Source organism: Silurus meridionalis, chromosome 25 (genome assembly GCF_014805685.1).
Source record: "Silurus meridionalis isolate SWU-2019-XX chromosome 25, ASM1480568v1, whole genome shotgun sequence".
In the NCBI taxonomy this organism is placed as follows: Eukaryota; Metazoa; Chordata; class Actinopteri; order Siluriformes; family Siluridae; genus Silurus; species Silurus meridionalis.
This window is the reverse complement of record NC_060908.1, coordinates 7,691,853-8,162,500: the sequence shown is the minus strand read 5'-3', so window position 1 is coordinate 8,162,500 and position 470,648 is coordinate 7,691,853. Positions and strand designations below refer to the sequence as shown.

General features: G+C 38.1%; 17 protein-coding genes and 2 long non-coding RNA genes across 41 annotated transcripts in view; 11 read left to right on the top strand and 8 right to left on the bottom strand.

Annotated features, from left to right (window-relative positions):
* Positions 1 to 48,448, bottom strand: part of phldb1a (pleckstrin homology-like domain, family B, member 1a) — a 49,784-nt gene extending 1,336 nt beyond the window's left edge. Inside the window, exons 1-23 of one of the 9 annotated variants that reach the window (XM_046839058.1) lie at positions 48,197 to 48,448; positions 33,933 to 34,034; positions 32,143 to 32,266; positions 30,533 to 30,703; positions 23,994 to 24,119; positions 21,414 to 22,645; positions 16,436 to 16,669; positions 16,023 to 16,160; positions 15,086 to 15,223; positions 14,430 to 14,558; positions 12,871 to 13,026; positions 12,610 to 12,720; positions 11,868 to 11,957; positions 11,255 to 11,374; positions 9,095 to 9,220; positions 8,622 to 8,780; positions 8,259 to 8,396; positions 7,636 to 7,713; positions 6,794 to 6,860; positions 5,900 to 6,176; positions 3,747 to 3,837; positions 3,259 to 3,405; positions 1,004 to 1,223 (exon numbers count right to left, since the gene is read on the bottom strand). In XM_046839058.1, the coding sequence (XP_046695014.1) occupies positions 1,004 to 1,223; positions 3,259 to 3,405; positions 3,747 to 3,837; positions 5,900 to 6,176; positions 6,794 to 6,860; positions 7,636 to 7,713; positions 8,259 to 8,396; positions 8,622 to 8,780; positions 9,095 to 9,220; positions 11,255 to 11,374; positions 11,868 to 11,957; positions 12,610 to 12,720; positions 12,871 to 13,026; positions 14,430 to 14,558; positions 15,086 to 15,223; positions 16,023 to 16,160; positions 16,436 to 16,669; positions 21,414 to 22,645; positions 23,994 to 24,119; positions 30,533 to 30,703; positions 32,143 to 32,266; positions 33,933 to 34,034; positions 48,197 to 48,274 (4,252 nt within the window). In that variant the 5' untranslated portion in view covers positions 48,275 to 48,448. Of the gene's footprint in view, positions 1 to 1,003; positions 1,224 to 3,258; positions 3,406 to 3,746; positions 3,838 to 5,899; positions 6,177 to 6,793; positions 6,861 to 7,635; positions 7,714 to 8,258; positions 8,397 to 8,621; positions 8,781 to 9,094; positions 9,221 to 11,254; positions 11,375 to 11,867; positions 11,958 to 12,609; positions 12,721 to 12,870; positions 13,027 to 14,429; positions 14,559 to 15,085; positions 15,224 to 16,022; positions 16,161 to 16,435; positions 16,670 to 21,413; positions 22,646 to 23,993; positions 24,120 to 28,669; positions 29,265 to 30,532; positions 30,704 to 32,142; positions 32,267 to 33,932; positions 34,035 to 37,569; positions 37,698 to 43,858; positions 44,033 to 48,196 lie in introns of those variants that run through there. The other 8 variants (XM_046839059.1, XM_046839061.1, XM_046839060.1 and 5 more) reach the window with 8 other exon arrangements.
* Positions 48,449 to 50,017: 1,569 nt separating this feature from the next.
* Positions 50,018 to 63,592, bottom strand: arcn1a (archain 1a). Its single transcript, XM_046839709.1, has 10 exons — positions 63,421 to 63,592; positions 61,788 to 62,051; positions 61,337 to 61,516; positions 60,761 to 60,957; positions 58,838 to 59,002; positions 54,633 to 54,798; positions 54,186 to 54,333; positions 53,966 to 54,074; positions 53,646 to 53,850; positions 50,018 to 51,652 (listed from the first exon to the last, which is right to left on the bottom strand). The coding sequence occupies exons 1-10, from the start codon at positions 63,421 to 63,423 to the stop codon at positions 51,563 to 51,565; spliced, it is 1,527 nt and encodes a 508-aa protein (XP_046695665.1). The 5' UTR covers positions 63,424 to 63,592; the 3' UTR covers positions 50,018 to 51,562.
* Positions 63,593 to 67,459: 3,867 nt separating this feature from the next.
* hmbsa (hydroxymethylbilane synthase a) lies at positions 67,460 to 80,964 on the top strand. Of its 2 annotated transcripts, none has more exons than XM_046839300.1 (14): positions 67,460 to 67,676; positions 70,008 to 70,061; positions 70,607 to 70,679; positions 71,196 to 71,245; positions 71,339 to 71,394; positions 73,663 to 73,740; positions 73,834 to 73,911; positions 74,036 to 74,111; positions 74,272 to 74,385; positions 76,157 to 76,195; positions 76,565 to 76,684; positions 77,417 to 77,470; positions 77,669 to 77,755; positions 79,627 to 80,964. In XM_046839300.1, exons 1-14 carry the CDS (start codon positions 67,650 to 67,652, stop codon positions 79,795 to 79,797), a joined length of 1,077 nt encoding a protein of 358 aa, XP_046695256.1. In that variant the 5' UTR covers positions 67,460 to 67,649; the 3' UTR covers positions 79,798 to 80,964. The 2 variants fall into 2 exon arrangements, with proteins under 2 accessions (XP_046695256.1, XP_046695257.1); XM_046839301.1 differs by lacking the exon at positions 67,460 to 67,676 and adding an exon at positions 69,799 to 69,935.
* Positions 80,965 to 81,151: 187 nt separating this feature from the next.
* On the bottom strand, positions 81,152 to 82,225 carry LOC124379160 (histone H2AX). The gene has a single exon (XM_046839302.1). It carries the CDS (start codon positions 81,871 to 81,873, stop codon positions 81,313 to 81,315), a length of 561 nt encoding a protein of 186 aa, XP_046695258.1. The 5' UTR covers positions 81,874 to 82,225; the 3' UTR covers positions 81,152 to 81,312.
* Positions 82,226 to 82,576: 351 nt separating this feature from the next.
* On the bottom strand, positions 82,577 to 126,249 carry c2cd2l (c2cd2 like). Its single transcript, XM_046839388.1, has 16 exons — positions 126,091 to 126,249; positions 125,505 to 125,862; positions 122,337 to 122,753; positions 98,152 to 98,247; positions 95,645 to 95,764; positions 92,126 to 92,239; positions 91,059 to 91,172; positions 90,697 to 90,799; positions 90,407 to 90,539; positions 89,214 to 89,278; positions 88,920 to 89,041; positions 88,583 to 88,754; positions 88,199 to 88,306; positions 87,916 to 88,046; positions 86,645 to 86,882; positions 82,577 to 84,792 (listed from the first exon to the last, which is right to left on the bottom strand). Exons 3-16 carry the CDS (start codon positions 122,685 to 122,687, stop codon positions 84,539 to 84,541), a joined length of 2,121 nt encoding a protein of 706 aa, XP_046695344.1. The 5' UTR covers positions 122,688 to 122,753; positions 125,505 to 125,862; positions 126,091 to 126,249; the 3' UTR covers positions 82,577 to 84,538.
* A 3,688-nt stretch (positions 126,250 to 129,937) lies between these two features.
* On the top strand, positions 129,938 to 139,346 carry dpagt1 (dolichyl-phosphate (UDP-N-acetylglucosamine) N-acetylglucosaminephosphotransferase 1 (GlcNAc-1-P transferase)). Its single transcript, XM_046839932.1, has 9 exons — positions 129,938 to 130,529; positions 131,463 to 131,583; positions 133,288 to 133,501; positions 133,674 to 133,820; positions 134,622 to 134,706; positions 134,843 to 135,031; positions 137,909 to 137,996; positions 138,260 to 138,415; positions 138,546 to 139,346. The coding sequence occupies exons 1-9, from the start codon at positions 130,375 to 130,377 to the stop codon at positions 138,609 to 138,611; spliced, it is 1,221 nt and encodes a 406-aa protein (XP_046695888.1). The 5' UTR covers positions 129,938 to 130,374; the 3' UTR covers positions 138,612 to 139,346.
* A 2,758-nt stretch (positions 139,347 to 142,104) lies between these two features.
* LOC124379434 (histone H4 transcription factor) lies at positions 142,105 to 169,986 on the top strand. 5 transcript variants are annotated; one of them, XR_006924426.1, is made up of 12 exons: positions 145,757 to 145,782; positions 147,493 to 147,699; positions 150,492 to 150,721; positions 151,224 to 151,323; positions 153,222 to 153,374; positions 157,245 to 157,322; positions 157,863 to 157,983; positions 159,410 to 159,548; positions 159,869 to 159,993; positions 160,100 to 160,542; positions 167,898 to 168,065; positions 168,208 to 169,985. XR_006924426.1 is itself a non-coding variant. In XM_046839797.1 (10 exons), the coding sequence occupies exons 2-10, from the start codon at positions 147,531 to 147,533 to the stop codon at positions 160,467 to 160,469; spliced, it is 1,485 nt and encodes a 494-aa protein (XP_046695753.1). In that variant the 5' UTR covers positions 142,105 to 142,182; positions 147,493 to 147,530; the 3' UTR covers positions 160,470 to 161,713. The 5 variants fall into 5 exon arrangements, 2 of the variants coding, with proteins under 2 accessions (XP_046695753.1, XP_046695752.1); XR_006924424.1 differs by having other exon boundaries at positions 167,898 to 169,986; XR_006924425.1 differs by lacking the exons at positions 167,898 to 168,065; positions 168,208 to 169,985 and adding an exon at positions 161,301 to 161,713.
* Positions 169,987 to 171,430: 1,444 nt separating this feature from the next.
* Positions 171,431 to 199,313, top strand: abcg4a (ATP-binding cassette, sub-family G (WHITE), member 4a). Of its 2 annotated transcripts, XM_046839794.1 has the most exons (17): positions 171,431 to 173,013; positions 173,146 to 173,156; positions 173,396 to 173,489; positions 178,677 to 178,902; positions 186,932 to 187,049; positions 187,682 to 187,814; positions 187,927 to 187,977; positions 188,144 to 188,289; positions 190,240 to 190,363; positions 190,685 to 190,799; positions 191,679 to 191,824; positions 191,918 to 192,016; positions 192,116 to 192,284; positions 192,431 to 192,531; positions 196,447 to 196,605; positions 196,707 to 196,825; positions 197,492 to 199,313. In XM_046839794.1, exons 3-17 carry the CDS (start codon positions 173,421 to 173,423, stop codon positions 197,715 to 197,717), a joined length of 2,001 nt encoding a protein of 666 aa, XP_046695750.1. In that variant the 5' UTR covers positions 171,431 to 173,013; positions 173,146 to 173,156; positions 173,396 to 173,420; the 3' UTR covers positions 197,718 to 199,313. The 2 variants fall into 2 exon arrangements, with proteins under 2 accessions (XP_046695750.1, XP_046695751.1); XM_046839795.1 differs by lacking the exon at positions 173,146 to 173,156 and having other exon boundaries at positions 171,431 to 173,014.
* An 8,859-nt stretch (positions 199,314 to 208,172) lies between these two features.
* On the top strand, positions 208,173 to 222,204 carry pdzd3b (PDZ domain containing 3b). Its single transcript, XM_046838539.1, is given in 12 exon segments — positions 208,173 to 208,233; positions 209,820 to 209,873; positions 210,161 to 210,222; positions 210,422 to 210,633; positions 213,582 to 213,783; positions 217,317 to 217,453; positions 218,117 to 218,321; positions 218,642 to 218,773; positions 218,776 to 218,837; positions 220,561 to 220,791; positions 221,232 to 221,459; positions 221,552 to 222,204. Coding segments are annotated over 11 exon segments (1,554 nt in total). The 5' UTR covers positions 208,173 to 208,233; positions 209,820 to 209,844; the 3' UTR covers positions 221,606 to 222,204.
* Positions 222,205 to 224,173: 1,969 nt separating this feature from the next.
* atp5l (ATP synthase, H+ transporting, mitochondrial F0 complex, subunit g) lies at positions 224,174 to 227,139 on the top strand. The gene is made up of 3 exons (XM_046838574.1): positions 224,174 to 224,331; positions 224,595 to 224,755; positions 226,854 to 227,139. The coding sequence occupies exons 1-3, from the start codon at positions 224,280 to 224,282 to the stop codon at positions 226,950 to 226,952; spliced, it is 312 nt and encodes a 103-aa protein (XP_046694530.1). The 5' UTR covers positions 224,174 to 224,279; the 3' UTR covers positions 226,953 to 227,139.
* A 10,834-nt stretch (positions 227,140 to 237,973) lies between these two features.
* LOC124379065 (ATP-binding cassette sub-family G member 4-like) lies at positions 237,974 to 266,094 on the top strand. Of its 6 annotated transcripts, none has more exons than XR_006924363.1 (16): positions 238,423 to 238,587; positions 238,720 to 238,803; positions 241,659 to 241,866; positions 246,464 to 246,581; positions 247,036 to 247,168; positions 247,278 to 247,328; positions 247,490 to 247,635; positions 248,113 to 248,236; positions 248,557 to 248,671; positions 250,842 to 250,987; positions 251,081 to 251,179; positions 251,271 to 251,439; positions 251,588 to 251,688; positions 263,109 to 263,152; positions 263,300 to 263,348; positions 263,839 to 266,094. XR_006924363.1 is itself a non-coding variant. In XM_046839113.1 (16 exons), exons 1-16 carry the CDS (start codon positions 238,432 to 238,434, stop codon positions 261,686 to 261,688), a joined length of 2,154 nt encoding a protein of 717 aa, XP_046695069.1. In that variant the 5' UTR covers positions 238,427 to 238,431; the 3' UTR covers positions 261,689 to 261,841. The 6 variants fall into 6 exon arrangements, 5 of the variants coding, with proteins under 5 accessions (XP_046695072.1, XP_046695073.1, XP_046695069.1 ...); XM_046839113.1 differs by lacking the exons at positions 263,109 to 263,152; positions 263,300 to 263,348; positions 263,839 to 266,094 and adding exons at positions 260,475 to 260,633; positions 260,743 to 260,861; positions 261,463 to 261,841 and having other exon boundaries at positions 238,427 to 238,587; XM_046839116.1 differs by lacking the exons at positions 238,423 to 238,587; positions 238,720 to 238,803; positions 263,109 to 263,152; positions 263,300 to 263,348; positions 263,839 to 266,094 and adding exons at positions 237,974 to 238,252; positions 260,475 to 260,633; positions 260,743 to 260,861; positions 261,463 to 261,841.
* Positions 260,501 to 272,926, bottom strand: LOC124379067. The gene is made up of 3 exons (XR_006924364.1): positions 272,831 to 272,926; positions 261,404 to 261,652; positions 260,501 to 260,627 (listed from the first exon to the last, which is right to left on the bottom strand). It is a non-coding gene; the product is annotated as an uncharacterized LOC124379067 (long non-coding RNA).
* A 9,001-nt stretch (positions 272,927 to 281,927) lies between these two features.
* Positions 281,928 to 287,469, top strand: LOC124379068. The gene is made up of 3 exons (XR_006924365.1): positions 281,928 to 282,040; positions 282,464 to 282,506; positions 287,020 to 287,469. It is a non-coding gene; the product is annotated as an uncharacterized LOC124379068 (long non-coding RNA).
* A 442-nt stretch (positions 287,470 to 287,911) lies between these two features.
* On the bottom strand, positions 287,912 to 292,789 carry ift22 (intraflagellar transport 22 homolog (Chlamydomonas)). The gene is made up of 5 exons (XM_046839118.1): positions 292,478 to 292,789; positions 292,299 to 292,381; positions 292,119 to 292,208; positions 288,224 to 288,426; positions 287,912 to 288,123 (listed from the first exon to the last, which is right to left on the bottom strand). The coding sequence occupies exons 1-5, from the start codon at positions 292,529 to 292,531 to the stop codon at positions 287,975 to 287,977; spliced, it is 579 nt and encodes a 192-aa protein (XP_046695074.1). The 5' UTR covers positions 292,532 to 292,789; the 3' UTR covers positions 287,912 to 287,974.
* Positions 292,790 to 294,902: 2,113 nt separating this feature from the next.
* On the bottom strand, positions 294,903 to 300,597 carry ftr82 (finTRIM family, member 82). The gene is made up of 7 exons (XM_046839767.1): positions 299,674 to 300,597; positions 297,794 to 297,889; positions 297,159 to 297,392; positions 296,648 to 296,807; positions 296,171 to 296,230; positions 295,997 to 296,065; positions 294,903 to 295,807 (listed from the first exon to the last, which is right to left on the bottom strand). The coding sequence occupies exons 1-7, from the start codon at positions 300,277 to 300,279 to the stop codon at positions 295,287 to 295,289; spliced, it is 1,746 nt and encodes a 581-aa protein (XP_046695723.1). The 5' UTR covers positions 300,280 to 300,597; the 3' UTR covers positions 294,903 to 295,286.
* Positions 300,598 to 308,057: 7,460 nt separating this feature from the next.
* ftr83 (finTRIM family, member 83) lies at positions 308,058 to 313,492 on the top strand. Of its 3 annotated transcripts, none has more exons than XM_046839905.1 (8): positions 308,058 to 308,716; positions 309,226 to 309,321; positions 309,724 to 309,957; positions 310,122 to 310,281; positions 310,545 to 310,601; positions 311,130 to 311,219; positions 312,183 to 312,255; positions 312,632 to 312,773. In XM_046839905.1, exons 1-7 carry the CDS (start codon positions 308,147 to 308,149, stop codon positions 312,242 to 312,244), a joined length of 1,269 nt encoding a protein of 422 aa, XP_046695861.1. In that variant the 5' UTR covers positions 308,058 to 308,146; the 3' UTR covers positions 312,245 to 312,255; positions 312,632 to 312,773. The 3 variants fall into 3 exon arrangements, with proteins under 3 accessions (XP_046695861.1, XP_046695862.1, XP_046695859.1); XM_046839906.1 differs by having other exon boundaries at positions 312,183 to 312,280; XM_046839903.1 differs by lacking the exon at positions 312,183 to 312,255 and having other exon boundaries at positions 308,059 to 308,716; positions 312,632 to 313,492.
* Positions 313,493 to 316,355: 2,863 nt separating this feature from the next.
* LOC124379105 (ruvB-like 2) lies at positions 316,356 to 331,995 on the top strand. The gene is made up of 14 exons (XM_046839210.1): positions 316,356 to 316,430; positions 316,987 to 317,042; positions 317,699 to 317,840; positions 322,433 to 322,562; positions 322,653 to 322,719; positions 324,685 to 324,791; positions 325,090 to 325,183; positions 326,553 to 326,676; positions 327,102 to 327,196; positions 327,740 to 327,858; positions 327,941 to 328,060; positions 330,298 to 330,427; positions 330,604 to 330,718; positions 331,269 to 331,995. Exons 3-14 carry the CDS (start codon positions 317,711 to 317,713, stop codon positions 331,292 to 331,294), a joined length of 1,257 nt encoding a protein of 418 aa, XP_046695166.1. The 5' UTR covers positions 316,356 to 316,430; positions 316,987 to 317,042; positions 317,699 to 317,710; the 3' UTR covers positions 331,295 to 331,995.
* A 1,942-nt stretch (positions 331,996 to 333,937) lies between these two features.
* LOC124379104 (ruvB-like 2) lies at positions 333,938 to 347,779 on the top strand. Of its 2 annotated transcripts, none has more exons than XM_046839208.1 (15): positions 333,938 to 334,061; positions 334,701 to 334,755; positions 334,871 to 334,926; positions 335,636 to 335,777; positions 339,206 to 339,335; positions 339,424 to 339,490; positions 340,987 to 341,093; positions 341,416 to 341,509; positions 342,294 to 342,417; positions 342,842 to 342,936; positions 343,449 to 343,567; positions 343,650 to 343,769; positions 346,545 to 346,674; positions 346,826 to 346,940; positions 347,528 to 347,779. In XM_046839208.1, exons 1-15 carry the CDS (start codon positions 334,050 to 334,052, stop codon positions 347,551 to 347,553), a joined length of 1,392 nt encoding a protein of 463 aa, XP_046695164.1. In that variant the 5' UTR covers positions 333,938 to 334,049; the 3' UTR covers positions 347,554 to 347,779. The 2 variants fall into 2 exon arrangements, with proteins under 2 accessions (XP_046695164.1, XP_046695165.1); XM_046839209.1 differs by lacking the exon at positions 333,938 to 334,061 and adding an exon at positions 334,165 to 334,185.
* An 18,318-nt stretch (positions 347,780 to 366,097) lies between these two features.
* Positions 366,098 to 431,786, bottom strand: spns2 (spinster homolog 2 (Drosophila)). The gene is made up of 13 exons (XM_046838801.1): positions 431,308 to 431,786; positions 414,176 to 414,241; positions 394,774 to 394,910; positions 390,145 to 390,296; positions 385,901 to 385,967; positions 382,577 to 382,719; positions 382,360 to 382,488; positions 381,827 to 382,016; positions 379,206 to 379,271; positions 378,495 to 378,593; positions 374,676 to 374,839; positions 371,706 to 371,742; positions 366,098 to 369,088 (listed from the first exon to the last, which is right to left on the bottom strand). Exons 1-13 carry the CDS (start codon positions 431,552 to 431,554, stop codon positions 369,077 to 369,079), a joined length of 1,509 nt encoding a protein of 502 aa, XP_046694757.1. The 5' UTR covers positions 431,555 to 431,786; the 3' UTR covers positions 366,098 to 369,076.
* Positions 431,787 to 470,648: the final 38,862 nt, after the last annotated feature.

The following is a 470,648-nucleotide window of genomic DNA, read 5'->3' as shown; positions in this document are numbered from 1 at the left end:
TAAGCTGATATTTCAGTCAATTTACAGCACCCAAATTTCTAACTTGAACATAATTCTAATTTTAACGAGAACGTGTTTTCTATATAACATTTCAAAAATTACATTTACACCTCAAATAAATCAAATTAAATAAAGGCAATTCTTCCATGAAAGACAGCAGGCGTTTGGGATTTGGAGACCACAGAGTTTATCACAGGTATTGTTTTGCATTCATGGTGCAATTGTTTTATTCATTGCTGACATAAATCTGTCAAACTCAGCATCACCTAAAGGTCTAAACCCAGCATGTACAGTGGAAAGTCACAAAAAGCCACATACAGTAAAAAAAAAACTTTTCAGGAGCCTTAAGGCAACACAATAAACTGTAGTTCTAAATAATGGTGATTTAACTTAAGGTGATGCCTTTCAATTTTTTTCATAAAAGAAATAAACAAAAAATTATTTTTTTAAAAACAAACAAACAAATAAATAAATATGAAATAAAGTGTTGCAGTCTTCCTTACACTGGTGTTTATTCATAACAGTTAGTAATATGCAAAACATTTGCATATTATTATTGAATCATTTATTTTTCTAAATTTTGTACCCTTAGATTTAACCAAACATACTTAGTAAATTGGGCTAATTTGTTTTGGGCATTTTTCTGTTTTTGAGGAGTTGCATGTCTCATGTTGTTAGTCATGAACAAGCCGGGGGTAAATCCCCCTCAACAGCCCCCCCACCACCCCATCGCTCTCAAACACAGGGCTGGAGAAAGTGTTGCAGATTATTTCATCATCATCATCATCACTACTACTAACATGGGGAGTAAGAGGGTGAAAAGGCTACACACGTGAGCGACGTGTGTGTGTGTGTGTGTGAGTGTATGAAAAACATTAAAAGTGAGAAAGACATACCAGTGCTATGAGAAGACTGGCCAAAAATGAAGTGCACTTTTGTCCATAGTGTAAGAAACCCTTTATGCTGGCAACATGGAGGACAGAACCCTATTACTAAAACATACCGACATAATAGGCGAAGGTCCTTTTCAGGCGGTCAAACACGAACCAGCGCTTCTTCCATGATTTTATTTTGCCACCCATCTTCACCAGGTGGCCTTTGCACATTTTCTCAGAGACGATGACGTAGGCACAGGTGTCTATGCAGTGGCCTGCCGACTCCACATGGGAGCGCAGGTCAAACTCCTCCTTTCTGATTGGCAGGTAGCGAGTCATTGGTCGAGCCTAATCAGAGAAGAATTTAGATACAAATATAGAGTAAATATATGAGAAATTTTATGTTATTATTGCAAATTTGTGGTACACTGTATTTAATTTGTATTGAAGAACCATAACATATATAGTACAAGGTTTTCTGTTACATTCACAGTATTATTGGAGGTATGCTGAAGTCTACTATTTAATACATTAAATTTTTTTTGTTATACCATTTAGAGATAATTAAAAAGCTAATTTAGATAAGATAATATAAGATATACCTTTATTTGTCCCAAGTAATTTGAACATGTGATTTGAACTTGTGATATGCAGAATAAAATATAAAAAAAAGAACCAACACACACATTTATTATACATGAAATTTATACATAATTTATACTTTATTCTGTACGTAATTTTGTACGCTGTGTACAATCGTGAAATAAGCTTAAGGATTAGTTAGATTTTTTGCTGCATTTGGCTAAACTCGCTTTTCTCCAAACAGTGTCTTTCTTTCTGCTCTTTCTAGCCTGTAAACCTGCATCATCTAGCGTATGTGTATGTGAATAAGTGTGTGTGAGATGCACGTGATACGAAACAAAAGCTGCAAGACACAAATTATATATTATATATATAATTATATAATATAATTATAATAAGAAATATATATATAATTATATATATATATATATATATATATATATATATATATATATATATATATATATATATTATTATCATATAATATATATAATCAATTATATATTATATATTTATTTTAACGGCACTAATTTTAATAATGCATGATTAATGCAGCGAAAAGTGGCAAAATTAATACCCACAACACGCATTTATTCATGATGTCCTTTCTTTACTCAGATATAAAAAAAAAATCCTAAACCCCACTAAAAAAAATTTTTTTTTAATCACTAAATTTGTTTTACTGATGCACCGAGTCTCAAATGAAGCACCAAAAAACCGCCATGGTTTGTGTGGTAACATAGCAAAAGTTATAGTGTCGTGATGATTTATGAAATTTAAAACACCGTAATTAATTTAAAATATTTTACAAGAATGTTTTCATGCTCTATGTTGAGTTTGGTTTTACTAATAATAAACATACATTTGCATAAAGAATCCATCTTTATCCATGTCCATGTTGATTAGAGTATTAAAAACTTGAAAACTAGTCATTCAAGCTACATTTTGAACAGATACAAATGTGCAATGAAGTTGCAATTAATCACAAGAATCATGACAATCATGTGATTATTCGTATTAAACATGTATATATTTATATATATTAATTCTAAATCTATGATTGTCAGTTAACATGTAAATTAAAAGACTATATAACATTTAGCTCTTTACATTGTAAAAAGTTATTTTAGACATGTTTTAGCATGTTTTAAAACATCTTAAATGTGTTCATAACTTAACTGAATAGTGTTTCTAAAGTATTCAAACTTTGTTTGAATGACAGTAAATGACAAAACTTTACAAATGTACCATAAGCCATTTGGTTCATTTGTAATGTATACACAGCCTAATGTGTTGTCATTTTATCTTCAATTCATAGCTTTAGACATGTTCCTTGACTTTATCCTTCTGCTTTTTTAATCATTTAATCCAGTTTTCTTCTCACTATCTCTCTGTCCTCACATGTGCCTAAAGAATTCCCACTGCAATCTGACTCTTACCTTCATGCTTCCTCCTTGTACTCACAGAATTACCCCATAATGACTTTTTTCACCCATGTTTGGTTTGAACGCTCACCTCAGAGCCAGAGGCACTCCATTTCAACTGAGAACAGTATTTTCTGTTAAGCCCCATGGCTCTTCAAAATCTCTAAATCGGCATTTGCCTGATGTGGCCACTGCAGTGACGGCTCTGCGATCAATGTAAAAAACCAGCCTCTTTAAGCACTTTCTTAACCTCAAGATACTAAAAGTACATGTTATGTCTGAAAGGATTCATTGGCAGACTGCAGTCTAAGAGTTCCATTGATCTGCAAGCAGCTGGTATTCTCTAATGTTTGCCTTCTTCATAGACCTGTACTGACCTGAGAGCTTTGCTTTTCTCTCATCTTGACCTCCTCCTCTACTAATCTCTGCCGATGTGCAGTCTCTTCCTGCAGCCTCCTCTCCACCTCCTCTCGTCTCTTCCTCTCCTCCTCCAGCATCTGCCTTCGTGCCTGCACCTCCCTCTCCTGAGAGAGAGAGACAGACACCAACAGGGAGTCAGAGAAACAGAAAGAAAAGGGCTTGAACTAATAGTGAAAAGATGAAACAGACTGAAGGAAAAAATACATTTGCAAAGGCCCACAGTGAGAGCTTACAAGGGACGTATGAAAAAATAATTTCACAGGAGAATGTCAATATGTGTGTTACTCTAGGTGAACTTGTTAAGAGCCCGTCTTTCATGTCAATGTCTCTTTGTAGGTGCGAAAAGTATCTGCACTGCTGCAGAAGCAAAGGGAGTTGACACTCCATTTTGAAATTCATAAGAGAGATTACATTTCACAGAAAATTAAAGTTTAATAGGACTCACACGACTCTCCACTAGTCTGGCTTTTTCCTGTTGAGCCTCCTTCAGCATCTTCTCTATTTCCTCCAGCCTCAGCCCAGCCAGGCCGCTACCACTGAGACACAAACACATCCATTCATTCTGTTACTAAGAGAGCAACTGGAGGTTGCCGTATTGGACATAAGTGCCGCCCGCACACCATACAGTTTATTTTTTCTAGCTCAGAGTCTTCAGGAAAAGATCCTCGACAGTCAGAAGTGCTCGTTTGAATCAATTTCTTCTTGCTGCAACTCATTCTTCCAGGAACAGACCGCTGACCCACGTACAAGCCCTTAGGTAAGCGTTTTCCATTTTAAGAGAAAAAAATTCTGACTGTAGGTTGAGACCCAGGAGCTCTAATTCTGACATATTAAAACATCAAAGGGCATAAAAACATAGACCAGAAATCGAGTAAAATCCTTCCCAAGGTCCATCTCTTCTAGAATTGAAAAATAGGACACAATCATGTGAATATCCTTTCTCGGCTAACAAAATACCCAAACCCCCACCCCTTTCTAAGGGGAATACATAATATGGCAGGCTCCCCTTGTTCTGCCTCGGGACACGACCCAACTATGAACAGGTGAGCAATTTCTTGCCTCTTGTATGGTTGGTGGTTGTCATGGCAACAGGCTGGGTAACTTTATACAAGGAGAGGAATGCAAAGAAAAACACTTTTAAGGGGAAATTGGGCAGGATGACCCGTTGTCAGGGGAACAGAGGCAGACAAGGGTTCCCATGGAGACTGTCTCTCAGGGGCATTGACAAGGACAGTCATTTAGGGCCATGAACTGACCTGACCTGCATCAGGTCATCAGGTCCCATCAACTTTAATTGATGTTTAGTTCTTATCGGTTGTAATTAAGTGCAACACTGGTTGTTATTATTAAACATTGTTAGAAAAGAGTCAAGAAAAAAATCTTCAGTGAAACTAAAATAGGATATAATTAAAAATATATATTATTTATATAAGAAAAACAGAACATTTGTATTTATTATGTGAATGCGTTTTATAAAAAAAAGTTTATCTTCAAACATTATAAAAATAAACTACCAGTGGAAGACACAGCAATGTATCAATATCTAAGCCTTTTGTAGTACTTTTATATATGTAAGCATATATACCATATATGCAGTAGGAGTGTAACTGTACATGTATTGGTAGCGGATTTTTCGGTACAGAGCTTTCGCAATCTTTTTTACGTGCAGAACTTTAAAATCTGAGTTCCCTCAGGAACGTATTAAGTGGCGGACCGCACATTTGTTTAGTCTCTGCTATGCACTTTGACTGCATTTTTTAATTATTAAACTTGAAAACATAAACAAGTAAGCCAGGGGTTTAAAAAAAGAATCTAGAGTGAGGCTACTCATTCTGTCCCGAAAAAAAGATCTAATTAATTAATTAATTTAATTAATAATTTAAGTAATTTAAGTAAATAAATAAATATATAAATAAATAAAGACTTATAAGCATTCTAATTTATACTAAGTTAAAAAATACATTCATAATTTAGGAATAGGTATAAAATTCTATCTAACAATTTAGACATCCTGTAAGCATTGTTCAACAGCGAGGAAGTGGAAGCTTTATCACACCAACCGAGCACAACTCGCATAAACAATGCTGCCCCTTAAAACTTAGCATTAAAACATGACAGGGATTCATTTAGGAAGTCAAAGTGAGGCCAACAGTCATTAAGATTTAGTGTACAGTAGCTGAGAGTGATGCAAACATTTAAACATGATATGTGTGGTGCAAAGCTAAAGTAGACAAAGCTGTTTCTATAACAGAGGTTCAACAAAGTACTGTTGTGAAAGGCTTGGACACTTATGCAAGCAGCATTTTTCAATTAATATAGATTTTTAAGGATCTGACAAATAATGATTATACAAACGTACTTTACAAGCATATCTGTTTGCTAAAAAACTAATTTGGTGACTTTTAAATGTTTGTTGTACCTCAACCACCCACATTTTTTTTTTTCGACTGATGGTACTTTTCGTATTTTTAGAAATATAGCTTGTGAATGTTAAAATGTAAAAGTATTTTCCTATAAATTCATATCCCTAGCCTCCCCTACACAGTTCAGGTGGTTTGGCCTGAGCCAATGTTTTAATTTTACATTTCCCAATGTTACCTTTCTGGTGAACAGGTGGAGTTGTTTCCAGTGGATACACTGGTCTCCACGCTGTCAGAGCTCTCCAGACTGAGCGTGTCGTATGCTGGGCCACCTGAAGGGGGTGCTTGATGGTGCAGAATGGAATGGTGCACCTCTTGGACCGGGGTAGCAGGGAATGGGCCATTTAACTGGGATTGAGAGCCCTGTGGCACCCCCCAGTGGCATTGTTGGTCCAGTTCGTGCCTTGGTTTCAGTTCAGTGGTGAGAAATCTGGAGTCATCACATGTTTGGAACCCTAGGCAGAGGCATAAAGAGACAATTCTGAAAAATGGCAAGAGAATGACAATAGGCAACCTGGGCGATTGACTTTTTATTCAGCGTTTTTATAAAATCTTTTTAATAACAATGCTATACAACACAGCCCCTAGAGATGAGTCATCCAACTAAAAATTGTAAAGGACCAGTTATATACAATTTCTTGCTTACATAAGTCAAGATAATCAATTAACAAGACAAAACAGTTAACTTTTATTACTTAACCATTATGGTCCTTAAGTATCCGATGTCTATAAAATACTGTATGTTAGTCATGTCTTTTCTCTAAACAAGCCATATTTTCAGTTTACAAATGAAGCCATTGAGAGTAAAATCTGCAGGTTGTTGTTTTATACTCTAGAGTATGGAGCATTTCTGCACATGGTTAAAATGCAAAAGCTGTTGCCCCAAACCAGAAGAGAAAACCTTTTAAGCATCAGAGGTTTTGGCCAAATTCAATCATTTTTAACTCTCAAAAACCCCTCCTCTACAAACTTCACATTTCAGAAGAACAAGTGGATTTGTTAGAAAACTGCTCCAGTATTTATAGTTAATGATATAGATGAGAATGTTCATGCCACAGGAATGCTAGTTTACCTTTGTCTTCAAGAGCAAGTTTCTTGAAATCTGTTTCCAGATGAGGGGTTGAGAGGTCAGGGAGGCTCTGAAAGTATGACAATAATGTGGTTACATAACAGTTATGAAACTATGTAATTCTAAATCCAAAGCAAAATGGAGCTTATCATCAGAGCAATCTTCTGATTATACACATTTGAATACATAAACAAAAAACATCAGATAAGAGGATAAAGTACAGCATAAAACTAAAATATTTTAGCTTTGTATATATATATATATATATATATATATATATATATAAAATATTTTAGCTTTGTATAATATATGCTTAATGAATTGTTGGTCATCTTTCACTTTTTCCTTTTTTTTTTTTAATTGCAATAAACCTTTTTCTCAAAAATCTTTTACACATAAGACAAAAATACTTTTTACAAATCAATTATAATAAAACATACATCGATACAAGAGATTAAATTACAATCCACATATTATTATTTTAATTTCTGCAGAAAAGATGAGATTTTGCTTGTTCAGAAAGTACAATGGTTTCTACATAAGTGGAACTTCCAACTCAAAACTATTAAAAAAAACATGTAATATATATAAGAATCAATGCCCCTTTTTATATAGCTCCCTAAGTGTAACTATAAAACCTTTACAGTTTGATGGTAAATGCTTTACTATCAATAAGTGCTTGAAGAAACCCATAAATCATGCTTAAAATGATGTCCTGAAATTCTGAGCTTTAACTTCATAGTCATCATAAAAAATCCAGACTGCTGTAGTTCCCTATCTGTGCTACTGTCCAATGATTTACATACCTTCACATTACTGAAGGTATGTCTTTGCGTGTGTGTTACCTTGGTTGGAGTGTTTCTGCCTGTAACTCCAGGTTGTGTAGATGTACTATTTGCTTTATCCTGTGTACACCTGTACATCTGAGAACACAGAGAAAAGAATGCCACTGTGCAACCTAATAAAGAATGAATAATTCAACCGATTACTTAATTGGACTGAACAATATTGCTGCAGACACCTACATGAAGTGAGAAGAGTAAACCAAATGAGGTCAACCCAAATGAAATTTTTTGTCATGTAATTTTCACAGCTGAAATAGGAGCACACATTCAGCAGGTACTGAATTAAAGTTAAATAAATAGCATGGAAGGGTCGTTGAAGTAACATTTTATAGTAGCATTGATGCTTCTTCTTTACACTTTTATGTTCATTAAACATTTCGTTGATACCTTGCTCCAATTGGCAATTAAAAACGTTTAAATCAATTAAAAAATCATTTGGTTTGACAAGTATTTTGCATGTACACACAGTCAATCAGACATCTACAGCCATGTACCAGCACACAGACACAGCATAAACAACACTGACTAAAGTTAGTGGATAACCTGGGTACAACGACACAGCGTGTAAGTACAGGAACACACAAGGAAGACACGTGGACTTTAGGCAGGACAACGGAGTTTACCTGCATGGGTCTGCGTGTAGAGAAAGACTTAGCTGGAAGAGGGGGAGGACAAGCATGGCTAGTATCCCCAATTGCCATTATGTCCTGGTACCAGCGCTCTAAATCCAGCCTGGAAACCAAAGGCCTGTTCCTCTCAGCCTAGGTATTACAAGCAGTGCAAGAATGAGAAAAAAAGGTGCAGCGATAATAGAAGAAGAGGCAGGGAGTGATGAAAGAAGAATGACAGAATATATGCAGCCATATCTCTAATAATTTCCATGCATACCATAGTATAAGATAAAAACAGACAGCATCTTTTTCTTATAACATGTATATATAATACCAAATAGAACCAGTGATTAAAAAAACATGAGGAACACACACCTCAGTAGAAAGAGACTGGGCAGCGTCACATTGTGACATGTGGCTAGAGAGGACAGGGTCAGCTACTATAGCTTGGAATGATTGGACAGGAGCCGTTGTGGAGGGATCAACCATGTGCATCCCGAAGAGCTGGTTTAACTGACTAACTGTCACATACTCCTTTACCCAATCAAAGCATCGTGTACACACAGACAGACAGAAAAGAAAATGTGGTGAAGGCGTTAAAAAGCAAAAAAACACAGACATGTACTATGCTTAGAAATATGAAATGAGTTTGCTGAATGATGCACATTTTATCAGAAAAGATGAGCAAGGACTAGAGGAAACCATAATGAAAAGAGACATAGCAATAAATGGAGTCATACACATAAAAAAAGCAACAAAAAAATAGACATAATGATGGAAGAAACAAGAGCACAGACAGAATGGATAGAGAATTGCACAAAAAGAGTATGTGTGCTGTACATTCATACCTCACAAGGGGTATCTGGTGTAACAGCAAGAGAAAGGCAGGAAGTGGTAGGGGCAAAAGAAGTGGCTTGAGTTGGGACACAACCACTACCATACATCTTAAATACATCTGAAAGTCTGAGGTACTCCTGAATACACACAAATCAATATTCCTGAATACACACAAATGAAAAACTCATATTTAAACCTGTACATACAGTTAAAGAACAGTCAAAGAACAGTCCAGAGACCCAACACAACACAGGATACTCACTCCCACACACATGCACATACTGAATACAGTCTCTCCAAAAGTAGGTGAATTGTTATTTTTTTATTTTTGCTATACATTGAACACAATTGGGTTTTAGTTCAGAATGTGAAATTAAATTTACTGTTATTTACAATTAGATATGCTAAACAACATGGCACCAAAATTGTAACTAATGTATAGAAGCTCTTTTAAATAAATGACATATTTTTAGGCTCCATATCCATTGCTTTGCGATTTTTTCCTATGCTTGTACTGTAGCTTTTAATGAGTTTTTATGTTTTGGATCATTAGCAGATCCTTTCTTTATTCACCACAGGCAGAGGTAAATCTTTGTCCCGAAACTTTTAAGGCTCATCTCTGTATTTCTTTGCAAATTCCAGTCCGGTCTTCAAATTACTACTGCTAATGAGTGGTTTGCCATCTTAAGGTATGGCTTCTATATACCATTCTCAAAGTCTTCAAAACGGTGGATTGTAATACCATTGATGATGTCAATGACTGCTGAGTTTGGGTTTTTCTTTACAGTCCTCACAATCTTTCTGTCATCACAATGTTATTATTTATTTATTTTTTTCTTTTAAAAGCTTTTTGGTCCTTATGTTGGTTGATCATTTTTAGCAACAAATGCAGTATATATTGGTAAGACTTAGGCCTCGAACCTAGAGGACACATTTAGAGCTATTACTTGTGTAAACCATACAGGGCAGGGCAGACCTGGACAACAACAAACACATCAGTTATTTGTTCCAATATTTTTGATCCTTTGAAACATAGGTGAGTTCAAACAATAGGTGACAATTTGTTTTGTATATTTAGATCTTAAAATCATCTGATATGTATCATTTGATCTCAAATCTACATTGTTTTAGAGTGTAGCAAAAAACAAAAGGATTGGCCTTGCCATTCCAAAACATTTGGATAAAAATGTAGGTCATATGCACAGTACATTTTGATACGTGTACTCCTACTCATTCATGCTGTTAAAATAAAACAAAAACCCGACTGTAGTACTATATTATTCTTGGCTTATAGTATTAAAGCTTGATGTGGTATTTTGTTGTTGTAGAGTGTTTTTGTGTACATTCTGAGATGCTCTGGTTGTTTCTGATCATCATAGTTATAAAAAGAGTGGTTATTTGAGTTAGCACAGTTTCTAAAATACTCAAACCAGCCTATCTAGCACCAACAACTACACCACAATCAAATTCACTCAGATCACATTTTTCCCCTAATATAATGTTCAATATGAACATGGAGTGAAACTCTACAGTTTGATTACATATGCCTTGTGCTGTTGCCACATGATTGGGTATTTGGATAATTGCATGAATAAAGGTATTCAGGTACAAGGAGCTATTAAATATGCTAAGAAGTGTACATTATATATAATATATAATCACCTCCCCCTATAAAAACACTGCCACAAACGTGTTAGGAGGAACGCAATTAAGAAATGATGAACCACCCCCTCACTGCTATTTCTACCATGCAGAAATGAAAACCAGATTCACTGCACACACTGGAGTCACTTCACACGGACGTGCACATAAATGGTAGTCAACTAAACTACCCTTGCATTGCACAGTAAATATGGCAGTAACATGCAATGATAATGTGTTAATGATACTCAGAACACTTTAAGTATTTTGTTAAAAAGTAACTATAAACACATCAGCATTATGTGTAAAGGAAGTTCACAACATGATTGCATGATTACTATACAAGTAAAGCACCATGCTGTTACTATTTACCAAGTTTTAACATTTCTGGTATTGCATTATAGTTTTTATAGTATCGTTTTTTAAGTTTTGCAGGATAGTCTTTTTTAGTAATCAGCATTCCCCTATTAGAAAATGACTCATGAAACATGTCTGGATGGCCATCAAGTACCAGCATGCCACCTGTTTACCTCCTGAGGCCTGATAGGACAGCAATGAGAGGTGGCGCTTTGAATGTATGGAGAAGGCAGAGGGGGATGCTGGATAAGGACTTCACAGGAAAGGTCAGATTCGCTGATATGTAGAACATCCTGTTTTAAATATCATTTGTCAGAATCAACTACAGGGGTAATTTTGAAACAAATAAAATCAACATTAAACGTCTCAGAGCTACTGGGCCTTAAAACTCATCTCTCTTGCTGTTTTTACATATTTAATAGACAAACAGCAAGGCGTTGCAACGGAGCTTATTGCCTGAGGCAAAAGCCTAGATTAAATTTTTACATCACTGCCTGAGACAGTGAAGCAGATCCTATAGACATTAGTACCATCTTATAGTATGCCAAGGATATGGGTGGATATTTCAACACCCAAAGCAAGGTTCTGAGCTACCAAACAAACATCAACCCATGAATATTAATGATGCTCAAGAAGAAAGCAAGTCTTTCTAGATAGTCTACAAAGGAGGGCCTGTCAGATGAATATCATTGAAGACTGACAGAGGCCTGATATTATCAGACAACACTAAAGAGTTTGGGTTGTAAAAGGCATAGAATACTGCTAGTGCTGGTCATGTGTTCTCACCTCCTGCATGGTGTTAGAGGAATTGGGGAAAGTCTTCCCTCCAGTCAAACTTTGGTATCTCCTTTCAAGGGTAGCCAGTCTCTCCTTCTCCTAAGTGATTTATAAAGATGAGGTCATTAAAACAAGAAGCATAATATTTACAGTTAAGTGGAATGTGACTGAATAAATGTAGCATTTGCATAGTAATAAGAAAAATATTATAGTGCCACAGACATCAAACTAGTTTTATGTTGCATAAAAAACAGAATGTAAAAAAAGGTAAACATCAAGAAGGTGCAAAATAAATATAAATATTTTATATTTGATTTTATTTATTAATTTTGAATAATGTATTCTTGTCGCTGCTATTTACCTTAATATTTCCTACATTTCCTAGTCAGCCTGAGATCCAGTGTAATAATAAGCCTCTAACACACAGTGAGACTGATTCTCAATCCTTGCCTTCCTGTTCCCTCTATTTACTCATTAAATGAGGTATAACCTACTGTAATTTTGTAGAAACTACATAATACATGCACAATATTGTGGTTGGTTAAATATTGTTTGGAAGAGTTTATACAAAAGTCTTGCATAATGTATTTGTGTTGTTTTAACATCATGTTACTAAGCCATTGAGTAAGACTGCAATGGAAAAAAAACTACTTGTATGGTTCAGAGTAGAGTTTCTGTTAATTGTGTGGTTAAATGAGCACTCAATTAGTCTAATGATCCTGCCCAATCAATATCAGTATATTGGATTAACCTTTTGCAACATTTGCAGGGCCACGGTTCGGTCTTTCGCCATCCTCTCACAATCCTGGACTGCCTGCACACCAAGCTGATTGGCATGTATCTCAAGGACAGCCATTTTCTCCTGGGGAAACGTGAGAAATAGGTGTTAGACATGAACTGACACACATTTGTAATAATCACAGTTATCACAATCTGAGTGCTGATCTGTTTTATCCCCCACCAACACATGCTGTAGCAGCCATTAAAAAATTTCTTATATCAATGAACAGACCTTCCTCTTGGCCACGCTGCGTTGATACTCTGCCTTCTCCTGGAGCAGCTGCCGGCTGACTGTCTCCTTCTCCTCCTCTAAACTGCTCTCGCACTCCAGCTGGCGAAACTCAAGGTCCTCAAAGCGTTTTGCGCAAGACTCCAGAGCCTCGGCCTTCTGAAGACAGAATGGAGACGGAGCGGAGACGTGGACACAAAGACAGACCAACAGGTGGACAAGAAAAATAGACAGATGAACACAAATGCCTTAGTGACTCTATTGTGACTGGATCGGTTTTTAAGCACTTCAGAAAATGCCCACCTGTTTCTCAGCATTTCAGAAAACATCCATAAAATAGTGAATACAAATATTTGGGATTAAAGAAGAATTTCTTGTGATTCTTTGAATTGTGTGCAATATCAGTCAATTAGTGGGATATTTTTGTTAAAACATGCAAAGCAAGCAAGCAGCTGATTTTGTTAGCACATGAAAAACAGTGCAAAAATAAAACAACATGCAAAAACCAAGAGAAACAATCATACAAGAGTAATACATTACAAAGTTCAAATACTTTCTAATACAAAAGTGAATTCTTTACAAAAAAAAATAAAATAAAATAACACAACCAGAGAAAGTGTAAAAGAGAAACCAGCCATCATACTCAGGTGCTGCTGACATAATACACAATGATATGAAGATAGTAAAAATACAGACTATATTTTTAAGATTTTTACCTCTAAATATCATTTGAATAATATTTAGCAAAACAATTAAATACACCTTTATAGATAATTGCCCTGATCTCCATAGTTACGTTCACATGAACACTAATAATTCAATTCTTTTCTGACTTCTGGATAAGAATTTTCAAATAGCCAGGATTAATCTTGTAAATTAAAGCTAAATTAGATTTCAAGAAATCTCCACATGTATACAAAAACAAGCAGAAAAATAGCTTGTGTCCCTCTTTGGGTAAAGTACTCGGAAAATAGTGAATCAATATGCAAATAAATATTTTCCAGTAAAGTGATTTTACCTTTCAACTGTGTTTCTAACCAATCGACAATAAATACTCTGTATAATGGATTACAAATATATTGTATATGTGAAGAAAATGAAACGAAGTAAAGTTTATCAATACCACAATACCACTGCTCGGTCGATAAAATAATTTTCTTACAAGCTACTTGATTCAAAAAGCGCCTTCCAGCTCCCTACTGGAAAACTTAATTAAACTGCTAGCTTTTGCAACTTGTAGTGATGCTTACTAAAAGAAATCTGATTATCAACTGACTCTAGACCCAGAGTTTTATTATTATCACATTACCGAAGTGCAGATAAACGTGTAGTGGAAATCTGATTTTCTGTAGTTATCAGATTATTTGTACATGCAAATGCACTAACTGTAAACAAACCTTTCGCAGTGTCTTCTTAAATAGTTTTCTTTTGTAGTTTTTAAACCCCCTACTCATTTACTATTGCCTTTGTGCTTCTTTCCTGTTCTTTCCTTTCTTTCTGAACATTTGTTCTTGTTTTTTGTGTTGGTGATGCTCCATAGGGCAGTAGGAGAGGAAACTGACCCTGGCAAGCTGTTCTTGTAACTGCTCCCTCAGAGACTCAGGGCATTTGTGAAGCTGGCTCTTCAGCTCACTGTAACCATCCCTCAACCTGGCCAGGACATCACGTTCAGCTGAGACATTAGCCCTCCCCTATGAAACAATAAACATATGCACACATACATACACACGAATACACACAAGCATGTACAAACACAGAGCAGACCAAAGGCACAGGACAGGAAGAAACAAAATTAACTCTGCTCAGAGCAGCAGGACTGAGGTTTTTCTACCTCTCTTTTTTCACAAGTTATGTTCTTGTAATGTTTCATTTAAAAAAAAACTTGGATCCTGCAGTGGACCCTTACAATCGGTTCTATTTCCATTAAGAACCTACAAGAAATGACGTTCTTTTTTTCCGTTATTAGTTTTGAACCATTCAAACACCAGTCATATCAGACAACAGAGCTACAGACGACGCCAAATGCAGAATGTATAGAGTTTGATTGTTAAAGGTTAGAAAGAAGTTAGTAAAGAGCTCTCACAGCGTTCAAGGGAAAAATGCAAGAAACAAAAAAGCAAATTTGTTCCTCCGTGCTGAAAGCAAAATGCTTCTTGTGCAAAAAAAATGCATTAATTATTTCAAGAAAAGCATTCATTTTGTTTATATATGTGTTTACCTTTTCTTTCTCTCTCTGGGTAGTTTTCTCCACGTCACTCATTTTGAGCTGAATCTGATTGATAATCTCTAATTCTGCCTCCACTTGATCTAACTCAGCTCTCCTCTCCCCCTGCAGCAATGCCCGCTCCATCTCAGCCTGCAGGTAAAAATGCAGCAAACAGTATTATTAAATCTCAGCATGTTTAATGGTTATATGAATTTCTGATTGATCTACAGTCATTCAACAAAGGTAGTGTTCACTGTAATCACACTAACTACTAATCATTATGTGCTTAATTTTTATGTCAGAATTCAGCACTGTTAATGATTAAGTTACATTAAGGGCATATCTAATTAGCTCAGAGATATAATATGCATCTGTGAAACACTAATAAAACTCTAATGTTTTCTAGTAACACGATATCAACATTAACATGACATAGACTTCAGGGTGTGACATAAGTAAGAGTGAAGCAAACATACAAAAATGAATAAAAATGTAGGAAATTAAGACAAAAGTCATGTTAATATTAGTCAGAATTTTTTTTTAATGATGTGCTTGAGCAATGCACAGTTTCAGAATTTTAATGATTGCCCCCAGCAATGCTTCTTTGCTTGCACAGCATAAAAAAAAATAAAAAAAACAGACTGTGTAATTATGACTTTCTGTTTGTGCAAACACAAAAGCATTTTGCTATGCAGGATATGTATATAACCAGCTAAGGATATGATGTTTATTCATTCTGTTAAAATATTTGTTTGACCAGTCAGAGCCATTCAGAACAGCAAGCTCCACCCAGTAGTTCCTGGCCCATAGAAATGGACCTTCTCTTGAGCAGAGAGTTTCCTAGAAATATGCTTCAAGTACATGAGTTCTTGAAAAGGTTCATGAGCATTCATGCCTAATTTTGTGCTGTTTATCATAGCTTTAGCGGGAGCTGTAATTGAAGTCTGACCTCTTGTCTGGAATCCTGTAGCTGCTGCTCCAGTTCAGTGACCCGAGCTTTAAGCTCCTCTACTCGAGCTAGAATCCTGACCCGCTCCTCCACTAGATAACCCAGCTCCTGCTGCCCCATACCGACAGTGTCCTCATGCTGAGGAGTAGTGTGAGATAGATAAAAAAAAAAAAAAAAAAAGATAGAGAATATAAAGATAGAAAGAAAGTTTTAGAGGTACTATGCAAAAAGATCTGCTTGTATAACTGAGTCACTGTTCCTTTTTTTTTTTTTTTTTGTTTGCATAGTACCTCAAAAACTTTCTTTCCATCAGGTTTAAAAGTGAGAAACTATTTAAAGTATATGAGTCTATGAGTTCCTACTAAACTTTTATGCATGTGTCCATGTGTATAGGGGAAATATAAGAATCTTACCTCCTGGTGCTGACTCTCAGTGCTGCTACACTCCTCTTTCATGTTCTCGTCATCGCACTCTCCCAGTTGAGGAGCATGTGAGCGCTGAACTGCCACGCCTACCAGGTCGGGGCCAGGTCTCTGGACCTCTGTCCCAGGGAACTGACCTGCCCTCCCCGTCTCCATGTTTACCACAGGGTCCCCTTTATTATACTCAGCACACAGGCTCATAATGGTCTCTAGCCTTTGTCTTTCCTTTATACACACACACACACACACACACACACACACACACACACACACACACACACACACACACACACACACAGTTCAGGATCAGGGTGGTCTCCTGAATAAACAAACAAACAGAAACCTACGAGAGACAAAAGTCACAATACAGTCTAAAGGCATCTCCAGTGACATGCACATGCAGTTAAGGCTTTAAAGTGCTGTTATGTCTTTGTACAACCTGGTCTCTTTTAAAGAGGTCCCACTGACTGAAATCTGTGATACTAGCAATGCCAGAGCCTTAACGGAACATGGTCACTGCAATTATATGAGTAATATATAGCAAACAAGTAAAAACAGCATGACAGGATAATGTCAAATCAACACAAACAGATAAATAATCACCTCTTGACTTTCGTTTCAGCTAAGAGAACCCTGAGGCTCCAGTGGCAGCTGTATGAAATCATGCTCGCTCTCTCTCTCTCTCTCTCTCTCTCTCACACACACACACACACACACTCACACACACACATTCAGACACACTCACTCACAGGCACATACTTGAAACCCCACCACCCCCACCACCCTATTTTGCTAACTCTCAATGACCCCCCAACCTGTGGACTAATGTGACCTCTCACCCCTACTACAGTAGTCAGCTGTTGCTGCCACTCTACATATGTCACCAACTGTGTGTGTGTGTGTGCGTGTGTGCGTGTGTGTGTGCGTGCGTGCGTGCGTGCAGGCATGTGTGTTGCTCTCTCTCTCTCTCTCTCTCTCTCTCTCTCTCTACCTCTTTCTTTCTCTACTTTCACAATCTCAGTTCATCTTCTCCCTTTGTCTGAGTCCTGGCTCGCTGATCTGCAATGCTCTAAGAACTGGACCTTATTATACTTCACACAAGCAGCTGACAATACCCAAAGCTGCCTTGCTAGCTGACACTAGCTCTGCGCTTCTGCATGACTAAAATAACATGGCAGGCAGCGTGCTTTACAAGAGCTGTACCACAAAGAACAGGAGACCACTTCAGTTCATGTAGTTTCTTTTATAAAAAATGCATGAAGCAGCCATTCATTCAGTCACAGCCTATAATTAACAAAGTCTACTTCTACCCTTTCAGAAGTAATGTTTATATGTGAGTATAAAGATTGTAGGTGTCACTAAACAGCCAGTCCTGAAATAGACAAATATAGTAACAGGAATTGAAAAAGGTACGGTATGGCGCTCAAGCCTTTTTCAAGTCCTTTACTTGTGTATTTGATTCTTTTCTCATGTTTGCACCTGGTACAAAAAAAAGGGCAAATCAAACAAACATGTACACAAAAGCATACACAAAACCAGCATTTTGGTCTACTAATTACAGACCATCTTAAATAATAAGCTAAGATAAGAATAAATGATAATATAAATAAATGGACAAATTATATCATTTTTTCCCCAAATAATTATAAAACCATATGCTATGAGGAAATTCAGCATTTCTCTAATCTATTTTACTGTGGCTGTGAATGAATATTTCAGTGTCGTTTCCCAGTTTCGATCTAAACATGCGCCTGCAAGACTCCTACAAAAACGCGTTTTTTTCACTAGCACCTATTAACAGACGATGTGTCTGTCAAAATTAGTTGTGCCGATTGGGAGTTTGCTCCGAAATCAATATCTTAAAACGAGTGCCTGGATTCTCACACATGCTCTCTTGCTGAGAAGACAGAAAGGCAGCGCCCGTAAACGCCGACTGCAGTGTAGCTAAGCAACAACATTTTCCTTAACAAAGAGAGTGTCAGCTCAGCTGGCACGCTTGGTAAAGATGCTTCTGCCCAAACAAACACAAAAGGGCTCCACATACATGGTGTGCGTGCACAGCCCACTTTATTACGAGAGCTCTCCTTTAGCTCACAATAAGCACTCAGTCTCGGGGTTCTCAAGAGGAGGACCTAACAGATATGAAGGTCAAAATGACAGATTTTAAAATTGCTGGTGTGTCAAAGCTCATTTTCAATCTACTCAAATACTGGGTGTTTAGTGTGAGAAAGGATTATGTCTAGACAGGAAGGTGGTGATAATATTAGTGTGAGTGATTCGACAACAGGAGTAACATAGCTCCACTGGTGGCTGAATGCTTCTAATGAGGAAAGCAGTAAACAGTCTTTCAATTACTCTCTTCGTCTGTCTCTTTAATACAGGACACACACACACACACACACACACACACACACACACGCACGTAGATGCTGTAATGAAGGAGAGACTGGCACTAAAGAGACAGGATTATTATACAACCTGAATATAACTTATTAAAGACCAACATCTTTGTCTGTCACATTTTACAGAAAGTGACCTTTTACATGATAATCACTGGCCTTGAATCAGCAGTGATTCAGTTCACATTAATTAAGGCAAAAAATCTTAATGAACTGACTCTTTAACGGTACATTACTGAATGTTATTAAAAGAATAAAATGATTTCGCTGGACTTGACCTGCAAGTCAAACCATTCTTCTGAAAACAAGTAAACAATGAAGCAACTCTTAAAAATGTGCTCAGGCACTGTAAACATGGTGACATGCTGCCCTCTAGTGATATCTTCTATGTCCTGCATTCGGCTGTATTCTTCTCAGTTTCCACGGTGACACAGCCAGGAAGAAGAAGAAGTGACCTCCAATACCAAACATCTTAGAACTCCTTGAGATGAAAGTGAGAGAGTATGCCTCACTGAACTTTGATGTTTTTCTGTGTGTGTGTGTGTGTGTGTGTGTGTGTGTGTGTGTGTGTGTGTGTGTGTGTGTGTCAGTATATGTGCACGTTTCTATATCTTAGTGGGGACTAAAACTAATAATGTATGTATACAGATATAATTTTAGTGTTAAACTACAGCTTTTTTATACCCCTAGTTACTGAGGGTAAGCATGCTTAGATGCAATGGAACATCGCCAGAAGGATAGTAGGACACGTGTGTGTGTGTGTGTGTGTGTGTGTGTGTGTGTGTGTGTGTGTGTGTGTGTGTGTGTGGTACTTTCATGATAACAGAGGCAGGATGTAGCAGATTGTGGTATGACAGCATAGAGTACGCATGGCAAAGAGCCAAGTGGGCCACGGCCCAGAATCCTTACTGATGCTTACTCCTTTTAAACATACATGCACACAAAACAAAAAGCACATCCACCCACCTACACACACACACACACACACACACACACACACACACACACAGAATGAATGCTTGTGTAAAAATTCCCAGGGCGCATCAGTATCTCTTACAATGTTATGCCTCTACTTAAATAAAAAAAAATTTATGATCTACTGCCATATATAATCCAAAAACATTGCACATTTTCTGTTATATACAGATAAGAGAAATGTGTGTGTGTGTGTGTGTGTGTGTGTGTGTGTGTGTGTGCATATATTGCCTTTACTGTACTGTTTTTTTTTTTATTATCGTTGTCTGATGTGTCTTTTTCTGTATGAGCTGCTTGGTAAACCTGAATTCCCATACGGACATTAAAAAACTGAATCACGTTATTTGTTATTGGGATCCGGGCACAGTGGAAAGGTAACCAGATGAGCTGCTCTGGCACATTCAAATCTGTTTTAATAAGTGTTTTGAGACCTTTTTGGGTAATTTCACACCTCTGGTTCCTTTTTATGTTCACTGAGTCACTCTCTTTCTCTTATATTCAGTTACCGCTTGTGTGAGATCATAAGCAACGTCTGCGTTTATAGAAATTAAAAAAAGTGTTTGGTGGCAAAATCAAATATTGCACCTACTATATAGAGCACAGGAAAATTTTTAAACCTTAGGGGATTTACATGCAGCTAAGTCAAGAACTATGACTAGCAAAAATCTTGGTTAACAAGGAAACAGCCTTCATCACAACTCGCCAGACAGTGGCTAATAAACCTGATGTATTTCAACCAAAAGCACATTGACATACACTTCATTAAGACTACATGAAAAATTTAACCTAGAACTCTAGTTTCTCTCCCGTAATATTATAAACTGGTTATAACAAAAAACTGATCAGGTTTCTTCAAGCCTGATGCTTGTTCATGGCAAATGACTCGCTGCTTGTATTAATTTCACTGTTGTCTGTATGGACTTGTCTACTAAAATAGCTTTTCTAAAGGGAATAAGAAGAATGTGTCTCTGCAATGACAGCTGCTCGGCAGCTCATAATTAGGACTCTGTGAGCGTGAGTGCGTGTGCATTGTGGACTTGAGAATCTGGGTGGCTTTGGAAAGAAATAGAACAGCAGCCTGTGTACCAGGAATAGCAATTATGAATTAAACAAAGCACATTAATATGAAAAAAAAAAAGTCTAGGGATAATATGGGGTAAGCATTGCTGGGTTGGACTGGCTTTGGAATTAAAGAGACATCAGGGTAAAAAGTGTTCAGAAAATTATAGGGTTACTCTATGGTAACTGTGTTTTAGCAATTAGATCATGTGGAAGCATGTGTGCGTGTGTAAGCAGTTTAATGCTTCAAGGCCATGTTGGGTAAATATAGCATTCATATAGCCACACCCTCTGCCCACAGCAGTTTATAAGACACTCCAGAATTTACATTGATGTTTAAGTCTTATCTGTGCTTCACCTATGAACCCCCCATCATCGCCCACCATCAGCCACACTAACCCTAGATCTCCTTTAATGCACACACTGTTGTCATATGGCATCATGACGCCAGACATGCTGGCCGAATAAAATTTTTATTGAAAATTTTCAATCAAATAATGAATCACAATCATGCAAATATACAAAAACACACCCACCAGTCGTTCCATTTCTTGCTCTTTTATCCTCTCATCCCGTTGCCAGCGATGGTATTCCAGCAGTTCGTCCTCATTGTCATTGATTTCTGAAATGCTGTTCTTACGTTCCCGTGCCCTGGGTTGGATAATCCATGGTTCTCCTGGGTTCTTCCTCTGACTACGTGGGCTGGTGAGGGGAGAAACACCAACATATGTACTTAATCCTGGAATTTGTTTAACTTCAACACTCCCCTTTTGCCTCCCACTGCTACTATTGTGGTCCTTTAGGACAGCAGACACAGGAGAAGGGCTCCTTGCCCGTATTCCCCTTGCTCCAGCAGCATCATCTCCCATTGTGACTCGTCTGTGCTGTCGAGGGCTCTCTGGTACACCCTTTCCTGTCTGGCCTCGAGCTGTGAGGGATGCCCCCGTTAGGGCTCCAGGTAGGACCGGGACTCCCTGCAGCACACGACGTGGAGTAGAGGGGCTGGGAGGGGGGCGTTCTCTGACTGGAGGACCTAGTGAACGTGAGTTTGGCTGAATGGATTGAATTCCATCAGCTGAAGACATCTCCTGGAAAGTTGAGCCTGCACTTGATCTAGGGCTTGAGGAGGCAGAGGAACTGGAAGTCAGGATACAGTTGTCCCTGGCTGCATCTCCAGAGAAACCCAGGACTGAAAATGGGACTTCTGAAACTCCTCTGACCTGAACGTCCTGGTACTGGCCACGGAAACTGGCTACAGGAGCTTCAGTCAAGCCTTTCCTAGGAAATCGAGGACTTTCCTGTATCTTTCGCCCACCATTGCTAGTGCCAATCCGAGCTGCTGATTGGCGTGGCTGGGGAACTGGGGGCTGGACTGTATTATTGTAGTAAGTTGAATGTGAAGGCACAGAAGAGTTAGCAGTGTCCATATGAGTGCAAGAACTGCTGGAGATTGAGGGGGATGAAATAGGAGAAAAAGGAGGAGTAGTGTTTTCATAACTAGATCCCACAGACATTGCGCCAGGACTGGCTGGAGAGGACAGAAGATAACGGCCACCTCCATTAAACATTGGGGAAAGAGGTGACTGTGGGATGGGATGCTCAGAGTGTTTTCCAAGCATTGTTGTGGAGGACTGAGAGTCATTCAGAGTTAAAGAGTCCATGATGTTCTGAAGGTCCTTCTCTATAGAGCAGGCAAGTGGACCATGGTCTGGACGAGCCCTCTCATGTCGTACAGGCTTATGGTGTCCATTAAGCAGACCATGAGTCTCTGTAGGAAAAAGTAAGTAATAATGTTAAAATCACACACACACACACACACACACACACACACACACACACACACATTTATATATATATATATATATATATATATATATATATATATATATATATATATATATATATATATATATTTACATTTAGACAAATGATTGAAAAAAAAAAACAGCTGGTATTTGCTAGTGTCTGTGACAGAGGAACAGTCCCAATTATTTAAACGTAAATTTTGTATAAGAAATAGTAACAAATTATTTACTCTGGTTTCTTCACTCGCTGTTTGCACACCTGCGAATTTACTTACTACATATGTACCCTATGCCTAGTCAAGAAAAGGCTAGGCAAACACACACTAAATCACTTTACCCCTTCCTCCTTGTCCCTGTATTTAACAACACACATATGCACATGCACCCACACACACACGTCAGTACATACAATTACCCCACCTCGTATCTCCAAGGCCACACACATACTTACAAGGAACTGGGTGTGTCATGCCATGCTGCCTCCCTCAGTACAAAGGTCAGGGTGGACAAAGAAGAATAGTCCCTGAATTACAGCATGACTCATTCTACTCACACAGTGCCACTCTCCACCACACACTTCTTCCCACAACCATCAATTCTCACATACTGCTTCAGCTATGGCCTTCAGTCCTCATGCTATGAGCTTTTTTATTACTTATTTATTATAACTTAGTTTTGGAACAAACCATTTTGTTACCACATGCTGGGCATTCTACTGCTTTTTTCTCTTGTCAGACACAGCCACCAAACAACGCAACATTTTAAAAGGAAACAGCACCTAGTACCATACCTTCAATAGCCTTATCTTTGTCATGATGTCACATTTACTGAGCATGGAACTTCTTTACAATACGGTAAAGCCAAAACCAAAGGGTATTTTAAACATCATACATCCACATCCACACAAAATTCTCCTTAAAGCTTTCAGTGTCTTATGCATTCCAGCAGAGTCACTTGTCTCCTTAGAGACTTACTTCCTGTACACAAAGTTAATAAAGTACACAAAGTTAATAAAGCACTAATTAAACCAGGGCAGTGTTCAGTAAGCTGAGAAATACTACTACTGAGAAAAAGTACTTTTCCACAACAATACTACCAATTAGTAATAATCACTCGGTTGCTTTCAACATTTATATCTGTAAAAATCTAAATAGAGCTTTTAAGCAAAATCGTTGTGTGCATGTTAAATTTTTTTTACCAAGCCTGTGCTTATATCATAATACTGTCAGTGTATATGATATTAAATCAACTTTGAACACAATCATAAATCAACCTGTTTTGCAGTCAATAAATGTAATTCAGAAGCTCTACCTGAATGTCCTCTGTAGGTGTTGCTGAGCCCAGCATTTCCTTCTGGCATCATACTTTTCATCCTGAAAGCCTCCTCTGGGTGGTTGAAGCGAAAAAAGACAGACTGGCCAAAACAAAGCATGCACCCTGTGACACACATTCAGGAAATATCAGAGGAATTAGCATATTTAAGCAAACCTTGAAAAATAAGGCTGCTTGACTAGAATTAAAAATCCAATTATCCTATTAGCTTTTAATAGATTTAACCCCAAAGTGCCTGTAGCCAAAACAAGAAACATGCCTTTGGAAACACTGTCAACATTGCCTATAGAATTTCTGGCAGATCCTCAAACCTCAGGTAGTCATTTACGGCAATCTCAACTAGTAACGGGAGTGGGACTAATCCTGATTAGGCAATTATCATTTTAGTATAAACGTGCCTGTGGAATTTTCTAACAGAATTAAACCACAGTAGGACCAAGTTGTTAATGTTGCAGACGCATACACTCTCAAGTTAAAGAATGTGGCCTTTCTTTGTTCCATGTGTGTCATATCTGATCGTTCATACACACCCACTTCTCATCCTGATGCCCTGTGAAGCATCCTGCAAATATTGTTTTTTTTTTTTTAAATGGTGTAACTCACATAAATATCAGTCTGTATATTCATTTGGAACATCATTTATTCATTCTGAATAACAAATTTAAATACAGTTACATCTCAAAAAATATACAAATATTCTTTGTATTAATTGTAATCTCTATGAAGCTAAACATGAATGGCTTTAAATATTTAATATTTGGGGAATTTTTATTAGTTACTGTCACTTTTATATTGCTCTATCCTTTTTTTCTTATTCATTCCTTGTTTATAAGCTGTTGCTTGTATTTACATGTGTAAATCCTCAAAAGTAATGTTAGATTCTTTTTATTTTTTAAGATTTATATTTACATGCCCACATCCATACTTGCATAATCCATATTTGCATACTTGCATAATCCATATTTGCATTTTGCATATCCATTACTTTAAGTGTAAAAAAATAGCTGGGTGGAATTGTTAGCAAGCAGAGGCTAGATAAAGGGTAATAAAAACATTCTCCGTCAGGGGTGCGGCAAAACATGGTAAACATGGTGTTGTTATGACTGTGTTTGAATGTGCAAGGAATGGTCTACAATAAAAGCTCATTGAATAAATAATAAAATAAAGTCCATATAATCTCACAATTTTACCAATGTTCTCTCTAGAATAGGAAAAACATGGATGTCTTTTGTTTAATTCTTGTTTACAAAAATACAACAAATATCGACCAAGCATTGCAAGGAACAGCAGTTTCAGGTATCCTATACTTACACAATAAGTATACATAAATGTACAACTATGCAAAAAGCCTTACAAATACGCAAACACACATACACACAACACACCATTTAAGCACCTGCTATGCAGTGATTAAGGAAATACGTGAATGGTGTTTGACACACCAGCCATAAATGAAAGCTCAGGCCTCTATTTCATAATGAACAATGAAAGTACAGAAAGCATGAGACTAACATAGAATGTAAATTACAGCATGGTCTTAAAGCACCAGATATGAGCTGTCACATATGCACTAGCTAAGGCAATTTTTTTTATTTAGCCCTGATGCTTGAAAACAATAACTCAGCTGCCCCTGAGCATGGTATTGATTATGCATTCACAACAATGTAATTCATATTCAAAGCATGTTCTGTCTCTGCCTCTCAACAAATTAATATTGATGCAATCTTTCTTTTGATTAAAAAGATTTATTTATATGTTTAGATTGGATCATATTTATTCCTAAAAAAAAACAAAAAAAAAAAAAAAATCAATTGCAACACCTGAACTAATATCATATATGAGCAGAAGTTCAGTCACAAACTTCGTATAGTCTTATACTGGTCATCTATCCAAGAAAAAAGCAAGCTAGCAAACAAAATAAAAACCGTTTCACAGCTCACTCCTCTTCTTAGCAGATGGCCAAAAGTGACACAAACACATAACCCTGTGAGACAAATCAGTGTCTAAGATTTATACAAAATGGTGCAAAAAAACAAAAAACATTCACTGAATGGAAGTTTTGTGGCTGGAAACACCCTGTTGATGAGAGAGATCATTCAGGATATTTGTATCTCTCTTTACAAGCGAAATAAACAAAATCTCACAATGCACATGTAACCTTTTAATTCTTGAAGTGGATGGGCAACAGGTCACAGCAAAAGAGCACTACATGCTAATGGGAGTGTCAGAATTTGGTAACAACATGAATCAACGCATCCAAAGCATCATCGTCATCATCTAACTCATCATCATCTAACGCATCAACAACGAATCTAACATCTAAAGGAGCAATACCAATTTTCTAACATAATGTTCAAATAACCTGGAAAATATGCAGAACATGATAGAAAAAAGGATTAAGTCATAGGCTGAGTATGAATGTATAATATGCCCTACACCTCCCAGGCAATAATATAGTATGGCCAAATGGCCAAGTGGGCTCAAGCTGTTGAGGGTGCACCCAGCTTCAAGTTCCTTAGAGTACACATCTATGAGAATCTCACCTGGTCCCTGAACTATTCTATCCTGATCAGAAAGGTACAACTGTGCCTGTTTTTCCTAAGGAGACTTAAAAAGTCCTGTCTGTGCTACAGAATACTGGAGAACTTTTACCTCTGTACCATTGAGAGCATTCTCACTAACTGCATCTCAGTGGGGAACAGCAGCTGCACTGTTTCGGACCGTAATGCCCTTTAGAGGGTGGTGAAAACTGCCCAATGAATCATTGGCGCTCAGCTACCCACTGTGGAGGACATTCACAAAAAACGCTGTCTACAAAGGGCGAGGGACATAATCAAAGATACCTCTCACCCCAAACAAGGACTATTTACCATTCTCCCATCGGGCAGATGCTACAGGTGCCTCAGAGACAGACAAGGTGACAGGTGCCCTCACAAACAGACTGAAGTATAGCTTTTTTCCTTTGGTTGTTACTGCACTGAACAGCGAATCATCATTCAATGTCAAAATACACTACTGCATTGTCACTTTCTGGGTTTTTGTTTTGTTTTCGTTTTTTTGCACTGCTTATCCACCATTCATTTTTGCACCATCCATAACTTGTTTATCAGTACACTACTGTATATTCCACCCATATTTATTCTGTATATACTGTATCATACAACATTCATACTTGTACATAACTATATCATGTCATTTGAGCATGTCATCTCCTGAAATCTATGCACTACTACTATATATACATATATTTATACCTACTGCACCTTTTCAGCATTATTCACCCTCACCACTGTACATTTGGACCCCATACCCTTATTTATCACACTGCTATTTATTTATTTTAAATAGGTCACTTATGCATTAGATGCTAAATGCCTTTCATTGGCTCTGTACATGTACCTTGCACAATGACAATAAAGCTGAATCTAATCTAATCTAATCAGCGTTAAATTAAAACCAATGACAGGTGAACTCAAAAACATTGATTATATCATTACAGCGGCACCTGTTAATAAAGTGGGATATGTTGAGCAGAATGTGAACACTCAGTTTTTTGAGAAAAAGGAAATATAGTCAAGCATAAAGTTTTGAGCGCCTTTAACATGGACCAAATTGTGACGCTAGAAGACAGCATCGGAGCATCTTGAAACAGCAGGTTTTGTAGGGTGTTCCTGGTGTGAATTAGTCAGGAGCTAGTATCAAGGAAGGACAATCTGTGAATGAGTTACAGGGTCACAGGTGCCCAAAACTCACTGATGTGTTTGGGGAGCGAAGTATAGACATAGAAGAACCACTGCAGTGCAAACTTATAAAAAAAAAAAGTTGACGCTGGCTATCACAGAAAGGTGTCAGAACCTCACAGCTGCCCAAAACTCACTGATGTGTTTGGGGAGCGAAGTATAGACATAGAAGAACCACTGCAGTGCAAACTTATAAAAAAAAAGTTGACGCTGGCTATCACAGAAAGGTGTCAGAACCTCACAGCTTGCTTCATATCGACCTGCATAGTTGCAAAACGGGTAGAAAATAAACAGCATGACTCCACAAGTCCTCAGGTCTGTTCTGGCAGTAGAAAGAGGACCTATTTCAGTTGTTCGGATTAATGGCTGATCATTTGTATATCATACGCTTTTGAGACACAGACTATTAAGCAATGACTCATTCTACATGATAATTAGCCGTGCATATACCTAATTAGTTAACTTTTTTTTAGGTTAAAATGTAGTTTAATGCTTTTTAGCCTAAAAAGGTGAACTGGGTCACCTATTTCTCTTGTTTTTGCATAAGCAGAACAGTTCTTTACCTGCCAAATGTGGAACACACACAAAAGATGTATTCATCAATTATAAAAATAAATCCATCCTCTCTGTAGGCAATTTAGGTTACATAGTAAATTAGTAAAGATTGATAATGATTTTTTTTTTAATGCCACAAAATGTCAAAGATTAGTTCTCTAACACTGAAAAGAAGGTTAAAAATTAAATAAGAACCAACAGAGAACTACCCACAGTAGAAGCAACAGCTTTCCAAGCAAAGTAATGAACTTGGAACGGCTGTTTTAGCTTTTCTCTGATTTGTTTGCAAAAACAAAGTCAACAAAAAGCAACAAAAAATCGTTACACACAAATATTCACATTTAGAAATGATTTACTCACATTTACACACGGATGTCAAGCGTTATAAAGCGCAGAAGAGTCTGCCGTATCTGGGACAACATATCCGGAAAATACTGATTATGTCTGAGGACGCGGTGAAGCTGATCACATCCCTGGACGCGTTGCTCTCCAGCGCCTTTGTTATGATAATATCCGTCCACTTATTGACTTTTTTCTTTTCCACACAAAAGATGCCAGATGTCCACGGTCCACCTGTCTAACTGCTAAAGCCTCAAACCGAACCCAAGCAGAGAACATAAACAGTCCATATGCTCACCAAGTAACACACACATGCATGCGCCTGCTTAACTTCTAAGCTATTTTAATAAAAATAAAAAAATAAAGTAAAAAAATTAGTACCGAATTCACGGAATAGAGAAGAGTTAAAGGAAAAAAAGCTGGGGTTAAAAATACTAGGCCATACGGCCGAGGACCACAAACGACAGGGTGTTGAACAGCTGTCCTAGTGCCGGCTGTTCTGTCTCCCTTTCTGTCTCTCTCCCATAAGCGATATTATTGTCATGCAGAGTGCAAAAGGAGGGGAGGAGGCGGCCACCGAGCTGCTGAATGGCAATAACACTGTCCATTTGTCCCTAAATCGTGTATGTAATTAATTGAACTGACATGCGCAGACACTCTTTAGTTAGTTTCATTAAAGCTAGACTTTAAATAATAAGTCTATCGTCAAATGTTTTATAATAAACTGTTTTTTTTGTTTTTTTTTTTGCTTTCTTGTGTAAAGTCATGTTTGGACAAGGGGTGGCACAGGGTGGAAGATGAAATAATCTTCAAATTTTGACCTCAAAATACATCTTTATCATAAAATATTTGTATGCAATTCACGTAGACTTAATGCTGATATAAATCAACATTTTGCACCCATTCTGATTTAAACTTAAACTTAGGGTTCTGTCCATGTGGAATATGGTTTCCTCTGGGTTCCCTGGTTTCATTCCACTGGCCCAAAACATGCAAGTGGGTGGATTAGCCCTACTAAATTGCCTCCAGTGTGTTTTTATGGTGTTTGATAGACTTGCATTCTGTCTATTGTCTTGATCTTGAAATGTGGCCACCTTAAGTAAATAATTGTTGGAACCTGTACAACTGTAATAATGTTAATTAATGATACATTTGTTATGCAAGGACTTTTGAAGATCGAAATACCACAAAAATAAAACTAGTAACCTGGGTCAACTGGAATCTGTTGTAAACAAAGCATGACGTTTAACAAAAAAAAAAAAAAAAAAATATATATATATATATATATATATATATATATATATATATATATATATATATATATATATATATATATATACTCAAATATATATACTGTATATATATACTCAGCAGGCTTAAATGGCCATATAGAATATTAGGCAAGGTAGTATAAGTCAGTTTCAAATGAAGTTCAAGCACCATGCCACTATTCAATCTCTGTTGTATATAAAGCCAAAACTAATATTGAGGCTGGAAATGGCATTGTTCATTTTATATTATCATCTTAGGGTCCATTCATTTCTGAGCTGACATTTGAGACAGGATGGTTTGCTTAGCATTATATTCATCTGACTGGCTCTAGTGATTTACCTCCGGGTTTAAAATCCATGTCCAATAAAAGACCCATACAATTTGTATGCCAACTTTCCTGATGGAATAAAGCCATTATGGTTAAAGTCATATATCTACATTTACAATTTCTTTGTAGAAAAATTGCAAAACTGCCTCTTTCATTCTACACAAAGGTTCAGGATGTGAAGGGATTATGAGATTTGACCATGTGTAGCTAAATGCAAAATGAATAGGACACATTAGAAAGACATTTCTCTTTTTTTTTTTCGAAACCATTTAACATATGTGTACCTTGAGACAGTCGTACAGGTGTTTTAACTTCTTGGCCATCCACACAGCACAGGTTGCCACAGGGAAAGAGGGTAATGGCTCCTGCCTTGTTTTCAATATAACAGTGCAGAGCAGCCACTCCTGGACCCTGGATATTGATGTCAGTGTTTCCATGGCCGAGAACTGTTTTACCTGCATTCAGAAAACAGGTGTAGCTTTGTCACTTCTTATCCAACCAAACATTTCATCTTAAAATTTGCATTATTCTTTTTTTTATCTTGTATATGGCAGATTGCTGTAGCAATTCTCAAAGGGTGATTAGGAGTTTAGCTTTTCAACATTTCATCCGGGACAACCTTTTATCTAGCTAACATTTCATGTACTTTGTTCTCATTAAGTAATTCTAAATATCTTTTTTTTAGTCCATTGCCTATATTTTTTCAGATATGCAGTCAAAATTACTTAAGCAGATTTTGTACATTTAAGTTTAAATGAATCTATGTATATCCTTGTATTTTAAATTTCTATCAGTCAGTCAGAGTGCTTATGTTGTATATGGTGGGTATAATTGTATTGTGTATTTTCCAGATGGCTTGAATTAATGCAGTCATGCATTTTATACACATTCGCTTGACATGTGAGATTCAGAAAGTAGGTCATTCCAGCCATGAGGAGGGGTTATAATTGGGGGAAAAATGTATATTTAAAGCATAATATTTGGCTATTTGATGGTGCAATGTTTTCTGTTCAGCTGCTGTGATGGATTTTTTAAGTCACAATGAATTGTTTTTGTTAATGTCTATTCATTCAAGGGACATTTGTTGAATGTCAGCATGCTATTTCTGTTTTAAGGCAGTTGCACACTGGCACATCACAATGAACAAATGTCCAGAATTGTTTCTCAGCAACATAAACAGCAATAATGACCAGTAAATGTCTACCCGTAAATTGCTGGCCACACAATAATATTAAAATAATATAAAATCTTTATGTGTGACAAAAAGAAGCAGTGAGGAGTCAGGTCATATAATTTTCCCTGTTGTTCTAAAGCGGGTGTATTAAATCAAAAAAGTACTGACAATATGTAGACATGTCTGAACAGCTAAAGATAACCTGCTCCTAACCTCAACATAATGGTTCATTTCTGTTATTCATAAAATAATTCTTTTTAAGGATTCAATCATACAGTATAGGGAAAAAATAGAAGCCAGTTCAGCGGAGTGCTACAGTTGCTCTTATTCCAATGTCAGGAGAAGGAAAAGTCCTCTATTTGTCATTCTTTGAGTGATGATATACTACATAGCTGAGCTAAGAATACTGCAAAGAATATGCCATGCTGCTCTCTAGACATTCTACAGTTAACTGTCCACACATCCTAGCGTGTAAGTGAACCCACACACGAGCCCTTGCTCTCAAGTAACTTCCATTTCATCTCAGACTTGGCTGCTTGCCATGTGGAACCATTAGCAATGATGGGACTGCAGGTGCGTGAGGGAAGCTGCTGAATTCAGCACAAATGGTCAGTAACAATCTTACCCTCCCTAATAGAATGAACATTTCTATTTGTATAATCTAGTTACATTCTCCCTCAAGGGTACAGACTTACTTAAATAAAAAAAAAGGTATCTGACCTTCAGGTATAGGTAATAGTGTGATGGCTGTGCTCAGACGTCCACTTCCCAAACTGACCAGATGAGGACGCTCTGCTTGGACTTTGAGGGTTTTGCCTGTCTCTATCAGGTCCAGTGGGGTACCCTTGACAAAAAACAAACAAACAAACATATCTTTATATCAAGCTAAGAATTTAAAATGATATCAGCTGCAGTTTCCAACTGTTACACATTCTACCCACCACACTATGCTTATATGAAATGTCCACTGCCAATAATGTTCTCCCTCTTTTGGATGTTTTGCTCATAGTGCTCAAAATACAATTATACTAACTCAATTAGAGGTCTTTTTAAGGCAAGTCTAGGCTAAAAGGCTAATGGCTAACCTGGTTTATCTCTATCAGGTATGACCATGAACAGTACAGTATGCTGGAAGGCTAAAAGGATTGAACATTGAAAAATAAGGATATATAAATATATAAAAAATAAAGATGACAGAGATGTCAATCAGAGCCAATGTTTTTTTTAGGGCAATATGGGTACAAAACACACACACACACACACACACACACACACACACACACACACACACATATATATTTCTTGTTTTTGTAGGAGACAGACAGACAGACAGACAGACAGACAGACAGACAGACAGACAGACAGACAGATAGATAGATAGATAGATAGATAGATAGATAGATAGATAGATAGATAGATAGATAGATAGATAGATAGATAGATGATGTGGTAATGTATATAGTATAGTGTTTTGTCTAAACATTGCTGATGGACCAGCAAACTTGAGGTTGAATTAAAGTGAAGTGCAAACATTATCAAAGTGAACACTGTAAGCACAGTACCAGCAGAAGTGTGAATGGCATTAAAGTGACATTGCATGTGGTTGTAAATAGTGGATGTTGCTATATTATGCCTCAATGAGTCTAATATAGAACAAATCATTTGGTTGAAGGTGATAAATGCTGGTATGAAATCGATAAAAACTTTTGGAACATTTGGAAATAGTTTTTTTGTAGTAATTTACAGTTTAAATATAATTTTCTTTTTTACTTTCTCTAAAACGGCAGCTTAGAGAGGACCACCGCTGGAAATGTCTCTGTAGCCTCAGTGGTTGTTTATGCTGGAATAATCTGTTTTGCTATATGAAAGAACTTTTTCTGTTCATCTAAATGTATATTTCTCTTCACATTAAACTGCACCCAGTGAGTCAATTAAACAGACAGATCCAAGCCCTTTAAATGTTCTCTTCGTATTTGAACACATCTGAGCTAGAAGAGCAAAAGGACACCTGAGATGCCATTTTTACCTGCTCTTGCTAGCCAGGTCCTGTTTTTAACCTTTTAAAAAAAGAAACAGCAGTTAATCATGAGCACCCTGCAAGCTCAAGAGTAGACTGTTGAAAGGCCACAGTGGTTTGTTTTAGTTTCCATATCTTTCCCTGTCATCTGCTAACACTGGGGCTACATATAATAATGCTTAATGGCCTCTATTGTAAAGTGACATTTCTTTCATTAAGCACATTTTGGCTAACCTTAAAAATGTATTTAAGGGCTTCAATTGATCTTGATGGTTGTGTGTGATAGAGGGTTTTTTGTTGGTTTAATTACTAAACTCTTTTGGGTCATGTTTGCTTTGGAAATATCCAATAAGTGCACTAAAGGTGAACAGAAAAGTATATTTATAAAAAGCGGGTAAAGACTGAGCCAAGGTTAAAAATCATATATTTTATGTAGTTTATCCCCTTCTCATATGTTTACCCCCTTCCAATATGCTCTCAATTGCTTTCTCACCTGTAGCACCTGATGGGTCTGGCGGCCATGATCAGGAGCGTTCCTCTTCAGGCTGTCCATTTTTTCTGGGTTACTGATCACTTCATCACACTCACTAAGATCCTGTTTATAATTTGGATGAAGAGAATAAAGATTGAATGTTTATTTTATAACACATGGATTGTTCAAAAAATCAACTGCTTCTCTTGGATGACAAATTTTTGTCCATTTGCATGTAGCTAGACTCTACACTATACATTAAAGGCAACGTGGGCATAATTACAATCCCTTTAAGTAACTGGTCATTTTTATTTGTTTTAATAAAATACTTAGCACACAGGTGGCTGCTTGTTTCAGACTCATATTAACACGTAACACAAAAACTAGAGAAAACAATGTTTAGCATGAGTATGTAATTCAGATGTTATGCACAGTCTGACTTAGATTGACTCCTCTTTGATACACATACTTGGAACAGATGCTGCTGATTATCTTTAGTGCGGACATGTGCACGTTTGAGTATAAATAGTCACGTATAGCCCTCAGGGCTTCGGTACATAGTTCAGCAGACATGTCACAACAGATTAGACATTTTAGGAAATAGCACAATAATAATTGCCACTTAGTCAAGCAAATGTCAAGAATCAGCAAATAGGGAAATTTAATTGGGGCAGTATATAGATGAAATCATGAGCATTTAAAAGGACAGCATTATTTTAGGCAACCTTCAAAGGGCTACATAATACCCTCAGAAGACTTTTAGAACAACTGACATGAGCCCACACAGACATTTATAAATTCCGAAAGGTGTTAACTTTTTGAGCAGTTAACATAATATCTCTAAAGTGGCCTATACGAACCAACCACTGGGATAAGGCCCGGTACCAGGCTAGGGATTTTTTTTTAACTGGGCCACACAAAATAATGAAAACTTTTCCAATTTTTTCCATTTTATTGACTTTAATGGTGTACAGAGTGTTTTCTTTTGAAAAACTTTCACCTATGCCAATTCCCTTCCTCACAGTTTTTATGCATTAATAAATTAAGCTCCCTTTGATTCTGCATTATGGTATAGTGATGACATTTTTATTATATATGTAATAACTAAAATAATAATTAAACTGTATAAAAGTAACCTTTCTTCCGGCTTCTCCCATTAGGGGTCGCCACAGCGGATCATCTGCATGTTTGATTTGGCACATGTTTTTACTCTGGATGCCCTTCCTAACGCAACCATCCCCATTTATCCGGGCTTGGGACCGACACTAAGAGTGGCTGGAGTTGGATCCCTGACTGGGATCGAACCCGGGCCGCAGCGTTGAGAGCGCCGCATCCTAACCACTAGACCAACAGGGGACCAATAATTAAACCGTATAATATGTTTAATATAATATACATGTTTAGAGCATAGTACACAACACCCCCATCCCCATCAGCTGTGGAAAAAATGTTTTGCATGAAACTGGTCCATGGTGCAAAAAAGGTTTGGGGATCACTGGCTTACGCTATATGGTATAACATTTGTGGACACCTGACCATTGCACCGCTTCTCCTAAAGACGGATTAGGCAACCTGCTGTATAGCATTGTTTTAAGTTATAGTCTAGTGTCAGTGTAATAATCATGTTTTAGTCGTTTTCAAAAAGGGCAAGTATTACATGTTTTTGTCTGAGAAACATGATTGTTATGTGATGGCTTCAACTTTTAACTTTATATGTGGCTTTATTGTCAAACATGGCTCCTTATTGGTTGGAATGAAAACCTGTAACTACACTAGCAATTTATGCATCATATTGGACTGCCAATGGGTGTCCAATATGATGCAAAAATTGCCAGTGTAGTTACAGGTTTTCATTCCAACCAAAAATTCTAAGTCTGACTTACTTTAGAACCTCATAACGTAAGTCAGACTTGGAATTTTCATTACACCTCATGTTTACAAAAAAACTGTAGCAAACTTGTGACAAGTTTGTCAAAATGTGACAAACTTGTTCAGAACTTCTTTAAGAAGTCTTCGTGATTGTTAGCTGATATCTATTTGGATTAAGTCTTTATAAAGCACTCCTCAGTCATGAAATATCTAGTATTATTTTGTACACTTTTCTTGTAGGCTGCAATATAATTTAGTTTTCATAATTTCCTGTATACACACTGGCATACACCAGTTATTTAGACCCACCATTTTTCAGACACATTCTCAGTTCTTCCATAAATGGTAAACATTTCCTTATAGAAAAACTTCACAATGTCAAAGACTATACATGTTTTTGGATCCATTCATTATTATTATTTGCAAGAAGACTGCGTGATTCAAGTCACTATGATGTACATTAGAACAAGCACTTAAACATTAAACTGCGATTTGCTTTACAAATTATTCAACAACATCTGACCAGTAAACCAGATTCGGGACTTGTCATCCTTGCCATGTCAATCAAATAGCCAAAATATTTCTTTCTTTTCTGAAGAAGAAGAAATAGCAGGCTTTCTAGAGCAAATTCAGGAGGGAACAGCACAAATCAGTCTGTTTGGATATATGTGCATGGTAGCTAGTATATTTTAAATTTTGGCAAATAACCCAAGAGAACTTTTTCTCAGGAAAGTGACACTTGCTGGCATGCCCAGTCAAAGCAGGCAGCGGAATGTGAAGCTTCGCTTCTGTGGACAGGTAAAGACAAGCTTGCAGCAGAATTTGAATATTAATCAGGGTAAAATATTTAAGAATATTTAAGAGAACATGAAAAATGTATACATTTTCCTTTAGGTGCATGCTTTTCCAAATCTTCTATTAGATCCTATTTTTCATCAGAATGTACATAGACTCATTTTATGTATCTCACATTGATGTTCTGTCACCCATACTGGCCCAGTTAAACAAAATATCTCTTCTGACAGCAGAATTTATACACAGGATATAAAGAAACAACTGAAAATTGCTGCAAAAACACATATTCCATAGAGCCACTTCAGAAAGATAACTAAGTGGGAACCTACCATGTGATTTGGCATGATTGTTTATTTCAGTGTTTGTCTCGCATACAAACAAACACACACACAGTCTCAAATCACTTCTCCAAATGGCTTGTGTGGGCAAACGAACTACCATGTCTCTGAAACGTGTCATTAAGTCGGCAGTTATGCCACCGTGTCCCGGCCATAAGAGCAGAAAATAGCCTCAGCCTAACCATGCTGTGCACTCCACAGGGCTCCTTTTACATGGGTTATAATCATACACACACACACACACACACACACACACACACACACACACACACACACACACACACATACACTGAACACATGCAGACGAGTAGTGCTAGAGAGGAAACCACAGTGGGGGAAATACAGCAAATGCAGCTCTACACTCGGAACGTGGCAAAACATTCCCACACCAGACTGGAAAACACAAGTGGATTTAATATGAACTAGAAGCAAAACTCATTTGTGGCTAAAGTACAACTGAGGACATCTTCAGAAATAACGAGTGGTTATAAACAGATGGATGAAACACCTAACATCCTAATCAAAAGTTTTTTCAATGTACAACTCAAACAGCCGAAGTGTAACTAATTAAACTTTAGAATTTTTAGAGTGCCAACTTAAAATTACCATGAAAAAACTTCCACCTAGAAGTGCATTATGACAGGAAATCTACTCACCATCTCTTCTCACTTAAGAGTTATTTAAAAACAGATCCATAAGCTTGTCTAAATTTATGTTCTGTTTACTTCTTTCCTCCTTCCTGTGTCTTCAGCTGACTGGGTACAGTCCATAGCTCTGACTAAACATTCTGTGCTGTGGCGGACAGAATTACAAATTACAACTACTGTCCCCACCACAGCTGGAGGAGAGAGAGAGAGAGAGAGAGAGAGAGAGAGAGAGAGAGAGAGAGAGAGAGAGAGAGAGAGAGAGAGAGAGGCAAGAAAAGAAAAGAAAAGAAAAGAAAAGAAAAGAAAAGAAAAGAAAAGGCACAATGTCTCACTGAGTTATAAATAATAATACCCATAACTGTTCAATATTTAAAATTGAATCAAGATGTTGTGATATATGCTGAAATGAGTAGTTGATCTTATCACAGAATTGATGTATAGATGTATATGTGTAGAGGAATTTGGAAACTATATCCATGTTGTTATCCAGATATCCGTCAAGCATCATTTCAATTCCATAGGCAAATTGCATTTAGAAATGTATGAAACATCTTCTGACATCACTTAGCAAATGCTTCCCCACTATAAAAAAATAACATGTAAAAGTTGTATTTTTATAATAGTTCCTATTTGTAATTACATTCAAATATAGCAAAAAGGGGAGAAAAAGGACTTCCCAAAATGATGCTCTCATTGTTTCCTAAATAAATGTGTTCATAGAATTATTGGCGGGTAGCTAAAGCAGGATGAATCACCACTGCTAAGGGATTTGAATAAATAAGACTCTATCCATGTTGTTATGATGGTTAGAAAAGGCCTTGATATTCCAGACAAGTTCCTCTCCCTGATTTCCTGTTCCTTCATGCCAAAAGGGTCTTTTCCATACTGGTCTTAAACAGCTGCAGAAGGTTTTTGGCTACCCTCATAAAATGATTCACTTTAGCACTAGAGGCCGTTTGTAAATCAGTGACTCATTAAGTAAATACATTTAAAAAGTCTCCCTGGACAATCCCAAACACATCATGGTCACCATGGAACTTTAAAAACAGAGTATGGATGACTGAAGTGGGTGACAAAAATGTCTATCAAATGTACATGGTCTATGATAAAAGTCACAAATGGAAATAAATAGATGAACAACAGAGAAAATATCTTTTGATATTGTGTTTTTTCCATGACTATTGCCAGAAAACCGAGAGATGGTATCTGAGGAAGTTGTCCAAAAAAGTCTAAACCAGCATAATCCAAGCAACAAACAGCTGGATCTGAAGATGGTTCTTCCGGTGCTGCTTCTAGAGCTGAGGGGTTTCCTGTATGATGACCCCCTGAACCAAGCAACTCTCTTGAGGAGGACATGGTCCAGCATCCTTCCTTTTCTCAGAAAGAGCGATAAGAAGTATTATAACCATCTACAATCAAGGAGTGGATTTTAAACTGGAAATTTCAGTGAAGTTTATGGATCAGCAGATTTTTAGAATTTATAATTTTTGGTCCACACTCTGAAATGTCAGGACCAAGTATACATTTCACACATTAGTGACTGTGGGTAAGTGGTCCTGTGTAGTACAGCTACACTGTATGGTTTGTTTTTAATGCTGTAATGATGGAGATCACTGGCAAGTAAGAAATATTAATTGCGCTTAGTCCTAATATAACATATATTATATATATATATATATATATATATATATATATATATATATATATATATATAACATATATATAACATTTATATATAATATATAAAACAAACATATACACACACAGAATATTAACATAACATTTATGCAGTAATTATACTTCAGCTAAAATTCATATCACAATCAGAATGTTTGTGTTTTGACCTAAACCATGGCAAGGTTGTTCAAGGCAGTTGGTCTAGTCTGAGTTTTTCAGAATCGCCTGGAATTTGCAGAATGATGCAAAAAACAAAAAACATTCTGTGAGTAAAGGGTCTAAGACCGAAACACTTTCATGATGAGAGGAATCAGAGAGGAATGGCTAAACTGGTCTGAGCTGACAGGAAGTATATTCTAACTTGCATAAGCACTTTTTACAACAGTGGTGAGCAGGAAAGCATCTCAAAACATACGGCTGAGCTACAGCAGGAAAAAAACACATCACATCCCACTTTATTCAGCCAAGAACAAGAATGTGGGGCTATCAGGGACACAGATTCACACAAATTGTGTGAATCTTTTTTTCTTCAGATGTACAGATAATTTTTATTAAGTGGACAATAAGTGTGAATGAATCAGCTAATGTGCTGTGACAGGTGTACACCCAGCATGGATGTCTGTTCAATCATTTGAAATTAACCCATGCTTGTGTCTATTTGACAAACAATATATGATTCAAGAAATCAGGTCCAGAGGAACAATCGATGCAGCAGGCATTTTAAACAGAGATCGCCAAATGAAATAAGACTATAAACTTCTCATAGTCATGACTCAAGTTTTCAGTGTTTTGAGACCATGGAACATTTTCCCTAAAATGATAAAAGTGCTCCGTAATAAATCTGCCTTACATGACAGATGTGTATCTGCATACGTGGCTAAAACTCACAAAGCATTCATACAGAGTTTGTGGCAGTGATTGTGTGTGAGAGAGACAGCAATGAGTAAAATGTGAGACAGCAAGGAGTAAAAAACAAAATGTTCCAGCTTTCGTGCCAAGCAAGAACTCTGAATCATGTTTTTAGTCTCTTTCCTTTTACACAAACAAATGATGGCATCCGCCACATCTATCTCTAGCTTTTAATCACACACACACACACACACACACACACACACACACACACACACACACACACACACACACACACACACACACACACACACACACACACACAAACACACACATCCAGTCAGCAATGAGTGATTTTTTTTAAATGCCACCTTGCAAAAAAGCAACAAAAAAAAAAGCACTCAACAGGTGTAGCAACACGATGTAGTGTATTTTATCTGCAAGAGCTGGAGCAAGTGGTTTCATAAAGACAGATTAATAGTAAGTACATTTTAACTGAATGAGGAAAGTGGTAGCTCAGTGGATTAGCTGTTGGACTTCTGATCAGAAGGTCATGGGCTTAAATCCCAGCACCACCAAGCTGCCACTGCTGGGCCCTTAAACAAGGCCCTTAACCCTCAATTGCATGTATAACTGAGCAACTGTTGCTTTATGGGTGTCTGCCAAATGCCATGAATGTAAATAGTAATGAGTCGTCAGTAATTATTTGAAAAGTAATGTTGTCATCATAGTTACACAATATTATTTAGTTAAACAGCATACCTTTAAAAAGCATAAGCAAATGAATTCATACATAAAATATGTTGTGTGTACACACTTTCAGTACTTCAATTTAAGGTTCATACCAAAGATGAATCTAAATGGGTAAATCTCTATGACTTAGCATGACATAGCATGGTTGCTGGACATGCTAGTTTGAGTATTTAAGAAACTACTAATTTTCTGGCATCTTTACACACAACAGTGTGAAACCCAAAATAGTGCAAAAACAATTCTGTGTGCAGAACGGATTGAGTGGTCATAACTCTTTAGAGGCAGAAAAGCATTTGAGAACACACAACTGAGGAAGAGGCTAGAGGACGATTACTAGAACATAAAATAATTCCTCTGGTTCCACCAGGTTCTACATTTACTGTAGGATTATTTGCATTGTGTTACTGCACATTAATTGGATTATTGTGCAAATGTGCAGGAGTACAGGTACTCCTTATAAAGTGGTCAATTAATGCATCTTTAAGTTCAGTTTACACTGATGGTGCCTGTTTAGTAGCACAAAATATGACTTAAATAACATTTTGGTTTATACTACTGTTAAGTAGATGTATGTGTCTGTCCAACATGCAAAGCATGCAGGCCAGATTTGTGGATTGTTTTGGTTAGTTTTAACAATAAATCTGAGATATATTCTACTGCAATAAATCTAAATTTATTATACAGCTATAAATCTGGATTTATTGCACCATGACAGTTTTTGGGTAGCTTCTTCAATATCAATTTGTCCTTGTCTTCAACACCAAGGGTTTTTCTTCTTAGCAGTAAAGTTGTGTAAAAATACAACTGTATTTACTAAAGCTGTTTTTAAAACAGTATTAAATATTATACTGATTAATTGTATTAGCTATTAGTCAGAAGTAATGAAATAATTATAGTTGTTTTATTCTGGAACAAATATGCAACCCTGAAGCCAACTGCATTCCATCATATACTGTTTCTCATTTTCAGTTCCCAGAATGCTAAATTACAAATTGGTGCAAGGATCAATGAGTGGAGCCAGAAAACGGAAAAAAAACAAGAAAACAGCATATGGTCTGGCCAAACAACAGAACTTGACAATAAAAGCAAGTTTTACCATGTGAAATTGATGGGAGCACAAACAGGGCCTAAATGACCTTATTGTTTGCATTTTTGAAATGGCCTTCATTTCTGAGTCCTAAAGCAATGATGAACCTCAACATTTTCTATGGAAATTTGTGTTAACACCTACAAAAATGGATGAATGCAGGTGTTCAAATAAATAGAGTGTAAGCACCACCTGTTGTTGAAACTAGAGTGAATGGAGCAGAATAAAGGTTTTAAGAGAGCAGGAAATCATTCCAGAGCCACTGTAATGCTCCTGGCTTTCTCTTACCTGCCCTTGCATGGTATCAAATTCCTGTTTTTTCTGTCATATTTTTCTCTATTCCCACTCACTTAACACACATATACACACAGACAAATCTATGCTTGTCATGATTTGTGCAAATCAGAAAATAGCTCCATTTATTGTCCCTCACATTCTTCATTCTTTCATTCCAGCTCAGCGAAACAATTCATTAAAGTAACACAAAGCTGCCTCACATTAGCAGCCAATTTATGTGGCCTGATGTCTTTGTCTCATATGAAAGCTTCTATTCAGACAGGCCTGCTGTGCTTGGCGGGCTCATGCAGATGCACACACACACACACACACACACACACACACAGTAGCAGAAGCAGTATCCGTATCACGTGCACTACCTTTGCAGCTTAGTGTGCATAAACACAAAGCATCTTTGTGCCATTTGGAACACTCTATTTTGGCTATAATGTGTGTAGTTTCCATCAAAACACACATTTTCAGATGTACGAGTGCAGTCTGTGAAAGCGTGCAGAACGTTCCCTTTTTTTTTTTCCAAGAATAGCATTCTTTCTTTGATTTGTAAAATGAATGGATAGACAAAATAAACATTAAAGGAATAGTCCATTATTTATCTACCACATCTGCAGCATGTGTGTGAGAGGCGTGTGTAGTGACACGTTTACACTGTGCTCTCTACTAAACAGAAATCTTGTAAGCGTATAATAGAAGTTGAACAACATTTGAACTACAAATATAACACACATATTTAATTCTACAGTCATCAGCATCTAATAGGAAAGAAGTGGGAAAATCTGTGATGACAAAATCTGTTGCAATGTTAACTTCTTTGAGATTTGTGATAAGAAGTGTATCGTGAAATGCACACAATGTTGACATTGCATATCCACAAAACTTTCTTCTGAAAGTAGTTGATCAATAATACCCATAATATACAGACTTACAGTTGTGTTTATACTTTCTATCTCAGGAAAGTATTATTGTAAAGCCTTTACGTTTAAATGATTGTTAATAGAGTTAAAAAATCTGCCCTGTACTCTAGCGTACTCTTTCAAAATACCACATACTGCTGGTGAAAGTGTGCAGTATGCACTCAGGTACAGCAAATGTGTGCCACCGGGTTACACACCCAGTGCTGTCTCCACTGGGACAATAGGATCTTTATTCATGCTGAGGTCATGGTTATGATCCTCAGAATATATTGGGACTGCAGAAGTTTCTTTCTGACTCCTGCTATTCCATTACTCACAGCTTCTCAGTGGATGAGCATGTAACACATATGTAACAACCAGAATGGTCAAAACATTAACCACCTGAATAAATAACAGAGTCAACGTTCATATAGACCTTCTAGCTATATGCCATTGCTGCAATAAATTTAATCATATAATAAGTGACATCCAATCACAGAGAAATGTTTTCTGCTTACTCCATATTTCTTTTTCCTGTTTCTGTCTAGCTCTTCCTCTTTTACTATTTTTGACACTGACATTCGGGAGAAACTTGCCCAAACTGCAATTTTATTCTGACAGATTTAAGTAGTGTCTGCTTCATAAATACACAGAGCACACATACAGATGTTTTATCATGGAAAAATAGATATCTACCCATTCTCTCTGGACTATGGAATCTGTCAGTCAAATATACTTTACTTACATGAAATGTCTTGGAAGACAGCACAGAAAACAAGCTGTATTCAGTTAATCCACAATTTAATCCAAGGGACTATAATTCCAAAAATCTGTCTTGTCTATATCTTGACTTGAAAACAGTAACTGATATTAACACAGATCACTTGTGACTAGTGATGGGAACAAATATGCTCCCTTCCTCTCCTCTCTCTCTCTGACACACAGCCCCTCTTTTTTTCTTTCTGCCCACCCCTTTTTCTCATTCAGTCTCTTGAATCAAACCTCAGCCTCTGTCTCCCTCTTCCTCTCTCTGTTTTTCATTTTATGGACACAAGGAAGCCTTTCATTTTTGTGGCTGAAAGGTCAGGACCTGTGCACTTCACTGAAAGCGACTCAAAAGGATAGACAGAAAGTCAGAAGGACTGATACAAAGCAGGTACGCTGAATACAATGATAGCAGCAATTCAATCAAGAAGGAGCCCTTCATACAGAGAAAGCCTGTAAGTGTCTATGTATAAGAAAGTGTTGTAGAATACAGGTTTGTATTCATTACTCATAACAGCTCATTTACTGGAACGTCTATGGCAGGTGCACCTTATAATCTAAGCTGGATAATAAACAGATTTAAAATAACATGTTTAACAATAAAATTGAAAGCTTTATATATAAAGTTGCTTATTTGACATTTACGGAAGAAGTCTTCAGTGTCAATGCTTTTTATTTAGAATGGAGGACTTTGTGTCTTAGTAATTTCTAGGGGGAAAATAGGGGTGAAGGAACAACTGTTCATAGCTGAGATCGCATATAATACAGTCAGAGAAACTAGGGAATGAATGTTCTATAACATTAGCTATGAATGGATTTTAAAAAAATATGACATATCCCTAATGCATTAAAGCTGAAATTGTTAAATAAATAATGTTATTATAAGCAATGATTGTAAAACAGTCAACAAGTGGCAAGTAACTTGTCACCTGTGATGATGGCAAGTGGCAAAAGTAACACAGCACTCCATTGTTGACTATTTTCCTGTAACAGAACATGCTGTTATGTTTTATTCCTTATTAAGCGTTTGTCACCTGCCGGGAGAAGACCGTAAACAACCAACAAGTCCATTCCTCTGCTAGGCCAAACAGCTTAGCGTCTATCTAATTGCTAAAAAACTAGCTAATATCTGACAAATAATTGTGTCTGGATTTCAATATCTGAATCGTGATTTAAATGATCATATCATTTACCAGCAGGCCAATCTAAAAATATAATAAAATATATAATGTTTCAACCCTTTGCTAACAACAGCTAGCTAACTAAGCCTAACAGGTTCTGTGACTAAATATTCTCAGGTATCACAACTTTCTGTGACATTGGACATAATTCCAGATCCAGTATGTTATATTATTTTAAGGAGTACTGAGGGAAATGAATAACACCTAATACTGAAAGCAAAATCTGGAGAAAGATTTTGATAAAGAATTGGAAATTAGCATTATTAATTTATATGTCATTAATCAAATAATTGAATGAATGAATGAATGAATGAATGAATGAATGAATGAATGAAGACATAAGATAAGACATAAATAAGAGAACTGCAGACAGAAATAATAATGAAAATGATGAAACTATGAACTTGTGGGGTTTTGGACATACACACTGTTGGTGTTATGTATCCAAGCTGCCTGTGTTGTCATTGTGGTTTAGATGCCCTGACACACACTCTTTTACACACACACACACACACACACACACACACACACACACACACACACACTTAATTCAGCCATTCTGCCCACTCATGTCTGGAGTATACATTGCTTGGGTTAAACTATGTGGTAAAACAGGGTGGAGGAATTTTCGATGACAAACAAGTCTGGATTGTGAATTTATAAAACTGTTTTTTAAAGTTTTTACATAAAATGATTTCTATATTTAGCTCCTTAACTTTGTTTACACACTGTTGACTAATGTTGTTATGTATGTGAAAACCTTGCATCCTAGAGGGCACTTACTTAAAGGGTATTTTTTATGTAAGGGAACATGTTTCCTCTTCTGAAAAAAACCCTAAAAGGCAATTCTTTAACCCTTTTCCTCACTGTAAGGGCACTTTATCAACTTTTTTTTGCTGTAAAGACCCACTTGACTGCAAATCATCACATTTTTCCTATTGGATGGTTAAGCACTTTGTTTTCTCATGGCATGCTGAGAAAACAGGGAGTGTGCCATTTTATTTCTTTCACTGGAAGGTACCATTGAGGGCACTTTATCATGATTTCTCAGACATAGGGGCCCCCTATAAGGAGCTACATCATCATTTACAGGCATTGCATCATGTTTTTTCTATTTTCCTGGCACCCTAGTGGGCACTTTCACAGCTTTCTTTGACCATGGAGTTCACCAGTGGTCTTTATACAGTGCTGAATGTCAGTTGAAAATACCAGTGGGGCCATTCAGTGTGTCAGATTAATGAAAAGTGCTACAAAAAACCTTAAATTTTTAATTGTCAGACAATGACTATAACATACAAGGGGGTCCATTTACAAGACTACATGAAGAGCAGGCATGTAGCAAGTCGAAGGTCTGGTTAAGTTCGAGATAAATACCACATTTCTTTTTTTTTTTCACTGAGAAAAATTGGTGATGCAATTGTTTATTTTCAGGGCTTGTGGGTTCATAATAACGATAATGCTGTTTCTGCCTATCATGATATTTTTAATAAAAATAAATAGTGTATTGCCATTTTAGTCTTCCTAGCATTCTCTTCATTCTCTATCCCAAATGTGACTTTGGATTAGATCTCACTAACACTTTATTTAGGTGCACTCGAGGGCTTAGATCCTAACAGGAGGCAGGCCTTTCATCTGTTCAAAGCCTTGCTTTCTCTTCATTCTCTGTTAACGCTCAAAACTAATAGCTAAAGGCGCTAATTAAAAGTTGAAAGTGCGCCGGATCACGGTGGGCGGAAGTAAGAGACGAAAGGTTAAAATAAATTTGGTGGGAGGAAAGCTACTTTCTTCACTTTATTAAAGCGAACTGGATTGAAATTAGTCTATCAGGAAAACTAACAGGTCCAATTATTTGGAAGAATACTCCCCTGTGTGGTCACTTAGCAGTACTGCAGTTAAATGAACAGAGCGCTTTATACTTCTCAGGGTCTCTGATGAAACTTATCTCATCTCTTTGCAAGTGAAGGTATGTGTCAGTTATACACATATCTATGAGACTAAAATGCATAAAAATACATTGTTCAGGTTACAATTTACACGGAACCATCAAACTGTAAAAAAAATTAGTCTTAAATTATCAAATATATATATATATATATATATATATATATATATATATATATATATATATAATATATATATGCCTAGTATTGTAAAGTTCCCTCTTGTGCCACAAGAACAACAAGGTGTGCTTTGGTCTCTGCCACCAAGAGAGTTTATGTTCTGTTAGTTCCAAGGTTGGGCCTAAATAGATCAGATTTGTTTGACAGTACCTCCTACACTCCTTTTTATGTTCTTTAAACCATTCCTGAAAAGTTTTCCAGTGTGGTCGGGCACAATATCTTGCTGAAAGAGACCACTGTTATGAAGGGGTGCATTTGATCTGCAACAATCATTATATAGGCAGTGGGTGTCAAATTAACATTCACATGAATGAAGTTCCAAGGTTTTCAAGCAGAACATTTCCCAAAGCATAGTCTTTACTGAAATACCTTTCTTCCCATTAAGGATCCTGGTGTCATTTCTTCCCCAGGTAAGCAACACCCTCAACACACACACCCTCAACAGTCCATTATGAAAGACCATGGACTAGGTCACCATCTTGCATTGCTCTATTGTCCAGTTCTGTTGTACCCATGTGCCCATTGTAGGTACTTTTGGTGATGACCAGGCGTCAGCATTAACTTTTTCAGCAATCTGTTCTGCAGTAGTTTCCTTGGACTAAAATTAGTAGGTACTAAACACCACATAAAGAAACCCAGTTGTCCAGCATTCAGATCCTTATTCCTGTCCAGATTTAGTTTATTTAGTTTAGATTTACAAAGCTTTGAAAATGACTTGGTGCCTAAAATATCCTACCCATTGACAGGTGCCATTTAAAGGAGATAATTAATATTATTCACATAACATCTCAGGGCTTAAAAGCGATGGCTGATATTTTTAAAACTGCATCTCCCCTGCCTATGCTTCATCCAACAACCATGACTACAGAAACTGTTAAATATATTATGGTGTAAAAATTGTAGTTCTTATTAAACCCAATCAATAAACAGTATATGAATATATTACTGCTACCACAACTAATAACAATATAAAATAACATTCTATTTAGCACAAAATCAAGAGAAAGTTTTACTTACCTGAAAGCGAACCCTTTTAGGAGTCACAGTGGGACTCTTGTGTAAACTGTAACCATTGCAAATCGCAGGCACACTCATGTTGGATGGGAATTAATAAATAAATACAAATAACATCAGCTCTACAGTAAAAAAAAAAAAAGCTCCACAGAACGTCCTCAGAAGGACCCACTCTAACCCTGACGAAAGTTCAAAATCTTCATTACATCTTATATATTTTACTGTAAAGTTAGAAAGTCCAAAAGCACACAAAGTATGTGCTCCAGTGAGTACGTCTGTCAGTTTCTCCACTTGCTCTTTTGCCAGTGTGGAGGAAATGTGACGTGGAACGAACAGTGATTCATTTAAAACTGGGAGGAAAAAATGAAAAGACAGACCCACCTCCTCCTTCCTCCCCTCCCCGACTCCAAATAAGGGAACTCAGGATGGACTTTAAAAAGCTCATTTATAAAGTGTAGGCTTAAACCTTTATAAAATTTAGATTTAGAGAACAAGGAAATTGTTGCACAAGCTGGAAGTCCCTTTTTTTTGGTGATGCTGTTATATAAATAACCAAAATGATTTCAAGAGCTTGGGGAGATTATGACGCCTCTGAGGCCTCAAGTGATTTCAATTCCCTGTGGCTTTTGCTTTTGTTGCTTTCTTTGTCTCACTTACTCACATCCACACACACACACACACACACACACACACACACACACACACACACACACACACACTTCTCACTAGCTCATCAACATGCTCCACTTTATCACACGCCATCTCCTTACTGGCTAGACATAATATGCTGGAAAAATGCTTGAACTGATAAAAATCTGTTCCCTTGCTCTCCAAATGTGTAAAAAATAAATCATTTAAATGATTTTGGTGCCAAATGGAACAAAGCCACAACAAAATAACTGCTGGATTCAATTAAAGGGAATTTTGTGTGAATGTGAAATGAGCAGTCCTCATGTAGGAAACACACAAACAGGCACACACACACACAAACAGGCGCACACACACACACACACACACACACACACACGCGTTACAATGACGTATAGTAAAACGCTGTTAAATTCTCAATCGTGATTGGTTAAGAGGTGTTCATTACTTTTCTAATACAGCAGCCCAGACAGAAGTTGAAAGTTTATATCGTATGTAATCACAAAAATAACAGGCTATTTAACATCTATGATTGTTAAAAAGGTGTGGATTTCTGTAAGGAGTTTCCAGTGTCGCAGTTTTAGAAAAATTTATTTTTTAAGTCTTTAGGACAGACTTTTTTTTTCTATTGTTTTTTTTTTTTTTTTATAGGATGGTTCGTTTGTTTGTAGCCCCAAAAGCTGTATTTAAACTTAAAAAAGAGAGGGAGGGGGTGAAGTTGTTGAGGAAACTATGCTGTTTATGATGCAAATGTGATGACAGGAACTTTTTTTACAACATTCCACATCATTAAATGTACCTGTAAACACTCATTATGAAATTGAATAGGTATTGTTGGTAATTTGCTGTGGTTCTAGAGGAAGAATAAGTTTTGAGGTCACCATGTTGGTGATTTTTTTTCCTACAACAGCACAGTCTTGTTTCTTTCCTTACATATACATGGACAATAAAGCTCAAGTGATCAGTCTGTTTTCAGGATGCCTTTCGAAACAGTACAGAATTATTCTGAACTCAATTGTTGCACTTGTTGAGGCTCATCAATAAAATAACAAGAAACATCTTTTAGACTCTCACTATTGGAAATATCTTGCCCGTGATTATCACCAGTATTAAAACAAAAACACTGGCTATAAATATTAAAAGTAGACAATATAATAAAGAGGCTTTTCAATCAGGTCCTTTTTATACACTTTAATAATTTCTTTAATAAGTTTACACTGGAATGTTACTCATTACCCTATTCATTATTTTACAGTTACAAAAAAAATTCAAATAGATTTTTTTCCACTTCCCACCTGCAACATGATTAACAAAACAGACAAAACAACAAAACAAACTTGAACAGCTTTCATTTTTCTCCCATTGGAGTAATCGAGAGAGTCAAGGCATGAATACAGAGAGCTTCAAGTGTCATGACTGATGCAAAACCCTAGTGCATAATGGGGAAAAAGTTTAGCCAGGACTGAAATACATTTGTAAAGACGTACGTGGAGTTCAAATTTGGCTTCTTCAACAAATAATGTGATCAGGTGACAGAACTCCATAACTGGTCAGAGGTCATTTTAACACATGGCCAAAGTAGTTCTCACAAACTTCTAACGGTAGAAAAAAAAAAAAAATTAAAGTCTAACACGCTGTTGAGGTGAAAACTGACTCAACAAGGACAATTTAAGGTAGTTTGTCGGTCCTTTAAGGACATTTAATGCAAACAATTCTAACAGTACATAACAGTGGACTGAAACTGTCACCAAGACTACAGGCCCTCTTTTTTCTATAGTATAAACAAACATGGCCTCTGATGGCTTCCAAACTCCACAACTAATGTCTAACACTAGTGCAGAAAATGATGCAAATAAATCATGGCATTACTGCCTCACTCATAATGACCATAAAAGCAGGTTTACTAAAGTATTACAGAACTGACCCTGAAAACAGATTTCAGTGCCATCCAACATGCCACTGGCTTACAGATTGCAGGACAAAATAAAAAATAAAATAAGCAAAAGGCGATAATGCAGATGAACCAGATACAAGTTTAGACTTGTGCAGCAGGACACTTCATAGCAGATGAGAAAGATCAAAAAATCCAGCACAAAGAAATATACATGGGGGAAGGGGCATAAGAAAATATCACATACATAGACACATAAATGAGGTCCATCTTAGAGTACACGGTCCTGCCAATGCAGGAAAGGAGTAGATAGGACAATGGTGGCTCAATGCGCTGACGACAGGAAAAAGACAACAGTGAAGAGATTTCAGACAGAGCAGAATCCTCAGGACAAAAAATGGAAGCAAGTAGAAAACATGACACTGGCTAATTTCTCTTAATGCTAAATGAGATAAACCTTCAATAAAACTCGATAATCTGTACAATCGAGAAACAACTTGGTGGATTTGTATAAATTATTCAGCTTTTAGCTCCATGTGGTTTTAAACTGATTGGTTTGGCTGCGTCATTCTTGGTCGTGATCTCAAACCAAATCGCTTCATAGAACTATTTACTTTTGTACAAAGATACAAATAAAGCAAACACTGCCAGCCACTGGGAAAAGTTTCTCTGCGTTTTGGAAAGGGCAAGGTTCAAGTCCTGTAAAGGCAAAAAGATGATTTGTTTTCATGCTATATCTTTCTCTCCCTAACTTGTACTGTGTTTATATTACTGTCAGTCCACGGGTGTGAAATTCTTCGAAGCTGGTCTCAGAGTTTTTGTTGAGTTCTCTAGAGAATTTCATACTTGTCGACCACGAAAGACGTTTCTGTGGAGAACCGCACCGGACTGTTCCCGTCCACCTGATACACTTTAGCGGCCTGTGAGAGGAGCAAGGGGAAAAACAGGTAATATGTCAGTAATTATCTGGAGGATGAAGGACAGAAAAGCAGTGCCTTAATACAGAACTCACATGCTCAATAGATGAAAAACATAGCATAGTAAGAAATCTGTGCATCTTTCAACCAGCAACCATTTTAGTAGATCTTCTCAAAGGACAATACAATAGAAATGAAACTTGGATCTATTTTAGAGTAGTCAAAATGCAGCTTGCCATTATAGTGAAGAAGAAAAAAAAAAAAAAAAAAGGCTGGCAACAAAAGTGAGTACACCCTAAATTAACATGTGAAAACTGTGTCCTAAGTAAAAATATTTTGTGTGAGCACCATTGATATTTAGCACTGCTTTAATCCTGGGCATGGAATTCACCAGAGCTGCACAGGTTGTTGCTGGGATCCTCTTCCACTCCATTATAACATCACGGCGCAGCTGGATGTTAGACACCTGGCGCTTCTCCACCTTCCACTTGAGGATACTTCAAAAGGTGCTCAATAGGGTTATGGAGATGTACTTGGCCACTCCATCAACTTCACTATTCGCTTCCTCAGCAAGGCAGTTCTTGCCGGTGTTTTTGAGGCCGTTTTCATGTTGGAAAACTGACGTTTGGCCCAGTTTCTGAAGGAAGGGCATCACGTTCTGCTTCAGAATGTCACAGTACATGTTGGAATACAGATTTCCCTCAATGAACTGCAGCTCCCCAATACACTCACTTTTGTGAGATACTGTCTTTATTTTTTTGCTCTTTACATCTGACTGATTAAAGTTGTACAGGACTTTATGAAATAAAGGTGAGATCATGTTTACTTAGGAAAGAAAGGTGGGTAAGAATTAGACATCCGTTTACATCTACTTACCTTTCATTTTATACACAAATGTTAAAATGGTTTCTTTCTTGTTTTCTGAGTGAATTTCTTTATCCCTTTACTGTATATATGTTGGTAATGGCAAGAAATTCTACCTTACTCTTTCTTTGATTAAAATAAGCACATCATAATTGAGATTATTAAATCATTACTTACACATGGGCACACTGACAAAGACCTCCAGATTTGATTAATTAAACCTCACCATGTCATAGGAAGCAATAAAATGAAAGAATAGTAAAGCTCATTTTAATCTAAATCATTACACTAGAATGCAAAATGTTTTCGCTCTGCTTAATGGTGCAGCCAGATGTAAAAAAGTGGGAAGTAGCAGTGGATCAACGTGCAATTATTCTTTATTATGTAAAAGAAAAAAAGGAAATTAATTAAGCTCCAGTCTACATCTAGACACTTTTCTATAACTACTGTTCACATACTTTTAGTAGTATGTAATAATTAATTGTAGTTAGGGATAGATTTCTTTCAACTCATGCATGCATTCCTTTCACTTGTATCCTGATGCCTCTCCGGGGAACACAATGGCTGAAATACCCCCTGGAACCACGTACACATGTATTTGTGTACTCATTCACACAGGTGCAATTTAGGGAGCTGAGCAGCAGAAACATCACCTACTGTGCCATTCACTTCTCAAATCATTAATTTCGAAATCAATCTACTTGTCAGAACACTTTGCCTAATATAAGCTGACAGAAACACATTTCCCAATACTTTGTCCAAAATAATCAGTTAATTTTATATAAAAAAAAGAACATTAAAGCAGTATTATTTGCAAGTATATATTTTACAGCAGGCAACTATTATATTGAAATGTTTGGTCTCAACTGAGCATCTATGCATTGCATAAATTTCTCAATGGCATTCTACTGTACCCCATGTAGTGTGTGTGTGTAACCTAGAGGGGTTTAAACCCAAAAGGGTGCATTAGGAGAAGTTAGTTAATAGGAAGCTTCTAAAAATGTCAAATTTAAATACTTGAACAACACAGGTACGTTATATATATGTTTAAATACGTAATCCTTGTGATATTAAATTTGCGCCTCCTGAAGTCAATTAATTTACTGTAAACCATGTTTTCATTATTTTGTACCTGAATGTCACAGTAGTTCCCTTTAGAGATGAAAGATACATTAACAGGAAAGAAGTCATTTGGCTGGCCGGCTATGCTGAACTCCAAGCTGCCGGTCTTGTTCTTTATGTCCACCACAGGCAGACACCACTCCAGAACATTCCTTCTGCTGTCATGCCGATACTCTCCGTCCAAGTCACCAATCACCGGTGCTCCCACGCCCGATCTGTAGCATTTGCAAACACAGATAAATTATGGAAGGTGGCAGGACACAGTCAATAATCCATTAGTTTATCAGAAAGAGAATGCTTGACAGATGTAATTTTATTAGACAGCCTTACGGAATCGGGATTGAAATGACAACATCATTAAGCTCCAGCGATTCTTCCTGCAGTTCATACTCAATGTTAACATCACAGTTAGATCCACTTTCTGATGGCCAGCAGTTTACTGATGGAGAAGAAAAATTTACTTACAATCTACTTACTCTTATTCTACAGTCAAACACAATAAATATAGAACAGAACTGTTGTTTTAATGAAACAGTAAGAGAGCACTGACTTGTTAGTGGGATAAGGGTCTCATCTGTGGTCTGAAGTCTCCACTTCAGCACTCCCACGTCGTTGTTTAGAGGGAACGACTTCTCTGGGTTCTTCAGACCAATTACTGACTCTGCGGTAAACAGTTTCTTATCCACATTCGGGTGTGTCTATTGAAGTGGAATCATGTTTTACTTCACTGGCAAAGCAGGCACATTATATATACACACACACACACAGCACCCACACTGCACCCACTTATATTTAATGACTGTTCACTTTGTAGATTTCAGGTATGCAGTTATATCTAAATACGTTCAACATTTGTATTAATACGTCCATTCATGCAACTTCAATGACTTTACTAATGAATGGTGGATGTCAATAGGATTCTCAGTATATGCTGTGAATGTGAGAAATATCTTCATGGTAAGAACATTTAATAAATACAGATGTTTCAGAGGCCTACCTGTAACTGTATCCCTCTCTTATCATTGTTATTGATAAGCAATCTGATACGCCCGCTCTTCTCGTCAGAGACCCGGAGAGTGATCATGCCCAGTATCTCCATGTTTTGTAGCCCTCCGTCACGACCACACGTCAGCGAAATCTTTTCCTCTATCCGAAGATGCACACTGCAACCAGCAGAGGGCACAACACTCAGACTCTTACTTCATAGCCAATTTAAAAAAAAAAAAACAGCTCCAAAAAGATTAGGGAACACAATCCTCATAGTACAATACAAAGTCAAATAAAATTCAGGCATATAAATCTGTCTAATTAGGAAACCATAAGTAATTGTGAATCAGTTTCCTCTTCTTTTTTGCAAATGGAAGTGCACTGTACAGGCAACAGCAAGACAACACCCAAAAAAGGAATGATTTTACAGTGGTGGCCTTAGACAATCCTCCCGCCTTATCCTTGCTGATGGATTTGTGTTGGTTGTCACTCAACTTGCACAGGTAGTCATGGTAGTCATGAGGAATAAAAGGGCAACAAACCAACACCAGAACTGATATCTGCTCTTTATGAGAGGAAGAGCAGGAAAAGCCTTAGAAAATAACCTACAGCAGGCTTCTACTGGTGGGCATGTTTCTGACCAGGTTTTTGTACGCTGTAAAGGCGGCGAAAGACGAGACACCAACTGTCAAAAATGAAGGATGAAGCGTGATGGTCTGGGACTCTTTGGCGACCTCAGCACCCTCAAATAATACTACAACTACAGTATATTAAAGCACCATGCAGTATCCTTTGGTACAAACCCAATTCAAAAAGTTGGGACACTGTACAAATTGTGAATAAAAAAAGGAATGCAATAATTTACAAATCTCAATCTCATATCAAATGTTGAAAGTGAGACATTATGAAATGTCATGCCAAATATTGGCTTATTGAGAGCTACACATTCCAAAAAAGTTGGGACAGGTAGCCAGAGAAGTTAAATGTACATATAAGGAACAGCTGGAGGACCAATTTGTAACTTATGTCAATTGGCAACATGATTGGCTATAAAAAGAGCCTCTCAGAGTGGCAGTGTCTTTTAGAAGTCAAGATCGGCAGATGATCACCAATTCCCCCAATGCTGCGTTGAAAAAAAGTGGCGCAATAAAAGAAAGGAGTTTCTCAGAGAAAAATTGCAAAGAGTTTGAAGTTATCATCATCTACAGTGCATAATATCATCCAAAGATTCAGAGAATCTGGAACAATCTCTGTGCGTAAGGATCAAGGCCGGAAAACCATACTGGATGCCAGTGATCTTCAAGCCCTTAGACGGCACTGCATCACATACAGGAATGCTACTGTAATGAAAATCACAACATGGGCTCAGGAATACTTCCAGAAAACATTGTCGGTGAACACAATCCACCGTGCCATTCACCGTTGCTGGCTAAAACTCTATAGGTCAAAAAAGAAGCCATATCTAAACATGATCCAGAAGCGCAGGTGTTTTCTCTGGGCCAAGGCTCATTTAAAATGGACTGTGGCAAAGTGGAAAAACTGTTCTGTGGTCAGACGAATCAAAATTTTAAGTTCTTTTTGGAAAACTGGGATGCCGGACTAAAGAGGATAAGGACTACCCAAGTTATCATCAGCGCTCAGTTCAGAAGTCTGCATCTCTGATGGTATGGGGTTGCATGAGTGCGTGTGGCATGGGCAGCTTACAGATCTGGAAATGCACCATCAATGCTGAAAGGTATATCCAAGTTCTAGAACAACAAATGCTCCCATCCAGACGTCGTCTCTTTCAGGGAAGACCTTGCATTTTCCAACATGACAATGCCAGACCACATACTGCATCAATTACAACATCATGGCTGGGTAGAAGAAGGATCCGTGTACTGAAATGGTCAGCCTGCAGTTCCAGATCTTTCACCCATAGAAAACACTTGGTGAATCATGTGACAAAGAAGACCTAAGACAGTTGAGCAACTAGAAGCCTGTATTAGACAAGAATGGGACAACATTCCTATTCCTAAACTTGAGCAACTTGTCTCCTCAGTCCCAAGGAGTGCCACACAGTGGTAAACATGGCCTTGTCCCAACTTTTTTGTGATGTGTTGATGCCATAAAATTTAAAATCAACTTATTTTCCCCTTAAAATGGTACATTTTCTCAGTTTAAACATTTGCTATGTCATCTATGTTGTATTCTGAATAAAATATTAACATTTGAAACGTCCACATCATTGCATTCTGTTTTAATTCACAATTTGTACAGTGTCCCAACTTTTTTGGAATCGGGTTTGTATATACTAGGGTGGTCAGGAGTTTAAAATTTTAAAGCAAGATAACAAAAAACAAACCTCCTGTGTCAGAAGAAAACAAAATGGAAGGGCTACAAATAACAGAATTTCCAGAATGAAATCTCTAGACTTAAACCCCAATCAAGTTGGTTTTTGATTATCTGAACAGAAGGGTGAACGCAAACAACAGATTTGTTGGAACTTTAACTGCAACAGTGTTTGGAAGAACCTAAAAAAATCTATTCCAAATTATTTGATTTTTGTTGTAGAAATAATGCTAATACAAAAAGTGCCTACTTGGATAAGTAAACGTATTGATTAAGTTTACTTTATTAATAAACATGACTCCATGGTTTCTATTTGTTTTGTCAAATTGTGGCATAAAACATCAGAATTGGCAGGTCTGCCACTGGCATTCCATTCTCTTCACAGATGAGAGCAAGTTCACACTAAACAAACGTGGCATAAAGAAAATGTCTGCAGATGCCGTGGGGTACATTATGCTGCCTGCAAACATCTTCCAGAATAACCAGTTTTGCAGTGGCCTTTAGAGGAATATCTAAGGAGGGTTGCACAGCCCTCTGTGTGCTAACCAACAGTACCCTTTACTGCTGTTAGCTAATGGTATAAAATACTCAGGGCCATTTTCTGCCCTTATGCTGGCACAGTGGGCCCTGGGTTCCTCCTGGTACATGACAATGCCCAGCCTCATGACCAGTGTGTGTAGGCAGTTTCTGGATGATAAAAGTAATTGTTTACGAGTGCTTTACAATTTTTTCAAGAATATGCGAGCACCCCTCTATGTTTACTAGACAGCTTTTTCTGCTTTTCACCACAGAAAGTAAGAATATTAAAATTTGTTCTGGGAAAAAAATCAATTGTTAGAAACCACAATTTATTTATAACAACAACAAAAGATCCCATTTATAAATGTTATTATAATATTATATTATAAATGCATATCTTTAAAAGTTATTGAGATAACCATATCAATATACTAAAGGCTGACCAATATGGGTTTTTCTCAGGCCGATGCCAATATTTAGAAATCAGAACAGACAATTTTTTTTTTTTTGCCCGTTTTCTTTATTTTTCCCCATTTATTTCATAAAATCTAATTCTTAATTAATAAGACGTGATACAAAAAAAAATGCTTAAATTATACATTTATTGAACAACACAAATCTCTTCAATCAGTGCACTGGTTACCAGGTTGTTGTACCCGTGCCTACCTTTAGCCTGAACCACAGCTGGTTAAAGGCTCACAAACAATACAGTTCTCAATGTTACTCTCATTTTCTCTCTGAAGGTTATCCTCATTCTCTCTCCAAAAGTAGCATCATATATAACCAATAAAATATATAAGGGGGTGGACGTTAAGAGTCGGCGAAAAAAAAATCTGATTGGCTAATTAGCTTAGTGAATGAGCACACTAAAAATCACTAGAACACGCTTGTTGTCATTCTTGTAAATGTCTTTGCAACTTAACAAACATGATTCTAAAAAGCTGCCAAGTCCATTAGTAATGATCGCGACAGGTGGAAACGTTGCTTGCTTTACATATTTACAGTCCTAGCTTTTCCCCTTTCACTGTTTGGATGCCGAATATAGACTACTGCCCCTGCTGTTAAGGGAGAGTTATGTTATATGTTATGTTATCTTATGCAAGTGCAGCGCCTAATATTCATAATAATGATCAATGGGGTGACCTCTAGAATATACCTTATTATCTTGAGAAGAACAGGTTTATCTCGTTTTTAAAAACTATATTCACTTGCAGCAGCCCTACAAACCAGCAGCTAATTACCATTTCTTTCAGGTATAATTACTTTTCAGACAATTCCTACTTGTTTAAAAAAATGCAAGTCACTTTAAGCAAACGGTCTTGTTATGTTAAAGAATGCAGAGCTAAAGCTGCAGCAAGAGCTTACCTTTCTGTGTTAGCAGGTGCAGGCAGAGATTTAGAGGCCTCAGAGGGTTTTTTTCCAGTACCAGCCAGGATAATGTTCTCACCCTCTGACTTCAGCTTATCCACAAAGTCATCCACCTCTTTGCCCCTGGCCCCTAGTTTGAGGGCTTTGCTGGGACCGCTAGGCCTGAGGAAGAATACAGGTAGTGAAAGATTTAGTTGCACAGTAAGGCTTCAATTGTCATGAAACATGAAGTCTAGACATTTCTACCACTGTGGGGAAAAAGGCATAAAAGAAACTGCAAGATCACCTGAAGCTCTACATAAAAATGTGTTGCATCAGAATGGCAGGTCAAGTCTGCTGCTTACCAATCTTCACATTAAAAGGCTCTGAGATGTGTGTCCTATAATGTATTAATGTAGTCTGAACAGAGAATGAGTTCTTGTCCAATTTGTCCAGTTTATGTGACCAAGTCACCATCGGTTGTGTCTTTCATTCAAAAGGTAATGAAGAGAAGTGCTTATCCTTTTGTTTATGCGTCTCATAAAACAGCTTTTTAATCAAAACATATTTACTATGCGTCCATCTTGCAGTTTGTATGCTACAAGGTCACCGTTTCCTATACATTTTTAATGTAATTTCACAGATTCAATAACATCAAACTGTCACTTTCTATATGTGATGAACTCTAATCATAGTCATAATCAGATACAGCATTGTTTGTGCAGCCAGTAGAATCCAATGAAGAGTGTGGTAATGATATTTATAACACCAACATGAGCAACCAGACTGAAAACAAACAATCAGGTTTGAGTACACTGTAGAACAGTTGGTATAACTTCAATTGGCCACCTTCATATATTAAAAAAAAAAATGCTAATGAAAGAAACATGAGCAAGAGGTTGAATGGACTGTTGCAACTACATAACTTTACAATAGAAAACAGCTCAAGTTGGAGTGAAGGTGACTGACCTCAACCCATTTTGAACACCTTTGAGGTGAATTGGAATGCTGACTGCACCCTAAGCCTCTTCATCCATGCCTGACTTTACTAAAACCCTCCATAATCTAATGGAACATCTTCCCAGGAGTGTGGAAGTTATTATAACAGCAAATGACAACTAATAGTGGAACGGGAAGTTCAAAAATCTTAAAACATCAAGTATGCACTGTACATTGCAGGATGCTAAAGTGGACAAACACTTTATGGACAAAAGTATCAAACTGTCACTTTATATGGAAATTAAATGCATTAAATGTGTTTAGTAATTTTTAATTAAATGGGGTTAATTTAATGCATTTAAATGATGAATTTTGATGAATTGGATGCCAACTAGACCCCAGGCCTCCTCACTATATATCAGTACCTTTACTAATGTCCCTGTAGCTGAATGGAGCACCACAAGCAAACTCCAAAACATGTTCCCAGAAGAGTGCCAGCATATTATAACAGCAAATGGGAACAAAATGTGGAATGGGAAGTTCAACAATTCCATACAAATCTTTTGTTTCAGAACCTTTTAATTTAGATAAATTGCCACCAATATGCTTCTTACTCTTAAAAATTGTTTTTTCTCTGCCTTATTTAAGCAATAGACCACAATTTAATGGATTATTTGACTGCTTATATATATTTTATTTAATTTAATGAATTATTTGACTACTTCTTTTTAAACATTGCACAGTTTTACATTCACACTATTTTGAATTTCTATTCAAAATATAATTATTGGCCCACTTGTAGGTATGTAGGAACATGTGCAACTATTAAGTGATGGTTTGCTCCTCTATATTTTCACAAAATTAAATTAAAGCTTTCTGCGTATAAAAAAAATTACAAAATCATAAAAACATCAATAGATATGAATGTTCTTCTGTCTGCATTTCTTTTGCTGAGACTTATTGCTTTGTCAGAAAAGTCCTAGCTGTACAAAATTGTGTTACCTGGTGGGTGCTGGAGTGGGTTTGGGTTTCTCTGGTTCAACCAGTGTGTCTGTGATAAGTGTTGTACTACTGCTGCTGCTGCTGCTGCCAAAGCCACCAAAACCTGGAGACTTTTTCCCACGCTCAGCGTCCCGCCGTGCCTGCTGCAACTCCTTTGCTTTTCGCCTCATTTCAGCCTTAGCCTCCCGCTCCTGGGTCTGAAAACATCCAAAGGAAATAATAAATTAAAATGATCTGAAATGTGTAGCACTATTTAAAATGGTAAATAAATTAAAGTCAAAAAAATATTCACTCCCTGTTTTTTTTTTTTTTTTTTTAACTTTTATAAATCTATATCAAAAGAAATCCAGGATGGAAAGAAGAAAGCTTCTTTAATATGCAGCACAATTCACGCTTCAAGAAGTGCTAATTAAGCAGATGGCGCAGGGCACATTATCCAGCGATGGCACCAATTTGCTTTCTTGGATATGACTGATAGCTCATTTATAGCTTAGCAATGCAGAATCAGCAGATTACTTACTGCCACATATAACACATTGCTGCTATTCCTCCCTCTCCATTATCTCCGTCTCTCACCTCTCGAACAGCACGGAACACCTTCTCCTCGTGCGAGTCCATTTCAGTGAAGGTCCTGATCTGTGCCAGGTTGACGTTCTCTCTGTAACCAAGGGCGACAATCTCGTCAAAGGCAAAGATGAGGTCGAAGCAGTGCTCCGAGATCTCGCTTTCCTCCAGCACGCGACAGTACTCTGGAATCTGCACAGCCATGACACTCGGTTTCAGTGAACATAAATTAATGTTTAACTTTGTAAAAAAAAATTAGATGGCTCAAATGTCTAGACCCAAAACCATCAGACAATTTCAATAATACTTTGTATCATTTGTAATAATACTGTAGGTCTGGATGAGTTCTTCGCTTCAAGCATGCATTTTTCTGGCATCCAAATTAGCCCTTTACCCCGACCCATTTTCCTGACATTAGGCTTGGGCATTTTGTGGCAATTATGCCATTCAGAGAGCAACATACCACTCGTGAGAAAAGCCGGAGGGTCTCCAGGTCCTCTAGGATGTTGCTGTTCTTGGTGGTGACCAGCACCATATAGAGCTTCTCCAGAGGCTGGTAGACATAGCGTACGCTCTCCGTCTCCACAAATGTGTGCTGCTTGCCCGTGTTCATCAGCTTGGGAAAGGCAGCCAGCAGGCCCTCCACGCGTGTCCGTGTCATCTCAACAAACTGCCTTGAGACCAGAGCTTTTCCAGCCTTGGTGCACACTGCTGCAGCCAACAGCACCTGCAAATGCAAATCAGGACTATCATTGCAACTGACCTGATAATGTACGTAAGCAATCTTTTGTTTGTGGAACAACCCAATCTCAGCTGCAAATTGGGTTTTGGTATATTGAGAAATTTTAGCTAAGCGAATATTATTAATAAGCAAATAATTATTTACTTATTCTGGTTTTTGTTATTTATTTATTTAAACAAATCACAGTAATTCTTCAGCCAGTAAATTGACTGTGTGGCCCTTACAAGCGAACACATACATCATACATCCTTTGAAATGGATTAATGAACTAGACATCCTGTGTACAGACTTTAACAGCTGATTCGCAAACAATTCGCAGAAATTGAAGCTCTATTTAGATCAAACCCTCTGCCAAATTTATCACAGTTGACTCAACAGCCCAAAGTAAAAAACACACATCCACACCTTCCTCAAACAGACTTGAAGACTGCTGTTTTAAAGCGCAGTTAAAGGTATGTGTTTGTTTGTGTGTTTCAAACGTACAGATTAATTCCAGGACTTCCAGTTCTGCTAATCACAGAGAAATAAAACGTCCTTGTGGTTTATCAGTGCATATGTGGATTTTGTTGCACTGAATCAAACACGTTGGTATGACTGATAAAATAAAAAAAAAGCACAGGCTTTACGTACACAGTTAATTCATTCATGTAGAGTCCTGTGATACAGCAAATGTCAATCAATAAATCAGTAGTTTTATAAAATATTACCCAGGATCATGATCATATAGATCTGCTTTAATTACGAGGATTGAGATTTTGACTTTAATGTGGAGGTTACCTGAGTTACCTCTGGTATAACTGTTCGATTATTGACGTCTTGTGACACAATATATGTGTTTGCATATTGACTATCCCATTAATATGACGTCAATATGTCCCATCATTATGACGTTTAACCTGACGTCTGCTTTAACAGCACAGAATTATTCATGTTTCTCATTTCTTCATGTGCCAGCACATATTAGAATGACAAAGGAATGACCAAAATGATAAATGCTAGTAAGGGGAGATAAAATTCAATAATTCATCAAATCACGACTCTTCGACTAGCAAAAAAACACCCTTATGCTAGCAGGTTACAAGCTGTGGCCTTATGTCAGGACCTGATGCTAACTCATATCAGGTTTAGTCTACATTAACGTCCCCAATGAAAATTGGTAACAGAAAGAACTCGCAAATGATTACGTTTCGCCATTTTAATGTCATTTCTCTTGCTGACATCTTGCTGGCCATTCAGTTGCTCGGTTAGCCAGCTAGCTTCACCCATTATCGATAGCGCGTATTGCTGAATCCCCAAAACACGTCTCATTTATATACATGGTGCATAATTAGTCAGCAAAATACGCCTAACTCACCATGTTTAGCGTCTTTAATCGTCTACGCCGTTACGCTTTCGCCAAGTCCGTCCTGTCCAGTTTTAAATAATGAGCGTCGTACCGGAATGAAGCAGGTTTTCAGCTGTGCAGCAGTTGCAGCCCGTCTGCGGCTCAATATGGCAGAACCGCCGCTAAGCCACGTCTCCAACCGGAAGTTGCCGATCAGACTTTGGCTACATCCCAAATAATGACAAATTAAACCTGTAGTGCACTACGCAGTGCGTTATTTAACAACACGTGTAGTGAGCTGGGACATAAACCAATGTGAGATTTGGGATTTGACCAATGTTGAATATGTGGAAGATTCAGCATCAGCAACGAGTCGGTCGCTTAGTTATAAAGGAGCAGTCACACACCCGAGCAGGAGGTTGGGCCCGGGAGAGTTATAGAAATACATAATTATAACTTAATGAACATACAATTTACCTCCAGGAATGACCCGATGTCTTGACCAGAGCAACTGCATCTTTTTTCAAATTATTGTATAAGACTTACCTTATATATATATATATATTACAGGTTGTAGGATTTGTCATTCCAACCATATACAGTACAGTACATAGTGAAACGAAACAACGTTTTTCCAGGACCAATATGCTACATAACGCAACACAAATGATCACAAAACAACACAAACCTAACTATAACACTAGGTAAAGTGCATGTGCAAAAAAAACGTACAGACCAGTACAGAGGATTTGTGTAGTGCAAATGAATAGTCACTATAACAATAAATACTCTACATTTAAATTAAATTGTTTTTGGCAGCAGTTTGTTCAAAACAGCAATTTTGTTCAAACACTTACTGAGTTCTTTTAGTAATTAATTTATGTGTGTGTGTGTGTGTGTGTCAGCCAGTCAGTCCAGTCCCTTTTATATGAGTAGTCGAAAGGCTTGCAGAAACTGTTACAGTCTGGATGTGAGGGTCCAAATGCTTTGATACCTTTTCCCAGACTGCAGAAGAGTGAAGAATGGAGTGTGTGTGAGAGGCAGAGGTGGACTACGTACACAAAGCATGTACTTGAGTAAATGTAGAGATACACTATTACAAAAGTATTTGCCTTTGAATATACTTTAATATCCAAGTACTATGATTCATTATGGCTACAAGTTTCTTCCATCATTTATGGTTTTACTTGATGTTGAACTGACACTGAACTGTATGTTCTTGATAAGCAGATACCACAAATTTCCTCTCTGCTTTTATGTACTATCACTGCATGAGAAAAAATATATTCTCAGAGCAGCCCACAAATTTGGCTACATTTCTGAGAGCTTCCTTTTATGTATAAATATCACCTTAAATTCAATTATTGCACAATTATATGCACATGCACAATTTATTAAAATCCCAGAACTAAGAACAAAGAAACTCCTTGGTTAATTGTAGTCATAAGATACATACAAGATCTATATACTTATGTCTTTTAAATTAGCCTTTTAAGCTAGCACTGGAGATTCCCCTCACTAAAGAACCTATTCAGTACAATCACACAAGACCTTAATGAGTGCGCCTGAATTAAAGGTACCCAACTAACTAAGTGCTGTTTAACTACAATCCAACTAGACTAATTAGGTTGTAAATGTTTTGTTGCTTCACACATTATGATAAACTACATACTTCCTTGAGTAATTAGATTACACAAATTCATCGAGCCAAATAAATTTGCTTTGTTTAATCCATTTAACTAAACACAGAGCACTGTGTTTCCCACGCACCATTATTACTGATACACTGCCCGCTAATCTCTGGACTCAAAAAATAAAAAGTGTTTAGGTAAATCATGAAAAAAAGAGACTATAACAGAATAATGTTGGGGCACCCCCCAAATTTAAACAGCACACTTAAAATAATAGGGAAACACTCAAATGTGTTGTGTGAACAGCGTCAGGTTGAAGAAACCATACCTTAGGTATTTCTTGAATGTAGGAAGTACGAACAAGAAAGAAGAAAAATTATTGAAGAAATAATAAAATAGGTAAACCAATAAGTCAATTATAAGGAAATAATATAATGGGCAAGAAATAAATAGTATGATAGTATGAAATAAATAGTAAAGCCTTCTAAGACTTTATTAAAGAGTCAGGTCTGATCAACAGAATATAAAACTCGCCGCCGGAGCAGAAGGTGGCGGTAATGCACCCATTAAGCTAGTGCCCGTCGCCGTTACAAAACAAAAAGAAGAAGAAGAGGTAAAAGTAAACTCTGGACAGGTAACACAGAAGATGCCGTAGAATAAAAAATGGAGGCAGGAAGAGAAAACTGCGAGGGGCGAAGATTCGGGCGAAAGAAAACGCCAAAGTTTGTGATCAAACATGTCAAACTAAAACAGAAAGAAAACCGCTGTGGAGAGACTTTTTAAACGCATTTTATTTGTATTTTGATGCAATATGGCTATTAAATCCACCAAATGGTTTTGGTTTTCACCGATACTCTTGTATGCAATTTCAGCAATAAAAATCCTTTTTTTTTTTTTTTTATAAAGAAAAACAAAAAAAACTTGTCCGTTTTAAGAGACCTGTCTTATTTTCTCTCTCATTTAGTTTTGCTCTTTAATAAAGAAAACGTGCTTATCCGATTACTCAATGAAATAATTGTTAGAATACTCGATTACTAAAATAATAGATAGCAGCATATTAATGTTATACCAGCTACAAGCCTAGCAGGCAACATAGCGTAATCTATGTTATATATAGTTATTAGCCTGTTTCATTAAATGATTTATGGATGTGGTAAAGGAAGTCACGCAGGTGGTTGATTTGAAAGAGGCAGATGTAGAGGACAGGGTAGTATGGAGAGGGATGATCTACTGTGGCGACCCCTAATGGGAGCACCTAAAGGAAGACGAAGAAGAAGCCTTTTTTATTAAATGCATTAACCTATTCTGTCCTCATAACGAGACGAGCTGCATACTCACCTTTATCTTTTGCACGTTTCCGTCCTAATTCTTACATTTTTTTTAATTGGTCTCCTGAGGGTTTAGACTTTTTTTCTCATCCATCATTTAAATATGGATTCAGCTCTCCTTACTGACGTGACGTGACGTGACTCCAGGTCTTATCAGTTCTCCCACGTCACTTATCCCCCGCCTCCCCTTTTCTGAGTGTATGAGTAAGGGATTTTCTTTGGACGGTGTTTGCACTCTCCGAGTCCCGACCAGGTTTACTGACCGTGCATATGAGCGGTAAAAATAATATTTGTTTATTTTATTTTATTTTATTTACGTGCCGCCCCCCAGCAAGAATCCCATGTCGCCTAAATCCGCCACCGCCAAGCGGCAATCAAAACAAGTTTTAAACGGAGCGCGCGCTCTACCCTGATTGGTGGCTCGCTTGACCAGTTCAGTTTTTATCCTGATCATTTGCTGTCCAGTACACTGCTCTTCTTACACTGAAAACTATCATACAGTGAGCATGGGGCAGTGTGATATCTGTCCCAATTGTCATTTATTAAACGGATGTTATAGCTCAGTTTAGGTGTTCTACAACCCCCCCCCACTTATAAATAAAAATGACCGATTGATTTCGTGAAATTAAGATATTTAACTTAGAAATGTAGTAAAGTAAAAGTAAAAGTCCCCCTAAACGGCAATACAGTACTTGAGTACAGTAACGAATTACATTTACTTCTTTACTGTCCGCCACTGGTGAGAGGTGTGTGATCAACCACAATGCTGGTGGTACTGAGATTAAATAATAAATCACATGGAATCTACCTACAGTACCAACAAATGTGCTTTTTGTTTTACAGACTAAAAAATTTGTTATTTCACTTCTTATTGTCTAAGTTCTTATTTATTATTTCATATATATTTGCTGTTCAGCTATAGATATACATACGTACATACATACTACTACATAAATAACATGAATTATTTAATATTATAATTTTGTTTTATACTTCTAAAAACTAAATGTGATTTATAACATTTTATTTATGATCGAAATTAACAGTATGACCCAGTAAATGCGCAGACTCTTGCGCAGACAAAGCACCGCTGACATGACGCTCATGAACGCCCCCACCTCTAAACCGTATTGAGTCGGAAGTGAGTTACAGGGAGGTCACGAGGATATACTCTCGGTAGCTGGTGAAAAAAGTCCGCTAACTATGCAGAAAAACACACTTTTCTCACTTTTATGACTGGAACATTTTTGCATGAAAAAGCAACTTTTATTGTCTTTGGACTTTCTGTTTGGCTAGGAAGATGTCTCAAGACGTGAATACTACTGAAGTAAGTTTTGTCGCTTGTATCATTGAGCGCCAGGTAACTACAGACAGTTTTCATTGGCTGTTCCAAATGTCGATCTGAACTTGGGCGGCGCGCTATTGGTTAGTTTTCGCAGGAGGCCGTCATTTATTAGAGTGTGAGGGCGGGACTAAAGAATCTAAAATGCGGTCACATAAAACAACTTTAATTATTTGTAATTATTATAAGACATTTGAATAATTATTGTATTTTCTGAACATGTAATGTGTATAATAATGTGTTCGAATCAGTTTAACTGTGAATTTAGTCCTGATAGCTTACACATGCTGTCTTTTAACCTTGGCATGTGGATGGACTGAATGAATGGACTGTACTGGGAGTCCAGGGTTCAGAGCAGAGATGCCCAAAGTTGGTCCGTGCTGACTTTTGATTTGGCTCATCGTGCCATGTAATGCGAAGAAGGGGGAAAAGGGGAACATGGCATTTACATAAAAATGTTTAAAAATAAGAATCAGCTTCATGTCTCATGTAAGAGGTCACTGAATAGCTGCATTAGGCAGTTAATTCTGTTATACAATAAATTGAACTGGTTCTCATTGCACTATAAGTTTCACTGAAATATAACTTTGAATATGAAACTGCATTACTTAAGGGGATTAGAGTCATGTTTTTTATTTATGCATGTATTTTTAAATTTCATGAAAGCAATCAACCATTGCAACTTTTTAATTTTAATAGATGCAGTGCACTATTTATTTACAGCCCACAGCTTTCAATCAAGTTAGATTTTTGGGTGCCTCTGGTTCTTGGACATGGCTGTATATCATTATTTCTGCATGAATTGGATTTAGATGCCCCGAGAAATCTGTTGGACCATGTTTCTTACAAATGAACGATGATATGTTTTATGAAAAAGTAATAACAGTGATATAACTTTTGCTGCTGTATCTCTGACTAATGACCTCAGTTGTCATAAATGAGAAAATAGTTGTGATACCTCTGGTGAAGGGAGAACTTAATGTGGTTGAATTGTTCAATCTTTAACCATGTATTAAATAGCAATCTGTAAATGTCAAGCCTTTGAAGACAGTAAATATGAGACATGACACTGGCGTAATATTAAGTTAATGATCCATTCTCCAGTGGCGGTTGCTCCATAGGGACAGTCAGACCTGTTTTGATCTTCATAAGGTTATTATTTACAGTTCCTACTAACTGGGGTTTAGTAGGAGCTCCGTGTGTGTGTGTGTGTGCGTGTGTGTTTGGGGGTGGGGTGGTGGGGGGTTGTAAAACACCTAAACTGAGCTATAACATCAATTTAATAAATGACAATTGGGACAGACATCACACTGCCCCATGCAAACTGTATGATAGTTTTCAGTGTAAGAAGAGCAGCGTACTGGACAGTAAATGATCAGGATAAAAACTTTCCATGTTCAGATCAGTGTGAGGTAAAAATCCTACCACCACTAATCTTCCACTGCAGGGCCCTTGAGCAAGGCCCTTACCCCTCAACTGTTTATTTGTACATATGCAATATCTACCAAATGCTGTGAATCTTTTTTTTTACTTCTATATCTTTTATATCAAATATCAAAAATCCAAATTAATGAACAAATTTACGTAGTGTTTTAGTGCAGACAGTGTGTCTATGACGAAGAAAATTTATTCTATTTACTATATTGTACTGTATTGTATTGTTACTATATTTAGTATATAGACTGATAAATGTTCCAAAGGTTTTTTTGTTTGTTTTTTGCTCAGGTCAGTTTCCAGGAGTGACATCCACTTTTCAGACAAATCATTTATCCAGATTACTTTATGACGTTGAGTGTAATTGATTTCAAATATGACCATATTACCGATAGCCATTATTTTCTGCTTTTGTTGTCCACTTGTATAGGCGGTAGAGTGCAATTTGGTTTTCAGCCATCTGCTAAGATGTCAGTTAAGATGACTTAAGAGCAATGAACAAAAGCAGTGTTGTGGAAGAAGGAGATATGTGTAAGTGTGTGAATATCTGACACCACACACACTGACACACCAGCTAACAATGAGTTAGTTAGTTGTTTAGTTTATCAGCATTGCACAGAAGACGTAGGGCAGTGGGAGGGCAGATGAAGGCCTTATAGGAAGGGACAGCTTTCCTTCCCAAACCACCACCCCAGAGTTCATTCATTAGCTGCGTCTGGAGACAAGTGCACGTCATCTTGAGTTGTCTGAATATTTGAACTAGCTGTAGACTTAAACGATAAGATGGATGAGTCATTAAGGTGTAAAAGCGTGAGTTGAATCTTAAAACTTTGCATTTTCTAGTGTCTGTATGAGATTTTTATATTGACTGCTGTTTTTCAGGAAGAAAATGGAAAAACCACTCGGATTATTCGCATTGGAACCAGGAAAAGCCAGGTCAGAACATGATGCCTTACTTGGGGCTTTATATTTTTTGACTTCATGACCTCCTCTTTGTAATACTATTAAGTTCATTCTAGTTCAACTATGCTGATAACTAGGCGTAATCTGTTTGAGGAATTGCAGAGTTAATACCCCAGTGCCCTATTTTCATTCGTCCTTCTCAAATGCTTGAGTTGGATCCATATTAAATGGGAAAGAAACATTTAAGGATTTCTGCCCATTTGTGCTCTTGCAGGGCTTCACACAGCCTTAAATAATTTACTTGCCATTAAAGAGTAGTGAATGAGTTCGTTTTGGACGGATGAGTGAGAGTGGGTGTGTCAAACATGCCAGTGTGCTGGGATCAGATAAGTCCAAGTCTCCATGTGTCTCCAGAAAGATTACAGATAATGACCCCATCCCCTTTAGCCTAAACAGCATTTCATTTTAGTGTTTAAATATCAATAAAATCTTCATCATGAAAATACTTGTATGCGTGATGTGCTAATGTTTATTGTATGCGTGATGCGCTGTGTCACTTGTGTGCTTTTTTTTTTCAGCTGGCTCGGATCCAGACAGACAGTGTGGCTGAGACGCTGAAACAGCTCTACCCAGGCTTGCAGCTAGAGATAGGTATAGAGCTTTTTTTTCACTGTCTTTCTTGATTTTTTGGATAAACCATCTTTTTTGTTTTCTACATGTGTTGCTTCCTTTCTTTTCTTTTTTTCTTTTTTTTTTTTTGCTTTCTTGGCAATCTTTTTTCTCACTTTTTTCTTGGTTTCTGGTCTTCCTTAATGTTCCTTTCTTGCGTTCTTTCTTTCTTGCTTGCTTTCTTCCTTGTTTGCTTGCTTTCTGTTCCTTGAATTACATCATTCCGTTTCATTATATCATGTCCCACTTGTCCCTTCTTTTCTTTTGGCCTCTTTCTGGGTCTTCTCATTTTCTTCTCTGTCTCTTTTGTCATCTCTTGTCCTCCCAGAATGCTCTACACACAGTTGAGCGATTGTGTTGTTGTGAGACTGTGTAATCCACACCACTGCTTTCCTTTTTTCTGTTACACTTGAGTTCAGTGCTGATGTCAGAATGTGCCACAGTAGTGTTTTTTTTTTTTTTTAATTATTCTTCCTGTGCGTGTTTTGTGTTTTACAGTTGCCATGTCGACAGTCGGAGACAAAATCCTTGACACTGCCTTATCAAAGGTAAAGTTAACACGCCGTTCTAACAAGAGTGATGTTGAGCAGAATGTCTTCTGATGTTATTTGTGTTTAAATATACCCTTCTTATTGTTACAGATTGGAGAGAAGAGTCTGTTCACCAAAGAGCTGGAGAATGCCCTTGAGAGAAATGAGTGAGCACTGTTCTGTTGTTTGATTTGGCTATAAATGATTCGACTGTCTGCTTAAAATGTTCAGCTCGGATATAATCCTCAAGTGTGCAGCGCCATCTAATGGCGAACTAGTGGACGCACTGCTTAGAGCAGTACATTTAGAAGATAGATGGATTAAGAGGGCTTCAGTGCACTACAGAGTGAAATATGGCGACTTTTAAGACTACTTTTTCATTCTAAGAGCATTTCCTAATCCACTAAGAGCAAATCATGCTGTTTAAATGGCTGCTGCTGGCGGTCCACAATGCATTAGAGGTGATATATTAATACAACGTTTGAAAATAGTATATATTTTTTTTATTTCAGGGGCGTTGCAGTGATGTGTGTAGTGTCCTGTGTAGTGTGAGGAATGTCCTCAGTCACTTCAGCTTTTAAGAAAATAATGCAATACCATAAGATGAGTTTTTAATTACTCTCTGGTATGAACAAACATAGTTGTATGAAATACACTATATGGACATAAGTATTGGGACACCAGACTTTTTCAACCACATGTGTTTTTCCCCAAACTTTTACCACAAATTTGGAGGTGCATAATTGTATAGGATGCTTCCGGATGCGCTGGCATTTCATTTACCCTTCACCTAAACTAGGAGATTTAAACCTGTTCCAACATGACAGTGTCCCTGTGCACAAAGCTAACTCCATGAAGATATGGTTGACATGGATTAGAGTAGAAGATCTTGAGTGGTCTGCTATAGAGCTCTGATGTCAACCATAATGAACACCTCTGGGATGAATTGGAACACTGACTGTACCCCAGGCCTCCTCACCCTACATCAGAACCTGACTTTACTAATACCCTTGTGGCTGAATGAGCACAAAGCTCTACAAACACACTCCAAAATCCAGTGGAACATCTTCCCAGAAGAGTGGAAGTATTTCCATATAGATACAGGGACAAAATGTTAAATGGGATGTCCAAAAAGCACATACGAATCTTATGGTTATGTGTCCACAAACTTTTGTCTATATAGTGTATCTCAGCTGTCATGTATTTGTTGAGACTCCTCAAAAAAAAACAAAAAAAAAACAACAACAACTAAAAAGCCACTGATCAACCTGAGCCAATTTTTAAAGCAGCTTATATTCTATTTCAATACTAAATGACATACTATTGTATGCTCTTATTGATCTACAATGTTATAAAAAACATTTTCTTTACTCTAAATAATCTTACAATAGCTAGGGTATTGGCATATGCAACTAACAATTCTTTTTAAACAAAAATAAGCTTATTATCTAGATAGATTTATTCATTTCAAGCTTGAAATGGGTTTGAAGCAAAAAAAGATAACTGTCCTTATTTTATGTATGTATTATAGAAAGATGTAAACTCATAAGACTGTTTTCAGCTTGACATTTATATATGAGGAAATTATAATGAAAGAATTGGAGATTCATTTTTGTAGAAATAGGCTGAGTGGTGTTTATTATGCAAAATTGTCATAATAAGAAATATTCTATAACCTTTCCTATATTGAAGAGCTGAAATTTCTGAAGGATATAAAAAATGAATTTGGCTTGCATGACAGTTTAACCAAACTAAATAGTGAGTATTTACATAAAAGACAAAAAGATGAGCAAAAGATTTACAGAAATGTGCAAAGATTTGTTATAAAAGAATACCTCGAAAATAAATTATTTAATGAAAGCAGACCATCTATAACATGGGAATTGAATGGTGTGTCTGAATTACACTGTAAGAGAACAATGAGAAAATCATTTCAGTGACGGGTTCTAAGGCCACTCGGTCACTGTACATATTTAGATGTGGGCGTGCCCATCGATGCAACAAAGTCGGGAAAAGTAAATTTTAATGCACATATGGAGCATCTTGGTTCAGTGACAACCAGCTAGAGTGAAGTAGTGTGCTACTACGATAACTAGTAATAGAATGCACCTGGTGATTTTGTAGTAAAGTTATTGCCATGTTTTAATGTAGACTAGTATACAGTAATCTGCAAAATTCTTCAGAATACATTTTTTTATGAAAACTTTTTGGTTGAGTTTTCAGAAACACTAAAGCCAAAAGGTAAAGCACGTCATATTAAACACTTTCTCCACCATTTTTTCTGTATTACATAGACAAACTGAGTTTGCAATTTAGCAAAAGGGAATGTTTAATTGTGCACACAGGATTGATTTTACTGAAGAAAAAAAAAAAGGTTTAATGTACACTACCTCTTCATGTTTAATTTTTTTTTTCTTCCCCAACTCCAACACCAGGGTGGACCTCGTTGTGCACTCTCTAAAAGACCTTCCTACCTCACTGCCTCCTGGTTTCACGATCGGCGCTGTTCTCCAGTGCGTTTTCTAATCCTTCACACTTGACACATGAATCCATCTTTCTTTAAACGCATTCTGTTTGTTTGCATTCACAAATTTTTTGTTGTTTAGACGTGAAAATCCTCACGACGCTGTAGTACTGCATCCAAAGAATGCTGGACTCACTCTGGACGCGCTGCCAGAAAACAGGTAATTACATCATTTCCTCATAGTCTGCCCCCAATATTTTTATTATACTCATAGGCTAATGTCAAGTCTGCTGCAGTGGATAGATCAATCCCTTACCCAGTCTGACCTTGGTATCCTCTTTCAGTGTGATTGGCACAAGTTCACTCCGCCGAGCTGCACAGCTGAAGAAAAGGTTCCCCCAGTTGGAATTTGAAAACATTGTATCCTTTGCCTGCCTCTGTATGTGTGTGTGTGTGTGTGTGTGTGTGTGTGTGTGTGTGTGTGTGTGTGTGTATGTATGTTTAAGTACTTTGTGTATTTTAGAATGCATTATGTGTTCATACAAATTTCTCACATTGATCCTTTACTCAGCTGAATTAGAGAGGCAATCTGAACACTCGTCTGAAGAAGCTGGATGAGAAGGATGACTATGCTGCTATTATTCTGGCTGCAGCTGGTCTCAAGCGCATGGGTTGGGAGAGCCGGATCAGTCAGGTGAATAACATACCAAAAATCACCATTACTAATGTTAGCACTAAATAATAATTCACAATACATACAGTCTTTGCAAAAAACCACAGAGTATATTTGCATGATATATTTAAATACCACCATGTCCTCATCTCCGAAACAAGAAAGAAAAAAAACATGCAGGGTCAATTCACACATCAAGATGATAATTATCATGTCTAAGGAAAAGCATCAGGTAAATACATCTAGAATAGCAGTATACACAAACCTGGATCAATGACAAAGCACCTTTTCACTTGACATACACTTGCCAGATCTTGCACTTTGCAACTTTTTCTTTTGTTCCCTAAACATGATATGAAAGGGAACATGATTCACATTGTGTTTGTGCAGGTGCATGGTTACTGTATGTATTTTTTCTGATGCTTTCTCATAAATAGCTGCACATTTCAGTGGGAAGGTATGACGCCACTGGGAGTCTGACCCACCAGACCACAATAACATACTACCTAGCGGCAAAATCTGCAACTACAGGGTTTCCTCTTGTATATATAATTGAGTATTGATATGCTCTTGCGCACATTCGACATCATTGTGTGCATTTATGTAAATTAAATAAAAGAATGCTAAAAAATCCAGAGTTGAGCAGGATGGATGAGAGATCCTGTTGAAACTGAAGCTATTCCTGGGTCTCGTGGTATTGGTTCTTATTAAATTGAACAATTTCCGAGAAGTGAGGCTTTTGAAATGTCTTGGGTGAATTGGGACAGCAGTGGTTTTGTTCATTTCCTGATGCTGGAGATGCACAGGTTCTGGAAATGTGATTAGATGATGTGCTTTAGTCTGGCCTTAGGCCATATAGTGAGTGAGCGAAACCAGGCTGTTATGGAGGAGGTGAGAATCGACACAATATGGATCACTAAACCAAGATTAACTGATTGAATTTCATACCTTGTTGCCGTTAGATTCAATATGAACCTGCTGCTGAATTCGCCAGATAGTGAATTTCTAGATATTACAGTTGACTCATTTAGAGCTGCATCTTTTTAAAAATTCAATTTTGTGAAGTGTCCACAGTGCAAGTTCCTGTGACCACATTTCATATAACCATTTTAAATGCAACATTTTAGAAGAGTAATCCAACACTACTATTAAAGCTGCTGCTATAAGGTTTTAAGGTGTGCATTTATTTTTCTATTAATGCACAGCTCAAGTAGTCCCATGCAGGTAAGTACTCGCAGTACATTTGCCATGTTAACTGAAATAGCAAAAAGATTTTTTTGATAAAAGGTGAAAAAAAAAGGAAAGATTGCTTACTCACAAATAGACAAATTTATTTTTTCCAATGAATTATTATTTCAGAGAATACAATGAATGAAGAAATATTGATTCATGTTCATAGGCTTTTCTGTCTCATTACTGTGACCTCACATACTCTTTTGCACCCTCTCTCTCATATCAATGGCTCACTCTCCTGTTACTAGTTCTTAAATGATCTTTTAGAATTAGCACTAGAGACTTGAGATGGGATGTGTAAAAAAAATAATAAAATTTGCACAAAAGATTCTGTTTTAAGGACAAAATTCTGACAGATGCCTTGAAATTAAACATCTGAACAATGTCCAAACTGTGGGATGAACCTTTGGTTCACACCTGAGGTGTACAATTCAATGGCCCATTGTCAGTTTTTTCTTATTTACTCAACCAAGAATTCTTTTGCAATGTTGTTATATATAAAAAAATATATAGTTTGTTTGAAAAAATTTATGAAAAGTAAAATCCTGGTTTCTTTTAGGTTCTGGGTCCTGAAGACTGCATGTATGCTGTAGGCCAGGTGAGTGACCAAACATGGCTGTCCTTGCAAAAGTGTCATTTTCAGATTATCAGATAGGTTATTATTTTTATTTTTTGTACTTTAAAGATCTGGTTATGTTAGTATTGTTTCTGTAAAAAAAAAAAAAAAAAAAAAACATTCATGATTTGTAAGGCAAAGTCGTTGTTATGCAAGGAAACACCTGTGTAACCATCTTCCCCAACGGTCGCTGAAAGAGCTCAAAACACTACTGCATGTCAGTTGAAGCGTTCAAATGATTGAAAAGCACAAAATATACACTGATAATAGAAAATTTTGGAAAATTCAAAAATCCATTAGCATTTTGTTGGCATCTGTTGGTTGTTTTCATATATTCCGCTGTCTTTCTAGGGAGCGTTGGCTGTGGAAGTGAGAGCAAGAGACAAAGACATCCTCAAGATGGTGTCCATCCTCCACCACCCTGACACTGTTCTGCGCTGCATCTGTGAGAGGGCGTTCCTCAAGCAGCTGGTTGGTTTTTCTAACTTACACGTACAACGCACAAGTGAATATGGTGTAATGTATTGGAAACACATACAGTGCTATTGAATACAGAGGCGACTATTTAATACAGGTTAAAGGAATGTATCTTTTTTTTTTTTTTAGAGCTTTATTTAACTGATCTGTGTCTCCTGTTGTAAGAGTGGAAAGTTGTCCCTGTGCAGAAAAAAAATCCTGAGAACTCAAATACTATATTCATACTAATATTCATAGACAAGGGCCCATTTGTTTGTCGCTATGTATGAGTTCATTATACAAAAGAACTCCTCACTCTACATCAGTACCTGCCTTTACTAACACTCTTTTAGCTGAATGAGCACAAAATCTCCACAAGCACACTCCAAAATCTAGTGAAACATCTTCCCAGTTACTATATGAAAGTTATTATAACAGCAAATGGGGACTAAATGTTGAAAGAAATATTCAAAAAGCTCAAACAGCTAATGTGTCCACAAACCTCATGTCTGTCCATGTAGTTTTTAATTTATTGTATTATAAGTTTGTTGATTGGAAATGAATGGTCTTAGACTTCCAATATGAGAACTTGGATTTTTCCATTCTTTTCTCAGTACACAGGGCAGGAGTGTTTCAGTGGTACTCATCTATATGCTACCTACGTGTATTAGGAATAAAGCTTAAAAGCTTTAATTGCCTTTTCATTTGGTTTGATTGTGACTCGCTATCACTCTGCCCTGCATTTAGGAGGGAGGCTGCAGTGTACCTGTCGCTGTATACACCGAAGTAAAGAACTCCGTGGTAAATAATACACACACACACTAAGAAACTGATAATAAAGACAAACAGACAGAGATGGTGTTGGAGCTTGAATAACTTTTCTGGTGCCAGACAATAACAGAACCAGCATGTCGTGTTTCAGTGTGTTGACCTCGTTGTGTTTTTCAGCTCGTGCATGTGCACACGCCTGGGGTAAAGCGACATGTTTTCTCTTTGTAGCTCTATTTGACAGGTGCAGTTTACAGTCTGGATGGTGCTGACTGCTTGAAGGACACCATGCAAACCATCATTGAACACGATAACACGGTAAGTGCACATGCACTCAAGCACATTCGGTTTTCTTTGTCAACAGCAATAAAATAATAAATACAAAGCACTTAATATAAATGTATGCATTAATAATATAAACACTTAAAAATATATATGGCTGAACAATCAAAAGGATTATTCAATGCAGAGACACTCAATCTGCATAGAAACTTATATAATATAACAAATGTGAAGTTACTAGAAAATCAAGAGGTGGGCGGGTTTATATGCATCAAAAGATGTGTGGTTGAATAATAGTACAGTGGAGTAATTTTGTTGTTTTGGATTAATGTCCTACTGATGTGAAGTCCAAAAATAGGTTTATAAATATCTATATGACTACAATTAAAAAAATTTTTTTTATAATTGGATGGATCAGGATATTTTATGGTTGGCAGTTTGTACTTATGGGGGAAAAAAATAATTGTATTTTTTTTGACAATGTCATAATTTTTTTATGTACAGTATTTAACTGAAATGGTCAAAGTTGTTTAAAAGATTAAGTAAATTACTTTACATATTAATCGAGTTAAAATCTGCCATAGCCATATTTTTTTACAATGCCAAAATAACAAAACTCATAATACACTCTCCCGGAATCTAAATGATAAAAAAAATGAGTAAAATGATACTAGGCCAACAATTTCTTTTCAGTTCATCTTTATATAAATGTATTAAAGCTAAACAAATGATGTAAGAAGTGTTATAAAAAAAAAAAATACATCTAGAAGATTGTTCTCCCCATGGATGCAGTGGTTTCTTCCAGGTGTATTGGTTTATAACTCCAGATGGATTGGCTGTGATATATTGCCCCTAGGTATGAAGCAGTGTGTGTGAACTTAATCTATATGGACAAAAGTTTTTTGACACTTGACCATAAGATTTGTATGTGCTTTTTGAACATCCCATTTCATATTTAGTTCCCATTTGTCGTTATGATAACCTCAACTCTTTTGGTAAGATGTTTAACTAGATTTTGGGGGTGCTTGTGGAGATTTGCTCTCATTCAGCCGTAATGGAGTTAGTGATACAGGTACTGATGTAAGGTGAGAAGGCCTCTTCCAATTCATTCCAGATGTGTTCATTATGGTTGAGGTCAGAGGTCTATAGCTGGCCCCTCAGAATAGAATAGCCTTTATTTGTCACATATACATTACAGCACAGTGAAATTCGTTCTTCGCATACCCCAGCTTGCTCAGAAGCTGGTGTCAGAGCGCAGGGTCTGCCATGATACGGCACCCCTGGAGCACAGAGGGTTAAGGGCCTTGCTCAAGGGCCCAATAGTGGCAGCTTAGCGATCCCTGTGTAACCCATATCTGCATGGGGCTTGAATCCCTGACCTTTCGATCAGTAACCGAGCGCCTTAACCACTGAGCTACCACTTCCCAAGATGTTCCACTCCAACCCATGTAACCCATATCTGCATAGTGCCCTTGTTTTTGTCACCTATTGTCATGCAGGAAAATGACGTTTGGGTTAAAGTGAAAGGAAAATTGTATGCTACTGCATCCAAAGACATCCTATACAATTGTGTGTCTCCAGGTTTGTGGTAGCAGTTTGTGAAAGAACCACATGTAGGTGGAAATTCAGGTGTCCCAATACTTTTGTCTATATAGTGTATGTGTGTATGGTGCTTTGAGATGGATTGAGATGACATTCAGGGTGGTTCTATGCCTTCTGTTCAGTGTCCATGGGGTGGAATAAAGACCTTGATGCACTGATGGATGATTAATTAGCTGGATGATTGAACAATTTGTTCATGGAAACATTACATTTTAAAGTTTTTTTTTTTATCTTGTTCTGCAAACAGGTTAAAGCTTTACATATTTTTGAAGCCGTATCGTTTTTGTTTGCTCGTTTGTTTTCAGGTGCACGACAGCGCAGAAGAGCACGCTCATGTCGGAGTCACGGCCAACAGCATTTCGCTGACTGCTCTGGACGCTGCCGAGAACCTGGGTGTTGATCTTGCCAACCTGCTGCTCAGTAAAGGAGCCAAGGACATCCTTACTACGGCCAGACAGCTCAACGATGTCCGATAACGGCTTCACTCGGGCCGCCAGCCAATCCTGATCTACGGGACACAGTTAACACTGCCAACATAAAAAATGCACACACACATATTCAAACTAAAGGTCATAGGTGTAAACAGTGCTCTTTAAATGATTGTATGGCTCAATTCTGAATACATTGATGTTTAGATATATATATTTTAGATCAAAACCATGTTACATACTGAATTCTTCATTATTATGACAAAGTAAATAACTCGGGCTCAGGGAAAAAAGGTTCTACAGGGTTTTTACATCTAACCTTTTTATCTGGAGTATAGCTGGTGCTCAAAAGAGACCTGGCACAGATTATAGGTCCAGTAGACATCAATAGGCTTGAAGGAACAATCCTTTAACCCGTGAACACATTTTTTCTATGCTAGCCAAAACCTCGTGTTCATTTTTTTTGTTTTGTTTTTGTCACACCATAACACAGCATGTGTACCATGTATACATACAGATACAGATTCTAAAATGTATACTGAGGTTTAAGATTGATGCCAGTTATAGGTTATAAAGGTACAGCTGTGCATTATATATGAATCTATTACAGCATGTCACAGAAGGTTGGTTGTGTTTGAGTTCATTTAATAAGAAAAATATATTGATCGAATTTAACACACTCCAAAACACAGGCCATGCTGATAAATTTCACAAAATGAAATCAATCCATATTTGAGATTTTTATCTTTGCCTTGTTATTTTATTAAAAGTCACCTGTGGCATTAGTATTTTTTCCATTTCTACCTCAGCAAAGCTGCTCTACTCTCAACATCAGCTCAGCCTGTGTTTTTGCAGACTCAACCACCACCCCCACCACGTGGTTGTGTTCATTTCAGCATGGAAATTATATCAACATGCACTGCTAATATAAAAAAACTTTAGACAGAACATTTTTAGACATTAAATGTGTCTTGGTTATTAAAACCAATGCAGAAATGCTTCAATCCAGAGCTGTGATGTGTGTTCAGGAAGTAAAGTAAACATGGCTGGATTGCTCTCAGTAAAAAAGGTAAAGACTCGCTATTCAATACTGAATCACTCATGGGTTGGGTCTGAGGCCAGTAAAAAAGGTTTTATACACACACACACCCCTATGACCAGATATGTGCCTTGAATCTAATGAAGAAAAAAATGAATAAAACGACTTAAATTCGAGATGTTTCCCTCAATTTATTTTCCTGCTAAAATCTGACATCATGATACTAAGCATGTTCAGATGCTAGCTCGGAATGAATGAGTACTACAACAGTGTTGATATTTATAATGTGCAGGCTTTTATTAAAAAAATTTTAAGTGACTCAATTTACCAACCCCCCAAAAAAGAAAATTACCAAGCGTTAAATACAGGCGTTAACGTGTTCACGTTTATTCCGAATAGTAGAAAAACATTAACAGACGCACACAAACAATATAGACAATGGAAATTGCTCTCTTTATGCAACTTGGGCGGCCCTTAAAAGGGCCTTTGGGTTTTTTTGGATGTTAATCAGTCAAAGTCATTGTTCAATATTCTTGGGACTGAGAAGAGCTTTTCTTTCCCGCCTTGCCAGAACTCGGTGCGGCCTGGCCGGTCTTCTTGGGCAGCAACACGGCCTGGATGTTGGGTAACACGCCGCCCTGAGCAATGGTCACTCCGCCGAGCAGTTTGTTTAACTCTTCGTCGTTGCGGACGGCGAGCTGAAGGTGCCTGGGAATGATGCGGGTCTTTTTGTTGTCGCGGGCTGCGTTCCCCGCCAACTCCAGGATCTCAGCGGTCAGATACTCGAGCACGGCGGCCAAGTAGACTGGAGCACCAGCACCGACCCGCTCCGCGTAGTTGCCTTTCCGCAGCAGACGATGCACACGGCCCACAGGGAACTGCAGACCAGCACGGGAGCTGCGAGTCTTGGCCTTAGCGCGGGCTTTTCCTCCTGTTTTGCCTCTTCCAGACATATTCGTAAGACGTCTTCTTCTACTTCTTACAGCCAAAGAAAAAAACAATCGGTATGAGGCTTCGGGGTTCAATGCTGCAGTATTTAAGGACAGGCAGAACGCGGGCGCTTCTACCCGCCCCCTCTTTTTCATTGGTCACACCGCATGGACGAAGGATTCCATTTGCTGTCGTGGTGAATGCGGCACAGGATGTGAACGCTAATTGGTTCAAAGCTGCCGTGCATAAACAGGGGAAACGGCAACACCAATCACAACCCTGCTGATTCATCCTGCAAGCTGATTAGGCGGTTGTGTCTGTCTGTGTTGCTATTGGTTCTTAATCCTGTCAATCATGTTTTGGCGGAAAATTCAAACAAATTACACGCGCTCCCTCTGAATTTTAAGTGAGGGACTTTTTGGCGGAAAGTGAAATCAAAAGAAAGAACAGGAAAAAAAAGATAAAGAAATAATTAAAGAAATCAGCTTTATATATTAAGAGACGCATAAGCATTAAATGTGTTAAATACGTAATTAGTGAGGGATTGAAATGTTTTATTATGCAAATGCATGAAAAAATAAAAATAAACCCAAATTGCAGCCAACAAATGTATCTTTATTGGTTTCTTGCAAAATCCTTAACAATCCATTGTCCTTATCTAGTTTTGAAACTTATCACTCACATCTTCAGCATTAAAATTACACAGTCTTTCATTGTGGTATCACCCCAAACCCCCCCTTTTTTTTTTTTTTTTTTTTTTTTTTGCCTTTACTTCATTTATTCTCCTAAGGAGTAAAACACACTTTTGCATTTTTAAGATATGCACAGCCAGGTTTAAGAAAAAGAACCCCAAAAGAATGCATTTTCAAAAAATAATTTATTTCAAATACATTAAGTATTGAAGATGCCACATGGTTATATAAAGCTCCAGCTATCTGAGGGGACCTTTATCTCTTCATTGAGGAAAGAAAAAACATCTGGGTCTTTAAGGTTAGTGTTAGTATGAGGATTTCTGTTTTACTTCACATCTTTAGCAGAGAAGAACCCAAAGTAAGAAAACACACATCCTGTATGCACTGCATGATTCCTTTAAAACAGAAATGACCAAACTTTTATCCCACAGGCAAAAACTGACCCCTTTGTTTTGGCCTGCATTGCCATATATACGAGAAGAGAGGGCAAAGAGGAAGAACATTCTATTTGGAAAAACTTGTGAGAAATAAGGACCAGCTTTATGTCTCTTGCTAGATCACTGAATTGCTTTATTAGATTTTAAACGTTATTATACAATGTATTAGACTGTTTTTTATTATTCTAGAAGTTTCACTGAACTAGAAATCTGGAAATTAAGCTGCAGATTACAATGTGTAGTAATTAACCTGTTAAGCAGATTACCTATTTATTTAATATTATAAAACCATGAATGTGAGTAACCATAGCAGCTTTAATTTTAATATAATGCTTAGTACAATGCAACATTTAATTTTGCCCATGGCCCTCAATCAAGTTAGATTTTTGGCCCTTCATAGGTAAAAGTTTTGGGCACCTCTAGTTTCAAACATTACTAATGAAAAAGCTCGTACGAGCATGGCCATGCAATAGAATGTGTGCATCTGAAGTCGAAGAGCATCGAAAAAGAGCAAAAACAGGACAAGATCTACTTCAGTCTACTAAGTGGGACAAATGATATGTATAATCGAATCTCTTTTTTAGATGATCTGAGTCTGACATCTGAAGTGTAAAGCTTATTTAAATGATAACTGGGAAATGTCCGAAACATTACTGAAACATTACTTATACATTAAAGCATTCTCATTTAAACAACACTATTTGCACACGAGTAGGCCTGGATCTCTACGCTATCCATGCTGGGAAGGGGGGATATTGCCAGTAAAGATGAGATATGTAAATTAAAGTTTCTGGGTGCTGAAAAGTCAACAAAAAAAAAGATTTGCGCAAACCGTTAATATTGTCCCCTGAGGTTTTTTTTCTTTCATATGCATGAACCCTGAAATATTTGTACTGAAAATGTAAGTAAATATAATTTAAAATGAAACATAGATCACGTTACTTAGTTTATCTCCATCACCCGTGTCCTAGCTTACAAGTAAAATTCCCTTCCAACATAACCTTAAGATATATTTTTTTTGATCACAAATAAATATTATAAAATAAGACTGTGCCACAATGAAAAGAAAAATAAGTACCACTATTGGAAAAAAACAGAGCTTAATATCTAAATTGCCATTAACTACAGCAAAAACAACTGGTCACACAGTACAAGTTGCACCATATGTAATATAAGAGAAACTTCCAGTTTGGTAAGGAGAAATAATTTAGTGTTATGACCTTACAAAACACAAAATGATAAAACGCTCACCGGCGCTGTAAACAATCTGATAAAGTCCCAAAGTGCAGCCGATGGAAATTAAATAATTAAAAAAAACCACATAGCAACATAAGATGGGAAGCTTTGATGAGGATTGATTCACATCGCCCCCTTGTGCTGAACAAATGGAACAGCATTTCACTCTCCTTCTGTGGTCCTTCCTAATTATCCATAGAAGCAGCCATTTAAAGTATTTTATTAAATAAACAGTTTAGACAATGAAAAGTCTTTAAGAAGTTCACAACCCCTTTGTCTTTCCCATATCTGAGATTTCAGCCTGAGCCATCTGTCAAAATTTGCATCTAACAAAGACACAGTCTCACAAAAGAAAACGAACACCACAGATCACCGACTTATTTTCGTCTACACGACTCCTTCAAACGTCTTTTGACTGGCGCCTGCACCATGTCTTTCCTCTTTCCCTGTGTGATTCAGTTGTCGAGCGCACTGGCGCCTCCGTTTGTTGAACTGCTTTTGCCCTTGCTTTTAGATGAGCGGAAGGAGAAGCGTTTGATCAGGCGGCGGGAGAAGCTTCCGGATTTCTTGCGCCCACTGGAGGAGCAGGAAGCCGTGGACGGGTCGTTGTCCAGGTTGGTGACGTCCTCGTGGGACTGGCTGAAGCTCGAGTTCTTCTCCCGATGTCTCCTGCGGAACAAGAGCTTTGTGCCACTCCGAAGGAAGCCCACTGCCACACAGACAAAATCAGAAAAAAATCAAAAGGTATGGTTAATTTTATTATATATATTATATTTATGCTGTATATATGTAAAAATTCAGATTCTATTTGATAGATAATCATACTCAGTACAACATGCAGTAAAACCTTTAACCACTGCTCCATAATAAAAATAGAATAAAAAAAAAAATGAAAGAAAAAGGAAAATAGAAAAGAGAAATAAGCTATACTACATAATAAAAAAGCCTAGAAACAAATCGTAATCACAAATAAAAAGATACAAATTAAATACATTAAATATGTTCTACTTAAACCTAAGGGGGTGTTTAATAAATCTGAAACATTAAAAAAATGAACAAAATATATTTTGCACAGTTAAATAATGTTCATAAAAAAATAATGTCAAATATCACGCATAGTGGAATTAGATTTTACAGTTAACTAAATCCATGGATAACCTTTATTCTTTATTCTTTTTATTATATTCCACATTGTACATTAATACTCAAGGCATCCAAACTATGAAAGAACACATATGGAATTATGTAGTAAACAAACATTTTTTTTTTTCTTTTGTGTTATAAACAAAGTTATAAACAAAAATATATTTTAGATTGTCCAAAGTAGCTACATTTAGTGTTGATGACAGCACGGCAAATTAATGCCATTCTCTCATCAGATTCACAATGCAGTCACCTGGAAGTCCTCGGTTGTCGTGTGCAGAGTAGAACGTGAGTATAGAGTCAATTACCCTATTAGTGCTACTACAACTACTGTACAAATCCATATTATAGCCAGAAACACTCAGTTAATTAAACTTTACCTTGAAGAAATAAAGATTAGTCAATCTGAAAAATCTCAAGAACTTGAAATGTATTCCCAAATACAGTCTCCAAAACCATGAACCATTTGATGAAACAGGCTTTTCTTAGGACCGTCCCAGAAAAGGATCAATTTAACACAATTACCAGACTCAGAAATCACCAATTTACATAAATGCTTCTTGGAGTTCGAGTGGAAGACATATTTCAACATCCACTGTTTGGAGAAGATTTGTGTAAGTCAGGCCTTCATGGTTAAATTGCGTCAAAGAAACCAAGAAATCGGAAGAACAACAAGAAGAGACTTGCTTGGGCCAAGAAACACAATTAGAACGAAGCCAGTTAGATTAATGGAAACTTGTCCTTTGGTCCAATTAGTCCAAATTTGAGATTTTTGATACTATCTGGTGTCTTTGTTAGATGTACAGAAGGTGAATGGACGGTTCCTGAATTTGTGTTTTCTACTGTGAGGTGGAGGTGGAGGAGGAGGTCTCTCTCTCTCTCTCTCTCTCTCTCTCTCTCTCTCTCTCTCTCTCTCTCTCTCTCTATATATATATATATATATATATATATATATATATATATATATATATATATATATATATATATATATATATATATATATATCTTATATGTAACACGTTCTTCTGTGACTTTTACTTTATCCTCATTTGCCTTTCCCTTCTATATATACTTTGTAATGTAAATCTTTTAAATTAAATTAAAATACATATACATTACAGAGGACAACTCTGCACTGTCACGGCCCTGTGGGGGATAAGGGGTTGGGTAAGAGGTCGATTGCCTGTCAAAATTACTGATTAATTAATATTTAATTGATGAATTAGCCATATTTTATTTACACATCAGTAAGTTGGTTGCCAATTATAGCAAAAGTAGCACATTTTTGTTGTTATGTTATTTTCTTTCTTTTGGCACAGCCCTGGTCAGGCCCAACCATTAAAATCCTGCATCTAGTGAGAAGTTACAAATGATGTGCTCATAAAAAAAAAAAAACATATGTTCCTGTCAGAGCTTACCTTTATGATCTTTGAGGCTGCGTGTCTCGAGTGCTCCAGTCGATCCTGTCTCTGACTCCACGTCGTCCACAGACGGCCGCTCAGATGCATCAGACGGTGTGGTCTCATCGACGTCCTGGTGTGCAGCAGCTCCGTGATGGTTGTGGTTCCCTGCAGGAGAATTTTCCCCCTGCAGGGCAGCGTCCATGGCTGCGGCATAACCCACTGAAAGTGCAGAGTCGTCCTCTGTAATGGGAACCTGGAGAGTGGAAGAAAAATCAATGTGACAAACTTTTTTGTTTACCCCAGTTGTAGTGATTGAGCAAGGGCTTATTTAGTGTCTGATTACTGTGTCTTTAGTTTTACACTGAAGCTAAGAGACTACATTAGCGAACATGCAGTGGAAGTCTATTTCATCAAATCACTTTATGAACCATAATCTTAAATTTAAATATGATGTATTTATAAGTATTTCCAAATTGCATTTAATGTAAAAAGTAATCTGAAAAAATAAAAAAGTAGAAGCTGATTCTGCCAACAAAATGTAATTGCATTACCTCATAGCTCGAACACGAAACTACAGAAGCAAACATTATGGCTAATCAGCTAAGTGGAAAATTATGTACATTTTATGTGGCCATCACTGTACTGCTTATGCTATACAGAATTTATGTTTTGTCATTTCTTAAAATGGCACACATGAGTAAAGATACGATTTATTCATATTAGCATTCTTATCAGGCATTATGCTCATCTCTATATTTAGTTCTTATTGTACATGACTTACAAGATCATCGGTACCCTCTGTAATTTTAAGCATAATGCAGAATGTCAGAAAACCTTAAAATATTTACTCCCCCAATCTAAAGTAATCAATCCAAAAAACCTAGCTGAGCAGCTGGGATATCTCACAGTCATGTACTGATTAAACATTTACCTTCCCATGATTCAGCTTTAAATGCATTACACTGTATTACCGGAGCCAAGATACAGTACATTAGCTCACAAATATTCCAAAGTGCCATTGATTTTTATTGTTTAAACTGGAAAGTAACTAGATCTCTACCTCAATACGAGTTATGATTGAATAAAAATGGCTTTGCCACATGGTTATGTATCTTTTAGGATTGGTAACATAAGACAATGATACATACTGGCCTATGCAATGTCCTACGTGAAAAAATATTAGATCAGAATAATGAACGAGGTGGGGATGGGCCGTCCAAAGCAGAATTATGGCAGCACAAGCTAGGACGTTTTTTTTTTTTAATCACCCTATGATGTCATCTGACCTTTGACACTCCAGAGATGATAAGCGTGCTGCGTTTAGTGGGCGTTTTCTTTGCCGCCTTACTGGCTGACTCGGTCAGCTGCCTGATCGCTGTCTCTGCTACAGGATCCAGTCCATTTGAGATGGGACTTCCTGTAGGGATACAGACGGACAGTGTGCACACACAAACGAATGGACAATTCGAACTGAACCAATATCAGACAATTACTGTTACTTCACAAATTACCACTAGACTCTTTAATGCTCTGAAAGCCTTAATAAGAAAAACCTAATGGATAACTGACTGTTAGCCGTGGGGCTGATGCTGGCTCGGGTCTGGAAGCTCTCTGTCAGCACTGTCGGCCTTTTCTCCGTAACCTCCACCTTAGATGGAGATTTGGAGGGGGAATCTCCTATTTGCACACCCAGGCAGACAAAAGGAAACCAAAGAAAATACACAAGTACAAATAAATAACAATGGAGTGTTTATTACATACCACAGAAAACCTTATTAAACTTCAGATTCAAGAACAAAGTTATTGCAGAGCAGCATTACAAGTACATTTTCAATATTTAATAAGTTCATTTTTATATTTACCAACTCATATTTTACTTGCCTACAAGACATTTTACATTTTCTTGATTTAAATATTAGTTTGCAAACTCATTAAAGGTTCTGATGAAGCTACCTAGTCTGCGGTCCAGTTTCGGCCGTGACTGGATGGTGGTGACGGTGGTGACAATAGTGCCGTCAGGCATGATCGTACGGTCCACATCCACTTTTTTGGACGGCGTGAGCGAGGAGCGGAGCGGGGTGGCGTTATGACATCCACGTACGTCATTTAACTCCACATACATGACCTATGTGGAAGGACACACAAAATCAGGGCCTAGGATATGTAAAATTGTAGTTTTGAATGAGAGACAAAAGGTATACGGTTATAATAAGACTATTTTTTTTAATAAATCAAAGTATATCAAATATCAGTATTACACTATAAATGATCATTTCAGCACACTTCTTACCTCCAATGTGACTGTAGCTGTCGGTGTCAGACCGTGACCCGGTGTTATGGAAAGCCTTTGCTGTCCACTGGGACTCCTCTTAGGAATATCCAGGGATAAGCAAGCATGGCCTGGCAAGGATCCTATCAAGTGAAACATTAAAAAAAAACACACACATTTGAAGATAGAAAGGGTTGCCATCTTGACTCCAAAGAAAAAAGTGTAATAAATAAATTAATAAATAATAAATGACAAGTTTGAAATACACCTATATGTAGAACAATGTTCAGATTGGTTTATATGGCAACGACTTACGTTCTCCTTTGCTATTGCGTTCCACTAGTCTAACTTTGAGTTCTTTGGTTTCTGGTTGCAAATCCCTACAAAAAAAAGTAAAGTTAAAAGATCTTGGGGTCATGTTTTAACCCAACTGAATTGAAATTGGTTCAAAGTGTAAATAAAACAGTACATAAATCTAAAATAAATCACCCAGTGTCCAATCACAGTGATTTGGTAATACTAAAGAGCAATTAATAGTACAGCAGTACAGCATGTGCTGAAACTGCAGAATTATAATCATTCACAGCAGGAGAGTGTGAACATCCTGTTAATAGTGCTGAATTAAATACTGAGCTAATGGCTCATTCACACATCCACTGTGCCATGGGAGGAGGGTGGATTCGATGTCGAGCTCACACTCAGAATAAGAATAAAAGAAAGAACGGGTAAGGCCCATTTATTTCAATGAAGTGGTTTCCTTTTAAAGTATGTATATTTCTAATGATTAAATCAATTCTTCAGTATCTGAATACAAAACTGTCTTTTTCATTTGTGGCGGCTCCGTTACACCAAATCTTTGATCCTTTAATGTCTGGCTTTAAAACAGTTTAACGCATACAATACATTTCCAAAAGTATTGGGTCACCTGACCTTTTCTGCTATATTTGGTTCTTTTCCAAACTGTTACCACAAAGCTTTTGTACAGAACGTCTTCAGATGCCCTATAATAAAATGTAGCACTTTGAACAGGAAACCCAAACCTGTGCACAAAGCCAGCTCCATGAAGATATGATTTGCATGGGTTGGAGTGGAAGATCTTGAGTAGTCTGCTATAGAGCTTTGACCTCATCCCTATTGAACACCTTTGGGATGAAGTGGAAGGCTGACTGCAACCCAGGCCTCCTCATCCTACACTAGTACCTGCCTTTACTAAACCTTGTGGATGAATGAGCACAAATCTCCACAAGCACACAGCAAAATCTAGTGGAACATCTTCCTAAAAAAGTGGAGGTTATTCTAACAGCAAACAGGAAATTGATAAGGAATGGGATGTTTAAAAAGCTCGTACATCTTCTAGTCAGGTGTCCACAAACTTTTGTCAATGTAGTGTATCTTTCTAAAGTAAAGTAATAAACTTCAGGATAACTGCATCAGTAGCTCAACTTGATGTCAACTCATATTCATCAGATGTTCTTTCTAAGTAATATTGCTCACACAAAAACACTCACAGTGTAAGGTCCTCCCCCCAGTCTAGTGTGGCTTTGGGGCTGGAGGAAGGTGTGAGGAAACGGGTTCTCTTCTCCAGCACTGGGATGTCCAGACTCAGGACGCAGCACAGCTCCCCAACATGATCATGCGAATCTGAGGGCACACATCATCATTACCCTCTTAAACACCCACAGAGCTGTTTTCAAAAAGGGAAGATGTGTGGATTTATTTGCAGTAAATGTGTGGGTTGATTTGTTTTGAAGAGAAAACCAATGTGTCCATGAGAATATTGGCAGGAAGGAGGTGATACCTTTTTTGATCCTGGTGACTTTGAGTTGGCGAACCAGAAGGCGTTTCATAGCACTGCTCTGCTGCGGAGAGTTTTGACTACCTTCCTGTTTTTCTCTGGGAAACTGTGAAAGAGGACAGAGGTTACTGTTTAGTAAATAACAGAGGATAATGAATTACCGTAAATTATTTTAATCGCTTGTCTTTTCAATGAAATAAACAGCCACATCTTTAGATATCATATTTGGAAATAATACAAGCCTGTTCAAACACATTAATCTGAGACACACAAGAAAAGTAAACCACAAACATGATGTAAATTTTGTGTGTGTGTGTGTGTGTGTGTGTGTGTGTGTGTGTGTGTGTGTGCACGCGCACTCTTACAGCAGGACTGGAGACACACGCTCTCAGGTTGAGGATCATTGCAGGCTGTGTGGCGTACAGTGTATCCTCCACCAGCTTCACTATCATATCCACATCCACTTCTGCCTCTGAATCCTTCACACAGATTCAGACCACATTCATCAGTAATAATACACAAATCACACATATCGTCCCCAGAGCAACTACAAGATGGCACTTTTAATTGAACAACAGACATAATGGGTTTCAGATTGTACACTGTGGTTTGCGCGAAGTTTCAACCAGCATTAATACCCATGACTGTATAGAGCAGCATATCCCTACTGCATCTGTGTAGAGAATTTTGTGCAGTTTGTTCTGTTTTCCAGATGAAAGCAACCCAAAACTCAAATCCAAAAGTCCAAATATGCTACTTACAAATTATATAAACAGTATTTATCACCACAGTCACTAATAAAATATGTAGTCAGAATACAGATTTTAGCAAAATGGTATTTAAAAATACACGGCTTCCATAAACTTTTTCAATGCATTTCCCAAATTTGATTTCATTAGCATGTGTATTTTAGAAATAATAATAAAAAAAAATAGCTATGAAAATCAGACACGCATAACGAAAAGGGCAGTTTTCTTGACTTTCTACCAATAAAGCGTCTTCATCATTTCCTCGAACCTGGCAACACTATAATGTGCCCTGACTATAATTTGTATATAAAGTGTATTATTATTTTGTCAGAGAATTAAAAAGATGATTCTTTTGTTTGTAACAGCCTTACCATTTTACAAAGCTGACTATGCATAGCATTCTGTGCTCATAATATCGAGTTCAAAGCTGAACCCTTCAAAAATCCTACAGATTTCAATTTCTGAGGTGGTTTTCAATCATTTTGTTTTTCCACTGCCTAATGGTGTTTTTTTAAGAAGCTGGGGAATATGAGCTGCTCTGTCAGCTAGCTAGAATTTCTAAACTAGGGGAATAAAAGTCATTAGAGGATAATGTTAATTCCTTAAGCAAGCTAAACCGATACTAAAGACTGTGTGTAAATAAATCACAAGCTGTTGTGCGGTTCAGGTAAACCTTCCCTCACCTCTCGCTGGACTCTCTGCCGTGGTGTCACGGTTAAGGATAGCAGAGGCTGCTGGGAAAACATCCAGGACACCAGGAGTCCTTCTTGCTCCACCTCCTCCAAGCAGACCTGCAACTAAACAGACCCCCCAACACACCAGGTTTTACAGTAGTAATTGGAATTAATTATTTGGTGACACATCCCAGTTCTGTGTTAAACTTGTAGAAGACTGATGAACTAGACCAAACAATTTTCTAAATACAATATCCAAAACCTACTTGTGCAATTATATAGGCCATGGAACAACTTTATGTAGCCAATGTCTTCATGCTTTTCTGTCACTGTCTTCGCTTAGAAAGCATATTGTGCTTTTACCCTCAGGCACATAATCCTTGGCTAATATTTTGGCTTCAAGCTGCGCTGCTCTGTCATCTCATGTTGTGATGCTATTTTAATCTGTTTAGCAACTTTCTTTTCACCTGACAAAGTGTTTAAATGCGAGGTGACTGTGTGTTTTACTAACACGACAGTTTACAACAGTCTTTCTGCTGCACTGTGCTGACTTTTGTTCAGTTAAGTCACTGCTACCACACTACTTCATACCGCTGAGTTTGAAAATATTGTCAGTGTTGTCCACTCTTTTTTTTGTAGGGGAAATCAATGAATGCATTCTCAACTATTAGCTGAAAAAGTGGCCTTCTAATGTCACATACAAAAACAGTTTCTAACTTCTTTAGTCACGAAATCACAAAAAAAACCTAGGGCTTAGAATACAAAAAAGCATCAAGGCAAATGATTAATTTAATCCATTTAACTACACACGGCGCATTGTGTTTCCCCACGGGCCGTTATTACTGATGCACCACCTGCTAAACTCTGGAGCGCTTTGGGCAGGTAAACACAGAAGACGCTGCAGAATGTAAAATGGAGGAACAGGGAGAAAACAGCGAGGGCAGAGGAAAAGATTCAGGTCAAAGAAAACGGCAGAAAGTTTCCAAAGTTTGGGATCATTGCAAACTAAAACATAAAGAAAACACTGTACAGTGCGATTTGTATTTTGATGTAACATGGTGAATAAATGGGTTTAGGTTTTACAGGTATTCTTGTATGCAATTTCAGCAATAAAAATGTTTTTCCAAATGACTCGTTCATTTTAAGAGACCCGTCTTATTATCTCTTGTATATTTAGTATTGCTCTTTAATAACGAAAAAGTACTCGATCACTAAAATAATTGATAGCTGCGGCCCTAAACAAAACTATTTAGGTATTTACAATATACTATAAATCCAGCAAAGAACATGAAGTGAGTAATTGAAAACATTAGGAACACATTACTTGTACAGGAATTAGCAGAAGACAAACACTGGGGATTAGTGATTGGTTGTCATGATCATTGGGATCATAGTTATTAGTGATTGGAAATCGAGGACCATGGTCATCAGTGATTGGTCATTGTGATAACTGATTGGTTGTTGGGACGATCACCAGTGACTGTTAACAACAACAACAATAATAATAATAAGATTAACCACAATGCCAAAGGCCAGACCACATCTGTGAACCAAGTAGAGCATGTTTTGTTAGGACAACACATTGGGAAATTAAAAATAGAGTTTTCTCTTTCTCTGGTTGTTTAGAGGTAAAATGAACAGATTACTGTAAGTAATTGTCTGCTGGACAGTTGTGAATGAAGAACAAGGAGTATGGACAACTAACCTGCTGCCCAATTTTGGTACATTGATTGCAACAAAAAAGCATAAACTACCAAACTACTGATTGTGTGGCCGTGTTCCTCATGAACAGACCACAAAACTAAACCTAATATAAGCTGAAAGGTGTGGCTGACGTTAGTAAAACCTGATTAACAAACAAAAGGAACAATGTTGGACACTGAGCTTTGTCCTTGACTTTATTTCTGAAATGCATTACGTGTATTATGACTACTTTACAAAATATGTTTCCCATCAAATATAATTACAAATACAGCCCTGGTTAATAGGTGTTCTTATTTCACTCATAATTGTCCTGCCCTTATGATTGTAAAGAACACCTCCCAGAGAAACAATATCATCGCCTGCTCCACCATGAACCACTGCCCCAACAGTCACATTAAGGCTTCATTAAATTATTGAGATGGCAAAAGGAGAACAGTGTAAACCGACACTGTAGGCACACCTCCAACAAGCAACAAGCTCCAACAACAGCTCTCCTAAGGCGTCGCATGAAACAACAGATAGATTAGATATTTATAGCATATCTTATTTTAGCTGACTAAAATAAGACTCTTGACTCTTTTTAGGCGATCTAAACGGCAAGTGAATTATATGCAAAAACCCAGGGCGATTTCCATTGGTAGTGCCACATGTCAGGTGGGGAATACAGCAAACCATACCTTAATAGTTTAATGACAGTATTAATGTCCTTGATGCAAACAAATGGCTGGATATGTATTACATCATGATAGGTACTCTAAATGCGAATCAAGTCAGCAACTTGACACTGTAACAAGCACATTATTTGAGGTCAAACTAAGCATTTAATTATTAAATTCAATTATAAATTGTGGTACAGCAGTTTTTATCAAATCTCACAACGTCCTGATTCATCTGTTAATTTAATTCATTTCAATTTAATCCATTTTTATTTGTATTGCTTGTTTAACAATGGACATTGCCTCAAAGCAGCTTTACACAGACAAAGCGGTCATAAAATAATGTATACGTTTGTCCCTCATTAACGAGCCAGTGGTGACTGTGCCACGGAAAAACTCCTTGAGATGGCATGAGGAAGAAACCTAGAGAGAAACCAGACTCAAAAGGGAACCCATTCTCATCACACCGAATGCCCATTCATTACAGTTCATCGTTGTGGAGGTGTGCAGCATACGTGATTAAATGCAACCAGTGGTCCTGATTAATTAATCTAATATTAATATGGCATATAATTTATTTATAATATATAATAAAACATCATTTAGATTACTGTATGTGTGGATCTTTTTGCACACTCTCCTATAGGTTTCTTCTGGTTTCCCTGGTTTTCTCTCACCTCCCCTAAATCCATTTAGATGGACTGGATGTAATTATTTACCCAAGATCTGAATGTGTGTTTATGAAGCTCTGCAACTAACTGGCCATTTTGAAGCCAATGTTCCCTGGATAAAGACTGGATTTACTTTAACCCTAAAGATAAACAGAATGACCGTTTAAATTGTGTGTTTAACTATAATGGTATGTTTTGTACCAAATATTTGTATGAATATATACACATAAAACAGGATTCTCCACAGAGAAGCTTCTGGAGATGACTGTAGATTGGTACTGTATTTCCAAAAAAACCTGCTTCAACTGATCAGTTAATTATCCGTGGCCCTGAATCGGGTGTTTCAGAAGCAAGAAAGTTGTACAGAGCAGTGGGTATCAGAGCTGGAAAAGAGAGTCCCTGAGCAAAATCCAGTGTAAAACTCTTATGATAAGGACACAGTAACACACATCCAGGCAGACTTCAGAAAGCAATTCCACATTATTTGTAGTTTTTACCTGGGCCTGTATGGGCTTCATGGAAACCTGGTATGTATCCATGGAGACGGCTGCAGGTGACTGCTGAGTGACGGTAACAGGGAATGTTACTGTGTCAACCGAACATTTGCACTGCAGAACCTTGAAGGGGGAAAAGACAGAATTTAAATCTACACTGAATAATCACATTATAGTCATTGCATACTACAATACAGTATACACCCTCTACACCACCCTATAAAAGTTTATCATCATTTTATAATGTTAAAAGCAGGACCTAAATAATCAAATTATATAGGATGAATCTACAAAACACAAAATACAGAGGAAACCTTGAACAAAAAAAAAAAAGAATTGGCTCCAGTTGTCTGCAGGATCTGATATGATTAGTTTATATGAAAAAATACATAATAAACTATATAGACTCCACACAAAAAAAAAAAACATAAACAACAGGATCTTGCCATGTCTGGACGAAGTCCTGGAAATGTTTGGTTATTAAAAAATATCCCAAAGTGGCATACACTAATACCAGCTGGTAAGGAAGAGTTTACTCAGAGAACCTACCATGAAGCCAAAGGGCTACTACCACCATGATGCTACCACCACCATGCTTCAATGTCAGAAGGGTGTTCTCAGGTTGATGAGCAGTATTGGGGTTCCGCCCAACATAATGCCTAATACCAAGTGCAATGTTGATTTATCAGCAAAACAGGTAACCTTTCTGTACATTTACGCTAATTTTTATTAAGTGTTGTGGGCTATGGTTTTCCTGAGAATGGCTTCTCCCATCTGAGTTATGGATCCCTTTCTTCTGTTAGAGTCAGAGTTCTGCCATGTTCTTTCCATTTTCAAAGGATGTAAAGGTTCTCTATAGGTTGTTTTTCTTTGAATTAAACCCCATTTAATACATTTCCAGACCTTGTTTCTGCATTTGTTTTGATTGCACTTTAGTCTTTTTAATGCTTTTTGCTTAATTATGTTTACTCTGGGCCCTAAACAAACAATTTATTCTGAGACCAAGTGACACTTTAATTACACAGATGTAGACCCCATTCAACTAATTACGTGCCTTTTAATGCCTCATGGCAGCAACAGACCTAATTTAGGAGTTTTAAAGTATTGATATGAACACATATAATCACAGCATTGACATTTTATTAATTTGTGATTAAATAAGCAAACTATCACCCCCAACCCACCTAAATATTATGGGCTATTTTGTGAAAATCTTTAACCTATGCAAGCTACTGTAACAACACCTGGAGTTACAGACTCTCAGATTCTACACATACTGTCTGATGCAACTTCAAACTCAGGTGCTGCAATTAGATGCTGAGAACTGCCATGAATCAAGTAATCTAGAAATAACACGAACTGTAAACTGAATGTTCAAAATATACATAAAATATACTTATCACGAAATCTATAACACAGGACGATACAGGGTGAACACAGGCATACACAAAAGTGGATTTATTCATTAAAAGTAAATCTATTCATTATAATAAAAATATATAAGCTACGTTCACATGCCAGCAGTAAGATATCGACAGAAGATTAGATATTTAGTGTTTTGTAATAAAACAACAGAAATCTTTATGCAGATATTTTGATACAGAATAACACTGTTAGTTTTTTACCTCAGCCCCATAACAAAGGGATGAAATGGGTGGTGTTTTATTCAATTCTGTAACAATTTTAATTTGCGTTAAAGCACAAGCTGTACTATATATAAGTCTTCTGCAATATAAAACACAGGGTATATCAATGTAATTAGTCTAATATATTTCCCTTTCTATAGTAAGAAGGTTCCATTCTCTTTATTTTGTATGGCAATCATAAATATTGTATATTTAAAGACTGTATGATCTATGATATGGGAGAATGTTTAAAAAAAAATTTTCTTTTTATTGAACAATTTTGGTCTTTGACGTCAGAGCTTTGTAACCATCAGTATGATGTTTTGCCTTTGGATAGCGGGTTTTGAAATTTCTTTGCAAAATTACTGGTTTTAATGTCTTATTAACTACAAGAGAAAGAAAGATTGTGGGAACTTGTTTTTTCCCCTTTTTTTACTAAAGTGAGAACAGGAAGTAATCTGCCTTGCGAATGCTTTACGATATTAAATATAACAGATAAAATACATGGTGTTTATTGAGAAATTGTAATTGTTGGCAAACAGTTTTCAGATCAGAGCAATATAATGCTTTCAATACGTGTTGTAAAATAATCCACCTATTTGCTTCACACCACCTCAGCATAGATTATTCTTCTATGACAGCAACACTGGTTGTGTTCTATTCCTTATTTAACCTAATAAGAAAAACAATAATCATTTCCATGACATTCTAATAGCATTTGCTCTATAAAGCGCTATCCCACTAAAACAGCTTAAGAACCCTTGATGCTCGGTTGGCTTTGCTGTTTACCGCTGCAGTCATCACTTGTACTGAATAACCGTAGACACGTGAACACAGCATTATGCGGCATCATGAGAGCCATAAAAAGAGGAATTGCTGCCTCACCATGCTGTGTGCTGACTGGTCTGTGCAGGTCACATGATCGATGGATGCAGATACCGGGTGCTGAAGACCATCATCGAAGGTGATTTGAATTGAGCTCTATGATGATGAAACAGAGACAGACAGAAAAAACATGTCACAGTGTGTTCATGAGCAGGACACACAATTTGAATTCATGTACAACATAACTAAGCCTTTTAATGACTCAATACATAATAAATAACAGAGATTCAACACTACGTAACTGCCTCTCTCCACAGACACACAATAGTGCTTTGGGCCAAAAATTCTAATCAGCAAATCCCAAACTCAGGACATCACTTCATCCCAGCAATAAAGGAAAGGAAAGGAAAGAGCTCATACTGTTTACACCGAGCTGTTTTATCCAAGGTTCAACTAAAAGCAGGAACTCCTAAAACTGACCTCTGTTTTTGAGGCAAAACCAAAGAAAATGCCACCTCAACACCAGGAAAAATTGTCTCCTCAATCTGTGAAGTTCTGCTGCATATCCATATATTTGCATTTAACATGCAGGTACATTACTGGTTGCTAATAACAGATAAATATGGAGGCCATGTTTTCCCTCCACCACTGTGTAACTCAAATTTCTAAAGTTAAAACCCAACAAAATTCCAAGTAACAACTTTCCACTTATAAATTAAGCCGACCGCAGCTTTGCTGTACAACACGGGGTCTTCAACATTCTACAGGTCAAGGAACTGTTAAAAACATAGAGATAGAGACATGGGGCGGTAACCCCTGATACAATATGTGTCAAACATAGCCATTGATGTTAATAGAAGCCAATCACAATATACTAGTTATATTATGTTAAGATAATTAGAAATACGTTGTTGTCGTTCATGCATCATTGTCTGTATATTTTTATATATTTTCAAATCTTTCAAACAGCTTCAAACAAACATATTTTGCAAGTAAATTCACAATTGAACATAAAAAGTTGTCACAGTTGTCTTTTATGTTAAAAGAATTGCAGTTTCATGCATTTTCCTTTTATTGTCAGGTGGACAATTATCAATTTTCATGATCATCAGCTTAAAGTTGAATAGAACTTCAATGTAATAATTATTAACCCACCTTAATAATTCTTTTGAATTAAATAATTTATCTTTGATGTTCTATCCATTCCCTTTTTTTTGTTTTGTTTTGTTTTTTACAAAAATGATCTGTGATTCAACATTAATTATCAGACCCATTGCAGTACCGCCGTGGACCCCCAAACCCCTAACACCCCCCACACACCCCCGCTTTAAGATCTATGATGTCATGCCTGCTGCTGTCCATCATCTCTTTATCTGAATTATACTTTTGCATGTATTTCTTTATTAAGGCACTTTTTTGATGAAGATAGTAAATTGATATTCCTGCACTATTCAAATTTCTGAAACTGGACATATGACCGAACAAGATTTTAATTCGGTCTGATCATACTTTAAAAATGTTTAAATCTAGCCTGGATTATACTGAATTAATTTCCCAGCATGAAATCATGTATCTCAAGCCAAAAACAAAAATGAAACAAAACAAAACAGATAGATACAAAACTGCAAAACAATGAATCAGCTGCCAATAAATAAAGGAGTTTGAGCTGCACCAGTTCCAGCACAGGTCACTTGTAACAGGTCCCGGTTTATTACAGGCAACAAAAACTGAGCTAATTTTACGCATCAGATGCAATCTGGTGCTCGAAAATGCCTTACATGGAATTATTACAATCGGCTGAACTGGAAGAGGAAAAGCTTCTCTGAGTGAGAGTAGCTGATGCAGAGCAAATTCATAAAGCTGAGCGCACAGTCTGTCAGCCTCTTTACAATTATTATTTGCTGGCTGGCAATCAAACTCATATGGTAATTAACATTTAATCATTGATAGGAAGGAAGAATTTTTTATGATCTCCGCCTGTTCTTTTCTCTCATTAGTTGCCTCCGATGTGTGCCTCCTCTCTCCCTCCCCCTCCCCCCCTTACCCCCAAGCTATCACGGCCAAACTGAAAACGAGGTGCACTGATTCCTTCGACATATTAATGAATGAATCAGATGATGTTTTGTTAACATAATGAAATATCCCAGGAGGCTCAGAAGTATAGCCAAAGTATTCGATTATATGTGTGGAAAATGCTGCTACAATATAATGCAGCAAAGACAAGCCAAGTGAGGAAAGAGCTGATTCAGTAGATGATGTCTCAAGCTAAACCTTGACCCTTGATCGAAAGAAATGCTGATCTCGGTTCAGCTCGCAAAATAGTTTTACCTGGGTGCAGCCAAAAGTTCCTGAGCAGAGCAGAGCAGAAATTTGAGTTTGTGATTGCTATTAGAAATGTTAGAAACAAGGAACTGAATAACACATATTAATTGTAATATATTATAATTTATTATAATGTATTAATAATACATATCGTATATAATCTGAGGGAAAGTGGTAGCTCAGTGGTTAAGGCTCTGGGTTACAGTTCTGGAGTTCAAGCCCCAGTATCGCCATGAACTTCCCATTCCCATAGTCTTGTATGGCAAGAATAATATATTATTCAGCAAGGCTGCATAAGCAATGATATGGTAATATCATTGAAATAATTTTTTTTATTAAACATTTCTGAAAGAAGTCTTCAGCGTCAGAGCTTTGTAATGGTTAGTATGATTTTTTTTTTTTTTGTCTTTGCATAGTGGCTTTCAGAATTTCTTTGCAAGAGCACAAGCTGGTTTTATTGTCTTATTAACTACAACAGAAAGGAAAAAAAAGGCTGCCACTTTTGGGCCCTTGAGCAAGGCCCTTAATCCTCTGTGCTCCAGGGGCGATGTAATATGGCCGACCACAGCTTCCTAACATTGCTAGGATTATGCAAAGATTAATTTCACTCTGCTGTAATGTACATGTGAACAGTAAAAAGTCTCTTTCACGTTCTCTATTGACACGCAGAATTTTGATGGTTTCAAATTAGACAGCTTTCAATGTGAACAAAACCACAATAATTTACCTCCAGAAATTGATATAATCATTCTATTACTTCAAGTCACCTTTTTTTTTTATTTTTGACAGGTTTAGAAGCTTCAGTATTTCAGGAATGCATGTGTTCATAGATTAAAAATAATAATAAAAGCCATTATTTCATTTGTGTTCTGTGCATCCTGGATATTAAGTCAATTCAGGAAGTTAACGAAACTTGAGAGGTTTTTTAAAAACAAAGGAGTTTGTTCTTTCTGGTTTCTCAGTAACAAGCTCTGATCAAGTTTGTCTTATTAACAATAAGGAAGAAAATACAGGCTGGTCAGAGGGCAACTGTTTGTGTGTAAAAGTATTTCAATTTCAGAACCGATTTCTGGATCAGCCGATGTTCCCGAAATCCTGAAAAGTGCAAAGTCTGAATTTTTTAAAGTGTAAATTGGTGAAATATATAAATATGGTTGACAGGTTCATAAGATTCTGTAGTTCATGAATGCCTGTGTTTAAAGATCCAAAAATTCATGGATCTAAAAAATAGATCATGAATATCGAAAGAGCCTTCGCTTTCACAGAATCTCATTTGGAATACATTTATTCAGCTGATTAACAAGGCTGATTTGTTTTGACCTTCTGGCCACACATTTGTCGCCAGGATGCGGCACATACTTCAGGTTATGCAATGGCTGTATGCAATGGCTGCATACACACACACACACACACACACGCACACACAAGCACGCACACATCTTGTTGAATAAAATCCCCACATAGCAGCTTCGACACGTTTTGGATACTAATGATTATGCACTATACTACGCTATCATCATTAGTTCATTGAGCCAGTCTCACTGTTTTATATCTTCCTCAGAGAAATGTCTCTGGTGACAGTGTGTGTGTGTGTGTGTGTGTGTGTGTGTGTGTGTGTGTGTGTGTGTGTGCACGTGTGTGTGTGTGTGTGTGTGTCCAACGTTGGTGTATTTTTGTGAGATAGTGTGAGTCATGCCATCACCCAGAGGACATGTTGAGTGCAGTAAACAGATGACTGCAGAATACAGGGCATTTGCAAATGCTTGTGCAGATGCGTCCCAAATAAAGCTACTGCATACCACCTTCCACTCTTCTACACTCACTCGAAAGACTTCTCTGACATCTCCTAAATGCTTTGCGCTGATTCAGCCGTACTGTGTTGACAGGAAAACAGTATTAGGGCTGATCTCTGAATAGAAATGTGTGATGCAGAACAAAAAAGAGTAAATCGCTTTAAAATGTACAAAATATTGGATGGTAACAGTGTTTACATCGCAATACGGATAAATTGTTGACGCAGACGGTATGTGGTCATTTTTAAAAACTGCTCTGGTGTTTTCTCAAGCTGTAACCCTAATACATCTCTAAAAGCTTATCGTTTCTATAGTAACCGATCATTCTCATTCACAGGTGTTTGTATGAACACCTCCACCACATCACCTAAAACTAATAATGAACAAACAAGTTTAAAGTGATATTTGATACAAAAAAAAGGTTCAAAAAAGAGGAAAAAACTTCGGGTGGAGTTTTCTGGTATGCAGGAAGTACCGAGTGTTTGAACAAGTCAGGAAGCTTCTGAAACTTCAGAGTCTTTAAAACAAAGGAGTTTGTGCTTTCTGGTTTCTTAGTAATACACCACGATTTTTTTTTGTCTTTTTAACTATAGAAAACACAGGCTGGTCAGTGTGCAACTGTTGATTTGTAAATGTTCTGATCTCTGGTCCACCTAATTATCCTAAAATCTTGAAAAGAACAAAGTCTCACCATAGAACCACAGTTGCTGCATTTTTACTGTGTTGTTAATGAACAGACATGCAAGCAAAATGTTGTAATAGTGGTTGGTGTGGCTGCAGGTTTTGTAACCTTTTGCTCACTGGGACTCTTACATGGCACTCAATGAAGAATAATGACAAAAGTAAATACTACTTCGTGTGCTTCATGTGTAGTTGTGCTTTCCTGATGCAAAAACAGAGTGAAATGACTGAGTATTGTGGTAAAAAATGCTTTTCAAGAATTTTTAAGAGTTCTAATTATACCACAGTTACTTGGTTGGACTGATTTGCTTTCCTGGTGGTCTAGTGGTCAGGATGCGGCGCTCTCACCGCTGCGGCCCGGGTTCGATCACCAGTCAGGGAACCAACCCCAGCCATTATGGTTGCACAAGCCTTAGTGCTGGTCCCAAGCCCGGATAAATGGGGAGGGTTGCGTTAGGAAGGCATCCAGCGTAAAAACATGTGCCAAATCAAACATGTGGATGGTCCGCTGTGGCGACCCCTAACGGGAGAAGCCGAAGAAAGTTTTACTTCGTAATAGCATTAATATGCTAGAAGCAGTAACACAATCAGCAATACACAGCCAACAATAAACTTTTCATGAATTTAACTTTGGACTGAAACTATGTCGAAAAGATTTTGGCTTGTCAGATGAAGATGAAACAAGATGAAACAAGCTCAGCCTGCCCAGCTACCTGGCAGGCTAATCAGTGAGCTTTATTTCTTCAAGATCCATTTCCATTAGCAGAATAAATCACTTTTGTGGTGTGCTGGAAATAGTCATTAAATACAGGTCAATTGTAGCCATAAACTGATGCAAATAGTTATAAATAATAATTAGATATGCTGTGGATTTCAAACAAAGAGCAACTGGTATTAAGGTATTTTAAATGTCCCTTCAAGAACACATTCCCCATACCATTACATCACCTCCACCAGCATGCTCACACAAGACAAACTGGGTCCATAGATTATGAAGTTGATGCCAAATTCTGACCTGAGAAATTGAAAGGCCAGGCTTTATCTGTCTTGTTTCAAAGATCTAGTGCCCAATGTAGTCTCTGTTCTTGGCTGAAAGGCTTGAAATCCCATGTGAGTTTCTTCTAGCTCATTCACCTCATGTTAAACTTCCTGTCAGCTCAAACATATCTGGCCATTGTTCTCTGACCACTAAGGAACTGTTGCTGAACGGATGTTTTTTCTCCACACCGGCATGTGTAAACTTTAGCGAAAGCCCAGTCTGTCTTGGACCAACAAACATCCCATGGTCACCCCCCCAAATTCCTATTGATTGACTTTAGCACTAACTGAAGCTCTGCTGGATTGAGTGTATTGCAGTGCTGCTGGCTGGATAATGGCATAAACGAACAGGTTTACGTAATAAAGCGTGGAGCATTTTTTAATTATATGGGTTTCTTTTAGCTGACGCAGCTCGAGCCACACACCACAGTGGCTACTGGCTCGTGTACGAGCAGGGCAAACGCCTAGTATTCCCTGGGTGCTGTAATTAAATCCGGTGTTTCTCTCGCACCTACGCTCTTCTGGGTCAGAATCCAACTGTACGTCGCTTGTATTCCTCAGTCGACCAGCCTAGGGCTGTTTTTATATGTGTCACTTGCGCATGCGAGAGTGTGTGTGAGAGGGAATGAGAGGATGGCATATTGTCATGCCTCTGGTGTAGAGAATGTCTCTTGGTGTTGGCAACCTAGATACACGCCTAGAAAAGGACTGAGCTCAAGGTTAAAGCTTTTTCTCGTCTCTGCCTTTCTGGTTCTCCTTCTGCTTCAAGATAGTGGTTGGAAAAAAAAGAGCTTGTAATTAATGTACAACAAAGCTGCTAGTCTTCACACTGTGTGTCTGCATGAATTTGTCTCGGTGTTTATTTTGAGTTGACGTTGTGTTCTTTATCTGTAGTTGATAGGAGGTAGGTGTTAAAAATAGCCAGAGAAGTCTTTTTTTTTTTTTGGAGGTTGGCAAATATCCGGATGGAGGCTTGCTTGGGGGACACAGGAGTGGGTGGAAGACTTGGTGACTCAAATATCAACTGTCACCATCAGAGACACCGAAATAGTGTCATCCCAGATGTGCCTAAATACCCAATATCCACTTTCACATACACACAACCTTCACTACAAGCTAAAAGGTCAAGATCTAAGCCTTTTTTCTCTATAAAGCTATGCTTTTAAAAAATATATATATTCAATGAATAAATAAATAGCATAGATGATATTCCTTATGTAACTGCAGTACTTATTTATGCCAGATATGCCTAATAAGAAAATCTGAGGAAGGGTTTGGCAGCTGCTATGCAAACCTTTGATGTAAATTTTGAAGCTTTGACTTTATGCAAAAAAATAAGTAATGTGACGATGACTGGCAGTAGTGGAGTTGTGGTGTGATGTAAGGAACATGCCATGATTTATAAGTGGTGCAGTATAGGAACGAAAATCGGTCTTCCTGCAAAGCAAGAACACCGTAAAAACCCTTAAGCTTTCAAAATTTTATACAGACTGAACATCTAAGCTGCACCACGATGATAAACAAACCTCAAGTATCACAGACTGTGACTGTAACTTTCTATTAGTTTTGGTTTTGATGAACAAAGATTATACGCCCATGCTTAGTCACCTTCACACCCGAGCGCCAGTCATTACTGAAATTCCAGTCCTTTAATTTTCCAGCTCTAGACACTGACTGGTTCCGCACCCATTCAACATTTCTGAACAAACATGTCTTACAATCCAATGCAGATCTAAAAAAAGGAGATTACATCATAGATGGTGTATGCAAATTAGTGTTGAGATGTCAATGTTTACTAAATCCAAACTCTGGTCAGTGTCCAAGATATAGCAGGGACATCAGGTCAGTCAATCAACTGCAAAAAGCCAATAACATGTACTTAACATGCCTGTATCATGTAGCAACATACATTAACAATCAGTGATCTGTTGCTTTGCAAAATCTTTCAGCTTCTTCCACCAAAAGGTTATGACCCAGTACTCAGTACCGGGTCACGAGACTTTTCAGGGGAAAATATCTGTAGTTATGACACTAATATTTATATTGCGTTTTGCTGTACATATGTACAATCTGATATATATAGGGCTGTTTTTATATTGAATGTGTGTGTGTGTGTGTGTGTGTGTGTGTGTGTGTGTGTGTGTGTGTGTGTGTGTGTGTGAGTGAGTGAGTGAGTGAGTGAGTGAGAGAGTGAGAGAGAGAGAGAGAGAGACACCAGAGCCAGAGAGCAGTTCAGCGATTCAATCCTTGGTTCTCTTGTAAACAAAAATGAACAAACCAAAATAGGCACAAGAACATTTTCAAAATGAAACAGTTATGTGGTGTAGAAAAGGTTGGAGGTCCCCGTTTATCCTATCCTTGAGTGATAAGGAACCGCCAGACGACCACATTTAATGTTCAACCGGCGGGTTGGGGAATTAGACTTCCTCGCCTTCATTCACTTTATTCAATGCAGGAGTTTGTAACATCTGGTTGAGGCATTTGAACACAGCCTTGAATATCCCTTACAGCCTACAAACAAAATCTCCCATGAACAAACATTTGTAGTAACCTAAAACACAAATCTGATATTCAGTAGAAAATCACTGATAAATTAATACATTTATGAAGCTATGACCTTCCGAGCCAGAGTCCAATGCCTTAACCACTAAACTACAACTTTCCCTGACATGCTACACCCTCATGATATCACATGTTTATTGCGATCTCTTATGCACATACATCATCTGTGGTTATAAAAGTCATTTCAGAGGAGTTTGCGACCCTTCAGTTTCATCTCCACTTTATCATCTAAATTACAAGTTCATGCAGATATTTACTTGTGAGAAAAATGGATACTTTACAGTATAAATTTGAATTGTGTTGTGGCTCCTTTTTTCAGCTCCTTATTAAGGAAATGTAAATGTCAGCATTGTTAAACTTTCTTTATACATAACGCGTTGCGTTTTGTGGCAACATTATTATGCCTCTGCAAAACGATTGCTGGTAAGAATGAATTTAGTAGTTATGTATAAACAAAGTTTAACAATGCTGATATTTACATTCCCTTAATTAGTAATTAGTTATAACTGTTATATTATATTATATATATATATATATATATATATATATATATATATATATATATATATATATATATATATATATATATTTGGGCCAAGTACAGTGGAACCTCAGGTTACGAATTTAATTCGTTCCGGTACTTTATTCGTAACCTGAAAAGTTCGTATCCCGATACAAATTTCCCCATAATAATAAACGGAAACTTCGGTAATTCGTTCTGGACAACCAAAAATATTACTTAAATAAAAATAAAGCCAATATTCACTAATATTATTAACTTTTAACATGTTATATTCATTATGGGTATTGTACTTCGGAAAAGACTGTAACCCTGCTAATCTATCTTCATAAAAACAAGTAAAGTGGTTATGCATCGGCTAATGTTGTCCATCTCATCATTCCACGAGCATCAACTAACGAGTTGTTACGCTGCTGCCGGGAAAAGTTCAAGCGGATAAGTAACACGATGCTCTCGCTAGGGACACAGGACGCTAACTGATGTGACGAGCTGCGTGGATAGAGCAAAAACAACCAACTTGCCTGCGATTTTTTGGTGAGCGACATTCGTATCCCGATATATTGTTCGTAACCAGGGGCAAAAATTTTGATGAACTGCGATTCGTAACCTGAATTATACGTATGCCGGGGCGTTCGTAACCCGAGGTTCCACTGTATATATACTATATACACAGAAATATTGAGACACCTGACCTTTCCACACAGATGTAGCTCTTTCCCAATATGTCCACTTTTGCCCATATACTGTATTTGTGTAGAATATATGTTTTATATCAATGTTTGTATAATAATTTGTGTCTACACACTCCTCAGCACTCAGAAGGATGTCCGTCTGCTGACACAGTAACACAACCATCTGCATCTGCCATTCCTTCTGCCAAATGTTTAGATTACTGAGGCCACAAGCGTGTGTGAATAAGAGAGTGAAAGCCTCTGTATAACCATGTGCTTCCTACCAGAAAAACCAAAGTCAGTTGCAACTCTGTCACGTGGCCCACAATGCACCTCGGTCATCTCGTAAAGTGCATTTACACAGACCGATACTATAAACTAAAGTGTCTGGATTTCATCCAAAGCATGTGACTCTAGGACATTTTGCCAGTGCTCGTGTAATCATTTGTGGTGCATCAGTAATTACAATCAAAATTACTTTTTTTCCCCACCAGTTTGTTTAGAGTTTACAATTCAAAATTCGTACTGTAAAATGCTCCAGGGATTTGTGTGATTGTAACTGTAACCAATAGTCTTGTAGTGGCACTTTAAGATCACATTTACAAATAAAACCTTAATGTCTCTAGCTATAAAAAAATACCTGAGGAACACTTTACATGAAGCTGTTCTACATAAGGAAAAATAAAACATAATAAGGAAAACCACTACAAAGAATATCATTCTCATCACCTTGTTGTTTATTGTCCTATAACAGCACAGTGTCACATTTGATTCTTTATTAAGTATGCTGAAAATGCTTAGAAAATGCATTAAATAAGAAAATGACCCATGTTTTATTCGTTTATAGTTACGTTTTTAGGCAGCCGATTAAAAAAAGAAAACAGTATGGAAAATACATTTTTTAATGAGATGTAATGCTGTGATTGAGATTGAGCTGCGGTGACACACGTTTATTCCTGTTATCGGTTACAGAATAACAGCTAGAACAAATCCCTTCCTTCATTAGTCTCTTTTTTCTGTTTATTTCCACAAGAATTTCACAAAGTCTGATAGAAATAAATGCATAATATTCGGACGAATGTGCAAGTCCACGGATTTTTTGGCTTATTTGGGTTATCTAACATCATTATACCTCACATTATCAAGTCCCCCTCATTGATTATTAAATATTTTATTCTACTTTACTTTTCTCTATTCTACTCTACTCTACTCTTCTCAATTCTACTCTTCTCTATTCTACTCTACTCTGCTCTACTATACTTCACTCTAATCTAATCTTTTCTTCTCGATTCTACTCTTTTTATTCTACTCTACTTTACTATTCTCAATTCTACTCTACTCCTCTCTACTGTATTTCACTATTTTTCTCTTCTCAATTCTACTCTTCTCTACTCAACTTTATTCTTCTCTACTGTACTCTTCATTACTCTACTCTTCTGTCATTTTATTCTACTCTACTCTATTTTATTCTGCCCTACTCTTCTCAATTCTACTCTACTTTATTTTATTATACTCTATTCTGTTTTACTCTATTCAACTTTACTCTACTTTTCTCTTCTCTACTTGGCTTTAATCTTTTTTTAATGTACTTTTTTCTCGGTTATTTTATTCTACTCTACTTTACTTTACTCTGTCCTACTCTTCTCAATTCTACTCTTATCTATTCTGTTTTACTCTATTCAGCTTTACTGTATTATACAGCACTCTTCTTAATTCTACTTTTCTCTCTTCTACTCTACTCTAATACTCTTCTCTTCTAACCAAAAAAATATTCTTTGTTAAAATAATAAACTGTGAAACTGAAAGGAACAGGCATGTTAGAGGAATAATCGGGGGTGAAGTGGAAGTGCACTTGCTGTGTAAGGCAGTGCTGCCTGTGGGGTGTATCCAAATCCACCAACTACCCACCATAGGCAAATTCCACTTTCTGTCTATCTCACACACACACACACACACACACACACACACACACACACACACACACACACACACACACACACACACACACACACACACACACGGTCGTCTGTGACCTCTTCACCTCTTCTGGCTGTCACTCCTCCATTCAGATCGTGTGTACACAGCTTTTCTGAGATCTGAGGGCATCACGAGAGTTCGCGGTCGATTGAAGAACGGACTACTTTCTCTTTTTGTCCATTCGATCATTTCTAACAAACAGTCAACTGTCAGGAATCATTCTTCATTTCCTAGATCAGACCTAATAACTGCATCTTGCAAATGGGAACGCTTCAGTGTGCTAACGATTGCGTTGTTTGTCTAGCTAATATCCCTAACCGGCTGAACAGGTCTCTTCATTCATCCCTTTTGCGCAAATGAAAAAAAATCGGAATGTCAGGACGTGAAAAGGACGTGTTGTTTAGTATCTCATACATTTGGTTTTGTAACATTGGTCACCATGGCTGGGGACAGAATCAGGGGTGTCGGTTTTCTTCTAGCTATGCCGACAGGGTTCTGAGCTTGACCTAGCATAAGCTAAAACTTTCCCTCATTACCCGAGCTTAGATACACGCAAACACGCAGAAATACACACATAGTGCAGTCCCTGTAGCAGGATTTTTCCAGTTAGGTGGATTTAATTACAAATGTATTAGGGGTTTCCACTGAGACAGTAAGCACTGGGTGGATTAGCTTAGAGTAGCTATTCATCTCAGTAAGTGCTTAGAGACTGGTGTTTTTTTGCACCACATAAAGTGAGAAACAAATCGTGAACCACTGCCTTGGCAGCAAACAGACTGTTAAACAAAACAAATTGTTTGAGTAATATTTGTTACAGAATATGTTATTCAGCCAGTTCACTAATCACAACAAGGTACAATATCGAGGCCCTGTTTTATTAAAACATTACATACAAATAAATCAGATTTATCATATAAAACATTTTTCGATCCTGTGCATATTTACACTCCGTTTCCTTATTGATCAACTCAGTGTATCGTTTTAACTACCTGAAAAATGCATGATGTGCATTAATCGATATTGTCAATATTTATAGTGTAAGTAACAACAATAAAATGAATTCCATAATGTTGATATTGTGAAAGCTTGTATTAAAACATATGCAGTGGGTTAGGTTTTAACATGTCATTTCTAAACGTGACTCAGTATAAGCAGACAGCTTGTGTGATTATCATTTCATATTTAAATACTGTTTATTTTATTCATGTTATGTTCCCTGGTGGTTTAGTGATTAGGATGCGGCGCTCTCACAGCTACGGCCCGGGTTCGATCCCCGGTCAGGGAACCAACCCCAGACATTACGGTTGCACAAGCCAGTGCACTCTTAGTGCCGGTCCCAAGCCAGGATAAATGGGGAGGGTTGCGTTAGGAAGGGCATCCAGCGTAAAAACGTGCCAAATTGAACATGCGGATCATGAATACGGATGATCCGCTGTGGCGACTCCTAATGGGAGAAGCCGAAAGAAAGTTTTTAAGTTTAATTATTTTATTCATGTTGGTTTTATAAACTTTTTGTTTCTATTGGATAAGAATTCGGAATTCAGAAATCAATCATTTTTAACCTAAAGCGATGGACAAACCAAACGTAAGCACTTCCATGTTCATCCTTTATCAACCAGCTGGTCGAGCAACAGTGATAAAATTTTTGCTTCCGTAAAACAACCAGTGTTACACATTTACCAAGGTCTGAATGGGCGGCCATGTTGGTTTGACGTTATTTGCTGTACTCGGAGAGCATACCAAGTTCCAGAGTACGAAACGTCGGGACTGCTGTCTTTACGCGTTAAGAGTTGCAAAGAGTTATTTTAAACAAAAGTATATATATTCCCCAAACTGTTGCCACAAAGCAACAAAGGATAAGAGACCGAAACCTGCTCCAGCATGACATGCCCATGTGCACAAAGCCAGCTCCTTTGAGATATGGTTTTATGGGTTGGAGTGGAAGATCTTGAGTGGCCTGCTATAAAGCTCTGAGCTCGACTATAGTAAACGCCCTTGTGGCTGAATAAGCACAAATCTCCACAAACACTACAAATTCTGATGGAACACCTTCCCGGAGGAGTAGAGGCTATTATAACAGCAAATGGTGGAATGGGAATGTTCAAAAAAGCTCAGATGAATCGTACGTTCTGAACTATTAAAAGTTCAACAATGAAGAAAAAACATGAAACGATTTTGCGCAGCTAACCTTTTTAAAACCCCATAAGCCTCTACACACATATTTGGCATAACGCTTTCTGAATTCATTTTAAGAATCGGCATAAACAGTATAAATGTCAGGACATCCTGTTCAGCATAACCTTCTCTCACTCTACAATCTTGCCTGTAATAATAGATATGAAATGCATGAACCAGCCTTGTTTCCGCTCCATGCAATTCTTCTCTGTGATTTAGTGCACCTGTTACACAGCCATTGCGGCTAACAGGGAGTTTCAATAACAGATGCCTACGAAAAGCCTATAAACATTAACTTACAACATATTACTGCATACAGCCGTATGTCATATGTTTCAACCAGTTATGAACGTTTACATGTCTGTTCATTTTAGAGAAAATGAATAACATACGTATTTGATTTATTATTATCAACCTATGGTGTTCGCGCATGCACGTCAGACACAGATGGCAGAGATTCGCTTTTAATAAATTAGAGTATTCTTAAAAGTAAAGAAATTCTTCTACAATGGACCACAATAACATTTCTCTACTTGCTCAATTTCTATACCCAGCTGCTAAAGGCAAACCTCTGTCTAGTGTCTTTTATATGAGGATACAGATTGTAGGTCAATGCTTCCAAAATGCAAAGCTCTCCTTCGAACCTCATTTTACAAGTGAATGGAAATGAGAAATCTCTAAGGACCTGTCCAATTTATGGTATGAGCAACCATCATGGAAACTGACAGCATATTCAGCGATACAGAGGATGTGAAAAAGTTGTTTAACTTCCTTTAAAAATAAAAAGCAGGAAAGTCCTAGCAAACATTAAGAGTAAACTTTAATATGTTAACCTAATTTTTTAAACCATCTTTTGCAAATCTACATCCAACCCTGAAGGTATAATTCAGAATAGCTGCAATTAGCAAGATTGTTTATCCTCTGAATGGACAATTTTGCAGGGTTTTTGTATGAGATACAAGAATAGAAACAGTCTCTTTGGCCAAAGGTATGTGAATACCTGATCATCAAAGCTTTATGCCACCCTTTTCTTCCTAACCTGGTGCAACAATTATTAAAGCACCTAAATTGTATGGTGCATGGATGCTCTTGTGGCTGAATGCTCAATGCCCCACTATAATAGTTTAAAAATATGTTTTAAATGCAAACTTTTTTGCACCACAAACCAGTTACACACAAGACTATTTTTCCACAGACCGGGGTCAGGTGGGGGTTGTGGGGATTGGGGTCACGTACATAACTAAACACAATAATGCATATCAAATTATTGTATACATATTATATTTCATTATTACATATACAAACAACATACCATAATGCAGAATCAGTGGGAGGTTCATTTATCGATGCATAAATAAAATATAAAAAGAAGAAACAAGTTTGGGAAATTGGCATAGGCAAACCATTTTCAAAAACAAAATGCAGACTGCTAAAGTCAATAAAATGTAAATAAAACAAATTTAAAAATGTTTTTATTTTGTCTGTGCAGCCCAATACCAAATGATGGTACCAATGTTTGGGGACACCTAATGTAAATCCTTTCCAGAAGATTGGAGGCTGTTCTAGCAGGGAAAAGGAGAACAAACTACAGAAGGGTATGCTCTATAAGCATATGATTGTGATGGTGAAGTTTCCTAATACTGTTGACCATAAAGTATATTTGAAATTGAGTAGCATTACAAAGCACAGCATGCTCGTGTTTAAGGACAAAAAGTACCTCTCAAATGACAACAAAACAGTTGCTAATGTATGTTCCTGCTGTAGCCATTTAATGTGTGTTCGGTTTTAAAGGTCAAGACTCAGGAGGGTGATTTATGACTTTTCGGGTAACGCTGTACTCTGTGGAACAGCCAGTCTGTCCTGAAGCTGTTTCCACGTATTCATGACCAGAAATTTTCACCAGGAAAATTCAATTGCTGTTTGATTTGAGTACAAACAGATGAACGAGAACGAGAAAGACAGAAGCGTGAATGTAAAAAAATGGAGGAAACGGGGAGTAAACAGCGAGGGGCGAGGAGAAGATTCAGGCCAAAAAAAAAAAACGGCAGGAAGTTTCCAAAGTTTGGGATCATTGCAAACAAAGAAAATACACTACAGTGCGGTTACCGTTTTTAAAGTAATTTGAAAAAGATTTTTCTATTTTTATTTATATACAGTGCCTTTAAAACGTCCCTCCGCAGTGGCCGTGTAGAGCGATGATGTAGATGGTGATAAATACACAGATTTAGTGTGTGGAAAATTTCAAGCAGCGTTTCTGGAGACCACATCACGATACTGTGGGAGATTTAATAAACAAATACATGGGTATTAGTAATAAATGAATAGTTTCCCATAACTTACTCTATTCGGCTACTGCAGAGAGACTTTTTGAGCGCACAGTATTTGTATTTTGATGTAATATGGCAATTAAAACTTTCTTTCGGCTTCTCCCATTAGGGGTCGCCACAGCGGACCATCCGCATGTTTGATTTGGCACATGTTTTTACGCTGGATGCCCTTCCTAACGCAATCCTCCCAATTTATCCGGGTTTGGGACCGGCACTAAGGCTTGTCCAACCCTAACGCCTGGGGTTGTTTCCCTGACCGGGGATCAAACCCGGGCCACAACGGTGAGAGCGCCACATCCTAACCACTAGACCACCAGGGAACTGATGTAATATGGCAATTAAATGCACTAAATGGGTGTAGTTTTCACTGATATTCTTGTATGCAATTTGTAAGCAATACAAATGTAAAAAAAAAATTTTTTTTAAATTACTTGTTCATTTTAAGAGATCTGTTTTACTTTCTCTCTTGCATATTTAGTACTGCTTTTTAATAAGTACTTCTTATCCGATTACTCAAATAATCAATGGAATAATCGGTAGAATACTTGATTACTAAAATAATCGATAGCAGCAGCGCTAGACTCTACCCTTCAGCTGACATTAACAGCCTTTTGCTGCAATGCTCAGAAGTATATAATGTTGTTCCATGTGCAATGGCACATAAAATATACACAAAATGAACGAAAATAGACACCTGACATTTCCAGCCATATGTGCTTCTTTCCCAAACTGTTACCACAAGGCTGGAGGCACACAATTGTAAATTTTTCCTTCACATGAACTATAAGACTCAGAACAATGTTCCTGTGCACAAAGCCAGCTCCATGTAGATATGATTTACGTGGCTTGGAGTAAAAGATCTCCTGACCTCAACCTTATTGAACACCTTTGGGATGAAATGGGATTCCGACTGCACCCCAGGCCGCCTCACCCAACATCAGTCCCTGATCTTGCTGAACCCCCTGTGGTTGAATGAGTGCAAATCTAATGAAAGATCTTCCAAGAAGAAAGGAGGTTAACATAACAGCAAACATTGAGCTCAGTCATGAATACTGAAACATTAACACAGGACAAGAGTTAACATGTGAAATTCTTTATAAACTGCTCAGACATGTGATAAGACTCTTCTCTCTCAAACGTAAGAGAAATCACGAAAAAGCCTGACTCCACAACAGCTCTGTGCATTACGGTCTGTACAATCTTTCACAACGGTTGACGGCAAGAAAACCCTACGTGCTGTTTCGGCACTTGGCTCCCATCCACGCCGCAAATTAAACACAATCTTGTAAATGGGACTTTTTTTTTTTTTTTTTTTTTGCAGGATCCCACCCTTTCACTGGAAATCCCACTGACTGTGGACAAACAAGCTAAGAGGACACGAGGATTGCGTAACCGGCTCCTCGCCACATACCTCCCTTTGGCAGCCCGATTAAATAACTAGGTTGGTGCACAGGCACAACTGTCTGCCTCAGCACTGGAATGCTGCGCAGAGTGACATTTCGAGTAATGATCTCTTCATCCCACATTTCGTGACGGCGTCACTGCTGAGGAGAGCCGACCGCATTCAAATGAACTGAAGCGATCTGATGAACGCGAAAAGCTACGCGTGTAAACCCGCAACATACCAACATTCCCCCCATGTAGCTCGAAGGCATTGCCTGTTTATCAGTCCGCAAGATCAAACGAAGTATTGTCAGACTGATTATAATCACAACACCAGACATGAGAAAGCCTTTTCCTGACCCACCCAATACCAATTAATGCGTGTAAAATATTAAACAGGGGTTTGGGCACTACAAAGTGTAAGCTTTCTACCCTGTGGAGAAAAAACAGTGGGGCTCGTTTTTTTTTATTTTTCCTCTGTCCCCCTTCCCCTGTAAACCTTTTCTGCATGTAGTTTTAACCCACTGTTTACCAAAACCGAATAAATTCCAAGCAACATTCCAATGCAAACGTCAAGTGTATGCAGTATCTCACAAAAGTGAGTACACCCCTCAAATTTCAGCAACCAGTTTAGTAGATCTTCTCAAGGGACAATACTGTAGAAATGAAACTTGGATATATTTTAGAGTTTGCAGCTTGTATAGCAGTACAAATTTACTGTCCTCTGAAAATAACTCAACGTACAGCCAATAATGTCAAAATACATGGCAACAAATGTAAGTACACCTTAAGTGAACATGTCAAAACTGTGTCCAAAGTGTCCATATTTTGTGTGAGCACCAAACATTGTTATCTATCCTTAATCCTTTTGGGCATGGAATTGACCAGAGCTGCACAGGTTGTTGCTGGGATCCTCTTCACTCCTCTATAATGACAATAGGATTTAGGTCTCAAGACATACTTGGCAAATCCATCACCTTCACCTTCATCTTCATCCTGTCATCTTGGTGGTGTGTATGGGAAGTTTCTAAATAAAGGGCATCATGTTTTGCTTCAGAATGTCACAGTACATGTTGGAATTCATGTTTCCCTTAATAAACCGCAGCTCCCCAATACCAGCAGCACTCATGCAGCCCCAGACCATGATGCTACCACCACCAGGCTTGACCGTAGGCAAGACCAGGGCATCGCCACACATGCTGGACACCATCTAAGCCAAACAAGTTTATCTTAGTCTTATCAGACCACAGGTCATGGTTACAATAATTCATGCTCTTGGACAGGTTGTCTTCAGCAAACTGTTTACAGGCTTTTTTGTGAGTCAGCTTCAGAAGAGGCTTCCTTCTGAACCGACTCAGAGCTTTTGACGGTAGCAGCGGCCTCTTTGGATCGAAAATGGTGCTTTTTGCGTCTTTAACCCGACTTTACCAAGTACATGGACACCAGAGACAGCTGTGTTCTGGAGACACGTTGTCTCATTTCACTGTGTTCTGTGTCAGCTATATATGGTTGAAATGACAATAACTAGCGTGCAGCATATGGTCTGAGCACTGACAAGCGGACCTTCCACTTCTGCAACTTCTAAGGCAATACTGGCAGCACTCATGCGTCTTTTGAAGTCAGCTTCTGCACCTGACGCACAGATGAGAAATCAACTTCTGTGATCAACCCTTGCGAGGCCTGTTCCGAGTGTAAACCGTATTGGAAAACCTCTGTATGACCCTGGCCACTGTACTGTAACTCAGTTTCAGGGTGTTACTGATCTTCTTATAGCCTGGGCCATCTTTGTGGAGAGAGCAACAGTTCTATTTCCCAAATCCTCAGAGAGTCTTTACAATGAGGTGCCATGTTGAACATCCAGTAGTCAGTTTAAAAAATTTCAAAAAGGGTTTAAAGCACCAAATACTCTATCTAATACAAGATAAATCTGTATAGTTCTGTCAAGCAGGCAAAAACATGAACGTGATGAATAGGACACTTTGGGTTTACTCACTTTTTTTGACAGCAATTTTGACAATAATGTCTCTATGTTGAGTTATTTTTTAGAGGGCAGTAAATCTGTACTGCTATACAAACTGCACTTTTGACTACTCTAAAATATATCCAAGTTTCATTTCTATAGTATTGTTCATTAAAATTGTTAAGACACTATTGACTTTTCGGGGAACCACTGTATGTGCGAAGTGCTAGTGCTAATTTAATAGCAAACTTATCTTTGACACAATTTAAATAAAACGTCCAAATTTTGACGTTTGCCTATCAGAACACTACTATCGCTCACGTTTAAATTAGCTACAATCGAGCTAGCTTTCTAGGAGTTAAGATCTAAAACTTTTCCCTATGTAGAATCTCCCATTTAAACAATTCTGCATCAATGTAAAAAAAAAAAAAAAAAAAAAAAAAAGGCATTATTATTGTATATAATAAAATAATGAGCGGCATAGTGGTTTAGATGCAACCTTACATGTGCCAATTCTAAGTTTCCTTCAAATTCTCTCCTAGTAAAAAACTGCTAGTAAGTGCATTGGTTACACTTCATTGCACCTAGGTGTCAAAGAGAGTGTGTATGCAAGTATGCATGGTCCTTGGAAATGAATTAGCGATATATTCCCAACTCGCAGCCATTGTTCCCGGGTCCACTGCAACCCTGAACAGAATAAAGTGCTGACTGAAGTGTAATGATGAATACTTGTTATTTCAGTGCAGTTGGTTTTGCCTTTGATGGAGTGTTCACAAAATTCGAGGAATTTCCAAAACCGAAATTAAGTGGAATATATAGGAATTAAAGAGAATTAATGGGAATAAACTGGGAATGTACAAAAATGCAGGTTAGCCTATAACGGTGAACTTAAATATCTTTTTCAGTTGAAATTCTCACATGCTTACCGCACACTTATTGCAGATCTACTGAGGCCACACTTCCTACATGCAATGTGCATTCCTCAATAACATATCACAGATCATTTCTTAAATCCTGCACACAAAATAATGTCAAAAAAATGTCATAAGTATTACTTACTTGAGACTGCTACTATTACATCAATTTTTTTTAAAGCTTGCTTGTGCTGTGTGTAAGCTATTGTGCAACAAAATTATACTGACAATTAAATCAGTGTAGTTTATATAAACTTCCCCAAATTGCTATTTAATTCCAATAAATTCCCAAAATGTCCTGTAAATTCCCCAACTCTAGTTATAAGCATTACCAAATGCACATCGGCTGTGCTGTGCACGCTCCTGCTAACTTGCAGGTATTTGGCGTTTAGCAATACAAGCACACACGCAAGGATGAACATATGACTATAGTTTAAAATCAAACAGAAATTTCTGCGGCGTTTAGCAGACGCCCGTATCCAGAGTCTTTAGCAATGAATAAATCTACACTGGTACGCTAGATTACAAACTTAAGATAAATCAGACTACAACTCTAGATTTTTAAAGCAAACTTGGGAAAGTTTGACGATTTAGCGGTTAGAAGTTTGACAGTTAGACGGTCTGACTCATTCAAACATTTGCACACAACTAATCTCATACAAGAACTAATGTCATCGAGACATTTATAGGGTACAATATACAGTATTAGCATAGTAACATGGCTGGATTGTAATATAATCAACCAGCAGAATACCAGGAATAGTATAACTAACACAGATGAAGCACAATGAGACGCCGACAAGGCAGAGAAGGTCCAGGGGTGAGAGAAGAGAACATCACTCATTCTGTCATTATGTGCCCACAGAGAAGTCTATAGCACTGAGCTTTGATACCTGTGCAGATCAAAGCCAGATAGAGTTAAATATAGGGAAGGGGACCTTTGTACACACCAACTACCTCATACACTATTGACCAGTCAATGGGACGAGTGGTCCTTTTGCACTGGACTGGGATCAGTAAGAAATGCATTCTGTGCAAGGTTATGAACTGCAAAAAGAAAAGCACGTGTCCGATCTGGAGCTGTGAAGAGATGTCTTCTGTATGATCTGGAGCTGCAGGGGAAAACTTGGATAAAGGAGTCACAATTCACAGTCTGCCTACTGTGGCTGTGATGTTAAAATGAAATACACATGGTGTGAACATCTGTGAGGCACCAGCAGTGTGACTGCATTGTGAAACTAATTCAGCCAAATGAGTGAAACATGAGTGTGACCATGAAACCTGTTCAAATGTCAGTGTGGGCACACAATGTATATATGTGCATATGTGTGTCGTTTGTACATATGTGCATATGTGTGCATAAACTCGTGGAGATACACCTCAAGCTTTAGTTTATGCATAAAAATGGGTTTAAAAAAAAAAAGTATCTCAATGGCTTTGACATTGCTGGTGCCAGACAGGCTGATTTTAGTATTTCAGAAAGTGCTGATCCCCAGGAATTTTTCACAAACAGCAATCTTTGGAGTTAACGCAGGATGGTGTGAAAACCAAAAGAAAAAAAACTGTGCCGATGACAGAAATACAGCTCAAATAAGCACTCTTTACAACTGTGGTGAGCAGAAAAACATCTCAGAATGCACATCATGTCAAACCTTGAGGTGAATTGGCTGTAAAGGAAAGATAAGTTATGTCAGACTTTAGAGTGCTCAAGCTCCTAGGGATTAAATTTTTTCCCCCATGATCGGATTTCATGACAAACATTGCTGGACACTTCTATAAGGTGTACACCTATGCTAAGATAACAATACTGCTCCAAACCGCTTGCTTTCGATCACTGTTTATAATTTCAGCAACACGAGAGAGTGTTTCCTACAGTGAAGGTTCAAAAACTTGGGAAAAAAGTTTTCCCACATAATTTGATAGAAAGCTTTACCTCATGCAGATTCAAGCAGGATATATATCTTCCAATGCCCATTTCCTTTGGTGATTTCATGTTAAAATATGAAGTAATCTTACCAGAAAAATTGGAATTATGAATCTTTATTAACTGAAATGTTCTTTAAAAAAAATCTAGTATGACCAAAAACACCAATAGCAGAATACTGCTAAGAAAAAGAATAAAGTCTAATGGAAACCATCATTTAAGGAGAAATCAGAATCAACCAGCAGAACTTATTAACTGGGTGGGGATGTGGGGAGGGGGTAATGAAGTATCCTAACTAAAGCAGATCAGAAGGTATAGTTTTTATAATATTTGCTTTTCCTAGAATTCTGTTTTAATCCTAATCAGTGGAACAGCTATAAAGATGCACTGGTATGGACAAAAGTATTGGGTCACCTGACTATTCCAGACAGATGTGGTTATTCCCCAAACTGTTACCACAAAGTTACACAATTGTACAGGACGCCTTGAGTATAACAGCATGAAATCTTCCCTTCATTTGAACTAGACACAAACCTGTTCCAGCATGACAATTCCCCTGCGCACAAAGCCAGCACCATGAAGATAGGCTTTAGTAGTGAAAGAAATTGAGTGTCCTGCTATAGAGTTCTGACCTCAACCGTACTGAACACCTTTGGGATGAACTGGAACGCTGACTACACCCCAGGCCTCCTCACCCTACATCGGTACATGGCCTTACTAACACCATTGTGGCTGAATAACCACAAATCTAGACAACCACACTTCAAAAACTAGTGGAACATCTTCCCAGAAGAGTGGAAGTTATTATAAGGGCAAATGGGGACTGGAGGTGGAATCGGATGTTCAAAAAGCACATGGACATGTGTCCACAGGCATTTGTCCATATAGTGAATTCTATTCCAATGTTATTAATATAATGAAATTGGATGATGGTAAATTGTGTCTGAACTGATTTTGAAAGCAAATTTGCTTCATCTCTGTTCCAACGACTGTCTGGCGAAAAGAATTCGCACTTACCAACGTAACTGAACAGATCACATCGGTGCAAATATCCGCCATGCTTCTTAATCTCTTTTAGACGTCAGCACAACTTGCATTGAATGCAACAGGCAAGTGTTGGCGTTGACCGCCTGCACGTCGGTTTTGTTTCTACGTAGTGTTAAAATGTCGAGTAGTAATGTTCTACAGGATATTTGAATATTATTTCTTCAGCGTTTGAATGAAACAAGGCCGAGCGAAACAAGGCCAGGAGCTGTAATTGTTTGACACATGCACCATAGAGAGGAAGTGTAACTGCGAAATCAATACAAAGATCCTCTGATAAATCACCTTTATCCTATAATAAAACTTTTCTGTCCTGATAGAAAAGTGGTTCATCTCTGCCAGATGACTGTGCCCACAACCAGATTACGAGGGGATTAGTGAACGGCTGGATGAGAATGAAAATAGTCTAAATTGTATGCTACATTAACAAAAGTCAGGCTTGGGTATGATTTTAAACAGATATGCTAGTTAGCGCTTAATACTACCTAAACCAATAAATTCAGAGACTTTGGGGCTTGCCATCCATCCAGTACACCTTTTTAGACTTGGCGATGTGCAGAGAAGCGGTTCTGGTGGCTTGTGGTAGCCCGACACTTTATATAACATGTTGTCATGTTAAGTGTCCTATATTAGTTACCCATATGTGTATATTATACTTGGTAAATAAGATCAGCCTCATGAGACATGATGCAATGCAGACTCTATAACGGGGTTGGGGAGGGGCTGCGAGAGAGGATTACACATAAACCTGCCGTTCATTCCTGACAGTCACACTCCCACACACCGGAACAAGCAACTCCACCTCACACACTGTGCACCTACACACTCACTGAAAGGCTCGAGGGTCTATAAATACATGCTCCTGTGTGAAAATATCTGCAAGAGGACACATCAAAACACACCGGCATTGGACAGCACACATCACGAGGAACCTCAATAGAGGATCTAACTCACCCCTTGCCGGCAGGCTTGCTCATTCAGCGCTCTCACCCACGCACGCTGCCAGTGCTCTCTGAACGACCTGAACGTGAAAAGTGACGACAGGAGGCCCTTAACTCCGGCCTCAGAGTCACCTCGGCCCAGTCGGTACCTGAGCAGCAAACCCCACACTCCTCCGGTCAAAGTGTGGTGGGTGAGGCGTAGGGGCAGCTGCCATGGCGTCTCTCTGCTCCGCATAGCTTTGAGGCCTTTTCTGGACCTCAGCAGAACTTGTGAGAACTGAACGAGCCATGTGAGCACAACCAGGAGGGAGACGCAGAAAAGCGCCACCAGGATCGGCCAGCTTACGTTCTTCAAGTCCATCATCTCCCCTGATCACTTCGGTCCCATTTTCGACATGGGCTGGAAAATCTGATTCATCAACGTGGGAGCCTGTGGAGAAGAGAGAGGGGGTGATTGAGTGTGTAAAATAACGCATGCAAAACCAAAAAAGGTAACATGCAAATAATACAACATGCAGGTAATGAAGCACTTATTAAGGACACTATAAGGAATAAGTTAATACACTGTATTAGACAATTACAATAGGAATACAACTTTCTGATTAATTAATTAATGACTGCCACATTGTACTTTTTATCCAATTAAGGTAACCTGAAGCAGCACCAGAGTGCAGAGCACTTACAGAGTGAAGACTTCTCATGTTGGAAATCATACTACCTATTACAAAGCACTGACACTCGTTACACCTTGCATGAACGTTATGTAAACATTGCCTCGCAGAAATCTTCAACGTGTCGTTCTATTTCCTCGTGTCACGTTGCTTTACGACTTAATGCGATAAAATAACGTAATGGCACCTGAAAAAACTAAATCTTAATCAAAAATTTATCGTATCGATTTTATTTGTATGTCCACAGCTTCGTCAGATGAGTGAACGGAAAATGTTTTGTCAAATTAAAAATCCAAAAAGGAGTCGATAGTGCTTAGGACAGATGAAAAGAGAGAGGAAAAAAGCCACAAACACAAATAGGATCAAGTCTGGGGGTGACCCCGATTAGTTGAAGATTTGAGGCTTCGGCAGGAGGCGCCTGATTCTACCAATCTCACAGTCGAATCTTCGCAGAGGTGTTAAGGGCTGGTTATATGGAGGGTCAATGTCTGATCTCACATAGAACTACTGGTTTTCTCCCAATTAGTTAATATACAGCCCATTATGATCATTAAAAGAAATATTTTTTAACTTGCGTGAATAAATCCAACCAATTCTGTGGCAGATTTAAGTTTCCCTTTTCCATAATCTGTGACCAACACAGGAGCATATTGGGGGCAGGGATTTAAAGATCTAACATTGTCTGGAATATTCTGTAAATATTCTGGAATATTCTGTAAACAATACTCTGATTGTCGGTGCGTCAATGTTGCGCTGTGCAAAGGGTTCGACTGGCAGTCAGCAGTAGGAAGATTTGACAAATCTGATCTGAACTACTGAACGATCCACAAACATCTGAATCTGATAAACCTATGTTGTGTTTGCTGGGAATTCAAGACCGTACCTCAGCAGTTGTACTTGTCTGCCTTAATGATTCACTTGACCTTATAGGTATCATTTATAATGAGATAAATGAAGAAGATTTGATTAGTAGTCAGACTGCAATAATTAGTCGGCTTGGATTTCAAGCGTTGCAGTAAGAATGAATCTCTCCAGCATGTTTCAGTTTCGCTTTAAAACTGAACGCTGAGGAATGTCCATGTGATTTAGTATATAGTTTTAAAGACACAGTAAAAACTCAGAAGAGTAATAAATTGTTCCAGCTGTTCTCTTCCATAAGCCGTATTTAAGCCGATTAATTCACATGAATAATCAGATATTAAAATTCATTGTACTTCGTACTAAACTAAAAAGGATTTACATTGGAAAACCGGCTTGTCAATTCAAGTCAATCCAATCTGGCATGTTCCATAACTGTGGGATTTTTACAATACCAACACCTGAGTTTGAGGAGATTTTGTGCTGGGGGGGGTTTTCTATCCAGACATTAAACTCAATATGGAAACAGTGATGGAAGAATGTAGTTTACTATGGGGCAAGACAAAACCCTAGCATGTTTGCCACAGTTCTTGTTGAGAAGTATGCAATGCTCATTGTATATCCTGAACTTTGACATACACTTGCCAAAACTTTATACTTTACACCTGACATGGTCGTTTTTTCCCTAAACCTGTACCACAATTTTGGACTCACAAAACATCACAAAATGCATTTGTATATTCCTGATGTATGATTTCCCTTCATTAGGAAGTCTAACACACCAAATCTTGTCCCAGCATGCAGCAGCCTCTGTCCACAAAAACGATGTCCATTAAAAACATAAGATTGGCCTGCACAAAACCCTGGAGGAACTGGAGGAACAACAGAACCTCACTAATGCTCTTGTAAAGAAATGATCACTAATCCCTAAAGTCACACTACAAAAAATTGAAGAAAGCCTTCCCTGAAGAGTTTTGGTTATCATACCAGCCTGGAAAGCTTTAATGATGTGAAGCTCAGCTTTTCACCAGCATTTACCTACACAGTGTGTTATAACAAGTCACATCAGCTTGTGTACACATTTAAGGGTAGTTTATTTCTGACACTGTATTGTGTGTTCTGATGGTCTTGAGTGCATCACACATTGAGCGACTTCTTTAATAAGTTAAAATTCTGTAAAATAAAACGAATGAACCTGAATTCTGATCTCTTTGTGGAAGAAGAGCATGCAGACAAGTTACATTCTTACATTATTACTATTTGGTACAATCTGATCTCTTCTTCTGTGGAATCGTTTAGAGACGCCTGACTGTAGTAGTGTGTGTGTGTGTGTGTGTGTGTGTGTGTGTCACGTTATCTTAAATGGCACTACCATGATCATTGGCATTGCAACACTGCCAACTGCGCTGTGTCTCGTGCAGCATGGCAACGCAGCCTGGCATCACAACACCTATGCCTTATAGATACACACACACACACACACAGACACACACACACAGACACACACACACTATACTGAAAAAAACAAGAAATATATATGCAATTCCTGCACCGGTCCCTTTACCGAGCACTGTGTATGGGTTAGCCGTGGATAGCTTATTCAGCTTTTAAGGGCAAACACAATGACTGGCAAAAGAAATAACGACCATTACCGTGTTTCTTTTTCTTTCTTTTCCGTCTTCTTTCTTCCGGCGCTCAAACTGGACGCTTTGCTGTGAGACTAAACCGAGGCGATGATGATCGTCACTGACAGCTAGCTTCCTGCGGCTAGCCGCTTATCTTGACGCTGGTGAAGGCGAAGACGAGCGCAGATGATGAGGAGGAAAGTGCCGCGGAAAGCTGCTGAAGGCTCGCTGTGGTGCGCTGTGGTGCGTTGCTCTGCGCTCTGCTCCGCTTTGCTAAAGCTCCGCCCACATGAGCTCAACCATTCACAGCTCGTCCGTTGACTACACAGTGGTAAAAGCGGCAAGGCGTCCGCCATATTAGAAAGGGCGGAAGTCTTCTTAAAATCTAAATAAAAATACCTTACTGTTAGTATTAAGACGGGCCTCACACTAGTTCTTCTAAAACATATTCCTATGGAGTCTGTGCAATGTCTATAGGATCTTTATGATGCAAGTACTTAAGGTATACAGAATGTCTGTGTCTGGGCTCACACATCTCTGGTTACCATGTCTTATTATCTAATCAGAAAAGGTTTTAGCAAAGGTTTTGTTAAGTGTCTATATACACACACACGTCTTATTTTTCTTCTTCTTCTTTCAGCTGCTCCCGTTAGGGGTCGACACAGTGGATAATTCGTCTCCATACCCCTCTGTCCTCTACACCTGCTTCTTTCAAATCAATTAGCGTGTCTTCCCTCACCACATCCATAAACCTCCTCCTTGGCCTACCTCTACCGATATACCCCATGTCCCTCCTCTGCACATGTCCAAACCATCTCACTTTGTCTCCAAAACACCCTACATGTGCGATCCCTCTAATTAACTAATTTCTAATCCTGTCCATCCTCGTCACTCCCAATGAAAATCTCAGCACCTCCAGCTCCACCTCCACCTCCAGCTCCACCTCCAGCTCCAGCTCCACCTCCAGCTCCAGCTCCACCTCCAGCTCCACCTCCAGCTCCGCCCTCCTGTCTTTTTGTCAATGCCACTTGGTTCCCCCTGTAATTACTGTACCAGCACACTCCTTCTCCATTCCTTAGGCATTTTCCTCACCTTCCAGAATCTTGTTAAACAGTCTTAATCAAAACTCCACTACCATCTCTCCTAAACATCTCCATGCTTCTACCGGTATGTCATCTGGTCCTACCGATTTTGTACTATTAATCGCTGCTCTCACTTCGTCTTTACTAATCCTATCCACGTCTCTTTGTCTTCCTTTCTATTTCCAGATGTCACACCAAGTACCTTTCTAGCTGTCTCCCTTATCACTTCTGCAGTGGTTTCCCAATCATCCAGCACCTCTTTCATCAAAACCGAGCTTCTGTCTGACCTCTTCCATGACTTCCACACTAGTCTTCCTCCTTCAGTTTCCACAATATTATTCTTCCAGTCCTCACTGTCCTCCTCTTGTTCTTCTTTAACTCCAAAGCCATCCTACAGACCACCATTCGATGCTGTCTAGCTACACTGTCCCCTGCCAACACCTTACAGTCTCCAATCTCTTTCAGGTTGCATCTGCTACATAGAACGTAGTCCAGCTGTGTGCACCTTCCTCCACTTTTGTCACCTCTATGCTCCTTCTTCTTAAAATAAGTATTTACCAATGCCTTTTCCATTCTTTTAGTAAAATCTACCACCATCTGCCCTTCCACATTCCTCTACTTTGGGCCATACCTACCCATCACCTCCTCATCACCTCTATTCCCTTTACCAATCTGACCATTAAACATAATGATAGAACAGTTTAAAACCTCCATTGTTCCTGGCCTTACTCCCTTTCCACTTGGTCTCCTGAACAAACAACATGTCTACATTTCTCCTCTCCATCATATCAGCTACCTTTACCAGTCATAGTACCAACATTTAAATACTAACCCAAACTTCCACTTTCCTACACTTCTCCTTTTCTTGCTGTCTCTGTAGATGTCTTCCGCCTCTTCTTCTCCTCTTTTGGTCAACAGTACCTCAATTTTTACCAATACCCTGTTGGCTAACAGTACCTTTGTCAGTCATTGGTAACCCGGTCCTCAACCAATTTGGTATGAAATTCAGCTTTGTGATCCGCATGTTTGATTTGGCAGATGTTTTAGGCTGAATGCCCCTACTAATGCAACAAATGGCTTGTGCAACCCTAATAGCTGATATGTGTGTATATATTCTTGTCTGTTTCCTGAATTTAACCGAAAAAGGTTGTATGCTCCACTCTGTGTACTATGATTCTTTAATGATCAGAAAAGAAACCACATTGTAAATCGCATTAGAGACCTCTCCTAAACATCTCGAATAATAAGTTTTTTGTTTGGGCATGACAAACACTTCCATTTTACCAAAACAAACAGCTTGGATTGGACCACAAATTGGACCACATTGTAGGCTTTTTTCCAATACTTTAAATGTGTATTATGTAAGTCTTTTGGAGGCCCCAGTTAAATAGACTAAGCCATGCCCCTAATTTCTGCGTACGAATTAATCAGCCCACAAATTAATCAGCCCGCCCACAAAATATACTTGTAAATGTTTGAAAGTAATAATGGTGTTTTAAATTACGTAAATCATCAGGACACCAAACGGAAATTTAGCTATTTTTCCACACGGACGGATTTAATTGCCGGATGTGTGCATCACAGCAGATTTTGTTGCTTGATTTAAAACTTGGCAAATCAGTAAAACAAATGTTTAGTGATTAAAAAAAATTAGGTTGGAGTTTTTAAATTTTTCATATCTGAGTAAAGAAAGGATGTCGTGATTAAATGTGTATTGCGTCATTTTACTTTTGCCTCTATTGCATTTATTTATTTATATTAATAAAAATGCTCACTGCATTAATCACGCGTTAATAAAATTTGTGCTATTCAAATGAATTTGCGTTAATGCGTTATTAACAGCCCTAATAAAAATATAAAAACTATGAAATCTAGGAAAAAAAAAAAAAAAAAGTATTAGATAAATATAACATTGGCTGTACTATTAGTGCAGGGTATGTAAAAGTGAGGCAGTGCAAATTAGCATGTTTTCTAAATAAGTCCAAAGGTGCAGGGATGCAATATGGAAGTCTTTGTTGTTTGTGTTAATGTATCGCATATGAAATAAACATGTGGATTCAAAGGTATTTAAAAACTAGTTGTATACTAGAATATGTATGTACATATGTACGTATGTATGTATGTATGTATGTATGTATGTATCTATCTATCTATCTATCTATCTATCTATCTATCTATCTATCTATCTATCTGTCTGTCTGTCTGTCTGTCTGTCTGTCTGTCTATCTATCTATCTATCTATCTATCTATCTATCTATCTATCTATCTATCTATCTATCTATCTATCAAGACAGGAGGTGGAGCTGGAGATAACAGAGCTGAAGATGTTGAGGTTTTCGTTGGGAGTGATGAGGATGGACAGGATTAGAAGTGAGTTTATTAAAGGGACAGCACATGTAGGACGTTTTGGAGACAAGGTGAGGGAGACAAGATTGGGACATGGGGTATATCAGTAGGAGAATGTTGAGGATGGAGCCACCAGGAAGGAGGAAAAGAGGAAGGCCAAGGAGGCGGTTTAGGGATGTGGTGAGGGAAGACATGCAGGTGGTTGGGGTGAAAGAGGCAGATGTAGAGGACAGGGGGTATGGAGACGAATGATCCGCTGTGGCGACCCCTAATGGGAGCAGCCGAAAGAAGAAGAAGATTTATTTATTAATCATAATTATTTAATTATTCATGAAGAATTATTAATTATTAATTTATTTTTATATATATATATATATATATATATATATATATATATATATATATATATATATATAGTTTTAATGGTTGTTTTGACATAATAATATAATGATTAAAAGCAAATAAATAAAATATATATATATATATATATATATATATATATATATATATATATATATATATATATATATAAATAAAAATATAAATTACTTTTAATCATTATCTTATTATGTCAGAACAACGACTAAATCTCATTATCACAATCTTCATAAGAGCTGAAATAGTCTGATCAGTTAAAATATTTATGAACCTTCTCGAACACTTAAGTTAATTGAAGGCACCTTTGGCCGCCTAGACTTTGACTTCCGGTTGTGAGATATATTCATATATATGATATATGTAAGATATATATTTTTATATATGTTTACCAATTCCCTTTATAAATTATAATATGTTATGAAAATATATTTTATATATGTTTACCAATTCCCTTTATACATTATAATATCTAGGCACTTTGAATATATTTCTAGTCGCATTTAATAAGGGGGTCTAAAATAAATTGCGCTGTTTTGTCTAGTTAGTGCACTATTTAGGAAGTAAAATGTATTAGTACATGCCCTACGTAGGTTGCATGTAGGGCGTTAGGGCATTGGGATTGAGACATCGCTTTTGGGCAGCGTTCATGTTGACGGAAGTAGACGTGGACGTTTCGGATTGTGCCGCGGTTCCGGCTGGAAACATTGATCCTTGTGTCAGGTTTCTCCGTTTCTCTGGGTTGAAATAGTTTTAAATGGCCACAGTTATAAAGCAAATGGCCATTTAAATAAATAAAAGAATGCTTGAGCTGGAATAGCAGGGCTACAGTTGTGCTAGCTAGATAAATTAGCTGAAACTGTCATTCATTCCGCGCGCGTGTGAATGTGGTGTGCCGGGTATTGAGAAGTTGTGAAACAACATGGAGAAAGAGTCCAGGGAACACATACGATCTAAAGTAATAAGATAGCGGACAGAATGAGTATTGTGAGTGTGGATCTGTGCGGTGGCAGACAGATCTAATTATATAGCAGTAACAGTGGACAAGGTCCAGACGTTCCCATCTGTCCGTCCTGTAAACAGGAGTCTCCGAAATGTCTCCAGTCCCTACGCTTCCTCTCATCATCAACTGCTGCATGTCTTTTCTGGGCTGCTTGGCAACCCTCAAGCTCATCCCAACCTTCAAGGAGCATTTCATATCTGCCAGACTGTGTGGCAAGGACCTTAACAAAACCACAAAGAATGAAGTGTGAGTCAAGATTTGTTTTCATTAAGTGGCTTGTTTTTATCTTGAGCAGGATCATGATGGGTAAAGATTGTGGTGGAAAACTCTGTAAAACAAGCCTCAAAATGGATTAAAGCAAGAGGAAAGGGTCTGCAGAAAGAGGCCACCTATGTTCTCTCAGAACACGAGTAGACAGAAGAAGCCTCAAGCTTTGGTTACAGCTCTGTTTTCTAATCTTCGTGCTTTGTAGAAAAAATACTGCTTGGCTTATTCAAGCATTCTCCATCATCCGACAGCGTAAGATGCGTCACCTTACTTGCACATACATACTGTCTCATAACTCGGTCAAAAGGCGTGCGAGGGCATCCAGAAACACACTGGTTACATAGTTACATAACACATAGTTCAACAGAAACAGTGCCAGTCCTAGGAACACCAGGAATGAGGTGGAAACATCCTGGATAGAAACACCAGGCCACCACAGGGGACCTTATACACCTCTACACATTTGTTTACATGTTAGTCACAAGTCCACCTCTAGTCATGTTTCTGAAGATCAGAGGAAACCAGAGAATCAGAAGGAAACCCACATTGGAGATACATGAATTTGAGAAACACCAGGATTGAACTGGAAACTCTAGAGCTTTGAAATATCAACTCTATGTGCATCCTTTGCCAATGTCATTTTTTTTAGTTTGAGCATTGGGGATCTAAATCTACATTTTAATACAAGTAAAGTTATTTGTTGCACCTGGATCAAAATTGTGTATGAATGTGTTCTCAAAAAAAAAAAAAAAAAAAAACTATATAATTAAGCATCCAGTAAAATTCATTCAACAATCAATCAAATTCTATATGTGCAAATGGATGTCACAAAGGAGTATCACTGATTTTTCCTTGATAAATGTAGTGCATACATGTAAACCCTGTTTACAATATAGTTTTCTATGCTTTCAGGCCCGAATCTCAAGGTGTGATCAGTGGCACGGTTTTCCTCATCATCCTCTTCCTCTTCATTCCTGTGCCTTTCCTTGGCTGCTTTGTGGGAGAGCAGTGTCAGGGTTTTCCTCATAATGAGGTGAGAGATGGAAAAAAAAACAAGACGGAGACAAATCTGTAGGTTTTAATAATAATAATAATTGAAAAAAAGTTACTTTCTGAATTCTAAGCTTCAAGGACATGCGTTTGATTAAAATTTATTTTAATGAAATCCCTTTCTAGGTTTCGTGCAGTTTGTATGTTAGGTTAGGGTCACTACAAGGTGGAATCAAAAAAAAGTTTTGGGACTTGTTTTCTAACATGCCAACAGATGGCAGCACAAAGCTGCATTTACAATCAAAGGGTGCACTGACCTTCATAAGTCAGTGTGCCAAAGGACTTGTGTACATCTGGAGCTGTGCAACTGCTGCTATTCTGAACATGTGCGATACCACGTCTGCTATTCTGACCACGTGCCCCCCTCCGTCACCGAGCTCTTACACGTGAGTTTCTCACTGGAAACAACGTGATCTCACTTCCAATTCGACATCCACCCTACATGCCAGATTTGGTTCCTGTGCACTTCGCCCTCTTCCCAAAGATGAAGATCCAGCTGATCGCAGAAGGTGCTTGACATGATTTGAAAAGAAGAATTAAAGGACATAATCCAGACATGTCAGAAACACTGGGAGACTATTTTGAAGGCGACAGTGTGTAAACGTAAATAAATAAAGTACTTTCTCGTAAAAAAAAAAAAAAAAAAAAAATTTGAGACCTTGTATATTTTTTTTATTAGATTTTTTAAAAATATTTTACATCATTATTGTTAACTCGTTATTAACACACAGATAATATCATGTCACTCGGATATAACAGATAATAAAGCCTTTAGCAAAAGAAACTTGAATTTGAAGACTTTCAATCTGAGAGCAATTACAAACTTTTACATTTCCTTTTTTTATCGCATTTCTGTATTAAACGTCGCAAGTTCAAATCCTAACCACACCAAGCTGCCACTCCGGGGCCCCTGAACAAGGCATATAACCCTGCTGTTGCTCAGTTGTATAAATAAGATAAATGTAAATTTCTCTGGATAAGGAAATTAACCAAATTATGTGAGTTGTCTCAATGCAGAATTGCTATTACCGGTATTACTATCGATCACTTTGCAATAACAGCATCTCTAAAACTTTTTAGTGCTCATCCAGCTATCCAGTACTAATTATATTTAATGTATTGAATAATGATGCACACAGGCTTTTTATCCGGTTTTATCAGTGGCTACATTTAGTTTAGTAGAATATCCACAAAACAAGTTCCTGTTATAAAGATTGTTATAGCTGCAATGATCAATCACCAGCCTTTCTTTTTTTTTTCCTCTCCTGAAGTAAATACGATAAAGTTAACAAGTGTTTTTAAGTCTAAGTAGCTTTTTAGGTTACAGAGAAATTGAAAAAAAAAGCCTTTCACGCTGCTCATATTTCAATGTGGACCTTTGAGACTCCAACTGTTATAATCTAAATCTTTTCTTTGCAGAAAACTTTATCATGCTTTAATATCCATGTTTTATGTAGAGCATCCACTTTACAAACTCTCCTGAAAGAGTTACAATAGAAATTATAGCATTTTGAAGCCAGAGTGTTAATATGAACCTGTGATTTGCCCTGCAGCCAGAACTAGTTTCCAAGCTGCTGGTATTTTAAGAGCAAACTATATTGTCTATCCATTTTATTCCCCCCCTGATGGTATCAAAAGCATCACTGGTACTAACTACAGTTTGTATTTTTTTTTTTTTTCTTAATAGTTTGTCGAGCTGATAGGTGCACTGTTAGCCATCTGCTGCATGATCTTTCTGGGCTTTGCTGACGATGTGCTCAACCTGCGATGGAGACATAAGCTTCTGTTGCCCACTATGGCCTCGCTGCCTCTCCTAATGGTTTACTTCACCAACTTTGGCAACACTGTCATCGTGGTTCCCAAACCGTTCCGAGTCCTGCTGGGGATGCATCTCGACCTGGGTTAGCTGACACTTCTATATCTTCTATAAACTCGGCAACAACCAGAACTACTGCAATGAGTCTTGATTGTTTATACTGTAGAATATAAAGTGCAGCAAGATTTGTTGCATGCTTTTTTTTTAACCAGTATATTTCTTAGTGGAAATTGTAAGGATTTGCATTCTTCTTCTAGGTATCCTGTATTATGTATATATGGGAATGCTGGCTGTGTTCTGCACAAATGCCATCAACATCCTGGCTGGGATCAATGGCATCGAGTCTGGGCAGGCCCTTTTAATCTCTGGCTCCATCATCATCTTCAATGTAGTGGAGCTCAATGGTGAGTCCTATTGTGTTGCTGTTACATGATTGGCTGATTGGTTAACTACATAAATTAGCCCATAAATAACAAATAAATTGAAAATGTACATGTAATTCTATTTTGGTTTGTAACTTGAGTGAAGACTTTATGGGATAATAATCAATATAAGAGTAAATCAAACATCCTTAAAAATGAATAGACATACACTTTCGAAGATAGCTAGAGTAAGAGTATAAGAGCGCTTACATTGTAACCCATCTCTACATGTGCAATCTCTACTTCTGAAAACAACTAGTTTTAATCTGCATATTGTTCCATCGTAAAACTTCAGCAGGATGAGTTCTGCTTGTCATTTGTGGCTTATATGTATTTAACCCTAGACTATATGGACAAAAGTTAGTGGACACCAGACCTTAAGATTCTTTTTGAAAATCCTATTCCACATTTAGTCCCCATTTAGTTGCTTTTATAATAACCTCCACTCTTCTGGGAAGATGTTCCACTAGATTTTGGAGTGTGTTTGTGGAGATTTGTGCATATTCAGCCACAAGGGTGATCGGGTACTAATGTAGGGTAGACAAATAGGGTGAAGCATAGATTATAGATTATATGTGGATGATATCTTCAATGAGCTGGCTTTGTGCACTGGTGCATTGTAATGCAAGCTAAATATACAATCTAAATATAAACTTTGTGCTTTCAACTTTGTGATGACAGTTTTGGGGAAACACTACATGGCTGGAAAAGTCGGGTGTCCAAATACCTTTGTCCATATAGGGTGTTTTACACAAATTAACTAACATTCATTTTATATCACAGGAGACTACAGAGAAGACCATGTTTTCTCTCTGTACTTCATGATCCCATTCTTTTTCACCACACTGGCACTTTTCTATCACAACTGGTTAGTTTCTCGTTTCTCATTTATTAAAATAGATTGTAATAGTATGAGCAAGCGTTTTATTTTGGTACCGAACTGTTACAGGAAGTTTATTGTTCACCCCTACATTTGACCTTGTTGGGCTTTTGTTTCCCACTAGGTATCCGTCGTCCGTGTTTGTAGGAGACACGTTCTGTTATTTTGCCGGGATGACATTCGCTGTGGTTGGGATCCTCGGTCATTTCAGCAAAACCATGCTGCTTTTCTTCATCCCTCAAGTCGTAAACTTTATATACTCTTTGCCGCAGCTCTTCCATGTAGTTCCGTGTCCTAGACATCGCCTTCCCAGGTACTGCAGTGCTTTTTATCCATTTTTACTGCAAACCTTAATTTTTCAAGAATAGACAAAAAATTTGGGAAATACATTTAGATTTCTATTCACCTCAAATGTACTCTTTTATTAAAGATACGGTTCTTGTCTTTAGTTTTGGATTGGATGATTCAAGGTTTTTTTTTTTTCAAGGATTTTGTTTCATAAATACATGCTGAAATGATTTACTTTTGGGCTGTAATTCAATTGGCGAGCTAATTTTCTTAGTTCTGAATGAATAATTGTGTAAATTATGTAAAATAAGCAGGGCGCCAATTATTATCTAATACTTTGTTTAATAAGTATGATATAAAGAGTTGTGTATGTATGTTTATATATATATATATATATATATATATATATATATATATATATATATATATATATATATATATATATATATATACACAGTACAGACCAAAAGTTTGGACACACCTTCTCATTCAAAGAGTTTTCTTTATTTTCATGACTATGAAAATTGTAGAGTCACACTGAAGGCATCAAAACTATGAATTAACACATATGGAATTATATACATAACAAAAAAGTGTGAAACAACTGAAAATATGTCATATTGTAGGTTCTTCAAAGTAGCCACCTTTTGCTTTGATTACTGCTTTGCACACTCTTGGCATTCTCTTGATGAGCTTCAAGAGGTAGTCACCTGAAATGGTTTTCACTTCACAGGTGTGCCCTGTCAGGTTTAATAAGTGTGATTTCTTGCCTTATGAATGGGGTTGGGACCATCAGTTGTGTTGTGCAGAAGTCAGGTGGATACACAGCTGATAGTCCTACTGAATAGACTGTTAGAATTTGTATTATGGCAAGAAAAAGCAGCTAAGTACAGAAAAGCAGTGGCCATCATTACTTTAAGAAATGAAGGTCAGTCAGTCCGAAAAATTGGGAAAACTTTGAAAGTGTCCCCAAGTGCAGTCACAAAAACCATCAAGCGCTACATAGAAACTGGCTCACATGCGGACCGCCCCAGGAAAGGAAGACCAAGAGTCACCTCTGCTGCGGAGGATAAGTTCATCCGCGTCACCAGCCTCAGAAATCGCAGGTTAACAGCAGCTCAGATTAGAGACCAGGTCAATGGCACACAGAGTTCTAGCAGCAGACACATCTCTACAACAACTGTTAAGAGGAGACTGTGTGAATCAGGCCATCATGGTAGAATATCTGCTAGGAAACCACTGCTAAAGAAAGGCAACAAGCAGAAGAGACTTGTTTGGGCTAAAGAACACAAGGAATGGACATTAGACCAGTGGAAATCTGTGCTTTGGTCTGATGAGTCTTTGGTTCCAACCACCGTGTCTTTGTGCGACGCAGAAAAGGTGAACGGATGGACTCTACATGCCTGGTTCCCACCGTGAAGCATGGAGGAGGAGGTGTGATGGTGTGGGGGTGCTTTGCTGGTGACACTGTTGGGGATTTATTCAAAATTGAAGGCATACTGAACCAGCATGGCTACCACAGCATCTTGCAGCAGCATGCTATTCCATCCGGTTTGCGTTTAGTTGGACCATAATTTATTTTTCAACAGGACAGTGACCCCAAACACACCTCCAGGCTGTGTAAGGGCTATTTGACCAAGAAGGAGAGTGATGGGATGCTGCGCCAGATGACCTCCACAGTCTCCGGACCTGAACCCAATCGAGATGTTTAGGGGTGAGCTGGACCGCAGAGTGAAGGCAAAAGGGCCAACAAGTGCTAAGCATCTCTGGGAACTCCTTCAAGACTGTTGGAAGACCATTTCAGGTGACTACCTCTTGAAGCTCATCAAGAGAATGCCAAGAGTGTGCAAAGCAGTAATCAAAGCAAAAGGTGGCTACTTTGAAGAACCTAGAATATGAAATTTTTCAGTTGTTTCACACTTTTTTGTTATGTATATAATTCCACATGTGTTAATTCATAGTTTTGATGCCTTTAGTGTGAATCTACAATTTTCATTTTTCATCCTTTGTCAGGAAAATAAAGAAAACTCTTTGAATGAGAGGGTGTGTCCAAACTTTTGGTCTGTACTGTGTGTGTATATATATATACACACAAGTTGTGCTGAGGAAGAATAGCATCCAAGATTGCTGCATCCGTCACTCTTTTTACATATTCATCTGAATAGTGTATATTAAGTTGGTACTGTATATACACTATATGAAACACCTATTTTTTATAAGTGGCTTTTTCAAACTGTTACCACAAAGTTCCAGGGACACAATTGTACAAAATGTCTTTGGATATGCTTCCATTAAATTTTTCTTATCACTTAAACTAGAATATCGAAACCTGTTCCAGCATGGCAGTGCCCCTGTGCACAATGATATGGTTTACTACATGTGTTGAAGTGGAAAATCTTGAGCGACCTGCTATAGAGCTCTGACCTCAGCCCTATTGAACACTTTTGGGATGAATTGGAACACTGACTGTAACACCCTACAACAGTACCTGACCTTACTAACACCCCAATGGATGAGAGAGCACAAACCTCTAAAAGCACATCCTGAAATCTACATCTTCCCAGAAGAATTAATGTTATTATGATGACAATTTGGTACTAAATGTGGAATGTGATGTTCAAAACGCTCATATGAATCGTGTGGTCAGGTGTCCACAAAATCTTATCCATATTATGTAGACGTTTAGAGATTTACATTGTGTGTAAGTCTAAGTATCATTACTAAGAACTAGATGACTTTGTGGCATGTGTTTATAGGACAGATTCTGAATAAAATTCATTCATTGTATACACTTTTTGTTAGTCTTTTACTTTAATTGCAGCAGGCAGGACAGTCTTGCTTTTTTTATTATTATCATTTGAACCGATCAGTAATGTGAGTGCATGTTGTGAATGTTGTGCAGATTGCAGCCAGAGAGTGGAAAACTGGGGATGAGCTACTCAAAGTTTAAGCAGAAGGATCTTGGCAAATTAGGACAGCTCATAATGAAGGTATAGTACTGTACACAATTATCTGTAAATGAATCCCACACAATTTGTTTCTTCCTCTTCTTTCGGCTGCTCCCATTAAGGGTCGCCACAGCGGATCATCCGTCTCCATGCCCCTCTGTCCTCTACATCTGCCTGTTTCAAACCAACTACCTGCATGTCCTCTCTCACCACATCCATAAACCTCCTTCTTGGCCTTCCTTAATTTGTTAACTCATGAATAAAAGCGTTTAAAATGAGAATGCAGTTCTTTTCTTGTCCTGCAGGTGGCAGAAGCATTATGGCTCTTGGATGTGCGCAGGGGTCAGGAGGGAGATGATGAGTTCATCGAGTGTAATAACATGACTCTGATAAACCTAGTGCTGAAGATTGTTGGGCCCACACATGAGAGAAACCTCACAGCCCTAATGCTTTTAATACAGGTGAGGATGCAAGTAGTAACAGTTGCAACTCTGACATCAGTCAATTTCACTCTCCATTGTTTGTGGTACTGTGTTTTGATACAGGTTAATTGTTGTCTTACGAGGTAACCATATTATTCTGTTTTTACAGGTTTTTGGGAGCGTGATTGCTTTTGGAATTCGGTATCATTTGGTTCGGCTCTTCTACGATGTCTAGCAGCAAGTCGAGAGAATACATAGGAGCATGAAGGATTTTTTTTTAAATGGCAAACATGACAGTTTAAATGTCTGCTTTTATTTACCATTAACAAAGGGGCTAGTTTACAATACCATACTATACCATACAACTACTGCGTTAACTGCAGGTTCACTGATCCATTTCAGATTGATGGTTTCGGACAGATTTATTTGGATCCTGTATATTATATAGAGTGGAATAAATTATTTCTGAATGCTTTAGTAAACAAAAAGCCTGGTTTTCAGGTAAAGGACACTGTAAGAATGTACTCAGTAGAAACATTATTAATCAGAGTAAAGAAAAAGAGTGATGAGTGGAAGGCACTGAAACATAAGTACTCAATTTTTACATTTATATCTCTGCGATTTACTTTACAACAATATACCAATTCATTCAGTTCACCTGAAATACCAGTTACTTCCTGAGACAGAGTCATTATATTATGGTGGTGTTTTTTTTCTTTTTCTTTGTGCTCCTGTGTAGTAAATGCAATGCAGAGGAGCAGAAAGCTAGGTAGGGTTTGTGTGGAATGTAGTAAAACTGAGCTATTGTATGCATAATGATATGCATATCTGTATTTTTCTTTCTCTGAAATAACACTGAACCTTCGATGGACTTGCGTAGGTTTGATACAGGGTGATATATGTCAGAAATGATTTATATAATCGCCGAACAGGGGGTTTGATTTACAATTAAAGATTTTTAAAACAAAAACCTTGTCTGCGCATTTCATTTTTGCAAATTTCTTCTAGACAGAATTTGTTTTAGAATTTTAAAATGCTATTCTGTTTTTTACATGGTGCCATTTTGTGAAATACACATACAATTTCACTTCATATGTATTTTCTGCTATAGCTACATGCCTATTTCTACATGTTAATTCACATTCATTAAAACATGGCATGCATCTGTAATACACAATACTTGAATTTATTTTCCCTTTTTTATTGTCTTTATTTATCAAAATAAGGTGTGCTATAATGCCTCCTAGTTTTAGGCTGGTGATATTTTAAATGTTTGCAACCAGCGTTGATTTATTCATTGATAAAGGTTGTCTGCTTAATGTTGTAATTGTACACAATGTAACTGTAATTACTGACTGCATTCAATGTTATTTTCTGCCCATTTTACATGTTAAATCTTATTAATAATCCATATCATGTTCACAAATCTGTTTGGTAATTTATATTATAACAGCAAACCTGACAGTAGGTCCAGCTGCAAGGTGGGTCATGGGTGAATGTTAATCTGCTCGTTCTAATATTTTATGAACTGCAGTACTTGGGTTGGGTGGGCATCCATAGTTTTAGTCCCCCCTTTTATACAACAGTTAGTTCCAGTTCACTGAATTTGATCGGACAAACAGCATTTCAACTGTTCTATTCTGTTGGTGCATTTCATTTTGCTATACACAATTATCACAACAGTTCCCTACATTGAACTTATTACTACACTAATACAGAATGAATTGCAGTACACACAACTTTATCCTGCTGTTGATACCCTAGTAAATATTTCTCACTAGCAGCAAAATTTTACAAAATATTTCACCAATTTCTTGTTTATTGAACTGTTGTATAAAAATCAACATCTCTTGCATTCATACTGTTGTACTGGATATCAGCATGCCTGTGATATTTATTTTTTCAATTCTTTTCAAAATGTATTTTTGTTGCCAAATTATTTGAAGACTAAAAGGGATTCTGCTGTTTATTCATTCCTCATGATTTTGTATGGCATGTATGATGTCCAGCTTTCAACCAGGAAAATGCAACCAGAAACAACAAGACACTTTCATTGTCTTGCTTTCAGAACATCAACAGTTATGGCTGATTAAAGTCAGCTTTTGTTTACAGCATACACAGTGAATTGTTAAAAAAAATACTATCATTTTACTATTGTGTTTACAACATTTCAATCCTGCAGGTTCAGTGATTCACTTTAGATTGAAGGTCTTGGGCAGATTTATTTAGATTTAAGGTCTTGGTTCCTTGATGTTATATACAGTGTAAAAATACTGTCTGAATGCTTTAGTGAAGAAAAAGCCTGGCTGTCAGGGAAAGGACACTGCATGAATGTATTCAGTAGAAACATTGTTAATAAGAGTAATGATAGGGAGTGGTGAGTAGGGCTGAAATGATTGCTAGAAAACTCCAGGAATTCGAATACTTCTGTGTTTTCATGTTCAAACAGGGTTCAAAGTTTACTTACAGGTGCACACTTTCTACCATCAAGTTTTTTTTTTTTTTGTATAAATCACAACCTTTGAATGAAAAGTGGCATACGCACAAAACAAAGCTGAAAACTTGCGTACGCCACTTTCCATTCAAAAGTTGTGATTTATAAAAAAAACAAAGGAGACCCTCGAACAGGTAAACACAGAAGACACTAAGTTGGTTTTAGTTGTCAGAGATTGCAATTTCAGTAATAAAAATATTTCTAAAAGGAAAACAAATTACTTGTTAATTTTAAAAGACCTCTAATTTTCTCTTGTATATTTAGTATTGCTCTCTAATGAAGAAAAAGTACTTTTTTATCCGATTACTTGCTCTATCGTCGGAGTAATCATTAGAATAGTACATTATTACAGAAATAATCGATAGATGCAGCCCAGCAAAGGTACTTGTTTTTTAGATTTATATTGAATGCTATTTTTTTTAGGTTTAACAGGAAGCAGATACAATTTAATTGGGGTTTTTTTTCATTTCGAATAAAATGTTGCATTTAGAGAGGAAGTGGAAGTAAGCCTAAATGCTAGTTACCTTTTCTAACTGAGCCATTATATATATATATATATATATATATATATATATATATATATATATATATATATATATATATATATATATATATATGTGTGTGTGTGTGTGTGTGTGTGTGTGTGTGTGTGTGTGTGTGTGTGAGAGAGAGAGAGAGAGAGAGAGAGAGAGAGAGAGAGAGAGAGTTTTGTACTCCTGTGTAGTAAATAAAATTCAGAGCAGCAAAAAGGTAAATATGGTTTTGGTTGTGCATTTATGTAGGCATATGAGTTATCATCATTTGCTATTTATGTCTGTATCTCTTTTACAATTCTCTTATTTAACACGTTTATACAATACTCCATTTAATTTAATGTGCTTATGGATACAGTGGTTAAAAAAAGTAAATACACACTTGAAAGGTGTCATGTCAAAACTTTTATATAAGTGTGCACACCCTTGAGTAGGTAACTGATACCTCATTTCAACAGTTTTGTTTGTTTTCTACATAAAAAATATTTTTTTTGTTAAATGTTTTATATACACGTAAAGACGTGAAGAAAGAATTTCACTTTGTTGTAAAGTGCATGTGACAAAAAAACTTCTTTTAATTTGGTTCAAACGAAGAGGAACTTTACAGAAGCGGAACGCTTTAACGCGACACGTTTTTGTAGGGGAACAATATGTTAAGTGGACTGGAGCAGGCTAATCTGATTGGCTTGGATGTTAAGGGGGCGGGGACGTGGGGGATTCGTTTGTTTGTTGTGAGATGGAAAATGGAAAATCGGAAATGTTGAAGGCAGTGAAATCAGGTGAGCTGTTTCTGTTCAGCTTGACAGTGTTCGAGTAAAAACAAAAATGCCACAGAGAAAAGTGTCTTATTTTATTTATAATCATAGCGAAAAAGAAAAAAATCCCTTGAATACCGGTAGAGCTACTTGATCATGTTTGTGCTAACGAGCCTGCTAGCCGGCTAAACAAAAAACAAACAAACACTGTTGTATAATTTTAATGAAAAAAGCGCGCAAACTTTTAGTATTCATAGACTATTGAGTTACATATACAGCTGACGTTTCAAGCGTTTTGATCTAAATTATTTTGTTTAGTAAATCATCTCTGTATGTGTGTTTTACTTTCCCTGTATTATACATTGACTTACATTATAGATAAACGATGCAGCACAGGGGTGTCTAAACATTGTCGCGCGAAGGGCCAAAACTTAATTTGGCCAAAAATAATGTTCTCGCCATCATGATCTGTGACGGTTGTTTTGTTTAATATCAACGGCAAATATTGCATACTTTCAAAGCAGTGGATCATTATTCCTCTTAGCATAAGTCGCTGCATGTCACATCTATAAAATCTCCATTAACTTAAAAACAACATATTGTTCTGCAATGGGCAGTTCTCAGATTCCCACCTGACTAACTTGTGTAAACATTGGGTAAGAATAGTTTTTTTTATAATATTTATGTACAGGTAGTTGTCGACAGTGTACAGTACTGTGAAATGATGCCGGAAGCTGGTAAAAAAAAATAACGTACGCCGCGGCTAGCGATTGTGGTCGTAATGGTCGTAAGTTGCATAGGTTGTAAGTCGACGACTACCTGTATATATAATAATTGTACCTCTTTCTCATTGTTATATTCTTCTACATTCTCATTTCATTTCTCTGATTTGCATGCTGTAACATTTACATTTCCCTTTGCGAATAATAGTTAAATCTATTAATAGACTAATCTATCTACTGGTTAATTTATTTTAGTAATTCTATACAAAAGGTGAAACTTGTATATTATATAGATTCATCACACACAGACTGATGTATTTCAAGTGTTTATTTGTTTTTATTTTGATGATTTTGGCTTACAGCTAATAAAAACGTTCAATATTAGAGACTCTTGGTGTCACACTCTAATCAGCTCATTAAATCCAAACACTTGCAAAGGTTTCCTGAGTCTTTAAATCATGCCTCAGTCTGGTTCAGGCTACACAATCATGGGAGAAGACTGCTGACTTGACACTTGTCCAAAAGAGGATCATTGACACCCTGCACATGGAGGGTAAGACACAAAAGGTCATCGCTAAAGAAGCTGCTGTTCACAGAGTGCTGGATCCAAGCACATTAATTGAAAGTTGAATGGAAGGAAACAATGTGGTAGAAAAAGGTGAAACGCAGCCCATTCAAGAATTTGGGGAGATTTACAAAGAGTGGACTGCAGCTGGAGTCAGTGCTTCAAGAGCCACCATGCACAGACGTGTACATGGACTACAACTCACGCATTCCTTGTGTCAAGCCACTGCTGAACCAGAGACAATGTCAGAGGTGTCTTACCTGGGCAAAGGACAAAAAGACCTCATCTTTTCAGATGAAGAAGTCATCTTTTCAGATGAAAGGAAAGAAAATGTAGCATTTCATTTGGAATTTAAGGTTCCAGAGTCAAGAAGAGGAGAGGAGAGGCACAGAATCCAAATTGGTCAACGTCCAGTGTAAAGTTTGCACAGTCAGTGGCGGTTTGGGGAGTCATGTCATCTGCTGGTGTTGGTCCACTGTGTTTTATCAAGTCCAAGGTCAGCACAGCTGTCTACCAGGATGTTTTAGGGCAATTCATGTTTCCCTCTGCTAACCAGCCTTATGGAGATGCTGATTTAATTTTCCAGCAGGATTTGGCACCTGCGCACACTGCCAAAATCACCAAACGTTGGTTAAATGACCATAGTGTTGGTGTGCTTAACTGGCCGGCAAACTCACCAGACCTGAATAAGAAACAAGAGACCAAGAAATGCAGATGAGCTGAAGGCCACTGTCAAAGAAACCTGGGCTTCCACACCACCTCAGCAGTGCCACAGACTGATCACCTCCATGCCACGCCAAATTCAGTCAGTAATACAGCAAATTGGCAAGTATTGAGTACATGTACTGTAAATGTATATCATTTTTGGAAGGCCAACAATTCACAAAAAATGATGTATTTTTTTGAGTGAATTGGTAAGTTTTTGTTAATTGTGAGCCAAAATTATAAAAATTTTAAGAAATAAACACTTGAAATATATCAGTCTGTGTGTGATGAATCTATATAATATACGAGTTTCACTTTTTGTAATAAATTACTAAAATAAATTAACTTTTTAATGATATTTAAATTGATTGAGATTGAGCACATCCATACATTCATATGAGTTCGTATCAGAATATGTAGAGACTAGCGCGCCACAGATCTGGTCGCTTTCGCCGAATGCCCTCCCTTAGATGCCTTAAACATATGTGTTAAACTCAAGGCCCGCGGGCCACATCTGGCCCGATGTATAATTATATCTGGCCCACAAGATCATTTTATACAGATCTATTGTTATTGTTATTTAATGGCCCGGCGATATGAAGTGCTGATAACACACAAACTACAGATCCCATAATGCAGCTCTTCAGCTGCCTTGTCGAATGCTAGGCGACCTGGGAACATTCCCGCATCAATTAAGTCAAGATTCTATTGATGTATACAACCCTATTGTAAAGTTATTGCGAAGCCCCTCACAATGGTGAAAAGTTGATTCTGAAAACAGAGCCTTTCAAAACCGATGGGATTCTGAGTAGATGTTTACTGACACTGCCGGTAAACCCATGTGGAGTTAATGTGGTTGTAATTAAGGAATTAAATCTAAGACGCACCACGAGACAAAACATCAGGAGAAGCTGAAAAAACCTGAATGCAGAGCAGAAGATACAGAAAGTAGAAGAGTTAAAGAAGAATCTGACATTTCAGCAGACGTTTTTCACCAGAGCAAAATCACAAAGTGAAGCTGGTGTGAAAGCAGAAGAGATCAGAGTCAAATCAGCCGGTTATTTACCGGGGGAAAGTTTCTGAAGAGCTGCATGATGAAGGTGTGCGATGTCTTGTGTTCGACAGGAGATATTTTTATGGGCGCTTTGCGTTTTGGCCCCCTGTGCAATTGAGTTTGACACCCCTGCCTCAAAACCTGGCAGTAGAGATCGCTATTGAATAATATTTAATGATCTTTAAGTGTCTCATGACTCGATGTGTACACATTGAGCTCCTCACAGCTATAGACACTGATTCCTTCCTCTTGGTTTTTGGGAGATTTATACTACGCAGAGGCACCCCCTCAGAATTGCAGCCAGAAACTTTAATGACACCTGTTACCCATCTCATTAATCTACCAGAGCTAGCTGATGAGGATGACCTCAAGATCAAACCAATATGCCATGCATATTTGGGGGTGGCAGTGTAGGAAAGTATTCCCATTCAGTTGTATTTCCACGATTCACCACTAGAGGCAGACATACAGTTTAACACTCATGATAAGTTACCTCTGACATCACAGTGCACCGTTCTCCATGCCAGAACACTGACCAGCAGTCGTCATTCGGCATCACGCAACCTACTGAACAGCAGGTAGCAACTGACAGAAAAAATTACACACAATCAATTTTAAACCGAGTAAAGTTTAAGTGTTCTGAATCCTGTACTCTGTTTTTACTGACACGCTGGGGCCAGTACAATCTTTTGATCAGAGTACACCAGATAATGAAATCCCTTACAATTGGTTCTTTGAGCTAGATAGGAAACCTTCCTAACATTTGGTCCTGCTTCACATAATGCAATCCTAGACTGTTCATATCAAACACCAAAAATATTCTCTCTAGTTTTTGTGGACATTTTTATTTAGATGTCTATGACATGTCAGGCATTAGACGTCGACCGATATTTTTCTCAGGCTGATGCTGATATTTAGAAATCAGGGCAGCCAAGTGCCGAAATATGATGCAGATGTTTGACGAATTTCTTTTTAATTGTTTTAATTAATAAGACGTGATACAGAAAATTGCTTAAGTTAAACATTTATTGAACAACACAAACCTCTACAATCAGTCCACTTGTTACCAGGTTTTTGTACCCGTGCCACAGCTGGTTACAGGCTCACTAACAAAACAATTAACCAATAAAATATATACGCAAGATTAAGAACGAATTATAAGAATTTAAAGCCCGGGACACTCAAAGCTGACGGTCGGCAGTCGGTGAATGTCGGTGGGGTTTTGTAAATATAAATTGCTTTATATATTTACAGTTCTAGCTTTTCCGGTTTCACTGTTTGTATGCTAAATACAGACTATTGCTGGTAAGAGAGAGTTATGGTCTCTCGCGCAAATGCAAAATGTACACTTGCGGTTTGGTGAGTCAGATGCACCTGCCTAGTAATCTGCATAATTTGCAGCACAGTGGGTTGATTAAAAAAATCTGCCAGATTATTCGGCCGGCCTCTAACAGGCATTTTCTCACTTTGCATTATTTTGGTTAAAACAGGAGTAAGAGAGAGTACATGTGTGTGAATGAGAGGGAGGGCACTGGACTGGTGCGGTTGCAGGGAGATGAGGTGGAGAAGGTGGAGGAGTTCAGGTACCTGGGGTCAACAGTGCAAAGTAATGGATAGTGTGTTAGAGAAGTGAAGAAAAGTGTGCAGGCAGGGTGGAGTGGGTGGAGAAGAGTGACAGGAGTGATTAGTTATAGAAGAGTATCTGCAAGAGTGTAAGGGAAAGTGTATAGGAATGTGGTGAGACCTGTGGTGTATGGTGGAGACAGGAGGTGGAGCTGGAGGTAGCAGACCTGAAGATGTTGAGATTTTTGTTGGGAGCGATGAGGTTGAAAAGGATTAGAAATTATTTTATTAAAGGGACAGCACATGTAACAAATTTTGGAGACAAAGTGAGGGGGGAGTGATTGAGATGCTTTGGCAGAGGAGGGACATGGGGTATATCGGTAGAAGAATGCTTAGGATGGAGCAACCAGGAAGGATTAAATGAGAAAAAGAAAAGGAGGAGTTTTGTAGATGTGGTGAGGGAAAACATGCAGGTAGTTGATTTGATAGAGGCAGATGTACCCTGGCAGGAGCAGCTGTAAAAAGACGAAGGACAAAACATGTTTGCTATTTTGTATGACATGTACATACACACTATGTTTGGCCAGTTTGATCAAGTAGGCCAAATCATTAGCATGTAATGATGTGGTAGCTGTAATATTTCAGGAAAGCTTGCTGAGTTGTCAATAGCATTTTGAGATCTTGATTGCATACTTAATTCACATTGAATACTTTGTGTGCTTTAGAGACTTGGAAGAGTTAACGTCTGACTTGTCACTGAGTAATGGCTCCACCAGGCAAGCGTGCCCCTCGCAGAGAGGAGTTTGTGCTCGAGCTCACTTGTGAATGGAGCTCTTGCCAGGAGACCTTTGGTGGGATGGAGGAGTTCTGTCAGCACGTGGAAGTGCATTACCAAGACCTCACTGCAGAGAGCGAAGACCCAGATATACCAGGTATGTGCTACATACAGTGGCAGTCAAAAGTTTGTAAACACCTTTTGTGGGTTTTCAGAGACACGTGCATGTACCTTGTTTATATGTAACTAGGTAATTTAACAGTATGAAGATTGATCAAACAAATATGTACAGGTTTTCAACTTAACATTCAGTTCAAATATCTTGCTGTGTCAATATCAATTACCACAGTCCAGATGGAATTGCATGGCATTGAAGTATGGAATTTTAGCAAAGATGGTTGGGTAATTTTGTTTACCAACCTTCTCCAACCTTCCCTGCTCTAAAACAACCGCAATCAAATGAGCTTCCACATTGAGACAGTCTGGTAACTTCTCTTCTTTCCTCAGCTTTTTTTTAGGTCTTCTGTTAAAGCCAAAAATGTCAAATTTGAGCTCATCTGTCCACAGAACTTTCTTTCAGTCATTCAATGCCCAATTCGTGTAGGTTTGTGCCCGTTGCCTACTGTAATATGTTGCATATGATGAAAAGATTAAATCATGTGTCTCAAAACAATAAAAGACTGTGTTTCTAAACTTTCGATAAGATCTGTATATATTACCGTAATTTCCAGATTATTAAGCGCACCCAAATATAAGCCGCACTTGCTGAATTTGACAAAGATTTTTATTTTGAACATAAATATGCCGCAGGTGTCTACACTGAAACTAATGAACTTTACACAGGCTTTAACGAAAGACAGTGACTGTTACACGGCTTGTATCTAAACAGTAGCCTACCAAGAAAGTCATTGTTCACTGTCTTCCTCCTTCCTTTCACAACTATTTCTCTCGAGAGTTTATCTTTTGGCATCGTCGTGCGTTTAAAAATCCCCATCGATGAAGTTTTTCTCCCGATGCCGTGCAGCTCAGAACACAGGTGAAGTGCGTTTTTTCATGCCCGGTTGTTTTCAGCGTGACGAATGATTTGCATTTCCTGTAGACAGTGCGAGTGAGAGGCAGGTCAAACGTCAGAGGAACCTCATCCATATTTATGTCAAAGTGGGAGCGCATCTGATTTGATATAAAGAATTTCATTGGTTCACCTGAACTCGTTCGGCAATTTCATTGGTCTAATGTTATGGGGCTCAGTTTTTTGTCTTGAAGTTTGTGAAACCGGGAAAAACCCAGGAAAAATCCATAAATTAGCCGCTTCGTTGTTTAAGCCGCGGCGTTCAAAGCGTGGGAAAAAAGTAGCGGCTTATAGTCCGGGAAATACGGTATATTAAGAACCGTGTGTTCTTTTAAACTGCATTTACTTGAATAAGTCATATTAAGTCTTAATTTCGTATTTGTTAGAAATGCATGTGGAAAAACCTTTTGAAAAGTTAATTTATTCTTGTCTTGTTTTTTTTTTCTTTTTTCTTTCATATTATAAATCTTGCTTTGAGCCCCAGAGCAAATTTCCATTTTTAATGCACGACAGGCTGCGTTCACGAGAACGTACTGATTGTGCCCACAACTCATGTTAGAGAAGCATTTAGGGATACAGGTGATCCTTGATGGCTTTCAAAATTTGCAAGATTACAATAAAATCCAGTTTGCATTACTGAAATGCAAACACATTACAGTGGTTACGAACGCCCCGGCATACGTATAATTCAGGTTACGAATCGCAGTTCATCAAAATTTTTGCCCCTGGTTACGAACAAAATATCGGGATACGAACGTCGCTCACCAAAAAATCGCAGGCAAGTTGGTTGTTTTTGCTCTATCCACGCAGCTCGTCACATCAGTTAGCGTCCTGTGTCCCTAGCGAGAGCATCGTGTTACTTATCCGCTTGAACTTTTCCCGGCAGCAGCGTAACAACTCGTTAGTTGATGCTCGTGGAATGATGAGATGGACAACATTAGCCGATGCATAACCACTTTACTTGTTTTTATGAAGATAGATTAGCAGGGTTACAGTCTTTTCCAAGTACAATACCCATAATGAATTTCACTCTGGACTTCAATACCAACTGATAGTAGCCTTAAAGAAACAGCTCTCATTTTCCTCTAATGCAACAATTGTCTCAGCGTTCGTGTTAATAACACTGTCTTTAATATTCTATAATATAATATATAATAATATATAATAATATAATATAATAAGATTCTCCTTCCAAACAATAACTCTCCTCCTCCCCTTCTCTGACGTCGTCTCCTGCAGCGAGTCTTCTCAAAGGAAAGTACCGGTAAAGATCTTTTCCTCTTTTGTATGTTTTTATGTGGTATGATTTTAATATAACATGTTAAAAGTAAATAATATTAGTGAATATTGGCTTTATTTTTATTTAAGTAATATTTTGGTTGTCCAGAGCAATTACGAAGTTTCTGTTCATTATTATGGGGAAATTTGTATCGGGATACGAACTTTTCAGGTTACGAATAAAGTACCGGAACGAATTAAATTCGTAACCCGAGGTTCCACTGTATTTTACTTGCTGTTTAATGTAGGTTGGCAGTCTGACAACCATGACCTCAAACTACTGGCGAGACCTGTTAGGGCAGCAGCACAGTGCTAGTAAATTTTTCAAATATTTATGTTGTTTGCTTTTAGATTTAGAGCACAGCGCATTATCACAGCAGCATCCTTGCTCACTCATTCCATCATGTTACACACTGCATTGTCACATTAGTTTCTCTTCCACAAGTTTCTTTCTTTCTTTCATTTTTTTACTATCTATCAGCATCCAAAATATATCATACAGTGGCGTTTAGGTTTCAGTGACAATGTCAAGGCTTACTTGTGTTTAGCTCACATGAGACAAAGTGATTGAAATGTTTTTTTTTTTTTCTTTTTTTTTTCAGAAGAGGTGCACAGCTGCCTGTGGCAGGACTGCGGCTTCTGCTCGGTGGAGTGTGATGGAGAGTTATTAAGACACATGCTCTTTCACTGCTACCACACTAAGCTAAAGCAATGGGGTTTAGCTATGCTTAAGGCTCACCCCAAAACCGGTGACTGTTCAGTGGGTCTTCAGAACCGCAACATTGTGCCTGAGGTCCAGGAGAGTTTCCTCTGCCTGTGGGAGCATTGTGAGGTCAGCGAGATCTATTGTTGAAAAAATAACGTATTATTTGTCGCACTTGTGATTAGCACAGGCAAGAATTGAAACACATTTTAAACTACACACTTTCAAAGCAAACGAGAAAGGATATTTATTTTTATGAAAGAATGAGGTGTTCTCGAAATAAATAATATTTATTATTAAATATATTCACCTTTTAAATGTTATTCATTCCAAATCAGTTATATATCCTTTAGCTTTTGCATATGAAAATTTACAAATTTTAACAACTTCATTTATAAAGTTGGTCGACAACACATGCTTTTGGGTAAACAGTTATTGATTACCATAAGGGCTGCCTTTTGACTTTTGGTATACATTTTTTTAAAAGTAAAATTGCAAATTGTTGCATGTGATAGTCAAATATACGTCACATGTGCAAAGAACAGGGATTAAGGGTGAAAGAATTGCTTTAATGCCAGTACATACCATTCTTCAATGGGTTAATTGCATGCTGTCTTTTTGATTTTCAAAGATGACCATGGATAACCCGGAGTGGTTCTACAGGCACGTTGAGATGCATGCACATTGCCTAGAAGCCAATAAAGAGAACGTACTGTTTTGTGGCTGGAAAGGTAAACTGTTAAATTATTTACATGTTGTCATAAAATCTGAGAGTCATATAAACATGGTTCAAAGTAAAAAAAAAATAAAATAAAAAAAAGTTAAAAATTACACACAGAGGTTTCACTGCTGTCACACCAGAGCAGTAATCCGAGGTTACGCAGGGACAGATGCACTATACCTAGAGATTTGAAGAGGGATGAAGACCAGACAATTCCTTTTATCTTCTCAAATGCTCCTTTTTTGTTTTGTTTTTTTTGGAGTCTGTGCCCACTGCAAATGTGAGATTCCTGTTCTTGGCTGACAGGAGTAAAACCTGGTGTGGTCTTTTACTGTTGTCTGGCTCAATGTTTAAAAAAAAAAGTGTGTTTTGTGGGTTTTTTTTCTGTTCACCATGTTTATATAAAGTAGTTTTTTGAGTTACCATGTTTGAGTTAATTTCTGTCACATCATCAAAGAGATATTTCCGCCCGCAGGATTGCCAATCAGTGAACGATGTGTTTTGTTTTCCTATCTATTCAGAATAGAATAACTGTCTAGAAATGGTTTAGTGTAAAAACCTCTGGATATCTCTGGAAATCCCTGAAACTCAAACTTATATATTGGAAAGTGACATTGAAATTATGTTGGGAAATATTTGGGAAAAAACCTGAAATATCAAACTGGAATCAGTATTTAATCCCTGTGCTGGGGAAGCTTTCAGTTTACAGTGATGAAAGACATTTCTCCATCAAGGAGACTATTATCTTACCATTTGCATAGACCTGTGAATTTATAAAAGTTGGCCACATTTCTAAATTAAAAGAAAAACATTGTTGAAGGGTTTTTAGTTAAAAGCCGCACCTCAAGACTCAGCAAGAACAAGAAGGAGACTTGTGGAAAAAAAAGACACCGGTAGACCAACTATCACTTTGACGTAGCTACAGAGTTTGTAGACTGGGAGGGGAGTAATGGTGCACCAGGCAATCATTTCAAGAGCACTACAAAACATTTGTAAGGTTAGAAAAAATAGCTTAAAATGTACCCTCTGTACAAACGGGAGCAAATCTGGCAAGTAGAATAAGTCTGGACTGTTGCATCACCTGACTTTTTTATATGTGGTTCACCCCCAAACTGTTACTTTGAAGCACAATTATGCCTTTAGATGCAGTAGCACTTCATTGTTCCTTATTTGAACTAGCAGGAACAGGATTGACCTGTTCTATGAAGATATAGTTTACATGAGTTGAATTGGAAGGTCTTGAGTGGACTGCTATAGAACTTTGACCTAAACCCTAATGAAAACCTTTGAGATGAATTGAAACACTGACTGCACCTCAGGCCTCTTCAGTCTACATCAAAAGCTGACTTTACTAACACTCTTGTGGCTGAACATATGAATTCTATGGGCAGGTGTCCACAAATGTTTGTGTTCGTTTAGTGTACGTATCCCAGACTTATTGCAGAAAAGGTGGCTCAACCAAGTATTAACGTTTGGGGTTGAATACTTCTTCAAGTTATTTAATTTTTTTATTTTTTATAAAAAATTATTCCCAACATAAATTCAGCATCACCTATTTATTTTTAAAAAGATTTTATGAAATATCAACCAAAATGAAATTTCATTGTGCCCTGTGTAATATTGTAAGAGAACTGTTCAGGGGCTGAATGCTTTTGCTATGTACTGTAGATATTTTAGTTGTCACCTTTTTGTTTCAGGACTTTTGCAAGTTATTATAAAAAAAAAAACATAAATAATGCATTTTATAACATATGCTTTACAAGTAAGCAAGTAGTAACAAATATTACTACTTTTCTGATGACTCAGTAATGATATGTAAAGGTTTTAACAATAGTAGGCGATCAGTTAATTAATACGTATATTTGTGCTGTTGTGACAGTTGTTTGTTTGTTTGTTTGTTTTTTTTAGATTGTGAAGCTTCATTTAAGGGCCGGTTTAAACTACGGGAGCACATGCGCAGTCACACTCAAGAGAAGCTGGTGGCGTGTCCTACCTGCGGGGGAATGTTTGCCAACAACACCAAATTCTTCGACCATATCCGAAGACAGACTTCTATAGAGGGTAAGCGATGCAACGGGATGTAATATGTGTAAGGTAGCAACATAAACGGTCCCAGCATTCAATTTACATGGATTTAATTGTATCAGAAATTCATTTATGCATATTTGTTTAACAATGAATTCATTGCCAATGTGCTCACAGACAAATAACCCAGCCATTAGGGAGGCACAAGCCAGTGCATTCTTAGTGCCGGTCCCAAGCCCGGGTAAATGGGGAGGGTTGCGTTAGGAAGGGCATCCAGCGTAAAACACGTGCCAAATCAAATATGCGGATCACAAATGAGAATTTCATACCGGATCGGTCGAGGCCCGGGTTAACAACGACCGCCACAGGTATCGTTAATGACAGGGTACCGGTGGAAATTGGGCTACTGTTGGCCGAAGGAGGAGAAGGAGAGGAGGAAGACGTCTACAGAGACGGCAGGGAAAGGAGCAGTGTAGGAGAGTGGAGGTTCGGGTTGGTACTTTAAATGTTGGTACTATGACGGGTAAAGGGAGAGAGATAGCTGATATGATGGAGAGGAGAAAGGTAGATATGTTGTGTGTTCAGGAGACCAAGTGGAAAGGGAGTAAGGCCAGGAACATTGGAGGTGGGTTTAAACTGTTTTATCATGGTGTGGATGGAAAGAGAAATGGTGTAGGGGTGATTCTGAAGGAAGAGTACAGTAAGAGTGTAGTGGAGGTGAAGAGAGTTTCTGATAGGGTGATGATCGTGAAGGTGGAAGTTGAAGGGATGATGATAAATGTCATCAGTGCCTATGCTCCACAAGTTGGCTGTGAGATGGAGGAGAAGGAAAGATTCTGGAGTGAATTAGATGAAGTGGTAGATGGTGTACCTAGGAAAGAACGGTTGGTGATTGGGGCGGACTTTAATGGGCATGTGGGTGAAGGGAACAGAGGTGATGAGGAGGTGATGGGTAGGTATGGTTTTAAGGAGAGGAATGTGGAAGGGCAGATGGTGGTAGATTTTGCTAAAAGGATGGAAATGGCAGTGGTGAACACTTATTTTAAAAGAAGGAGGATCATAGGGTGACGATAAGAGTGGAGGAAGGTGCACACAGGTGGACTATGTGCTATGCAGGAGATGCAACCTGAAGGAGATTGGCGACTGTAAGGTGTTGGCAGGGGACAGTGTAGCTAGACAGCATGGGATGGTGGTCTGTAGGATGGTTTTGGAGGCGAGGATGAAGAGGAGGAGAGTGAGGACTGAAAGAAGAATAAGATGGTGGAAACTGAAGGAGGAAGAGTGTAGTGTGAGGTTCAGGGAAGAGGTCAGAGAGAGGCTCAGTGGTGTTAAGGAGGTGTTGGATGATTGGGCAACTACTGCAGGAGTGATGAGGGAGGCAGCTAGAAAAGTACTTGGTGTGACATCTGGAAATAGAAAGGAAGACAAGGAGACGTGGTGGTGGAATGAGGAAGTGCAGGAGAGCATAAGGAGAAAGAGGTTGGCAAAACAGAAGTGGGATAGACAGAGTGATGAGAAAAGTAGGCAGGAGTACAAGGAGATGCGGCAGCAGGTTAAGAGGATGTGGCGAAAGCCAAGGAAAAGGCATATGAGGAGCTGTATGAGAGGTTGGACACTAAGGAAGGAGAAAAGGATTTGCACCGATTGGCCAGGCAGAGGGACCGAGCTGGAAAGGATGTACTGCAAGTTAGAGCAGTAAAGGATGGAGAGGAAATGTGTTGACTAGTGAGGAGAGTGTGTTGAGAAGGTGGAGGGAGTATTTTGAGCAGCTGATGAATGAGGAAAATCAGAGAGAGAGAAGGTTGGATGATGTGGAGATGGTGAAGCAGGATGTAGATAAGATTAGTAAGGAGGAAGTGAGAGCAGCGATTAAGAGGATGAAGAGTGGAAAGTCGGTTGGACCAGATGACATACCGGTGGAAGCGTGGAGATGTTTAGGAGAGATGGCAGTGGGGTTTTGACCAGATTGTTTAACAGGATTTTGGAAGGTGAGAAGATGCCTGAGGAATGGAGAAAGAGTGTGCTGGTACCGATCTTTAAGCATAAAGGAGATGTGCAGACCTGCAGTAACTACAGGGGTATTAAGTTGATCAGTCACACCATGAAGTTATGGGAAAGAGTAGTGGAAGCCAGGCTGAGAGAAGAGGTGACCATCTGTGAGCAACAGTATGGTTTCATGCCGAGGAAGAGCACCACAGATGCCATATTTGCTTTGAGAATGTTGATGGAGAAGTATAGAGAAGGACAGAAGGAATTGCATTGTGTATTTGTGGATTTAGAGAAGGCGACGACAGGGTGCCAAGAGAGGAGTTGTGGTACTGTATGAGGAAGTCAGGTGTGTCGGAGAAGTATGTAAGGGTGGTGCAGGACATGTATGAGGACAGTGTGACGGCAGTGAAGTGTGCAGCAGGTACGACAGACTGGTTTAGAGTGAAGGTTGGACTGCATCAAGGATCGGCCCTGAGCCCTTTCCTGTTTGCAGTGGTGATGGACAGGTTGACGGACGAGGTCAGACAGGAGTCTCCCTGGACTATGATGTTTGCGGATGATATTGTGATTTGTTGTGAGAGTAGGGAGCAGGTTGAGAAGAGCCTGGAGAGGTGGAGATATGCACTGGAGAGAAGGGGAATGAAACTCAGTAGGAGTAAGACAGAGTACATGTGTGTGAATGAGAGGGAGGGCAGTGGAGTGGTGCGGTTGCAGGAGAAGAGCTTCAGAAGGTGGAGGAATTCAGGTACCTGGGTTCAACAGTGCAAAGTAATGGAGAGTGTGTTAGAGAAGTGAAGAAAAGAGTGCAGGCAGGGTGGAGTGGGTGGAGAAGAGTGACAGGAGTGATTTGTGATAGTAGGGTATCTGCAAAATTGAAAGGGAAAGTTTATAGGACTGTGGTGAGACCTGCGATGTTGTATGGTTTAGAGACAGTGGCATTGAGTAAAAGACAGGAGGTGGAGCTGGAGGTAGCAGAGCTAAAGATGTTGAGGTTTTCGTTGGGAGTGACGAGGATGGATAAGATTAGAAATGAGTTTATTAGAGGGACAGCGCATGTAGGATGTTTTGGTGACAAGGTGAGGGAGGCGAGATTGAGATGGTTTGGACATGTGCAGAGGAGGGACATAAATTATATTGGTAGAAGAATGCTGAGGATGGAGCCACCAGGTAGGAGGAAAAGAGGAAGGCCAAAAAGGAGGTTCATGGATGTGGTGAGGGAAGACATAAAGGTAGTTGGTGTAAAAGAGGCAGATGTAGAGGACAGGGTGGTATGGAGACGGATGATCCGCTGTGGCGACCCCTAATGGGAGCAGCCGAAAGAAGAAGAAGAAGAAGTGCTCACAGACAAATAATTTGTTTGGTGATGGTAGAATATTAAAAAGTAGAAAGAAAGTTTTATACACAGTCAGGATAGCATGTACATTTTACAGATCGTATATACAGTATGGGGAAGTGGGAAGTGGAACATTGTTTTGTGAAAAGTTTAGAAACACCTATTCTTTTATTATTTTTGAGCCACATGCAGGATTTATATGGACCAAAAAAAGTCAAGAGCACATTGAGTGGAAGTGATTGAGTGAAAGAAAGTTCTGTGGATAGATGAGTCCACATTTGACATTTTGGCTCTAACAATAGAACTTATATAAGATGTAGAACAGAAGATGTTAGCAGACTTTTTGACAGCCACAGTCAAAACATTAATAGTTTGGCATTGTTTCGGAGAAGGGATGCTCTGGGATGAACGGGGATCACCAAGTCAGAAAGAAATACCCAACTAAGCAAGAAAACATTGGGCAGGTTTATGGGGCCTGGCAAAGTATTTAAGCTGAATGTATGTAGAAACATGGAATTGATATGGAAATGTTTTCCCCCTCTGTATCTCTCATCTTTATTCTTGGTACACTGGTCTCTGTGTAGGACAACGGTTTCAGTGCTCTCATTGCTCAAAGCGTTTTGCAACTGAAAGGCTGCTGAGAGACCACATGAGGAATCATGGTATGTTCTGTCTACTGTTCATAGAATTAGAAATTTTAAATTAGAGACTGAAATGAATTTAAAATGTTCATTATTGATCCTGGAATTATTGGCACCCATGGTAATGGGTTGAAATTGTGTTTGTGGTTAATTAGCTTAAATTTACATTGACACAAATCAAGCACATCAAGTAATAAAACAAAAAAACTATATATATTTTTTCCCCTCTCAACAAAACGTTGAAAAAACATTATTGGCATCCCTGCATTTAGCAATGTGAAAGCATTTTTCAACCATATATTCATACTTCATATTCACACAAGGAACACTTGTTTTTCTTTTTAGAACAAACTAAATATTTTCTTTAATTGTTGAGTTAAATGTGATTGTGTTTATTTTAGAAATGCAAGAATCTTTTTGCTCATTTTGGGAAGGGTGCCAATAATTCAATAAATGTTCATTTTATTTTTTTATCTTTATTAGAATCATCTTAATCTTTATTAAATAAGTTTTCCCCCAAGATTTACAAGACCTAACTCCTGAAACTTTTTTTCTAAACAGTAAACCATTATAAGTGTCCGCTGTGTGACATGACATGCCCCTCACCATCTTCTCTGAGGAACCATATCAAATTTCGCCACAGCAACGAGAAACCCTACAGCTGTGACTATTGCGTGTACAGGTAACAAATTGGTTGTGTCTGGTCTATAAACATAGGACATCGTGCTTTCAATAACATGGTGGGTTAGGGCTCTGCTGGGTTAAAAAAATCTAATAATAGTTGATAGATTCATTGTGGTTCCATTTCATTCCTTGTATATAAAAAACTGAGCATGGCATTGAAAATCTCAGAGGCTGATACTTAACCATGTCAAATCATAGACTCTGCAGTTTGTTCTGAATGTCTGGCAAGGTATAATTTACTGTCTGCATATAGCGCTATAGGGCAAAAAGTCTGTGGAGACATTACACCTATATAAACCTTAATTATTTTATAAAGGATTTGAGATTTTTTGACCATTTAGCCAAAAGACCATTTGTGAGATCAGAAACTGATATCTGATATGTGGATTCCTTGCTCTAATTCGACATTCTAGTATATGGTTTTAAACCAGATGTGCGCATTGGGTTCGCACTAAAGTTTTTGGTAGAAACCACAGTGTTCTAAAGAAATAAAGCATTATGTTTGCATAGAAAACCTTTTTGTATTCTCTGATGATAACAAGGGAACTATTAGGGATTGCCAGGCCCTAAGTATTGTCATCACAAAAGCAAAATTAATCTACCAGATTTACAGATTAGTGAAGCATGATTTATCAGTCTGGAGATCACCACTCCAGTTGATGCTTGGCATAGATCATAGTGACCTATTTCTTGTAGCTCCTGATAGACCGTTCTTGTTCAGTTTGGAACTCTACAGAATTTACATTTAAGGCATTCAGCAGACACCCTTATCCAGAGATGTACAAAAGTGCTTTGAAGTCTCTATCAGTGAATAAATCAATACTGCTTCACTAGGTTCCCATCAGCCTACAAGGATAAATTATAGCACACTTTTTTTTAGCACACTTTTTTTAGCTCTAGTTTTTTAGGAAGAGGTAGGTTTTCACTCATTGTTTGAAGATGTTCGGACATCTAGGAAAAGTTAATTCCACCACCTCAGCGCCAGAACAAAAAAAGTCTTGATGTATACCTACCTCTTACCCTGAGAGATAGTGGGACCAGTCGAGCAGTGCTAGAAGAAGAGTGATGCAACACAGGAAAGTTGTTTTATTTATTTATTTTATTTTTTGTATGTGCTATGAACTTCAGCACTCAGCAGCCTCACTTTGTTTTTCTGTGTGGCCTGTCACTTTGTGACTGATAATAGCACTTACAATTGATCGGGGCAGGCCTAGTAGGGCAAACATGCCATGAGCTGACCTGTGGTATCCTATGAAGTCACTGAGCTCTTTGGTATGACCAATTCTACTCCCGGTGGCAATATATGTAAAACATGTGCATGGCATGTGCCTCTGGTAGCAACGAGTGTGTCTGAAACACCTACATTACTGTGGTCATATCATGCTCATTTGTGTGCTTCTTGTGTGTGTGTTTTTTTTTTTTAGCTGTAAGAACCTGATAGATTTGCGAAAGCATCTGGAAACGCATAGCAGTGAACCGGCCTATCACTGTGACTTTGCTGACTGTGACTATTCAACCCGCTCCCTGCACTCCATCAAAAACCATTACAAACGTGTACACGAGGTGAGCCAAGCAGAAAACTACTAGAACATAGAAATTGAGATATTTAGATAAATGTAGACACTAGGCCTTTTGAGAACAACACTATGGAACTATCTAGATGTAGAGACAGAAGGGATTTAGCTGTTTACTGTTAATCTGTTAGTCATCAGTTTTACAGTTTTATCAAGCTATGCTTGATAAACTTAATAACATGTAGCAGTAAAAGACATGTTTAACCTCTTTTGGTTTGTTTAATCATTTGGTAGATATATCTAATAATGACTGGTTTGTCTATGTGCATGTAAACACACTTGGGAAATCTGTTGTGTTGCGATGTTTAGGGAGATTATACTCCCCGCTATAAGTGCCACGTATGTGAGCAGTGTTTCACCAGAGGGAATAATCTCACCGCACACCTACGTAAGAAACACCAGTTCAAATGGCCTTCAGGGCATCCCAGGTTCAGGTATAAATACTGCTATTCCATTACTTTTTTTAATTTAAAATTCTTTCAGTATATCAAGACGAATCTCTGTGTGTATGTCTGCGCTCTCTATTTGTCTGTATTCTAGATATAAAGAGCATGAGGACGGATTTATGAGGCTACAGTTGATCCGCTACGAGAGTGTAGAGTTGACTGAGCAGCTGATGCGAGAGCGACAGGGAGGAGGAGACAGCAGCGAATCTGCTCCACAGACACCAGGCTTACATTCTGAGGAAGAGTCCGAGAAAACTGCGCTCCCTGTGAATGCAGAAGAGAACACCAGTGTGAACACAAGTGAAGATAGAGAAGGAGACTGGAGAGCACAAGAAGATCACGAGAATGTGCTTCTGGACCTCACAAGTGGTGCTTCTTCCTCAGAGGTGGATTCGAACATGGGGGAGTCTGTGATGCGACGGTTACAAGACACCGCTCAGAAGCTAGGCATGGAGGTGGTCTAATCCCCTTGGTCCTAAATGAAGTGAAATTAGATAATTAATCATTTAAAAAGAAGGACTCAGTCAGGAGTATCAGGTACATTGCTTACCGCTTATGCACTAATAGAACAAAATGACTAAAGTAAATTTCTTTGAGTGTGTATTGCGTGAGAGTTGAGTGTGTGTGAGTGAGGGAGAGATTCATCACTGAGCAAGCTTACATTTTGCCTTTGTTTTTAGCTCAAACCAGAGCCGGATTCTGGACCATGTTCAGCAAACTACACTGCAGGTTTTGGTTTGATAATCAGTGTGTAGTTTGTAAAGTCTTTCTTGACCTGTTTTAGTCAGGGTTTTTTTTTTCTTCTTCAACAGATCACCCCTTTAATTAAAAATATACTACTGATAAATTCCAACAGTGCTCCTCCAGCAAACAGTGCAGTACAGAAATAAGTAATTGCTAATTTGAATCTAGAGCTTTCTCTGCTTCCGGTTATCTGATATGTGCTATGTGTACCTTTTTGGTGCTACCCATACTGTGGCATCAAGTTCAATCAGACATATTGGCAGACATGTTTAGTTATGGGATTGCTCGCATGGCTTTGTAAATAATAACATTTCTGCTCGTTTACATTCAATTCATTCATTTTGATAGAGAAAAAATATATGTAAATGGATTTGGGCTTTAAAATAATGTTACACACAAAAAAAAGCACTAATTTCTTCTTAGACGGGAATTTTCTAATTTATGCCAATACTAATTTAGATTGTTGGGTTATTTTTTTTATATATATAGCTAAAAAGAAACAAAATGGTAGCTGCAAAAAATCATCAGGAAGTTTTCCCAATTTATTTCAGAACCAGAGCATTAGAATAGATGACATCCCACCCAGGTCGCTGAAGTGTACTGCAGTGGTAAATAAATAAAATAAAATCAATAATGTGTAGCAGGACAAAAAAATCAATAAATCTGCTTTCCTGTTTTTCGCATTTGCATATCAAAACAAAATAAGAACACATGATACTGATTTGTTTGTGTTTTGCTGTGTGGAAAAGAATAATGTATGTGGAATCAAAACCCTATATTGTTTATTTATTATTGTAAAGGTTTCACACTTATTTTATGCTATAGTCATTTTCAAACATTCATATTGTTGAATAATTGGCTGCTAATATTTGTTTCCCGTAAATATGATTTTTGTTATTGTATGTTTCATATTGAGATGTTATGTAAAACTTGCATTTGACATTTAATTTCATATAAAAAAGAATAAGAACTTCCCCTTTGGTTTGTTTATATAACCATGGCCTCGCCCAATCTAAATGTTCACAACTATATTCTGAATGTCAAGTTATCTTCTTTTAACCCATGGCATTCTCATATGGGTCGATTCAGTAATATTTTATACAGTAGAGCGCTTATGGAAACGCTACATGCTTCACTTTACAGCAGATTTTGAGAATCGTCTACATTTGTAGCTTTTCATTTGAAACAAATACCTTTAATAGCTTCTAGAGGATACTGGTTCAATGTGATTTGTAATAAATCACAATGATTAGTCAATCAAGTGTGTTTTCTGGCTGCTAATGCATTAGCGATTAAATAATGCACTACTTTAAACAGAATTTAGAGCAAATAGACAGCACGTGTCAAGAAAACCTGTAATGATAAGATGCTTTTTAATAGGATGAAATGTAAAGTGTACACACATGCATGTTTTTTGTGTTTTTTTTTTTTTTTTTTTTTTTTAGGAAAGTTGGAAGCAAGGTTCATAGCATCTTGGGAAACATTTTTGAGACGGCTAAATCTTACATTCTTCATTGACACACTATTAAAAAATGGAGCTGCCAAAATTTTAATAAAATGTTTACTTATAGATTTTTTTAATTACCATTTTATCCAGTATATTTGACAAAGTACTATTTTGTTAAGACAATCTTTATTACAAACAAATCAACGTGGCCCACTAACATCCAACCAATCAGGCCAAAACTATATCTCTATTTTTCTGTCTAAACGCTGTTAGATGTCGGTTCAGAAAATATACACTACACTTGTTTGCGACTGGACTAAATCTGTTTAGGAATTAGCGGTTTAAATTAGGGCTGAAGCTATCGATTATTTTAGTAATTGAGTATTCCACTGATTCCATAGATTAATCGAGTAATCGGATAAGATGTACCTTCATTAAGAAGCAATATTAAATATACAAGAGAAAAATAAGAGGGTAAAAAGTAATTTGTGTCTATTTTTAGAACAAATTATATTTTTATTGCTTACAAATTGCATGCAAGAATATCTGTGAAAACTACACCCATTAAGTAAATTTTCAATTGCCATTAGACATCAAAATGCAAATATATAAATACATAAATCACAACTATAAATATCTCTTAAAATGACTTTAAAAAGGGTAAATGCACTGTACTGTGTTTTCTTTGTTTTAGTTTAAAATGATCCCAAACTTTGGAAACATCCTGTTGTGTTTTTTGCCCTGAATCTTTTCTTCGCTTCAAGTTTGCCAAATTTTTTTCTCACAATTCCAAATTTATTTCTCGAAATTCTGACTCATAAAACAATTTTTAATTGTGAGAAATAGTCAGAATTGCGAGAAATAAAGCAAAACTTTTTTTTTCTTCTTTCATTTAAGTGGTGGAAACTGGCTTCCATCGTATTTACCTGTCCAGAGCGCTCGAGTTTAGCCGGTGGTGCGTCATTCACAATGGTACGTGGGGAAACACAGTGTAGTTAAATGGACTAAAAAAAAATCTAATAATTTGCATCGATGAATTTTTGTATTTGAATTGCTCGAGTTACTCGAGGAATCGTTTCAGTCTAGCATCAGTTTATTTCACTGATTATATATTTAATGAACATATTAAGGCACAGAAGACTGTTCAGATTCTTTTCTCTTGCTAAGATGTAAGATTTGACCTTTCCATGTATTTGAGAAGGCTCATTTATTTCTGAAATCAATGTGCAGGAAACATAGCAGTTGAGATTTAAAATATTTTCGGAGAAAAAAGTGCTAAGAAAATAAAGAAAGAAATAAGGTTTGGAAAACACTTGGAAATCTTTGTAAGATCGTGTGGCAGATAATCCGTCCTCTCCTGAAAGACACACTGCTGACTAATACTCATCAGTAGAGGTTGTGTAGCTTGATATTACAGGAATCTTTTTATATTTAGTTGATTATACAGAATACAATGCAGTTATTATATACTATTTTCTAACTTGAGTAGTTTTTCCTGTGCCGTTTGATAAAAAAGCTCACAGAGCTTAGTGTTGCTTAATTGGCTATAGTCATGCTTTAGTTCTTACTCTGCAGGTTCCAGAGTGGGTAGAATCCATTAGCTCACAGCACCCTAAGCTCCTTTCTGATCAATATATTACCACATTTGGGAACAGATTGACAGGAATGAAGGATTAGCTATCTGGATGGCAGAGAGTGGTGGAAAGGAAACGTTGATTAAATTTGGATAAAAAGGGATAGTCTTGCAAAGTCTTGTTGCAAAGGCAACTCATTCAAGGTTTTTTTTTTTTCTTTTTTTATTTGTCAATGATATCATATGTGCAGACATTCAGAGGAATCGAAATACTGTTTCTCTTCTCTCTCAACAAGTGTTTACATCAGGGGTCTCCAACTGAAATTGGCTGGGGGCCATTGCTGTGATTGACATCTCATTGGTGGGCCACTGTAACATTTAAGCAAAACAAGAAAGAGCAATATTTCTGGAAAAATTTAAACAGCTGTGTGTGTATATGTGTATGTGTATGTATATATATACATACTGCAGTTGACATTTTTCCAGAAATATTTTACACCAGGAAGACGAGAGAAAAAATAACGCCACTCCCCCACGTGGGCTCGTTTTTTTTCACTCGTCTTCCTGGTACTTCTTTTACTGTTCTCTGTGTTTGGTCGAGTAATGGTGCTTAGGATTATATTCCTTTAGAATTGAGACTTTTTCTTTGCATATCAGACAGGTAGCATTTCCATTAAACTTCACAAAAATATACTGCAACTCCAATATTTTTGGTTTGGAAAGAGACATTTTTTGTTTTCTATCGCAGCCAAACAACAATAAAAAAAAAATGGCCCCAAACCAGCTCTCCTCTTATCAAATCTGCCGCATGCGGGGGGCTTTTTTCACAGTTTTTTAATTTTGTTTTTTTAAATTTGATTTTTTTTAAGTAGAATCGTGTTTTTGTTTTAATATAATATGAAGGGGTAATTTAGGAATTAAGCAAATAAAAATTTTTTAAAAATGTTTTTTATATTTTTGTGAGCCGGATTATATTTGTATTTTTTACATCAGGGAGGAAGGGGGGCCTGCGAGCGGGTAGTTTGAGACCACTGGTTTACATTGTCAGTGCAGTATAGAAAGTTTGTATAAGTTGTATTCATTGTATAAGTTGTATTATAAGTATTGTATTCACACTGTTTTAATCAGGAGACCTGGAGCTTTTTTTTTACTTTTATTGTTTCTGGGGTCAGTGTTTGGGATGTCCACTTTAATTCCAGCTGTGGAAGTGAATGTGGAATAACATCAACAGGGATGACATCAATAGAAGAAACCAAGGAAGTGGTAAGATGCTTTATGTTAGGGTGGTGTTTGTATTCAAACAAACTGGCATCTCATTTAGCACCCAACATTTTTAAGGATCTTTTAACATTTTCTTTGATGGCAGTGTAAATGTCTGAGTGTTTTTAATGTACAGTATATAAATATGGACCAGGATTGCAGAAGGATGAGCTGACACAAATATACTGGTCCAGGACAGCACTTTTTGCTCTGGAAGATGTAAGAAACAGCACAGGGAGATCAAGAAGGACAGCTGTGGAGATTCAAGTTGCTGCTGGCTGGGCTACAAGTCTGTCTGCAGGGGTATATACTATATGTATATAGTGTGTGTGTGTGTGTGTGTGTGTGTGTGTGTGTGTGTGTGTGTGTGTGTGTGTGTGTGTGTGTGTGTGTGTGTGTGTGTGTGTGTGTGTGTGTGTGTGTGTGTGTGTGTGTGTGTGTGTGTGTGTGTGTGTGTGTATTATATATATGCTGTTTATATCATTTTATCAATGAATATGACGGAAAGTAAATGAACAGAAGACAAATCCAAATCAGTATTTTGTTTGACCAGCCTTTGTCTGCAAAACAGCCTCAGTTCTTTTAAGTCACTTGCACACAGTTTTTAAAGAAACTCAGCAGTTCGATTGTTCCAAATATCTTGGAGTACTACACACATCTATATAGGCTTCCTCAAATCCTTTGGTCTCTTCATGTAGACTTGATGACGTTGAGATCAGGATTCTGGGAGCCAAACCTTCACTCCCAGGACTCCTTGTTCTTCTCTACACTGAAGATAGGTCTTAATGGCATCTCCATTCTCCAAATGGATTTGCAGAAATGCAGCTCAAACCTTGCTAGAAACTGCCACCATGCTTCATGCTGCTTGCAGACACTCATTATTGTACTCATAATTCATCTGAGAACTTGTTGCTTGCTACAGCCAAATATTTCAAATTTTGACTCATCAGTCCAGAGCAATTGCTGCCATTTTTCTGCACCCCAATTCCTAGGTTTTCATGCATAGTCGAGTCACTTAGACTTGTTTCCATGTCAGAGGTATGGCTTTTTGGCCACAGATCTTCCATAATGAAAAGATCTGGCCAGACATTTCCAGAGAGTACATGGGTGTATCTTGGTCCCAATGGTTAGCACCAGTTTTTGTTAATGGCACTGCTTTATATCTTCCAATGTCAAAGGGCACGATGTGTTTTTCATTTGCTGCATTAGGTTTCTTTGGCTGACCACTACAGTACATCCCTTTTCTTTGTAATTCTTCAAAATAACTTGGACAGCACATCTTGAAACCCCAGTCTGCTTTGAAATCTTTGCCAGGTGCCAAATCCTGCTGGAAAATTAAATCAGCATCTTTAAAAACCTGGTCAGTAGAAGGAAGCTTGAAGCGCTCTAAAATGTCTTGGTAAATGGGTCCAGTGACTTTTTAGTTTTTAAAAAACCCCCACAGTGGTCCAACACCAGCAGATGACACTGCACCAAGTGTTTGGATACAGCACTCTGTGAACAGCCAGCTTCTTTGGCAATGAATGTTTGTGGATTACCCTTCTTGTGAAGGAGGTCAATGATTGTCTTCTGGACAACTGTCAGATCAGCCATCTTCCCCATGATTGTATAGCCTAGTGAACCAACCTGAATGAAGCCATTTTGAAGCTTTGCATGTGTTTTGAGTTGATTAGCTTTTTTGAGATAGTGAATTGGTGTTTTTTTGTTAAATGAGTCAAAATCATCCCAATTTAAATAATCAAAGACTTAAACTACTTCAGTCTGTGTGCATTTAATTGATTAAATACATAAGTTTCACAATTTGAGTTAAATTACTGAAATAGATCAACTTTTTCACAACTAATTTATTGAGATGCACCTGTATATAATATTACATCAATTGAAGTCATTATCATGATTTCACCTTTAAAAACTGCATATGTACATTTCCCAGGTTCTATCGTTTCTAGTTCACTGCAGCAAATTAAAAGATGTCCAAATGATATCTAACATAACATTTTTTAGGGAAGCTGTACTTTATATTTTTGACAGTACAATAAATCTGGTCAAGATTTACAAGATATTTGTTTTAGGATTTATTTTATTTATATATACTTTTTTTTTTTTTTTTTTTTTAAACTTAAAATGTACAGTCCATGCTGAGATGTGAAACTGTTTGTGAAGTTGTTCCACCACTTTTCATTAAAAAACAATCCAATCCACAGCACATGCATATTTATAACAAAGGTTTCAGGGTTCGTTGGTGGGAAGATAAAGCATGTTAATGTTTTTTTATTGCGAATGCAATTTGCCTCACATGCAGCAGAGGCACCAAAATGGCAAATTACATCTTTAATTAGTGCAATCAGATGTGGTGGATTAGTGCTGGCAGTGTGATACATTTCCAGATGCTGATGATGCAGATGCAGGTGATTTGCTCTGTGCTATAGTTTGAGATACTGCTTTTGTGCCAGACATCCACTGTATACACTCCAGATACCTTTTTTTTAGGTCAAATATACCAACATTTTCTTATTTTTGTAAACAGGGGATGTAGCTAACCTTAACCTGAGATACCCTAAATAGCACATATCCAGCCTCAAACACATTGAGTCAGCTCCACCATTTCATAGACATCACTCAGTTAGGAGAAGCTGCAACAGCTTTAACTCCACCCCAATGGGCTTTTGGTTTTGGCCCAAGAGAACCAAAAAACTCCAGAACCAATGCTTGTATGCTTGCTCGGCTGCATGAATAATATTAACATTAAAACATGCACGCTATACCCATGAGTCCCAGAGTCAGTAATTTTTAATGGAATTAATACATTTTTTCATATGTCTTGTCTTTCCTTGTTTCTGTCTTGTGTCCTCTTGTGGTGCATGCTAGTGAACTGTGGTTTGCCAGATGTTCATTTTAACAGGGTGGTGTATGGGAATGACTGGTGGGTGGGCTCGATGGTGCGTCATGTGTGCAGACCGGGATTTATGCTGGTTGGAGAACCAATGCGGACTTGTCAATCAAATGGAAAATGGACTGCTAAGCCATCATGCCTCAGTGAGTATGTCTCTCACCAGACATTCACAATTCACATACAGAACAATCCTGCATTATCCTCTCAATCCATAGAGACAATTCCTCTATTTTTTTTCCTATGATAATTATTTTCATAATAAGCCTGTGTGTGTATATGTGACAGGTGTGTGTCATAGGGAACGGTAGAAATCGGTACGAGAGATATTGATGAAGCTGGCACCTCCTCCTGCCCATCAAAAGACACAATGTCCATCAAGCATGATTGTACTTTCATGGACGAGTGCAGAATCAAATAGTCAGGCTGGAAACACTGGTTTACACACTGCACCCACTGCAAGTGTGAATACTTCTTTCTTTGTGGTCAGACTCTTACTAATTTATAGATCGATTGATAGATTGATTAGATCACCAATAATAATTTATCGAATAAAGTTGTCTTTCAGTGCAGTTATTTCTTGATTTTGTTTTTCAGCTTCAGCAGGATAGACTTTCTTTTGTCCCTTCACTTTAATTTTGACTTCATCCTGTCACTGAAAAATGCAATACATCGACACAGTAGGGAAAAAGGCACTCGTTCAAAAGATTAGAATATTAGATTCAATCTGTAAAGGAGGTTCTTTCCAATGTGCAATGAATACACAACAAACATGTCCCTGAAAGAACGGGATTTATTCACCAAAAGGGCTTCATGAATGCAAACTATATTTGCATTTACAGTACAGGTAAACACGGAGACATTTAAAGATTCTATGACATTAAACACTTACATAAAACAGAAGAAAATTCTCATAAAAAGTGGTATGCAAATCCAGCACTAAACTGCTTTAAAAACTTATTTACTGTTTTTTAGTCTTTGGGCCACATAGTCCACCTGAATGGCACCAAACTGCATGTTGAGACTAAAAGCGATAGCTGCTACTATGTTTTTTTAAGGATATGCAATAATATTTTGTCAGTTTTATATCTACTTATGATGCCTATAATGCATATTAAAAATATAGTCCTTCCTTCGGCTGTCACTCTTCTGAATTCTGCCTCCATCCTCAAAAAATGCTGTACTTGCACAAAGACTATTTTTGCTATTACACTTAATACTTTACACAAACTTACTTTAACTGTAAAAACTTTTATTAAACATAAACTTTTCTCCATTGGCATTTCTCATTAGAGGCTAACTGCAATTCATTGTCTCTGTACATGTAGACTGCACAGGGCCATTAAAGCTAAATCTTTTTCATCTCATTAATTCGTTTCAGACTCAGCAGTTCAGTGCAGTTTGTGTATATACATTTTTTATACAATTTTAATGGCCTATTTTTGCTTTAATGCCTGTTTTTTTTTCTTCCTCTAATTCTCAATCTTACTGGCTTGGCTATGCTATCATGTTGAAATCTCAGTCATGGTACTTACAAAACAATTCTGTTCTATTTCCACCTTTCAATAATGTAAACTGTGTTCAGAGTTGAATCCTGTACAACACTTTATTATTATTTATTTATTTATGATCCTGGCATTTGCACCACCACCCATCCCCACACCAATTATGTCACAAACATGAAAATATTAAATTTCTCCTGATTTTCAAAAGCTTTTAATGCATTCAAAATAATAATAATAATAAAGTCTACTTCCTGTCTACTAAATGTCTACTTTCAAACATACGTACAATATAACAACATACATAGTGTACATATAAAAAAAACTCTTAAAGCCACAGCAAGGATTCCTTATACTGTTGGTTTATTTGCAAAAAATAAAAGTAAATAAAAATGATTCAATCATATCTCTAGCCCAATCTCAACTGCTAATAAACAATGCACATTTAAAATTGAATCAGAGCCTTAGTAAAGTCTGTAAGCACTTAGTAATTTTCCCCAGGGTCTATTTTCATTAGTCCTAACTCTCTAGTCCTTTATGTTGCAGTGGTAGGAGTGCTCACTACTCACCTACACTCTCTAACCACATCTATCTATCTATCTATCTATCTATCTATCTATCTATCTATCTATCTATCTATCTATCTATCTATCTATCTATCTATCTATCTATCTATCTATCTATCTATATATATATATATATATATATATATATATATATATATATATATCTTGGGGTAAACCTTTTTTTTAACCAAACATGTCTTCAGCTCCTTTTTATTAGCCTAATTAATACGTTTCTTTTCCTAATGGTTTTCTTTTTAGCTTTAATATAGTGAGTTTTCCCTTTGTATAAATGGAGTCCAGATTCCTGAATCACTGGTTGATGTAGCTGCACTACCCTTTTTTTCATGTCATCATTTTTTTCATATCATGAAAAGGTTTACTCTTCCACTACTTAAAGAGGTCATACTGAATATTAGGAACAACAGAATGTGATCACTTATCAATGTTTTTAAACTACATTTTATGTGGCAGACTTACACCACTGTATGTGGTTTAATATGTGGTATGTTTTTTTTCTATAATTTTGCTAATTTATATTAAATTGTTTTTTTTTTTTTTTAGATATTAAATATCTGTATGTTAAATAATGTTAATTTCACTCTGTTCACTCTGTTTTGTTTAGAGAAAGATCAAAATAAAGATGAAAAAAATGTGTGATTAAATAAGACAAAACAGTAAATTTACATTACATCCAATTTTATCAAATATATTTTGCATTTGCTTGTATTTAATTAAAAAAGCTATGAAATATAATGTTTTGCAGATGTTCCTTCCTCATTTTATGCAGCAGATTTCCATAAATTAACTTGCATGCCAACATGGATGAGATATTTAACATGCTCAGAATTATAATACTAATTTTTTCCTAACATGGGATGGTGCAAGTGTTCATGTTTTAAAAACCTTTAATATGCATATTACATCTGAAAACTTAGATCTATTAAACAATTTAAAGACAAAAAAAAATGCTTGGGCCATGGCTAGTTTTTACATAAAACTTGATGCACCATTCTAGGTAAAATATATAATGTACAACAGTTGTTCCAACTGAGTATTGTCAAGTCAAGTCAAGTTTATTTCTATAGCGCTTTTCACAACAGACATTGTCTCAATGCAGCTTTACACAAATCAACAGTGATGGTGAATGGTGTGAATTTGTCCCTGATGAGCAAGCCGTGGCGACTGTGGCAAGGAAAAACTCCCTTAGATGTTATTAGGAAGAAACCTTGAGAGGAACCAGACTCAAAAGGGGAACCCATCCTCATCTGGGTGACATCAAGAGTTTGATCATAAATCTTTCAACAATACAGAACACTGGACAGTGAGAACTAACATGCGCACTGGAGTATAAGATTATAAGTGATGTTCTTTCTGCAGTCTTAAACAGTCTATATATATTGTTCAATATTCTTGTCAATTAACTCCTTAAAAAATATAACTGTGGTCTTTATTATATCTATGCAGTCTTGATGAGGCCTAGATGGTTACTCACAACATTTACAATATAACGGTATACAAAAATACTTTTTTTTTTAGTATTAACAGTGTTCACCTTCTGATCAAATTCAGATGAAAATGTAAAACTGCCTTAACGTGGTTTTGGGATAAATAGTCTTTTAGAGTTTTTACAAAAGTACAGATATGCATGGGGGGGGAAATCCGTTATGTGTGTTCCGGTTTCTGTGCAAAGGTTGATGCGGGGCGTCGTTTGAACGCTAGTAACCTCAGTCGATTCACCGAAAATAACCCGAGCACTGCAGCATCAGCACCAGCGCATGCGCATCTGCGCTCTTTAAAGGCACAGCGCCTGTATATTTACGTCAATGAGCATAAGATGCTGAACTTTGTGAGTGTACAATTTTTATTTACAACCTACCGGACTAATTTTACATTTTGTGTTTGTTTGTTTGTTTTTACTTTCTATACTGGTTTACATTATTTCGACATTGCATTAGACATTTTGACCAATTGTGTTAGTATTGTAGAGAAATTACAATATGTGGCAAATGACTTTGCAACAAGGTACACATTCCACTAGAAATGCACTTTTGTCCCACACTTTTACTACGTGGTGCCATCCAGATTCATATATTCTTATATTTAATGTACAATTATACAAATAAAAACCACGCATGTAAGCATGTATCTGTGCCCTGGAGCACATGTCCATCACATGTCAAGGACATACGTGATCATTTCATAGGGCGCAGTCACCTGGGTAAATACCTAGCTGAAACTTGATGGCATGTCAGACGAGCAGAGGCACATGATGGAGCATCCTGGACAGCCGCGGGGAAACTCGAGATCCCCACCTGTCCCGTGACCGCATGTGGCACAGCGCCAACCCGCCCTGCGAGCTTTCTGCAGAGATGACTTCTCCTCCAAACCCCCACCCCACCCACACGCATGCTTCCATCCCTTTCTATACCACCTCGCCGCCAGGCCTGAGCGCAAACAGTTTTTAAACCGGGCCTGCACATCTGGATTTTTTTCCCCCCACATCTGCACTCATTCAACACGAGGGGATCGTTTTTCATCCTGCTCTGATCTGTGGCGTATTCTGGTGTCAGGTTTGAGGAGAGAGGAGCCGATCGGCCACTGATCTCCCGCAGCAATTGGACTGCTGCGGTACCGATCCGGTGTGGATGCTGATGCGGGAAACGGAAGTGAACGCGCCTGTCCTTAGGCAGACTTGTTTACTGAAGTGAAGATTGAAATGACTGATTGCCTTCCCGTCAGCTGACCGGAATGTAACTTCTTCTCTGATTATTGACTGTTCTGTCGATGCATCCTTTTCAACCTTCATGATTGTCATGCATGTTTTGGTCTCGGGCGATTCGAGATGCCGGATGGATCTGATTCCTACAGGAAAGTAGCCGGACGTGTTGCGGACTCTTTGTGCTCTGTGCGGAATCCTCTGTGATCTATTCGGGCATGTCAGGATCACACGGATATCTGTGTAAATAAATAAGAGCATTAGCCTGCTGCAGACGTACCACTTCATCTTTTTTCACCAAAAAAAAAAAAGTAAGTTTCTCCATCAGCACCACTCTGTAGTCCAGTGTCATTGTGCATGCTTTTAGATTTCTGTATGTAGATACTCCGCAGTCATTCATACATCACTGATCTGAATTTTTTACACGCTGCGGGACTCACAGCTGAAGCAGAGGTAACTCTCCATAAGGATTTGCTCATGTTATCACAATCACCTAATTGTGTATCTGTTTCTAATTCATTTTCTAGTGAGAGCCACTCCGCATTAGTCACCTGTTTCGGAAATTTCAGCTTGCACACTGCATAACACCACATCCCTTTCTATTTCCAGAGGAGTGATTTAATGATATCTCTTTACAAAAAAAGCCATGTTCTCTCATTAAAACCTGTCTGCTCCTCCCTGTGTACCTGCAGTGAGCACAACCATGGCAGGGTGGTAATGGAAGGCCAGTCAATCGCTAAAGACCCCTGCTCCAACACCCCACCCCGACCCCTCACCTCCTCTTCAGTGAGTAGGATTTTCCGAAACATACACCTTGCCGTTTGTCTGGAAGTAGAATTTAGTGCACCACTTATTGTCAGTAGATGAAGGTATGGTTGATGGGTGGGTTTACTGTTTGTGCATCATGTATACATTTTCCTGGATGATTGGTAGCCTGCTGTTGGCTTATTTTGGCTACGCTCACAGTCCAAGGTTTTTTTTTTTTTTTTGACAACAGGTTGTGTGAAATGCCACTTAACCTGTAGACATGAGAAAAATCTGTTTCACCCAACCTACCTACCCACTGCTCTATAATTAACACTGGTGTCAGAGCTTTTTCCCCCACCAGGGCTGGTATGATGAATTGATATGAGGAGCAAGGATTGAATGCTAACAAAGAGCCTGTGTGAAGTTTATTGCTGATCTGGATTATACATATTAATTTTATATTTCTAATCTTTAGAAGAAATTGTGTCTTGATTGACTGACTGTCTGACTGAACATGGTATTCTGGATAACTGCTGCTTTAATTGGATGATGTGCAGAACCACTCCATAGAGAAGGAAAGAGAGTGAGAGAAAAAGAGATCAGGTGCTCTTTAGGGCAACATCAGGATCTGGTGTAGATAGTGTTGAAGCCAAGCCTAAGTGCATTGCTATTGATGCGTAACACTATAACACATTTGATGCCATGGCCTCTTTGGTGCGGTCAATAGTGTTTTTCCTTCTACATCCATTTTGCTCTTCTTTTCCTTTCACCATGAGATGGAATGTGTGGTCAAACCCTATAAGCCGGCATCATCCTTATTATTATTATGATTAGTCTGGGAACTAGGATTAAAAGAGGTATTCAAAGTGACTTGTAGCCCATTTTCTGATCCTTTTTTTCGGCTTCATTGTCATGGCTTTTGTTTTCACATCATGCTGGTGCCCCTTTCTGATCTCTGTTCCTGTAGCACCCTGGTGTGTGTAGAGCATGTGTTCATTGTTAATCATTAGGTTCTTATGAATCATCACTATGTTTTGGGAGTGTAGTCAGAGCCATACTTTCACAAAACACTTCCAGAATTATGATCACTGCATTCGTTACCGCATGCACGCATGGGTGTGTTTATTTTCATTTGTCCTATGAAACTACAGATTATCATTGTAAGCAGTGGAAGGAAGAATAAATTGAAAGAGAAAGAGAAAAAGAACTCAAATATAAATATGTAGTGAAAATCTATTTGAGTAAATGCTTGATTGACATTTTTGGAATGTTTATATTTTGCTAATCAGCTATGATTTGTCAGCTATGCTGAAGTGAACACCATCTCAAATATCATCATTATTGAAAGATGAGTAATGCTAACTGAATAGCTAAATTACTCAAATGCTGTTGGGTTTGTTAGCTTGCTTGTGTTCCTTTCAACATGATTCTAGCCACACAGGTTGCTACCTAGTGGACAGCACTTACACATAATCTGAGCTTTACACATACTGACTATTGATTGATTTGGCGCATACGTAAAATCTAGTCTTTTAACAGAAAGCTGCTTTTTATAATTGGGCGACTTTAGTTAGCCAATTTTTAATTAGCTTACAGTTTTTCAGGGTAAAAGCATTATTATTATTATTATTATTATTATTATTATTATTATTATTTTATTTTTTTACCTTGTAATGATGAACATAAATCTTATGAAGTTGAATATTGCATTTTGTAAGCGAACAGTAGTAAGTTTTAAAAACTGTTACAGTGAACTATGTAATAAAAAATAAAAACAGAATGCAATGATTTCCAAGTCTTAAAAACCCAAATCTTAATAGAACATAGAAAACATGTTCTAAAACAAATATTTAAACTAAGCGAATGGTAAATCTTAAGGTAAAAATAAAGTAAATTTAATTTGATAACTGCAACATTAGTTGAAAAATCTTCCTCCAAATGTTTATTTTAAGTAATACCTACTTTTCCAGCCTTTTGATGCCCAATCCTTCTTTTTTGAGACGTGTTACAGCCATCCAATTAAAATTTGAATTGAAATACGAAAACCTTGTTTGTTTGGAAAATGGAACATTATGATCATATGATCTTTTCTCTATAATTTGTTTGCGATTAGGAACTAGATAAAGGCTGGGAACTAAAAACTAATAAGCTTGGCAAAAAAGGAACAATAAATTCATGCATATAGCCAGCAAAACTATTTGGATTCTTAGGCAAAATCGTTTAGCTACTTTAAAATATATATATTTTTAAAATATATATAACTTTAAAATATATTGTCTAATATCATATAATAACAAATTTAGATAAGTAATAACATTTAGACATAAAATAAAATTACATTACATTCATTTTTTTAATTTTAATATAATAATATCTTACCTCATTTTAACCTAATTTTATAATATTTTTAATTGAGTAAGATTTTGGCACCATGCACGTTGAAATTAGGTATTTATTAAAACCCTGTAATTTTGGGGGAAAAATGGTAATATCTCACTCCTGCACCTGAATGTGTGCAAACGTATGCATGAGAAGACTGCCTAATGTAAATTTTGAATATTTCAATCATAAATGTATCATAAATTACTGCACTCATACAAACTGTAGATTAAAACTGTTGCTGTAGTATGTTAAGAGAATTATCCAGATCAACATATAGAAGAGCTTTGTAGTGTCTATTAAAAACACATCTCCTTTATACTAGTTTAGTACGTCATGGTCTGAGCTTTAAAAAATATCTGATATGATTGCAATTAATTAAAGAATATAAAAAAAGTAAAATACAGAAAGTGATCCAACACAAACCCACAAATGAAGATAAATAATACTTTACATTTAATTACACCGAAGGAAATGTTGGCTTATGTGCAAAGGACAGGCCGTACTGTCTGAGCATAGCTGAGAGCTGTAAACAAATGCCTCAGCTAATGGAAGATGTAGTACATGCCACTCTTATGAGGGAGGACATTTTTCCACTTCTGCCTTTTCTTTCATTATTAATTAGCATATTATGTTTCCAGGGCTCTTTACGCTTGAACTTTTATGGGTGTCGGGGATAAAAAATGGGCTGTGTTAAGAAAAATGTTCCATTTCATTTGGTTTATTTAAAGTTCTGCACTTTACCATAAGATTAATAAAGGAGGCCAATTATTTGTACTGTTTACTTTTTACTTTGAATCTGTTTACGTATAAAACCTTGTTTATTTAATTACACCATCGCATTTGGTTTTGCTGGGTGTTTAGTGGGTTCTGCTTAGAGTCTTCTTCTTCTTTTTTTGGCTTCTCCCATTAGGGGTCGCCACAGTGGATCATCCGTCTCCATACCCCCCTGTCCTGTACATCTGCCTCTTTCAACCCAACTACCTGCATGCCTTCCCTCACCACATCCATAAACCTCCTCTTTGGTCTTCCTCTTTTCCTTCTTCCTGGTAGCTCCATCGTCAGCATTTTCCTACCGATATACCCCATGTCCCTCCTCTCCACATGTCCAAACCATCTCAATTTCGCCTCTCTCACCTTGTGATGTCCCTCTAATAAACTCATTTCTAATCCTGTCCATCCTCGTCACTCCCAACAAAAACCTCAACATCTTCAGCTCTGCTAACTTCAGCTCCACCTCCTGCCTTTTACTCAATGCCACTGTCTCTAAACCATACAACATCGCAGGTCTCACCACAGTCTGCTTAGATTACTAGTCAAACATGCACATTTTTTTTAAAGACTGAGACTATAACAGAGCTTGATTACATGAAACCAAAACCAGGTAGCGACAGAATCACAGGGACCAGCACACTCTTTATGTCATATTGAGAGTACTCAAGCAACTCTTTTACCAGCCTTCTCTATGATCAGATTACTTACGTCTAACCCTGCACCAATTCTGTATCCCAAACGTCAGTAATTTAAATGTCAACAACCATTGTAATGGTAACAATTAGAATATTTAATTGTGTAATATAATAAGTTGTTTTGATTGGTATAAGGAAGTTCTGAACTACCTAAAATCCAAGAACAATAAGGATAGTCTTTCTCTGGTTAAAGAACTTCATTCAGAAGGATTGCACTAGTAATTGAGTTGCATTTAGGATCAATTTAAACACATCAGAGTCAGGCTTCATCACAGATAATGAAAATCCCAGCTCTCGTTAGACTCCTCTTTATGCTTTTTTTGGTCTTTAAATCTTCATAACATCACAGCTGTGGAACTGAAAATACAGAACAACTTGTTATGCTTAAAAGCACTGCAATGTTTTTACTTCAGTATTTAGTGTCCTCATATAATCACTAAGTCATCTGGTTCAGATATTATCCTTTGTACAGTCTGTTTATTTATAATAATTAAACATTTACCCAGAGGGGGTTTGGCATTTCATATGATCTTTGTTCCATAATTTACAATGAGACTAGGAACTAGATGCACAAAAAACTGGGAACTAAATAACAATAAACATGGCAAAACATGAAAATACAATATATGGCCAAAAGTTTGTGAACACCTGACCATAAGATCGGTATGTGCTTTTTGTGCTATTCCACATATAGTCCCCATTTGCTGTTTTAATAACTCCACTACTGGAACAGGTTTGTGTCTCCTAGTTCAAATAAAAATCCAAATTTGTGGTAAAATTTTCGGAAGAATTACACCTAGCTGAAAAAGTCAGATATCCCGGTTCTGGAGTGGGGAATTCTTTAAAATCTGGGAACACGGGTAGCCCTAATTAACTGCTGATAATAAAATGAGAACCTTGTAAAGCACATAGAAAAAATAGATAAAGTGGTGTGCAGAAATTTTCACTCCACTTATATGTAATATAATTCCAAATTAAAAAAAAGAGTAAAAATGTGCAATCTAATTGCATAAGATTTCACCCTTGAAAAATGTGTTCTGATACAGGACGTTGTGCTCCAAAGTCACATTTGATTATTAATTATTTTTGCAAACTATATTGATGCCCCATGCGTTATTATTATGGGCTGTTTCCTTATGATTAATGACATTCAGTTCAGGTCCACTACATAATCTGTAAAAGGTCATGGGGTGAATACTTATTAAAAACTATTATTTGTGTATATATAAACAGTGCTTGGGGACTAAGGAGACCAGACTAAACCAAACAAACAAAATTCTGGAAAACAAATCAGGAAGTTAGAAACTGTATAAATACAGGAGTCCTGTGTGGCAATGTAATGCAGTCAGCACATTCTCACAGTGTCCCTGTTTTACAGATTGCTGCTATGGCTGAAAAGCCAGAGCAAGGGACGGTCTCCATCCAAATGAAAGAGACAGGAGGAGCACCTCCGGATGCAGCCATGTTGACCCACTTGAAGAAAGTGGAGAACCACATCACAGAGGCACAGAGGTTCTCACACCTACCACGGCGCTCGGCTGTAGACCTGGAGTTCACCGAGCTTTCCTACACTATTCATGAGGGCCCATGCTGGAGGAGGAGAGGTACTTAGTTTATAGTTTAGAACGCATAGATTTTACCAAGTTTACATCTAAAATCCTGGTCAAGGATTGCTAACTTAGCCAGATCATATCATTTTTTATTTGCCAGTTGATGTGGTCTTCTTTTGTTGGCAACATTGTGTGATTAGATGGTTAGCATTTGGAAGCAGTTGAATTTTAAGATTCAGTAAAATTGTGTGACTTGCCTACAACATTAATATGATAAATATTGTTTATTAAAAAGAAAACCCTCTCCTTTAAAAAGTATGATGGTCCATTGAATTTCATTAATTATTGAGATATACTTCTCATAGCTCAGTGCCTTTACTTTTATTACTGGAGTACATAAAAAAGCAACTATTTTCAAATTTTATTTAAAAAAACACTTTTACTATTTAAAAAAACAAAGAATTTTCACAGCATACTGGTGAAAATCAATCCTATAAGATTTTGACATTTTGTTTATGTGCTTAAATGCTTGATCAATCCTGAAGTAAATAATTCTTGTACCAAATAATTTGATATTGTGTAGATTGGTTAGATTGCCATTCATTTTCCACAGATAACATCCAAGGGTTAAACTGTGCTAATTTTAACAATTTCATGAATAAAGTAAATAATAGTTAGCTAAATTCTTAAAAAATATCCAATTTATGGCATGTTTAAAGGTGTGCATTTTCCCCTTTGTATGCTGGTAATTTTTTTTTTAAGCAGAAAGAAAGATTAAATTAAAAAATGCTGATGTTTCCACTTTGTTTTGCACTTTGGTTTAGGATTCATTCCCTATCAATGATTCATAAGTGCATTTTTTTCACAAAAATACTATACCTCTGATTTAACTGGCAATAAATGACTTGTCAGCTTACACTGCCAGGTTTACATGGCCTGTGGGATTCTGTGCCAGATAACAAGTAGGTGAAAACGGCTAAACAGCATTTCTTCATAGTGACACATAGCAGAGGCATTGTTTTTTCCACACTTAATGTTGGGATCGATACTGATGATTTACTGTGTATCTCCCTGCTTTATTATTCTTCTACCTTTTTTCTTATGCTTTCATTCTTCAGCTTAAAAACATATAAGGGACTGCTTTCAGACACATACACCCACGCTTGCGAGTTTTTATGTTTTCACACAATCTACACCCCGTGCTCGCCGACCTAAAGGTTCGAGTAATGCTGTACTCAGCAAAGTTCAGACAATAATTCACTTCTGTTCACCAACACACTGCTGAGCTGTTTGCTCTGCTTAACTAACCCTCTGGATTAAAACTGGTCCATTAGCCATTCACTTGTTTACACACATACACACTATTAAAACACTAAAACACTGGCTGCTTATGCAGTGCCACTCTTTCATTTTTTTTCTTACAGGGACACATCAGTAAAATGACCTTGTCAGTGCTCTAATTCACATATACAGAGAAACTGACACCAGTAAAATACTCATGTAACATGCTTGTCTTTGGGCCTTTAGCAGGATGCAGAGGCTGGCGTCACACATAATGCTGACACACACTTCAGCTCTCTTGGGAACAACGGGTGAAATCATATCCATGTAGCTGTGCACTTACATAAACACATAAAGAACAGGACAGAGCATTATTTTTTTTTTTTAATATGTAAAGCTAGGCATAAAAGGATGTTTCTATTTATCTATTTCTTTTATATATTGAAGAAATTTTATTTTCAAAAGTATGTTCTATAGTAATGTTTAAGGTTTATAATAAGCAAAACTGTAGAAACAAAGTTTGGGTAAAAAATATGTAGCTTAGAAAACATTCCATTTCACAATATTACAACTATTATATTAGATTAGATTAAATGTAGCTTAAATTGTGAAATATTAAATATTAAACCAATATGGCTACCATTCTATACTTCAACACCATGCAATACCATCTGGACTGCTGCTAACTGTAATCACCATACAACAGTACAATGACTCAAAGCATAAGTCCAATCACTGTACGTGTTATTTAGAAAGTAAACAGTCAGCTGGAGTGTTATCTATGAACCGCAACACAAGGTCGGAAAGAAAGAAATATCCAAGTAGTCTATTCAACTAGTATTTCAGCCAAATGTTTGAAGAAACAAACTGTCTGGACATCAAGAGTGTGTCAAGTGGCTCAGAATAATTCAGGACCATTAATATTCAGTTAATTAATATTTAACTTTATACCTGGAAGTTAAAGTGCTCTTTCTAATATGTTATCATTTTTGTAACAACTCATCTATTTCGCATTAGTGTTCTAGTGTTTTTTTAGTTAAAAAATAGATGACAAATTTATAGTTGTTGATTTGGTGCTTTTTGTGAGGAGATATATATTTACTTTATGTTTATATAAGGAGTATCAGATGTCCATGACAGGCAATAAGTGTTCTGGAGCAGAAATATGTTTATAGGTGATAAGTAACCAGTAACTCAATTTTTTAAAAACATTTAACTACAAAATCGTAAGTACATTTCATTCTTTAAATCAATACAAAATCACTGTGGGAACTGAGAAGCATCTTAAAAGAAATAATTTTTCTATTTTCCATGGTACCCGATGACTACTGATTACAGCCACAGTTCTCCTTTTCCAGTCACGCATTATATTGTTCCATTTATTCCACTTAAAATTTGTTTTGGTTTATTTGTTCTGTATTTTTGGTTTATTAACAGCTTTAGATGACTCCATCTGGCTGAGTCACAGAGGCTTAGAGTCCAAAATGCTGATAAAATATGAAGACGTGGATGTTGATGTATAGTGCTATTAGACACCCATTAGAAAGCATCCTTGCTCCATTATGTAGTCCTGTCAGGCAACCTAACACACACACACACACACACACACACACACACACACACACACACACACACACACACATTCACTCACATTTCTGCCAGTTATGCACAAGAGCCTCCTTCTTGTTTCATATGATGTTTCTGAGAATAGAATGCATGTCTGTATGTGTTACACTTGAAGATCAATTTAATTTTAAAGGATCTGCATTTTACTTGACTTTCTGAGCTATTTGGAATTGTAGTGTGTAACATTATAGAAAGATCACAGTGTAAGATATATGAGACAGAGTTGAGTAGGTGTATGGCTGCTCTTGTTCCTCCCTTGAACATCCAATTGTAAATGTTAAGCTGCGGTACATTCTTTGTTGTTGGTTTTTTCCACTTTATCTCCCTCCCCGATTGATCTTCCCTCTGCCCCTGCAATCTCATGTATTTTGTTTGCTGCCTCCTTCCTCCTATCTCTCAATCACCGTATGATGATTTTTCTCTTGCTATCCTGCACCATTTCTCTTAATAGTGTCATCATAAGTCTTGTGAAAAATCATAAATATTTCAGCAGAATTTTAAATTTTTTATCATTTCATTATTTTGCCAAAATATATGACCAAAAAAAAAACCAGGTTTGCCTTTCATGATAATCATCATAAATAAAATGAACATTCCACCACCACTATTGCATACAATCAGAAAAATAAATGAAATTGTGTGAACATTGCATTATTCCATGTATTAACACAATTTGCACTAAAACAGAAAATCAGTACGGGACAGTTCGAATGCCACTGCCTTCTTTTTAAACAGCCAATGGGATTTTGTTTATAGCTTGATCTAAGCCATACTTGACAGTTAGTACCATGGATGAGTGTAGGACATTGTAGATTCTAGAGAGCATTTGACAAAATAAATCTGAGGAGAAGCTGAAGTAAAGAATGATGTAATAAAAATTCCATCTGGAATTGGTAGAGATACTGGAGAATGCATATGTTTTCTTGTCTTGTCTTACAACACACTAAAAATGGGGAGAGTTTAGATTTATTGTAACAGAGTGACTCAACCAGAGTAAATCAGGCACAAACAGGAAGAGGCACATTTGACACTGATCTAACAAACAAGCACATGCAATCATGCAGTTGTCAATGCATTCAGCAGCTGCTAGCACTCAAGTATTCAACTCAGTTCCCTGACATCAGTTCACCCCATTTAAAAATTTAATCATATTGTTACACTTAATAGCTGTATCTAATTATTCACTTATTTAATGATCTATTATTAAAAAAGAAATTATATCTTCTTGCAAGAAGATTAAATCTCTGCTAAAGAATGAATTTTTTTTTTTAGCTTTTACAGCTGGTTTTGAATCAAAGGCTTTTTTTTTCAAACTTGTGGTTGAAGGATGAACCAGTAATTTAGATTTCGGTGTTAATTATAAATATGCTCAGATTAAGCATTAAAGATCCTACAGCAATCTTTAGCATGTGCATTTTTCCCATCAAGGTCTCCAGCCATTTGAAACTGATGAAGTGAGTCGCATTCTTTTTTTTTTTTATCATCGCATAGGTGTATTTCCTTGATTTCCGACGGGATATTACGGATCCTTGATGAGTAGTACAAAGCTGAAAGCATGACAGTGTAATACGAGCTATTGTTCCGGACTAGGACGTCTGTTTTCCAGACGGCACATTTGCTTCCTCCTATTCCTGCTGATATGCGGAACTGAAAATTCTGGCCTGACTTCTAATTAAAAAAATAGAAAGTAAAATGAAAGACGAAAAAAACATATTTGAAAGGATGCCATTGTTAATGATATCAGCGGGGTGTCTGACTGACAGTACACAGTGACATCAGCACAATCCAGAGCCTAAATTAGGCCGTAATTTACATTTATCAGCTGCATCAAAATACATGGCACTTGAATGCATTTGTCGGGTGATCAGTATGCCACACACACATCAGAAGGCTGATTCATCGGCATGCCGTGCACAGCATTGATACTTATAAGGCTATGCGACGGATATGTGCCCAGACTCCCATTCACTCACCATCTCACCCCCCACCCACCTGTCTGCCTCTGTATTACAGAGAGATTGTAAAGATTAGAGATGAGTACACACGTCTAATTAAGGCACATGGTCATACTGGTAGTGTGCGCTGCACATATGTACTATTTATACTGCCAGTGCAGTTTAAACTATTATCTCTTACAGACAAATCAAGAATTATTGGCATGCTTTAAGAAACATTACACACATTACTTCCATATTTTTCTTCCCACACATTTGGAGATATCTTTCCTCTAATTAAATCATAAGATATTATTTTTTTAAGTATTTCTTTTTTTTTTTTTTTTTATAGAAGGAAAGAAGCTTTAACGTGTAACATATACACTACAGCACAGTGAATTTTTTTCTTCCTATATCTCGCCATATTTGAAACCTGGGGTCAGAGCAAATGGTCAGCCATGTTCAATAACCAAGAGCTTTTAATGATATTTTGCAGTATAACAAGAACATGTGAACCCCTGCTTATTCATGCATGTATCAACCAATGTATCAGCAATGTATTGCATATAATAATGCATAAAATATTTCACAAGATCTGCAGTTAATTGTTAATATCAGAATGTAACATGCACATATTTTTAAACATATTTTTTGTGCCACACAGGCTAGTTTATGTTTTTTGGTATTGCTGAACTTCTGGGATTTACCCAGAATGGTGCACAAAACAAAAAATATCCAGTGTGCTTTGCATGGCCTTGGTTTTGTTGCTCTAATCTGGTAGGAGCACAACTTGATGCGATCTTGTGCTGTTGTAGGCCCTGTGTTTTACTGCTTAACATGAAAGTTCGGCCATTTTCTTTTGACAATTCATGGTTGTTGGCACAAACAACTGTGCCACCGTTTAAACCACTGAGAGTAAGCGCACTTATTAAAGTAGACTGTAAAAGGCAAATTTATGGCCACTCCCAAAAGATATTTCTGGACACGGAGGTTGTTGAGGGAGGCAAATAAGAAAAAATGTGAACCTGACTCTGCAACCCCAAGCTATTTGGTTTCTCAATGGAGATCCTTGCTGAGACCCACCACAAAACTTCAGCAGCTATTATAAAATACTAAAAATAGACTAAAAGTAAAAAAAATAAAACAATGGTGGACAGCAACACGTTGTTGAAAACTGGGAGGTGTATAGTGGTACTGCTAGTGATTACAACTGTGAAATATGTTGCTGTATCATTGATTTTCTGAGGCTGTTTGCCAGGGGACCTTGTAAGGATTGATGCCATCAGGAATTCAAGCAATATTATATTTCAGCCCAAAGCTAAGTTGCTTCTGCATGATGGGGTTTTCCTTAAGAGAATAAGCTTAAACAAATATTAAAAATAAAACAAAAACTAGACAAAATGAATGGTTTATAAAGACAATGTCTGTATTTGAATTTGAACCCTATTGGGGGCAATGTGGTTTGTTTTCAGGCATCCTCAGCTCATAGGGTTTGCACAATAAAAGCATTTCTCAAATACAGCAACTTGTAAATAATGTCTACATTATGTTTTAGTGTGCACACACTTACTGTATATTAAATGCTGTTGGATGTGGTTCAGATAATTTATACTTTACCAATGGAGGAAAGAGAGTTTCAGGGAAGAAATATGCTGTACTGCAGGCTATGCATTAGTTTGTACACCCACACGTCAGCATGTCACATTTCATGGTTCCTTGTGTGTAATGTGTTACAATGGGTGAAGCATTGACAAATGATTAATGAGTCATAAACCATCTGTTAGAAAAATCATTATGGACAAGCAAGTTAAGTTTTATAAAAAAAAAAAAAAAAAAAGTTCACACTGTGCAAGAAATTACACTGTAAATGACCTTTGTAATATTTGCACATAATACTTCATAAATCAAGACTAAAATGAGATTATTCATGAGGATGCAGTGGGGATAAGAGCAAGGCTTTATATGCAGATGGGTGGGTGCCTGGTTTAAAGCAGATAACAACAATCATTCTGGTTGAAGAATTACCATATTAAATTTTTATTCCTTAGAAATTCCTTAACATATTTTGTGATACATCTTCAGTTGCTTTGATAATTATTGACAATGGTAGATATTCTGATAGATATTTATGGCAAAATGCAGGAGGGAATGCATATAACTATCCAATAACATTTTGACTGATGGCTCAACTTCTGTCAAACTCCAGTTATTCCAAAAAAGCATTGGCTTTTATACCATAACTCTGTTGCATTCTCAAAGAAGTTTCAGCTAAAGCAGAAGTCACAGTTTTATATGAGTTATAAACAAGTACATAATCATTTCTATAGAAAAAAAATAATTTTACAGAGACTTTTATAGCCAGCAAAGAAGTGTGTAACTATTAAAGTTTTCTGCAAAGAGACATTCATTTGAACATTTTCCAGTGTTTAAAAAGTTGTGTCAGCACTTTTACTTCAGTGTCAGCACTTTTACTTCTAGGATTTAAGACCTTTTTCAGAGTAAACTTGGGGGTGTTTTGTGCAAAGCACAGATGGTTGTTAAGTTGAATATTATTCACGATTGCCCTTTTAAATGGTGTTTGCATTTTTACATGTTTACATTTAATAAACCCATTTATAAAACATGTGTATTGTTTACATGAATATACACTATGTATTGGCCCCCTAAGAACAGGACAGGCAAGCAAGCGACTCATAATCCTGGGTAACAATAGGTAGAAGAGGTGCAGTGTTTCTTTACTGCATTCACTATATTCAAATTTATTTGTTTGTTCATTTGTTTACTTTTTTATTTATCCATTTATTGCTCGGGTAAAATAAAGAAGGCATTCTAACTTAGAGTACCTGGATTCATTACTGAACACTGAGCTAGTTAAACCAAACTGATGTGTACACAAAAAATGGGTTTTGTAGTTTCTTGGCAACACAACAAGCTGCATTTTTATTTTAATCTTATTAAGTTCAAGTGAAAGACAAAATTTTATTATGGTTCAATGTTCAGTCTGCCTAAAGATGTGGAAAATCTTTCTAGCTAAGTGTAATTTTCAGATTGTGAAGGGTTATCACAGGAAACACTGCCACATTTACTGCCAGAAATGTATAATGTAAATCAATAAGAACATTATTTATTCATGTATAGGATAATTGTTAATTTTTACAAGGAATTAGAAATTATTCACTCTAAGATGGTAAGGACTGGGTGAGTATAATGACCTAAACTGATATGTGTCTGATTTTTTTCAGGTTGCAAGGCTCTTCTAAAGTGTTTGTCAGGGAAGTTTTGCAACCGAGAGCTTATTGGAATTATGGGGCCTTCTGGGGCTGGCAAGTCCACCCTCATGAATATTCTTGCTGGATACAGGTGAGTGAGAGTGAAAGAAAGAAATATGAATTCTTCTGCCAGATCTAGTTGTCCGTCTTTTTTTTTTTATTTGTTTAAATCATCCATTTAAATGAAAAAGGTAATACATTTTGTAATACATTTATTCAGTGCTATATTTCCTATGGGTAGGAAGACTTACCTCTTCCTGAAATACGTAAATTAGCACTTTCCAAGTTTGTAGAATTCAAGGGTTATATTAATATTAAGTTTGTAATCTTGCGTACCAGTGTAGATTTATTCATTACTAGAGACTCAAAGCACTTTTGTACGTCGCTCTGGATAAGTTCGTCTGCTAAATGCAGCAAATGTAAATGTATATTTCCCAGTGGTCCCTGCACCTGTTTACTTTACCCCAGTTGCCCCCATAGCTGCTTAATACTATTATCAGTTTAATACAGCTGGTCTTTCCATATGTCAACTGTTTACTTTTATTTTTTCTTCTTTATTTTCCTATATTTGCTCACTACACTTTTCCCCCCAATTTACTTACAGTTTATACAATTAAATTATTTTATCAATTTGCGTGTGTAATGAAAGTTGTATTGTATTTATTGCGCTCTCTCTCTCTCTCTCTCTCTCTCTCTCTCTCTCTCTCTCTCTCAATTGTTTAGAGAGACTGGCATGGAGGGTCAAATCCTGGTAAACGGGAGGCCACGTGACCTTCGCACCTTCAGAAAGATGTCCTGTTACATTATGCAGGATGACATGCTTTTGCCACACCTCACCACACGGGAGGCCATGATGGTAAAACGGCTCATTGGGGGGAAAAAACATTTTATAACTTATCTCACACTTTTCTTCACACTTTTCTTCTCTGATGCACTATTCACCTTTTACTCTCAATTACGTCTTGCAGGTTTCAGCCAACCTTAAGCTAAATGAGAACATGGAAGTAAAGAAAGAATTGGTGAGTAAAACAGCCATGGTTTATGCTTGCACCATCTAATCTGATGTCTGTGGAGTACAACCACCACACTAGAACAAAGAAATATATTTAGTTATATGTCTATGTTTGTGTTGGAAACCTCACAGATTTGAATTTACAAAAACATTTGATTTGACCTTTGTGACAGGTGAATGAGATCCTCACTGCTCTAGGCCTGCAGGAGAGTGCACACACTCGTACACACTCTTTATCTGGAGGTCAACGAAAACGGCTGGCTATTGCACAGGAGCTGGTCAACAACCCCCCTGTCATGTTCTTTGATGAACCAACTAGGTGCATTTAACATTTTTATGTGTGATGTCCATATACAGGGAGTGCAGAATTATTAGGCAAATTAGTATTTTGACCACATCATCCTCGTTATGCATGTTGTCTTACTCCAAGCTGTATAGGCTGGAAAGCCTACTACCAATTAAGCATATTAGGTGATGTGCATCTCTGTAATGAGAAGGGGTGTGGTCTAATGACATCAACACCCTATATCAGGTGTGCATAATTATTAGGCAACTTCCTTTCCTTTGGCAAAATGGGTCAAAAGAAGGACTTGACAGGCTCAGAAAAGTCAAAAATAGTGAGATATATTGCAGAGGGATGCAGCAGTCTTAAAATAGCCAAGCTTCTGAAGCGTGATCATCGAACAATCAAGCGTTTCATTCAAAATAGTCAACAGGGTCGCAAGAAGCGTGTGGAAAACCAAGGCGCAAAATAACTGCCCGTGAACTGAGAAAAGTCAAGCGTGCAGCCGCCAAGATGCCACTTGCCACCAGTTTGGCCATATTTCAGAGCTGCAACATCACTGAGTGCCCAAAAGCACAAGGTGTGCAATACTCAGAGACATGGCCAAGGTAAGAAAGGCAGAAAGTCGACCACCACTGAACAAGACACACAAGCTGAAACGTCAAGGCTGGGCCAAGAAATATCTCAAGACTGATTTTTCTAAGGTTTTATGGACTGATGAAATGAGAGTGAGTCTTGATGGGCCAGATGGATGGGCCCGTGGCTGGATTGGTAAAGGGCAGAGAGCTCCAGTCCGACTCAGACGCCAGCAAGGTGGAGGTGGAGTACTGGTTTGGGCTGGTATCATCAAAGATGAGCTTGTGGGGCCTTTTCGGGTTGAGGATGGAGTCAAGCTGAACTCCCAGTCCTACTGCCAGTTTCTGGAAGACACCTTCTTCAAGCAGTGGTACAGGAAGAAGTCTGCATCCTTCAAGAAAACATGATTTTCATGCAGGACAATGCTCCATCACACACGCCCAAGTACTCCACAGCGTGGCTGGCAAGAAAGGGTATAAAAGAAGAAAATCTAATGATATGGCCTCCTTGTTCACCTGATCTGAACCCCATTGAGAACCTGTGGTCCATCATCAAATGTGCGATTTACAAGGAGGGAAAACAGTACACCTCTCTGAACAGTGTCTGGGAGGCTGTGGTTGCTGCTGCACGCAATGTTGATGGTGAACAGATCAAAACACTGACAGAATCCATGGATGGCAGGCTTTTGAGTGTCCTTGCAAAGAAAGGTGGCTATATTGGTCACTGATTTGTTTTTGTTTGGTTTTGAATGTCAGAAATGTATATTTGTGAATGTTGAGATGTTATATTGGTTTCACTGGTAAAATAAATAATTGAAATGGGTATGAATTTGTTTTTGTTGTTGCCTAATAATTATGCACAGTAATAGTCACCTGCACACACAGATATCCCCCTAAAATAGCTAAAACTAAAAACTACTTCCAAAAATATTCAGCTTTGATATTAATGAGTTTTTTGTGTTCATTGAGAACATGGTTGTTGTTCAAATTAAATCCTCAAATAAAATTAATCCTCAAAAATACAACTTGCCTAATAATTCTGCACTCCCTGTATAGTCACTGATCAATTTATTATTAATACCTATCTAATCAGCCTGTTATGCAGCATTCATAAATTCATACATACATGTATACAGATCAAAAGTTTATGTTGACATCAAAATGAGGAAAAAATGTAATCTCATTGACTTTGATCCTGGCATTGTTGTTTGTGGCATTCCTAACAAAGTGGCTAGTATGTGTACATAACAATGACTGAATTTTAGGCAAATATGTTGTTTTGTAACCAACTATGTATTTTAAAAGGCATTGTTAAATGCTTGCACCTCAGCAATGTAAGTATTTACACTACTGTATTTGCATCTATTTGTGTGTGTGTGTGTGTGTGTGTGTTTATATATATGTGTGTTAGTGGTCTAGACAGTGCATCCTGTTACCAGGTGGTTTCTCTAATGAGGTCACTTGCTCTGGGTGGAAGAACCATCATCTGTACTATTCACCAGCCCAGTGCTAAACTTTTTGAGATGTTCGACAAGGTACTAGACACTATTAAAATAAAAAACTCACAAAATGTACACTTAATAATTATAATTATAAAGAATGATTTATGTTTGTAGCAGTTAGACTGAAAATAAAAGCTCTAGATAGTAAGCATAAGTCTGGGCTGTGGTATTTTTCATACAGATTGATTAGCAATTCTAATTATAACATTAGTGATTAATTAATTATGCAGGGATGTACCCCAGAATGCTACATCAATATTTGTCAATACTACAATTAAAAATAAACTAGGGATAGTGATAGTTTTTATGTAGTGTCTAATCTGCATCCTGCTTTTGTTGTGCTCTGTGTTGCAGCTGTACATTCTGAGTCAGGGCCAGTGCATATACAAGGGCACAGTCCCATATCTCATCCCCTATCTGAAGAACCTGGGTCTTCATTGCCCTACTTACCACAATCCTGCAGACTTCAGTATGTACAATGTGTGTGTGTGTGTGTGTGTGTGTGTGTGTGTGTGTGTGTATGTGCATGTTTGGGGGTATGTTAGTTAAAAAGTGTGTTAAGTCAGATTGATGTATAATCTTTTACTTAGAAATAAGTTATATTTGTGCATTTTAAATGCTTTGTAACAATGTGATATACAATAGTAGTAAGTTACTTTCATAGAGTAGCAAACTCCTTACACATCACTGAAAATGTTCAGCCAGAGACTCTACTTTCTGGAGAAGCTCACTAAGTTTATATTCTTAGCAACTCCCTCCTGTTCTACCAAAGAGATCATACTGATTGGTCTTTTTAGGGTATAGCTGTAGATTTGTCAACAACTGTATGTCTCTCTAGACATCGGATAGAATGGCAGAACACATCATATGCAACCCTCTACCAGCCATAGAGGACATTATCTAGACACAGTAACCGATGAAAGATTGCAGTCATTCAGAATACAAATAGACTCCATGTCTAGCAAATGTACTCTTTGTGTAGGATTATTTACAGACAGCCTGTCTGCTAACCAATAGCAGATAACTCTTTTGTTGTTGCATTTAAACAAAGTGTTACATTTTATTTTGTGTATGTAATTCTTTCTTTCTCGCTATACCTATGTACATAAATTGTACATATGATATACTGCATTTTTAAGATTTACAACACAGGCAATGGGTTGATTAAATCTGGAAGTGGGATGATTGAGTCCACAAACCTTTTGCCATTTAGTGTATATGTGCAGTATTATCATAAATTACATGTTCTGTTTTTTCTACTCTCTAAATAGTTTGTAGACACAGTAGAAATCCTTTAAGGCTCTTAATCTTTCCTACAAACTCTGTGCTTTCATGTGTTCTTCTACAGTAATCGAAGTGGCATCAGGAGAGTATGGTGATTTAAATCCTGTGCTCTTCGAGGCAGTGCAGGGTGGCATGTGTTCAGAGGGTGAAAAAAAGAACTCTAGTGACAAGAGTGATCCCACAACCTCCTGTCCATCACAGTGTAACAACGTGAGTGGCACATGCACTCACTGGTGAACAAACATTGTCATCTCTGTCCATTGTGCCTCTCTTCCTCACACATGTTCTCTTCTGTTTGGACAGGAGTCAGGACAAATTGAAAAACATACCTTTGCCACCAGTACACTCACACAGTTCTGCATTCTTTTTAAACGAACCTTTATAACTATATGCAGAGACATGGTAAGATTTTTTAAATCTTTACAACATGTTAAATAGTTTAATACAATATTTTAATATTTTTCATTTTTATGGTTTGGGAATTTTTTATTGTGTGTCCAGGTGTTGACCCACCTGAGGGTGATGTCACATTTGTGTATCGGAGTTCTGATCGGTCTGCTGTACCTGAACATTGGCAATGATGCCAGCAAAGTGTTCAACAACACTGGATTCCTCTTTTTCTCCATGCTCTTCCTCATGTTTGCTGCATTAATGCCCACTGTCCTTACATGTAAGTACTGGGTTGTGCTTCTTTTTCTGTCTGTTCTTTTTTTTTGATGAAGGGTAATTATTAATATCAATGGGTTATAGTGGCTATATAAGTTATAACGTGCATTTGTTTTTGTTCAATTGGCTAATTTTGTGCTACTGTTGCAGTTCCTCTGGAGATGTCAGTCTTTATGAGGGAGCATCTGAACTACTGGTACAGTTTAAAGGCTTACTACCTAGCAAAGACCATGGCTGACATTCCATTCCAGGTATGGCATTAATCTTTTTAAAATTTATATTATATACTCTATCTAACTATATTCTCTTTATATCAATATACACTCACCGGCCACTTTATTAGATACACCTTACTAGTACCGGGTTGGACCCCCTTTTGCCTTCAGAACTGCCTTAATACTTCTTGGCATAGATTCAACAAGGTACTGGAAATATTCCTCAGAGATTTTGGTCCATATTGACATGATAGCATCACGCAGTTGCTGCAGATTTGTCGGCTGCACATCCATGATGCGAATCTCCTGTTCCACCACATCCCAAAGGTGCTCTTTTGGATTGAGATCTGGTGACTGTGGAGCCCATTTGAGTACAGTGAACTAATTGTCATGTTCAAGAAACCAGTCTGAGATGATTCGCGCTATATGACATGGCACGTTATCCTGCTGGAAGTAGCCACCAGAAGATGGGTACACTGTGGTCATAAAGGGATGGACATGGTCAGCAACAATACTCGGGTAGGCTGTGGCATTGACAAGATGCTCAATTGGTACTAATGGGCCCAAAAATGTGCCAAGAAAATATCCCCCAAACCTTACACCACCACCACCAGCCTGAACCGTTGATACAAGGCAGGATGGATCCATGCTTTCATGTCGTTGACGCCAAATTCTGACCCTACCATCCGAATGTCGCAGCAGAAATCGAGACTCATCAGACAAGGCAACGTTTTTCCAATCTTCTATTGTCCAACTTTGGTGAGCCTGTGCGAATTGTAGCCTCAGTTTCCTGTTCTTAGCTGTCAGGAGTGGCACCCGGTGTGGTCTTCTGCTGCTGTAGCCCATCCGCCTCAAGGTTCGACGTGTTGTGCGTTCAGAGATGCTCTTCTGCATACCTCAGTTGTAACGAGTGGTAATTTGAGTTACTGTTGCCTTTCTATCAGCTCGAACCAGTCTGGCCACTCTCCTTTGACCTCTGGCATCAACAAGGCATTTGCGCCCACAGAACTGCCGTTAACTGGATATTTTCTTTTTTGGACCATTCTCTGTAAACTCTAGAGATGGTTGTGCGTGAAAATCCCAGTAGAGCAGCAGTTTCTAAAATACTCAGACCAGCCTGTCTGGCACCAACAACCATGCCACATTCAAAGTCACTTAAATCACCTTTTCTTCCCCATTCTGACGCTCGGTTTGAACTGCAGCAGATCATCTTGACCATGTCTACATGCCTTAATGCATTGAGTTGCTACCATCTGATTGGCTGATTAGAAATTTGCGTTAACAAACAGTTGGACAGGTGTACCTAATAAAGTGGCGATGAGTGTATATAAGACAGGATGCACACTCTCAGATAAAATATATAATATACCAAATTATATAAGATTTTTTCACGACCTGACTGGAGTTCAGTAACAAGGGTGCTCAGATATGATTACCACACTCACCTTAATAGGTGGGGTTATGTTGATTTAATAGTACAGTCGAACCCACTTATCTCGACCTCGGTTAACTCGCCAACGTTTTTGAAGTGGAACCACCAAATTCTTGCTTTGTCTTAGCATTTTTTAATCGGTTATGTCGATTCTTTTATGTCGACAAACCCTAATATCTTGAGCACAAGGGGGGCAAATTTGCCACTTAACGTCGGTTATCTCGATCAGCATGACCAATCGCCTGCTTTTGCCACGTCACCATTTCACTACCGTATTTTCGCGTATATAAGACGCGTCTTACAGAAAGTTTTACATACCCCTCACCCAGGGTGCGTCTTATATACGCGAAAATACGGTAGTGAGACGGCACTGTGCAGCCGCAGAAGAACTCGCGGAAGTGGCAGAAAAAACAAGCCTTACAGATGCTATGTTGGAAGTGTAGGACACTGGATAGCTTTTTGTAAAAACGAACTACAAATCCCAGCACCATCAAGCTGCCACTGCTGCGCCCTTGAGCAAGACCCTTAACTCTCACCATGCTCGATGGTAAGTTGCCCTGGAAAAGGGGGTATTAATAAAATGGAATGTACGTTTACATAAATGTAAATGTAGATAAATAACTAATTTGATAAGTGAATTCATGCAGCTCAAGTAGTACTACAAATCTTGTTATGACACATTCTATGACTTAATTTTAATCAAATTAAGTTAACGGTTGACAGTTAAATTCTAATGTATGGAATGTACTCGACAATGTACTCGACTTGACTTTAGAGTCCTACAAGTCATTTGCCTGGTTTTAAACATATAACCTTGGATTCAGCAATAAGCTTGTTGTTAAACCTTTAGATTACCAGCCGATACAAATGGGCTGTTTTAATGTTGCCAGTTCGAAACCAGAATCCAGTATGGGTTCATCCAGAGAGGCCTTAAGGGACTCTTAGACAAGGTGTGAGCCTACATCTGTAGGAAGGCATGCAAAGCCAATTGTGCTAGGTTTATAGAGTTTATGATCATTTCCTGAGCTGTTAATGACATAGCAATCAGTCTGTACACCATCCTATGATGGCCTGGCCAGAGGTGTCATACCTCCCTATTCATGTTTGATGTCAGTGTGTGACAGGGCATCAACTGCTGCCCTGTTTCAGGGATGTCGAGTAGAGTTTGATTGATGCTTCATTTGAGGACATGAGAATGCATAGAGTAGGCCATGAGGTCAGTTGTAGGATATTTAGTCTTGTATTAGATGGCTGTTCAGTTCCAATGTTTAGACATCTGACAGTGAATGGACTTGCTGGCTGTCTAAGCTTTCTGAATTTCCATGATCTATTGAACCACCTCTGGGAGCAAATGCCACTCTCTTATATGTATGTGCTGTACAGCATGGCTTCTGTATTCTTGAGCTGACCTGGTAGGTCAGGCTAATTGATGCCAAATCCATTTTCATACCTCTGTGTAAGATATAGTGTGTTTTTTTCACCTTGTACCTTGTGTGATTTATGTTCCTGTCATTATATTGATGGGATGGATCAGGATGTAACAGTTACTTGGAGCATTGGCTAGTTCTGGTTCCCATTTTTTTGTATTAATAGATAGACATAACTTAGCTCGTAGATTTAAATACATAATAGATTCTAAAAACTGGACAAGGACCACTGTCCTTTAGAAAAAAAATGTATCTGGAATGGGACATAATGTTCTGACCATGGGGTTTACCAAGGCCACTGCTTTTCTTGCACCAGAGTGGCTACTTGATTAAATTAGTTTGCATGTTTTCAGCCACCTCTATTCTTCATAGATGTTCATTTTGGTGCTGTATAGTGGTAGACGGTGTCTTTTGGTGGCCAAACCACTGGTGAGTCAAGGGCCCAAAATCACCTAATAGGAGACTGAAAGTTAAATTTGAAGACTTTTGGCTGTTCTGATTTCATATTCTGAAAACTATTCTTTTGTCTTAATCCTACTTATTGACTCAGGTTTGTAATTTAGACTTCACAGGGTTAAATGAATGTGTTTGACAGTGCTGACTGTGTTACCATTCCTGGCACTGCAGGCATGTACCTCAAAGCTTGGGTCTGGTGCTATAGAATATTTACAATTTTCTTCATCGTGCTCTGTTTATTCCTTACTCTGAAATTGTCCCTGGCAGCCTATTCAATGCAATAAGTTGTTCATCTGCCTCTGAGTTTCTGGCCACTTGTCCCTGGTGGAGGGTAAAATGCAAGCACGATTTACCATGATTATGTCTATGCATTAGATCAGGCATAGTTTTTTATTTTTCAGTTTCAAATACAGATTGCACATTATCTAACAGGCATCTCTTAATAAATTTCTAGTCTGTTTCAACAGCATCTTCAATGATAGAAGTATAAAGGCTGGTCACTGTTTTTATTGCAATTGCACCTTACAGGCAACAGGGGGCTTGTAACTCATTTCTCACTGTCAAAATAGCCACACTAAAAGATCTCTCTATTGTTGAATTATCTTTTCTCTCTCTCCACCTGCCCCACACACATAGGTCTTATGTCCCATAATGTACTGTAGTATAGTGTACTGGATGACAGATCAGCCTCCAGAAGCGGGCAGATATATCCTTTTCATGGCTCTGTCCACCTCCACTGCCCTGGTGGCTCAGTCTCTGGGGCTCCTAATTGGAGCTGCTTCCACTTCCCTGCAGGTGGGTCAATACATCACAGATACACATACATAAATACTGATACACATGAATAAGCTTGAACATTCGATAATGTTTTCTGAGATCACTATTTCTCATTGCAGGTAGCTACATTTGTAGGACCGGTGACAGCCATTCCAGTCTTGCTTTTCTCTGGATTCTTTGTTAACTTTGACACCATCCCAAAATACCTACAGTGGAGCTCCTATCTTTCTTATGTCAGGTCAGTGGCAGCTTTCATAATTATAATGAATCAGTTCTGGCACAGGACTAACCTGTACAACCCACTCATCACCATTTAGGTTTTTTAGAGCTGGTGACTTGAGTAACATTGAATCCATATATCTGGAGACAATAATTTTTAAAATATATATATTCTACAAAATAAGTTGCGACTAATATGGGACTATTAGGGTGACACTTTTTTAATATAAATGAATGTAAATATCAAATATAAATCTATAATATAAATGTTTGAATCATATGTTTTTGTTCTTCTTTGTCTCACAGTGTGTCTTATTGGAACACGGTGCAAGCTTACCAACACTTTATACTTCTGCTTATTTAATCATGTCAACTTTAATTATTTCATCATATGTCATGGAATGATGTGAGCAAAGTAGTGAACCCTGTCATTAATTATATTATAAAAGCTAAAAGTCATTCCCTTGCCAAGCTCCCTTTTTTCCTCGTTTGAACTTAATATTACAAAAATGCATCGATTAAAGAGAAACTCTCATCCTGAAGTCTTTTCAGTATAAAGAGCTTGGAACTCCTTAAAAAATTAATTTAGAAAAATGTCCTTACAGAAAATTTATCAAAAACCTTTGACTAATCTGAATTAAGACTTCCAGTCAAGCTACAATCTAATATATTTTTACTTTTACAGGTATGGCTTCGAGGGTGTGATCCTCTCCATTTATGGCTTGAACCGAACAGACTTGGAGTGCCCAGGCATTGTCTGCAAGTTCCAGAAACCCGAAGAGGTGTTGCAGCTGCTGGACGTAGAAGACGCAAAGCTCTATGTGGACTTCATAGTCTTAGGGGTTTTCTTCCTCGTTCTTCGGTTCGCCACTTACCTAGTGCTGCGATACAAAGTCAAGTCTGAACGTTAGGGCATGACATCAGCTTTTACGCTTGTTTTAGTTTGTACAAACCCACATATGGCATTATGTTTCAGATAACAATTATATTGTGGAGATAAAACTGTGCAATGTTCACCAAATTCTTTATTCAATACAAATGGATTTTATTATTTTTTTGCATAATGATGGATTTTTTTTTTTTTATATTGCCTCAGTTTCTTTCAATTAGATAATAATTGAACAGTGCAGGGTCAATATTGCCAACAGATGACTGTGTTTTGTTTTTTTATGCATTTTTATTTAATTATTTTTTCCCCAGTCCTATTTCATGCAGAGTTCTTGTATTAAATACAGTACAACATGATGACCAAACACTTATGTTTAAGAAGGAGCATGAAGGTTGGTGAATGAGGTTGGCGCCACAGAGCAGCATTTGTCTCAGCCGACAATCTTTTACTTGCCCTATACATTATGGCCTCTCCGAATATGAACAGGCTTAAAGATGAACAAGGCAGTATATGAGCAAGTGCCTGTCAAACAACCACAACAAAAAAAAAGAAGGCTCAACCCTCAGTTTGCAAATTGTACTTTTGGAGTAACTGATTTCATATTACAATCACAAACAGCATTGTTCTGCAGTATGACTGTATTTTCCTTCGTCTGAAACGATTTAATCAGCATACTGATCAGCACGTCCTTGTCATTTCCTTTATGTTCTTCCTTGGAGATACAAAGCAGCACAACATCTACCTGACCCTACTAATGTACATCTAATAAAACAAGGGAGAATGGATCTACATTCTTTAGCTCTATCGTCAGTAGATCTAAGGAAGTACAGCAAGTGCTCCTAATGTGTGCTACCTGAGAATGGGGTTCCCAGATGAACACAAAAACATTTTTGTTCATCATGTGAACCAATGACATTTCTGATCTGAGCTTTTCATTCAATTTCCAAAAAGTAAAGGATAGAGATATGGTCCTATGCTTTTTCATTTTTTGATGAATTATTGATGGATTATTGGACACCGAGTATGAAAAATGTGCCTCGCTGCCTACACTGGACATGAGGCTAAAGAAATGATTGTGAATGGAAAAACTGGAATACAATGTAAAGAACTTTTCCTGAATTAATGAAAAAAAGAAAGCCACAATTTTCTTGGAAGAAATGGAACCGGAAACAATGCATTCCTAACCTTTCCTTTACTATATGAGTAAATGAAAATTCCTAAATCTACTACGAAACTATTTGCTCGACTTTCATAACTGGAGGACATACTGACTACTCAGTATCATTTCTGCCATCAGCTCTACTGTCAGCTGACCAGACTATGTTTTATCAAAATGCTGGATGGACAGTCTGTGCCACATTATGGCTTATTGTATACTGCTTGATGGACTTCAAATGCCTATTTATGAGCACCTCCCTGTACACTTAAGTGTAACTGCTTACCTTATTCAGCCTCTTCAATACTGCAATGCAATGCCAAACGTCTTACTTGACGATGGACACGATGTGGCGCTTATTCATGCTATGTGTTATGTCTGCTAATATACGTAATTATAATAACCCGAGTGTGTGTGTGTGTGTGTGTGTGTGTATATATATATATATATATATATATATATATATATATATATATATATATATATACACACACACATGCATACAAACAGTGGTGTGAAAAAGTGTTTGCCCCCTTCCTGATTTCTTGCATGTTTTCACACTTTAAGGTATCAGATCATCAAACTAATTTAGATATTAGTAAAAGATAACACAACTGAACACAACATGCAGTTTTTAAATTAAGGTTTTTATTATTGAGGGACAACAAAATCTAAAACTACATGGCCCTGTGTGAAAAAGTGTTTGCCCCTAAACCTAATAGGTGGTTGGGACACCCTTAGCAGCAACAAGCGCTGTGGAGGAATTCTGGTTTATTTATCTATGCAGAATTGTTGTAATTCAGCCACATTGGAGGGTTTTTGAGCATGAACCGTCTTTTTAAGGTTATGCCACAGCATCTCAATAGGATTCAGGTGAGGACTTTGACTAGGCCACTCCAAAGTCTTCATTTTGTTTTTCTTCAGCTGTTTAGATGTAGACCTGTATTTTCCCAAAGGTTTTGGGGATTATCAGGATGTTTTCTGGTTTAGCAGCGGTTTTTGTCTTGGAACTCTGCCATGCAGACCATTTTTGCCCAGTCTCTTTCTTATGGTGAAGTCATGAACACTGACCTTAACTGAGGCAAGTGAGATCTGCAGTTCTTTGGATGTTGTTGTGGGGTCTTTTGTGACCTCTTGGATGAGTCGTCGCTGTGCTCTTCGGGTAATTTTGGTCGGCCGGCCACTCCTGGGAAGGTTCTCCACTGTTCCATGTTTTTGCCATTTGTGAATAATGGCTCTCACTGTGGTTTGCTGGAGTCCCAAAGCTTTAGAAATGGCTTTATAACCTTTTCCAGACTGATAGATCTCAATTAATTTCTTTTTCATTTGTTTCTGAATTTTTTTGCTGTCTAGGTTTTGAGGATCTTTTGTGTGAACAGGTGTGGCAGTAATTAGGCCTGGGTGTGACTAGAGAAATTTAACTCAGGTGTGATAAACCACAGTTTTAACAGGGGGCAAACACTTTTTCCACACAGGATCATGTAGTTTTGGATTTTGTTTTCCCTCAATAATAAAAACCTTCATTTGAAAACTGCATGTTGTGTTCACTTGTATTATCGTTTACTAATATTTTAATTAGTTTGATGATCTGAAACATTTAAGTGTGACAAACATGCAAAAAATTAGGAAATCAGGAAGGGGGCAAACACTTTTTCACACCACTGTATATACACTAATGTAGGTGTGCAGTGCTGATCTTTTTATTTCAGATTCATTTGTATTTTATTTTATTTTTCTATGACGTGCAGTGCTAGAGATGGATGTGAAAATGTAACGTGCATGGTGACTTCAGAATCAAATACATATAGGAATTCATGTTACTCATGAATTATTTCCACACCTATATATGTCATGCTTTTTTTACTAACTAAACCTTTTTTGTTTTTTTATATATTTGTTTTTAGGCATATTCTATATAATACTAATACTACTACTACTAATAATAAGGGTAATAATAATAATAATAATAATAATAATAATAATAATAATACATTTTATTTAAAGGCACCTTTCAAAACACTCAAAGATACCATCCAATTGAGTGATAATCATAAAAACAAGGCAAACAACAGCTGTTTAACTGATAAAAATTAATCAGAAAAAGGTAATCGGAACAGATGAGTTTTAAGGTATGATTTAAAAGTGGTCAGTCACTTTCTCATGTAGACTGTGGAAGAGAATTATAAGAGTAGCAGCCCAGATAAATGCCCTAGACCCCATAGCGACTAAAAGAACCGAAGGTACAATAAGTTAAACAGATGAAGAAGATCTGAGAGTACGCTTTGGGATGTGAGTATAAAGCAAGTCAGAGAGATATGAAGAAGCAAGATTATGAAAAGTATTGAAAGTGAGAAGCAGAATCTTTTACTCTATTCGATATTTGACAGTTCAGAACCAATTGAAGTTTTTTGAAGAAGGTTGTGAGGTAACCCAAACAGAAGAGAGTTACAGTAATCAATGCATGAGGTAACTAGAGCATGTACAAGAATAGCTGTGGAATTGGATGTGGGAAAACAAATGAAGACGACTGATGTTCCGTAGATGGAAGTGTGCAGACTGAGTAATATTGTTCACATGCTTTTCAATAGACAATGCTCTAGCAAGTACAACACCCAGACTCTTAACATGGATCCTTTCATTTCAATGACAAAATTTGATACACCAGTGTGTAGAAAAGTTTAAAAATCAGGGATGGGACATCATCATCATTACTACTAGCACTAAGTTCTGTTGAACTATCACCTATTACTTACTGTAACGTGATGATTGCGCTTGTCCTTGTACAATCTCTACATGCTGCTGCCTCAAACTGGGATCTGAGGACAAGTGTGCAATAAAATTGTGAAGGGAACTTGGATAATGTACACTGATGAATTCAAGGTTGTAGTACACAGGTTTAGGTTTGCCATTTTTTTGTCATATAGTGTTGACTGAGTATAGACAGGTCTGACTAAAAATGATGATTTAGAAATGGGATCATTCCTTAAAAAGATGTAATAGCAACCTGGTGTCTGTAACATCAGTACTCAGCTTGTTATTATAAGCTTGTCCTTTTGCTTTAGTCTTAATGGGGAGGGCTGGAAAGTCAGATAATGTCTCCCCAATCGAAATGTAGTAAGAGATTAAAGAATATGGTGTTTAATGTCTCTGTATAATAGAGAGTTGGGTCAAACCTGATTCTAATAGCAATAGTATTGTTCTGTGCCTAGTGTGTGTTCTATCCTCTTCTCTGATATATCATGGAAGTTCAGGTGATTGTCTGCCATTTCTACATGTTAACATTGTATTTCAATTTCCGCAATGTCACAGACAAACACACACATGTCTAATAACAGGTTCATAAAAAGAGATGCCTATATGGCAAATCCTATTTTCTCCTGTGTCAATCATATCATATATGTTTGAAAAGATACATTGTTCATAATGACACATTCAATCCTGTTCTTTGCTGCAGCAACACCACATCATAGTAATATCTTTTTTTTTTCTTTTTTTTCTCAGATGCAATGTGCATGCCATGGCAACAGTATACAATGTCTTAAAAAAGTATCTTCAGTCAGAAAAAGAGATTCTGCTGACCACTGCAATATCGAAATTAAAATAAAAAAAGAAAAGAAAAAAGTAATTGTATTTAGATTTTTGTAGGCGAGAGCCATTCTGGTTTGGCATGGCTTGCACAGCTGATTGTGGAAAAAAAAAACAGCATGCAAAGAAAAAAGGATTTCTCACGTTTTCACACTTATGTTTGTTTGATTTTGTTTATGTTTGTCTCATCAGAAATGCAAGTTATATATACTGGACTCAAATTATTACAATAAATGCATTTATATATTATCTACACCTGTTTGCTGTGGATCATTGTACTGTTGCATGACATTTCCAAAAATAAGCCATTAAGTAAATATTAATAATATCTCTATTTATTCTTTCGATCTATCATCTCTGGCAGGGTCAAATATGCCAAAAAAGAAATAAACTTATTTGAAGTTGATACAAATGCTTAGCTAAACATGTAGCCATAAACGAAGGTTTGTTTGGCCCTAAGCAAAAAAAAAAAAAAACCTTTAAAATACACATCACAGTACCAACCATCAACTACCACTTATGATACGAGGAGAAGTTGCAAGTTAGCAAGTTCATTTAGACCGCATTATCCATTACATCCTCAATACATGTAAAGGATATGCTGACTTTGCTATACTGTATACTGTATGTGAGCATTTAGATCTAAAGGTGACCCAGGCCAATCTATAAACTGAAGCGCAAAAGAGGTTTGATTTTACAACTGGAAATGCAACAAGAAACACAAGCTGAAATTTTTGGAAAAGCCCTCATTCCCCCCTGCACCACATCAGTGAAAATCTCTGGGTTCCACTGAGTACAGCTCGAGAATATCTCGGAACATATCTCGGCTGGCTGAGAAAATGGTGGTCATCAAAGCAAAATGTGTTTACTTTAATGAATAAAAAATATTACACATAAAATAATACTAATTTGTCTCCTACATAGTCATGTCTTCAGAATTAATGTACAATGTTCAAATCAAATTTTATTTGTCACATACACATACATACAGGGTACGACATGCAGTAAAATGCTTTTACCACGATGGTCCGGCATGAGGGAATAGAATGGGGAGAAAAATAAAACAAAAAAAATGAAGGCAGATAAACTATAAAAACTATATAAAATATAAGGACATATAAAGAATATATAAAGATGTATATGAGAGAAAAAGATGTATATACAAAAATATGCTTATGCTTAAAAATATGCAATGATGAAAATAATGAAATTTAAAAAACTTAACTGAAGGAGAAGGTGTATGCTTTTATATGGTACCGCATATACAGGTGCATCTCAATAAATTAGAATGTTGTGGAAAAGCTCATTTATATGAGTAATTTAAACTTAATTGTGAAACTCATGTATTAAATACATTAAATGCACACAAACTGAAGTAAATTAAGTCTTTGGTTCTCATAAAAATAGAATATAGTAACATGCCATTCAGCTAATCAACTTAAAACACTTGCTAAGTTTCCTAAGCCTTCAAAATGGTCTCTCAGGTTGGTTCACTAGGCTATACAATCATGGGAATAACTGCTGATCTGACAGTTGTCCAGAAGACAATTAGTGACCTCCTTCACAAGGAGGGTTATCCACAAACATTCATTACCAAAGAAACCGTCTGTTCACAGAGCGCTGTATCCAAACATGTTAACAGAAAGTTGAGTGGAAGGAAAAAGTGTGGAAGAAAAAGATGCACAACCAACAGAGAGAATCGCAGCACTCACCAGGAATGGACTGAGGCTGGGGTCAAGGCATCAAGAGCCACCACACACAGACGTGTCAAGAAATTTGTCTACAGTTATCGTATTCCTCTTGTTAAGCCACTCCTGAACCACAGACAACATCAGAGGCGTCTTACCTGGGCTAAAGAGATGAACTGGACTGTTGCCCAGTGGTCCAAAGTCCTTTTTTCAGATGAGAGTATTTGTATTTCATTGGTAACCAAGGTCCTAGATTCTGGAGAAAGGGTGGAGAAGCTCATAGCCCAAGTTGCTTGAAGTCCAGTGTTAAGTTTCCACAGTCTGTGATGATATGGGGTGCAATGTCAAGCACCAAAGGTTGGTTAAATGATCATGGTGTTGGTGTGCTTGACTGGCAAGCAAACTCATCCGACCTGAACCCCGTAGAGAATCTGAAATCAGAAGATGAGAAACAACAGACGAAAAAATGCAGATGAGCTGAAGCTCACTGTCAAAGAAACCTGAGCTTCCATACCACCTCAGCAGTGCCACAGACTGATCACCTCCATGCCATGCTAAATTAAGGCAGTAAGTAAAGCAAAAGAAGCATAAGTTAACTCACGATTAATCACAAATTAATCACACATTTTTATAAATTCAAATTCAAATGTTATTCATTACATACACATACATACAGAGTACGACATGCAGTGAAATGCTTGATACGACTGTCCAGCATTCAAGTACAAAAGGATATAAAAATAAATAAATAAATAAATAAATAAATAAATAAATAAAGTAGAAATTAAGATAAGATAAGATAAGATAAACCTTTATTCGTCCCACAGGGGGGAAATTTCTTTGTTGCAGCAGCATGAAAAAAAAAAAAAAAAAAAAAAAATGCAAATATATTAAATAATAGACGAATAAGACATACTATAATATTACAAGTATATACACAACACAACACAACACAATATATAAATACAGATGAGGGAAAGTACGTATTGCAGGTTGTATTGCACACAGGGGGTATTGCACGTATTGCAGGTAATATTGCACGTATTTCAGGTGATATTGCACACAGTAGTATTATTAAATAGTAAAACAGTAAAAACAGTAACTATTACACCATAGAACAGTAATAGCAGTGTGTATTTTAGTTAATGGTTCACTGGGAGCAGCTTTTATTGTACAGTCTAATAGCAGCAGGGAGAAAAAACCTTCTGTATCGCTCCTTTAGACACTTAGGATGTAACAGTCTGTCACTGAAGGAGCTGCTCAACGAGGTAACAGTTTCATACAGGGGGTGGGAGGCATTCTGCAGTAATGATGATAGTTTTGCTACCATCCTCCTTTCTCCCACCTCCTGTACAGTGTCCAGGGGAATCCCCAGGACTGAGCCGGCCTTCCTGATCAGCTTGTCTAGTCTCTTCCTGTCTGCAGTAGAGATGCTGCTACCCCAGCAGACCACACCATAGAATATGGCTGATGCCACAACAGAGTCAAAAAAGGTCTTCAGTAGCTCTCCCTGCACTCCAAAAGACCTTAGTCTCCTCAGCAGAAAGAGTCTGCTCTGCCCTTTCTTGAACACCCAGGTATTTGTAAGAGTCCACTCTCACAATGTCCTTTCCCTAAATGTTTACCAATGGAAGTGATGAAGTGTTTGTGCCTACGGAAATCCACCACCAGTTCTTATGTTCTAAATGTAAGTTTTAATACTCTAATAAACATGGGCATGGACAAATATGAATGATTTATGCAAATGTATGTTTATTATTAGTGAAACCATACTCAACATAGAGCATGAAGACAAAATATTTTTGTAAATGCCTTAAAGTAACATTTACATTGGGGAAAGTTCGCAATGCAAATAGGAAATAATGTAAACTGAGATAATCCATTCCACACACACAAAAATATTTTTTATAATACTATAATATATAATAGTAATAGTGCGTTTGCACGAATGCTGCCTGTATGAGGGATACACGCTGAATGAGGACGGATATGCAGGAAGCTGAACTGAGCTCCCATTCTTTTCATTGGCGAGAGAAAAAAAAACATTGTCTAAGTTGAGTGCGAGCCGTTCGTGTGTTTGCATGATGCTCGATGCTCTTGAAGTTATTGCTCGTAATGCAAGTAAAGTTTTATTATAAATTTGTGCTCGTCATACAAAGCATTCGTAAAGCACGTTACTCACAATCCAAGGTTCCACTGTACGTAAATCATCAGGACACCAAACCGAACTTTTGCTATGTTTCCACAAGGACGGTATTAATTGCCGGATGTGTGCATCATGGTGGATTCTGCCGCTTGATTTGAGACTTGGATTCATTTGAGATTAGCAATAGTATTGTTATATTGTCCTGTGCCTAGTGCATGTTTTATCTTCTTTTCTGATATATGACATGGTGATTATCTGACATTTCTACATGTCAACATTGTATTTCAAGTTCAGCGGTTTTAATTGCTGGATGTGTGCATCATTTGGTGATAATGATCACTAAAAAAAAATAGGTCTATATATATATATATATATATATATATATATATATATATATATATATATATATATATATATAGCCATGAGAAGTGAGATTTATTTTTTCTTTCATGTTATTTTTAACAAGACAGACAAACTATTAATCATGGTCTTTGCTGTTTAACGTAAAATAACTATGAGCAAATTTAACGATCAAAACTGAGCAGGCTTATTTTGTTTTGTTTAAATTTCGCAAATGTAATATTGTCCACAAGAGGGAGCTATTGCAGCCTCAATGGGCAGCACAGTAAGCCTAATGTTTTATGAAATATCAAAATCTAAAAAAAATTGAATTTTTTTCGAAGAAACCTTTATTAATGTTACTAGTAGTTAAAGTGTGCACGTGCTTTTGAGTCTATTGTCAATGCTAGCTACTGCTTTCAGAACAGTTCTTTACTCTAAACTACTCAACATTCAAATTTCTATTGCTATGTTTTTGGTGTAACTTTCTGTAATCAGTGATCCTGTGGAGTCCTGAAAATTACTGAATGTAGCATTCAATCTCTACATACAAGCAATGCTGTTTTAAAGGGTATAATCTGCACTATGTTCAATTGTAAGAAGGAATTGTACATTCTGTCTTCTCTCTGATAAAACACACTGTAATAAACGGATCAAGGACACTTTAGAGTCGTACCAACATGCACAAAAAAAAAACAAGCCATGCAAAACATCAATGCATGTTTGCTATTTCCACTTGCTTAAAGCTTTTACTTTAGCATCTACAAACTACAAGAAATGGTTTATTCTGAAATTAATCACTCTAGCAGATGTTTGTCTTTTAAGTTTTTAGATAATTAATCCGTAATTTTTCTACAACCAAAGCCAATTGACTTAATTCACAATAAAGCTTAAGATTAGCACTCTGAACCTGCCTTGTGCAAACCAATAGGCTTCAGAAGTGTAAATGTTTAATGTTACAATATTTGCTAAGAAGAAGAAAAAAGGAGAAGAGGAGAAGTAGGAGGAGATGGAAGGAATGAATAGGAAGAAAAAGTTAAAGAAGAAGAAGAAGAAGAAGAAGAAGAAGAGGAGGAGGAGGAGGAAGAAGAAGAAGAAGAAGAAGAAGAAGAAGAAGAAGAAGAAGAAGAAGAAGAAGAAGAAGAAGAAGAATAGTACTGCAGGTCAATGTTGTAAAGCTTTGAAGGTCTGGTTTGTTGTGATTTATGGTTACACCCTGTTCCAGTGAGAGGAATGCACAATAAACTACACCAGCTTTATCTGTGTGTGTGTGTGTGTGTGTGTGTGTGTGTGTGTGTGTGTGTGTGTGTGTGTGTGTGTGTGTGTGTGTATGTTTGTGTGTATGTAAGGATTTATTAATAATATACACACAGGGATACAAAGAGAATAAGGGAAAGGGAGAGAGAGAGAGAGAGAGAGAGAGAGAGAGAGAGAGAGAGAGAGAGAGAGAGAGAGAGAGAGAGAGAGAGAGAGAGAGAGAGAGAGAGAGGTTAACCATTAAATAAACCCCTGTTCTGTGTGTAGCCTGGAATAGGAGGTGCTTTTGTTGAGATCAGATAGAGAAAACACATTACACACATACTCACACACATTCCAGCCATTATGAGACTAACTTAATCCACAGGTAAATTAATACCTTTTACAGCTGTTTTGTTTTGTGTAATGAGGTATCTTCTCTTTCTTAAGCACATATTAGCATTATTAGTATTACCTGAACTTGTTCCTTGTTTAATTCTGCAACATAGTCTCAGCATGATGTTCCTAGGTTGTTAATATGACAGTATGTTAGAGATTAGATTTATGTAATCCTGGCAAATTGATGGTTTGGAACTTTGGATTCTTTGATAAGTTCACGTTCAGGGTCATCTACAATCACTTCATATTACAACACGATTTCCTTCTGAAGCTTCATTGGTAGGGAATTTCCATTGCTACTGTTAAGGTTTATGTAATAATGATACTATAAATACAGGTTGTATTCATATAAACCATTTCTCTTTAGGACCTACATGTTTCATCCGTGTGAGAGTAGAGCACACCACAAACGTTTGATTGATTTATAGATTAAATACTACATATAATATTATTTCCTTTAAATGTCAGTCAAAGAATTTACGCACTAACATTGTGTAACACGGTATATTTGTTTTGGACCCTTTGTTTTGGACACATGGAAGGATGTGTTACATTTAAGATTCAGTGCATCTTTTTTAGGGTGTAAATAGAACTACACATAGCACTTTTCTATTTCTCTGTCTTAGTGTTACTAATATAATTGTGTTGCATTAAAAATTGTATCACTCCTGTCATTAAAATGGACTTAAACACCACTTGAATGAGGAAAGTGGTACCTTAGTGGTTAGGCATTGGACCCAAAGCTCATAAATTAAAATCCCAGCCACACCAAAGCTGCCACTCCTGGGCCTCTGGGTAAGACCCTTAACCCCAAAGCTGCTCAGTTGTAAGAATGAGATAAAGTTAATAGAAATAGAGATAAGTTGCTCTGGATAAGGGTGTATTCCAAATGCCATAAATGTAAATGTACTTGAATCACACCAAGAATTTACTTATTTTTATGCAAATGTGCCCATTTTATTCAAAAGCCTATTTGAAAGGTGTAATCCCGTTGTTCGAGATGTCATAACACATAGGTAAAAGCCCTTTGATGATTTTTGGACTCAGTCATTGGAGCCTTCAAGTTACAACAGAAAATCGGAAAATCTAGAGAGAAACTGTTATGCCTATAACAAAAATGGTCAAAATTAAGGATTTTAGATTTTCAGATACTAGTGCAACCTTTGCTCAATGAACAGGAAAATAAGTCCAGGTGAACAGAGATTTGATACAGGCTCTCGAAGATTTCCAATTTATTTGGCTTGAGTCAGTCGGAATTTCACACTTAATTCTTAGAAAACAGGACTCATTGGACATCATTGAGAGATAGAATGATATCAGTAAGCTTATTGAAATGGAACAACAAGATCACTGATTATTTATGACTAGTGAATGTAGCTCAGCCCATGAGGAAGTTCACACAGAATTATACAGAGTACACCAATGTTTGTTTAGACTGCCTGATTTAGGATCAGCAGACACAGTGAAATGTATTACTATTAACAGTACATGTCTATTGCCAGAGCGATGCCTATTGTTTAAAGAGTATAGTAGAGTAACTCTACATGTTCCTTGTAATTTCTTCCCTATTTTTAGTCACCAGTCTTTCTGTTTTACTCTAATGCTAGGAAATGCCATGGAATTGACTGAGTAAGTTGCAAACAACCTATTCTTTTTTTAACAAATTCTTTCTGTTGAAATCTGTACACTCTTCTACTTTGAACCCTCTAGCACAGGCACTGGGATAGACATACTGACATATCTCACTGTATGATGTGCAGCCTTTGTGTGTGAGCATGTGCGTGGGTGATTGTGATGATAGCTGACTGCTTTATGGTTTTATGGAGCCGCTTTTTTAGGGTTTTTTTTTTCCTTAGTACAAGGATCATGAGCACTTATCATTTGCACAATCTTTTCAATGAATGTGTGCTAAGCAGATTTGTCTTCAATCCGAAGGAGGGAGTAGACAATCCAGCCATGGTCGTTTCTGAAGATCCTGGTATGTAAAGTTTTGTTCACTTTCCACTTTAGACCTATTTTATGCTTTGACATGTATTGTATTGCGAATTAAATATGTAAACTTTTCTCAAAAATTCTAGTTTAAATACTGATTTAATTTAACGTTAGACAGAATACAAAAGGACAGCAGGTTATACTATATTTAATGTATGATACTTAAAAGTTATCTCGACCTGTAGTGAAGTTTAGTGGCCCCGTGCCCCGGGTGTGCATGCTGAAAAAAGAAGAGGGAGAGAATTTCGGCTTCCACCTGCGCTTGGAGAAAGGACGACAAGGCCATATAATCAGGCAGGTGGAAGTATTAGGGGTGGCCGAGAAGAGTGGACTGAGAGACGGGGATCGCCTTCTGGAAGTCAATGAACAATTTGTGGATGACATTGACCATATGGAGGTTAGAGCACTGTAATACTGTGTTGGTAAAGATATTTTAAATATTGATAATTTGTCCCTCCACAACCAATTGAATGTAGCGTTTTCATACTATTTTAGTAGCATGTACCTTTATTCTTTTTTCAAATTGGGATTTTTTTTACAATTGTTTAAGTCTACAGTCTTCATTGTGTCATTTAGACATGCTTTCGTCCATGACCCATAGAATCTACATGATTATAGAGAGCTAGTTTCATTAAGAGGTTCTCCTTGTAAATGTTTCTAGTGGGGAAACTCCATTGTATGACCAATATTTATTTATTCTGAAAATTATCTCCTAAATGTAGCTACCCTTTACTATGTATGAGGTAAATTTACCGCCAAATACAACTGCTACACTTAAGAGATTTCTACATTTCATTTTTTTTTTTCTGGACATCAGTCCAGTACCAATCAGAATTAACTATCTGTTTATATGATGCCCTTTTACCCCAACAACAAAAAACTTTTTATATACAATATTTTATTGTACTATATGAGGTAATGTGTAGTTAGATTTCACTTTTCTGTCACAGTGGTGAAAAGAATGAGAATTGTGCACTATACGAGGGAGTAGGTTTAGGTTTAGGGTTACTGATTAGAAGGTTGGGGGTTCAAGCCCTAGTGTCGCCAAGCTGCCACTCTTGGGCCCTTGAGCATGGCCCTTAACCCTCTGTGCTATAGGCGCACAGTATTATGGCTGACCCTGCGCTCTGACCCCAGCTTCCATGCAAGCTGAGATTTGTAAAAAAAGAATTTCACTGTGCTATAATGTATATGTGACAAATAAAGGTTATTTTATTCTACAACTAAAAGACTCATGACACCTAGTGCATTAAAATAATTGGCAAGCTGTCCTTTTGTTTAATGAAGCATTATAATAACAATAATGCTTAAGCACAAGACTTGACAATGTTTCTGACAATGTTTTTTTCCTTTGGATAATACAATCTTACAGTGTTGTAAATGTTAGAATGTCTGACATGCCCACATACAGTCTATGGACAAAAGTTTTGGGACACCTGACTTTTCCAGCCATATGTGGTTTTGTCCCAGACGTTTAGCACAAAGTTTGAACGACACAATATAGAATGTCTTACCCCTTTAGGATGAATTGCAATGCCGACTTCACCCCACGCCTCCTCGCCCTACATAAGTGCTTAGTTTAATAAAAAGCTATTGTAGCTGAGCACAAACCTACACAACCACACTCCAAAATCTAGTGGAACATCTTTCCAGAAGAGTGGAGGTTATTCTAACAGTAAATAGGGACTAAATGTGGAATGGGATGTTCAAAAAAACACATATGGTCTTATGGTCAAGTCTCTACAAACTTATGTCCATATATTTCGGTGTAGTTTTTGTAGATCTTAAAAATAATTGAAATATTGATAATTTGTCCCTCCACAACCAATTGAATGTAGCGTTTTCATACTATTTTAGTAGCATGTACCTTTATTCTTTTTTCAAATTGGGATTTTTTTTACAATTGTTTAAGTCTACAGTCTTCATTGTGTCATTTAGACATGCTTTCGTCCATGACCCATAGAATCTACATGATTATAGAGAGCTAGTTTCATTAAGAGGTTCTCCTTGTAAATGTTTCTAGTGGGGAAACTCCATTGTATGACCAATATTTATTTATTCTGAAAATTATCTCCTAAATGTAGCTACCCTTTACTATGTATGAGGTAAATTTACCGCCAAATACAACTGCTACACTTAAGAGATTTCTACATTTCATTTTTTTTTTTCTGGACATCAGTCCAGTACCAATCAGAATTAACTATCTGTTTATATGATGCCCTTTTACCCCAACAACAAAAAACTTTTTATATACAATATTTTATTGTACTATATGAGGTAATGTGTAGTTAGATTTCACTTTTCTGTCACAGTGGTGAAAAGAATGAGAATTGTGCACTATACGAGGGAGTAGGTTTAGGTTTAGGGTTACTGATTAGAAGGTTGGGGGTTCAAGCCCTAGTGTCGCCAAGCTGCCACTCTTGGGCCCTTGAGCATGGCCCTTAACCCTCTGTGCTATAGGCGCACAGTATTATGGCTGACCCTGCGCTCTGACCCCAGCTTCCATGCAAGCTGAGATTTGTAAAAAAAGAATTTCACTGTGCTATAATGTATATGTGACAAATAAAGGTTATTTTATTCTACAACTAAAAGACTCATGACACCTAGTGCATTAAAATAATTGGCAAGCTGTCCTTTTGTTTAATGAAGCATTATAATAACAATAATGCTTAAGCACAAGACTTGACAATGTTTCTGACAATGTTTTTTTCCTTTGGATAATACAATCTTACAGTGTTGTAAATGTTAGAATGTCTGACATGCCCACATACAGTCTATGGACAAAAGTTTTGGGACACCTGACTTTTCCAGCCATATGTGGTTTTGTCCCAGACGTTTAGCACAAAGTTTGAACGACACAATATAGAATGTCTTACCCCTTTAGGATGAATTGCAATGCCGACTTCACCCCACGCCTCCTCGCCCTACATAAGTGCTTAGTTTAATAAAAAGCTATTGTAGCTGAGCACAAACCTACACAACCACACTCCAAAATCTAGTGGAACATCTTTCCAGAAGAGTGGAGGTTATTCTAACAGTAAATAGGGACTAAATGTGGAATGGGATGTTCAAAAAAACACATATGGTCTTATGGTCAAGTCTCTACAAACTTATGTCCATATATTTCGGGTGTAGTTTTTTGTAGATCTTAAAAATAATTGAACTATAGTCAGTGGTATATTATGCATTTAAAAAGCTTATGAAATGACTTTTCATGCTAGAGTTGTTTTTTTTTTTTTTTATCAGGGGCTGCAAGGTCTTTTCAGTCTTAATGTCAATAGCACTTTCATTTCTGCTATATAATTTCTCTCTGTTCTCTCTTTTATTTATTATAATATTTTGCAGGTTGCTCGCATGATCCAGACGAGTGGGCCTCAGCTGTGCTTTCTGTTGCTGAGCAGTGATGAATATGAGCAGGCTGTGGCTCAGGGCTGGAACCTGAAAGAACTGAGCAAAGCTCAGCGTGGTAAGGAGTGGAATCCTCCGCGTCTTTGCTACATCAAGAGAAGTGCAAGTGGCCTGGGCTTTAGCATTCATCCTGTGGAAGGTGAGTGATCTTAAGGAGCCATATTGACAGAAAATATAAGCTATACAGTTTCTTTATGTTTACACTGAGTGTATTGCATTGTATGCAGAGCATCAGTTTTTGGTTTTATGTCAGTGGAGGCTTTTATTATTTTAGCTGAGGCCAAATTCAGAAAAACTTTTACAAAAAAAAAGATGAACTTCATATTTCATTAGAGGTCATTGATATTCTAAACATATGGCTGTGTTACTTATAGTTTGAATAGTTGCATTAAACACATAACTCTTCTGTGTTATAAATAGGATTGTTTCTATGTTTTTAGTGTGCTATAAGCTTTAATGAACAATATATATTTGGAAATAACCGTGCATTAGATAATTATTTATTTATTTTTAACTATTATGAAATTTTAAATCAGGGGACCCATTGCAATCTAAGAGTTAATTTACTTTTGGCCCATTGCCCTCAGTCAAGTTAGATTTTTGGCTCATCTTTTTTCCCCTCACTGCATACCACTGATTTTGGTTTGTCTGACCAGTCAACGTATCAAATTAAATTTTATTAGTCACATACATAACCACACACAGTATGACATACAATGAAAAGATCAGTCATCACCATATAATTTCAAACTAGTTTCATGGTTTTTTTTTGCTGGTCCTCTACTTTGTTACCTGATGTCTTACCTGTGTGTGTGTGTGTGTGTGTGTGTGTGTGTGTGTGTGTGTGTGTGTGTGTGTGTGCGTGTGCTTCGTTGTGCTTTGCGTTTAAATAAAGCTTCCACACAGTAATTTTTACAGATACTGATAATAAAAAAATATATATATATTTTGTTTGGGAATTGGTCAGAAAGAGGAACCAGACTCTAGACATATTTAAGAAGGTAGCAGATGTAGGTAAGACATGTGACAAAGGCAAGCATCTTGACATGCATCAAGAGTGAGTCATAGACAGATGTGGAGGAGAGAATCCCCCATTTTTTTAATAGACTTTATTTGTCACATATACATTACAGTACAGTGAAATTCATTCTTTCCATAACCTAGCTTACTCGGAAGCTGGGGTCAGAACGCAGGGTCGGTCATTATTCGGCCCCCTAGAGCACAGAGGGTTAAGGCCCTTGCTCAAGGGCCCAAAAAAGGCAGCTTGGTGATACCAGGGCTTAAACCCCCGACCTTCCGATCAGCAACCCAGCGTCTAAACCACTGAGCTACCACTCCCCCATTAATTATTATAAGATGGATTCACACACAACTTGGTGTATGTAATTTTTTTTTAACCCACTGGAATTTGAATAGAGTGGAGTGAATTAAATCCACAATGATTCTGTCTCTAATCTTCTTCTTTTGGCTGCTCCAATTAGGGATTGCCACAGCAGATTATCTGTTTCTATACTACTCTTTCGTCTACATCTGGCCTTTTTCCTACCAACCACCTGCATGTCTTACTTCACCACAACCTCCTCTTTGACCTTTCCCTTTTCCTCCTTTCTGGTGGCTCCACCTCTACAGGCTCTTATCAACCTGCTCCCTACTCTCACCAGAAATCACAATATCATCCGCAAACATCAGAGTCCACAGAGTCCTGTCCATCACCACTGCAAACAGAAAAGGCCTTAGAGCCGATCCTTGATACAATCCAACCTCCACCTTGAACCAGTCTGTAATTCCTACTGCACACTTCACTGCTGTCACACTGTCCACATACATGTCCTGCACCACCCTCACATACTTTTCTGATAAAAACCTGACTTCTTCATACAATAACACAACTCCTCTCTCAGAACCCTGTTGTACGCTTTCTCAAAATACACAAACACACAATGCAACTCCTGATACTTCTCCATCAACATTCTCGAAGCAAATAATGCGTCTGCAATGCTCTTTCTCGGCATGAAATTATACTGTTGCTCACAGATGGTCACCTCTTCTCTCTTCCACTACTTTTTCCCCGGTAGGTACTGCAGGTCTGCACATCTAACTTATTCTTAAAAATTGCTACCAGCACACTCCTTCTCCATCCCTCATGCATCCTCTCACCTTCCAAAATCTTGTTAAACAATCTGGTCAAAAACTCCACTGCCATCTCTCCTAAACATGTCCATGCTTCTACTGGTATGTCATTTGGTCCAACCGACTTTCCTCTCTTCATCCTCTTAATCGCTGCTCTCACTTCCTCCTTACTAATCCTATCCACTTCCTTCTATACCATCTCCACATCATCCAACCTTCTCTCTCTCTCTCTCTCTTTCTCTCTCTCTTTCTCAATTTTCTCATTCATCAGCTGCTCAAAATACTCCCTCCATCTTCTCAACACACTCTCCTCACTAGTCAACACATTTCCATCTTCATCCAACTTGCAGCACATCCTTTCCCGCTCGGTCACTCTGCCTGGCCAATCGGTACAAATCCTTTTCTCCTTCCTTAGTGTCCAACTTCTCATACAGATCCTCATATGTCTTTTCTTTGGCTTTTGCTACATCCCTCGTCACCTGCTGCTGCATCTCCTTGTACTCCTGCCTACTTTTCTCATCACTCTGCCGATCTCAATTCTGTTTCACCAAATGCTTTCCTGCACTTCCTAATTTCACCACCACGTCTCATTGTCTTCCTTTTTATTTCCAGATGTCACACCAGGTACCCTTCTAGATGTCTCCCTTATCAATTCTGCAGTAGTTCCCCAATCATCCAGCACCTCCTCACCACCACCGAGCCCCTGTCTGACCTCTTCCCTAAATCTCACACTACAGTCTTCCTCCTTCAGTTTCCACCATCTTATTCTTTTTTCAGTCCTCACTCTCCAGCCATCCTACAGACCACCATCGGATACTGTCTAGCTACACTGTCCCCTGCCAACACTTTACAGTCTCCAATCTCCTTCAGGTTGCAACTACTACATAGAACATAGTCCACCTGTGTGCACCTTGTTCCACTCTTATACGTCACCCTATGCTCCTCCTTCTTCTTAAAATAAAAAAAAAATCTCTCTATCATATCAGCTATTTCTCTCCCTTTACCAGTCATAGTACCAACAATTAAAGTACCAACTCCAACCTCCACTCTCCTACACTTCTCCTTTTCCTGCTGTCACTGTAAACAACATCCTTCTTTCCTTCTCCTCCTTCGGCCAACAGTAGCCCAATTTCCACCGGTACCCTGTTGGCTAACAATACCTGTGGTGGTCGTTGCTAACCGGGGCTTCGACTGATCCGGTATGAAATTATGATTCGTGATCCGCATATTTGATTTGGCACATGTTTTACGCTGGATGCCCTTCTTAACTAAACCCTCCCCATTTATCCAGGCTTGGGACCAGCACTAAGAGTGCGCTGGCTTGTGCAACCCTGGGTGGGTTAATGATTTTAATTGTTCTTAAATACCATATGACTTAAATGAAGTAAATGTTAGGACAAAATGTGTGGATTTGTGAAAACTCAAGATTAAATATCTTGAGCCAAGGTGTGTGAACTTTTTTCCTCAGTTGTACATATAGAGCATGACAATGCTCAAACTGTAGGTGTAATATGTGTGGTGTGCAATGTGTGCTCTCTTTAGGTGAAAAAGGGAAGTTCTATATAAATCCAATAGCAGGAGGCCCTGCTGAGAAAGCAGGACTGAGAAAAGGAGACCGCCTGGTTTGGATCAACGGTGCCATGGCTTGTGAACTCACGCATTCTGCTATGAACAAGATGGTGGGCATATCTTTGAGCTTATTTGATAAAATAACTGCAATTTGTTACTTGTGAGAGCTTAACATTGGGGTGTTAGAGCAATTGACATTGAAATTTACTTCAAAGTACAATGCATAAATGTACTAAAACTTATTTGACTAATAATTTATTTACAACTTAATTACACTTACAACTAATCTCAGCAAATCTCATCTTAAGAAATTTTAAGTCCATCTTAAGTGGATTTGCCCAACTTGAGTTGTTATTTAGAGTACAAAAGACAGCGTTGTTGGAAAGTGGTAGGTTAATAGTTAAGATCGGACTTCTGTTTGGACTTTGGAGCAAAAGGTCATGAGCTCAAGTCCCAGTACCACCACTAAACCAAACTCTAACCCACCACCACAAGTTGCTGCTCCTTTGTCCTTGAGCAAAGCCTTTAACCTTCACCAGATCAGGTGTATAAATAAGATAATTGTAAGTTGGTTTGATTAAGGTTGCCTGACAAATGCAAATGTTGTTTTAGCAATTCTTCCTGGGGGACTAATTATTGGGTAATTCATATATCATCGTACTTAAATCTTTGACTTTTGGACAAAGCTATCAAAGATTTAGTTGTCCAAACATTAACACAGAACTACAGTCTATAATGGCTGATTTTGATGGCTTAATATCTTTTCTCTTTAGGTAAAGAAATGCAACAATCACATAACTGTGTTGGTGATAGACAGCATGAGTGAAAAGAGCTACATCCACAGGAAGATGGCCATTCTACCAGCCATGGCTGATGCCCACAGCATGCCATACAAACCCAAAAGAGTACACCTGATACAGGGTCCAGATGGATATGGCTTTCTGCTAAGGCATGAAAAAATTTCAACAGGACGCAAAGGTACCAGTTAATCACTGTAGCATGTATGCGCTATAGTTATTGTGGTAATTGTTACAGCATGCTTTATTTGCCATAGCTCTGTAGTGCAAGAGTGCTGGCATTAAGGCAAACTTATCATAAAACCATTTTTACTGGGCATAATATACATTGTAGTATTTAACATTAATTTCTGAATAATTGGTTTAATTGACAAGTCAATTTGAAGTGGTCAGTAAAAACTTTGAAATCGCCAGGTTAAACACAGGGATAGTGCACATCATTAGTGTCCAGTTATGGTTGGTCATAATATTTCATTCGGTACACTGCTTGTGTGCATCTAGTTCATATAGTGCGGGACGTTGATGCAGGCAGTCCTACAGAATTTGCAGACATTAAGGATGGGGAGATCTTGTTGGAGGTGAATGGGGAGTCTGTTGATCATCTGTCTCATGAGGAAGTTGTCAGCAAAGTCAGGAGAGTGGGCAGCAAGTCAGCTTCACTACTATGACCTTAGAAGGCCAAGATTTCTACACTAAGGTGGGTGAGTTTAAAAGATCAAGTATATTTATATACTCAAGTATACACTACATATACAGTATCTCAAAAAAATTAGCACACTCACATTTTAGCACCCATTTTAGTAGATCTTCTCAAGGGACAATACTATAAAAATGAAACTTAGATATAGTTAATGTAGTCAATGTGCAGCTTGTATAGCAGTACAGATTTACTTGCCTCTGAAAATAACTGAACAGCCATTATTGTCAAAATAGCTGGCAACAAAAGTGAGTACACCATAAGTGATAACAACTATACGTCATGTAACTATGCAAAACCATGTCCTATTCATCATGTATATGTTTTTGTCTGCTCGTTAGGATCATACAAATTTGTTTGATCATACAAATCTTTTATTAGAGCAGTTAAAATGAGTGTTTTGAGTACAATTTTCTCATACTGACCACTGGATGTTCAACATAGCACCTCATGGCAAAGACTCTCTCAAGGTTTTGAGAATTAGAATTGTTGCTCTCCACAAAGATAACCCAGGCTATAGGAGGCACATTGCAACAAATCGGTTTGCTTGGCTGTCGTCCCAGAAAGAAGCCTCTTCTGAAGCTGGCTCACAAGAAAGCAAGCAAACCAGCATGTATGGCGACGCCCTGGTGTGGGGTACCAAGAATATTGTGTCAGAATATGATGCGCTCTTTTTGAAAGCTGAAGGTGAAGGTGATCAAGTGGACAAGTATGTCTCCAAATCTGAACCCTATTGAGCACCAGAAGCACCATGGGTCTAACATACAGCAGCTCTGTGATGAGTGGAAGAGAATTCCAGCAACAACTTTTGCAGCTCTGGTGAATTTAATGCCCAGGAGGATTAAGGCAGTGCTGGATAACAATGGTGCTCACACAAAATATTGACACTTTGGACACAATTTTGTGTCAGCTATTTTTACAATAATGGTTGTATGTTGAGTTATTTTCAGAGGACAGTCGATCCCCGGTCAGGGAACCAACCCCAGCCATTACGGTTGCACAAGCCAGTGCACTCTTAGTGCCGGCTCCTAAGCCTGGATAAATGGGGAGGGTTGCGTTAGGAAGGGCATCCAGCGTAAAAACGTGCCAAATCAAACATGCGGATCATGAATACGGATGATCCGCTGTGGCGACCCCTAATGGGAGAAGCCGAAATAAAGTAAATCTATACTGCTATACAAGCTACACACTGACTACTCAAAAGTATATCCAAGTTTCATTTGTATTGTATTGTCCCTTATAAAGTTTTACTAAAATGGTTGCTGAAATGTGAGGGGTGTACTCACTTTCGTGCGATACGGTATAATAATATTATTATATCATTTAATTACATATTTTTTTTAAGTCTTTCATACAGAAATTCTTTCTTACGCTGTTGTAAAGTACAAGATAAAAAGACCTCCGTTCACAAAATTCACAACTAATTGAAAAAATTAATCTAAATTAAAGATGAAACTTGAAGACTAATACAAATAGAACATGATGCCCTTTACTTAATATTAAATTTAAATTTAAGTTTATACCGTGCATGGTCACTAAATCAAAAGTATAGTTATTATTCAACTATAGACACAGTAAACATTGTCTCTTTATATTTGTCATAGCTCATAGATCATGCAATTGATTGAGTGAAAAAAGTCCATGAATGTGCTGTCAAATGTTTGTACACTCTGGATATTAAGGTTTGACTTCATCTATTTCTGTCTTCTTTAATTTTTCTCAGCTGGGTCTGTCTCCCTTGCTGTTCTGTGAAGATCATTATTCTGGAAAGGAGCAGCAGGAGAAGTCAACTTCACAGGAACAGAGTCCAGCAATTTTAGTGTCCTCAGTTGACGCCCAGGAAGAGCAGGATGTCGAGCCCAAACCAAGACTGTGTGTGCTACAGAGAAGTCCTGTGGGATTTGGCTTCCATTTGGGTTGGGTCCAACAGAAACCTGGCACATTTATCAACCGGGTATAGAGCACTCTTCTGTCCCTTTATTAGGTGCTTTTCTTTGGCCAGACATAGAAAAAATAATTAATCAGCAGATTTTGGTACATAGATTGTAGGATAATCACAGGAAACAGATGATTAATAGATAATAGATTAATATTATATTTATTATATTAATTATAAATGTTTTATATACTTTATTTATACCCTCCTCAATGATCTAAAACATAAGGCAAGCATTCTAGCTGCAAGGTTTATATAACAATATGCAGTAGTATGCAATATGCAAGTAAATTTCGCTCTCTATTTATATAGTATTGGATAAAACACACGATTGGTCTGTGTTCAATGAAAAGAAACAACATTGTAGTTCTAATGTATCACAGCACTCTTTGTTATTATTATTTTTTAGAACAGTATCCCAATTGTGTTTTGCTTCTGTTTTATTTTATTCCATGCAGGTGGCCCCTGGAGGTCCAGGAGAAAGTGCTGGCCTCCTGCAAGGTGATGTTCTAGTGGAGGTGAATGGACAGAATGTAGAGGAGGAGTGTCTGGAAGATGTGATTTTACTTATGAAGAAGGGAGGTGACTCTCTCTCCTTGCTAGTGATGGACAGAACAGGTTATGAGTGGATGAAAAAAACTGCAATGCCGATCACAGCTAAAAAAGTAACAAAGGCCTCTCAGGAAGTAAGATTAAAATATATATATTTTTTACATTTTATCAAACACAAAAAAAGCCATACTCAGATATTATAAAGGAATCAACTTTATTTTTGCAGGTACATAACCATGAGAGCTCATCTCCCACACAGCAGTCAAATCCTGACGAGTAATGCAAGTTCCTTCCTGAGGAATTGTAAAATGTATTTGGATCTACAGAACAACAATGATGGGAAACATATAACATTACTGGATTGGAATTTAAGAAGACTGTTGATAAATAAATCATGGCTCTTTTTGTTAGAGCAGTGCTTATTACCTGTTCTTTTGCTGTTGCTATTTAAATAATGCATGTACAATGCAACAATTATTAAAGGAAACCACATAGTAACTCTCAAAACTGTCAAAATACACAAGACATATCCAACTAATGCATTCTGTCATACCACCAACCTTATTTTCAGTTTACTCAGCTTTCATTCATTTCAGCAAAAATAATTCCTGCAGTTTTATACACAAAGTATTACATTTTATTACTTATTTTCTGTGTTGTATAAAAAATAGAAGCAGTGAATTAAAATCCATCATGCCACCATAATTTGCTATTAAGTCTATGCAGGGATCTCCTCTGTACGGTTGTCCAACGTATCCAAAATAAATCAGTGGGTCGGCTATGCTAAGGTGTAAATGTGTGACTGCATAGCACTTTGGGATGGACTGCTTTCTCATCAAAATCCTGAGATAAAATCCAGATTAAAAAATCTTCAGTGCACATCTGCCATGTTTTTTTGAGTCATTTTTGTAAAAGTCATTTTTTGCTATTTTAATACAGTTGCAAATATATGATTGAAATCATTGCAACTACAGCATTTGCTTTTGTAACTTTATTGTTTTGTTTGTTATTTCGTAATTATTCCCAATCAAAAAATTGCATAATGATAAAAGTCTAGATTTTGAGATAGAGACATCGCCTACAACCTGTACACACCTTCCTACTTTCACCATGCACATAACAATATTATATACTGTAAGAAGGTTTATAAAGTGAAGCTAATTCAGTCTTATTTCATTTGCAAAAATTAGTAAATGCATTCAAGAGTAAAGCTGATTACCTGCATACCCCAAAAATATTATTATTGTTATTATTATTATTATTATTATTATTATTATTATACCTTAAAGAATAATAAATCTTAATATCTAGGATTAGAATAATAAACCTTAAAATCTAGGATCGTACATAAACCCCAGAGTACATTCATGGAATTTTACATTTAAGGCACTAGGTAGATGCCCTTATCCAACATGGCTTACAATGATCTTTTTTTTTACATAACTGAGCAGCTAAAGGGTTTAATGGTCTTGCACAAGGGATCCAGGAGTAGAGGGGGTCTGGTAGGGCCTGGGACTTGAAGTCACTTCTGATCAGAAATCCAGTGCCCTACACATTAACCCCCACCACTCTGAATAAATTTTGTATAATCATTAATTAAATTGCATGATTTACAAATTTCTGATCAGAACAGCATGATGCACATCTATTTACATCAAAAGCCTCTGAAAATCCTCAATAGGAAGTATATGTTCATGTCAATTAGTGTTTGTTTGAAGGTTTAAGTTTGCAAAAAAAATCACTTTTTATAAGTCTTGCAAACAAATACATTAATCCTGCTGTGCTGATGGTGACTTCTCTTCTCTTCTCTTCTCTTCTCTTCTCTTCTCTTCTCTTCTCTTCTCTTCTCTTCTCTTCTCTTCTCTTCTCTTCTCTTCTCTTCTCTTCTCTTCTCTTCTCTTCTCTTCTCTTCTCTTCTCTTCTCTTGGCAGGTTTTTGACCACAGAGTTTGTGTTTTTATCCCTGGCGTTTTCTGTAATTTTGTCACATTTATGGAGAATTAAATCTGGAGTAAGTATTTTTCCTAATAACAAAGTGAAATATTTTTTAATAATGCATAAATATTACACTGTTAATAATACATTTTTAGATCTGTGTGATGCATGCATTTTTGTAAAGGAGAACAGCAATCTCAGAATAATTCTAATACATTTGTGCATTTACATCTGGGTTGATCTGCTGCTAATCATGAAACAATTGACAACTCTTTATGTAACCATCATAAATTTGATTATAGCAGGATATAATTTCTTTGAGACTCAGGACTATCTCTTTTTTTAATCTCCTCCTTCTGATTGTAACAGAACAATGAGACGACTATTTCAGAACAAGATTGTTGAAAGAAAGAAAGAAAGAAAGAAAGAAAGAAAGAAAAAAAGAAAGAAAGAAAGAAAGAAAGAAATATAAATTATCCATACTTAAATAAATAAATAAAATAAAGTGTGCCTTTGAATATATTGTTGTATTCACTAATCATTGTAATTGGATATCTAATTAACACATCCAAGCTTTAAAAAAATATATTTTTTTATAAATCTATCGCTTGACTAAGCCATTTTATTTTATTTTATTTTATTTTATTTTATTTTATTTTATTTTATTCATTTTTTTAACCCGGAAGTGTGGAAGGTACCGCTTCTCTACAGTACTGTTAGTAAACCAATAATATGCCGTCGCCTCTTTCTTCAGCGCTTATATATACAGTATATATAAAAAAAATGTAAATCCACAATTTATTCTTTTGTTTAAATCAGCTTAAATTTGTATTGTTTTATTTAATGCAAAAAAATGTTAAAAAAGATATTTCTAACAGTTATAATTATTTTGTAGGCACTTTGAGGATTTAGATCAGGCACCTCTGTAGTCATCCCTGCAGAGGTCCTTTCCTGTAGGTGACATTCATTTGAAGGGGCTATTCGTTAGCAGCGAGCAGCAGATTATTAGAGTGAGAAGCCATGGCGCAGGCAGTACAGAAGCTGGTTGCAAAAGTTCCCTCTTTGGTCGGCGGTAAGTTGTTTTGTGAGATAAATAAATATGAAGAACAGTTGTTTGGTTAAGTGAGGAGAGAGTGCTGGCCTTGTAGAGAAGCAATGGCCGCGACGGGAGTGATGTCACGCAGCTAACTTTGCTAGCACATTTCTGCAACCCGGTTACACGGATTTTTACAGTCATTGACAATTGCGTTTATTTGCTTATATATTTAGCTAGTATATTGTTATAGTATACTAGTTGGAGATCATGACTGATTGTTTCTTTTGTCGGTTTTGTAGCCGCTGTGAGCTACTCGAAGCCCCGGCTATCGACCTTCTGGTACTATGCCCGTGTGGAGCTGGTGCCTCCTTCTCCAGCTGAAGTCTCGAAGGCAGTAGCAGGAGTGTCCGATCTCGTCAAGGCCTTCCAGGCTGGCCGTCTGGGTCAAACCACAGTTCGGGTGAGAACACACAACCTAGGAACTTGCTTCTGCTTTGTTTAGTTTAGCTGTAGTTTCACACCTAGGTCTTTTTTATTTGTGTCCTACCTGAATCAATCCTCCGTTTAATGCCATCATTATGAGCACTACATCACAGTAGGCACTCGGTTTTACAGGACATCTTATGTGCACTATAATAACATTTTGCATTCACTTGAACTTGGAGACCCAACCCTGTTCCAGCATGGCAATGCCCCTGTGCACCTTGAAGATCTGGTTTACATGCTTTGGAGAGGATCTTGAGATCTTCTATAAAGCTTTGGAACCCTGACTGCACCCCAGGCCTCCTCACTTACATAAGTACCTGCCTTTTGTAATACCCTTGTGGCTGATGAACACAAATATCCATAAGCACACTCCAAAATCTAGTGGAACATCTTCGCAGAACAGTGGAGGGAATTATAAGAGAAAATTGGAACTAATTGTGAAATGCAATGCTCAAAAATCACATGCTATTTTATAACCAGGTGACCCAATACTTTTGGCAATATAGTATATTTACAGATATTTGTCCGTTGCCTGACGTCAGTGACCCGACTCAATGAATCCCGCAGTAAGGGGGTCTGGTGGGCCTGGGATTTAAACTCTTTAATCTTCTTTTGTTAAAGGACTTTGTTTGGACCAGCAGCAGCACTGCTTCCCAGCATTGCACAGCTGTACTGTAGGACTTAGTTATGTTTTTGCAAAGTGCACTTCTTTCTGAGCTGACATAGTGATAGCTTTTGTATTTATTGCCATTATTATTATTATTATTATTATTATTATTATTATTATTTTAAGTAACACCATTGGTTCAGGTTGTACTTGTTTCTGGTTCAAACCTGAATACAGAACCAGTGTTTAAAAAAAAAAAAAACACAAATCAAGTTTTTTTTTTTTTGAGGCATTGTTTTGTACACTGAATTGCAGACATAGGACCGTTTGTGTGTTAAGCAATAAAATAAAAATCAAGGTGTTCAATGGTTTTTGACATAAAAAACATTTCCTGGTATTATGTTCAGGACACACATATGGAGGTCAAGCAGTCAAAATTATTCAAGTTAAAAAGCAACTTTGTCAAACCAATTTAAAATGTATTCTTGATCAAAAATGTCTTTTGTTATCTGGCCTTTTTAATACTTTATTTTGTTGAATGCATTTTATTTATTTTCTCTTGTCAAATTTTCCAGTGTGTAGGAGTATTTGTACAAATGTGTACTCAAGGATGTACCAGTGTTATTAGTACATTTAAAGTGTAGTCCAGTGAAAATCAGATGTACACAACTTTTGTTTTTTTTTATAACATTTGTGATTGTAATAGTTTATTTATTTATTTTTACAATAGACTGTTAGCTACCGTGTTTCCATGAAAATAAGCCCTAGTTAAGATCCTTAGCCGGCATTTATGGTGGTACGATTGTTCTGTTGCAACACACAATGTTGATGTATTGAATTATAAAATGTTAAAATGTATATTAATAAAATAACGTTTTCATTAATATACTATAATAATTATAGTAATATAATATTAATATAATACCAGTAATATAAATTATAATTACCATAAGTATTTGTTAATACCCAAGCAGGTGCCTTTGTACAAGAGATACAGTACAGTTTGTACCATACATAAATAAATGTATGTTTGTGATTGTTGTATATGAAAATGACATCCCCTGTATTTTCGAAGAAACACTGTAGTAAGAGTGAGAGAAGCCCTTATCCAGTTGTTGGCAAAGTGCATTATGAATATTTTTACCCGATCATGTTTTTTATTAAATTATAATTTGCCTTCCAATCCTTATATAGTAAGAGCGACAAAATTATCTAATACATCCGAGCATCACAAGTGAGCTATGATAGTCATCTGTTTTGAATAAATTTAACAGGATCACATTGTATTTAGAATGTTTGAAAAATCATTTCATTAGTAGTCTATGGTTGAACTGTATTCTGCTTGACTAATGTTTCACTTGGAATAAAGACTCTAATTAGATAGTCATGTGCATGTTACTGTGGAAATAAATAATTTGCTCAGTTAAGAGTCAAAGGGTCATAACTCTCTCATTTGTTTTCACAGGACGCTCTGAGGAATGGTCTTGTCGCCACAGAAGTTCTAATGTGGTTCTACATCGGCGAGATCATCGGAAAAGGAGGCATTGTGGGATATAATGTGTAAATGTGGACTGTTGCTTGCTTCCTTCTTGTCCAAGCGCTTTGTTTCCGCTTTGAACTTCTTGGATTCCAGGAAGTAAATAAATATGTATTGTTCAAAGAAGCGTATATGCTCAGTACAGTGATGGATGGTGGGTTTGCATAATATAAACTTTTATTTAGTCCAATAAAAAAATAACTTGTACATTTAACATATAATTTTTTTTAAACTACCTTGTTTTTTGCAATGAATTTGAAAAGTACTTTAAAGATGATTATGCTGAAAGGTATATATGATGTTCTCCTTTTGGTATCAACACAAAGCTTCCTTATATAGTGTAGAAGCAAATGTAACTATACCATGAGAGCTGTAGAATAAATGGCTATTGGACAGACAGACATACTTTCAAAATGTAGGTCAACCTAATCTCTGTCTGCTGTATCTATAGTGTCATTACTACTCAATAGAATTTCAGATTCATTACCTGTACAGTAAAACCCCGTTGTACGAGCATAATTCGTTCTTACAAATTGCTCGTGTGTCCATTTGCTCGTATGTTCGAACTAATTTTCCCCATAGGAATTAATGTAAAAGGGATTTAATCCGTTCCGAGATGTCATTCGATCGCTTATTTCTGCACTCAAAAAGTATTTGTAGCCTATTTTTAAAAACAAATACACCGCAAATTACCGTAATATAAACATAATTTAACACTTACTCATGCGGTAGTGGTTGATTGCAAGTGTGAGACGCGCACCATGCTCGTAACATCCTCGGGTTCCATGGTCATTCTATTTACTTTCTTTTTCAAAGCACCATCGCTGATTTTCTTGGGAGACATTTTTCAAGATTTCTAGTGAAATAAAAATACAAAACTAAAAGAAGTTACTGTGGGAGATCGTATGAATACGGGAGCCACTTTTATTTTTTTGTCGGTCTGCTTAGTGCCCCACGCAGCATGTCTCTGGGGCGCGCGCGTGCATGCACACACGCTCTCCTCCTTAAATGCACCCTCCGATCACTTGAACTAAGCGTCATTAACTAAGCGACTGATGCGACCCGCCGCTGAAAACGGGGAACCGGCAGCGTGAGTTTGCTCGTGCCTTGGAAATTTGCTCGTGAAACAGGGTAAAATTTTGCGAGCGAGTTTGCTCGTATCTCCGTTTCCTCGTACTATAGGTTGCTCCTACACCGAGGTTTCACTGTACTGGGGGAAAAAAAGCAGAAGACACATTTGCCCATCAAAACTTACTAACAAGTCTTTGAATTTTAATTTAGTGTTTACACTATAATGGACATTTCCACAAGCTCTGCATGACGTTGTCGAGATATGTACAGAACTCCCGGCGGACCCCTTTAGGATCGTCCTTTAGGTTGGAATGAATGAGAGGCAGCTTGTTCAATTGAGGAGCTGCACAGAGGAGGAAGGAAATTTTTTTTTACAGATTTCTCACATTGATGCCATTGCAATAATGGATAAATATGTGATCTGATTAATTTTCTATGTTACCTAATTGAGGGCGTGACATATCCGCTCCACTACCAGGCTTGTGGTGTGCTATGAGCAGACACTGTCCTGCCTGTAGGCTTCGAGAGGAGATACATGTCGAGTGCCAGGTCTCTACTTCCTTAAGGTGACTTGGAATGTCAGGGTTAAATACAATGACTACTCCATTAGAGTCTTTCATTAAAGCTAGGCAGCATGCTTCAAACCTATAAAGAGGAGAGAAATAAGATCAAAAACAGATCCAAACCAAACTTATTAACTAAATACTACTTGCAACCTAAGATTACACTATATAGACCAATATTTGGGGACGACGACTTCTTTCGGCTGCTCGCATTAGGGGTTGCCACACCGGATCATCCGTCTGCATACCACCCTGTCCTCTAGATCTGCCTCTTTCACACCAACTACCTGCATGTCTTCCCTCACCACATCCATGAACCTCCTCCTTGGCCTTCCTCTTTTCCTCCTACCTAGTGGCTCCATCCTCAGCATTCTTCTACCAATATAATTCATGTCCCTCCTCTGCACATGTCCAAACCATCTCAATCTCACCTCCCTCACCTTGTCACCAAAACATCCTACATGCGCTGTCCCTCTAATAAACTCATTTCTAATCTTGTCCATCCTCGTCACTCCCAACAAAAACCTCAACATCTTCAGCTCTGCTACCTCCAGCTCCATCTCCTGTCTTTTACTCAATGCCCCTGTCTCTAATCCACACAACATCGCAGGTCTCACCACAGTCCTATAAACTTTCCCTTTCATTCTTGCAGATACCCTACTATCACAAATCACTCCTGTCACTCTTCTCCACCCACTCCACCCTGCCTGCACTCTTTTTTTTAACACACTCTCCATTACTTTGCACTGTTGACCCCAGGTACCTGAACTTCTCCAGCTCTTCTCCTTGCAACCGTATCACTCCACTGCCCTCCCTCTCATTCACACACATGTACTCTGTCTTACTCCTACTGACATTTATTCCCCTTCTCTCCAGCGCATGCCTCCACCTCTCCAGGCTCTTCTTAACCTGCTCACTACTCTCACAACAAATCACAATATAATTCGCAAACATCATAGTCCAGGGAGACTCCTGTCTGTCCTTGTCCGTCAAATCTGTCTATCACCACTGCAAACAGGAAAGGGCTCAGGGCCGATCCTTGATGCAGTCAAACTTTCACCCTGAACCATTCTGTCGTACCTACGGCACACTTCACTGCCGTCACACTGTCCTCATGCATGTCCTGCACCACCCTCACATACTTCTCTGACACACCTGACTTCCTCATACAATACCACAAATCCTCTCATGGCACTCTGTCATACACTTTCTCAAAATTCACAAATACAAAATGCAATTCCTTCTGTCCTTCTCTATACTTCTCAATCAACATCCTCAAAGCAAATAATGCGTCTGTGGTGAACTTCCTCGGCATGAAACCACACTGTTGCTCACAGATGGTCACCTCTTCTCTCAGCCTGGCTTCCACTACACTTTCCCATAACTTCATGGTGTGACTGATCAACTTAATTCCCCTGTAGGTCCTGCAGGTCTGCACATCTCCCTTATGCTTAAAGATCGGTACCAGCACACTCCTCCATTCCTCAGGCATCTTCTCACCTTCCAAAATCCTGTTAAACAATCTGGTTAAAAACTCCACTGCCATCTCTCCTAAACATCTCCACGCTTCTACCGGTATGTCATCTGGTCCAACCGACTTTCCATTCTTCATCCTCTTAATTGCTGCTCTTACTTCCTCCTTACTAATCCTATCTACATCCTGCTTCACCAACTCCACATCATCCAACCTTCTCTCTCTCTGATTTTCCTCATTCATCAGCTCTCAAAATACTTCCTTCACCTTCTTAACACACTCTCCTCACTAGTCAACACATTTCCCTCTCCATCCTTTATTGCTCTAACTTGCAGAACATCCTTCCCAGCTCGGTCCCTCTGCCTGGCCAATCGGTATAAATCCTCATATGCCTTTTCTTTGGCTTTCGCCACATCCCTTTGTACCTGCTGCCGCATCTCCTTGTAATCCTCCTTGTAAGTCTACTTTTCTCATCACTCTGTCTATCCCACTTCTGTTTTGCCAACCTCTTTCTCCTTATGCTCTCCTGCACTTCCTCATTCCACCACCATGTCTCCTTGTCTTGCTTTCTATTTCTAGATGTCACACCAAGTACTTTTCTAGCTGCCTCCCTCATCACTTCTGCAGTAGTTGCCCAATCATCCAGCACCTCTTCACCACCACCAAGCCCCTGTCTGACCTCTTCCCTGAACCTCACACTACACTCGTCATCCTTCAGTTTCCACCATCTTATTATTCTTTCAGTCCTCACTCTCCATCTCAAATCAAATCAAATCAAATTTTTTATTCATCACATACACATACATACAGGGTACGACATGCAGTGAAATGCTTTATACGACGGTCCGGCAAGAGGGGAATAGGGTGGGGAGAAAGAAAAAAAAGCAGATAAATAAAGTATAAAAATTATATAAAATAAAATATAAGGTATAAAGGATATATAAAGATATGTATGTAAACAAAGAGAAAAATGTATATACAAAGAAAATCCTTATGGCAGTAGACAGTGAAACAGTAAACAATGTGTACCAAAGTGTAAACAATAGACCATTTTAGTGGTGGGTTGTCCATAAAGTGTCTGTGTGCAGTATGGTGTGGTGTAAAGTGTCCATAAAGTGTCCGTGTGCGGTATGGTGTGGCGTCTGTCCTGCATGGTGCTGTTCCCAAACCAGGAAGTGATGCTACCCATCAGAACGCTCTCAATGGTGCAGGTGTAGAAAGTCTTAAGCACCTGAGAGGGTAGTTTAAAGTCCCTTAAGCGTCTCAGATGCCGGGCCTTCTTCACCAGGGTGTTAGTGTGACAGGACCAAGACAGATCCTGTGTGATGTGAACACCCAAGTACCAGAAACTGTCCACTCTTACCACTGGAGTCCCGCAGATGTTTAGCGGTTGGTATGACCGCTCCCGCTTTGTGCTGAAGTCCACGATCAACTCCTTAGTTTTGCTGACGTTCAGGAGAAGGTTGTTCTCCTGGCACCATCTCTCCAGGTTTTTAACCTCCTGTAGGTAGGCTGTCTCGTCGTTGTTGTTGATCAGGCCCACCACAACAGTGTCGTCAGCAAACTTGATGATGGTGGTGGAGTTGGAAGTGGCCACACAGTCATATGTGTACAGTGAGTACAGCAGGGGGCTCAGAACACAACTCTGGGGATCTCCAGTGCTGAGGGTGAGGGTGGATGAGGTGTGTTTTCCCACCCGTACAGCTTGTGGTCTGTCAATCAGGAAGTTAGAGATCCATTGACACAGGGACAGAGTCCCAGGACCTCCAACTTAGAGGTGAGTGTGGAGGGAATTATGGTGTTAAACGCTGGACTGTAGTCCACGAACAACATCTTTGCATAATTCCCGTTTCTTTGGTCCAGGTGGCTCATCGTGGTGTGGAGGAGATGAGCAATGGCGTCCTCAGTAGAGCGGTTCTGACGGTACGCAAACTGTAATGGGTCCAGTGTGTCTGGTAGTGATGCAGTGATGAAGTCTCTGACCAGTCTCTCGAAGCACTTCATCACTACTGAGGTCAAAGCTACAGAGCGGTAGTCATTGAGGCAGGCGGGCTGGGGTTTCTTTGGGACAGGAACAATGGTGGACTGTTTAAAACATGAGGGGACAACAGACTGTTCCAGTGAGAGGTTGAATATCTCGGTGAACACCGGTGCTAGCTGGTTAGCGCAGGCTTTCAGAACCCGACCTGTGATGCCATCTGGTCCTGCTGCCTTTCTGGTATTCACTCTCTTGAATGCCCTTCTCACGTCATGCTCTGAGATGGTGAACGTGTTTACCTCTCTGGCTCTCTCGGCGTGCACGCTGGTTGTGCCGCTAGCGCCGCTAGCATGGTTAGCTGCAGCCTCGAAACAAGCGTAAAATGTGTTTAGCTCGTCTGCCAGAGAAGCGTCCGCATTCACCATTCTAGAGGATGGTGTTTTATAGTCCCTTATTGTCCTTAGTCCCTGCCACAGGCTCCTAGAGCCACCATGTTGAAACTGTGACTCTAGTTTCCTCCCGTAGCGCCGCTTTGCATCCCTCACCGCTCTGCAAACACTGTAAGACGCAGCCTTGTACTCTTCCATGTCCCCGGTGGCGAGCCCCGTGTTGTAGGCAGCGGAGCGGGATCTCAGAGCGTCGCGGATGGTTTTATCCACCCACGGCTTCTGGTTGGGAAACGTTCTGATGGTGGTTTTCTGCACCGTATCATCCGCTAGTTTCCCGATGAATCCCACAACCGCTTCCGTAAACATGTTGACGTCATCAGAACTGCGCCGGAACATGTCCCAGTCTGCGTCATGCAGAGCGGGCACCGATTGGTCAGTCCAGCGCGCGACCTCCCTCTGAACTGGAGCTTCCTGTTTTAGCCTTTGTTTGTAAGCAGGCATGAGGAAGATGGCGGCATGGTCCGATTTCCCAAACGGTGGACGTGGTTGTGCCTGGTAGCTGTTCTTGAATGTTGTATAGCAGTGGTCCAATGTTCTTTCGCCCCTGGTGGGGCAGGTGATGTGCTGATGAAAGTTCGGAAGTGCGCGCTTGAAGTGCACTGTTGAAATCTCCGACCACAATGAGTGCAGCGTCCCGATGCTATATTTGGTGTTGCGTTAGTGACTCATGTAAGTCCCATACTGCATTGTCTGTGTCCGCTTGAGGTGGAATATAAACGGCACTGACTATGACCAAACTGAATTCCCGAGGTAGATAAAAGGGCCGACATTTGATGGTCAGTAGTTCCAGGTTTGGTGTGCAGGAGCGTGAAAGAGGAACAATGCTCGCGCTGTCGCACCAGTGGTTGTTCACCATCAGACACACTCCACCTCCTCTTGACTTCCCCGACTCCAGTGTTCTGTCCATGCGGTAAACCGAGGAAAAACTCGGCCGGCTGGATGGCGTGGTCTGGTACCGCTGGGTTCAGCCATGTCTCGGTGAAGCAGAGAAGGTTGCAGTCCCGAATGTCTCTCTGGAACTTGACCTTTGCCCTGAGGTCGTCGAGCTTGTTTTCCAGTGACTGGACGTTGGCTAACAGGATGCTAGGTAAGGGAGCGCGGTGTGCGCGTGCCCTCAGCCTGTTCGTGACGCCGGCTCGTTTCCCTCGCGGACGCCGGTATGGGCCGCGTACTTTGTTCTCCCTCAGGATCTCGCTCGGCCAGCATGGGTCCGGGTTTAAAAATGGCGAAAGGTGAGTGCATTGTACACCAATAGATATAAGAGTGTCTCTGTCATATCTAATGATGTCCATCTTGTGTAGATGGAAGTGTAACTACTTAAGTAAAAGTACAAAATAAACAAAAAAAGAGAAAGCGTAGCCGGAGCAGTCGTGACGGCAGCCGACCTCACCGGCGCCATCTTGGCGTGTTCTTCTTTTTCGCCTCCAAAACCATCCTACAGACCACCATCCGATGCTGTCTAGCTACACGGTCCCCTGTCAACACCTTACAGTCTCCAATCTCCTTCAGGTGCATCTCCTGCATAGCACATAGTCCACCTGTGTGCACCTTCCTCCACTCTTATACGTCACCCTAAGATCCTCCTTCTTCTTAAAATAAGTGTTCACCACTGCCATTTCCATCCTTTTAGCAAAATCTACCACCATCTGCCCTTCCACATTCCTCTCCTTAAAACCATACCTACCCATCACCTCCTCATCACCTCTGTTCCCTTCACCTACCTGTCCATTAAAGTCTGCCCCAATCACCCAATCGTTCTTTCCTAGGTACACCATCTACCACTTCATCTAATTCACTCCAGAATCTTTCCTTCTCCTCCTTCTCACAGCCAACTTGTGGAGCATAGGCACTGATGACATTTATCATCATCCCTTCAACTTTCACCTCCACGATCATCACCCTATCAGAAACTCTCTTCACCTCCACTACACTCTTACTGTTCTCTTCTTTCAGAGTCACCCCTATACCATTTCTCTTTCTATCCACACCATGATAGAACAGTTTAAACCCACCTCCAATGTTCCGGGCCTTACTCCCATTTCACTTGGTGTCCTGAACACACAGCATATCTACCTTTCTCCTCTCCATCATATCAGCTATTTTTCTCCCTTTACACGTCATAGTACCAACATTTAAAGTACCAACCCGAACCTCTACTCTCATCGCTCCTTTCCCTGCTGTCTCTGTAGACATCTTCCTCCTCTCCTTCTCCTCCTTTGGCCAACAGTAGCCCAATTTCCACTGGTACCCTGTTGGCTAACGATACCTGTGGCAGTCGTTGTTAACCCGGGCCTCGACCGATCCGGTGTGTAATTCTCATTTGTGATCCGCATGTTTGATTTGGCACGTTTTACGCTGGATGCCCTTCCTAACGCAACCCTCCCCATTTACTCGGGCTTGGGACCGGCACTAAGAGTGCAATGGCTTGTGCATCCATAATGGCTGGGTTATAGACAAATATTTGGGGACACCGGACCATAAGATTTCTGTCCTTTTTAAACATCCTATTCCACATTTAGTCCCCATGTTCTATTATAATAACCTCCACTCTTTGTGGAAGTTCCACTAGATTTTTGGGTGCGCTTGTGGAGAATCGTGCTCTTTCAGCCACCAGGGTGTTAATAAAGTCAGGTACTGATGCCGGGTGAGGAGGCCTTGGGGTTCAGTCAGCGTTCCTATTTATTCCAAATATAATCAATACGGTTGAGCTCAGAGCTCTATAACAGGCTACTCAAGATTTCATACTCCAACCAATGCAAATCATATCTTCCTGAAGTTCTCAGGAGCATTATCATGCTGGAACAGGTTTGGGTCTTTTCATGTTCATGTGAAGGGAAAATTTAAAGCTACTGCATCCCAAGACATCTTATATAATTGTGCACCTCCAACATTGTGGTAACAGTATGGGAATCCACTCTTTTGAGACCAGCTCTGTTTACAATAAATTACTTTATTTATCGACTTTTACACACAATCACCTTTAAAATGGTCCCCTTGCACAATACTACCATTTGCGCTTTAGTGCCAAAATGACAACTTTTGAGCCAGATCTTCATCTTGAAGATGACTTGTGGAACTCCTCAGCTTTGACCTCAACCCCACTGACACCCAACTGCACCCCAGGTTTTTCCACTCACTAATGCTCTTGTGGCAAAATAAATAAACATCGCTATATTGTAATCACTCAACAGCAGCCTATAGGAATATATCCCTTTTATGTGTGATGGTAGGGTGTGCACAAATGTTCAGCCATATATTTAAAAAAGAAATACACATGCTTACAAAGAGGAGGTCAGTATCAAACCTGTAGTGAACATCAGTCTGATTCACAGAGCTGTCACTTTGGTATAATACAAACCTGATTCCAAAAAAGTTGGGACAATATACAAATTGTGAATAAAAAAGGAATGCAGTAATTTACAAATCTCATAAACTTATATTTTATTCACAATAGAATATAGATACCATATCAAATGTTGAAAGTGAGACATTTTGAAATGTCATGCCAATTTTGGCTCATTTTGGATTTCATAAGAGCTACACATTCCAAAAAAGTTGGGACAGCAATAAGCATAAGTTGGGACAGCAACAAGAGGCCGGAAATGTACATATAAGGAACAGCTGGAGGACCAATGTGCAACTTATTAGGTCAATTGGCAACATGATTGGGTATAAAAAGAGCCTCTCAGAGTGGCAGTGTCTCTCAGAAGTCAAGATCGGCAGAGGATCACCAATTCCCCCAATGCTGCGGCGAAAAATAGTGAAGCAACATCAGAAAGCAGTTTCTCAGAGAAAAATTGCAAAGAGTTTGAAGTTATCATCATCTACAGTGCATAATATCATCCAAATATTTAAAAAACCTGGAACAATCTCTGTGCGTAAGGGTCAAGGCCGGAAAACCATACTGGCTGCTTGTGATATTCTGGCCTTTAGACGGCATTGCATCAAATACAGGAATGCTACTGTAATGGAAATCACAACATGGGCTCAGGAATACTTCCAGAAAAATTGTCCATGAACACAATCCATCGTGCCATTCGCCGTTGCCGGCTAAAACTCTATAGGTCAGAAAAGAAGCCATATCTAAACAGGCTCATTTAAAATGGACTGTGGCAAAGTGGAAAAACTGTTCTGTGGTCAGACGAATCAAAATTTTAAATTCTTTTTGGACAACTGGGATGCCATGTCAGCTGGACTAAAGCAGACAAGGACAAGTTGTTATCAGCGCTCAGTTCAGAAGCCTGCATCTCAATGCATGTGGCATTCGCAGCTTACAGATCTGGAAATGCATCATCAATTCTGAAAGGTATATCCAAATTCTAGAACAACAAATGCTCCTATCCAGACGTCGTCTCTTTTAGGGAAGACCTTGCATTTTCTAACATGACAATGCCCGACCACATACTGCATCAATTACAACATCATGGCTGCGTAGAAGAAGGATCCAGGTACTGAAATGGACAGCCTGCAGTCCAGATCTTTCACCCATAGAAAACATTGGGCGCATCATGAAGTGAAAGATGCGACAAAGAAGACCTAAGACAGTTGAGCAACTAGAAGCCTGTATAAGACAAGAATGGGACAACATTCCTATTCCTAAACTTCAGCAACTTGTCTCCTCAGTCCCAAGACATTTGCAGACTGTTATAAAACGGGGATGCCACACAGTGGTAAACATGGCCTTGTCCCAAATTTTTTGAGATGTGTTGATTCCATGAAGTTTAAAATCAACTTATTTTTCCCGTAAAATGATTACATTTTCTCAGTTTAAACATTTTTAAACTGCCCGATCCCATCAAGTCCTACAGCTGTGTGGCGTGCACATTTTAAGATTCTCCTCCCTTCCCCTGTTATTATTTACTATTAATACTTTCGTATTAAAGTTACCATTAAAACAAATAAGTTGTAAAAATGTGTCATTTTTTATGATTATTATTTTTAGCACGAATTAGAAATATTAAAAACTTTCTTTGATTTATTACATGTATATTACACTATACAACAGTATTAAATAAGATGTATGTTTTACATTTGTGGTTAAAATTAGTGGTAACATTCATGAGACAGTTGAGGACACTTAATCAGATTGAAATAATCAGACTGGTGTGTTAGACATTATCAACCACACAGCCCCTGCTTTAGACTGTTAATTGTATATATATATATATATATATATATATATATATATATATATATATATATATATATATATATACAATTAACAGTCTAAAGCAGGGGTGTCAAACTCTGGTCCGCGGTGTAATTATATTTGGCCCGCGAGATCATATCAAATGTGTCCGTATTAGAGCTGCCCGCAAGTATATAGCGCATACACCGCTAATACTACAAATCCCAGAATGCTTTGTTAGTGCGTTGACGCGTCAGTCGAGACCGCTGAGAAACTCCGCGCTGAGTTTATCCGGTGATTTGCCGACTTTAAAGCCCAGAAATGCAGATTTGAACTGCTCAGTAATCCGTTTGTGGTTGACGTGGAAAGCGCACTAACCAACCAGCTGATTGAACTCCAGTGTAGAGACACGCTCAAGTCAAAGTATGACTCTGTGTGTGCTGCACAGTTTCCATGTTTCCTCCCCGACACACTGCACAACTCCGTGTCCAAGCTGCTCAAACACTCTCTATGATCGGCAGCACATATCTTTATGAGCATCTGTTCTCTGTGATGAAGATGAACGAAACACCAGGAGTCTCACTGATGAACATCTTCACTCAATCCTGAAGATTTCCTCAGCTCAGAGCCTAAACCCAGACATGATGCACTTGCATATCAGAAGGTATCTGGCATGAACCATGTGCATCAGAGTAAATCAGAGTGAAAAAACTGAGCTTAATTCAATGTTGTCTTTATGCATTTTTCTACTCCAAGGCATGGACTGTTAATAGCTGAAAGATGGCTTTTTTAATTGAAGGAAATTATTATTTTTGGTTGTTTTGTTGTTGCCCTGTGAAAAAAATGTTTACCTTAAAAAAAGGAATTCGAAAGGCGAGAGATAGATTTTTTTTAATTTTGGCCCTCTGTGTATTTGAGTTTGACACCCCTGCTTTAGTTCATGGCGGATGCAACTGTTTCTTTGCAGCACGACGGCACTGTTCTGCACGCGCGTTCAAGGTAACGTGCACGGCGCTAGGCGCGTTCTCGCAACAACATTTAATGAACAGTGAACGCCGATGTTTACATTTACGTTGTTTGCGTAGCGGACTTCTGTAGACGATATATTTTAAGCTGTCTTTTTCGCAACAGCGCCCTCTAAGGTTACAACATACGATGGTCACAAAACCTGGTGTAACACCGGCAAACAATCAACAGGAATCTACGTCACAAACAGTAAGCTACCTCACATAATTATGACCAAAGCATTCGTTACCACATTCATGCGTTTATTTTCCGACAACACAGGTATGTATTTTTATTTGTCCTATGAAACTTTAGTTAGCCAATTTCTAATTAGCTTACAGTAAAAAAAAGTAAGTTTTATTTCTACCAAATAAATACTGTACATTAAACTATGTAATAAAAAATAAAAAACAGAATTTCCAAATCCTATAAACCCAAATGTTATTCAAAATAGAACATAAAAAACATGTCAAATGTTTAAACTGAGGATATTGACAATTTTTTAAGGAAAAAATAAAGTAAACTTGAATTTGATGACTCCAAAATTAGTTGAAAAATGTTCCTCTAAATATTTCTTTTTAGTAACACTTACTTTTAAAGCCTTTAGTTGCCACCATTCCTACTTTTTTGAGACGTGTTGCAGCCATCAAATTCAAAATGCAATTAAATTACAAAAACCTTGTTTTCCGGCAACTGGCAACTAAAACTGGCTACTAGGTTAGTAAGTCATGGTCTGAACATGCCATTAAGAAATATTTGATATTATTGCATTTTAAGAATATAAAAAATAAAAATACAGAAAGTGATCCAACACAAACCCACAAATTAAGATAAATACTGTACATTTAATTACACCAAAGAAAGTGTTGGTTTATGTGCAAAGGACGGGCCGTACTGTCTGAGCATAGCTGAGAGCTGTAAACAAATGCCTCAGCTAATGGAAGATGTAGTGCACACCACTCTTTGAGGCAGGAAATTTTTCCACTTTTGGCTTTTCTTTCAATTATAATTATTATTTTATGTTTCTAGGGCTCTTTACGTTTGAACTTTAATGGGTGTCGGAGATAAAAATGGGCTGTGTTAAGAAAAATTGTCAATTCTATTTGGTTTACTTAAAGTTATGCAATTTACCTTAAGATTTATAAACAATGCCAATTATTTGTACTGTTCACTTTTTACTTTGATTCTGCTTAAATATAAAACATTATTTGTTTAATTACACCATTGTATTTGTTTTTTTTTGGTGTTTAGTGGGTTCATACTGGCAAACTGTCTGCTTAGAGTAATAGTCAAAAATGCAATAAAAAAAAAAAGACTGAGACTATAACAGAGCTGGATTACACGAGACCAAAAAACAGGTAGCGACAGAATCACAGAGACAAGCACACTCTTTATGTCATATTGAGAGTACTGTAAGTCTCAAGCAACTCTTACTATCCTTCTCTATGGTCAGATTACTTACATCTTACCTTGCACCAATTCTGTATCCCAAACATCAGCAATTTGAATGCCAACAACTATTGTATTTGTAACAATTATAATAATTTAATTGTGTATAATAATAAGTGGTTTTGGTTGGTATAAGGAAGTTCTAAACTACCTAAAATCCAAGACCAATAAGGAAAGTCTTTCTCTGTGTCAGGACAGTAAACACACACAAGAAAGGGGAGTAACTCAATTATGTTTATTGAACGTTTAGTATCCAAAAAAGAGTCAGGGAGAGTTATAAACCGTAATGCGGGGTTAATCCATAGGATAGGAACAGGGAGCTTAAACCAGTGGGGAATGCTGGCGGTCTTGAATCCGGGAGATCACAAGCATGACCAAGTAGCTCCGACAGTGTGTGAGGTTGGAACAGGAACTTATAAAGGGGAATGGTAACGAGGGACAGGTGTTGACGATCACTCTGGTTGGAGAACTTTCATTCAGAAGAATTGCACTAGTAATTGAGTTGCATTTAGGATCAATTTAAACATCAGAATCAGGCTTCATTACAGATAATGAAAATCCCAGCTCTCGTTAGACTCCTCTTTATGCTTTTTTTGTCTTTAAATTTTCATAAAATCACAGCTGTGGAACTGAAAATACAGAACAACTTGTTATGCACTGCATTGTTTCTATTTCAGTATTTAGTGTCATCACATAATCACCAAGTCATCTGTTTCAGATATTATCCTTTGTACAGTCTGTATATTTATAATAATTAAACATTTACCCAGAGGGAGTTTGGCATTATCATATTATCTCTGGTTCATAATTTAAAGTGAGACTAGGAACTAGATGCACAAGAAACTGGGAACTAAATATTAATAAACATGGCAAAACATGAAAACACAATATATGGCCAAACGTTTGTGGACACCTGGCCATAAGATCGGTATGTGCTTTTTGAAAATCTCCACTACTGGAACAGGTTGGTGTCTCCTAGTTCAAATAAAAATCCAAAGTTGTGACTGAAAAAGTCACATATCCCGGTTCTGGGAATGGGTAATTGTATAATGGGTAATTATTTTTAAATCTGGGAGCACGGGTAGCCCTAATTTGCTAACTGATTATAAAATGAGAACCTTGCAAAGCACATAGAAAAAATAGATAAAGTGGTGTGCAGAAATGTTTACTCCACTTATATGTAATATAATTCCAAATATAAAAGAGTAAAACTCTGATTGCATAAGTATTCACCCTTTGAAAACCCCACAAAATTTGTTCTGGTACAGGACGTTGTGCTCGAAAGTCACATTCAATTATTAATTAGTTTTGCAAACTATATTTATGTCCCGTGTGTTATTATTATGGTCTGTTTCCTTATAATTAATGACATATAATCCTACTTAAATTCAGTTCAGGTCCACTACATAATCTGTAAAAGGTCATGGGGTGAATACTTATTAAAAACCATTGTGTGTATATATAAACAAAGTGCTTGGGGACTAAGTAGACCAGACTAAACCAAACAAACAATATTCTGGAAAACAAATCAGGAAGTTAGAAACTGTATAAATACAGGAGTCCTGTGTGGCAATGTAATGCAGTCAACACATTCTCACAGTGTCCCTGTTTTACAGATTGCTGCTATGGCTGAAAAGACCATCCAAATGGAAGAGACAGGAGAAGCCCCTCCGGACGCAGCCATGTTGACCAACTTGAAGAAAGTGGAAAACCACATGACAATGGCACAGAGGTTCTCACACCTACCACAGCGCTCACCTGTAGACCTGGAGTTCACCGACCTTTTGTACACTGTTAATGTGGGCCCACGCTGCAGGAAGAAAGGTACGTAGTTTATAGTTTAGAACGCATAGATTTTACAGAGTTTACAATTAAAATCCTAATTGATCTAGATCATATTATTTATAATTTGCCAGTTGATGTGGTTGTGTGTTGGCAACATTGTGTGATTAGATGGTTAGCATTTGGAAGCAGTTGAATTCTAAGATTCAGTGAAATTGTGTGATTTGCCTACAACATTAATATGATAAATATTGTTTATTAAAAAGAAATCCATCTCCTTTAAAAGGTATGATTGTCCATTGAATTTAATTAATTATTAAGATAAACTTCTCATAAATCAGAGCCTTTACTTTTATTACTGGAGTACATAAAAAAGCAACTATTTAAAATTTACTCAAAAAGGAGTAAAAACGCTCTTTTATGCGTTATAGTCTTTTTAGACTTAAACACAAAGTAATTTTTAAATACTATTTTATTAAAGTCCGACCAGCACAAACTGAATATATCACAAGGATTTCTGAAATAAATAACAAAACAAGCTGAATAATATATTCACAATCAAAAACTAAAGTGGCTTCTGCTGTTGTGTTGAGCTCTTAAAAATGTTCCTTTCACAGCTGAAGTATGAAAACTATTAACAATGTAGAACAGAACACCGGGTTAGCTTCTAGCTTCTAGCTCCTCAGGCATGGAGTTCCTGGAGGAGCTTCGACAGATTGGAGTTGCTGTTTATCGCAGTAGATACGAGCTTCGAACCAGAAAGACACAGCTTACATTTGACTTAAAAGTTTTTGTCTTTATACTTAACTAAAGTGAAATAATGAGCATATTTCCACTTTGAGAAACTCGTCTTGCTCTCGCCTCGACTCGCCATTACTGCCGCACAGACCTGAATAAACGGAGACACGCCCACTGCGCGTCTTCTTCGTGTTTACAGAGGTTCATCCACCAATCCTACAGTGCGTCTTCTTCCTGTTTACAGTGGTTCTTCCACCAAACCCACACTGCGTCGCTGCTGTAAGCAGGTTAGACTGTAGTCTACACTTCAGCCGAAATTAATTAATTAAAAAAAGTAACGGGTAACGCACCATACGGTAACGGTAACGAAGTTACTTTATTTTTAAAAGTAACGCGTTACAGTATTAGTTACTGTAAAAAAAACCTGGCCAACACTGGTGATAAGTAACCAGTAACTTTTTTTTTCAAAACATGTAACTACAAAATCATACGTACAAAATGCCATTATTTAAATTGATACAAAATCACTGTGGGAACTGCAAAGCATCTTAAAATAAATTATTTGGATTAATTTCGATTACAGCCACAGCTCTCCTTTTCCAGTCATGTATTATATTGTTTAAATTATTCCACCTAAATTCTTTTGGTTTATTTGTTCTGTTCTGTATTTTTGTATATTTTCTTTATTAACAGCTTTAAATGACCATCTAGCTGAGCTGAGGGTCAGAGCAAATGGAGCCTTAACTATTTAGTGACCACTTCTTTTTTAATGATATTTTGCAGTATAATAAAAACATGTGAACCCCTGCTCATTCATACATGTATCAACCAATGTGGCAGCAATGTATTGCATGTAATAATACATAATATATTTCACAAGATCTGCAGTCAAACGTTTATATCAGAATATAACATGCAAATTTTTTTTTCCATTCTTTAAACATATTTGTTGTGTCACACAGGCTAGTTTATGTTTTTTGGAATAGCTGAACATTTGGGATTTACCCAGTTTACCCAGAATGGTGCACTAAAAAAATATCCAGTGTGCTTTGCATGGCCTTGGTTTTGTTGCTCTAATCTGGTAGGAGCAAAACCTGATGTGATATTGTGCTGTTGTAGGCCCGGTGTTTTACGGCTTAATATGCCAATTCATGGTTATTGGCACAAACAACTGTGTCAATATTTAAACCACTGAGAGTAAGCGCACTTATTAAAGTGGAGTGTATAAGGCAAATTTATGGCCACTTCAAAAAATTCTTCTGGACACGGAGGTTGTTGTGGAAGGCAAATAAGAAAAGAAATTAGAGCTTGCCTCTGCAACCCTGTCAGGTTGCGAGTGAAACAGGAGGCGGACGCCGGAATACAGCTCGCTCAGTTTTAATAATAAGATTGAGGGAGAGAGACACACGCGAGCACACTCACACACGCATGCACAAACACTCACAAGCGCATGCACACACACACACGGCAGTCCTTAGGTTGAAAGAGTCCGCGGTGCGCTTGGGGAGAAGTGTAGCTGATCCGAGATGCGCAGGGGAGGAGAAGTGCAGCAGGTACCGGATAGTGGAGTCTGAATTGAACGGACAGCATAGAGTACTGCATGCAACAGTGAAACCATACAGCAGTATGTAACACCTAACACATTCAATAACGAACAAGGGAGGGAGTGAGAGTGAGGAGTTTATGAAGAAGCGGGGTGAAGTGATGATGAGCCCCAGGTGTGCGTAGTTAAGCCTGGAGCTCCAGGGAGAGCGGAGGCATGAAAGCCACAAAAGGGGGTGTGGCAGGTGGATCTCTGACAAACCCCAAGCTAATGGAGATCCTTGCAATAACAGCCATTATAAAATAGTAAAAATAGACAAAAGTGAAAAATAGAACAATGGTGCACAGCAACAAGTGGGAAAAACTGGGAGCTATATAGTGGTACTGCAAGTGATAACTACTGTGGAATAGGTTGCTGTATCATTGATTTTCTGAGGCTGTTTGCCAGGGGACCTTGTAAGGACTGATGCCATCAGGAATTCTTTCAAGCATTATTATATTTTAGCCCAAAGATAAGTTGCTTCTGCATGATGGGGTTTTCCTCAAGAGAATAAGCTTATACAAATATTTAAAATAAACCAAATGTAGACTAAATTAATGGTTTATGAAGACCATGTCTGCATTAGGATTTGAACTTTTTTTTATATTGGGGCAATATGGTTTGTTTTCAGGCATCCTCAGCTGATTGGGTTTGCACAATAAAAGCATTTTTAAAATACAGCAACTTGTACATAATGTCTACATTATGTTTTAGTGTGCACACACTTACTGTATATTAAATGCTGTTGGATGTGGTTTAGATGTGATTTATACTTTACCAATGGAGGAAAGAGAGTTTCAGGGAAGAAATATTTTTTTCTTTAATTTGTTTACTTCATCATGCTGTACTGCAGGCTATGCAATAGTATGTTTAGCTACTTGTCAGCATGTCACATTTCATGGTTCCTTGTGTGTAATGTGCTACAATGTGTGAAGCATTGACAAATGATTATTGAGTCATAAATCATCTGTTAGAAAAATCATTATGGACAAGCAAATAATTTTTTTTTTTAAAAAGGTCACACGGTACAAGAAATTACACTGTAAATTACCTTTGTAATATTTCCACATAACACTTCATAAATCAAAACCAAAAATAGATCGTTCATGAGGATGCAGTGGGGATAAGAGCAAGGCTTTATATGCAGATGGGTGGGTGCCTGGTTTAAAGCAGATAACAACAATCATTCTGGTTGAAAAATTACCATATTCTATTTTTATTCCATAGAAATTCCTTAACATATTTTGTTGTTTTGACAATTATTGACAATGGTAGATATTCTGATAGATATTTATTGCAAAATGCAGGAAGGAATGCACATAGCTATCTATTAACATTTTGACATTTTGACTCCAGTTATTCCAAAAAGCATTGCAACTCTGTTGCATTCTTGAAGAAGTTTCAGCTAAAGCAGGTCAGTTTCATATGAGTTATAAACAAGTAAATTATCATTTCTATAGAAAAAACTAATTTACAAAGACTTGTATAGCCAGCAAAGAAGTGTGAACTAATAAAGTTTTCTTTACATTCATTGGAAAATGTTCCAGTGTTTCAAGTGTTCTCAGTGTCAGCATTTTTACCTCTAGGATTTAAAACCTTTTTGGAGTATATCTAAGGGTGTTTTGTGCAAAGCACAGATGGTTGTTAAGTTGAATATTATTGACGATTGCCCCTTCAAATGGTGTTTGCATTTTTACATGTTTACATTTAATAAACCCATTTATAATACATGTGTAGTGTTAACATGAATATGGTATGAGTATTGGTCCCCTAAGAACAGGACAGGCAAGCAAGCGACTCGTAATCATGGGTAACAATAGGTAGAAGAGGTGCAGTGTTTCTTTACTGCATTTTCTATATTAAAATTTGTTTGTTTGTTTGTATACTTATTTATTTATCTATGTATTCCTTGGGTACAATGAAGAAGGCATTCTAACTTAAAGAGTATCTGGATTCATTAGTGAACACTGAGCTAGTTAAACCAAAGCTGATGTGCACACAAAAAGGGTTTTGTTGTTTGCAACACAACAAGCTGCATTTTTATGTCTTATTAAGTTCAAGGGAATGACAGAATTAGGGGTTGATGCAAATGTTTCATGTTCAGTCTGCATAAAGATGTGGAAAATCTTGCTAGCTAAGTGTGTTTTCCGAGTGTGAAGCGTTTTCACTACCACATTTACTGTCAATCAATAAGAACATTATTTATTCATGTATAGGATAATTGTTAATTTTTACAAGGAATTTGAAATTATTCACTCTAAGATGGTAAGGACTGGGTGAGTATAATGACCTAAACTGATATGTGTCTGATGTTTTCAGTTTGCAAGGCGATTCTGAAGTGTTTGTCAGGGAAGTTTTGCAACGGAGAGCTCATTGGAATTATGGGGCCTTCTGGGTCTGGCAAGTCCACCCTCATGAATATTCTTGCTGGATACAGGTGAGTGAGAGTGAAAGAAAGAAATATTCTGATATTCAGATCTAGTTGTCTGTCTTTTTTTTTTTTCGATTGGTAGCACATCATCCATTTAAATGAAAAAAAGTAATGTATATTGTAATACATTTATTCAGTGCTATATTTCCCAGTGGTCCCTGCACCTGTTTACTTTACCCCAGTTGCCCCATAACTGCTTAATAACCATTATCAGTTCAACACAGCTGGTCTTTCCATATGTCAACTGTTTACTTTTAATTTTCTTCTTTATTTTCCTATATTTGCTCACTACACTTTTCCCCCATTTCTTTACAATTTATACAATTTAATTCTTATATCAATTTAAGTGTGTACTAGAAGTTGTATTGTCTTTCTCTCTCTCTCTCTCTCTCTTTCTCTCTCTCTCTCTCTCTCTCTCTCTCTCTCTCTCTCTCTCTGTTTCTCTCTCTTAATTGTTTAGATACACTGGTATGGAGGGTCAAATCCTGGTAAACGGGAGACCGCGTGACCTTCGTGCCTTCAGGAAGATGTCCTGTTACATTATGCAGGATGACATTCTTTCGCCACACCTCACCACGCAGGAGGCCATGATGGTAAAACGACTCATTGTGAAATAAAAAAAACAGCTTTCCTTATCTCACACATTTCTTCAGTCTCCTCTGATGCACTATTCACATTCTCACTCTCAATTATGTCTTGCAGGTTTCAGCCAACCTTAAGCTAAATGAGAAAATGGAAGTTAAGAAAGAATTGGTGAGTGAAACAGCCATGGTTTATGCTTGCACCATCTAATCTGAATTGAAGTACAGCAACCACACTAGAACAAAGAAATATATTTAGTTATATGTCTATGTTTGTGTTGCAAACTTCACAGAGTTGAATTTACAGAAACATTTGATTTGACTTTGTGACAGGTGAATGAGATCCTCACTGCTCTAGGCCTGCAGGAGAGTGCACACACTCGTACACACTCTTTATCCGGAGGTCAACGAAAACGGCTGGCTATTGCACAGGAGCTGGTCAACAACCCCCCTGTCATGTTCTTTGATGAACCAACTAGGTGCATTTACCATTTTTATGTGTGATGTCCATTTTTAATCACTGATCATTTTATTATCAAGACCTGCACTGCACATCTAATCAGCCAGTTATGCGCCATCCATAAATCCATACATACAAGTATACAGATCAAAGGTTACGTTGACATCAGAATGAGGAAAAATTTTATCTCATTGACTTCGATCATGGCATTGTTGATTGTGGCGTTATTAAGATTTTACATTTACATTCACATTGATATTTACATTTGCGGCATTTAGCAGACGCCCTTATCCAGAGCGACATACAAAAGTGCTAATAAAGTGGCCAGTATGTGTACATAACAATGACTGAATTTTAGGCAAATATGATGTTTTGTAACCAACTATATATTTTAAAAGGCATTATTCAATGTTTTTACCTAGCATTTACACTACTGTATTTGCATCTATTTGTGTGTGTGTGTGTGTGTGTGTGTGTGTGTGTGTGGGTGTGTTAGTGGTCTAGACAGTGCATCCTGTTATCAGGTGGTTTCTCTAATGAGGTCACTTGCTCTGGGTGGAAGAACCATCATCTGTACCATTCACCAGCCCAGTGCTAAACTTTTTGAGATGTTCGACAAGGTACTAGACACTATTCAAATAAAAAAGTAACACAATGTACACTTAATAATTATAATTATAAAGAATGATTTATGTTTGTAGCAGTTAGACTGAAAATAAAAACTCTAGATAGTAAGCATTAGTCTGGGCTGTGGTATTTTCATACAGATTGACGAGCAATTCTAATTATAACATTAGTGATTAATTAATTATGCAGGGATGTACCACAGAATGCTACATCAATATTTGTCAATACTACAATTAAAAATAAACTAGGGATAGTGATAGTTTTTATGTAGTGTCTAATCTGCATTCTGCTTTTGTTGTGCTCTGTGTTGCAGCTGTACATTCTGAGTCAGGGCCAGTGCATATACAAGGGCACAGTCCCATATCTCATCCCCTATCTGACGAACCTGGGTCTTCATTGCCCTACTTACCACAATCCTGCAGACTTCAGTATGTACATGTGTGTGAGTGTGTGAGTGAGTGAGTGTGTGTGCAACAATGTGATATACAGTAGTAGTAAGTTAGTTTCATATATTAGCAAACTCCTTACACATCACTGATGACCTCACCTTGCCAATCTACACCAAAAATGTTCAGCCAGAGACTCTACTTTCTGGAGAAGCACACTAAGTTTATATTCTTAGCAACTCCCTCCTGTTCTACCACAGAAATCATACTGATTGGTCTTTCTAGGGTATAGTTGTAGATTTGTCAACAACTGTATGTCTCTATAGACATTGGTTAGAATAGCAGAACACAACATCAAAAGCAACCCTCTCCCAGTCATACAGGATATCGTCTTGACACAGTAACCGAGGAAAGCTTGGAGTCATTTGGAATACAAATAGATTCCATGTCTAGCAAATGTACTCTTTGTGTATGATTATTTACAGACAACCTGTATGCTAACCAATTGTCAGGGTTTCCCCTGCCACGCCCCCTCGGTGGCTGTCAGGGATCCCCCTGCCACGCCCCCCTCGGTCGCAGTCACGCTAGTGATGGAAAGTCCGATTCTTTTTTGCTAATCAGTTCTTTCGGACAGTTCGTTTCAAAGAACCAGTTCTAAAAACCGGTTCACCAGTTCTTTTACGTCCTTACCTCATGCATATCCAAATATCATCTCGGCGGATGAACATACACACTAAACACATTTAAATAAAGTCATGTCTATTGCATGAGGGCATATAGCTTATCTGTTTAAATCAAATCATCCTAATCATCATCTTAGAAATGTTCCTTACATTTACGTTTTGCACTAAATCACCCAATACAAGCGACTGATGTGCAAAACGTTGATGTTTTAAGTTGTTAGTAAAAAAACGTAATTTTCATTTAAGTCCTCAGTTCACCTGTGCTCATATATTAGCAGCGCAGCACCAGCCTTTACAGTATGTCGAACGCATCTGATTCGGAGTCCAAAAAGTGTGTGTGTGTGTGTGTGTGTGTGTGTGTGTGTGTGTGTGTGTGTGTGTGTGTGTGTGTGTATTAATATTAATGTCAGACAGCACGCGTACTGCTAGGTAGGTCGCGCATGCTCAGTATCAACAATTCGTTGGTATCAGTAGTATGTCGGACGTGTCTGAAAGAAACGGTTCTTGATACAGTACTGGTGACTCGAGAACAGCAGTATGTGTGCTGCTCGGAATGCTCAGTGATGATCACTTAATGTGTGTACTGTTGGAGAAAGTACAGAAAAACCCCATTCTCAGGGATATCAATTTATTTTGAGTCGGATAGACGGTCATACACATTCAAAAGTAAGTAACTTGAGTAATTTTGTTGATTAGTGGTGATTTGAGACGCGTACTGTTTTGAACGATTCAGTCCGATTTGGTGAACTGGTTTGACCGGTTCACTAAAAAGAACCAATTCAAATGAACGATTCGTTCACGAACCGGACATCACTAAGTCACGCTGCCTCCGCTATGCCGCGCCGGCTTGATCCCCAACAGCTGTGGCTTGTTAAGGAATAGACTATATAAACTCACGTTCTCGAGTCACAGGCTGTCGGTTCTTGAATGTCTTGCTGATCATTCTGTGGTTCCGCGACCGCCAGCCTTCCCGCTGGTTTTGTCTCCAGACTCAGTTCCCGTGTGGATTACACTTTGCCGTTGGAGTTACTTTCGTTTCAGGTTTTGCTTTCCGTTGGACATTTACTCTCGTTGTGGATTACTCGTCCCGAGCTGATATTCTTTGTTTGCTTTTCGTCACGGCTTATGAGTGTTTTGGGTTGAACTGCTTAATAAAGACAAAGATTAAGTTATTTCTGCTTCTGCGTCATCACCTGACACCAATAGACTGGATGTCAATTTATATTCATTTTCTAGTGTTACGTTACTTTACAAACTTTTTTTGAGCAAAGTATTTTGTGTATGCAACTTTCCCTACGTACATATAGTGTACATAAGATATACTGCATTTAAGCTTTACAACACAGGCAATGTGTGGATTAAATCTGGAAGTGGGATGATTGTGTCTGGAAACTTTTAGCCATTTAGTTTTTATGAGCAGTATTATCATAATTGACATCTGTTTTATCTACTCTCTAAATAGTTTGTAGACAGTAGAAATCCTCTACATCTTTCCTACAAACTCTGTGCTTTCATGTGTTGTTCTACAGTAATTGAAGTGGCATCAGGAGAGTATGGTGATTTAAATCCTGTGCTCTTCGAGGCAGTGCAGACTGGCATGTGTTCAGAGGGTGAAAACATGAACTCTAGTGACAAGAGTGATCCCACAACCTCCTGTCCATCACAGTGTAACAACGTGAGTGGCACATGCACTCACTGGTGAACAAACATTGTCATCCCTGTCCATTGTGTCTCTCTTCCTCACACATGTTCTCTTCTGTTTGGACAGGAGTCAGGACAAATTGAAAAACATACCTTTGCCACCAGTACACTCACACAGTTCTGCATTCTTTTTAACCGAACCTTTATAACTATATACAGAGACATGGTAAGATATATATATTTTTTTAACCTTCACAACATGTTTTTTTGAAAATTTGACTATTTTCATGGTATGGGATTTGTTTTTGTGTGTCCAGGTGTTGACCCACCTGAGGGTGATGTCACATCTGTCTATCGGAGTTCTGATCGGTCTGCTGTACCTGAACATTGGCAATGATGCCAGCAAAGTGATCAGCAACACTGGATTCCTCTTTTTCTCCATGCTCTTCCTCATGTTTGCTGCATTAATGCCCACTGTCCTTACATGTAATTACTGGGTTGCTTTTTTTTTTTCTGTCTGTTCTTTTTTTTTTTTTTTAAGGGTCATCATTAATATTAATGGGTTATAGTGACTATATTAGTTATAATGTGCAATTTCTTTGTTCAATTGGCTAACTTTGTGCTACTTTTGCAGTTCCTCTGGAGATGTCAGTCTTTATGAGGGAGCATCTGAACTACTGGTACAGTTTAAAGGCTTACTACCTAGCAAAGACCATGGCTGACATTCCATTCCAGGTATGGCGTTAATCTTTTTTTAAAACTTGTATTATATACTATATCTAACTAATATTCTCTTTATATCAATATATGTAAGGATGCACAATCTCAGATAAAATATATATTTATAAGATTTTTTGAAGTCCTGACTGGAGTTCAGTAAAAAGGGTGCTCAGATATGATCACCACACTCACCTTAATAGGTGGGGTTATGTTGATTTAATAGGATCTGAAAAAGGTACATGGTGAGGTCCAGGTAGCTGTAGTGCTGCTGAATGATGTGCCACAGTATGCCTGGCTTCTAGATTGTTCATAGACTGTAATGATGGACTGCCATTCACTAGGCCAGACTCTGCTTAGACAAGGGAGCACTGTGTGACTTTATTATAGAGGTGTTAGCTCAGTGGTTAAGGCATTGGACACTGGATTAAAAAGTCACAAGTTAAAATCCCAGCACCATTAAGCTTCCATTGCTGGGCTCTTGAGCAAGACCTTTAACTCTCACCATGCTCGATGGTAAGTCGCCCTGGAAAAGGGGGTCATAAAAAGCCATAAATGCCAGTGTAGATAAATAACTAATTTGTTGAGTGAATTTCATGCAGCTCAAGTAGTACTACAAATCTTGTAATGACACATTCTAAAGTTCAGATGACAGATCTGGATGACAGTTACAGAAAGACTGGATGACAGTTACATTCTAATGTAAGGAATGTACTCGACAATGTACTCGACTTGAATTTAGAGTCCTACAAGTCATTTGCCTTGTTAAAAATGTTTTAACATGTAACCTTGGATTCAACAATAAGCTTGTTGTTGAACTGTTCGATTACCAGCCAATGCAAATGGGCTGTTTTGATGTTGCCAGTTCGAAACCAGAATCCAGTATGGGTTTATCCAAAAAGGCATTAAGGGACTCTTAGACAAGGTGTGAGCCTATATCTGTAGGGAACCATCCTAACCGCTTACAGAGTTACTGCATATAGTGTCCAGAATGCAAAGCCATTTGTGTTAGGTTTATAGCGTTTATGATCATTTCCTGAGCTGTTAATGACATAGCAATCAGTCTGTACACCATTCCATGATGGCCTTGCCAGAGGTGTCATACCTCCCCATTCATGTTTGATGTCAGTGTGTGACAGGGCATCAACTGCTGCCCTGTTTCAGGGATCTCGAGGGGAGTTTTAATTGATGCATCATTGGAGGACGTGAGAATGCATAGAGTAGGCCATGAGGTCAGTTGTGGAATATTGGAATGCCTGTTTTTGAAAAGCTAACCCTCTAAAAACATCTGTTCCACAGTGATGATGGCACGAATGGTTCACATATCTAGCTATATTAATAGACAGACATAACTTGCTCGTAGTTGTAATTAAATTATAGATTCTAAAGAACTGGACAAGGACCACTGTCCTTTAGAACAACCTGGAATGAAACATAATGGCCTTGACCATGGGGTTTACCAGGGCCACTGCTTCTCTTGCACCAGAGTGGCTACTTGATGAAATTGGTTTACGTCTTACCGGCCAACCCTATTCTTCATGGATGTGTATTTCAATGCTTTATTGTGGTAGACAATGTTTTTTGGTGGCCAAACCACTGGTGAGTCGTGGCAATTTGAGAACGCTGTCTAGCCAATATGTTTGGCTGTTCTCGTTTCATATTCTGAAAACTATTATTTTCTCTTAATCCTACTGACTGACATGGGTTTGTAATTTAGACTTCACAGGGTTAAATGAATGTGTTTGACACTGCTGACTGTGTTTCCATTGTTGGCACTGAAGGCATGCAACTCAAAGCTTGGGTCTGTTGCTATATAGAAATTTACAATCTTCTTCATCGTGCTCTATTTCAGGGGTGGCCAACCCGCGGCTCGCGAGCCGCATGCGGCTCTTTGGCTGGTTTCATGCGGCTCTTACATTCATATTGATTTTTGTGTGTTTGATTTTTAATGTGCGTGTTCGCTTTGCTTAAGTTCAATACGGTATTTTTAAGACTTAAATGAGCTTGCCCCTACTGGGAAACTTTGCGGTATATCAGACCTTGGCATGAGGCCAATCATAAATTACAGCGATGAACAGAGAATTTTCGGAAATACCTAAATCACTGAAAGTTTAGGTTACTTACGTAACCCCGGTTCTCTGATAACATGAGTGAGGTATCTCACTATGGGAATCGCCTCGGGCGTGACCAATCCTGGAAGCATCAATCACACCACGTCTGTTGGCTGACAGACCAATCACAACAGTGATGCGGGAGTCCCGCCTCCCTATATACACCGCTGCTGGCGGTCCCTGCCTCATTCTCACATATCTCTTCTCCGTGCACTGCAAGGAGGGAAGTGTGGTGAGATACCTCACTCATGTTATCAGAGAACCGGGGTTACGTAAGTAACCTAAAGTTCTCTTTCAAACATTCGCTCGGTATCTCACTATGGGATATAGACAACTCCGTGTGCAGATATGCTGTCCGAAGCAGGTGTCAACCAACTCAGTGATGTGATAAAAAGAGATAATCCCTCTCACTGAAGAGAGTGGAAAAGCGAGAGAAATGACAAACATCCGAACCACGATGTTTCCATCACCCGTTGTCATTCCCTTACGTATACACGTATACATGACCAAAAACACATCTATATAGACAAATACATGTATATATAATCATACCTACAATATATACACAAATATATATTACACACTCAGGACGGAATGAGCCAGCGAAGGCTCTGTGACATCCAGCCTATAAAAACGGACGAAAGTGTGCGGCGAAGCCCAGCAGGCTGCCGCACAGATGTCCTGAATCGAAACACCCTTAAAAAGCGCCCACGGCGGCCAAGCCTCGGGTACTATGAGCCCTCAGTCCTTCCGGAGGTTGAGACCCACGCTATTATAACACATTATAATAGCCTCCACGAGCCAATGGGACAGGCGCTGTCAGGAAATGGGACTTCCCTCACGGGAATCGACCCATGAAACAAACAGCTGATTACTCCGTCTCAAACCCTTCGTCCTGTCAACATAGTGACGTAACGCACGGACAGGACACAGACAGTTAAGTCGCTCCTCCTCCGCTGAGGAAAAAGGAGGCGGATGAAAAGCCACCAAATCAACCTGCCTGCAGGCGAAAGCTGACTCGCACACCTTCGGGATAAATGCCGGATTAGTCTTGAGAGCCACTCGCGGGAAATCCGAAGCAAACCGCATACAGGAGTTATGAACTGACAAAGCATGAAGTTCACTAACCCGCTTCGCGGTAGAAAGAGCCAATAACAAAGCGACCTTCAGCGACAGGAGCTTTAAATCAATACTCCCTATCGGCTCAAAAGGAGACTGAGAGAGCGTGCTCAGGACCACTGACAGATCCCATGGCGGAACCAGCGGCTTTGAGAACGTGCTCAGACGCCGCGCTCCCTTCATAAACCTGCACACGAGCTGGTGATGACCGATAGTATTACCGTCAATCCCTACATGGCATGCAGAAACAGCGGCGAGATAAACCTTAACGGTTGAATAAGCCCTGCCCTTATCCAAAAGTTCTTGCAAAAAGCACAACACATCTGCCACAGAACAGTGAAAAGGGATGATATGTCTCTGAGCACACCATAGTTCAAACACACTCCACTTCCTATCATATGCAGAGCACGTCGAAGCTGCTCTCGCATTCTGAATCGTCTCAATCACCCTCGGAGGCAAACCAGCGACACTGAGATTCATCCTCTCACGAGCCAGGCCCAGAGAGCTACTCTGTCCGGTGCCAAGTGAAAAATCTCTCCGCGCGCTTGCGAGAGGAGATCCCTGCGCAACGGGAGAGGCCAGGGTCGATCGTGCAGGAGTTGGAAAATCTCCGTCAGCCACACTTTCCCTGGCCAGTTGGGAGCAATTAGTATGACAGAGTGACTGCCTTCTCTTACTCTTTGTAGAGTCGGCACGATCAAACTTAGAGGAGCGTAAAGCAGAATGCTTGGCCACGGGCGGGCTAACGCATCCACACCCATAGGTGCACCGTTTCTCGCCAGAGAAAAGAACAGAGGGCAATGAGTGTTTTCGTGCGAGGCGAAGAGATCTATGGCGGCCCGGCCGAATCTCTCCCATAACAGGTTTACCACCTGAGGATGAAACGGGCCATTTCCCTTTCGCTATCCTGCCTTCGCACACCGCACCCCAACCTGCGAGTGACGCATCTGTCGTCACTACTTTCCTCAGGGAAACAGCCCCCAGCGGGGTTCCCGACTCTAGAAAATCGCGATTTTTTCAGTGATGGAGAGCGCGTAAGCACAGTGATGTCACCATCACTTTGCGATTGAGGTGGCGCTTCGGACATAAGCGCTGTGCCATAACCCAGCATTGAAACTCTCTCATTCGCAACAGTCCCAACGGTATGACAGACACTGCTGAAGCCATCAGCCCCAGCAGGCGTAAACAGAGTCTGAATGGGACTTTCCTTCCTCTCTGGAAAAGAGAGAGACAACTGCGAATCGACCTGATGCGCTCTTCTGATAGAAAAGCCTGATAACGGTCTGAGTTCAATCTGAGACCCAGGTATATTATTTCCTGTGTGGGCACCAAGCAGCTCTTTGTCTCGTTTATTCTGAAACCCAAGCCAGTCAGGTGAGACAGAAGCACACTCGTATCCACCTCCGCTCGCTGCCGTGACGGAGCGCAGAGGAGGAGATCGTCCAAATACGCTGACACTCTGAGACCCGATGCTCTCAGCGGTGACAGTGCAGCTTCGACACATTTGGTAAAGATCCGCGGAGCCAGAGCCAGCCCGAACGGAACCGCCAAATATTCGTAGGCTGTGCCCTGATAGGCAAAGCGTAGGAATTTTCTGTGTGCCGGATAAATGCTTATGTGATGTCTGGCGTCCTTCAGATCCACTGACGTAAACCAGTCTCTGGGACGAATAACACTGTACAAAGCTCTCAAAGTGAGCATCTTGAACTTGTACTTTCTGAGGTGTTTGTTGAGGTTCCGTAAATCCAAATAAGATAAGCCTGTCAAACCCAACCACAGGGCCCTTTCGCCTACCACAGCGAGGCCCATGCTGCGGCCGCAGCTCTGGACCGCTCCCCTAGAGGAACGCAGGTTGAGATCTGCAATGACGCAGATTTCTTCCCACAAGGTAGAATCTGGTGACACTGTGCTTGCGAAGCAGCCTCGTCCCTCTCCGCGGGCAGCGGAGAGAGACACGGGTCTCCCTTATTCGCGGCCGCGACTCGCAGACGGCGCTCTCGAACCCTTGACGGGAAAAGAGCGCAGTGCGGGCAGCACTCGGGGTTAGCGAGCACGGTTTGAGCGTGCCGAACTCCTAAGCACACGATGCACAGGGGATGAGAGTCTTTTTCCGAGATAGTAGACCCGTATGCACACGGTCGGGATTGGACTTTCCCCGCCGTGCACCCGGATGAGCTCCCAGCCGCCATAACGGAGGTGCAATCACCGGAAAAAAAGGAAAAAACCACGAGATCATCCCCAACGTGCTTCTCGAGAAACGGGTCTCGAACAATAATGTAAATACTCGCTTGATGCGATGTGAAAAGAAAAAATAGCAGAAGGGAATATCCGCTTTGACAGTGGATATTCTCCCCAAGAAGCAGCTGCGCTCGGAGACGTACCCTAACGGCCTGTCTGTGAACAGTTAAACGACCGCCCCCAGAGGATCTGCTGAGGATAGCTTCCTAAAAGGATCTTCACGGGGAAGAGAACAAAAATGAGGCAGGGACCGCCAGCAGCGGTGTATATAGGGAGGCGGGACTCCCGCATCACTGTTGTGATTGGTCTGTCAGCCGACAGACGTGGTGTGATTGATGCTTCCAGGATTGGTCACGCCCGAGGAGATTCCCATAGTGAGATACCGAGCAAATGTTTGAAAGAGAACAACACGGCAGAAACACAATTGTAATGACGCAATAAAAAAGCGCAGCCAGCACACGTTTATCTGGATAAGAGCAACATATCTGCGGTGTGCGGATAGCGATTTGCAAAACATGCAATGCTGAAATTTCAAGAGGGGGTGTATCTGCAAAGAGTTTCTCCAAGTCGGGTTTAATGTATCACCTCAAATACAAACACCAAACATACAAACGCGGCGCAGAAAAGTAAAGTCAATCCGAGCTTTTTTTCCAGTTTTCCAGTGATGGTGCCAAGGCAAAAGGCATAACACAAAAAAATATGGATTTCATTGCCAATTGAATTGAATTTTCATTTCGGTGCATTCCTAAAATATTATCGTTGGTGTGGCCCTCTGACACAATTCAGGTTTCTCATGTGGCCCCTTGTAAAAATTAATTGCCCACCCCTGCGGTATATTCATCTCACGCACATGCGCATTTGACGAAAATACCGTATTAAACTCAAGCGAAGTGAACATGCACATAAAATAAAACCACAGTCTGTGTTTTCTATCCTGAAACACGTGAAATCAAAGCATCGATCTGTTCTAACTGACACTCATGTGAAAGAATTGCTTTGAGTGGCAACAATTGAATACAACGGAATTGAAGGGGATTGTTTAGGGCAAAGAATGCCAAAAGTCCCACTAAGTAACATGCATAGTAAAAGAAAAACGCTATTGTAAATTATTATATTTTTGTTTGTGGACTTGGTTAAACAGAGTTTGTGTGTGTGAGACACAATTGTGCACACAATGTTCATTGTTGAAAATGACTGGCCTGTGGTCTTAAAACTGTAGGAGTCAATTTCTGTCATTATGTTGGTGTGTGACATTTACAATAAATCTGGCTGAGCAGAGGTGTGTGTGTGTGTGTGTGTGTGTGTGTGTGTGTGTGTGTGTGTGTGTGTGTGTGTGTGAGTGAGATAAAGGGATGGGTGATGTTCATGTGTGCCCCTGTTTATGATGTGGCTCTTTGCGGTAACACAGTCAAAAATGTGGCTCTCTGACTGGTTGGCCACCCCTGCTCTATTTATTTCTTACTCTGAAATTGTCCCTGGCAACATATTCAATGCTATAAGTTGTTCATCGGCCTCTGAGTTTCTGGCCACTTGTCCCTGGTGGAGGGTAAAACGCAAGCACGGTTCACCATGCATTAGATCAGGCATTGTTAGTAGTGCTACTATTTTGGCACGCCGCCGTTCGGCCGGAAATCACTCGACACACCGTTTCAACGTATCGACTCGTCCGGGGTGCAGTGCAGATTTCAATCATACCACCCCGTTGTTAAATACCCCTGGCAATTAGGGAAAAAGGCAAAACCTCCTTTTTTTCTAAGATACAAGTATTCTATTCTGGTTTTTTTGTCATTTTAAGGCCCCCCGTTCACCCGAAACGGCAGTACGACATATCCACGGTCATCCCGGATGCACCCATAATTTATTATTCTAATTTTCGACAATTTTTACGTCAGGGAACAATATTCAATTCAATTCAATTCATTTTTATTTGTATAGCGCTTTTAACAATGAACATTGTCTCAAAGCAGCTTTACACAGATAATGTGGTGATTAAAAGTAAATATGTTCTTTGTAAGTAAGTTTGTCCCTGATGAGCAACTGTGGCAAGGAAAAACTCCCCGAGATGGCATAAGGAAGAAACCTTGAGAGGAACCAGACTCAAGAGGGAACCCATCCTCATCTGGGTTGCACCAAATGTCCATTTGAAGCAGATATACAAAGTTGCGGGGTACAGTGATGACGATCAGAAGCAAACTGCACTCCCGAGTCAGTGCAGCAGACCACCGACACCAACTACAGTCCAATCCATCCTCAAAAGCACCCGTTCTACTCCGGAATTACATGGAACCACCCAAGGTGTTGATGAGAGACCGTCCCAAGCTGCACAGAAGTGTGAAGATCCACGAAGGGGAGAGGGGCAGGAAACAATAGGTATGGGGCAATTAATGTCCCATAGAATGGGGAATTAAAGTTGCGCGCCACAGTTCGGCCCTTGAGCATCCGACATGCACATATGGCATATCCACTCAGAGGGGCCACTACATTCCGGGAATTCTGCAACATTCCTGCCCCCATAGAAAATGTTTGGAGAATCCGACCCGCCACGGTTCGGCCGGCGTTTTCCCCACACGCTCGTACAATATATCCTCTTATCCGGGGTGGCGAGCGGATTTCGCCAGTACACCTCGCGTTCTTCAATAACCCCGGCTAGGGGCAATTAATCACCCCCATAGAAATGAATGGGGGAAAGAGCTAGGATTCACATATATTGACACAAATCGAGTGAATGCTCCGAACAGCCCGGTGGGGGGAATTGCATTATGGGAGATGCTATAACCCCAAACTGAATAGGGGGAAAGGGGTAGGGGCAACAAAGCTGGGGGGGATAAAAAAATATATACAGGAAGGGACATATCAACGGCCCAGCATAGAGAGTTGCACTGTGGGTGATATAGTGACGTTACGTGGCGTCACCTTAAGCCACGCCCACACATTAGTCCAAATAGGCTAAAAAATGAACGCGCTCGGAAAACTGGCGTGCGATATGTCAAAACACTTGGGACGGTGGGGGGAGTTGCACCCCGGGTGAATTTTCGCCATTACGTGACGTTATAGGCCACGGCCACCACGCAAACCTATTAGCTTAACCCGCTACGACCAAGACGTGTGGCGCCTTGAATCACCAATGGAGTGCCAAATCGGTTTTGTCCGTGACGTCACGTGGGTGGCAACGCGTAAAAAACACGAAACAGCAAAATTGGCCACTGTTTTTATTGCACCTTACAGGCAACAGGGGGCTTGTAACAACTCATTTCTCACTGTCAAAATAACCACACTAAAAATCTCTCTCTTGTTGAATTTATTTTTCTCTCTTTCCACCTGCCTCCACACACATAGGTCATATGTCCCGTAATGTACTGTAGTATAGTGTACTGGATGACAGGTCAGCCTCCAGAAGCGGTCAGATTTGTTCTCTTCATGGCTCTGTCCACCTTGACTGCCCTGGTGGCTCAGTCTCTGGGGCTCCTCATTGGATCTGCTTCCACTTCCCTGCAGGTGGGTATAAATCACAGATACACATACATAAATACTGATACACATACCATTACATGAATAAGCTTAGACTTTCGATAATATTTTTCGAACTCACTATTTCTCATTGCAGGTAGCTACATTTGTAGCACCGGTGACAGCCATTCCAGTCTTGCTTTTCTCTGGATTCTTTATTACCTTTGACACCATGCCAATATACCTACATTGGACCACCTATCTTTCTTATGTCAGGTCAGTGGCAGCTTTCATAATTATAATGAATCAGCTCTGGCACAGGACTGATTTGTACAACCCACTTATCACCATTTAGTATTTTAGAGCTGATGACTTGTGAGTTACATTGAATCCATATATCTGGAGACAATAAAACAAATTTTTTATATATGCTGCAAAATAAGTTCTTGATAATACCATTGCAGCCACAAATCCATACGTTTTGTTATAAAGAATTTTTATGATTGTGACTATTGAGGTGACACTTTTTAAATATAAATATATGAATTTAAATATCGAACATAAATCTAAAATTAAATGTTTGATTCATATGTTTGTTCTTTTTTGTCGACTGCCCTTTCATAGTGTTTAATTGGAAAACAGTGCAAGCTTGCCAACACTTTATGCTTCTGCTTATTTCATCATGTCAATCAATTAAAGAGAAACTCTCATCCTGAAGTCTTTCCAGTATTAGAAAACTTCAAAGAGCTTGGAACTCCTTAGAAAATTAATTTAGAAAAATGTCCTTACAGAAAATTCATCAAAACCTTTTGACTAACCTGAATCAAGACTTCCAGTCAAGCTACAATCTAATATATTTTCACTTATACTTTTACAGGTATGGCTTCGAGGGTGTGATCCTCTCCATTTATAGCATGAACCGAACAGACTTGGAGTGCCCAGGCATTGTCTGCAAGTTCCAGAAGCCAGAAGAGGTGTTGCAGCTCATGGATGTAGAAGACTCCAAGCTCTATGTGGACTTCATAGTCTTAGGGGTTTTCTTCCTCATTCTTCGGGTCGCCACTTACCTAGTGGTGCGATACAAAGTCAAGTGTGAACGTTAGGGCATGTCATCAGCTTTTATGCTTGTTTTACTTTGTACAAACCCACACATGGCATTATGTTTCAGATAACAATTATATTGTGGAGATAAAACTGTGCAATGTTCACCAAATTCTTTATTCAATTAAAGAGAATAAAAATATTTTTTTGCATAATGATGGATTTAAGTTTTTTTATTACTTCAGTTTCTTTCATTTAGATAATAATTGAAAGGTCGGCACTAAAAATTATAAGCCCGGTGTGGTCTTTTGCACGGGCAAGCACTATTCAAATTTTCTTCAAGAAATGTCACATTCTAGTTCTGTAAATTCTGTTCCCCTTTACAAAAATGCATCATTAACAGTGTAATATCTATGCAATATTATAAAATATTTTACATCCAGGCTCTTCTCCACCTGCTCCCTGCTCTCAACACAAATCACAATATCATCTGCAAACAGCATAGTCCACGGAGAATCATGTCTGACCTCGTCCGTCAACCTGTCCATCAACACTGCAAAAAGGAAAGGGTTCAGAGCTGATCCTTGATGCAGTCCAACCTCCACCTTGAACCAGCCGGTCGTGCAGTTGAAACGACACACTGGTTCAAGGTGGAGTGACCATCTGTGAGTGTCACCGACCAATATCCGACTAAAGAAAGGACGTCGTGAATAGATTTGTGTTGCGTTAAAAGTTTTAATTTCGCCCATTTTATATTTATGTTGATAAAAATGAGCGAGTTCTCAGTGAATCATGAATAATTAGGAGAACAATAAAATTCTAATGAATGCAATCATTGTTTCTATTCTATATTCTGTATATTATTATATATTTAAAATTATATAATAGCTATCCTATTTTTTGGAGAATAATATATACTATATGAATTACTATATAAATGCTGAACAAAATTATAAACGGTTGGAGCGTGTAGTGATGGTCTTGGAGATGATCACATCATCAAAGCACTTGTCCCAGTCAGTGCATTTAAAACAGTCCAGAAGAGCAGAGGCGCCTCCTGCTGGCCAGGATTTCACCTTTTTCAGAATCGGTTTAGAGCGTGTGACGAGCGGTCTGTATGCTGGAATTAGCATAACAGAGATGTGGTCTGAGTAACCGTGTGTCTTTCCTCCTGCCAGGAAATTAGTGTTGTCTTCATCTAAACAACCCCAGGTTTCACCCTGACTGAGTAGAAACTAACTGAGAGATTGAATTAAGAAAGGAAGGAGATTAGTGGCAAATCTTTCCTATAGTTGTGAGGTGACTAATACACAAAGCAGTTGGACACTGGGGAGATGATTAGATAGATGGATGGATGGATGGATGGATAGATGGATGATTGGATGGATGTTTCTTTCTTTCTTTCTTTCTTTCTTTCTTTCTTCCTTCCTTCCTTCCTTCCTTCCTTCCTTCCTTCCTCACTCCTTCCCTCCCTCCTATCAGGTCCCAAAATATCAGTGAACCTCAGGAGGTGGATCCAGATGGAAGTGAGTATCTCCTCAAATCAGATGCTGTTACTGTTAATGTGTTAGAGACTATATAGTAAATGTCCTTGTAATTATGTATAATTTCATTATGTTGGAATTTATTTGTTTTATTCTTCCATGTTAAATTTGACTTTTCTTTCTTTGCAGTTGATGTTGCTCCCATCAGGACCCTTCATAACTTTAGACCCAGACACATGTAAGTATCTCCTCAAAGCAGATGCTGTTAAAGATCCACCATGAATAAGTGTGTGAACGAGAGTGTTAAATATCATTCAGCTAATGAACATACAATCGTGTATCATTTCATCACGTGTAAATTTGAACATATGATTTTTTCATGTGAAATGCTGCTTTTGTCTAGTTTTATATTTTGAGGAACAGAAACACACAGAGTTCTACAGCGAAATAATCAGTTACAGAGTGGTGCTACGTGGCCTTCTTAAAGCTGAGTTACTTTTATCACTGGAGAGTTGATTTTCCTTTAACACAATAATTGCCTTCATTTAATGAAAATAATATTGTTCTAAAGAAGAAAAAAGGGGAGATTTAAAGACTTTTGATATGTTACATATTTGGTTCACATGAAACTACAATGAGTTGATATGTGAATAATGATGTGGCTGCATTCTGAAGACTTTGTGCTTCTTGTTTCTGCTGTTAAAGTGTGTGATCTTCTTGTTTTTCAGATATTTTGAATGAGGTGTAACTATGGTATGAGTCTCTGTTTGTTTTACTCCTCCACACACACACACACACACACACACACACACACACACACACACACACACACACACACACACACTCACTCCTGCTCACACTCCTTAAAACACAGGCATGATGAAGAGGGTGAAGGATGTAGTCATTAATGTTCACATCCACAAGTAAGCTCTTCAATCGGCTGTACAATCATTTCCACCAGGGTTTTGTTTCTCCCTTGTTTTTGATCACACACTCTCTGTGTCTCTCACTGAGTAGGTCCTCCAACTCAATCACTCTGTTCTGGATGTCCACCGGTGCATTGGGCACCTCGTCTTTTTACAGCGTTTACTGATCTGTTCATCACATTTTTATAAAGTTTCATCTCTTTCGTATTACAAAAACGATCATTTAATGCTCCAATGTTCTGAAAAAATCTTATGAGAAATCTGAACATTTGAAGGAAAACCTTTGTGTTGAAGTAACATTGCTAAAGTTTCTCAAACACATTGCTAAATGACACATTCAGCAACATGGACAGGACTCAGTATTAATGATAAGGTATTAATTTAAGCGTGATCCAGATTTAACTGATGATAAGCATGCGCCAAGTTTGCTAAATAATGATAATATATTTGAAACTAGGAGGTTGATTTGGGAAGAAGAAGACAGACATCACTTTTCTAGTTCTAGAACTCTGCACATACAACTCACTCATGTACTCACCAATGGGGTGATCTACATAACTGACACAGTTGTCATTATGCATATAACACAAACGTTTTAATTTTTTTTACACTGTCTTCAAATTTCAACAGATCCTTAAATCACACTCACTCTGCTACTATCATGCAGTCCACAGCACACACAAAAGTTTTGCTGCTGACTAGGTGGTTACATGTGGGGACAGCAATTTGTTTCTCAAACACATTGCTGAATGAAAGATCTTTAGTCTTGGATGAATAAAAGCAAAACTTCATAATCACATAATAATGATCAAGGACACACACACTTTACACATACTCATAGTTATACCCTGGTGTCACACGATACCTTTATTTTTTTAATTTCTTAATTTTAGCAAATTTCTCTTATTTTTTGTTATCACATTCTTTTTTTCGTGTTTTGTCCAGTTCCCCTTATCTCCGAACCTCGGTTCTCTACCCCATCATGTGATCCCATATTTGGGTTTCCTGTTCTCCTCAGTTACCCTTATTTTCAACCTTTCTCTGTTATTATTAAAAAAATAGCTTTTGAATAAAACCTTTACCCCCTCAGGTACAGCTTCATTCTGTTCTCAGACTTTGTGCATGAACAACCATTTTGCGGCCTATTTTGTTTTCCTGCATATGCAAGGCATAAGTGTTCTGCTTTTATTCTATTTTATAATGCTGTTCACTATTCTACTGTCATTTAATCAAGCTATAATCTTTTTACTTGGATTTTTTATTCATCTATGCTTAACTGTATTGTTCTGCTTAGTCGTGTTAGTATCTAGGTCATACGTCATTCATACTTTCCAAACTGACTATGTTACATAGTGTGTTGAGCTTTACAGAGATAGCATTTATAAGCTTGGTACTTTTGTCGCTACATGCAATTTCAGCTCTTCTTATGTTACTTTTGGGTACATTCACCAGATTACACGCCGCTAAAATGAGAATAACCTTGACAATTTAGGAGAAATTGTATGCGCTCCTTTGTTTGATTATATTGTAGCATTTAGCATGTTCAACAGTGATGTCCATGTCAATCTTTTAAGACTGTGACTGTGTTATTATTTGTGACAACAGTTATAAAATATTATACAAATAATTTTTCTGGAGAAGCCATAATACATATTCCTTAGGGTTTTAGTTTGTCATACCCATCCACATGCCAAACATAATTTCGACCACAGCTGTTATATCAGCTTCGTCTAAGGCCTTTAAATTAATAAAATCCACTCCATTCCAGTCGAAATTGCGAGAAAAAAAAAGTTGCAAGTAAAATGTCAGAATTATGTAAACTTTTTTATGTGGGAGAAACAGGCTTCCATACACTTGTATATGGAACTGGAGGTAAACAGTTAATGTTCTGAGTGAACAGTTGTGTCACCTCATTGTCTGATTTAAATTCCACATTATCATCTACGTTTAGCTTTTATAAATATCTTAACTGTTTTGTTTTAACTAAAAAGTAAGACTAAGTTATTTTGTTGTAATGTATGTTTAATCTCATCTACTGCTCTGACAGTAACTCATGTACACGACATACTGTGGTTCTTGTGGATTTGAGATGGTGGTGCTGGAGCTCCCAGCACTCCTTCCTCGAACAGATATCACACAGGAAACTTGGGATTGAGCTCAAAATCTGGTGTATCTGGTGTAATTGTAGAACAGTGGCTTAAACAGCCCAGGAGCTGCACCTGGAATTCAAGCAGATAATGTGTGTGTCGGAGTGCTGTGTGTGGATCAGAGGAACTCTGTGTGTGTGGGTGTGCATGTGTGTGTGTGTGGGTGTGCATGTGTGTGTGTTTGTTTGTGTGGTGTGTTTTTGTGTGTAGATCAGGAGGAAGTATGTGTATGTGTGTGTTTTTGTAATGCTGATATTTTCATTACATTTTATTTACATTTTGTGATTTTATATTAATTTCACTGAAGCATGTATTTTTCTATTTTACATTTTTACACATTCACTATTATGTTTTTTCACACTTTAAATTTTATATTTTCATATTGTATTTTTTTATTGGTATTTTGTGTGTGAAATTAATATTTTATTTACTGATATGTTCATAAATACTAATAAAAACACTTTCTGTAGTGAATTGTTCTGCTTTTTGTTCATTCACACAAATAAAATAAACACATGCACTCTGTCCAAATACTTTATTACAGATGTTTGTGTGGCCGAAGGGTGTGGCTTAAATGTGGTGAATCTGAGTTGCTGTGAGGTGTGTATTAAATAGGGGAAATGGGTGTGTCTAATGTTAATTAGAGAGATGAGTTTCCATGGTTGGGGTATGTTTAAGAGGTGATGAGTGGGTGTGTACATTTGCCTTGAAAGTACCCTGTAAGGTACAGGAAATGGTCCTTAAGGTGACAACTGTGAACCTTCGTTTTAATTTAAAGGTACAAAATTAGTTCTGACAGCAAAGGATACATAATTGTACTTTTAACAAGTTTAAGGTTCATTATGCAGCAAATCGGAGATCACAAAATCATAATTGAAAAGCTTTTGGCTCGTCTATTCAGAAGGCGGAATATCTTCTTTGCGCGTTGCACAGTGAGTGCACTTTCTCTCACACTTGCAATAGGAGTGCGTGAAATGAGCGAAAATGTCGGTTAATTGTCCATCCCTGTCGATTTTTTCTACGGATGAACTAATTCAGAAAGTAATTGAAGCTGGAATGATTTTTTTTCTGTTAATAGCATGCTACTGTTAGCTATCAATAACGTTTACAAGCATAACTTAAACTATCGTTAACTACACTCAGCACGTTATGACTTGTTGCTAGTTGGGTTACACACAGTTATTTTGTTCATTTAGTCAAGTAAGCCGTGTAAAATGCTTCCACTTAACATCGCCATTTAGCTCCTGCACAATTGGGCAGCGCAACCCCGCTTTTTTCCCGCTTCGCGCCGTCTGCTGTGGAAAATCGAAATCTGCTCGAATTAAGCTTTTTCTTTTTTGGATTTTACAACAAAAACTTACATAACATATCCTATAAATGTTGTTTCTTATGCTCAAACAGCGTTTAGAACTTTTTTCAGGCTAGACTATCACGTCTTGCACAAGAGCTCAGCGTTTTTATGTTGCCTTCACGTGATATCGGAATTAGGGTAAATATTAGTAACTAGTAAAATACTATTGGTCATGAACACACTCTCAAGTTAAAATGTGAATGTGATGAGCTCGTAATCATACGGAGCCACGGACATGACAAGTAGGCTAAGACGTGCGCACGATTTACTATTTTTTTTTCTTGCATGTCATGTGCGGGGTTCCGTATAACCACGGATTCAAAAGTGGGAAGTAGGAAGTTTCCAGTAGCACGTGAAGGCAGCATAATCAAGCGCGCGTCTCAGGACACTGACTGTTTCTATAGCAACCGGAGGCCGAAGCTTCAGTGGCAGCTGAATGTTAATGTCTGTCTGTGTTTTACAGTTATTCGTCTATAACTGTTGTAATTTTCTGTGTGATCAGAAGATGGAGAAAAGGGAATATTTAAAGCAGAACGTTCACCACTTGTCAGCGACAGTGAAGTAAGAAAGCTGAAGTTTGGCAATACAAAGCAGTCCAGATACACCAGTGCATCTGCGAGTTTGTGTCGAAAACAAGCTAGTGTAGCATATGTAAGCCCACTGCCATATGCATATCTTATTTTCCATATTATTATTTTTTTTAATATTTACTTTTAATGACTTTTACATTTGACTTAGTGCAGGACAATTTAAGGCAGATATTACAGACATTTAAATATTTTTTGCATACACCTAACTCTTTCACTGTCTGAACATTAGGGCCCAGATTCACTTTTCACATATCGGTCTCTGCCATTATCTGTCACAGTTTAAGCATTCTCTGTTTGTTGTTCTGACAAAGGAAACTGGTGTTGGGGAGAATTCAACGTCTGTTGAGGCCCATGTGAACGTTCTACAAAGTGAGTATCAGAAGAAACATCCAGACATCTTGACTGTCAAAGACCGCATGGCACGAACATTCTCCTGGAGACGGAAGGAATGTCTGTGGAGGATGTAGTCAAAACGTACCCATACTTAAGAACTCCTGATATAGTGAGTACAGTGGTACCTCGACATATGAGTTTAATTCGTTCCGTAACTTTGCTCGTATGTCAAACTGCTCGTATTTCAAAGCAAATTTCCCCATTAAAATTAATTAAAATGCTATTAATCCGTTCCAGCCCCCACAATGCGACCCCAGTTGTTTTTGTTACGTGATTTTGAATAAGAAAAATTGATTTATAAATGACAAATATTGTATAAAAACATAATAAAAGAGAATGTAAAGATATAATAAGGTTTTATTCAGTGTATTTTCCTTGGAGATGAGACGACTTGAGCTAACGAAAACACTGGTGGGGTGGGTATGTGTGTGTGTGTGTGTGTGTGTGTGTGTGTGTGTGTGTGTGTGTGTGTGTGAGAGTGAGTGAGTGAGTGAGTGAGTGAGTGAGTGAGTGAGTGAGTGAGTGAGTGAGTGTGTGTGTGTGTGTGTGTGAGAGAGAGAGTTTGCGGGGGGGCGGGGTAGAGGCGATAAGCGGAGGCAGAGGGAAAACTCTTTTTTTTTACTAAGGTCAGACAGGAGTCTCCCTGGACTATGATGTTTGCAGATGATATTGTGATTTGTGGTGAGAGTAGAGAGCAGGTTGAGAAGAGCCTGGAGAGGTGGAGGTACACGTTGGAGAGAAGGGGAATGAAAGTCAGTAGGAGTAAGACAGAGTACAACAAACATTTATCTGTCCTATTGCCCATCAACAAATAGGCCTATAGGCTGTACAATGCATGCTAACAAATATCCCTTCACTAATATCCAGCTGAACTGATTTGTCCCAAAAAAAAAAAAAAAAAAAAGACCAATATTATATTTAGAAAATGCCAATGTTTTTATGGTCGTATCATTTTATTCTGATGTATTTATGCGCCACACCTTAAAGGCCGGTCCGTGAAAATATTGTCGGACATTGATCCGGTCCGCAAAAAAGGTTGGTGACCACTGCTCTAAAGGATGTCAGTTGACTGTAAGCAAGCAAGAGCAGAGATTTGCTCTATATAATAATAATAATAATCTTACAAAAGACTTGAAATTCGCATGGTATCAGTTGTAAAAAGTCCCTGAAGATGGGTACCTTTAAGGCCATACATGTTCCAATTTTCTTCTAATTATTATCTGATGGAATCACAAAGAAAATTGATGTATGTAATTTTTTCCAAACCACTGGAATTTGAATAGAGTAAATTTAAGCCACAATGATTCTGTCTCTAATCTTCTTCTTTCAGCTGCTCCCATTGGGGGTCACCACAACAGATCATCTGTCTCCAAACTACTCTGTCCTCTACATCTGCCCTTTTTTTAAACCAACTACCTGCATGTCTTTCATCACCAAATCCATGAACCTCCTTTTTGGCCTTCCTCTTTTTCTCCTTCCTGGTGGCTCCATCTTCAGCATTCTCCCCCAATATACCCCATGTCCCTCCTCTGCACATGTCCAAACCATCTCAATCGGGCCTCTCTCACTTTGTCTCCAAAACGACCTACATGCGCTGCCCCTCTAATGAAAAAGTTTCTAATCTTGTCCATCCTCGTCACTCCCAATGAAAACCTCATCATCATCAACTCCGCTACCTCCAGCTCCACCTCCACCTCCTGTCTTTTAGTCATTGCCACTGTCTCTAAATCATACAACATCGCAGGTCTCACCACAGTCCTATTAACTTTCCCTGTCACATTTGCATATAAATTTCTATCACAAATCACTCCTGCCACTCTTCACCCACTCCACCCTGCCTGCATTCTTTTCTTCACTTCTCTAACACAATCTCCATTAATTTGCATTGTTGACCACAGGTACTTAAACTTATCCACTTTCTCCACCTCTTCTTTCTGCAACTGTACCTCTCCACTGCCCTCCCTCTCATTTACACACATTTACTCTGTAGCACGTACCTTCACCTCACCATGCTCTTCTCAACCTGCTCCCTACTCTCACTACAAATCACAATATCATCTGCAAACATCATATTAAATGGAGACTCCTGTCTGACCTCATCCGTCAACCTGTCCATCACCACTACAAACAGGAAAGGGCTTAGATCCAATACTTTATGCAATCAAACCTTAAACCAGTCTGTCGTTCCTATTGCACACTTCACTGCTGTCACACTGTCCTCATACATGTCCTGCACCACCCTCACATACTTCTCTGACACACATGACTATCTCATACAATACCACAACTCCTCTCTCGGCACCTTGTCGTACACTTTCTCTAAATCCACAAACACACAATGCATGTCCTTCTGACCTTCTCCATACTTCTCCATCAACATCCTCAAAGCAAATAGTGCGTCTGTGGTGCTCTTCTTTTGCATAAAACCATACTGTTGCTCATAGATGGTCACCTCTTCTCTCAGACTGGCTTCCACTACTCTTTCCCATAACTTCATGGTGTGACTGTTCAAGTTTCTCTCCCTGTAGTTACTGCAGGTCTGCACATCTCCCTTATTCTTAAAGATCGTTACCAGCACACTCCTCCTCCACTCCTCAGGCATCATCTCACCTTCCAAAATCGTGTTATACAATCTGGTCAAAAACTTCACTGCCATCTCTCCTAAACATCTCCACACTTCTACTGGTATGCCATCTGGTCCTACCAACTTTCCACTCTTCATCCTCTTAATCGCTGCTCTTAGTGTTTCCTTACTAATCCCATCCACTTTCTGCTACACCTTCTCCACATTATCCAACCTTCTCTTTCTCTCATTATCTTTATTCATCAGCTGCTCAAAATACTCCCTCCATCTTCTCAACACACTCTCCTCACTAGTCAACACATTTCCTGCATGTTATTGCTCCTACTTGCAGCACATCCCTCCCAGCTTGGTCCCTCTGCTAATCCCAATTCTGTTTCTCCAACCTCTTTCTCCTTATGCTCTACTGCACTTCCTCATTCCACCACAACATCTCTTTGTCTTTCTTTCTATTTCCAGATGTCACACCAAGTACCTATCTAGCTGTCTCGCTTATCACTTCTGCAGTAGTTGCCCAATCATCCAGCACCTCTTCACCACCACCGAGCCCCTGTCTGACCTCTTCCCTGAACCTCACAGTCTTCCTCCTTCAGTTTCCACCATCTTATACTTCTTTCAGTCCTCACTCTCTTCCTCTTCTTCTTCACCTCCAAAGCTTTCCTACAAACCACCATCTGATGCTGTCTAGCTACACTGTCCCCTGCCAACACCTTACAGTCTCCAATCTCCTTCAGGTTGCACGTCCTACATAGAACATAGTCCACCATAGTGCACCTTCCTCCACTCTTATATCTCTCCCTATTCTCCTCCTTCTTCTTCTTAAAAAAAGTATTCACCACTGTCATTTCCATCCTTTTAGCAAAATCTACCACCATCCGTTCTTCTACATTCCACTCTTTAAAGCCATACCCACCCATCACCTCCTCATCACCTCTGTTCTCTTCATCAACATGCCCATTTAAGTCTGCCCCTGTCACCAATCTTTCTTTCCTAGGTACACCTTCTACCTACTTCATCTAACTCACTCCAGAATTTTTCTTTCTCCTCCATCCCAGAGCCCACTTGTGTAGTATAGGCACTGATGGCATTTAGCATAACCCCTTCAACTTCCGCCTTCACATTCATCACTCTATCAGAAACTCTCCTCACCTCCACTACACTCTTACTAAACCTCTTCCCTCAGATCACCCCTACACCATTTCTCTTTCCATCCACACCATGATAGAAGAGTTTAAAACCACCTCCAATGTTCCTGGATTTACTCCCTTTGGCCTCCTAAAAATCATATCAGCTACCTCTCTCCCTTTACCAGTCATAGTACTAACATTTAAAGTACCCAACCTCCGCTATCCTACACTTTTCCTTTCCCTGCGGTCTCTGTAAACAATATCCTCCTCTCCCTCTCCTCCTTTGGCCAACAGTAGCCCAATTTCCACCGGTACCCTGTTAGCTAACAATAGCTGTGGCAGTCATTGGTAATCTGGGCCTCGGCCGATACGGTATGAAATTCTGATTAGTGATCCGCATATTTCATTTGGCACATGTTTTACACTGAATGCCCTACCTAACGCAACAAGCTAACGTTCACTAGATAAGTCATATTTTAATCGCTAATATAGAAGATTCATGGAAAATTACATCGCTAATCAGCATTTTTGCCGCAACTAATTTATGAATGAGTCTGCATCAACTACATTAGAGAGAATCGATTTATTTAAAGTGAATAAAATACCATTAATGGAGCCACAGCCACAAACCTTCTTCTTCTTCTCGTGGTGTTTTATGGCGGTTTGGCAGACCAACGAAAGGTGCATTACCGCCACCTACTGATATGGAGTGTTCTTGTTCTTCTTCTTCTTCTTGTTCTTCTTCTTCTTCTCGTGGTGCTTTATGGCGGTTTGGCAGACCAACGAAAGGTGCATTACCGCCACCTACTGATCTGGAGTGTTCTTCGTCTTCTTCTTCTTCTTCTTCTTCTTCTTCTTCTTCTTCTTCTTCTCGTGGGATTTTATGGCGGTTTGGCAGACCAATGAAAAGGTGCATTACCGCCACCTACTGATCTGGAGTGTAAAGCAAACAGAATAAGGGGAGGACGAAAAAAAAAAGGAAATTAAGAACCTAAATTCTGCCTATAGTTCCTGTCTTTTTAAGGTATTTGAATAACAGTTCTAGAGTCCTCGATTGCCCATACTCGCATCCCAACAGTACCTTTAGAGAAGGTGCCACATTCACCCGATTCATGCTTACCTATTCTAAAGAGATTATGGTTTAAGGCTGCCTGTACAATTCTTAGCCTTGTGATGATGACATCCTTCTTTCTATTTCCCAATCTTTTCCTCTCTTTTCCAACATTCTCCTGAATCAGGAATAGATGTCTTCCACTAGTCCCACTATTCTATATTTCCTGCCATCTTTTACATACTTCAGATGAAATCACTGCCTTGAATTCAGCTCTACTCAACGCTACCTTAATGTCTATCCGTGAATGATTCAGTGCTTTCTTTGCTAGCATGTCCACCGTTTCATTTCCATCCACACCAACATGAGCAGGTACCCAAAGAAAATTAACCTCCACCCTCAGCTGCCTAATTCTAAACAGACTTTGTAAAATTTCTAATACTAAGTCTTGCCTTGAATCGGATTTTCCACTTTTTAGACTAGAGAGGGCTGCCATTGAGTCACTACAAATCACCGTTCTTTCTGGTTGGACTTCCTCTATCCATTGTAGGGCTAGAATGATTGCTAAAAGTTCGGAGGCAAAAACAGACACCTGATCTGAAAGTCTTTTTGCAATCTTAGTCTCAAAAGCAGGGATATACACCGCTGCTGCAGTCCTCTCAGATTCTGGATCTTTAGAACCATCCATAAATACCTGCAGTGCATCATAATACTCTCGAGTAATGTACTGCTGAACTATTAATTCAATTGGCATATTCATCCCCGGATTACTCAATATTTTCTTAACTTGTAGATATATTACAGGACAACGAAACGCCACAGTGGCATTGCTGGTAAAGCAAAAGAACAGAACAGGACTTAACACTTAACACACACTCATCACTCATCTCAATCCATTCCACCACCATTCATTTATTTATTATTCTCAACTGTACCACACTCTTAACTGCTGTTTTTTGCACATGTATCATTTATTACTGTATTATACTGTTTACATGCTGTTTTTTGCACATTTATCATTTATCACTGTATTATACTGTTTACATGCTGTTTTTTTTGCACCTTTGACTGCTGCTGCATTTTTGCACTACATTGTTCTGTTTATACTCACTTCTGGGGTATAGTTTTTAGTTTGTATAGGTTTTACAGTCTTCTCGTACAATACTGTATGATCAAGTATACAGTAGGTTTACTGGTCGGCGCTATATTGGGTTTTGTGTCTTGTCTTGTGTCGTCTGTCTGCACTGTTTGCACTAGGTTGCACTCGATGCACTTTATGTAGCTTGTGTTGTAGCTCAACTGTTTCTAAATGCAGTTTTTGCGGGGGGTTTTCCTACTTCCACAATTATTTAGGTATACATACATACATATATTTTTCACAATACAGAGTGCGATATTTTTTAAATATTTTTTTTGTTGGGGGGGGACAATCCTCGGATGGGGTGGGGACAACCCTCGGGTGGGGGGGACATGTCCCCTCTGTCCCCCCCGGGATTTACGCCTATGCCGGCACTAAGAGTGCACTGGCAACCCTAATGGCTGGGTTAATGATTCTATCTCTAATCAATTGTTCTAAAATACCATATGACTTAAACAAAAAAATGTTAGAACGAAATGTGTGGATTTGCGAAAACTCAAGATTAAATATCATGAGCCAAAGTGTGTAAACTTCTGTCCTCAGCTGTACATATAGAGAACTGTTGGTGTAATATGTGGGGTGTGCAATGTGTGCCCTCTTTAGGTGAGAAAGGGAAGTTCTATATAAATCCCATAGCAGGAGGCCCTGCTGAGAAAGCAGGACTGAGAAAAGGAGACCGCCTGGTTTGGATCAGCGGTGCCATGGCTTGTGAACTCACGCATTCTGCTATGAACAAGATGGGTGGCATATCTTTGAGCTTATTTGATAAAATAACTGCAATTTTTTACTTGTGAGAGCTTAAAATTGGGGTGTTAGAGCAATTGACATTGAGATTAACTTAAAAGTACGATGCATTATTGTACAAATACTCATTTGAATAATTATTTATTTACAACTTAATTACACTTACAACTAAGTTGCTGCTCCTGGGTCCTTGAGCAAACCCTCACCGGATCAGGTGTATAAGTAAGATAATTGTAAGCTGTTTTGGTTAAGGGTGCCTGACAAATGCAAATGCTGTTTAAGCAATTCTTCTTGGAGGACTTATTATTTAGTATTTCAGATATCTTTGTACTTAAATCTTTGACCTTTGGACAAAGCTATCAACAATTTCATTGTCCAAACATTAGAACTACAGTCTATAATTGGGTGAAAAAATGCAACAATCACATAAATGTGTTGGTGATAGACAGCACGAGTGAAAAGAGCTACATCCACAGGAAAGATGGCCATTCTACCAGCCATGGCTGATGCCCACATTATGCCATACAAACCCAAAAGAGCACACCTGATACAGGGTCCAGATGGATATGGCTTCCTGCTAAGGCATGAAAAAATGTCAACAGGATGCAAAGGTACCAGATAATCACTCTAGCATGCATGTGCAATTGTTATTGTGATCATTGTTACTGCATGCTTCATTTGCCATAGCTCTGTAGTGCAAGAGTGCTGGCATTATGGCAAACATATCATAAAAGCAATTTTACTGGGCACAATATGCATCGCAGTATTTAACAGGAATTTCTGAATAATTGGTTTAATTAACAAGTCAATTTGAAGTGGTCAGTAAGATGTGACTTTGAAATTGGCAGGTTAATCACAGAGATAGTGCGCATCATTAGTGTCCAGTTATGGTTGGTCATAATATTTCATTCTGTATGCTGCTTGTATGCATCTAGTTCATATGATGCAGGAGGTGGATGCAGGCAGTCTTACAGAATTCGCAGACATTAAGGATGGGAAATCTGTTGATCATCTGCCTCATGAGGAAGTTGTCAGCAAAGTCAGGGAGAGTGGGCAGCAAGTCAGCTTTACTACTATGATCCTAGAGGGCCAAGATTTCTACACTAAGGTGGGTGCGTTTGAAAGATCAAATATATTTATATACTCAAGTATACAACATACACAGTATCTCAAAAAAAATAGCACACCCTCACATTTGAGCAACCATTTTAGTATTTCTTCCCAAGGGACTATACTATAGAAATTAAATTTGGATATATATTTCAGAGTAGTCAATGTGCAGTTTATATAGCAGTACAGATTTACTGTCCTCTGAAAATAACTCAACATACAGCCATTATTGTCAAAATAGCTGACAACAAAAGTGAGTACACCCTAAGTATACGTCGTGTAACCATGCAAAACCACATGTCCCTTTCATCATGTTCATGTTTTTGTCTGCTTGTCAGGATCATACAAATTTGTTTGATCATACAAATCTTTTAATAGAGCAGTTAAAATGTTGTGCTTTGAGTACAATTCCCCCATACTGACCACTATGTTCAACATGGCACATCATGGCAAAGACTCTCTCAAGGATTTGAGAATTAGAATTGTTGCTCTCCACTGCATTGTTGCTCTCCACTAAAGCTGGCTCACAAGAAAGCAAGCAAACAGTTTGCTGAAGATGACTTGTTCAATTACTGGAACCATGTCCTGTGGTCTGATGAGACTAAGATAAACTTGTTTGGCTCAATTGGTGTCCAGGAATACCAAGAAAATGGGTCTAACATCCAACAGCTGGATAAATGGAAGAGGATCCCAGGAAGAACCTGTGCAGCTCTGGTAAATTCTATGCCCAGGATTAAGGCAGTGCTGGATAACAACGGTGCTCACACTAAATATTGACACTTTGGGAACAATTTTGTTCATGTTCATTTAGCTGCCTCATTTGTTGCCCGCTATTTTCACAATAATGGATGTATATTGAGTTATTTTCAGAGGACAGTAAATAATCACTGCTATACAAGCTACACACTGACTACTCTAAAATATATAGTTTCATTTCTATTGTATTGTCCCTTGTGAAGTTATACTAAAATGGTTGCTGAAATGTGAGGGGTGAACTTACTTTCGTGTGATACTGTATAATAACAATATTATTATATGATTTATTACATAATTTTTAAAATCTTTCATACAGTAATACAGCTGTCGGTAAAACATTTGGATTGTTAAGAAATTATTGTTTATAGCTGTTGTAAAGTACAAGATAAAAGAAACTCTATTCACAAGATTTCCACAACTAATTGAAAATAATTCTGATTTAAAGATGTAACTTAAAGACTAATACCAATAGAACATAATGCCATATAATTAATATTAAAATAAATTTGTAATTAATTATTAAAATTAAATTCAAGTTTATACCGTGCATGTTCAGTAAATAAAAAGTACTACAGTGGAACCCGGTTATGTCGCCGGCCTAGGGGACGCCAAAAAGCGTTGAGATAACCGATAATCGAGATAAACGAAAACCAATACGGTGGCAATATATTGACGTGCATGAAATTTCTTTATGTACATGATGTGCGTTATTAAATGAGAATGTGCATGCACGTGTTTTTTTTTTTTTTTTTACACAACAGCGTTGCCGCGATTTGTTTGATTGGTCATGCGGATCGAGATAACCTGTAATGTGGATAAGAAGGCGGAAGCCGAAGTAATTGCAAACAAAGTTTATTGAGAATACTCAGGAGATAATCCACCAATAATTGTAGCGAAGCAGTAATATCCAGTGGTGCGCTCCAGGAGCGTGGTCCACGAAGTTCTGTGAAAGCATAGACAGTTCGTGTAGAGAATCCACAGATCTGCGCTATGGAAAGCGCAGCACTAGGCAGCAACGGATAAACGTGGTGCAGACAGCGTGAACATGGAAAACAGCAGGATCGAGGTAATCCAGAGGGCCGTTGAGAGAATGCGGAATCCGAGAAGAAGGGTAAGTAGCGGGATACGTATACGCGATTACACAGACCGACATGAACCAACACATACGATCATGCACAAACAATAACGGACCGCGAGTGTGTGTCGGTGAGGGGCTTAAATAGGAGATGGAATGAGTGAGTGAATGAGGGTCAGGTGTGTGTGATCAGCATGACTGCGACGAGCTCCAGGAGAAGTAACAGGGCTTTACTGGGAGCAAGAAGCTTCACCGAGACATGGCTGAACCCAGCGGTACCGGACCATGCCATCCAGCCGGCCGAGTTTTTCTCGGTTTACCGCATGGACAGAACACTGGAGTCGGGGAAGTCAAGAGGAGGTGGAGTGTGTCTGATGGTGAACAACCACTGGTGCGACAGCGCGAGCATTGTTCCTCTTTCACGCTCCTGCACACCAAACCTGGAACTACTGACCATCAAATGTCGGCCCTTTTATCTACCTCGGGAATTCAGTTCGGTCATAGTCAGTGCCGTTTATATTCCACCTCAAGCGGACACGGACACTGCAGTATGGGACTTACATGAGTCACTAACGCAACACCAAACACAGCATCGGGACGCTGCGCTCATTGTGGTCGGAGATTTCAACAGTGCACTTCAAGCGCGCACTCCCGAACTTTCATCAGCACATCACCTGCCCCACCAGGGGCGAAAGAACACTGGACCACTGCTATACAACATTCAAGAACAGCTACAAGGCACAACCACGTCCACCGTTTGGGAAATCGGACCATGCCGCCATCTTCCTCATGCCTGTTTACAAACAAAGGCTGAAACAGGAAGCTCCGGTTCAGAGGGAGGTCGCGTGCTGGACTGACCAATCGGTGGCCGCTCTGCAGGACGCTTTGGATGACGCAGACTGGGACATGTTCCGGCGCAGCTCTGATGGCGTCAACATGTTTACGGAAGCGGTTGTGGGATTCATCTGGAAACTAGCGGATGATACGGTGCAGAAAACCACCATCAGAACATTTCCCAACCAGAAGCCGTGGGTGGATAAAACCATCCGCGACGCTCTGAGATCCCGCTCCGCTGCCTACAACACGGGGCTCGCCACCGGGGACATAGAAGAGTACAAGGCTGCGTCTTACAGTGTTCGCAGAGCGGTGAAGGATGCAAAGCGGCGCTACGGGAGGAAACTAGAGTCACAGTTTCAACATGGTGGCTCTAGGAGCCTGTGGCAGGGACTAAGGACAATAACGGACTATAAAACACCATCCTCTAGAATGGTGAATGCGGACACTTCTCTGGCAGACGAGCTAAACACCTTTTACGCTTGTTTCGAGGCTGCAGCTAACCACGCTAGCGGCGCTAGCGGCACAACCAGCATGCACGCCGAGAGAGCCAGAGAGGTAAACACTTTCACCATCTCAGAGCATGATGTGAGGAGGGCATTCAAGAGAGTGAATACCAGGAAGGCAGCAGGACCAGATGGCATCACAGGTCGGGTTCTGAAAGCCTGCGCTGACCAGCTAGCACTGGTGTTCACCGAGATATTTAACCTCTCTCTGAAACAGTCTGTTGTCCCCTCATGTTTTAAACAGTCCACCATTGTTCCTGTCCCGAAGAAACCCCAGCCCGCCTGCCTCAATGACTACCGCCCTGTAGGTTTGACCTCAGTAGTGATGAAGTGCTTCGAGAGACTGGTCAGAGACTTCATCACTGCATCACTACCAGACACACTGGACCCATTACAGTTTGCGTACCGTCAGAACCGCTCTACTGAGGACGCCATTGCTCATCTCCTCCACACCACGATGAGCCACCTGGACCAAAGAAACGGGAATTATGCAAAGATGTTGTTCGTGGACTACAGTTCAGCGTTTAACAACATAATTCCCTCCACACTCACCTCTAAGCCAGCCGCTGTGTCAATGGATCTTTAACTTCCTGACAGACAGAACACAAGCCTTACGGGTGGAAAAAAACACACCTCATGCACCCTCACCCTCAAGACTGGAGCCCCCCAGGGTTGTGTTCTGAGCCCCCTGCTGTACTCGCTGTACACATATGACTGTGTGGCCACATCCAACTCCACCACCATCATCAGGTTTGCTGACGACACTGTTGTGGTGGGCCTGATCAACAACAACGACGAGACGGCCTCCCAACAGAAGGTTAAAAACCTGGGGAGATGGTGCCAGGAGAACAACCTTCTCCTGAACGTCAGCAAAACTAAGGAGTTGATCGTGGATTTCAGCACAAAGCGGGAGCGGTCATACCAACCGCTAAACATCTGCGGGACTCCAGTGGAAAGAGTGGACAGTTTCCGGTACTTGGGTGTTCACATCACACAGGATCTGTCTTGGTCCTGTCACACTAACACCCTGGTGAAGAAGGCCTGTCAGCGTCTGTACCATCTGAGACACTTAAGGGACTTTAAACTACCCTCTCAGGTGCTTAAGACTTTCTACACCTGCACCATTGAGAGCGTTCTGACGGGTAGCATCACTTCCTGGTTTGGGAACAGCACCATGCAGGACAGACGAGCCCTCCAGAGGGTGGTGCGTTTAGCTGAACGTACCATCCACACCGAGCTCCCTGACCTGCAGGACATCTACAGCACGCGGTGCAGGACCAGAGCCAGGAAGATTGTGAAGGACCTCAGCCATCACAACAATGGACTCTTCTCTTTGTTGCATTCAGGGAAACGCTTCCGCTCCCTGAAAGCGAACACGGAGAGAATGAGGAGGAGCTTCTTCCCGCAGGCCATTGGGTGTTTAAACCAGGAAACACCCAGGATCTAAAAGCTGGTCCACTCTCTCCATCATCACATTTCTTCTCTGTACAGATCTCACCTTTCGCACCACGACACTTTAAACTCTGGACTTGCACAGCAAAGTGCACTTTATATTTATTTATTTTATACCACACCATTCTGCACACGGACACTTTATGGACACTCTATACTGCACACGGACACTTACGGACCCTTACACCACACCATACCGCACACAGACACTTACGGACCCTTACACCACACCATACTGCACACGGACACTTTATGGACAACCCATCACTAAAATTGTCTATTGTTTACACATTGGTACACATTGTTTACTGTTTCACTGTCTACTGCCATAAGGATTTTCTTTGTATATACATTTTTCTCTTTGTTTACATACATATCTTTATATATCCTTTATACCTTATATTTTATTCTATATAGTTTTTATACTTTATTTATCTGCTTTTTTTTTCTTTCTCCCCTCCCTATTCCCCTCTTCCCCTCCGTCGTATAAAAGCATTTCACTGCATGTCGTACCCTGTATGTATGTGTATGTGATTAATAAAATTTGATTTGATTTGATTGCTTCGGGGAATGCCGCCGCCGAAGGGGACGTGACAGGGGGATTCCTGACATAACCGACGTTAAGTGGCAAATTTGCCCCCCCTTGTGCTCGAGATATTAGGGTTCGGCGACATAACAAAATCGACATAACCGATTACAAAATGTTAAGACAAAGTGAGAATTTGGCGGTTCCACTTCAAAAACATCGACTTAATAGGGTTGGCGAGTTAACCGAGGTCGAGATAAGTGGGTTCGACTGTAATTACTTTTTAAAACAAAAATAGTGATATCAACCCATGCATGTTTCATACAAGGTATTAGTTATTCAACTATAAACACATAATTTGTTATCTCTTTAAATTTGTCTTAGCTCATAGCTCATTCAATTTATTAAATAATTATACAAAATTCCGTGAATGTGCTCTCAAATTTGGGTACACTCTAGATTTGATCAATTTCTGTCTTCTTTAACTTTTCTCAGCTCAGTTGACGCCCAGGAAGAGCAGGATGTCAAGCCCAAACCAAGACTGTGTGCTACAGAGAAGCCCCATGGGATTTGACTTCCATTTGGGTTAGGTCCAACAGAAACCTGGCACATTTATCAACCGGGTATAGAGCACTCTTCTGTCCCTTTATTAGGTGCTTTTCTTTGGCCAGACATAGGAAGAAGATTTAATCAGCAGATTTTAGGACATAGATTGTAGGATAATCACAGGAACAGATGATTGATAGAAAATAGATTATTATTATAATTATTATATTAATTATAAATTTTTTTTATACTTTATTTATACCCTCCTCAATGATCTAAAACATAAGGCAAGAATTCTAAAAAAAAAAAAATGCCCATAATAAGTAAGTTTTGCTCTCTATTTATTAGGAATTGGATAAAACACACGATTGTTCTGTATTCAATGAAAAGAAACAACATTGTAGTTCTAATGTATCACAGCACCCTTTATTATTTTTTTTTAGAACAGTACTCCCTATTGTGTTTTAGTTCTTGCTTCTGATTTATTTTATTCCATGCAGGTGTCCCCTGGAGGTCCAGGAGAAAGTGCTGGCCTCCTGCAAGGTGATGTACTAGTGAATAGACAGAATGTAGAGAAGGAGTGTCTAGAAGATGTGATTTTACTCATGAAGAATGGAGGCAACACTCTCTCCTTGCTAGTGATAGACAGGTTATGAGTGGATGAAAAAGACTGGAATGCAGATGACAGCTAAAAAAAAAAGTAACACAGGCCTCTCAGGAAATAAGATTAATAATTTTTTTAAGAGGAAAAAAAAAGCCATACTCAAATATTATACAGGAATCAACTTAAATTTTGCAGGTACATAACAATGAGAGCTCATCTCCCACACAGCTGTCAGATCCTCATGAGTAATGCAAGTTCCTTCCTGAGGAATTGTGAAACGTATTTGGATCTACAGAACAACAATGATGGGAAACATATAACATCACTGGATTGGAATTTAAGAAGACTGTTAATAAATAAATTATGGCTCTTTTTGTTAGAGCAGTGCTTATTACCTGTTCTTTTGCTGCTGCTATTTAAATAATGCATGTACAATGCAACAATTGTTAATGGAAACCACATTATAACTCTTAAAACTATCTGTCAAAATACACAAAACAGATCCAACTAATGCATTCTTTCATACCACCAACTAAAATAAATCAGTGGGTTGACTATGCTAAAGTGTGACTAAATGTAAATGTGTGAGTGCATAGCACTTTGGGATGGACTGCTTTCTCATCAAGATCCTGGGATAAAATCCAGTTTAAAAAATCTTTAGTGCACATCTGCCATGTTTTTTGAGTCATTTTTGTAAAATAATGTTCTATGTTCCTTGTGTGTTACTGAGTATGAATCTGTTTTTCATCTCTTCTAAGAATGTGCACATACGGCTTTGGTCTTTAAGGGTTTTTGGACCTTTGGATCTCCTGGTCTAAAAAGAAGTTCTATTTGGTTATCAAAAATTATTTTTGATATTTTTTTAATGTAAAATATATGTAGCTATATTGTCTTTCTTGCATACCCCTGGTATTCTTGTATTTTTTTTTAAATAACTACAATACTTCTTCTTTTTCTTTCGGCTGCTCCCATTAGGGGTCGCCACAGCGGATCATCCGTCTCCATACCACCCTGTCCTCTACATCTGCCTCTTTCACACCAACTACCTGCATGTCTTTCCTCATCACATTCATGAACCTCCTCCTTGGTCTTCCTCTTTTCCTCCTTCCTGTTGGGTCCATCCTCAGCATTCTCCTACCAATATAACTCATGTCCCTCCTCTGCACATGTCCAAACCATCTCAATCTCGCCTCCCTCACCTTGTCATGAAAACATTCAACATGCACTGTCCCTCTGATAAACTCATTTCTAATCTTGTCCATCCTCGTCACTCCTAACGAAAACCTCAACATCTTCAGCTCTGCTACCTCCAGCTCCGCCTCCTGCCTTTTACTCAGTGCCACTGTCTCTAATCCATACAACATTGCAGGTCTCACCACAGACCTATAAACTTTACCTTTCATTCTTGCAGATACCCTACTATCACAAATCACTCCTGTCACTCTTCTCCACCCACTCCACCTCTTCTCCCTGCAACCGCACCATTCCACTGCCCTCCCTCTCATTTATGCACATGTACTCTGTCTTACTCCTACTGACTTTCATTCCCCTTCTCTCCAGCCCGTACCTCCACCTCTCCAGGCTCTTCTCAACCTGCTCACTACTCTCACCACAAATCACAATATCATCCGCAAACATCATAGTCCAGGGAGACTCCTGTCTGACCTCTTCCGTCAACCTGTCCATCACCACTGCAAACAGGAAAGGGCTCAAGGCCGATCCTTGATGCAGTCCAAACTTCACCTTGAACCAGTCTGTCGTTCCTACTGCACACTTTACTGCTGTCACCTCATACATGTCCTGCACCACCCTCACATACTTCTCTGACACACCTGACTTCCTCATACAATACCACAACTCCTCTCTTGGCACCCTGTCGTACACTTTCTCTAAATCCACAAACACACAATGCAATTCCTTCTGTCCTTCTCTATACTTCTCCATCAACATTCTCAAAGCAAATAATGCATCTGTGGTGCTCTTCCTCGGCACGAAACCATACTGCTGCTCACAGATGGTCACCTACAACATTTCTCTTTTCATCCACACCATGATAGAACAGTTCAAACCCACCTCCAATGTTCCTGGCCTTACTCCCTTTCCACTTAGTCTCCTGAACACACAACATTTCTACTTTTCTCCTCTCCATCATATCAGCTATTTCTCTCCCTTTACCAGTCATAGTGCCAACATTTAAAGTACCAACCCGAACCTCTACTCTCCTACATTGCTCCTTTCCCTGCTGTCTCTGTAGACGTCTTCCTCCTCTCCTTCTCCTCCTTCGGCAATACTATCAATATTATCAATTATGTAATAAAAGAAAGAAAGAAAGAAAGAAAGAAAGAAAGAAAGAAAGAAAGAAAGAAAGAAAGAAATATAAATTATCCATACTTAAAAAAAGAAATAAAATAAAGGATGCCTTTGAATATATCCCTTGTGTTCACATTGTAATTGAATATCTACATTAACACATCAAAGCTTTAAACAAAATAAAACAATACATATTTAAACTGATTTAAACAACAGAATAAATTGTGGATTTAAAATAAAAAATTTAATCCACAATTTATTCTGTTGTTTAAATCAGTTTAAATATGTATTGTTTTATTTGATGCAAAAAGTAAATAATATTTCTAACAGTTATAATTATTTTGTACGCACTTTGAGGATTTAGATCAGGCACCTCTGTAGTCATCTCTTAATCTTCTTTTGTTAAAGGACTTTGTTTGGACCAGCAGCAGCACTGCTTCCCAGCATTGCACAGCTGTACTGTAGGACTTAGTATGATTTTGCAAAGTGCACTTCTTTCTGAGCTGACATAGTGATAGCTTTTGTATTTAATGGCATTAATTTTTTTAAAGTAACACCGTTGTTTTAGGTTGTACTTGTTTCTGGTTCAAGCCTGAATACAGAACCTAGTGTTTTCAAGTCAAGAGTCAAGTCAAGAGGCTTTTATTGTCATTTCTACTATACACAGTGGTACAGTACACAGTAAAAACGAGACAACGTTCCTCCGGAACCCTGGTGCTACACTAAACAGAATTTTTTTTATGCAAATTAGGGTTTTGAGGCATTGTTTTGCACTCTGAATAACATACATACTGAATTGCAGACATAGGCCTGTTTAATTGTGTGTTAAGCAAAAAACAAAAAAAAATAATATCCCTGTTTGACTCAATGATTTTTGACATAAAAAACATTTCCTGAGATTATGTTCAGGACACCCATATGGAGGTCAAGCAGTCCAGATTACTCAAGTTAAGAAGCAACTTTGTCAAACCAATTTAAAATGTATTCTTGATCATTTTGAGAAGAAACTGTTCAAACATGTAAATAAAATTGTTTTAGCTAGCAAGTTTTCAGACTTTGCCTAGAAGATTTATGTATCGAACTAGCAGTCACTGAAGTTATTATTTCCAAAACAAGAAGCACTGCATCAAACATTGTCTGTGCTTTCCGGCCTTTTTAACACTTTTTGTCAGATTTTTTCTTTTCTTTTCTCTCTCATCAAATTTTTCAGTGTGTAGGAGTATTTGTACAAATGTGTACTCAAGGATGTACCATTGTAATTAGTACAAGTGTAGTCCAGTGAAAATCAGATGTACACAAAACCACGCATTATATTCCCTAAACCAGAAAATACCTGGGTTTTTTTTATTGTAATATTTTATAATTATTATTTTTTTTTTTTACAATAGACTATTACCTACTATGTTTCCACAAAAATAAGCCCTAGTTAATATCCTCAGCCAGAATTTACGGTAGTTCCATCGTTCTGTTGCAACACACAATGTTGATGTATTGAATTATAAAATATTAATATTGATATTAATATATTATATTAATAAAAAATATTTATATGAATATACTATAATAATAATTATAGCAATATAATATAATATAATACCGGTAATATAAATTATAATTACCATAAGTATTTACCCATGGTAAATAGGTAAAATTAGGTACGGTAAAAAGATGGCCAATCAGAGTACAGGTTGCATCATTTTTGTTCCATATGTAAATATAATGTATCAGTTTGTGATTGTTGTACATGAAAATATGACAACCCCTATAATAAGAGTAATAAGAGTGAGAGAAGCCCTTATCCAGTTGTTGGCAAAGTGCATTATGAATATTTTTACCCCATCCTGTTTATTATTCAATCGTAATTTGCCTATAGTAAGAGCGACAAAATTATCTAATACATCCGAGCATCACAATGTAGTGAGCTATAATGGTCATCTGTTTTGAATAAATTCAACAGGATCAGATTGTATTTAGAATTTTTTTTTTTATTATTTCATTAGTAGTCTATGGTTGAACTGTATTCTGCTTGACTAATGTTTCACTTGGAATAAAGACTCTGAGAAAGTCGTGTGCATGTTACTGTGGAAATAAATAATAATTTGCCAGTCAAAAGGTTTTTAACTCTCACATTTGTTTCCACAGGAGGCTCTGAGATCATCGGAAAAGGAGGCATTGTGGGATATAATGTGTAAATGTGGACTGTTGCTTGCTTCCTTCCAAGCTCCCGTCCAAGCTCTTTGTTTCCGCTTCGAACTTCTTGGAATCCAGGAAGTAAATAAATATGTATTGTTCAAAGAAGCGTATATGCTCAGTACAGTGATGGATGGTGGGTTTGCATAATATAAACTTTTATTTAGTCCAATAAAAAATAACTTGTACATTTAACATATAATAACATACTTTTTTTTATTTATTTATTTTATAAAACTACCTTGTTTGTTGCAATGAATTTGAAAAGTACTTTAAAGATGATTATGCTGAAAGGTGTACATGACGTTCTCCTTTTGGTATCAACACAAAGCTTCCTTATATAGTGTAGAAGCAAATGTAACTATACCATGAGAGCTGTAGAATAAATGGCTATTGGACAGACAGACATACTTTCAAAATGTAGGTCAACCTAATCTCTGTCTGCTGTATCTATAGTGTCATTACTACTCAATAGAATTTCAGATTCATTACCTGTACTAGGAAAAAAAATGCAGTAGATACTTTTGCCCATTAAAACTTACTAACAAGTCTTTGAATTTTAATTTAGTGTTAATTTTCGGAAAAAAAAGAAAATTCGAAAAGTGGAAAGTTTGAGTAACTGGATAGATTTTCTACTGTACTGCTCCAGGGTTGGAAGGTTGGATAAAATACCACTTAAAAAACACCTTATTCTTTTGCACATTTCTCACCTTATGGGCTTTCTTAATGGCTGTATTTATGAATTAATGCTATATAGTCACAAATCAAATCTTTATCTGTGTATTCAAACAGCTACCCTTAAAGAATTTTATCACATGCCAATAAGTTTTCTGCAGCAGACAGATCAGGATTAAAAAAAAATCCAATTTATTTGATAAATTCTATTTCATGTTACTAAAAGTGATGTTTACGCTATAATGGACATTTCCACACGCTCCCAACTTTCTGACAAGCTCTGCACGACGTTGCCTAGATATGTACAGAACTCCTGACGCACCCCTTCAGGATCTTCCTCTAGGTTGGAATGAATGAGAGGCAGCTTGTTCAATTGAGGAGCTGCACAGAGGAGGGAGAAAAAAAAACATGTACAGATTTCTCACATTGATGCCATTGCAATAATAGATAAATATGTGATCTGATTACTTTTCTATGTTACCTAATTGAGGGCGTGACATATCCGCTCCACTACCAGGCTTGTGGTGTGCTATGAGCAGACACTGTCCTGCCTGTAGGCTTTGAGACGAGATAAATGTCGAGTGCCAGGTCTCGACTTCCTTAAGGTGACTTGGAATGTCAGGGTTAAATACAATGACTACTCCATTAGAGTCTTTCATTAAAGCTAGCCAGCATGCTTCAAACCTATAATGAGGAGAGAAATAAGTTCAGAGACCGATCCAAACCAAACTTATTAACTAAATACTACTTGCAAGCTAAGATTACACTATATAGACAAATATTTGGGGACACCAGACCATAAGATTTTGTGCTTTTGAACATCCTATTCCACACTTAGTTCACATTTTCTATTATAATAACCTCCACTCTTTGTAGAAGTTCCACTAGATTTTTGAGGGTGCTTGTGGAGATTTGTGCTTTTTCAGCAACCAGGGTGTTAATAAAGTCGGGTAGTGATGTCGGGTGCGGAGTGTCGTAACTCAGGCCCCATGTCCGAGTAGACATAGCAGTTAAGTGGCGCACTACTCAAATTGGTTTTAGCTATTCACTAATCAATTACCAATACGTTTCAAAACTTCAAATAATACACAAACAAACCAAATGAAGACATCTTCCAGTCACGAATTAGAAGGAGCAAATCAGCTTCATTGCAGTCAATTCAGGCCGTCCAATGGAGCTCTCTGGAGAGAACCATCTTAACAGCAATGGCACCCGTCAGCTTTCACATGCGAGTGCAAAATTAATATAGACAATCCTTACTTTTTATATCTCACACCTAGTTAAATTTACAGATTTTGTTTAATATCTCATCCCTAACAATTTACATACACATACATTACAGAATTTTATGAGGCTTTGCATATCCCACCTTTTGCTTACGTGTTTTCTGGTAAGTTTATACCTATTCTTAGTAAAAATTCCACCCATTTCCTGGATGACTCATTCACCTCCATACAATTCTAATTTACATGTACAAAAAAGATCTCTTCATGGTGACCTTTTCTCAAAAAAAATCCCCTGATCATGCACTTTTGCACATAATGCAACAGATCATCCACTGCGATATTCACACTTTTTCTTATAATCTCGTTTGGGTTTTTTCCTATGTCTGCAAATCATCCTTTGTTTTGTTTACTTTGTATAGAAATGTGTTAGTTTTTTTTAAGAGATTTACAAACCAGGGCTTTAACACACCAGCATTTTTCTCCAAATGCTTTTCCTGTTTTTCATAGCTCTCGTCTTTAACTTCTTCTTAAAATATATTTCTTATGCCATAATAATTCTTTATATAAAATTTCCTGTCTTAGTCTCATCCTGCCTGCATCTTAATCTCATGCTCTAAACGAAACATCTTACTTCCTGTGTGTTTTGGACATTGGATCTCTTATACAATTTCTTGCAACTATTCTCCGACGTTCTTTATTACTTGACGATGTGTTGTGCCTATAGCTTTTTTCATTTTTTTACATTTTTATATATATATTTTTTATGATTTTTCCACTTAAGTTGTACTACTTGTGCTTTGAATATATGTGCATATGCTGTTTGAGTATAGTTTGCTTATTTTACGTTATATTTTCCTATATCTTTTCCTTCCGGGCCGACGCCCTTTGCCTGTGTGCGTGATTGCCACTTTCTACTGGCCATGGCATATATCTGTTTTCTGGAGTGACTATTGGTTCTCATATGCGCCTCTATTTTCCACCTCGAATATCTCTTCCGGTTCATACTCATGGCGTCTCTACATTTTTCCCCTTATTTTTCTAAAACTGCCTTTTCGAATCCCTAACCTAATCCATCAGCCGTATCTGCTCACTTGCCTTTATAACGTGTATTACATTTACAAGCATTTTGATTATATAATGAATGCTAACTTTATGTATGATAAACTTTACTCTAAAGCATGATTATTGAATTCCGTTAACTCTCTTTATACACTGAGTTCTTAGCAAAGCTGAGTATTATACTATATTAATGCTGAATAATTGTTATATGTATTAAGCTTAGATTTAAACTAATATAAGCAATGTTATATGTTATCTGAAGCATATTGGTAAATTATATTATATAATACTAGATTCACTACTAATAGCTGAAGCTGACCTAAGCCAAATTACATGGGTGAACTTTATGCACCCTATTATGCAAGATGAGTCAAGACATTATGCAGTCTCTCTGTTTTCTCCGCATAGCCAAGGTGTTTAACCACATAGGCAGCTCCATACATGACTTCTGACTGTATTTTGCACAGTGCATGATGCACCTGCACTCACCAATGTGAGTGCAATCCTGAATGTAATCAATAAGGTTGAGTTTAGAGCTCTATAATAGGCCACTCAAGATTTCATACTCCAACCAATGCAAACCATATGTTCGTTGAGTTCTCAGGAGCATTATCATGCGAGAACAGGTTTGGGTCTCCTAGTTCATGTGAAGGGAAAATTGAATGCTACTGCATCCCAAGACATCTTGTATAATTGTGCACCTCCAACATTGTGGTAACAGTATGTGAAAGAACCTCATATGGCTGGAAGAGTCACGTGTCCCTATACAAGGTGGTATCAAAAAGTTTTAGCTCTGTTTACAATATAATACTTTATTTATCGACTTTTACCCACATTAACCTTCAGAATAGTCCCCTTGCACAGTAATACAAATGCTGCTATTTGCACTTTAGTGCCAAAAAAGACAACTTTTGAGCTGGATCTTCATCTTCAGTAAAACAGCAAAGTTTGCAGGAACCAAATCTGGAAAGTGGGTTGGGCCACTAGTGAGATCATGTTGTTTCTGGTGAAAATCTCACATGTGAGGAGAGCTGGTCAGAACAGCAGATGTGGTAACGCACGTGGTCAGAATAGCACCAGTTGCATAGTTACCGATATACACAGGACGATGTACTTTGGCACGCTGACTTCTGAAGGTCAGTGCTCTCTGTGACTGTGCATGCACTGCCATGTGCTGCCATCTGTTGGCGTGTTACAAAACTAGTCTCGAATCTTTTTGATACCACCTATACTTTTGTCCACATAGTGTATGAAAGATAAATAAATGTGAATGACTGCTGTGTGTTCTAATGATAAAAGACAACTACGTATTTGACGTGTGACGTCTCATAATGAAACAGTACCAATGATCTCTAAAAATTGCACAAAAAAAGCTAATGTGATCATAATGTATATTTGGATTTTTAAACTGCCCGAGTCAGATGTTGAACATCATAGTCACTTTTAATTCAAGTACACTACCTGGCCAAAAAAAAAATATGGACAACTGGTCAGAATATACATGCCAAGCTATTGCCACAAACTTTCAAGCACATGGCAATGTCTTTATACACAAAATGAGCTCCATAAAGGCATGTCTGGGCAAGACTATTGTGGAATAACTCCTCAGCTTTGACCTCAACCCCACTGACACCCGACTGCACCCCAGGTTTTTCACTCACTAATGCTCTTGTGGCAAAATAAACACACATCGCTATATTGTAATCGCTCAACAGCAGCCTAAAGGAATATATGTTCCCCTTTATGTGTGATGGTAGGGTGTGCACAAAGGTTCAGCCATATATTTAAAAATGAAATACACATGCTTACAAAGAGGAGGTCAGTATCAAACCTGTAGTGAACATCAGTCTGATTCACAGAGCTGTCACTTTGGTATAATATTAAAAATAGACAGTTATAGGTGTGTCTGTGTGTCTAAAATGTAATAAAACCACACTGGAGTTCGAAATCACATTCATCCAAAGCATGTGTGACAGCATGAACAAATCTGCAGTCCTGAAAATTGACTTGCGACAGAAAATAAAGCAAGAAGGTTTTTTTCAACCTCGAAATACTTCAATGTATAAGTAGGTAGTATTAAGGGACACTCACTTGAAATCTCCAGCACAATCCCATAGCTCCACTTCACAGGCACTGTCTTTGCTCCCACTGCCTAAATTCTGAGACTCAAACTCCAGTATCCTACCAAACATCATAACATAAATGATTTTATTCAGAAAAAACATACACTTTTCCTTATGTAATATTAAACCTGGGTTCCAGATGACTGACCTGACTCCCTGTGTCGGGCTGTATTCTGATCCGATTGTCTCCACTGTATCCGAGAGAAAATTCGCCAATATTGTCTTCCCACACTGCCAATAATACACATGCATCAATATTACAATAATATTATCAGGTTTTGAAAAAGGATTGTAACATCCAGAAAACTAGAGATTGTAAGATCTCACCTCACTTGGTCCAATTACAAGGATTTTCACCTTTGTATTTTTAACTTTCAGCATTTTCCAAGACTTTAGGATCACAACTAGGCAGAGCTACAGTATGCGAGGCAACCGGCTAAAATCCTAGCTAACTTCTTTAACTGAAATAAACAACACTTCATTGACTTAGTGTTATAATGAAGTTCTTATTTTATCCTATATAATTCAATATATTGATATTTAAAACCACATAACTGGCATAAGAGAGAGAAACGCAGAAAGGATCTGGCATAAACATCTTGTTGTCATGGTGTTGCAGGAAGTGAATCTTACTGTTCGCATTCGCCGATTCGCGAGTATACAGGTCTTACACCTGGGCTTGTTATTTTGGTGTCACAGGAGAACAGTGTTAAAATGTTTAATACACCTTTTCATAAATATTGTAGCCTAATATCCAAAGCCTATTTTTATAATATTTTTTTCCTTCTTTATGTAAATTAGTAATGTGGCATTCACACCACAGACTTTCAAAAATAATGCTGTATTTATGTATACCGTGGTCATGGTTTTTACCTACAATGTACAACATTTATACTATATATAGTTTTTAGCATATGTGCATTATCCAAACAGCATGATTGATGAAGTTCTAACTATATACAGAGCTAAGAATAAAAATATCTTTGGATTAAACAACTGTATATTAGTGGTAAAACGTGTGTAAAATATACAGATTTAACATTTACATTTACGGCATTCAGCAGACACATTTATCCAGAGCGACATACAAAAGTGCTTTGAATCTCTATCAATGAATAAATCAAAACTGGTTCTCTACATTACAAACTTAAGTTCATCATACAACTCTTGAAATGTTTCATGAAGAGCTACTAAGGGCAGTGACTCAGCTGTTCGGACATCTAGGGGAAGTTCATTCCACCACCTCAGTGCCAGAACAGAGAAGAGCCTTGAAGTATACTTACCTCTTCCCCTGAGAGATGGTGGGACTACTCGAGCAGATCTTAGGCAGCATGGTTTTACACTCAATGAGCACTTTGTTAAGAACACTTTTACATCTACCATGCCTACCAATAATTGTACCAGTTGTTCTATTATTTTATCAGCCAATTGTGTGGCTGCAGTGCAATTCATAATCTCATGCAAATACAGAAACTTTTGCTAATGTTTATATCGACACATCAAAATAAAGAAAAGCATGCAATGTCAGTGAGATTGATAGTAGCATTGGTGTTGGTGCCTAAACTGGTTTAAGAATTTATGATGATCTCTCAGAGTTTCACAAGGGCCAAATTGTGATGGCAAGACGACTGGGTTATTGCATCTCCAAAACTGCAGGTCTTGTTTTTTTTTTTTCAGTCTGCAGTGGTTAGCATCTATCAAAAGTGGTCCAAGGAAGGAACAGTGGTGAGCCTGTGACAAAGTAATGGACGTCCATGGGTCATTGGTGCACGTGGAGAGCAAAGACTGATACGTGTGTCCAACAGATGAGCTACTGTAGCTCAAATTGCTGAAGTTACTGGTGTTAATGCTCCACAGGTCAGGACTGTTGACAGCAAAAGAAGAACCAACACAATATTAGGCATTTGGTCATAAATGTATGCCTGATCGGTGTATACTCCTGCTGTAAACTGTTGTTGTTCACCAACAGAGGGCGCAACAGCAAACTTTTTAGAGTGTCCATGATTACTGTGAACTATCTTTGCATTCCCACCCAAATACAGGAGTTTCCAGGCTTACAGTTTTATAACTGCTGTTTCTCATATTTAGTTCCAACAATTTCTTTGCTCAAACATTTCAGAACAGACAGAATATTAAATCCAGGTGAGAATCAGAACAGCCAGTCTGAACAAGCTCTCCAGAGACCAGATTGTACATATTGTGGCATATCTGAGCTGTTCTTTTGCGTAAACTTTTATGTTTTCTTTACTTGACCCTACTGATTGGCAAATTATTAATAATTAATAATTAATTCATAAATTGTTTAAAATTATGCAAGTGTGCACAAGTGGTGCAAACCCATAGACTGAGTCACTGAGAAAAGCTTCAGCTGCAGGAATTGTCCGGCAAACATCATTTAGCTTGAAAGGTTCGTCAAACTGGTACTGATTTTCTGAAACACTAAAGGAAGGGGTTGGGAGTGTGTTTCCTTCCTTAAGTTTGCCCCTGCAGCTGCAAATGCATGAACAGCCAATGGCAAAGAGCCAGATTTAGAGGAGTTTTATATATTTTTCTTTTTAACATATAGCACATCAAACAACTGAGCATGATTCTGTCCTACAAATCTTTTTTTATTTATTATTATTTGTATTTTTTTAGAGTATGAGATATACAGCTGTTGTTTTTTCTTATCTAATGGAATACTGGAATAAAAATTCTGAGAGAAAAAAAGCCCTGAGATTTTTACTGTCCATCAAATTTGTCCAAACACACATTTGTCTGTTAATAAAAACTTTATTTGGAATATAAAGAGATCATTTTTGAGGAAATAATCAAGCTCTTTTTTATCACCATATGAGGAACGGCACTTGGTACTTGGATAAATATAAGGTTTAGTATTCAAAAATGTTATTAATTTGAAAAAAGAAAAAAAAATGGCATGATGGAATAATATTTTGTTATTTTGGGGAAAAGTCTAAATGAAATGCTGCAATTTGCAAATCAAATTCAGGGTGTGTCTTTTTCGTTGTTCATTTTGCCTTTTTTTTGTAGTGTAAAATAAATTGCAAGTGTTAGTGTTAACTGGAACTGACATAAAACACATGATATAAAAAAAAAATTTACTCTCTATAAAAATAAAAATTCATTGTCAAAGTCTTCATTTTAGCTGGCAAATTTTAACCGATGTTCCAACCCCAAATCCAGGATGGAGGGGTTCAGTGAAGGTGGTCTCAAAGCGATGGAGGCATGTCATGGTCTCGCCGATGCTGTAGAAAGCCAGCAATCCTGCGTTGTAGTCTAGGTAGACCCCTATTCTTGGAGAATGTGGCGCATTGATGACTTTGTCCACCCGGTTATGCCAGGCAGAATAGCCTGTGTCAGAGCAGAGGAGACTCCAGGATTTTTCGTTGTAACCCAGCAAGCAGAGTGGACCCTTGCCTTTGCGGCTAATGCCCCGGTAGGCCACTCCAACTGAGAATTCACCATTCCATTCAATCTCCCAGTAGTAGCGGCCACCGGTCAGAGCCTCACGGCATAGCACCTGGGCAAAGGTGTCAAACCTCTCCGGATTATCAGAGTAGGGCTGCAAGTTGCGGGTTCGAGTCACCTTCTTGTTCCCTTCTGACAGGTAGAGCTCTTTATAGGCAGTAGCAGGGTCCAGGCGGAGCTGACAGAAGTCTAAAGGCAAGGAGAAGGGCATTTATTTACCTCTAGTAGCTCAGAGAACATCAATGTCTATACCACGAAAGCCTTAAAAAAGTATTATTCTCAGAAGAAACTAAGCAAGAGGTCTCAAAGAATGTGTTATGTAAAAAGTTACAAAATCAAGGAACAAGTGACCACTGAAATATTAGATATGCTACTTACATTTTAAGAACTCAGACCTGCTCCTCGGCTGGGAAGGAGGTGCACTGTCCACAGTTTGGACATCTTTGACTAGATAAAGAAAGAAAAAAAGAAAGAATACAGTATGTTTCATTCAGCACATTTCCTATGTCGCTCTTGGACATTACGTCTTCAAAGAGTCTTCTAATGCCTTACCTCGGCTGCTTTTCTCTCGAACACTACGGTTCTCCAGTGTGTAAACAGGTACTTCATTCACTGCAAGGCATCAGAAAAAGTGCACTTAAAAAACAACCCATTTGTTTGTAAAACATCATTACAAAGTTATGCCCACAAAGCCTCGTAATCAGGAGCCTTGTGTCATTACATAATACATCCTGAAAACACAAAAGGACGTTAATCACCCAATCAGGGCTGTTCCTTTTGTGTACCACACTAGTCATGATTCAAAGTACTATTTACTTTTTCAACCCAGTCACATGATTCTGCTTTATGCAGTTTGTGGCAGTTCATGATCATGTGCCCCATCTGACTGGATTAATTCCTCCCCTGCTAGGTGTTTATTTCAGTAGAAAAAGTAAACAATTCAGTGCTATAAAGCAGGAAATACTTATGTACAATATTTCCAACAGTGAAAATGTCTTTAAATGGTTGTATTTATGGTTGGATTCATACCTGATTTTGAGATCTTCAGCAGTTCCTCTCTGCCCAGTTCTTCAAGTTTTTCTTTGATTTCAGCAACAGCTTTCCTTACAGCACTGAATGAGAAATCTGGGTTCAGAGATACTTTGGGAATAAAGCCATCATCAGTTGGTGTGCAAAGATAGTTGAAATTCTGTAAGGAAAAGAGGAAAACACTGCTGTTTAAATAAAAAGCTCTCAAAAGTTGGCTGTTTCAATAAATAAATCTGTTTAGCAGAGAAACTGCTCTCAGGGGTACACCTTCACAAAATGGCTGCATAATGAAATTATTGTGTTAGCTAATAGATTTGGCACAAAAGTAAAGGAGGTAAGGTTATTTCAAGGGTAGCCATACTACTGTTCAATTAAAAAAACTCTACTCTTGGACGGGGTGGTATTTGTTTCAATGTTGAGTTTCAAAGTATCTAGTTTTAGCTTTAACTAGGTTTAACTTTTGAAATCACCGACTAGACATTTAATAGAATACCGCGACTGAATTCTGTACCTGTAAAAAGTGGATGTGGTCCTCAGTACTATAGAGTTGCTTCAAGCCAGTCTCCTTTTTCTTAAGTTCATCAATCTCCTGCTCCAAACGCTCCATCAGTCCCTCTGCCTGGCTGAAGGCAGCTTTCTCATTAATGTTGATCAGCTTGGTGACCTCCGACCTCATCCTCTCGATGGCAGTGATCATCTCATCAAACATTTTCTTGCTCTCGGTCATGGCCCTTTGAGCCGAGCTCTGTGGCATAATTAAAACAGTTTAGCAAACACATTCAGCCACTGAATCACTTTGCTAATCACTTCATTTCAGTCTTCACGACAACTTTGTTGAAGCTTTCCTTGTTTTGACTTTCATGGCCTAACACACCAGAACAAAAGACAATCTGTGTCAACAGCTGGTTTCCACTTTATCAGAAAAAAAGGGCAAATACACCCAAGCCTCAAGGTTTATTTGTGTTCCACTGCATGAGGTTGTTATAGAGTTACTAATAAGATAAGGGTTCTACCCCGGGGTCAGTGTCACTTGCAGCCACATAATATGGCCTTCTTCTTTGTAGGCTGCACTGATTGTGTTACATGTTGCTTTTGATTGTAAAAACGGCCCATTTGGAAGGGGAATGCATTGAAACTGTTACCCACCTTCAGTGAATCAACAGCCGTTTTTAATTCCTCCAGTTCTTTGGTCCTCTGCTGGCATTTTTGTTTGATATCAGCTTGGGATACTCCAAGAAGTTTCTGTAAGAAAAGGAACACATAAAAAGATCAAAGCTAAAAGACTACACACACTGACAACCACAAAGGATCAAAATAAATTAAAAAATCTTCCTTCTAGAATTCTGCTTGAGGTATTTTCTTATAGAAAAATATCCTTATGGTCCTACTTAGAACCTTAAGTAGGAAATCTCTGAATACGTTACCTGAGAAACGTAGAAAGAGTACTTAAGTGCGTTTAAACACCCAGTTTTTTAAGTATAACAATCTACTAATAGGTACTTAATATAATTAAGACTGAGTATCCACTGGTTATATCATTTGTGACATCCTTGAAAGTTTCTTTTGTATATTTGGCGAGGTGAAAGGCCATTGTAGCTCATTATTAAGTGGCTTTACATGGAGATATATGCTTAATGTGTGCTCTGTTTTAGGAGACAGGGGAAATAAAAGGGAGATCGGGAATGCCAGCCACGCCAGGAATGTAAAACTAGCCGCTCCCACCTTGTGTAGAAGCATTTCAAGGTGCTCATGTCCTGGCCCTTTGGAGAAGAGGGGGCTTTTCGTGCAGCATTTCAGTGAGCCCACAAGACCATTCTTCAAGATAAGCTTGATGGAATGTGGGGAATCTGGGAAGGGGGTGAATAAAGGGAGTGTGTGGTGTGTGTCTCTGTTTGTGTGAGAGACTGAGAGGCTGATAAAAAATAAGGGGGGGCTTCAATCTGTGATAAGGTCCTTCTGGTTTCAGCAGAGTAAACAAATCGTTCTCAGTTAGTACCTGCTGGTTCCCGCTCTGGCAGCAGATCATACAGTTTAACAACACCATCACTGAACTTATTGCCAAGTTTTGATAATGTTATTAAGGAGATAAACAAAAATGTAACAAATGCTGCTATTATTTGAACATTCCCTGTTGTCAGTTGTTCAAGAGAAAGGGGAAACATTTGAAGGATAGCTATTTATAGTTTTTAATCTCGTCTTTCCACTTTCCCACAGGTACTGCCTGTTTTAAACGTTCATACAGCCAAAGGAGAGACAATGCTGTAAGGCAGTTGGAAGGTTTAAGAATTTCAAAGAGATGAAATTCCAAATGGGGGTTAGAGGGAGGTAGACATCTGCACATTCTCTCAATCACATGCGTCTATTTTCTGGCTGGGTGATGTCTTTAGTGTTTTAGCAGGAGGTCTCTTTCAATTTCTTTTACTGATAATGTAAGAGGAGGGGGATGGTTGGGTCATAAGCTTTATGGCCTGATCTTACACTCACATACCTTTATCTGTGGGATTTTGCCTGACCCAACCCTTTCCCACCTTTTCTCTCAGAGCCCAAGGATATAAATAAATTTTTGCTTTGGAAGAAAATGAACACTGTTTCCAGAATAAAGCCCACTCAGAACATTTTTTGACTCACCTTTGGCTAATCTACTCTACAAACACTCCCTGTGTGGTTTCAGCCTGACCGCCTGGAAGTGATAACTTTATTTGGCTTTGACTTTTGTTCTACTAGTTCTATGTCCCTTACACACATCTGGTTTAATGTTTAGCCAATTTATGCTCTCTCAACATTTTCTTGAACTGTCAGTAATAGCTTATAGATTGATTTAGACACAAAAATAATTTGACTGATAGATATAAGATAACAGTAAAAGTGAAATAAACTTAGGTAAGCATAATTACTACTCAGTGATGAAAGGATAGATTAACAGTCTGCACAGCTAACTGAGAGTCTTAGTCATATACCACTAAACATCTCATTCTTTGCTTTTATTAGGAGCACAAAGTTTTATTTCAAGTAAAATTACTCCTTACCTGCTTCTCACTTCTCTCTGCCTCTGCTGAGACAATATCATGACCCTTGTGCTCGCTGACAGTGCAGATAGCACAGATACACATCTGGTCAGTACGGCAAAATAGCTCCAGGCTTTTCTGGTGCTGTGGGCAGATCTTTCTGTCTAGGTTCCCAAGCACGTCCACCAGTTTGTGCCTCTTGAAGGTAGCGGACTCATAATGGGGCTTCAGATGTTTCTCGCAGTAAGAGGCCAGGCAGTTTAGGCAGGACTTGACAGCTTTGAGCTTCTTTCCCGAGCAGAAGTCACAAGGAACGTCGGCTGGTCCGGCAAAGCTTCCATTGGTTGGAGGCACAAGGTTGAGGTTCAAGCCGGTCTTCTTGATCTTCTCGGCCACTTTGGAGAGGGTTGCATTGGGTCTAAGCACGGGTCTCTGGGTGAACGTGATCTTGCACTGAGGACATATGTAAATCCCGGTGTAGTCAGCCTCATTCCAGTAACCACTAATGCAGTCCATACAGAAGCTGTGGCCACATGGGATGGCCACAGGGTCCCTCAGGAGACTAGCGCACAGGTGGCAGGTGAAATAATCTGGGGACACAGGCTCAGCCATGTTCACCTCACACATGTACAGACGCTTACACACAAGCTACGTCCAAGCACCTGGTAAAGTAAACAGGGAGTGTCCGTTAACACAATAGAGGGCGAGTATGCACGCAGAGGAGACGAAGTCAGAAGTCTGGAGCCTTGCAATCGGTGTGGCTGTGAAACCAGCAGCTGCATACACAACCCACTTGTATTGTTGAATTCCACAAGTTATTGATTGAAAGCAGGTAAAGCCCTCCCCTTCTTACAGAAAGAGACACAGTGGGAAAGAGAGCAAGTAATAGAAAGAGATAGATAGAGCACAGCCTACCTTAGACAAGCACGTCAAGTAAGGAGTGTCAGAGCCTTAAGAGAGAGAGAGAGCCTGCGAGCGTAGAGGGTGGAGTCAACAAAAAATAGGGCAGGGCTATTAAGAATGACTGAATTGTAGTCTGGAGTGTCCCAAGATGAAACTGAGAGTTGTTTAGTAAAGACAGAAACACCCAAGAATTGATTGTTTTCTATGCACTTAATATTAAATTGGGAGCCAAAACAATATTTACAAAGTAATTGCACTTGGTTAAATGTTTTTATTGCTGTTTATCCCCTTACTCTTTTCACATTCCTTACTCTTACAACCACATATCATTCCACCTAGATTCACTGTAATTCATTAATTCATAATTCTGTAATGCAGCTACTAAAAACATGAATAAATACATTAATTTTAAATCCTTATTGACTTCATGACATAAATATTGCCTACACCTTAAGCTTCATAGCCGATTGGTATAAAACATTCATAGCGCATAGCTACATTAGAACATAATCATTATGAAATAAAATAAATAATTTTTTTTTTGTTTAATTTGATCGATACAGGTGAAGTAGGTGTGACTGTACATAAACAGTATTCAGAATTTGAGGATTTGAGTCATAGGTTAAAGTAAATCTGGTCAAACTAGTCTTATTGTTTACTTTCTATACGTGTGTGTGTGTGTGTCATTAAATAGTTTCCGTCTGTTTGCCAAACCTTTTTTTGTCTCTACTGATTATGTCTGTCTCTGCTCCCCAAGTTCCAGGTTTGGTGATGATTATTCCAAAGGGTCAGACCTTCTGTGACTAAACACAATTTGACATGCTTTTCCCCTTATTTTTAGTATTCTGTATAATATATAATATTTTTTAATATACTGTGTGATCTATTAGGACTCAAATGTCATCATTTTGATAAGAATTAGAAACCGGACTAGTCTGTTGAACTTATACCTGTTGTTTCTTCAAATATTTTAGTTTGAAAAGTAATATTGATATATTGTGGAAAATATGTGATATAAACTATAAAATGGCATTCTGTTATAGCCCTATATTTTTACTATTATATATATGTAAAACATTTTGTTCTGTTAGTTTGGAGGGAAAAAAAACCCAAAATAGATTAAGGGTTTAAGAGTGTTTGGTGTAAAAACATATTTTGGGTCTAGGACCATATAATGATTATGTTTTGTATTATCAGAAAAAGAACAAGCCATGTTGGTAAAGAGAGATATTCAAATGTTTGTAACCACGCCATCAATCTTAAATCACATTGCAGCATCACACAGAACATTCCTTGCATATCATGGGCACAAATTCCTGTCACGTTCGGCAGTCCCTGTTTGCGTTGCATGACCACAAACTGCACGTGAACATCAAGATAACACTGTCGTTGTAAAATCGATTGAATGTGTAAATGTGTATGCAGTTTTAATGGACCAGTTCTTTTCTTCTTTTTTTTGAGTTTCGGGCTTGATAGTTGCCAACTCATAGATGTCGCCCTCGTCTTGCAGTACGAGCCTCTAAACTCCACCCGACACTTCCTTTTTAGAGGACAATTGATACCACTTTTCAGTGTTTGAGTACTCCTTCTCTGCTGTAGAACAACGGCTGAGCACATTGGTTTTAGTGTTTCACCTCACATTTGCATAGACATAACAACTGTGTTGTCGTTGCAGAGCGGTGGTGCACTTTTGGGTGCACTTTGCTGTGTGTTTAAACCTGCATTTCAAAATACACTCTTTTGAGTACTGTATCTAAACTTTTGCTTTCCTTAGTGCATGTTAATGCAAAGGTTCATGCACTAGATTCAAAAAGTTGTGTCAAAATGTACTGTTGCATTCTTCAAACTAGTTGGTGCAAATTCCAGGTGCGCACGTAGTGACACAGATAGTGACACTTGTTAAACGTTGACTGGTTGCACTGGACCAGATTCATCAGCCCCACCTCCGATGCCTAGCTGACATCATTCTGCAGATGGTTTCGCCTCACTCCTTATTTGGTGTGCTTTCTGATAAGCCAGTTTCTCTTTCCTTCCTCTTTTTTCCAGAGTTGATCAGATTCCAGGAAAGGCTGTTGTACAGAGCTTTTCCTGCGATTGTCTCTGTGTGACCACGAAATAACCAACACGGATCTTGGTCCTAAACCTTCAAAGGGTGGAGGCTCTTCTCTTCAGCTCTGAGATTTGCAAACTAATATCTTTAATAATTGTAATTGATTAAATAAAGCAGTACTGTTGCAATTAAGATCGCATTAGATTGCACGTTTATAACACCTGTGCAACCTCAGAGAGTTTGCAATACTTTAGGAGCCTCGGCTTTGCTCCTCTAAGGCACGTTTCAGTCAGGAAGCTTTGTATTTCCTTGTGTGCATTACAACTCAGCGATCATGTTTCAGTTGGTTTAGTGGTGTATAGGAGTTGGTGTGTAAGTGGTTGTGGGAAAGTGTGGGTAAATGTGTGTCTGCATGTTTGTGCATCCGTGTGTGTGTGTATAACATAAACTGACCAAGTTTACAAAGAGTGTGTACTTGTATAACATGCTTGTTGATAACGTAGAAATTAAGGGTTTGCCTCTGTCCATTCGTTTCGTCAGTGCTTGGAGACGAGGTATTTACAAGTGCTTCCCTTGAACAATGGTTACCTTTGTCGGTTTAACCCAAGATGTAGGGTGTGTGTTGCTAGATGTTTGGAAAAAGGCCAAGTTAGCAGGTTGTGGAGATATCCAGCAGGGAAAAAAATGGAGAGAAAGAGCCTATAAGACACACATATATCTGCTTATTTTATGGAGCCCTTTTTATGTGCCTTGAGGTCATGGATAGACAGATGCATCTGAAGCAGATAAAAAAAAACAAAAACAAATAAAAACATCACCTGTTCACTAAAGATGGTTCAAATTTATTTTAAAACGTTGCATGACCTTGCATGTGTATTTAATTGAATGGCAACTTAATGTACAAGAAAAATAACAGCAGCAGTGAATTCTTTAATTAAACAATAAATGTTTCGATTTTTGCAGCTTTACACTCTGCTGTAATTCTGTACACACTTGAATCTTTAAACCATTCAGACAGACACCAAATATGTGAAATTAGACTTACTAATGTGCCAATCATGAATTATGTAAGTAACTATGTAAACTATTTTAAAACTGCGCAGTTTAACTAATAATGATGCAATGTATGCCATGTATACATTGTCATGTTGTTCAGGGAAAATATACAAGTAAGAAATTTTTAATAAGATAAAAGATAAACCGAGGAGATAAAATAAGGCAATTTTCAAAATTGCATATTGTACATGACTATAAAAAAAAAGAATGTATTGCTAAATACATAAAAGAATAAAAATGTGGTTTGTGCATTTTAATTTCCATGTCTTACAGACACAGGCGAGCTCTTAAGATAAAAAGAAGAAGACATCAATAGCAATGTTATATTTAATGTGTAAGCATTTAAATAGCGAAATTAGTCTCATATATTGTGACCATTTAGACTGCAATATTTAAACCAATAACTTGGATTCTCAATTCTTTTATATATATATATATATATATATATATATATATATATATATATATATATATATATATATATATATATATATATAAAACGATTGACTTCTTTAAGTTGAGTTTTAATTATTTTTTTCTTATATTTGAAATCATTGTCTTATTGTATAATAATTCAGTCAGTTAAATATATGAACCATTTTATTTTCAACATTTTGGATTTTTTTTGGTTGTAAAATAGAGAGTACATTTTTCTTTTTCTGATTAAAAAAAGGAAGTTCAGATCCAGAGATTTTTAAAGAAAAGAAATCTGTTTTTTTTCCTGATGGGTAAATTTGTGTTTACACCCTTTTCAAATGGACTTGCAGACAATTGCAGACATTATAAAATCGCACTTACAAATGGAATCCCTGCTATAAAAAAATATATATTATTAATTATTCAATCCTTACTACCTTTCTAGTAACTTGTAAACTGTTTCAAGTGACACTGTATGCCTATAAAAATATATTGTGTGCTCTACAGTCCAATGGCCTTTATAGGCTTGGTAGAGATGTGAGATAAAGATAAATGGTAGGGTCCATCCGTCTGTTCTCTCGGTGCAGTCACCTTTACTGTTGTCTGAAGGTGTCACAGTTGAACGAGAAGCAGCTCCAGTTACAGTGCAATCAGGGGAAACAAAAGGGGGTCATTTTTTATTAACTCACACACTTCAGTAAATTAAGTGTGTGTGTTAATAAAAAATGCTGAAAAAATGCTGAAAATAGACCAATGATACACCTACAAGAGTAAAATAATTTTTGTTGATATTTTATTTGCAGTAATGGAATTACTGAATATGTATCTTGTTACTTGTCTTTAAGTAAACGTGAATGCGTTATCTCAGCAGGACTGCTTTTTTTTATCGGTTAGTGCTTGAGATGAAGGTGTAGGCAACAATAAATCAGACAGCCTATGCATGCAGGGATAAATATTTGACAAGGGCTATTAAAATCTCTACTGTCCATGTTACAACACAGGCCATAAAACTGTTACTGAGTTGTAAAAGTAATTCTACATCTCTTTCACATTTTCAGCTTTCTATAGATCATGGAGTTTTGCAGTGTAGAAATGACTCAACTGGAATCTCTGCCTTTAAGACACGCTAGTATAATTTCCACTTTAGTAGTGGAAGTGGAGTGAATGACATAGCATGTAGATGACCTGCAGGTTTGGGTGTGCTTTACACTTTCCCAAGCTACAAATAGCTTAAAAAAGGCATCTGACTTTCCAACTTTTACCTCTCTTCACTGACCCTATCTGTCTTATCAGGCTGGGACACATTCTTTCTGACACTTTTTTGTACCCTGCACTGAAACTCAAGTGCAGATGGCCATCTTGGCTTCTGGTTGAGAGATAACTTTGAGGTACTTTCTGATACATAACAGCCTCAAAACTTTGCTGTCAACACTAGACTGACATTTGAGAGAGAGAGACTTGTAATTTCCATTAGTCGTATTTGGAAAGGTTATCTCATAATATTAAACTCCATTCAGGAGAGTTAACAATTAACACTAAATGTTAAAGGTTCAAGCTATTACTGCATGTTATTCACACTATTTAAGCTCTACTAGAACATAATATCTTTGGTCTTTTGTTGTTTGAACTTATGCAGTTCGACTCCAGATGATTTTTTTTATGCAGGTTACTCTCAGGCTTTGATAACATGTCTTATTTTGTCAGATGGTAACCACTGATGTACTCTGTAATACCATGGATTAAGACATTAAGTTCATACTGGGGCCCCTTGAGAATGCATCTCCTAAGAATAGCTTAGAGATGAGCTCATATCTTTCCCAAAATCTCAGCGCGACGTAGTCTTGGGAAAAGGTGGTTATTTAACAACCATGCTAATTAGTCATACTGTTAAAGGTAACACTTTACCAAATCCTGCACATTAAGACTGACATAATCATGACATTAAAGTCTCAAAGCGGATATACGGCTATTGCAGTGTATTGCGGTCTCATACTATCATTATTGCAAAACAAATTATTAAAAATTGTTTAATATGGACAATTTTAAGTTATATATTTTATCATTTAGATTATTATAATCAAATATAAAAGGATACAGGTTTGAGAAGTGTAAATAATAAAAATGTTGGAATACAGGCAGCAAGTAATAGAGTGTATAAGGCTGGACATAAGAAACCTATCATACTATTATTAACTGGTTTTGCGATGCGGTGGGATGCCATTACTTACAATATGGTAAGTCCAAATGTTTAACACACTTTTTTAAAAGTAATTTACCTTAGAATTAATACCTGAGTGCATGTGCCAAGAGGTTAGGATTTGGCTATAAATGGTTCTATCATCATAATAAATACATTTTTTTGTGATGATCTTTTTTTTAGTGTTTTGAATTGATCCTTTGAACATACATGAACTTAAAAAATGTGTTGCATGGAGGAGTGCAATTAGGTCACTCTAGTGTCAGGCATGTTACACATTACAGGAAAGGGCTCCGCACTGTTTTCTGGGAGTTAATTGTGGGAGTAAAGATCATTTTGAAACCAGTGTCTTTTGTTAAAAAAAATGTAAGTTAGAAAAACCTAAGCCGTGTCAAGTTTTGGCTCAACGCATTACTGAAAGGATGAGTTATTTACTTGATATACAGTATATTTTTAATTGTTTCTCATTCTCATACAAACATGTTAGAAGTTATTCAGTGAATTAAAAATAAAATGCAGTTAATCTCATTTCATTGCATTGTTCACATTCTTGCACCAAAAAATGTTTTGGATGTATCTTAGAATCTTAGAAGGAGTTAAAGATGCTTCATTAGATGTGGCCTAAAGGACCAGTAGGATTGAATGGGATGTTGATTTCTTTTAGAGCACTATACTGTACATACAATTTCACATACTTGTTCACACCTAGGGACAACTGAGAATCAACCCCCCACCAATAAAATACAATAAAAAATAAATAAATAAATAAAAAAGTAAAAATAAAGGGCACACAAGAGGTATGTGCTAAACTCCACAAACAGTAAATAAATCACGGGATCAAAAAAGGAACTGAGGCTGTATTGCTTTTATTTTTTATTTTAATGGTATTAATCTTCAACCCATGATAAACAAGTGTTTTATGACAGCTGGGGAATAAATTTTGTTATGGCTGCCATCATGACAATTAAAGTACTGCTAACATGCCATGTTTATTATCACAGGGTGTAAACTTATGAAGGAATATGTCATCTTCCACTATATATTTTTCATGAGTATAAATATGTTTATGGAGGTTTTAGGATGCAAGGTTCAAATGAAGACTGGAAACTGGCAAGCACACCTTAGTTTAATAATTTAGACCATGCAAAAGAAGGCCTGAATAAAGTAGAGAGTGTTGCATAACTTCACCCCTCACAATTCTAGGACCGTTGACATACACGGACTTACATTCCTCGCTCTCATAAAGCTGCCTTTTTCCTGTTCGTTTGCCTGTAGTTGCTGAATAACTCATAGTAGTTACTGATTAGCTGGCTTTAAAATAAATGATTGAATACTAACTTGAGATTTTAAGGGGTTAAATAAATTATAGTAAAGATCCTTTTCTTATGTATTAACATGCAGATGTATTTTTAGCTGCACCAGTGTCACATGATGTGTGTGATTGTGTCTAAGCTAATGTTCATTGCTCTTAGCGTAGCTTGTTTATAAAGCTTTTGCATGCATTATGCAAACCCAGTGCCTAGAGATTATTTGAAAAATGCACTGCAAATAGAAACACATACATATCGTGTTCAACTTAAGTTGAGAGAACAAAAGTGTGTTTTAAGATTTCATTCATTCTCCTCACATTCCCTTCATAGTATTTTGATTGATTACTGGTCTCTTTCTCTCTCGTGTTCCTGTTCCTCACCTGTGTCTCAGCCACTCCCCTACACATTTAACTAGTTTCTGCTCAACCAGTTTGTCCTCCCTCGCTGCCTGAATGTTGACTGTATATAACAGTGTTGTGGTGCCACATTCTCATTTTGCCTTTGCCTTCACTTAGACACACTCCTATACTCAGGTCACAGTCTGCTCCTTTTACTGAATCCATGTCGCAGGACATCTGCTACCTCTGCAAAGAGGACCTGAGGGACCCTGTGTCCATTCCTTGTGGTCATCTCTTCTGTTCCATCTGCCTCAAGACCTACTGGGATCATGCTGAACACACAGGCCAGTACTTGTGTCCGCAATGTCGAGTCACCTACAGCAAGAGGCCAGCTCCGCGTCGCGTGACATCCTCTCAAAACTCTTCAGGTCAGAGGCTTTCAGAGTCCTCCCCTCCAGCTCCTCCAGCACCAGATTACAACTACGCAGGCCCAAGGGATGTGGCATGCGACATTTGCATCGGAAAGAAGCTCAAAGCTGTTAAGTCATGCCTGATGTGCCTGGCATCATACTGCGAGAAGCACCTGAAACCTCACTATGAGTCGGCAACGTTCAAGAGGCACAAGTTAGTGGATGAGATTGGGCACCTGGATAGGCAGATCTGCCCACAACACCAGAAAGGCCTGGAGCTTTACTGCCGCACTGACCAGATGTGTATCTGTGTGCTGTGCACAGTGAAGGAACACAAGGGCCATGACATGGTAGCAGCCGAACAGGAGCGAAGCGAGATGCAGGTCAGTCCAACTATTTAGGATATAAAGAAAGTGTTGTATCATTCACATTATATATCATTTCTCTTGCATGTCCCACTACTGCCTATTCGGGTTGATTCAAGGAAGTAACATTTTTGAATCGAAGTTAACCTGACCTACTTTTAACTTGGTATCAAAAAGGATGTGAATGGACAGTGTCAACTGCTCCTTGCCAAACAACTAATACAAACATATAACTCTTGGAGAGATCTCCACCCGGATTAGAATAAAGAAGCCGTCTGTGTAGTATTGCTGGTGTGGGAATGATACTGCTGTGTGCAATGGCAAAATTCCTCTATTGTTCCCTAATCAAAATAGGGAACTGCTCACTATAGTTACCAACATAACAGACCAACATGTCCTTGCTTTAGTATTTAATGTTATTAAACAATGTACATGTAATGTTCAGTGAAAGAAAGAATGTTATAATGCAAGCTGAACACTGTAAATTTATCATCATATTTGTAATGTTTGTACATGTGTTACTGTAGCAACGTCTGGGTGCAACACAAGCTGAGATCCAGGAGAAGATCCATGACCGAGTGAAGCAGATGGAAGAGTTGAAACAAGCTGTGGATGCACTAAAGGTGTGCACTGATAAAATGTTTTCAATCCACTTCTGAGGGGACTTTTAAAGAATGCTACAAACAAGTGTTTCCTGCCAAAACTTTTAAAAAAGAAATCCTTTAAAAAAGACCTCGGAAAATGAATTTAGTCCGAGTATGTAATGACATCTTAGCCAAAAGTGTTCATGTCACCTTTATATAGGTCAGTTGCTAGTATTTCAGGGAAGTAAACCACATATCATGAATATTATTGTGTTAACTGATATTTGGCTACAAGCAATAGCTCCAACAGCTCCAAAAAGTAGATCTGCCTTTCTGTTAACACTCTTTACTGAGTGTTCATTTTAATAGACATTCAGTGCTTATAAATATGTACACGTCAAAAAGTACAAATGAAAACAAATATATTTTTTTTTTCCCCAGAGCTCGGCTCAGCGGGCATTGCAGGAGAGTGAGAAGCTATTCGGAGACATGCTTCGCACCATCGAAAGGATGCAACAGGAAATGATCAAGCTGATTTCATCTAATAAAAAAGCGGCGCTCAACACAGCAGAGGGCCACATGGATCGTTTGGGGCAGGAAATTGCTGACCTGAAGAGGAGAGACAACGAGCTTTCGCAGCTGTCACGCACTGAGGACCACATCCACTTCATCCAGGTACAAGAAAATTCCTTAAGAAACGTTAATGTGATTAGATGTTTCAGCTTTAAAAGACCTCAGGTTCATTCCAGCAAGCGAATCATTTCTGGCTTCTTTATTAAATAAATATCAAAGCAAGACAGATGTTTTATACTTACAGTTTTATGTGTGGCTTTTTTAAGAGTTACCACATGCTGATAGCCCAGACAGATGCAGAAGAGCTGCCCACGGTTAGTGTCAATCCTTACTTCTCCTTCGGCTCCGTTACCAAGACTGTCTCCGAGCTGAAACAGCACCTGAATGAGTATGGAAATGAGGAGTTGGTCAAGGTGGCCACCACAGGTGAGTCAAAGCATTCAGTTTGTGGAGAAACTGAAATATATCAACAAAATATAGCTCTATAGAAATTCATATTTAATGTGTTTTTCTCAGTCACAAATTTCTTTGTATATAACATGTTGACAGGTGACAATTTAAAAGAACAAAAGGGAAAAAAACAATGGTCCCTTTATAACTTTATAATCTCCCATACTTCTTTTTATTTTTGTATTTTCTAAAATATTAAAAACAAAATTTATTTATGACCCTAAACTCTTCTCTTCCAGTGAACAAAATGCCTTTCTGTCAACTAGAGGACAAAAAAGGGAGAAAGTCTATAAAGGGTGAGTTATGTCCAAGACATTTTAGATATTTGCTGTTCTCTTTGTTAATACTGGCCGGAAATGTTAATAATAATGTTATTTTTAAATGTAAAAAAAAATCTAAATAAAAAGCAGAGGTTTTTCTTGGCTGCTCAGTAAAAAAAAAATTATAATTAAATAAATAAAACAGGTTGACATTTGAACTAATACCATGTGAGCGGATGTGTAAATGATGACTAGATGTGCACAGTTAGCTGTTTCTCACATTGCTTGATGTGGACTGCATAATCCTAGAGATTACATATAGGTTCTAAATGACAAATACATAAATAAATAAATGTTCAATAGTTTTTAATAATAGCACATTCATTAATAAGTAATAAACCTCTTTTGGTTTATTTCTTTTTGACATTTGATTCTAGAATTTTAGTTAATTCCACAGACCTTTAATTATTCCGTTATGCTGTATGTATTTTATGTTCTTCTAAAGACCTTTAACGATGCCATGTAATACTACGGTGTAGTAATCATTTTCTGCTGCCTCTGTAGCCGATGAAGTTGATGTGTATAGGACTCAGAGGACTCTCAGCCAAGCACCTCGCAGCCAGGCTCCACGCACCAGGGACGAATTTCTTCAGTGTAAGACTGTGTCTTTTTAATCTACAACACAGCAACAACATGAGGACTACAGGGTTGTCTGCTAGTCTACTGTGTACAGTGTGTTTTAAGAACTATACATGATTACCCAAAACAGTATAGGCAGGAGATTAGTGTATCATATGTATACAATGCTTCACAAATTTCCGTAGTGGTATGTCACTATGTGCATAATTATACTTTAAATAATGCTCTAAGGAAAAAGGCTGGCCTTTGGCCCAGTGCTAGGCGGGTTGTTGAGGGAGTTGTTGAGGCAGCATTCCTTAGATATGGGATTTGTGCATGAACCGACTGAAAAACTTGCTTGGCCTGTTAGGCAGGTGGGCGTATGGTTTGTTAAAGGAGAGGAGACATTCCAAGAACTAGAATGCAAAAAATTATTTACGAGCAAGCTTTATTTTGCAAACCTGGCCTGGACGCATCTTTGCTTTCTGGCTTGTGTGTCCTGGTGCATTGTTCTAATCACACCTGGGTGTTTATTGTGACTTGAAGCCAGAGGGGAGCATCAAACATTTCACTTGAACGCCTGCATCTGTGTAGACGTTTAGGAGAACTGTTTGGATGGATGTTTTTTTCCCCTTTCCAGCTGGAACTGCTTAGCTAAAAGGCTTGTTGTTCCTGTCTAATTGATGAAACACAATAAGAGTGGGGCTACAAAAGGCAAGTCTTTCATCTATTGTGCACAAACTGGGTGGTGCCCCGATTAGCCACAAAGACAGAGAAACCATTAGCTTACTTCTTTACTCTCTTTGTAGCTTCAAAAAAATCTGCATAGTAGATTTGTGGGCTTAGGGACTCATTAATTGGTTAGCTTTTATTATACTAGGTGGTTAAAAAACTTAGTTCTGGTAAGCGTAGTAAAGTAGCACAGCTCATTAAATCCCTTTATAACTGCATGGGTGTGTAGTTGGTCTGAAGTGTGTACTACCACTCTCGGCCCTCTAGATGAGAGACGGTCACGTGGTTCCTCAGGCAGCCGCAACCTCCTAATGTACAACCAGCTCTGAGAGACGACGAGGTGGGCAGACACTAGAATTTACATTGTATGTTGGGCCTATACTCATTAACAGCCAAATAGTATAGTAGTGCTGACCAAACATCAGCTCTATTCTTTCCATTTTAAAACCTCGTTATTGACTCTTGATTATTAAAACTGATACCAGGTCAGCACTCCTATTTTAAAGACATTTACTTCTGGGCTTTACCTTTAGGATCTGTCACTTTTGTCTCTCATGTTGGAATACCTTAAAATTTTTAGTTTAATTAGTATTCAATTTTACAGTTTAATACTTTGGCCTTGGTGGTTGATTTCATCTGCTAGGACTTTATCTTTACACGTAGTTTAAGTAGACATCTCTAACCCAATCTTCAATCTTTTCTGCTCTATTGAACAGATGCCTGCCAGCTAACTCTAGACCCAAACACAGCATACAAACAGCTCTACCTTTCCCGAAGCAACAGGAAAGCAACCCTGAAGAGAGAACCCCAGTCCTACAGCGACAGCACCCAGAGGTTCGACTGCCTGCCCCAGGTGCTGTGCAAAGAATCCCTGTCTGGTGGCGCCTACTACTGGGAGATGGAATGGAGTGGAGAAGGGGCCTCCGTTGGCATCACCTACAAAGGAATCAAGAGGACGGGTTACGGCGATTCCTCCCGCATTGGCTACAACCGCAAATCCTGGGGCCTTGTCTGCTCCGATTCCAGCTACTCTGCTCGCCACATGAAAGATCAAATCGACATCAATGCTCCCTACTCGTCTCGCATTGGGGTTTTCCTGGATTATGATGCAGGCACCCTGTCCTTCTACAGTGTAGGAGAGACCATGACATTAATCCACCAATTCAAAGCCTCCTTCACTGAGCCTGTTTATCCTGGATTTTGGGTATGGTATGAGTCGGCCATCTGTATTTGTCAGCTGTAATTCGGTGTACTTGGTTTAGGGAGAAATCAATATAATATGTTTTTTTAATATATTTTTTTATATCCAGTATATAACTATGTGTAAATGCCATTGTGGTGTTTTCCCTTTTTTAATTTTAATTGCATTGTAATATTTTTGTGAGATTTGCAAAATAATGTGAATTAGCTATAGCAAAATGAATAGAAGATAAGCTAAATTAAAGCACATGGCCTTTTTTTGCACTGAATGATTTGCAGTAAAGCAGAATGTGTGTGTGCATGTGTTTTTGTGTATTCAGATGTCAATGCTGGCTTGTATGCACAAATGAAGAGTCAATAAAAATCTAAATTTAAAACACCTGTCCTTTGATGGCTGTTGGAGGGAAGGTGTAAACAGGAAGGTTTTATAATGTTAAGCCAACATACATAATATGAATATATACATACTTGGATTCTTATAATGAACTCATTGATACCTAGTGTCTAAATTAACTTATTAAGGGATCCTGAAATTTCAAACTCTAAAGGTTAATCAATGAAGAAAGGGCGCTATCTACTGGCTGTCTACATGAAGCTACAGTGGATATAAAATGTCTTCACACCCTTATGAAATTGGAGGCTTTTTAAAATTAAAGACAGAAATAACAACATAAATGGCAGACATCTTACATAGTTAATGTGATCCTCCATCAATTAAAAATCCAGAGAAAAAAAATATTTACCAACTTAAATAAAAACATAAAAATAAAAACAAATAAAAGTACATTTAACTAAAAAACTCTACAACACCCTGATTGCTTAAGTCTGCACAACCCTCCCAAAAGTCGAAGCACCTTTCATCGCTACGGCAAGTAAAGTCAAATCAAGGACCTTTCATTGTCATCAAGTCTTTGTAAATAAGTCTCTATTCCTCACAAATTTAAAGTTTGGAATTTCATGCCACTCTTCTTTGCAAAACGTTCAAGTTCGAGTTCAATAAGATTGTGAGGGGATCTCCAGTGTACAGCTCTTTTTAGGTAATTCCATCTTTTTGAGGGGATCTGGCTGGGGATATGGGATCGGGCTGGGCCATCACATCTGAAGAGAAACACCTTGCAAAGTCATGTCACCCTACCCCACAGCCCAGACTTGAGCAGAATACAGGAGATTGTAGTCACTTGCAAAATTTTTCCCTGTCAAAATCCCTATAATACGGAAATGAACATTTTAGCCAACCAAGAGTTTGCACTGAAGTACTGATGTGCAAAAATGTTCAGCTACCTATATTTCAACTTAGAGATGACTTCTTCATTTGTCATCATTTGTTGTTATTGTTTTTAAAAGGTTTTTGATGTTTTAACCACCTGAACCTTGATTAAAGTCAAAATTCTTACACTCTTAAGCAACAACACCAATAAAATGGGCCAAGCCCAAGACAAAGCCCCTTAAAAACAAATCAGTGGTCAGAAAGTGAACAAGAAATGAACAAATATTTAAAAAAATTTCAGAACTTGCTACCAGGTCCTTGATGGGCTGCATCAGGTGCAGCAAATTACGAAAAACAGCAAAAGACATTTTGAAAATTGTTAAAAGTATCTTGATTTTATAATAGGACATATGTATATAAAAGAGAATTTCCTTTTTCTAGCTTTTCACCAAACAGTAGAGCCACACAAGCAAGTGGCTCAGGAGTTTCCAGGAGTGTATTTGTTTAAATGTTAATGTAACGCAATACTTCTTACTCGAGATTATAGTTAGCCACTAACGTTTTCCATCTCAATTAACGTTATAATGAAATCCAATGGCTAGTTAATTTAGTTACAATAATTTGAATATTTATTTATTGTAAACCACAAGTCCTCCCTGCGTCTTCTGATATGTAAACATTTTCAGTAAATGATAATAAAGAAATAGTTTTAAAAAGCTGGTCCAGGGCCCTTACATTGCTTCTTCTTCTTCTTTCGGCTGCTCCCATTAGGGGTCCCACAGTGGATCATCCATCTCCATACCCCTCTGTCCTCTACGTCTGCCTCTTTCAACCCAACTACCTGCATGTCTTCACTCACCACATCCATAAACCTCCTCCTTGGTCTTCCTCTTTTCCTCCTTCCTGGTGGCTCCATCCTCAGGATTCTCCTACTGATATACCCCATGTCCCTCCTCTGAACATGTCCAAACCATCACAATCTCGGATCCCTCACCTTGTCTCCAAAACATCCTACATGCGCTGTCCCTCTAATAAACTCATTTCTAATCTTGTCCATCCTCGTCACTGCCAACGAAAACCTCAACATTTTCAGCTCTGCAACCTCCAGCTCCACCTTTTAGTCAATGCTACTGTCTCTAATCCATCCAACATCGTTGGTCTCACCACAGTCCTATAAACTTACCCTTTCATTCTTGCAGATACTCTTCTATCACAAATCACTCCTGTCACTCTTCTCCATCCACTCCACCCTGCCTGCACTCTTTTCTTCACTTCTCTAACACACTCTCCATTACTTTGCACTGTTGACCCCAGGTACCTGAACTCCTCCACCTTCTCCACCTCTTCTCCCTGCAACCGCACCACTCCACTGCCCTCCCTCTCATTCACACACATGTACTCTGTCTTACTCCTACTGACTTTCATTCCCCTTCTCTCCAGCGCATACCTCCACCTCTCCAGGCTCTTCTCAACCTGCTCACTACTCTCACCACAACAACCTCATCAACTGAAATTACAGTTATTTGTTTTAACAGATCAAATTATAATTATTAACTTTTGCGTTTTCTTGATAATCTGCTATTTTTTAAGGCAGCAAGTTTAAGCCCCCTTTTTCGGAATCACACCAGCAAATGACACATTAATTTTGAAAAGTACTGGGTTGAAAGCCACTCATCTCATGAGTATATGTTTCAAATGTAATAAAGATATCATGAAAAATAAGATTCCTACAAACAATTATCTGAGACTATTTCTGCGCTCGTTATTACAATCAAACAGGTGTGTAGTGCCTTTTTGTTGATGTGTACTGCCTACACAAATTCAGTAAATACATTCCATATAAGTTTTCCACTGAAGATAAAAGATAAAATATATGCTTGAGGCTTAGACCTTTATAATGATATGTAATTTGTCATGATTACTTATGCACCTTTACATTTAATCTATTTTTAAACATGACACCTGAAAACAACGGCCGCGTCATGTAAGACTATTGAAATTCGCTGCTGAGAGGAACCTATGTGCGGGGGTTTGTTTATAGCACGGACACAAATCGGTTGTGATCTCACAACCGCCGTAAAACCGCTAGGAAAAACATGGCCGCTCAGGTAAGACAAGCATGCCGCTTTCTCATCACATTTTGAAAGACCGCAGTTTGAAGATTACACTATTAATATTAAAATAAGACTTTATAATTAGTTTTGGTTAAAAAAGGCAAAGAACCTGTACCCTGTGATGAAGGTTTTTTTTTTCCTTCCTGTGAGCAGTGTGTGTTCATTACACCTTCCTATATAGAAGAGAATGTAAATACATTAGTGCAATGCACAAGTTAACTAGGTCTATTAAAACCTGCCATTAATGTAGACTGATTTTATACTTCTAACTAGCGGTGTTAGCCTGTTAGTTAGTACGTTCCTGGAAAGCTGTGATGTTCATTTATAATAATTCTTATATTTACACGTGGGATGAGTGGATTTCCCTTTTTTTGTATTATGTTGAGAAAAACATGAATATATATGTTTATTAATTTACTGAGTTAATTGTCTTTGCTAGTTTTCCACGCTAGAATCTTCTGTTGTGTTTGCTGTGTCGCTATTGCAGTAACTGTCACCGGCATATATTCAGTTCTGTCTCAAAAGCTGTTGGTTTTCTGTTTCTGTCCAGGTGCACACTCTCATATACGAGGCCTTGGATTGGACGATGCTTTGGAACCACGGCAGGTAAAACTGTTTACACATTACCATGCTGAAAGTTTAAGGATGTGACAAGCATATCGGTATCATAACACGAGTTGTATTAGTTCCAATTTGCTTAGTTTCACTATACATCAAAATGATGTGCTATTTTTTGTGACGTACATGTTTTTCGAGTCCTCTAGGTACAGTTGCATAGTTACACACACTGTGACTCCAAACAACCTTTCAGATTGTCCTCATTCATTATACCTTATGATTTATACAATGGAATTTTCTTGAATGAATTTTAAATATTTAATTTGAAAATGTGTCCTGTCACAAAACTCCTGAGCTTTCAGGCAAGGTGATGTGAGCAATATTCGCTTAAAAAAAAGTTCATATAGCCACATTTCAAAAATGTGCTGGAAAATCATCAACTGTCCAAGTACCTGTGGGAGATCCATTTAAAAAATATTATGATTTGGGACACAGTATTTCTAGTCTCGGATGCTTGTCCTTGTAACTGAATGTGTTGATCAAAGTAGGAGGTGGGCTTCTAAAAAATTATGTTCTGGGCAAAACAAGCTGAGTAAATAAAACATCTTTCTGAAACAGTCTAAAAGGGTTTATATGTTTAGAAACATTTATTAATTTTGTAAGGAATGTAAATGTAATCTTATTTGTACTCTAAACTGCTTTAGGTGTCTGACGGCATGGTGGGGCAGCTGGCAGCTCGACGGGCAGCTGGAGTGATATTGCAGATTATAAAAGACGGGCAAATTGCTGGACGGGCAGTTCTTATCGCTGGCCAGCCTGGGACTGGCAAAACTGCCATCGCTATGGGTACTGATTGTTCTATAATTCTGAATTTACAAACCCGAATCCAAAAAAGTTGGGACACAACTTTTGTTTGTATGCAATTATGTGGAAGTTTCAAATTTCTATATTTTATTCAGAATACAACATAGATGACATATCAATTGTTTGAACTAATACAATTTATAATTTTAAGGGAAAATAAAAAAAATAAGTTGATTTTAAAATTTCATGGCATCAACACATCTTAAAAAAGTTGGGACAAGGTCATGTTAACCACTGTGTGGCATCCCCTCTTCTTTGTATAACAGTCTGAAAAAGTCTGGGGACTAAGGAGACAAGTTGCTCAAGTTTAGGAATAGGAATGTTGTCCCATTCCTGTCTAATACAGGCTTCTAGTTGCTTTATGATGCTCCAAATGTTTTCTATGAGTGAAAGATCTGGACTGCAGGCTGGCTATTTCAGTACCCGGATCCTCCTTCTTCGCAGCCATGATGTTGTAATTGATGCAGTATGTGGTCTGGCATTGTCATGTTGGGAAATTCAAGGTCTTCCCTGAAAGAGACGACGTCTGGATGGGAGCATATGTTGTTCTAGAACTTGGATATACCTTTCAGCATTGATGGTGCATTTCCAGATCTGTAAGCTGCCCATGCCACACGCACTCATGCAACCCCATACAATCAGAGATGCAGGCTTCTGAAGTGAGCACTGATAACAACTTGGGTAGTCCTTATCCTCTTTACTGCGGATGACATGGCGTCCCAATTTTCCAAAAAGAACTTCAAATTTTGATTCGTCTGACCACAGAACAGTTTTCCACTTTGCCACAGTCCATTTTAAAAGAGACATGGCCCAGAGAAAACACCTGCGCTTCTGGATCATGTTTAGATATGGCTTCTTTTCTGACCTATAGAGTTTTAGCTGGCAACGGCTAATGGCACGGTGGATTGTGTTCACCAACAATGTTTTCTGGAAGTATTCCTGAGCCCATGTTGTGATTTTTATTACAGTAGCATTCCTGTATGTGATGCAGTGCCGTCCAAGGGCCCGAAGATCACTGGCATCCAGTATGGTTTTCCGGCCTTGACCCTTACGCACAGAGATTGTTCCAGATTCTCTGAATCTTTGAATGATATTATGCACTGTAGATGATGATGATAACTTCCATCTCTTTGCAATTTTTCTCTGAGAAACCCCTTTCTGATATTGCTCCACTATTTTTCGCCGCAGCATTGGGGGAATTGGTGATCCTCTGCCTATCTTGACTTTTGACACACTGCCACTCTGAGAGGCTCTTTTTATACCCAATTATGTTGCCAGTTGACCCAATAAGTTGCAAATTGGTCCTTCAGCTGTTCCTTGTACTTTTCCGGCCTCTTATTGCTACCTGTCCCAACTTTTTTGGAATGTGTAGCTCTCATAAAATCCAAAATGAGCCAATATTTGGCAGGACATTTCAAAATGTCTCACTTTCACCATTTGATATTGTTGAAGCCATTTCTATGGAATGTGAACAGTTAGCCAGTGATCTAGTATAACGTAATTCGATTGGCTGTTAGATTTAGTATGAAAGAAATGGAACTCTGCAAAACAGTCAGAAGCCACTGGACTTTGGAGCAACACAGTCTTTTGACCTACATGGAACTGCATAGTTAATTTGTAAGAAAAGATCTTAGGTTTTTATTCTTTTATGTTTTGAGAGTCATGATTAAACAAGCAAAATGAAGAGCTTTGGATTCAAGACTTTTATTCACTGGCGTTTTGCGGTGAGTACAAAAGTGCGTTGAGTACAAAACTTTGGAGTCCTAAGTTAGTGAGTCAGCTTGTTGCACTCACAGATATGTTATCTATATTCTATTTTAAATAAAATATAAGTTTATGTAATTTGTAAATTATTGCACTCCTTTTTTTATTCACACTTTGTACAGTGTCAAAATTTTTTGGAATCGGGTTTGTACATTGGAATAATCGGAAATTCTACTGTTATCTTTTAATCATCTGTGAATGTTCTAGTCGTAACAATGTAATGGGAGCATTTAGTACAGTATGCTTTTATATATTTTGCAATATGAAGTTTTTTGTAAACAATTTGAAACTGTAATTGACATGTAACATTTTATACATATTTTTTTAATTGTAGAATTTATTTTATGTGTATCTCTTTTTACTTTCAGTGTATTTATAAGTGTCAGTTTTTTTATGTAAAATATAATCTAAAAAACAATTATTTTATTTTATTTCTTTTTTTTTTTTACAAAAAAATGTATGTTACAAGTCTTTTTATGCATTTTGTGTATAGAATGCGAATCATGTTGTGTATGTGTGTTTTATGTATGTGTATGTGTGTATACCCCTCACATTTTAGTATTAACCATTTTAGTAGATACAATAGAATAAAAAATAGAGTAGAACCCTACAACTAGAATAGTAGGGACAATACAATAGAAATTGAACTTATACATACAGCTTAACTGTCCTTTGAAAATAGTAATTGTCAAAATAGATGGCAACAAAAGTGAGTACACCCTAAGTGAGCACGTCAACACTCCAAAGTGTCAATATTTTGTGTGAGCACAGCACAAGGACTCTACTTCTATGATTGACCTTCCAAGTGGAAACCGTTTTGGAAAACCTCTATGATCCTGGCCCCTGTACTGTAACTCAGTTTCAAAATCAGTTTGATATAATTTTTATTTTTTTTTAGTCCGTTAGTTTTTTACATGTACAGTCAAACCCACTTATCTCGACCTCGGTTAACTCGCCAACCCTGTTAAGTCTGCGTTTTTGAAGTGGAACTGCCAAATTCTCGCTTTGTCTTAGCATTTTTTTAATCGGTTATGTCGATTTCGATTTATCTCAAGCACAAGGGGGGCAAATTTGCCACTTAACGATGGTTATGTCAGGAATCCTCTTGCCACGCCCCCTTTCGGGCATTCCCCGAAGCACCCTGCTTTTTCTCAATTGCGTGCCCCGCAGTCATGCTGATCACACACACCTGACTCTCATTCACTCACTCATCCCATCTCCTATTTAAGCCCCTCACCTCCTTACACTCACGGTCAATTATTGTTTGTGCATGAACGTATGTGTTGGGTTATGGCGGTCTGTGTAATCGCGTATACGTATCCCACTACGTAACCTTCTTCTCGGACTCCGCATTTTCTCAACGGCACCCCGGATTACCTTGATCCTGCTGTTTTCCATGTTCACGCTGTCTGCACCACGTTTATCCGTTGCTGCCCCGCGCTGCGCTTTCCATAGCGCGGATCTGTGGATTCTCTACACGAACTGTCTCTGCTTTCACAGAACTTCGTGGACCGCGCTCCCGGAGCGCACCACTGGATATTACTGCTTCGCTACAAGTATTGGTGGATTATCTCCTGAGTATTCTCAATAAACTTTGTTTGCTTTTACTTCGGCTTCCGCCTCTTTATCCGCATTACAGGTTATCTCGATCCGCATGACCAATCAAACAAATCGCGGCAACGCTGTTGTGTAAAAAAACCTCCAAAAACACGTGCATGCACATTCTTATTTAATAACGCACATCATGTACATTTCAATATAAAGACATTTCAATATATTGCTGCCATATTGGTTTTCGTTTGTCTCGATCATGGTTATCTCGACGCTTTTTGACGCCCCTAGGCCGGCGACATAACCGGGTTCCACTGTAGTTCTAAATTAAAAAAATTTGAAATTGTAACTTTAAAATAAAACGTTTAATTTTTTGTCGCTTCAAATAAGCGCCACACCCGCCAATACGCGATTGACTGCACTCTTCAGTACACACAATAAAAGGATAACAGCACACAGTAGCAGAAAGCATTTTTGGTTTGCTGCAGGTGGATAATTTAAGATTTGGCTTTTTATTTCATAAATATGAGGAGGACTCAAATAGACATTGAGTATTTTATTTGAAAGTATCCTTCAACCAAGCGACTTTTTTTCGTTTAAAATGTTTTTGTTGCATACAGAAATAAAATTTTCTTTTCTCTGTACCAGTTAATTGTTTTCATAATTGCAACACACTATAGTTATTTTTTTATACATTTCTGAAAGAAAAGAAAAAAAAACCCAATATATTCAGGTTTATCTTTATTTTAGATGTCAAAATTGTTTTTGTGGCTCCCAGTGTTTCCTTTTCTGTGGTAATCTGGTCTGAATGGCTCTTTGGGTGTTTAAGGTTGCCGACCCCTGGCCTAGGCCATCTTTGTGGAGAGGGTGTACTTACTTACATCTATTTTGACAATAATGGCTGTATGTTGAGTTATTTTCAGACGACAGTAAATCTATACAGCTATACAAGCTGCACATTGACTACTCTAAAATATATACATTTTTTTTCTCTTTAGTATCGTCTCTTGAGACCATATAATATAAAAAAAAAAAGGTTGCTGAAATGTGAGGAGTGTACTCACTTTTGTGAGATACCTTGTTGTGTGTGTGTAAGTATGTATGTTTTTTTTTTATTATTTATTATTTATTATAACTTTCCTTACTATGATCAATATCAGTTTTTGTATGTACATGCAGGTGCTCTTGACAGTGTATAACATGTTAGCGTATGTCTGCAGTGGTCCCATCAGTAAGAGTGTTCTGTTGTGTTTGTCCAGGTATTGCTCAGGCACTTGGTCCGTACACACCGTTTTCTGCTATGTCAGGAAGTGAGATCTTCTCTTTCGAGATGAGCAAGACAGAGGCCTTGAGCCAGGCCTTCCGCAAAGCCATCGGTGTCCGAATAAAGTGAGCGGGCCTACCATGATTCTGGTTTTGCTTTTGAAACATGATTAAGAAGACATGGTCAGAGTTTGTTTGTGTGTGTGTGTTGTATAGAGAGGAGACTGAGATTATTGAGGGAGAAGTGGTGGAGATTCAGATCGACAGGCCTGCAACGGGAACGGTATGTCTGTTCATCTCCTCAACTTTATCTGAACTACATTAAAATATAACATTAGCTTTAAAAAGCAAAGATTTACCCTTTTTCACCGTTATGTGAAATTGACAATGAACAAAACACTCTGAACACTTACAGTGGCTCTGATACTGGTGGTAAATTCCAGCAATGACTATAAACCCTGACTAATTTCATTATAGAATCTTCAGACTTACTCCGTACATACTAACAACAATGCATATACCAGAGGGCTTACTGTACCTTACTGAATACTTTCATCAAAAATATTCTCAAGCCCTTTGTAAGGGTTGTGTGTTTGGACTGAGCAGGTTTTCTATTATTTTTTTCATTGCAAATCATGTTATTTCTGGGAAACTAAGGAGGTCATGATTTGAGAACTTGCACATACGTACCTGAATAAAAAAAAAAAAAAAAAAAAAAGAATTAAAATAATTATAATAAGTTAAATAATCAACTATAGAGTGGAACACAGCAGCATTATTGACGTAAAGTGATTACCGTAATTTCCGGACTATATAGTGCACATATATAAGCCGCATCCACTGAATTTGACAAAGATTTTTATTTTTAACATAAATAAGCCACACCTGTCTAAAGGCCACAAGTTCATTAGTTTCTACACTAAAACTAATGAACTTTACACAGGCTTTAATGAAAGACACCAAATGCAATATGTTGCGCTTCTATTAGGAGCATAGCGGTATTTTGGGAATAGCATGCCACTGCATTCTTTCGGTATTACTGCGTGTGTGGAGACCGAGGAATATGTACCTTTTATTTTCTGATGCTCATTTCTAAGTTTCTTTGACTTGCATTATGAGTTTTGGAAACCTGTCTGTGCTTATATGATTTCTGTTGCAACTGGAGTTAGCAGCTCTCCCTTAACCCAGACTCAACGCGTTACAACGCTTGTATCTAAACAGTAGCCTACCAAGTAAGTCATTGTTCACTGTCTTCCTCCTTCCTTTCACAACTACAGTGGTAACTTGACCTATGAGTGCATTAATGTACGAGTTTTCAGAGGTACCAGCGGTCACGCGGTCGATTTTTTTTGCTATGTTACGTGAGCAAAAAATTGAGGTACGAGCTTGAGACGCCGCTGCTAGATGGCAAAGCGAAGCCAGAAAGCGAAGATTGTGACAACAATTAAGATAAGCAAAGAAGAAAAAGTAAACATTTTAAAGTTTAGGGATACATAGTGTACAGGAGTGATAGTAAAAAACGAGTTTTCCCTCCGCCTCCTCTTATTGCCTCTACCCCCTCCACACACACACACACACACACACACACACACACACACACACACACACACACCCACCAGTGTTTTCGTTAGCTCAAGTCGTCTCATCTCCAAGGAAAATACACTGAATAAAACCTTATTATATCTTTACATACTCTTTCTATTTTGTTTTTATACAAGATTTGTTATTTAGAAATGTATTTTCCAATTTAATACCATGAAACAAAAATGGGGTGTCATTTTGAGGGTTGGAACGGATTAATGCCATTTTAAGTATTTTTAATATGGAAAACTGATTTGATGTGCAAGCAAATTGAGATAAGAGCTAGTCCACGGAACAAATTAAACTTGTAGGTCAAGGTACCACTGTGTTTCTCTGAGGAGTTTATCTTTTGTCATCGTCGTGCATTTGGAAATTTCATTAGTCTAATGTTATGTCGCTCAGTTTTTTGGCTTGAAGTTTGTGAAACCTGAAAAATCCATAAATTAGCCGCTTTGTTGTTTAAGCCGCGGGGTTCAAAACGTGGGAAAAATGTAGCGGCTTATAGTCCGAAAAATACGGTAATCAGAACAGAGCAATGTGTGATGGTGTTTAAGCAAATATGTAGATTTCTTTGAGTTTTGTTATTGATGTGTGTGTGTGTGTGTGTGTGTGTGTGTGTGTGTGTGTGTGTGTGTGTGCGCTTTCCTTTCTTCATGTCTGGATTCAGGGTGCAAAGGTGGGCAAGCTGACTCTGAAAACTACAGAGATGGAGACCATCTATGACCTGGGAAATAAAATGATTGAAAGCCTCACTAAGGAGAAAGTCCAGGCTGGGTGGGTGATGATGGAAATAATTCTTGTTGTGTAGTTAATTGTAAAAGTCACCTTGTCGGTTGTATATTACTATATATACATATATTATTACCTTCTGTACATTATTCACCCTCACCCCTTTACATATGGACCTCATACCCTTATTTATCACACTGCTATTTGATGTAAATAGGCCTGTACTGCTGGTTAGATGCTAACTGCATTTAATTGGCTCTGTACATGTACATTGCACAATGACAAAGTTGAATCTAATCTAATAATTATTCGAAATATAACTGAGCTTTCTGTTTTTCTGTAGGGATGTGATCACTATCGATAAAGCCACAGGAAAAATCTGTAAACTGGGAAGGTCTTTCACCAGAGCTCGAGATTACGATGCAATGGGAGCGCAGGTAAACCCTTAAATCACACAGATGTGTGCTGTGTTCTGCATTTCTCAAAAACCGCTAGTCTAAGGTATCCAACCAGCTTCAGTTTTTAGTTATGTGTTTTGGTTTCAGTGGCAAAAAGAAGCAGCCAAATTGCTCTCTCAGTTCCCCACTTATTACAGACCAATGCTGGATGTTTCTACATAAACAAAACTCACATTGCACCATTTTCGAAATGATAATCATAGCTGCTACAGGGGAAATTATGCTATGAATTAAAGGATAAAGAAGTATAAGCCTTCATATAACTTGTAAGGCACCTCAGTAAAAACAGAAGAATGTAAATGATTATGGTTTTCATGATTAAGCATCATTTAGACAAAGAACGCAAAAAAAACCCCATGCCACTTACTCTCCCAACATTAATGTTAATTATTGGTAAATTAATATGCCCCAGGTTCAGTGATTGATTGTGTTCATGCCATTCAAAACATTTTTTTTTCCAAGACTAAATAATGACTATATAAATTACCTCTTGTTAGTAAAATCTATGAAATGCAGTGTCATGTTCCCTTAAAAATGTCAAAAGAATTTCTAAAAAGATTGATTTGTTAAAAAAGAAAGCTAGCCATTTAAAATGTACATGTAAACACACTTTTCTGCACAATGGGTTTGGTAGCTTTATCAACCTTCACCACCAACACCCCACCACCCCCCTCAGTGATATACATTTAATGACCTCCTTCATCCCAGTGGCATTTGATGTTTCCATAATAGAGCTAGTATGCCTTTTACAGTGCAGAAATTCATTTCCTTTAATTAAATTTACACACGGTAATAAATCTGCTAAAAAATAGAGTAATATTAAATTCTTTAAAAATGGCTTGGGCATGGAAAATGACACCGCTCACTTTTTCTAAACACATTTAAGATACACTATATAGACAGTGCTTGTGGTTGTCTGTCCATATATTTAATTTTACATTTAGTCCTATTTGCTGTTCTAATATGCCCCACTCTTCTGAGGAGATGTTACATTAGATTTTGGAGAATGTTTATGGAGATTTGTTCTCATTCAGCCAAAAGGGCCTTAGTAAAGTCATATAGGATGAGGAGGCCTTCGTTCTCAGTTTATCCCAAAGGTCTTCAATAAGGTTGAGGCCAGAGCTCTATAGCAGTCTATTTAAGATCCTTCACACCAATCGATGTAAACCATAATTTCGTGGAGCTATCTTTACACACAGGTGGAACAGGTTTGGACTCATCCTATACAATGTTGTGGTTTGTGGAAGAAGCACATATGCCTGGAAATGCCAGGTGTTTTGTCCACATAATGCGTTTATGTCTTTGACACGGAATGAGGCAAAGTTTGTTTTATCTTTTTGAATTTCAGATGCAGTTTGTGCAGTGTCCAGAGGGGGCGCTCCAGAAGCGCAAAGAGGTGGTTCATACAGTCTCGCTGCATAAGATCGATGTGATTAACAGCCGCACTCAGGGATTCCTGGCCCTGTTCTCAGGTCTGTCTCCATCTATACCTGCTGAAAAGGCATTCTGAACTACAGGCATTCCCACCACATTGTCCAACTGCACGTTTGCCTGTGTGCTGGATGTCAGTCATAAGAATTGTTTGGACCTAGTAATATGTGTTGTGTTTTGTTTGAGATTTAAAAGTGTGATTCTATCAATAGAGAATAGGTTTAGAATTATTTAAAAGACACTGATGCAAAGATGAACAACTTTGTTTGGTTTTGGAAGAAGAAAAATGCATTTGGAATTAAGTATAATGGATTTTTTAATTGAAACCCCTAAGCAAGCTTTGGGCACCACTATAAATGCATCTACATTTTTATTTCTCGTTGAAAAAAAAGGCATTTATGGGAATTGTTTTCCTACTGTGAATTTACTGCTGAATTCGGTCTGATCTAGCTTATCTGCTCTGCAGGAGACACAGGAGAGATTAAATCAGAGGTGCGCGAGCAGATCAATGCCAAAGTATTTGAGTGGAGAGAGGAGGGGAAGGCAGAGATCATACCTGGGGTAAGTTTGGCTTCTTTGATACACTCTACTTTCAACCTCAGATGCTGCACTTGACTTTTGCATAGCAGGCAAAAGTGACCCAAATCCAATCCATGTTTTTTTTTTTTGTTTTTTTTTTTATAAGCTATTCACACTATGAACAGATACTGAATGATAATGCTTCTAAAATGAACCACTATATTTATAAGCACTTTATTCTGCCACATCATCTTTGGTGTGTCCCTGGTGTTTTTACTTCTTTTCAAACACTTGAGCTGTTGCTCAGTGTGCCTCATTTTGCATGTACAGAAACTTTGCTTCAGATTTTTCAGGTCTGCTACTTCACTATATAGACAGCCAAATCCTCCACTGTTATCCTCTATTAATGATACATTTTCAAGTTAGATTGATGTAAACGCAACGGGAATTAATGATGATCTAAGTGGCCAAAATCATTGTCAGTGTAGGTTATGGTTTTGCCGTTCCCACAGCCTTGGATGTAACAAATCTGTCACATGGCTTTTAGTTTTAATTGTTTAATTTTCTTCTTCTTCAACCTTTCAGGTCCTCTTTATAGATGAAGTCCACATGTTGGACATTGAGTGTTTCTCCTTCCTAAACCGAGCCTTAGAGAGCGATTTTTCCCCCGTCCTCATCATGGCTACTAACCGAGGCATCACCAGGTGTGTACATGCGAACGTGCACACAAAGACTTTACAAGTGTTTATTACTGGGCTCATTATGTCTTCTGCTTCTCTTCTGCAGAATCCGAGGCACCAACTACCAGAGTCCTCATGGCATTCCTATAGACTTGCTGGACCGCCTACAAATCATCGCCACGTCTCCCTACACTGAGAAAGAGACCAGGCAGATCCTCAAGATTCGGTGAGGGGTTGGTTATAGCTGCGTAACACCACAGACAGAACTATTCAAACATTTAGATTTTGATGCCAATACTGAGTATTGTGATTCCTAGAAAAAAAAAATCCATGCATTCAAGTCACTGAACACCAGAATGTCAGATTATTAGAGTTTTTTTATTTTATTTACTGTTATATTAGTATAGAAAACAGGTCATTTTTAAACATGCACATTTATAAGTAGTTTTCTATAAAGGTACAACTTGAATGCAAGAGATTATACATTATAAAATATTGTATGTTTAAAATACTATATTTCATACCATGCACAAGTATCACCCCATGAAACATTTACACACAATAAAATGGGCTTTATTTGGGTTATTTCTCTCAAAACAGTAATGATAAATGTGGATGTTTATTAGATAGCTTTAGGCTGCAAATGTTTTGCAGTTTAGCACTAAAGTCTCCATTATTAAACATTATTAAAATAAACTTTAAAATATTATTATATAGTTTTATTTAAATGACTTCACACATACACAAGTTGCTCAAAACTTCTTAGTAAAGCATATAGCATTTAGCATATAGCTGATTAGCATATATATATATATATATATATATATATATATATATATATATATATATATATATATATATATATATATATATATATAATATATAATATAATTAAGGTTGTCAAAATTAATGCGTTAACGGAAATTTTTTTTAACTGCACAAATTTTATTAACGCACGATTAATGCAGCATGGATTTCTGTTTGAACATTTTTTTCTATATAAAAAAAAAACGCAACACGTTTATTCATGACTTCCTTTCTTTACTCTGATATAAAAAATTCTCACATCCGGCAATTAAAACCGTCCGTGTAGAAACATAGCAAAAGTTCCAATTGGTATCCTGATGATCTATGTAATCTAAAACACAAAAATTACATATACATTTATTTATAACATTTATAAACGTGGCGTACGCACAGGCTTGTGCACGTGCTGTGTCCAAGGCTGAACACGTGCAATTCACCACTTTCCACGCAAAGGTTGTGATAAAAAAAAAAAAAAAAAATGTACGGGAGAAAATGCATTGCTGTAAGTAAACGCTGGACAACATGGAAATGCCGACGGCGCGTAGGGGAATTGGCAACACAAAGTCCAGCCCTCTTTTGTGCGTAAGGCACGTTATAAATGAGACGTCCAGATACTCCCTCCATCTTCTTAACACACACTTCTCACTAGTCAACTCATTTCCATCTCCATCCTTTATTGCTTTAACTTGTAGCGGTCCAGAGTTTAGTGGCTGGAGCGTCAGTAATAACGGTCTGTCGTAAAACTCAGTGCTCTGTGTACTCAAATTGATTAAACAACATTTTTTGCCTTGATTTTTGTATTCGAATTACTAAAGATACTCGAGGAATCGTTTCAGCCCTAGTTCCTAATCAAAGCTTGCACTCAGGAAGTTTTTTCTTCCCTCCATCACCTTGCTTATTAGGATTACATTTAAAATATCCAGATCCAGTGGTAGCTAAGTGGCGAAGAGGTTGGAATTCTGTATTGAAGGACGTGAGTTTATATCCTCGCACTACCAAGCTGCCGTGCTGGGCCCTTTAGCAAATCGTTACAATTATTTTCTGAATTCAGATATTGCTTTGTAACATTGTCGAAATGCCTATATAAATGATATTCAATCTAATTCATATATATTGAGCATTATTCAAAGCTGTGTCAAATAAAAACCTTAAAGAAATGTAACAATTTAGCAGCCAAATTCTTTTCTAGAGGAATCTGTGCAGTTGTTAAGCACTGGGACACATACATTGAGCGAAATAAAGGTTGTGTAGATTTGTGCTACACAAACAAATTAAGATCTCTGTTTTTTATTTGACTTAACCTCATATAATTTTGATGGGGTAAAATCTATAGTCTGCAACGTTATTAACAAACAGAACAATGTTTTTTTAACAAGTCACAATTACAGTATCAACATGTTAGTGTGCATTTAATTAACACATTTAATCAGGAACAAAGACTGGTGCTTTTAATTAAACTATGGTCGACGAGAGTTTTTATTAAGAGCATACATTTCAAATTTGTTTTCTGCACCTTTATCACACTTGCTCAAGTAAAACAATGCTGACATTAAAGACCCAGATCCACACTGCACTGTTTCAAACCTAAAGTAGTGCAAAGTGGCAGATAAAGCAATGTGAAATCATACTTTTTTTTTTGCTTGATTCCCAAATCAGGTGTGAGGAAGAGGATGTGGAGTTGAGTGAGGAAGCTCATACGGTGTTGACTCGTATCGGGCAAGAGACATCGCTCCGTTACGCCATTCAGCTCATCAGCACCGCAGGCCTGGTGTGCCGCAAACGCAAGGTAACAGACATGCACAATAATATACACTATTCCTAAACCTTCAATATTTCTGCAAATCTTTGTGATTGTTCGTGTAGCAAATTCCAACAGAATCTACACCCCAATATTACTGCCATGAAAACATGTAATGCCATGTTAACATTGTGCAAAAGTAAATTCACTTATGTCCTCTTCAGGGTACTGAGGTCCAAGTGGAGGACATTAAATATGTCTACTCGCTCTTCTTGGATGGGGCACGCTCCTCACAGTACTTGAAGGAGTACCAGGACGCCTTCATGTTTAATGAAACCCGTGAGTCCTTCTTGAATTTTTTTTATTATAATTTTTTTTAAATAAATACGATTGAATTTTGTCTGGATGCTGGTTGAATAGCAGGAAAAGCAGGGTTTTAAAAGCCTCTTTGTAGTAGGATTGTGGATTGTGGCAGTCTGAGTATCAGGGAAAATGAGACTTCCGTTTCTTCTCTAGAGGGAATGTTTTTAAGTTGCATTTTCAAGCCATATTTCAGCTAAACAATACATTTATCAATGACGATTAACATCTTAATTTCCTGCCAGCCACATGAGATTAGGTGAGGTTTGTAGTAGGTGTGAACTGGGAAAAGAATGCATCACATATATAAATGATTTCTCATAAACTGTAAAACTGTTAATAATGTGAAACATCACAACTCCCAACCCTGTGAAGGCCAAGGTCTGTCATATTAATGCCTTAAGTTGAGCAGGGACGCATTTTCTCGTGCTGTGAATCTATATAAAATGTATTTATATAATAAATACATTTTTATAAAGATTGTATTTATCTAAAAATATAAAATCATGTCTGTTTTACTTTATTTCAGAATCAAGTCAAATGAAAACGTCTTAAGGAAGGCTGAGAGCAGTGGCGTGCACAGACCTGCAGTGGGGCAGGGGCGAAAGGACCAAAAAGGGGACAAAAAAAAATACAAAAATATTACTTCAATAAACATAACAAAATTTATTTTGGTACAGATTTTAACTTTTTATGAAATTACCAGTATTTAAATCAGTATTCGTCTATCTGCTGCTCTTTTTTAAATATTTGAATGACATCACGATTAATTGGAATGTATCGTTTAATGGAGAGCAGCAGTAGGTCAGAAAGCCTCTTCATTAAACAGACTTCGAAGACTGGATTTCACAAGTTTTAACGTAGAAAATGTTCGCTAGCAGTAGCAGGTTCTACTCCTTTTGACCATTTGGATGCTACTGTCAGACTGTGTAAGCATTTGAGGATAATGCCAGTTGAACTATTATCCTTTCCTTTGAATCGTCTGAGCATCTCTTGAGTAATGGTATCCAAAACGGTGTAGTACACCCTTGTTCGGTAGAACTCCTCCAAATTCTCAGGGTGATGGTCTTCTCCTGTAGACTTGGAACTGTGCTTATACCTTGCAGGTTTTTTCCGGTCTTGACTCACCAGGTATTTTGTCAAGAAACTCAATTCCAGCAGCCTCAACTGAAATGGGAATTATACAAAGATGCTGTTTGTGGACTACAGTTCAGCATTCAACACCATAATTCCCTCCACACTCACCTCTAAGTTGGAGGTCCTGGGATCTCTTGTGCCAATGGATCTCTAACTTCCTGACAGACAGACCACAAGCCGTATGGGTGGGAAAACACACTTCATCCACCCTCAGCACTGGAGCTCCCGAGGGTTGTGTTCTGAGCCCCCTGCTGTACTCACTGTACACGTATGACTGTGTGGCCACTTCCAACTCCACCACCATCATCAAGTTTGCTGGTGACACCGTTGTGGTGGGCCTGATCTCCAACAACGCCGAAGTGGCCTACCCACAGGAGTTTAAAAACCTGGAGAGATGGTGCCAGGAGAACAACCTTCTCCTGAACGTCAGCAAGACTAAGGAGATGATTGTGGACTTTAGTACGAAGCAAGAGTGGTCATACCAACCGCTAAACATCAACGGGACTCCAGTGGAGAGAGTGGACAGTTTCCGGTACCTAGGTGTTCACATCACACAGGACCTGTCTTGGTCCTGTCATACCAACACCCTGGTGAAGAAGGCCCGGCAGCGTCTGTACCATCTGACACGCTTAAGGGACTTTAAACTACCATCTCAGGTGCTAAAGACTTTCTACACCTGCACCATTGAGAGTGTCCTGACGGGTAGCATCACTTCCTGGTTTTGGAACAGCACCATGCAGGACAGACGAGCCCTCCAGAGGGTGGTGCGTTCAGCTGAACGTACCCTCCACACCGAGCTCCCTAACCTGCAGAACATCTACAGCACGCGGTGCCGGACCAGAGCTAGGAAGATTGTGAAGGACCTCAGCCATCCCAACAATGTACTCTTTTCTTTGTTGCGTTCAGGGAAACGCTTCCGCTCCCTGAAAGCGAACACAGAGAGAATGAGGAGGAGCTTCTTCCTGCAGGCCATTCGGAGTTTAAACCAGGAAACACCCAGGATCTAAAAAAACTGGCCCACTCTCTGCATCATCAGAGCTTTTTTCCCCTGCACATCTCACTTTTCATCTACGTCACTTTAGACACTGGACTCGCACAGCACAATGCACTTTACTTTTTACATTTTTATACCACACCATTCCACGCTTTACACCTTTCCATACCGCACACGGACACTTTATGGACAATCAAAAACCAGGTTTAAATTGTTGACTGTTTAACTGCTCACTGCCATAAGCATTTTTGTGTGTGTGTGTGTGTGTGTGTGTGTGTATATATGTATATATATATATATATATATATATATATATATATATATATATATATATATATATATATATATATATATATATATCTTTTATATATTCTTAATTTTATATAGTTTTTATACTATATTTATCTGCCTTCTTTTTCTTTGTTTTATTTTTTTCACCCCATTTTATACCCTCAACGCTGGACAGTCGTAAAAAGCATTTCACTGCATGTCGTACCCTGTATGTATGTGTATGTGACAAATAAAATTTGATTTAATTCGATTTGATTCTCTCTCCTCAGCCAACTTGTGAGAGGGCTGCTACCTTTAGCTGCATCAGAGAGTTCCTTGTGTTTTTTTCTTTTGATCCTTTCTTTCCTTGGCATTCTATTAAATTTGTTGATAAACATAGAATTCACACATCAAGCAAAAATAAGGAGATGATAACAGTGAGAATCAATAAGTTAATCATGTTGAATTCATGTTTAGTTTTGTTGATATTGAAAACTTTATTTGTATTACATGGATAAAGCGTAAGCTATCATTAAATCAAATATATAAATTTGTTTTACATTAGAGTTGGACTTGGAATTAGATTTAATTTCACTAAATGCATTTCCTCGAGCTAATGACATGAGCACATGCTAAACTATGCTAGCGCCTATTAATGGCCTATGATTAAAAAAATAAAAATGTCAATGTCAGAAACGTTGCAACAATCGAGTAACACTTATATTATAATTAATCATAAGTCCCGTGCTACTGCATGGCTTGAGCCCCCCCCTGTGCACGCCAATGATGTAAGACTATTGAAATTCGGTGCTGAGAGGAACCTATGTGCGGGGGGTCTGGTTATAGCACGGACACAAATCGGTCGTGCGCTTATTTCGAAACAACCGCCGTAAAACCGCTAGGAAAAACATGGCCGCTCAGGTAAGACAAGCATGCCGTTTTCTCAACCCATTTTAAAAGACCGCAGTTTGAAGATTGTACTATTAATATTAAAATTACACTTTATAATCAGCTTTGGTTGAAAAAGGCAAATAACCTGTACCCGGTAATGAAGGGTTTGAGCTAGGTGGCTAGCTCTTCTTAGTCCACATGTCACTCATGCTAATTTGCGAGACTATTTTTATTTTTTCCCGTGAACAGTGTGTTCATTACACCTTCCTATATAGAAGAGAATGTAAATACATTCGTGCAATACACAAGTTAACTAGGTCTATTAAAACCTGCCATTATTGTAGACTGATTTTATACTTCTAACTAGCGGTGTTAGCCTGTTAGCTAGTACGTTCCTGGAAAGCTGTGATGTTCATTTATTTTACGCTTTCAGCAAGCAAATAAGACACGCGGGTTTCCTTTTTTGTATTATGTTAAGAAAAACATGAACATATATGTTTATTAATTTACTGAGTTAATTGTCTTTGCTAGTTTTCCACGCTAGAATCTTCTGTTGTGTTTGCTGTGTCGCTATAGCAACGTGCCTCGTTGTTTCGTGGCTCTCGGTGCTTTTCAATGTGTTTATAGTTTTATAATACATATAAGTTTGATTAATTTTTTGTATTAAAGATGGTAACCACGAAAGTGCCCGAAGTGCGGGATATCACCAGGATAGAGAGAATCGGTGAGTGAGAAACTGCTTCTCTGATCACACCTTGTTCGATTTAATATTGCAGTAACTGTCACCGGCATATATTCAGTTCTGTCTCAAAAGCTGTTGGTTTTCTGTTTCTGTCCAGGTGCACACTCTCATATACGAGGCCTTGGATTGGACGATGCTTTGGAACCACGGCAGGTAAAACTGTTTACACATTACCATGCTGAAAGTTTAAGGATGTGACAAGCATATCGGTATCATAACACGAGTTGTATTAGTTCCAGTTTGCTTAGTTTCACTATACATCAAAATGATGGGCTATTTTTTGTGAAGTACGTGTTTTTGAGTTTATTGCAAAAATGTAAGCAAGTAAAAGGACAATAGGGAGAAATGTCCTCTAGGTACAGTTGCATAGTTACACACACTGTGACTCCAAACAACCTTTCAGATTGTCCTCATTCATTATACCTTATGATTTATACAATAGAATTTTCTTGAATTAATTTTAAATAGTTAATTTGAAAATGTGTCCTGTCACAAAACTCCTGAGCTTTCAGGCAAGGTGATGTGAGCAATATTAGCTTAAAAAAAGTCCATATAGCCACATTTTAAAAATGTGCTGGAAAATCATCAACTGTCCAAGTACCTGTGGGAGATCCATTTAAAAAATATTATGATTTGGGACACAGTATTTCTAGTCTCGGATGCTTGTCCTTGTAACTGAATGTGTTGATCAAAGTAGGAGGTGAGCTTCTAAAGAAATATGTTCTGGGCAAAACAAGCTGAGTAAATAAAACATCTTTCTGAAACAGTCTAAAAGGGTTTATGTTTTTTTTTATATGTTCAGTTTGTTTTAATTTTGTAAGGAATGTAAATGTAATCTTATTTGTACTCTAAACTGCTTCAGGTGTCTGAGGGCATGGTGGGGCAGCTGGCAGCTCGACGGGCAGCTGGAGTGATATTGCAGATTATTAAAGACGGTCAAATTGCTGGACGGGCAGTTCTTATCGCTGGCCAGCCTGGGACTGGCAAAACTGCCATCGCTATGGGTACTGATTGTTTTATAATTCTGAATTTACAAACCCGATTCCAAAAAAGTTGGGACACTGTATGTAATGATGTGGAAGTTTTACATTTCAATATTTTATTCAGAATACAACATAGATGACATATCAAATGTTTAAACTAAGAAAATGTATAATTTTAAGGGAAAAATAAGTTTATTTAAAATTTCATGGCATCAACACATTTAAAAAAAGTTGGGACAAGGTCATGTTAACCACTGTGTGGCATCCCCTCTTCTTTTTATAACAGTCTGCAAACATCTGGGGACTAAGGAGAGAAGTTGCTCAAGTTTAGGAATAGGAATGTTGTCCCATTCTTGTCTAATACAGGCTTCTTGTTGCTTTATGATGCTCCAAATGTTTTCTATGAGTGAAAGATCTGGACTGCAGGCTGGCCATTTTAGGTCTTCCCTGAAAGAGACAACATCTGTATAGGAGCATTTGTTGTTCTAGAACTTGGATATACCTTTCAGCATTGATGGTGCCTTTTCAGATGTGTAAGCTGTCCATGCCATGCACTCATGCAACCCCATACCAACAGAGATGCAGGCTTCTGAACTGAGTGCTGATAACAACTTTGCTTGTCCTCTTTAGTCCGGATGACATGGCATTCCAGATTCGTCTGACCACAGAGCAGTTTTCCACTTTGCACCAGTCCATTTTAAATGAGCCTTGGCCCAGAGAAAATGCCTGCGCTTCTGGATCATGTTTAGATATGGCTTCTTTTTTGACATATAGAGTTTTAGCTGGCAACGGCCAATGGCACAGTGGATTGTGTTCACCGACAATGTTTTTTGGAAGTATTTCTGAGCCCATGTTGTAACAGATTGTTCCAGATTCTCTGAATCTTTGGATGATGCTATGCACTGTAGATGATGATAACCAAACTCTTTGCAATTTTTCTCTGAGAAACTCCTTTCTGATGTTGCTCCACTATTTTTCGCCTGCATTGGGGGGAATTGGTGATCCTCTGCCCATCTTGACTTTTGACACACTGCCACTCTGAGAGGCTCTTTTTATAGCCAATTGTGTTGCCAATTGACCCAATAAGTTGCAAATTGGTCCTCCAGCTGTTCCTTATACAGTACAGACCAAAACTATGAATTAACACATGTGGAATTATATACATAACAAAAAAGTGAACTGAAAATATTTCATATTGTAGGTTCTTCAAAGTAGGCATCAAGAGAATGCCAAGAGTGTGCAAAGCAGTAATCTAAGCAAAAGGTGGCTACTTTGAAGAACCTACAATATGACATATTTTCAGTTGTTTCACACTTTTTTGTTATGTATATAATTCCACATGTGTTAATTCATAGTTTTGATGCCTTCGGTGTGACTCTACAATTTTCATAGTCATAAGAATTAAGAGAACTCTTTGAATGAGAAGGTGTGTCCAAACTTTTGGTCTGTACTGTATGTACATTTAACTTTTCCGGAGTCTTATTGCTACCTGTCCCAACTTTTTTGGAATGTGTAGCTCTCATGAAATCCAAAATGAGCCAATATTTGGCAGGACATTTCAAAATGTCTCACTTTCACCATTTGATATTGTTGAAGCCATTTCTATGGAATGTGAACAGTTAGTCAGTGATGTAGTATAACGTAATTAGATTGGCTCTTAAATTTAGTATGAAAGAAATAGAACCCTGCGAAACAGTCGAAGCCACTGGACTTTGGAGCAACACAGTCTTTTGACCGGAACTGCAAAGTTAATTTGTAAGAAAAGTAAAGATCTTATTTTTTTTTTTTTTTTTTTTTATGTTTTTAGATTCATAATTAAACAAGCAAAACGAAGAACTTTGGATTTAAGACTTTTATTCACTGGCATTTTGTGTTGAGTACAAAAGACCTTTGAAGTCCTAAGTTAGTGAGTCAGCTTGTTGCACTCAGATATGTTATCTATATTCTATTTTAAATAAAATATAAGTTTATGAGAACTGTAATTGACTAATGTGAAATTTTACATTTTTTTATTGTAGAATTTTATATATATATCTTTTTACTTTAAGTATATTTATAAGTGTCAGGTTTTTTTTAATGTAAAATATATAAAGTATAATCTAAAAACATTTTATTTTATGTAATTCTTTACAAAAAACTTTTGTTACAAATCTTTTTATGCATTTTGTGTATAGAAAGGTTTTTGCGAATCATGTTGTGTATGTGTGTTTTATGTATGTGTGTATACCCCTCACATTTTAGTACTTTAGTATTTTAGTAGATACAATAGAATAGAAAAATAGAGTAGAACCCTACAACTAGAATAGTAGGGGACAATACAACAAAAAATGTAACTTATACATACAGCTTAACAGTCCTTTGAAAATAGTAATTGTCAAAATAGATAGCAACAAAAGTGAGTACACCCTAAGTGAGCACGTCAACACTGTCCAAAGTGTCAATATTTTGTGTGAGCACAGCACAAGGACTCTACTTCTATGATTGACCTTCCAAATGAAAACCCTATTGGAAAAACTCTATGAACCTGGCCCCTGTACTGTAACTCAGTTTCAGGGTGTTACTGATCATCTTATAGCCTAGCCCAGGGGTCAGCAACCCACGGCTCCGGATCCGCATGTGAAATAAAAAATAGAGTATTTGATATAAATGTATTTTATTTTAGTCCGTTAGTTTTTTACATGTAGATCTAAATTAAAAAAATACGATCTTGTAACTTTAAAATACAATTTCATTTTTTGTTGCTTCAAATAAGCGCCACACCCGCCAATACTCGATTGACTGCACTCTTCAGTACACACCATAAGTTTAAAATGTTTTTGTTGCATGCAGATTACAAATTTCTTTTCTCTGTAACAGTTCATTGTTTTCATAATTGCAACACACTATAGTTGTTTTTTTTATACATTGCTGAAAGAAAAGAAAAACAGTATATTCAGGTTTATCTTTATTTTAGATGTCACAATTGTTTTTGTGGCTCCCAGTGTTTCCTTTTCTGTGGTAATCGGGTCCGAATGGCTCTTTGGGTGTTTAAGGTTGCCGACCCCTGGCCTAGGCCATCTTTGTGGAGAGGGTGTACTTACTTTTGTTGCCAGCTCTTTTGACAATAATGGCTGTATGGTAAGTTATTTTCAGAGGACAGTAAATCTATACAGCTATACAAGCTTCACATTGACTAATCAAAAATATATCCAAGTTTTATTTCTTTAGTATCGCCTCTTGAGACCATATAATATAAAAAAAGAAGTTGCTGAAATGTGAGGAGTGTACTCACTTTTGTGAGATACTGTAGTATGTATATATGTATGTGTGTGGGGTTTTTATTATTATAATTTTCCTTACTATGATCAATGTCAGTTTTTGTATGTACATGCAGGTGCTCTTGACAGTGTATAACATGTTAGCGTATGTCTGCAGTGGTCCCATCAGTAAGAGTGTTCTGTTGTGTCCAGGTATTGCTCAGGCACTTGGTCCGGACACACCGTTTACTGCTATGGCAGGAAGTGAGATCTTCTCTTTCGAGATGAGCAAGACAGAGGCCTTGAGCCAGGCCTTCCGCAAAGCCATCGGTGTCCGAATAAAGTGAGCGGGCCTACCATGATTCTGGTTTTGCTTTCGAAACATGATTAAGAAGACATAGTCAGAGTTTGTGTGTCTGTGTGTTGTATAGAGAGGAGACTGAGATTATTGAGGGAGAAGTGGTGGAGATTCAGATCGACAGGCCTGCAACAGGAACGGTATGTCTGTTCATCTCCTCAACTTTATCTGAACTACATTAAAATATAACATTAGCTTTAAAAAGCAAAGATTTACCCTTTTTCACTGTTGTGTGAAATTGACAATGAACAAAACACTCTGAACACTTACAGTGGCTCTGATACTGGTGATAAATTCCAGCAATGACTCTAAACCCTGACTAATTTCATTATAGAATCTTCAGACTTACTCCGTACATACTAACAACAATGCATATACCAGAGGGCTTACTGTACCTTACTGAATACTTTCATCAAAAATATTCTCAAGCCCTTTGTAAGGGTTGTGTGTTTGGACTGAGCAGGTTTTCTATCATTTTTTTCAGTGCAAATCATGTCATGGCTGGGAAACTAAGGAGGTCATGATTTGAGAACTTGCACATACGTACCTGCATTAAAAAAAAAAAAAAAAGTTATAATAAGTTAATCATCTATAGGGTGGAGCACAGCAGCATTATTGACGTAAAGAGATTAGATGTTTTTAAAAAAGTGTCCAAATAACTTTACTCTTTACTTTGTTAGTGATATGCAAAGGGTTTCATAAATTAAAATGCATTTATATTTTAGTCCCATATTTATTAGAGGTTATAAAAGCTCACTCACCAGCAGTGAGAACTTCTTTTCCTTAATTTTCTTCGTTGAAGATTTGTAATTTTACAAACAAAGCTTTAAATATATTTTCCCACATTAGAAAGGAATGTCTTCAGGGTGGAACGGTTTAAGATTTGCTTTACTGTTACAAACCTGGAGACTGCTTCCAGTCATGCTGAATTTTCCTCACAGTAAACGTCACCACAGTTAACAATTATATACATGCTTATATTTGTGTACAGTAATCTCCAGCTTTACCACAGTTCGAATCTCGCGCCCCTGTTTATCGCGGAATTGCATTTGCCACATAACGTATACAATCATTTGTATGGCTGATTTTTCCAGGTCTCTCGTGGATAGACCAAAAAACCTATAGGCAATTGTTTTTATGGGGTTTATGTTGAATTAATTAAATCTATTAATAGAAATGAAATGATTAATTATAAAATGAAGTAAAATTTTAATACGGTACTGTATACATAAAATGAGCATTTTTGGGGTAGCGTCCGTTTATCGTGGTTTTTCGTGTATCGTGGGCGGTTTTGAAACGTAACCACCTCGATAAACAGTGGATTACTGTTTATCTATATCTGATGGCATGCCATGTCTGTGTAAGTGTTCTGTTACTGTAGAGATCATGGTATGTAAATATAGGTGAATTAATACAGACCTGTGGTTTGTCTTTCAGCTCAAGCACTGTTTGTGTGGTGTTTAAACAATGCCCAGTTCTGACCATTCAGAACAGAGCAATGTGTGATGGTGTTTAAGCAAATATGTAGATTTCTTTGAGTTTTGTTATTGATGTGTGTGTGTGTGTGTGTGTGTGTGTGTGTGTGTGTGTGTGTGTGTGTGTGTGTGCGCTTTCCTTTCTTCATGTCTGGATTCAGGGTGCAAAGGTGGGCAAGCTGACTCTGAAAACTACAGAGATGGAGACCATCTATGACCTGGGAAATAAAATGATTGAAAGCCTCACTAAGGAGAAAGTCCAGGCTGGGTGGGTGATGATGGAAATAATTCTTGTTGTGTAGTTAATTGTAAAAGTCACCTTGTCGGTTGTTCTTTGCACAGTACATTGTATATTACTATATATACATATATTATTACCTTCTGTACATTATTCACCCTCACCCCTTTACATATGGACCTCATACCCTTATATATCACACTGCTATTTAATGTGAATAGGACACTTATTTACTGCTGGTTAGATGCTAACTGCATTTAATTGGCTCTGTACATGTACATTGCACAATGACAAAGTTGAATCTAATCTAATAATTATTTTAAATATAACTGAGCTTTCTGTTTTTCTGTAGGGATGTGATCACTATCGATAAAGCCACAGGAAAAATCTGTAAACTGGGAAGGTCTTTCACCAGAGCTCGAGATTACGATGCAATGGGAGCGCAGGTAAACCCTTAAATCACACAGATTTGTGCTGTGTTCTGCATTTCTCAAAAAACGCTAGTCCAAGGTATCCAACCAGCTTTAGTTTTTAGTTATGTGTTTGTGTTTCAGTGGTATTGGTGTTTCCATAATATAGCTAGTATGCCTTTTACAGTGCAGAAATTCATTTCCTTTAATTAAATTTACACACGGTAATAAATCTGCTAAAAAGTAGAGTAATATTAAATTCTTTAAAAATGGCTGGGGCATGTAAAATGACACAGCTCACTTCTTCTAAACACATTTAAGATACACTATATAGACAAAGATTGTGGTTGTCTGTCCATATATTTAATTTTACATTTAGTCCTATTTGCTGTTCTAATATGCCCCACTCTTTTGGGAAGATGTTCCATTAGATTTTGGAGAATGTTTATGGAGATTTGTTCTCATTCAGCCAAAAGGGCCTTAGTAAAGTCATATAGGATGAGGAGGCCTTCGTTCTCAGTTTATCCCAATGGTCTTCAATAAGGTTGAGGTCAGAGCTCTATTGCAGTCTATTTAAGATCCTTCACTCCAATCGATGTAAACCATAATTTTGTGGAGCTATCTTTACGCACAGGTGGAACAGGTTTGGGACTCCTAGTTCAAGTAAAGGGAAAATGTAATACTGCTGCATCGAAAGGCATCCTGTACAATGTTGTGGTTTGTGGAAGGGCACATATGCCTGGAAATGCCAGGTGTTTTTTCCACGTAATGCCTTTGACACGGAATGAGGCAAAGTTTGTTTCATCTTTTTGAATTTCAGACACAGTTTGTGCAGTGTCCCGAGGGGGAGCTCCAGAAGCGCAAAGAGGTGGTTCATACAGTCTCGCTGCATGAGATCGATGTGATTAACAGCCGCACTCAGGGATTCCTGGCCCTGTTCTCAGGTCTGTCTCCATCTATACCTGCTGAAAAGGCATTCTGAACTACAGGCATTCCCACCACATTGTCCAACTGCACGTTTGCCTGTGTGCTGGATGTCAGTCATAAGAATTGTTTGGACCTAGTAATATGTGTTGTGTTTTGTTTGAGATTTAAAAGTGTGATTCTATCAATATAGAATAGGTTTAGAATTATATAAAAGACACTGATGCAAAGATGAACAACTTTGTTTGGTTTTGGAAGAAGAAAAATGCATTTGGAATCAAGTATAATGGATTTTTTAATTGAAACCCCTAAGCAAGCTTTGGGCACCACTATAAATGCATCTACATTTTTATTTCTCGTTGGAAGAAAGGCATTTATAGGAATTGTTTTCCTACTGTGAATTTACTGCTGAATTCGGTCTGATCTAGCTTATCTGCTCTGCAGGAGACACAGGAGAGATTAAATCGGAGGTGCGCGAGCAGATCAATGCCAAAGTATCTGAGTGGAGAGAGGAGGGGAAGGCAGAGATCATACCTGGGGTAAGTCGGGCTTCTTTGATGCACTCTACTTTTAACCTCAGATGCTGCACTTGACCCAAATCCAATCCATGTTTTTTTTTTTTATAAGCTATTTACACTATGAACAGATACTGAAAGATAATGCTTCTAAAATGAACCACTATATTTATAAGCACTTTATTCTGCCACATCATCTTTGGTGTGTCCCTGGTGTTTTTACTTCTTTTCAAACTCTTGAGCTGTTGCTCAGTGTGCCTCATTTTGCATGTACAGAAACTTTGCTTCAGATGTTTCAGGTCTGCTACCTCACTATATAGACAGCCAAATCCTCCACTGTTATCCTCTATTAATGATACATTTTCAAGTTAGATTGATGTAAAAGCAACGGGAATTGATGATGATTTAAGTGGCCAAAATCAGATCCAATGTCAGTGTAGGTTATGGTTTTGCTGTTCCCACAGCCTTGCATGTAACAAATCTGTCACATGGCTTTTAGTTTTAATTGTTTAATTTTTTTTTCTTCAATCTTCCAGGTCCTCTTTATAGATGAAGTCCACATGTTGGACATTGAGTGTTTCTCCTTCCTAAACCGAGCCTTAGAGAGCGATCTTTCCCCCGTCCTCATCATGGCTACTAACCGAGGCATCACCAGGTGTGTACATGCGAACGTGCACACACAGACTTTACAAGTGTTTATTACTGGGCTCATTATGTCTTCTGCTTCTCTTCTGCAGAATCCGAGGCACCAACTACCAGAGTCCTCATGGCATTCCTATAGACTTGCTGGACCGCCTACAAATCATCGCCACGTCTCCCTACACTGAGAAAGAGACCAGGCAGATCCTCAAGATTCGGTGAGGGGTTGGTTACAGCTGCGTAACACCACAGACAGAACTATTCAAACATTTAGATTTTGATGCCAATACTGAGTATTGTGATTCCTAGAAAAAAAAAATCCACGCATTCAAGTCACTGAACACCAGAATGTCAGATTATTAGAGTTTTTTTATTTTATTTACTGTTATATTAGTATAGAAAACAGGTCATTTTTAAACATGCACATTTATAAGTAGTTTTCTAAAAAGGTACATTCTGAATGCAAGAGATTGAGCATAAATTTTTTTATAATGTATAAAGTACCGTATTTTTTTAACTATAAGCCGCTACTTTTTCCACACGTTTTGAACCCCACGGCTTAAACAACGAAGTGGCTTATTCATGAATTTTTCCTGGGTTTTTCCCGGTTTGACAAACTTCAAGCCAAAAAATTGAGCGACATAACATTAGACCAATGACATTTCCGAATGGAAACGAAAAAATGCACTTCACCTGTGTTCTGAGCTGCACGGCATCGGGAGAAAAAAGGTTTTTAAACGCACGACGATGCCAAAAGAAAAACTCTCGAGAAAAATAGTTGTGAAAGGAAGGAGGAAGACAGTGAACAATGACTTTCTTGGTAGGCTACTGTTGTAATGTGTTGAGTCTGGGTGAAGGGAGAGCTCACTAACTCCAGTTGCAACAGAAATCATATAAGCACAGACAGGTTTCCAAAACTCGTGCTTTTTTTTTTTTTTTTTCTTGACAACAGCATTACGGGTTAGTCAAATATACTTAGAAATGAGCATCAGAAAATAATAAGGACATATTCCTCGGTCTTGCACACAGGCAGTAATTCCGGAAAGATTCAGTGGCAGGCTGTTCCCAAAATGCTGCTCTGCTCTTAAAGGAGCCACAACATATTTCACCCGTTATACCGTGTAACAGACACTGTCTTTCATTAAAGCCTGTGTAAAGTTCATTAGTTTCAGTGTAGACAGGTGCGGCTTATTTATGTTTAAAATAAAAATGTTTGTCAAATTCAGCGGCTTATATATGTGGGTGCGCTTTATAGTCTGGAAATTACGGTACTATATTTCGTACCATGCACAAGTATCACCCCATGAAACATTTACACACAATAAAATGGCCTTTATTTGAGTTATTTCTCTCAAAACAGTAATGATAAATGTGGATGTTTATTAGATAGCTTTAGGCTGCAGATGCTTTGCAGTTTAGCACTAAAGTCTCCATCATTAAAAATTTAGTGACTTCCTTTTGATAAAATAAACTTAAATATTATTATAAATTTTATTTAAATGACTTCACACATACACAGGTTGCTCAAAACCTCTAAGTAAAGCAATTAGCATATAGCTGATTAGCATATATACATTTATTATATAATCTAATTAATTAAGGTTGTCAAAATTAATGCGTTAACGGAAATTTATTTTAACGGCCAAACTTTTATTAACGAGAAATACATTTTAATCACTAAACATTTGTTTTACTGATTAAATTAAAACCATCCATGTAGAAACATAGCAAAAGTTCTGTTTGATATCCTGATGATCTATGTCTAAAACACAAAAAATACATTTACATTTACTTATTACTTATTACATGTATTTATTTATTACATTTATAAATGTGGCGTACGCACAAACAAGGCTGAACATGTGCATTCACCTCATTCCACGCAAAGGTTGTAATAAAAAAAAAAAAATAATTTACAGGAGAAAATGCACTGCTGTAAGTAAACTCTGGACAACATGGAAATGCAGAAGGCGAGTAGGGGAATTGGCAACACAAAGTCCAGCTTTGTTTTGTGCATAAGGCACGTTATAAATTAGACCCCCGGATACTCCCTCCATCTTCTTAACACACTCTTCTCACTAGTCAACTCATTTTCATCTCCATCCTTTATTGCTTTAACTTGTAGCACATAGCTTGTAGCGGTCCAGAGTTTAGTGGGTGGTTCGTCAGTACTAAAGGTCCGTTGTGAAACTCGGTGCTCTGTGTACTCAAATTGATTAAACAACATTTTTTGCCTTGATTTTTGTATTTGAATTACTCAAGATACTCGAGGAATCGTTTCAGCCCTAGTTCCTAATCAAAGCTTGCACTCAGGGAGTTTTTTCTTCCCTCCATCACCTTGCTTATTATGAATACATTTAAAATATCCAGATCCAGTGGTAGCTAAGTGGCGAAGAGGTTGGAATTCTGTTTGGAAGGACGTAAGTTCATATCCTCGCACTACCAAGCTTCTGTGCTGGGCCCTTTAGCAAATTTATTTTCTGAATTCAGATATTGCTTTGTAACATTGTCGAAATGCCTATATAAATGATATTCAGTCTAATTCACATATATACATTGAGCGAAATAAAGATTGTGTAGATTTGTGCTACACAAACAAAATAAGATCTCTGGTTTTTATTTGACTCAACTTCATAATATTGATGGGGTAAAATCTATAGTCTGCAACGTTATTAACAAACAAAACAATATTTTTGCCAAGTTATTTTGAAAAGTCTCAATTACACTATCAACACGTTAGTGTGCATTTCATTAACACATTTAATCAGGAACAAAGATTGATGCTTTTAATTAAACTATGGTCGACGAGAGTTTTTATTAAGAGCATACATTTCAAATTTGTTTTCTGCACCTTTATCACACTTGCTCAAGTAAAACAATGCTGACATTAAAGACCCAGGCCCACACTGCACTGTTTCAAACCTAAAGTAGTGCAAAGTGGCAGATAAAGCAATGTGAAATCATACTTTTTTTCTGCTTGATTTCCAAATCAGGTGTGAGGAAGAGGATGTGGAGTTGAGTGAGGAAGCTCATACGGTGTTGACTCGTATCGGGCAAGAGACATCGCTCCGTTACGCCATTCAGCTCATCAGCACCGCAGGCCTGGTGTGCCGCAAACGCAGGGTAACAAAAACCTTCAACTAAACCTTCAATATTTCTGCAAGTTTTTGTGATTGTTCATGTAGCAAATTCCAACAGAATCTACACCCCAATATTAGTGCCGTAATGCCATGTTAACATTGTGCAAAAGTAAATTCACTTATGTCCTCTTCAGGGTACTGAGGTCCAAGTGGAGGACATTAAACGTGTCTACTCGCTCTTCTTGGATGGGGCACGCTCCGCACAGTACTTGAAGGAGTACCAGGACGCCTTCATGTTTAATGAAACACGTGAGTCCTTCTTGAATTTTTTTTATTATAATTTTTTTTAAATAAATACTCTTGTGACATTATAAAAGCCTATTTGTAATAGGATTGTGGCAGTCTGAGTATCAGGGAAAATGAGACTTTCAAGGGGGGAAACTTCTCTAGAGGGAATGTTTCTAAGTTGCATATTCAAGCCATATTTCAGCTAAACAATACATTTATCAATGATGATTAACATCTTAATTTCCTGCCAGCCACATGAGATTAGGTGAGGTTTGTAGTAGGTGTGAACTTGGAAAAGAATGCATCACATATATAAATGATTTCTCATAAATCAGTGGTGTTATTGACATGAGTGGAGAAAAAACGTACTTCAGTGGTTCTCGTCATTGAGTTGAAATTGCAAATGAGATGTAAAACTGTTAATAATGTGAAACATCACAACTCCCAACCCTGTGAAGACCAAGGTCTGTCATATTAATACCCTTAGTTGAGCAGGGAAGCATTTTCTCATGCTATGAATCTATATAAAATGTATTTATATATAAATACATTTTTATAAAGATTGTATTTATCTAAAAATATAAATCATGTCTGTTATTTTATTTCAGAATCAAGTCAAATGAAAACGTCTTAAGGAAGGCTGAGAGGAAGGCCTTTTTCTGACACATTCCTGTCATGTTCATGCGTGCTGTGAAGCGCTTTTCCTCTTTCCATGGAGTTATGCACATTACAACTTTTTCGTTGAAATAAATCCATACTGTTTGCCATTTTAGGTTTTTGTTATTTACTTTTTAGCGTTGTATGAACTGGATTGGTGCCACATATGGTATTACTTTTCAATAAAAGATGATTTAAAAATGTCTGAATTGTTCAGTCACACTCACTTATCCATATTTGCATCTGTATTCACAGGTGTGGATGTCAAACCGCTGTTTAAATAGATTTTCTAGTTTTGCCATTCAGTGCTAGGGATTGATTGATTTTTTTTTTAAACCAATTTTTAATTGGGCCTGCCTTACCTTTATATACACTTACAGTGGTGTAAGTGGTCCTGATTTCTTTTTTTTTTGCATGTTTGTCAGACTTAATGTTTCAGATCATTAAACTAATGTAAATCTTAGTAAAAGATAACATGTGAACACAACATGCAGGTTTTAAATGAAGGTGTTTAAAGTCTGCCCCATTAAAGTATGCTCCAATCACTTATCTTTTATTCCTAGGTTCACCTTCTACCACTTCATCTAACTCACAAAAATAATTTTTCTTTTCTTCATCTCCGAGAAAGAATAGTGATTGGGGCAGACTTTAATGGGCATATTGATGAAGGGAACAGAGGTGATGGGTAGGAATGGCTTTAAAGAGAGGAACAGTTGGTAGAAGATGTAATGTAGAAGAACAGATAGTGGTTGATTTTGTTGAAATGATGGAAATGGCAGTGGTGAACATATTTTAGGAAAGAGCATTATAGGGTGGTATAAGAGTGGAGGAAGGTGCACATAGGTGGACTATGTTCTATGTAGGAGATGCAACCTAAAGGAGATTGGAGATTGTAAGTTGGCAGAGAACAGTGTAGTCAGACAGCATTGGATGGTGGTCTGTAGGATAGCTTTGGGATAAAATAAAATAGGAGAGTGAAGACTGAAAGAAGAAGAATATAGTTGAAACTGAAGGAGGAAGACTGTAGTGTGAGATTGAGGGAAGAGGTCAGACGGGCTCGGTGGTGTTGAGGAGGTGCTGGATGATTGGGCAACTACTGCAGAAGTGATCAGGGAGACAGCTAGAAAAGTATTTGGTGTGACATCTGGAAATAGAAAGGAAGACAAAGAAACGTGGTGGAATGATGAAGTGCAGGAAAGCATAAGGAGAAAGAGGTTGGCAAAACAGAATTGGGATTGACAGAGTGATGAGAAAAGTAGGCAGGAGTACAAGGAGATGCGGCAGCAGGTGAAGAGGGATGTGGCGAAAGCCAAGGAAAAGGCATATAAGGAGCTGTATGGGAAGTTGGACACTAAGGGAGGAGAAAAGGATTTATACTGATTGGCTAGGCAGAGAGACCGAGCTGGGAAGGATGTTCTACAAGCTACAGCAATTAAGGATGGAGATGGAAATGTGTTGACTAGTGAGGAGAGTGTGTTGAGAAGGTGGAGGGAGTAGTTTAAGCAGCTGATGAATGATGAAAATGAGAGGGAGAAGGTTGGATGGTGTGGAGAAGGTGAAGCAGGAAGTGGATAGGATTAGTAAGGAGGAAGTGAGAGCAGCAATTAAGAGGATGAAGAGTGGAAAGTCGGTAGGACCAGATGATATACCAGTAGAAGCATGGGGATGTTTAGGTGAGATGGCAGTGTAGTTTTTAACCAGATTGTTTAACAGGATTTTGGAAGGTGAGAGGATGCCTGAGGAATGGAGAAGGAGTGTGCTGGTACAAGTTTTTAAGAATAAGGGTGATGTGCAGACCTGCAGTACCTACAGGGGAATTAAGTTGATCAGTCACAACATGAAGTTATGGGAAAGAGTAGTGGAAGCCAGGCTGAGAGAAGAGGTGACCATGTGTGAACAGCAGTATCTGTAGTAATACTACAGATGAAAACTGAGAGACCTGCCATGTTGTACGGTTTAGAGACTGTGGCATTGAGTAAAAGACAGGAGGTGGAGCTGGAGGTAGCAGAGCTAAAGATGTTGAGGATTTCGTTGAAAGTAACGACGATGGACAGGATTAGAAATAAGTTTATTAGAGAGAGAGCGCATGTAGGATGTTTTGGAGACAAGGTTAAAGAGGCGAGTTCGAGATAGTTTGGACATGTGCAAAGGAGGGACATGGGGTATATCAGTAGAAGAATGCCGAGGATGGAGCCATCAGGAAGGAGGAAAAGAGGAAGACCAAGGAGGAGGTTTACAAATGTGGTGAGGTAAGACATGCAGGTAGTTGGTTTGAAAGAGGCAGATGTAGAGTTTCCCTCCACCTCTGGATAGTGTCCTCTTCGATTGGAGGCCACACTGTGCAGCTGTGGACGGTTTTTCATCAATTCCTTGGGCAGTTCCATGCAATTCCAAGTAAGAACGGGAGCTTTGAGGATGGATTTGGACTGTAGTTAATGTCAACAGTCTGCTACACTGACTCAGAACTACAGTTTGCTTCTGATCACCATCACTGTACCCTGCAACATTGTATCTCTGCAATAAATGGACATTCGGTGCCACCCAGATGAGGATGGGTTCCCTCTTGAGTCCGGTTCCTCTCAAGGTTTCTTCCTTATGCCAGCTCGAGGAGTTTTTCCTTGCCACAGTCGCCACCAGCTTGCTAATCAGGGCCAAAACTGGCACTTATTAAGAACATTTTGTTAATTTTTATCACCACATTATCTGTGTAAAGCTGCTTTAAGACAATGCTCATTGTTAAAAGCGCCAAACAAATAAAAATGAATTGAATTATAGAGGTGGGGGGTAGGAGGAGGAAGAAGATACACTTTTACCGGAAAATGCAGACTAAAAGTATAGTATAATGCTGCATAAATAATCTGTCACAGTAATTATAACTTTTATCACTGGACGTTTGGTTTAAAAAGTTCTATATATTTCTTATGCACAATTTTGGCACTGATATAAACTCCTTACTGCACATGCTAAATTAAATTCTGCTCTGAATCCTTTCCTTAAAGTTAATGAAAGCTTGGGAAAGAGGTACATTGATAAAAACAGTACGAACCCTGTGCATGCCACAAATTTGGGCTTGATATTCAGTGTTTGTAGCTAGATTTAGTTGCACTCTTGTCAATCGAAGACTACAGTATAGTTGCAGTACTGCTGATTGCAGCCAGGTGACAGTGTATCCTCATTCTGCAATGGAACTGAATCGGGATGCTAAAATGTATTTCGCCTTGGAACTAACATTAAATGATCCCCATCATAAGAAATCTTTTATGCTTTACAGAACCAATGTGATTTTGTATGGCCATGACTGTTTGAATTATATTTAATGACCCATAACCAAGGCCTCATGTTTCCATTTGCTAAATCAGATTTTTTTTGGCTCTGAGCTATTATTAAGAACAGTAGCCCTCTTCATATCCAGAGTATACTGAAGGTTGACATTTTAAGGCTGTTGGTCAGTAATGATAGAAATATTTCCCTTTGCTGTGGATTATTACCAACATAGGAAATGTTTCTTAGCATATGGTTTGCTAAACTTGTTCAGATTATATGTGGTGCTAACAACACAAACCAGAGCTGTATATATCAGTCCTTTGCTGCCAGAAAAATCAAATTAGCACAAAGGATGCAATTCAAGGTGTTCCACCTGAGAAAGGGCATTCGGAGAGATGACAAATTAAAAGAAAAACCCAACATAAACTGTGCAACTTCGAATCGCCACTAGCCGCAAGAACAAATTTGTCTTTGCATGTTTCTGGGGTTGTATTGGAGCAATGAACAATTTTAGGACTATTTTCCCTCACACAGTGGTGGAGGACACTAATATCACTTGTCTAAAATGTTCCATAGGTGTTCACTTAGGTTGAGGTCAGTTGCCTGTGGAAGCCTAAACATGATTTACATTAGTTTTATTCTCATCAGTCCATTTAGTGAGCCACTTTACCCTGGAGATTAAAGATTAGGATTTAAATGTTTTATCATAGGTTTAAGGAAATAAGTTTAAAAAAAAAAAAAAAAACTGTCCATTGACACGTCATAAGTGTTTTTTTAATATTTTATTTGTCATAGGTAGTGTAGCAAAGATGAATTATTTCCAGAACTGGTTTAAACTCATTTCGTTTCTGAAGGCTTCTTCATTTGCAGCAAGTGCTAAGAAAATATAAAGAAATTTTACCATGTGTGGCTAAAAGTGGGTTATTTATGGTAACTATTACTTTGATAGCATGCATTTTAATTCATTTTTAAGCAGGACCCAACAGAAATTTGTAACATTTTTCAAATTAACATTAGAAGTAAATCATCTGGGACAATCCCAAAATTGCAAATATTAAGCTTTTGATGGACTTAAAAACAAATAATTGATTAGCAATATAGCATTAGCAGGACTCCTGAGGTTTCCTATGCCACTATTTGCGCCATTTGTATATAGTCCTGTGCACAAAGATAAAAACAGGATAATGATCCAAATGTTTGATGTAAAATCTAAACAAAATAGTCGGAGATTACAAAATAAAAAAAAAAGATATATCTTCTGGATTGCTCATAAATAGAACCCAGAATAATACAGCTAATATACACTACAGTATTTGTTTATTTTTTTGTGAATTATTGCAAAGAACCCCATAAAAATGTAGGACTCTGTTTGAAGAAACCAGCTTGACATTTGCAAAATCTACCAACGATTAAATCATAGATGCTTGGTCCCTCCTTTAATACCAGAACAGCAGTCTGAGTCTACTGGGGTTGTTGTTTGTTATGCATGTGAGAAGTTAGAGGTTGTGTGTAGCACTGATTTCGCATTCTGACTTTGCTGGAGCACTTCCAATGATCTTTAATTGGAAAAAGAAAAAAATTGAACAATCTCAAATATAGAGGATAATGGCCAGCTTTCACTGTTGGCTCCTAAAAACAGAAGAGCGGGAGTTTATTTACTAGCTCACATTTTTTCCAGCACTGCCAGAAGTCATATTAATGAGAAATCCAACATAGTAGTGGAGAAAGCAAACGTTGGAGTCCAGAATGTGGAGCAGCTACATGAGAGATGAGCCAAGTTAGAGGAGAGAACTGGCTTGAAGAGATAGTGGTCTACACTATGATGAGTTTGATTAGGTTGATGGTATAAAGGAAGGTGGTATTAGCATTAACAGTGGAAGCTTGTATTCTTATTTGTTTGAGCATACAGATGCATATATTAGCAGTCTAATTGCATTGTGGGTGATGAAAGAAATTACTTTCAAAAGTGAAACTGTTGGGGGGGGGGGCATTATTTGGAACCAGACTTGGTGGTCACTGTACAAGTCATTCAGGGTGGATTTTTTTTCCATTAAAAGTAATAAAAGACTGAATTAATCAGGTCTTTTTCAGTTGGCAGTAAACTACCCCTAGCTGCAATGTAAAGGGCATTGTGAGTGTATAGAAATCAGAGAATCGGCTCTGTTAGCACTCCAGCAGCCCGAAGATAAGCACTGTAACTCAAACCTGGCCATTAGCATGCCTTGGCGAATGGAAGAAAATTGTAGAGCTTTACTGAATGATGTGTCAATTACTCTCTTGGATGCTTGGACACTGATATCACCTTCTTACACCACACTGGACTATTTGTTACAATATGTGAGGATAAGATTTCTGTCTGTGTATCATTTCTAGGTCATAGTTTTGCTTTGAAGAGCAAATCTTTCCACTGGTCTTGTGTAAATGAATTTTAATAGCAGTTTGATATACTTAAAAAAAAAAAAATCGTATAAAAAACCTTATGAATGTAATGCTATCTGAGTGCAAATCGTCTTTATACATCCTTTACAGGTAGAAGAAAGATGAGCTTAAATTGACAGCCTGAAGTTGCCCAATTAATCCTACACAAGATGTTCATTTGCTGATGAGTTATCTCATTACTCTTTCTCTTTTTCTGCTTCTTTGGTGCTACCCCACCATCCGGCTCCTTCATTTACATATACATTTGCGGCATTTAGCAGACACCCTTGTCCAGAGCAACATACAAAGTGCTTTGAGTCTCTAGCACTGAATAAATCTGCCCTCTAGATTTCTTAAGATAAATCTGCCTACAAGCTTCAAATCTGTCTGTCTCCTTTTTTCACTTTTCCAGCATGCTCTGTCCCTCAAACACCATCATGCCTGCTGCAGCTGTGAAAAACAGATCTGCGGAGATAGAAAGGTACTGATGGAGCATACCTATTGGAATGCAAAGATGCCCTGAATGCCCAAACACCCTGAATGAAAAGGGAAGAAAGTAAGAGATATGGATGTTGAACCAGTGAGATGATCAGGTGGGAAATGTGAGATTGAATTAGAAAGATCCTGCTCATGAATTGCCAATTTTCTTGTCTCACTCCTTCGATTTATCACATGACTATGTTTAGATGCTCACAGCCAGGTGCATACTTATGAAAAAACAAGCACACATATTAAGACACACATATTAATCATATGCACACATGCTTACACACAGGCAGGTGTGTAACTATTATAGCCCCTGTGGCACCATCAGCAGTGTTTATATTCCTCTAGCACATAAACTTAGTAAGGTAGAGTAAATAGAATTGCACTGCATTTTTGGGGCATTTCCGAGCTGCACACACAGTGTCTGCTTTAAAATGGATGCATTTTTATCTTCTCTTTAATCAATGTATTGTACTTAACAGATTACCTTCAATTTTACTTTCACCTGTCTATTATTTCAGTGTAACAAGGGTAGGCATGGGAATATATTTTTACTCCGGTCAACTACATGAGCTAGATCGAATGGCTCCAAAATGATTCATTGCCATTCCTTCCTCTAAATGGAAAAAGCATGCAATATTTTCACTGGTGATTATTGTTCTATGGTTGAAATTGTTCCATGGCACATACTCTACTGTCGAATCAGCAAATTAACATTACATTGCATTTAATCAGCAAGACACTAAAAATACACACTGTCACATATGCTATATGGACAAACGTTTGTGGATATTGGTATACCCTAAAATTGGTATGTGCTTTTTGAACATCCCATTTCACATTTAGTCCCCATTTGCTGTTATAATAAGCTACACTCTTCTGGGACAATGGGACACTAGGTTTTGCAGTGTGTTTGTGAAGCTTTTGCTCATTCAGACACAAAGGACATTAGTAAAGTACTGATGGTACTGATGTATGGAGAGGAGGCTTGGGGTACAGTCAGCATTCCAATTCATCCCAAAGGGTGTTCAATTGGGTTAAGGTCAGAGCTCTATAGCAGGCTACACCAAATCTTACACTCCAACCTATGTAAATCATATCTTCTTGAAGTTTGTTTTGTGTTTTAGTTCTGAATAGAAAATGTAATGTTACTGCATCAAAGGATATCCTATATAATTGTGTGCCTTCAACCTTGTGGTAATATTTTGGAGAGAACCACATATGGCTGGGACAGTGAGGTGTTCCAATACTTTCATCCATATAATGTAATGCAAACCTGCATTAATGTTAGTGGTCATTACAGAATTTGGCAGACATCCATATGCAGAGCAATGCACATTTATCTTATTTATACATTTGATAAGTTTAGGGTTAAGAGTCTTGCTCAAGGTCCCAGCAGAGGCAGCTTGGAAGTACTGGGATTTGAACTCATGACCTTCCAATCAATACTTTAACCACTGGGCAACCGCATCCAACATTATCGTGCTTTCTTTCTTTATGCTTCACTTCCGTTTATCCTGACAACTAATGCACTTGACTACATACAGTGGATCTTCATCAAGTATCAGTGCTGAGGATCCTTCGTGTCGTGCTGCATCATGCACACAACTGAGAGTCAAATTCATGCGTAAGCACTAATGCTAATGAACTGCTCAGGCGTTGAAATGATCCACTGAAGCATTTTCATTCAATTACACTGCAAACATGGCAGACAAAAAGAAAGCTTATATATGAGAGTTGTTCCTCAATATTCATTAAAAAGAATGAATTCAAAAAGCTGACTTGTTTATGAAAATGTTCTCTGACACTACACCACATCCAGGGGATTGGTGCTTACCAGTATGAGGCATCTGTTTTTAGGGGTTGGCATTTTTTTTTTTATTATTTATATGGATTGGACAAGAAGCCACTGTGAATTGATTTCTGACACTACAATTGTTGGTTTATTGAATGAAATATGGTTTAATGGCTGTAACACATACATTACAATTTACAGATATTATGATCAGAAGTATTTATTATATATTACTTTAGCAAGATTATTCACATTCTCCTTATAACTCACAGCTGTACTTATAGCAAATTTGAAAACTTACCTAGAAAAGACTGTTTTTGGTAGGTAGGGGAAAAAAGAGAAACTATGTAACCATTGAAAAAATGTGCAGTGCATGCTGGGTAGTGTAATGAACAAATGTTTGTAAATGTATATGATACATAATATCACGAATACACAGCTATGTAATGCAATACTGCAAAACTGTGACTTAGTCAGTAGCTTCCCATTCCAAAGCCTACATTCAGCTGTCAGACACCAATAATTTGTGCCCCGTGTTCTGTTCGCTTTTTATACAACAGTTCCCTGCTGTATCAATTTGCCGGAGTCAGCTGAAAGGTCAGGGTTCACGGGCCAACTGCATGACCCCAGTGCATGTAGAAGAATGCATGCCACATGCAAAATGTCCAAGTGGACAGATTTAAACAGTGGCTGTATAGCTTGGGTGAACTGCTTTGATTAATTGAGTCATTGGAAATCTTTTAAGTGTTACATTGCTTTGAAGAGTCCCCCTGATTTATGGGTCTAGTGACAATCCAGAGCATTAGGTAATGTGGCTGTTAACTTTTTGCTCTATAATGCTAGTTAAAAACCAAATCCACTTTACTGTTAATCTTTATTACTGAAAATTTACTATTCAATTCAATTCAATTCAATTTTATTTGTATAGCACTATTAACGATAGACATTTTCACCAAAGCAGCTTTATAGAAATAAAAAGGTTGTAAAATATACATTTATATGTTAATTGTTTAGTGCCCATAAGTTTATCCTCAATGAACAAGCCAGTGGCAGCAGTGGCAAGGAAAAGCTCCCTGAGATAGTAAGAGGAAGAAACCCCGAGTGGAAACAGACTCAAAAGGGAACTCATCATCATCCGGATGACACCAAATGTCCATTCATGATAGTTTTATCATTATTGAGGTGTGATTTTCAGTAAAGGGGTCTTTAAATATGTCTTAATATTTACTTGTATAAGCATTTAAACTAATAATCATTTCTTTTGCATGCAGTAGAAAATCCGACCTTATGGTACATGTGATGTCAGCTACATCAAACATTAGTTAGCACACATATGTATATCTCATTTATTTTACTTGCATATCCCTTAACCGCATTTTGAAATTCTGCAGTTTCCACAATTTTGATAACATCTTGAATGGCAACAGGACTTATGGCCCAGGTCAGGTAAACACAACTTCTGCAAAATAAATATTGAAATCAAGTCCCTTTTTCTGTATTCAGCATACAGAATATGTCCTTCTTTTCCAGATATGTAATCTCTAAGGCTTTTAAGCAAACATTAAAGTTCATGCACACTGCACACCTGCTTCCACCACTTAGTAAATGTAGTTTGACATACAGTTTGGGATAGAAACTGGAACAGAATTAGACAGAAAACTGTCAACAGGAAAAGTAATATGAAGGTAAAATTAAAAGAAAAGAAAAGAAAATATGGCAAAGAAACAAGATAAATGTTTTGTGTATATTATAAACACTGAATAAAAACACTTGGTGATCACTGTCCAAGGCAAACTGGCCAGCACACACAGAAGTGGTGTTCTGTTCCTCAAAGAGGGAAGCCGTTTGTCACAGAAAGAGGTTTTGGCATGGCTCTAACTTGAGGCATTTCTCCTCCAGCTGTTATTTTAGCAAAACACCATGTCCAAAAAGAGTTGAAGAAGAGAGATTACTGTGGAAATTAGAAGCATAGGCTTAGATAGTGAATCAGCCTCTGTTTAAAACCATTTTACATGACATAAAAGCCAGACGGGTGTATAATCACAGGTGCCGAGTCAAGTGTAATGAACGGTAGTAGAGAGGAATATGAGAAGTAGTGTAAGGTTGCCATAGAATCAGCTGAATATTGCCAGAAGTCTGTGTGCAACTGTATCTTGTGAAAGATCTGAAGGTGTAAGAAACTGTCAAACAATGAAGAGATTAATGTATGGTGCAGGATCAACATTAGCAAAAAGAAAAATGGAAGGAAGAAGAAAAATGTCTTATTCCTTGAGGGCTGAGAGAAAACTCACTGTCAGATTTAATTATAAGCTCTACTTCAATTCCATTTTTAATGATCCTCAAGAAAAATATTTGGAAAAACCCAAACCAGTTTATAAGACAGGATCCATGCCCTATATGCATATTCAATCCATATATACTACATATACTGGACATTGCTTTACATAAACATTTACAGTATAAATGTTATACATTGACAGTTAATTTTTAAAAGCCATAAAAGGAAATGCTGCTTTGCTGATCTATGATACATACTATGCTGTACTACAACACTGAAGGCCCTGCTACCTAAAATTCCTTGTTTGCAAAGATCCAGATAAAAAAGTAAATACTTCATGGCTACAAATATGACGTGTAATTTTGAGGTGATTATGTTTGGTTCTGTAGTGAATCGTAGACTCATAGACTTTTAACAGATGAGATACTGTCTTGAACTTGACGTGAAGGATAAACATTTAGTCTTTATACATTCTGTTTTGTTGTTAAATTTGTTCCACAATTTATGATGATAATTAGACATCAACAATAAAGATATGAAACATTACATTTTTATTAGCTAAATAATTTATTTAAATAATAATTTACATATCTTCTATTCAAAGAAATACACTGTTGAGTAAACTGGGTCACTTAGCAATCTTACATTGATCAGATCTGTTGGGTCTCTTGAGCACTGTTCAGCAGTTAATGACCTCATGCAATACCATCATGCGTTCTTGTTTCTCAGAAGAACACTTAATCAACTCTTAGTAAGAGTGCTTTTATGGTCAATTGGTTCTACTTAGAACTGTTAACCTCTCAACTAAGTGTGTAGCTAAAATATTAATTGTGTAAAATAATGACTTTTTATATGATAAAAATTGTGTCTAATTGAAAGCACGTTGTCCTACAATATGAAAACATGAATATCTCAGATGAATTTTTTTTTGCTTTTTTTTAGAAGAATGTAATGTAGCATACTGTTTTTAAGGATAAAAAAAATCTCACAGTAAAGAATGATTGTGGAGGTTATAATCTAATATTTTAATCACAAAATTACCACTATAGATTTCCACTTAAAAATGAAATTAACAAAGAGTCCTAATAAGCACTCTGATATCCAAGTACAAATATCATTCAAATAGGGAAATGATACCAAATTTTTAACTAAAAGCCTGAATAGTTTAACACAATTCTTTTTGTCACTTTAAAGGTGTTATTAAATGCAAAAGTGTTTTGTGTGTGTGGGATTCTTTCGGGTAGTCTTTTGTATTATTTGGATGTGTTAGGTGTGTCACTAAATGTCACAACACCCAATTAATAATGAACACATCCAGGCTTAAGAATGAATGAAAAGCAGAGGTGGCAAAAGCATACACATCGTTTACTTAAGTAGAAGTACAGATACTCATGTTTTAAAAGACTCCAGTAAAAGTTGAAGTACTGACTACACTTTTTTACTCAAGTTAAAGTAAAGAAGTTTGGGCTCTGACATGTACTTAAGTAAAACGTAGCCGTTACTACTACCTGTTTTAGTGTCATGCTGGTAACTGAACTTCACATTATATCAATGTATTAATAAAAAAACTGAATGTATCCAGGCTGAGCAACTGCCATATAGAATACAAGCAGAGAAAAGACTAAGATGACATTTTTTATATATATACTATATTTCTAAAAGTATTGGGTCACCTGGTCATAAGTACGGTATGTAATTTTTGAGCATTGAATTCAACATTTAGTCCCAATGTGCTCTTCTTATTCCCTCCACTCTTCTGGGAAGATGTTCCACTAGATTTTTGGAGTGTGCTTATGGATATTTGTGTTCATCAGCCACAAGAATGTTATGAAAGGCAGGTCCTGATGTAGGTGAGGAGACCTGGGGTGCAGTCAGCATTCCAATTCATCCCTAAGGTATTCAGTAGGGATGAGATCAGAGCTCTATAGAAGGCCACTCAAGATCTTCCTCTCCAAAGCATGTAAACCAGATCTTCAAGGAGCTCACTCTGTGCATAGTGGCATTGCCATGCTAGAACAGGTTTGGGTTTCTAAGTTCAAGTGAATGCAAAATTATATTATATATAGAAATATATATTTATTTGCCATCACCAGGCTACATCCCAGATTGTAGGATTATTCCAGCTGTCCTTGAAAACAACTCAAAGTTATTTTAATGTTTTACGAATGACAAATTTAAGGTGAGTTATCCTGTGCATTTTATTAAAGTTCAAACAGGAAGTTTATCATTTATACTTCACCTGTATAGCAGTTCTACAACATATAGAAACTATCTGACTAAACCTCAGATTTCAAATGACGGCTACATACTACAGAAATTAAGAACATTAAGAGCATCCTTATTTAAAAAAACAACATGTGGCAGCATCCTTTATATACAAGACAACTAAAATTGAAGGGAAAAAATTGTAAACACTAAAATGGCTCATGAAAAGAAAGATATAACAATAAAACCTTAGATTACCTGTATTTGCTTCCTCAAATTTGACAGCAAAAACTTGAAAGCCAGCACTTTATACACCGATAATTTTGAACATCTCCGTTATATATATGGCCATAGGTGTCGAGGAATGTCTTTGTTTGTATTTATTTTCACATTGGTGACTCCCTCTGAATTTACATTAACCATTCCTCTTGTTGCCTTGCTCATTGTCAGCTCCACTTGCCTATGTCTACGTCTGATAGCCAGGAAATAATACACCAGTGATATGGTAAAAAGGCTTGCAATGATAGGATGATCATAGGATGATAGGCTGGAAACAGCAGTCAATGAGCAGAAATAATACTAAAAGTAACAAGGCTGTTTTGAAAATGTAAGCAGTAGAAAGTACAGATATTTGTGAAAGAAAAATGTTGTCCAAAAAATAAATAGTGGAGTAAAGTACTGATACCAGAAAAATTTACTTAAGTACAGTAACAAAGTATTTGTACTACGTTACTTTCCACCTCTGATGAAAAGCCAGAATAGTGAATGAATGGATGAATTAGAGAAATTCTTCAAATATCCTGAACTTTAGGATCAGAATACATAATAAAGAGGGTTGTTTTTCAAAATACATATACTGTATATATTGATACTTATATCAGCAGACAAACTGATCTAAATGTAAATCTTGAGGAAGACTGGCACAATAACTTTAATCGAGTGTGTGTCAAAGAACCATCAGCTCCTGTTTCGTGTACTAAGGCAAATAAAGCTGAATTGACTTTATTCCTGTTTCCGACTCTTGAGCTTTGCTTGACAGTGTGATCTAATAGCGCCAAATTGTCTTGTGTTAATCATTTATTTAACATTAATGGACTAGGCTGTAAAAATGACATTAGTTTCTTCATTGCTTGAATCTAAATCAAAATGCTTGAAAGGTTTACCATTATGGTGATTATCTGTGTCATGTACAGTGGACATAAAAAGTGATGCGTTTTTGTGATGTATAAAATAAAAACAAGGTCATAATGTCTTTTCTTACCTTTAATATGCTATATCAAATTTAAGTTAAAGACACATACAAATGTTATTAACATATAGCACACATAACCTGGTTGTATAAGTTCACACAACTCTTTACTAATACTTTTTCAAAGACAGATTGTGCCAGATCTATCAAATAGTGAGGGGGTCTTAAGTAGTGTTCTTCACATTATTTTACAGATTTTCAATAAGATTTAGATCTCTGGGATTCCAAATTGTTGATATTTTTTTTTTCTAAAGTTTTTACATTGTTACATTTTATTTGTTTAATTTTTTTGACTCCTCATCATGCTGGAATGTTTTTTTATCTTCTACACTCTAAGAGGAGCCCTCAGGTTTTGTGCTAAATAAATTGATATATGGAGCTATCCACTATTGATTTTATTCTTAGCTAAAGAGATGCAGTCCCATAACATGATACTTCCACCATTATTGTCTATAAGTTCAACCCTTATACGTTTTTACTGGAATGAGCAAGCCAGAAAGATCTCCCTGAGATGCTATGAGAAAGAAACCTTGAGAGGAACCAGACTCAAAAGGGAAGGCATCCTTTTCTGGTTCAGTTATCTAATGGCATCAAGAAGATCATGCCATAAACAACTTTATTTGCAATTTATTGCTTTCATTTTTTTTATTTGCAATTTATTGCTTTTAAATGAGCTTTTATCGCTTTTGAACACGAACTTGAATATGATCGGTTCATTCTGAGCACAGTCACATGCTGCAGAATAAAGATTTTGCACATTTATGAGACCTGGTTGTTCTTCTGTTTTGAATTTTGTTGGAAACTATGTTACATTAAAACATTTAATCTCACAAGATTTGTCTTGGTTTCATCAGAAAAACACAGTTTTAACAGTGGCATATTACTACCCATTGTAAATGATTCATTCTTGAGCTAGAATAAAATAAGTATATACTAAATGAATCTATTATTTTTAAATATGAATTATTGATGCAGTCTTCTAGTTTTTTCTCATTCAGGTTCCCACATAGAATATTTGCTATTAAACAAAACACGGATATATTTAGCTGTGTATTTTCTACCGAAAAAAGATACACAGTTGGATGCTCAATTATGTCATGCTGAACAGATCTTTAACAACGACTCTAATTTCAGCTTGAGGCTTTTTTGAAATGGCAGGAAGAAAACTGAAGCTTCTGTTCACCTCAGTGTTAAATTACATGAAAGCTGAACAGGCCAAGTGTGTGTAGTATTCACACTGAACAGAGATTCACACTGAATCAGCCAAAAATAGTATACATCAGAAAAAAAGAAAGACTTTTTTTATAGCTTGTTGAATGACTATTATAGACCTTGTCTATACCTGCAGAGGGAAACTGTAGAGGTTCTTTTTTTTCAGAAACAAACTCCAATATTTATAATAGATTACAAATATTTGTATTATCTTATGCAGAGATTTCATTTTGGAAATTTAGCACATACCTTCAATGATGACTAAACCTGACCCAGATATAGGGCTGTGACATGAATGGTGCCAAGTTTTACAATTTTGCAAAAAAAAAAAAAAAGATAAATGTGATTAATTAATTTATACTCAACATCCACTGTATCCACTGGAATATTTATTCATATTGAGGATCCACTATATACACACCAGTGGATACAGAAGATAGGCTCACTATAGAAATGTTTGTGTTGTTAAATGTAAAGTATTGATACTTATCTTAAATATAGTCTTATCTGTACTTTTGCAAAAGCAGGATAAATGGTCAGTAAAAGATTAAACCGGCTAAAATCAACATTCTCTTGTGTTTCCACAAAACCCTGTAAAGGGGAATGTAGTTTTTATAATAATGTTTTAATGTAACAGTTGTATAATAGTCTATTTAATGTAAATAATGATGGCTTTCAAAGTGTCTTATACTACAGCAATTTTAATATGTATTATATATTTATATATATATATATATATATATATATATATATATATATATATATATATATATATATATATATACACTATTAGATAAGTATATGGTCAGCTGCCTCACCAAAAAGGAAGTCAAAGTTTAAAATATTTCTGTGACATTTCTGACTTTTGTTTTTTATTTCATTCATGTAGTAAACATCTGAATTCCTTTTATGAAAGTTCCTCCTACATTTCTTCCAAATGACAAAATATATTGATGCTTTGTTACAACTTCATTCCTACGATAGCATGGACGCCACAGGTGACTAACCTGTCCCAGGTACTGTGTGATTGATGTCACATTTCCTCCTAAGTGGAGTAAAATGTAGGGTGGAGAGCTTTGTGATGCTGTGGGTGGAACACGACAGGTGTCAACATCTAAAGACTTAAGTAGCCTAAAAGAATGTTCTCTTTCCAAGTAACCCTCAGTGCATAGTTAATGGACAGGACCTGTATTCTTTCAAATTTTGTGTGCGTCTTGGCTTCTCATTTTCCGCTTGAGCCTTTGCTTTGGATTGACTGGTCACAATAATTACACAATTTGTCAAAGTGGTTTTGGGGAGATGCTTTTGTACACACTTTGTATGCTCAGCTCACTATTCATTATCCGGATCTACTTTACTTCCTTACATATAATTCTATACTTTTAAAAGCAGCTAAAATTAGGCACTGAGGAGGGTAAGCAGACATAATGTCCGGACTTGCATGAGAAGACTCTTGCTGAAAAGACAGCATAAAAGAGTTTCTGCTAGCCTTAGACATTGAATTAATTATACCCTGAAAAAAAACAGAGGATAGTGTTTTTCCTTAAACAGTATTGTTTATTTCAGGTTGGAAGTGCACCAAAATGGGTTATTTTTCTATTCCAGTCTATTTTACCTGTTATAAGGAGCACATATGTGGAATTTCCAGCTGACTTTAGGGGAATCATGTCTTCCTGACTACACCCTGGTATTTCCTGTCAATCCGTGCTTGGGTGTGTTGACTTTAACATTTTTTTTTTTTTTTTTACCTTTTTTCACCTTTTATTGCCCATTCACAGCGAATTTGTTTTTAAAAACTAAAGCTTATATGACATCTGAAGAGATTGAGGTTGAATATAGAGTTATGTAGTAAAATCAAATGTACATATTATGTGCCTGTTTCTTGTTATGTCATTAAACCTACAAATAAAGCTTTATTTTTTTTTTGTAATCCCAATTTTCTATGCTTTGTTACTCTTTTGGTTTGAAGATTCTGAAAGTGAACCCTCTCTCTGATGCGACATTGTTTTGAATGCTAAGTTTCATGTGTGACCTTTTGAGAGGGAAAGGGCTCATGATCAATATGTTTGACTGGTCCCAGGGTTCTGGCACTAAAAGCTATATGCTTGCTGCTTTCTAAGCTGTCAGTATTCAATCTTGAAATGGAATTCTTGTCAATGACATTCTGCTGACCATGACTTTTTTTGTTCTTCGTTTATGGAGGGATACCAGAATTTGCAGCTCTTTAAGAGTAGGTTTTAGCTCTGAATGGGAGGGATAAAAGCTCAGAATCTTGCTGCTCCTATTCTGAAATCACAAGTGCTGAGCGATATAGCATGCCATCTCAATCAGGGTACATTGCATTCATTTGCTTTTGTTGTGAATTTGAAAAACAAACGATCAAATAACTATGTTGTGTTTTGCTCAAAATGCCACGTTTATAGTTTCTAGACATTTTTTCTTTTTATTATTTGAATTTGTGGTACTCTTGAACAACCTGGAAGCAAAATAACTGATCAATCATCGATGCATAACCCATTAGCGGCCTCAAATATTATGGCTTCACTCCAAGAAGTAAATATGGTTTAAAATGTGCTTTTTAAAAGCAACTAAACAGTGACAGTAATTGGGAGTCTGACGCATGTCCTCTTCTTTTAATATTATGCTGTACACAAAATCTTTGGACACTGGCTTGCATGAAATTATTTAGCATTTGAGTAAATAGCTCCAGAGTGGGCAGTTCTTATTACGACTTAGGAAATGTTTGCTTTTACGTCCAGGTTTGGATTGTCAGATTGGAAATATTGTGCATGTTAGGGCAATAATCATACTTATACTATACATTATATGATTAAACAAATAGAAAAGAATAAATAAGTAATTGTGTGTGATCAGAAAAAAAAATATTATACATTTTATAACCTTCAATTTCATTTATACCAGGAGTTTTAGGTTATGAAGTAATTCTGTCTCCAACTGTGACCAGTACAGTTTGCAGTTTGGGGTGAATGCACTTCACCTTGAGCAAATATTGTGTTTCACACGTGATAGGTGAACATGTGAAAAGAGCCAATGTGCACATTTTGTAGCTCAGCTGACTCATGTTCCAGTATTTCTTTACACACAGACATTTTTTTGTTTTTTGGTAAGAATTTAATGTGTGTGTGTGTGTGTGTGTGTGTCAACACACTGGCGACCTTTTTCTCAGGCTGGCAGCTGAATGTTTCCCTTCTAAGAACATTAGCCTACTGGGCATCTGAGTTGCAGAACAAATTCCTCCACAATGTAGGACTTCAGTCATGTCCCTCAACATCCGGATTGACTCTTTCAGTGCCTGATGAAAATTCCACAGCTCTCTACCTCTCTTTTCAGAGGTATGAAGGTGAGGAACGCTTGTGTTCTGAGCCTGTGAAAGTTTCCATTCTTCCTGTTTAGGTATTTGCATGAAGCACTTTTTACATTCAAGTTTACACGCACATTCATGCTACTCAAGACTATTGACTAGAACATGTTTCAGCTCATGTCATTTAGTCATTTGAACTCTAACACTGAACTATCCACATGCAGCAACTATTTACAACCTGTATTTCAATAAGAGGAAAAAAAACCCACAAAAGACAAAAAAACCTCAATGGTTTGATTAAATAAGTTTATTTTCATCACTTACATATAGGTTTACATCTCATATCGCTCCAGCTGGAGCGTCACAGTAACTATATAGCAATAATAGTGTTTTATTGGATTTTTTTTGTTAGTTTGTTTGCTTTGTTCTCTTCAACCACGCTTGCTCTTAAAAATAAAATTCCCATTAAGTTTCTGCTTGACATCAGAAACAGGTTTCTTTATACACGACTCTTGTATGACAAGAAAGAACACATTCTCAATACACACCATCAACGCCATGACTCTTTGATTAAAGAAATATTTATCTTAAAAAAAAAAGGTCTTGTATGTCGCTGATGGTGATTTTAATTTGGCATTGTGATTCTCAAGCCTGTGGATAATAGAATAAACAAAACAACAAATAAAAATAAACATCTAGCTTGAATATGAAATGTGACTACATAGGTACAGTCCCTATAGCACATAATGCCAGTGTACAACTATTGGATTGGGAAAAACAAAACCCTGAACACACCCAAATGTGCAAAATGCATAAATAAAAAGTGACTTGTGATTGGTCTGGAAGGACTCGGGTGTACTAAAAATCCATGCGTTTGGTATTTGTGCATAAGCTGGTGTGTGCGCATGAGTATGAATGAGCACGATTCCTTGAGATGATCAACTGTTTAGGCCATGAAATATCCTAATATCCACAAGCTTCTTCTCCAATTGTAGAGATTTACTTAAAAAAAAAAAAAAAAAAACGGTAATACATACATGAAAAATAAATACCTTGCATCAAAGCTAATGTACAATATATTAAAATCACTGCATAATTTTATAGCATTATCATATATATTTATATTTATAAAACTAATATTTGTAAAAAGAAACGGGAAAAGAAAGACACATCCTTAAATGCAGAAAAAAAAGAAAAGCTTAATTAAAATGAATTTGCATGTGTAAACACACCTGGATTGGACAAAATCACATTCAGATAGCTTTTCACCTGGCATGATGAAAGCTCCGAGAAATAAACACGATGTCCTGCAGTCCCAGTGATGAGTCAGACCTTCACAATACAGCGTTTTTTTGTTTTTTTTTTGTCAATGTCTTCCGGACAACAAATAACCCTTCAATCTTTATGCGAGGTGCTTTTTTCAATGTGAAAAAAAGGCAGAACCTTTGCTCTTTTTTTTTTTTTTTTGCTAGGACGTCGACATTATACAACAGCTTCAAAGCCTGATCATTTCCATTCTCTGAAAGGTTTCTTGTGACTAATATGCGCTAAAATAAAAAAAAAATACAGAATCGTTCACAAAACCAGCGACTCAACTCGGTGTGAAAATATATAAATCATTGCTTTTATCAAAGCTTTTCCGTTTTCTGGAAAAATTAAGTGGATTTTTAGGAAATTGCATATATATATTTATTTATATATATATATTTAGTTTTTTTTTTTACAACAAAATTATTTACAAATCAACAATCAGCAATAATATATATTTTCACAATAAAAAAAAATGTTTTTGTTTTTTTTTCCCCTTTACCTGGGATGTCTTTAAAAGCAAAGTGCTTCTCCTAAATTTGTACAAATACTTAATTATTCATGTCTACTTGGTAGAATTGCATAAAAAAAATATCGATATCTATGAAACGTATATTTAAGCAACAAGAGTCACCCTGTTAAAAAAAAATATTAAAAAAGGTTCAAATAGTCATCAAATACCAAAGTTCTCTCGGAACGATGACCGAAGTGGTTAACACCTTTTTTTTTTTTGTAAAATTAAACAAAAAGTTATATTCTTCCTTTAAAAAATATATTTAAGCTAAACTTCAAAAGAAACCTTTTTTTCTTGCATGGATTTCAGTAGCTGTTTGACTGGTTAGACGGATCACTATTCAGAGTCTCGTTCTCACATTCAAGAGGGGTTTTCAACTGGACGAATATTTTGCGACCCAGCCTACAAAGACCACCATTCTCACACACTGCCACTTATATGGAGTGAGCTGGCACATTGAATTCCTCAAAGAAAATCGTAAAAACAAACAGTTAAAGACTTCGCCAACTTGTTATTGTTCCCTTTTTCAGTTTTGAATCCTTGGCGTGTTATTTGAGGTGTGGATGGCAGAAAGTCTGACGAGACAAAAAACATTCGCAAAGTTCTCGATTCATATTTACACTCCAGTGTTTCTCTACATTTTAAAGCATTTCAAAATTTTTTCAACCCAGCAACCTCTTGAGTTTTACTATTCGTAAAAAACAAAGAAAAGTATAGAGCAAATCTATTATAGGTGATTATGTAGTCTGATTGCATCGGTGAACTGGCACAGCATTAAAATAATAAGTGCTAAGACAAACAAAACATGTAAGAAAAAAAATAGAACAGGCATACAGGAGAACAAGGACCAGACGTCTGTCCATGCCGACGCTATTAAGGCAGGCTAAGCCATACAGCTACTTCCACTAGATGACTGCGAGATCGCCGATTCCTTCATTACCGTATTTACACGATTATTCGGCGAGCTCGGCTGTAGGCGTGGTCAGTTCTGGGAATGTGATGCTATGGCACTTGGTGCGAATTGACAGGCAGCGTGACAAGACAGAGTGTGTGTTCATGTTCAGTAGTATGGCACTAAGGGGATTTTAACCCCCTCCTTCAAACTTCCCGTAATCCCTACTGGCCTTTACATGTTGGTTTAAGAGCTGCCCACCGGTTGCAGGGATGGCTGACTTGCCAGGATTGCTTCACTTCATTGGTAGGACATGATCGTGTCTCTACAGCCAAGCAAGTTCAGCTTCCATCCAGCAGACATGAAGAGCATGATAAGAGTGAAGTAAAGACGATGACTGATGATGGTGACGATGATGATGTGCAGCATATAATTTGAGTGGGTTAACAACTTTCCTTGTTTTTTTTTTGTTTTTTTTCCTCCTTCTCTCCACCTCCCTTCTGTTCAGCTCGCCCACTCCTCGGCACACTCTCAATCCTCCCACTCCAGACCTTCTCTCACTTGGTGACCTATGGAAAAGAGAACGAATGAGTGAGGGAGTGAGTGAGAAAGTGAATGGCTTCCCAACAGGATGTTCCCATGCAATTATCACTCCAAAGCTACAGTGCCATCTGTCTTCTCTTGCTTGTGGGTCATGCTGACAAATAAACCCCCCAAAACAAATTTTCAAGCCATACGCTGATCTTCTAATATTATACTTCTACTAGTATTTGCGTTATTACATTTAAAAAAAATGTTTTCCTCAAACAAAATATTTAATACATCAATCCTGGTGCTTTTATCTCATTATGCTTGCAACAATAGACTGGAACTAGACATGAGCTCTGGGCCAAGAGCTTTATTGTGTTCAGTGTAATATCCCCCAAGTGCAAACACACCAACAGACACGGTTGTAATAAAATAACAGGTTCAGCCAAATTTGCCTAAACATCGGATAATGAAATTTAATAATAATGCAGTTGTGTGCTACATTTCCCTTAAATGCATTCAATTACAAAGACTATTGTCTCTGGAATGAATTTCTGTCCCTCTTAGTGAACACAAAAGCTAAATTCAATTATATTTGCCCCTTAAAATGCGAGTCTCTGAGGTCATGTAGTGTAAATATTGTATTAACAATATACTAAATAACTCATGACCCCAAGATATAATGTTGTGACCACATGATAATAAAGTAGGAAACATAAGCACACAACTTGTTGAAGAATATTGAACATTATTTGATCATATATTCAACTTGCTTTTCATTCGAAAATTAAAATTTGCTTATCAATGATTTAAAGTGGGATAGAGATTTCTTAGATTTACTCATTTTCCATAAGTTTTTTTATGACCATGAAACAGATCTCAGGAAACATGTAGGTTTATTATATTCATCTGTGGCCACACCAAAAAAAAGAATAAAAAATCTGTAAACTTTTGCAGCTAAACTGATATGCAGCACAGTTATGCATACTTCTCATATTCTGACTATAGATACGTGGAATAAAACAGAATTATGTTGTAGTAAAAAATCCTAACCTTAATAATATGAATATAACAAAAGTATATAGTATGTCAATCAGTTCCCTATTTTGTGCTCTGTAAAACACTTCAAAACATCTTCAAGCCCAGTCCAAACTAAAGCGTTGCCCTAACACCACTTTTCACAAGATACCTCACTTAAGGGCTCCTCAGAGAGACTAAGGACTTACAAGAGCATTTCCTAAGACTTTCTATCTTGCCTGGGCCAGGGCACAGGAGAGGTATTTAATTGAATCTGCATTTATCTGAACTCTGTCTAGGTTTTTCACCAGTAAAACGCTAATGGATCATAATTTCAGCACTGCAATGTCAGCGAATAGCTTTTGGCCACTTGCCTTTGACTTTCGCTTTAAATATGCTTCGTGTTCTTGTTTCTGATCGCCTCGGCTGCAGTAGTTAATGTAAAGGCTGCTAATGGATATTTGCTGATTTCTCCACAAAGCACATTCATAGCTATGCAATTTATCCATTAATTAGAAAAGGAAAAATGTAAAAATATAAGACTAAATAATTCAGCTGTTTATGGTAGTCATGAGCTCTTGTTAGTCAAACATGATTTGGAAATGGCTGATTGGTTTTCTGTTCCCGGAAGGTTGTGTTGATCTTCATGGGTGAGCCTGTATTGATTTTATTACCATGGTAATAATTAGTGAATGGGTGTAAACTCTCATTCATCAAAGCTTTTTTTTTTTATTGATAAGGGGTATATATTAGTGATCTGTATGCTTAGTTTATCTGTAAACTTAGTTTATCAGGGGGACAATTCCTTAATCAAGTAAAGAATTTTCAATTATACGTATGCATATCATATGCTTTTCATTAGGAATTGTGGGTCAGTCCAGCCAGCAGCAAAGATCTCCCCAACATGATAAAGCCAAAAGTCACAACAATATTAAAAACAGAAAACCACCCCTGTACCTCTCTCTCTCAGGCAGTGATATTGTTATTTTTATTTGGGTACACCCAAACACCCATTGTAAATGTCTTTGACTAGGGAAAACTCAATGTGGCCAGTTCCCTGCATGCAAAATGTTTTGTTTTCTTCCTTTTTTGTTCTATCTTTTCTTTTTAGGCAACGCAGGGTTCTGGCAATTACATGCACTGGCACGAGCAAAGCGCGAGTGTGTAAGTCTGATAAGAAGAGAAGGAAGGGCAGGAGTGTGCTCATGAAAGAGAGCTGGATATCAGCTTGGCTTGTGTACTACACATAACAGATGTGAGAAGTGAGATCGATCTCAAAGCGCCATTATGGTCCGGTTTGATTCGATTCAGATCTATTCTCCTGTATTTCTTTACTGTGGCACACAAACCATAAGTCTTGATGGATTTGTTCCTTTCTCAGTAAAGTTTTTTCATTATAATAAAGATTCTAACAAAGATTTAATTCCATAAATATTAAACGGGGTCTCACAGCTTACTGAGAGCAAAATGTGATCAGTTCGTTCCCTCGTTTTCTCAGTGCTCTTCGAGATCAACAAATGATTCATCGAATTCTTCATAAGTAAATGCCACTGAAATTACATGCTGCCTTAGAAAATTACTTTAAAAGCTTTTCCAAACAAATTAAGTGACTCAGTGAAGTGCAGTCTGACTTGATCTTACCTTTACTGAAGACGGTGACCGGGAAAGCTGCTTCGTCCTTGAGAAACAAAAGATAGAAGACAAACATGATGAGATATGACAGATAACATTACACAATTATTTATTATCCCCAGTTTGGTTTTGGCAATTCTCACCCGCTAGCTAACGTTATCCGATCACATGATGTACAACTACCCAGGAGACTGGAGTAAACACGTGCATCCTCCCAGACACATGAAACAAACCTCCATAACTGTTGCTCATGCTGAGTTTCAGGGCAGTGCAACAAATTCTTATGAAAAGGTTATCCACCCTCTTCTGAATACATGAGCTTGCAGACACACATGATTACCTACTATTGCTTTGTTTGACAGAGGAAAGAGTGTATGACATTCCCTCCAGAGAGTAAAATATTTTCTAGATTTGAACTTGATAACTTCTCACAATGGAGCAAACGGTTAACTGAACCCATCCATGACACACTTAAAAGTACCTACTAAAGATTCAAGAGAGTCGATTTCTCAAATGCCAGCATGTGGTCAAGTCCACTAATGCACAATCCATATTATTAGATATAATATTAGATTACTTTAGAATCAGTTTAATCCTATACTTCTTTTTAATACTTTTTGTGTTTTGTTTAATTTTAATAATAATATAAAAAAATAACAACAACAACAATAACAATAATAACAAGAAGAAGAAGAAGAAGAAGAAGAATTTGCTGTCAATCTGCTTTATCTCTTACATAATTATACCCATATACATGCGTTGCCCATTAGGGCACTTAACAAGAAGCCTCACATGTGTATTTGTTTGTGTCTGTGTGTCTATGTGACCATGAGTGCATCTGTGAGCAATCTGTGTCTTACTCTGTTCTATAAATGGCTCCCTTTTAACCAAAATAAAGGCTTAAGCAGAGAAATAATAAGTCACAGGCTAGGCAGCACAGAAATAGAAGGCATCACGCAAGTGAATCTTCATTCTCCTACTTGGGCTTTTATTTATATGTATATATATATATATATATATATATATATATATATATATATATATATATATATATATATATATATGTTTATTTATATATTTATATAGTCTAGGGGCTGACCAAGGTCTAAAACAGTCATGGATTACATGCTTGAATAAGCACATTGTTTTTTTATTTACTTTTTTTTTAAATAAAATGCCTATTTTTTTGCTCTTATATATATTTGAATATTTATTTATAATTTTTTTTTCACATACAGTTTTCTTGGGAGGTGATTACCAAAGGTCATGGCATTTATTTTTTGGAAAAACTTGGTGTGTTTATCCACCCTGATATAAAATCACTGTTCACAATTGAAATGTGTCTGTACAAAACAATATAAGTTTTTAGGGTAAACTTTAATCAGAAACATCTTTCTACAAAAAAAGTTTTAAATCCCATTTACAGCAGCTTGGGAAAGTTGCTGGGAAAGCAATTACATTTAAACTCCACTGTTGATGACATACAGCTTAAAAACGCTCATCTCTGAATGCCAATGCTACTGTACTAGAGTTGTCCAGAATATGCACAGTTTTCAGGAAGCATGCCCTACTCTACACTCTATAACGAGTATTATCTGCTCCTGAATGTCACAAAGGTTTAATGCGGTTAATATGCAGGATGCAATGCAATCGGGCCACTAAGCCACACTTCACAATGATGTGGTAATACACAGACCACAGAACGAGTGGTGTGCTGCTGCAAGACTCTATGAGGGAACCATTAACCTCTAATGGTACCATTCTGCATCTGTGCAAGGTTGATAATTCATAATAAAGGAAATATCAATAGCAAGGTTGTTTATATGAGTATCCACTTAATAAATAAGTGCAAAAATATTGAACAATTAAATGAATTAAATATGTTAAAAGCTAAAGTAACTCTATACAGTAACTTGTTGCGTATACCGCCTGTACAAGATACAACTCAATACAGAGAGTCTGCCATTATAGGTTGGTTTGATTGCTGCTTTAATCTGATTTTCATCATGGGAAAGTAATGAGCCTTCAGTGACTTCATAGACAGCAACAAACATTAAGAATGCCACCCCACCTAAAAATGTCTCCAACCAGACTGGAAGGAAGTCATTTCTAAAACGGAAGCAAGCACAGGAAACGTGTTTGATAATAGAAAGAAGTGCTGTATCTCAGGCTGAGGGATCTGAAATTCTGTTTGTCTTTGCCTTTTAAGGAACTGGGACGCTTGCCGGTCTTTAGAAGCACGTTTTTGCAACGTACCATTTTTGTTTGATTGTAAACATGGCAAGATTTAGCTTTCTACATGTGATCTGAGTGAACGAGCATGACATTTTGTGCTGTATGAAAAGCTTTAGTCAGCAAAGCTGTTTCGCTGACTTACAGCTCTTTCTCTGTGATTCTTGTTTTACTAGACAAAATGTCACCCTAAAATTCCTCGTGCCGGAGTTTAGACGTGTGGCCAGTGGAAGAAAGCTGGCTACTGGTCAGCTCAAGGGCAGCTGTTATCTCTAGTTGCCTCTGTGTGAATTATGCTCTATAGCAAAAATGTGTCCTTGTAAATATAATGACCTCTAAAGCTACAGCGCAGCACAGGTTATCATTCGGGGGTTTCTGCATTCTTTCATCTGTGTCACAGAAATCTCTTTGTTTAGATAGAGGCCGATTTTAATCTCACTCTCATCCCGTTTTCCACTCGTTCATTCTCTTGGATTAGAGCCTCCACCTGAGGCCATTCAATAGTATGGCAACCACTGCCAAGATCACCATAATCGCCATAGCAACAGCTATTTTTCTCCCGTTATGTGATAATGAAGAAAATGATCTGTCCGCTTTTCAGTGTTTAAAAAAAAACATTTGAGGGATCAATGAGATGGAAAACTAAATGTGTGTGTTTTCATGGAGTGTCAGTTTTCATAAAGGAATAACATTTATTAACACATTTATAATTCAAAAGCCATTATGAGTCAGAGCAAAGGCACTCACTGTCTCTCCGCTTTTTCCCGGTCGTCAAGGAAGAAGAGGGCTGTGGCGAGGAAGAAAATCCCCCCAAGGACGATAACGAAGGGGCAGAGCATGAGGGCGTAGCCTAAGCTCAGGAACTGCCACAGCACTGACGTTGTGTAGCTCTGCTGCAGAGCGTCTGATATCTTTGGAACACACACACAAAGCATATATTTTAGAAAACAATGGCAGAGCAGGCAGCCAGTCATCCTTACAGGCAATTTCCAAATATGGTGTCCATGAACTGGAGTGTGTGTGTGTAATTCTTTAAGCATGTAAGTGTAATTTCCTAGTATAGTGTTGGGTTAAGATAACGATTGAAAGCTGTTAATAGGAGAGTCTCACAAACACATCATTTAATCAATAACAAGGTTACTTAAACATGATTATGATATTGATTAGAGTGTGGATTACCCTACCCAAAGCCTTTGTTTAAATGCTTGTTCTCAACATTTTTACACAAATAATCCATTCTTTATTTCTTGAGACTCGAGGCTTTTTGTGAATATGATGATCTAGGACACCAATTTATCATAAATAAAATCACAAGTGTGAAGGAAATGCTTACATTAGCATGTTTTAATCATGACTTTACATTTAAGGACGTGTGTGTGTATGTGTGTGTGTGTGAGCTGTCAGACTGAACATTCACATGAACATTCACTTGACTTAAAATGATGCTAAGGAGTAGGTGAGGTACTGAAAATCCTCTCACGCCATGCACTCCACTCAACCTGTTCTACTAATCTGCTAGCATCAGCGCTGAAATACTGTACCTCTCCCACGGGGATGGGGAGGAATGCTGAATCTAAACGGGTGTGCTGACATGTGAAGTTCAGCATGCACTTAGAAATAGGTATGCGTTCTTTGGAAATTAAGCACGCTGCCAGATCACATTAGATGCCAGCCATTTTTCCAGGCCAAGAGGGACAAGGTGAGATTCTTAGATAATGTATAGCGTGTATAACTATACTTTTTTGAATAATGCTCTTTTGTGGTAGATAATTGTTTGATTACTGCCATCATTACATCACCACCCACTAAGCCCAAAGTGTTTTGCTGCAGGTATCACAAATGAGGCCTTATGTATATTTTTCACCAGGTGAAATGAGAAATTGTTTATTCATTATGAACAAAAATTCTTGGAGAACTGTGTTTCTTCAAACTGTTACCAAAAAGTTACAGGCCCAATATTGTATAGGATGTCTTTGGATGTGCTGGTATTACACACATCCACTTGAACTAGAAGACCCAAACCTGTTCCAGTATTAGAATCTAACTGTGCAAATTGCAAGCATCATGGTTTAAAAGGGTTGGAATACAAGCTCTTGAGTGGCCTGCTGTAGATCTCTGACCTCAACCCTATTGAACACCTTCAGGATGAACTGGAATACTGAATGCACCCCCAGGCCTCATCACCCTACATCAGTACTAACGCTGTTGTGGCACAAATCTCCACAACCACACTACATCTAGTGATAAATCTAAATGTGGAATGGTATAGTAAAAATAAAAAACACATAAATCCTCAAGTCAGGTGTCCAAAAACTTTTGTCTATTTAGTATAATATTAATAACCATAAAATGTTCCCTTTTGTACATTTTCTCTACAAACCTTACTAGTTTTTCAGTACTTTAAAAAACAAGAGCCTTCAGTATAGAAAAGAATCTTTCACTTGTCTACTCTACATCTCGGAGAATTACTATTCGGAGGAAAAGATCAGATCGCACCAATATGGTCCTACATGTGGTCCAACAAATGGGACACGATATCTGTGGTTCAGCAATTTGTTGAGTTCTGTGCGTCACTGTTCCCTTCACACCGCCATGTTAGAGTTTGGTGTGAAATAGCTGAATCATGTTTGACGTGCGATGCTTTCCGACCACTAGCACAGCCGATATGTGCAAAGCTTTCCTTCACATTACTAACCATGACTGTATGTCCGTATCTTAAAGGGAAGACAAACTTTTATGGAAGCAGCTTTAACCAACATATCCTGGGATGACCTAAGACATGAGCTTTTGAGGGATCTGTCAGATACATGAAACTTGCTTCCAAAAGTGCCAGGGGTGATACTCCCTGACCCACTGTAGGAGATTATTCCTTATTCCAAATATGTCAAATCAGTCCTGTCAACTTTTAGAGTAAATTTGTCCTGATATCTAAATTATTGCATAATAACCAGTATTTAATACTCATCTACACTTCTTTAGATATTTTTAGACTTTTTTGTTTTTAAAATTCCGAGCTGTGCATGCTTCCAGGCTCTCATCAAAAGCTTTCACCATCCAGTAGTAGCTAATTGTTCATTTGTACTAGAATAAGACAAGTGTTTAAATGCACAATGAGTCTTATTGCTGGAATAATGAGTTCACGTTCTAAAAAAAAAAAGTAATGTAATGTCTTTGGGCTTGTTCTGTCATTAGACATTATAAACATTAGCGAAAAGCTAACTCTTGCCATGTAATCAAACCGAATTACAGAGCAGAAAGAAGTAAAGAGCAGAAGTAAAAGAGGTTCTCACCAAATAAGGATTAGTTAGCCAAGGGCCTGGTAACAGGAAAGTCCCCTTAAGGCCCACTCACTTAAGCAATTCCAATATTATACTATGATTGAGAGATTGTGCTGTACAAACTGCTTATTATAGGCAGGACAGTCTCACCTAAGAGTTCATGCATCTGAGGTGGGTGTGTATATGTAAATAGAGAGGGGTTAGATAATGGGAAAGCTTCTATTCATTGCAGTGTTTCATTCATTTACATTATTTCCTACATCTTACGAGGAAATCCAACATGCAGATGCAGACAATCGCTTGGATAAAAAGGAATTTTTAAAGAACAATAAGCTCTCAAGTCAATAGTATGCCAGACGGGGGTTACAAACTCGTCAACAGCATGTACAGGAGCTGCTGTTTAACTTGGAAAAGCTTTCGGCATTCCTCCACAGAATGCCAGGCACGACAAACAGGAGTCAAAGGAAAGTCTGGTTCAATTCTGTGCCGTTTTTTCCGGCACAGCGCAGGAAGTACTGGTTTACCAGTTCCATTTTTTATGTTTCTGCTTTAATGGCATTTTCATCCCAGGAAATATTTTTCCTTTGATAGCAAGCTAAACATAATGGCCCTAGGCATTAAAAAAAGCAGGATTAGTCTGAGTACCTATTGTTTTACATCAGTGGCCAAAAAGGTGAAAGGAAACTGTGTGTTTATGTCTTTGAACATGCCAGTAAATAGCATTTACAATAGCTGAATCTGCATGCGACCTCTTGGGAGGAGGGATTACTGAAACAAGAACTTGCGCTCTAGTGCATTAGATGGGAACTCAGAATCCTGTTGAGCAACCTTTCCTTTTCCTTTTAAAGCATTTCCTTTAAGGTGCTTGTGTGCATTGGGACTGAGCAAGTTGTCTACAGAGCTGTAAAAACAACTGGAAAGTGTATCGCAAGTTAGGAATAAGTTTGATCATTATCATTGTGCTACCTGAGCCTCTTTTGCTTTTATACATCATTACACAATTGGGGTAGAACCCAATAAAACTACATGGACTTTCTTTACATGACATTGCTTTTAACAGGGAAAGTGCAATGATGTTTAGCGCATGTGCTTGGCTCGAAAACTACTGCAGTGCTGCTGCACTAGAGCTAATGTAATTTACATGTGATCGATCATGAGTTTTTCAGAGCAGCAGAGCTGGTCTGGGTGGGAAGGAGTGTAGAATCTAATAAAGATTCGATGTGTGTGTGTGTGTGTGTGTGTGTGTGTGTGTGTGTGTGTATAGTAAGTGTAGGAGATTTGTACTTACCAGGCCAATGAGATACGGACTCCCCGCATCCCCTAGTAAATGGGAAGTAAAGCCCTGAAAGGCAACTGCAGTGGCTCTCCTGGTTGGTATGACAACATACTGAAGAGAGAAATAAAGGGAAGAGAGACAAAATCTTAGAGGTCAGCGGGTCAGTGTGTAATATCATAAATCTATCCAGAAGTGAAATATAAAAATTCCAAAAGAGATGAGCACAGCCTAAGTGTGCTGTAAAGTGTTAGCACCTTTCTGACTACACACACACACACACACACACACACACACACACACACACACACACACACACACACACACACACTCAGCAGACTGGAGTCAGCTGCTCTCCGCAATTTGCCGGAAGTTCAGCTACCATAATGATCTCTCTCTCTCTCTCTCTCTCTCTCTCTCTCTCTCTCTCTCTCTCTCTCTCTCTCTCTCTCACTTCTTCCCTCTGGCTCCTCAGTTGATTCCTCACTTCCTTCACCCCAATGTAAAACCCCAACCTCTGTTCTTGGTTGTTATTTCCTTTTATTTTCCATGAGCACAGTTCAAATTAAGCTCAATCAGATGCACAATTATGCTTTGGACCCCACCCAGTCCATTGCGGCATTCATTATGGTCACGCATGCATTCAAAATGTGACACACACCCTGAAAGATGACCAGCTTTGTATCAGTAAAAGGGGATTAAAAAAATTAGAGCTTGTGTGAGTACCATTAAAATGTCTGCTGTTATGGCCCAGTTCAAGAAGAGTAGAGTCTCTCCGATGAAGATGCAGATCTATGAAGGAAAGATGTGAGAATCATCATTTACACTTCCTCACACAAACACACAAAAAATATCCAAAAAATACCTTTCAAGTCATTGTTAGGTTATTGTAGGTCAAAGATGAAATGAGCTACTCTCATCCACCAAAAAAAAAAAAGGAAAGAAAAGAAAAGAAAAGAAAATTGTTTTGGAGTAGGAAAACCTGCAATTATGCAGTGGCTTCATTATTTGGAAACGTAATACTCAATTATGGAGCAATTGAGCATATTGGGGTTTTTTTTGTCGCTCAGACCATAAAACAGAGACAGACTCCCCACACTGTCTAGCGTTCACCAAGAAGCTGAACTTTGCAATTCGCGAAAAAGTTCAGTCATTTCAACAGACAGTCTCAGGAGAGAAAAAAAAAGCAAAGAAGCTCTTGTAGCAAAGCAAGTCACGTGCGCTCTGTTCCGTCTGCTTCCCCGCCTGGGTGGATTGCTTAACATCAAATTAAAAAGCGAGCATCAAGTTTTGTAAGTGATTGGCGTGTTACAGCCCTGAGTTTCAGACAAGGCAGGCGGCAGAAGGAATGCCTGGTGTTTTTTCTTTGGGATCAAACCATATGAGGTTCAGCACTAAGACTGTAGGGACTGTACTGGAATGTGACAGATGCTGTGGTCATGTATGAATCTGGAGCATAGTTTTTGAGACTGGATATGATTAGGAGAACGAGTATGTGTGTGTGTGTGTGTGTGTGTGTGTGTGTGTGTGTGTGTGTGTGTGTGTGTGCGTGTGTTAATGCAGACACCATGACTGACACAGACAGATAGACTGATACTGTAATCCCTGCTGGACTCCAGTTAAAGGATGAAGGCTGATCAGCGTGTCTGTAGACAAGATGGCAGCTGTCTCTGCTGGAAGTCTCTCCTCTCCTGTCTCTCGCACTCTCTCTCTCTTCCCTCATTTACTAGATCTATCTCTCTCATCCGTCTACATTTTTTCGACTCCACATCTGTCACCATAACATTTCCTTAGTTGTTAGAAAGTCTGGATTCACTGTCTAGGATTTTTATTACAGCTGTAAACCTTCTGAGCTTTTTACAGCACTGTTTGTAAAAAGGTCTTTCTAGGGTTCTTGGAACATCACATGAGTAGAGGTGAGCAGTGAGTAGAGGTAGGACGCAAGTCATGTTTATTTGGTGGTAATCTAAAGATCATTGTCAATATTCCAGGCAGGCATTAAATAACAGGGAGTATTCAAGAAGCAAGGCATATCGATAATCAATATAAGAAAACTTCAGCCAGGGGAGAAGCAGGAGTACAAAGAACTCGAAAAACTTAATGAGACAGAAAGGCATGGGAAGACTTTGCCTGATATAATGTAGATACTGATATAGACACAACGGCACTAGCTATAGACACAGCAAACGCACATGTTCAGACAAAAGCATATGCCATGAACTCAAAACAGCATTTATATCGCTGTGAAGCGATTAAGCGGAATCCGTGACACTTCGATTCATGAGATGTTTTAATGACTTGTAAGTTTGACTATTAAATTAAACGGGTTTAATCCAAACCTAATTAAATCCAAAACAAGCAGCATATTAATCATGTTTAATCATGTCAACTTAATGACAATTTAAATTTCTTTCTGCGAGTGGAAAGCTTTTTAAGGACTCTAATAAATAACTAAAGTGATATTGTAATCACTTTTATGAATGAGAGAATTTCAGTAAAATAACAATTTTTCCATTACATATTACTCCAAAAACACAATTTTCCATGCATGTGGAGGGAAAACATGAAGCATTGTTGATTTGCTGGTTGGTTTGCATGTAAGCCATTTTAGAAATTAATGCACCTATGCTGATGTGGGCACAGAGGGTGTGTGGCATTCAAAACTAAATTTCTAGTCACCACATAACCAAGCATGTAAAATCGATAAGAATACGCACACTGAATATGAAGGCTTTACAAGCAAGTGTTGGCAAAGATATATTCAAAATCAAGCCTTAATTATAGACAGTTTTATATTGTGTTTTTTTTACTGCGATTTTTGTAGAATCTCAGTTCTGTTCTGCAACATTTTCCTCGCGTTAGGCCGAGAAAATGCATGGCGTTGTTTTTCTACAGTGCTGACTGAAAGTTTTACACTTTCCTGATTTCAAAAAATATTCTTTTTTTTAAAGTCCTAATTTAAAGCTCGACATCAACTAGCGTGTTAAAAGTACAACATTTTACACCAGCGCATGGCACCTTGTTATAATCGGAGTCAGTGATGCTGAAACTTAGTAGTTTCATTATATAATTTGGTCTCAGTCCTGACTCCACATCTACATTATACTCTTAGCCGATCAATAAAGGAAGACTTTACTTCCTTGGCCCGTCAATGACCTTATTTCAGTTCACAAGAGAGACAGGATAATGAGTTGGGAGTGGGTGTTGAGTGCCACAGAAAAATCCCTGCTGATGTTGGATGAGAAAAGCCTTAAAGCAGGTCACATCCCAGAATTTCCTAACAGCTAAAGCTAATACCCTTAACTCTTTATCTCCTCATGACAACGAGCACTCAAGCGTGCACTTACGTATGCTCCTGCGATGCTCTTTTTGGCCACGACAAAGATAAGGCAGATGAAGATGGCCGAGCCCAGCATGCTGACGGCACACACCAGTGGGTCAGCACGATCTGTCTTCTTTCGGAAGAAGCGCGTGGTCGCAGCACCGATCACAACCCCCAGTAGACCCGTCACGCATGTGATGACTCCGAAGATCAGACTAGACACAGAATATGTAATAACACTGTCACCTCAGTCATTTGTCTTTGAGTCAACCAATATAAATAAAATATGTATACTGCAAATTGATGTAAGTTGTTTTTTTTTTTTTTATATAAAACATGTAAATTGTAATTTTGGAATAATCCACCACCAGATCCACTGCATGATTATAATAATGTTAAAATATCCTTATATTTAATGATTGACAGGTCTACAATTTGAAATATAACAAACTGCAGTTTTCGGAAAAGAGAAATTCCGAAATTTCATTTTGCTATGAGAAATAGCAAAGAGCCTTCTTTTTGTATTCCTTACAAACATTTTGTGTCTGTTTGTGTTACCTGTCTTTGTTCACTGCAGTCTCCTGCACCTCCTGAGCTCTGGCCAGATATTGAGGTATCCAGATCCCGAAGGCCCCCGTTGCGAACGATACAGCGGCCGTTCCGAGAGACGAGAACATGTAACTTCGGCTAAAGAAAACAAAAATACCAGTAATGAGTATTCTATTTGTACCCATTCCAATTTTGGAATTTTTTTGGAACAAGAGATGAGAATTACTTTTTAAGAAGAGCCCTGATGTCACAGAGCCACGAGGTGCGGGTCCTCATGTGGCTGGCCGTCTGGTCCACGATGCCCCTTTTGGGTTCGGGAACGAAAACTAGAATGAGAACTCCAGCAGTCATTCCTAACACTGGAGATACCTAAAGAAAAGAGAGAGGGGCTCTTTAGCTCCAGAACACCTGCTTATTGGGACATTTTTATATGCAGGAGATTTGGGGAAGGTAATAGCGATTAAATGTTTTTAGGCTACTCAGGTGTGTTTTTGTGCCGTTTTAAACTGTCAGCTGCTGGATGTGCATGATGCTCAGGGATAGGTTATGCTGAGTAGACTCCATTAAGAGCTATTTCTTATTCCTCATCGCTCTCTCTCTCTTTCTCTCCCTCGGTGGTGGGTTTGTGGGAGCAGCTGCAGTCCACCAGGCTATGTACCGTTATATTCTTTATCATCTTGTAACGGCTCACCCAGCAGTGTCTGCATGAGTGTGCGCACGTGTGCGCACGTTTCCGCAGGGAAGCCACGCAGAGAGGTTCATCCTTTGTAAACGCAAAAGCAATTCTGTCTGTCAGAATGAATCCTCTGACAAATGCTTTATACTACCATAATACCAAGCTCACTTCCCAGGTGTGTGTGTGTGTGTGTGTGTGTGTGTGTGTGTGTGTGTGTGTGTGTGTGTGTGTGTGTGTGTGTGTGTATGTGTGTGGTGTTCTCACTCAGTTGCTGCATTATAAATCTGCATAGCAGACAATAAGAAGGAGCAAGTGAGTGCCATCCACCTGACTGCTGCTGTTTAATGCATTGAGCCGTGCTCCTGAAGATGAGCTTCAGGTTTTGTATATTTTGTATATATATACTCAAAACACCTCACACTTTGTTCCATATTCTCACTTTGTCTGTCCTTGGATTCCCTCACAACAGAAACCTGCACTAATAAAAATTTTTGAAAATCATTTTGACTTTACCCAGCATGTTTATGTTGTCCTTCAGTGATCCCAGAGCTGTTACGTGACTTCTGATTAATGCACATGGCTAGCATTTGAGTCGGATTAACTCGTCTACTATTAGCACTTTCCACCAGACACTATAGTGGTGCATTATTATTCTGTCTCTTGGTCAGATCTTTGTCTGCTCATGTAATGATACCTGGCACAGTAGAAGGAATTCTCTAGAGATTATTATTGGGTATTAGTGATGTCCTAGTCCTCTAAGAGTAGAGGTCTAATTCAGTAATCATTAATTAAACACCTAATTGATTATATATTAAGCACATGTTACATAGTCAGGAATATGAAACAAAAATATAAAGTATGTGCCAAAAATTTGGAAATCCAAAAATTAAGTTTAAACTGTCATACAAGCTTATATTGTAAAATAAATATTTTGTGATATAAAATACTTTCTTAACACCATTTATATCATACACTATGATAGTGCACATGCACAGTAAAGTAGAAATTTGCCATGACTCGAAGCCATATATAGAGCTTAAATTTCAGTGACAGGAAATTAATCTGCTGAATTTAATAATAATATTGCAATGCAGACTCCTAAAGCTGCCAGAAATGCATTAGCAGTCATTACATCTCTATTGAAGATTGATGTGCCATTAAGTCTATTATAAAAAGCATTCAAATTAGAAGGTTTTTTTTCCCCAAAATCGTGTAAGTCTGAATAAATTGGGCTAGCCTTTCAACTACTTCTTTTGACCAATCAGCACTTTGGTCTATCTCTAGCTCTACCCACTGTTATTAACCTGCCAAGGAAAGCAACCAGATTCACCACAGGGGACCATGGATTGTATTGTATTGTTCACCACCACAATGTGGAAAACTGCAAAAAGAATCCAAAATCATGACTGAGTGTGAAGTCAAGGTCAAGCAGCAGCTCTGATGAAACTAAAAACATACTCAGACCCCACAGGAAGTAAAAACTACAATTAAAAACTAATAAATTAAAACAAAGGAAGGGCAAGGTGCAGATCCAACTTTCTGTTCCCAGCCAGTTGGGAATAAATTTCAAACAACATAATCTTCTTTCTCCACAATATCATTGTGTTTCTCTGCAGGTAACATTGTGTGCGGTCCAAAAACAATTGACCCTAAGTTCCTGGGGTTTTTCCTCACCAAGAAAAGGAAGGCTGCCGAATATAGAAGGGACCTGCAAAAAATGTGTAAAACAGCACACACAGTTTTTCCTTCCAAAAGCAGGATAAGTTTGTCTGAAAGCTTCTGTTCATCTGATTGTTATTTTTACTACTAAGTGCTGCAGATGATTAACTGCCCATCTCTTGAAACACCTCCATCCTCTCTTTTTTTTCTTTCAGCAGACTTTTTGGCACAGGGCTGCTCTTGAACAATACAACTGTGTGCTCCTGTTTGGACTAGCCCTTTCCAAAACAAGCAGCGGAAAAACATTAGTGCGAGACCAATATAACTGCCATGTAACCTTGGAGAGGCACTTCTGTTGGGCTGAGGAGCTGTAATGGTGCTTCTTAATTCTGTTTGTAGTTATGACATGTCTTTAAGAGCACTGACCACACAATGTAGTTGCTCCTATAACCCTCATATGCTGTCACCGCACTTCAGGAGTGCACAATTAGTCGCTACAATAGAGTACACCTGTTAAATTCAAACATTCACCTGTTAAAGTTTATGGAAAGTTTGAGGAGAACAAAGGGAGGCCCATGAAGTTTGGTGGAAGAGCCTAATGAAATAGCAAAGAAGAAAAAATCTGAGGCATTTGCACAGGGGGCCTCTTTCCTTCACAAAATTCTGTTCGAAGTTTATCTTTCTCTTGTTTCACTTCTTCTCTGAGGGCTCCCTATAGTGCTCTCTGTACTCATAGAGGCAACAGTCTATGTCCTTTTAAGCACCTGAATAAGTCCAGCTCTTAGCATTACACAGAAGGTATTCAGGGTGTTGTTTTCAAAGAGAGAATATCTAGGGTACTGAAAAAATAGCCTGAAACAAACCTGCCTTTGTATGTCCCCCTGACTCAATCAGAAAATACTGAAAGCCTATATTTGGTGGATGGTTGAGTTAAGACCTGAGCATGGCATTAAGAAGAGATTTGATATGTTTGGTGTGTGTGGGACCCCAGGGACACAGCGGTAAAATTAAACTGAAGCACCTTGGTTTGCTTGGCTGTCAGTACTCTCTTTATCAGGGTTGTGAAGTCTGAATGGTCTATTGAAGGTTTTTTTGGGATTCATCTACCTGCTATTTAGATGCTTTTCAGCGTATTTTAATCTCCATTGCCCCTCTCATTTATTCATGCACACAGATAATTCCACTTCAAACAAAAATAGTAGGGGCAGTTCTTACCCTCAGAGCCCAGTGCCAGTCTTGAGCCAGATCTTTAGCGCTGGATCCCAGGATGTAGCCAAGACCACTAGAGTAAACACAGGAAAAGGTGTTTATGTAAGCAGAGTGTGTATAAATCAGAGGCTGAAATAAACTTTAAGATGATTACATTATATAACTTTAATTAAAGCGGATCCCTTTTCACCTGAATTCACTATTGGCCAGAATGTCCCGGCTTAACCCATTACTAGCATATCCAGAATTCCATAATAGTTACTGAATGACTCATAGTAGTTATTGAATCATTTTTTTTTCCATGTATAAACTGTCAAAATGAAATTTAGTATCTACTAAAAATATTTTGAACACCAGCAAGCACTCCTCAGAAAATAAATATAGTTCAGTCATTAAATAAAGGAATAAAGGAAAGTCTGCGCTTGACAGCCCAGAAAATAAAAGTCATACGTTTTTGTTCCGGGTGAAAAAGATGTAAACATAAATATGTGACCAAGAGATCATTTGGATTCGTTTCCATCTCAAAGTCATTTTCTCTGCTCCGCTTCATTCCTTGTCATTGTTGTCATCCAATTCTTCCCTCTGTTCTCCTGCTATCTTGAGATGAGCCCAGTCACATTAGGTGAAATATTCATGCGCTGAGAGAACAGACTATTCTCAGGTCAGACGTTAAGCATACTAATGCCGCTGGTAATGGCCCTGCATTGGCGATTACCTCCAGCAATGTGAGAGCCTCAACCATTGTTCATTACAAACAGAGAGATAGAAAGAGAGAGAGAGAGAGAGAGAGAGAGAGAGAGAGAGAGCAAGCATTTTCTTTGTTTCAAATATTTTAGACTGTTTTAATGATTAATGTCTCAGTCTGGCTCTTCTATCTTCCAGCCTATTCGGCATCTATTGAGGTGGCATTTGCATGATAGTGCCTTTTTTTGGTATACAAGAATTCCTCAGAACGTTGCTGGTAACATACTTATTTTTCTGTTTTTAAGTATTTTCCTAATTTTTTCTCACTTCTACCAGCACTATGGCATGTATTTTTGATGACCGTGTTTGTGAACCATAGTTATAATTAGAGTCATGACCTCTAAATTCTTCATGAGCAAAGTCTGGTTGAGTGCCATTTCCTCACTCAAGGTGGAACTGTGTCTCCTGATAGCCGAAGAATCTCTGAGTCACGGCAGTTTCGACAGACCAAACAATTTCTTCCTTTGTGTCCTGTTTACTCTGATAAAGTTTATAACTGCTCTGTTATGCTATGATTGTTCAGGAAACTCAAACATGTTCAGATTATGATGACTCTCTTGATCGCTGAACGATTAAAGTGGCTGTGTGTAATGCGTTCAGGAGCTGTGTCATTTCCAATTTTCTTGTTTTCTGTATTGTTTGTAAAGTTTTTGAACAGTGTGACCATCTGCACTGTTGATCTCAACCTCATTTTCATGTCAGATGTCAATTATAACCCCTAGTGCTCATTTCAGCTAAGTCTATCCTCCTGAAGTGACTCATTCTCTAGCACTTAATCCCCCTGACTCGTACCTACTCCCCAATGTCCTCAGATGTAGGTGCAGGAAATTAACTTTTCAGCTCCTTGGTGTTATCATAACCATTATGATTTATGATAAACCTCAAGGTGCGCATTAAACTATAAGGCCAAACGCGTTTTAATAGATTAGAGATACTTTTGCTATGATCAAAACAAATGTGCCATTGATGATACAGTTTAACACTGGAATATATTTAGACAAATGATTGCACACCATAAATATATGTGCAGAGCGGCTTTGATATTAGCAAAAAAAAAAAAAAAACCCAAAAAACATTAAAAGTCATTGCATTCCACAAAATGAGTCTGTCTGCTATCTGAAAGGTCATGTGAGATCAGCTGAAGTTGTTCCAGCACATTTCCCACCTTTCTGATTCATCAGACACCAGCTAGCCAGATATCATTGCTCTTGGAGGATAAAAAGGATTTAGATATCAAATGCAGACAAACTGTGTACAGCCAAAGTAGAGAATAGGGCTAATGGAGTTTACAAAGATGCAGACAAGGAATTAATTCAATCGTGTTCATAGCTACATTTACCATGGGTAGTTTAAAAAGTGTTTTTAAAGAGATTATCATCTGAATTGCAGCTAAAGAACTGCAATTCTGTTGTACATGAAACTTTCGATGCACATAAAATTTATAAGTCGCTCATTTTTCTTTCTTTTGTTTTTGAATAAAATGCTGCAGTTACCGAATAACATAAGATGCATATATAAAAAACTTAAGTGTCAATGTAGTCAAAGGCTCAACAACCTACTGGTAAATTATTTCATACATTTAACAACCAGAACACTCACACTCTGTTTGGATACAGAACATTCCATCTCCTACATGCTTCCTGTTTTTTCCAGGCATATGAAGGTAAACTTCATTGTGTAAAATTAATCAAGCTAATCTGGCCAACAGATTGAAAAACAGGTCATTTCAGAGATTTACTGGTGAGAGAAAAGTTTTCCTTTCCAAGAGGAGAATCCATTTCCTTGCCTGGGCTCAAACTCAAGCCTGAATTCACTTCCTGGAAACGGTCATAATAACCAGGCTGTAGATAAACAATAAGTGCGCCAGGCAGGAAGTTGGGCAGTCGGGTTTGTAGTTTCAATTGTTGGCCTCATTGTTTTTACCGATGAATGCTTTGTTAAGTCTGAACCTAAAGACCTCCACTGGCCATGTTTGAAAGCCTTTTTTTGATCTTTTCTCTTGCTGCAATCAGTGGTTTATTAATTCTATTAGTAACCATGCAGACATATATATACACAGCTGTGGGCATGATTTGTGGAGGGATTCAGGAATGTTAAAAGTGTTTAGATGTTTTTTTTTCTAGATGGTTGTGTTAAGATGCATTCACACATACAGTGACTTGCAGTTACAAAACAACCAGAGACCATATCTTTTCAATAAGAGCTGGGAACTTTGGCAACATGAGTGACAGTGATTGTGGGAAGTGTGTACAGTGACACAAGCTGAAAAAAGTTTAACTTTATATAAATATGGAGTTAATTTGAGGCAGCTGGTAACATTTGAAGTGAAGAAAGTATAGTACAAGTGATCTGTCCCCTGATTTGCTGTCAGAAGAGAAATGCTAGTCGTGCCACCCACTGTAAAAGCAGAAAGAGCTACTGAGGACTTCATGGACTAGCCGTGGTCCAGACGTCATTATGTTGTGAATTTCTCCATTTTGCATGAGTATTTTAAACATTCTATTAGTACTTATGCTAAGTGTATGCCAGGAACTTTAGAATATGGAGAACCCATTTGTACTACAAGGATTTAGGGAATGGAACTGCTGACATCTATATCTGAATATGTGTAGAATCTAACTAGACAAAATTTTGTGTTTACTAACTGCAGTGTGTTTGCTTATTAATGCAAGGTTTGTCTGTGTTTGGCCAATGGATTTAGGCACAAAACAATCCAACTTCATGAAGTGCAGTGGTAAGCACTACAGGCAAATACAAATGAACTCAGACTGCCTCATTAAAGCACTTTGAAGGCTCTTCCTATTTTGAGAGCTTTAGGTGACCTGACTGAGTTATTCATGCAAATCAGTTTTTTTTTATGTCGGTCTCTATTTGCAGGTCCTGCCTATATTTGTGCCTTTGTCGTCCATGGCAGTGACTATACAAAAAGGTGCTGTGAGCCACTGGGCTCAATTATGTGCATTTGACCTTTACTGAGCTGAGATAGCTGTGCCGATAAATGTTGCTGTCTAAGCCTGAACCTAGCCAGGCTGTCTGCTTTCAAAATGGCCTGGCACAAAACAAAACTCTCATAAGAATAAAAAGAATGTCAAAAGTATCGTAAAAGGCCATGCTGAGTCACAGTAACGCAACAGCCAACTATAGTGTCGGGTTTGAATTATGTCAAATATGGTTGCCAGTTCAGCCAGCTTTGAGTGGTATAGGATTTTTCATTACAGTTCATTACCCTGCATGCATCCCTGTATTTCCCCCAGCAAGGATAGGCTAGTTTTCCCCTCAACAAATTAGCATGTAACAGTCAGTGATGCATAGCACAGTCTCTGCCTTATCTCCAGTTCCTGAATAAACGCTGTTGTAAACTGCCACTGGTGACACAGACGAGCTGTTGTGCTTTGTATCAATACAAAAGCTTGCCAGACCTCACAGACCCCCTTAGATTTCTGACTCTGTAGATGTTTTTCAACACACTGGGAGTAAAAAAATTCTGATTTTCAGATGAAGATTACCTTCCTAACGGTATGGCCAGGTAGAAGACAGAAAGCCATGTGGTCCTCTTGTTGTTGGTAAACAAATCTCCGATGATGGTGGGAGAGATGGAGGAGTAGCTGGATTCTCCAATGCCTACCAGGCCTCTGGATAGCACAAACACCCAATAGTACTAGAACAGACAAGCAATGCGTTAAAAAAAAAGGAAGATGATATAATAAGCCAAAGGAATTACACAGATGTTACCAATCAGCATAACTATAAGAACCTTTATATATTTATGTACTGCGTGTGTGTGTTATATATATATATCCCAGGCCTTATTTTTTTTTTATTCTCTCTCTCTTGCCCAGCTGTTCTGCTTATTTAGCAGTATCTCTTCATAAATCTGCCTAGTTTTACTGTAAAACACAGCTGGGTGTGGATTTCCCAAGAAGACCCCGATTCAGCCTCAGTGCAGAATTAAAGGACAATGACCTGTCGTATGTACTTGCTTCACTGCATGAATAGGAAGTGTAATTTTTTTATATGTATATAACAATAGTCACCCCTTACAATGATCTTAGAGAAGAAAGAACATCTGGGTAGTGCACTCTGACCCACGCCTGCTGGTTTAATGATTAGAAAAAAGGGAAGGAAGAGAGACCTACCCTCCTTGCTTGGAAACACAAGGTGGGGTCCAGCTATAGATATACATGTGGTAAACTCTGGCTAAAAATGTGTGTGGGAAGAGACTGGGACTGTATACATTTATAGATGCTCTAAATTAATCTTTTCTGTATAAAAAAAAAGGCTTCGTAATTTTATTTATTTTAAACACTCCCATAAGTTGCCACAGCAGGCTTATTTCTTCATATGAGGAAAAGACGCATATAGATTATTTTACCTCCTCGTTTCTTTGCACTATTTTTACACTCTGTAGTTACACGTACACACTCATTCTGATACTATTTCTCTTTGTTCTTGTTTCTCATTTCTGTCCTTTCTACCTACACACTCACTCACACACACACACACACACACACACACACACACACACATAGTGCAAATGACGCCAAATGTAGGACGCCCAGACAAATTTAACAGCGCTACAGGGAACCAGTTTTGCAAATGTGGATTTAATTTTTTCCACAGAATCACACCCTGCACTCTTGGATCTCTGGATCTCTTGGGTTGATTCAATGGAACGCTACCTGAAGACAGCTGCTAGTTCCTGAAGAAGAAAGCAAACCTTTAATACATGAAAATCACTGTTCATTCCTCAAGAGATGATTAATAAGTCTGGATTGCTAATCCTAATCCTAGCCTTAAGCACTACTGGTCCCTGAGATATACAAAGACATTTCTTAGTAATGATGTCCATGTGGTAATGTGTGAACAATAATGATTTCCTTTCTTCTTAAAAGAAGGATGTCTAGCACTGTCCCCCTACCCCATGTTCCAGTTTCTGACCCCCCTTCTGTTAATTTTCATGCCTCAACCCATCTGACAGCCTTCAATATAAAAGTGCGGGAAAAATAAGGGTGGGGCTACTATTCCATTTTGATCATTGCGTGTTATATCCTTCCCAGCAGGTTTAGAAAAATTACTATGGAGTACGTGACTGGAAAGACACACTAGAGACTGAATTGATAGTAAAGCTGGGCTATACTCCTCCATACACACAAAAACACACACACACACACACACACACACACACACACACACACATCCTCCTATAGTGAACTGGGTTCTTATAGCAGCTGCTGTGCTGGAACAGAAACGGTGTGTGTGTGGTATGTGTGTGTGTGTGTGTGTGTGTGTGTGTGTGTGCATGTGTGTGTGAAAGCTGGAGAAAGCTGGAGAGCTGCATTGCAGAGAGTGAGGGATGGAGGAGCAAAATGAGTAGAGAAGGAGGAGGGGAGAACTGGCGGTGTAGGGGTGATACAAATATTAACCAGCAACACACACTGAAGATAAGTGGATAAATGTAATCATGCAAATCTGTGTATACATCCCTGGGTTATAAAAATCCTTTTAAAAAAAATTACTAAATAAGTATTTTTGGCCATTTAAATTGTAATGATTTTAAATTGTATTTAGCAAACCACATCTAATTTGATAGCTTCCTCTTCACTATTTATGTTCAATACAATAAGTAGAATGTGCAGATTACGTAAAACCAATGACGTTTTAGTCTAAGAAAAAGAAGAACTCAAATGTTTCAATTTTAGAAAATGAAAATTAGGATAAAACCACTATTAAAGATGAATGAAATACTTATATTTTTTTATTTTCTATATGTAACTATGAAAAGTCCAACATAGAACCTCAAATGACTATTCATCTTTGAGAACATGAATAATGAAAATCCTTTTAAGTTCTTTGGTCTGAGAAGTCCAATAAGAATAATAATGAGATTATCATTCCTCTGACCTTGTATACACTTTCATCCAGCTATCCATAAACCATAAACAAACACGCGCACACACACACACACTACAACATAATCTAAAACTCACATTTTTACTCAGTGTGCTGAGTCATGAAGCTAAGCTTATATTTTTAGTTTTTAAGGAACAAGACACAGTTCTGTTTATAAATTCATCCAGGATGGGTAGAGGGCTGAGCTAAATGCTTATTCCTCAAAAGTTCATATAGATGAGTTTCAACAAATGTTCCACATGAATACACACAATTAAGCAACTCAGAGGTAGCAGGCTTAGTCTTTTGTTAAAAACCAAGATTATAATATGTCATAAAGGCCACTGCTGTCTAATTTCAGTGGAATCACAAAAATCTATTGTTTAACCAAATCCAGAAGAATTCTATCAAACTTGGGCTGATCTGCACAGATAATCGCAGTCTTGCTTCAAGTTCGAGGGAGTTTTAAAGACAAGCATATCAACTGTAGGGCAGTTTTAAGTTAATAAATAGCTGTGTTTTTAATATTCACTCTTAAGACAAGGAGACTCAGAAGGGAGGAATATTATGTTTATATAGCCATAGGGGACACAGACAGGGAGGTGTTTAAGTTACATGTAAAAAAGTGATTCATTCAAGGACTGATAATATTCTCAATTGATTGTAATTTTTTTACATCAGTGCTAAATAAGGAATCAACTTCGAGTAATGCGTTACCACAATGAAGTCGACTGTTTCCCAATAACGAGTCTGCGACATGTCCTAACACGATGTAGTGATTTTTCCCAGTAATTACATTGTTTTAATATATTAATCAACGGCCCATTGTGCTCTGAGTTATATTTAGTGTTGTAATGCCTGGGGAAAATATCTCTTATCGTCTACCTGATAACAGCAGTAAACCGTCATTCCCTTACCCCTTAGTCATTTTTTCTTTCTATTTACATTAATAACACACACACAAAAACAGTGCAGCTAATCATGCCATAGAGAAGCCACTTATTATTATAGTTATATTATATCTATTATTATAGAAATAATGTTTCGTAACAAATATTAATAAAAAGCTTTCGATTAAAGCAGCCAGTATTGCCCAAAGTGGCGCTGTTATAAAAAATTAATCAATAACTGCTGATCCAGTATAATGACCAAATCCCAATAGACATTATTGCCATTTTGTTGCTTTTTCTCTTAATTAGCAGTCACTCTGAATGACAGTCTAATGCCCTTTTAGAAGCATGGGTCACACACAACTCACAAAGCATGCTAATAAATGCTGTTCAATCCGGGATCCTCAATCCTGTCTGAGTTTGACTGAATGGGTTGATAATAAACCTGAACCAACAGCTTGGGCTGCCCGTCTGTGTTTCCTTAACGCCTTAGTAAAGAAAAGGTTTATGAAACACAAATGCTCACATATTTAACTTGAATTAAATGTTCAACCGTATCCTGATCTTAATGTGATCTACCCAGGTGGCAGGTCTAATCACATTAAAGTGGCTGCCAGCTGAGATATAGATTAAACATGCGGGGTAGGGGGGAGTAATACGCAGCCGGAAAAACGTATCAAGGGGGCGTTAACTGACAAACCGTGCTAAGGATGCAGCCCAGCAAAGTATTTCACTGCAAAAAAATACTGTAGCAGAAGCCATATAAAAATATGGAAATGCTGGTATTTCGGCAAATATAGATTTTGGACTGATTCTGGAGCAGATACTTGGTTAAAGCCAATCACGTGCATTTATGTAATTATTAGATAAGACAGCTAATCAGGCCAGAGAAAAGCTAAATGACTATAAATAGATCACATCCGACTTTTTATTTTTTTTAGATACCTGCCCTAGTCTGAACAATATGGCTTGTTTTAATTACACTTGCTTAAGTGCTATTGGACAAGGAAGTAAGCATTTTACGCTAGTGCTGATTAAAAAAGACCAGCGTGAAATCTCTTAATTGGCAAACGGCCATGTATTAGCATACCACCATTGGGTTAGCTTTATCTTTGGACTTGTGCTGTATTACTTGTAGTGCTGTAGGTTACGACCTTGATTTTAACAGCACATTATGTGTTTCGGCTGCACCAAATGGACCACATTTATCATTTATTAAGAACACACGCTGATGAGCTTGAAAAGAATTAATGTAAATTTGCAAAGCCGCCAAGCTTCTCAAAGTCACCCGGTCCTGTTTAAACTTTTGATATAAGGCCATACTTGTGAGTAGACAGTCTTATTACGACCTCTTACCTCTTGGGTGATGAAGGAGCTCAGTAGTGTCACCGCCGACCAGAAGAAGATGCCGCAGCTCAGAATGACCTTCCTGTTAAATCGGTCGCCAAGGTAACCGAAGATGGGCGCTGCCACCATGAAACTGCAGATGAAAACTGTGAGAGAGAAAATGAGAAATTTCACATTAAATACAATAGAACACATTTTTCGAAAACATATTGTTACTGTTTTATTTTTTATTTGGAATTATGATACATGAATATTCCTCAGGACCATTAGAGAAATTATATGGAAATTTGGAATGTATCTAGATTCTTCATTATGCATCAAAATGCTACACTAATCCAATGTAGGAGGGCTATTCAAGGCTTGATTCAGCTTTCCAACCCACTTCCCACCTACAAGCCCCTGCTGCTCTGTATCCTGTGTCCAAGCAACAGCTATTCCAAAGTAGATACTTATAATCAAGGTTGTTAAAAGATCTAGAAATTGCTCTTGATTGGTTTTAATACGTTTAGTGACATCAGGTTCCTCTTTTCACCTTTCAAGTTTGCGATATATGATATGGAAACTCAAATTACAGTTCTTTACAGCTAAACTGCAGTTGCTATGAAACTCCACTGCTGACATTTCAGTTTTCAGTTTGTTCGCTGCAGAAAGAAAGATCTCATACATGGAAATGAAACTCTGTTTCCCTGAAGAGAATATTTATAACAATGGCTTATGTGACTATAGACTAGAAGCAACCACCCTTTGATATGTTGAATGAAGCTGAATAAAAGAGAGATAGAAAGGAAATAAATTTGCATTGCTGTTAATTAGACTTTTTTGAGGGTGGAGTTACATTTATTAAAGAGCTTTTAAAGTCTTACCAGGGGATTTACAATGTAAGCGCCACTGTTTCAACATAATCTCTGTAAAGATATGGGTGTATGTTGAGTCCAAACTGATTTTAAATTCACAGCATTTTCTAACACTAGACAATGCAAAATCCGGTTGCAAACTTAAATCCCTAATGACCAATTCAGAGGTGATAGTGACAATAAAATCCTGACTTAAATTGTCATGAGGAACCTGAAAGAAAACCAGATTTAAAAGGTAGCTCATTCTTCTTGGTGATACCAACTAGGATTAAAAATCATTACTTTTTACAGCCATAAACAGTCAGTAGCTACTCTGTTCAATAAAGAGTTCACAGTAAAATTACTCACTGAAAGAAGCATGAGTCTTGGGTGTAAACTGTTTCTGATGTTTCACTATAATGTGTTTATAGATGCATCTTTGAACTCGACCAGAGTTCTTTTGCTCTCCCATACACACACACACACACACTTTATACTGCCGGTCTATTGAGACGTCAACAAGTTGTTTTCTAACAATGTCACAGAGAATCGTGGATGTGAAGTGTCACTAATACGAACATGACCAGTGTCTTCACAATCAGCTAAAGAACAGATTTGAATTTCATATTGCTTGGAGTTGATCTGCATATTTCAAGAGTCAACAAACAGACTGATGTTTTTCAAAAATTTGGTCCTGAAAGTATGGCTTCTCTTGTCTGATATAAACAATATAATTGCTAGTAACACAGCAATTGATAAGATATGATCTCATAAACCAGGTTAAGTATTGTTTTTGCAGGTTAAAGTTCAAGTATTCTAACCGCATCCAACACATTTGTTTAGCTAGGTCAACTGGGTCATGTTGACAAAACAACAACAAAAAGTAGGCTAGAAATTACACATGTTCATTCTCTTCTTGTTTTTATTTACATACCAAATGTACATAGTTGCATTCTCTTATTACTAAGTGCTAGGTATGTATGCTAAGTAGCTAGCAAAAAAAAACCTAAGCAAATGTTTGCAATATATATAATACATTTTAAAAAGTCATTATACCGTTATAATAATCACAAAAATATAATATATATGATCATAAAAAATGGAAATCAAATATAGGTAAATTGTGAACTACTGTAGTAACATGACATGAGCAAAATGGCATTTTCTTGTGGACTAAATTGCGTGTGTTGCTGGACCATTTGAATAGTTACTTTGAATAAAATGTTAAAAATAAGATCTTTAACAAAATAAATTTATAAATGAGTCTATAAAGTACTTAGCATTATAAAGTACTTAGCATTTAGAAATCACAATTCTAAATACCTTTGCTTTTTCCCGCTCATTGCAAAGAAGGGAGCTTGGTGATACCAAATGCTTTAAAATAACATACTGTTAATTTTTCCTTCTGCCAAATATTGATGTCTGCTTTGGATCTGTGATAGCTTTCGAATTGTTTTTTTTATTATTATAAAAAAAAGCCATAATTACCTAACACTAAAACACAACACAATGTTGTTGGTTAACAGAGCAGAACTTTAGGCAATAAGAATATGTTCTGGTGTTCATGTGGCTTGTTTTGCAAAATAATAACAGATTAAGATTGTAAACTTGCAGTTATACACTGTACCGTGCCTTGCCTGGACAGTGTGTCGTCACTGTTTATAACACATCACCTTGGCATTGATTTATCATCACCAGATAACATGAATACAGCTTGTTATTGTTATATGTCAGTAAGTAGGTTGGGATCTCCAGTGGACTTCCTACTGATACTCTAAGTGACTAATCTGTGATCAACATGCAAAGCAATGGGTGAGGTGTGCATAGCTAATGTATGACACCCGGAATAGAAACCAAATGCATAACATAATGTTATTGTTACTGTGGAAGGAAGCGTTTGCATATGTGTTTCCTAATGTGTATTACATATTGTGCCTCTAGTATATGTTGTAATGCCAAATTAGCTTAGGTGCTCTACTCTGAGAGATTAGACTGCTAAGAAAACCTTTTAGATATACAATTTTAAGGACTCGGTAGCATTAAAGCAAGTTGTTACTATATATGGTAATCAAATGGAATTTCATGGTTACTCAAAATAAAGCATCTGCACCTGCTTTATATAACGGCAGCTCAGTGCTCCCAATGTTCAAAATGCCAAATTCAACATCCAACATCCTATCACCTTCCCAACAACTCTACACTTGCACATGAGAGACTCTTCAGCTGTGTGTCAAACTTGAATAGAGGTACTGACAACCAAAAGGAGAAGCGTTAAAAGCATGTTATCCTAACATGCTGTTATCCTAACCTCCTATTAACCTAAGGTCTGATACTTGGTTCTCTGGTAATGTCTCTGATAATGACTTCAACTCCCTGTGCACACTCACAAGGGGAATCTTGACGTGCGTGAAAAAGATAAACGAGGACACAAAGGCAGCAGAAATTAACGTGAGACGAGGTTGATACGAGATAACACAATACAGCATGTGACTGGGGGAAAAAAAAAAAACTTTGAAAATATTCATGCCACATCTTCTTAAACAGTTTAACAATGCTAACGTGTGTTCATTCAAAAAGCTTATCTGCTTTGTTTAGAGTGTTAAGCTTTGCATGTGATCAGACTCACCCTACATTCCCAGTTGATGAAGATGACCTGGGTGTATCTTTCTATCTAAGCTTCCTAACCCCACAACAAGTAGAAACACCCATTTTGCTAAATGTCACAGACGTTCTTTCACTCTGGAAATATGTTTAGTGTAAAACAGAACTGGGTATAAGCATGACTCAAAATGCAATAGCAAAACCCAGGAATGTTCTTGCCCTTCCACATTAGAAAACAAAATGAAAGAATTTAAAAAGCAGGTTTAAAACACGCGCACACACCTTTTTCCACCGACACCAATCGAATTCTGCCTGGCATGCATGCATAACATCCAAAATCTCGCCCTGCTTAAGAGTTATGAGGAAACTATTCAATTCCGGTCACAGGGGCTCCACTGCATCCTTGCTCAACAAAGACGGTGCAGATACTTGCCTTCTAGGTTGTTCCGACCTGAAGCTATGAAGCTCATTAGTGTGGCTGTCCACCTAGACACTAATCTTATCATTATTTCAGTAATAGCTCAGTCATTTGGCGAGCTTGGACTGTCCATCTAGTAGATTCATTAAGGAAAATGTGAGGTCAACACACCAACCTTACAAGAATTAGCACTCATGATTTCCTTTCAACATCTTTTGACTTCACTTCACTTTTTTTCTGCAGCACTTCAAATTCCTTTGCCAGTTACTGAGGGATAAAGAAAATTAGTCGCTGGTTTGGGTAACTTTAAACTTTAGTCAAGGGCACACACACACACACACACACACACACACACACACACACACACACACTCACACATATATACATAAAATCCTATATAATGAGGTGGTAAAGTTGTCATTAGGTACATGTAAAAAGACCATATTTATGACCAACTTATGACAGGATTTAAGAATTTGTTAAGGAATATGATAGTGTAGGCTTTTAAGTCAGTCCTTTAGTTTTCATTTTGTTAAAAACTTAAACACTAAGTACATTTTAGTCATGCATGCAGTACATTTCTGCACCTGTGCCTGAGAGCAAGCAAGTTTCAGGGTGTTCCTTAAGGAACAATTACATTGGCTGTCAGTGAGGTAAAAAGGATTATTAATAGGATAAATGACTTTGGTATGTAACCACCACACTCCTGACGGCCTTCCTGTGTCTTGTGCAAGCAGGCCATTGTGTATTTTGTTTATTTATATAATTGTCGCAAGGACCTCCTGCTGTGCTATTAGCTTTGTATGAAAGAAAAAAAAAGACATCCTTTGGTTTTGTGGGCTTTCACCGGAAACTAATTTGCATGTGTGCTTTCTGCATGTTTTCTGCATGCTCATATGTGACTAAGTGTTCATTCTGTTAAAACTCTGAGTGTGCTTGGATAAAAAAGGAAGTTACTTTGATCACTGCAGGACAATGGACTGTAATGAACTTTTATTTCAAACGAAAATAAAAAAGAAAGAGTCTGGTCAGTGTTAGTATTGGCCAGTTTCATCAAACTGTGTTACCACCATAATCCTGTAGACTACAATTTAGCCATTTAGCGTATTTTTCTTTTACGATCATGGGTCAGGAGATGGCAGAGGATTCATGTCCCAGACAAATCCAGAATTAAATTTTGAACAATAACAATGGGCAAAGACACAAAGGCAGTAATGTATAAAGCAAAGGGTAAATCTAAATTACCAGAGTACTCAACAGTCAAGACAAGACTCAGACCAGACAAAAGGTGGGCAAGAATTTGTAATGAGGAAATGCTTGCATTGGACTATTTAATAGGGGCTGGAGATACTATCCTCAGCTGATGTGTACAAACAGCCTTACTGACTGCTACAGAGAAAAGATTCAGTGGTTGAATGTAATTTTCATGCTCACACTCAATAATGTTGAACACAGTCACAGTCAGTTGAACACAGTTAGTGTTATAGCCAATTAATGCTATAATACTATTAAAATGTTATTTTCATTGTTTGGGAGCTTTGTGAATGTTTGCCACATAAACCTACTGATCATTATTTAATGTAAATTCTATACAATACCTTTACTTGCTTAATATTAAAATGGATTTCTCTTTTCTGCAGTAATAATGCTGTGACAGTGAAAAGGAGTCGTTGTAATTATCCCAGCATTATCTGACATGGATCTTAATAATACCAAGATGACCGGACATCCCGTGACGAACTGAATTACTGTAAATGTTTAGCTGAGAGTGGTGTGCAAATCACAATTATATAACTGCACATTAGAATTACATAACTCTTACTTTACATTCTCTCTGTAACTAATAAATCATGTTTGTATGGGTTCCAGTGTTTGCCACCTGATAGACCATGATACTTTCTTTTTTGTACACACCTACTCACGGAGATTGTGAAGATGACTGGTGTACACACTTCATATTTTATATTACTGATTCACTGTGATGTAACAAACACAGAGTGTATTTAATGTCTTGCTTACGAATGTGTTAAACTCTTATATAAAGCATATATGGATACATATATTGATTTCAATCATGATAGCTATGCTGCATTCCATTCTGTCACCTTCCAGGACGAGAATCTATTTAAGTACACAACAACCACTGTCACATGCATACCATTATGCTTAATCAACCTGTTTCAACTAACGTGATACAACCTGGAGCATTGTAAGCTTTTTTTTCCCACAACACCTGTGCCAGCTTTAAGCCGAAACTTGCATTGTTTCACTCGTCACCGCAGTAACACCTACAGTATTAAAAAACTAATGAGGCACCATGCCTACATGCCATGGCTCCGGAGGAAGGATGGCAAAAATTAAACTCATTGCTTTAATTACACAATTTAAAGCACGTACCTGAGGAGGAGTAGGAGTTGATAAGGCGATTACAACCCAAGTGTAGTCAAGGTTTTTTTTTGGCATAGATGCATTTTTTCCTCATGTATATTCTAGTACATTATTTAAGCAGATTCTGTTGTCAGCTTTCTCTTGACCTCAAATCCTTCAGTACATTTTGCTCAAGGGGTTTTGTAATGCTGTAAATACCTCATATTTAAACAATTTTTTTTAATAATTTAAAAAAAACTTCCTAATTGCATATAAATAGGAATGGAGCTTTAGGTTAGATTTGTAGGTGGAATAACTCTTTTACTAAAAATTCAAACCAAAAACAAAATTCAACCATGTCCCCACAGTGATTTTATTTAATATGCCTGATTAGATTAAAGTTGCATAGTGTGAGGTTTCTCTCTTTTTTTAAGTTTTTACCTAACGCTTGCATTGTGTTTCATCAGATTGTGTGCGTTCCAGATTTATTCATCTGTGAAGCACAGTGTTTGCAGCTAAAAGCTTCTTTCCGTCCTATTTACTTGATGGCTTGATTTGAAAACATTAGTATAGCATTTACATTTTTCCTGCAGGACTCTAATCTCCTCTGACAGCCCATAAGTCAGGTTTGATACTCATGAATGTGTCAGTATATATAAGTGGGTGCTGCCATGTAGGCAGTTGATGACTAAGCAGACACACTCTCCAATGTCAGATTGCAGCCTTTCATTTATGCCATTTTTTTTGACATGTTACTATGACAACTCAGGAGGTGGTACCTGTGTGTGTGTATGTCTGAGTGCATGCACGTGTATGTTATCTTCTTTGTTGGGATCACGAATGCACTTCTTTGTCCACTCATTCGCAGCCTTCCCGTCAAGGGCAAGTGCTTTCAGACACGCAGCCTTTACCTGAAGTGAATAGTGGGCTTTTTGTGTAGTGCTAATTGTGTTTGGATACAAGCGCAATTGTGGGGGTGTGGGTGGGAGAATCATCGTGACTAGGCACACAGAATGGCAAGAAGCCTTAAGCATGGATGTCACACATACAAGGGTAACACACGTCACTAAACTATTACAATTTGTACTTTGAATATACATTTTCAATGTCATTGTACTGGCCGTGTTCCAATAGTTTTGAAAGCTGTCTTGTCCGATTTCCAGCGTGAGAAACCTTGCTTATCATCTTAGATTGTTCCAGTTTGCGGTTATCTATTATTAGTAGAGCTATCCTAACATTTCTATCTAAAACCTTACGTTTTATTTCTGAAAGCTTCCAAGCTGAACCTCTTATTTGTGCTGTAACTGCCTTCTTGTGTGAACATCCAAATTGAAGCTGTCAAAGCCATAGTAATCACATTATTGATGGCTGCACTTGTGTGCTCCCTAAAGCCAACTCAGATCAGTGAAAACAGGTCACTTGTCAGTGAACTTAAAAGACACACGCACACACACTCATGCACACACTACGCTGCGTGGCTCTGCTGATCACTAAGTGATTAAAATCTTCCTTTTCATCTGCTATGAATAAACCATTGCCACACACGCTGGCACTGAGGAGACTGCCGTGAATGAGACAGGAGTTTGCTGTCTCAAAGTCTGGCTGAATTACTCAATGAAAACATCACGTAATGCGGCAGAGATAAAACCTAAACAGTCGAATGTCTGGGCAAGGGACAAGGTTTCTTCGCAAGTCTTGATTCAATATTTTGCATTCCTTATTAGTTTTCTCATAGAGATAAGGATGTTTGCTACCTATGGCTGTGTTGTCGAATACAATGCTGTGAAATGAATCTAATCCTGTCTGGTTTGATGTCAGGGTCCTGCACGCTTGATCTCACGGCGTAAAATATTAAGTCACGGAAGCGGTGTTGTAAGTATTTGGGGCAGCAGTGATACAGGAGAGTGAGGGAGACAGACAGACAGACAGACAGAGCGATGAGTAATACTATATTCAAAGCCTTGAACATGTCTTGACATGTTTGATTACTAACATTTGCAACTGTGAGCTGTGTGTTACCACGGGAAGTGTGTAAGTGTGAGTGTGTGCTGTTTTTTTTTAATATACTGTGCATATCACAGTGTATATGTAGCCTACAGAAATGATTGGTTGTCAAAAATAAAGTGCACCGTCATTAATCTGCACTACATCTGAGCGTCTTGGTGCTTTATATTTACCCAACTATGCACAAGTACCCTGTGATCATATAAAAATAATTGTAAACATTTTCACTACTGTTATTATTTTTCCAAAGCAACAGCCAAAGCGTCTATCTTTCTTTCTTTTATTTGGCACTCTTCTTTGGTCTATCTGTTCTGTGGTACTGAAGTGTGCTCAGCGTAATAATTATTCAAAATCTTCTAAACGTATTTCTCTATGGCCTGAGAAACAATTAAAACTCAATTTTCTTTTAAAACTCGATAGTTGGGATGGATGTAACAGGATGCGGGAAACAGAAAGTCTTAAGTCTTAAGTATAATAAAAGAAAGTTGTATAAACACTTATTTCGGAAAGCATTAACAAATCTGTAGTAGCTTCATAGGTGCCCTGAGCAAATAATCAGGAGTATTGTATCTATTTACATTCAAGTGTAGGGCTATATGTTTGTAGGGATTTTTCCTGGGGTGTGAATGACTGGCATCCCTCTGGGCCTTTTCCCAGGTTTCAAAACGAACTGTCGAACAAATGAAAGCCCAATGATCCAAGCGTTCCAACAGCTTGTGTGAAGATGGCTATTGGTTGGACATTTTGAAGAATTTTAAAAGGCATTTTTTCCAGGCTTGACAGACACTAATGTAGTTATAGTATTCAGACTATGGCAATCATCTGATGACCATCAAAGTGCATATGCTCTATTCTTGTTGAGTTCCTCAGGGCATTGAGTGTTTCTTGTCATTTCCTGACAGCTTTTTTCAGAAAACGAGGATCACGGTTCCTTGCCAACATAGATTTCTACAACTGATGAATGAAAAGTTAAGGAATCCTCCTTTGAACCAGGAAAGAAATTTGATCCAACCTACCAAACAATGTGAACGATGCTCAACTAAGCTGCAAAAGCATTTAAAAAATGTTGCCAGATTCAAGTTCTTGTGAAGACCTAAAACGAGTTCTGTTGTTTTATTTCAGTTGGCAGTGGGCCAAGAGTAATCAGCGGTTGAAACTTTACAGAATAACCCTCAAGGGTTCAGTCAACAAGGGCTACAAAGGGCCTTGCTCTTCCAATAGTACTTTATTATACAGTACAAAATATACCTGTTTAAAGAGTCTTACCTGGGACTATGGATTAATACATTTTTTTATTTTTTTTTTTCTCCAATTGCGAATAGAAGCTGCAGGTGTGCATGCTGATGAAATGACAGTTTTACAGGAAGCTCTCTGATTTGCTCAGAGTTTGTGGGTTTTCGAATGAGATACCTGATTTTCCCATGAAAGGGCACTGTGTACACATACACTATACAAGCCTGAATGGAGTTAAAGGTTTTAGTGTACTGTATGTTGAAGTAGAAGTGAATGGAGCCAAAACAAACAGGAAATGGAGCCTTTTTTTTTTTTTTTTTTAACAAAGAGAGTCCTATAAAGAAATACGGCTTTTCGTTAAAAAAAGATAATGGAGATGTCTAATACAACCGAAATGTCTTTTGATTCTTCATAAGGAGCTTTTGTTATTCGAATAACTGATGAATGATGAATGTCTTCCATGTTGGTATATTACTGAGTATAATAGAATTTACCATGGATTATATAGGTATCCTTAGACAGGATTAACAGTCCCTGGAGATCACAGAGGTGTCGAAAAATCATAGCGTTATTAGCTAATCTGCTGATAAAGTAAAGTAACCAATGTGCCATTAAAAACATGCCTCCCATGTGTTTTAGATCATTATTAGGTCATCTGACATCTACGGCTACTGAAGGCAGAAAGGAAAGTTTGCATAAGTGTGGAAATCAGATTGCGCGATGTGATCCTTCTATACTATCTTTTTTCTTCTTCTACATAAAAAATTATCGGGGCTACAGGAAAGAATTTCAACGTGACCCACGCTGTCCATATTTTAAGTATTTAAACTGCTAATCCTTCTATCTCCTTTAGCTGATGACAACTCTCCTTTCACTATTGATAGTTTCCTGATGTGTGTGTGCAAGATCGTTTGAACATATATGACACTAATCTGAAACAGAACCCATACCAAGAATGACATACCATCATATCACAGAGAAGTTTAGTTATTATGCTGTTACCAGTGTCAGTGTCAAGCCCTATTCATAGGTCAGAGACTGAGATAAGAGGAGTAGAGTGATTTAGCACTTGAGTACCTCGTCCTCTCCAAGCTCTAAATTGCTATCGCACTCATTCACAATTTTTTAGTCAGCAGGAGGAAAGGAAAGGTTGAATTGAACATGTGTGGTGGTGGGATGAGATTCAAGATTAAGTCATAGCGACTGTCAAGTGTATATAACACAGTCCCTGTGACTACATTAAGGACGGATATTTAAGCCGCATGCTGGTGACATCAGACGGCGATAATTGCCTCAGACAGCTGAGACATGTTAATCTGGAAGCATGTTTAAGATTTAACGTTCACTGTTGGGTAATACGGGTATAAAAATCTTTAAGGGTTTCCTTTTGGACTGAAGAATTAGGAGGGTGAGATCCGCTTTACTGTGCCAGAACATCACTTCCCTGTATTAATGCAGTAAATTTGACAGTTCTGGACCACATATTTCTCTAATGCTTACTTTATATAAGTCAGAATTTACGGATGATTTCTATTAAGGCTCTGTACAAAAGAATGATATGCATTTTAATATCACAGTGTTGCTTAACTCTCAGGTCTGATTTGCTAGAAGGAGGTGAACTCACACAGAAGCAGCAGCAATGCTTTACTAGTTTACACAGAGTGTAATGCAAAGATACTCCACATGAACAGGTAAAAATATTGTATAATATTTAACGCATTTTGGAAGAAGTCACGAATATCAGCTGAATAATTTGTGGCATTTGGTGCAAGGATGCATTTGTGCTTTATCAAAATAATGACAGTTTATAGCTAGTATATCATAACCTATATTAAACATTAAATGTAACTATAAATGGATAACTATAAGGGAAATAAAACACTTTAGGACACACACACACACACACACACACACACACACACACACACACACACACACATATATATATATATATATATATATATATATATATATATATATATATATATATATATATATATATATCCTATAAGAAAACATCCTGCTATGTTTCATCCGGCTGTTGTCTAACAGTACTCTGGATGTATGGTGTAAGAATGTGGGGTTATTTTGGAGCTTTTTTTTGGCTCCTAATAAAGACACTCAAGCAAAGTGTGTTGAAACACAGGAGGTGACAGACATTAAGCTGCTGTCATATATATATATATATATGTTTAAAAAGCATTGCAAAGCAGCTGAACTTTTTCTAGATTTGATTTCTTGCTCTGGAGTATTTCACCGAACCGCCCGGCTTCCTACATACAACTTCACAAGAACACACACATACATATCAGTAGCAAACCCACTTCACATTCCATCCCGTCAATGTCTTTAAACCTCAACATTCATTTCACCACACTTTCCCACTTCAGTACTCTCGGTTTACAAGGATACGTGTGTCTAGGCTTCCAATGGCCACGTCCATCATTTGATGAATGTGTTTTGTGGAAAAGGACTTCCCCGAACGCTATCATGCATTTTTTTTTGGACTCTGAGGAATGTGAGCGGTTAAAAGCTGCTTTCGGAAAACACCCAGAATAATAAGCTGCCAAGTTTTTCGGGGTTAGCCTGTGTGATTGTAGAACATGCATATGTTGAACTGGCACTTTCAGAGTGTGTGTGTGTGTGTGTGTGTGTGTGTGTGTGTGTGTGTGTGTGTGTGTGTGTGTGTGTGTGTGTGAAGTGAAGCAACGGCCACTGATGAAAGCAAAACCTCAACTCAACTCAACACTTCACAACTGAGGGGTGTTTGTTTAACCGGATCGACTCTGAAATATGTGTATATGCATGAACAAGCAGCATAAACATATCAGTGCAATTTATTTTGCAGCTTATGTACACGACCCTCAGACTGATAACGTGTTCTGAGTGTAGGTGCATTTGGCTGCTGGGGAATAAAATCTAGTCACAACGGTCATAAATTTGGAGACAGAAATAGAAAATAAGGTATATAATGTGGTATGTGGACTATATTGTGTGTTCCCTCAAAAGTATGTTGCATACTCAAACAAAATGCAGTGGCCAACTTGTTTTCAGTCACAGGAACTGTTCTGGTATTTTATGGCGGCAGAATTGTGGAGCATGGTATATTCGGGTGGGTTTTTTAAAAATAGGCTGCGGAGCTTTCTTTTTCTGTTATAAATACAGGAGCAATATATCTAATGACAGACCAATGCTCAAATAACAGTGTGTGGTGATAAGCGTCTGCGCGTGTGCGTGTGTGTGTGGCAGCAATTTCCGACCTACAGCGGTTTGAACTTATAGACTAAAAACCATCAGACTCTAGCTAAAGTGTGTGTACATATATATGGTATAATTACACACACTTCTCTTCAGTGGAGTTACCAAGTTTTTAGATATGAGACAACAAACTGGAGCATGGGACGACAAATGCACTAATGTACACAATGGTGCAGTTTTTTCATTTAGAAAGAAATAAAAACATCCATTCGGACTTGCAGACAAATTTGAAGTAATATTCCTGGTGCATTTTCTAGTCTGCCACAAAGCATATAATTATTTGCATTACCAAGTTGGAGGTATGAAATTGGATGGAAATTGTTACAAGAGAGAAAGCTGCCACCCTGTGCAGCCAATCTGGCAACTCCCTGCTTCACTCTCCCTTACCTTGTTGCATACCGTCAGCACAGAAGTAAGCATACCGTACATGGGTGTGACCCACGTGTGTTGGGGCGTAGTGCAAGCTTGCTCTGATTTGTTGATGCACATGTCAATCAATGATAAATACCTTGGCATACTCCTTAATTGAAGGTGGTATGTGTGTGTGTGTGTGCCAAAATCTAAACTGATCCTATGGAAGTAATGCTAGAATGGGAATTCTATTACTGAATGGTTTGAAATTGCATCTTTATACAGTAGCAGTCCATCCCTCGTGTCTTTAAGGGTAATTCAAGAAAACATAATTCTTCAAGACCTGTGTCCCTGAATATACTGGAACCTGGTTGACCATCTGTGGCATTCACCTATACCATCTTCTTATTCCCCAAATCTAAAGAATCTATCCAGCCACGCTTTATTAGATCTCGCTGTCTCATTAAGTGGTGCAAGAAGCTGCTTGTCTCTATTTTGCTCATTCCTCAAATCGCTCAATCAATTGGTTTTTTTTTAAATCTTTCAATCACTATCCTTCTCCCCTCTTTATTTCTTGCACTTGCTTCCTCCTTTTTTTAAACAGCGAGCCTATTAAACTGACAGTGGAACTGCAACAGCTGCCAAGCAGAGACGATACCGTGTCATGTCAGGCACCTAATTACATGAACGCAAAGGTCTGAAAGAAAGAGAGGAGGGAAATAAAAAGAGCAGGGGCGAAGCAGCTGTGTTCTGTGTGTGAAAGGACTGCACAGCTGATGATACACAGACAGTTCCTCTCAGTCACAGCCAAAGAAACCAAGAACTGAAAGAGCCTCCATTAAAATGAAAACTGAGAATAAGGAATGTGTAACGTGGCAAACATACAGTCGATCTACAGTAGCATGAGCTGGCTGGGGTGTGTGTCTGTGTATGTGTGTGTGTGTGTGTATGTGTGTGTGTGTGTGTGTGTTAATGCGTGTATGTGTGTCTGTGTGAGAGAGAGACAATTCCACACTTGTATTTTCTTGTGAAAAGGTTGTTCGTCTCTTTCCCAAAATGCATCAATGATCTCCAGACAAAATGAAATGATATCATAAGCAGCATTCGGAATATCCCACTATCCTTAAAGGAGAGCAAAAAAATCCACCTGTGCCACAATTACTCACACTCCCAACGCAGCCCTGTCTGACAGCACACACTCCGGCCACTGTAACTAAATCAGACGAGTGTGTGCCAGACACAACGGCTAGACGGGGTGAGGTGCAGACAACAGAGCAGACGGAGAAGACCTGCACTTGTGTTCATAACTGAACATGTTCAGGCCGCAGTGGCTCCGAACACACAAAGCACCTGCCTTTCATTTTATTTCAGGCCATGACCTCTTCAACTCACTGATCAATGCAGGCTAAGCATGAAACCTTAATTCGCAGGAGACGGGAGATCAGAATTGCAACCTTTTTGTAAAGAGTCAGACCTCCTACAGTTACAGTTTACTCACAGATATCTAATCTAAAGTCATAGCTACACACTTTGAACATTTTGGATGGTGAATTATAGTCTCTGACTTACCTGTTGCTTGGTTTCATTTTCTAAATACAATTACAAATGGGTCTTAAATCAGATTTGGTGTAGTCAAGTCAAGTCAAGTCAAGTCAAGAAGCTTTTATTGTCATTTTAACCATATATAGCTGACGCAGTACACAGTGAAATGAAACAACGTTCCTCCAGAACCCTGGTGCTACATAAACAACATAAAGCTTCATAACAGAAAAACACAGAGCTGAGGACTAGTAAGTGTCCTCGCCACATAAAGTGCAATTCGGCCTGGATTTTCTGAGGGTTTGTTGAGAGTTTCATGCCGAACTATCTGAGTTTGTTGCGCACTAACTAGCTAAACAAGAAACAATACAAACACACACAAAAAAGATAAGATCTAATCCAGTGTGACAATGTGACTCACTTTGGGGAGTGCCAACTTTTTTTTTTATTATGGGAAAACATAATCTTGGTGAGAAGTAAAATATTTTATCTGTTTCTATGTCTATTTCTATTTCCAATGTTGGGCTGCAATATGAAGAGCCACGACCATGCATGTGTATATTTATATATATATATATATATATATATATATATATATATATATATATATATATATATATATATATATATATAAATAAATATATAGCACATTTCTAAAAACTAAATGTGACATTTTGCTTATTAAATGTATTCAGATCAGAATCATCAATCATGACAATTTTTTTCTGTCATTTTGTATGCAAAGTTTGTGTCAAACTACTATAAACTGGAAATCCCAATAATGTAAAAAAAAAAAAAAAAAAAGAAAAGAAAAAAAATAAAAATAAAAGGGTCTACTCCATTTTAAAGCTGCCCTCTTCTCAAATAGCCCTGTCTCTCATAAGACAAAAGGAAAGTTTTGACATTGCTTCGGGACAGTAACCTTATCCAAAGTCAGCCATCTCCATTTTCCCCTTTCTGTCTCCCCATTCTTTCCTCTGCCCTCCTCCCCTCACCTTTCAATTAACCACAATGGCCTGCAGGTATCCTGGCTAGCAGCTTGTTAGATCTGTTTTCTTAAGAGACCCTGATACCTCCCATTCATTACAGCGTCTGATGTACAGCACAGCAGAAACATGGCCTTTTCACACTCATTGTAGTTTACCTCCCAATGGTTAAGGATATGTGTTGAAAAAGGAGACAGTGGACTTAAAGTCAGTCTTAACAGGCTTCCCAGGGTGTAATGAGAACGACAATTTGCAGCGTAGTGACAAGAAAAGAGTCGCGGAATGCTCATCATTGTGGAAACTGAAAAGATGGCTGACAGGTGTGAATGCGACAGCCTAAAGCACATACCGTACAGATCAGGAAAGAGCATTTGGCACGGATGAAGTTTCACGAGGTCTGGAGATCATCCAGTTCATAACCAGATTCAGGACACATGCACTGTCCAGTTTTGCAAAGTTTGTTAGAAATTTGGTGTCTAAATTTCAGAGAGCTGAACCTTTGCTATGTCAGATCATTCACATAGAGGTGTTGTGTCATATGGAGCCTTTTATTGAGGTCAGGCATATGCATTGGATTATTTGTTGTATGACCTCATGGCTGATATCCTGCTCTAGCAACGGTTGTTCATTGACAAATAATAAAGGTTTATCACGTTAAGGGTCTATTGTGAAAACTGAAAAAACATCAGAACAGACAAATTCTATAGTTTAGCATATAAAATATTTGAAATATACAAAACAAATATCTTTCATTATTATCAGAAGCTTTAAAGGCTTAAAGTGGCGTGTGCTTGTGGACTATTCAGAAGCTCTCTATGTTTTTTTGTAACTCTGTTACAAAAAAGTCTGTACTCTAGTATTTTGGTCAAAAACAGAGGCAGTTTTAGATGATCTCAGCTGTGGAGGCCAAGCCTGGACCAGATGTGTTAGAATGAGTTTTTGGTTTTGCTTCGCCAAGCAAGTCGAAAATAACCTGCATGACAACAGGTCAGGGACTAGTGTGGGAACAGAATGCTAATTAGCTAGCTGGTAACGTACACAGATAGCAATCAAGAAATTCTTGGGAGCTATTAGATTGCTTTGGTATTTGTAATTAAAATCTGTGTAAGCGTTATTTAGTATCTATATGCCCGGTTTGGTACATCTTTGTGTAATCCAACAAAGCTAATACTACAAAACTAAATGTATTCGTTTTCCAATAAATATAATTAGGTTAAAAAGCCTTAATATAGAACTGGAACTCCCAAGTTGTAGTTTTCAACTTGATTTAACGTGAACAGATAATATGTCTTTCAGGGCAATCTCTATTTCTCGACTGCTCTATTCGTAAAGTTAAAAAAGGTGTAACCTCTCCCAGACTTTAATGTTACACTAGAGTAAGAGACATGCCAGTATTCCCACTCACTCACCCACGCTCACGCAAGTCTCAGATGTTCCCAGGTGACCCCACACACCCACGCTCTACTCTACACGCACATGCAGCCGGTGGCTGAAGCATATGAAATTCTGCAGCAGTGTGTGAGACTGTCAGAAGGATCAGAGTCTACATTGAGCCAGATTTAAACACACACACACACACTCATACACACACACACGTGTGTATTCTCTATTACACCCAACTGTATACAGCAAAATCCCCCAACTGATTTAGGTCTTCCAGTGCTCACTCGTTACTGTCTGGCTTTACAGGTGTTGATTTAACCCAGTAAAAGTTTGCTGTGTATAATGTGCTCACACACTCAGCTGAATTAGCTCAGTTTGTTGTTGACTGAAATATAAGCTTTAGCATTCAGGATGCCCTTTGACACCATCGCACAATCTCACATAATAACTTTAAGCATGTGACTTTGGTTTATTCCCTAGTGCTTGTCTGCATTAAGACTTACATGATAACAGAATACAAACTAGATCATTACAGTTAGATTCCTGTTTGCGATACAACAACATACTGTTGCTAGCTTGCAAACTATATAGGAAGGTAGTAAATAAATCAGATAAGGCAGATAGAGATTCTGCTTGCCAGTATGTTTCTGGTTACGTATACCACAGAATTTAGCATTCTACAAGCAAATATGAAAACATATATAATCAGAGCGGACAACGTGGGATGATATATTTGTTGAACTTTCAATGGGCTGATGGCTGAACGAGTTCACTATGTTTTTATCATGTGGTGGTTATTTAAACATATTGGGCAATTTTTGCCTCCCAACAGCAAAAGAATCTTTCAAACAAATGGCATACTAATTTGGGCTCGGCTGTGTCCAGCCAGTAGCTCCACCCCTGCTGAGAATGAACCAACAGCGTGCACTCACTACTGGGACTGAGCCAATCACCTGCATCTCCAACCAATCGTCCAGTCAAAATGAATCATTATTTAATTCTGTGTTTTTTATCCTCTCTGTAATTGTTTTGTCAGCATTTTGCGTAATACATTTGAGCCAGATAATATAAGCAGATAAGAGAGATAAAGTCCATACCTAGGTATGTAGAGTCTTTTTTTAAAGCAATTTTCGAAGATTTATCTTCTAAGCCCCAGTGTGCCAGACATTTTAATATCTTCAGAGCAATTGAACGAAACTAATAGACAAACACCACCTAAATTCGGCCCTGGACTGCCCCTGGCACTGCAAGGTATTATGTGCATATTTGTGTGTATGTGTGTGTTCTTCAAAACCTGTGTACGTGTGCATTTAGGTTTTCCAAGGTCACTAAATGCAGTCGACTCCCAGCATCCAATGGGATTTCCACATAACGGCTCTCTCTTACAAAAGCTTAATTGAAGCAGCCTGGTTCAGGAAGCCCTACCCAAACTCTCAGAATAGCCTTGCCTGTACCAGCACAGCAGAAATACCTGCTCCCCCTGCCTAATACAACACCCGGTGTCCGGACCTAACACACCCATTGGGCTGACCTGCAAATTAACTGAACCCTAACTGTGAATATCTCAGTGAAATGGCTATAAATTTAAGCCAGCTGAAGTCGACACAACACCACTGGAATGTACTTCTATCAGTTGTGGTACTTTACTATTATACACCCATCGTACCATCAAATTAAAAAGCAATCATTTATATCACCTTGTCATAAGTGTTTTTATATAATTTTTATAGTTATCTACATATCTGACATATCTTTATGGAGCTATTAATAACAGCAGCTGATAAAAAGGCTCTTTTCTGTTGCTTTTCTTTTTACTTTGTCTTATTACTCTGGTTACAGTGCACAAGTGCTGCACTGTTGGATCTGCCATAGAATCCCTTAGAACAAATAGGGAAAAAAAATGTGAAAGCATCATTGACTTCACAAGTACACAGTGTGCTCCAGTATAAACTAGGTCTTTCCTCGCAGTGTCAGGAAGCAGACAACGAATTCATAAGCTCAGAAAACACAGTGTAGCATGATTACTTTTTCTGTTCATGATGTTACTTAAAATAGTTTTCAATGCATTTAAAATATACCATATGAATGCTTTTTTTGGACTGAGCTATAGTTTAGGGTCTTGTGCAGTCCACATTGCAAGCCCCCTGATATACCGAAACATGAGCTTAAAGCTCAGTCAATTACACGGATTTAGCGAGAGGAGGAGGGGAAACAGAGGGGAAAGGGAACCTTTAGGAGAGGTGGCAGACCTTTTAGTATCTCTTTTATCCTTTTGTTATGCCAGTCAGTGTGGATTTAAGTAGCTTGGTGACTTCTGGTAAAAGGCCCCTTTAGTTGTCTACGCGTGTCTGTAAGTGTGTGTTTGTTGGTGTGGGGAATGTTTAGTTCATGGTGGTTGGTTGCAACACAGTGTAATTATGGGATTTTGAGAGACTTACCTGTTTGTAGCAAGCCAACACCACTATCGGTTACATCAAAGTGGCGCTGAATGTCGGACAGAACACCTGAGAGAGAGAGAGAGAGAGAGAGAGAGAGAGAGAGAGAGAGAGAGAGAGAGAGAGAAAGAGAGAGAAAAATTCAGACCAGTACTTGTATCCTATCACATCAGCATAGAGAACCTTGAAAACCCTTAAATAGTGTACAATTCAATTTGGGCAATTCCGACCATGAAATGCTATATTAATGTTCATACTTCCCAATATTAAAAATAGTATTTAATGGAGGTTTATTAATGTATATGATGTCATTTTTAGGTCTTTGCCTCTAGCGTATTAACAACTAACACAGAAACCACACTTCCTGCAATTCAATATCACTCTGGCAATATAAACCCATAAATCATTCTTTAACCCGCTCCCCAGCTCCCCATTTTCAGTGAATGAGAAAACTAATTCTATGCAGTCTGCTTGTCAGACATTAGATTTAAGGAGGCACTAGGTTCTGTCCAGCCAGATAAGGCATTTTAAACTGCTTATCAACTTTTAAAAAAAAGTATGAGGTTGGTTCTGCAGTAGAACCAATGTTGAAACTATTATTTTATCAATATTGAAATGATCACTTGTGGTGTTCGTATCTGTTGTTTTGCTGGACTTTTATAAACTCTTATTATGTACAATTATATTATATTATTATATGTAACACCGGGTTGGGCTGTATAATGCAGTCAAATAATTATTATAATAAAAAAAAACCTTTTGCAATAATAAGAACACATGCTGTTTTGTATAAACTCTGTTTTCTTTGACTGTGTCCTACACTGTATTTATTAAATTTACTGTATTTTTACACTTGGCCTACTTCTCATTACTATTAGTTTTGCCATAATTTTGGTTTTGTCACTAGACAAAAAAGGCACGGGCATGTGTGAACTCGCTCTCGCAAAATGCAACATTCCGGACGCGCAAGACATCGCCACCTGCTCACATCATAAAGTCCGCCAATCAGGATTTGCTTTTTAACCGTCGCATTATAAGGTTGATGCATTTTATCTTGAAATGAATTTCCCTGAATTAATGCTGCAAGTTTTATTGTAAATAAAATCCTAATTGTTCCATTATGGCAATCGTGTGATATTAAGATATTAAGAGGGAATTGCAACTTTTTTAAAATAAATTTTCTAACTTAGTATGACGTATACACTATAGAGTATACAGTACACAAATGCACCAGGATTCTGTTCATTCTGTTATGTATAAGAGCTGTACGTCTCAGGGTTTTTTAGATTATTTTGCTACTACCTTCAGGTCTAAGGTAACGGTTCTTCTCTTTGGCACCTCCAAAGACACCTAAAGTAAGCAATCAGCAACAAATACTTAGTACAAAAGCAAAAAATATCTGGGGGGAAATCGTTGTTTTTGGAGGATGATTTCGGAGGTCAAAACGATTTCTGACAGCCAGGGTCTGAATAACACTGCTCAGAAACAGTCCCTGCCCTTCTGGTTCTTGTCTGAGACAGGTAGAGCAGTAATTAGCCAGTCACCCACCTCTGTTCGGTCTCGCTCTCAAATCCCCCACAGGGAAGGGGATCCCTGTGCCAGATGGTGCTAGTTTGGCCGCCAAAACCGCATTGTACCTGCCATGCCCAACAATACTTTGTTCAGACCGCCATAAAATACCGGATAAACCAGCTAAAGCAAATTCAAGTTTTTACTTAGTGTTATATAAAAGAAAGTTTTTATGACAGGACCTACTTAACTTTCATCAATAGGAAACCATACAATAAAGAGATTTGGATTGATTTGTTCACTAATTAAACCAAGTTGACTTAGGTGCGCTGTACACTGGGGGTGTAGCGCATCTGTATTTGTCTACTGCAAATAGTTGAAGCTGTAATTGGATTTAAAATCTGATCTGCTTATGGCCATAAAAAGAAATTGTCTACCTGTTGAAACGATTTAAAGCACCCCTGAAAAATAAAATAGGTAGAAATAAAAACAGTGTCAGCGAGGTATGTGAATTTTTGTTCCCACACTTCCTCAAACTCAGCACGCAAGTTTATCATTGGTCGGATCTACAGACTGTTTATTTAACCCTGTTTGCGCAGCTATTAATTGTCTTTGTATCTGTGCACAACATTTTCCAATGAATGTTCATTTGTTCTCTCTCAGATTGAATCACAAAAACCATACATGGCAGCCAGCCATTTAGAGCAAAAAAAAGCATTTATAAACTGGCAAATTGGAGTCTAAAATCTTCAGCCAGGCTGAAATGGAGGACAAGAACTCTGACCACGAATTGCATCATTTCTTTAAGGAGGTCAGTGCTCCAATCAATCGCCTGGCAGGACTAGCCAGTCCGTTGGCAACAAATGGCCAAACTGGCATCATCGACCTTCTGCCATCCACCTCGGTTGCCATAGTAACATAGTCTGGACATGCAGGGCGAAGAGAGGTCAGGCTTGACCAGTCATCATTGAAATCCAATACAGGAAGACCAAAAGTACTGTGCAAAAAGGTATAACTAATACACAGCTCTTTCTGTACTCGTTTATGTGAGTATACGGTTATGGCAAGTATTTATTGCTACATGTGACGGGTGTAATTCGCCACACGTCTTTCTATGCTTCTGAACAAGTGTTGTTTGCAGGTGGTTATATCACTGAGCCAGAAGGCTTTTTTTGGAATTTGCTGTGGCAGAACGCATATACCGCAACACATACTTACTCAGGTGAAAGAATGCCGCCCTGCCTGTTTCTGCCACTTCACCATGCCGTGTGATTTCATACCCCAATGCAGAACATTGCTAGCAATGTGCTGGTTTATTTCCAAAGAACTTAGGGGCATGATGTATCTTTATCGGCACAGGCTGTAATTTTAATCAGCTTGCATGATAAATCTGATAAGTAAGCAGTGATAAAAAACTAAACCCTTGTTTCATTCTTTCAGGTGACAGTATAAATTTAATTAAATGTATGTACTTTTAAAATTTATGTAATTTTTTGTTAATTTTTGAGTTTTTGTTAATCGTCTCATAAAAAAACAGGAAATAGGTATAAATGAATTGGGCGAGCCTGCTTTTCAGATTAGGGTCAAATGTCTTGTTTGAAAATAGTTTCAAGCAAAAGAGCATCAGCTATTTTCAGTCCAGCTCAATTGGGGTAGCAGATCCATTCTAGCTATGCATAAATGAAGCCATTATGCACGTGGATGACAAGGTGCTATTGATGCTTTCACCACATCCGCTTGTCCCAAGGGATCCATGAATTGTCCGTCTGCCATCCACAGGTCAATACATTCATGAGAAGTGCATTTAGCTGTTAGTGGAGGTAAAACAACATGCTTTTGGTGGCCTCAAAGGAATTTGTTCAAGGTCATGGGCAAGCTATATATAATTCTAGCCTTCTGATATACCTATTACACATTTCATCTTTATTTAGGAGAAGGGGGAAATTGTGCATGCCTGCCTGATGCATCATTGAACCTTGCCATAAAATATAATTTGATTTGAAAACTGCCTTGTTAAGAAGCAGTCTAAGAAGAAATAAGTAAGAATTTACTGTGAGTTTTTGCCAAGTGGGAGCAGAAGGAGCTAAGAGAATAACTTATAGTTATGAAATAGCATCAGCCTCATAACCGGGAAGCCTGAATTCTTTCCCCTCTGAGGAGTCTTGACCAAAATGACATGACAATTTGTTTTCCAGAGCTAAAACCCAAACATAGTCATCAATTTGGCCTGGGCAAATACAACCGCCACTCTGTTCTCTTGTTTGGCACTCCCTGACAGAGGAGGGGTTTTGATTCACACACCCAAGCCTAGGTAGTTTAAGGCCGACACGTCACTATGTAGACCTTGGGGTTTCTCAAGCAGTCATCAGACAGGGAGAAGTAGGAGTTTCACAGACCTATTTTGCTGCTCCCCTGAGAGAAACGGCAAGACCCAACACCCCCCCCCATTGTGCTATTTTTGAGAACTAGGTTAGGGATAGGGCAGAGAGTTGATCGGCCTATTTACTGTGGTAGAGGAGAGCTGAATTGTAGATCGTGGATGAGGACAAGGGAGTGTAGGTTTGGAAAATATGCCGAGCTTAAGAGTAATCAGAAACGAGAAGGCATAGTGAGGTCAAACTGCATATGAGAATTCCTTGGCTGAGCGTACATTTCCATATCCTGGGTTAATGTAATGCTATGCACTGTGGCAAGGAAACGTTTCCTCTTTGTTGCGTGCTCAGGCTTTTTCTCACCCGTTCCTCTTTGAGCTGTGAAACGATGGGCTCTGCTGCTGACAGAGACACATCCTGCTGTTGCCTTCATCTTTCTCTTCGCTTGTCTTCTCTCTTCTCCCATCCCTTGTTCTCCTCCTACTTGAGCATGGGGCAATCCCTCTTGATGTGTCACGGGGATCGATATAAAATCCACAGCTTAGGGAAATGCATGTGCATGTGGTGTGTGTGTGTGTGTGTGTGTGTGTTTGTGTGTGTGTGTGCAAGCAATTAAATGTGTTTGAAGGGAGGAGAAAGTAATTCGTCCCACAAATCATGGCCTGTCTTCTAGCTCCTCTACAGTGAGCACACTATAAATGAGTGCAGCAGCAGAATAAGGGCTAGCCACAAATATGCCCGTCTGTGGTCGGCGGGCTCCTGACCGGCGGGTCCTTCCTTCTGCCGCGTTGTGCTGGCCACATGCCGAAGGCAGACAAGGGGGAACGCTTTCCCTTTTTTTCCACTCCACTCCATAAACGCCCACGCTCTCAGTGCAAACACGGTGCAGATGTGTGAGAACAGTACATGGGGTAGAGAAGTAGCATGTATGCTGTGTGTTTAAAAATTCCTATACAGCTCTGCATGAGAAGTTTGTTATTACTACTTTTATCTTGTTTGGGAGGTCACGGATTTTTGCTGTGTGATGGACGTGCATATCACTGATCAGAGATTGAATGGCCAGTGTTATGGGAAGTAATCGCCATGCATGTAGTTAGTTCATTCCTTTTCAGAGCCCACTTTATCCTTGTCAGTATCGAGCCAAACCCAAAGAAAATCTCATAAGCACTAGATATAAGATGAGTAACCACACTGGGTGGGACACCAGTTCTATGGATACACACATTCGCACATTTATACATGCCTACCCCCTAGCATGCCAACCTGAATTTGCATAAACAATGCACATCAATAAAATGTGCTGGCAAGGAAAGGAATCTTAAAAATGTTAATCACTATTGTACGCTCAGTGGCTAAATGGTATTTAAAAAAAAAAAAACATTTCCTGAGAATGTTATTTAACACTAACTACAAAGGTCGTAGTTACCTAGTTATACTAAAGCTTACAGTAGTCTTCATGAACGGCAAAAGGAAACAGCAGCAATGGAAGGAGCACATAAAAAAAAAAAAAAAAAACAATCTTCAATGAACATGTGCTAACATAACTACGGAAGAATTAGCAGTTGCTACTGGACCTCCATTGTAATATCCTGTAAAGTCACAGGTTTAGCACCATTTTCATCCTGTGTCTATTTTGAAATTGATGAGCTTTTCACTTTGGTGCCCTACAAGTCTTTATGGTGTCCGGTGAGGGTATGAATAGACCAGATGAATATTCATTCTTCACACACAAACAGCAAAACCACACATTGCAGACTCGTAGCCACAGAAACGCTGATTATGTTGGTCGACTTTTCCAAAACAAAAGCACAATCCTAGACTCTCAACAAAAGGCCACACTGTACCTTCATATCTAACGGACTACTGATAAATATTTTATGACGGAAAAGCCAAGGAGAGGGAGAAAGAGTGAGCGTCTTCCAGAGATGCTAGGCAAACATACAGCATAGCATATCAATAATGCATTGAGGATTGTGAGCTAACTCTCCAGACATATAGCCATGCAGCAAATGGAGTGAAGTGAAGCAAACGTATTTCATATTCACCCACTGACCATTTACATAGAATGGCAATGTCATGATAGATATGCCAATATCTTTAGGAAAAGGCTTTTAGTTCATTCTGCCATTAAAATGTACTAAAGTTTCATTACAGCTGAAGAGACTGACCACTTTGGCACAATGAAATGACAAACAGCCAGCTAAAATGGTACACTAGCTATAATACAAACAGTTTAACGTGTGTCAGCGAGCACTAACCCTGAAACACTCCTGACTGACCTCGCACTAGGAACACCAACCCGATATCTCTGACACTCAAACAATTAGTGTGAATGCTAATACACTGTACCAGTCCACGTTTGTTCCTGATTTAGCCTATATCAGCTGTATATGGTGATATCCGGACTGAACGATTCACTTCCATTTTTTTTTTATATTCCAAATACAATGTGCAACAGCATGTAATCTCTTGCGTTTTTATGCCCTTTATTTAATTCTTGCTCTGCTACAGCATGCGGTGTGGGTGGGATTTGCCCAGAGGGTCAGCAGAGCCCCGTTCTGAGAATAATTAGCACTAAATGAAGGACTGGATTGCTTGATTAGCTGTCTTAATTACTAGCATTTACATGTGCAGCGCAGGATGTTTGCTACGCTTGCTTTAATTAGCTGACATCTTCTAGGCAGAGAATGTGAGATGGTAAATTGAATTGTCTAAAACAATGTGCTTAGGTAGCAGCAATTGTAGAATTACAAAGAGACTTTTCATTTGGTTTCTTTCACAAGGGCTGATGAAAGGCTTTGAAAGCTAATTCTTTGAAAGTGAAAGGTTTTATTTATTTTTTATTTTTTTGGAGAAGTCAATGTTCACAGACTTTCGTTGATAAAGTTATGCAGAGGTTTAATTTGAGTTTCTGAGATGAGTAAGATCAATACAGCTCCAAGCAGCAGGTCGAGATGTTCAAACGATAGATTGGAGAGCGAGAACGAATCAAATCAGAGAAACGAAGAGATAAGGAGGGAGTAAGATGGAGAAATGAGAAGAGCTAAATTGAACAAGTCTGATTCCCCCGCCTATTTTTCAGTGCTAGCGAAGCTGGAAAAGCTTGAAGGCTGGTTTTTCAAGCTCAATTTAGCATCAACAAACTGCAGCCTTTACTCTCATGTCAGAGCGGCCAGAGCGAGCGGAGGAGTGCTGGAAGAAGGAAGAAGAAGCGCTGCACAAGCACTGTTTCAGCATGACAAAATGTTACCTGTATGGTTGGGATCAATTACGATTTCAGTTTTGAGGCTTAATCTTTCCTGCACTCCTGCCACACATGCTTCTGAAAACTTTGTATTGTTGCATAGTCTGTTAGTTTGGGAATTTAAATAAAAGACAGTAGGCTAGGACTGTCTAAGCACCACATACATACGTCAGAACAGAACAAGATCAATAAGATCACTTCAATAGTACACCTATGTAAAATAAATATCATGATAATCCTGATATCTAAGTCTGGTTCCTTTCAAGGTTTCTTCCAAATGTAATAGAATTTTTTTTTTTCCAACACTGTTATCTCTAGCTTGCTTTTTAGGGACCTAAATCTACATCCTGATTACTATAAAGCTTCTTTGCGACAATTTCTATTGTCAACAGACAAAATACACTAAATAAACCTGTACTTGGCCTGTAACACTCTGCTATAAATACTGTATGAATTGCATATGCATCCCCTAATTAAACATAATCACTTTAATCATGCTATTAACCATATAGTCCTACACTTTTCTGTGTGCAGCTGTATACACTATACACGCTTAGGCCACTTTTGTCTAAGAATTAATTACACCCTTTTTTCCTGCAGGGCGAAAATCTTAAGATGCAAAAGCTGTATTCAAAAATTAAGTGCTTGTTTTGACTGTCACATTAATCTGGATTGATCTGAAAATAGCATTTTAATTTTTAAAACTCTCTCCGTCTACAGCCAAAAAAAAAAATTGCTATTATATAAAGAAACTCCTGAAAATGCTTTACTTCCAATGTGTCAAAATGTTGAGTTGAATAGATCACATGACTACATCACATGACTAAAATACACTGTTGTTTTTTTTATATCAGTGTTTTCTCAGTCTATCCAAGAGATCCATCTTGGAAACATATATAAGAATATATGAAGACATATGCAGCACTTGTGCTTTTCTGTCATGCACAAACATTACTTTCGCCTGATATTCTCATATTTTCAATATTGCCTTAAATAAAGAGTTGCTGTAATAATATGCCTAAATTAATCGATTCAGTTTGAATAATGTATTTGCTTAAAGTTCAAAATATCTGTATTCTAAATTAAAATTGGCAAAATGGGTATAGCCTGAAACATCTTAAATACAGACCTTACTATTATGCCCATGGAAACAATGAAAAACCCTGGGAGGGAAACCCAAAGGTAGAAATGTCAACTCTGTCAGACTGGAGTGTGAGTTCTGGCTCTGACAGTTCCTCAACCTCAGCAGCATCACTCTATAATTGATCTCAACTAGATGGCTGTAATCCAACTTGCACAGTAGCACTGTATTTTCTATAACCAATTACAGTGACTAAGAATTAAAAATGCACTGCACACAACCGCACCTTTTTCTTTGTCCTGCAATTTTAATTTCTGATTGCTTTATACTGGTCATTCTCAGAGTTAAAAACTAGATGTGAATATATATATATATATATATATATATATATATATATATATATATATATATATATATACACACACTGACTCATTTACACATAGGGGTAAATATGCATAACCAATTCACCTATGTTATCGTGACAGAAGACCTACACACCCACAAAAAACGTTATCACACCCACACATGCTCAATAAGGTTGCGGCCCATGGGATCCCATTCTCAACCTTTGAACCTTTCAGTCAATCAGGCAAAAAGTATTTGGTTTTGTACTAAGTTTTGGTTTTAAAAATTTTCCAAATAACGTAGTTGTATCCATATTGAAGTTTCCAAGTGTGTGTGGAAAATGGTGGAAATACCTCAGCCCCCTGGTCTAAGCAATACAGGTACAACTGTTATAACTGCATAAACTGTGGCTGTGGGTTTGTCAATATTGCCAGTAGACTAAAAGGTATCAGCTTAACGGTTTAGTCCTACAGTGAAATCCTACTCCAAATCGAACCTGTTTTATTACTACTTGTGAGACAGAAATGAAAAACAGGCCAATACATATGTAAAACTGTATAACGAGCATGTACGCTCGACAAGATGCCGAGACTGAATCTATATCTGAATTAGAAACATCTGTGAAATGTATGCGCAGGCTACTATGGTAGCGGCAATTGACTGTAGCTTCATAAACCTGCATTTCACCCCAGTCAACACCAACTCACAAGCCGTTCTTGTTAAATACGTTCCCTCACTGTGGAAAGTGCTATTTCGATCCCTTCGCACACAGCGTTCTCAGAGGGCATGACTCTGGCTCTGCCATTTATCTCCCTTTCTCTTTCATCAATTTGAGATTAAGCTCATTTCGGTTTAATTCCCCGCTGCAGGATGCACACCGCCGACACAGCATGTCTTACCTTACGACCCATCTCTGCTAGCAATGCGCAAAGCGATCTGTTGGAATATTTTATGAGGGGAAAAAATCGGTTGAATTGACAAGTCAGGAGTAAGCAAGGGTGTGTGAAACGATAGGAGAATGTGAAGTGTTTATATTTGTGAGGTTGGGTTTGATTCAATAACTTTTTAAGTGATAGATATGGGTGGGATGAGTAAAAGCTATTAGAGGCAATTGTTTGTGTGGGAAAGCAAAGCAAGCAGTCTGGCACATTCCAAACACTGCCACCGCTACATTCCGTGGCTGTGAGAATGAACACACACACACACACACACACACACACACACCTTCACGGAAGCCAAACCCAGTGTGTATTTACCGGCAGACGTTCCATTTCATTCAGCAGCAATTTAGCTATGGACACAATGAGTTCACAAAAAATGTACATGTTCTTAAGGTGTATCTCCTTTCAGAACATACCAAGCGGACTGGGGGAATTATTGGAACGCTGCAATCCTTTAAGCAGGACAGGAAGTCAAGGCGTGACTGTCCAGCCTCAGGTGGATTAATGGTTTGGAATCACAGGTGAGTGGAAGCCAGTCTGTCCAGTGCACACCTGCCTGTAGAGTTTTAACACTGTCCTGATCCATTTACACACTGATACCAGTGTTGAGGTAACACTAATGGAATTCAAACCTGAGGAGCAAGCATTAATAACATGTCATCACACCCACGCACAGACAAGGATGTGTGCATTCGCGAAGAAACAAAAGAAAGAAATACACACCCTTAAAACACATGCATTATTGTCATTTGAGTTCCGTTTTCATATATTTTTATCGTCAATATATAATATTAAAATATTATTACATTTGGCATTTGACATTGACCTAAAACTCCTGATTTTATTTTTATCAATTATAATTATGTAATTCACTGTTTAGGTTGTTATAGAGCTGTTTTAAAAAAACAATTCTGACATTTTCAGAGAGCTGTAGAGCTTTTTTGTTTTGTCCATTCTAAGATTGAAAATGGTGATATCCGGTGAGAAGCGAACACAAGAACGTTGACATTTGAACTCTTCATTAACACATTAATACATCAGAGAAGTGACAGGGAATCAGAGCTGTAATTTACCCACAGATTTCAGAACATCCCCCAGAGACACCATTTCTGCCTTTAAAAGCGCTGCAAATTTTCAAGCTATTACGATAACGACTGCTCAGGGCAAATAAAATCAGTGACACACACGTGTGAAAAATCATGACCAATGACCAAAGTCATAGAAAGACAAATTCACATATGAACAGATGTAGGCTTTAACAAGCATAAACATGTACACACAACAGATGCTTAGCTCTCTCAGCCCTGAGATAAACAGGCTACATAATCCCTACTGCTGTTGATTATTTACTCTGCGACTCGTGAATAGGGGGCAAAGATGACACGATGTCTTCTTTTATAAAGACTCGGCAAACATTGCCATGCTGGAAAGGTCAGTGTAAATATTAGTCCAGCCACTCTGGAAAGACTCCAGTGGCTACTTTAAAGCCAAAGCTGGGTTTAGTTCACAAATGTCTACTTGTTTGGATATGATATTTATGGGATTGTGTGGAAGGCAAATATATACGTATATAAATGGCATGGGACATAAAACCTGTCCACACACATCATCCACCCTCATATTACTGCATAACATATCCAATTATATATCAGGCACATCCATAGCCTCACTCTAGGGGGATTCCCAGAACTCAGTTTTGTGTTATGGTGTTGAAGAGCTTTTCTATTAGATTGAGACAGATAATTGCGATTAAGTATAAGATAAGCTTCTAGCCCTGATGTGGCTTATGTCTGAGGTCATAGTAAACACATCGTTCTGGGGTCAGAGGTCATCTCTGATCTCATCCAGCTCTGATCCATGGGAACACCACTTTGACACACCCTTTCATGCAGGTGTGTGCCTCAGGGGTCACCTTATCCATCCCCCTGCAATTCTTCCCCATTTCTCATCTGTCCATCAAACCTGCCACCTCACCCTGTCAAATAGACAAGCTTACTTTAACACACACACACAATGTCTCCAGATCTGTTCAGACATGCACCGAGCTAAAAGCAGACCCCGAAATGCACCATCAGGGTCATTACAACCCCACCAGCTATTGCTAAAAAAGGAAATGAAGCAATGCTTCATTTAAAAAGCATGACTTGGTGAAAGAGGAACCCCTCAGAAATCACAGCACACAAAGCATTTGGCGGTTTCGGTGAGTCTCAAGCAACTATAAGTCTGCTTATTTTACTATGCTGGGGTCACTGGTTTGCTTACACTTCTGTGTTTTTGTCAGACTGCAATGGAAAATGCTAGGATATCTGTCAGTGAGTGTCAAGTATGTGTATTTATACACCAAAACACACATACTGTAAACACTGATCGACATGACTAAATGTGCCCACTGTTCATTTGGGAGGTGTTAAAAGATCGATTGTTTCAATATTTTGATTCCAGTGGGTTTTTATTTCTCGTTATTTACATTCTACCCGTTTTCTCAGCCCAGTGTGAACACATTTTAAACATTAACTGAATAGAAACTGAATATAAGCCTTAAATCAGCATATTTTAAAACAAATATAAAACCCAGGAATCATTTTATTCCTGACATTTTGCTGCTTTGTATAAATATTTTCCATCAAATCATATCACTTTGAACTCAGTTCTAAGTTATCAGGGATGTCTCGAGCTAAGCTAAACATCTGAACAGTCATAGATTTTAGTCCTCATAATGAGGAATAATAGATCAATTTGCATATACTTAAGAGGCTTTTAGTTGCTAAGTATTCATTTCCATGAAGAAAATTCGAGTATATAATAAAAAATCGCAAATTGTTTGTTGGATTCAAAAAAAAAAAAAAAGAAGACGTTTTCCAGACCAATTTTTATATTTATCGAAATGCACTGGCAGGTGAATTTATTTCTATGCAGTTTTTTTTAAATAAAATCTCACCCAACAATGAAGTGTGACAAATCCATTATTTCACATATTATGTCAAATTTGGCATAATTGTCTAAAATTAGATTGAAAAATGAATCATTTTTGAAGGAGAGAGAGGGGGAGCCTTTTGTTGGGCCTTGGGAAATTGTCCACATGTTGCCTCACATTCACATAATAATTGAGCTAGCATTTCCCTCTATCCATTTTCAGACCTCCTGAGGAGGCCCTGGTCGTCAGTGAGAAGGCAGTGGCGTGCCAGGCTAATGCTTACGGCGACCACAAGAAAGCCAGACGCCCGAAAAGGAGGAAGAGGAACCGCTTATTTCCAGCTGCTCCTTCTCCGGCAGGCCTCACCATCGGCTAAATACGCCCCAACAAAAACGCGAGCGTGAGATGAAAATCTCTATAAATCGCAAACGGGAGGAAGACCTCTGATTAAAACCAAAACTTGCCACATACCTAGAAGTTCCCACGCCAGTGCACATGACGCGTTACTCGTAAACGCACTCTTCCGCAAAAAAAAACAAAAAAACATGCAGACTTCAAGTTAATATATCGACTGTGTATATCATGGTAGGCCCAGCCTATGTAATGGCAAGACAATGCTACTATAGACACTGAATTTAAAAGGCATGCAGTAGGTCCAGGCATATGGAAATAAACTTTAGAAGCCATTTGTTCTTTGAGAGTGTTCCAGAAAAAAAAAAAACCTAGACAAGCCTATAAAATCCAATTACTAAGGCTTTTTTCCCCCTAAGGATCTAAGGAGTTGTTGTTCATGAGCCTTTTTTTAATACGTGGGTAGTCAACAGAGGAAAGAAAGGAAAAGTTCGAGGCGACAGTCAAGTGGCTGCAGCCAACCTCAAAGTTTAATTCAGATGCAGGCTGGCAATTTGTAGCGGGTGTGTTTCGAACACAGACGGCTGTAACAGGCTGTAGGTAGGTGTTTTCTTTTTTTTCTATGTCAACAATGCGTTTTAAATACACTCCACCCTGTCCGCATTTAGGACAGGTCCAGGATAAGATTGTAATAAAAGCAATTATGAGAGGAGTTACAAAAGCAAGAGCAAATTGGTAAATGATGCAGTGTGTGTGTGTGTGTGTGTGTGTGTGTGTGTATGTGCGTGTGTGTGGTAGGGCGCAAGTGAGTGAGTAAGAATGACGTAATGCAGAACGCCTTGCATGTGCTGATAGGTGTTATCGCCTGCTCGTGTCCTGGCAGAAGGAAGCGAGGCTGGAGATGACAGCCAGGGTGCAAATGTAGGTGTACGTGTGTGTGTGTGAGTATGAGTGGGTGGTAATAGAGGATTTTCTCTCAGTGATAAGTGATAGCAAGTTAAACTGGATCATTTTGACTACAGTACAATTTAGACATGTCCTCTTTAACTGGCATACACTTACTGGATTTATTCGGCCGTTCATACCACAAGAAGTCTTGAGAAACCCTTTAATCCAGATGATAAAACATTAAGCACCGGTCAAGTGCTTTCTCCTGAGGTGCACATGAACTAGTTAACCAGTTGACATGGGAAAGAGGAGCATCCATAACTCAAATAACTCTAAGTGGCCACTTCCTTTAAATTCCAATCCCAGATTATCTGGATGATAATCCGAGTTGTTGCCCGGGGGCCTACTGTGTGTTTGCCCTCAAATATTTTTGCCAGCCCCAAAATACAACATTGCAGACGCCACAAATGTAATCAGTTTAAAGAGGTCACAAACCTTCACTTCATCATTGTGATTTATCTGGCATGCCGGAGGTCACACTGCAGCGACAGAGCACTCGGCCAATAAGGAAATGAAGCAGACAGAAAAGGGTGGTGTAAATGTGCATCTGCATACACATAGCACATTTTTACTTATATTCTATACACACGCACACTAATGCAGCATTCATCTCACAAAACACTTCCGATTTTTCCGTTTCCTTCCTAAAAACTGCCTTTTACACCGCGAGTATTTACCGTGTGGTCAAGCACCAAATTAGGACCTTGGTAACTCGCAGGTACCAATTAAACCCAGACACCAAACCGCAAAAGTTTAAAAAGCAGAAGTCTTTATTGACTGATACACATGGGAGATTTGTTTTTGGGAGACAAAATACACAGAGCAGGGAGCAGTGTGCGATCCGTTTGAATCACTTTTTATCCTCAGAATCGCCACAGCTCGTAAAAAAACGTCCTCGTCTCAGAAGAAAAGCCTCGTGAAACATTTATACGGCAGCAAACGCAGGAACGAGTTTGTTAAAGTGTAAAAGCCGTTTTTGTGGATGCTTTCTTCTGTGTGGTATAGTAATGAACCAATACAACCTTTACCTGTTTTGCTGTATTGCTGACTTCTACATGACCAACCAAAGGCTCCTTGATCTTCTGTGTCTCTGTGCATCCGAACTTGTGACCTCATCAACATGACCCAGTCTCGCTATTTCCCTCGAGGAATCAACCATCTTTTTTATTGGCAATGTAGGTCTGGAATTACCTTGAATTTTTCCCTAAGCCCCTCTTTTAACTGAATGTCTCCCTCACACACACACACACACACACACACACACACACACAGTCATACACACCAACAACACGCAGGATTGAGCCTCATTACACCAATGCTCTTGGCAGTATGACGGCAGTGGAAATGATTGAACAGAGATGGAGAGGAGATTTCTATGACCCATCACTCCTTTCTCTCCTCCACACACACTCAATCACACACACACACACACACACACACACACACACACACACACACACACACACACACGAGTGGTCAGGCTCAACACTGCAGGATGGCTGCGTCAATCCTCTCCTTGCTCAGCCTTTCACACACATGTATATACACACACACACACACACACACACACACACACACACACACACACACACACACTCTCCTCATGCATAATGCATGAGCCAGGCAGGGAGGTGCAGGGGAGAACCCCGGTGCTCAACACACTGTGCAATACACAGCTGCAGCCAACAGTACAAATAAACGCACACACATGCGCACACACACACTTCACACACACCTTCTTCTGCTGCAATCTTACTGCAGTCCTCGACATAGAGCACATCTCTCTCACACTGTCACTCCCCCCCCACTCTCTCTCTCTCTCTCTACATGTCTCCCTGTAAAAAAAGAAAAGTTGCTGAATAGAAACTATACTGGTCTATAATTGACTCCGAACCTTCCAAAAGCATGAAGGATTTTTTTTCTTTACATCAAACATCCTTATCTACAAATGTTTTTCGACTGACTGACACAACACAAACTGGAGCTTCAGAGATGCCCAGATAAGATATGCTTAAAAAACTTCTTGGTTCTCCTTTTCCTTATTACATCTTATTCACTCTGCTTCTCAGAAGTCACATGACCACTGCAGGCATTAATTCGATACTTGCAGTAGTGTTTACAGACACCATGCAGGTGTACATATGACGTGGGCTGTCTTAATTAATTGTACATTCTTTTAATAATAAGTTATGGTGTGTGTACAGTGCAATTACTTCTTTCCGCTTTCCCCTTTTTAACTCAGATACAACACAATTTACCATCCTGTTGCAAAATATCCATTTTACTGTCCATTTTTGCCCAGCTGTAGGTGCATAAACGGTCATAATAATAAGAATAAGTGTATTATAAGCTGCCAAATACGTAATAAATAATGACAATGACATAATCTCTCCTCCTCCAACAACGACAGCAACCAGTCTACAATTTTTTCCTTCAACTTAATCAGTCTGTGGTCCACATTACAGACTTTGAAACAGCAATTAATGACCACAACAGAGCCAGCGAGCTCAGAAACAGCATTTATTTTCTTCTTAATTGTGTGTATGATTTTTTATTTTTTTTTATAAACCTAGATTTTAAATGATGGTCTGTTTTTTCTACTTTGCTTCAATTTCTTTAGAAATTAGTCCATTCGTTTATGACCAGGGCCAGCTGGCACGCCACCTAAGATCACCATCAAATCCTTCAAACGTGTTAAATGAGCAGAATAAGTCCAGGATCTCCTTCCAGGTTTACGTGCTTGATGTAAAAAGTAGCTTCTTTGGGACGGTTTCTATGGAAACGCTGTTGCCTGCTTCAGTCTCGCTTTTCTTCACGGTCCATATTAAATTGGGTTTTAACCAACTTTCGGGCATTTCTAATCAATGTTGCCATTCTGAATACATTTCCACAGAACAAATTATTGGAGAACTATATTTGGTGCAATTCATCGGTACACTGTATGACACCTGAGCTCTGGGTGTAAACAGAGAGGCAAGTTTTGGGTAAACTTTCTTATACTAGGCTGGAATTACCTGATTGCCTAATTGATTTATTTATATATATTTTTTTATTTATTTTTCTTTTTTTCAGACAGATCCAGGGTGTTTGTATAAAGGTATAAACTTGATGAAAGACTGACAGATTATTGATCTTACATGGTGCAAACCCAAGTCAATATCCTGTCATAGGAACCTTCTTTTCAACTGATCACTGAGATCCTGGTGTGTTGATTACATCACTGGAGACCTACAAGTCATTAATCATAACAATAGATCCCTAACACATTGAGTGCATGAGCTTATGATTTTATGAAGATGCCAAATTCATGTCAGGTTTTTTTGTGTGTGTGTGTGTGTGTGAGCACGAATGATACCGGTGCGTTCTCGTGCGCAACCACGTACGAGGCACAAAAGAAAGACTCGGATGAGATTCCTGCTTGCTTACTTACCGGCTACGGTGTATCTGTCCATGTAATTGAGCACGTTGCCGAAGCTCAGGATCCCAGCGGCGGCGGCGGGCGAGCGGCACCGCAGCAAGGCGGCTCGGAATTTCTGGCCCGGTTTGCACGCGCGCATCTCGGGACTTGGCTTGAGCGCGGCGCTCACGCTTCCCGAGAGCGTGCGCACCTCGTCCGCGCCGCCGCCGCCTCCACCGCCGCAGCCGTCCGGCTCGCATCCGTCGCTCTCCACGCACATCTTGTCGCACGAGCGATCCAGCGCAGGAGAGATCGGGCTGACTGTCTCGCAGGTACACGGGGGAAGAACACAGGTCTTCCGTGGAACTTGGGAAGAAGGACAGAGGTGGTTGGGAGAAATATTCGTGAAATGGAACAAAGCGATCGGGATGAAAGTGCTAACGTCGGAGCGGAGAAGTCGGGGATTTGAATTCGGCACGCCGAGCTCGCTTCATGTTTCACCGTCAGTGTGGCAGGACCGCGCCGTTTTGCCGAGCGCTGGAGGAGGAGGCGTGACTGCACGCCGTAAGCCCCGCCCACACACAACGGTGGTTAAAAAAAATCATGATGATGAAGGCACCTGAATTGCGGGAGGAATGTGGAGAATGCCGACTTCATACACAAGAATGTGTTTTTGCACTCTGTCTTTTCCGTGACATCAGAACTGAACCGAGCAAACACGATCTAGGTAAGAATTAACAGGAAGCCCAACATGGGATGGACATTCCAACATACACTTTCATATACACCTAGTGGCCACTAGATAGATAGATAGATAGATAGATAGATAGATAGATAGATAGATAGATAGATAGATAGATAGACAGACAGACAGACAGACAGACAGACAGACAGACAGACAGACAGACAGACTGACTGACTGACTGACTGACTGACTGACTGACTGATTGATTGATTGATTGATTGATCCCCAATCTACCTGTTTGTATGTTTTTAGGGAGTGAAAGGAAGCCGGAGAACCCTGTGGAAACCCCGTTCAAGCAAATAGGAAATGTGAAAACATCTGTGAAGCGTAAACTTAAGCTCATGATTGACGTGACCAGCAAAGTTGTATGTGGCATCACCATTCCACGTGGGCTTAATTGTATTGAAATTAATCATTATATTAACAGTTATCTCCTTCCTTTTCAAGATTGTAAATCATACAGGAAAAACACCAGCTCACCCTCCACCCTTGGGAGCAAAGGCAGGGTACATCAGCCTTTGCTACTTCACCTAAAGAACTAATAAAGTTTGGATTAATATGATTCATTTTACAAACTGCCAGTTACTCTCTTAAATTCTCACGGTAATATTATATGTATGTGAGATTTCACTCTATATCCAGCCAATGAACAAATGATTTAAAAGTATATTGAAGTACAGTGTTTTGTGAGACGTCTATGGACAAAAAGTTTACTTTTTCACTGCTCACTGAGATCAGTTGAGATACAACTTATCAAAATGTTAATGTTTCTATGCTGAAAATTCCAAACATTTCTAAAACTATTAAGGTCCAGACTTTGGTGCAGCTGGTGCAGTTATTGTGTTGATATACATACAGCTCAAAGATACTACCCCAGGACCACTGCTGCCCCAGATATTATTTGGGTGGTGGAAGATTTTCAGCAGAGCAACAGCACTGATATGATATCCTAGTAGAATCCTATAGATCTTCCTAGTGGGTGTGTCACACTAGGAGTGTATGAGCATCAATGTCAGATGTACATGAAAAAGACAAGGTTATACATACACTTCTCTATGGTCTAGTCTCTCTGATAGATGAGGTAAAGGAAAAGTAAAAAAAAATATATGCACTACAACAAATGACATGAATATTCATACTTAATAAAGCATTTGTGTAAAATGTAAATAGGGAAAATAAACTTTTCATCTTCAGGTCCATGGTGCAACACAACCGTGTAGGAATGTGGTACAAGGAACTATATAAAAATGCAACATTTGCAGCAATTCTAAAATGTTTCTTTTTTGTACAATAAAGACATACTGTAAATATACAAAATATCTGGCTGTAAACTGTCACAGTAGCCACAAGGACATGACTACAGTTTAGATGATAACTGAGAACACAAGAACTACAAATTCACATAAATGTTTTTGTCAAAAACTAAAAATGCAACTTTATGACTTCAATTTCAAGTCACAAATTTTAATTTGTTTCTAAATAGTTATATGCCTAATTCACAATTACATAGGAATGAAATGAGTTTAAACTAAACCTCAATAGCAACATTCAAATTAGGCTTTTCTTATTCCAGTTTGAATCAAACTAATGGCACTGTGATGAAACATGTCATGCTTTTATTCTTTGTTTGTTTGTTTGTTTATTCATTTTTTTTTCATTCATTCATTCTTTCAAACCAAAATAAAGGAGAAACTGTAGAAATAATCATTTCTAATCCGTAATTTGTGTCAGTCAATCGATCAGTCAGTCAGTCAGTCAGCCAGTCAGCTAATGAATCTCATGGCTGGTTAAGCATATTAACCATGGCTTTACTCTTAGTCATCTAGTATCTTCAGAGAAATTGTCATTTCCTGCATTCCTATCATGAAAATCATGCATAAAAAAATTTTTGAAATGTGTAGAAAAAAATACAGAAGCATTTACACCACACTATTATACATCATACAATCATTTTTCTTAAAATAGGTTCCTTATATACTTGAGTTAGACAGTGTGTGCTGGCATTGCATTGACATAAATGCCATAAAGCCACTCATGTGAAAAGAAACTTAAGAACAGCTACAGGGTGCTTCACTGTGGTTAACTATCCGCTGGACATGACAGTTTAGGGTAAATGCAGCTGCTTGCCCATGTGCAATACACAGCGTCCTTGCCGTGCAAAAAAAAAGCTTGTCTTAGTTAAAGTTTAAAGGAAATTTTTGTCAGACTCGCATCCAAAGTTCAGCACTGATTGCCATAGCTTAGATAAACGGCCTAATGCTAAAATCTGTTTGATATATACATGTTTGGATAGATTATTGATTATTCTGTTAGACAGATTAAAGAGCAGCAGAGCTACATGCTCCCAGGCACATTCCTATTCATTTTTTTAGGAAGTCACACTTTAAAAGGGATTTTGAATGGCTAAACTTCTTTCTTTATACACTGTTGTATTTTTAGTTTTGGTTTTTATACTCATCCTGAGTTTTACCGATTGATCTGTTTTCTCGGAACTGTATTTAAAAAGGGCTTATGAATGTTTGTATAACATAAATCATAATTGACTGATAAAATATCAGCATGTGTTCATGACTCTATAAAAGAAATGTGATCATCTTCAGCACTCTGGACAGCTCATGATTAGTATCATTAAAATACGTTATTTATTTCACTTTAATAAAAAACACAAATTCAAGCTACAGACAGACACAGCAGACTAGTGTACGATCATCATTCTTCATATTGTATTTCTTCTTTACAGATTTTTGCAATAACCTGACGCCATCAGAAACATGATATACATGAGTACAACATAAGTATAATTACAAATATCTGTAATTTTTAACCTTGTTTTTAACCTTTTTTTTTTAATCAAATTCATCTAGTCTGACTGGTGTGAGATCAATTAATCTTCTTAAACAAAAGGCACTGTTAATCCTTACTTTTGGTGAAACCCATTCGTTAAGGAAGATCACGTCAAGCATTCATATCAGTTAATGTATCTTTTGTTCTGTACTGTTCCTTTGTTTTTTGCTTGTAACATCATGCCTGACTGTGAGAATGTGAACAGACAGAAGCAGAATAAACACTGTGGGGCAAGGCTGCAAAGTTTATTTGTTTGATTACATAAAACTGTAAGGAAAATGTTAGAAAGTGATTTTTATGCATCGTGAAAACAAATATATAAATGTACAGATGTTAAACTTTATTTCCTTTAAATCCTCGCTTAGCTTGAATAACAGCTTTACACACTTTTGGCATCAGGACAGTTCATTTCTGCATTCTTCTCTTGTTGGATGTTTCTTTCTGATCTTTAGATCTAGTTCATTCCAGAGCAGTTTCAAAGGATTTAGGTGCAGTGACTGGGCAGGCCATTCAGTTTTATATAATAATCCTGCCAAATGCTTGCTCTCTAAATCATGCCTTTGCATTTGGATGCATGCTTTTTGTATCATTGTCTTGTTGTGTGGTGAAGTTTGGTCCAATCAGTTGCAGTTCATATGGAATTGCACTGTGGTGATGTATGAAACTGTAGCCATGTTGTTTCAGTGTTCCTTTCACCTGGAACAAGTTTCCAACTTTCCTTGCTTCAAAACAACTCCAAACCATTAAGCTTCCATCTCCATGTTTGACCATGAATGTGTGGAAGTTTGGTAAAATCTTCTCTCCTGTTTCACATCTTAAATAAGTTTTTCTATTAGAGACAAAAATGTCATATTTTGACTCATTTGTCTACAGAACTTTATTCAAGACATTCATTGTCCACTTCTTGTGTGTTTTTGTTTTTTACCTATTTTGATACATAAAACCCCCCCACAAAATAAAACATGCATGTGTCTCAAAAACTAGATGAGGTGTTTGCAAACTTTTGACAGATACAGTACATACTATAGATGCAAAAGATTTGGGTATGCCCTTTTTAAAAATGTGAATTACAGTTTTAATCTGCATGTGCATGGTAGCATTTGTTTGTTCTAATGATTAATATATTGTTTCTGTTTCCTTTTTCCCTTAAGAGTTAAATATAAAAATATAATAAATCTCACTCCCAATGTGGGTCAGATTTCTAAACTGTTTTTCCATTGAGACGAAGCAAACTGCATTTTAAAAGGCCATTAGTATGACATTCATGAATGTTTTTTCCCCTCTCACAGAGAGTTACTGGTTTAGTAGATGATAATGTGCTTCATCCAAAAAACATCACGCTTTCACAGATGGATTACAGCGAATGATAAAAGGGAAAGGATTTTGTATGATAATTAAGATTAACCTTGACAGCAAGTCTGTGTTGTAGGAAGCGCATGGGTCAACAGCTCCAGGAAGCAGGAAGAGACGCTAGACACATCATTTTAAAACAAGTGGCAAGTATTTTGATTGTTGTTAAAATCGTAAGTTCATAGCCATTTCCTTGACACAGCCTGTTTATTATTATTACATCAAAAACTTAAATAGAGAAAACCATCAATAAGATGCTTTTTAAAGGACTGAAGTGATATTTTCTGTTTTCCATCAAATTAAGGGATTTGGTTTTATATTTGTTCAGCAAAAAGGCTGCATATCATATATATGTGTAAATCAGTATTTCAGTGGCAGAAGCAGCTGGGTCTGATCCTACTTTATGTACTGCTGTCCAATCAACAATACTTAAACACTAGATCTTTCACAAAAATAAATATGATTTACATGACCTTTGATTGGGGAGGAAAATGGGAAAGTAAAACATGACAAATGACACAGTGTGGCTTTTAACCTTCTGAACCCCTTTGTTCTACAAGCATGTTTCCAGGTCATGTGCCTCCCTGCTGGCCTCCCAAGGCTCAACCAGTAGCTTGTTAGTATTGTATGTATATGCCATGACTGATAAGAGAAAGCAACACACGCCTTTTGGAAGATCAAAGGTTATGTTTGCGTGTGTGTGTGTGCCTGCTTTCTGTTTTGGATAACATAGCATAGTTACTATCTTAGAAGGGAGCCTCTGTTCCATTTCCTAAGAAGCGATAAGTGCCATTAACAAGGAAGTGTTCAGTCCGGTTTAAAAAACTACGGCATTGAAAGGAATTTCCTTTGAACGGAAAAATAAATTCGAATCCAATTTCAGTAACGAGAGTAAAGGCACATGCAAATGTATATCCTAGAACCAGAGTTTGTATACTCATTTATACAAATCTTTCTTTTAAATTATACTACAGTGTGTCGGAATTAGACAGATTAATTGTGTGTAACAGCAACTCTGACAGTAGTTTTCTCTGTAACCTGAATCACAAGCATACATTAATGTGCTATTTCTAATATGTTCCTATAGTAACAGCTCAAGAGTTCATACACAGGGGTATGCAATATTTTTATTGCATCCCCCAAACCATCCTCCAACACACATTGTTGTTGCTTAACACAAAAAAAACATAATCATTCATGTTTTCTGTCAGGAGTCTGTTTATGTAACATTTCTGTCTCCACCATCACTCCACTATCAGCACTTTGTAACAGTCAGTAGGTTTTTTGACATTGGAGAGTCTATAAGACAAAGCTGCAATATTTCTGCCTCATTTGCCTCAAGATTGTGAAGCAAAATGCCTGCTAAGCAAACAACTGTTCATACTTACTCTAGTTTAAGCAATATAACAACTAAGCAACTAACTCTTCTCATGGACATTTAACATTAAAAAAGCTATAATTTTTTTAATATAATAAATATATATTTTTTATCAGTGACAAATCACTTTCAAGTTAAACTTTTCAAGGCTATGCTGTTATGCATATGAAAATAATCTTTTATTTCTTTGTATATCAGTATGATCCATCATGTTGCTATATCTATAAAGATAACACTACTTGATATAAGGGCTTCCCAGGAGAGACAGAAAGGCAGTGGTCGACAGTAACAAAGTATTTTCACTTTTACATAGCACATTTTTTCAAGTTTAGCTCATTGTTCACGTTAAAGTATGATACATTTCCATTACTAAGTAAAAGATTCCAACGTGTGCAGAACATTTGCTTTTTATTAATGTGCCTTTACAGAAAAAATGATTGTAGTGCTCCAGTATTAAAACTTTAGATAAAAATTGAAAAACGACTCAAGTCTGCCTCGTTGTCAGGTTATGAATGCTTGTTATGAATTGTTATGAATCTTTGAGGTATTCAATTTGAGATTTTATGTTTTGGATGACCTACCTATTTAATGTTAGATATGATGAGATTATCAACATAATCACAGAGTTTGGAATTAGGAAGTTATTAGTTCTTATTTCTGAACAGTATAAAAATTTTAACATTATTGTCCAGAGTACTTAAATATACAGTCCAGATTGCATTAGATTAGGTTGTAAAAAAAAGCTGAAGTATTCCATTAATTTGAAAGAATTTGAGGTAGCAGTCCTGGGTTAGTCAAACGAGACAAGGAAAATGGTTACAGACAGGAAGACATGGAGCACTGTCCAACTATGTGTTTTGCTAGAGCCATGTCTGAAATATATACTTTGAAGTGTACCCTTTGAGTCTTGCAGCTCTGTAGTGTAATCTTTTAGACGTAAAACAGCTCGGTAATATACGCTGGGCTACTATTCAATTTTGGACAAATTGCACGCATGCCATTCCACTGAGAAGCAAAAGCTTTGGTTCCCATGCATCTGATCCTTGCTATGTGCTCATTGATGCCTTGTTTATGATTTGTGACATACTTTTTGTTGTATTTTGCCTTGCTTGTTAGCTTCGTAGTCTAGAAAACATCTGTGGTAATGATACACCAGTGGTAGGTTGAAAAAGCCACGCAATAATAGTATATGCTTTAATGAGCTGAAAACGGCATGCAATGAGAAGAAAAAATATTGATCATGTCACCAAATAGATTAAAGTAACAAGCCTGGTTTGTACTTCATTACTCTTCACATCTCTGCTTGACAGTGACTTGGCTGAAATCCAATTCGCATTTTCTCTTCATACAGCACCATGATGAGTAGTAGTAGTAATAAGTGGAGTAGTAGTAGTAGTAGTAGTAGTAGTAGTAGTTGGTGTAGTATTATAGAAGTAGTAGCAGTAGGAGGAGGAGGAGGAGGAGTAGCATAGTATTAGTAGTAGTTTGAGTAGTATTAGTAGTAGTAGTAGTTGGTGTAGTAGTATAGAAGTAGTAGTAGTAGTAGTAGGAGGAGTAGTAGCATAGTAGTAGTAGTAGTTGGAGTAGTAGTATAGTAGTAGTAGTAGTTGAACTAGTAGTAGTAGTTGAAGTAGTAATATAGTAGTAGAGTAGTTGGAGTAGTATTAGTAGTAGTATAGTAGTAGTAGTAGGAGTAGGAGTAGTAGTAGTAGTTGAAGTAGTAATATAGTAGTAGAGTAGTTGGAGTAGTATTAGTAGTAGTATAGCAGTAGTAGTAGGAGTGGGAGTAGTAGTAGTAGTAGAGTAGTAGTAGTAGTATAGTAGTAGTAGTGGTTGGAGTGGTATTAGTAGTAGTATAGTAGTAGTAGTTGGAGTAGTAGTAGTATAGTATTAGTAGTAGTTGGAGTATTATTATTATTAGTAGTAGTAGAGTAGTAGTAGTAGTTGAGTAGTAGTATAGTAGTAGTAGAGTAGTAGTAGTGGTTGAATTATTATTATTATTATTATTATTAGTAGTAGTAGTAGTAGTAGTAGTAGGAGTAGTAGTATAGTATTAGTAGTAGTTGGAGTTTTATTATTATTATTAGTAGTAGTATAATAGTAGTAGTAGTAGTAGGAGTAGTAGGAGTAGTAGTTGGAGTATTATTATTATTAGTAGTAGTAGAATAGTAGTAGTAGAAGTAGGAGGAGGAGTAGTTGTATAGTATTAGTAGTTGAGTAGTAGTATAGTAGTAGTAGTAGTTGGAGTAGTAATAGTAATAGTAAGAGGAGGAGGAGGAGGAGGAGGAGGAGGAGGAGGAGTATAGTAGTAGTAGTTGGAGTACTAGTACAGTAGTAGTAGTAGTAGTTGTAGTAGTAGTAGTAGTAGTAGTTGGAGTAGTTGTTGATGTAGTAGTATGGCTAGTTGTAGTTTAGGAGAAGTAATAAGACCAGGGGTAGTAATAGGAATAGTAACAGTTGTAACTAGAGTATTGGAAGCAGAATGAGTAATAGTAGTAAGAATAACAAGAATACTAGTTTGGGTAGGTTTAGTAGGAGGAGGAGAAAATGAAGGTGGTTGTAGTATTGTAGTAGAATCTAGATCATAATGAACTTCAAATAATTCTTTTTTTATTCATCAATCAGCAAGCTGGTGAGGACTGTGGCAAGGAAAAAGATGGCATAAGAAAGAAAGGAACCAGACTCAAGAGAAAACCCATTCTCATCTGGGTGGCACTGAATGTCCATTTATTACAGCTAAACTATGTTGAGGTGTGCAGTGATAGTCATCAAATGCAAACTGTAGTCCTGAGTCAGTGTAACTGACTGCTGACATTAAGTACAGTCCAAATCCATCCTCAAAGCTCCCGTGTTACTCCATAATTTCATGGATTATGTGAAACCATCCCCAGTTGCACAGAGTAACCTCGAATCGAAGAGAACACCATCCAGAGGCAGGCCGGGACGAGGCAGTAACACAGATATGAGGGATCACTGGGATAAGAGATAGCCCGCCACACCACCATAAACAAACCTGTGTGAACGTGTGAGAGGGAGTGGATGACATCATACAAATAACCCAGTTCACCAAACACTATATTCCTGATCCCTCCAGATCTGATCCTATAGCTATGAAAAACCTACTGATAAAAGGGTTAACTAAATAAATATTTTCAGCCTCGACTTGGACACTGAGACTGTGTCTGAGTCCCGAACACTAATTGGAAGGCTGTTCCATAACTTTTGGGCTTTATAAAGATCTGCCCCCTGCTGTAGTTTTCATTATTTGAGGTACCAACAAATAACCTGCCCCTTTTGATCTAAGTAGGCGTGGGGGATCATTTTGGTACAGAAGTTCTGATACTGCAGCACGGGTCCGTTAAGTGCTTTATACATCAGTAGTAGTATTTTGTCATTTTATTAATGCAAGATTTAATTGGGAGCCAGTGTAGACTGATTAAAACAGGGGTGACGGGGTTATATTTTCTAGATCTGGTAAGAACTCTTGCTGCTGCACTCTGAACTAAATAAAACTTATTTATGCACTTACTCGAACACCCAGACAGTAGTCTAATCTAGATGTAACAAAAGCAATCTAGTTCTAGTTTCTAGTTTCTGAATCCTGTAACAACATCCTATTTCTGATTTTAGCAATATTTAATATTTAATATATAAAGGTGAAAGAAGGTGATTCTGGTAATGTTATTCACATGAGCCTCAAAAGAAAGACTAGAGTCAATAATCAAGGTCTTTGACTGCTTTACACACTGAGACAGAAAGACCATCCAGAGATGCTACATAATTGGAAAGTTCTTCCATCTTATCCGAGTTGAGCAGAAGGAAGTTTCAAGGATCCACTGTCTGATGTCAGAAATAGTAATGGATCATAAATAGACTGACAGAATTTACACTTTACCTTTGCAGAAATGTTTCAAATTTTATGAATATCATTTGCTAATATTTTTTAGATTATCCCATTTTCCCAATATCCACAACTCTCTCATTAATTGTCCTGTCTAATGATTATTTTTCAATAAAATTAAGTGTTGCAAATGACCCAGCTCGCATTTTTAATAACTAGGTGCAATAACTCTATGTAGCTAAATAGGGCAGTAAGTGTGTTGTGGTAGATATAAATTTAGTAAAAAAAAATGTATAAATAAATAATATTTTATAACTATAAAATATCTAAAGCATTGTATTTTTAATTGAAAAATTTTTTTTCAGTGTACCAAAACATTTGACATAATTTGACTGTGCATAAATAGTTGTGTTAGTACTGGCCATTTTCCTGTGACTAAACCTGGTCAGTATTTTGGACGAGCTCCTCAGGAATTTTTTTTTTTTTTCAGAAAAGTGGCTTGTGCAGACCTTTAATGACGCACATGGTGGTTGAAGCCACAGTGAGAGTTGGATATGTGAATATGAGATGCTCAGGCAGGCTGGACACTCCTGGCTTTTTAGCTGTCAGTAGACATCAGAGCCTTGAATAGTAAATAGCCTCTGACTCAGCTGAAATGGCCCAGGCATTAGAAACTGAAGGGAGAGAAAGAGAGAGAAAGGTGAAGTCTTTATTAGAGCTCGAGCTTAATGTTAAATTGTATCACTAAATCAATTAATTCCTTCCTTCTTTTTCTTATCTATTTGTTGTTGTGTAATTGGTATTATCTGTTCTGTGTTTTACCCACACTTTCTCTCTCCCTCTTTAGCATGCTGGTCAGCTTCTCTTCCTTTAGTTGTCTTGTGCTTGTGCGTGTGTGTGTGTGTGTGTGTGTGTGTGTGTGTGTGTGTGTCTGTGTGTGTGTGTGTGTGTGTGTGTGTGTGTGTGTGTGTGTGTGTGTGTAATTTTTTAAAACCTTTTTGGATCAAAGCAGAAGGCCTCAGGCTGACACCCTCAGTGCCCTGTTGCTTTCTTTTTTTGTGCCCTGTCCTCCTGCTGGCCTCTTTTTTTTACCTCTAATCTGAGTCTTTGCATAAATGAAGCCGACATCTACAAACTGGAGGCATTTCTTCTCCTTCTTAAGCACTTTGGTACATCTGTTGTTCTATTAGTTATGGCTTAATATTACTCTCTGTATTACTCTCAATTTATTATATATAAGCATCCTTTTTTCAGCTTAAACAACAAATTGGCAGGAGCACTTCTTTTTTTTTTACTCGTTCTCTTTCTTTGAACCTCTCTGGCTAAGGTGTGTCACTGTGTGACTTTGTCCCGAACTCTGTTGGCCCCTTTTTAGAGCAACTTTCCTTCCTGTGAAGCACAGCCCAAGTGCAGGATAATAGATAATACATTATCATTTCTCTTCCCCCTGTTATGCCATTGGCTGATAAGAGCGAGCCCATTTTTACACGTGTATTAGTGACAATTTAAATGCCCTACCAATTTAAATGCCCTCTCAAGAGTCAGTAAATACTTTGTTTTATTTACAGCATGCATAAACTGTGAAGATACACAATGGCTAATAGTTTTTGTTTGTTTTTTTTTCATCTAAAGTGTATTAAACCTAATACATTTATGCAGAAATTATGCATTTATGGTGTAGCAGATATGGCGGAGGTCTTACAGAGCACAGGTGGATCTGTTCATGACTCAAGAGACATTGCACTGTCCCCTCTGGTTCTCCCTCACTCACCCAGCCTCCCTTGGGACTGGACTCCATGGTACAGACGTGGCTGAGGCTACACCTGTATGCCTTTCCCCCTATCACGCTGGTCCCGGGAGTTCTGGAGAAAGTTCGCGAAAGGAGTCTCCTCCTAGTGGCACCTCGATGGCTGGGCAGACCATGGTTCAAGGACCTGGTGTCCCTCCTTGAGGAACCTCCCAGGGAATTTCTCACAGGAAGGATCTCCTCTCCCAGGTGTACTCTGGTTCACCCCCGCCCAGAGTTATGGAGGCTGTGGCTGTGGCCCCTGAGGGGGCACAGTTCTTAGCAGCTGGTCTCTCTACTGAGGTAGTGGTGACCACCCTCCAATCCAGAGCTCCCTCTACGAGTAGGTTGTATGGCGCTAAACGGCGCTTGATCTCTGCGTGGTGTGAGCACCACCAATTGGACCCAGTCAGCTGCCCGGTTGGTTCAGTGCTGGAGTTTCTGCAGGAACAGGAACTAAGGTGCCCCTTAGGTTACCCCAAACCAGGGTATGTACCTAACATGCCCACGGCTCCCCCATGATCTGTCATACTGCAGGCATTCTATCCTACTCCTTTTCAACTCCTGACCCCAGGAGAAACAAACCGACTGTGTCCATTGTGAACACTGGACACGTATATCCACAGGATGAGTCTGTGGAGAAAGTCGGAGCAGCTGTTTGTCTGCTAAGGCCCTTATAGGCAACATGCAGACTCTCAGTAGGTGGAATGTGGATGGTATTTCATATGAGTCCTCTGGTCTCCCCGCTCCTTTCGGGGTCAAGGCTCACTCCTCTTGGAGTGTGCCCGCCGGTGACGTTGCGCCTTGCCATTGGCTGGATTTCACACGTGGTTCAGAGCATGAACCACGCGGAGGCATTCCCAAAGCATTTCGATGCAGCGTCTCGTTCCTTCAGGAAACTAAGGTTACATACATAACCTAGAGACATTTAACGGGAGGGCAAACATTTTTTCACACAGGGCCATGTAGTTTTAGATTTTGTTATTATATATATTGTATGTTTTAGGTTTAGTTATATTACTTAAATTGTATCCCTTTATACAAAAGTTCCATGTTTATGTATGTTTCAATATGTAAAAACTATTAACATTCATTGTCTAAACGATCAAAAAATTCAATAAATTATCATTATACTTATACAAATAGTGGTATATATTTATACCAATATTTGTCACATTTACAAATTCTAAACAGTATATGACTGCCCTATTATGCAGTCGATTTCACAGAAAAAAATCTACTGTTAAATTTAAAGATTTTATTTATTTTAATGCTTTATTTTAAGTGCTTTGTTTTTTAAAGCACAATTAGACTTGCAGCACATGCATAGAATCAATATTATAAGTATAAATCACTTAAACAAAAGTAAAAAAAAAAAAAAAACATTTTCTCATAGCTAAATTTAGACAGTGAAACATGAACACCGCTGAGTAGTGGACAATCAGGTGTTTAGATTTCAGAAAACCTTTTAAAAAAAATTCAGCAAAAGAGAAACAATAAAACATTTGCCCTATAATTAGGATGAATCATCTCTGTGCCAGAAGTTCAATAAAACAGAAATGTTTGTGCTGTCACATTAGAAAAAACAGCGCAATCTCTTACCACCTATCAGTCAGAGTGACACTGGCCAGTCATATGCATCTGGGAACAAAATGCAGAAATGTGCAGATATTGCATTTCTCTGAGTATGTTCCGCTGCCCTGTGATGCAGCGTGAGCAGCAGTTTGGAAATAGTGGGTTGGCTGTCTATTTCATGTGCCTTCATGTGGAAGAAGCATGTGTTAGCCTTCTCCTTTTCTGTTTGTTCAATATTGAATGACGGGGTAAATGTGAATTTGCCAAGACCATATCAGGAAGAAATAAAACGGTACTTAGCTTCAGAGTCCCTGGATTGAGCGTGCATTTGGCTTATTGTCTGTGCAGAGTTCATGTATGGGACGTTTCTTATTAAGATGTAAGACTGTAAAGAAGAAATGCCATATTTCCAAATCAGGATAATTACTTGGAAAAAAACTGGTGTACAATAGCAAGCCTATTGTTTTGCCATTTTTGAAATGTATTGATAATTGTGATCAAAGGCTTAAAAGCATATTAATCCAGCTAATATGAATGTGGGAAGTGGCAGCTCAGTGAATAAGACGTTAGACTTCTGATCACCAGATCATGGGTTTAAATCCCAGCACCACCAAGCTTGAGCAAGGCGCGTAATCCTTAATTGCGCAGCTGTATAACTGAGATAAATGTAAGTCCCTCTGGATAAGGGGTGTCTGCTAAATGCCATAAATGTAAATGCAATCCAAAGAAGAATGGAAAACAAAAGCCTGTACTGTTTTGCAATGTGATTTTGTTGTGGAATAAAAATCTCCCAACCACACACACACACACGCACACACACACACACACACACACACACACACACACACACACACACACACACACTCCCATACAAGCTTTGCTCGTAAAAATATACAACTATTAATCATGTTTCCAGAGAGTTACTTTCAGACACACCAGTCAGCTCATTAGATTGTCCATTGTTCCACAAGCTTCCAGAGTCCATGAGCTGTCTAAGACCATATCTCATGATGAGATGGTCCAGCCACAAGCAGCAGTTATCTAGGTCTACAGCAGAACTATCCTTTACACTCTCAGTTCCTGTTTACAGACCATCAGTCTGACCCACTGCACCTTTGCTCTATTTTGTTTCTAATATCTTTCAGTGTGTCAGATAACGAAAAGTGCAAACTCTTTGTCAGATTAGCAGAAAAAAAAATCTGGAAGGATGTTCAACTGTAAAGCACTTAATTTATACTTACATGTAAAATATTTACATTGTTTTGCACTTGGAGTGATGTGATTTAAGATTAGTTTAGTGTTTAATTGATAAATTATTAAAATTCATATAAATAACATATGATACACAAAATTGTACAGTATTGGTGAATGGAACTCTCAGTTGATAAGGCCACTGATACATTTCTTCAAAGCAGCAGTTCACACTGAGATTTGGAAAAAACACAGCAAGTCTTTGATCAGTGATAGCTCTGTGTATTCCATTCCCTTATCCCCTTTTCCTGAAGTGGCCATGACAACACCCGTTTCCTGTTTCTCATTTTCAAACCTGTGGGCCCATATACATGCTAGAAAGTGCCACTTTTCACTTCAAACGCTTTCCAATGTTGGCATGTTTTGGAATGCTATAGAGTTATTCTTACCCTGGGATTGTGGTTTAGACTGGGCACTCACATCAGAAATTAGGTTACATTTTAGTTTACATCCTAAGCCACTCATTTTCAGACCACAAGCCTTAGAACGGTCTTATGAAATGGAACGTTTGTTGGAAAGACTTTGCGTTGACGATGATTGCTGGATATATTCTGCTGATTCTGAGTCTAAACCACTTTCTGTCCTTCTGTTATTGCTTACTTTGTACTGTTTGTCTTTCTGTTTCTCTTTAATCTCTCCTTTTGTCATATCATTACCACAGAAAATCAGTGGGGTGGCAAAAACGAACCAGTGCTTCTGTAATTCTGAAATCTAGAAGTGTATGTAGAGGATGTCTTCCTCTTTCACCTATAAACAAATATTTGGATTAAATACTCTTAACAATAGTGGGCTTGATTTGTTTACAGTGGCTTTCATTTATAGGTTTTGAAGTACAGTATGTGAGTCATTCCGTGACTGGTGTGTGCTCATAACTCTTAGAAGTTAAAAACTTTTTCAACATAGATTTTGAAAACTGGTTTGAGTTTTTTTTTTGCCATAAATTTACCAAATGCACATCTTGTGGTTAACTAGCATCCATGACCATGTCTTTCCCATGGTAAGGGACATTCTAGTTATTTAATTTAAATGTATTATAAAATGAGTGATTTTCAGTGTTGTACATTCTATTAATCAACATCACAATGTCAATGAAATATTTTTTTTCAAATACTGAGAAGCCTTACTTTTCTTCTTCCTGTGATCATCATGAAATCTGAATGATGCAACTTCTCTAAACATGTGACTTGTGCAATATGTACATTCTTAGGTGTGTATATGTTCATGTGATAGGGGTGAAGGACCGAAATGTGTAATAATAGCTGGCAATGAAAATGAATGTTCCAAGCTTCCAGAATGTTTCGAATTTCGAGATCGTGAATTTGCAGATTAATGGGGAAATGTTAGACTTTCTGTTGAAATTTAAGTCGTGTTATTACCAGAGTGCTGTTTTCTAAATAAAGGTAATTGCTAATAATATAGGTTAATAATATTGGTGCTATAGAATTCTCTATTTTGGGACCTAAGGCAAGTGATAAACATTATCAAAAAGATTCATTTTCACCATGGTAGTATTGAATTCTTGATTTTGATTTGTCAAAAGTCAATTTTAAGTTCAAAATGTATTGTTTAGATGTATGCACTTTCTTTTTTGTTACAATTTCTACAGTAACAACTTAGACATCAGTTTGTAGAATTGCCTCTGTACATATGAAACAGAATTGTGTAATTATTTAACAGAAGAAAAACTAATATTACTTATATGTTGAAGTTTACTGCAGAAAATATTTTTTAAGTAATATTAATGGAAGGAGTCTCCAGTGTCAGCACTTTGTCAGCACAAGTCATTTGTATTCCTGTAAGCTCTGTGGTTTCTCTGGTGTGGGAACAGCTGTTCAGCTCTAATTTTCTGTGATAACTGAAATGTATTGAAAATGTCTTGCTGACATTTTGCTAAATTAAATGCAATAAAATATAATAATATAATAAAATATAATAATTAAATGGATTGTTGGTCTATTGTTTTGTATGTGAGGAATCCAATCCTGATTAATAAAAAGATTAAAAATAATAAAATTATTTTTGTATTCTAAGCCTTATATAATGTCATATTAATATATGTTTGTGGCATGAATGTCTTTTATATTAACAATTTTTAAATTAAATCATTTCCAAATCTACCTAATAGTTTCATTATCCAGGATCCCATCTATGTAGAATGGTTTTAAAAGCCAATTAGACCATTTCCTGTTAATCTTTGAGAAGCTCTAAACTCACAAACACGTTCAAAGTGTTATTTTAGTTGTTGTTGTTGGAGCCAAGGGATGTCTGATCTGCACAGTAGCATTGCAACTCGTATGACCTCTTTCCCTGGCCTCACACTTTGCTCTTATTTTAGCCTGGAAGTCATACCGGCTGAGCACAGCACCAGTGAGTGTTGGACTACTTCCTCATTTCAGAACACAGCATGCTTGCATTCACGAAGAGTCAGCTCACATTCACACTGTTGTTGATTGTATTATTTATTTATTTTTTACATTACTCATGCATTAGATCAAATATCCAGGAACTTTTGTTCAGCCTCTGAATGTTTGGCTGACTCAAGACCACTGCATGAATTCTACTGATGTTCCAATATCCAACCCAGCAGTAGATACCAAACTGCAATTACAGACACACACACAGGAATGTCATGGATTGGTGTTTGTGGCTGAACTGCCATGAATCAAAGTGACATCTTTTTGCTTTCCTTAAAAAAAAACCATAGACTCAAGCCACAAAAATGAATGAGGTATGTCTCTTTAAAGGGAGTGGCATAATAACACAGGTGGATAGCACACTGTGTGAACTAGGCTGACTAGACATTTGATTTAAAAAAATGATAATAAATAAAAAAGTTATGGAGGGAAAGTGTGTAGAATGGTGAATTCAATTTTTAGGACATGGCCTTATTTTTATTAGCATTATTAGAATTATTAGCAGCATCAATTGCTTATACAAGGTCATGGCTGTGCAGTTTTGTTTTGAGATTAAGAGGGTGCATACCAGAGTGCTCCAGGAGACCAAGCTACTATAGTAAAACCCTATTGTACGAGCAACTAATAGTACGAGCAAACGAAGATACGAGCGACCTTGCTCGTGAAATTTTACCCTATTTTGCAAGCAAATTTCGAAGGCACGAGTAAACCCATGCTGCCGGTTCCCCACTAACGGCCGAGGGTAGAATCAGTCACTTAGTTCATCTCGTGTCACCTGGTCACTCTCATTGTTCAGTGCAGCAAAAACTTAACTTCTTTAGTGTTATATTTTTATTTTACTAGAAATCTTTAAAAATGTCTCCCAAGAAAATCAGTGCTGGTGCTGGGAAAATAAAAGTAAATACAATTACCATTGAAACCAATAAGGAAATAGTCGAAAAGTACGAGCATCTTTGTACGTCTCACACTCACAATTATGTTTACCGTATGGTCATTTGCGGCCTATTTGTTTGTATAAACATTTACTTTTTAAGTGCAGAAATAAGCGATCGAATGAGGTTTCGGAACGGATTAAAACACTTTTACACAATTCTTATGGGGAAAACTAGTTATTAATTACAGTATCATGTGCATATTATTAGTAACACCTGGCTGCTATTTCTTCTTTTAATGATTGTAGAAGTAGGTTTTTTTTTGTCCCAACCTGGTTTCAAAATGTTAGTTTATGTTTTCAGGGTAAATCATATGTTAAAGCAAACAAATAATTAATTAGAATTAAAGAATTTAAAATTATTCAAATTAAATATTTTTTTTCATGAATAAAGGCACAGTGTAATTTTTTTGAATCATGTGTATTCATTGAGCCGTTTTGTGTTACATTAATAAACAAATACGCACTTAAGTCAGCAAAACATAAATGTCAATATCTGGGTAATTTGTAGTAGAGGAAAGAACCAGACAAGCTAAATATAGCCAAGAGAGACAAAGGAAAAGAGAGAGAGAGAGAGAGAGAGAGAGAGAGAGAGAGAGAGAGAGAGAGAGATGATATACAGGTAGACAGTCAGAAAAATAACCTATTTTTCTATTCATTTAATTATTATTACTTTCCTTAATTTCATTTAGATTCTCACACTGATTTTCTTTTGTTCTTCAGCTTTTCTTTCTATAGTAACAACAGTATAACACTGTTTTCTTTAACATATGATTATATTTCAGGCATATTTGTTGTTTTATTTTTTAATTATGCAAGGTGCTATTGCTGCCACTCTCACAGGGTTTCCTATTAAGCTCCAGAGTTAGTGGAAATAGAGATAATGTTGAGTGCAATTTTTGTAAGAGGACTGCAGTTTGATTTTGTATTCAATTTCGACTGTCTTTCTCCTAAGTGAAGCAGAGAAGCAGCATTCATCAGGAGGTGAGGCTCTAGTGATGCCTCAGCCATCAGTGGCCAGGAGCCAAAGGAGCAAGTTCTCTGAGTGGGAGGAATGTTGTTACTCTCTCCCCTGTTAATCACCTGTGAGCTTGTATATGTACTGTAGAAGAGGCCAGGTAGAGCTTTCCTCCAAGTGTGTTGTGCCAGCATGAGCAGCAGTCTGAAAAGATTTACTTGGCTTGCTTGACATGGCTCGACATGGCTCAGTGGAGGCATGTGTTAGCCTTCATCCCACTCAGTTAGCTGTCATGTGATAAGGAAGAGCTGGATGGTGAGTGGAAATGAGCAGGTGACCTGAAAAATATCTTCTTGTCTAAACTAAATTATCATAGTACTATTACATCACTACTACTTCAACAATACATTTGACAACAAAAACGTCATCAAAATAATCTGCTATTTACCTATGCATTCTCTATCTCTGGTTGTTTTTGAAATTTAAGTGTATCTACAGTTATGTTTCACGGTGGTCCTATTTACTAAGTATTGTAAATGCTCTACCCAGAAAAATTAAAAATACTTTGGAGTTTTGCCTAAATTAAAAATGGTGGTTTTCACATGGATCCAAGAATGAAATGGTGAACTAACTATCAGAGAAATAAATAGAACAGAACACTACTATTGAAGACCGCTGTGCCATATATTCTCCAGCCATATGTCAGTTTAGGGCTTTTGATACCTTGGTATGAAGGGTTGTTAACAACAATATAAATTTTACACTAATAAATAAATGCATAAACCTCTACCTCAGATAGTGTTGAACTTCCTCAACATTTTATGGAACCAGCAAAATTTTTTTTTTTTTCTCAGAGTATTCTATGTAGCTCTGAACCCAGCCATTAGGGGGGCACAAGCCAGTGCACTCTTAGTGCCGGTCCCAAGCCCGGGTAAATGGGGAGGGTTGCGTTAGGAAGGGCATCCAGCGTAAAACATGTGCCAAATCAAATATGCGGATCACAAAGGAGAATTTCATACCGGATCGGTCGAGGCCCGGGTTAACAACGACCGCCACAGGTATCGTTAGCCGACAGGGTACCGTGGAAATTGGGCTACTGTTGGTCAAGGAGGAGAAGGAGAGGAGGAAGACGCCTACAGAGACGGCAGGAAAAGGAGCAGTGTAGGAGAGTAGAGGTTCGGGTTGGTACTTTAAATGTTGGTACTATGACGGGTAAAGGGAGAGAGATAGCTGATATGATGGAGAGTAGAAAGGTAGATATGCTGTGTGTTCAGGAGACCAAGTGGAAAGGGAGTAAGGCCAGGAACATTGGAGGTGGGTTTAAACTGTTTTATCATGGTGTGGATGGGAAGAGAAATGGTGTAGGGGTGATTCTGAAGGAAGAGTACAGTAAGAGTGTAGTGGAGGTGAAGAGAGTTTCTGATAGGGTGATGATCGTGAAGGTGGAAGTTGAAGGATGATGATAAATGTCATCAGTGCCTATGCTCCACAAGTTGGCTGTGAGATGGAGGAAAAGGAAAGATTCTGGAGTGAATTAGATGAAGTGGTAGATGGTGTACCTAGGAAAGAACGATTGGTGATTGGGGCAGACTTTAATGGGCATGTAGGTGAAGGGAACAGAGGTGATGAGGAGGTGATGGGTAGGTATGGTTTTAAGGAGAGGAATGTGGAAGGGCAGATGGTGGTAGATTTTGCTAAAAGGATGGAAATGGCAGTGGTGAACACGTATTTTAAGAAGAAGGAGGATCATAGGGTGACGATAAGAGTGGAGGAAGGTGCACACAGGTGGACTATGTGCTATGCAGGAGATGCAACCTGAAGGAGATTGGAGACTGTAAGGTGTTGGCGGGGACAGTGTAGCTAGACAGCATCGGATGGTGGTCTGTAGGATGGTTTTGGAGGCGAAGAAGAAGAGGAGGAAAGTAAGGATTGAAAGAAGAATAAGATGGTGGAAACTGAAGGAGGAAGAGTGTAGTGTGAGGTTCAGGGAAGAGGTCAGACAGGGGCTTGGTGGTGGTGAAGAGGTGCCGGATGATTGGGCAACTACTGCAGGAGTGATGAGGAGGCAGCTAGAAAAGTACTTGGTGTGACATCTGGAAATAGAAAGCAAGACAAGGAGACGTGGTGGTGGAATGAGGAAGTGCAGGAGAGCATTAGGGGAAAGAGGTTGGCAAAACAGAAGTGGGATCGACAGAGTGATGAGAAAAGTAGGCAGGAGTACAAGGAGATGCGGCAGCAGGTAAAAGGGATGTGGCGAAAGCCAAGGAAAAGGCATATGAGGAGCTGTATAAGAGGTTGGACACTAAGGAAGGAGAAAAGGATTTATACCGATTGGCCAGGCAGAGGGACCGAGCTGGGAAGGATGTACTGCAAGTTAGAGCAATAAAGGATGGAGAGGAAATGTGTTGACTAGTGAGGAGAGTGTGTTGAGAAGGTGGAGGGAGTATTTTGAGCAGCTGATGAATGAGGAAAATCACAGAGAGAGAAGGTTGGAGGATGTGGAGTTGGTGAAGCAGGATGTAGATAGGATTAGTAAGGAGGAAGTGAGAGCAGCGATTAAGAGGATGAAGAATGGAAAGTCGGTTGGACCAGATGACATACCGGTAGAAGCGTGAGATGTTTAGGAGAGATGGCAGTGGAGTTTTTAACCAGATTGTTTAACAGGATTCTGGAAGGGAGAGGATGCCTGAGGAATGGAGAAGGAGTGTGCTGGTACCGATCTTTAAGCATAAGGAGATGTGCAGACCTGCAGTAACTACAGGGGAATTAAGTTGATCAGTCACACCATGAAGTTATGGGAAAGAGTAGTGGAAGCCAGGCTGAGAGAAGAGGTGACCATCTGTGAGCAACAGTATGGTTTCATGCCGAGGAAGAGCACCACAGATGCCTTATTTGCTTTGAGGATGTTGATGGAGAAGTATAGAGAAGGACAGAAGGAATTGCATTGTGTATTTGTGGATTTAGAGAAAGCGACGACAGAGTGCCAAGAGAGGAGTTGTGGTATTGTATGAGGAAGTCAGGTGTGTCAGAGAAGTATGTGAGGGTGGTGCAGGACATGTATGAGGACAGTGTGACGGCAGTGAAGTGTGCAGTAGGTACGACAGACTGGTTCAGGGTGAAGGTTGGACTGCATCAAGGATCGGCCCTGAGCCCTTTCCTGTTTGCAGTGGTGATGGACAGGTTGACGGACGAGGTCAGACAGGAGTCTCCCTGGACTATGATGTTTGCAGATGATATTGTGATTTGTGGTGAGAGTAGAGAGCAGGTTGAGAAGAGCCTGGAGAGGTGGAGATATGCGCTGGAGAGAAGGGGAATGAAAGTCAGTAGGAGTAAGACAGAGTACATGTGTGTGAATGAGAGGGAGGGCAGTGGAGTGATGCGGTTGCAGGGAAAAGAGGTGAAGAAGGTGGAGGAGTTCAGGTACCTGGGGTCTACAGTGCAAAGTAATGGAGAGTGTGTTAGAGAAGTAAAGAAAAGAGTGCAGGCAGGGTGGAGTGGGTGGAGAAGAGTGACAGGAGTGATTTGTGATAGTAGGGTATCTGCAAGAATGAAAGGGAAAGTTTATAGGACTGTGGTGAGACCTGCGATGTTGTATGGATTAGAGACAGTGGCATTGAGTAAAAGTCAGGAGGCAGAGCTGGAGGTAGCAGAGCTGAAGATGTTAAGGTTTTCGTTGGGAGTGACGAGGATGGACAAGATTAGAAATGAGTTTATTAGAGGGACAGCATGTAGGATGTTTTGGTGACAAGGTGAGGGAGGCGAGATTGAGATGGTTTGGACATGTGCAGAGAAGGGACATGAATTATATTGGTAGAAGAATGCTGAAGATGGAGCCACCAGGTAGGAGGAAAAGAGGAAGGCCAAGGAGGAGGTTCATGGATGTGGTGAGGGAAGACATGCAGGTAGTTGGTGTGAAAGAGGCAGATGTAGAGGACAGAGTGGTATGGAAACGGATGATCCGCTGTGGCGACCCCTAATGGGAGCAGCCGAAAGAAGAAGAAGAAGAAGATTCTATGTAGCTCTGGTATATAATACTGAAGCAGGATTAAAATGTTGTCAGAACTGAAATAAAAACATTTGTATTTTAGGTAATTTGTAGTGTTTAATGTAGTTTATGCTAATATAAATTATCCTGTCACAAGTTGTGTAAATGAGCACCTGAGGATAAAATATCTCTCGGGCAGGTGTCTGAAGTTGCCAGAGTTTGCCATTTATAAGATTAAGTATTCACACACTTCACTCCCGGAAAGCGCTCTTCGAGGAAAGTGTTCTCTCTCACAGCTGCAGTCCCGTTCTTGCCGAGGCAAAGCAGCGCCGGCATTCATGGAGCTTGCAGGCCGATCTGGCAGAAGGCATGGAGTCGGATGAGTCCTCTCCTGCCTCCCCTGCCAGGTCGAGCGCCTGTTTTCTCGGGGAAGTACGCCCGGCTGCTGCTTCTTCTCGCCCGGTGCTCCACATTTCTCCCTCCGAGGAGGGAGAGAGGATGGACTCTAGCGAGCCCGCGGACGCCTCACAGCCTGTGCTGCATGAGGAGCTCCTTGAGGTCATGACGCGGGGCGTGTCCAAGCTCGAGCTAGCTTGGCAGCACACAACCAGTAAGCTGGATGAGTGCTTCCCGACTTAGCTCTGGGGCTAATGACATTAAGGAGTTGCTTTGCGCTGCCGACCTAACCCTTAGGGCAACCAAAGATTTGGCACGGGCCGTTGGTCGGTCCATGGCAGCCCATAGTATCCACAGAAAGGCATCTGTGACTCACCCTGTCAGATCTCCCTTACACGGATCAGGCTGTGCTGCTGAACACTCCGATGGCTCCTTCTTTATTGTTCGGCGACGCTGTAGCGGCGTCCGTCGACTAAAAAGCAATCGGCAGCGTTCCAGCAGTACTTCCCCCATGGGAGTACCGCTCCCATGGGGCTGCTCCGCAGGAGCCTCAGCCTGTTTATATCCCAGGAGCCTGGGGAATGGAGGCAAAACCAAAAGCAAACTTCAGGAAACTCCTGAGAGCAGGACAGATGGCTATGTGGAAATAGGCATCCCTTAGATCTATCGTGACAAACCAGTCCTTGGACTTGATCTGAGACATGACTTCTTTGAGCGTGAGCATCCTGAACCTGAGTCTCATGAGTAAGCGGTTCAAGGAGCATAGATCTAGGATCGGCTGCAATCCGCCGTCCTTCCCTCAGAACAACAAAGTACCGGCTGTATTAGACTGACTCTCTAACTCAGGAAGGAACCAATTTGATGGCCCCTTTTCTCAAGAAAGTGTGTACTTTTTGCTCCAGGACCAAAACCTGCTTGGGTCCCACCACAGTGGGACACATCCTGTTGAACCGGGGAAGAAGAGGACCCGAATTTAATCGAGTAACCCCTTCTCTACGCAGGACCTACTGAGACACGTCTGGCAGATCATCCCAATCTGCTAGGAAATCTCTTAGGGGAACCAGCCTCTCGAGGGTCTCCTTCATCCGCAGCGATCTCTCGGGCGGAGATGGAGGGAGACACCTGCTGGAGGGAGGTTGTGCCCCAAAGCACGTCCTGTGGCGGGGCTAACAGCCTTGCCTCCTATGCCAAGACACCTAATCGGGGAACCAGCCTCTCAAGACTGGTTTCTGCCCCTTTCAGAATGGCCAGGGCAGTGCCCTGCAGCCGTTAGAGCCTTTGGAAAGGCGGTGGGTCCCCGCCATTTGCAGCGATCTCTCGGGCGGAGATGGGGGAAGCACCAAGGCACATCCTGTGGTGGAGCTAACAGCCTGGCCTTCTGGTGGTGATGAGGAGGTACAGGCACCGTTCAAGGTGTAAACCGCCCTCCTTGATGTATGCCCCCAAATGTATTGTTTTTTTCACATTGTGTAACAAGGGTGCATGTAGTTCATTACTTTCCACCTCTGCCTAGGCAAAATACACTATGTGACAAAGTGTGGAATTGTTTGATATATTTTCACTTTTTAAACCTTCAGCGTCCATGGAAGTACATTGTGCAATATAGATTTTCTTTATTGTGTGCTCTCTCTCAGAAGCATCTGTAAAACCTTTTTCAATCTTTAAAGAAAATGGTATGCTTGTATAGTTCCCATTCTAGGTTAAAAGAAGACTTTCAAATGGAATTCTCAATCATTGTTTATGTCATGTTGTACAATATAAAAAAAAGCAATCTCACAGTCATTATTTGTACCATCCAAAGATCGCATGCTGCTCCAAAACTGTAAGGATCACGGTGTTTCTCTATGGTAGTGAGTATTTTTAGACATTGGGATCTTTGTAATTACCCATGTGTCTGTTTACCTGTACATTGGTCTATGGCTACCAAAGAAAGAGAGACAAAGAGAGAACGATTAGGTAGCGGAATGCAAAACAAATCATATACCCTACACATATTTAGTGAGCTTGGAAAGCTGGCCTCACTTTAATGCTTTCCACTCAGGGAAAAGGAAAACAAAATATGGAAACATGTTTGAGCAAAACAACCGAGTCAAAGCCAAAGCTTTGGCAGGATGTAAAAAAAAAATAGATGCGCTCATTTGCTATTTTGTCACATTATTTTCTTTCAACTTCAACAAAGTCCAACTCAACCAGCTAACTACAACGTTCATGATTTAAAATTGTGGGCTTAAGGATTTGGTGAAACTGTGGGCTTGGTGGTTAGGGAAAAGAAGTCCAGTACTGCTTTTAACATGCCTTGGTTGACTTGACCTCACTCCTCTTCGGGGAATCTGTATCACCAACCGTGGATTTTTTTTTTGTTTGTTTATTTGTTTGTTTTTATTTCTTAACTAATCTATCCTAATTCCTACCCACTACACAACAGCTACCATAGAGAGAGTGACTTTCTAAAAGTATGTTCTAACTCAGAAATTCTTTAACAGTGCATTTATACTTCAATATCTTTGTCAAATTTGTAACAAGTTGTGTTACACAGTGAGAATTATACAGTAAATACCAGATTGAAAGGCACCTTTCCAAAAAATGCAATATTATTGTATAAAATAGACACTATACTTAAATTGTCCGCTCAAACAACAGAAAAACTATTTGTTTATTTTCTAACAAAAATACATATCAGTATCAAAAGTATGTAAACACATGACCAACACACTTATAAGGTATGTTGTTCAAGTCTTGCTTCAGAGACAAAGCACAAAATTGTCACCGATCAGGCATAACTTTATGGCCACCTGCCTAATATTGTGCTAGTAGTCCTTTTGCTGGCAAAACTGTCCTGACAGCATTAAAAGCATTAACTTCTTCAGCAATTTGAGCTACAGAAGCTCGTCAGTTTGATCGGACTACACAAACCAGCTTTCGCTTCCCATGTGCATGACACTGTCGCTGGTTCATCACTGTTACTTCATTGGAACACTTTTGATAGATGCTGACCACTGCAGACCAGGAACATCCTACAAAAGCTGCAGTTCTGGAGATGCTATGATCATCTAGTCATCCCAATTTCCCAATGACCCAGTCGTCTAGTCATCCCAATTTTTCCTGCTTTTAACACGTCAACTTTAAGGGGACAAAATGTTCACATGATGCCTAATATATCCCACTCACTAACAGGTGCCACGATAAAGAGATAATCAGTGTTTTTCACTTCACCAGTCATATTGACAATAATGTTTTGCCTGGTCAATGTATATAATGTCTTTGTTTGCTATACCTTTACAATTTCTTTTAACTGGAATTAAGAGGCATAAGTGTACTAGCAGGGACAAGCAAAGTCAAAGATCACATTAAGCATGTTAAGTGGCCTGCACCAAACCCTGATTTCAACACCACTGCAATTTTTGTAGAAAACTAAGTAAATTTAAAAGTATGTGCCCTGAGGCTTTTGCCAAACATCATTGTCCAGCTTTACTGATGCTCTTGTGGCTGAGTGAGCACAAATTCCAAGCTATAAAGCACCTTTGGCACCAATTATAGCCTTAATTATTTTCGAGTATGGTACTACAAGCTTGACACAACTATATTTGGGCAGCTCTCAAAAGCTCTATCACATTGGATGGTGCACATTGGTGCACGGCCGTTTTCAGTTCTCTCCAAAGATGTTTACATTTTTTTACATCTAAATAACATCCCCACAGCACGCTGCTGCCACCACCATGCTTTACTATAGGGATAGTATTGGCACAGTGATAACTGGTGCCTTGTTTCCTGCAGACATGACACTTGGCATTTAGGTCAAAGAATTCAGTCTTTGTTACTCATGGTCGGAGAGTCCTTTAGGAGCCTTTGTGTCAAACTCTAGACTGGCTGTCATGTGCCTTTTACTAAGAAGTGGCTTCTGTCTGGCCACTCTACCATATAGGCCTAATTGGTAGAGTGCTGCAGAGATGGTTGTTCTTCTGGAAGGTTCTCCTATCTCCAAAGAGAAATGCTGGAGCTCTTTCAGAGTGACTATCGGGTTCTTTTACCTCCCTGACTAAGGCCATTTTTCCATAATCGCTCTCAGTTTGGCGGGGCAGCCCACTCTAGGAAGAGTCCTGGTGGAGCAACTGAATTAACTCCAATTTGACTCCAATTAATCTTAAAAAATCTCAAGGATGATCAGTGGAAACTTTGGAATAAGGCTGTAGCATAAAAAATGTGGAAAAATTAAAGTGCTGTGAGTACTTTCCGGATGCACTGTAAAAAAAAAAATGTTTTAAAGAAACCTCTATTCAAACAAAATACCCCAATAGACATGGGCCCACAACACCGTATACTCACAGGTGTTATTATTTTGATCAATTATTTTTAGCTCATATTAATGCAGGGTGCATTAATAGAAGGCACTAGATATGGTAGCACACAGCAGATGGTTTTGATCTGAGAGTAAAAGAAGCACCACCGGGACAGATATATTCTCTTAGATTCCAAACCACAAATGGATATGGAATCAGAATTTAAAATCATGACCACCATCTTCAGTGTGGTTCAGTTACATTATTAGCTTTAGCAAAGTTTGTTAAATAGGCCCTTGGGGATGGCTGAGGGATTGAAATAGGACAACTGGACTTGAACAGAATTTCTCCAGAGGACACAGCTAGAACGGGATAAAGTATGATCTATGCATGTATAATGTATAAAAATAGTGGTAAATGGGTCATAGTCAATGTAAAAATTCCAGCATGAATATCCACAATGCCTTTCCCTGTTTTGTCTTTTGCCACAGCAGTTACTGATTAAAAAACAAAACAAATAGTGTTGATGCATATTTTATTGTTGTTTAACAAATGGATAAAATTCTTCCCAAATAACTGGGAAGAAGTAAATGCCCTGTAGCCTCAGGGTCCCATAACAAATGCTGGCTTCGTAACACATGCTGTCAATGACATATATTTATGTTCTGTTGTCAGTAAAATTGCGTTCTTTGTTTTTGAAAAACTATGTTGTGGTAGTTATTGCTATTAAGTAGTGCAACATATTCAACAGCAGCTGGGTTAGTGAACATAGCTGGCCCTTTCTTTCATCTTGCTTATTTATCCTATGGGACCACTGGGGCTCCAGAGTGGCACAAGTAAAAAAAAAAAAAATTATTTGTCCTATCTTTGGTATATATAGCAAGTTAGAATACTGCTACAGCCATTCAATTCAATTCATTTTTATTTGTATAGTGCTTTTAACAATGAACATTGTCTCAAAGCAGCTTTACACAGATAATGTGGTGATAAAAAATGAATATGTTCTTTGTAAGTGTAAATTTGTCCCTGATGAGCAAACCGGTGGCGACTGTAGCAAAGAAAAACTCCCAGAGATGGCATGAGGAAGAAACCTTGAGAGGAACCAGACTTAAGAGGGAACCCATCCTCATCTGGGTTGCACCGAGTGTCCGCAGATATTGCGGGGTACAGTGATGGTGATCAGAAGCAAACTGTAGTCCTGAGTCAGTGTTGCAGACTGTTGACATTAACTACAGTAAAAATCCATCCTCAAAGCTCCCATTCTCATTCCGGAATTTCATGGAACCACCCAAGGCGTTGATGAGAAACCGTTCCCAGAGGCAGGCCTGGATGAAGTGGGAAGATCCGCGGAGGGAAGAGGGGCAGGAACAGTGGTCACTGGAACCTCAGGAACATGTTTAACTCGACCAGGAGAGAAAGAGAGAGAAAGAGAGAGAGGAGGGGTGACAGGATATGGATTATTATGTGTCCTTATTCTTGTATGAAAGTTAATGTCACTGTGCAGTTGGGACTTCAGCAAGGCTCGCTATGGCAGCAAACCTAAAAGGGAGAACCAGAAAGTAACACAGACATGTGGTATCTCTGAGATAAGAAACCACCACACCACCGTCAACGAACCTGAGTGAACGTGAGAGAGTGAGGGGACGACAGCATACAAATATCCCAGTTCACCAAACACTCTATATCCAGGATCCCTCCAAATCTGCTCCTTTACTCCTTTTAAAATCTACTAATAAAAGACTTGACTAAATAAATAAATTTTCAACCTTGTCCCGAACACTGATTGGAAGGCCGTTCCATAACTGTGGGGCTTTATAAGAGAAAGATCTGCCCCTGCTGCAGTCTTCATTATTTGAGGTACCAACAAATAGCCTGCACCTTTTGATCTAAGCATGGAGGCATGGAGGATCATATTGGTACAGAATTTCAGAGACCATTAAGTGCTTTAGTCATCAGTAGTAGCATTTTATAATCAATGCAAGATTGAATTGAGAGCAGAGTAGACTGATTAAAACAGGGGTGATGTGGTCATTTTTTCTAGATCTAGTGAGGACTCTTGCTGCAACTAACTGAAGCTTATTTATCCACTTACTCGAACACCCAGACAGTAAAGCGTTACAGTAGTCTAATCTAGATGTAACATAAGCATGAACTAGTTTTTCTGCATCCTGTAATGACATCATATTTCTAGTTTTAGCAATATTTCTAAGGTAAAAAAAAAGGCGATCCTGGTATTATTATTTACATGAGCCTCAAAGGAAAGACTAGGGTCAATAGTCACACCAAGGTTTTTGACTGCTGTACACAATGAGATAGAAACACCATCCAGAGATGCTTCATAATTGGAAAGTTTACTTCTAGCTGCATGTGGTCCTAGTAAAAGTACTTCCATCTTATCTGTGTTCAGCAGAAGAACGTTATCAAGCATCCACTGTTTAATGTCCTTTAAACACTCCTTAACATTGTTAAGATGATCTCTCTCATCTGGCTTTGCAGAAATATACAGCTGTGTATCATCAGCATAGCAATGGAAGCGAATACCATGTTTATGTATTATTCCACCCAGAGGCAGCATATATAAAGAGAAAAGCAGTGGGCCTAAGACTGATCCTTGTGGAACACCAAACTTTACCTCAGAGAATGTGGAGAACTCACCATTTACATCAACAAGCTGATAGCGATCAGTCAAATAAGACCTAAGCCAGCAGAGAGCTGTTCCCTTTATTCCAACAACGTTCTCAAGTCTAGCAAGCAGTATAGTATGATCAATGGTGTCAAAAGCTGCACTAAGGTCGAGCAAAACAAGTAAAGAGACAAAACCCAGATCAGAGGTCAATAACAGGTCATTTACCACCTTAACTAGTGCTGTCTCTGTGCTATGATGAGGCCGAAATCCTGACTGATACAATTTCAAAAATTGTATTCCTAAGTAGATGTGAGCTTACTGCTGTGCCATTCTTGGCAATAAGTCTACAGAGCAAAACTGGCCATGCTTTGTGAGAGGATAGAATAGCATTTCACTCTGTCAATCACAGCAACATTAACCAATCCTGGCTCTGTATGAGTGCATGTATGTGAAAGAGGGAAAACAGCCCTTTCAGCAAGCAGCAGCAGTTTGAAAAGATGCCATGGCTTGCTTTTTGGTGGAAGCACAGGTTATTTTACATCCCCACTGGTTAGAAACTGTGGTATACAGTAATATGGGAGAGCTGGCTGGTGGGTGGTAGCTGGCTTAGAAGACTAAGCACACCCTCTACTACAAAACAAAGGCTTTGGCGAATAAGTGGGTCTTTAGTTTAGCTTTAAAAGTAGAGAATTCCCTTTATATATTGTAGACCATTTCAGCAAAATGTCACTTTATTTAAACAACATCCTCTACATGATTGCCATTTTCTTGTAAACACACACTGAGTCATCTCTCCAAATTATGATGAACTTGTGTTAACAAAATGGTTTTGCAAAATGCATGCATTTTACACATTCTCATTTAAATGATCTTCATGCTGTATCTTTTCCTGGCACAGCATGACCTTCTTTTGTCAAGGGCATTCTGAAAATCTAGATACTAAGTATAAAAGATATTAAAAGGCATTTTGTTATAAAGTGTAAATTGCCCCATAAGTAAAGAGATTTTTGGGGCACCATGTAGTGTGCCATAGAATGTGGATACTGGTTAGCCATTGTCTACTGCTTTAAATTATTTATGGACAAGTAACTATCGAGTTCAAGTGCAATTAAATAGTGCTGCTGAGTCAAGTTGAGCTAGTTGAGGATCTAATACAGTGCTAAAGTTTCCATGCCAAAATAAAGGAGGACAAGCTCAAGCTATTTTTCTATTGACGTGTGTGTATTTGTCACTACAACCAATCTTAATTTCAGTTTTCACCTTTGTAGATATAACAGAGGTAATGTATATATGACTTTTTTCAGCTACCATTTAAATGTATACTAGAAGTATGGATTTATGTTTGTATGTTTAGCTTAAGCTTCGAAAGATACAAAGATACAGATTTTACAGAATATTTTTCCTATATACAGTTATTTTTTAATCCTGTCACCATCTAAATGCGGTGTTGAGCAGAAATTAATTATTCTGGTGCAAGGGCCTAAGTTTATATCTGTCTCAGAATCCACAAAAAGCTAGAGCCATTGTGTGACTGATTTATTTGAATAGGTGAATCCTAACATGCTAGTTCTACACTTAATTAGCGAAGGTAAAAATGTTTAATCAACACAACAGGTTTGGAAGAAGTGCCAGAGAAAAGTAATGCGTGTCAAGTGCCACCACGGAATAAACAACGCTCCATACATTATTACAGGCATAAGAGACTAGGGTGTGAACCATATTTAATTCAGGAACATCAGATGCTGCTGCCTAGGATGAATTTGGGAACCTCAAGTATGGTAGCAGTCTTGTTCCTTTGGTCGAATTGGCTAAATGTGTTACGCCTGGCTAAAAATATCCAAAATATTTTTAGGGAAGTTTGGGTTTATTTTTATACACAATAATACAATTATAATTGTTATTTATGTATAAATAGCAATTTATACACAAGCTATATTTGAAAGGAAGAATATGTGTCACTTGATACATCCTCACTCCCTTTACTCCCCTGTGGCCTTATAACCCACATGCAATCCCAAGCTTAAGCTGTATATATAGATACTGAAGTTGGCATTGGTACGCTTCCACCTATGCCCTTTGTGGTGTAAATAGATGAGCAGCATGATGTCATAGCCCTCTGCGTGCGTGTGTGTGTGTGTGTGTGTGTGTGTGTGTGTGTGTGTGTGTGTGTGTATGTGTCTGCGGGCTCTCTGTTGGCAACGGGTGATGTCATGTCCCACCACAGCTGAGGGCAGATAAGAAAGGGAGTGGCTCCTTCCTCCCTATAGAGAGGGGACATTGATAACAGCACTGCCATGGAGGACTATCTGATACTCATCTGGACAAATACGGGCTAAAAAAATGGAAAAAAAGAATATGGCAATCAACTATTGTAAACCCACATAGAATACAGGTGAATAGACAAGGACAGGCTTTATATGACTATTTGAATAATTTTATTCATAAACCAGGGAAACCTGAGCCATAAGAACAGAGAACAGGTCATTATATAGATTCATTACACATAGACTGACATATTTCAAGTGTTTTTTTGTTGGGTTTTTTTTATGATTTTGGCTCACATTTAACAAAAACTCACTAATTCATCTAAAAAAATAAGAATTCTTAATGAGACCAATCAAAAAAACATTTTTTGTGAATTGTTGGCCTTCTGGAAAATATGTTATTTTACTGTATATGTACTTAATACTTTTGCTTTAATTACTGCCTGAATTCGGCATGGCATGGAGGTGATCAGTCTGTGGCACTGCTGAGGTGGTATAGAAGCCCAGGTTTCTTTGACAGTGGCCTTCAGCTCATTTGCATTTTTGGTCTCTTGTTTCTCACTTTTCTCTTGACAATAGGAGGTCTGGTTCAGTTAAGCACACCAACACCATGGTCATATAACCAACTTTTGGTGCTTTTGGCAGTGTGGCAGGTGCCAAATCCTGCTAGAAAATGAAATCAGCATCTCCATAAAGCTGGTCAGCAGAGGAAGGCATGAATTGCCCTAAAACCTCCTGGTAGACAGCTGTGCTGACCTTGGACTTGATAAAACACTGTGGACCAACACCAGCAGATGACATGACTCCCCAAACCGCCACTGACTGTGCAAACTTTACACTGAACCTTGAGCAATTTGGATTCTGTGCCTCTCCTCTCTTCCTCCAGACTCTGGGACCTTGATTTCCAAATGAAATGCAAAATTTTCTCTTCTTTCATCTGAAAAGACGACGTTGACCTACTGAGCAACAGTCCAGTTCTTTTTGTCCTTTGCCCAGGTAAGACACCTCTGACGTTGTCTCTGGTTCAGGACACAAGGAATGCGTGAGTTGTAGCCCATGTGTACGTTTGTGCATGGTGGCTCTTGAAGCACTGACTCCAGCTGCAGTCCACTCTTTGTGAATCTTCCCAAATTCATGAATGGGCTTTGTTTTACCTTTTTCTACCAATTTTTTCCTTCCATTCAACTTTCTATTAATGTGCTTGGATACAGTATTCTGTGAACAGCAGCTTCTTTACACCACTTAAAGGCTCAAGAAACCTTTGCAGGTGTTTGGATTTAATGAGCTTATCAGAGTGTGACACCACGAGTCCCAATATTAACATTAAACTTTTTTAGAATATTCAAATTTTCTGAGATACTGATTTTTGTGTTTTCATTAGCTGTAGGCCAAAATCATCAAAATGTAAATAAATAAACACTTGAAATACATCAGTCTGTGTGTGACAAATCTATATAATATGCAAGTTTCACTTTTTGTATTGAATTACCAAAATAAATAAATAATAACTTAGACCCACATGGACCATTTTATTATTATATAACAATTCTGTATATATTATTATTAACTGTAACCCCCAACATAGAAACAAGGTCCTGAATTACCTTTCCTTGAAACTAAGAGAATATGTTTTTGCCTTGTCACAAAACCAATAAACCCATGCAAAATATCCTTCTTTAATAATAAAATGTAAAAAATCTATTTAAAAAACTGTATACAGGACATCCTTTTAATGATTGTATTTAGGCCCATAAACATCTGTTACGCGTATACAAAAATCAAAATAATAAAATTAGCTCTTACACCCATAATACAATTCCAATAATAAATAATAAGCCCTTTGAAATTCTATGAGAGTTTCTACTGTTTTTAGAGAAGGAATGTGAATTATAAGTCTGACTTAATTACATTCTAATGGATACAAGGTCTGGAGCAAGTGAAAAATAAGCTTGAACTTTAAACTTTTAGAGTCTTTGTGATCAAATATGATAACTCACTGATGTTCTACTGTTATTAGTCAGAAGGAGTTGACCAGTCAGAATCAGAAACAGTGTGGCAAAACCTTATTTTTGAGATCCATGTACATAGTGCTTTTGTTTATATACAACAAACTGAGTTGTTTATTAGAATGAAGAATTACTTTAAGCAAAAATATGTAAATGTACAAATGTAAAATATTTTTTTTGGAAAATTCCCCCCGTAGCATGAACAACAGTTTTACACACTCTTGACATCCAGACAGTTTGTTACTCCGAACATTCAGCTGTAATTCTTTGCCATGCCTCTTGTAAAATTTGCCAAAGGCATTCTTCACTCGTTGGCTATTTCTTTTTGTCTGTCAGGGATCCACCAGCCACACCCTCGCCAAACCCTCCAATCACTCCAAGCAGCTCACCAACATACTAATCATCCACACCTGGTCCAAAGCAGTCACCACACTATAATAACCCTGTTTATCCACAAGCTCATTGTCCGTTCTACAGCTTAGGCTAATGAACATTTCGGACTACCCAAGCCACTCCGTTTGGTTTCTATTAGCGTGCAAGATTCTGTGTTATTTGCTCTCACTCTGCCACAGTTTTCTCCTGGTTTAGTTTACCCTTGTTTGGTGCTATTCTTCATTCTTACTGCCTTGCCCTTTTTGTTCCTTATTAAAAGGCCATCGTTGAAATCACTTCGGTTTCCAGTAAGTTTTTTGCGCCTGAAATAGATCTCAAAGAAGTTACACTTACTCAGGAAGTGAAAATTTAAATGGCAAACACAAATGAGAAAAATGATACACATAATCAAACATCATAGTGTGGTTAAGGGGAATATGGGCACTCCTGAAAGGTAGCTCAAACAATCAAATTGCAGGATGGGAATACACTAAATACATCTTCAGGGTCAGTGCTTTGTAACGGTCAGGGGTAAGGGTTAACATTGAAGATGAAAAGGGTTTCACAGTAACATGACCAGCTGCATTTTATGCCCTATTAGCTTTATGAAAGGGGGAAAAATGGAGAGAGTTGAGGGAATGACTGTTTAACTGCTTTAACATAAGTGATAACAGGAAAGAGCACCATGAGTTCATGGACAGTGAACAATATTACATGCAACTGATTAAAAAGTATAACATGTCTATCTTCAGCTGGAAATGGCCTTCTGCTCCAAATCAAATCAAATTTAATATGTCTCATATAAATCAAGAGTATGAGGCGCAGTGAAATGCTTGTACGTCTGTCCAACATTTAAGCATAAAAAAGGAATAGAATTTAGAGGTGAAATAAAAAATAAAATAATAATAATAAAATAGATAAATAAAAAGTAGAAACTATAGAAAATATATGAAAATATATGTATATATACACGAATGAGTATGGCAAAACATTAATATCATAACAATTACCAAAAGTACAGTGACAGCTCAGTGTACATAATCATGAACAATAGAAGGCTAATACACACACTATTAGGTTACACTATAGAGAGTTTGTGGAAGTAGTATAGGAAAGAAATATATTATGTATTTATACGATAAAACTGTATATGTTGCATGTGTTCCCCTGTGTCTGCTTACATGAGTGTACCTGCACTGGTGCATCAATATGGAATGCAGACTATTCCTATGTAAATATTCACCGCGTCCTCTTTTACCCTCCCTTGGCTCTGCTCGCTCCTTTTCATTGATCGGCACTCTGAATTTATTAGCCATTGTGGCAGTTTCCTGCCCCATCCAGGAGGGAAACGCATAACAGCGCAGATAAAGTCGTCAGACAGCATAGAGGCATACAATGCCCATTGTGTCCTGATTACAGGTCAAACTCTTAGCCAAGTGGAATGTAGTCCAGGAATCTTTTACATGCGTGTAAACCAGTGGGTTCGCAGGCAATCGCACATAGTTATTCTCTTACTCATAGATCCTTACGGTCTTTGAGTAAGAACATTCTGTTGCATTTGGTAATAATAACAGCGAAGGAGAAAAAAACGAGACCTGATAGGAGAGGTGGAAGCACATTCCAAAGAAGTACAAACAAACGCATGACTTTGGGTCAGGCGACCTTGACCTTTTGGCGCTCTCAGGTTTGAGTGCCATGTTTTGAGGAAACTTAAAGCCTAGAACAATGGGCCGATGGGTTACGCGAAAAGAAAAAAACATTCAGCTTTATTTAAGTGAACAAAACAGCGAAGGAATGTGTTTCCCGAGTAAGAAAACAATGCTATATGTCTCACTTGATATGGGTTAGGCCTGAGAGTTAATCCTAAAACCAGGGTAAAGACTTTTCAGTTCTCCGAAAAGATAGCTTTAGGTGTTGCGTTGCATGTGATGACAACATGACCCTGACATGCTGTCAGTTCCATGCATTTTTGAAAGGACAGTTTGCTCCAGGCTGGGTTTGGTTTGACATGGGTACTGCACTGGGACTTTCAAAAGTGCCTGAAGGGTATGGATTAACAAAATGAGCATTTTGGGTGCAGGGGCATCACTGCGTTTACAGACAAACACACACACATCCACTGAATATCTACAGTGAAATAAATTATAAAAAGCCAGGTTAAAATCAGTTTTATCTTAAAGAATGACATTTGAGAAGAAATGTATTGCTGTTGCATAAGGCTGAAATGAACCATGTTAACCATGTAGGGGCTTCTTGTGTCATTGCTTTTCAAAGAGTTCTGTTTTTTTTTACTTTCTTATTTACAGTGAAGGAAATCACAATGCTTTATTATTACTATTAAAAAATTGAGTTATCTTGAATGGAAGTAGTCAGAAGCGCTCTGTTGTACATTTTCACTTAAAGCGGAACGATCAAGAAATGTTATTTGCTTGGCTGGGTTTCTCTATATTGAGCAAAGAAGTGATGAATGCTTCTTACAAAAAGTAAACCAAATAGGTGACAGGTTTACTGTGTCACATGGCTTCTATTAATGAATTTGCATATATTTTATTTGTTGGTAGATGCCTGCTTAGGAATGAGATATTTTTGTGTGTATTTAATGTTCTCCAAAAATGTTTCCCATAGTCTCATACACCATTTAAGATTTGTGTGTGGTTTTCTAACATCAAATCCCATATTTATTCCCTATTTACTGTTATAATAACCTCCGTTCATCTGGGAAAATGTTCCACTAGATTTTGGAGTACACTTGTGGAGATTTGTGCACATTCAGCCACATGTGCATTGGTAAAGTCAGGTACACTATATGGGCAAAAGTATTGGGACACCTGAGCTTTCCTGCCATATGTGGTTCTTCTCCAAACTCTTACCACAAAGCTGGAGGCACACAGTTGTATAGGACACGTATTGGATACGGTGTAATAAAATTTAGCATTCAAATAAACTTGTTACAGCATATCAACACCCCTGTGCATAAAGTGAGCTACATGAGGATATGATTTACATAGGTTGGAGTGGAAGATCTAGAGTGGCCTGCTATAGAGCTCTGATCTCAACCCTACTGAACACCTTTGGGATGAGTTTGAACACTGACTGTACCCCAGGCCTCCTCACCCTACAGTACCTTTACTAACACCCTTGTGGCTGAATCAGCAGAAATTTCTACAGGCACACTCCAAAATCTAGTGGAACATCTTCCCAGAAGGGTGGAGGGAATTATAAGAGCAAGGTCAGAACTCCATAGCAGGCTACTCAAGATCTTCCTTTCCAAAACAATTTAAACCATATGTTCATGGAGCTGGCCTTGTGCACAGGGGCATTGTCATTCTGGAGCAGGTTTGGGTCTCTTAGTTCAAGTAGGGAAAGTTTAATGCTACCGCATCCAAATAAATCGTAAACAATTGTCATACGTAGACATAATAGTTAATATAGTATTCTTTTGTCCATGTAGTTTACACACAATCTCTGGGTGGGTAGAAAGTTTTATCTACAGTCATATCAGTGACTCCAACTTTATGACAACAGTGTGGATAAGAACCAAATATGGCTTTATTTAAAATGTCATTATTTTATACATTTATATGTTCATGAAATATATTTGTGCTAAGGAAATCGGGTTTGTTATAGTAGAAGTGCCCCCCTCATAGTTTCAGTTAACTGCAAGATGTCCAAAGTGGTCACTAATCTGAACACAGTTATTTATTTATTTATTTATTTTTAATGAGTTTATCAGGTTCAGCTATATTTTGCAGACCTCCATCAAAGGGACATAAAAAAAGGCTTTAAGATTATCAGAGTTTTAAACTAAAAATATAGTATTTGTTTTGTCTGACTGACTGAATGGAGTCTTTTTACAGCCCAATATGTGCGTGTACACTTTGGTGCTGACCTTAAAGTGACATTGAGCTTCCATCTAGTGGTGACATTTCGCAATTACGAAGATTTTCATATTCAACAATTAGAATGCGTGGTTTTTAAGCTTTCCAATGCGTTTTTTATTCTGTGTGAATGTTAATAATTGTCTTCATGATAATGTGATATTCACTACACATGGATCAGGTATTTACAGCCAAGAAAATAGTGCTATAATGAATCTGATTGTCATAATTGTCTCATATTGTAATAATTCACCTGCCCAACGTCAATTAATAGCATATGAGTAATGATGTGTGTGTGCGCGTTGGTTTTTTTTGTCATTTATCTTCATTAAGTGCTTTTTTCTTATCTGAGTCATGGTGGATTAAAAAATCTATCCCATTAATGCACTCTAGACGGATGTGACACTGCACATTGCAGATCACTATACACATACACTATATTCTCTCTTGGGTGCAGCTTGGTTTTGCCAATCCACCTCCTGGCATGTTTTTAGGAG

Bases quoted from the DNA above. Each gene is read 5' to 3' on its own strand.
- LOC124379105 (XM_046839210.1), top strand. From the start codon at position 317,711: ATGGTGGGGCAGCTGGCAGCTCGACGGGCAGCTGGAGTGATATTGCAG. The intron at 327,859-327,940 runs GTGTGTACATGC...TCTCTTCTGCAG, and splicing joins ACTAACCGAGGCATCACCAG to AATCCGAGGCACCAACTACC. The intron at 328,061-330,297 runs GTGAGGGGTTGG...TTCCCAAATCAG, and splicing joins AGGCAGATCCTCAAGATTCG to GTGTGAGGAAGAGGATGTGG.
- dpagt1 (XM_046839932.1), top strand. From the start codon at position 130,375: ATGTCTCCAGTCCCTACGCTTCCTCTCATCATCAACTGCTGCATGTCT. The intron at 131,584-133,287 runs GTGAGAGATGGA...TTTTCTTAATAG, and splicing joins AGGGTTTTCCTCATAATGAG to TTTGTCGAGCTGATAGGTGC. The intron at 137,997-138,259 runs GTATAGTACTGT...CTTGTCCTGCAG, and splicing joins TAGGACAGCTCATAATGAAG to GTGGCAGAAGCATTATGGCT.
- spns2 (XM_046838801.1), bottom strand. From the start codon at position 431,554: ATGTGCGTGGAGAGCGACGGATGCGAGCCGGACGGCTGCGGCGGTGGA. The intron at 382,017-382,359 runs GTAACACAAACA...TTCTGTGTCTAG, and splicing joins ACTGCAGTGAACAAAGACAG to TCTGATCTTCGGAGTCATCA. The intron at 378,594-379,205 runs GTACTCACACAA...TTCTCTCTTCAG, and splicing joins TAACAGCAGACATTTTAATG to TATGTTGTCATACCAACCAG.
- ift22 (XM_046839118.1), bottom strand. From the start codon at position 292,531: ATGCTGAAAGTTAAAAATACAAAGGTGAAAATCCTTGTAATTGGACCA. The intron at 292,209-292,298 runs GTCAGTCATCTG...GATGTTTGGTAG, and splicing joins AGCCCGACACAGGGAGTCAG to GATACTGGAGTTTGAGTCTC. The intron at 288,427-292,118 runs GTGAGTGTCCCT...TCCTCATTATAG, and splicing joins GATTGTGCTGGAGATTTCAA to GTTTGAAGCATGCTGGCTAG.
- LOC124379160 (XM_046839302.1), bottom strand. From the start codon at position 81,873: ATGAAAAAGAGGGGGCGGGTAGAAGCGCCCGCGTTCTGCCTGTCCTTA.
- ftr82 (XM_046839767.1), bottom strand. From the start codon at position 300,279: ATGTGTGAGGTGAACATGGCTGAGCCTGTGTCCCCAGATTATTTCACC. The intron at 297,890-299,673 runs GTAAGGAGTAAT...CTTTTCTTACAG, and splicing joins CAGAGAGAAGTGAGAAGCAG to AAACTTCTTGGAGTATCCCA. The intron at 297,393-297,793 runs GTGGGTAACAGT...ATTATGCCACAG, and splicing joins CGGCTGTTGATTCACTGAAG to AGCTCGGCTCAAAGGGCCAT.
- c2cd2l (XM_046839388.1), bottom strand. From the start codon at position 122,687: ATGATGGACTTGAAGAACGTAAGCTGGCCGATCCTGGTGGCGCTTTTC. The intron at 98,248-122,336 runs GTGAGTTAGATC...TCATCATCATAG, and splicing joins AGCAAGCCTGCCGGCAAGGG to AGCTCAATTCAAATCACCTT. The intron at 86,883-87,915 runs GTCAGATGACAT...TCCACTCTCCAG, and splicing joins TCATCTCTGGAGTGTCAAAG to GTTCCCATTACAGAGGACGA.
- LOC124379434 (XM_046839797.1), top strand. From the start codon at position 147,531: ATGGCTCCACCAGGCAAGCGTGCCCCTCGCAGAGAGGAGTTTGTGCTC. The intron at 153,375-157,244 runs GTAAGCGATGCA...GTCTCTGTGTAG, and splicing joins AAGACAGACTTCTATAGAGG to GACAACGGTTTCAGTGCTCT. The intron at 157,984-159,409 runs GTAACAAATTGG...TTTTTTTTTTAG, and splicing joins TGTGACTATTGCGTGTACAG to CTGTAAGAACCTGATAGATT.
- ftr83 (XM_046839903.1), top strand. From the start codon at position 308,147: ATGTCGCAGGACATCTGCTACCTCTGCAAAGAGGACCTGAGGGACCCT. The intron at 308,717-309,225 runs GTCAGTCCAACT...GTGTTACTGTAG, and splicing joins AGGAGCGAAGCGAGATGCAG to CAACGTCTGGGTGCAACACA. The intron at 310,282-310,544 runs GTGAGTCAAAGC...CTTCTCTTCCAG, and splicing joins GGTCAAGGTGGCCACCACAG to TGAACAAAATGCCTTTCTGT.
- LOC124379065 (XM_046839113.1), top strand. From the start codon at position 238,432: ATGTTTACCTTAAAAAAAGGAATTCGAAAGGCGAGAGATAGATTTTTT. The intron at 247,636-248,112 runs GTGCATTTACCA...TGGGTGTGTTAG, and splicing joins TTCTTTGATGAACCAACTAG to TGGTCTAGACAGTGCATCCT. The intron at 250,988-251,080 runs GTGAGTGGCACA...CTGTTTGGACAG, and splicing joins GTCCATCACAGTGTAACAAC to GAGTCAGGACAAATTGAAAA.
- hmbsa (XM_046839300.1), top strand. From the start codon at position 67,650: ATGTCTCAAGACGTGAATACTACTGAA. The intron at 73,912-74,035 runs GTAATTACATCA...ATCCTCTTTCAG, and splicing joins GACGCGCTGCCAGAAAACAG to TGTGATTGGCACAAGTTCAC. The intron at 77,756-79,626 runs GTAAGTGCACAT...GTTTGTTTTCAG, and splicing joins TCATTGAACACGATAACACG to GTGCACGACAGCGCAGAAGA.
- atp5l (XM_046838574.1), top strand. From the start codon at position 224,280: ATGGCGCAGGCAGTACAGAAGCTGGTTGCAAAAGTTCCCTCTTTGGTC. The intron at 224,332-224,594 runs GTAAGTTGTTTT...TCGGTTTTGTAG, and splicing joins AGTTCCCTCTTTGGTCGGCG to CCGCTGTGAGCTACTCGAAG. The intron at 224,756-226,853 runs GTGAGAACACAC...TTGTTTTCACAG, and splicing joins TGGGTCAAACCACAGTTCGG to GACGCTCTGAGGAATGGTCT.
- LOC124379104 (XM_046839208.1), top strand. The intron at 334,756-334,870 runs GTGAGTGAGAAA...GTTTCTGTCCAG, and splicing joins CACCAGGATAGAGAGAATCG to GTGCACACTCTCATATACGA. The intron at 343,770-346,544 runs GTGAGGGGTTGG...TTTCCAAATCAG, and splicing joins AGGCAGATCCTCAAGATTCG to GTGTGAGGAAGAGGATGTGG.
- arcn1a (XM_046839709.1), bottom strand. The intron at 54,799-58,837 runs GTAAGCTCTTGC...TGCTGGTTGCAG, and splicing joins GCACCTGCTAACACAGAAAG to TGTGCATCTTCGGATAGAGG. The intron at 53,851-53,965 runs GTAAGGCTGTCT...CAAATGCTACAG, and splicing joins GTCATTTCAATCCCGATTCC to ATCGGGCGTGGGAGCACCGG.
- abcg4a (XM_046839794.1), top strand. From the start codon at position 173,421: ATGGAAGGCCAGTCAATCGCTAAAGACCCCTGCTCCAACACCCCACCC. The intron at 188,290-190,239 runs GTGCATTTAACA...TATGTGTGTTAG, and splicing joins TTCTTTGATGAACCAACTAG to TGGTCTAGACAGTGCATCCT. The intron at 190,364-190,684 runs GTACTAGACACT...TCTGTGTTGCAG, and splicing joins TTTTTGAGATGTTCGACAAG to CTGTACATTCTGAGTCAGGG.